The sequence below is a fragment of the Misgurnus anguillicaudatus genome, chromosome 18 (genome assembly GCF_027580225.2).
Source record: "Misgurnus anguillicaudatus chromosome 18, ASM2758022v2, whole genome shotgun sequence".
Classification (NCBI taxonomy): domain Eukaryota; kingdom Metazoa; phylum Chordata; class Actinopteri; order Cypriniformes; family Cobitidae; genus Misgurnus; species Misgurnus anguillicaudatus.
This window is the reverse complement of record NC_073354.2, coordinates 31,720,477-32,297,192: the sequence shown is the minus strand read 5'-3', so window position 1 is coordinate 32,297,192 and position 576,716 is coordinate 31,720,477. Positions and strand designations below refer to the sequence as shown.

At 37.0% G+C, this 576,716-nt stretch overlaps 9 protein-coding genes, 3 long non-coding RNA genes and 1 pseudogene across 16 annotated transcripts; 7 read left to right on the top strand and 6 right to left on the bottom strand.

Moving 5' to 3' along the window:
- Window positions 1–8,774: 8,774 nt before the first annotated feature.
- Window positions 8,775–47,645, top strand: dcbld1 (discoidin, CUB and LCCL domain containing 1). The gene is made up of 15 exons (XM_055187145.2): window positions 8,775–9,052; window positions 13,378–13,596; window positions 19,424–19,567; window positions 20,073–20,124; window positions 22,276–22,348; window positions 30,344–30,477; window positions 33,353–33,390; window positions 35,461–35,655; window positions 39,163–39,284; window positions 41,331–41,487; window positions 41,572–41,658; window positions 41,752–41,836; window positions 42,818–42,867; window positions 43,424–43,543; window positions 45,924–47,645. Exons 1-15 carry the CDS (start codon window positions 8,977–8,979, stop codon window positions 46,499–46,501), a joined length of 2,130 nt encoding a protein of 709 aa, XP_055043120.2. The 5' UTR covers window positions 8,775–8,976; the 3' UTR covers window positions 46,502–47,645.
- Window positions 47,646–48,885: 1,240 nt separating this feature from the next.
- gopc (golgi-associated PDZ and coiled-coil motif containing) lies at window positions 48,886–67,980 on the bottom strand. 2 transcript variants are annotated; one of them, XM_055187153.2, is made up of 9 exons: window positions 67,425–67,980; window positions 58,599–58,763; window positions 57,160–57,183; window positions 54,775–54,950; window positions 54,325–54,490; window positions 52,077–52,172; window positions 51,791–51,955; window positions 51,341–51,515; window positions 48,886–51,258 (listed from the first exon to the last, which is right to left on the bottom strand). In XM_055187153.2, exons 1-9 carry the CDS (start codon window positions 67,704–67,706, stop codon window positions 51,140–51,142), a joined length of 1,368 nt encoding a protein of 455 aa, XP_055043128.2. In that variant the 5' UTR covers window positions 67,707–67,980; the 3' UTR covers window positions 48,886–51,139. The 2 variants fall into 2 exon arrangements, with proteins under 2 accessions (XP_055043128.2, XP_055043129.2); XM_055187154.2 differs by lacking the exon at window positions 57,160–57,183 and having other exon boundaries at window positions 67,425–67,979.
- On the top strand, window positions 67,705–72,835 carry LOC129430017 (nephrocan-like; annotated as a pseudogene).
- Window positions 72,836–74,798: 1,963 nt separating this feature from the next.
- LOC129452548 (uncharacterized) lies at window positions 74,799–76,129 on the bottom strand. Its single transcript, XR_012358458.1, has 3 exons — window positions 75,989–76,129; window positions 75,194–75,233; window positions 74,799–75,067 (listed from the first exon to the last, which is right to left on the bottom strand). It is a non-coding gene; the product is annotated as an uncharacterized lncRNA (long non-coding RNA).
- Window positions 76,130–77,412: 1,283 nt separating this feature from the next.
- On the top strand, window positions 77,413–88,347 carry nus1 (NUS1 dehydrodolichyl diphosphate synthase subunit). Its single transcript, XM_055187159.2, has 5 exons — window positions 77,413–77,944; window positions 80,367–80,498; window positions 83,209–83,361; window positions 85,647–85,746; window positions 87,214–88,347. The coding sequence occupies exons 1-5, from the start codon at window positions 77,596–77,598 to the stop codon at window positions 87,302–87,304; spliced, it is 825 nt and encodes a 274-aa protein (XP_055043134.2). The 5' UTR covers window positions 77,413–77,595; the 3' UTR covers window positions 87,305–88,347.
- Window positions 88,348–109,180: 20,833 nt separating this feature from the next.
- Window positions 109,181–215,968, top strand: slc35f1 (solute carrier family 35 member F1). Its single transcript, XM_073856320.1, has 8 exons — window positions 109,181–109,568; window positions 146,104–146,284; window positions 172,528–172,650; window positions 184,000–184,159; window positions 186,133–186,289; window positions 192,587–192,639; window positions 197,642–197,796; window positions 214,978–215,968. Exons 1-8 carry the CDS (start codon window positions 109,459–109,461, stop codon window positions 215,200–215,202), a joined length of 1,164 nt encoding a protein of 387 aa, XP_073712421.1. The 5' UTR covers window positions 109,181–109,458; the 3' UTR covers window positions 215,203–215,968.
- Window positions 215,969–216,924: 956 nt separating this feature from the next.
- LOC129430105 (uncharacterized) lies at window positions 216,925–231,797 on the top strand. Its single transcript, XM_055187150.2, has 8 exons — window positions 216,925–217,232; window positions 217,665–217,950; window positions 218,488–218,610; window positions 221,490–221,747; window positions 221,928–222,019; window positions 222,773–222,954; window positions 226,390–226,559; window positions 231,261–231,797. Exons 1-8 carry the CDS (start codon window positions 216,972–216,974, stop codon window positions 231,431–231,433), a joined length of 1,545 nt encoding a protein of 514 aa, XP_055043125.2. The 5' UTR covers window positions 216,925–216,971; the 3' UTR covers window positions 231,434–231,797.
- A 1,737-nt stretch (window positions 231,798–233,534) lies between these two features.
- On the bottom strand, window positions 233,535–320,938 carry cep85l (centrosomal protein 85, like). 3 transcript variants are annotated; one of them, XM_055187147.2, is made up of 13 exons: window positions 320,862–320,938; window positions 305,974–306,132; window positions 278,426–279,141; window positions 252,817–252,902; window positions 251,002–251,119; window positions 250,214–250,411; window positions 245,667–245,819; window positions 242,344–242,498; window positions 242,019–242,136; window positions 241,880–241,930; window positions 239,395–239,502; window positions 238,253–238,433; window positions 233,535–235,288 (listed from the first exon to the last, which is right to left on the bottom strand). In XM_055187147.2, exons 1-13 carry the CDS (start codon window positions 320,875–320,877, stop codon window positions 235,125–235,127), a joined length of 2,223 nt encoding a protein of 740 aa, XP_055043122.2. In that variant the 5' UTR covers window positions 320,878–320,938; the 3' UTR covers window positions 233,535–235,124. The 3 variants fall into 3 exon arrangements, with proteins under 3 accessions (XP_055043122.2, XP_055043121.2, XP_055043123.2); XM_055187146.2 differs by lacking the exon at window positions 320,862–320,938 and adding an exon at window positions 310,357–310,752; XM_055187148.2 differs by lacking the exon at window positions 320,862–320,938 and adding an exon at window positions 306,388–306,418.
- On the top strand, window positions 265,894–275,835 carry LOC129430116 (uncharacterized). The gene is made up of 3 exons (XR_012358727.1): window positions 265,894–266,366; window positions 272,007–272,088; window positions 274,846–275,835. It is a non-coding gene; the product is annotated as an uncharacterized lncRNA (long non-coding RNA).
- On the top strand, window positions 272,095–275,835 carry pln1 (phospholamban 1). Its single transcript, XM_073856319.1, has one exon. It carries the CDS (start codon window positions 272,173–272,175, stop codon window positions 272,329–272,331), a length of 159 nt encoding a protein of 52 aa, XP_073712420.1. The 5' UTR covers window positions 272,095–272,172; the 3' UTR covers window positions 272,332–275,835.
- A 20,307-nt stretch (window positions 320,939–341,245) lies between the features above and the next one.
- On the bottom strand, window positions 341,246–360,316 carry mcm9 (minichromosome maintenance 9 homologous recombination repair factor). The gene is made up of 12 exons (XM_055186826.2): window positions 359,987–360,316; window positions 351,884–352,200; window positions 350,193–350,274; window positions 349,922–350,122; window positions 349,241–349,366; window positions 349,004–349,123; window positions 346,761–346,935; window positions 346,368–346,570; window positions 345,231–345,434; window positions 344,955–345,037; window positions 343,655–343,800; window positions 341,246–342,791 (listed from the first exon to the last, which is right to left on the bottom strand). Exons 1-12 carry the CDS (start codon window positions 360,297–360,299, stop codon window positions 341,369–341,371), a joined length of 3,393 nt encoding a protein of 1,130 aa, XP_055042801.2. The 5' UTR covers window positions 360,300–360,316; the 3' UTR covers window positions 341,246–341,368.
- Window positions 360,317–362,182: 1,866 nt separating this feature from the next.
- On the bottom strand, window positions 362,183–534,564 carry fam184ab (family with sequence similarity 184 member Ab). 2 transcript variants are annotated; one of them, XM_055187037.2, is made up of 19 exons: window positions 533,898–534,564; window positions 481,851–482,282; window positions 480,854–481,276; window positions 473,752–473,887; window positions 469,817–469,998; window positions 464,668–464,853; window positions 456,435–456,557; window positions 451,864–452,025; window positions 446,630–446,751; window positions 441,506–441,656; window positions 432,467–432,679; window positions 417,162–417,315; window positions 416,207–416,334; window positions 398,055–398,239; window positions 391,774–391,920; window positions 385,383–385,500; window positions 378,469–378,573; window positions 369,131–369,339; window positions 362,183–362,822 (listed from the first exon to the last, which is right to left on the bottom strand). In XM_055187037.2, the coding sequence occupies exons 1-19, from the start codon at window positions 534,078–534,080 to the stop codon at window positions 362,741–362,743; spliced, it is 3,441 nt and encodes a 1,146-aa protein (XP_055043012.2). In that variant the 5' UTR covers window positions 534,081–534,564; the 3' UTR covers window positions 362,183–362,740. The 2 variants fall into 2 exon arrangements, with proteins under 2 accessions (XP_055043012.2, XP_055043013.2); XM_055187038.2 differs by lacking the exons at window positions 369,131–369,339; window positions 533,898–534,564.
- LOC141350607 (uncharacterized) lies at window positions 496,987–497,754 on the bottom strand. The gene is made up of 2 exons (XR_012358726.1): window positions 497,661–497,754; window positions 496,987–497,176 (listed from the first exon to the last, which is right to left on the bottom strand). It is a non-coding gene; the product is annotated as an uncharacterized lncRNA (long non-coding RNA).
- Window positions 534,565–576,716: the final 42,152 nt, after the last annotated feature.

Genomic DNA, 576,716 nt, shown 5'->3' with positions numbered 1-576,716 from the left:
AAATATAAAGTACTATGGTATCCATTTGAAATTGCAATAATGTTACTGTGAAAGTAGATAATAATGTTAGCCTTTATAAACTCTATGGGGCAGTTCCTCGGACAGGGCTTAAGTTTAGTCCCGGACTAAAATACACGATCGAGCGGTCTTAACTAAAATCAGCTTGCACTGACCTATATCAATATGCACGTCATCAGTAATGTTTTATAAGGTGTGTTTGTAAAAACTACTGAAATGTCCTAATATAACTAAGGTCTAGTCCTGGATTAATTTAAACCCTGTCTGGGAAACCGCCCCTATTTGTAGAATGTGGTTTAATTGCTTTTAAGTGAAATTAGGGGGTTCAGTATATTAAGTAGTATGTACTGTAAGTAATGAGATGAAACACAAAACACATGGCCCTACAGAGACCCTCTTGGTATTTTTGTTATGATTCATTGACCTTGTTAAGTAAATCTACAATATTTTATTGTGATGTCATTCTTATGGGAGGGGGTCCAGCTCGATTTCTGTGTTAAATTTAAATTAGAAATGTAAGAAGTCAAACAATAATTTGGCCGCTGAATGCTGTGAGAGGGTATGGTTTTAGTGTTAGTTGCAGGCTTCTCTCACTTTCATTTAAATTTTAAAATAATTGATTTTGTACTCCAATGCGAGAAATGTGAAAATGGCCTCATAGAAAATTTTTCTCATTTTAAACACTTTTAAGGGAGTCAAAGGGTTCAAATCTGACTTTTTCCATGTTTAAGTGCTATAATTGTGTCCCCAGTGCTTGTATCAACCTAGAAAATAAAAAGAACAACCCAGTAACTTAGTTTTGGTAAACCATTTACTGTGAAAAATTAGGTCATTCAGATTTCGCCTGCTTTTTGACGTAGGAAGCAAGTCTTATTACAATAATACCGCCCCTAAATCTGCACTATCCAACCATGGCATTGCCATTTAGTGCGGAGAGAAAGAGAGACAGAGAGAGAGAGAGAGAGAGAGAGAGAGAGAGTGAGTGTGTGAGAGAGAGAGAGAGAGAGAGAGAAAATAATTAACAGCACAATTGATATTTAATTTCAACAAACCACCATCATTGTGATCAGTGTTTGCAGTTCATCAGCTCATTTGAATTTTAATGGACAGGCCCAAAAAACGGCACATTTTTGCTCACCCTTACAAAAAGGCAATTTTAACATGCTATAATAAATTATCTGTTGGGTATTTTGAGCTAAAACTTCACATACGCTCTCTGGGGACACCAAAGATTTGTTTTACATCTTTAAAAAAATTGCATAATATGACCCCTTTAAGGACTTCATTGTGCTTCATTGTCCATTGTGCTAGAATAATTTTTAAAGGCACAAACATATTTCTTACTGTAAAAAAATTTCAATACTTTCCTCATAAAGATTAAACAAAATGATTAAACAAAAACACTTCATTGATCCAGAAAACTGTATCAGCAAGATTGCTCCCCCTCAGCTGTTAAAGAAATAAGACAGCGCCATCTAGCGTTAATCTGCTGTTATTCACTTTATTGGCATTCAGAGTTATTCAAAAATCATTTAAATAATCAGTATTTCTGTGAATTTTATACTATCGACAATAATTGTCTATAATAAACCAGGGTTTTAACTAATATTATAAATAACAGTTACATTTTCTTAGGTGCTAAATAGATAAAACATATGGCCCATATAAGTGTTTTTTTATCGCTTGTATGTTTTATTTTGAAATTAGGAAGTTTACACACAGTTTTCGGAAAACAAATAAGATTTTATAGCAACAAATTAGACGACTGTAGACTTTCTCTGTGACCTTGAATGTTTTTACATTAACCATAATTTCCGCAAGGGGGCGCAATGTGTTTAGAAAATTTAGCATCACAGTAATTCAAACTGCCCTAAAAATATTATAGAGATACTATATGTAAAATACACAATCAATAAGGAATAGTGATGCTTTTACATATGCCTAAATTACTTCAGCTGGGTTGTATTTGAAGCTAAAGCAAAAATAAAACTACTACACTGACAAATATAACACTATTCCCTGGTTTCACAGACAAGGCTTAAGCCTAGTCCTAGACTAAAACACATGTTTGAGCTGTCTTAACTGAAAATAACTTGCACTGACAGATCTTAAAATATGCCATTCATTGGTCTTAAAGGGATAGTTCACTTTAAAATGAAAATTCTGTCATCATTTACTCATCCTCATGTTGTTTTAAACCTGTTTGAATTTCTTTTTTCTGATGAACACAAAAGAAGATATTTTGAGAAATGATGGTAAACACACAGCAGTAAGTGACCATAGACTTCCATAGTAGGAATAAAAAAATATGATAGAATTTAATGGGTACTGTCAACTGTGTGCTAACCATCCTTTTCCAAAATATTTTCTTAGTCATTTATCACAATACTTCCAAAATAGTTTTTTCCTACTATGGAAGTCTATAGTCACTTACTGTTGTGTGTTTACCATCATTTCTCATTTTGTGTTCATCAGAAAAAAATTCATACAGGTTTAGAACAAAATGAGGATGAGTAAATGATGACAGAATTTTCATTTTAAAGTGAACTATCACACACCAGTAACGTCTTTTTGTAAGGCATGTTTATGCCTAAACATTTTAATTAACTAAGGTCTAGTCCTGGCTTTATCTAAAACCAGGCATATGTGTCTTTCATCTGATTCATATCTGATCTTTAGGTTTGTTACAATGAGAGTCATTAAACCTTATGGTGCTGGATCATAGACTGCTGGATGTTAAAGACAGGCTTGTATTCTCCTGGGACTGAATACCAATCATATGCTGTGGTGTCTGTCCAGGGCCATGTGTTGGGGGAAATCCACTGGTTGCTGTCTGGAATTATGGCACACAAAACATAACAGGAAAATTATATAATAATTGTGTTTTGATGCAAATCCTAGTCCTAGACTAACATGCATGTTTGAGCTGCTATAATTTCAAAACACCTTTTAATATATATCAGCGGCATTGATTTGTCTCACAATGCACACCAGTATTGTTTTTTGAAAGGTTTGTTTGTAAAAACTACTTAAAATAACTAAGGGCTGGTCCTGGATTAAAGGTGCCATATAATAAAAAAACTGTATTTAGCTAGGTATAAATGAATAATAAGAGCTCTGTACATGAAAATGACATATCGGTAGCCTCAAACGTGTTTGTTTCCTAATTTTTATGTAAACCTCATGCATAAAGACAGCTGGAAACAGCCCAATCTCAAAATAACACAGACTGTGACATCACAGTCGAGATGTACGCCCCAACATTAAATTGCACATTAAATAAGTGGTTGGAATGCTAAAAACAAAGTTGTGACTGCTGAGTTAGCGCTATATGCTAATTAATGCTATATATACTAGCTTTAAGGCTGAAGTTCTAGGATTGACTTTACAGTTATGTTTTGCAGGTCCATGCTGAAAAAAACACAAACGTACCACTCAGAAACGTCCAAACAATTAAAATTTGTAATTTTATCTGATACAGGCTCAAACACTACAAAAGGTCTGTTTACTAATGTGAGCTACTGGCATGAGCCTCAGAGCAGAGCAATCAGAGCAGAGCTCAATATTATTATTCATGACCCTTTCAAATAGGGCAAAAATAGATATTTTCATTTAAAGGGGTTGTAAATGGACATGTTACAGGTCCCGTTCTTTCTGTGTTTTTGGAGCTTTGATTGTGTTTACAGTGTACAATATAACATGTGTTAATGTTTCACGTGTAAAAAAAACTAGATAAGTTTCTGGATAATTTTTGCACTTAATAAAGTTACATACATTCTATCTAAATATCAAAGAACAATTTAACATATTATTTCAATGCATTCTTTGGCACCTTTAATCTAAACCCAGTCCAGGAAACCACCCCTAGATGTTTAACTTTAAAACCACTACAAAATTCCAAGAAAAATGTAGTGTCTTTTGAGTCTTATTCTAGTAGGATTTAATGTTCTGTTGGTGTCCATCTGCCAGATAAACATCCTACCAACAGAACCCAACACATTACCAGTTGGGACCCACAGAAACCATTATAGTTTTCATTAACACAAGAACTATTATAACCATTAAAGGGGCCATGGCACAAGACTTTTTTAAAATGTCAAATCAATCTTTACTGTCCTCAGAGCACATATGTGAAGTTTTAGCTCAAAATACCATATAAATAATTTATTATAGCATGTTAAAATTGCCACTTGGTAGATGTGTGCAAAAATGTTTTGGGTGTGTCCTTTAACATGCAAATGAGCTGATGAAATTCAAACACTGATCACAATGATGGCGGTTTCTTGCAATTAAAACTTAATTGTGCTTTTCTCTGCAGTGCTGTGGTTGGATAGTGCTGATTAAGGGGTGGTATTATTATGTTGGCTTGAGAAAGCCAACATACTGTTGTTGCACTTAAACTTATTATTATTATTATTATTATGTTGGCTTGACAAAGCCAACATACTGTTATTGCTTTTAAACTTATTATTATTATTTTTCTTCTGAGACTAAATTTCTGCAATTAATGCGGCCTACAGCTTTCAAGCTACATCCACCAAATTTTCCACGGACATTCTGACTGGTCTGAAGAAGTGTGCTATGACTTTTTGAAGGAATCCGACTTACAGAATTCCTAAAACGGGACATTAAAATTCCGAAAGTCCCATTGACTTAACATTGGACAAACTTTGACGGGTCATAGCTGCAAGCGAGAAATTTGTAGAAACTTGTGGGTTACCACATTTGAAGAGGCTGGCAGGCTGTGTAAGAAAATACATCACATTGGGGTATAAGTTTCACCCCTGGGGTGTAAGAGGCACCCAAATTTCCCCATTGACTTATAATGGGGCAGGGAACATGCCCATATAAGGGAATAAAAGCGTCCCAGACGGAATATCTTCACTTTGGAGTGTCATAGAGATATGGGGGTGGGCTCATTTTACTCAGGCATCCAATCAGTCTCTCAGGATCGTCCCATATCTATTAAGCCACGCCCCTAGCAACCATTTTTGGGCACCCTCGCAACATATCCCATAGACTGCCATTATAAAATGCCCAGATGGATATCTTTGCAGCACAGTGTCATAGAGACATAGGGGTGGACTCATTTTACTCAGGCATCCAATCAGTCTCTGAGGATTCTTATTGAGGTATTAAGCCACGCCCCTAGCAACCAAATATGAGCACCCTAGCAACATAATAAACAAAGCCTTATATCTCTGGATCCGAACATCATAGAGACATGGGGGTTGGGTCTTTTGGTCATGTTAGCCTTATGCTAGCTTCATGCTAAGTCATAGTAGCTTCATGCTAGTTTCATGCTAGCTTTATGCTAATTTCATAATACATCTTGCTAACTTCATGCTAAATCATGTTAGCATCGTCCTAGCTTCATGCTAATTCATGTTAGCATCGTGCATGTTAATTCATGTTAGCATCGTGCTAGCTTCATGCTAATTCGTGTTAGCATCGTGCTAGCTTCATGCTAATTCATGTTAGCATTGGCTAGCTTCATGCTAATTCATGTTAGCTTCGTGCTAGCTTCATGCTAATTCATGTTAGCTTCATGCTAGCTTCATGCTAGTTCATGTTAGCTTCGTGCTAGCTTCATGCTAATTCATGTTAGCTTCGTGCTAGCTTCATGTTAATTCATGTTAGCATCGTGCTAGCTTCATGCTAATTCATGTTAGCTTCGTGCTAGCTTCATGCTAATTCATGTTAGCTTCCTACTAGCTTCATGCTAATTCATGTTAGCATCGTGCTAGCTTCATGCTAATTCATGTTAGCATCGTGCTATCTTCATGCTAATTCATGTTAGCATTGTGCTAGCTTCATGCTAATTCTTGTTAGCATCGTGCTAGCTTCATGCTAATTCATGTTAGCATCGTGCTAACTTCATGCTAATTCATGTTAGCATCGTGCTAACTTCATGCTAATTCATGTTAGCATCGTGCTAACATCATGCTAGCTTCATGCTAATTCATGTTAGCATCATGCTACCTTCATGTTAATTCATGTTAGCATTATGCTAGCTTCATGCTAATTCATGTTAGCATCATGCTAACTTCATGCTAATTCATGTTAGCATCATGCTAGCTTCATGCTAATTCATGTTAGCATCATGCTAATTCATGTTAGCATCATGCCAGCTTCATGCTAATTCATGTTAGCATCATGTTAGCTTCATGCTAATTCTTGTTAGCATCATGCTAGCTTCATGTTAATTCTTGTTAGCATCATGCTAGCTTCATGTTAATTCATGTTAGCATCATGCTAACTTAGTGCTAAATCATGTTAACATGTTAACTTTTTGTTAAATCGTGCTTACGGAAAGTTAGACTACTAAACTAAACTTGTTTTAAGTTTCTCTCAAACTTTTTTAAACGTTCAGGCCAGGCTTTGTCAAGCCAACATAAAGTTTGTCTTCAAACTTTTCTATCTAGTTATTATTATTATTCTTTTTCTTCTGAGACCAAAATTTCTAACTCTAACTCCTCCTAGAGCTTTTAAGCTACAGCCACCAAACTTTGCACAGACCTTCAGTCTGATCTGAGGAGGTGTGCTATATCTTTTCTAAGGGATCGGACTTACGGTTCTCCTAAACCGTCCGATCAAACATCCCAAAAAAGTCCCATAGACTTACATTCATAGAATGTTTAGGCTGAGTGTTTATTTTCAAATTCTAACTGTCAACTCTCACTCATACAAATACATTACATCATCTCTCAACCTCTCTCAGTCTATCTCTGTCTCACAAAACTCACTCAATAGCACAGACAAACAAAACTACACACACACACACACACACACACACACACACAACCACACAGACACACAATCACACACAACTACACACAGACACACAACTACACACAGACACACAATTACACACACAAACACAAAATTATATATAACAAACTGTCACAAAAACAGACATGCACACATACATACACACACACACACACACAATCACACACAGACACACAACCACACACAGACACACAACTACACACAGACACACAATTACACACACAAACACAAAATTATATATAACATACTGTCACAAAAACACAGACATGCACACACACACACACACACACACACAAACACACACACACACACACACACACACACACACACACACACACACACACACACACACACACACACAATCACAATCACACACAGACACAGACACAAAACCACACACAACTACACACAGACACACAATTACACACACAAACACAAAATTATATATAACATACGTCCACAAAAACACAGACTCACACACGCACACACACACACACACACACACACACACACACACACACACACACACAACCACACAACCACACACAACCACACACACACACAGACACACAACCACAAAATTACACACACAAACACAATATTACACACCCAATCATACTCACACAAACACACACATAAATGTCCCAACTGCCCTAAATGCCCCATCTGCCCCATTCTGCCCCAAATGCCTCAAATAACCTAACCGCCCCATTTTGCCCCATTTGCCCCAACTGGCCAATTATGCTCCAAATGCCTCATCTGCCCTAAATGCCCCATCTGCCCCAAATGCCCCAACTACCCTAAATGCCCCATCTGCCCCAAACACCCAATTCTGCCCCAACTGCCCTAAATGCCCCATCTGCCCCAAATGCCCCGTCTGCCCCAACTACCCAATTCTGCCCAACTGCCCCATTCTGCCCCAACTGCCCTAAATGCCCCATCTGCCCTAAATGCCCCATCTGCCCCATTCTGCCCTAAATGCCCCAACTGCCCTAAATGCCCTAAATGCCCCAACTGCCCTAAATGCCCCAACTGCCTCATCTGCCTCATTCTGCCCCAAATGCCCCAACTGCCCTAAATGCCCCAACTGCCCTAAATGCCCCATCTGCACTAAATGCCCCATCTGCCCTATTCTGCCCAAACTGCCCTAAATGCCTCAAATGCCACATCTGCCTCATCTGCCCCATTCTGCCCTAAATGCCCCATCTGCCCTAAATGCCCCATCTGCCCTAAATGCCCCATCTGCCCTAAATGCCCCATTCTGCCCAAATTGCCCTAAATGCCTCAAATGCCCCAACTGCCTCATCCGCCCCATTCTGCCCCAACTGCTCTAAATGCCCCATCTGCCCCAAGTGCCCCGTCTGCCCCAATTATCCAATTCTACCCCAAATGCCCCAACTACCCTAAATCCCCCATCTGCCACAAATGCCCCATTCTGCCCCAACTGCCCAATTCTGTCCCAACTAACCCATCTGCCCCAACTAACTTAACTGCCCCAACTGCAGCTCCATCTATTACTCTCAGACTAGGCTTTCTCAAGCCAACATAAAGTTTGTTCACAAACTTTAACCTTATCTAGTTATAATAAGAGCTCCTTATGACATCATAAGGAGAGCCAAATTTCAACGACCTATTTTTTGTTGTGCTTGTAGAGAATGGTTTACCAAAACTAAGTTACTGGGTTGATCTTTTTCACATTTTCTAGGTTGATAGAAGCACTGGGAACCCAATTATAGCACTTAAACATGGAAAAAGTCAAATTCTCACGCCATGGCCCCTTTAAATCCATTAGGACTTATCTGAATTTATTAATTTCAAACTATATTTTACTTTATGAAAAGTCCCGACACTTTCTTATATTCCTCATAGAAATTGCTTGTGTACAGATATGTTTATCTATTTATTATCAATTTTACTCAATCTCAGTGTTGTAACTGTCCTACATGAGGCAGACCCGTCAGACGAGTTCAGTAACCGCTTGGTGCCGCCTATGGGAAACACGGAAGAGTTCATTCAAGGCGTTTGGAGAGCGTGGGCTGCTAATCCACGGACACACACAAACACACACACATACGCGAGAGTTTTTCCACTGTAAACATGCTGTCGTGAAGCTTCTCCAATGCGTCCTCGCGTTTTACTCTTGTTTTACTTTGGCTTTAAGCGGAGATGTCTGGATTCACATTACTGCATGGACTGATTCTCATCTGCTCGATTCAACCGCTCGTGTCCGCCGAGAAACCGGGTAAGTGAACAAAAACAAGACAGATGATCGGACACAAAAGCGCCCTCGGCTGATGTTTGGCGGTCTGATCGGACCTAATAAATATTTTAAAGGACTTTCTGCTGTTTGTATGTCGACGCGATACTTTGTATCACTGAAAGTGCGCGTGGATAGTAAAGCGTTACAATGTTTCAAACGCGCGTTCGCTACATTTGTTTCAGATGCTTTATTTATAAACTCCTTATGTTTCATTGGTAATTTGACTCGATAGTCAACTTAATGTCTGAAAAGGGATATGTGTTTCTCTTTTTCTGCTTACCATATTTTTGTCAATTTGGGTTTCTCATTTGAACGCGGGCTGTAAACGTGGAGATTTTAACGTGGGACATTATTAAACTAAAGGCAAATCTGTAGATTGCGTTTTCCAAATTTACATTATATTTGAAAGTAGAGTTAAGTTAGTGCTTGGAAAACTTTCACACACATTAAAATAGTGTAGTTTACTTTAGTTTTTACTGTAGTAGATTGTAACATACTGTAGTAGTACACATAAATACTTTGTAAACATATAGTTTAGTATTTTGTAGTATACTATATTACTATAGTGAACTGGCAAACTAGTCAGCAAGTTAAAATACTACATAGTACATACTTAAATAGATGCTTATGTTTATTGAGATTAAAACACTTTATTCTAGTGTATCTAGATATTAAACTACAGTTTATTATAGTAAATACAAAAGTGATAGAAAATACGGAGGGTTTTTGTCAGAAAATGTGCTGACTGTACCGTAACACATCAGAAATACAGCAGTTGACACAAACATGCATGCATTGTCACAGTGGGCCTGTATTGCCTTCCAAGTGCCTGAATGTTTTCACATGCAGATGAGATGGTGCTTTGGTCATTTATCTCGTGACAAGCCTGAAATTTCAGGTGATTTTACTGATGGGAACTAATTTACAAATTTGTTTTATTTGAGGTTTTTAACCTCGGTTACCCAGAATGCTTGTATTAGCTGCTATGTTTTTTTTTTTTATAAATTGTGGCATTGCCGTTTCCTAGCACTATGTTTTTAATTGTATCACAAACTGAATGAACTAGCGTGAACCGATACTTGGCGTTTGTTGGGAGACGTGCATTGCCTGTACATGCCGAACTCACTGTGTTGGGAATGTTTTGTGCTTCACCCTGGGGCAGAAGATGGCCAGGTGTTCCTCAACATGCTGAAAAGTCAGCCATGCTTTTTTCTGTTAGAATAAATAACAAAAGCTTCTTAGGACCTTTAATAAAAAGTCAACTATACCCAAAAATGTAGATGTTGTAGCTTATTGTATGTTCAGTGGGCCACTCGATTCTCCCTAATGAATGTGTGATGTCATTCGTCTACCGCACCTGCCCTAAGGTGGGTCCCTTCGGTTGATATTTTCCACCCACGGATTCAACCCAAACCCAACATCTGGACGAAGTTCAGTCGCCACCACAAAGGCCACTGTGTGTCCGCTAACATTTAGCACTGACGCAACGCAGGCTGAGGTTAAAGAAAGCATTTTCGTCGATCCCTGGTTAGTGCACGTCCCCTTTCTGAAGAGCTATTTATAGCATTCATACCTTGTGTCATTTAAGAATGTCTTCAATGTCAGAAACGTCTCAAACTGTTATGTGCATACATCAGCATCAAGTTCCTTCATGGCTGCTGGTGTCGCAGCTGTCCGGTAGGAAAGGAAGAGTTGTTGGTGCCATCACAGGTGTGAGTGCCTTTACTGTGAAAGACAGTGCCGTAACATATCAGTAAACCGTCTGAAGTGTGAGACTCTGATTTGTGCGTGCACAAATGTGCATATGGACTCATAAACCCCCCTGCGTGGGATCCCATCACCCCTGTCTCATCCACAGGGTCTGTACCCAGCAGCTGACTCTTTCTAACACCCCACCTTTGTCTCTGTCTCATCCTTGGAATGAGTAGGCTTTTTCATTTCTAATAATGAAATCCAAGTTCAGGTCCACCTACTGTAAGTGAAGGCTTCTTGTGTTTTGACTTGTCTTAGGGGCCAAAGGCATGGACGTGTTGAAACACCATTTTAATTTAACCTCCTGTCTGCTTCTGTGTAACAAAATATTGTTTGATTTATGCTACGTTGCATGTACTGGCTTGTTGCAATCGTTTGTTGCAAACTAGGAATAAGGTATTCAGGGTCTGTCGGAAACTTGTTTGCATTTTTGATAACAGATTGGATGTTTTGATATTTTCCATTGACTGTATCTGTAGAATTTTGTGTTGTTGTAAGTACATTTTTTGGTTCTAAATAAAATGGCTAAATTTAATAAATGCTTGAAAACATTTCCACCATTGTATTACCACCCGAAGCAAATGCTTTCCACCACAGTAAGTGGGTGATTCTCACGAAAACTTGGTTTTAAAAATGTCAAGCATGAAAATGTAAAAATTGCTTAAATTTACTTTTTTTCCCACCACACATTGAAAAACAAAGTCTGGAGAAAATGGGAACATTAATTTAAAAACTTTTACTTATCATTTAACACTTTTTGTAACATAATTAAAAAAATTAGTCCTAAAAAATCTCATTTCCGCAACAGGCAGAAAACATCAACACTGACATATTTTCAAAATGACATGACAAACCTGAAAGAACATAATTTGGAGATTCTGCACATGCATTGTAAATCAAAATATTATGCTTCTATTAATTAAATTAACATTTAATAAGCATCTGTTGCGGTAATGATAATCAAAATGTCGTGTAAGCATTCTGACAAGACAGTATTTTAAATTAACTGTAAAAAAAATGATCTTACCCGGTAGCCATCTTGAAGTAACTGGTCCATGTGCTTGGTCACTCAAAATCAAACTTTATTAAAATTCTGTATGTGTGCTTAAACTGTTCTCAAAAAGTGTTGCGGAGGATGAGAACATCAGGCATGGACACATAATTTTCCTAATTTTTCTTCATTATTATTATACATGAATAATCAGTAAATATTTTTTCTGTCATCTAAAGTAGTCTAGCAAAACATCCATTTATTTTTTTTCTTAATATTTTTGTGTTAATTTGATTAAATTACAACATAACGCATGTTCAAACACAGCCGGACACATTGCGGTAATGAGAATTTCAGCAGAAAATGAGATAAAATGTACAATTATAAATTCTTATGTTAAAATCACGCATTGTGCAAGGTAGAACACAGTATTGTGTTAATTCTGATGCTTTTTAATGTTACTATATTACACATTTTAAAGCTAAAATCATTAGTGCCGTGGTGTTTCAATGGTTTCGTGAGAATCACCCATATATATATATATATATATATATATATATATAATGATGTCATACGATAATGTATTAACTTTGTAAAATCAATTTTAAAATACTGAAAAAAAATTATAATCAACATGCAAGTTTTTTTGGAAAAGAGGACATCAATCTCTCTTTTCAATCTTTCTAATATATTAAAGCAGTAGCGTACCGTTACTCTACCCCAACAAGACCACAGTTCAGGTCCCAAAACATCCGATGACATACATCGCTCATACCGGACAATGACAACGACAACTAGTTTGATCACATCGCGACATGCGGAGACCAATTAGCAGGCATCTGAACGCGAATAAAGCAAGATTAGACTGTTCTGTATGCTTTCAAATCACTCTCGCGGTACTTTGATGTCATGCGCAGATCGGTCTGCAATGGAATTGTAATGGGGGAAACTGGCCAACATTAATTAAAAAATGATATGTAATAAGTTTTAAAATGTTATTTTTAACAAAGTTTAGATCCTCTCTGAGAGCCTAGAGGGCCCTGACGGTTCGTTCTGCATTAAAACCATTCAGTTATTGCAAATCATTGCAATATGCACGTTTGCAATTAGGGATGCTCCGATCAGGATTTTTGCAGCCGATACCGATTACCAATTTGTTTTCTCCATGATCGGCCGATTCTGATACCGATTTTTTAAAAGAAAAGCTGATATGCAAGCTCTTTGATGACTTTAACTGTTAACATTTTTTCTAGATAAAGTAATACCACAGATGTTGCCTTTCTTATATTACGGTTCACAAGATCGGCAAATTTAGCGAGTACCGATCGAGTCATTTAATGCCATTAACGGCCGATACCGATTGGCGGCCGATCAATTATTTTTTATTTCTATAGCCTACTCTTTTGGCGAGCCAAAAACATTTGAATAATTAGCTTATAGTTGTCTCTGCACAAATACACTTTATGCACTTCCAGATCAATAAATTAAAAGTTCAGTTTCTCCAGATATTAAATTCTAATAGCTCTACAAGTTTTTATTTTATGATCTCTGTACTCTCTTCCAGATGATGGTTGTGGTCATTATGTCCTGGGCCAAGAGAGCGGCGTGCTGTCCTCCAAGAACTACCCAGGAACTTATCCCAACAACTCCTGGTGTGAGTGGCGGATCCGCGTGCCCATCGGCCACACCATCATCCTCAATTTTGGAGACCTCAACATGGAAAAGAAGGACTGTGGGTCGGACTATTTGGAGGTTCTGAAGGGATCCCATGGGGCAGAAACTGGTGAGCTGTTTATGTATGCACGGATACATAAATATAAGCCCTAATCGCACAGAATTAACATTATGTGGGGACCTCGTGTGGTTTAGAAATTAACCTACATCTGAAATTGGTGTGGAAATTGGCACATTTGCACAAAATAAGCGAAGCATGTGATTTTACTTGAATTTCTCCTGGATATGATGTCAATTTGTGATTTGCACTTTGACAAATATTATCACAGGAACTCAGTGTCCGGCGAAATATAATCGGTAATTTGTCGGTGAATAATTAATTAACAAATTACAGACATGGCCGATTTGCACGGGATCAGGATCATAGACAGGCCAGCAATTATTACAAATGACTAGAGGTCACCAGGTAATACTCATCCGGTGCGAATAAGGCTGTAGAAGTTTAGATGTTGTAAGGTATAGCAAAGTCAGTCAGTCAGTGTAGCCAAAGAAATATCAGATGTTTTTTTCTGTGCTTAGAACTTGAAAATGTCAACTGTTGTGTCTGAGCTTCTTTGTTTGATATGATGCATTGAAACATTTTATTTATTTATTTATTTTTTGTTTGTTGTTGTAATGCTATTGGAACTTGAAATGAGGTTTGGATTTTGAAATCTGGTTTGTTGATACTTGAGTCAAAACATCAAAGAACCTGAATAGTTTTTCTCCTCAGGCTTTAGGAAGATTTGTACAAGAGGCCTATTGGTGTTAGGATTAAGTGGGATTTTCCCTTAAATGATCAATCAGGAATTTTTCCTATAAATATACAGCTGCAGAAAATATTAAGAGATCACTCCAGTTTTGACTTTATTCATCATCATTTCTAGATGTATTGTGACCATTTTAGTCCAGTGTTTGTTGAATTTTTAAGCAAATCTCTTACAGCAAATGTAAAAAAAAATTCTTTGTTATTTTTACCATGTTTTCGCCATTTCAATTTTCAGTAAATAAATGCAAATATAATGTAATATTTAAAAAAAATTATCCGTAGTTGACAGAAGGAAACAAAAATGATCATTTTACGTAAATGCATACCTAAAAATAGTAAATCTAGAAAAACTGAATTAAAATGGTCTCTTAAAGGATTACTCCCAAAAAAATCCAGATAATTTACTCACCACCATGTCATCCAAATTGTCAATGTCTTTCTTTGTTCAGTCAAGAAGAAATTAATTTTTTTGAGGTAAACATTCCAGGATTTTTCTCAATTTAATAGACTTTATTGGACCCCAACACATAACAGTTTTAATGCAGTTTAAAATTGCAGTTTCAACGCAGTTTCAAAGGGCGTTAAACGATCCAAAATGAGGCATTAAGGGTCTTATCTAGCGAAACATTTGTCATTTTTGGCAAGCAAAACAAAAAATATGCACAACTTCTCGTCTTGCACCAGTCATGTGACGCACCAGCGCAACTTCACGTTATTGTGTAAGCATGTTGAAAGGTCACGCGTTACATATGAAGAGTTTCGTCGCAAAACGAGATAAATCCATTTTTTTTACATTTTTGTCAAAACATGATTATGTTATCATGTTATTATTTTGTTTTATGGTGCTACTTAGCTGTATTTTTTAAGTTATGAAGGTTTAAATCAAAGCAAACCAACTGCAGTTGCATTGATATTAATTGGAATGCACAACACAAAAATTAGATTTCTGAACAATAAAAAAAACGGATTTATCTCGTTTTGCAACAAAACTCTTCATATATAAAATGCAAATTTGCAGACCATATTAAACAATAAAAAGACAAAAAGACATTAATTCGTTTTATTCCACATACAACAACGTCTGAACGGTCATCTTTCTCCGCACTTGTAAACACTGGGGCTGTAGTTTCGCATACGTCATCCATGAACTTTTGACGTGATGACGCATTATGTGAGGTCACACGGCCGGTGCAAGACGAGAAGTTGTGGTTTAAAAGTACAAATTTTTTTATTTTTCTTGCCAAAATTGATAACCGTTTTGCTAGATAAGAGCCTTATGCCTCGTTTGGGATCGTTTAGAGCAGTGTTTCCCAAACTTTTTCAAAATGCGGCCCCTCTTGTGTATGGTGCATTCCTTCGCGACAAAAAACTGTTCTAAACTCAACATTTTACTAAAACACATATTAAATTATACAAAAAAGTTGAGCTTTTGGTTAGTAGCCTTATTTTTTTATGTATAATTACACAGAATTCATGATAAATTTATGTATTTTATAAAATGTCATAAAACTGGGGCCCCCCTGGCACCCTCTCGCGGCCCCCCTGGGGGCCCCGCCCCCCAGTTTGAAAATCCCTGGTTTAGAGTACTTTGAAACTGCAATTTTAAACTCCATTGAAACTGCAAAGTGTTGGGGTCCATTAAAGTCCATTAAAATGAGAAAAATCCTGGAGTGTTTTCCTCAAAAATCTTAATTCTCGGCTGAACGGAGAAGGACGTCGGCATTTTGGATGGCATGGATGGTGAGTAGATTATCTAGATTTTTTTTTTAAGAAAATGGAGTAATCCTTTAATTTTGTGATATAGGTGATCATATGGTCTTTAGTCATACTATACTCCCTCAGGTCACATTACTGTGAGTAAACCTGAGTAACACATTTCATATCAGAGCTTTACAATGAGCTGGCAGACGTCACAGATTGATGAATGTACTGTAAAGCAAGAGGAAACCACAAAGGCCAATTTATCAGAGGAAGTTTACAGTAAAAATCTACATGTTGGCAGTTCCTGTAACCCCTACATGAGTTCCTCATATCCTAAAGGATAATGTCACTTGTTATCACTTGTTTGTTCCCGTTGCTGAACTGGTAAAGCACGATGCTACACTTATAAAATGCTGGGTTGTTTTAACCCATGGTTGGGCAAAATATGGACAATATTTCTGTTAATTTAACCCGAACTGAAAGGAAAAGAATATTTAAATGTTTCCCTTAAATTGTGACTGGATACCCTGCTGAGCTTATCGTCTTACCAATAGATCATTTACATTTACATGTATGCATTTGGCAGATGCTTTTATCCATCCAAAGCGCCTTACAGTGCATTATTGCATCAGTATTAACATTAGATTAATCTATTTCCTGTTTGGGTTGAGTGAAATAGTGCAGTGACTCATTATTGAATCCAGTAGTGAAGTATCAATGAATTTTGGATTTAGCGAACAGGGCAGAAGTAGTCTGGATGACATGAAAGCTCTAACATCCGTCAGTTTTTACCTCTCCCAAGTGTTTAACCGCAAACAGCATCATGGTTTGAGAGTTAAACCTCAGACACATCCACTGATCAAAGCTTCAGCTGTGGGATGACTGAAATTCCTCTCTGAGGGACTCTTGAATGGTGGTTTGGAGCTGTGGGTGTTTTGAAGCTTTGTAGTGGTGGGACGTTTGACAGATACGTCAGTCACACTTCTCATTGTTTTGACCCTTCTGCTTCGTTATGAAGTTTAACGTACTGATAATCATAAGAGCTTCTTTCATCTGTGTGCTTTGTGTTTTCAATATTGTTCTTTAGTCAGCAGATGACCACAGCAACACACCACCAGCTTCTTAAAAGGATAGTTCACCCAAAAATGAAAATTCAGTCATCATTTACTCACCCTCATGTTGTTCAAAACCTGTATGAGTTTTATTTATTTTGTAAAACAAATATTATGGAAGTAAATAATTAGTTATTTTTTTTTATTTTTTTATCCCTTTAAGTATAAAGACTTTCAGATGTAGCTGCAGAGCTTTTCTGTGCTCATTTCTGTAAACTAACACCAATGATCAAATTTTCATTTTGCAACAAAGCATTTATTTAATTTCTTTCAATTTATGAAAAATGCTTTATTTTGCAATTGGTGAGGATTTTTTTTGGACCCAGTTTTCTATTTACTTCTGGTGTCTACTTGTGTTCATGTAGCTTAATTGGTAGAGAATTGTGCTAGCGATGCAAATGTCATGGGTTTGATCCTAGATAACATGGGTGATTCTCACGAAAACTTGGTTTTAAAAATGTCAAGCATGAAAATGTAAAAATTGCTTAAATTTACTTTTTTTCCCACCAGACATTGAAAAACAAAGTCTGGAGTAAATGGGAACATTAATTTAAAAACTTTTACTTATCATTTAACACTTTTTGTAACATAATTTAAAAAATTAGTCCCTAAAAAATCTCATTACCGCAACAGTCAGAAAACAGCAACACAGACATATTTTCAAAATGACATGACAAACCTGAAAGAACATAATTTGGAGATTCTCCACATGCATTTAAAATCAAAGTATTATGCTTCTAATAATTAAATTAACATTTAATAAGCATCTGTTGCGGTAATGATAATCAAAATGTCGTGTAAGCATTCTGACAAGACAATATTTCAAATTAACTGTAAAAAAATGATCTTACCTGGTAGCCATCTTGAAGTAACTGGTCCATGTGCTTGGTCACTCAAAATCAAACTTTATTAAAAGTCTGTATGTGTGCTTAAACTGTTCTCAAAAAGTGTTGCGGAGGATGAGAACATCAGGCATGGACACATCATTTTCCTAATTGTTCTTCATTATTATTATACATAAATATTCAGTAAATAGTTTTTCTGTCATCTAAAGTAGTCTAGCAAAACATCCATTTATTTTTTTCTTAATATTTTTGTGTTAATTTGATTAAATTACAACATAACGCATGTTCAAACACAGACGGACACATTGCGGTAATGAGAATTTCAGCAGAAAATGAGATTAAATTTCCAATTATAAATTCTTATGTTGAAATCACACATTGTGCAAGGTAGAACACAGTATTGTGTTAATTCTGATGCTTTTTAATGTTACTACATTACACATTTTAAAGCTAAAATCATTAGTGCCGTGGTGTTTCAATGGTTTCGTGAGAATCACCCACATACATAATGATAAAAAGTAATTATAAATATTGGAAAAAATATAGTTAAGTATTGATTAAATAGATAGTAATTTACATCTACAAAATTCACAAATGTAAAAAAACTGTTTATTTTGAATTAGATTAAAGGGACACTTCACTTTTAAAAAAATATGCTCATTTTCCAGCTCCCCTGGATTCCATTCATTTTAGCATATCTTAGCATAATCCATTGAATCAGATTAGACCATTAGCATCACCCTCAAAAATAACCAGAGATTTGACATTTTTCCTATTTAAAAATCTTCGTAATTACACGTGTACTAAGACCGACGGAAAATCAAAAGTTGAGATTTTCTTGAATCAGAAAAATATCCAAACTCTTTGGTTATTTTTGAGCCCGATGCTAACGGTCTAATCAGATGCAATGGATTGTGCTAAGCTATGCTAAAAGTGGTACCCCCAAACCCGGAGATAGGTTGAATGGATTCCAAAACGGTAAAAATCAACTGTTTTTACTCTAGGGGAGCTGGAAAATTAGCATATTTTCAAAAAGTCCCAGATTTTGGATTAGATTGGACTCTTTATATACCTCAGTATTTGTGAGAGAGTTAACCCAAAAATTTAAATTCTGTCATCATTTACTCACCCTCATATTGTTACAAACCTGTATAAATTTCTTTGTTCTGCTGAACACCAAGAAAAATATTTTGCAATCAAGCAGGAAACAGAAGCACTATTGTGCCAATACTACTATAGAAGTCAATGGTGCTCAAAAACAGTTTGGTTACAAACATTGCTTCAAATATCTTCTTTTGTGTTCAGCAGTACAAATACATTTATACAGGTTTGTAACAACATGGGGATGAGTAAATGATGAAAGAATTTTCATTGTTAGGTGAACTTTTAGTTTTTTTAATTTTTAATTTTGAGCAGGGTTACGTTTTAAACAAGTCATTTAAATAAACATCCCTTCATCTTTTTTTTTAGTCGACTGGAAGTACTGTGGTGGTCCTGCATCCATGCCCACCCTGATTCACATCGAGTCCAGTGAGCTTACTGTCCGCTTTCGCAGCAGTCAGCACATCTCAGGAAGAGGATTTCTGCTTTCATACTCCATAGACAACAACAAAGGTAACTTTGTTTTAAAAGCATGCCCACACAATCCCATAAGACGTAACTCCGTTCAGATTCACTATTTGCTGTCACTTGACGCTTAAGATCTCAGGAATCATCTGTGTTTCTTGGCTGACCTCCATCCTTGTAACATGCACTCTGCCCTTCTTTTTTTTTATTTATTCAAATTTACGCACAGAGCACAATTTTTTTTATTGTATCAAAGCAACTTTTCAGTGAATAAAGAGAAGTTCAGGCAAATAAAACTAATCTAGAAATCAAAATTATTTACTCGTACTCGTGTCATTCAACACAGATGAGTTTTTTCTTCCATTGAATCCAGATGGAGATGTCAGCGGGGGTTTATGTCTATGTGTGTTTTTGTGTGTCCAGGCATGTCACAGGAAGCAAGCCTGTCATCCTGTTGTGATGCTCATGTCCTGTTGTGCTTGTTGTTGTTGTCGGCCCGTTTCCTACTCCATTTTTACCCTCATTGTATGTCCTCCTCTGCCTTCCTCCACAGAGCTGCTAACATGTTTGGACAGAGGCAGCCATTACCAAGCTTTAAAGTACAGGTGAGAGAGTGCGTCCAAATGTTTGTGCTTGGTCAGGATATACAGTATCAGTGAAAAAAAAGTCAGACGTGCGTAACTTTACAACTACGCAACTGTCTCTTTTATAAAGACCTTCATTGAATTGTTTTTCACTTAGGCCATGTTTACACAACAACGTTTCAACTGAAAGCGGTAACTTTTCAGCTGTTCGTTTACACAATAATAGAGACAGAGCACAGGTATGCTAATTTAAAAACCACGCCCACCGGGGGGAAGCAGTCCAACCGTCTCCATTGACTTTGTATTGCGAGAGGCCTCCTCCTTGTCATTTCTGGCTAATAACAAAAAACAGAATAATGCCTAAAAGCTGCTGTGTGACTAGATGTACAGCTAACTAGCCAAAAAACCCAGAAATAAGTTTTTATAAGCTGTCGAGCCGTAAAACACAGCCTTTAAGGAGAAAAAGTGGATCACCGACTACGTTTCCCTCTAGTGGGCGCAGTTCTAATAATAGTAATACTATGAAAAGTTGCCTGTTTCCACTTTTGTGTCTTTTTAAAACGCTTGTTTTTTGGGGTCGACAGCTTATATAAACTTCTTTTTTTTTTTTTTGGCTTGTTAGGTGTACATCTTGTCACACAGCAGCTTTTAGGCATTATTCTGTTTTTTGTTTAAATCTAGAAATGACAAGGAGGCAGCCTCTTGCAATACAAAGTCAATGGAGACAGTTGGATTGTTTTCCCCCCGGTGGGCGTGGTTTTCAGGTTATGACGCGTTGCGCTCTGTCTCTATGCCGTTTTGGGGTCCACAAAATGCGAACTTTTGAAAAAAGCGTGTTTTTTTTAAATGACACCATTTTTTATTTCAATATAAAGTACAAAAGCGAGAATTCCCCAACAAATTTTTGCCGCTTTATAGTCCAGGATCACTAGTAGCAATAAACCTACCTCATCATTCATCCAAACAACACTGCTCGATGCTTCCATCATCTTGATTTTTAAATTTTTTTACGTTGTAGAAGAATGCGTATATGTGCAGGCATGTGTTGTTTCTTTACAAAGTAACATCGCCAGCTACTGGCCTGACATGTGTATTACAGTTTTTTTGTATCGTTTTAGTGCAATAATTGTTGTGTAAACATATCCTTAGACAATCTTATCTGCCATACTCATTTTAATCTATTGGCGCTTTTCCATTGCATAGTACCCCACGGTTTGGTTTGGGTCAGGTTGGGTCTGTTCACCTCACTTTGGTTTGGTTAGCTTTTCCATCGAGTTTAGTAACACTTCGTAATGGGAGGGATTATAGGCGTGCCTACTGCTGTGCCATCATACAAGTGAGAGCGTCGTTGTACATTCCCATACATTAATTTATTTTTCAGTACGCTACAAAATTTAAATTGACCACCACAAATAGATGTTTGCCCATCGCGTTTATCACTAACTCTGTCTCACATGACAGTTTCTGTACAAACACCCATGGCGTTCCGCTGAGCCTCATTTAAGTTGCATTTAAGCATATATGCGGACGTGCGTGTCGCGAAAAATGTGCCGCCACAAACTGCAAGTCTGGAAAAAACTGTTATGTGTTCCTGATTCTCAACCTGTGGATGTTTTTCATCTCTAAAAGGGAGTTTGGGAACTTACAGCAAAGCACAGATGACTAATCTTTTACATTATAGCGATGACGCTGGTAGTGACGATTCTTTCAGGCCAATCAGTGAACTACAGTGGTTTCGTGTCACGTTTTGGTATCAGCTCGGGTCGCTTGGAACCCCGACTGAGGTGATACTAAAATAAATATCGGGTTCTAAGTACTGCACCCAGTGGAAGCCCCCAAAAGTAAGCTGACCCGACCCAAAGCGTGTGGGGTAATATGCAATGGAAAAGCACCATATGAGTGCAAAATCTTGTCTGATGATATGCCAGAAGGCAACAAGTTGCTAAGGTGCAAATATGGATGGGGCTTATTACAGATTCAATTGAACCTCATTCGTCCACACAATATTGCATAATGAAATCATGTGATAGTGCATCATCACAGTAGTTCTAAGTTTAGTTTCTCACTCGCCTGTTTTTAACCCACAAGTGTATCCGTTACCCTTGTTACCTTTTGCCTATTATTAACTAACAGGTGTAAGCAGACATTTTGCTTTGTTCTCTCCTCATGTAGGAAGTACTGTCCGGCCGGATGCGCTGCTGTGACGGGAGACGTGTCTGGAGACATTTCCCTGGGCTATAGACACGTGAGTACCATCTCATTGTTTTTCTCAGGTGCGGCCAGCATGCGGTGTCTCATTCTGTATCCGCGGGATAACGTTATTCAAACCGCGAGGGTTATTTACGAGGGCGACGTGCGTCCAAGATGCTTCCCGCACGGGTTTCAGATGCCACTGCGGTCGCTGTAATGTGCAGGCAGGAGAAGCGGCTTTCCTGTTCAGATTTTCCCACAGGTGCTCAAACCTCGAGGGACTTTATTGGGAATGTGAAGCAGGCCTAAAGTCGGGGGTGGAATGTGCTAATGGCTCGTCCCATTGTCTGTTGGGCATTTGTTGTGACAGGGCTTGTGTGTATATGAGGGAGCCAAGCAGTATGTGTTTTGGTGTGTGTGTGTGTGTGTGTGTGGATGGCTTGAGGACACGTAGTGTCAGATCATTTGTGCCGGCTCCATTGTTCTCCCTGGTCACTTAGTGGGCAGTGAGCTCTGAAAGAAAGGCGTTTATGTAATTGTGCATACCTCTCCAGTGAATCGGGGACAGAGATTTGATGCTGGTTTTGATGTTTTTGTGTGGAATGAATCATGTGCTCGGGCTTTGAGCTATAACTCGAGAAGTTAAGGGCAGTTTCTGAAGGTTTTGCATTGTGGTAAAATCTTTTCCTGTTTGTGAAAGCACGACTTACGGCACGCTGTGCTGGTATTGCTTTTGTGAGCGTGATTGAAAAGTTATTTTCATCTGAATCCTGAATCTTTTTGTGGTGGTTTAGTCAATGTTATTGATCACTGTGGGATTTGTTTTGTTTGGGAGAACAGGGTCAGAATGAATCCGTTTTGCATTTTTCTTATAAAAGATCCACTGAAGTTCTTGAAAATGCACAGCTTTGTTTGATACTTTAACATAATTTCCACTGAATCAAGAAGTTAGTGTGGGACATATTGAGTTCCCCCTCCCCCTTATAAAAAATAGCCAATACTGTTTAGTTTAGCTCACAACCTGAAACTGATGAGAATAGGGCTGCAGCTATCGATTATTTTTGTAATCGATTAATCTAGCACTGAATCGATCGATTAATCGAGTAATCGGATAAAAATGTTGTGTGTGTTTTTAAACAACCAAAACAAATAATGCATAACAAAAATAAAGTGGCTGTAAAGTTTTCAAGCATTTGGCTTTTATTTAATTAAAAAACAGATGTATTGGCCTTTGGCTCCAAAAAATAAGCCTATTTATTTCAATTTTTACCCCTTTAGTGTTTATAAGTGCCAGTGCCAACAATTAAGCACTTTAATTTATTAATATGCACAACAGGTTTCATGCTATAATCTAGCCCTGACATCAAAGTAAATATCTGGTTTATGTACATTTCTACACCTGCAGCATTTACCATTAGGGTACTAACAAAAATATATAATTTCTGGGGTGAGCCTATTTGCTATGGTAACAACCTGTGTGTGTGCGCGCACGTGCACCTGTGTTTATGTGTGAACTCGTGCTGTGCGTGACGAAGAGTGACACCCCAGTCAGACGTTCAGTTGCTTCATTGCATTTTGGTACGGCAGAAATACTTACATTCATTTTCAACAGAACGCTGCATTTGGTTTGCATCACTTGCATTGCGGTGCATTTTAGGTTAAGAATCCGTTCGAAAAATCACAACATCACGTCCCGCTGTATACAGTGAATGCATGCAGGTGAAATTATTGTTGTGTGGCTACATAAAAGTTTAAGCATATGTGATGCATTGCGCGATCGGTCTGACTTGCATGAGAGAGACGAGGGTGCATGCGTGTGTGTAAAGGGGTTCTTTTTTAAGCTATACTCTCTTGCAATTGAACGTGAATACATTTACTACTTAAAAACATCAAAGCTAAACATCATATCTAGTCAAACCGCATAACGACATCGCTACAAATACAGTATGGGATTAAAATCACCGAAAGCTACGTTACCTTGTTTCATCGACGCATGGTGAAACAGCAGTGGATGTTTTCGGTTCAGATGCTGAATGTAATGATAATGTAATGATCCCAAACTTTGACATTCTCTCTCTGCCGTTTATGGACATATTTACTGTCCGCCATCGCGCCAACTAAATTCAAAATGTATCACGCGCTATGATATGCTTCCTGAACATTGAACAACGGTCCGTGTGAATCAGATCTCGGCGCGTGTAGAGGCTTTCGAGGCAGAATTTTTGCCTCAAGGAATTTTTTGAATCGAGTTAATCGAGTAACTCGATGAATCTTTTCAGCCCTAGATGAGAAGCTGTTGAAGTGCAGAGTGATGTCATAGAAATCTATTATCTGTTTTGGAGGAAGTGAGAGACTGTCTGTTTTAAATGCTTATATCTTTTAAATGCAAATGATGTTTTGGTTTTGGAGGATACTAGTTTATAGATTTTCTTAAAGATAATATATCTATACTAATCTTGATTTCATGGGGACTTTACGTTTTTTTTATTCTGAGTGTCTATTTACATTGAGTTCAAGCGTCCTTTGTTGGCAAACCCTATTAACACCACCAGAGTCTGGTTGGAGCACTAAAGTATAATAAAGGCACACTGAAATCAACAACTTACTTGGCGCAAGCTATATCATACGGTTTGTAGATCCGGCTTTTGACTTTCGAATACACCTTTTGGAAACCTCGCTCATTTCCCTTTTCCTATCACATATCACATCGAAAAGGCATTTATTTTCAATTAAAATGAAAAAAAAGTTTGAAAAGTGAAAATAAAGTGCCTAACGATAATAATGTTTATTAAGATTTAAAGTATTTTGGGGGATAGGGTTAGGGGTCGGTGTATGGAGGGTTTTTATTCTCTTAATAATGCAGCATCCATTTTATAATTTTAATACATTTTATCATTTACATTGTATGTTAATTATTGGACCCTGTTAATCTACAAAAATATTGTGGTGCAATTTAGTGCTGCCTCACGATTAGTCGCAACTAATCGTTTGCAGAATAAAAGTTTTTGTTTACATAATATATGTGGGTGTATTGTGTATAATAATTATGTATAAATACACATAAACACATGCATGTATATAATTAAGAAACATTTGCATGTTTATATACATGTTAATGTTTATATATAATCTATATTATATATAAATATAAATATTTATTATATAAATATATTTTTTTCTTAAAATTATACATTAATGTGTGTGTATTTATATAAACATAATTATTATACACAGTACACACACATTTATTATGTAAACAAAAACTTTTATTCTGCAAACGATTAGTCGCGACTAATCGTGAGGCAGCACTAGTGCAATTAGCATCTGCCATATTGAATTACTATTTACACCTTATTGCAAATTTGATAATTTTATTTATTAAATAATAATTATTTTCACCTACTGTAAATAGCATATCGCTAAGAAAATGCTATATTGGCACTTAGTGTACTTGGTGTAAATAGCCACTGCCTTTGTTATTTCATTAGAATTCATATAATGCATTTTAATTAGAGCCATAGAAATAGTGCCGAATCTTATTTCTCATTTTACGTCAGTCACTTTACAACAGTCCAAACGAATGTTGATACATGTAGCTCCTAAAATAACTCAAAATTTATAAATAAAAAAAAAACAAAATGATTGGGCCACAAATATTAGGGGAATGTATTGACTAGAGGCCAAAAGTCAGTTCAAAACGTTTTCGGGATCAATCGAAATGGCACTGATGAAGGGTTGGTCCGGAAAACGTTTTGCACTTTTTGTGGCCCCTGGACAATAAATTCTTTTAAGGTTTCGTGTGCAGATTTCTTTTGTTTTTAAACATTTTACGCAATGTCTTTTTTTTTTTAAATCACAAAACTTAGATTTTGAGTCCCATGTTCTTAGTGTTATCTCTGACTTTGGGACTCTTTTGTATTTTCAGTAATAGTTGGAAAATAAAGAGACATATAACTACATCAAAAATACTGATAATGGGAGCATCAACTATCTTTAGTGTAAACTGCTGCCGGTCCATGTGTGCGACATCATTTAGGTCTTGAATGTGGGAATACTTTAGTCTGGCAGAGCGTGACTATCTCTCGGCATTGTGTTTTACTAATGATACATTTCCACACATTAAAATCATGGTTATGGGGGCTGGTTTTGCTCGAAGTCGTTCTAACCCCAATCACGCATCACAGATTTTTAAGAAAGACAACAGAGACACGACTCCCAGCTCAATGCACCTCCAATGGGGTCTTAACCAACAATAAAACATGGGGGGTGCATTTCCACCCCGCTGCCATCTGCTTTGATATGCGAGCAAGGAGGGCTTTAGAAAGAGCGGGAGCGATTGATTACTTCACATTGGCTTTTGTGAAGCGGGTGGAGAGGTGGATCCTGGGATTACAGACGGATAATGCCTGTTTAGTAAGGGCGTAAATCTGCCCACCAAAGCCGTTCAGCAGTTGCCTCAAACACAGATGCATTTATTCATTATTTTACATATTAATCTCAGCTCCAGGCTGCTCCATGCTTCACTGAATGAAACTTGTTTGCACTTTGTACCGTCTTCCTCTTTATGCAAATGAAAGAAACTGAATTTCAGTAGGGCACAGTTTATTGTCTCTAATTTTGTTTTTGTTACATATGACTTTGTGCTAAAGTTCCTGTTGTATATACATATCATGCACAAGTTTTATCAACAAGATGCGAACACATTTTGTTACTTTGCCATCATAAATCACAGGTAGAGACATTATAAGATAGTGATGTATTGATGGTCTGGACTGAAGGAGACATGTTCAGGTTAATGAAGCAACACTGTCTGAATAGAGAGCAGCTGTTTCTACAGATAAGATTTAGTGAATCTTCTGCAGTCCTGTCAGAGTAATGATTCACTAATGATGTAAATACAACACAGCAGACCACACAAGAGATCCTCCCATCCTTTTCTGTGTCTCGCTGCAGCTCATAGTGTTGCTCAAGATGAGCTCATATTGGAAAGCAAAAAGTTACAGTTACAGTAAATTCAAAATGTTAAATGCCCTTCATTTCAAAGTTGCTTTGGACAATTACGTCTGCGAAACGAATAAATGTAAGTTGTAAAATTCACTGCAGATAAGTTTTAATGAATTTGGTTTTGCTCGCCTGTATCTCCTCAACATAAGGAGTCCCAGGAAGTCACGATCGAATATCACACAAAAAAATAGGTCTGGCTTGTCTTTTTCACTGTGAATTAATTGGATATAGAAAAGTAGATTTCGTCCAGAAATTGAACTTGCAGCAGACTAATGCTGAGTTTACACCAACCGCGTTGGAACACTTTGAATGCATTCGAATGCGCGTGTAGAGCGGAGTAGACGCGCGGAAAATGCAAGCATTTGACGCAAGTCAGAGGCAAACTCCTGATTGGTTAACGCGGCGCGAAATTCCGCCATAGTTCAAACTTTTCAACTCAGGCGTCAGCCGCAAATTCGCGTGAACCGCAAAATGCACAAAAAACACCATTTGCGCGTACCGCATTCAACGCTCAATTCGCACATTTTGCGTGAGCTAGACGCGCGAATGAGGCAGAAACGCGTCTTCCGCGCCGCACCATGCACCTCTTCCGCGCCGCGGGACCTCCTGACGAGCGTCAACGCGTCTTCACATTGACTTAACATTGAAATCACTCACGCTTCACGCCTCTACCATGGTTGGTGTAAACGCAGCATGACAGTTGGAGGGGGCGGAGTTAACAGATGTTCCCGCCCAAGCCGTCTAGCTGACATCGGAAGAAAAGTTTGATTTTATGGGGACTTTAGGCGCAGCAGTGATAACATTACATTTTTAAGCAGCCATTGTTTTATAATTCTATTGACAAGTCTATCTCTTCAATTAAGAGAAAACATTTGCATAAAAAAAACGTGTTCCTGATGAGGTTTTATGAAAATCTGTAATACCACACTTACCCAATTTATAAAAAAACTGAAGCAACTTTTTTTTACTCATTTTGAACTGTGTATGTTTTGATAATAGTTCTGAATCTGATCTTTAACCAAATTTCTTCACAAAAAGGCAATTATTTCAGATTTTTGTTAAATACCCACATTTAAGGGGGCGTGCACCCCAAAGCTTTTACGCCCGCGGTCGGCGCATGTTTTCAATTAATTCCAATTTTTCAAATAAGCCGGCGCTCTGCAGTTTTTTCGCACTCTGTGCTGAGCGTCGAGAGTTGAAAGAGATTCAACTTTGGTCGAAAAACTCTGCTCGTCAATGTCAGTTCTCACACGGCCGTCCAATCACAATGGAGGAGGGGCGGGACAAGTATCACAACAACCAACCGGCTCACAGCTCAAGGATCACAGCTAAAAAGTGCTCGGCAGAAAAACGCCTGGAGGACATCAATTGCCAGCTGTTTTTCTGCCTAGCGCTTTTTAGCCGTGTTTAAAAATATGGGTGTGCACAACCCCTAATGGTGCACCCCCACCAGCCGTGGTAGAGGCGGCAAAAATTCGCTATTCGCACGTAGTTGGACACTTGAACATTTGAGTTCACTCGCTTCATTCGCGTGTGAAATTCTAGTCATTCAAGACATTCACACAGAAATTTGCATCATGGGAGGGGCTTCTGCAACTCAGCTAAGACTTCGCCACTCTGCTCGCTTCCTGTAATCACGTCACTACTACAGCAAGGTCCTGATTGGTTAACCCGGTGCGGAAATCCCCGAAGTTCAGATTTTTCAACTTTTTTCACGCAGCAACGCTCAATTTGCGTCGCGCTTACTGTGTGTACCGCGCCGCAGAATGCCTAATTGCATCTTTGCATTGAATTAACATGTAAATCAATTGCACTTGCCGCGTCTACCGCGTCTGGTGTAAACCCTGCATTAGAGTTTATAAGCAGAGAAAAAAAATATAGATAGGATAAAGTTTTTTTTTCCCGTTTTGTTTGTTTGTTTATTTGAAAGCAGAGGGTTTTTTCATTATATATACGGTATTTGTATGTTTATATATTTTTAGAAGAACAATTTTCACGAATGCATTTTGTGAAACTTTTGTGAAAATTACAAAAAATACTTTTCAAACTATTCAAAAAGCGAATGAGTTAACTTTAGAAGGATGATTTCAGGATTGATGTTAGTTTTTGACAAATCTCAATGTCAAAAAGTGTTCCAATCTACTTGAATTAACCATATTTTCTACCTATTTTCACCCAGTTTTTTAATTCATTTTAATTTTTGAATCTTTTTAATTTTATACATTATCATTCTACGTCAACAACATTGTAGTATTAGATGTGATTTTTTTTACAAACTTAAATAACCGTGTTGAAGGACCTTTTACTGTCATGTTTATGTTACCTGGCCCCGGCTGTGACATTTGAAAGGTTTGTGTGAAGACGTTTGCTTTGATAAAGCCCTAGAATAAGCAGTGTTTGCTAAGGAATGCTAAGCATTTCTATTGGATGCTACAATAAATTACTGTAATTGTTGCCTCTATGTTAAATTATAATGTCTCCTCAGTCAGAAATTTTACATTATTCTGCGTTATAACGAAAATGAATGCTTTGTGTTCGGTGGAAGTCTCTCTAGGCCAAATGCCAAAACAAATTAAATTGAAATACCTGTGATAGCAGGATTCATACAGGTGGATTACAACACACATAAAAATGCTGCTTTAGTACTTACTGTAGTAAACTTCTTAGATCCTATAGTGTTTTTGAACCTTCCTGTAGTAGCCTAAATATTTACATCAGTTTACCAGAATATTATAGTATACATTACTAATGTATAGTAATTACTCTAATATAATGCAGTTTGCTCCAGTTTACTATAGTAAAAACTGAATTCTACTACAGTATGTTGTCATGTTGGAGTAAATTTGTGCATTTTAACATTTGTGAAATAACCTCTTGGATAACAAACTGTACATCTGTACTTATTTTGCTTAATTTTTAAACCTCGTACATGCATGACAACATAAACGTTGTCTGTGTGAAAACATGCATGTGGAGACTTGTAGGCCTGTTCTTTATCCTCTTTCTCTCCATACCTTCATTATTGTTTCTCCCCTTTCCATTTTAGACGTCAGTTCTGTGTAAGGCAGCAGTGCATGCAGGGGTCATCATGGATCAGTTTGGAGGACCAATCACAGTGGAGGAGAGCCGAGGGCTCAGTCACTACCCTGCTGTCAGAGCTAATGGCATCCAGTCAAAAGAGTGAGTTATGCTGTGGTTTCTGTGGTTTTTCCTGAATGACAGAAGCTAGAAACCTCAGATCTGATTAATGCTACTTGCCATTTCAATGTTTTTATATTATATTATAAAGAAGACAATTTGAGCTTAATTTTCCAGGTTTCAAAATTATTTTAAGTTAAAAATTAAAAAAGTTAGAGAGACTGAGGTAAATTGGAATAGATGTTTGAATAACATCTTTTTTAATACTAAAAAACTTAATGATAAATATGTGTGTGAAACCTAGAAATGCAATGATCCCAAAGCCACAAGTCTAAAGAAGTTATGTTTCACATTTGAGGTCAATAGGCCCAAAAATGAGGTTCTTGCAAGGGTTTTTGTAAGACTAGTGCCTTTTCTAAGTGCCAGTCAGTCACAAAAAAGTTTTTTGTTTACATGCATACTCGTTCGTTCTTATTATTATTTATCCTTATGTTAGCAACTAAAATGCAGTTTCCACACCAGGAAATAAAACGTCACACAAAGATCGTTGGATTCGTTATCTAATCGGCTACACGTTCTGTCTATGATTAATTTCCATTAAGTCATTGGAGGAAAGAGCGAGTCAAATGACGTCACGATTTTTGACAGCACTGTTTGGATATTATGTATTATACTCCCGCCTACTTTTAGAAAACAAGTTTGAACACAGGTTTACGTGTTTACTAGAACCTAAAGTGTAATCTCATATACAGTGTTACGACGTAAATAGTCCTCAGATTGTATATTATATTCTATTACAAGATGTTCATGCAAATTATTTTATGGATTATATGCATTTGTGGACAAAAATGGTCATTGGATGTTTTCTATTCGACGGTTTTCATGGAATATTCACACATCTGAAACAGACTGGATTCGACTCGCGATCGTTATATCAACACAAAAGTAAGATATTACCGTGTATATTTTGCATGTTGTCATCTGGACTTCTGTCACAAAATACTACATTTATGATGCTAGACCATCTGTATCTCAAAACAGACACCATACACTGATGCTAAACCCATAGACCTTTTAAATGATGTATAGGTATGTTAATATTATTAATGTTTGTAGACAGTAGGCTATATAGATATTGTTAGCAGTGTAAAAAAACTGACGAGTTAAATGCGTCACATGTTTTTATAAAATCTTTACGGTATGTGTGTGAAAGCACGCACAGATTCCATAAAATCATTGGCAGTGTAAATGAATCAAAAATCGAACGATCCCGGAAAAATCCCAGTTGCATTTTCTGTGTATTTTCCGTATCTCTCTGTGTGAAAATTACATATGATCTTTTTAAAGAATACTGCCCCAATGACAGCTATAGACTATTTTGTTTCTGACAGTGTGACCCTAAACTTTTAATTAGTGGTTGCTTAAAATAATTTTTGGTAAAATACAAGTGCATTTGTGTATTTCTTGCCCTTATTCAGGAGAGAGGATTTATTTTGAGGCTGCAAAACCTTGACAAAACAGGTCCATCCATCCATGCCATAAACAACGGTTAGATTTTGCTAGATTAGACCGTTTAAAAAATCCAAACTAGTCTTTGCAAGCCTGTCTTCTCCTGACAAGTCATAACAAGTCTTCAGATCTTCATCTTATAGTTGAATGTGACCTTCAGATCGAGTGCATGTAGGGATTCCTGCCCTGTTAGTGTGATAAACGGTCAGGGACATTGTCTGGACGGTGTTTGTTTCACAGACGTGCCACATGGGATGGGGGCGGGTTGATAAAGATACTCCGATTGCCTTTTATTAGTGTCTCTGAGGACGATTTGGTTGTCCACTGAAGGCTGATTTATTAAGCGGATGAAAGATTTTGATAGCTAGAGATACTTCATTGATTTAGTTAGACCAACCTAGTGAAAATGTAGATTGTTTGATTTGCTTTCTTATTTGTTTTTGATGTTCTTGATGTTGATGGTAGATACCAGACTTGAACTTGTGTTAACCAGTTAAATTCAAATGTCAGCATTTGTTATGGACAGCTAGAAAGCAAAAGCAATCTGTCTATATTTGAAATTGCTTTCGTAATATTTCACATCATTAATAATGATAACCGTTTAATGATTCAGCCGAAAGGTGCTGGTGACATCAAGCACAACTTCTAAATATGAATCCCATGAAAGATGTATATGAAACGTAACTCGGTTATATTGGTTATACCAGATTGATTAGTCAAGCTAAATCTATCATTTCCACTATAAGGAGATTACGTTGATGATTCAACAGTCCTCAGGGTCTGCTTTCCTCCAGCCGAACAATGAAATCCAATATGAGTTTTAGTAATTGCATTGCTTTGATTTGGTTTGATGTCAAGCTGGTCACGTTTCTTTGCCTGGTTCGTGGGTGCTAATTACATTTGATTTCATTTTTGCATTGATTTTACTTACATTTGTCATGGTTTATTGCTCGTATTTACTTCAACGGTTATTTGCGGCACGCAATGCTCCATATATCCCTTTTTTCACGCCGTCGTAACCACTTTGCTCCCTGAGCTTTGCCTCCGATTCCTCAAATGGCATAAGAATAGTGAAAAACGAATCACAGCCAGGAAGTGGGTGAAAATTACAGGTTTTTAAGTAATAGCTCACAGAGAGGCAATTTCCCAGCGTGCTCCCCTATAATTAACACCACACCGGCTCTTTTCACGACCGCAGATGTACCCCAGTTCTGTCAGACGGGTGGATGTGGGATGCATAGAGGGAGGTCTAGCCAACGGCGTAACTGTGATTTGGCATATGAACAAAAGATTGACAATGGGAATCTCCCTGTTGGCATCAGTGGGAGTGGCCTTCGCATGACATGACCTTAATTAATCACTGTAATTATCAACTTTTAAGACTAAATAGTTTTTTTTTGTCTTACAGTGGATCCTTGTCTGAAGCCTTCACATTTGTCACAAATGGTAAGATCTAAATTTTCATTTTTGGTTGTACTAAACCTTAAATTCTGTTATTTTCGGATTCATGTGGACATATAATTAGTTTTTGCCACCTGCTGTCTGTCCTGCTGTCGACACTGTGTTACAGTTTTGCTCGACTGGTATATTGACAGCTCTGTAAAAAGCGGATGTAGTTTGGAAACGGAGCACATTATTTATGGTTTATCAGAATAAAGGGAAGGCGTGGGAACATCTTATCACCTGGGTTTGCTTTTCTTCGGCTTTTTGAATATGGCATGAACCTGCTTCCTCTGGATGACATGTCTGTGCAGATTTGTTCACACGCCGCATGCCAGACGTAGACCGGTGCCAACATGAGTCCCAAAATGTTTACCTTCTCTGATGAGCAGTATTGCATCATTTCTCACTGACAATTTGGATACATTGATCGTCTACTGTTTGCTTTAGTGAAACACACTGCAGTCAATTATTATGGATTTATCAGTGCATCTTTTTATTCGATATCACTTTAATCTCTAATGGTCCAGAGATTGTGGATTTCTGAAGGAGTAGATGAGTTCCTGGTGACAGCAAGTTGATAGATTTTTGGACACCAGTCGATGGATGTCAATTGATTCACAATAACCCAATTAGCTTAAAGCCTGTGCACAGTTAACAATGATAAGTGTCCTCAAAAAAGCCCCTTACGTAATGCTGATGTCCTTCCAGACTTTGTCAATACTCAATAGATATCTTTGTAGTTTTTTCTTTTGCTCTGGAGTAGTCAGAAATTTGCTTTCTTTTGCACCAATTAAAAATAACATGATTTGGACATGATCTTTTTTTGAAGATATGCTATTTTTCCAGCTCCTCTAGAGTAAAACATTTGATTTTTACCATTTTGGAATCTAGGTCTGGCGCTAGCACTTTTAGCATAGCTTAGCATAATCCATTGAATCTGATTAGACCATTAGCATTGCGCTAAAAAATAACCAAAGAGTTGCGATATTTTTCCTATTTAAAACTTGACGCTTCTGTAGTTACATCGTGTACTAAGACCGACAGAAAATGTAAAAGTTGCGATTTTCTAGGCAGATATGGCTAGAAACTATACTCTCATTCTGGCGTAATAATCAAGGACTTTGCTGCCGTAACATGGCTGTGATTGTGCTAAGCTATGCTTTAAGTGCTAGCACCAGACCCGGAGATCGGCTGAATGGATTCCAAAACGGTAAAAATCAAATGTTTAACTTTAGGGGAGCTGGAAAAAGAGCCCATTTTCAAAAAAAGTGGAATGTCCCTTTAAAATGCTAATGATTTTTTGGCATAATAAAACATTAATTAATAAATTAACAAATTCAATGTATTTTTGGCTATTGCTACACATAAACCCATGCGACTAATGACTGTTTTTGTGATCCGGGTTCAGATATTGCGAATACAGTGGTGCACTTTTTCAAATTGTTATACTGGTTGTATAATGTGTATAAAAAATGCAAAGTGAACCAACTTTCACTAGTGCTTTGAGACATTTGCACCCAATGTACATAGCCAAAGTATGCAAAATGTCTTCAAAGTATGCAGTTACATCAATCTGATCTTGTCTAACCTCCGGCTGATCTGTCTTTGCCCACATGCTTGATCTTTGAAACATGATAATGTGGCAGATCAGGACTAAGCACAGGATGTATTAGCCATGTTTTTCCTCTTTAAAGAAAGCGTGTGTCTTTCCCCCTCTTTTATTATAATATTGCTGTGTTCATAGCACATACGTCTCCATTTAACCATACACATGGTGGGCATTTTAAGAGCCCAGTGTTTCCTGTTGAATCAGCGTACACGTAACTGAGATTTTGCTCACATGTGCATTTTATTATGTTGGTAAATGCTAGACACAACTAGAACTAACCCCTCTTTTGATGTTCAGTTTTTGATGAATAAGAAATGTTGGAATTGATTAATGCATAAACTTCAATGAAAACATGTCTGGCCACATCACAAGATCACTGAGATGTAACGGCTTTGACCTTTATTTAAATGCATATATGCATTTTCTAACCTAACCTACAGAATGGTTCGCTTTTTCTCCTACAGACTGCGATAAACAGTCAGTTCTTCAGATGGTGGCAACCTTCACAAGCTCCTCATGGCACAATATCACCTCTGATGGGTTTGAAGTTGAGTGGTTCCCTAACAGCACCCACCCATCCGTCTCAGAGGACCCTGCTGAAGTAAATAACAGTCCACAGTGGCTCCAGATCGACCTCGGAGAAAAACGAAGGATCACAGGTAATACACACTTGCAGTACATTCTAGGATTGCCTTCTTCATGCATGCTTTGCTGGCCTAGTTATCTTTCAAGGCATCGTACTATACAATGCTGTCTAGGTATGCCTGCTAGACAAAATTTTGCGCTTTTATGACTTGTCGCGTATCTGGATACCCACAATTCCTGACGCTTGTGTTGCCGGATGTCTCCAAGCTTCCATTGAAATGAACGAGATCATTCAAAATTTTGCGCTTTTATGACTTGTCGCATATCTGGACACGCACAATTCCTGATGATCGTTTTGCCGGAAGTCACCAAGCTTCCATTGAAATGAACGAGATCATTCATAATTTTTCGCTTTTATGACTTGTCGCGTATCTGGACACGCACCATTCCTGATGCGCGTGTTGCCCAAAGTTGTCAAGCTTCCATTGAAATGAACGAGATCATTCAAAATTTTGCGCTTTTATGACTTGTCGCATATCTGGACACGCACCATTCCTGACGCTCGTGTTGCCGGATGTCTCCAAGCTTCCATTGAAATGAACAAGATCATAAATTTTTTTTCGCATTCATGACTTGTAGCGTATCTGGACACACACAATTCCTGACGCTCGTGTTGCCGGAAGTCACCAAGCTTCCATTGAAATGAACAAGATCATTCAAAATTTTGCACTTTCATGACTTGTCGCGTATCTGGACACCCACAATTCCTGACGCTCGTGTTGCCGGAAGTCGCCAAGCTTCCATTGAAATGAACGAGATCATTCAAAATTTTGTGCTTTTATGACTTGTCGCGTATCTGGATACCCACAATTCCTGACGCTCGTGTTGCCGGAAGTCACCAAGCTTCCATTGAAATGAACGAGATCATTCAAAATTTTGTGCTTTCATGACTTGTCGCGTATCTGGACACACACAATTCCTGACACTCGTGTTGCCGGAAATCGATACGCTTCCATTGAAATGAATGAGATCATTTAAAATGTTGTGCTTTTATGACTCCAAAACACCATTGTTGTGTAAACAAACAACCAAAATGCATAAAAACCTTGTTGTGTAAACAGCCCTTTAAATCTCATTACTAGACTTGATCCCAACACAAACAACAATTTGAAATACCTGAGGATGGGTTAAGAGGGGTAATTATCCTCTCAAAAGGGCTTTCTCGTGATCAGCTCTGGAGTTTTAAGCATTACTCTCTGTGTAGACCAACGGGATGTTCATCAACTAACTGGTATCTGTGTCTTTTGAACAGTTCCTGGTATCACATGAAAGCAAAGAAAGACCCTCTCTGTGTCCATTCATCCCAAGTACAAACCCTCTTACAAAAGCACATTTAAATATAGGAAGATGCCGGACGTGTCGTTTATTTTGAGCGTGCAGCGTGTAGTCAGCACAGGCGAGGTAAATCCGCTCTGCTTGAAGAGTCACGGTGTACTCGAAGCAAGATAATGCTCACTTTGTCTCCAATGTGGGAACTGTGGTTTGGGATATGATAACCTTGAGTGAAACCAGCACAGTTCAGAGTAAAAGCTCTGTTATCTTCATGGTGATGCCGTAAATTTGCCAGGCTAAATATGGCTCAAGAAAAATTGTCTATGTCCTTAGGGTCTCCATGTTCTGGTGTTATTTTTCATCTGTGTGAATAAAAACGTAATAGTAAATTGCTAAGAGAGTATCGTAAATACAGCAAAAAGGCACAGGGGGTTATTTGTTATAATTATTTTTTATGGATATAAGTCACAGTTTAGTCCATTTAAAATTATACTTCTACCTAATATTAAAATCACTCTATGATTTACCCTCAAACAATCCAAGATACATATGTCTATCATCTTTCAAACAAACACATTTTGAGATATTTTAGTAAATGTCTTTTCCAAGTTTATAATGGGAGAAAACTGGGACCAGGGAACAACTTCTGACTTTAAACCCCAAAAATGTGCATTCATGCTTTACAGAGGTAATCCACACAGCTTCAAGGGGTTAATAAGTCATGCCAAAAAACGCTCACTACTCTAAAACCAAGATGAGTCCAGGATGTCGCTGTTACCAGAAGCTAGTTATTACAGTTTATAAAGTTTAAGATATGGCTATTTTTTACAATACCGTAAAAGACCTTTATTAACCCATTGGAGCTATGTGGATTACACGTGTGGATGCACTTTTTTTTGGCTTCAAAGTCAGTTATTTCCTGAACCTCAATGTGTCCTGTCTGGAAGATGATGACCATGTGTGTCTTGGATTGCTTGAGGATGAGTACATCATGGGTAGTTTTGATATTTGACAGTAGTGTATCACATTAATGACTAGTACCCTACTGAAAAATCACCAACATGAGCTGGTGAGCTGGTTTTATCTGGTCTCCCAACTTGGTTTTAGCTGTTATTAGGGTGGGAGGACCAGCTACTGCCACCTTAAATCAGCTAAAACCAGCTACCAGCTTATGCTGGTCTAAGCTGAATTTTTCAGTAGGGTAATGATATTTTGATATTGCAAAATAAACTTGTATTTCATTCATATAATGACAAGATAAATAAAAACTAGTGTGTACTAAAATAGAAAAAAAGGGAATTTCCCTCCATATTTATATAAAAAATGTTGGTTGGTCTTGAATAAGATCATACCTCCTGTCTAGGTGGGACCTTAAATGAAAATATTTGGTAAACCCTGGTCTAATGCTATGTACACAGCAAACGCGGGGCATCGCGTTACTTTCGGGATTTAACTTCGTGTCATGCATATATTTTGCTCAAGTTGAATATTTTCGTTTTGGTGAATAGCGTTTGAGGCTAATACCGCGTGTTTTTGCATCAAACGCGCCGCCCATATCGTGTCATTCGCATCACCCCACGCGAGGACGCGTCTGATAACGTCTTTGCATTGACTTTGTTTGTAATCTACTCGTGCAAGTTGTTGATCTAGCATCTGGTGTAAACCCACAATAGGAGATATTCTTACCCGTTCAGTTTTATAATTCCTCTCTTGTTTATTTTGGTGTATACATACATATTAATCTTCAAGGACAAGTTTTAATGGCTTTTAAAAAGGTACCACCTCCTCGCAGGTTTCTTTTCTTGCTTTAAACGGCTGCTTCTCTTTGAACTTTTCAGGCTTTTCACAGACGAGTAACTTCCTTTGACAACTCAAGCACACTTTCAAGTCATCACACTTCAATCTCAAAACTTCACACTTTTTCTAAATGAAGTGGTGGCTCCACATCTTTGATGTTCTTAATTGTTCTCAGTGGGTAATAACAGGGCTTTGGGTCTTTCAGCACTATCGTGTAAACTTCACTTCAGCGTTTTCCTCAAGAATGTGATATTTAACTGAAAGAGTCCGGTGGTGGTTGTCTGGAAGTGCTTTGAAATAAAGTCTATAGCCTAATGGTACATCAAATTTCTCATCTTACTGAATGCTTACATCACAGGAAAATGACTTGAAGAGCACTTAGGGCTAAATGCCTTGTGTAAGAGTTTTGTTGTCATGATGAATTTTTCTGATTAACTGGTTTTGTTTTCTAGGTATTTTGACAACAGGGTTGACTATTGCGAACCTTGAATATTTTGTGAAAAACTACAAGATTGAGTACAAAGAGAGGAATCGCTGGCGGGTGTTTACCCAGTATAACAGCTCCAGTGATATGGTAAGACGGTCTTTACAGTTTACGGTCTTTTTTACATAACATGCACTATCATGCAAAATATGATCAGTCCTTGTGAAAATTAACTGTGTGGTTTTTTTATAGTAAAAGTATAATAATCATAGTTTGGGCAGGTTGATTATCATTTGTAATACCAGAGTTTTACTAAAAATATCATGGTATATAAACTAAATTTGTGGATACAGTGGTTTCACTAAAAATTAAACCAATAAATGACAGTAAATTTTCATAGGGGACATTTCATGCTTATTTATATAGCTAATTTTAACATTTATGCATTCGAAAAATGCTTTTATCCAAAGCGATTTATACTACGTACACACCAAACGCAGGGCATCGCGTTACTCGCTCTAGATTACTCGCGGGATTTAACTTGGTGTCATGCGAATTTTTTGCTCAAGTTGAATATTTTCAACTTGGGCGAAGACACGTTTGAGGCGAATAGCGAATTTTTTCGTGTCAAACGTGCTCCCATATCGCGTCATTCGCATCGCCCCACGCGAGGAGGCATCTGATCGCGTCTTTGCATTGACTTTGTATGTAATCTACTCGCGCAAATTGTTGAACTCGCATCTGGTGTGAACCCACAGTTACTGTGCATTGTAAGGTAGCCTATACATTTTTTATCATCGTTCCCTGGGTTCGAGCCTGACCCATGAATGTTGCATTGTTTCAAAAGAAGCTTTACATGAAAGACGAAGAAAATTGGACAATTATTAAAGGTGGGAATTATTAAACTGTATTTTATGCATTCTGACTAATTAACACGGGTTAATGCTGCGTTCACACCAGCCGCGTTAGAGGCGTCAAGCACGAGTGATTTCAACCTTAAGTCAATGTAAAGACGCGTTTGCGTGCCTCTGGAGGTCTCGTGGCGCGAATGAGACGCGATTCTGCCTTATTTGTGCGTCTAGTTTGCGTGAATGGTGCGAATTGAGCATTGCCGCGGGAAACGCGCAAGTTGAAAAATCTGAACTTTGGCGGAAAATGTGCCGCGTTAACCAATCAGGAGCTTGCTCTAGTAGTGGCGGGATGACAGGAAATGAGCAGAGTCGCAGAAGCCCCTCCCATGGCGCAAATTTCCGGATGAATATCTCCGACTAGAATTTCATGCATGAAAGAAGCGAGTACACTCAAAATGTTCAAGCGTCCATTGGGCTGTCACAATGATAAAATAATCGTCTCATCGCGATTGTTCGACCTCATCGCAATGATTTCAGATCACCGCAATGATTGCACATCTCTCTAAAAACACAAGGGGGAGCTGCAGCGCCTGTGTAAACGAGAACGTATCGGATGGCGTATCGGATTGCAAAGCCATTCAATACAGTGGAAAAACTTTGATAAGCAGTATGAACTACCAGGTAAAACATACATTTCCAAAACAGCTATTCCAAATTTAAAGTGAAGAATGCTTTTTTTAAGGATTTGTAGGGAATTTTTTTTTTTTGCAGCCACTACACACGTGGTCTGGTACTAATTTTGTTTATTATTTTGTTTATTTCTTAGGAAGAATTTACACTTTTTTAAAGAAATGTTCATTAAATAATTGCTTTTTAATATTTGTGTATTAATATTTACTGCAAGGTAAACCTTATTTCATGAACAAACCAAAAAATTATGAGATTTAAATATCAAAGCAATAAAACAGATAATTAATCGTCAAAGTCCTAAACAGGAAAATTAATCGTCATAACCGTCACAATTTATTAGACAATTAACCGTCAGCCAAATTTCATAACCGTGACAGCCCTAAGCGTTCAACTACGCGTGGTAGACGCGAATTTGATGCCTCAAATGCGTCTGGTGTGAACCCACAGTAAGAGTTGAATTCCTAATGCTAAACATAGGCAAAGTGTCAAAAAAGCAGTTGGACGTGTGACAGAGTATTTCTGGTGTAAAACAACGTAAGGGGGAAGTAAACGATGACTTTAAATTTTAACTATCCCTTTAAGAATGTAAATGTAAGTGCAATGTTTTTTATTAAGAATGTAAATATAAATGCAAATGTTTCTTCTTCAATCTTAGATTTTTGAAGGAAATGCAGACAGCTTCCACCAAACACGCAACACCTTCCATCCGTCCATCGCAACACGATTCATTCGCGTTGTCCCTCAACAATGGCACAGAATAATGGCCATGAGAGTTCAGCTTCTGGGCTGTCCTTACATAAAACCTGCCCCAGGTACGTTTGTGTGGCATAAGTGTTTTACAACCGATTTTTTTACATTTAAACTATTAACTAAAGCTCGGTTTTGTCTCTGTGTAGTGAATTCATCTCAGGTGACACAGGAGGCCCTGCCTACGCAGCCTATTCAGAATATGACTAAGCCGGTTCCTTCTCAGGCTGATCTGGGTATGACTGTCAGACTTAAAATGATGAAGTACACATTACAGAAGTGCTGGTTTTCTTCCTCTATCTAACCTGTCTTGTATTTTTACTTCTCAGTTCATCTCATTGTAATCATCGTGCCCATTGTTCTGCTCGTGGTCCTTCTGCTGGTGGGGATTTGTGTTGTTAAAATGCTATACAGGTAAGTTAATCGTATTCACGTTGGTTAATTAGCCAAGTTGTTGTTGAGAATAAAACGTGTACTCTTTTAATAACCGCCGAGAGGAAGTCATTTACGAATTATGTCAGATAACACATTTAAAGCCTCATACATACATTTTTATGTATCGGGGAAAATACTCCAAAGTCAAAGTCCTCTACTAAACATCTGCATTAATTTGACCCCTGTAAGGAACTTGTTTTATTCTGTTGATGAAGTTTTTAACCGAGTAAATCCAAATGTGTGTTTACGTTATTTAGGAAAATTAATTAATTAAACAACTTAAAATGTATTCTTAATAATTAAACCTGGTTCTTGCAATAAGTATAGACATAAAAGCTGGCATGGTGCTCAAAGAGAAAAGAAAATAGTGGCCATATTTTTTATTTTTCGTAGCTTTGTATTTTCGACCTTCAGTCCATTTATAGTGTTGAATAAAGACTACGATTTTCCAGGCATTGCTGTTGTATTTTGTCTGCCTATTCTCTGTTGTCTGTCTTAAGGGTCAGATATGTTCAATGGAGGACTGGATCTCAGTCTGTATGAAACCCCCATTATCAAACACAGCAGTGATTCACCTGCCCTAACAGATACTACAGCCGCTGGTGTCCATAAAGCAGCAACCGTAAACTGATATGAACTGAGCACCTCGTGCCCTGTTGTGATTTCTCTGCAACACAAGGCACTTGTGTTTCCATTCATAAAGAATGGAAATGTTAAGGGAGGAAGATAAAGGAAGGGTTGAGGGTCAAAGGTCAGTGTCAGTAGATGTGCCAGCTGAATCAGTCTCTGGAGAGAGAGAGCTCTATGATGTAATGATGATCAATGAGTACAGATGCTTTCATAGAGGTGTTTCAGGGGAATAGTATGGCTTTTTTATGTGTTGTGAATGATGAGGGTTTAGAGAGACTGCGGACTGTGCCACCTGTGTCTCTGTTGCTGATGTTTGTCATTGTCCCACAGTAAGAAGACAAAGGAGAACACGTACGGCTCTGCGGATGCACATCACACGGGTCAGTGAATACACTTAAAGGGACAGTTCATCCGAAAATAAAAATGTGTTTTATAATTTACATCACAAATTACATTTCATGTGATTGCATACCTGTATGATGTTCATGTCCATGCAATAAAAGTATACTTGACAAAGAGCTGACAAGCTCTACATTTGCATCACAAAGTTGCTTTCAAAACACGTGATTTAGGATTGCCTTTTATAGGGTTGTGTGGGGAATAGATAAGAAATAATACTGGAAACTGATAAAGAAAAAAAATCATACTGGTTTAAAACGGCACAAGACTGATAAAGCATTGACAGAATTTTCATTTTTAAGTGTTTTTTTAACACGATAACGTTAAATGCAGAAATTTAGGTACAGGCAAACCTGACTGTAAAGGCATATTTAATTTTTTTAATCTTTAATCATTCTTATTATCACCATGACATCTCCCTTTTTATATACTTTCCTTTTTTTGTCTGCATGCATAATTTAAGGCCTAGCTGCTTGACTAGCGTGAAGAGTAAGTCCGTTCTTTCACGGCTGATAGTTTAATGATTCTCATCTACAGGCTGTTGGAGACAGATAAAACAGCCGTTTGCCAGACATCAGTCCACAGAGTTTACCATTAAATACAACACTGAGAAGGACCCCATCCAGAAACTAGACTTGGTAACCAGTGCAATGGCAGGTGAGATTGAACAAGCTTCGACAAGCACATATTTGGTGTTTAATATATAGCTAATATATAGTGGTTTTCGGACCAAACAGTGAGTGGAGCAAACCAGTGTTGGGGAAGCTTGCTTTAAAACTGTTGCTTACCGAGCTTCTTGTGATAAGCGTCTGTAAACTCCATTCAAGAAATTCCTAAGGTAGTAAGCAGCCAGCAGCCATATCACCCTGTAGCCCAAGACAGCTTGCCCACTGAAGCTAAGCAGGGCTGAGCCTGGTCTGTACTTGGATGGGAGACCACCTGGGAAAACCAGGTTGCTGCTGGTAGAGGTGTTAGTGAGACCAGCAGGGGGTGCTCACCCTGTGGTCTGTGTGGGTCCTAATGCCCCAGTCATCCCCTCATACTAATTGGCTATATCACTCTGTCTCCTCTCCACTAATAAGCTGGTGTGTGGTGGGCGTTCTGGCGCAATATGGCTGCCGTCGCATCATCCAGGTGGATGCTGCACATTGGTGGTGGTTGAGGAGATTCCCCCATTCATATGTAAAGCGCTTTGAGCACTGGAAAAGCGCTATATAAATGTAACGAATTATTATAGTAAGGGGACATTTACAACTAAAACCATAAACGTTTTATGCGTTAACCGTACGGCAAAAAAAACCTGGGCAAAAATATATATATATATATACATGCATGCATACATACATACATACACACATACATACACACATACATACACACATACACACATACATACATACACACATACATACACACACACACACACACACACACACACACACACACACACACACACACACACACACATATATATATATACACACACACACACACACACACACACACACACACACACATATATATATATACATATATACATTTATATACATTTATATTTAAATATATGCTAAATCCCTGTTGTAGAAAGTGAAGCTTAATTAAATATATTTTTTAATTTGAAAATTCAATATCAACATATATTTCAAAATGTATTTCAGGGGCAACACATACATGTCTTATTTTACAACCCATACAGCAAAAAAATATATATTTATCCTGGCCAAAATATAAAAGTTTAGAAAGTATATTTTTGCAGTTGAAAATATATTTAGTGTAACCTTTTTAAACCTGTTTGCAGGTTAAAACACCAACAACGTTTTTCTTCCAATGCGACGTGAATATAAAAATGTATTTCAAAATATACAAAAAATGGCCAAAAAAATATTGGTGAAAATTTTATTTTTGTAAACATATTTCAAAATATATTGCTGAAAATATTTTGGGGCCTTTTTTATATACATATTGAAATATATTTAAAATTGTATTTGAATTTCTTTTGCCATATGGGTTGGTCGTTGATTTACATGTCAGCGAGGTGCATGCACAATACTGGGATGCATAATGAAGCTTTAGTTCTTTTTGCAAATGCTTGTGAACTGGGATTGTTTTGGCAAAGCTGTTGTCTGTACACAAAATTCAATGCAAAGAAAAAAATCAGTTTTTTATTCGTTGTATGTATTTTATAAATGCTCCCTTCGTTTGTTGTATGCCAAAAATTCAGCAGCTAGGAAATCTTACTAAAGTTTTTGAAATTTAAATTTATATTACATATAAATATTAAAATATAACTTATCAGGACTGGGCACACAGCCAAAGTGTTTAATTCTGCCACTGTAGTCTGGTAAAAGACCTGAACACTTTCTTGAGAGATTTTCATAGACTGATAATGGAGCAATTTATGACATTATCATCCTGCACTGTGCCAAGAAACAATTTTTTTTTTTTTAATAATGGCAACCGCCTGAACGCTCGGCCAGATGAACGTGTCTGCTGATGCTGAATTGACAGTTTTCCCTCTGCTCTCCTTTAGGGCTGTAATTAATGATGATTTGAGGTTTGCCCAAGACGTCAAGCTTACATCCACTTATTAAACCTCGACGCTTGACTTTCAGCCTCTCAGAGGAAATATATTAAGGTTTCCATTGATTTTAGTTTGCTGTAACATTTTTAGTCTTAATTACAGTTGTAGAGAGATGCAGACAGTTTACTTATTACTCTGTCAGCTGTTCCTTAATTAGACCGTAAGGGAGCGTCCTCAAAATATCAATTTTTTTATGTTCCTCATATGATGGCACTGGTTATTTCGCGTTCTTGGTCCTATTCTTTAAACATGCCACAGTTGGTTAACCAGGTACATTTCTAGAACTAAGCATAAACCAGGATTTTCTTGATTTTCATTTCAAGCCGTCTTAACATAGAAACGTATCCAACTTCTTATCAAGAAGATATCTCAGGTTATACTATTAATAAGCATGTTCATAGACACTGTTGTCATTGTTTTATTGCTCCCATACTGAATATCCCTCTTTATTTTCAGCCGAGTACCAGCAGCCACTTATGCTTGGCACGGATACAGTGTCTAGAAAAGGCTCAACATTCCGGCCCATGGACACGGATGCCAAAGACAAGGACATTGAGGCTACATCTCACTATGACCGCTTGCAAACAGGAATCCAGTACGCCTTGCCACTGACCAATCAGGAGCCGGAGTACGCCACGCCCATCATCGAGCGCCACGCTTTCCGCAAAGATCCCTTCATAACAGATCCCAGCTACAGCGTTCCAGGGGCGGTACTTAACAAAAGCCCATCGTTTCGGGCGATTGAGGGCAATAACTGTAGAAAAGTGATCGGAGGGCTGGCTGGAAGCTACCAGATGCCTCAGGCCAAAAAAGACGGAGGGAAGTGCTTAGAGGGCATCTACGACAGCCCGAAAATCCGCAAGTCTGTCAGACAAAATGGAAATTTGGAGTACCAGAGACCCCAGATAAAAGCCCCCGTGCATGAGTGCTATTCAACTCCAAGAGACTGTGTTAGACTGGCCATCTCTGGACCCAGACCGGACCCGGAGGGCAGTAGATCTGACCCAGAGGGCAGCAGCTCAGATGGTACCTGAGCAGAACTATACTGTGATGTGCTTGATATATCAACGAAATCACCTCCAGATTCTTCTGTTAACTTATTTGTATGTAAGGGACACCTTTGTTTTGTATTTTTGCAGTTGAAGACAGATGGGGATGTGAAATTGTGTATTGCTGTGTATATATGACTTGCATCGTTTTAAATAATCGTTTTTATTCTTTCTCCTGTTTCGTGAAATGGGAATCTTTTTGTTTTTAATTAATGCGATAACACTTTACAGTAAGGTTGTATGTGTTAACATTAGTAAGTGCATTAACTTACATGAACTAACAATAAGCAATATAGTTTATCAGCATTTGAATAGTTTGGTTCCAAAAACAGATAACTATAGGCTGCTATAGAAGTTTTGTTTATTGTTAGTTCATGATAGCGCATTTACAAATTTTATCATATACAACCTTTATTGTAAAGTGTTACCAAATGCTTTGCCTGTATCAGAGGACAAACAACAAAATGCAGAAATATGCAAAAAATGTATTTGTTCCCTACACAAGCAGAAAGCGAACTGTGAAAGTGAGCCAGATTTTTATGCATACAATGTGATCATCTCAATTTTTTTTAATCCCAGGTCTACAGGTGGAAAACTAGAGATGGTTTTGTTGCTTTCTAACCCAGTAGACTGGTTGTAAGGATTGTATGTTTACCTTATATTTACCAGTTTTTCTGTCATTTTATTTCCTGCTTCTTCATGCTGATTTAATTTTCTTCTTCATGCCGACTGTTGTCCTGATGTCAATGTATTGGGGCACTTTGTTTCTTTGTCCAGATGATTGTTGACTGCGAGGCAATAACAGACTGAAATGTTATTTGGTCCTGTTCGTTTAGTGTATGGGAGTATACATGCATAAGTACATGTTTGATTTGTATATTAAGATGAGAAACAAAAAATAGAGGAAATGTTACTGCGTTCCTGAAGATCTGGGCATTGCTGCTGTGTTTGAAGGACAATCCTTGTTAAAGATTTCAGACAGGTCTTCATTTCTGTGAAATGTTGGTGGGGATTTGGTTTGGGACTATGCCCATGAAGATCTTGTCATGCTGGTGTGTTGAAGTGCTGGGAATCTCAATGCTGTGTTTGTGCTCATCTTAAACCCTGATTAAAAACACCAGCTGCTGAACCTGCCTTATGAAGGTCTGTTCACTTTCAAAAATGTGCACATCTGAGCAGAACCAAAATAATTTTAAGGCTTTACTTAAGGTTTTGGTGAAAACAGGTTGTCAAACCAGGCATCTCAGAAACCCTTGTGTGGTATTGACAAGAATGTAACAGTGTAGTGTTAGCTTATTGACTCTCTCTGTTTTAACCTGACTGCCACAGATTTCAGTGTGAGGTCATAGTATAAAATGCAGGCATATAGGTACACATACAACCACACATGTACAAACAATTAAGGCTAGATAAAGCCTTTTATTTTATTAAGTGTATTTGATAAAGCTTTATTTTAGCAACACAAGGGTTTGATCTCGGGTAACAAAGTTCAATCTGTTTTAAGTCGATCTGAAAAAAATCCAGTGGGTTGATATCTTATGGCTTTATTAGTTCATTTAGTAGGCTATTATTTATTGTAGCTAATGGACTTATTTTATGTTACAAACGCGGCGTTGCCAACTATTTTAAATGTAAAACTAGGTAAAGTCTCTTATCGTACCAGATGACGTCATACTGACGACGCAATCAATAGTTTTTTTTTCGACAGGCGCATCACGTCAAGGTGCCGCGAGAGCAAAAAAAAAAAAAAAAAAGGTGCCGCGAGAGCGATACGAGAAATCATACAAAGAAGTTTAATTTCGAATCGCTCTCGCGGTACTTTGACGTCATCTGCTTGTTAGTTCTGGCGGCGCTGCCTGAAGTGGAACAAGGGCGTGCATGTTGACAAACTGTCACACACAGAGTGTAATATGGGCAGATTGCGCACAATGATCGCCTCAAACAAAGTTTAATATCAGTAGAAACTTGATGTCTTACGCAGAAATGTTTACAATTTTAGTACTTGTATTAATTTGTCCGTCGAGTTGAAACAGTGCGCGCGACGTTTGGACTACAGACACTTTTATAGTGTTTGAATACCTTTCATGGACATTTGTTCATTTTTATCGTTATATGGAAGAGTGACCATGAATATTCTTCAGAAATGTGTATGTTACTGATCAACTTGAAGGTAAACATGACTTTGAGGTAAGCAAGCAATGCTATTAAATATATAGCTAGGATTTCTGCTCTCATGCTACCCCCTAATGTTCAAATGCAGTACTGCAATGGTTAAAGAATATCTGCAACAAATAACATTCACATTTTCATGACCTTTAGCATAATGCAATGCAGTTTTATGTACCTATACAGAATCAAAACAGCAACACTCAGGGCAAATAAATTTAAGTTTATTCAAACATTTCATCATGTCATACATAAACTACACGTGTAACATTGATTCCAAATCTCCCATGTTACAGAAATTAGTACACTGAAAATAAAAAGCAGTGTTTAAGAAAGATAAATTGAAAAAAAAGAGTTTAAAATAATTTGCTTTGAAGAAGTAAAATGACCATCTGGGTTGTCTGTGCCATGCGCTGGCTGTGTGGGAAAAAACTAGTGCCCCAAGGAGACGCACTGCACCCGAGTCCATACTAATCAGTAACAAAGAAAGAACATAAGTTACACAAACAGCTCATTTAGCCAACCCACATACTGATAAGAGAAGACCATATGGCCAAAAGAGCTGATTGCCCTCATATAACATCTAATAAAACACCTGTGAAGACTACAGTGGGAAAAACAAAGCAGCAGAACATAAGTGTGATGATCATGAATAATGTAAGTATTGCACTAAGGCATAAGCATGTATTCTTCATTTAGGGCATATTTATATTGCCCATATGTTTATTTAAATATGGAGTAATCAGTGTAGGAAGATCTAGAGACGCAAGAGCTTTCACAGCAGAATATGTTGTTAGGAGATACATATTTCATACCGTGAGAGTTAGTGATATGTTAAATAAATGAATAATAAGAAAGCAACACTGATGATTATAGAAACCGTTATAGTGAGCTATACAGTAGTGATCTTACAATTCACAGATTTGAGGCACTAGAGCTAACTTTACTTAGACTGAATAGGGGGAAATGGGTGTTCAAAATCCCTAAAGAAAAACATTTTTATCCTTTATTATTCACACAACATAGAGTAAATAGGTTTGATTTAAATAAACTCATGTTGTTGGCTAAAAATACCAGTACTCTCCCCTTACCAGTTAATAGTAGTTAATACAGTAGGTACGTTCAATGACACTGTCGGGTCTAGTGGACACTGTTCAGCGTGGAAATGTTCAAAAATACTTGAGGGGATATGCAAGAGAAAATATCATCAAGCAATCTCTACTTTTGGTATATGTTTCACCCCAAATAAAAAAAGTAGAGATGCACCGATATATCGGCCAATAATCGGTTATCGCCTGATAGTTTTAAAACAGCCGATATATCCTGTCAATCAAAAGAGAACAGGAAAATTCAATAAATTTGAGCTCCGTGTATAAAAAATATTAAGAAACATCACTAGCTCAATGTTTAACATTATTTGTCTTTATAAGAATAAATAACATAAAAAAATTTAATATTCAGAATTTAGTTAATGCAAGTAAATATATCCACCAAACTAAACTATCGGTATCTGCACCGGTATCGGCAGATATCAGTCTGAATAATCGTCATAGATGGAATTTTTTTATCGGAGCATCTCTAAAAAAAAAAAACATTTTCTTTGACAAAAACATGTAATCTAAGTTTGGGGATTTTTTATGATAAATTTAGCATAAATGCACACAATTTATTAATTTAATTTAAAAAATCACTGTATTACATTATACACAATGCAAAAAAAAAAAAACTAGCGGTGAAACCCCAACAATTCTTTAGAATTCTCTCTATACATTTCTATTAACTAAATGGCACTCAAAAAAGTGTAAATGTGTAATGTAAATAAATCATGTGTGCATTTGCACTGTCCCGTTTCCATCCCTGTCACCTGACCACCCTGTCTGCAAAACAGGAAGTGACATCACTCTGGACCCACTGCTTTAGAGTACACAGGACAGCTAAGCAGGTTTATCAGCACAGACTCACACTAGACTAAAAGTGAGACATTAAAACTACTGATGTTTTATTTGAAGTTATGAACATACACTTTCTCTTTGCTATATCCATCTGCCCAGGCAATAGGTTCACGCCAAAAATGATAATTATGTTGTTATTTACTCTCCCTCAAACTCTACTGAAGGTCGTGATATGCATTGAGACAAAAATACACAAAAAAAGTTGAGACTCATATGCCATATTATCCTTAAGTAGCTCCTACTTTTTCCTCTAAATGCAACTATTATACCAAGATGGTGACTTAAATATGCGAACAATCCTGTGTGTCCGCAGAGAAACATGTCTTCTCTTCTCTCAGTGGTTCATCTCCAGTGGACGTCAAAACAGTCGGTTCTCCATACTGCATCAAACAAAGTATTTTCTTATCTTACATATTTTACACGTGCAGTCTTAATCTCTTTCTGCTCCTTATATATCCGGTGCTAATCCTCCATCTCCAGAATCATTCCCTCTTAATCTGGAGAACTAAGAGGAACTCTCCGTACATTCCTCTGTCTTGGAGATCTTCTCGTCTGATGGACTCTCGCTAGACAATGCTGTATCTCCATTCTCTGTTCTGTTCTTCACTAAGTGCTTTCCTACAGCTGTAGGAACAGATGTCGGGAGGTCATATTAAAGCAAATATGTTTATTTACCATTCATGCGATTCTGATTTAAGTAGCTTGCCTTGTAAGGAGGCAGAGTCAGCAGTGCCATTGTTCTGATTGGCTCCTGCTCCCTCTTCCATTTCGTCCAGGTACAAACGGTACCGATGGCCACTGTCGTCTTCGTACTCCACGTTCTCATCATCTGAGTCCACTTCTGGAGCCACATAAACCACCTCGAACTCGATCTCGCCCCTCTGTAGAGAAAGAAAAAAAACATGAGTCTCTAAACCTCCGGATTGAGCTATCGTTTCAGAATAGGGGCTTGTTTGTTAAACACTCCAGTAAGAAGGATTTAAAGGGAAATGTTCCTGTTTACACCTCACAAGCTGTTAAAGAGCATCTTAACCTTTGGTAGGCACTCAGCATGGGATTGATACACAGTTCTAAAAATAAATTATAGGTCACGCGCTTATCCTGTTGTGAGGAGCTGCAAACCAAATCTGACAGCCTATGTGTGCGTCTCTCTCACCTGCTGTGAAAGTATGGTGACTGCCTCTTTATGCTTGGCATCTCTCAGGTTAATGTTGTTAACTGCTAAGATGGCATCTCCGACGTGCAAGCCTCCGCAGCGTTCCGCCGGCTGGGAGGGGTGAATTTCCGAGATGAGGATGGGAACGCCGTGCTCTTTACCACCCTGCGTTATGCGGGGAACGCAAACATCAAATTAGGACATCCAAGAGAACTATGACTAATTTAGTATCCTTCAAAGGACATGGATAAATTATCTTACGCATGCAAGTAAAGGTTAAACTCACTGTAATGGAGATTCCAAGTCCTTCATGGTCTTCTTTAGTCAGAACAACTTTGCGTATAGGACCAACACCCTGAGTCTTCTTTAAAGAGTCTGTGTCCTGGACAAGATGATATACAGGAAAACATGCATTAGTTTTGGCATAAGGGTCAGTGACAAAACGGTTTGGCAAGATGAGAAATTCAAAAATCTTTTAAAAAACTTTTTTTGAAAGCATGCATCAGGTTTATTTCAATGCACATAGTGAATTTATGTTAATTTTATGCAATTAAAAAAGACTAAATGGACCTAATAAATGTCAAATGGTGTAACCGCCAATTGTGCCAAAGAATGAAAAAATATTAAATATTTTATCCACCTTGATGGCATGTAAGCGTAATAATAAAAAAATATATATGTAATTATACAGATATAATTTTATTAGTTATTTCTAAATGTAAATTTTAATGCGTTTTTGTAATATTGGTCCTGATATATGCTGAAAACAGTTCTGTTTTCTAATAATATTTGAAAAATTATGTAAAAATCTATTTAAAAATCATATTACACTAAACTAGATTATTATATTTTATTCCACATTTTTTATGAATATATGTAGATTTTCATTAAAATAAAATACTAGTTACACCAATTGACACAGACCAGTTACACCACATTGACATTTTTGCAATTATCCCCCAAATATTCTTTCAACATGAAATAAAACCAAAAATTTTAGAAAAAAAAAAGAATGAATGCAAATAATCTGCGAATTTATTTTGAAATTTAAAGGCACACCACAGAACTTTTTGGCCACTAGGGGGTGCTAGACATGTATTTTTCACTTCTAGCGCCCCTAGAGCCCACAAGCGCCGCAGCACTGTCGCAAAGGAAAGGAACTGGCCAACCTTAAAACTAAACTAAAAACTAAACATTTAAAACGCTAAACGATCAACATTTTGAGACAACAGGGAGAAACGCAGTCATGTTACAACTTTCTGATGAGGAACTCGTCGTGGCAGAAGCCATTTCTCAATCTGAAGGTTGCAGCCTCCAGATGTCGTATTTCTAAGCTGTATACGTCATCAAGACTGTCTTATTTCACAATATTAATAATTACAAAGTTGACTATTATACTTAGTTAATCGTAAATTGTTGCAGTATGCTTATGACTTGCGAATGTAATGCTCAGTTTACCTTAATAAACCAGGCTTGATGACGTATGCAGCCTGCAAATTTTTGACCTCCGGAGGCTGCAGCCTTCCAATTGAGAAACGACCAGAAGTATTTCCTTGCCTTTTTCAAACAAATATTGTTGCATCGTCTCTCTCTCTCCCTCGCCACCAGGATTTTCCGCAATGGCTCTCGTTTTTCCTCTCTTTTGTGTGAAAATTGTCGCTCCAAATCCAAGTAAACGGATGTGGTCCAAGCAGACCTAAAGGCTGCCGCTTTGTAATACGTCACGCAAGTGACAGCGGAACGTAGCAAATGAGGAAGAGAGAAGAGAGAAACGCTCGGATCTGATTGGTGAATGAATAGGGTATGGTTTTACACTGTGTGAGTTTGAGCAAGTTTGACTGCTATTGCATCCTGGATTGTAATGTAAATATCAAAGACACAGTAAAAGAAAGGTAAATACGTGAACACCGCATCTGAATACAGGGAACTATATTCAAGATAATCACCGTCATTTATAAAGAACATCGCATTTATGTATGAATCAAGAGTTTATATAAAAAAATTGCCTTAAAGGGGAATCGAACCCGGGTCGCCCGTGTCATAGGTCCGTGACACTAAAGACTGTGCCACAGAGTCACATAATAGCTGCTCTCTACATTCCTTAAGTAAGCCTCCAGCAAAATTCACGTTAAAAACAAATTGTGTGGAGTAAGTGACGTATCCCGTAAAGCAGTCGAATTTTGTAGTTTTTTTTTGTGCTCTGGTTACTACCAGAAGTTTTAAAATACGAGTAAAAGTGATACAGACCCCGTCAGGCTATTTTAGACATGTCATTCAACCTATTTAAAGTCGATGTACTATCACAAGGGTCTTGAAAATTTATTATGAAGGTTGAAAAATTACATGGTGTCACTTTAAACCCTTTTAAATTTAATTGAACCATACGGACACAAAATAATTAACGTCATGTCATTAACCCATAAGCATGTACTATTATTTGCTAAATGCTTTTATTTTAGATATCATGCATATTACATTCTTACTATACAAAGTGTGCTCTGAAAGATGGATTTAACAAAAAAGCTCTATCTTACATGGCCAGCGGGGGATGGCAGAGACTTCTTGGGGTCATTGCGCCCCCTGCAGGCTCGGATGACTGTTTTGTGGCGGTGCAGGTGAATCTCTGCTTCCAGCTGGTTCCACAGTTTGTCATGAGCTGGTCCTTTCATGTCCCGACCCAGCAACTGTATCTGCTGTACCCTAAAACAAAATTAAGAGCATTCAGCTTTCAAATGACACCAAGGCCATGTGTAATGTTCATGTTTACTCAGAGATCATGAGTGGGCATTTTCTGACAACAGGACAGCACTGGGAATTGTAGGATTGTTGAAAGCAAGCACTGAATGTCAAGTATTATGCACATAAGAGGCTAAAAAACTTGGGAGGCTTAAAAAACTTATCTCTTTAACCTCTCCATTTAGGAGACTGGATAACCTCAGCATAACAGTGATATACATTTCTTTCTTTAACCCGTGTTCTCTTACCTCCCAGCCAACTCCTTGTCTAGGTATTTGGCTGCCAGTCTGGCTCCATAAACCTCAGCCTGTAGTACGGCAATGTGCCTGCGGAGGGCCTCGTTTTCTTTTTTCAGCAATTTGACTTCTGCTTCCAACTTGGCCTCCTTCATCTTCTCTTTCTTACTGGCCTCCAGTTCCTTCTCCTGTGAGGTACATACAAAGAAAAAGTGAGAAGGTACAGAGTCTGTTGACTGGGCTAAAGGCTGATTTATACTTCTGCATCAGAACAATACCATAGTCATGTATACTTCTGTGTCGTTGTTTGTGCAGAATTACACATGACCACTAGTAGGCACTGTCCATGGCCATGGTTAATCTGGTCTGATGCATAAGTATAAATCAGGCATAGGTATGAGGTCACATCAAATCAACATTGATAACAGCCATTCTGATGAGCTGCCCAGAAATAGAAACCTGGGGTATCAACTTCACAACAATACAAAATGACAAACAGGAGCGATTGCCGGACAATGAACACTTTCTGCAGCTCACACAGAACACACAACATGTGCATGTACTATATATACTATACTATACAATTGCTAATAGTGTGACACGAATGCAGGCAATAAGGACAAACCAATATCACAAGCCCAATGGGTGAATGACATCTCTTTAATTGTTAAGCTCTAATAGTTCACCCAAACATAAAACTGGTCCATTATTTCCTTAACCTCTTGTTGTTCCAAACCTATTCCAGCCTCTTATTTCTTTATGTGGACTTACAAAATCACTTACAAAAAGTGTCATATTATCCATATGGCTTTTGTAGTCCATTTTGCAGTTTTGGCAAAAAGACAGGATATCTCAGGCTTTCTTCAGTTGATCGACACATGAGAATCAATGAGATTTGACGTTATCGACGTGCCGCCATATTTGAATTTAGCTTTTGCATGTAACTTCAGTTTCGCTAAATAAGTTTTATCTTATAAATGTGACCCTTTACCACAAAACCAGTCATAAGTCGCACAGTAATATTCGTAGCAATAGCCAACAATACATTGTATGGGTCAAAAATATAAATTTTTATGCCAGAAATCATTAGGATATTAAGTAAAGATCATGCTTCATGAAGATATTTTGTACATGTATATTTCCTACTGTAAATATATCAAAAATATGTAATATGTGTTGCTAAGGACTTAGGTTGCTAAGTGATTTTCTCAATATTTAGATTTTCTTGCATTCAGATTCCAGATCAGACAAATATTATCCTATCCTAACAGACCATACATTAATGGAAAGCTTATTTATTCATATTATATACACATGTCAATTTTTAAAAAATGACCCTTATGACTGGTTTTGCGGTCACAAATGTGTCATTTTTGGCATAAGGGTGAGTAAACAAAACTATAAGAGAATGGGTGAACTATTCCTATAAATGTCGGTGTGTTCCTCGTGCAAAGCTGTCACATATAGACCTTAAGAAGAATTAAAGGATTACTCCACTTTCATCAAAAAAAATGTACCCCCATGTCATCCAATATGCCCATGTCTTTCTTTAAAGAGAGTGAGAAGGTACAGAGTCTGATGACTGTGCTAAAGGCTGTTTTATACTTCTGCATCAGATCTACTCCGTAGTCATGTATACTTTTTTTGTCGTTGTTTGTACATACTAGCAAAACGATCGTAATTTTCGCCCCCCCCCCCAACTTTTTTTAACAACAACTGTGCATCTTGCACAATCACATCGAAAGGTCACTCATGACGAATGCAAAACTACCGCTCCAGTTTGGAGAAAGAGGACCGTTCCGACGTGTTGTATGTGGAATGATACTAATTAATATCCTTGTGTCAGTTTATTGTTTAAAATGTTACGCGTGATATGTAACTCGTGATCTTTCGACGTGATTGCATAATACGTAAGGTTGTGTTGGCGCGTCACACGGCCAGTGCAAGACATGTTTTTTTTGCAAAAATGACAATCATTTAACTAAATAAGACCGCAGTTGAGATTATTGAGAGCCCTTTGAAGCTGCATTGAAACTGCAATTCATCGAGGTCCACCAAAGTCCACTATATTGAGAAAAATTCTGGAATGTTTTATCAAAAAACTTAATTTCTTTTCGACTGAAGAAAGAAACACATAAACACCTTGGATGACATGGGGGTAAATTTTAGGATTTATTTTTTTTAAAGTGGAGTAATCCTTTAAACTACAAAGCACTAGTTATATGTGGACTAATTTTATGGTGTGAAATAATGACAGATTTCATTTTGGTGTGAACTATTCCTTTCTAATCTAATACACAAACAGAACATTAGTTTTCTATGAGAGACGTTGAAATGAACAGAAGCGTAGACAGAAAAGACGAGACGCTCATGCACTCAAAACCATGCAAAACTTACCATTTTGTCCAATGTGGAAACATGCTTCAGGTTGTAAAGAGAAAGAGAGGGTCAATGGTTAGAGCAACAGTGGTAAACAGGTTAGCAGGTTACAGAAGCATCATTAAGGGGCGGTCACACTACACTTTTTGTTCCATTGACTTTCATATGCACGCAAATGCTTCAGACTGGAAATGCAAGCTTGTGTGAAGATATTTCGCTGCGTACCAAAGTCTGGTGAACCCGTGAATCCGTTTGACAGACATATGGAGACATATGACCAGTAAAAAAAAAACGTGACATCACAGCATGGCCTTTCTCTTTACTGAAAAGCAAAGATCGACTAAGTGCTCCCCCACCCATATTCGCGGTAAGGTCCGAAAAATATTTGCATGCTCAAAGATTAGTGTGACCGTCCCTTTAGTCAACCTTATAGTAGCAGGGTTAAGTTAGGAAGACCTGACTGAGGCTAAAAATCTCCTGATCAAGAATCGTCCACTTGGTTAACAAAAGCCGTCTGATTGACATTTAAAGCAATCGATCACATTTCTCTCTTTTATTATGTGAGGTTTTATGTTATACTATTGTCATGTCTATATTATTAAGGATAGGTCATGATGGTTGACTAGTTATCCGACAACCAACACATCTTTCAGTGTGCTCTGACTGGACTCTAGACTTCAGTGATCCCAAAACCAGTCAAATTATATAGAGTAGTCAGTTCTGAAAATATGATGTTTTGCACATCCCTATAAACTGCACAGCCTAAAGTATGTGAACATCTCTTTCTAATTAGTGGACTTGACTAATCCAGCCACTCCCAATGCTGACAGCTGGATAAACAAAACCATACAGCCATATAATTTCTGCAGACATACAGACAGTCAAGTTTGTCAGATTTCTCTCCATAGGGACAGTGAACTGAGTACGTACAAAAGCAATGACAGATTTTAGGTTTTAACTTTATATGGATGACCATCAATGGGGCTCAATAATCAGGTGTTCACATACTTTAGACCAGTGGTTCCCAAACTTTTTCAGCGTGTGGCCCCCCTTGTGTACGGTGCATTCCTTCGCGGCCCCCCAAAGAAAATTTGTGACAAAAAACTTTTTAAAACTCAACATTTTAATTAAAAAAAACATCAAATTATACAAAAAAGTAGTGCTTTTGGTTAGTAGCCTTATTTTTTTAGGTTTAACTACACAGAATTGATGATAAATTAATGTATTTCATAAAATGTCATAAAACTGGGGCCCCCCTGGCATCAACTCGCGCCCCCCAGTTTGAAAACCACTGCTTTAGACTACATAATAATCCAATGGACCTCAGCATGCGTAGTGTCTTACAATTGTCCTGCAATGTGTCTGTAAACCAGGATCTGGCTACAAAACCTAGTTTCTTGTTAGCTAGATATATAAGCAACTGTAACAGGTGGATAAATGTAAGATTTTGCGCCCACCATTCTGTCCATGATGGAATCGGAGTCCACCGCTTGACCGGCTTTGGCTTGCAGTTTGAGCTGCATAGCGTGAAGCTGCAGAAGCTGTTCGTGGACATCTTTCTCCACCACTGCCTTCTCTCCCTGGACATCCGTCAGCTCCGAACGCAGGTCTACCAGCTGAGCCTGAAACACACACAGCATTAATAACTAGCTACTCAAGACTGATGAATCATGCTAAGTCATAGTGCTGATTCAAACTGTCTTAGTATCATGTATTACATCATCTTTCCCTTGTCCAGAATGATCAAATTCAAAGGATAATTGCAACCTTTAATTTAGGTCACTACATTATGTGGCTTTTGGTTGGCCACAGCAGTTCACGCCATATGGTTGAAATGACACAAGAGTTGGTCAGAGCTATGGCATAGCAGTTAGCGAATGTGGTTCAACACAACATGGAGTTTAAACCCAGCATGCACCACTTAATCATAAGTGTTCCTATAGCTCAATTGTAGAAGGATTGCGCTAGCAGCGCAAAAGGTCATCACGGGTTTGATTCCAAGGGAACAGACATACTGATAAAAAATGTATAGCCTGAATGTACTGTCAGTCACTTTGAATAAAAGCATCCACTTATTGCATAAATGTAAGTCACTTTTCTGCTAAATTCATAAATGTAAATATAATGTAAATGTCATTATTAGTCATTTACTAGCTGTATTGCCAACGTTAGGGTTAGGAAATTAATCCCTTAAAGGGACACTCCACTTTTTTTGACAATAGGCTCATTTTCCAGCTCCCCTAGAGTTAAACATTTGATTTTTACCGTTTTGGAATCTATTGAGCTGATCTCCGGGGCTGGCACTACCACTTTTAGCATAGTTTAGCATAATCCATCGAATCTGATTAGACCATTAGCATCGCGCTCAAAAATAACCAAAGAGTTTCAATATTTTTCCTATTTAAAACTTGACTTTTTTGTAGTTACATTGTTTACTAAGACAGACAGAAAATTAAAAGTTGCGATTTTCTAGCCGATATGGCTAGTAACTATACTCTCATTCCGGCATAATCAAGGACTTTGCTGCCGTACCATGTCTGCAGCAGGCACAAGTAGGGCTGAACGATTTGACCTAAAATCAAAACCTCGGTTAATTTAACATTTGACATCGGTTACGATTAATGAGCGATTATTATTATTTTTTGCCTCATAGTTCGCTGACAAGGTTTGCATTTTAAATATGCTCAGATATTAAAGGTGGGATATATTTTTCTATTGAAAGAGCATTTGTTGTTATCTTTGTGATTTTAAAAGAATTAAGTGAAGAGGAAAGTATTAGTTGTTAAGGTTATTTATTTAATATTTTGACTGAAATCAAAGCACACATTGCTTGAAATGAAAACATTTTAGTTTACTGTATACTGCAAGTTTCCTAAAGAAAAAGTAGAAAATAAATTAAAAAAAAATTTAAGTCTAGTACCTCAGGGCTTCAGACTAACTTTTTTGTCATTAGGAGAACTGTTCCCCATGACTGAAAATTTAAGGAGCACAAGCAGAAAATTTAGAGCACAACTTAAATCAGCCTGCAATGCAATTATTCACATTTCCCCCCAAAATAACTGCATTACTGAAAAATACTAAATAAACTTGACCATATGCAGTTGCTGCACATGTTATTATGCACAATTGATTCAACTTTCAGAATAGGAACTTATGAACCAAAGATTCATACAACCCACATGACTAATTCTAGCCATAAGATAAAGTTATATCCAGATAATGAGATGAGTGGCAGGGTAATACACATTGTATCCTTTACGTGTTTCTTGTCTTCTATTCAGTTTTCCTTAACTGGGCACTGCTATACAAGACCTTTACTCTCATCTATAATGTTTCTGGTGTTAATGTAGACTAGAAGTTCTCTCTCTCTCTCTCTCTCTCTCTCTCTCTCATCCTGCCATGTCTATTTAACATGCGCGGGCGCTCCCGCGTCTTCTCGCGGTTCTGAGTTTACGCTGGGCTGCGTAGACTCATCGGTAGATTCAATTGAGCGGGAAAGTATTAACAGGATTAAAAACCGAAATAACCGACATGATAAAATAGGGTCGGTTAACGTTTCTGAATTTCGGTTTCGGTCATTTTTCGATTAATCGTGTAGCCCTAGGCACAAGGATATTACACAGTGTCCGAAAATAGTCCCTTGGTAACTTTCAATTGCAGGGGATTATTTTCTGGCACTGTGCAATTCAATGGATTATGCTAAGCTATGCTAAAGTGGTACCGCCAGACCCAGAGAAAGGTTGAATGGTTTCCAAAATGGTAAAAATCAAATGTTTAACTGTAGGGGAGCTGGAAAACGAGCCTATATTAAAAAAAGTGGAGTGTCCCTTTAACTGCCGCTGTCCAGTGAGTTTACTTCAACATTTTGCGTTTAAATTTTAATCTATCACAACAAACTGTATATCATTGGAAAGTCGAATGTAGTTTTCATATTTCACAACATTTTAGCAGGTATCATAATGCAGTCCCAGTAATATATTAATTTGTGACAAGAGTATGCAGCAAACTGTTGACACCTAGTGGCCGTTGTTGGTAAAACCACTCACAGTGTAATACATTACAAACCTTGTTTTTTGAGATAATTTTATGTAAAAAATATATACTTTATTTATTATTATTTTTATTTATTACAATAAATTTAAACAAATATTTTCACCTCCAAAACTTTAAAGTGTCTTCTTTAAAGTGGGCATTTCACAAGACTTTTTTAAGATGTAAAATAAATCTTTGGTGTCCCCCGAGTACATATCCAAACTGCACAACATCCCCTCTCCCCTCTTGCTTTAAACAATATTTAGCAGATGTTTGTTAGATAAATAGGCAGATTTTGGTTTTAAAAAGATGCTGAGTTCATTTCTCTTTTCAACATTTCCTCTTCTCTTCAGAAGAACATGTATGTACTCTGACACAACCATTAATAACCACAGCATGAGTAAATAATGAAAATTTGACAGCACCGCCACTAGAAATGCCTCAGTCCTCCAATATCTCAGCCTCTCAAGTAACGTGCATGTTTAAAGGACAGATATAAAGTCATCTCATAGGAAATTCACTCATTTATTTATGTGCCCGGCCTGCATCAGGTCACCCTAATATTCAGCACTAACACAGCGAAGAAGTTTGCTTTTTATCTGCCAACACTGAAACAGATAAGCGTTATGGCATTAGTCAAATGTGATTTACAATGTATTTTATTTGTATGTGTGCTTCCTGGGAGTTAAACCCACAACCTTGCTGTTGCTCATCAAATATGACAGAGGAACAATGTCGGATGTTATCTGCTTTTAATAATAGTGTGTATAGTCTGTGTGCTCTATAACACTTCTATTGGAAAAACATGTAATTTCCATTTAATTAAAAGTAAGACTAGATTTTGTGACTCTGAAACAGTGGCTCCAAAGGGAGTTTAGCATGTGGGAGGCAGTGGACTGTAACAAGAGAAAAATGCATTAGTTTTGCATACTGTTTACTGAGACCTTTCACACAGTGGCAGCCTTTAGAAATTGTCTCCCATTTAGACATCTGAGGGGATATTTTAAAATTGAGTGGATTAAGTCAGAATGAAGTCAAAGTTTACCCTACTCATTTGTGTGCATTATTATCAAATATGATCAAATCTGCTATGCAACTGTAAAGTTTTTCCATAAAAACAATCAAGATACAATCTAATCTCCCTTTAAATGTTTCATGGCATTGTCTAAGGCTACGTTTACATGACCACGATGTAGTAAAAAACTGTGAAGGGTTCGCATTTTTTATCAATTTCACTTACACACGACAACACTGTCAAAAAGATCCGCGATTACACGGATCCGTGAAAACTCAAAAATATTACCGTATTTTCTGGACTATACGTCGTCATACTTTTTTTCATAGTTTGGCTGTGGTCCTGCGACTTATAGTCAAGGGCGACTTGTAAGTCAGTATGAATTAATTGTGACCTATATGAACCAAGAGACAACATTACCGTTTACAGCCAAGAGGGTCCACTATCTGCTACTCCTGTATTTATGTAATTCAATGAATTCAGTGATGTGAAATGACGAGTCTCTGAACTTGCTGCGCGTTGGCTTGTTCTGTTCCTTTAGCCTATTCAGCCTTCCAGGTATGTTCAGTATGCTATTATGTATTTTGTAAATAACTGTTTGTATTGCGTTAACGTAAGGACACCTATTCAGCCTGCTGTTCTGTGTGCTATTGTTTAGTTGAATAACTTGCCTTTCCAGATTAAATGTCTGTTCTTCAGCTTGGATTTTGTAAAATAATTTTCTAAAAAAATGCGACGTATAGTCCACTGAGACTTATACATGTTTTTTCGTCTTCATGACGCACACACACACCTATTAACTGAATTAACAGACTCGCACAGTTATCACAGATTCACGTTTACTTAGTTTAAAAGGCCTTGTTCTCAAAAACTTGCATGTTGTAACCCCTTTTTCTAAATTTTGCATTTTCAGGACCCCAAAACAACGTTGCTGTGTAAACGAAGAGCCAAACAGCATAAAAACTTTTTTCGGTTGAAAATATTGTCATAAAACGGCCCCTAAGCCATGATGTTAGTGTACTTACTAACAAAAAGGTACAAAGTATATAATAGGTGCTATCCTGAGAATGGCATTAACAGCACAAAGGTCATGGGTTTGATCCCAGGGAACACATACTGATCAAATGCATATTTATAAAGCACTATAAGTCACTTTGAATAAAAACATCTACCAAATGCGAAAATGTAAAACCAAGGATTTTGGATGTGTACCATGCTAAATTCAGCCAAAATATGTGGCACCACAGGGTCTCCATCATGGTAAAATGAATCCCCTGATGGAAGCTTTCATAATGGACTATGAGCTTTAATAAAGACCCATTAACAGGTTTAACAAGTGCTGGGGAAAAGCAGATGATCAGAGCTGGTCAGCCTGGTCTCCTGAGAGGCCTAAAACAACCAACACATAGCCAAGACAACAATTACCTATACAATGACAGGACAACCCTTACAGCAGCATATAATAGAAAGATGACCTGCCTCCTCTAAAAGGAGCAAGTTATGCTGCCATGTGAAATTCAAGTATATTAAAAGGCAGATATATGGTAGTATTAAAATCATAGGAAACATAATACCAGAATCTGGCTCAGCAGGTTTAACAGGCTTAGGCTATATAACGCTGCAGTTTTGTCTACATCAACAATGTTTGCATACTGGTCAATATTTTGCCCACATAACAAAAATAACGACGATGGATATATGCATGCATTTGAATGTCTATGAACACTTGAATTATTTAGCAGACCAAACACATTTGAATCTTGATTGTTCAGATGGGGAGAAAGCATCTATACAGTATGTGGTTTGTTTTGAAGAACACTAATACGTATTATATACAAAGCTCACGGGTGTGCATTCTGATTTACATATAGTGACTTAGCAGATATTTTTAACCAAAGTTACACAGGCCTATATATTGTCAAGATATTTTTATAGATATACTTGATAGGGATCGACCGTTATGGATTTTTGTTTCATCATCCTTAGCCAATGACCGATACAGGCTGCCGATTTTCTTGAGCCGATATTGCTTTTGCTCACTCAATTTACATCATAAAAATGACACAATGATGATGCCAAATGTTACAAGTCTCAATTTTAAAAAGTTACATTTATAGAACTTAAAAAAACTATATTTAACAAATAGTAAAAACAGGTGAGGATGCTATGGAACCATCTTTTGATATTGTCATGGAAAGGTTAGTTGTTTTTAGTCACATGACCTGCAATCGCTTGCGGCTTCCAGCACTCTGTCTGTAAATAATGGTGGGGACAAAAATCGGCGAACACGGCAGCCCCATATCGGCCGATGCCGATACACATAAAACGCGCAATTATCGGCCCGATCGGTCTATCACTAATACTGGAATACTTATATCACTGACAACAGTGGTCCGGCCAGGATATTGTCATTTAAAAGTGGAGTTGCAGCCCTCAACTGATGTTTATGTTGTCATTTTGTGTATTGGCCACCAGTTGTGTGATTGCAATACCAGTTTTGGCCACAATCCTACATACTGTTCCTTTAAAAATATAGTTACCACCAAAATCATTATTGTATCAGGTCAGTATTAAAAAAGAAAATTTTTCATTTTACGCAAAATCCGATATCCGGCATGTTATTCTGTCATCTTTTGTTCCTTTTTTTCAAACCACGACAAACGCCAGTCCTCCTTCACTGCAGAATGTCATAAATCCGCTTAACCAATCACAGCGCACCATTCCACGCATTGTAAACAATAACGGTGGCGCTTTGAATACACACGGATTCCTAGTTTTCCTCATCTACTTTGTACTTCGTGATCAACAAACAAACAAAAACAAAATAATACTTTTGATCTATTATGAAATTGTTGTTCTTCATCTTGTTCATGATGACATTTTATTATTGTTGTAATTAATTTATAGCATTAACAATATTCATTTTGGGAGTGATGACTGATTGAATGTATTTTTGGTCCAGTGCCTGTATATATGGTATTAGTATTGACCAAGTTCAGAGGTTGTCATACACTGTAAAAAATTTCTGTAGAAATTACAGTATTACTGGGTATTACTGGCAACTAGCTGCCAGTAACTTACCGTAGATTTTACATTTATGTTATTTACTGGCAACATTTTGTTCAAAGTTTAATGAACATGAAACATTTTTAGACTTTATCTTCTACAGCAAGTTACTGGCAACCAACTGCAAAATTACAGCAAATTTTTTACAGTGTATGTCGGTCAACTTACATTGTTACTTAAAAAATAACTTTTATATTGATTAAATAGATTTATAGCATTTGGAAGAAAAAAACTTGTCAAGGATTTATTGCATTTGGAAGAAAAAAACTTGTCAAGGATTTATTGCATTTGGAAGAAAAAAAACGTGTCAAGGATTTATTGCATTTTGCTGAAAAAAGAATCAGTTTTTATAATAAATCTTTGAAAATCAAATGATGGATTTGATTTGAATAACCTTAAGATGCTATGTGAAAGTTTGTAACAGAAAATAGTGGTTTTCATCTTGTCACTGTCTTGGTATAGAAAACACATTTTTATCCAAATTAGTCAAAATGGATTTATTGCGTTTTGGAACCAAACTCTTAACTTATTGTTGCAAAGAACTGCATTGTAAAATTTCCTTCTAGGGGTCAACCAATTATCGGCACCGATATTAAGCATTTTATGGTTAACAGTATTTGCCATTTTCAAAACCGATTTGCAGGTAAAATAAATTATTTTTTTTAGACCAGACATGTACAATGGTGCAAAATGTAGGTTATCAATTTACTTGATCTGTAATAATCAGCATCTGCCCTGAAAAACATATATTGGTGTATATATATATATATATATACTCCGGGTTTAATTCCTTCATGATGCATACAGATTACTGGAACACTTTAAACGGTAGATTTCCATAAACATGAAGCCATAATCTGAAAATGTATGGCTTGTTAAAAAATCTACTCTAATTCAGGATATAATCATTTAAAGTGCAACTATTTCATTGCTTAAAACTTTTTTTGTGTATTTGGTATAATACAATGTGTTTGCGTGGTTTATGGTTAAAAACATACTAAGTCCATATTTCTTATAGGAGCATTTCACCCGTAGAAACATTAATCTTTATTGAAAGTGGGTGATATTTGTAGTCAAAATGTAATATAAATTTCGAATTTGGTGGCTATTTGACCGAGAAAAGGGGTGTTTGTAGTCTCACCCCCTTAAACAAGATATTGTACTTCTTCTTTCTCCTGTCTCAGCGGCAACTGAGGAAATGATGCACGACCATTCAAAAACATTACTGGGGTTCTAACTATACAAAGCTTAATGCAAATGGGTGAAGTGTCCCTTCATGGCTTATCATTTATCAAAATATCTTCTTCATCATTTATCAAAATCAGGGCTCAACATAAAGGACTGCCCGGTTGCCCGGGGCAAGTGTGAGAGACGTTCGGGCCAGTAAAAATTATTGTCACTTGCCCGATAGGGCCAGTGCTTCACCCTCAGTCACTAAAAAATATTTTCATCAATGTATATTATTTAACATCTTGGAAGCAGACATTTACTTGGGTAAATCATGACAAAAGAAACAATGGAATATTTTGCTGTCAGTTTACAGGTAAAGCAGAAAAGTTGGGAGCCTTTTTTCGTTGGAACATGTCTGTTGTGTACAATTATATTTGACTTTTGAATTATTATTATTTTTTTTATTAGGGCCAGTGAAAATTTTGGCAGGGCAAGTGAAAACCTAAACCAGTGACCCGACCAGGCCAGTATAAAAAATTATTTGCGTTGAGCCCTGAAAATACTTCCATAATATATGTTTTCCTACGATGGAAGTCAATGGTTACAATCAGCTGTGTGCTTACCATCATTAAATATCTTATTTTGTGTTCATAAAAAAAATTAATACAGGTTTAGAACAACACAAGTTCAGAAAATGATGTCACCTTATTTTCATTCTTGGGTAAACTATCTCTAAAATATAATATCCTTCCACTCTATGGCTTTTTGATAAACAAATCGTTTTAGATTGTGGTTTAAATGAGTCAAGTGGTGGTCAGGGCTGTGGCTTAGCAGTGGTAAATCACAACATTGAGTTCGAACCCATCTCGCAACGTTACCCAGGTATGCAACCCAGTTTTAGATCAGTTTGGACAACAGCATAACTCATGTAATGTTTCAGGGCTCAGCCTGAGATCTGTCTTAAGACTTTAAAGCATAACATCAGGATCTTATTTCTCACCTCCAGTTTGTGGTTGAGTTGAAAGATGGTTTGTGCTTTATGACAGAGCTGAGCGAAACACGAGCTGAGACTGGTCATCTTCTGACGGCCCTCATACGTGATATCCGATTGATCCGGATCTATCTCTCCCATTAACAGATCGACATCCACAAACGCCTTATCGAACTCCTTTTCCAGTACTTCCAACCACCGGAACATGGACATGCCGGATCCGGGACTCGAAACGGGACCGACGGAGAGGGCCGAACCCGGAGACGCGGCACCGACGGCGGATGCGGACATGTTCGACACCGACACGGATCCAGGAAGAACAGGCAAAAACCCTCAGATATCAGATATCGTCTTTTTGAGGCCGATCAGCTATCGGTTTTAAGTTACGTAAATAGCGGGATTGTTAAGGGATAAAGAGTAAAAGTGATCGCGGTAGAAGTGATGTTTTTATGAAGGTTTATCCGCGCTCTCATCTGACCAGGAAATCTGAAATTGAATACAAGTCAACAGCGTAGATCGATTAGTTTGGTCTGCCACACGGTGAGCTCCGTCGATGAGGAAACCAGCTGATAGGCGAGCGAATCGATCGCTGAGGAATCAAATCAGACCTGCGATTTTTTTTATTAGCTTATTTTATAATAAACCTTAAATTACTATTTTTATCAACCATTTTATTATCACTGTCACTGACATATTGAAACTTGAAAATATAATTGTCGAAACTATTATTGGTTAAATTATTAATAATGATATATTCATAATTTAATATAAAATATTATTTGAAATATTTAATTTTAAATTAAAATTGCATATTATTGCAATTTATATATTATATTTAAAGTTAATTAATATCAACATTAATGTTATTAAATGTCAATAAATAAATAGTGATAGTAATAATATATTGCCATTAAAAATGATTAGAAAAAATGTCTTCTACAAAAGTGGGTTTTATTCAGATTGTGTAATGCTGTATAAATGTTTTTGTATTTGAAGGGGACTTTTCACAATACTTTTTTAGGTTGTAAAATAAATCTTTGGTGTCCCAGAGTACGTATGTGAAGTTCTAGTTCAAAATACCGCACAGATAATTTATTACAACATGTTAAAATTGCCACTTTGTAGGTGTGAGTAAAAATGTGCCATTTTTGGGTGTGTCCCTTTAAAATGCCAATAAGCTGATCTCTGCACTAAATGGCAGTGCAGTGGTTGGATAGTGCAGATTAAGGGGCGGTATTATCCCCTTCTGACATCACAATTTCAATGACATATTTTTTTCACATGATTGCAGAGAATGGTTTACCAAAACTAAGTTACTGGGTTGTTCTTTTTCGCATTTTCTAGGTTGATAGAAACACTTTGGACCCAATTATAGCACTTAAACATGGAAAAAGTCAGATTTTCATGATATGTCCCCTTTAATTCGTGGTAGAAAAAAAGTATGATATAGTTCTTTAACTTCTTTTTTTCTTTTTTTGAATATATTTGGTTTAACTAATTGGTTTAATGTTTATAAAAACATTTCTTCCAGTCTCTCTCATCATCTATTATTATTATTTTATATTAACCTGTTTTTTATAGATTATTTTAACAGTCCAAAACTATAAAAAATAATCAGGTCAAGTTAATATTACTGAATGGAAAAGAGCCAGATAGGAAAAGAGGAAAACTGCAAATAGTTCTATCCGTACATTTTACCCTCAAAGTGCTCATGGCAGCTATGTATGTCCACAAATCTGCTTCTGTGAACACATAACCTCAGTGCAATGTTTTAGGGTTCAGTCTGTGCAATTGGACATCTCAAAATATGTAAGGAAAATAAATTTGGAATACAATCATCTAAAAGAGTTTAAGGTATTTATTGTTTTTTTATTGCTATATTTACATGCAATATATTGGATTAAAATCATGTCCCTGCACTTGATGATTCATAAAACTTTAAAAAGTCTTATTCTAAAATATATTGAAATTCCCTTTCCACTAATGTCACTTCAACATCCACACTGGCAATTGAATCAGTCGAAAAATTTTCAGCAAATTCACATTCAAGCCTGTTTACATTCTGGTATGTAACATCCAATTCCTCAGTCCAGTCAATTCCCAGTGGGTACTAAATGAATATTCAGTTTAAATTGGCAAAATTACAAAAGTCATTAGCAAAAGTGATTCAAAATTACAAAAGTAAACATTTCGTTTTATGTCCTTTTTCACTTTTATACTTTAATCTAATAAAATTTAATTGTTAAATAAAAATTTTATTAAATTTTTAATTTATCAATTTCATTTATTTATTTACATAAACACTATCTAAACTGTTTTTCCCCTTATTATAGGTCAGAGATTTCTCTGGTCTGCCCAATCTTAAAGAAGTAATTGTTTCATCAGGCAGGGTGGAGAAGATAGACACCAACATATCCATATCTCATTAGCATTAAAAACTCTGGACCTTCAAAAAAACAAGTTGAGACACTTTCCCAGAGGTCTTCCCTCTGGCCTGGAAATCCTTCATTTGGGTCACAACAGGATACACAGCCCCCGAGAGTCTTTCCTGTTGGGTCTCAAAAAGCTACGGGTCCTGAACCTCCAGAATAACCAGATAAGCAGCCTGCATGCCAACACCTTATCATTACTTGAAAACCTTGAGTGTCTCTACCTGATGGCAATAAAGTCAAGTCAATAAACGGTGCCCCCAGGTTACCCATGCTAAATATGCTAATCATGGGAAGCAACCAAATATCTTCGATATCTTCTGATTTCTTCTCTACACTGCAGCTTCTAAAAACTTTGGATTTGTCTTTAAACCTCCTAACCAAAGTCCCTTGTGGCCTTCCACAGTCTCTGATTCATCTAAACCTAGACAGGAAGCAGATGCGATCGCTTAAGAATCATGACATGATGTCCCAGCTGCACAACCTGGCAACTCTTTCTGTCAGCTTTAATAGACTCTCAGTGGACAGGTCTTCGTCTGCCTGGCCTCTCTGTGTGTAAACTGGCTGGAAATCATTTATGTATGCTGCCAGGCAGGTTGGGCTCTGAACTGGAGAAGTTTGACTGCAGGCAGAACAACATTCAGGAAGTCACCTTTCAGCAAGAAGCAGGGATGAGGCAACTTAAACATCTCCTTTTGGAGAACAACACCATCCGCAATTTAGAAACCCATGCATTAAGGAACTGCATGCAACTTTCTAACCTGGCATAGAACAGAATCTTCTTTCTGCTGTACCTCACGGGTAATTACTTTATGCAATTTAAACTAAGTGTGCACAATATATCACAGATATTTTATGATATCGGCAGCATTTTTATATTAAAGGCGGAGTCCACGATGTTTGAAAGCCAATGTTGATATTTGAAATCACCTAAACAAACACGCCCCTACCCCAATAGAATTTGGACCTTCTGTTGATAGACCCGCCCCACACATACGCAACCCGGCAAGGATGTCGGTTAGTAGACACGCCCCTTACTGCTGATTGGCTATAAGTGTGTTTTGGTAGTCGGCCCGTCTCCTTTTCCAAAGCGTTTTTCGCACATTGTGGACTCCGCCTTTAATGACATCTGCTTGATTTTGCAGATATTGGTAACAGACCGACTGGTACTTTATAATTTCTTCATCTGTCAGAAATAAAGGCACAAAAGCTTTCACTGGGACGCTACCCTTTAAATGTCCATTTCTTGTGAAAAGGACATTTCACAAGAGTTTTTAAGATGTAAAATAAAACGTTGGTGTCCCCAGAGTACATATATGAAGTTTTAGCCCAAAATATGAAATAGATAATTTATTATAACGTTTTAAAATTGCCACTTTGTACTGCAGGTGTGAGCAAAATGTGCCGTTTTTTGTTGTGTCCTTTTTAAATGTAAATGAGCTAATGAAATACAAACACTGATTGTTATGATGGTGGTTTGTTATAATTGACACTCAATTGTGCTCTCAATTATTTTCTCTCTCTCTCTCTGCACAAAATGACAGTGCCGTTGTTGGATAGTGCAGATTAAGGGTCTGTATTATTATAATAAGATCCCCTTTTGACATCACAAGGGGAGCCAAATTTCAATTACCTATTTTTTCACATGCTTGCAGAGAATAGTTTACCAAATGATATGTCCCCTTTAAAAAGGTCCTAATATGCACCCTTTAGGTACAAATATGTACTTTTGGAAAGTGTACCGCCCCAGTGACATCTTTTGTACCTTTCTGGGAGTGTACAAATTTGTTTTAAACTTGAAGAATCTGATTTCATCTACACTGTAAAAAAAAAATCAGCATTTTTGTCAAATCAACATATTTTACTTTAACTTAACAAATTAAGTTAAACAATTTCAACTTGTTTTTTAAATGTTATGTCAACTTATCAAACGTCACAATTTAAAATAGTAGGTTGAATTGACTTGCAAAATCAAGTTGTTTTAACTTCAAACTGCATTTTTTACATTTTAGTTATAAAAGATGTTTTCGGATGACTGGTAGAACATACTATGAAACCATTAAAAATAAAGTCTGAGATTTTGTCATTTTTAATTGTGATTATAATCTAATTGTGGAAGAAAAAAAAACATGTGAGACAACTTTGTTGGCAATCTATTTTATGCCATATGTCTTTTTCTGGTATAATTGTTTATAAATTAAATATGCTGTCCATTGATTTTAATCATAATTGAAAAATGTTCTTTATTGTATAATTTTGTATCATTATCATTATATATAGAACTTAGGCGACTACAGGTCTTAAATCTTCGCAAAACAAACTCTCCACCCTGCCTCCACTGAAGTTCCTACCAAAACTAAAGGTTCTGTATCTGGATGGAAACCCATGGCAGTGCAGCTGTAAACTACTTATGGTCAAAAAGACCCTTTTAGCACAGAATGTAGTAATCAATGCTGATTTCTGCAGCAAGTCGGTCTATGGATCACTTGACGAATGGCGAGCTTACGTATTGGCACAAGACATCTGTGAGGAGCAGAGTCAGCAGAACTTATTGCTTGAAAGTCAAACTGAGCACACAGCTGATGAGGAACATGATGATTATGATCTAGAACCCTAACTGTGATATAACATAACTGTCATGTTGATGCTTCATGTACAGCCTTGTTCCTCTTACTGTTTTGTCTTCAGTATCTCATTAGGATTAACAATAAACAGATTTTAATTTCATGTCTGTATCTATTGTGTGAACATCTTCCTCCCATAAGTGGGAATATAAGTGGGTCACCGGTGACCATATTATTATAAAGTGATGGACAAATTTATCTGATGGTAACATTTTCAGCTATCATGTATACGCCTTGATATGATGGACAAATTTAGCAGTGTAAGTCAATAAAGACAAAGGTGTCCACAAACAGAAGCACAGTAGCATAGGGGTTAAAGGCGGAGTGCACGATTTCTGAAAAACGCTTTGGAAAAGGGATTCGGGGCGACTACACTGAAAAAAAAAATCCTTTCAATTTACGTAATTTTAATGTGTACATCGGTCCCACATAATCCGATTGTGTAAAACCAACATAATTTTCCTCATTTAATTTTTATGTGTCAGACCAAAACATTTTAATTGTTTTAAGTAGTGTAATATCAATATGTTGACTCAAAGTGCTATTTCTCTTTACTATAACACATTTATTTTGTAATGTTTAAGTAATTTTATTATGTAAGGGGACTAGATTTTCATCTCTAATTCCAACATGCTTTTTTAATGCTTATATTATGGAATTATGTAACTGTAAAGCAATTTCATTATGTCTCTGGCACCAGAATAATCACTCATAATTATCCAAATGTTATTTATTTATTTTTTAAATACAAAATACATTTGCATTGGCATAAAAAGCAAAGAGTTTTGAACAAATGTTTAGTGATAATGAGGCAAACCACTGCTTTCAGATCATCAATTCATTTAAATCACTACACATTAATTCAATAACAGTCAATAACTATTACAACAATCAGCACATGCAGTACATACATAAAGGGGCAATTTCCCAAACAGGTTGTAGATTAATCCATGACTAGGCCCTAGTTATATTAGGATATTTTTTACAAAAAAAAAAAAGTTTACAAACAAACCTACCTTACAAAAACAACACTGGAGTACATCTTGAGACAAAACAATGGCACTGATATATGTCAAGATATGTCAGTGCAATATGTTTTCAATTTAAGGCATTGCAAAAGTCTGGGACTAGGAAAAGCCCCATCTGTGAAACTGACCCAAATGTTTAAAATATAGTTACTATCACAGTAGATTTAGAAGTGCTAAAACACAAACACTGCATTCCAAAGAGAAATGCAAAACAGTAAGTACTATTATTTTTTAAATGGATTTACAAACTGGAAAATATCAATCCTTCAGAAAGTCAGAGCTACAGCATTTGTATAAACTGATAATCAAAGATTCAACAAAAACAAAATAGAACAACCATTTCCAAAATCAACTCTGAGCAGCAAACTGTTAATGTTTTAATAAGAGAAAAAAAATGTAAAACACATAAACAAAGTCAAAAATGAGCAGCACAGTCTTTCTGATCCTTTCACTGAAAGAAACTGTTCGTTAAAGTTACGCTCAATGCAGTTCCATTAAAATCTTTTGGATTTCCTCAAAAATAAAGCGGAGATCAGGATAGGTCAGGTTTAAGGCATACATCAGCTCAAACAACATGGCACGATGTTGCAACACCTTCACGCCTTCCAGGACTATACAAAGATCCTCTTGATCACAAGAAGCATGTTGTTCGAGAGCACAAATCCCAACATTGGTGTCTTCAAATGACCTCACTGATGCTGACTTCATCCATGCCCTGTACAAAACAGACCAATTTAGTTAAAGAAACAGAAAAAAAAAGTTACTGTTACAATAAAAGTGTCATTGGAATTAGTACAATGCAATCGAATATAAATGTAAGTATACAGACCCATGTGCATTGCCACAGCATGTTACAATTGGTTACAAATACATGGGTTACAAAGCAAGGCAGCTGCACTGTCCACTGCTCCAGGTGTGTGTGCGCGTTTACTACACTGGAATGAGTTAAATAAAGAGGCCACATTTCGAGTGTGTGCTACCATACCTGACAATCACAGCAAAAGTGAATTCTCTCATTTTCTCACTCTCATGTTGTTACAGACCTGTATAAATGTCTTTGTTCTAATGAACACGAAGGAACACATTTATTTTGAGGAATGTTTGCAACCAAACTGTTCATGAGCCCCGTTCACTTCCATAGTATTATATTTCCCCACAATGGAAGTGAATGGGGCTTATGATTGGTTTGGGTACAAACATTCCTCAAAATATCTTCCTTAGAGTTTATCAGAACAAAGACATTTATAAAGGTTTGTAACAACATGATAGGGAGTAAGTGATGAAAATTTTTGGGTGAACTACCCCTTTAAATCTTCCCAGGTGTTTTAATGACCCTTGTGCCAAAAGATGTAACTAAAACATACTACATTTTCTGTACTTCCAACAAGGTTTACACATTTTTATGTCTATGAATCTATATTACTTACTTCTGTCATTTGATCATTGATTGTTCCAAGTCTTGTTGCTAGCTGTCCACCTTTCTGAAGAGTTTCATCAGGTTTTTGGATTGGAGGTCCAGGTGACACGCAGGAACATTCGACAGTAGTGATTCTTTTAAATTCAGCATTTATCTGAAAACAAATTAACCAATCATTGTATATTTGAGTACTGCGAGTCAAAGAATAATAATTGTATATTAGTTACAAAAATAAGATTTAGCTCCTAACAGCAGTAAAACAGTGATAGGAATGACTTACCAATGCTTTTGAGTGTGTAGCGCATGCAAGGATGATGGACCTATAAGAGGAAATATTCAGAGGTGAAATTAACACATAACCTCAAATGATGAAGGTCACACATACACAGAGCAATAATGAAATAAGTATTATATCAGTCATACAAAATTTGGACAAAATTAGATCTTAAAACAACAAGGTTCTCTTCTGAAAACGTCAGCTTTAAGGTGTGTGGCCACTTCAAAGCGATTTTTTTCAGTTAATATAACGTTACCAGACGTCACGCGAGACATTTAAAAAAGCTTTTTCTAATAGAATCAAGTGTTGCTCGTGGCGTAGCGAAGTCACGAATAACTGACGCGGGTCTGATAATCTGATTAAGCAAACAGTTTGTTTAATACGCAATGTCATTATTAATTCAGTCAATTGATATCATCTGGTAAATTACTTACATGGATAACGTTACTCTGGACAGAATAACGTTTGGTTAGCGTTTTATTTGTCCTGAACCGTTTCCATAAAACAGCTGAGTAAAAAGTGCCTCAAAAGTCAACTCAAAGCTGACAGTTTTCAACTCGGATAAAACTACCAAACGTGAAATAACGTTATACAGCTGACATTTTTAAAACGCTGTTTTTCTTTATGAGCCTTACACTTACTGACTGACTGACTGTAACGTTAACTTACTCCACCAACCTCCTCCAAACTAATATTTACTACAAGTCATTGCAATGGCTACATATTGAAAAAAAACTGTCTATCTAGTGAAGATGTATCACGTATAAAGTGAACGTTTAAATAAATAATAGAATTTACTTTAATAACGTGGTGTCCGTCTGAGAGAGTTCTTCTGACTGACTGCTGTGCTGAGTCTTCATTTTGGCGCCCAAAACAAACGATCTTTATTCTTCTTTTATGGCAGTTGACGTCCTTTTCATTGAGCGTTACTGCCACCTTCTGCTCAGGAGGTGCCATTTTGTTTGCAAACTCAATTTTATTGCATTAAGTATTCAATTCAATCAATTTTAATCAATGTGAGAATAATGTGTTCATTTTACATTCAAACAAAACATTTTCATCCTAATCAATTAAATTATGTTTACACATGGAATATAAATATTTTGTGTTGCATATACATGTTTATTTTATTTAAATTCAAAGACCCACCAAGTCCATTTTTTTCAGTGTACCAAAACACACTTGTAGCCAATCAGCAGTAAGATGCGTGTCTACTAAACAACATCTTTGCCTGGGTTGCGTATGTGTGGGGCGGGTCTATTAAAAGAAGGTCCAGATTCTATTGGGGTAGGGGTGTGTTTGTTTAGGTAATTTCAAATGCCAACATTGCCTTTCAGAGATCATGCACCCTGCCTTTAACACTGTTAGCTCATGCACTCTCATAATAAAAGGTACAAATGGGACAGAACCCGTTAAAAAGGTCCCGATACTCTATGTCCCATTTAGATACAGATATGTTTTATTTGGTACCAATATGTACCACTGGGGTACTAATGCACTCTTTAAGTACAATAGAGTACGTTTTGATAGGGTATTTATTACCCCGGTGACAGCTTTTGTACCTTTTTCTATCTAGTATAGTATAGTGCATACACTATAAAAAGTATTAAAAAAGTTTAGGGTCACCAGTGTGAAAAATTCTTGACCTTTAAATATTTGGATTTAAGGTGCATGCTTAAATATCTAAAAATGATTTGCTGACAAACTTCTAATTGTGCACATTATAAAAGAATATTTAAATTTAATTTCATAAAAATATTTTAAATGGAACAAAGAAAAAGCCAAAAATTATTTTAATAAAATAATTAATACATAATATTTTTTACATTATGTCATATTACACATTAACAAATAAATAAATAATAAAAAGTAAAAAACAGACAGGACTCTTATTGAACAGGAAAAAATAAATTCTCCTAAATAAAACCAGGTTAACTAATTTCTCTAACAAACACGTTACTTGTTTGAAGTAAACAAATATATTTCGTATTTAATGATCAACGCATTGAATTTGCATTAATACGATTTACACATTTTACGTCACCGGAGCGGAGGCCAATCACATCCCGCCTTCCCAAATCTGATCCGAGATCAGCCTCTATCTTTATTCCGAACGTACCCCTATGTGTAACCCTCGCGAGACGAAACTCCTGACCGACCCCAGACCAGCACTTACAGCACGAGAGCGCGCTCCATCCGCCGTCCAATCAGAGAGCTCCATGTCACACAGCAGCGGGTTCAGAGTGGAAAGGTGGCAGGAAGAAGAAATGGCAGCCGGCACGCTGTGATGTTGGCAGTGTGGTGTGTTGTCAGTGACCAAAATGACTCATTCTCCGATATCACATCGCTCGTTTATATTTAGCATGAGGAGTTAATTTAATAAACACGTTTGAAGACTGTAAACCATGGCTGTACTGTATGAAATGGCGTGGCGGTTTTTGTACGCGCTGTTGCACCTCCAACGCGCGCTGGTCACCTGGTTCCGCGTTCACATCTGGAGGTGGAAACGGGCTGTGGTGGGTTTATTACTACCCCTCGCGCTCGGGTTTCATCATCAGAAGAAGACCGGACCTGTGGGCAAACGGCATACCCGCCGGGTTCGCTGCGGAGCGGACGCTCGGACTTTAGAGAAGGTTCCTATTCATGTGGGTCTGATAATCACTGAAGATGAGATCCACTACGCTGACGTTGCGAACCTGGTGGTCTGGTGCATGGCTGTGGGCATATCATATGTCAGTGTGTATGATAACCAATGTAAAAGCATTACAAAATTCCATTATGTAGTTAGTTTTGGGTTTATTTCAGTAAGATTTGTTGGCGTTCAGTTGGTTTCCTTTTAACAGTTAGCATCCACCAAGAGATCCGCTGGGACCATTGCAGGTTCAATTAAAATTCCCATAATAACCATTCAATTCATCAAAATGTTTCTGTAATGTTATTTTTATTTGCAGAGAAGGATAGGAATGTTGTGCATTGAATGCAAATGAATGAATGAATGAATGAAATGGAAGTGATTCCAGACAGTCACATGTCCTAAACACTCATGATACATTTGATGTCATGTCAGATGTTTATAAATACATTAATGCATTCGGTTTCCTTTATTCCTCACTTTAAAGACTCCTTGCTTAAAATCCAGCATTTATTTAGAGAAATATGTGTGTAAATGTCTGAAGGTTGTAAGTAAATAATCAAACTAATCCAACTTGTCTCTCCTTTTATACTAGTGAAACCGATGATCTGTCCTATTTCCTAAGTCTTATTCAGCTCTGTGTACTTCACAATAGATGTATCAGAGTGTATACTGTATTGTATTGCTCATCATAACCTTTGACAGATATTTTACAACTGTTTTAGGTGTGGTCTCTTTAACGGAGATCTGATTCTCTATTTAAAGGTGTCTTGGGTTTCTTTGTTCAGGATGTTAACTTTTGTTTACATGTATTATGAGCATTTTGTGAATGACCTAACAATAAGTGTTGTCTATACCGCCATGTTTACTAGTAGGACTATAAGATGAACAACATGAAAGACGTATTTTTTAAATAATTGACGGTTTTATTCAATGTTTAGGCTTCTAAGTTAATTTAATTAGAAATCAAGTTGGGTGAATTAACATATTCTAAATCACAGTTTTTGTTGTTTGCACCATAATACTTAATTCTGTGTAACTAGAACCTGTTGTACACAAGTCAGGGCTCCAGACTAACTTTTTTCACTAGGAGCACAGTGGCCCCCAATTGAACATTTTAGGGGCGCAACCAGAAAATTTAGGGGCACATACCGTAAATCAACATGCCAACCAAATATTCACATTTCTACTAAGTAATACACTGTATTACTAATAAATACTTTGATGATAGATGCAGAAAGTACAATGTGCTGTTTTAAATTCAGTGTCACATCACAAAAAAAAAGGTCAAATTTACTGGTCGGACATGTGCGACTGGATGTAAAATTCAGTGGCACACTCTCAAATTTTGGTGGCAGTCTGGACTGGAGCCCTGCAAGTGTGGACAATTACACTGCTATATGTTTAAAGAAAAATATTTGTTTATTATATTTATTGGTTCTTCCTAACCCCAAATAGCTGGAGGAAATCTTAAATGCAAGCCAAACCAAAGCTCGGGTCTCAGGAGGTAAAGGGTCAATTGAGACATATTTTGATAGTCATCTCAATCTGCTAGTTTACCTAAATTTAGTCTTTTTATGGCAGGGGTTTTGCTTTAGGACCCAAATTGTACTTTTGATGTCAGCTGTCAACACGTGGTATTATTATTGTTTTATTGGTGAGCAAGCGAGCATGTACAATGTTCAACATAAATGCTTCCATTTCATGCATTGTACCGGATTTAGCCAACGGCTTATTTTCATCGGCAGTCCCTTAAAATTAAAATAGCGTGTTTATCATACACATTTATTATAAACAAATGTTATTTATTATTATTACACAGCGCTCTAAAATGCTTGATTCTGATTGGCCAGTCGCAACATTCCAGGGTTTGTTATTTCCAGATAACAACCGCCTGAAACTAATAACACTACACACAGTAACCCAGATGCAGCAAATAATTTTGACAGGTACAGTTTAATATTACACAAATAATACATATAAATAGGTCTTAATTACATGACAGTTTGTGACATTTGAATGTCTTATCTTAAAACTTTTCTTGCCAGCGTTTTTGAAACAGACTCCAACCCATTTTTAGGTAGCTATCCAATAGGGATGCATAACGATTAATCGTGATTAATCTATTGTAGAATAAAAGTTTTTTTTTTTACATCATGTATGTGTGTGAACTGTGAATAATAACCTTGTAGGTAAATACACACACATATATTTAAGAAATGTTTACATGTGTATATACATTTGTATATTTATGTATATTTATAATAAATATGACTACTTAATATATAAATATATATTTTTTCTTACAATTATACATGCATGTGTGCATATTTATATATACATAATTATTATTTACAGTTCACACACATACATGAGGTAAACAAAAACTTTTATTCTGTAATAGATTAATCGTGATTTAATTGTTATGCATCCCTACTATCCAACAGTTTCACCAGTAACCACATTCAGTTGTGTTCTAGTGTTTTCTAAACACTTCTCTTTAGTCTTCTACAACAGTTTTCTCATTGTCACCTTGTTTTCTAGGTGTGTTCAAGAGGAATAACTCCAGACTCATGGAAGAGATCCTGAAACAGCAGCAGGATCTTCTGGGAATGGACAGCTCCAGATATTCAATGGAGTTTCAGAAAAATGGAACGGATAAACATGAGCATCAGGGTGAGGCTTAAAACTTGGGAAATGGGGCAGTTGCTTAATATGTGTGAGTTAGAAGACAAACAGGTTGGATGAGAACATTTCCCCTGATATGAATGCAGTTTTTAGGAGGATTATAATGGCTAGTTGTAATGAAGTTCATTTGTAGTTAAGACTGGCTTATTAACTTACAGCTAGGGATACATGATTATGACAAAAATTATTAATTTAGATTATTCATCTTGATATTGTAATAGTAATTATTATTGTCGATTAATAGATTTTTACGTTGAAGTTTTGAAATGTTTTATAACTTTCTTTGAAGCAGCTGCATGGTAAATTTTAAACATCCAAAACTAAATAATACATAGTAAGTAAGTAACAAATAATTATGGGAGTTATGTTGTTATTAAAAAATCCAAAACGAATGGCTAAAGGATACGCCAACTTATCTATTTTAAAATCACAGATTCACCACTATATATATTTGGGCTTAAACATACTGCAGAAACCCACAGAAATGAGCACAAATGGACAGCTGTATTGACCATTTCAAAAGATGTAAACAACACTGGTCCAGAAGCACTTCCTGTTTCCGTTTTTTAACACTAGATAAACGTTGGGATAAAATAAACCAACAGAACATATAAACCTGAATCAACTGAAGTTAAACAAACATCTTAAAGATAATAATACATGTGAAATAAAAAAATAACTGTCACAAACTGTAACAGGAAGTGTTTCTGGACCAGTGTTGTTTACATCATTTGAACTGGTCTATTTGAGGCTTTTGGCGGTTATGTAATTGTTTCACTCGCAATTGCAATCTCGATTAGTTTTTAATTAATTTTGCATCCCTACTTACAACATGCATGAATAAATTTGTATGATTCTTCATCAGTTTGCATAAGAAAGATTCATTCCTGCTAAAGTCTCTAGAAAATTGGTTTCATTTGTCCAGATTTGCCTTAAGCAGTTCTTCTGTTGAATACCCAGACCATATGAAACCTAAACCACAATGACATGGATAGATACATGAGAAACCTCCTTTACTTATTGTTATATATACAGAGAATGAATACTTAATGCTTTGGAACGTTGACGTGTCCTATGGTGTGAATTGCTATACTCAACATGTAACTGTTTTAAACAGCTAACTTTTAACTTAATAAAAAATACATTAAACATAAATTACTTTACATTAATAAAGTAACTTGAAGGGCCATAAAGAGAGAGAGAGAGAGAAACAGGAAATCATGATTTTCAGCTATAAGACTCTTTTTATATAAAATATTATATTGTTGTGCCCTTTATCATCTTGCGATCCAACAATGTGTATAAATTATTTCAAAAAGCTGAAAAAATAAGGACTTTGAACAAATATACATGCAATTATACAATCACCCCAATGCATTTGAGACATCATTGCTGTTTTTTATGCAATTATAACTATAACTGACATATTCAAAGGGTCAGTTTACACAAAAATGAACATTGTGTCTTGGATTGCGTAGATATGCATAGAAAAAGTGGATAGCTTTCAAAAATCTGCTTATTATAGAAAACTGTTTTCATGCATTAACATTTAAATTAATAAACAGGCTATGCAAAAAATATACTATAACATATATACTATAACATATACTTGAGAGATTTTTTTTCTCAAAAATAATTTTAAAAATTTCAAATTTATATTTTTTATGTTCTATCATGAGAAAATACTTTCTCTCAAAACTTTTTTTTAGTCTCAAATATTATTATTTTTTGTAATTGGTATGAAAACTTTTTCTCTCAAATATTCTTTTTTTTTCTCATGAAATGCTTCTTTGCTATCGGTGTGATGACTTTTTCTTTCAAGTAGCTTTATTTCTCTCAGATCATTTAATTTATCGCAAGTAATAAAGACGCATATCTCGCTCCATATGTTTTAGTCAACAAGACACTGATTAATATGACATAGCATTGGATTTGGTATTTTACACACCCAACTTAGAAACTGAAAAAAAAACATATGCACTTGTTCATCAATAACTCTCTGGAAAAACATTATACATTTCCAATAATTTGCAAGGGGATTGACTTTTGGCAGCGTGAAAAAAATACCGGAAAACGAAAACGCTCAACCTTGTGCAACAATGTAAACAGTCAATGTTACAACTAACCCCGCTTTAGTTTTTGCCCCTTGCACCCCTATATAATAGTCGATCAAAAAGCCTGTGGGAAATCTGTTTTAAGCTTTACTGTGTTGAATCTGTAAATATAACATGAGCTTTTATTTTCGCAGTTTCCCTGCCAAATGCTTCAGTCAAGAGCAGCTTTTATGCGTTACTTTGCATGCAAAGCGAAATAAGGGTAATAAGCAGAAAACTATTGCTGATCGTTTTTTTGGCATGCAGTGTTTATGGGCTTTTCCCAATTAAAGAAAACCATTTTGCGCATTTACATGATGCCACATATTGAGTGCGTTTACATGCAGAGTCTTGCGCCAATTATGCTTAATAAACTGATGTTTATTCACTCCCAATCCTGGAGAGCCGGTGTCCTGCAGAGTTTAGCTCCAACCTTAATCAAACACACCTACCTGTGATCTTCTAGTGATCATGACGACATTGATTAGCTTGCTCAGGTGTGTTTGATTAAGGTTGGAGCTAAACTCTGCAGGGCACCGGCTCTCCAGGGATGGGAGTGAAGAACACTGACCTAACCTCTCCCAATGTCATCTTTTCTCTTATAGTGTTATTTTGTCAGTCAGCGGTAAAGGTCTTATCACCAGATGATGGGCAGCTCAGTATCGTCCAGGCAGCCCAGCAGCTCTGTAAAGCCGTCGAGCAGAAGGAGAAGACATCCAAAGACATTGATGTCGCTATGCTTGACTCATTACTCAGAGGTGAGGTTACAGCGCACCCGTCTGTATGCTGAACCATCAGCACTAGCTGTTAAATACAAAGATTAATCCCCAATATCATCATTTGTTTCCAGTTAAATTTTGTCAACATTTAGATCAGGGGTGTCAAACTCATTTTAGGCTGAGGGCCGGATGGTAAATAACGCCATGATGTGAGGGCCGGCTATTTTTTTTAAACTTTAGTGTGCTGATAATTGTGTTAATATTAACTAAACAAACCAATTAATTCGTTTGTTCAGCAAGAAAACTAGAGAAACACACAGCTCTGTGAAAAGTAAATTTCATAAGGTCACACTCATACTGTACATATTATACACACAAATTTACATCTGTACAAAATCCACTGGCCTTAGGTTGAAAAGCCTTAATTTAACTTCTTTTGCATTATTCCTTAATGCCAACATTATTTATAAATCATTCACTTTTCTTTGGAATATATTTGTAATGAGAACAGTCATTTAGAAAATGAAAATGCTAGATGGGGCAGTCCCCCAAACCAAAAAGGGCACTAAGGGGGTTGGTACTATTATTATGGTTTTAATAAAATATTATGATGTGTTATATTACTAGCATGTGATTATAATGGGAAATATAATAACAAGAATTAAAGTGTGACAATCTGCTAAATATTCAATATGATTTTCCTGCTGGCTTGATGGAGCTTTGAATCCATGTTTGCAATGTTGAACTGCCTTTAGCAGCCTCTCTTTCCGTTCTCTGTCGTTATTTTGTGAAGGCATTGGTGTTTTTTGTATTTTTTGTTTACAAAGTGTGCCAACAACAGCAAATTTAGTGTTTATATTAACTTAGATCTGATCGGGAACATTAATTCGATTAGACATGTATTGTAACGTTAATAAGAATGTGGCTATTTTGTTGTTGTTTGCTTGCTAGCACTTGTTAGCACTTTTAAAACACCGACAGCAAATCATTACCGGAAGAAATACATAAATAAACTTCCACATTACTAATTCTGTTGTTTAACAACTGATTTAATGTAATTAATCTACCTGTTAATGCAACGAACTTCGGAAACCGTCGTCTTCGCTCTCCAGGCAGAGAGTGGACACAGAGATGCTGCGGAGCGGTCAGGAAAACACGAAGTGGATCACCGGAATAAGTGGATCTTTAGCGGAGCAGTAACAATACAACAGCAAGATTTTTGGGCACCGTGTTTATAGTCTATGTTCCGCGTTTTGCTGCTTTCCGCAAGTCTCTCATATTAAAAACGAACTAGACACCCGCCTGAAAGGGTTTTTAAAATATGTATTTTATATTTAATAAATCATCATGCGGGCCGGATTGGACACCTTTGTGGGCCGTATGTGGCCCGCCGGCCGTATGTTTGACACCCCTGATTTAGATGAATGCTAATGCTAATACAATCTTTATCTCCATACCGAAATTGCTGATTAATCTTTTATTAGTTGTTCATATAACTTTAAGAATATATTGTACACCAAGTTTATAAAAATGTAGCTTAAATGTGTGACATTAAAGGATTAGTCAATTTTCTTAAAATAAAGGTCCAGATGGTTTGCTCACCACCGTGTCATCCAGAATGTCCTTTAATGGACCCCAACACTTATTAGTTTTAATCCAGTTTAAAATTGCAGTTTCAAAGGACTCTAAACGATCCCAAATGAGGCATAAGGGTCTTATCTAGCGAAATGATTGTCATTTTTGGCAAGAAAAATAGAAAATATGCACTTTTAAAACACAACTTCTCGTCTTCCTCCGGTCCTGTGACGCGCCAGTGTGGCCTCATGTAATTGCGTAATGCCGTGGAAAGGTCATGTGTTACATATATGAAACGCACATTTGCCAATTATTTTTTATTTTTCTTGCCAAAAATGACAATCGTTTCGCTAGATAAGACCCTTATGCCTCGTTTGGGATCGCTTGTAGTCTTTTAAAACTGCAATTTTAAACTGCATTAAAACTGTTAAGTGTTGGGGTCCATTAAAGTCTATTAAAATGAGAAAAATCCTGGAATGTTTTCCTCAAAAAACAATTTCTTCTCGACTAAACACAGAAAGACATCAACATTTTGGATGACATGGTGGTGAGTAAATTATCTGGATTTTTTTAAAGAAAATTGACTAATCCTTTAATACACTGTGCTCATAAACGTCTGTTTCGTATGAAGACCTCGAAATGGTATTCCTTACATCACGACTTAACAACCGTATATATTGTAGTCGTCAGCATTTTACTTTTGGAGCTGTTTTTTATTTCACTTATGCCTTTTGTTTTTGCCCACATAGAGTCACACACCAGACCTGACCCAGACCTGGTGCTGAAGTTTGGCCCTGTTGAAAGTACACTTGGCTTTCTGCCTTGGCACATCAGACTAACAGAGATTATGTAAGTATGTTTATGTGTGAATGTATTTGAGTAAGCATTTGTTATTATGTTTTTTTTACAGAATGCAGAAGTCTTACAGCCTAAAATGTATTTTTTATTGAAACTTTTACTAATGATATTAATTATGTTTAAACTGTAAAGCAAATGTATGCATGTCTATTAGTGGACTTGAACTACACTGTACCCTCTAGTCAATAAATACCATGGTATATAAACAAGGCAGTAATTTCTTTTACCATGGTCATTGATCATTTAACTATGCTGCTACCATAGCACAGATCTTAAAGGGACACTCCACTTTTTTTGAAAATATGCTCATTTTGATATTATGATAATGATATTATACAGCCCCCGAAAATAGTCCCCTTGGTTACTTTCAATAGCAGGGGACTGTTTTCGGCACTGTGTAATATCATTGCGCCTGCTGCAGCCATGTTACGGCAGCAAAGTCTTTGATTATTACGCCAGAATGAGAGTATAGTTTCAAGCCATATCTGCCTAGAAAATCACAACTTTAATTTTCTGTCGTACTAAGTACACGATGTAACTACAGAAGAGTCAAGTTATAAATAGGAAAATATCGAAACTCTTTGGTTATTTTTAATGCTAAGCTATGCTAAAAGTGGTACTGCCAGACATGAAGATCGAAATGTTTAACTTTCAAAAAAAAGTGTCCATTTAAGACTTACTTTTTACTACAAGTTGTGCCCTGTGGGTAACTGTATGTGACAAACTGAATTGAATGTGTGCTTGGAAAATTACCACACTTTTGTTAAGGAGAGAGGTGCACAAAGTGCTCAGCTCATCTTCCTGGACAGAGAAAACACTTAAATCTTGTAGTGAGATTATCAGCACAGATTAACAGCTAAACCTCTCTGCACTTGCTTGCTCTCTTATCTTTGTAAGTAGGCATTGCTTGTGTGTTAACCTATTTGAGAATGCAACATATTAAAGTGATAGAGAGGGTCTTTAAAGCATTTCGGTGTGGCCTTGTTTGTATAAAACATGAATAATATTGCTACTGTAAATGCTTTTGAATTGTATACTGTAAATCTGATGCTGGCACCCCATCAAGCTTAATAAAAAAGGTTTTTTACACTGCTGATAAATTTTGAACATCCACTAGGTGGCAGTGTGTCACTGCCGTATTATGGAGCTTTACAAAAAAGACAAATAAAAACAGAAAAAGGGAAGCTATTAAATATGTTCCCCACATAAATAGATTATAATCATAGAAGAAAAAAAATTATATGCACCACACACACCTACAAAATTATAATGGCGATGTCTTCAAGATTGTAGTCTGACCATTACGAGAATTTACAAAATGCAAACTAATGTTAGCTGTTTCCCAGTTCACAAGCCAACAGCGCTGTATACATTCTTGTTGTTTACATTCCTCTCCATCATGTCCTGTTGATTGTATTATTATTTATTTAAAAATTTTTTATCTCTTGCCCTCTGCAGCTCCTTACCGTCCCACATAGACGTCTCTTACGACGACCTGCTTGGTGCTCTCCAACGCTTTTCGACGTGTGAGCAGCGCTTGGGCAAGTGAGGAACTGTCGGAAGCAGAAAACGAATAGAAAGAGAAAGAAAGGGGTGGAGGGGATCCGTCCTTTTCATCATGTTTACAATACAAGCACTGGAGCCCCAGCGTCAGCAACCAACTGCTGCTGCTCATCCCCGCCCGGATCATCTCCGCTTTTCTCCGCGAGGCCTGCCATACATCTGTGTGTGTGTGTGTGTGATTGTAGCTGTATGTTTGTGTATGTGTGTAAGCCTCCCACGTGTAATAACCGCACACGAGCGGTACGTCTGCTCGTCTAAAGGACCTGAACGCCACCCTATACATCACGCCAACCAGCAAGCCGGTTGCAACGCAGAGCTCCGTTTAGCCTGAGGAACGTTGTTAGTCATATGGTGTAAATTTGCCATCACTTTTTTTAATTTACCGTAGTACTGGACACATGCTGGACTCTTTCGAACCACGCCCGTGCACTGAACTTTATGACGGTGGTGCATTTGTACATCTTGCATAACGTGAGACTGGCGTTTGTCGAGAGCCCATGGAGGGAAGCACGCTTTGTTGAACTTGCAAAAAGTGAACTACAGTCTTGCAACTGCTTTCTGATCGTGGCAACAAATAAGATTTTTCTTCTACGTGCAGAATCCATTACGGCTTTACTGAAGTGGAATTGTTTAAATTTGTGTTTATTTGTAGTTGTTGTTTGGATGTGCCACAAATGACACTAATGAGCATCAAACCCTGAAATTTTACCAAAAGCATTAAATTGATTGTTCTGCATTGCATTGCCCCCCAAAGCTGATGCTGTTTGCTTGTTTTTATTTGACTTTTATTTTTCATCGTAAACATTTTTCCATTCTGACATTTTTATTAATGGCTAATCAATGTCTTTATTGATCAGAGAAGTATCATATTAACATGCTGTGAGATTCGTAATGGCATAGGCATTGCATTATTCTGCACATCACAACGCTTCTTTGAAGAAGTCTTAAATGTATAATTCATGGGTTACTGTTGGCAGGGTTGGTTTAGTGTCCGGCGTGCATGTACAATAAACGTTACTGAAACCTGGAGTAGTTTGTGTGTTTATGCATAAATCAAAAAGGGGAGTATTTTTCCTTGCTGCTTCCTTCTCAAACGTACTGTGTTTATTTGTGTGGTCGATGTTTTTTAATCACTGTCACTAATTAGATCTTTGAGCATCTGCATTCATTCAATATGTTGCTGCTTACAGTATATGCAAATTATAGTACAGATCTCAGTTAAAGGTGCAGTGTGTACATTTTAGCAGCATCTAGTGGTGAGATTGTGAATTGCAACCAACGGCTTAGTCCACTGCTCACCTCTTGCTTTTGAAATGCATAGAGAAGCTACGGTAGCCTGCACCAAAAAACATGTCATCGTCGGAGACAACTTAGTAAAGAAGTTTGTCCGTTAAGGGCTTCTGTAGAAACATGGTGTCACAAAATGGCGACTTCCACGTAAAGGGACCCTCTGTGTATGTAGATAAAAACGTCTCATTCTAAGGTAATAAAAACATAACGGGTCATTATAAAAAGGTCTTTATACACCCCTGATAATATAGTTTTGTATATTATTTGGCATTACTGTTAAGAGATCCTTCTAATAATTACGCACTGCACCTTTAAGCTACAGGTCCTCCCCTATATTGAAAGCTGTTATAATACACATCATAATGTAGTGTTATTGTACGGTATTTTAATATTTATTAAAAATGTTACGGAGTTGTGGAAAATTCGGGAGAGGTAACCAAAGTTACATACATTCTCAGGGGTGCGTTTCCCAAAAGCATCGTTGCTAACCTGTTAGCAACTTAGTTGGTTGGCAATGGGAAATTGCATTGCAACGAACAAAGTTGCTAATTTAGTTAGCAACGATGCTTTTCGGAAACGCACCCCAGAACTATTTACCAAAAGTACCAAAACTGCAGTTTGTTGAGCTACAAGTTTTTATCTCCTGTGTTGGTATCATCATAAATGGAAATGTTAAAGGAACAGTATGTAGGATTGTGTCCAAAACTGGTATTGCAATCACAAAACTTGTGGCTAAAACTGGTACTGCAATCACACAACTGGTGGCCAATACAAAAAATGACAACATAAACATCAGTTGAGGGCTGCAACTCCACTTTTTAAATGACAATATCCTGGCCGGACCACTGTTGTCAGTGATATAAGTATTTGAAATGAACATGACTTCTTAATGTCTATTGACATATCAGGGCCATTTTATGATTAATTAATATAAATTTCTTACGTACTGCTCCTTTAAGTTGTTTAACGGTAAAATCTACCAGAAGATTAGTAATTTCCTTGCTGTATCTCTAGTCGAGTGACAGAGGTTATGATTTCTCAGTTAGGTTAGCATTGAAAGCTGAATAAAAATGTTGTAAATTAAATCTCTATAAATACTAATACAAAAAGAAAAGAATAATATCCTGTCTTGGATTATTTGCTGTATAATGTTCTGAGAATAAATTACTTTTCCTGGACGCACTTTGCAACAGCCGACCGAGGCCAAGATTTTCACTTTCGCTTAATAAAAAATACATTTTAGGTTAGTTTCTCACCAAACCACAGTACATTCAGAACACAACAGCATGGATTATTTTATGATACATCTGCATCCTCTTAAAAAAAGAGTAAAAACTCGATTTGAACGCAAACTATTCATTTAGTGTTTCGAGAAAAATAGTTAGGCTTTAAAACAATACACAGGTGAGTAAATAATTATTTCTGAATTCCCATTTTGTGTGAATGTTCCAAATACAGTCACTGCAATATTTTAAAGTTATAAATACTTTAGACAAATAAAAGGCATTGTTTGCTAAGCGATATGCGTGTATTTTAACCACACTGTTAAAATTTTTCGACCTACTTTTACAGATTTTTAAATAAATGTATAGACTAAAGAAAATAATTTAAATACAACGAACTTCACTCATTTATGAGATCTATGTTCAACTTTAAGTCATTTCTTTTTTTTGTTCTGTGGAATTGTAGGGAAGTGACTGTTTTATTATTTTTTAATAATTCATACAGTAGCAGCCTATTTTCTGCCAGGTTATTTCCAAATCTGTGCGATTTTATTTTGATGTTTAAATCAGTTGGTGCATGATGTTGGTATGTAACTGGCCCAGCCATCATACATTTGCTAGTTCCGCCACTGTATCCCCTAAATTACTTTCATTGTTTCATTCTTCTCGTTAGGCACATTATTTCCACTTTTTTACTGAAAATAAATTACTTGTTAATGTGATAGTTTAGAGGGCAAGGGAGAAGAGCGATACTACATGTATGTCCCATGAAGCCGTTAATATGCCCACATATTTTTTATAAATTCCGACCAAAATCCAACATTAATCCAACATCAGATTCCGACCACAATCCAACATTAATCCGTCAGATTCCAACGAAAATCCAACGTCAGATTCTGACCAAAATCCAACGTCAATCCAACGTCAGATTCCGACCAAAATCCAACATTAATCCAACGTCAAATTCCAACCAAAATCCAACATTAATCCAACGTCAGATTCCAACCAAAATCCAACGTCAATCCAACATCAGATTCCGACCAAAATCCAACATTAATCAAACGTCAGATTCCAACCAAAATCCAATGTCAATCCAACGTCAGATTCCGACCACAATCCAACGTGATTTCAACGTCAGATTCCGACCAAAATCCAACGTCAGATTCCAACCAAAATCCAACATTAATCCAACGTCAGATTCCGACCAAAATCCAACGTCAGATTCCGACCAAAATCCAACTTCAGATTCCGACCAAAATCCAACGTCAGATTCCGTCCAAAATCCAACGTTAATCCAACGTCAGATTCCAACCGAAATCCAACGTAAATCCAACATCAGATTGTAGAGGTGTTAGTGAGACCAGCAGGGGGTGCTCACCCTGTGGTCTGTGTGGGTCCTAACACCCCAGTATAGTGACGGAGACACTATACTGTCAAAAAGCACCGTCCTTCAGATGAGACGTTAAACCGAGGTCCTGACTCTCTGTGGTCATTAAAAATCCCAGGATATCTTTCGAAAAAGAGTAGGGGTGTGCCCCGGCATTCTGGCCAAACTTGCCCATTGGCCTACTAATCATCCCCTCATACTAATTGGCTATATCACTCAGTCTCCTCTCCACTAATAAACTGGTGTGTGTTCTGGTGCAATATGGCTGCCGTCGTATCATCCAGGTGGATGCTGCACATTGGTGGTGGTTGAGGAGATTCCCTCATTCATATGTAAGCGCTTTGAGTGCTGCAGAAAAGCACTATATAAATGTAACGAATTATTATTATTATTTTTCCAACCAAAATTTAACATTAATCCAATGTCAGATTCCAACCAAAATCCAACATTAATCCAACGTCAGATTCCAACCAAAATCCAACGTCAATCCAACATCAGATTCCGACCAAAATCCAACATTAATCAAACGTCAGATTCCAACCAAAATCCAATGTCAATCCAACGTCAGATTCTGACCAAAATCCAACGTGATTTCAACATCAGATTCCGACGAAAATCCAACGTCAATCCAACGTCAGATTCCGACCAAAATCCACAACAATCCAACGTCAGATTCCGACCAAAATCCAACATTAATCCAACGTCAGATTCCAACCAAAATCCGACATTAATCCAACGTCAGATTCCAACCAAAATCCAACATTAATCCAACGTCAGATTCCAACCTCAATCCAATGTCAGATTCCGACCAAAATCCAACATTAATCCAACGTCAGATTCCGACCAAAATCCAACATTAATCCAACGTCAGTTTCCAACCAAAATCCAAAATTAATCTAACGTCAGATTCCAACCAAAATCCAACATTAATTCAACGTCAGATTCCAACCAAAATCCAACATTAATCCAACGTCAGATTCCAACCAAAATCCAACATTAATCCAACGTCAGAATCCAACCTCAATCCAATGTCAGATTCCGACCAAAATCCAACCTCAATCCAATGTCAGATTCCGACCAAAATCCAACATTAATCCAACGTCAGATTCCGACCAAAATCCAACATTAATCCAACGTCAGTTTCCAACCAAAATCCAAAATTAATCTAACGTCAGATTCCAACCAAAATCCAACATTAATCCAACGTCAGATTCCGACCAAAATCCAACATTAATCCAACGTCAGTTTCCAACCAAAATCCAAAATTAATCTAACGTCAGATTCCAACCAAAATCCAACATTAATCCAACGTCAGATTCCAACCAAAATCCAACATTAATCCAACATCAGATTCCAACCAAAATCCAACATTAATCCAACGTCAGAATCCAACCTCAATCCAATGTCAGATTCCGACCAAAATCCAACATTAATCCAACGTCAGATTCCGACCAAAATCCAACATTAATCCAACGTCAGATTCCGACCAAAATCCAACATTAATCCAACGTCAGTTTCCGACCAAAATCCAACGTAAATCCAACGTCAGATTCCAACCAAAATCCAACGTTAATCCAACGTCAGATTCTGACCAAAATCCAACATTAATCCAACGTCAGTTTCCAACCAAAATCCAACGTAAATCCAATGTCAGATTCCAACCAAATTCCAAGGTAAATCCAACGTCAGATTCCAACCAAAATCCGACGTTAATCCAACGTCAGATTCCTACCAAAATCCGACGTTAATCCAACGTCAGATTCCTACCAAAATCCAACATTAATCCAACGTCAGATTCCAACCAAAATCCAACATTAATCCAACGTCAGATTCCTACCAAAATCCAACATTAATCCAACGTCAGATTCCAACCAAAATCCAACATTAATCCAACGTCAGATTCCTACCAAAATCCAACATTAATCCAACGTCAGATTCCAACCAAAATCCAACATTAATCCGTCAGATTCCGACCAAAATCCAACGTCAATCCAACGTCAGATTCCGACCAAAATCCAACGTCAATCCAACGTCAGATTCCAACCAAAATCCAACATTAATCCAACGTCAGATTCCAACCAAAATCTAATGTAAATCCAACGTCAGAATCCAACCTCAATCCAACATCAGATTCCGACCAAAATCCAACATTAATCCAACGTCAGATTCCAACCAAAATCCAACGTCAGATTCCGACCAAAATCCAACGTAAATCCAACGTCAGATTCCAACCAAAATCCAACATTAATCCAACGTCAGTTTCCGACCAAAATCCAACGTAAATCCAACGTCAGATTCCAACCAAAATCCAACGTTAATCCAAAGTCAAATTCTGACCAAAATCCAACATTAATCCAACGTCAGATTCCAACCAAAATCCAACATTAATCCAACGTCAGATTCCAACCAAAATCTAATGTAAATCCAACGTCAGAATCCAACCTCAATCCAATGTCAGATTCCGACCAAAATCCAACATTAATCCAACGTCAGATTCCAACCAAAATCCAACGTCAGATTCCGACCAAAATCCAACATTAATCCAACGTCAGATTCCAACCAAAATCCAACGTCAGATTCCGACCAAAATCCAACATTAATCCAACATCAGTTTCCAACCAAAATCCAACGTAAATCCAACGTCAGATTCCAACCAAAATCCAACATTAATCCAACGTCAGTTTCCGACCAAAATCCAACGTAAATCCAACGTCAGATTCCAACCAAAATCCAACGTTAATCCAAAGTCAAATTCTGACCAAAATCCAACATTAATCCAACGTCAGATTCCAACCAAAATCCAACATTAATCCAACGTCAGATTCCAACCAAAATCCAATGTCAATCCAACGTCAGATTCTGACCAAAATCCAACGTTAATCCAACGTCAAATTCTGACCAAAATCCAACAATAACTCTTTCCCCGCCATTGACGGGATATCTCGTCAATCTGCAATACCGCTATTATCCACCAGGCGGCGCTCTTCCTCAACTTATAAAAAACGGAAGTATTGCCCTAGGGCAAACAGCTGTAAGTCTGTGTATTATCTCAGCTTTTTGCTCAAAATTTGCTGTTTTTGATGAAACCTACACATATTTGAGAGGTGATAAAAACAGAACACATGAAGGTAGGATGAAACTGATTTTTTTGTTTGAAAGCAGAGGGTCTGTTCTTTTATTTTATATATTTTATGTTTATATATTTAAAAAGGAGCATTTTCTGGTAGGCATTAAACTTTTGTGAAAATCATGAAAAATGCTGGCGGTGAAAGAGTTAATCCAACGTCAGATTCCGACCAAAATCCAACATAAATCCAACGTCAGAATCCAACCTCAATCCAATGTCAGATTCCAACCAAAATCCAACATTAATCCAACATCAGATTCCGACCAAAATCCAACGTCAGATTCCGACCAAAATCCAACATTAATCTAACGTCAGTTTCCAACCAAAATCCAACGTAAATCCAACGTCAGATTCCAACCAAAATCCAACATTAATCCAACGTCAGATTCCGACCAAAATCCAACGTCAATCCAATGTCAGATTCCGACCAAAATCCAACACTAATCCAACGTCAGATTCCGACCAAAATCCAATGTCAGATTCCGACCAAAATCCAACACTAATCCAACGTCAGATTCCGACCAAAATCCAATGTCAGATTCCGACCAAAATCCAATGTCAATCCAATGTCAGATTCCGACCAAAATCCAACGTCAATCCAACGTCAGATTCCAACCAAAATCCAATGTTATTTTAATGTCAGATTCCGACCAAAATCCAACGTCAGATTCCAACCAAAATCCAATGTCAGATTCCAACCAAAATCCAACATCAATCCAACGTCAGATTCCGACCAAAATCCAACATCAATCCAACATCAGATTCCGACCAAAATCCAACATTAATCTAACGTCAGATTCCGACCAAAATCCAACACTAATCCAATGTCAGATTCCAACCAAAATCCAACATCAGATTCTGACCAAAATCCAGCATTATTTCAACGTCAGATTCCGACCAAAATCCAACTTTATTTCAACGTCAGATTCCGACCAAAATCCAACATCAGATTCCGTCCAAAATCCAACACTAATCCAACGTCAGATTCCAACCAAAATCCAACACTAATCCAATGTCAGATTCCAACCAAAATCCAATGTCAATCCAATGTCAGATTCCGACCAAAATCCAACATCAGATTCTGACCAAAATCCAACATTATTTCAACGTCAGATTCCGACCAAAATCCAACTTTATTTCAACGTCAGATTCCGACGAAAATCCAACATCAGATTCCAACCAAAATCCAACATCAGATTCCGACCAAAATCCAACATCAGATTCCGACCGAAATCCAACGTTAATCCAATGTCAGATTCTGACCAATATCCAACATTAATCCAAGGTCAGACTCCGACCAAACGTCAATCCAATGTCAGATTCCAACCAAAATCCAACGTCAGAATCCAACCTCAATCCAATGTCAGATTCCGACCAAAATCTAATGTCAGATTCTGACCAAAATCCAACGTCAATCCAATGTCAGATTCCGACCAAAATCCAACGTTATTTCAACGTCAGATTCCGCCTAAAATCCAACGTTATTTCAACGTCAGATTCCGCCTAAAATCCAACGTTATTTCAACGTCAGATTCCGCCTAAAATCCAACGTCAATCCAACGTCAGATTTTGCCCAAAATCCAACATCAATCCAAGGTCAGATTCTGACCAAAATCCAATGTTATTTCAACATCAGATTCCGCCCAAAATCCAACGTCAATCCAACGTCAGATTTCGCCCAAAATCCAACATTAATCCAACGTCAGATTCCGACCAAAATCTAATGTCAGATTCTGACCAAAATCCAACGTCAATCCAATGTCAGATTCCGACCAAAATCCAACGTTATTTCAACGTCAGATTCCGCCTAAAATCCAACGTTATTTCAACGTCAGATTCCGCCTAAAATCCAACGTCAATCCAACGTCAGATTTTGCCCAAAATCCAACATCAATCCAAGGTCAGATTCTGACCAAAATCCAATGTTATTTCAACATCAGATTCCGCCCAAAATCCAACGTCAATCCAACGTCAGATTTCGCCCAAAATCCAACGTCAATCCAACGTCAGATTCTGACCAAAATCCAACGTCGATCCAATGTCAGATTTCGACCAAAATCCAACGTTAATCCAACGTCAGATTCCGACCAAAATCCAACATTAATCAGATGTCAGATTCCGACCAAAATCCAACGTCGGATCAATGTATTTTATACTGATGTATTTTATCATGAATACCCACCGACTTGATATAGAATATTTTCATTTTTGTAGTTTGTAATTGCTTTTTTCTAAAATATTTCTGGAAGTCTGAAATCTTCCAACATATTTTTTCACATCTTGATTTGAATGTTAAAAATCTTAGTTCTTGGACTTGTGATGTTTTGTACTGTGTTTTTGCCCTTACTTATGCATTTTATGAAAATGTATTTTTTTACTGGATTTGTATTTGTATGCTCTTATTCTGCAGGCTCCAGACCTGGAGATTGAAGTTACTAAAGGTTGATGTTTAACAAGCTTGTGACCTTATTGCATGGTGTTAATTTTTTACATTTATTTATCTAATACACATTTGCACATCTGTAAACATAAATTTCATATTACAACTTTTTTTGACTACAGATTTTTAAATTCAGGAGTATTCGTGTGTTGCGCAGCTGATACTGAAATGCTTTAAATTGCTATAGTTTTATTATAGTAAAAGTGTAGTAACATGCTTTTAGGTGGATTGATTACCACTTGTATAACCAGTTTTACTACAAATACCATGTTTTTTGTAGCTAAAATAGGTTTTATTTGTTGTTCAAAAATTATCATTACCCCAACATGTTAAAGCTCCCGTTCTGTCTGTGATTTTGAAGCTTTGATTGTGTTTATAGTGGGCAATATAACATGTGTTTATGTTTCACGTGTAAAAAAACGCGGTATTTTTCACACAATTTACTTATCTGTATAGCTCTGTTTTCACTGTCCTCAAAACAGGCTGATGTCTTTCTTGTTATGTGAAGTCCCTCCTTCAGAAATACGTATCGAGTTCTGATTGTGTAGTTTGTTTAGTGTGCTGTGATTCGATAGCAGCTTAGCTTAGCAGAGCCGTTTGAGCCAAAGCTGGTGACTGACGTATTCCTGTTGGCGGAGTTTAGTCAACGAACTGTTTTACTGATGTCATTAAAGCAGGAAGTAGAGGGCTGTAGTCCAAACCCGGCGTTTCGTTGTAGGCTTTTAAAGAGGAATTCTATTAAAGAAAATATATCGCCTGGCAGTGAACTTTGAGCTTTATCATTTTACAGGTATTATTTATGCTATTATAGCAACATTACACACTAACTAGGGTTTAAAAAATGGTATCAGGAAGAACGTGACCTTTAAATATATGCATTTACAAACTCATGTTTCGGTAATTAGAACTAAAAAAGTTGTCTAGGTACCATGACAAACAAAATTTCAAAATTTTATCTGGAGAGAAAAAATAAGAACTGCTTACCTGGTAGCCATCTTGAGTGTCACAGGCAATTTCGTCCCTTTCAACCAATTTTTTTTGAAAATGTTAGTTCCTTGAGGGCTTGCGGAGGATGAGAAAATTGGTCTTAGATACATTTATATTCCTTATTATTGTCTCTACATTTACCAATGATCACCAAATACCACATGTTTCTTTACTGTAAATGTTTATAGTATAACATGCAGTGAAGCTTTTTATTTTTTACATTTTTTAATTATAAATATTTCCATTTCAAAGAACCCAAATCCAGTCATGGACACATTGCAGTAATGAAAATTTCCCCTTAAATGTGGGAAAAACAACAAAATTGGTTTGTATGATGTCAATTGAAATCATGTGCAAAATAGTACATGAAGAGATGTTTATAACTGTATGCTTCTTATTTTGATAGCATTTACTTTTATTATCAAAATGTTTCATGACACCTTAAAAGTCTAATTTCGCGAGAATGACCCGAAAGTGGTTACAAAATACAGATAAAGAAGGAAAACACTATTGTAGACTCATTATTTTTTTTTTTTTTTTTTTTTAATTGTAGACTCATTAGCAAGAAGCTGTAATATTTTATATTATATTTTATAATTATTATTTTATTACAATTATTAATATAATTATTATTTAATCATTGTATTAAAAATACTCTTGATGTTGTGGTCAGTTCACAACAAAACTGTTAACTGCACTCCATGCTGGATTGTTTCAACCCATTGTTGGGTCAAATATGACAGTTAATTTGTTCATATTTTAACTAGGGATGCTCCGATCGATCGGCCGCAGATCGGTATCGGCCGATAACGGCATTAAATGACTCGATCGGTCCTCGTTAAATTTGCCGATCTCGTGAACCGATCTTCAGGGCTCTCAAGTCTCACGCATTCACCGTGAGACTCACGCATTTCAGTCAGTTCACACGCTCACACGCCACACCTTGTATTTCTCACGCTGAAAAAATAAGAAAACTTTTCCCACTCTATACAATTAATGAACGAGGCACAGGAGAGAAGTTCTCTGCCGAGTTCATATCTGTCGAGCCGCGGACACGGTCACACTAGACATCCTGATATAATTGTCACCTACCAGCCAATCAGAAATCAGAATTTGTTGTTTCTGGGTAAATTTCGTGATCCTGCTGCAAGCACATTCGTTACTAGGCAACATAGATTCTCACGTCACACAGACGAAGTGGCAGTTGGAAGAGAAGAATCCGATGAAAGCGGTAGGTAACGCATTCTTTTTTATAGCAATTTGATTTTACGATTCTTGGATGACATCACAAAAATGTGATCAAAGATAATAAAAACTGTTGTTGGGAAATATAGCCGAGGTAAATTATTATTGATTAAAAAAATCGAACTGCTTTGCAATCAGAATTAGCTTTAACTTTAGGAAAGTACTAAACACTAGAGGCTACCTGAAACAATCCCAGGTGAAAAATATTATAGGAAATACTATAGTGTTTTTGAACCATACTAATAGTATAGTAAATTTTAGTATATTATAGTATTTACAACACTTTGTTAATGATTGCTACAGCATACTCTGTATTAACTATAGTAGTGAACTGATAAACTGTAATAAATACTCTAACGTTAGTATTCTTTAGTTTATACTACAGTAATCTGTAGTGTATATCCTAGTATATTATACCCTATAGTTGTAGACAATGTAGTACAGTATTGGATAAAGTAATACGTTTATATTACTATATTTGATGTTATCACAGCAACTATAGAATTACCACAACAAATTAATTCAAGTACATTACTATAGTATGGGTCAAAAACACTATAGTATTTACTATAAATTACTATAGTATTTTTTTCACCTGGGAATGGAAAGGACAAGATATTTCATTTTCATTGATTTCATTATTTTCAAATTATACTTTATTCATACTCTTTTTAGCTATTCAGCTATACTCTGGCTTTTATTTTAGTAATGTTTATATCCTGCCAATGTATACATTAATCATTGCATTTATCTGTTTAAAAGATGTCACACAAACACACCTTGTATTGTAAGTATGCTCAGGGCAAGTTCTGCAATGCAATGTTGCTGTTCAGTTGGCTCATTTGGGGCAATTTTTTATATATTTGTATTTTTGAAATAAAACAATGTATTTAATTTCTATGACTTTGTCTTTAATTAGATTTCCCAACTGTTATAATTTCTATTTGTGCTAATCAATTATAAACAATATATTAAATTTAACTGCTACCAAAAACCTGAGAGAATTGGTTGGGGCCGAGGGGTCGCTGCTGCAAATATTTAAGTGGCTCCTCCCCTAACAGATGAAATCTCACTCCAAACTTTTGATAAAACTTGAGAGCCCTGCGATCTTTCTGTTTACTTTTGTCTGTCATGATACGGCTCCTCAATGCGGCTGCACGTAGAGACCATTTTTACGCAGTGAGAGCATTTTTATGACCCGTGGCTGATGAGCGACGTGTAGATTTGCATTTCTCTTTTTGCCTTCACAGAGATATGTGTATTTTCTACGAGGACGCGGTCCGGTCCTAACATCGCGACCCGTCTTCACATCCCCATCAAACAGCGTATACAACACATATCTATCGCGGACAATTGCATCCTCGTGTCAAAAGTTTATTATTTGCATGCGTTTTAAAGTTTTGAGCGTTTAAACTTTAATTTTCCTCACAGCTGCTCTCGTCTGCATACACCCGCCGCGCGCACACACAGCAGCCTGTCATCAGTGAGTGCACGTGGACAGAGCGATCTCTGTCAAGTCTTAAAGCTACAGTAACCTAATTCATCTCTCAATAAAATCACTATCTGCTCTTCACTAAAGAACTGTTGTACTTCATACGAATGCGTGTATATTTAATTCATACAGTAAAGACTGTTAACTGTTTTATTTTCATTAGTTTTTACAGACATAAGCCTTTTTAAAGGCATATTAAATTTGTCTTTGCAGAAGAAATAATTGTTGTGCTAATTTATTTGATTCTCTATTAAAACAATAATATACCTAATTACTGCAAGTAAAATAACAAAGGCAACATCTGTGGTTTTACTTTATCTAGAAAAAATGTTAGAAGTTACAGTCATCAAAGACCTTGCATATCAGCTTGAAAAATCGGTATCGGCATTGGTATCGGCCGATCACGAAGACAACAAATCGGTGATCGTTATCGGCCTGCAAAAATCCTGATCGGAGCATCCCTAATTTTAACCAACCATGTTAATACAATACTTTCAAAAATCAAGGTGCTTCACAATGCTATAAAATGAAAAAACGGGTTTTAACCCTTGGTGTGACTGTAATAAAAGGAGAAGATAAATAAAGGCAAACAAACTCAATCTCAGTTGCAGACTGAAGATGTTATGAGTGTTGTTATTGAAAGTGAATTATGAATTTATCTGTGTCCACCAGACTGACCTTTAATGTGCTCTTTTAATAATCCTTTGTTCTTTTCATTGTAGCTTACTTGGTTCAGATAAGGGTAAAACGCCCCTGTGGACCTTCAGTCAGTCAAAAAAAGCATTGACCAGCTCTAGGTTATCCATCCCCCGTAGCAAAAAAGATAAATGTTGCATCAGCAGCGCCAACACCTTGACCGAAAAGGAATCAATTGATCACCAGAGCGAATTGAACAGAAGTGTTCAGAAATAATAATTCAGGCCTGTGTCATAAAATAAGCACTGATAGTGGATTACCCAAAGCCTAAATTATAATTAGGTTGTTTTAGGGAACACACAACAAATAAATTCACTCATGAATCTTACTTGATGAGTTTGCACATATTGATTCCCGTGTGTGTCTATTTATAGTACAGACACTGTCAGTTCATTCTTTTCTAATGGGGTTTTCGTCGACTAAGAAGTTGTGTTTTGGCCAGGTGTCCTCAGCAAAGGTAAAATGATTATTTATATAATATTAGTGCGTTGCAGGCTGCACAAAACGTTTAGATTTCAGACAATACACACACTATCATTTCAGTTAAACAAATCGATTATACGGCACTGGCTGTGTTCAGAACAGAATATCAGTGGCGGCTCGTGACTGCTCTTCCGAGGGGAGCAAATTCAAAATAAGTGTTTGTTGCGTCATGTGAACCATGTGCATCATGTGTTTTGTCAAAATAAGTGCCTGCTGCACACGCGTCAAAACCGTTTATGATAAAAGAGACGCTCACGTTCACAAAATACACGCAATACACTCCCTTAAACTCTGATTACACATGAGATTATGCGAGTATCTGACAAACGTGAGCGTCTCTTTTATCGTAAACCCTTTAGATGCTTCTGCAGCAGGCACCTACTCCGACAAGACACGCGATGCACGCAGGATCACTCGACGCGCCAAACACATATTTCGAAATCACAAACCACACACATGACGGGCTACATACATGTTGTGATGAAATTTGCATCGAGACCACTCGAAAAAAGAAGTCTTCGGTCGCTTAGCTACTAGATTTGTCAATTAAACAAGTCAAATAAACTAAAAATTTTTTTTTCTTGAAAATCATTTTTTGCAGTGTAGCAGTTTGTTTTTATTTGAAGAAAACGGTTAATTTTCATAAAGGGGAATTTCTGTATGTATTTGCCAAATTGTGCTGTACTGAACAAACACTGCAAGAATACTGTATTACACAACATACATCCATTACAACATGCAACCATTTTCAGTTATTTGCAGACCTTTTAAGAAATTAATTTTCATTTGTACGTCTTTTCACAAAATATCTTTTCGAAAAAAGTTGACAACTCTAACATGCGATGTGCTAAGGTCATGTGACAACACGACGTACCACATTTAAATGTTTAACATGCTTAATATAGAAACCATGTAAAATCATGTCACTCACTCACTAGTACATTGTAAAAAATATGCAGCATTTTTGTCAAATAAACATATATATTTATAACTTAGAAAATTAAAGGGGACATATAATGAAAATCTGACTTTTTCCATGTTTAAGTGCTATAATTGGGTCCCTAGCGTTTCTATCAACCTAGAAAATGTAAAAAAGAACAACCAAGTAACTTAGTTTTGGTAAACCATTCTCTGTAAGCATGTGAAAAAATAGGTAATTGAAATTTGGCTCCCCTTGTGATGTCAGAAGGGGAATCCAACCAGGGCACTGCCATTTAGTGAAGAGATCAACTCATTTGCATTTAAACAGACACACCCAAAAACGGCATATTTTCTCATACCTACAGTACAAAGTGACAATTTGAACATGTTATAATAAATTATCTATATGGTATTTTAGCTAGAACTTCACATACCTACTCTGGGGACACCAAAGATTCATTTGACATCCTAAAAACGTTTTATGAAATGTCCCCTTTAAGCTAAACAATTACAACTTGATTTTATAAGTTATGTCAACTGTTCACAAGCCAAAACTTAAAATAGTAGGTTGAATTGACTTAAGGGCTGGTTATACTCGCGCTTTGGTCCGCAACGCAAGCCTCCGCGGATCGCGCGCGCGTCTCACCAAACGGACGAGGCGTTTATAGTTAACGCGCTCGCCGTTGCACTATTTTTTTAACCACCAGGCGGCGACGCGAGCAATAAAGTCAAAAACAAACACAAAGAAGAGGATAGAAGAAGTCGTCCGCTGGAACAACCCTACTGCTTTTAACATTAGAGTTTGATATATATAAATATGAGAACATGAATAAAACAACAATCTTTTAAATATGTCTTTATTAAACATTATCATTTCATTAACGTTTTTACTAAACAAACAGTACAGACATCTTAAGGTTTATATTTTATTCCTCATCCAGTGGTTCATTCAATACAAATATAAGCCAAACCTTCTGATTCATGTAAAATAATTCGTGTTTTAAACTGCAAAGTTTCCATACTTTACTTCCAGAGTGTCAGATAAATATATACATTGTTTTGCTTGGATTTATCAAAGAGATACGTCACAGGCTTGCCTGCTCGGACAGAATCGCCTCGAGTTCGGTCATTTTCGGATGCGGAGCCGCGCGGAAAGTTACAAAAAATGCCGTGCACAGCGCCACGCGAAATGGGGTCTCGCGCACCCAACGCGCGCGACCGCCCACTCCGCGTTGACGTCATTTTTGCCGCGCGCACCAACGCGCTCTTGCGGACGCGGCGACTATAAACTAGGCTTTACAAAACCAAGTTGTTTTAATAATATGTAATTTTCACCACTAGAGGTCGCTTAACAACAACGGCAACAACTTGATGGCGCTGTGAAAAAGAGTAAAAAGAGTTCCAGTGTTAATAGGAATCAATCTGGCAGTACTTAAAATTCATGTTCATGAATGACATATTGATAATAAGTTTAATAATCACTACATTATAATGTAAACACACAGTGTGGCTTGATAGACCCTGTCCCAAATGGCCGGACTTGTGGACTTCCTCAGAGTCCACACTTTGATGACATCATGTAGTGCAGAAAAGCATATTTTCCTTCATCTCAAGATATTTCACTTGCTTTCACTGATCTGTACTATAGCTATCAGTTAACACAGCAATCTCCAACGCGGTTATGAGACTCTTCGAACGATCCAATCACAGGAGGTAAAAAACATTAAAAGCAATATTGATTCGCTTTCAACATAAGTGGGAGTGTTTGGGGCGCACAGTCCTGCGCCCCAGGGCGGATTCGAAACCAGCCACTTAGAGCTCAGCCTCAGGTCACATGTTTTTACCCTTTTTCCTGACCTACATAGACACTCATTAGGGGTGCGCCCCAGATACACAAACATGACACACACACAACAAACTCAGTTTTGATTTTTAATTGTTTTAAATAAATTATAACATGACTAACAGTGAAATAGTACAACTAAATGAATTTATTTTGTATTAATTTGCACTATATATTTAACTTTTTGGTATCATGTTAAAGTAGCTTTCCTCTCTGGCCAGCTTTAAGGGGGCGGCGCCCCAGCGCCCCCTAGTGACCAGCCGCCACTGGTGCAGACCCTATGGACCCTTGACGGGAGTCCAAAAGGGTGCATCGAAGTTGTATTTTGGTACAGACTCGAGCGTCTCACCGGAAATAGGAAGAGAAGTTGCCCATCAGTGTGAACTCCTCCCTTACGTCATCTGATTGGTCTGATTTCTCTTTTGCAAGGACGCATCAAGGGTTCAAAGGGGGCACTGATGAGCACACTTTGCAGCGAAAAAAATTACAGATGGGACACCTTACGGACTCGTAGACTAAGCGAGCACTCGCAATTTAAGGCCACGAGACCGAAAGTCAACATGAAGTGCGGCATTTGGGACACGAAACAATAACAGAGCAACATGCTGTACGTTACTACTTCCGCATTTCGCATACTTCTGCAGATTGATCGGCGTATGACATCAAACTATTGCAAGAATACAGCATTCGATTTATTCTCGTGATATTATGATGTCAGACGCCGATTGGTCTGCGGAGTGCCACATGAAGTCAAACACACCAATGGTTTCTATGGCAGGAAACATGCACACCGAGCATAAAATTTAAACATTTGGGATAATGTAAGTACACGTGAACAAAATACAACACTGCACTAGTAGTTTTATGTATTTTAATTCAAAAAGTTTATATGTTGTGCTTTATAAACCTTAGCATGCCATCTTTGTTACATTATTAATGCTGTTTTATTTAAGCAAGCCAAGATTGCATTGCAGTATTGTGCAGTAGGCTATGTAAAGATAAAGGACAACCCAAAATCCCAATCTAGACACAACAATGTATGTCAGCTTAAGAAAAGTAGCCTATACAAAGCTCATTCAAGGACAGAAGAACATGATCCAATCACATTGCCAGCTACTTCCTTGCCAAAGTCCAAGGTAACAACATCCATTAAACGTGTTGCTTCCCTAACACAAAGATTTCCCGAAGGATATGATTGCACCTGCTGTCTGTGTATTCCCATCTGAACAGAGCAATGACCCCTCTGTGTGGTTCAGACACAAAGACTGTACTCCATACTGCAGCTTCTCACACATGCAATGTAAGACTGAATCCTGTTCGGCATGCTGGCCACTGGTTACCATGACAACAATGGGGTGATGGGTGGTCAAAGCCTCTATGAAAACAGTACTTTCGGAGCCTAAACACTGAACTGCTAAATTATCAGTCTGAACTCTATCATTATATTGAACTCGAAAGGAAAATTGATTTAAATTGTTTGTGTATCAATCTATATAAGGAGTACAAATCTGAGCATGCATGTTAAACAAGATGTGTTGCGTGCAAAGGCAATCAATGTATTGATTTTGGACCAATCCATCTATAACTGTTGTTCTTTTGGTTTATTAACAAGCATCTAATCTTAGATGTGAGACAGCTCGTGTGTGCTATTTGTTGACATCCTGGTGCACGGGGAAATGAAGAACCTGAAGTCTTTCCTTACATCCACTGAAAATAAATATAGAGAATTGTGTTTGTTCATGTGTTCATTCATCTTTTTCACTTCCTTCTATTAGATCAGAAATATCAAAATCAATAGCAGTAGCCTTTATAATAAGAAAATCTTTTGCATTGCATCTTGCTGACCAATCATTCCTGATAGCTTTTTAACGCCAGCTAGATCTTAGCGTAAAATTACTATTTCTTTTTACAAAATGAATTGACATATTTGCCACCTCCTACCTCTTGGAGGTATTATTAAAGTATATTATATTGTATAGTAAAGATATGAGATCTAAACTGGTTCTTGTAGAGGATGGTGGTGCAATGCCAACATGGATAAAATTTCCAGGGAACACACCATCACTGATAACAATGAAACTGATTGGAATAGCAGTGATGAGACTAATAGCAGGTTAGATGATTAAAATCAAAATTATGCTTTTCAATCAGCTCATTAATTTAATAGTCAGGGCACTGATCAAGGAGTCTACCATTTTAAGGGCTGTCTGAATATTAAATCCTCCATAAAAATCCTACAATACTGTAGTCATGTTGCAGATCATGTTGACTTCCATAGTATTTCCTTTTCCTGGAAGTCAGTGGGTCCAAACACCTTCTTTTGTATTCAACAGATCAAACAGCTTAAGAATAACATGAAGGTGGGTAAATGATAACAGAATTTTCATTTGTGGGTGAATTATCCCTTTAACAAGACAAAATTAGCATTATTAAAAGTAAAACAATAATAAAACCATTAAAACCAGCATACTTACACTCTTTTTAGCCAAACGTCCAGAGTATACATAAATTAATTAATTAACATTTATTTACTTACTATTACATTTTTTATAATTTTTTTATTGCTTAGATTTATTAAAGTATTTTATTTTACATTTAAAAAATTGGATGCATTTATTCAATATTTTCGTTAATTATTATGATTACCTTTATTACAGTATTTTTTTTGTTAATTTAATGATTACGTTAACAGTATTTTATTGCTATATTTGGTGATAATGATTTTATTTATTACACTATATTATTATTATTTGATGATTAGACCAGCATAAGCTGGTAGCTGGTTTTAGCTGGTTTACAGTGGCAGTAGCGTGTTCAAGCAGGTCCTTCTTGCCTGGCAAAGCCGGTCAAGCTGATGGGTCAGCACGATCATCTAAAAAGTGACCAAAACACAGCTAAACCAGTTTGCTACATCAGCTAAACCAGTTAAAACCAAGCTGGGAGACCAGCAAAAACCAGCTCACCAGCTTATGCTAGTAGGGTAGGATTACATTTATTACAGTATTTTATTCTCAAATTGAAATTATTGTGTCTACTTTTTATTGCAGTAATTTATTCTCACATGGAATTATTTCCCTAACATTTATTTATTATAGTATTTTATTTTACATTTAAAAAAAGGCATCCATTCCTTCTCAAAAGCCTGACCATCTTAAAAGTGCCCAAAACACAGCTAAACCAGTTTGCTACACCAGCTAAACCAGTTAAAACCATTGGTATTGTGATGGGCATCTTTTGATAAATGTTTGATCCAGGTGCAATCTCACCTGGTTGCATTATTTGTGTGTGTTTTGAATACACCTGTTTTGATGGACAAAGTATTAAACTATATACACCTAATGGCAGGTGGTCACATGGTTACCCTACTGAAAAATCCAGCTAAGACCAGCATAAACTGGGAGCTGGTTTCAGATGGCTTAAGATAGCAGTAGCTGGTTTAAGCTGGTCCTTCTCAAAAGCCTGACCATCTTAAAAGTGACCAAAACACAACCAGTTTGCTACACCAGCTAAACCAGTTAAAACCAAGCTGGGAGACCAGCAAAAAGCAGCTCACCAGCTTATGCTGGTTTTAGATGTGTTTTTCAGTAGGGTATTTTTCAGTAGCGTAAGACGTTTATTACAGTATTTTATTCTCAAATTGAAATTGTTGCATCTACTTTTTTATTGCAGTAATTTATTCTAACTTGTAATTATTTCCCTAACATTTATTTATTACAGTATTTTATTTTACCTTAAAAAAATTGCATGCATTTATTTAAATAGTTTAGTTAATTATTATAATCACATTTAATATATGTGCTATTTAATACATTTAATATATTTGTTATATTTGGTGATTATGATTATATTTATTACACTATATTATTGTTAAACTTAAACACTTAAACTTAAGCTTAAACTGGTAGCTGGTTTTAGCTGGCTTAAAATGGCAGTAGCTGGTCCTCCTCTGCCTGGCAAAGCTAGTCAAGCTGGTGGGTCAGTCCAGCCTGACCATCTTAAAAGTGACCAAGACACAGCTAAACCAGCTTGCTACACCAGCTAAACCAGTTCAAACCGTGCTGGGAGACCAGCAAAAACCAGCTTATGCTGATTTTAGATATTTTTAAATGCTATGATTATGTTTATTTCAGTATTTTATTCTCAAATAAAATGATTATGTCTACATTTATTTATTTCAGTATTTATTACAGTATTTTATTCTCGAATTGAAATTATTGCATCTACTTTTTTATTGCAGTAATTTATTCTAACATGATATTATTATTTATTACAGTATTTTATTTTACATTTAAAAAATTGCATGCATTTATTATTATATATATTTGTTTTTTATATTATATTTATTATATAAATATTTTAATTTGATTATTATACTCACATTTAATACAGTATTTTTTTGTTAATTTAATGATTACATGTACCGTATTTTATTGCTATATTTGGTGATTATGATTATATTTATTACACTATTTTATTGTTATTTGATGATTACCCTACAGAAAAATCCAGCTAAGACCAGCAGTACTTTATTCTCACATCATGTAATTATTTCCCAATCATTTATTTATAACAGTATTTATTTTTTTACATTTAATTAATTCCCTTACATTTACTTTACTCCTACTTATAATAAACTACATTTTCCAAATCATTTTCATTGGTCGTAGTGTAAGATTGCAAGCAGCGCCCTCTAACGTCCCGACGCTACATTTCACTCCAAATCGTCCCGCCTCCCAACAATCGCGGCAGTCCAGCGCTGGCGTTCAGAAGATGCACACCGAGACACCGGGGATCCTCTTCTCAGAAACCACACAGGAAAACAAGTGCATCACCCTGCATGAACCTTTAACATCCAGCAACCTCTAGGAGCCTCCGGCATCTCTCTCGCATCACTTACCGGAGATACATAGCCTACACCTGTTCATTTTCACCTGGATTATGGAAAACTGAAGCTGGTTTAGGAATGATCACTGCTTACTGATCGCTTTAGTTTTCTAGCTTTAGATATGATTCCCGAACACCAGAACCATGTTGTCACCACGATTGAAACAATGCCATCAGAGACAGTCACAGCTTCACCATCCGTGTTTCAGAGGATAAAGAAAGTGCTCAGCAGGTAAGAAGATACATTGGTATTGTGCTGGGCATGTTTAATAAAATGTTTGATCCAGGTACAATCTCACCTGGTTGCATTATTTGTATGTGTGTGTTTTGAATACACCTGTTTTGATGGACAAAGTAGGGTATCCCATTGATGTATCCAAATATGCCTTGACTAAACCCTGATTTATCATCTTCTAGAGAGGTGAAATAAATCCTTTTTTATTTAGTCTTGGTCATATTTGGGTTTGGTCGATGTTTGTATTACACCTGTTATGATGATGGCCAGATGATAGTTTATCATTTTACCCTTTTGTATCCAAATGCATGTTTTGTATCTAAGCTGCTCTTTATATCTATATTTTTGACTGCTTCAGTATAATAATTTACCTCATTTTACCTTTATGACCTAATGGCAGGTGGTCTAGCATTTAGGATGAGTAAAAACAGCAGGAGTCTTTTGTATGAATTTATTTGTGACATTTAGTCGGACAGTCATTTATAAGATGTGAACTACTTAAATGCCAAGTTGCAAAACAGGCTCAACATAAATTTCATGAACCGTCATGCACATTGTCTTTTTCTGTACGGGTTGCATCATAGATTTTCGCTGTGTGAAAGTCAAGAGATCACTTCATTGCAGTGACTGAGAGAGGTCTTGTGGAGATACTGTATGCACACTACGCCTCTTTTGTCTTGTGGTGTGTGCGTCTATCCATCACAAGTGTATGCTGGCGCCTAAGGAATTCAATGCAGAATGTCCATTCAAGTGTGTCCGAAAACCTGTCGTGTACTAAAACCTATTTGGCCTAATAAAACTGTGGTCCAAACAACAAGGGGTTGAAAATCTGCACTCGACTGGGCTTTTAAAATGTCAGAGTTTATTGTGGTTAGTTTGGGTGCGGGCCAGAGTACTCTTTTATTAAAGAGCCTGCAATTAATATCAGGGGTGGCACATTTTCTACTATTTATTGTATTTTAAACAGTATACAATATGAACACATTAAGTAAATGTCAATTACTGAGTAAAACATAAAAAACATTAAATTGAGTAGTGCATTACAGTGAAACTGATGAACTTTTGATGGTACATTTCTGATGTTATTCGGGCTGTAATTGTGGCATACGCACATGCATTCAAGCATTGCATGACTCATTATTTTGAAGATGATTGTTTTGTTCGGTAACCCCTGTTGTAAGGTTAGCCGGACAGACGCTGGAGCTCCAGTTGTGTGTGGGGTTATGCATTGAGAATGACAGCTGGTTGTCTTGGGTCAGATGAGTCAGGCAGTCTGTGCTCTCTCTTTTTGCCATCTGCTGGTTCTTTTTATACCCGCAACTTGCCTTTATTTTCCAGAACAATGTCTCTGGAGGTGGAATCTGTGCAGGGGAAGATCCAGTTGCACACTTGGTGCTTTTGGGCCCATTGTGAACCTGCCAAGAGTGGAATCTGTTTGTTGCGGTGAAAGTGAGGCTTAGTCTTATTATTGGGGAATTGCGGTGATCTTTCAACCATCTGGATGCCACAGCATAGAAATGAACATTTTTAGTGGCACTTAATAAGGCAAGCATAAGTAGTATGCTTATATGTAGGATTTATATAGGGTGGGATTTGAACCCTAAGTTGTAAACTTTTATGCATTTGCTATGTTTTTGCTACGGATGTGAATTTTACTTCAAATTGTGTGGCTTGTGGAGGAAAAACTTGTAATAATGAGTTGTTGGTTAAAGTATGGACAAACTTAACTGTTTGGTTGCGTTAGTTTATAGAAATTAGGGCTGCAACCAGTGTTGGGGGTAACGCATTACAAGTAACGTGCATTACGTAATAATATTTCTCATCTGAAGTAACGAGTAAAGTAACGCATTACTTTTTAAATGCACACATTAATAATTGAGTTACTTTTTTAAAAAAGTAATGCAAGTTACTTTTCAGTTTAATTAATTTGAAAAAAAAAAAACATAATGTACTGAATTAAACTGAACATAGTCATGTAGAAATACACACTCTATGCGCGAGCGCCAGTTTGAGTGGGAAACGGAGATGGCAGGCCAGAGCTTGACATTTTTGTGATGGAAATATGTAATTTCTGAATGCAGAACTTCATAAAAAACACCTGCAAGGCCTGAAAGAGATCAAGCATCAGCCAAGTAAGAAAAAGTAACTTAAAAGTAACTTAAAAGTAACGTAAGTGTTACTTTCCATGAAAAGTAACTAAGTAATGCAATTGGTTACTTTTTTGGGGAGTAACTTAATATTGTAATGAATTACTTTTAAAAGTAACTTTACCCAACACTGGCTGCAACTAATGATTATTTTCATAATCGCTTAATCTGACGATTATTTTTTCGATTAACCAACTATTCGGATTAAAAACATAAATATTTACTCAATTAGTGGGCGTACACACCAAAGCTTTTACGCCGGTGGATGTTTTTAATACTTTCCAATGGAAGCGTTGCGTTTTACTGCTGGCGCATTTTTTTCACGCTGAAAACTGGCACTTAATTTTCGCACTTAACGCTGAGTGCCGAGAGTTTAAAACTATTCAACTGTGGTTGAAACCTCAGCTCGTCAATATCAGTTCTCACATGGCTGTCCAATCACAGTGGAGGAGGAGCGGGACAAATATCACAACAACCAACCGGCACAACGTACTACGACTGATAAACAATGCAGAAGTATTACAGCTACCCAAGTGAAGAAAGCTGACAGTCGGCTGAAAAAAGCAGGCAGTTGGCGTCCACTGGGCGTTTTCAGCCGGGTTTAAAAACTTTAGTGTGCACACCCCTATTAGAATTTTTACTTAAAGCTAAAAGGTCACTAAATCAGGGTACTTTCCTGTAGAAGTGTACTTTTAAAAGTACAGAAGCCACACACTACTACAATTCGTTGATAAAGAATTTCATAATCTATTATTATCGATTAGTTGTTGCAGCACTAATAGAAATGTCTACATTTGACCCAATCATGGGTTTAAAAAGGCAATAGAGACACATGTAGGCAATAAAAATATACATATTTGAGGTTGCCACTTTTGACTTGGGCAAAGTAACCAAACACCCAAAACACCCTAGCTACCATATAGCAAAGACTTGGCAACCATTTACAACATCCAAGCATCATGGCAGGGAATTTTACAACATTTACAATTTCTCAGGTGTTAGTTGTTTTTAATAACTATCACTAATTGTAATTCAAAACAGCAGCAGAGTGTCTTACTAAATCTTAAGTGAAGAGGAATACAGTTCTGCATTGTTGTATATGCCTGCATGTATCATCATTATGATATTTTTATGATATACGTGATGTATTATGTTATTAAATATACACATATGCGTATATTCCATTATTTGTGTTTGATCTGCATTGTGGTCAGCATATAATTTATCATGGTTAATGTTGTCTGCCTTTGTGATCCATTACAAACCTTAGTAATAGACATGGTTGTGTGGATGGAGAAGGTCATCATTATTTATCTGAAGAAATTGGATTGGATGTCAGATTGTATTTGTGGTTGCAATATGACATCTAATTGGCCAATCGAGGAACAATTCTGAATAAACTAATAAGGCTTTCAAGGATGCTCTGTCCTAGTTGTGTGTCTTGCGTTTAGATCCAATAGGTGCTTATGTTTTTACTGGAGTCAAACCAAAAATACTGCATTTTTATATAGCCATGTTCCCAAAAACTCAGATTAAAGGGGAATTTATAGCTTTAATTGGGTCGCTTTCCATGCATTTTGAAATCATACTATAAAAGTATATAGTAACTACTGATTGACCATTAAAACAGTATGCTTTTTATAGTATGTTTGGATGTAACATGCATACATTCTGCGTATACTTTTTTATTGTCGTGACCTGTATGTTTGTTCACCTATGATGTATGAACAACAACCGCGAACATTATTTACTCTGGTGTGGTTAAACAAGTTTATTGGTACATATCACTTTTCAGATATTGTTGTTTCACCTCCCACCTCTACAATGTGTGTATAGGTGCACAGGAATAATCCTTCCTAAAATGCATTAAACTTTCGCTTACAAAGACATGAAACTCACCGAGTGGTCAGGGGTGTTTACTAATATGCTCACACAAAAATCGCTGCAAAAGATGCTTTCCAACAGGTGTTTTAGCATTCGTTGTAAACTTGTGGACCGATTTTTCCAAACGCCTCACACTCGTATATTCTTCTGCTGAGAGCTTGAATAATAGACACTCCAGCCCAGTGGGTGGCAATAATCCACCTTTGCCAATTGCAAGAATACAAACAAGGTTCCCGGCGCGGAGTAATACCGTACCTCACATCTAATACAAGTCAATGGAGTTGGCAAAAACTATGATAAAACCTGTTGGAAAGCATCTTTTGCAGCAATTTTTGTGTGAGCATATCAGTGAACACCCCTGAACACTCTGTGAGTTTCACGTCTTAGTAAACGAAAGTTTAATGCATTTTAGGAAGGATTGTTCCAGTGCACCTATACACCCATTGTAGAGGCGGGAGGTGAAACAACGAACACCCGAAAAATTCTTGGGGCAGCCGCATATGTCGAAATTTCAGTCAAAACTGTTCTATTTCACCATAAACAATCTGAAAACAGGGCTTTAAGTGTAAAATACCGAACTTGTCCTTTAAATGAGTAATACCCACAGCACCCCTGCTGGTTAGGAGCAGCATTGCACTTTATTATTTTCAGTAAAGCTTGTTCTGTTGCTGTGAGACCTGGCTGATAATGTTGTGCAGTAAATAATGTGAGTGCTGTACTGTTATGCTCTTGTGTTTCAGATATATGCTGTGGTAAAGTGCCAGTACAGAGTGGAATCCGTTCAGTGTTTTTACGAAAAAGATAAACAAAAAGGGATAAAAGCTTTTTCCTGGCACATGGGCAGAGATACAAAAAGAGATCTTTTCTAAATCCAATTCAATTTAGTGTGTGAAGAAACAGATTGTGTTTACAATGAGAGGAATATTACAGTTAATTATGTTTGCAGGTGGATGTAAGTGTTTTCAGAGGAAAATTGCATGGATTATATTCCTGTGGAACTGATTTTACTATATATGGTACACGGTTTAAAGGTGCTACAAAAGAACCATTTTTTATTCCCCAAAAAAACATTCCGTAAAAGGCTCTTAAACTAACCATTTCTTTCTTTCCTTTTTATAGTCTTAGGAACCACAGAGAACCTTTTGTGTTTTTCGAACATTAACGTTTTTTTATGGAACTGTATAGTCAAACATGGTTCTTCTGTGACATCATATAGCACCTTTAACAAAACAATAAAAAAAAAACGTTTCATCCTACCTTGATTAGTGCTCTTCTTATCACCTTTCAAATATGGGTAGGTTTCTTCAAAAACACCAAATTTTAGCAAAAGCTGAGATAATTCAATTTTTGAGAAAGACTTCTGATAGAGATCAGATTCAGAGTGATCCTCAAAACATACACACAGTTCTTACTTTTTCAGGTCAGGCGTGTCTTCCGGGTTGTATAAGGTGCGGTATTGTGGATTGCCGGAAATACTCGTCATTGGCAGGGAAGCGTTTTCTCTTAATTGAACCCGTCAATGGTGGAGAAAGAGTTAAAGGGGGTGGGGTTTCAAGCTATTTCATGCATTCTGACTTAATAACTTTGTAAAAGTGTTGGATTCCTCATGCTAAACAATAGGCAATCATGTGTCAAAAAAGCAGTTGGACATGTGACGTGTGAGTGTGAGTATTTCTGTGCCGAATGAACGTTAACCGAGTTTGTACAAGTTTCTGAAAGGTTTTTTTAGAACATGAAAGATTCATGCGTATCAATCTTGCTTTATTTCTTTTATGGGAAATATCAGTGCAGGAAGTACAGTGGAAGTCCTTATATGGGCAATTTAACTGGAATAGCGCACAAACACACTAACTAGGGTTGTCAAAAGATTAATCGCGATTAATCGCATACAAAATAAATGTTTGTTTTTGCATATATGTTTGTGCACTGTGTGTAATTATTTTGTATATATAAATACACACATGCATGTATGTATTTAAAAACATTTACATGAATATATTATATTTCTTAAGATTTTAATATATTTTATGTTATATATAAATACATTTAGAAAGAATCGAGACAGCTGATCTGTCTTTTATAATTCTAATAAAACTAAAGACTTTTTGGATATATAAAGGATGGTATACAACTCTAAATTTACTCAAGATTTACATGAGACGAGCAGAAACAATGTGTTTTTATGTGAGCTTTAAGTTGATCATAAAATAGTTTTGTGTAGACTTTTGTTTTGGCTCTTAGTAGCTCTGAAATAAAGCCACCAACAACTTTATAAGCTATCTTTAGTTTAGTTCTTTCTAACCTATTTCTTAATAAATGGCCTCTTTGAACCCTAAACATGCTGTTTGTCATGTCTTTTAGATTGCATGTTTTTAGGATTGTTAAGACGTAATGCAATCTTTGGCGAAAGTGGCTTCTGAAATAATACTTGGAATGGAGGAGGAGGTGAGCTGATGTTATTGTTCTGGCGTACCCAAGCCTTCACAGCAGCGTGGATCTAACAGCGCAACTTTGTTCTCAATTCCTGTGCTTCCATTATGGCACGCTGAATAGCTGAAATCATGTAAAATGTTAAATTAAACGTGCCATTCATCCTTCGGTGGCAAAGATTTGGGCAAAGAAAGGTGTCATGTGTATTGCCTTTCGTTTTGAATTGACCTCAGAAGACCGGATTCCCAAACACAAACTTTTATTTTGTATGCGATTAATCGCGATTAATCTTTTGACAGCCCTAATCCGAATGATTTTTGGCATAAAAAATATATTTTTGACCCATACAATGTATTGTTGGCTATTGCTACAAATCTACCTGTGCAACTTATGACTGGTGTTGTGGTCCAAGGTCACATATTTGAAAATATTGCAACTTTGCTTAAAGCTGTGAAATAATTGATCAATATCTCTCATTATACAGAACGGCCTTCCAGAATAACAGTGGCATGTATCTGATGATTTCTGTTCCCTAAATGGCTGTTTGTGAGCCGTGTGCCGCGATGTAATTGGCTGTTTAATCATGTGGTGGTAATCAGGTCAGAGGAGCTCTCATGGCTCGACTTGGCAGGATTTGTTGAAATTGAGTTAACATTCAGCCTCCGTTATAAAAATTCTCCCGCTGATAATGAGCCTCGTAGTTTTGTTCACAGCTTAATGCCCATTTATTGCTTTGTGGAACATCTATGAGCAATTTATGCCGGGCGTCCCTATCCGCTTTCAGCGTAGCGGGACACTCTTCCTCCATACGGTTTCTCCATGCTGTCTTCTAAAAGCAGAATAGTTAATACTGCAAATGTAGTATGAAAGGGCAACATGTACATATTTAGGACCAGTTTACCCTTTGTAATCTTTTAGTGGCCAACGTCCGGTTGAGAATGAATGGGAACCATATAAAGGTATTTCCGGGGAATGTCGGGCAGAAGTTGAATAGGATGTGGGTATCTCTTCTGATTGTGTTAAAACAACTAAAAGTTACTAAAGCAATAAACCCCAAGAAGAAGTGGGTTACCAGTGCATTTTATAACAGCTAAGGGCCGTTGTTAGGCACGACGCGAAACCCCCTTAGCTGTTATAAAATGCACTGGTGACCCAGGGCTTCGAGGGTTTATTGCGTTTATAAAACGGTTACTTCATATGCATAACGTTAGCGGGATTTTATAAAATAAAACACAAATAAGTTGTAATTATATTAGTACAAATATTACTCTTCCGCAAACAAAGTAGTTCCTCAGAATCAAGTGTGACTGAAACAGAGCACAGTTTACAACCAACACAGATGCAGCAAAGTCACAATGAAAATATGATTAAAGACTGTGGTGTTTATTTTATACCATTCATCTAATTTATACATTAACATTTATATTGTGCAACTGTTGAAGTGATGATCAAATATGCTTGGAAGCATGCTTAACTCTTTCCCCTTCAGCAGTTTTTTTTTAAGTTGCCACCCAGTTTTAGTTTAATGCCTGGCAGAAAAATTATCTTCTTTAAATAAACATAAAATATCAAAATGAAAGAACAGACCATCCGCTTTCAAACAAAAACAAACAAAAAAACGTTTCATCTTACCATCATTTGTTCTCTTATCACCCCTTAAATTATTTAGCTAAAAGCGGACATAATTCCATTTTTGTGAAGAACTTTAGTAAGAGATCAGATTCAGAGCCATGAACAGTACTACACTATGTTTTCAGTGAATGTGTCAGTGCCCAGTGGATAATAGCGGACGTATGAACTTGAGTTATAAACTCCTCAGACAACGTTTTCTCTTTATCGACGAGATGACTCAACAATATTTATCTGGATATTGCCATTAATTGCGCAATTGTAGACAAATTAAAAATATTATTAAAGATTGTAGTGTTTATTTTAATCAGTACGCAGCAACAGGTGCGCAGTGATACTTATGTAATGTGGTCTGAACCGTGAGGTTACCGGTGTATTTTATCACGGCTTAGAACGCGTTTCAACCAATCAGAATGAAGAACCAGAACTACCCGTTTTATAATTGTTTTTATAATACGACCAAATCGAACATTATGTAAAAGCTGTATCTTATATCCTTCATTAATTGTCTGCCAGATTGTTGCGGCAAAGTCAAATATCATCATTGAATTGCTGCCGGATTCCCTCCAGTGAATTGTGATTAATTGAGGTCAATTCAGGTGTGTCTACTTCTGTTCGTCTGTCTGTGAGTGAAGGACAACCAGGATCCAATTTGCCTTATGTGAAGGGATGCAGTATCCAAAAAAAAAAAAAACTTCTTAAAACTTCAACTCATATACGTCATGATTTAAGATTTGTATTTATATACTATACATAAAAATTAGGGATGCACCTAATATTTGGCTACCGACTAAATTTTTAAACATTACATTGTGCAAAACCCTGTCATTATTTTCTTACATATCTGTGCATAACATTTTAATATTAAAAACAATGAATATTAATTTATGCAATTGCAATGGCTTGATTTTAGTAAAGTTAGTACACAGTCATAGCCATAAATGCACTAACAATTGTCATAATTTCTTGCGTTTTTTTTTTTTTTTTCGGTTTTCCGCCTAGAATTTTCATTTCGGTGCATCCCTAATATATGCTTTTGCCCATCTAATACGACTTCTATTGCACTCAAGGGATGCATTTAATCAGTATGTGTTTTCCCTGGGATCGAACGCGTACCCTTTGCTTTGCAATCGTAATTATCAACCATCTGTATCTAACCCAATACAAAACTAATCTAACAGTATGATGTAGCTATTTCTTCCCTATAATCCACTTAAAATATTAGTCAAGCTTTGTTGCATCAAAAATCATAGTTTAATTTCACAACACATAATTTCTGTGACTTGAATGCGATTTTATATATTCTTTTGCTGCAGTACATTTAAAACTTAGTTGCTTTGATGAATACTGAATTGGGGTGTGGATATGCATATGCACATTATGCAGGCGGATGGATGAACTGGGTTAAATTGTACAGGAAGCTGTAAAGCTGTTCATAATTCAAACACTGGAAGTCTCTGTCTATCAGTATGAATGGAGTGGTAAGGAAAGCTTGAATATTACTCATGCTGCTCTTCTCTCCACTTGAAACCTCTTGAGCCGCCCTGTCTGATGAGTTGACTGATTTTGGTTATTTTAGTGCACTAAAGTGGCGTTTTGGGGAATTTAGGGGACGATTTTTGGAAATTTGTAGTTGAGGGAAGCACTTAAAGGTCTGTTTGTATATACACCTTTCAAAATTGATTTTTTTAAAAAAAAATGTATGCTTTATTAACAACAACAGGTAGCATGTACCGTGCCATACCTCATATAACAGAAATAATTCACATGCCTCAACAAGAAGAAAAAAGAAAAGAAAATAATAATAATAAAAAAAAAACAGACAAGAGGGTGCATAGGCATCAGTTAGATATACATTTAACAAATAGATGTACATTATATTATAGCATTCCAAAGGATATTACAATACAATTTGAATGCAGAAAATATACTTTATAGGTCAGCACCATTTATTATTTTTTACTTTTTAATAGTACACTGCAAAAAATTATTTTCAAGAAAAAAAATTCTTAGTATTTTTGTCTTGTTTTTTAGTAAAAATATCTAAAAATTCTTAAATTAAGATGCTTTTTCTTGAAGAGCAAAACGACCCAAGAAAACAAGTCTAGCAAAAAATCTTGAACATTTTTCTTAAACACTAAATTCAAGAAAAATTCAAGAAAATTAGCTTACCCCATTGGCAGATTTTTTGCTTGTTTTATGCACAAAATCACTTAAATTTGATATTATTTAGATTTTGACATCACATCTACAAACATTTTAATCTCCTTTTTAAGCACCATACATTTTTTTTGGTATTTGTACAGTACAAAATGGGTTTCACATTTTGGGTGAATCGATCTCTACACTGCAAAAAATTATTTTCAAGAAAAAAAATTCTTAGTTTTTTTTGTCTTGTTTTCAGTAAAAATATCTAAACACTCTTAAATTAAGATGCTTTTTCTTGATGGACAAAACGACCCAAGAAAATAAGTCTAGAAAATAAAGAAAACAAAATAGTTTTTTGACCAAAAATATCAAATTTAAGTAATTTTGTGCATAAAACAAGCAAAAAAATCTGCCAATCGGATAAGCAAATTTTTCTTGAAATTTTCTTGAGTTTAGTTGCTTACCCCCATTGGCAGATTTTTGCTTGTTTTATGCACAAAATCACTTAAATGTGATATTTTTGGTCTATAAAGTAGACTTATTTTCTTGGGTTGTTTTGCTCATCAAGAAAAAGCATCTTAATTTAATACTAAGAATTTTTTTTCCTTGAAAATATTTTTTTGCAGTGTAAAGAGCTTACTTATCCTTGTTTGTGCATTTTATTTTATTATTTCACAAGAATTATGCAATTTACCCATGAAAACAGGCTGGGTAAGACACAGATTCATCAAATCATCTTGACACAGGATTGTGTGTTCATTTCCTCATGCTGAAATGAAGCCCACTTTATTTCCTCTCCCCTAGTGTCTAATAACAGATGCTATGGCAGAGATATTTCAGTGGCATTAGTCAATATCCTTTATCTACAGTACGTTTGACAGATAGCATGTTGTCAATGCAATTTGGCAGCTGTAAAATCAAATGCCTTGTGCTTCTTGTAAATGCACAAAAAAGGCGACAATATTCGCCTCGAGATATAAAAATTGGAGCATTTTTGTCAGCTTCAGAAAAGTACTGCCAGTCTATTCTCTGAAGATATCTTTAGATGTAAGTCAAAGGTCAATAGAGAGAGGATGTGTCCCTGTAGATGGCAGGACTCCAATTTTCCGGACCTGTTCCTCCATTTAACAGTGTCTTCATGACTGCCAAGGAGTGATGTAAGGCTAGGAACATCCGCACATAATAAAGGCATTGATCGGAGTGAACGTCTTCTCCATGCTTTCAGTGGTCGTGCACACTACATGCTCCCATTGAAAGAACAGAAGATGCTTTTTATCGCTCGTATCGTGAATGTCAAAACTTAGGCAATGGAGCATAGTTGCAAAGATTGCAACATTTTCGAATAGTATTATTTGGTGATTGGGAGCATATTCTTCTGATTGCCATAATGTTTGTGAAATTGCGGGTTTAATGCAATGTTTTTGTCCAGCTGCAGATAACATGGTATAGTATACTAACATTTCTCCAAATTTACAGTAGTGTGCACTAAATGCAGTATATACATTTTGTATATGCATGATCTACTGCTTTTTATTAAAGGTGCAGTATAAAACAAAAGCACTGGGTATAATTGTGTATCCCAAAATGCACTGCAGTTAACCTTCTATTAGTGCAAATACCCCTAAAATGATATCAGCATTCATTCTTAAAGGGATAGTTCACCCAAAGATGAAAGTAACGTCATTGGTGACTCACCCTCGTGTCGTTCCGGAGTCGTGGGACCTCCGTTCATCTTCGGAACACAGTTTGGGATGTTTTGTATTTGGTCTGGGAGCTTGTTGACCCTTCATTGAAAAATCTACGTACGATATACTGTCCATGTGCAGAAAGGTAATAAAAACATCATCAAAGTAGTCCATGTGACATCATTGGGCCAGTTAGAATGTGTTGAAGAAACGAAAATACATTTTGGTCCAAAAATAACAAAAATTACGACTTTATTCAGAATTGTCATCTCTTACGCCTCTGTTATGAAGCCCATGCGCGAGACTAAAGTCACGTGACTGCATTGATGCAGATGACGTGTTATCTTCAGATATGTTTGCGAAGTTTTTTTTTTAACTTACAGTGTGCATCTCCCTGGCGCAAAAACAAACAAACAAAAAAAACAGCTGGGGCGCACCAGATAACACGTCATCCGCGTCACTGCAGTCACTTGACTTAAGTCTCGCGCATGCGCTTCACAACAGACGCGGAGGAGAAGCCAATGCTGAATAAAGTTGTAATTTTTGTTATTTTTGGACCAAAATGTATTTTCAGTGCTTCAACACGATTTAACTGACCCACTGATGTCACATGGACTACTTTGATGATGTTTTTATTACCTTTCTGGATGTGGACAGTATACCATACATTGATTTTCAATGAAGGGTCAACAAGCTCTCGGACTAAATATAAAACATCTTAAACTGTTTTCCGAAGATGAACGGAGGTCTTACGAGGTTGGAACGACATGAGGGTGAGTCATTAATGACATTATTTTTATTTTTGGTGAACTGTTGCTTTAAAATATTTATATATATATATATATATATTTATATTTTGAAATTATTAGTACAAAATGATGTTATAACTGCAATTTCGATGATTGTGTAATTCCTGCTTAACATTTTCCTATTGAATTTCAACAAGTGTTTGCTATTAGTCCCAACTAGTTTTCTTTAAATTGCATACTTCATACTTAATTGAGCATTAAAAGGCTGCACGTAGCTGGCTGTCGAATAAAATAATAACCTGTAATTAAACCGTGCAAAACTCAATCTGTCAAAATTCAGTTTACTTGAGGTGCTGAAAGACCAAAAGTGCTTTTCTGTGCACGTTGCTCTTTATACCTTGAGTCACGTTTTACTCTGGAGTTTGATATTTAAATCCTTCTGTGATGACATCACCAGCCCTGAGCGTTTTCCCAAGATGCACCTGTCAGAAGAGCAAGCGCTTTTTAACATGCACAGTGAGCACTGTAGACTCCTCCAGCCACGTCCCAGCAGAGCGGCAAAGCTGAGCTAAGCTGCCCCGGATCACGAAGGCGGCTTCAGTGATGAGCAGAAATCTCTAGGGGTGAACGAGGGGGTCGGATCATTGACTTGAGGGAAGTCATTAGCCCACCTGGCAAAACCTTAAACTGCGTTGCAGTATTATTTTTCTGAGGTTTTCACCTCGGCTCTGATGGAATGGGTGAATATACTTCATCACTGCTTAATGGGGTTTAAGCTTAGAATGGGTCAAGCTTCAGAAGCCACAACTAAAGACCTTAGTCTGCTTTCATGAATAAGTGTGAAACTTGATCCTGTGCTTTAGATTAAAAGAAGAGAGAAAGCAAGAAAGGGAAAAGAGAGAAATTGTGGGTTTGAAATAAGGAGAGAAAGGTTGATTGAATGTAAAAATGCTGCTTGGGGCACAATTTAACTTGAATGTAACTAAATGTTCAGTTGGAAATTCTGTTAGAATGGATGGGTGTAATTTTGCTTCAGGGGAGAAGCATTTCATGCAATTTTTTGTTAATATTTTTTTCCTAGTTTGCTATTTTTATGAAAGAAAGTTTTCCAGTGAAAACCATTATGTCTTGATTTTAAAACTTTTTTGCAGTTGCACAGATGAATCATTGCCCATATAAATAGGAACATTTATTACGATTACATTACATAGACACATGGATAGACAGATGGATAGATGGCTAGATAGACGAATGGATGGATGGATGGATAGATAGACGGATGGACAGATGGATGGATGGACGGATGGATGGATAGATTGATTGATTGTTGATTGATGGATGGATTGATAGATAGATAGATAGATAGATAGATAGATAGATAGATAGATAGATAGATAGATAGATAGATAGATAGATAGATAGATAGATAGATAGATAGATAGATAGATAGATAGAAAGATAGATAGATAGAAAGATGGATGGATGGATGGATGGATGGATGGATGGATGGATACTGTAGATAGATAGATAGAAAGATAGATAGATAGATAGATAGATTGATGGATGGATGGATGGATGGATGGATGGATGGATGGATGGATGGATGGATGGATGGATTGATGGATGGATTGATTGACTGAAGGATATATACATAGGTGGATGAATGGATGGATGGATGGATGGATGGATGGATATATACATAGGTGGATGGATGGATGGATGGATGGATGGATGGATGGATGGATGGATGGATAGATTGATTGACTGATGGATATATACATAGGTGGATGAATGGATGGATGGATGGATGGATGGATGGATGGATGGATTGATTGACTGATGGATATATACATAGGTGGATGAATGGATGGATGGATATATACATAGGTGGATGGATATATACATGGATAGGTGGATGGATATATACGTGGATGGATATATACATGGATAGGTGGATGGATGGATGGATGGATGGATGGATGGATGGACGGACGGATGGATGGACGGATGGACATACAGATAGACATACAGACTGATAGACAGACTAATAAATAGACAGATGGATAGAAAGACTGATGGAAAAATGGATGGATAGACTGATGAATTGATAGACAGGCAGACAGACAGACAGACTGACTGATAGACAGACATACATACTAAGAGACAGACAGACAGACAGACAGACTGACTGACTGATAGACAGACTAATAGATAGACAGATGGATAGAAAGTCTGATAGATAAATAGATGAATGGATGGATGGATGGATAGACATACTAATAGACAGACAAACAGACTAAAAGACAGACAGACAGACAGATGGATAGAAAGTATGATAGATAGATGGATGGATGGATAGACTGATGGTTAGACAGACAGACAGACAGATGGATTGATTGATTGATTGACAGACAGACAGACAGACAGACTGATAGATGAATGGATGGATATATTTATTGACTGATGAATGATAGACAGATTAACAGATAGATGAATGAAAGAATAGTTAGATAGATAGATACTATAGTTAGATAGATAGATACTATAGTTAGATGGATGGATGGATCCAACCAATTATGAATCTTGATGCTTGCTACTAAACATGATTTTTTGCATTGAAGGCATTGATTTCATTCATCATTGTTGAGTAAGGGCTTGTTCCATATAGACATGCAGTGCGCTTGATTGTTGAATGGATGTGTTTGTGAGGATGAGGAAATATCATCAGCGCAGGAACAAAGACAGATTTTGTGATTGTGAGCGAGAGGATGTCGGCCCACACATCACTTCTGCTGCTTCTTGGTATTTTTAGTTTAGAAAACATTCATGGATTCTGCGAAATGTGTCTGTGTCAAATGATAATGTGCAAGGCATATGTTAAAACAATAGCTGTTGTTACAATGATAGTTTGTGTGAGGAACAAACTGAAATTTAAGTTGTTACTGTCATTTTCCCCTCCAGTGAGCTGTCTGCGACTGAATCATTGAATCAATAAGTAAAAATTATTAGAAAGAGCAATTCAACAAATAGACACATTACCTTTGCCAGCCGAGGTTATAAATATAAATCTGTAGTAGAAATCAATAGAAATACATGAAGTAAATTTTTTTGGGAGGATTGGTTTTTATCTCAGAGGAAAATACAAGTCTTAAACATTATGAATAATTTAAAATGCTAATCTAAAGCTTATTCCGTGTCATGCTGGTCAAAGTGCGATCTAGGGCTGTCAAAAGATTAATTGCAATTAATTGCATATAAAAGTTTGTTTTTGGATAATATATACACTCACCTAAAGGATTATTAGGAACATCTGTTCAATTTCTCATTAATGCAATTATCTAATCAATCACATGTCAGTTGCTTCAATGCATTTAGGGGTGTGGTCCTGGTCAAGACAACCTCCTGAACTCCAAACTGAATTTCAGAATGGGAAAAAAGGTGATTTAAGCAATTTTGAGCGTGGCATGGTTGTTGGTGCCAGACGGGCCAGTCTGAGTATTTCACAATTTGCTCCGTTACTGGGATTTTCACGCACAACCAATTTTAGTGTTTACAAAGAATGTTGTGAAAAGGGAAAAACATCCAGTATGCGGCAGTCCTGTGGGTGAAAATGCCTTGTTGATGCTAGAGGTCAGAGGAGAATGAGCCGACTGATTCAAGCTGATAGAAGAGCAACTTTGACTGAAATGACCACTCGTTACAACCGAGGTATGCAGCAAAGCATTTGTGAAGCCACAACAAGCACAACCTTGAGGCGGATGGGCTACAACAGCAGAAGACCCCACCGGGTACCACTCATCTCCACTTCAAATAGGAAAAGAGGCTACAATTTGCACAAGCTCACCAAAAATGTTGTCTGGTCTGATGAGTCTTGATTTCTGTTGAGACATTCAGATGGTAGAGTCAGAATTTGGCGTAAACAGAATAAGAACATGGATCCATCATGCCTTGTTCTCACCGTGCAGGCTAGTGGTGGTGGTGTAATAGTGTGGGGATGTTTTCTTGGCACACTTTAGGCCCCTTAGTGCCAATTGGGCATCGTTTAAATGCCACGGCCTACCTGAGCATTGTTTTGGACCATGTCCATCCCTTTATGACCACCATGTACCCATCCTCTGATGGCTACTTCCAGCAGGATAATGCACCATGTCACAAAGCTCGAATCATTTCGAATTGGTTTCATGAACATGACAATAAGTTCACTGTACTAAAATGGCCCCCACAGTCACCAGATCTCAACCCAATAGAGCATATTTGGGATGTGGTGGAACGAGAGCTTCATGCCCTGAATGTGCATCCCACAAATATCCATCAATTGCAAGATGCTATCCTATCAATATAGGCCAACATTTCTAAAGAATGCTTTCAGCACCTTGTTGAATCAATGCCACGAATTAAGGCAGTTCTGAAGGCGAAAGGAGGTCAAACACAGTATTAGTATGGTGTTCCTAATAATCCTTTAGGTGAGTGTATGTATGCACTGTGTAATTATTTTTTAAATATAAATACACACACATGCATACATGTATTTAAGAAAAATGTAAATTTTTATGCATATTTATTTAGATTTTAATATATTTTATATTATATATAAAATATATATACATCAACACAATTTTTCTTAAATGTATACATGTGTGTATTTATATATAAGTGATAATTACACACAATACACACACAAATATATTATGCAAACAAGCTTTTATTTTGTATGCGATTAATCATGATTAATCTTTTGACAGCATTGGGATCATTTTCGGTGGCCGAAATTTCGGTGCATCGGCTGCACCCCCCAAAAAATATTAGTTACTGATATCTGTCCTCTCTCATGCTAATATGGTTTTGATTCATAGACTATGTGTGCTTTAATATACTGCACAATCCAAAATGTCACGGTTTGTGAAAATCATCACTAAAAGGCCTTGTCAGCTGCTAAATTTGATTTGCTAAGTTCTGCCACTGTGAAATGATAATGTGTGGCAGGCACTCAGGGAAATGCTGGTGTATAAATTAAATATGCATCTTTTGAAGCAGGTAGAGATGAAGGTCTCCTCTAGCGTATGTCTCGTTGTACCTGACAGCTCAGCGCCTGTTTAAGAACTGATGGGATTTTGGATGACTACTGGATAGACTTGAGCTTTGATGGCAGTTGCGTCTTTGCTGAAATCCATAGCTGGCGTGTTTGGACGTACTACAGTACTGAATTATTGTTGCTGTATTTATTTTTGAGTCTTAAGTTTTTGATGCATGGTTTGTGGCATTGCTTGTAGGAAATGCAGGTAGATTCCTTTGCCAGATGATGGATGAGATGTACTTTGCTTCACTTTTTAGTACAAGAGTCTTGTGGGATGACATCAGGTGTTTTAAAGATCTGCTAACATACTGAGAATGAAAATAAATGAAACATGAAACCAATTTGCATGCACCCATCAAGTTTGGGAAATTTTGTTATGCTGACAAAGTGTCAAGAGCTGTGCGGCTCTGCATGCATTCCCTTTCTTCTGCTTCATCTTTAATAGTGTGGAGCTCCCACCAGACCCGAGTATCACCGGTCGATTCTCTGACCGTGCATCCCGCTGTCCGATGACCCTTGGAGATTGTAAAGTAGCTGCTTTCTGTGGAGATTTTGAAAGATGATCATCCCTGCGGAGTTGGATAACCGGCGGCTGTATAATTCCCGTAGCTCAGTTTCCCCAAATCCCTCTCTGAGTTCTCAGTCGTTGGTTTTTTATGTATAATACTACTTTAACTTTCAGCATCAGTAGTCTACTGGGGTTTCGTAGATGATTGAGCTGCTTGGTCTTTTTAGTAGGATTTCTCTGTCAGTGTTTATATGGTTATGTCAGTGCATGAAGCTCAGTGTTATACGGTTATATCACCCCTCGATTTGTAAACTGTGAAATGTGTAATGTGCCTTAGTAGATTCAGCAAAACAAATAAACTCTATTAAAAAATGAATTCTTGTTTTGTAACCAAAATTTGATTAAAAAAAAAATAAAATTGTGATTATTTGAGTAATTCTAAATAGAGGTTGACCGATTAATTGTTTTTGCTGATTAATCGGCACCGATAGTTCATTGGAGGTACAATCGGCTATTGGCAAAAGATCCATGCTTATAGTTTTTCCGAGTGTGTCTGTTGCTTCATATCACTATAAAATAATTAATTTGCTGAATAGATGCTGCATTAGCAGAGAAACAACAGCACACTGCAAAAAATGATTTTCAAGAAAAAAAATGTATTTTTGTCTTGTTTTCAGTAAAAATATCTAAAATTGATGAGCACAACGACCCAAGAAAATAAGTCCAGCCTTTAGACAAACATATCAAATTTAAGTGATTTTGTGCATAAAACAAGCAAAAAAAATCTGCTAATGGGGTAAACAAAAAAATCTTAAACATTTTCCTCAAACACTAAATTCAAGAAAAATTTGCTTAACCCATTTGGCTGATTTTTTTGCTTGTTTTATGCACAAAATCACCTAAATTTGATATTTTTGGTGTAAAAACTAGACTATTTTCTTGGGTCGTTTTGCTCATCAAGAAAAAGCAAAGCATCTTAATTTAATTTCTTTTTTACTGAAAACAAGACAAAAATACTAAGAAATGTTTTTCTTGAAAATCATTTTTTGCAGTGCAGAAACCTAAGTTTGTCGTCAAGGCTGACAGGACAATAATATTAGTAGTACCCCATACATTTACACAAAAATACACGCAGATAAATCCAACTCAAATGTTTAATGTCATGATTATTACATTTGATTTGCATTCGTTTATTTCGTTTATGTGTGTATTTATATATACTGTACATAAACTGCAAAAAATGACTTTCTTACTTAGTATTTTTGTCTTGTTTTCAGTAGAAATATCAAAAAATTCTGCAGCATGAGCAAAAGAAAATAAGTCTAAGAAGACCTAAGAAAATAAGTATAGTTTTTAGACAAAAAATATAAAATTTTAGTGAATTTGTGCTTAAAACAAGCAAAAAATAATAATAATCTGCCAATGGGGTGAGAAAATTTTTTCTTGAATTAAGTGGTTAAGAAAAAAGTAAACTTATTTCAAGATTTTTTCTCACCCCATGAGAAAGTTGGGATTTTCTAGGCAGATATGGCTAGGAACTATACTCTCATTCTGGCGTAATAATCAAGGACTTTTCTGCTGTACCATGACCGCAGCAGGTGCCCGAAAATAGAATAGTCCCCTGCCATTGAAAGTTACTAGGGGGACTATTTTCGGCTGCTGCGTAATATCATTGTGCCTCCTGCAGCCATGTTACGGCAGCAAAGTCCTTGATTATATTACGCCAGAATGAGAGTATAGTCCTAGTCATATCTGCCTAGAAAATCGCAACTTTTAATTTTCTGTTGGTCTTAGTACACGATGTAACTACAGAAGAGTCAAGTTTTAAATACAAAAAATATTAAAACTCTTTGGGTGTTTTTTAGCGTGATGCTAATGGTCTAATCAGATTCGGTGAATTGTGCTAAGCTATGCTAAAAGTGGTAGCGCCAGACCCGGAGATCAGCTGAGTGGATTCCAAAACGGTAGAAATCAAATGTTTAACTCTTAAAAAATCGAATGTTTAGGGGAGCTGGAAAATGAGTATATTTTTAAAAAAAAGTGGAATGTGCCTTTAACCACAGCATGCCAATAGTAAGCTAATAAAAGCAATAAAAGTGCTCTAAAAAATTTATAAAAAACAATTTTTGTTATAGAAGTTGAGATGTAAATAAAAATTATCTAATGTCTTGTAAAAAAGAGTTTTGGGTGAAGAAATGTACATTAGCGCACTTGTCTGAAGGTGTAGCTCTTTTCTCTGTGACAATAAAAAGGCACATGCAGGAGTTCTGGAGCATCGCACCTTTTGCAATTTTCATTCTGGCCTGTCTTTATTATAAAGCCTGTATTTGAGGAGTAAGACACTCAGGATATTGCTTGTCTTCAACAGAGCAATGAAATGGATTCACCCTTCAGAAACATTAAATTGTGTTGAATTCTTTAGTGCCCAACACTTATTTTGTTCAGACATAGACGTGTGATTCAGTCAACAATTGGATGTTTCTTATTAACATTTGCATCAAGCCATACGTTTTTATGAGCATTTATCATTAACCTAGATTTGCATGATCATCATTTACTCAGTTGCAGACAGACACGGTTGGAGTTTCTGAATTTGTTATTGGATGATGTCACCATGCCTGATACAGACCTGTTTGATTAGTAAATGATAGTAAGTGTTTCTTTGAGCTAGTGAATGCATAATTGATCTGGGCCGGGGTTCCCAAAAGCGTTGTAAGGCTAAGTAGATCGTAAAACCGATCGTATACATTTTAGAATTACGGGCTGTTTCCCAAAAGCTTCGTAACTTAAGTTGCACTTGAAAATCATCGTAGATCTACGAGTGGTCTGGAGTAATCGTTCATTCATAAGTGCATCTTAAGACAACAGAGTTACAAGGTCACCTACAGGACAACCAGCAAATTGCACTCCTGCAATGACGATAATGTAATGTTTTAAATGTTTATTTATTTAATGGGTTCTTTGTTTATTTTATATTAAATATATAATATAATATATTTAAAATTCAAATGAGAAATCAAATTTAAATGACTAAACATAAATTAATAAAGAAGGAAAACGTATTTTGAACAAGTTGTTAAAAGTTTTTTGTATTTTGGTAAAAGTTGGTGTAGCAAATTGATAAATGGTTCATACCAATTGCTGCTATAATTCATCTAAACATTGTTTTGAAGGGAAATGGCATCCGATTAAAGAAACCAAATAAATATTTACGGTACAATGCAATAATCCATAATAATAAATAAACATAGATAATAAACAACAAATAATAATAATAATGTAAACTATAATAGAAACGCAGAAGGCATTTCGCAGTGGGACGAGTCCTAACTAAATACGGAAAAGAATATTTAATAAATTATTAAAACATTCAAAAAGTAATTGAACAATAATGAAAATATATTATTAAAAATATTAGTGCACATCGGCTGAAGATCATTAGCTTAAAACCCAGCTGCGAGCGATCGTTTCATGTGCATCTTTGGGAAACGCGCGTAAATGAACAACGAATGTTCGTTAAGTAGCTCGTAAAAAGCGCTCTTAAGTGCTAAGTTCAATCGTTATCGGGAAACCCAGCCCAGGTCATGATGATACAGTTGCAATCTGAAAAAGTGAAATCTCCATACTCATTTAGTAATCATGTTCACCACTAAACAATAAGAATAGGTTAAGGTTATTGGTGACTTTATGTGAAGTCACTTGCGTTTACTGAGAAGCATGGCCAATAAGCATCTGATCCAAAACGGTTGTCATGCCAACATGAGTCGGCCATTCATCTTTGTCATTTTGTAATTAATAAAATAATTATTTTATTGAGTGCATGGACTGAGGTTACTTTAAAATAGGGATGTGCAAAACGTTTGATACACAGCTCGACTGGTAAAGCGTGCCACTTAAGTTACAACTCCAAGTTCATATGGGTTGTCCCAAAAAACAGATAAATGAAAAAAATGTATAGCATAAATATGATGTACTATGTGTATTTGGATTAAAATGACTGTCGAAAATAATGACAAATGCAGGGCCCATGATCTCTGAAAGCCAATGTTTATATTTGAAATCACCTTAACAAACACCCGTCTACCCCAGTAGAATCTGGACCTTATGTTGATAGACCCACCCCACATATACACAACCCAGGCAACGATCGGTTAGTAGACACGTCCCTTACTGCTGATTGGCTACAAGTGTGTTTTGGTAGTCGGACCGACTCTCTTTTCCAAAAATTGTGCACTCCGCCTTTTACATACTTGCACTTGTAAAAAGTTTAAGAACCACTGCCCTAATAGACAACCCTGTCCCATCTGGTATTACGTTTCCATGCTGCTAACTGATGGGTTATGATTGACAGCATACAGAAGACGTGATCATTAGCCACTTTGTCGATCTCTCTCATGGCATCTGTGCCTTTGCAGAGCAGTCAAATCAAAATTTGATGTGCTGGTCGGCTGCATTCTGCTATCTTGAGTCACACTCTGCCTGTTAGGCCTCTAATTAAGTTAGATGAAGCTCTGCGGTACAACATTGATGTCTTTTGCCTTTAACCTTCTTTTTATCCTTAAGGCTGGCATGAAACTGTAACTTTCTGAAATTTGGATTAACTGCTGTTATAGTTCAGAAAGTTTCTTTGTGAACAGTGACCGCACCCCAATTTGAGTAATTTCCAAGTGTATGCAAAGTTAGTATCGGCATCAAATCATGATTCGGGGCCTGAATGCCTATATATTTTTTGTTGCATTTCAAAATATGCATTCATGCATGCTGTTTAAGCTAATATTACCCATAACCCTTAAAGGGACACTCCACTTTTTAAAAAATATAGAGGTAAATATCTGATTTTTACCGTTTTGGGATCTATTCAGCCGATCTCCAGGTCTGGCAGTACCACTTTTAGCATGGCTTAGCATAATCTATTGAATCTGATTAGACCATTTAGCATAAATCAAAGAGTTTCGATATTTTTCCTATTTAAAACTTGACTCTTCTGTTGTAACATTGTGTACTACCGACGGAAAATTAAAAGTTGCTATTTTCTAGGCCGATAAGTCTGGCAATGATATTACGCAGCACCCAAAAATAGTCCACTTGGTAACTTTCAATAGCAGGGGACTATTTTCGGGCACTGCGTAATATCATTGCGCCTCCTGCAGCCATGTTGCGGCTAATAATCAAGTAATTGATTATTACGTCAGAATGAGAGTATAGTTCCTAGAAAATCGCAACTTTTAATTTTCCGTTGGTCTTAATACATGATGTAACTACAGAAGAGTCAAGTTTTAAATAGGAAAAATATTGAAACTCTTTGGTTATTTTTGAGCGTGATGCTAATGGTCTAATCAGATTCAATGGATTATGCTAAGCTATGCTAAAAGTGGTGGAGCCAGACCCAGAGATCAGCTGAATGGATTCCAAAACAGTCAAAATCAAATGTTTAACTCTAGGGGAGATGGAAAACAAGCCTATTTAAAAAAAAATGGTGTCTTTTTAAGCTGGAAGTATTTCACATTTATATATATTTTATACTGTATATATAGTGCGCATTTTCTTATAGTATGCTCACACTGTACGTGCATCGGCAGATTTTTGTAACCACGCATACTTTGTACTTTGTGCAGGAGAATGTAGTATGTACCCCAGGAGATACATTGCATTTTGTTGCAATGCGCATGTGTCGTACATTTGCGTAGACGTATAAAACAGCCTATGGTCTGGACTTTATCATCACATAAGTTTGTGAAGATGACCCTAGCACTTTAAATTAATTATTTTGTGTATAAAATATTCTCATAACTTCGGTTCAAAATTGTGTGTTCAGTGGCGAAAGTAATAGCTGATGACAAATTTTTATCTCTTTAAAACAGCACAATTTCTCCTAATCTTTATGTTTCTTCATTTACATGTACATTCACATGTGTTTCAAGCCCGGGATACACTGCACGATTATTGGCTATCCCAGACGAAAGATTGCCATTGTGAAACAATCGTCGCAATTTCGTGATCGTGGCTCTTTATCGGTGGTCCTATGAGGGAGGTTCAAAGACGGCCGTTTTCCCGGTCTTGCATCCAAAGATAGCCTACGATAGTTTTCTGACAGTGTCAGGAATTCAGCATGATCATCGCACAGTGTGTTTGCTGCTACGACCTGCATACTGGTATTTGTTTACCACGAGCTCATGCTGGTCACGTCGCGCTAATGTGTGACGCAGCCGCCGAAGCTTCCGTGTCATCATCGTACAGTCTACATGCCTGTCATACCCGAGTTTAAACAATCCATGTCGGACAGTGTGATAAGAAAATGATCTTATAGGAGGGCAAAAATCCTGCAGTGTATTCCGGGCTTTAGAGACACTTTATCCAAAACCAATTTACAGTTCATCGTATACATATTTTATCACTATGCATGTTCCCTGGGTTCGAACCCACAGCCTTTTGCACTTGTGACGCACTAGCTATACAGTAGCACAAAGTAATTGGCATATTCCATCTCAAACAAAAAAATCCAGCTTGAGTTATGGCCCTATATGGAGAACAATGGTCATTTTGTGTGCGGCTTTACATGAATGGTTATTTATTTCGTGACTGCAGCTCTGTTCGGTGTGAAGTGACCATTGAGCTGTTTCTGGCAACATGGTTGTCCTTCACAATGGCTCTCTGCTGCCCGGCATGCCCGCTGAACACAGGCCATGTTGTATGGGGCTTTTTTAAATGTGGTAGATTGATTTTGCTGGGAATGTTCAGGTCTCTTCTCATGGGAGTGATGCATGCACTATTGTGCTACATTTAGGATCCAGTTGTCCCAAATGGGTACAGTATGTGTGCAAAATATCTGCAATAATTTTTTACTTTCTTTTAAAATGGATTCTTTTAAGTCTTCTTGTGTTTTCAATGTGGAGCAGTTAGATGAGAATGCATATTGGAATATTATTACTGTAGCTACAAGGGATGCTTTTAGATGAATGTTTCATGCATTTTTTGTGCAAATACAAACCCTAACCCCTAGACACTTACTATAAAATATGTAATGTCAACGTACCATCTGTTAAGTCTTTAAGGTACTGAGCATTTGACCTTTACCAGGTGAGGTGCATTTCTGCATTTGTTTTGATAGGCTATCATCAGGTGGTGGTACAGAAGTACACAACAGACTTTACAACAGCTGTGCATGCCATGTTATTCTGTAATTTGATGTTCCAGATTGGGAACGTCTCCATCCCAGAATGCAACAGGATTTTCAAAGCAGTAATCAACTCATGGTCGCTTTACCTCACGGTGACTAAGCCCTGAGTAAAATCCATCTGGGAGCCCAATCCCAAACCAAGCACAGTTAGACTACCCCAGATGAAAGGGCTGTTTTGCTTTGAGAAAAAAAAATCACTTTTGTACTCCCCCTAATCCCTTAGTGAATTAGTTAAATGAAGCATGCCTTCTCTGATACATATAGCAGAATGGGGCCGGGCTGGGGTTACAGACACCCTACAGGGAGTCTGGGCTGCTTTCGGGCGTCTCCAGAAATTATGAGCTACATCAACAGTGCTGATTTCAAGCCATTAGATCCCTAATTGCTTTTTGAAGCATCATAGATTACACCAGAAGGTCATCTTTATGACAGGATATTAAATTTCTGTGTTGTGCTTTAGTTTCTGGCAATAACCTGTAAAACAGAAAACATACAGAACAGAAAATACATTAATAACAAGAGACAGACGAGACCATATATTTATTTTCCCAGAATAGCAGAATGTAATTCATCAATTCTTAAAGCTCAAAGTGGTCATGACTTTGGTTATTATTTATGTCTTTTCACTTTTCGAACTGGGTAATTGCAAAAATCGTTTTCTGGGGTGTGTAGTTAAAGGAACAATAAGTAGGATTTATCCCCATCTAGTGGTGAAATTGTATTTTGCATCCAAACGAACAGTGCTCTCTAGCGCCTCGCTTTTCCAAATGCGTGTTGAAACTCTCCTTGTTCGTTTCAGCTAGTTCACGTGTTCTGAATGAAAACACGTTGAGGAAACGAGTTGGTAGGCTAGTCCTTTTTGTCCCTCTCTACTATTATAGTTTATCTGCTATTATAGTTTAGGCTTCATAGATGTCTGCAATTCAGCAAATAGATGGTAAACTGTTTTAAACAACTTTGGTGAAGAAGTGTGGATGTTAACTTTAGGTGTGCTCGACTTTTAAGAAACGTGTGTGTGAAAACGTCAGTAAACAGTGCGCGGTAAATGCGTCATCTGTATCAAAACGTTATGATTGGCCTGAGGCTGTCAGCGCGGTCTGATGTCGTCCATCCTTAATGCTGGCAAGCGATATTTTTTGTTCACACATAGCGCTTACCGGTAAAATAATGCTTTTAAGTGTGAGGTGCGATGCCGTTTTCTCTGATGTCTGAGTACAGACGCTGAGGTCTAAAGATGTCCTTAAATGTACACTATACTGGTAGTGCAAATGAACAGAGTGTACATATATGGACAGTCCAGTAGTGTATTTGAACGATTTAAACGTGCACATAATAAATACTTTAATTATTTTTTAGTAGATACATAAAGAAAAGTAGAAGCTCATGATATGTATAAAATATGTTTTATAAATTACAATATATTACAAAAGAGATCAGAAACAGTGGGCTCTAGCAGTACATCTGTGGTTATCTCCTCTTTGTCCTCTTTTAACCTAGCAAAGGTCTTGTTTTTGAGAAGTGAAGAGTTGCCTTGAATGTGAATGAAATTAGTTCCTGATGTATATTTACCCAAGAGGAGACTCGGTTCGGGACAAACAGCTGATCTTTATTGATCTGGACTGGAGTAATTTAAGAGAAAATGATGTTTGATTGGACCTTCAGAGTTTGCGTGAAGCGGAGACCCGATGAGGAGATGCCTGAAGAAGTGAGGAAAAAAATCAATGCTTAAACATTCGTTCAGAGAAGCCAAAAGAAGCTCCGTAAATAAGGTCTGTATAGCTTTTCACTTTATAGGCTTTCAAAGAAGGTCTGTCAAAGTAGATTACCAGATAGATACAGCGGTTGTTGAATTGACTTTTAAGTTTTTCTCCTCAGTTGCTTCAGTAAAAAAATGCCAATCGACCTTTGCTGTAAAATGGAGCTTATTGATCAGAAAATGAATCTGTTTGAGTTATCCATCAATTGATTCAAGTTTAAAAAGTGTGAAAATTAAATCGTCCTTTGTATGAAGTGTCTCTGGTGTTGTGTGAAATGATTGTGTGAATGAGTTAAAGGGGGGTTTTAAGCTATTTCATGCATTCTGACTTTTTAACGCCATTTAAGGTGGATGTTAAACTGAGTATTTTTGTGTTGAATGCACTTTGCCAGGGTTTGTACAAGTTTAGAAAGTTTTTTTTTCGAATATGAAGATTCATACATAATAATCTTGCTTTATTTCTTTTATGGGCACTTTCAGTGCAGGAAGTACAGCGGAAGTCCTTATATGGGCACTTTAACTGGAATAGCGCGCACACACACATCAACCAACAATGAAGTAAATTGTCATTTGTTAGGGAAATTCCAGCTTGTTCAGTTTCCCAAAGAAAAAAGGAAACAATGGATATAGTTTGTTTATCCGGGGTAGCAGCGCAGTTTTGCACGTATGCTTGTTTAACGCAGGATTTTGTTGAAATGGGTCGGTCCCAACTGGGTCATGAGTTGCAGGCGGTAAGTAAAACTGCATCAAATGTCTGTGTTTTGTTTGCAGTCGGCGCGTAAGTGCATATAATATAAACGACACAAACATGTAGTGAATCACAAGTTATCCGGAGATAGTGGGATAATGTTTTGTGTGTTGCTTGCGATTCGCTCCGCCTGCGGTACGCCTCAAGGCTTATTCGGAAACAATCGGTACAGCTGATCTGTCTTTTATATATCTAATAAAACTAAAGACTCTTTGGATATATGAAGGATGTAATACTACTCTAAATGTACTCAAGATTAACATGAGATAAGCAGAAACAGTGTGAGTTATGTGAGCTTTAAAATTGTGTTAAAGGAAAACACCACCGTTTTTCAATATTTTACTATGTTCTTACCTCAACTTAGATGAATTAATACATACCTATCTTTTTCAATGCGTGCACTTTTAATCTTTGTACAGCGTGTCGTGAATGTTTTAGCATTTAGCCTAGCCCCATTCATTCCTATGGCTCCAAATAAAAGTTTTATTTTGTGCCACCATACTTACTTGTGTAACTACTCGTGTAGCAGTCTTTAAATAGGGAAAACATGGAAGTGTTTTGTGGCTCCTAAATTTATCCCTGTTTGGAGCCATAGGAATGAATGGGCCCAGGATAAATGCCAACACATTCACGAGGCGCTGTTTCAAAGCACGCATTGAAAAAAGATAGGTATTTACCAATTCATCTAAGTTGGGGTAAGAACATAGTAACACATTGAAAAACGTTGGTGTTTTCCTTTAACTATAACCAAGATGAGAAAACAAAATAAATTGAGCTTTCGCAGTAGAAAGTATTTTAACATTAAAACGTTTTCCTGTAGCTCATTGGAAGAGCATTGCGTTAGCAGCGCAAAAGGTTTTGGGTTTGATTCCAGGGAACACACATGCTGATAAAATGTCAATCACTCTGGATAAAAGCGTCTGCCAAATGCATAAATGTAAGATTTTATTGAAAAAAAACAACATATTAATCTTCTAAGTAACATCAATAACATACAAAGCTTTTATATGTCCCACTGTCAATTCTGAGTTTGTTATTATTGAATTCAGTATCTCTGTGTAAAACTTAGTTTACTTTAAAATGAATCCTTGCAATTCATATTGTAGTTTAATTTGTTTCCCCCTTCTAACCCAAGAAAGTTGGATAACAGATGTATTGCCTTATATCCTAATCCATAATAATAAACCCTGACAGAAGGTGTCAGAATAAACCTTTTGATACAGCTTCCCATACGCTAGAATGGAAATAATAGTCTGTTATTGTTTGATCTGTAGTTGTTTGCTGCTCTTCATACGCTCCTGTTGCTCCTGTTGATCTTCCCAATTAAGCTGCGTTCACAGACTCGAAAAACTGAAGAAATGATCACTAGCTCTTGTGAATCTGGTGAAGATGATGATTTTCTGCTTTAATCTGAAGTAAACAGCAGGAGCTGTCTTGTTTCAGTGCGTATTTAATGGACGTCGTGTACTGTAGATAGGCTCCAGAGTGAGGCAATATTATGAGTATTGTTCTCGAATGTGGAGTGGTAAAATCTGTTGCAGACTTCAGTTAGTAATGTTTAATTTTCTTCATACGACTTGAGTGATTTAGATCCACATTGGCTGAAGGTTTATCACCTTTTAAGAGCACAAGTCTCTTAGCTTTCATCATAGATTTATTTGTCATATAATCTCGTACATTTTGTCATCATGATTGTGTTTAAACAGGTCATCGTTGAGACTTGTTTTAAGAGCGCCTATTGTCCGATTCGGGATTTTGCATTTCCTTTGGTGTGTGGGTGTGTGTTGGTGCATGTTGGCGATATGCAGGGGGTGCGTGGCCCAGGGTGAACAAAAGTTGTCGTCTCCGGCGTGAATCTCTTTTCTTGAACTGCAGCGGGCTCACACATTGTAGGCAACAGTTTACTTTCTTGGCATTGGTGATGTGACAAGACCGACATTATCATAATTCCTCCCGCTTCGGACTCACAGCTTGTAAGTTAACTGTTTTTCAGAAAACGAATCTTTCAAACATGGTATGGAGTGTCACATTTCCGGGTGATGTCAGAGGTATTCAGGTCAATCAATACGTACAGATTAGCCGGCCAATCAGGGACACAGAGATTTTTTTTTTTAATCTGTTAGTTTCAGGAAGAGAGTGAAATCTGGAGCTACAAAAATGTACGGTATGTGAAAATAATGTATTTTTTAACCATAAACTACGCAAACACATTGTATTATACCAAATACACAAATTAATGTGTTTTTTAGCAATGAAATAGGTGCACTTTAATATGTGAAAAATATGTATATTATTTAGTGGGTTTACAATACAGTCTACACTGGGAATGTAAACGCATTTTCTTTTATTAACGAAAATCATAGATGGCTTACGAAATATTTGATCGTCACGAGTCGGTTTTTGCCCATCAATCCCGGAGTGTAGTTTGTTTTTACGTTTACGTAAACGTACATGCATGGTCAAACGCACAGCCTTGCAAAAAATAAAATTTATTTGACTCGTACGTGTTCACTGATGTTCGACGCATTCATCTTCAAAGCTACATACTAGTCCTGTGCGCACATGTGCGACCTACACATACAAAATATGCACGGTTGCAAAAATCTGGCGGTGTGCGCATGTTATTCTAATGATGAAATTTTTAGTCTGTGTATTTGGTATAAGACAATGTGTTTGCGTAGTTTGTGGTTAGAGACGCATTGTTTTCCACATACCATAAATTTTTGTAGCTGTTGCCTACAATCTGTGTGTTTGTTGTAGTCCATGAAAAGAGATTTACATTGGAGACGATAACTCGCGTCATCGTTTACTTTGGGGTATGTACCTTTTGCATATTGTTCACGTGTACTAATATACACACCTACACACCAAAAGAAATGTAAAATAGTGAATCGGATAATTGGTTCTCTTTAAGGTATTGGCCACAGATCTGTCATTACATTATGCCCACTATGTCCTGAGCTAGTTTTCTGTTTACTTCAGCAGATAAATTGTTTATTTGTTGTTTTGCTCTGTGGCACGCCCGAATCACATCTTTGTCCTTGAAAAACATGCTACAGTTCAAAAAACACACTAGTACAACATGAATCTCTTTGTGAATACTGGTCTGAAATGAAGCTCTGAGATCTGGTCTGGTCTGAGACAACATCTCATGTGCACAAACGCTCACAGTTTTCCATGTTCTTAGTTTGACAAGCCATCTGTTGTCTATAGAGGACTGAAATGACCACTCATCACAATTCAAACATCATCCATCATACTTAAAGCAGCTGACATTTTCCAGGAATTACAGCTAAAACTCATACAAATAAAATCTCCTTTTGTCTTTAACATATGGTCAGTAAAAAGAAAAGATTAAAGGGAAAGTTCGGCCAAAATGAAAATCACCCCATGATATACTCACCCTGAAGCGACCCGAGTTACATATGTCCATCCTTTTTTATACGAACACATATTCACAAATAAAAAGTATTCACAACATACAGCTAGTCTTCCCCTAATGCCAAAATTGTTTTATTTTTTAATATTTTAAAGATATACTGTATAGGCTAAATCACATTTCCATTGGACATTACAGTCGGAATTCGCCCCCTAGTGGTAGTCTTATGAAATTTCAGTTTAATCGTCATCATTAATCATCGAAGTTCAATTCCAATTCTCAAGAACGCAAGTACAGAGGACGCATGAAAATACCCGAATGTGTTCTTGATATCGAGGATGCATCGAGTGCAGACTTGTGTGCTGGAATCGCTTTACGTCCCAGAAGTCATTGCGGCAAAACAATGGTGGAGGTCAGGTGACCACCAGGAAGATCGCACACATCTCATTTCTCACAAGTGTGTTCTGTGTTCTTGCGATCTTCTGAGTTCGTTCTTCCAAGGACGCCTGGTAAGACCAATCTCCACACGTTCTTTGCATTCTTGGAATTGAGAAACAGCCTTTGTGTCAACCTTCCAGTTTATTGTCATTTGTCATGTGCAATAGAAAGGCGGCTTTTAAGTAACCACACTGATTTTAAATCAGACAAAGATAACCGACAGGCCGGATAAACATGATTGGAGGGCCGCATTTGGCCCGTGGGTTGCCAGTTTTTTTAACCCAATCCTAAGTCTAACAATCTGTCAATTCCTCCAGAAAGCATCGTAAGGCGCACTTCAGAGTTTACATTTATTTCAGACAGAAATCTTTTGGATTAGTTTATGGCGAAATTGGGACAAATAATGGACATTATCACTTTGTGCCAGCACAGCATGAGAATTTTAAATCATGTAGCAGTTCAAAGGTGGGGTCCATGATGTCTGAAAGCCAATGTTGACATTTAAAATCACGTAAACAAACACACCCCTACCCCCATGACCTTCTGGACCTTGTTGACAAAGTCCCGCCTTCTAGTTAAAAGAACCAATCATCAGTCAATAAAGACTGATGATTCTCATCGGGGGTATCTGTGCTGAGGCTTGTGAGGCGCATTACCGTATGTTCACACCAGCCACGTTTGAGGCGTCAAAATCGCGTTTACCGCGCCTAGTTTGCCGCTTGAACTGTTGAATTTACTCGCTTCATTCACGTGTGAAATTCTAGTCATCGAGACATTCACACGGAAATTTGCGTCATGGCTTCTCCGCTCGCTTTCTGTAAATTACATCACTACTAGAGCAAGCTCCTGATTGGTTAACGCGGCATATTTTTCCGCCAAAGTTCAAAGTTTTCAACTCGCGGGTCTGACACGGCAATGCTCAATTCGCGACATTGGCGCGAACTAGACGCGTGAATGAGGCGGACTCGCATCTACCGTGCCGCGCTACACGCCTCATTCGCGCGGCGAGACCTCCACACGCGCGTCAATGCGTCTTCACATTGACTTAACATTGAAATTACTTGTGCTTGACGACCTCTACCGCGGCTGGTGTAAACGCAGCATTACAACCTGTGCGCAGTAGCTGAAACGAGCTCGAATAAAGTGTTTTTAGCGCAATTTGAGCTTAAGAAACAGAAAAAGTTTTGCTACAGTTGAGTTTAGGTTTAATTATTAGTTTAGTATTTAATTGTGATTTTAAAACATGATTTTAAATATCTGTTCTTTCCTGTTCAAGTAGAAGTAGGACTTCAATCTTGAATGACTGGAAATAACTGGCCAAAGGCGTTGCCTAGTGGTGCAACTTCTTTAAAGGGACTATGATATTACACATGATGTTTCATGGTTTAATCAGTAGGTGTGAGGTTTACAATTCTTGAACACCAAAATTTGACTAAAAGTATAAGTTAAAAAAACATTATTACATAAAACATTTTATAAATGAATACTACAGATCAAAAATGCTTATAAACTGTTACAATTATTTAATAAATTAAAAACCTACTAATGTTTGATACGGTTGATAAGCTGGTGGGATACTGGTACCGATCAAAAGTGAAGTACAGTAAAGCATACAGTATATGAGTTTAATCTCAATATTGTTTGAATTTTTTTTTACTCTTTTACCTCTATAATGAAAGAAAGCACTGTATACAGGTAGGAGCTACCAAATTCATTTAAACTTCTGGGCTGGTAATGCCTTGTGGGGCAATGCTACGTAGACCAAAAAGAGAAAAAAATCTTTCTACATATTTCATCTTAAATACAATTGCCCTAGAGGAAAGCAAATTGGTTTCTATCTAAATGCAAATTTTTACCTCTGTGGTGCTGTTGTGGAAAGTGAGCTCACGCGTTTGCGTTTCGCACCTTTCAGAGTCACATGAAAGCCCTCCATCGTGTATGACATTTTCAATATTTTTTAATCTACAGTGAGTGACGGGTTTATCCTTAAAAAGTTTGACAGTGCCGATGCTGAAGCGGTAATAAATCATTTATACTGTAATATTTGCCGCATACAAAGTATTACGGTTCTTTTGTTTAAACATGAATTGTTTCAAGTAATTTAAAAATGATTTAAAATTGTAGCTTATAAATACAACTATGATTTTAGCACAATATAACAAAACATCTTAAACCGTGTTACAATAATCTTTGGTGTCTTCTACATGTTAAAGCTTTAAAGGAAAACACCACAGTTTTTCAATATTTTACTATGTTCTTATCTCTACTTAGACAAATGAATAAATACCTATCTTTTTTCAATGAGTGCACTTCATCTTTGTACAGCGCTTCATGAATGTGTTAGCATTTAGCCCCATTCATTCCTTAGGATCCAAACAGGGATGAATTTAGAAGCCACCGAACACTTCCATGTTTCCCTATTTAAAGACTGTTACATGAGTAGTTACACGAGTAATTATGGTGGCACAAAATAAAACGTGGCGATTTTTTAAGCGGATAAAAAATGAGAACTTTATTGTTTGGGCATTTAGTTTGCAACACTTCGACCTCGGGCGCAGTAATATTTACGGAAGATTGAGCGAGAGAGGGAGTAGTCAGGAGTGATGATGTTACTGCGCGCTGAGGCCAAACTGCTGCAAACTAAGTGCTCTTCCGCCATACAATATAGTTCTCATTTTTTATCCGCTTAAAAAAATTGCCACGTTTTGTTTTGTGCCACCGTGATTGCTCGTGTAACTGCTAGGGTTGTAGCGGTATACCGGTATGGCGGTATACCTTGATATTAACTTTCACGATTATCATACCGTAAACATTTGCTTTTAAACGGTTTTGGGAAAAAATAAAGCGGATCTGACCTGCGCTACTACGCACATGCAACTTCATTCGGCGTGACTGCTAGACTCCACTCGTTTATGTACAGCAGAGAATATGTCAGAGCCAGAGACTACAAATTTTAACCTCTATCCCCCACCAGAAAAAAAAGTTAAAGTCTACAGTATGGGAATACTTTGGGTATACAGAAAACGAATGCGGGGTTGTCCTTTAAGATGGATATCCAGTTTGCTAGAAATGTGGACGAAGAGTGGCTACAAAGAGGCACTAAAGCCCATTTAAGTAGTTTATATTACAGAGCAATTTAAGTTGATTATACTTAGGCCATATAATAAAAACTATACATTTCACTCACTATATGGCAATGTGAACAAATGAATATATCCAGAGCAGCTCTGAGAGAATTTGTGTGGGTATTATATCATATTATTTAAAAGAATAAAATTAAAATTAGTAAAGAATCAAAGTTTATTTATTTCAAAAGTTTGATATAATAAACCATATTTTCAACCCAAAACCCCTATCTGTTTTTTATTAATTTAAGGGGCTTTGTAGCTAATAATAATAATAAATATAATAATAATAATAATAATAATAAGTGTTTAATACCGGCAAACCGTGAAACCGTGATCTCACACCGTTACAACCCTAGTAACTACTCATGTAACATGTCTTTAAATAGGGTCTTTAAAGTGTTTGGTGGCTTCTAAATTAATCCCTGTTTGGATCCTAAGGAATGAATGGGGCTAGGCTAAATGCTAATACATTCATGACGCGCTGTACAAAGATTAAGTGCACGCATTGAAAAAAGATATGTATGTATTAATTCATCTAAGTGGAGGTAAGAACATAATAAAATATTAAAAACCGGTGGTGTTTTCCTTTAACCTGCGGACTTTGATATCTTAGCAAAGCCTTGGGGGAAGAGATGCGAGATGTAGGATATTTGCTTCATCAGTTTTATTGTGTTATTGTGAAACTGACCATTGAGCAAATGCGGTGAGAGGAACTTATCGAACATTTATTGATACATGAGCATTGTGTGAATGACATCACAATGGTCTGTTATCCCTATTCTTTGAAAGACATCCCTATAACATCTTCAACATGACCTTTCATTTAATAGGTAATGCATTATGTCAAAGATTTGTCACAAACATTTTTGTACTGACACTTTCTGGCAATGTCTTAGTAACATTAATTTAATTATTCCTGTGGTTATGCATTAAGTGGGTGTTTCTAAAATATGCACAAACACATTAAGTTCAATATTTCCTCTCATGCCGCTATTTTCCCACCCGTTTTCTTTCTGTACAATACAGTGTGTGTGTTCAGATAATGCGGGGCGACTCTTTCATCTTTTCGTTTGTTCTCTGTGAAACTAACCTGAGTGTTTGCTCTGTTGTTGCCCATGTGGGTGTACGTGGTGGGTTATTTGGTATGCGCTGTGCTCACCGAGGATGCGGATGGAGTTTTTGAAGAAAGAGTAGATCTCCTGTTTTAAGCCCAGTTGATTGACAGTTCATTCCCTCACCCGGTTCCACACGCCTGCGTTTCCCACATTCACTTCAGCGCTTTTATCATGCCAATTGGACTGTCACACATTCAATCATACACGCATACCAGTAATTAAACATTACTTGTTATACCCACAGACGTGTGGCAGACCCGGTCCTTTTGTTACCCACCACTTGTACCTAACCTGCTAAAACTAACCTTCACCAGAATACTAAAAATGACTTTATTTATAATACTTAGTTTGACCTTCTGAGGTTTCTGTCACGTATCACATCTTGTTCTTTATCTTTGGTGTCTTGTGTATTACATGATTAAAAACTGTGGTAAATTCTGTTATGGTGAAAGTGACATTGGTGCACAATGATCAGATTACGGCTTGTCTTTGGGTTTTATGACGTGATATTGACCCCAAGTCTGGTTCATTCAGCAGGGAGCTCATACTTACCCTGGCACTGGGTCAAGTCCTGTCACTGCTCATCTGTGGGATCGGTTTGACCAGCAAATACCTGGCGGATGATTATCACGCCAACACCCCTGTGTTTCAGAGCTTTCTCAACTACATCCTTCTGTTCCTGGTCTACACCACCACGCTTGCGGTCAGGCAAGGAGAGCTGTCCTTGCCGCTTTCTATAGTTAAAAAAAACTGTGTTGAATGAAAAGAGAACGCAAGGTTATGTTTGTAAAAAGGCAATTTTAAAAGCTTACACACATACATTGTCTATAAGAGACTCTTAGAAAAATGAAAAGAGGACTCTCTTTGTCCTCATTTTGCAATTTCAAAAACAAGCTACATTATTTTTTTTTTTTTATAAAGGCAAATGTATACCTGTTCCTGCATAAGAGTTCAGTTTTTACATTTCTGGCAGATGCTTTTTAATTTATTATCCTTTAAAATGAAGAAAAGGTCATGTTTATTTATGAAAGGTTACATTTAGATGATTAAAAGTCAAACATTCTGGCTTGTGTTCTCCTTAAAATGTTTATGTGGTTCTTAATGAAACATGTAGGGGTGGATAATAAGCCATGTCTTAATTCGGATGTACTAATTATTTGTTTTGTGTTTCTAAACATTTTAATTTCACGATTGGATGGTGACTTTGTAAAAGATGTTAAGCTTGGTACCCATGATGCGTTTTCTTCTTAATTGAATATGCATTGACATTGTGTTAAAGAAAAAGTCACCCAAAAATTACATTTTGGTTGTGTTTGATCATGTCACATTTGCAACTTTTTATTCCATGAACCACAAAAGAGTTTAGATGCAAAACCCACTAAGTGTTTCTGACCTGTTTTCTTGTAAACAAGCATTTTTTTTCTTTAACTCTTTTCCCACCAGCGTTATTTTAAGTTGTCAGTTAGCACCAGCATTTTTCATGATTTCCACAAAAGTTGAATGCCTTCCAGAAAATGTTCTTCTTAAAATATAAAAACATACAATATATGAAATGAAAAAACAGACCCGTCTGCTTTCCACATTTCATCCTATCTTCTTTTTTCTCTTTTTATCATCTCTCAAATATGGGTACTAGGTGTCTTCAAATATAATACATTTTGAACAAAAAGCTGAGATAATTGCCTTTTTGTAAAGGACTTTTGTTAGAGATCATCAGGAAGTGTATTACAGAAACTTTGGTAGCACTTTATTTTACAGTACGTGTACTTACCTTGTACATATATGGTAAATATGTTGTACTTACAGACAAATGTGTGGTACTTACTTTTAAGTATCTACATGGTATGGTTTCATTACTGTACTTACCAGTGGTACATACTTGGTAGTTATTATGTAACTCTAGGTAAGTACTGGGTAATACCAGATACATACTTATAGTGTAGGTATACTGTAACTAACAAGAAACAGATATTATTGTTTTAGCATCAATGCAAACGATCATCTGTTTTACTGTTTTTGGATCAGTGGATGCTTCAGTGTTTTAAAAGTTGGTTAAGCCACCTATTGGATGATAACAGATATATGGATTGCCATAAAAACTCGTTATTGGCAGAAAAAGCGTTTTTTCTTAATTGACGAGATAACTTATAAATGGCAGGGAAAGAGTTAATGGCAATGAAAAGGTTATTAGTAGGTAAGTAACTTAAGTAATTTCATTGCTATTTAACAAATTTGACTCTCTTTTGCTGCAAAAAAAGAAATGTTACACCTAGGGCTGGACGATTTAACCTAAAATCAAAACCTCGATTTGACATCGATTACGATTAATGAACGATTATTATTATAAACACGCACGAGTACTTCGTTTTTCTTGGGCACTAGATGATACTGCTGCTCAGTTAACACAGTGTTTGAGTTTTCTCTTTGCTACTGAATGGACAGGGCAGAGCCTCATAACCTTACACGTGGTAGTATGTTTTAAAGGGAAAGTATTAAAAGGATTAAAAACCGAAATAACCAACATGATAAAATAGGGCCGGTTAAAGTTTCTGAATTTTGTTTTTCGATTACTTTTCAATTAAAGGCGCAAAAGAGGATATTTTTGCTGACTGAGAATCCAAAGACCATTTACTGAATTTTTGAAATGAGTGCTTGCGTAAGAACAGCCCCCCTCCTTCAAAGTTCATTTCTAGGGAACGCCTTCCAAAACTCGTGTCGCGTCAGTGGATTCATTATGTGAAATTATATGATAATAAACAGATAAGACGTAACGTTAGATCAGTCAACGCTACTCCTATTTCAACTAGCATGTAGCAGACTGGTCACTGCCTTACAACTACAGTACAAGAACAACGTCGATATACCTGAATAACAGTACAACAATAATTATTCCACAAAGAAAGAATAATAATCACTGTTACCTGTCGAGAAGAATTTTTGCGAACTGCGCATCTGTCTTGACACCTCTCTGTTCCTTCATTGCAGCGTTGAAATGTTTCTCCAATAACGACTCTGGTTAGATTACGTTCTTCTGACAATTTTCTCCTCTTCTCAGCGACTTCAAAAAAAGTCTTTCTTTTGCCTCCTCCTTTGCGTTTCTTCTCTACCATGGTGCAAATTCGAGGAGGAAAGCAGGATCGACAATGAAAACAAACCGGAACTAAAGACAGAGTTTCATGCGCTGTGCGCATGCGTCTCCTGTGTAAAGTTACTGGAGCATGCACGTCTCTCACAAGGATCGTAATGGCAGTGATTGACAAGCCAGAGGGCCTATCGCTAATGCGATGACCGCATCAGCGATTGGCTGATGTTTTTAAGGCCCTACTTTGTGCACAGATGACGTATATTAATATTATTACTTTCAGTGCACCTAATAAATAGTCCTTTATCAGTTAGTAAAGACAGTTTCAAGTAATACTGCAAAAATAAAACAAAACATCCTCTTTTGTGCCTTTAATCCTGCAGCCCTAGTTACACCCCTCACCATTTTAGGAATATCAGGTCCCAAAGCACAACGTCTCCACGACATGGCCACAACGGCAAACGATACTACAGCGAGAATAAAAGTTAAGCCTTCTATCTTTGAGTATATATTTGGACGGTGTAATGCAAGTCTTCCCACACAGTGATATGTGGGGGCGTGTTTGAAAGAGGCGTTTTAGAAAGAAAGAAAATCTTTTTGAGTTTGAGACTTTAATCTTTGCAAATTTTTGGATCTTCTATATGCACAAACAGCTTTTAGCACTCCAAAGACAAAGACGCATCATATGACCCCTTTAAAAGTAGTCTCCAGTCACTCTTCAGTCTTTTCTGAATATGACAAAAAGTCAATATCCTAAAAAACCCATTTCCCATTCCTCCTTTGGTGTTCAGCAAGAGTTATAACGTTGTGAAGTGACATGAGTTAGAGGATGAAGACAGCATTATTTTTGGGTGAATTGTCCCTTTAATGTGTCCAAGCAGAAAGTTTCCACATGATGATTTCTGGCATACTTTCAACAAGCCAAGAATAGATATGGAAAAGAGTTCTGAGCTGAGAAATATGCCTACTCACAGTCTATTTATAAAAGACAAGTGTGAAATCATGTACACTCTTCTCTGTTCTGTTTAGAGATGCCATAGAAGAACCTATTTATCTTTTTTACCCTTTTTGTAGTTTTAAAGATTTTACATTTAGTACAACAGAGAGGTTTTGCGGATGTTAAAGGTTCTTAATGTAACCATACAGCCCTACAAAAACATTTTTGGAAACTTTTATTTTATGATTTTAAGTTTCTTTATTGATGCATTCTGTTCATTTCAATAAGCTCATTAGTATAAAATAATAATATATATAATTGTAGTTATATAGACCTTTTGCGAGTCGACGTCACAGTTACGTCACACGCGCAATGTGGTGGCAGAAAAACAGTGGAAATGAATGAGACACGAGTGAAACGAACAATATAACTCACTAGAAAATGTCTTGTTGTGCTGTTGAGTGTCAGAATAGGAATGCCAAAATAGATGACCTTCATTTTTATAGTATACCGTCATCGAAGACACCATTTGAAGATAAACGTAGGTATTTATGGTTGCAATAAGCCCTCAACCGGACAGACTGGAGGGATGAAATCATCTGAAAATCTTTTAATAATTAGAATAGAAAAATATAGCTGCAAGCAGCGATGGCGGGCCCTCGCACGTTTTTTTTACCGCTACACGGTGTCTCCGAGAAAACGATGCACCGTGGGCATGTGCATCAAGTGGGTTAATATCAGTGGACTATTTCATGTTGCTACTGACCCATTTAGGTACTGTAGGTAAAAGAAACCCCATATTTTAGACAAACGGGGGTGCTAGTCAGCCACTAAATAGACACGTCTTTATCTGACGTTTTTGTCAACACTTAACAGCCGAAAACTCTGATGTGTGTGCCAAATTTAAAGTTCAACTAAGCACGCTAAGAGCCTTAAACATGCCTGAAATTAAAGTAACGTTTGACGCGTTGCCATGGGAACAGCGTTCGAGATGTCAAAAATTCCTTCGCAATTTATCATCTACAATGTCTCGGCATCATGTTGACCACTTCTCGTGTCTATCGCATGAATCCCATACGAGGAGTATTTAAAGGTTCACAGCATGTAACAGTCAGCCTTAAATATGCTGGAAAGTGAAAGCAAAGTTTGACGCGTTGCCATGAGAACAGTTTATCTACAATGTCTCACCATTATGTTGACCACTTCTGGAGTCAATCACATTATTTCCTCAGGAGGAGTATTTAAAAGTTTTCCGCATGCAGATGTAAGGTTTAAATATGCCTTAAAAACGAAAGTTAAGTTTGACAGGTTGCCATGGGAACAGCGTTCTAGATTTCAAAAATCCCTTCGCAATTTATCATCTACAATGTCTCGGCATCATGTCGACCACTTCTCGTGTCAAACCCATGAAAATCCTAGGACGAGTATTTAAAAGTTAACTGCATGCAACTGAAAGGCTTAAACATGCCTGAAATTAAAGTAAAGTTTGATGCGTTGCCATGGGAACGGCGTTCGAGATGTCAAAAATTCCTTCGCAATTTATCATCTACAATGTCTCGGCATCATGTCGACCACTTCTCGTGTCAAACGCATGAAAATCCTAGGACGAGTATTTAAAAGTTAACTGCATGCAACTGAAAGGCTTAAACATGCCTGAAATTAAAGTAAAGTTTGATGCGTTGCCATGGGAACGGCGTTCGAGATGTCAAAAATTCCTTCACAATTTATCATCTACAATGTCACAGCATCATGTTGACCACTTCTGGTGTCAAATCGTATGAATCCCATACGAGGAGTATTTAAAGGTTCACAGCATGTAACTGTCAGCCTTAAATATTTGTAAAAATGAAAGTAAATTTTGATGCATTGCCATGGCAACAGGGTTCGAGATATCAAAAATCCCTTCCCAATTTATCATCTACAATGTCTCGGCATCATATTGACCACTTCTCGTGTCAATCGCATGAAAATCCTAGAAGGAGTATTTAAAAGTTAACTGTATGCAACTGAAAGGCTTAAATATGCCTTTAAAATGAAAGTAAAGTTTGACAGGTTGCCATGGGAACAGCGTTTGAGATATCAAAAATCCCTTCGCAATTTATCATCTACAATGTCTCGGCATCATGGTGACCACTTTTGGTGTCAATCGCATGAAAATCCTAGAAGGAGTATTTAAAAGAACATTGCATGGAACTTTAAAAAAAATCCAGCTTTGTGACTGACACACTTCCTGGCGCCTGCTGGTGGCGCTATACCCGGGAGTCACAATAGGCACATCGGTGCGATCGGAATCTTCAGACGAACAAACACCCCGCGTGTCATTACAATAAGACATTTTTTGCCTTAGATATTAGACACTTCCTGTTTCTCTGATTTCGCCATGACTTTGCCGCTTCGCCATTGCAACACCGTTCGAGATATCAAAAATCCCTTCGCAATTTAGCAAGTCCAATGTCTTGACATCATGGTCACCACGTTTGGTGTCATTTGCTTGAATCCCCTAGGAGGAGTATTCAAAAGTTCACCGCATGCATTATTTAAACAATCCAAAATGGCGGACTTCCTGTTGGGCGGAGCTAAAATGTTAGAGGGCGAAAGTTGTTCGGGTCGATGAGATCTATATGTGTACCAACTTTCGTAAATGTGCGTACATGTTTGCCCGATCTGCGCACTACTGTTTGTTTTTGCATTACAGGGGGCGCTACAGAGCCCCCGTGCCACGCCCGTGTTCCAGCCTTTGTCTGTTCGCAATGACGGACGACTCTAACGTCTGTGCCAAATTTCAAGAGTTTTCGAGTATGTTAAGGCACCCAAAATGCCCAAAAGTGTTAAAAAAAATAAAAAAAATAAAAAAAAAAAAAATTAAAAAAAAAAATAATAAATTCGAGCAAAAACAATAGGGCTTCGCACCTTTCGGTGCAGGCCATTCTGGCCTGCTCCTCGGTGCTCGGGCCCTAATAATTAGAGAAGATATCCGGAGTTCTGTCGAAGTCTGATCCCTCTATGTGTCTCTTATAGCGTTTTTATCACGTTACGTTTATAACTTATTTAGAAAGATTAAAGATTTGAATGAGTTCATAATATCAATAATATTAACATTTATTAAAGTTTTCATATTTTTTACCTTATATCTTAGCTTATGTCTTCTTCCTGTTTGTTCTAAATTATGATGTTTACTAAAAAAAAATATAAACACAGCACACACACACATGATGTAAAGTGTTAATAATATATAAACAGGCCTATACAAATTAATTTGTATGTAAACATAATAGTTTTAGAACAAACACGGCTATAAATATAAGGGGGAAATTGAAAACAGGAAAATTATGAAATATTTAATAAATTTTATTATACAGAATACATGATAGTATTGCTCTTATAAGTACTTCAGCGATTCATACTGTAAAAATAATTGATTTACCGATAAAGAACAATACACATACATTACATACATGCACACATATCAGTAGCCAAGCCATTTAAACTTTTAATTTATTTAAAAATTAAATGTAACTTGGTGAAAACGTTATAAGAAACATTACACTTAAGAGAAATATAGGGGAAACAGACTTCTACAGAACACCGGATCCATAAAAATCACAGTTTAACGCTAAAACACTTTACACAGCTATTGCAGAGCTGTCACTTTCTGCCACCAGTTGGGCTCCGCCCACAAAAAACGTCATCTCTGTTTGCAAACATGCAAAAGGTCTACATGTAAGTATAGTATAACTATAATTAATAGATGGCTTGTAAAGAAAGCTGCTAGAAAAAATATCAAAATATGTACCGCAGCTCTTTACAAACGTCCTAAAAGACCATTTGCAAACAGAGATGACGTTTTTTTGTTGGTGGAGCCCAACTGGTGGTAGAAAGTGGCATATAATCATATAGGTCAGTTGTGGTCATCTGCATCCAAATATTTTTGTATAATGCCTGCTGAACTGTATAAATGATCATTGTGCTGTATTGAAGCATGTGCACTTTGGATGCGTGACACGTGTTATTTCAAGATGCCCTGCGTGAGGCACAGGATAGACACATCCAGACAGCTCCTTGCCAAATTGTCTCACTCCGATTGTTCCAGACCACTGACCAAGTAGTTGTGTTTTAAGCCTTTGAGTCTCGGTAAACACAGCCACATGCTACAGAAAGTGGGCAGGCTACAGGATAACCAGAGAGTAGCATGATCGCTGTCAGTCGGCCTGTGTCTACAAGCCAAGCAATGATTCTTATCTTCTCCTGCAGTCAGACAGCGTAGTAGCTGTCATCTTACAATAGCCCTGGTAAAGGGAAACTTCCTTTTCTCATTACATTTCTTCCTCTATTCACTTTCACCTCTTCTGTGTGTCTTGTAGCAATCATGACCCCGACGCTCTCTCAAAATTGGATTTAAACTGCTGAGATGTAGAATGGGAGACGACCTATAGGGCACTGTCTATGAATACCATATACTTTGGTGACTTTTTAAAAAAGGCTTTGAAGTAGGACTGTATGATATCGAAAGGAAACGTAATAACTTGCATATATATATTGCGTTTTGGAACCAAACTGTTCATATATATATCCATGCCATGTTTTTTTAATGCTATAAATCTATTAAATCAATATATAAATAAACATTAATGGCATTAATCAAAACTCTTACTTTGTCATATTAAAAACACTGCAATTGCTGCCGTCATCCTTGGGACGTCGTCGCTGAACGTTTTTGACAGCGATCAGCTGTAAAATGTTTTGGTCCTTCTCGATTTTCATTGGCTTCGAGTAAAATAATGTAAAGTTTTTCATAAGATCCCTGGGGTCAATGTGTTAACATGACAGAAGCTTGATGCTGTCGTATGAGAACAAGCAACAGCCGGCATTTTTCCGTCTCCCGAGTGCCTCTCACGTAAATTATTCGATTTTGATGGTTTACGTTTCTTCACTGCCACAGAAAACCACCACAGGTTTGTCAATGCCATCAAAGTTTTATTTAGTTTTTAGTTTTTTGTTGATCACGAAGTACAAAGTAGATGAGAAAAAGTAGAATTCTGTGTGTATTCAACGCGCCGCCATTGTTGTTTACAATGCTTTGAATGCTGCGCTGTGATTTGTTGAGCAAGTTTATTGCAAGGAGGAGTGGCGTTTATCGCGTTTTGGGAGAAAGGGAGAAGATGACAGAATAACATGGCGGATATTGGATTTTGCGTAAAAGTAAGAATCTGCTTTTTAATACTGACCTGATACAATACTGATTTTGGCGTTAAAAAAAAAAAGAGGTTTATCGTGTTTTCGAATGAAACTCTTCATACTCTTCACCCTGGGGACGGACGACGGTGACGGCACTTGGAGGAGGATCCAGGGTGGAGTCGAGGAACCGTACGGGCGGGGCAGAGCTGGTGAGTCTCCCGACCGAGATGTAGGAGGTGATCCGAAGCCACGAGGCGGAGCCAGAGCGGAGGAACCCCAAGGCGAACGCCGTAGGAGTGTGGAGCCCAACGAGTCAGAAGGGTGGAGTGAGAGAGACTTGGGGAGCAAGGAAAACCCGGAGGCGAGGACGGGATGACAAACGACCAAGGCGGAGCCGGAGTGGTGACGATGCCTGGTGACGTCGCTGTAGAGACGGGAGCCGACGAAGGGGATGGAGGTGAGACCTGAAGCGAGGCCACTGGTCCGATGGGCCAAGGTGACCTCTTGGTCTCAGGGAGCAGAGGCGGAGAACTGGAGATCTCCCCGAAAGCAGCTGGCAGAGAGGCACGCCACGGCTCAATCGAACCATTGAGCATTGACCCGCAGAGGATGAGCAGGGGCGTGTCGCTGTGATGGCTGCTGTAGCTTCAGACTGGCTGAGGTAGGCAGAGGAGGCGGGAGTGGGAGGTTGGGTGGGTCCAAATGTGATGAAGAGGAGGAGCTGGACGGAACCAGCGGAGCCGACAAAGGAAGGGAAATGCCCACAGAACAGTCCGAAAAAATTTCCCCAAGAGACGTAATGTGCTCACCCTCAGCGGCGTGGAGGTGGATGTCTTCCTTGATTTCGGCGACGCTGGGCTCAGGGGTTCGCTCTGGCTCACTGGTCGTGCTGCCGGGTTCTCCGCCCGCGGTGGGCTCGATGTCCGTGGAGGGTGTAGGCGTGTAAGTCTCTGGGGGTGAAGTGGGGCCGGTGGCAAATTCCCCATCGGCGGGGCCGACGGTGAATGGGGAGTTGTTGTGGAGCAGCACCCACTCCACATATGCGGCTTATGTAATATTAGATTTGACCTCATGATGTTGCTAGCCTTTTTTCTAAAGATAAATGAGACTTTAAGGATAAAAGTTTCATATTCGATATTTTAATTTTGTAATGTACTAATGGGAAATGCCATGGAAGGAAAACTCTCTCTCTCTGAAGTGTATTGCTTTTTACTGTGGAGACAAACGTGATTCTTGTATTAATGTGGCTATAGGCAGATATTAATTGTGAAAGGCTAATGCTGATGCCTGACGGGAACGTTTCAAGCGACAGCGTTTTGCTCCCCCATGCGTTATAAAGCCTGAATCATATTATGGCAATTTCAGAACACTGCGCTTCACTGATCAGAGGAAATATTAAATACACATTGTCTACCTTTCAAACATTGAAGTAGAGCTGGCAAATGACCAAGACTAGCATTTTTAATCACGATGAATGTGCCTCTTCTATATGACAAAACTTCTGTTGCATCTATTATGGGTAGCTATCTTCTTCCTCAACTTCCTAATATTTGAGTCAACTTCCCAATATTAGTACAAAGTATATTGTTTATGAATGCAAAATAGTATGTTTCAAAGCTCTGTGTGAGGACACACACAGAATTCCAACAGGACAGTGTCTGCCCGACATATGGCTCTCCATCTCCCTTTGTTTCAGGAATAGAAAACAAATGGAATTGTATGCCAGAATTCCTCTAACCAATCTGTCAGTGTTGAGGCACGGCTGCCAACTGGACACTGGCAAAGGAAAACGAAAACCTGGCATTAATGATTAGAAAAAAACGTTAAACTTTGCTGTGAGGAAAAGCCGTTAAGACATAGAGGACTCATTTTTCATAAGGAGGTTTTTACCAATATGACCTTAAAATTTTGTTAACTCTTTCCCCGCCAGCATTTAAAAAAAGTTGCTAGCCAGCGCCAGCATTTTTCATGATTTTTACAAAAGTTGAATGCCTTCCAGAAAATGTTCTTCTTCATATATATAAACATACAATATATCAAATGAAAGAACAGACCCTATGCTTTCAAACAAAAAAGTTTCATCCTACCTTCATTTTAGCACCTCTCAAATATGGGTAGGTTTCTTCAAAAAAAAAAAAAATTTGAGCAAAAAGCTGAGATAATAAAATTTTTGCAAAGGGCTTTTGATAGAGATAGTGAGGCGTTACTTCTGGGTTGTAAAAGTTGCGGTATTGCGAAAAGCCGGAAATTCTCATCAGTGGCAGGGAAGTGTTTTCTCTTAATAGACGAGATAACTCGTCAATGGCGGGGAAATAGTTAATAATATAATTTAGTTAATTTATAATTTATTTATATAGTTTTCATTCTTTTATCTGATTAAAATTGCACACAGTTTTAGTCTGCACAGAATAATGTTTAATATGATTTGTAAAATTGCTAAAAGGTGTTTCAAGTTTTGTCAACCAAATGCTCAATGTCACAAGGCTGTAAGTATGAATCAAGTGTGTCATGCCAAAATGACACAAGCAGGTATTTAGCTTTTACTAAATGTAGAAATACTTTGGAAAAAACATAAAAAATTAATTTGAACACATTTCAAAGATCTACAAGGCTGCAAAGGTTGCAAGGCTGCAAGTATGCATTAAGTTTGTCATTCAGGGCGGAGCCTGCTGGAAGTTTAATTTACTTAATGACACCTTTCTGGTCCGAAACCGCCTACTTTCATACTATATAGTAGGCAAAAAGCAGTAGGCGAGGCGAGTAGTATGTCTGAATTAATAGTATTTGAAAAACATTAGGCGAAAAGTACCTGGATGGCCTACTACTTCCGGCAAGATCCTAAAGTGTTTATTTGACGGACACTTTACTAACTTTAGTTTATGCTTGAGCCCCCAGGAGAGGAGTTATCCAAGGAGTGGCGTTGTTTTATCCAAATTTTTTCCAAAGTGGTAACACGGTTGTATTCAAATGCAAATATTGTATTAACAGCTGTCCCTTAAACTTATAAGAAAATAATGCAATGAACGGCGGAGCGCCGTTACACCGCGGGTGTGCATTTTTAAAAAATAATTAAAAGGACCGGAGTCAATTATTTCTCTTATACCACGGATACCAAAAACATTGCTCTGGTGCCTATTTTTAAGACATTTGACAAGTTAGGTGTCAGTTATCAGAAATTAATGCATACCCATGGAATATTTCTCAGCCAATCAGAATACAGCATTCAACAGACCAATGGTATAACATCAGTTAATGAATAACTTGTTATCACGACATGTGACATACATATCACGTGACATATGGCAGATGTTGTACTTCTAAATTCATTCACACTATCCATATTTGCACTATATAGTACCTACTGTATATCTAAGTATCCAGTTCAGTACCTACTGTCACAGTATGTGATTTCAGACTTAGGGATGGCCTTGAGCTGTGGGGGTGTGGCAATAAAGGGTCAAGCCACATTATAACATTCATCACTGTCATAATCTGACAGCAGAGAATGCTTGTACAGTTTGTACAACAATTTTTAGTCTCTTCTTCTAAAGAGCTACATTCAATAATCTTATAAATCATTTAAAGGTGCAGTGTGTACATTTTTGCGACATCTAGTGGTGAGGTTGCACATTACAATTAACGACTCAGTCCACTGCTCACCCCTCGCTTTTGAAAGGCATAGAGAAGCTACGTTAGCTGCCTCCGGACAAACATGTCATCGTCGGAGACAACTTAGAAAAAAGGTTTGTCCGTTAAGGGCTTCTGTAGAAACATGGCGGCACAAAATGCCGACTTCCATGTAAGGGGACCCTCTGTGTATGTAAATAAAAACATCTCATTTTAAGGTAATAAAAACATAGCCGTTTGTTATGAAAGGTCTTTTCAACAACCCTGATCATATAGTGTTGTATAATATTTTGCATTTATGTCAAGAGATCCTTCTAAAAATTACACACTGCACCTTTAATGTGATTTATGAGATTTATGTTTTCTGATGACACACGCTCTACACACGCACCTAAAGCAGCAACGGAAACTTTCAGAAAAGCTTATATTGGGGCTTATTGCATTTGAAATGTTTTAGGGCTTGATTTCCTGGTGGATTGCTTCAACAAAACAACTCCATATTGCCTATCTTTTCGCAGCTACTCGCAGAGAAATGTACTAAAAATTGTTTTGGGATCAGCGTCGGTAAAGGGTTTTGCGTCGCAGAATGAATCACCTTCTGGGTGCTGGATGGTAAAGAATGCTAATGGTTTTGTTGCTGTGAGTTCACATAAATTTAAAGTAACTCCTCTTCTGTAATGTTTGACTTCCTTTGATAACACATTTGTTAAAACATGCCATTTATTATTAGATGTGTTCTTTTTAGGGCTTTCAAACGATTAATCAGATTTTTTTGGTTTCTTATGTTGGCTGACATGATGTTCTGATCATTTTTACCAATGTATGGAGCTTGTGTAATCTTTAATGTCATAATGCAAGTCAATTGTGTTGTATTTTATCTAAAGCAACTTGAATTCAAGGTATATATTTTTATCATATGTGTGTTCTCTAAAAAAATCAAACCCAGGATATTTGCACTGCAATGCAATGCTTTACAATTTGAGGAATATCTTGTATGTGTGTGTCACATTACGGAGAGTTGAGCTTCACTTTGTGTGGTTAGAGTCTGGCAGATTCATCCGAAGCCGATTCATTATCTCATGAGGAATCTGGTGCTAAGACTGCTGGGTAATGTGTGAGGTCACTGGACACATTACTCCTGAAAGCCCCTTTATTGGGTTTTTAGAGGCCAGCTATGCACTCCTCCTTACTAACACAGATTAGAAGTGTTCAGATGGCAGGAGTGAAAAAAGAGATAAATTGTTTGGATTGCTACAATGCTAGACTCGATCCTGATCCTCTTCTGTACAGATAATCAATAAACTGTGTTCACACAATGACGCTTGTGGGGAATAAAAAGCCATATGGCCACCCCCCACAAACACAATCACCTTTTTCTGCAAATGTGAGCCGCAACTTTCATTCGCACATCTGTGAGGACATTCGGCCTTTGCTGCTGGTGTGAATAAGAGCAGCGTGAGTCGTCTGGTGAGAGATTCGTCTTTGGACACTCCAGTAACACTGTAGGTTTTGTCAGTGTCCTCTAGAGATGGGATTATTATATGGTCTCTCAGAATGACCTGTCTTTAAGAGTAATTTTCTCTTCCTTGTTCGACCAGCATGCTGTCCGCAGTCAGACTCCGTAACAAGCTCTCCGATAATATCTCTGTCACAGCTGCTGTCCGCGGTCATCGGGTGAGAGTCGATGTAATGGCACACACCATTAACATTCTCACAAAGTGGAAGTGGGAACAGATCAGGGAAAATTATATATGTGACACACAGGATGGTGGATTTTCAGTGTGACGTAGTTAATAGTGACAGGTTTCTTTACAAATTCTGCCTATTCTTATTATTACTGTATAATGGTTGTTACTGATTGCTTATAAACACACCTGGGGTTTTAGCTGAACATGGTACACACATACTGATAAAAACATATAGACTAAATGCAGATTAAAGATTGGATCAACACATTTGCCAAATGCATATATGTAAAATGTAAGAAATGTAAGGTTTTTACTTTGTATAGGCCAAACTATGTATTGCTGAGATGGTGTGCAATAACAGTTTGATGTAAATATGATGTTACTTACTATGGCTCAATTGGTAGACCATGGGTCATGGGTTCGGTCCCAAGGATCCCCTAATCCTTTCAGAAAACGTACCTTATTTTGATAATAAGAAACAAACACTTACTCTAGACTATTTTTATAGCTTTTTACAAATGAGAATGTCCCCAAAGGGAGGTTTTGCTCAGTTTTGGGTACAAATTTGTTCCCAAGATAAGGCTGGGCAAACGATTAATCGCGATTAATCGCATACAAAATAAAAGTTTGTGTTTGCATAATATATATGTGCATGTGTAATTTATGTATTTTAAAATAAGCACACATACATGTATACATTTAAGAAAAAATATTTATGTATCCTTTTCTTTTAATTTATATATAAAATATATACTTCATATTATATATAAATTAAAAGAAATTGATATATTAAATATGCAATTTGTATTATCTGCGCCGCTAGATGACGCCAGATCAAATCAATAACAATGGCGTTGTTTAATGACGCTCTGAAGCAGCGTGGAATTATGGGATTTGTAGTCTTTAAAGGGGACAGAGAATGAAAAAACATTTTTTCCTTGTCTTTGTTGAATAATGGTAGTCTACCCACATTCACGAACATACAAAAAGTGCTAGACATGCTAAACATCTCAGTCTCACAGAAATTCCTCTTTTAGAAATGTCAGCCAGAAAACGGCCCAATCTAAAAAACTGATGCTTATGACATCACAGGCATCTAACTGCCCCTCCACTTTAAAATAATTGGCTACATTTTTTGAGTGGCAGCAAAGTCAGCCAATCAGTAATGAGATTGCAAGTTAAGCCAGTAGGGGGAGCCAAATAGGTGCAAAACCACTTGTTTAAAATCCCCCTCCCTAATAGAGCTATCTAAGAGAGGTTTTTAGGAACCTTCTAAGGCATTACAGACCCAAACAAAAAAATGTTTGTCTACATGTCACATCACAGAACAAGGATAAATACCTCGTTCAATCATTCTATGTCACCTTTAACTCAACCGCTGATGGCCATCAATCAGACGCGAACGAGAAATCACGTTGACGGATAAGGTAATCAAGTCTTATAAATGTTGCGTTTGATGACATCGTTTATTTCATTATGTAAGTTAATATGTGATGTTCAAAACGAAATTGTTAGTCATAGTATTAGTCCAAAGTCCACAGTATTAGTCCAATTCGATGGTTAACACAGCACAGAATTAAGTTTTCAACTTAAAATCTACAATGATTTTTCACATAATGTATTGACAGTACAAATCTTATTGTGAAGTGTCTTAAAATGACCATTTATATTGCTGTACAATACCTCTTGATGTGAATATCGTCCGCGGGAAGACGCGCTAATTACAATCTACACACTAATGTTGTGATCAATATAATAGCATACATTTTTTGAAGGGTTACGAAACAACTCACCCATCGCGTAAAACACAAGCAGGATCAGAATCTCTGTCTAGTTAAATGTTGTCGCGGAGCTCTCTTTATCCAGATGCAACACCAAATTGATCATCTTTCTTTCTCTCGTTTTGTTCTAAACTCTTCTTGGGTCGTTTGGTTGGCCCGTACGCTTACGGGAGCTGACACAACCAGCAGCAGACGGTACAGAGATATCCATAGTCCATATGGCAAGCACGTAGCCCGACAGGCGCTAACGCATAGTTCTGCATTTGTCCACAACACTGGCTGCGTCCGAAAACTCAAGGCTTGTTGCCTTGCTGCCTCATGAGGAAATGACTTCCGAGGCCTGAAGGCAGCTCAGAGAAAGGCTTTCGGACGCACTTTAAAGGCAGCGTGTTTGAAATATAAACGGAGAGCACCTTTGTGATAACTAATCACATATTTGAAAACTACAATACTAATTTCTCGCTAGAAATGCAATTAAAATGTGTAAAAAGTGAAAATATACGTTTATTTACACTAAATTTGTGCTCCAGTCGCTTCCTTGGCCGCCATTTTATTTTTTCGAACCCGACCACTGTTGTCATGTGGTTTTTACGTCTGTAAAGGCGGTGACGAATGCTGCGTCCGAAACCGCCTACTTCATACTATATAGTATGCGAAAAGCAGTAGGCTAGGTGAGTAGTATGTCCGAATACATAGTATTTGAAAAACAGTATGCGAAAAGTACCTGGAGACCTACTACTTCCGGTTAGATTTTGCAGTGTGCATACGATGGACACTTCACTATCCCATGATACCCCGGGAGAGGAGTTATCCAACGAAGAAGAAGAGGCATGCGGCTGTTTTCGCGCTGAAATGACATGACGTGATGACGACGTATGTCACGTGATGTAGCAACATGGTGGATGTAGTACGTCCGAATCTCATTCATACTACCAGGATTCATACAATACAGTACCTACTGTTTTAACGGCAAGTAAGTAGCTACTTCATCTTATTCAGTACCTACTATACAGTATGCGGTTTCGGACGCAGCCAAAGGGTCACCTTTAATATATATTTTTTATTATTTATATATCCATTTCTTTGAATAAAAATACACACAGTAAACACACACACACATATATTATGCAAACACAAACTTTTATTTTGTATGCCATTATTCGAGATTAATCGTTTGCCCAGCGTTATTTTGGGAATAAATTTGTACCCACACTGTAAAAAATCCAACTAATGAAATGTTGGACGGGCAAAAATATATAAGTTAAACCAATTTTTTGTTTGAGCTAGTTGAGAAGACATATTATTTTAAGTCTAGATAAATCTGTGTTTAAAATATTAAATGAATGGTTATTTTCAAATCCAGTCAACATTCAGAATGGCTAGTGTTGACTGAACTAATTAAGACAAATCAGGTAAATATGTGGACTTATGACAGCTATGTTTCCTGACAACAAAATGCTCATAATATTACTGTTATTTGGTCACAAAATGTAATTGTAAGAGTTGTTCATGCGTGAATGTATGTGCTTAACCCTCAAACGCTCCTCGTTTTCTGTTTACACTTCTGGCCCTTGGGGTCTATATGACCCCAAAATTGAAAGCATAATTGTAAGAAAAATATACATTTTCAATAATACAAATAATATATCATTTTTTTTTTGTTTACTTCTCATCTATACAATAAAGCTGTGTTTTGAGAGATTTGAAGTAGTTTTGTACCTGTTTACCACAAAAATCCTCAACTACACAATTGGCTTTCCTGAAAAATATCAAATTTTTACGAAAATTCACATAAATTATTATCTAAATTTGATTTAAATTGTTTTTAGATATTAATATAGGTGTGAGGTGTTGAATTCAGGCATCGGTTTTTAGAAAAAAACATAAGAGAATTACAGTGTAGGAATTAAATCATTTAGAAAGGCAGATTCCCATAGAGACCCATTCATTTTCCTGGATATGGACAACTGCTCAAATCATTACTTTTGAGATACATTTTGTTAAATTATGTTTATATACACATTAGAAAGGATATTAAAAATAAATATCATGTCAAATAGTAATTTTTTATAGCTTTTGATGCATTTTGAAATGTCTGTTTTTACAAAATGCCATATAAATTTGACTGAGTGTAAGTGTCTGTGTGTGTGTGTGTGTGTGTGTGTGTGTGTGTGTGTGTGTGTGTGTGTGTGTGTGTGTGTGTGTGTGTGTGCACGCACGCATGTGTGTGTGTGTGTGTGTGTGTGTGTGTGTGTGAGAGAGAGAGGGAGAGAGAGAGAGAGCCAGCATGTGTGCTTGAGAGAATGTGTGTGAGAGGCAGAGGGAGAGAGCATGTGAGTGTGTCTGTGTTTGTGTGTGTGTGAGAGAGAGTGTACATGTGCATGCATTAGATTTACACCCCTTTGTATCTTTTTTCTACATTTGTGACTGATTTTATTTGCCAAATTTTATAAAAATGCTCTCTGTGGTAGTCATGCGTGTGTGCGTTTGTCTGCGTGTGTTTGTATGTGTTTGTGTGTGCGTGTGTGGGTTTGTATGTGTGTGTGTGTGTGTGCGCGTGCGTGTGTGTGTGTGTGTGAGAGAGAGAGAGAGAGTGTGAGAGAGTGTGCATGAGAAGGAGAGAGAAAGAGCATGTGTGTGTGTGTGTGTGTGTGTGTGTGTTTGTGTGTGTGCATGTGTGTGTGTGTGTGTGTGTGTGTGTGTGTGTGTGTGTGCGTGCGTGAGCCTGTTTGTGAGTGTACATGTGTGTGCATTATGTCACACCCCTTAATGTGTTATTTTCTGCATTTGTGACTGATTTTATTTGCCAAATTCCACACAAATGCTCTCTGTGGCAGTCATACCTGTGTGTGTGTGTTTGTGTGTGTGTGTATTTGTGTGAGCATGTGTTTTTTGCATTGCATTTGTGCACAAGTACCAGGCCTTCATTTCTGTGTCAAAATTTTCAGATTTATGTTGGATTTATTGATATTTATTTTTTGACAAATGGAAAAAAAGTAACATTTTCTGCATTTCCCATTCACTTTCAATTGGGGTCATATTGACCCCAAGGGACAGATTGATAAAAAAAATTTTTACATACCTTTAGAACAAGCCCAGTTTTTTTGTGCATGTAAAGATAGATTATTTAGGAAAAGTCACAAAGTTTTACATCTCTGAGATGAAGGGAACCTTTTTTGTTAACCAATGAAATGTCGTTTGGGGTCATATTGACCCCAAGGACCGATTGAGGGTTAAAGTTTAAATATGCGGTCGGTTAATAAAGATAGCGTCTATTTAAAAATGTGCTCGGACACTTTCGGACGGAGAAGAGCTCCAGAGGAGCTGAAGAAAATCACAGACACTTAAGCGCTCACACCCCGCCCAGCGCAGCCTCGCCTCGGCAAGCGCATTAGAAATCGACTGCTGGCTCTGGTATCTCTGTGGCGTTTAAACGTGATTTAATTCATTTTAATTTCTCATACTTAACAATGAAAGGGTTATGTTTTAAATCATATTTTAGGATTGCACTTAATTGATATCGCTGTTAAGTGATGTTTCATATCTTTTACATTTGTTATAACCGGACTGCATGCGAATTTGAACTTCAGAGCTGAAGGAGCGAGTGGAGAAATAGACACAGTATCATAACAATCTTAAATAAAACTTCTAAATATACCCGTGTGTGTACCCGTGTGCGTGCGCCAAGGTCACGTCAGGTAAGTGTTTGTAAATAAATGTTAATTTTAGACTATATTAATTGGCAAAGACGCAAATACTCGACGTTTTTGTAAACATATAAGTTATATAAAGGTGTGTTATGTTATGTGTCCGAGTTAAAGTGTGTGTTTTGTTATGTGTCCGAGTTAAAGTGGAGCTATTTTAGTTAAGATAATACCGGACAGGGTTTAGGACTCCGTCTTAATTATAATTGGGACATTTTTACAAACAAACCTTATAAAATACAATACTGGCGTGCATTTTGAGACAAAACAATAGCACTCATATGTTAAGAGATGTCAGTAAGTTATTTTAGTCAGTGATAAGTCCTGTCCGAGAAAACCGCCCAATGGTGTTTAATTCAATTACGTGTGATGTCTGAGGGAAATTTGGCAATTTTAGGGTATAAAATCTTTCACCGTCAAGCTTTATTATATTAAACATGTTATTTATGTATGTGTGTGTGTTTATATTCCTCTGTTTATTACACCAGAGCGGTGATGATGTGGAGGCAGACCAGAGGCCTGAAGAAAGTCTCCTAAATGGCCCTGCAGATGTTCTGACTGACTTTGGAGTGCCTTTTGGACTGTTTTATGCCCTCTATTTAGAGAAGACTTAATTATGTATGTTCAGTCTGTATGATAAGTAAATAAAGCTTTTGTTTTTATGTGACTGAAGTTAATTATTTGTTAACAACACCAGCATAAATTATTTGATAAATAATTTAAAAAAGTTTCTTAAAAATTCCCAAATAATAAATATTAATTGAAATAACACATAGAACATTGAGTAAATACTTAAATTTTAATTGACAGACTCTTTGCTGTAAGTTTTTAAAGATTCAACTTATTAAAACATTTTAGTTGAATGAACTATAAAGCTAGTTGAGCAAACATACTTTTTTATATTTGAGTCAAGTTTGGGCCAACTAAAAAACATCAATCCAGGTAACACTTTGGAGTCAGAAATTGAGTGAACGTAAAATTTCTGTGGAACTAGTTACTAAAAAATAATTCATTGAGCCAAAAATTTATTTTTTACAGTGCAAAACTGAGCAAAGTCTGTTAAACCTGAGCAAAAACGCTATAAAATATTGTAAATAAAGTGTTTGTTTTTATTGTGTATATATATATAAAAATATTATATATATATGTGTGTGTGCGTGCGTGTCTGTGTGTGTATTTATAAAAAAAATTAAGCATTTTTGTCAGATCAACACATTTTTTATTCTACCCGTTAAAACAATTTTAAGTAGTTTTTATTAGTTATGTCACCTATACACAGGTCAAAACTTAAAATAGTAGGTTTAATTGAGTTGCAAAACCAAGTTGTTTTAACTTTTTTACAGTGTACATAATAATTACACACAGTACACACACACATACATATTATGCAAACTTTTTGCGATTAATTGTTTGACAGCCCTATCCCAAAATATAGTTAAGTAGGTAGTAGAAACACATACACACACTAATAAAATGTATTGCATGTGCAAAGTTGCTTTGGATAAAAGTCCCTGCCAAATCTATACATGTAATGTAATGTAAATTCCAACTCAACTGATATTTTTATATACTTTGTTTGTTCCCTTTGCTAAATTGCTAATTTCAATGCACGTCGGACTGGAAATATGATCGTTATGATATGAAATCTCATTTCTATGGGAATACCTTGGGATGTCTATTATATATTTTCCGGGCAATAAGGAAAATAACCTTCAATGTGGATGTCTTTCTGATCTTCAAAATGGCTTTTATGTGGTTCTGTTCAGTTACTTAATATACAGCGGATGCATATAAATGACTTCCCCCTGACTGTCAATATCTGCTGTCCCTGACCCCAGCATGAGGCATCCTCAAATGCTGTTACAGTCTACAATAACTGTGATATGTATTAAACTGTGTCTGACTACCTTCGGGAAAATATGCATGTCTTTAAATGTATGTGATATTTGTAGGATCTGATTTTCAATTATGTTGAATTAGATCTGTTTGCCCTGCAATTTCATTTTGACATGAGAATTGCAGGTCAGTATCATATTTTTCATTCCGTTGTTTAACTCCCTGAAGCTGTATTAGAAACTCACAGAGATATCAATTTAATGTAATTACCAGCTGTTAGAAATCCATAACGTTGCATCCGTCTGTTTATAATCACAAAATTTAAAGCTATTTAAAGTGTTTTCTTTTTCAAAAAATAAATAAATAAATCTTCTCCATCTTGTGTATTAAATCGCACTGAAATGAGCCGTATTAAAGCATTTGTGACCCTAGATTACAGAAGTAGCATAGGTATATGTGTAAGCAATAAGGTACGAGAGGCTGTGCTGTATCGTGAATAAGTAACGGCTGAAGGGTAGGCCTGGGGCGGTAACCGGATTACCGCCATACCGCGGTCACGTGACCCATGCCGCGGCTCTAAGCTCCTCACCGTCATAACCGCCAAAAAAAAAAAAAAAAAATCTTGAAACATTGGCCTGCACTTGTGTGTATATGTGGGGATGTTATACACGCAGCTTGTTAACAACCGCAACTTGTTAACTGAATATTAAATGATATGATTTTAATACTAAATTGTCATTGAGTAGAAATACAGGTGACGTTGTCTGTCACTCGTTTAAAGTAATACAAACATTTTATCTAATTTGAACGTGCAAGCAGCCGCAACAGATCAACAACAGAATCAGGTTTCATACATTATCAAATTTTCACGCAACATAAAGAGCACGCGATCAGTCTGAGGATTAATATCCAAAGAGGTTAGATTGTCTCTTCTTCATCTAGCCTACAACAGTGGCCATTTCTAAAGCAGGACACATTTCAAAAAGTTTTGCTTTTGCGTCTTCTTTCTCTGTTTGTGGAAAAAGACAGATGTTTATGGTAAGGGTTGAGGAAAGAAGCGGTCTGTCCGAGCACGCGAGACGGAGGCGGACTGCCCGGGTGCGCGCGAGACAGAAGCGGACTGCCCGGGTGCGCGCGAGACAGACACGGACTGCCCGGGTGCGCGCGATACAGACGGACCGTGTCATCTTGCACACACACGCGTCTCCATGCAGCTTCCCAGCTATACTCAAGCACGGACACATATGCAGTACAAGTGATTTCTCATACGAATGGTTATTTTACCAGACCGTCAGGGCAGCAATAATTTGCGTCATTTACAGGCTATTCACAAATTAAGGATAGAAAAGTGGCGAAATGTCTGTCGGCACGTGTGGACACGCACAATGCGTTAACATTTTTTTAACTGATAATATTAATTGTTCAAGTTGTTGAATGTTGAAATTAAAGAAATGTGGAAGGAAATAATATTCACTTTACATGTTCCTTAAGAAATTTGCACGTGTTTTGTATTGAAGATAAATAAATCATGCATGTTATTTAACTCGTTGTCTTGCCAATAAACCGCAAAACCGCGGGAATTTGTTGATTACCGACCGCGGTTAAAAAAAATACAAACCGGCCCAGCCCTACTGAAGGGCGTTGTTAGGCACGACCCCTTCAGCCGTTACTTATTCACGATACAGCACTTGCCTCGAGTACCTTATTGCTTTTATAAAACGGTTACCACACAATATTAAAGTAAAAAAAATATTAGTGCAACTTTCATGAAGTTAAATTAATAAAAGCATTCCTTCCACTAGAAAAAATAGTCCCTGACTGCGAAAAACAACATAAAAGTTCAAATAAAAACAACAAACTGTTCTCAGACTTTGTCTCATTATATGTTTATGTGTTGCTAAGGGTGTTGCTAAGGGCGCAGTGATATTAAATAGAACCGTTGGGTGAAGCGGTCATAGCAGTGTTTTATTGCGAATAAAGCACACCTATTGACCAATCAGAATCAAGGATTGGAACTAACCGTTTTATAAGTAACATTATACAACAGTTCTTTCTGGTTCTCGAATCTGATTGGCTAAGAGCTATGCGATATTGTACTGATAACGGCACAGTAACCGCTTCACCTTTCGTATCATTCCGCCACCTAGTGAATGGAGGTCCTTAACAGGCTCATCTCTGATAGGGCTGTCACTTTTCGTTCGAAAATCGATTGCACAATCGATCGGACCAACCAAAAAACGTTTCGAAAACGAAAATAGGCAATCGATTTTAACCAAATATGTACACTATTAATTTTAAAAGAATTAAACAGTTAAAAATATAGATGTAACAAAACTCACAAACAAGCAGAAAAAGAAAATAAAGAATTCCGAAAGTGCAGTAGGTGTGCGAAAGCTAGACAGAAAATACCCAGCAATTTTACGCACCTATAGTTTCACGCTTTCAATCGCTGCATCTAGTGTTTTGCAAAGAAAACGGAGGACAACGTCAATAAACCTGTGCAACACGAGACAGCGTCGAAATTGTGACCTTACAGGAGATGATGAGATATAACAAGGAGCCACCCTTGCAAGCTGACAGCGACCCGCTTTTGAAATGGAAGATTGGCAGTACGAAATACGCAGCTGGCAACGAAGTACCCGAGTTTCCCTGGGACATCAGTGCGGTCGGAGTGTGTCTTCTCAACAGATGGACATATAGTGAATGAAAAGCGCTCTGCTCTTGACCCCTAAAATGTTGATCGACTTGTTTTCCTGACCAATAATTTGTAATGGCCCTAGTCTTTTTGCGCATTTCATTATGCCTGCCTAGTGCCGCCTAAGTGTCGGTTACGTTTAATAAAAAAATACACAGCATGTTCTCAACTTCAAGTAAGTCTATTTAAAGTTTCATTTTTGAACAGTTGTTTGAAATGGATCGAATCATTATTTAAAATAATTTTTGAAATGCCTAAATCATAAAAGCAGCCAGTTGAACCTGCAGTAATGTTTTTCATTTATGGCAGCAGTCCACTCTGCATAAATACATAAACTTTTTTTAGAGAATGTTGCACTACTGTTGCTGTTTTTATTCTGCACGAAACTTAATGACAATGAATAAGAAATATTGCTGACTTGTGCGTTTCAGGCGCTCTCTTTACATTTGTCTGTTATTTGGCGTTAAATGGAAACGTCTTTTTTAGACATGGAAAATCGATTTTACAATCGATTCAATGAACACTTATATATTAAAAATCGAAAATGATTTTTTCACAAAAGTGACAGCCCTAATCTCTGAATGGAAAAACACAGACGCGCTGTTTTTAAACACTCTCCGTGTGTCTCATTAGTTCACTAGCTCATAAATCAGTGTGTGAATCCCAATCGGAAGTTATTATTCCGTTAAAGATCAGCGCTCTTGGATGTTACGTTAAACTTAATGGGATTAATGTCTTGTCACATCGTGTGGACACTTGGAAAGAGGAATGTAAACACTCGGTTTTTCTTCTGGAGCTATATCTCTTATCAGAACGCGAAAACACCGTGAAACTGCATGTAAGCACCGCAGCTTTTAAATGTGGACATTGATCATTTATTTAATCGCGACGTGACTATTAAAACATGTTATGAGAATATTGCCACTGGTATATTTATAAGCAGCATGCAAAAACATCTCTCTGACACTTATAAAAACAGTTTTATATAGTACTGACAAGAACAAAGTTTAATAATAATCGAGTGCTCGTATCGCGTTAAGAGTAAATGGGAAACCAATAGTAACATTATATAAGTATAGTTTTATTAACTTTTACCTTGCGCCAAAACAATAACAACACAAAAGACACTAAATATGAATAAGAAAACAAGTAATAGTTTTATCATGACACCAAATACTGCTGATTTGATCTCATTTTGACCATCAAAAACAAACAAGGCGAATATAAGAGCCAGGGAATCCCTATCAGAGATGTAGCCCAGAGAGGGCGGTGGTCAGCGGGGCGAGTGAACACTGACGTCCGCTCATGCTTTGGTTCTCATTCGTACCGAATCTCACTAAGCAAATGTTCAAACAGGCGCTATCTTTACTAATCGACTGTAGATTTAAATATAATACATATATATTCTCGACTAAACTAATCTTAAAACTACACTTTGTGACCAAGAAACGTACACTCCTACTCGAGCGAAATTGCTTAAATAGCCAACATTACATTGTTTGGGTCAAAAACATCATTTTATTATGCCAAAAATATTTTGTAAATTTCCTACTGTAAATATATAAGATTAATATATCATTGGTAATATGTGTTGCTAAGGACTTCATTTAGACAAAGGTAATTTTCTCAATATTTAGATTTTTTGCACCCTCAGATTCCAGATTTACAAATAGTTGTATCTCAGCCAAAGATTGTCCTTTGCTAACAAACTATACATCAGTGAAAGCCTATTTATTCAACTTTCAGATGCATAAATCTCAATTTCAAAAAAATGTACCCTTATGACTGGCTTTGTGGTCTAGGGTCACATTTTTTATCAGAGATGTCTTGGGCAGGATGAGAAAAATGTGTTATTGCTATTTAATGCCTTATATGCAAGCGCTCATTGCGTGTCTGCGTTCCTCCGGTAAGGATGATGGAAAGCTGGGTTACAAGGAAGGTGTGCTACATTTTTTGGTTCTCCATATCTGCCTGTTCTTGAATAATATCCAATATCTGTCGAGTGTACTGAATGTTCCTCTTGTCAAGATCCTATAGAAAACTCATATTTATTTCAAGAGCCTTGCTGTGTCCAGAGGTTACTGTGTTTTCTTTTAATAAAAACCTGTGTGCTGAAAGAATAGAGGCTGTTGTGTTTTATTTTTGGGGGGTTATTTGTACAGTATAATCTTTTTCCACCTATAAGAAAATATGAAAACCTGTGTTTAATTTTCATTTCGACCGTGTGTTTACCAATTCCTGCATTTAGGTTAGGTTTGGGATAATTGGAAAATATTGATAGGAATCATGATCTAACATTAAAGTACTGTATTGTATTTTTGCCTCTGAACCAATTTAACCGACTGCTTGTCTTTTCCCAGTGCATTATTTTTAGGTTCACAGTTACAGATGGTTGAAATTGATGGTCAAGTTTTCTTTTGTTTTCTGACAGGAGAGGAGAACCTACTGGCAATACTCAAGAGAAGATGGTGGAAATACATGATACTGGGCCTGATTGATATTGAAGCAAATTACCTGGTTATCAAAGCTTATCAGTACACCACACTGACCAGCGTTCAGGTGAGTCACAGCGACTGTCTCAGTGCATGGACCACCCGAGATGTATCCTGCGCACACAACTAAAAAGTCGGCTTTTACACTACACGGTTCAAGTGATTTGATTCTGTATCGCACAGATCGAATACGATCCACAATTTTGTAAGCAGTAAAGAAGTGCATAGATTCTGACATTCTCAGATCGGTTTCAAGCCTCATTCATATGTGGAAATAAATCGGATATGAAAAATCGTAAACGTGCAGTTGTGCATGCGATGTAAGCATGTAAGGACATTATTAAAAGCAACTGGCATCAACTAAAGTGGACACCACCCACAATCACATGACTCTTTTTAGTAGTGCAATGCAGGATGACAGCTCACTTAAGGGGGATCGCACACCGGCCGCGCAGCTCAGCGCCGCTCAGCGCCGCGCCGTTCTAAAAAATGTAACACATTGTTTTCTATGAGTGTAGGCACACCGGCGCCGACAGGTGGCGCCTGTCCGCGCCGCCCAGCTGTGACTCTGGAAGTTGTTCTAATCCCTGTCGCGCCACACAGCGCCACTCACATAGTTTAATATTAAATAACATCATATGTGTCCCACATCATTAATGATTAACATTGGCTGCTAACGTATATTTTACATGGGCCCCTTTAGGGGGATCGCACACCGGCCGCACAGCGCCGCGTCGCCTCGTGCCTAGGAGAACTCGGAGGTATTGTAAACCGGAAGTGCACATTAAATAGCGCGAGCTTCGTCAGATAGCGTCTACTTCAAAATGCAAAATATACGTTAGCAGCCAATGTTAGTCGTTAATGATTTGGGACACATATGATGTTGTTTGGTGTTGGACTGTGTGGGTGGCGCTCTGTGGCGCGACAGGGATTTGGACAACTTCCTCAAGGGGATCGCACACCGGCTGCGCAGCTCAGCGCTGCGCCGTTCAAAAAATATCGAACACACTGTTTTCTATGAGTATACGCACACCTGCACCGCCAGGTGGCGCCTGTCCGCGCCGCCCAGCTGTGACTCAGGAATTTGTTCAAATCCCTGTTGCGCCACAGAGCGCCACTCACATAGTTTAACATTAAATAACATCATATTTGTCCCAAATCATTAACGACTAACATTGGCTGCTAACGTATATTTTGCATTTTGAAGTAGAGGCTATCTGACGAAGCTCGCGCTATTTAATGTGCACTTCCGGTTTACGATACCTCCGAGTTCTCCTAGGCGCAACGCGGCGCTGAGCTGCGCGGCCAGTGTGCGATCCCCTTCACAGCTGGGCGGCGCGGACAGGCGCCACCTGGCGGCGCCGGTGTGCGTACACTCATAGAAAACAATGTGTTACATTTTTTTAGAACGGCGCTGCGCGGCGCTGAGCTGCGCGGCCGGTGTGCGATCCCCTTTAGAGTAATGTATAACGACAAAGAGCGTGAGCACTGCAGTATGTAATAAAAACTTCATAGAACCAGTCAAGTCCTACAATGATGGACAAGCTTATATTAAACAAGAATAACACGTTTATTAACAATAAACTTTTTGTCAGACCGCTTTGTTGAGTACTTTTTCCTCTGTCATCTCCTTATAGTGAAAAGGACTTCAGTGGTGAGAAAATTGGTAAAATAATTAGGAAAATGAAAAAAAATCTGGCCTTCGGCTGACTTTTACATTTTATTCGGCTTCAGCCAAGAATTTTCCTTTCGGGCGGGGTTGTTTTTGACCCAGGGCTATATGGGTTAATAATGGACAAAACACACTCCTGGGTTAAAAATGACCCAGCACTTGGTTGTTTTAACCCAATTGCTGGGTTGTTGTTACTCAACCATGGGTTCAAACAACCCAGCAGTTGTGTTAAAACAGGTCTCTGTATATTCACCCCAGCTTTACAGTTTTTATACACCTTTTGTCGAAGTCATAGCAGACCAGGTCACGTCTTCAATATGTAAATGAGTTTCTGATTGTGCTGCCAGGGAAACTAAGAAAGATTGTGATTGGTGGAGAGTAACGTTGTACTCGCCCGGTGTGTCCAAAAGCTAATAAAAGCTCTGTGGTCCGCTTGACATTGCACTTGTCAGTTAATCTTTATTAAAGAGCAGTAATTGCTGAAAGAGTCTTATTCACATCACCATCTAACTAATAGTGCTTGATTAGTGGCCATCTTAATGATTATTAGAGATTTCATCAGAGAAAGTATTGATTAATTTTGTTTATTACACTTTTAACTTTACTGTGACATCAAAGATGTCTTTAGCAGCACTCGTGTGGATGCAAAGATTGTATTTATTTGCTAGATTCCTTTTGTTATATGTGTTCCTGCCCTGGAGCATGGCATTAGCAACACAAATGAAATGGGTTTAAGTCTTAGTAAAACCACATACAAATACAATTTTTAGCTTGACTGCACTGTTTGGATAAAAGAGTCAGATGCATAAATGTAATTGCATTTAAAATGACACCTCTGTGTGCTTGTACTTGTGGTATTTTAGGTCTCACACTGCCTGGATTTAACTTGTACTTATGGGATGATAAGTTATAATCATGCCATGCGATCATATCTAAACTAATCAATAATAACAAGACACAACCCTAATGTGCACATTATAACATCCTTATTGATTCCTGTGGATACATTCAGAAAAACATGGAGATCTGATAAAAGCCTGTATGAAGGTCATCCTTGTGATGGGCTTATAACTGCATCCAAAGGATTATCTAGAAAAAAATATTTATCTCTGTTAATAACCAGAAAGTTACGATTTTGGCACTTTTATCTAAAGCGACTTACAGTGCATTACAAGGTATCATTTTTTATCAGCATGGTTGGTGATAAAAAGGTCCTACTGTAGGTTCGAAACCCATGCTCTTTTGCACTGCTAACACAATGCTTTACCACTAAGTTATACAGAAGAACCATTTCCAAAAGAAATTGTGTCTTTTTATATATACATACACACATATACACACACACATTATATATACAATGTTGTTTGACCATGGCTTATCTTTCCTAAGGCACAAAGAGAGCCTGGACTGTCCTCTTGAAAGGAAATGTGTAGGATTTTATCTATACAGTATATATATATTGTGTGTGTGTGTGTGTGTGTGTGTGTGTGTGTGTGTGTGTGTGTGTGTGTGTGTGTGTGTGTGTGTGTGTGTGTGTGTGTGTGTGTGTGTATGTATGTATTTATATATATAAAATGTATGTGTCTGTATGTGTGTGAAAAACCAAAGAATTACAAAAAGCATTGCACATCCAAAACCCAAATTGAGCACAGGTGCAGGACAAATAAAGTAACTGTGAGTATAGACCTTTTGCGTGTTTGCAAACAGAGATGACGTTTTTTTGTGGGCGGAGCCCAACTGGTGGCAGAAAGTGACAGCTCCGCAATAGCGGTGTGAAGTGTTTTAGCGTTAAACTGTGATTTTTATGGATCCAGTGTTCTGTAGAAGTCTGCTTCCCCCATATTTCTCTTAAGTGTCATGTTTCTTATAACGTTTTCATCAAATTACGCTCATTTTTTAAATAAATTAAAAGTTTAAATGGCTTGGCTACTGATATGTGTGCATGTATGTAATGTTTATGTATTGTTCTTTATTGGTAAATCAATTATTTTTACAGTATGAATCGCTGAAGTACTTATAAGAGCAATACTATCATGTATTCTGTATAATATCATTTATTAAATATTTCATCATTTCCTGTTTTCAATTTCTTCCTTATATTTATGGCCTACGTGTTTGTTCTAAAACTATTATGTTTACATACAAATTAATTTGTATAGGCCTGTGTGTGTGTGTGTGCGTGTGTTTGTGTGTGTGTGTGTGTACCTGGTAATTATCACGTTGTGGGGACCAATTTATGGTCCCCACAACAAACTTATAAATCAAACAGAATGATGTATCTTGAAAATGTGAAGTAGGAGAAGGGTTTCTGTGATGGTTGGGGTTAGGGAATGGGGTAGGTAATATACAGTTTGTACAGTATAAAATGCATTACGTCTATGGAATGTCCCCACAAAACATGGAAACGTGTGTGTGTGTGTGTGTGTGTGTGTTATGTTTATATATTTATTAGTAAACATCATAATTTAGAACAAACAGGAAGAAGACATAGGCTAAGATGTAAGGTAAAAAGAAGTAATAGAAAACGAAAAAAATATGAAAACTTTAATAAATGGAAATATTATTGATATTATGAACTCGTTCAAATCTTTAATCTTTCTAAATAAGTTATAAACGTAACGTGATAAAAACGCTATAAGAAACACATAGAGGGATCAGACTTCGCCAGAACACCGGATATCTTCACTTATTATTTTCTATTCTAATTATTAAAAGATTTTCAGATGATTTCATCACTCCTGTCTGTCCGATTGAGGGCTTATTGCAAACATAAACACCTACGTTTATCTTCAAATGGTGTCTTCGACGACGGTATACTATAAAAATGAAGGTCATCTATTTTGGCATTCCTATTCTGACACTCAACAGCACAACAAGACATTTTCTAGTAAGATATATTGTTCGTTTCACTCGTGTCTCATTCATTTCCACTGTTTTTCTGCCACCACATTGCGCGCGTGACGTAACTGTGACCTCGACTCGCAAAAGGTCTATAAAACCATATAATGTCTGCAACATATCGACCAGTCAGGTCTTCATCGAGCACATTTCGCAAGGCAACTATTTTTAAACACGTGATAGCATTGATTGCATCATAGCAAATGTGTGACATAGCAAATACACGATTACATCCAGCTTTATATCAATTTAAAAATATTTAAAATAAAATAATAATGATAAAATAATAATATATAAAAAAAAACATACTGTATACATTTTACTATGACCTATCAGCAATGCTAAGCAAAGGGTGACTGCACTTCAGATGATAAAATATAACAGTGCTGTAAATTATTTCGGATGCTTTTGGTCACCAACATAATTTGCACAGTTACATTTGTACTAGTAAATACATATATACAGTATACAGGTATGCTAAGTTGTTTGGCCATGGCTTATCTTGCCTACGGCACAAAGAGAGCCTGGACTGTCCTCTTGAAAAGAAATTTGTATGATTCCCCTACACACACACACGGGTTTGTTTAAAAGGAGTCTGCTGTTTTAAATGCACCCGCTGTGACCAATCAGCAGATAATACCAGTTCACCATTTCTCTGCTGTCAGCACAACACAACCTCTGTTACTAACTTTACAGTGGTACAGCATCTGTCTGTGTATTCTCTCACCAATGTGAAAGAGATGAAAATTAGACTCAGATTTATTTCATATTATGTAGATATGCTGATAACTGGTATCTGTGGTTAGACAGTGAAACCAGAAACTCCTGAATCACTCCCTGAATCTGAACAGCAATGATCACTATTGTATCTAGTGTGCAACCAGATATAGCAGAAATACACAGACGTCACTTTTTTAAGTTTTGGATTTGGCAGAGACCGTAACAATTTGGTTGTAGTTAAAAAATCTGTCTTGTATTAGTGTTATTAGTTATTGTGGTTCATTTTATAGGTGTACATGGCAACATTAAACTACAAAGAGTAGAGAGCAATGTTGTGTAAGTTACTAAAAAATGATCTTTAATCATGTAATTAGATTACTGTACAATTTACGGTTACACTTTACTTGAAGGGGGGTCATAATCATGATATGACACGTGTCATGAACATGAAGGAGATTTTATGAACATTTATGACAACTGTCATTAAGTGTCATTTGTTCAATTGTGTAATTTTTAATGCAAAGATGACATTGTTTGAAATGTCTTTGTCATGACAACTTGACATAAACCAATACATCATCACCTGTCATAAATCGGTCAAAAACATGACATAGCAGAATAATTATCAGGCTTAAGAGAATACCTAGCTTTAGGGGTTAACATTACATTACACTGTCATTAAAATGTCAATAAGTATTTATACGCTGTCAAATATTTTATTACAGCGTCATGAATATTTTTCTTGACCTCAACTACAGTGGTATTAATTGAACTTGTCAAAAAGTGTTAATACTATGTCAAATAAGTTGAAATACCTTAACAGAATCCAACAGACACGTCAAAAGATTATACTTAACTTTATGTATGTGCACAATATATAAACTGACAACTAACAGAAGTTGTTCTTCCTCACACAGAGGGTTCTGAAATTTTCTGACATAGAAGAAAATACGAACAAAACATTTAATTAATTAGTTTTATTTAAATAACTGTTTTCAGCGATATGGACCCAACGCTGCACGGCTTAACCCATTATTGTACTGTTTTCATTTAATTTTAGGTAAATCTGTCTCCAAATGCCATAAAATATAATTTCATCAATTTGTATTATTATTATTATTGGATGATTGATTTTATTTCTTAAACACCTGGAAAAACATTATGAACTATAGAATATTCATGAGGTTGTTATAAAACTATTTGACAGAGTATTAACACTTAATGACATTTTAATGACGAATTACATCTGTACCACTGTAGTCGAGGTCAAGAAAAATATTCATGAGGTTGTTATAAAACTATTTGACAGAGTATTAACACTTAATGACATTTTAATGACAAATTATATTTGTACCACTGTAGTCGAGGTCAAGAAAAATATTCATGATGCTGTTATAAAACTATTTGACAGAGTATTAACACTTAATGACATTTTAACGACAAATTATACTTGCACCACTGTAGTCGAGGTCAAGAAAAATACCCATGATGCTGCTACAAAACTACATGACAGAGTATCAACACTTAATGACATTTTAATGACAAATTATTTTTGTACCACTGTAGTCGAGGTCAAGAAAAATATTCATGATGCTGTTATAAAACTATTTAAGAGAGTATTAACACTTAAATACATTTTAATGACTAATTATATTGTACCACTGTAGTTGAGGTCAAGAAAAATATTCACGATTTTATTATAAAACTATTTCACAGAATATTAACACTTATTGACATTTTAATGGCAAATTATATTTGTATCACTGTAGTTGAGGTCAAGAAAAATATTCACTATTTTGTTATAAAACTATTTCAGAGAATATTAACACTTAATGACATTTTAACGACAAATTATATTTGTATCACTGTAGTTGAGGTCACAAAAAATATTAATGACGCTGTTATAAAACTATATGTATTAACACTTAATTACATTTTAATGACAAATAAAATTACTGTATTACTGTAAAAAGTGGTCAGTTTGTAATGTCAAGTTGTCATGACAAGTTATGATGTATTGGTTAAGGTCAAGGTAAAAGACATCTCAAACAATGTCATCTCTGCATTAAAAATTACATAATTAAACGAATTACACTTAACTCATTCACCGCGAGCCTTTTTGAGAAAAGTTGCCCACCTGCATTTTTGTGATTTTAACAATATTTTCACAAAATTCCTTGCAGGAAAAATTATTTTCTATAAATATATAAACATACAAATTATATCAAATTAAAGAACACACCCTCTGCTTTCAAACAAACAAACAAATAAACAAACAAACAAAATGGGGGAAAAAACGTTTAATTATATATTTACTTTTTCTACTTAATTTAACCACTGAAATATGGATATTTCTCTTCAAAATACAACATTGAGCAAAAAGCTTAAAAAATTGCGTTTTTGTAAAGGAATTTATGTTAGAGATCAGACTCAGAATGACTATCAAACATAAAGGCAGTTAAAATAAATCATTAAATCTTTTTAACTTCCGTTTTTGATGCATTCGGTTTGGCGCCATCTGGTGGATAAAAGCGGAATTACACTTTCACTTTGAAATTCGTCCAGAAAGGCATATTTATTAGTTAAATATGAACTCATAAATGACGAGATAACTCGTCAATGGCGGTGAATGAGTTAATAACAGTCATAAACGTGCATAAAATTTCCTTCATGTTCATGACATGTGTCATATCATGATTATACAGGTGTCATGTCAGACTTATAAACACCCCTTCAAGTAAAGTGTTACCCAAATTACTCTCTCCAAAATAACGTTATTAACCAGTATTTTTTCTAAGTAAACCGTTTTTGGAACGTAAATGTTCAATGAGGAACGCAAAAATGAAAACGTTAAAATATCGATTCTGCTCGGAGTGAAACGATTGATAATATTTTTCGTTTTAAAGCCCTGCTCAGTATACCCAAACTACTGCTTATTAATACTTAGGAAAGTAGTTGTTAATTATAAGTATTGGTAGAACTGGAAAGGGTGGGTTTAGGATGTAGAATAAGTTTTGTAGAATAAGTTTTGCAGAATTAGGCATTTATATGTGCTATTTAAGTGCTGATAAACAGCCAACATCTTAATAATATTAATGCTGTTAATTAATTGTTAATTAATTGTTGTTGTTTAGAGACCTCTAGTGGTGAAAATGGCATATTGTGCCTTTAACATCACAGAGGTTCTGGGTTTGATTCCCAAGGAACAGAAATATTGCTAACAAATGTATAGCCTAAATGCACTGTATGTCGCTTTGGGTAAAAGCAGCTGCCAATTATGTAAATAAAATTGGAATGGGAAGAATTGAATTAAAATGCTAGTTCAGTCTCAGACTGAGACTGATAAACAAGCCAGAGGCTTTAACAGAACTTGTTTATTTCCAAATCTGAATTAGCAAGAAACAGTCTTGCATTTCCATTCTAACAAGGTCAGACGGCTGCCGCTAACACTCACACTACTGCAAATGATACACACTTCACCGTGTGAGGAAATGTATCCCAGCTCCTAAACTTTTGTGCTGTTTTCCCCTGTGGCTCCCAAGCAGCGTATTTTAACATTTTCATATAGACCATAATGAGCTTACACATCGTCTCATCAATATTAATGGGCCGTCAGGCAGAAGCATGTGATGGAGCCTCTCTTTAAAACATTTGCCCATTAAGGGAAGATGATTAGTTGTTATAGACGGTCATGGTGTTAGCTGCGGTCCAGAATGCAAATGTTCTGACTAATTCTTCTCATATATTCTCTCTCTTTCACTCGCCTAAGCTAAACAAACTGTAATTTTTATGATAACGTAAATCATACAAATGCTAAGAAAATTAAGAAAAATTGCATTCAGTTTTTTGGGTTTCTAACTGTTTGCTGAAAGTGAATCAATCATTTCATCATTTAAAGCTGCATGTCAAACTTTAAAGAGATGAAAATTACCGCATGATTTACTCACCCTCAAGCCATCCAAGATATGACTATCAACTTTCAGATCAACACAATTGAAGTTATATTAGAAAATGTCCTGGGTCTTCCAAGCTTTTTTTGTAATGGTAGTAATGATGGTAATGGTGCTAATGATTTTGAAGCCAAAAAAGCATCCATCCTTCACAGAAGTAATTTAAATGGCTTCAAGGGGTTAATAAAGGCCTTCTGAGGGTACTTTATCCATATTTACACTGCAAAAAATGACTTTCTACACTGCAAAATATTATTTTCAAGAAAAAAAATTCTTAGTATTTTTGTCTTGGTTTCAGTAAAAATATCAAAAAATTATTAAATTAAAGAAATAGTCAATTTTCTTAAAAAACATCCAGATAGTTTACTCACCACCATGTCATCCAAAATGTCGATGTCTTTCTTTGTTCAGTCGAGAAGAAATTATGTTTTTTTGAGGAAAACATTGCAGGATTTCTCTCATTCCCATTGACCCCAATAGAGCCCAACATTCAATACTTAACTAAACACTTAACAGTTTTTTTCAACGGAGTTTCAAAGGACTATAAACGATCCCAAACAAGGCATTTTTTTTGCTTGTTTTATGCACAAAATCACTTAAATTGGATATTTTTGGTCTAAAAACTAGACTTATTTTCTTGGGTCGTTTTGCTCATCAAGAAAAAGCATGTTGATTTTTAGACATTTTTACTGAAAACAAGACAAAAATACTAAGAATTTATTTTCGTGAAAATCATTTTTTGCAGTGTAACTTAATATTTTTGTTTTGTTGACCTAAGAAAATAAGTGTAGTTTTTAGACAAAAAATATACAATTTAAGTGAATTTGTGCTTACCCCATTGGCAGATATTTTTGCTTGTTTTAAGCATAAATTCATTAAATTATATATTTTTTGTCTAAAAACTAGATTTATTTTATAAGGTCATTTTGCTCTTCAAGAAAAAGCATCTTAATTTAAGAATTTTTTTATTTCTACTGCACTGCAAAAATGACTTTCTTACTTAGTATTTTTGTCTTGTTTTCAGTAAAAATATCAAAAGATTCTTAACTTAAGATGTATTTTCTTGATGAGCAAAATGACCTAGGAAAATAAGTCTAGTTTTTAGACAAAAAAATTTACAATTTAAGCGAATTTGTGCTTTAAACAAGCATAAAAAATCTGCCAATGGAATAAGAAAAAAATTCTTGAATTAAGTGTTTATGAAAAAAGTAAACTTTTTTCAAGAAAATTTTATTTATTCCATTGGCAGATTTTTTTTTTGCTTGTTTTAAGCACTAATTTACTTAAATTGTATATTTTTGTGTCTAAAAACTTATTTCCCTAGGTCATTTTGCTCATCAAGAAAATAGATCTTGATTTAAGAATTTTTTAAATATTTTTACTGAAAACAAGACAAAAATAGTAAGAATTTTTTTCTTGAAAATATTTTTTTGCAGTGTAAGAAAACCATTGTTTGCAGTGTACACTGCAAAAATGATTTTCAAGAAAAAACAATATTAGTATTTTTGTCTTGTTTTCAGTAAAAATATCTAAAAATTCTTAAATTATGATGCTTTTTCTTGATGAGCAAAATGACCCAAGAAAATAAGTCTAGTTTTTAGACCAAAAATATCAAATTAAAGTGATTTTGTTCATAAAACAAGCAAAAAAATCTGCCAATGGGGTAAGCAAAAACATTTTTTTTTTCTTAAACACTAAATTAAAAAAAATTCAAGAAAGATTTGCTTACCCCATTGGCATATTTTTTGCTTGTTTTATGCACAAAATCACTTAAATATTATATTTTTGGTCTAAAAACTAGACTTATTTTCTTGGGTCATTTTAACTGTCTGACAATGATTTTCTCATCCCATTGGCAGATAATTTTGCTTGTTTAAAGCACAAATTCACTTAAATTGTATGGTTTTTGTCTAAAAACTATACTTATTTTCTTAGGTAATTTGCTCAAGACAATACATCTTGATTTAGGAATTTTAAGATATTTCTACTGAAAACAAGACAATAATACTAAGTAGGAAAGTCATTTTTTGCAGTGTAGTCACTCCCTTTCAAAGTTCAGTATCTCTTCACACAAGTATATTATCTTTTGCTTTGGTATCAAAACTAGTATAAAGAATTGTGTCATTTCCAGGCAGTATAATGTTTGTGATTTGTAACAAATATTGTTTTTTCCCAGCTGCTGGACTGCTTCGTGATCCCCGTGGTCCTTCTTCTGTCCTGGTTCTTCTTGTTAGTCAGGTATAAAGTCCTGCACTTTGCAGGAGTGGGTGTTTGTCTCCTGGGCATTGGCTGCATGGTGGGCGCAGACGTCCTGGTGGGCCGACAGCAGGGTCTCGGTAAGTCCCGACATCCCTATGGGTCGCTGTATTATACCGAATCCCTCGAGTGGTGTTGTGTTTCGCATACATCCACAGTCAAAACATTACATCAGCGTAGCACTAGTCGATCCTCCCCAGTACAGTGAATCCTGGGGATTGATTCGATCTCTGTCTGTTATTAAATATGAATGAACAGTAGGGTTTGTCTATGTAATTTCACGCACGGCTTTCCCCGAGGGACCGGCTTAATGAAAAGCATACTAATTTGCTTGAGATTCTGCAGTTGTTAGAGATGTCTGAATATAATTTAGCCACCAGCGAGTGGATATTATTTTCATCTTCTTGGATAAAATTGGGATGCTTTGTTTATACACTGAAACCGTTCATTTGATAAACTGTGGGAAATTACTGTAAGATTTTTTGTGTGCCTGATGGGATTTTCTTATTTAATTCTTTCCCCACAAGCATTTTAAAAAGTTGCCAGCCAGCGCCAGCTTTTTTTAATGATTTTCACAAAAATTTAATTTCTGCCAGAAAATGCTCAATATATATATAAACATACAATATATCAAAGAAAGAACAGAGCCTCTGCTTTAAAAAAAAAAGTTTCATCCTACCTTCTTTTTATCACCTCTCAAATATGGGTACGTTTCTTCAAAAAACACCAAATTTTGAGCAAAAAGCTGAGATAATTCAATTTTTTGTGAAGGACTTTTGATAGAGATCAGATGCAGAGCAATCTTTAAAATATACTTTCTCTTTCACGTGAGGCACTACTTTTGAGTTGTATAAGTTGCGGAAGTCCACCACCTGGTGGATACTAGCAGTATTGCGGAAAGCCAGAAATTCTCGTCATTTGCAGGGAAGCGTTTTCTCTTAATTGACGAGATAACTCATCAATGGTGGGGAAGGAATTAAAAAAGTTGCTAGCCAGCGGCAATTTTTTTATGATTTTCACAAAAGTGAAAGTTCTTCTTTAAATATATAAACATGTAATATATTAAATAAAAGATGAAAAAGGTTTTCATCCTATCTTCATTTGTTTTCTTTTTATCATCTCTCAAATATGGGTATGTTTCTTTAAAAATACCACATTTTGTGCAAAAAGCTGAGATAATTGCATTTTTGTGAAGGACTTTTGTTAGAGATCAGATTTAAAGCGATTATCAAAACATACACAGAGTTTTTACTGTTTTTGGTCAGTGGATACCTCAGTGTTTTATAAGTTGGGAAAGGGCGCCACCTAGTGTAGAATAGCGGAAATATGGATTGCCCTAAAAACTTGTCATTGGCAGGGAAGCCTTTTCTTTTAATTGCAGGGAAAGAGTTAATTGAAAAGTGTTTATTTGGTAAAAAGTCAATATTTGATTATTCAAGTTTTGAGAGTTAGTAATCACATGTCTGGACAGGTCATAGAGAAATAGGGCTGGGCAAAAAAAATAGATTTTTCGATTAATCAGGGTTTTTTTTACGTGGTCGATTCAAAATCGATTCTCAAAGACCACAAATCGATTTTTTCCCCATATTTATTTCCGCAAACATTAAAGTAAGATTAACGTTAATTGAATTACTAGTCTTCTCCACTAGTCACCCTCTTTTTTTCCTTGTGCGATGTTACCAAGGAGCGTGAGGCGAGCCTGTCATTCATTCATTCAGTCTATATTCTTATTTAGAGAATCGAGTATAAAAGCCGACAAGAGAATCGGGATCAAAAATCAAACCGAGAACTGAAATCAAATCAATTTGAGAGTGTGTGAATCGAATCGATTTGAGAGCTTGTGAATCAAATTGAATCGATTTTCAACATCTGAATCGATACCCAGCCCTATAGAGAAGTCTATTGGACAAAAAGTGTTTTGATCCTGGATCTATGTTTCATATAAAAAAATGAACAGAAGAGAATTAAATAAATATTTGCGAGCTTGTTACTTTAGTAAATATCAAATGCATGGATTAAAACCTAACATAAGGCTTACATCTGCTCCATACAGGTGACCAGAAACTTTTAGGGGATCTGTTGGTGCTTGCAGGAGCGACGCTTTATGGCATTTCCAATGTTTGCGAGGAGTTCATAGTGAAGAACCTAAGCAGAGTCGAATTCCTTGGCATGATGGGTCTCTTTGGCTCTTTCTTCAGTGGTATCCAGCTGTGAGTCTCTTACTCTAAACAGTCCAAATATAACCCCATCTTAACCCTTTAATATTTTAAAACGACACATCTAATACCGTATCATTACCATTCCATAGTTCTGTAATACCAATAATGCAATGATCTCAGTGGGAATTATTGTTAAATTCCCTGCTATCCCCTCAGCCACCTGCTGTCTGTATAAAGTCATGTACTCCACATCCTCCCTCCAGTTTGACATTTACACAGCGTGCATCTGTAAGCGTCATTCTTCACAATCTCTAGGATACAGCTCCACAACTCCCAAATCCAAAGCCAGCTGGAATGTTCCCTGGAATAGTCCTTTCATCCATCTGTAAACCAGGCCCATTTGGATCGCCCGTGTGCCTCGGCAAGCGTACATCTGCTGCAGCTCGAGTTTTTTAACCACTGTCACTGTCATTTAACATCTTTGTTCCACCATTCCTGAATGTGCTTTAATGTCTATATTTGTGCCATATTTACATAGATGCCAGCAATGCTGTTTATTCATGCCAGCTGCATCTATTTTGGCATAATTATCCTGAAAGGCTTCTTATCTGAAAGCCGGCTGGAGATGTGGACGACAGTCAAGTTCTGCTTCCGGTTAGAGCCTGACTGCTTCATAAAAGCCTAAAGTGGCGTGAAGAGAAGATGTGCCACAAATAATCAACTGTCACTATGATGGATTGAATTGTAAAGTTTCTGATGTAGTTATTTTTATCCATCATGTTGGTCATTTTTCTAATGAGTTTGGAGATTTGATATCATTTTGAAGTGCGCATCATTGCCATTGCCACATCAATGACATGACATTAATTATTTTGTGTCCGAATGTAAAAGGGTTAAAGTTTCAAAATAATTTGCAGATTACTTGCATACATTCTCTTTTTTGAAGACAAAGTCTAAAATTTTGGGTTTTATTTCAATTTGAAAGAATATTTAGGGCAGTGGTTCTCAAACTGGGGGCCCGCGAGATGGTGCCAGGGGGGCCCCAGTTTTATGACATTTTATAAAATACATGAATTTATTATGAATTCTGTGTAATTAAACCAAAAAATATATATAAGGCTACTAGTCAACAGCACTACTCTGAATAATTTTATGTTTTGTTTAATTAAAATGTTACATTTGAGAACAAATTTATCATACATTTTTTTTGGGGGGCCGCAAAAAAAATGCACTGTACACAAGGGGGGCCGCACGCTGAAAAAGTTTGAGAACCACTGATTTAGGGGAATATTGCAAAAATCTCAATGTGGTGTAACCGGTCTACGGAGCCCCTAAGGGGACATGGAGTAAAAATTAAGTGAGGTTTGGTTTCGCGTGCGCACGTGGGGCTGTCGCGTGCGCACGTGAAACTATAGTGTTTAGTTTTGTGTGCGCACATGAAACTATTGTGTGCGCACGTGAAACTTTAAAACTTTCATGTGTGCACACGATAGTTTCACTTGAGCACGCAAAACTAAACTTTTTTTTAAAATTCTGCACGTGAAAGTTTCACGTGAGCACATGAAAGTTTCACGTGAGCACATGAAACTAAACTTTAATTTTTTTTAAATCCATTGTCACCTTAGGGCAGGGGTCGGCAAGTAACTTTGGCCGCGGGCCAATATTTTTTTTAGCCAGTAGATGGCGGGCCAACTGTTGTTGGCACACTTACGTCTTATTTTGAATTAGCCTAGTATAGGCTATCTGATCTTTTGTCAAGAAACATTGTCTTTATTTCATATTTAAAATACTAAATACGGCATTAAAAATTGCTAAAAACATGGTAATGGGTCTGTGTATAATTCGTTCAATCGTTTTTTTTTTTTCAAATTAAAAACAAAAATGAAAAAATTAACCACCACGGGTTTTCTGATTGTGTGCTCAGATAAAAAAATTAATTACTGAATTAGACATTTTTTTTTATTTAACTCCTTTATAGGCATAATATATCAATGAAATCATTTTAAACAGATCAAGTACTATAGTGGTAATATTACAGGCATTTATACTCTCATGAAATACTCTTACAGTCCGACTTTTGAACTATTCCTTTTTTATTAATATTTAACCGGGACACACACATACACACCTAAGGTTTAAGGAGGTCTCCGCTGGACTGTTTTTTGTCCAGCTCCGACAAGGTTCTATTCATAGATTAATTTGTGTTCACCCGCTTTATTTCCCGACCTGACGGGTCCGCAAAACTTAATGTCACGTTTCGTTTCCAGAATCTCACATGCAAATGTCTCTAACGAGACAGATAATTTTAAATGTTATACAAAAATTGTGTTCGTGCCAATAAAAATATTATTTTAACATTGTATTCATTGTATTTATAATGAAATATAAATAATAAATTAAATAGGACAAAGCCTCTCACTCAAATTTCTCACCATCATAAACCGAGTTGGTTGCGGAGTTGCTTTTCAAATTGCTGAACATCCTCCTTTGCCAAATTTATAACGTTTTAAACGGAGGTAAAGATCAAAGAACTATGCGTTAGGAAAATTAATAATGGCTTTATTTTAATAGACATGTAAAACCATATTTTGGCGGATTACTTTCATTTTTTTAACGAATTTACCTGCCCATTTAGTCTTAATAATTAACGGTAAACGAACTTGACTTGCTGTTTTCGAAGGCAGGTCGAACCTTAGGTCGGGTGCTCGAGCCCCAAGTTCAAGTAGCAGAAAACAACAGTATTCCTTTCAAATCTACTTTAAAAGTGTATTAGTTAAAATATTATTGCAGTAAAAGAGTTTATTTTTATCATATTTTGTAGTGGTTTCTAAAAGCCAGCAATTACTTTTCAGTAATTTGCAATGTCACGGAGTTTAACGTCTTCACGCGTGATGAATTGACATGATTTACGAGGTAAATTTGCAAATGATTCATGAAGTCATACCTCTGCAATTATGTGATCGATTGTGTTTTAGAAGTATGCTCAAACTCTAATGAGAGTTATGATCGCGGATGCGCTGGTAGAGAAAGAGAACGAGAAAAAAGCGGCCCGTTAAGATAGCTATTATACGCATTTTTTTCAGGACATTCTTGCTATTTGTCAGTGTAGCAATAAATAATAATAATAATAATAATATACGCGAATAAATAATAATGAAAAAAGTTCAAAAGTCGGACTGTAAGCGAATGAGACTTACAGGAAAGCATGGTTGCTATTCAAACCCTTATTAAAACCCTTATTAAAATGTAATCTGTTAGTACCTGATCTGTTTAAATTTATTTCATTGGTATATGTCTGCTAAGGTGTTCAATTAAAATTTGTCCGAACCCGTTTTCATTCATTTTTTTTATTTTTGATCTGAGCGCACATTCAGAAAACGAGTCGTTTGATTTTAGTTCAGGAAATAAATAATAGAAAAACAAGTCGTTTTTCTTTATTTTCTTTTTGGTTTTGATTTGAAAAAACGAATGAAGGAATGATACACGGGGACATTTTTGTAAACTGTTATTGTAAAATAAAAAAGTCTGATTAAAAAAATTAAAAAACGGACTTCAAATTAATCCGGCGGGCCAGAAAATATTGCTGGCGGGCCACTTTTGGCCCGCGGGCCGCCAGTTGCCGACCCCTGCCTTAGGGGCTCGGTACCGGTCTGTGTCAATTGGTGTAACTAGTATCTTTTTAATTTAAATATAAATATAGACGGTTTCAGCAGTAACAACATAAACAAGCGGCTGTCGTGGTCCGCACGTAACTTCCGGTAAACTCCGCTAAGAATAAATAACAACAAAGTTTTTTAAATGTAGTTGTTATTTATATAACAAGTAAAAAAACAACACGTAGATTACCTAGGAAACCAAAATATTTGTTATTTTCGACAAGGCATTTGTCCAAGAGATCAGTTTAGCAACTAGTCAGACCATAAAAAAAACGAAACCTGAAGTAAAGTTCGGATCCAGATGTATCGCGTCAGCGCACGTGCGTCCGATGAAACGGTCTATTTTCATAAAAAATGTGGAATCAAATATAATCATCTAGTTTAGTGTAATATGATTTTTTACATAATTTGTCAAAGAATATTTGACAAAATGGTGCAAATAGTACCTTTTTTATTTAAATATAAATATATTCATAAAAAATGTGGAATAAAATATAATCATCTAGTTTAGTGTAATATGATTTTTTACATACATTTTTACATCATTTGTCAAAGAATATTTTAGAAAACATTTGTCAGTAAAAATATTACAAAAACGCATTCAAATTTACATTTAGAAAAACAAATAAAATTATTTTTTCAAATGATTTTTTTTTTTTTGACGATTACATGACATCAAGGTAAATAAACTATTTAATATTTCTCATTCTTTGCTGCAATTGGTGATTATACCATTTGACATTTTCAGGTCCATTTAGTCTTCACTTTCATAAAAATTGTGAAAATTTTATTTTTTATTGCATAAAATTAACATAAATACACTATGTGCATTGAAACAAACTTGATGTGTGCTTTTAAAACAAGTTTTTTTTTAAGATTTTTGAATTTCTCATCCTGCCTTGTTTTTGTCACTGACCCATTTACTGCATAGCCAGTGTAGGTTTCCTTAACTAACCCAGTATGGTATCCACCAGTATTGTAGTCGAATCTAACTTGAGTCCGAACCAAGACCAGAGATTGAGTGTCGAGTCCGTGTCAAGACCGAGTCCATATCCAGCTTTATCTGGACTTGCTTTTTGATCCCGGACTTGATCTCTGGTCTTGGTCTTGACTCGGACTTGACTACAGCACTGGTATCATGTTGTAAGCAATAATATTTCTTGATCTAAGCCTCCACTCATTTCAATCTTAAAGGAACAGTATGTAGGATTGTGGCCAAAAATGGTATTGCAATCACACAACTGGTGGCCAATACACAAAATGACCACATAAACATCAGTTGAGGGCTGCAACTCCACTTTTTAAATGACAATATCCGGGCCATACCACTGTTGTCAGTGATATAAGTTTTTGAAATTAAAATGATTTCTAAATGTCTATTGACATATCAGGGCCATTTTATGATTAATTGATATACATTTCTTACATACTGTTCCTTTAACACCCATTTATGAGTGCTGTTTATTTATATCACACATTTCAGCTTTTAGAAACTCATTTTGTGTACAATACATTTTCCAGGTTCATGTCCCGGATACCAATATTTTAACAGTTCCTAAAAAATTAATTACTTTGTGGGATTTCCTGATGGAGATAAAAGTTAAGATTGTGATTTTTCAGTAGTTTTACAGCACACCACGAGTGTATTTTTAGTATAGTTTGTTGTTTGCTTAAGGCATCTGATAAAGTGTTAGGTCTCGGAAGTGAGTTAAAGGCGGAGTCCATGATGTTTGAAAGCCAGTGTTGATATTTGAAATCACCTAAACAAACACGCCCCTACCCCAATAGAATCCGGACCTTCTGTTGATAAACCCGCCCCACACATACGCAACCCGGCGTTTGATTTGATTTTATTGGCTATAAGTGTGTTTTGGTAGTCGGCCCGTCTCCTTTCCCAACGCGTTTTTCAAACATCGTGGACTCCGCCTTTAATTTTTCTTTTACAGCTCTCTCCCTTTCTCTCTCTCTCTCTCTCTCTCTCTCTCTCTCTCTCTCTCTCACACACACACACCCTTATAAAAAGTGCACAGCGAGATTACAACAGCATGTTACATAAAGATGATTCAAATGGGAACTTATGTGCTAGGTTTAAATGTGTTTTTTTATGTCAAAAGGATTTGAAATTATTTGTTAATGCGTTAAATTATTATTTTTTGTTAATGCAACTTCTTGTCATGAAAAACCTCACTGGATCTAGAATATTCTCTGTTTTGTTCAGTGACTGCATCATATTTGACATGTGGAGCTCTGGGATCTCTCTCCTGTTGATGTTTCTCTAGATGCTGGTCGACCAGTGAGACTCGTAACCTTGGCAACAGATCATGGATGCAGACCTGTGATGGTTTTACAGTGGTATCATATGAGGCTGTGGTTATAATTGTATGTGTTTGTGTTGGGGTGGGCTGACCTGATGTCATTGTTAGTAAATCTGAGAGGCTCTGATGGCACCGGGTGAGTATGTCAGTGGAATCCCCAGACCGCTTGTGGGTCTTCAGGGAGATTGTTCACTCTTTGCCCTGTCCCATTGGATGTGTCACTCTTCTTGTTATTACAGCAATCACCCACCTGTCAGAATGAAGCATGCTGTCGAGACTTTGGAGCCTTGGCTATTTATCTTGTTCTGACGGTCTAATTCATCAAAGCTCAGCTGTGCTCACCTGTGGCTGACCGGAGTTCTTTTGTGTTTTTTTAGGGCCATTATGGAGCACAAGGAGCTTCTGAAGGTCCAGTGGGACTGGCAGATAGGTAAGCCAGTTTTTACACTTGGTTTGATGGCCTGGTGTGAACATGAGTTGGATGTAACGGCCCTCTTCCTGAACCTGCAGGTTCACATTGATTTTTTTACTCCAGTTAGATGAATATAGTATAGAGACAGATGGATAGATAAAGAAAATAGACAGATGAAAAGGTACAGTCTATAGACAGATGGATAGATAGAATATAGAGACAAATGGATTGAGAGAGTAAAGAAACAAATGAATGGATATAGTATTAGACATGGATAGATAGACTACAGAGAGAGATGGATAGATAAAGTATAGAGACAGATGGATTAATAGATAGAGTTTATAGACAGATGAATTGATACACTATATATACTGATGTATAGAGACAGATGTATTGATAGATAGACTATATAGAAAGATGGATATATACAGTATATAGACTGATTGATTGATAAAGTATAGAGACAGATTGATAGATAAAGTACCCAATCAGTTGGATAGATACAGTATATAGACAGATGGATAGATGGAGTACAGAGATAGATAGATGGATAGACAGATACAGTATCTAGAAAGATGGATAGAAAGAGTATAGAGACAGATGGATAGATAGAGTATAGTCTATAAAGATAGATGGATGGATACAGTATGTAGAAAGCTGGATAAATCAAGTATATAGACGGGTGGATCGATAGAGTACATAGTCAGATGGATAGATAGAGTACAGAGATAGATGGATAGATAGAGTACCTAGGCAGATGGATAGATACAGTATATATAGACTGATGGATAGATAGAGTATAGAGACAGATAGATTGATAGATAGAGTATATAAACAGATGGATAGATAGAGTACAGAGATAGATGGATAGATAGAGTACCTAGGCAGATGGATAGATACAGTATATAGAAAGATGGATAGAAAGAGTATAGAGAAAGATGGATTGATATCATAGAGTATATAGACAGATGGATAGATAGAGTACAGAGATAGATGGATAGATAGAGTACCTAGGCAGATGGATAGTTATAGTATATATAGACTGATGGATGGATAGAGACAGATGGATAGACAGAGTATAGAGACAGATGGATTGATAGATAGAGTATATAGACAGATGGATAGATATTGTATATATAGACTGATGGATAGATAGAGTATAGAGACAGATGGATAGATAGAGTACAGAGATAGATGGATGGATGGATGGATGGATGGATGGATGGATGGATGGATAGATAGTGTATAGAGACAGATGGATGGATAGAGTACAGAGATACAGTAGATGGATAGATAGAGTACATAGTCAGATGGATAGATTGAGTACATAGTCAGATGGATAGATAGAGTACATAGTCAGATGGATAGATAGAGTACATAGTCAGATAGTCAGATAGATAGATAGATAGATAGATAGATAGATAGATAGATAGATAGATAGATAGATAGATAGATAGATAGATAGATAGATAGATAGATAGATAGATAGATAGATAGATAGATAGATAGATAGATAGAGTATGTATAGAGACAGATGGATGGATAGAGTACAGAGATATAGTAGATGGGTAGATAGAGTACATAGTCAGATGGATAGATAGAGTACATAGTCAAATGGATAGATAGAGTACATAGTCAAATGGATAGATAGAGTACATAGTCAGATGGATAGATAGAGTACATAGTCAGATGGATAGATAGAGTACATAGTCAGATGGATAGATAGATAGATAGATAGATAGATAGATAGATAGATAGATAGAGGCAGATGGATAGATAGATAGAGGCAGATGGATAGATAGATAGAGGCAGATGGATAGATAGAGGCAGATAGATAGATAGAGTATGTATAGAGACAGATGGATGGATAGAGTACAGAGATACAGTAGATGGATAGATAGAGTACAGAGAGAGATGTAAAGATACAGTATATAGACAGATGGATAGATAGAATACAGAGACAGATGGATAGATGGAGTATAGAGAGAGATGTATAGATAAAGTATATAGACAGATGGGTAGATAGAGGAGATGGATGGATTTCATATCTGTCTTGTGTAATGCTTATCATAGGACCAGGAACTTTTGTACCAACATAAATTCAGTTTGCAGAGAAACATATTGTCCAGGTGTATTTTTAGATGTCCTGTCTCACCAAAAATCAATGATGCCTCTACACACAGTGGATGTGTTGTGAAGTCTTACGGCAGTTCCCATGACTGACCTTCTGCGGAGGCTGGATCAGTATGAACGTGTTTCTCATTTCAGCAAACATGCCGTGCTGTGGGCAGGCTACAGGCATTTTTACAAATTCTCTTTGTTGATTATAAAACTGTAAAATTGAGTGGAATGTTACATTCAGCCTTGAATGTTCTACTGCTTTATAAAAACCTCAATGTTCAATGTGTTAACCAAAAATTATTTAGATAAAAAATATTCTAATAAGTAATATAGTTAATTAAGAGAAGGGTGTTTATGGTTGCCAGGCAACTAGTTGCATTAATGTAAAAGTGATTTGCTGTCTCAACTGGGTTACCTGTTATAAAATTACTTCTAAATAATACCGCCCTGAAATGTAGTGCATTTTGTTACCCAAGAAGTCACTTAAGTTTAATCCAGATTGATGTTCCTGTTTGGGGTTGATGAAGTGTGGAGGGACTGTGCCAAAGGCAGCATTGGGTTGAATCCCAGGAGGATGCTGGATTGTCACATTAGCAAGCTTACAGTTGCTCAAGGGGGCAACGTCATTAACTTTCAGTGCCGTTGCAAGTAACACGTCTCGTGCCAAAAGAAATATCCTCAGCCAAAGCTGTGACGTCCTTGAAAAAGAACATAATCAGGTGTCCATCAATCATGCAATACTTATACTTGTACAATAACTATTCTTGAATGATTTTTTTTATATTTCATACATATGAAGTTCATATAACTAAAGTTTAAATTGTAAATACTGTAAACGTTTGCTTTGTGTTTAAATCAAATCAAGGCAGGCAATGTGATGTCTGCAAGGGGTTCAACCTCGTTCCCAGGGGTAAGACATTGGTAATACCCAGTGGAGTGTAAATCGCTTTGTAATGTTGATATTTGTTTTTCTCTTAAAGGGACACTCCACTTTTTTTTAAATATGCTCATTTTCCAGCTTAAACGTTAGATTTTTACAGTTTTGCAATCCATTCAGCCGATCTCCGGGTGTGGCGCTAGCACTTTTAGCATAAAAAATAACCAACGAGTTTCAATATTTTTCCTATTTGAAACTCGACTCTTCTGTAGTTACATCGTGTACTAAGACTGATGAAAAATTAAAAGTTGCGATTTTCTAGGCAGATATAGCTAGGAACTATACTCTCATTCTGGCGTAATAAACAAGGACTTTTCTGCTGTAACAAGGCTGCAGGAGGCGCAATGATATTAAGCAGCAGCCGAAAATAGCCCCCCAGTAACTTTCAATGGCAGGGGACTATTTTCAGGTGCTTTTTTTTCAAAAAAAGTGGAGTGTCCCTTTAAGAGTTTTAAAGGTAATACTGCATTTTTTCCTTACTTGTAGCATATGCTTTACTGTAGCTCATTGCATTAACAATGCAAAGTTTCAATTCAATTTTATTTATATAGCGCTTTTCACAAATGTTTAATTATTTCAAAGCAGCTTTACATTTATAAAAGAAGGAAAAAACACAGAAAAATCAGGGGACAACAAAAGTAGGATAGTGGCTAAGATTAAACCGTACTAGCGAGCGGAGTAATAATGTAACGTAATAAAATAAAGTTCAAATTTAAACCAATGTCAGCTGACTCATAGGTGTTGAAAAAAAAACTCCTAGGACAAAAAAACCCTTGAGAGAGAGACAGACAGCTGATTTTATAAAAGATATACTATATATAAGATACTACAGTATATTATAAAAATGTTTTGGGAGGGTAATCATATTGGATAAAAGCATGCTAAATCCACTAGCAAAAAGTATATTTAAAAGCTTTCATGATATTGTGTTTTTTGGACATAGTAGCATGGTGATTCCCAAACTTTTTCAGCGTGCGGCCCCCCTTGTGTACGGTGCATTCCTTCGCGGCCCCCCAAAGAAAATTTGTGACAAAAAACTGTTCTAAAACTCAACATTTTAATAAAAAAAAACATTACATTATTCAAATAAGTAGTGCTTTTGGTTAGTAGCGTTATTTTTTTAGGTTTAATTACACAGAATTCATGATAAATTAATGTATTTCATAAAATGTCATAAAACTGGGCCCCCCCTGGCACCATCTCGCGGCCCCCCTTGAAAACCACTGTGCCACGCCACAGTATTATTTGAAGCATCATGCAAATGGTCCAGTGTGCTACATGGGAATAGTGATGATTCTTAAACAGATCACATTACACCGGGAGTTTTTTTTTTTTATTTCAGAACGCCTCATGAATCTGATTTCAGTCAGAGATGTCGGTGACAAGACTTGGTGGTTTGCCAGCCGAGAAGCAGATTTTGTTGGTGCTGACTGCTTTTTTCATTTCAAAACAAATTATCTGTCTCGATTTCTCCTGCGTCTCCATCTGCCGAAATAAAACTTGTGTCCTTTACAAATGCATTTTGAAATGAATGACTTGGAAACACGCAGGTGAATAACTGAATTTTTCTGTGCCATTATGATTGCACGGGATGAATTATGAAGGAAATATTGAATCTATATTCTCTCTAATGTATCAACCTGATCGGTGACAACCAAAGTATCTAGTGCTAGGATGCCAAAGAGAAGAAATGTATATATGCAATGCTTGCCATATGAGGACAGGGTTTTCAATTACACTCTTAAAAATAAACTTGCTTTATGATGCCATAGAAAAAACATTTTTGGCTTAACGGTTCCATAAAAATAAAGGTTAAAAATTGTCAGGCTGTTGCACGAAAGCTTCTTTGTTTTTCAAAATCCTAAAACTGGCTGTTTATTTCCAGGTATAAAATCGATTTCAAATCCTTCCAGTTGTATGTAAAGATTTGCCTCATGCAGCTTTACCTGTGTGTCTTCTCAGGGTTGCTGTACATCGGATTCAGCGCATGCATGTTTGGACTGTACAGCTTCATGCCTGTGGTGATCAAGAGAACCAGCGCCACAGCTGTGAATCTGTCTCTGTTGACAGCAGACCTCTACAGTCTCTTCTGTGGTTTATTCCTGTTCCAGTACAAGGTTAGAATGATGCTTTTTCTCGCTCTTTCTCACCTTTGTACAGTCCTGCTGCCGCTAGCAACACCAAGGTCATGGGTTTGATGCTCAGGGAAAGAACATACTTATAAAATAAGTATTTGAATGCACTGTAAATCTCTTTGGATAAGTGTCTGGAAAAAAGCATGTATGTGACCCTGGACCACAAAACCAGTCATAAGTAGCACGGCTATATTTGCAGCAATAGTCAACATACATTGTTGTACAACAAGTACATTGTATGGTTCAAAATTATCAATTTTTCTAATATTCCAAAAATCATTAAGGTATTATGTAAAGATCATGTTCCATGAAGATATTTTAGAAATTTAAAGCCTTCATTTGGACAACTTTACAGGTGATTTTTTCAATATTTAGATTTTTCCAGCCTCAGATTCAAGATTTTCAAATAGTTGTATCTCTGCCAAATATTGTCCTTTCAAACCATACATTAATTGAAAGCTTATTTATTGATGTATAAATCTCAATTTCAAAACATTGACCCTTATGACTAGTTTTGTGGTCCAGGCTTGTTATACCTATTTTATAGACCCCTTCACAGTTCACGTCACAGGCGGTTCCCACTGCGCATGTCGGGGTCAGAAAAGTCATTACAGCAGATTGAGTTGCGTATTATTCGGTATCGTCAAAAATGCCTACTTGCCTCGTGGGCTGTGAAAATCGCACCAGGTGTTTCGTTAAGTTTTTCGGGATTCCTGCAGAATCTCAAAAACAAAAAATACAACATCTGGCTGCAAGCAATTAAACGTGCAGACTGGGACAATACAAAGATCAAAGAGGCTTGTGTTTGTAGTGCTCACTTCATTTCAGGTAAGTCATCATTTTTCAGCCCTGTTAAATTAAACTAGAAAGCCTAAATGGTATGAACAGTTTGACCCCATGCTGCGCCCGCACACGATAGTCATTCAATGTTTACAAACCTTGAAGGGGTCTATAAGTTTATAAAGATTTAGAGATCCACTTTTTAGGCTGGTTATTGTTTTTTTGTTTTTTTGGTCCTGCACGGTCCATTTTTGGAGACCTGCCCGTGCCTGCAAAGTTCAGCACCATCTCCGACCCGTCACCTGTGATAATATCAAAATTAAATCCGCAACCGACCAGGCTTGTTAATATTTGTCCCGTTATCCGATCCGTGCCTGCGATAAATCACACACACTAAAATCATTCTAATTAAAGTGCTTTATTTTTTATCTCTCACGTCTCACCTCTCTCAACATCACTACAGCGTCATGAATGGGCTAATGAAACAGGCTAAAGTGCACTTTGTTTTGCGCCATTCAAGTAGCCTACCAGTGGCACATATAGGCTATGGAACCTGATAACTTTATGCAAATACTAGACCTATTAATGAAAATAAGAACCTTTTTCCACACAATCGATTTTGCCTTTCAAGTAGGGCTGTAACGATATATCGTGTGTCCCATTAAAAAGAACTGTCTAAAATCGAATCTGCATCGCGATTCTGTGTTTCATGCGCAGCTTGTGCGTGAACTATGGCGTTTTGGTCAGTAAGAAGTCCGTTATTAATCTAAAATCATTATGAGTCTGAGTCGTTTATAACGTGCATTTAAAAAAGCAACACTCGTTAAACAAAATCATTCAAAATATGCTTTATTATCATGAAAATAGATAGTTCATAATTCTACTTCTTCTGTTGCACAATTGGAGTTTCTGCACGAGAGCGCCCCCTGGCTTTTGGATGTGGCGGCATTTCACCGTAATTCATTCAAATTAATTCATTGAGAAAACACGCATTTGCACGATAAATCGTTACAGCCCTACTTTAAAGACTCTTTGTCAACAATTTTATATACTCCACTCGCCAACTTTACTTTTACTTCATCCATACACTCTAAAAACAAACGGTGCTAAATAGCACTAAAAGTGGTTCTTGGTTTGTAATCATAGAGGAACCATTTTTAGTGCTATATAGCACCTACACTGCAAAAAATGACTTTCTTATTTAGTATTTTTGTCTTGTTTTCAGTAGAAATATCTAAAAATTCTTAAATCAAGATGTATGAGCAAAACGACCTAAAAAAAATAATACTAGTTTTTAGACAAAAAATATACAATTTAAGTGAATTTGTGCTTAAAACAAGCAAAAATATCTGCCAATGGAGTGAGGAAATTTTAGTGTTTAAGAAAAAAGAAAAAAAAAATTCTTACCCCATTGGCAGATAATTTCGCTTGTTTTGGGGGCGATTTCACTGGAATGGTATAATATTTGTTTTAAAACTAGACTAGTTTACTTGGGTCACTTTGCTCATCAAGGGAAAGCATCTTAATTTAAGAATTTTTAGATATTTCTACTGAAAACAAGACAAAAATACTAAGTAAGAAAGTCATTTTTGCAGTGTACAGTATGAGGCACCTATGAAGAACCATAGGGGGGTCATATAGCACCACTATAGCACCACATATGGTTCTACATAGCACAATATGGTTCTACACAGGTGCTACACAAATACTTCATCTTTGCTATATGGCACTTAAAATGGTTCCTCTATGATTACGAGCCAAGAACCACTTTTAGTGCTATTTAAAAATCCCCGCCCGTGAATTTTGGGAATGTCACAATCCACTCATTTTAGCCACTTTTATGACCCGTTGCAGGACTCTGGGATCTAGTGGTGAGATTGTGAATTGCAACCAAGAGCTCACCCCTCAATTTCAAAACACAAATGGTAGCCGCCAGAGGACAAACATGTCGTCGCCTGAGACAACGTAGGGACGAAACACGCTCTGTAGAGCAGTTTGTCGATTTAGGGCTACTGTAGAAAATGACTTCCATCTAAGGGCACCCCCGGTGTATGTAAATAAAAACGGCTCATTTGAAGGTAATAAAAACAATACAGTTCACTATGTAAGGTCTTCATACACCACTGATAATATAGTTATGTATATTATATTGCATTTCTTTCAAGAGATCCTTCTAAAAGGATTATTTCATTTTCATAAGATTTTTTACTCACCCACATGTCATCCAAGATGTTTATGTCTTTCTTTGATCAGTTTTTTGAGGAAAACATTCCAGGAATTTTCTCCATAGTGGACTTTTGTTTCAATGCAGCTTTAAAGGGCTCTAAATGATCCCAACTGAGGCATAAGGGTCTTTCGCGGTAGTTTCGCATATTCATGCGTGACCTTTCAACGTGATTACGTATAGGCATGGGCCGGTTATCGGTTTCAAGGTATACCAAGGTTTTAAAAAGTTAAGGTTTCAACTAACATTATCTGTAATACCGTTTTCAAGGTATGAACTGTGTTTACACAAAATGAACAAAAATTCATGTTTACATTTCAATTACATATTTTTGAAAGAATATTATCATTTAAAGGCTTTATTTTTACCTTGCATAAACGTTGTATGTTGCTTAAAAATAAAATGTATTGTGTGCAGTTGAAAAGTTGATGTTTTTATAAAACACATTTTAATATGTTACAATGGCAATACCGCAACACCGTGGTATTTTTGCTTATGGTTATCATACCACCAGAATCTCATACCGGCCCATGTCTATACGTAAGGTCACGCTAGCATATTACAAGTCTAGTGCAAGACAAGAAGTTGTGGTTAAAAAAGTTTTTTGTTAAAAAGATGATCGTTTTGCTAAATAAGACCCTTATGCCTTGGTCCACTAAAGTCCACCATATGGAGATGTTTTCATCAAAAAATGTATTTCTTCTCGACTGAACAAAGAAAGACATAAACATCTTGGATGACATGGGGGTGAATAAATTATCGAAATAATGCTTTGCAATGCCACAGAAGAACCATTTTTGGCTAAATGGTTTAATAAAGAACCTTTAACATCTGAAGGACCTTTCCGTTTCACTAAAGTTTCATTGTAGTAAAAAAGGTACTACAGACCATAACGGGTAAGAAAGAAATGGTTCTACAAAGAACGTTTGACTTAAAGGTTCTTTGGGGAACCAAAAATGGTTCTTCTATTGCATCACTGCCAAGATCAGTGTTGTGTATGTGACCTAATTTTTCTCATGTGAAGTATTAATGCCAAGTGGTTGTCAGGTCCAATACAGTTTGTTCTGCCCCATCCCTTAATAAAAGCTATGCCGAATTACATTGTGACAGGTTCACAATACAATAATGCAACCGCTTTAAAAGAAAAGATTTCAAATATTCTTCCGCTAAGGTGATTTATGAGGGGATTTCTGAGGCAAATTGAGGGAGGATCCCACCACAATGCGAGACTTCATTTTTCAACAGTGGCGTTACAGAAAAAGCCTTCACTGAACAGAGCCATTAGTCATTCAGTACAATGAGCACAGTGTTTTTAACTTGTTTTCAATGTCTAGTCCAGTACTGTCTAGAGAACACAAAAGCATCTTGGGTTTCGAACTGATTTTCAAATAGACCATGACACTGATTCGTTTTAATTGTTACGGCACTTTTGAATAGCTACAAAAATAGTTTGACTTTTTCTGCAAGGCGAATGTATTAAGAAAGTCTTCCTGTAGCCCACTTGATAGAGCATTATGTTAGCAACCCAAAATCCCAGGGAACACACATACTAATAGAAATGTATAGTTTGTTGCTTTGGATAAAAGTGTCTGTCATATGGGTGATTCTCACGGAATCCAGATTTAGAAGGTGTCCAGCATCAGATTTTTTTTAAAGCCCTTGAAGCCAATTTTTTGCAAATATACGATTAAAGTCTGAACTTACTTTAACTATAATTTTTAGAGGATTAAAAAATGTTCCTATAGAATTATTTACTTTTTTAGATCATCATTATCAAAAATTATCATTACCGCAACATGATATTACATTAAATATATGCATTTACAAACTCATGTTTCGGTAATGAGATCTAAAAAGTTGTCTAGGTACTATGACAAACAAAATTTCAACTTTTATCTGGAGAGAAAAAATAATAACTGCTTACCTGGTAGCCATCTTGAGTGTCACAGTCAATTATGTCCCTTTAAACAATTTTTTTTTGTTGAAAATGTTAGTTCGTTGAGGGCTTAAATAATGATTAAAAATTGTTGCGGACGATGAGAGAATTTTTTTTGGACACATTTATATTCCTTATTATTGTCTCTACATTTACCAATGATCACCAAATACCACATGTTTCTTTACTGTAAATGTTTATAGGATAACATGCACTGAAGCTTTTTTTTAAATTATAAATATTTCCATGTCAAAGAACCAAAATCCAGTCATGGACACGTTGCGGTAATGGAAATTTTCCCCTTAAATGTGGAAAAAACAACAAAATTGGTTTGTATGATGTCATTTGAAATCATGTTCAAAATATTACATGAAGAGATGTTTTTTAACTCTTATTTTGATACTCTTACTTGGCATTTACTTTTTTTATCAAAATGTTTCATGACACCTCATAAGTAATTTTGCAAGAATCACCCACATGTGTTAATGCAATGTAAATGTGGTTCAGGAGGAAATTGTGTGTCAACGTAATTGAAAAATACAGTCAATCATTATTTGTAACATTACAGTGATGGATACAAATCTGGCCTACATTAAAAAAGTATCCAACAAATTCACATCCAGCCTGAGCAGAGAGAAAATAAAAGCTGTAATCATCACATCTAAAGCATTTCTGCCTTTGTTTTCAATATGCTTGTGTGGAGCGGCTCAACACAGCTGTCTCTTTTTGAATTGCACAGACAGAAATGATTATGAACTTCAGTTAAATACTGTATGTGACAGACAGCCATGTGAATTTACATTAGTTTACTTTTAGATTATCACACACAGTCTGTAAATGATGCACAGGTGCATATATTACCTTTTCACGATGTATTCTCATCAAATCAGAAATACAATATTTACAATTTTTTTATAGAAGACAATTTGACTCCTCAATTTTAATCATGTTAAAAGTACCAAAAAGACAGCTGTTACCTGTTTCCTGTTTAGATCCATATTGCTTATATTCAGTGTTGCCATGGAAACAAATTATAATCTCGGAGTTATCGGCGTCATCTCAGAATTCTGATAGGATGTAAATACAGCATTATTACAGTTATAAACATCATCCTTTACATTTATATTTTACGCATTTGGCGTAAAAAGCAACTCCAAGGTACTTTTTCATGCTGACATCGAATCTTGCGTGCAAACCTTACAAAGATTAATCTGGGCATGATTGAATTGCAAAAGTAGCGTTGTCACAAGCTATTTTTTTAACAGTAACTGTAATATTATTACTAAATAAGTGCCACAGGGATGACGTATTTTTGTAGGCCAACCTGGAAGTTAGCGGGACAATGGTTCCCTCACCAAAAAGCCCATTCATTTTTCCCATATACTTTTGGATTATCTGTGTTAAACAAAAGTTTTAGACACTTACACGTTTTGTCCAACAAGATAATCTTCACAGATGAATATAACTATGAATTTTTGAAATCTAATGCGTTTACTTTAAAAATTAAAAGCTAACCTTAGGCTATAAGCAAATTACACAAAAGGTCTCTCGACATCAACGTCATCTCCACCAAGCTTCTGATAGCTCTTTCAAACTTTTTAAGCACATTTAAAAGACGTTTTCTGATAAGGAAATACTCTGTGGATGGATCTTTGCTGGAAATTGTGCCCATGTTTCGTTGTTTTTGAGATCTTAATGCGTGATGAAGTCTGTAGTCCGAATTGTTAGCAACCGCCTACTTAAAGACACGAGTGGGGGTTTTACTGTTGTGTTTTATGTCGTAGAATAAAACGTGAACGTATATTGGGCTTATGTTACCCCAAGATCTTATTTAAGGAGTTTAACAAAAACCCCATTTAAAAAAAAACACATTGAGTTGGGACGATGGAACCGAAAGTGCTACAATGCTAACTCGCTTCCGGGTTTTGCCTATTTGTTATCAGTGTTGGGGAAAGTTACGTTTAAAAGTAATACATTACAATATTAAGTTACTTTTCAAAAAAGTAACTTATTGCGTTACTTAGTTACTTTTCATGGAAAGTAATGCTTCTGTTACTTTTAAGTTACTTTTGCGTTAATATTTCTTACTTGGCTGAGGCTTGATCTCGTTCAGAACTTGCACATGTTTTTATGACTGAGAAGTTCTGCATTCAGAAATTGCACATTTCCATCGCAAAAATACTAAAAAAATTTCCCGCTCAGGCCCGCACACGTGTAGTTTAATTCAGTTGTGTTAGTTAAACCAAAAAGTAACTGCCATTACTTTTTTTAAAAAGTAACTCAAATATTAATGTTAATGTTTATAAAGTAATCCGTTACTCGTTACTTCAGAAAAGTAATATTATTACTTAATGCACGTTACTTGTAATGCGTTACCCCCAACACTGTTCGTTATATTATTAGTTAACAGGAAAAAGTAATATTATTACTGTAATGTGTTACTAACGCTTTACTGCCCAACACTGGTAACAGTATTTTATTGCCATAACCAGAATATACAATACAATGTTTGTATGCTCATATAAATTAAGCATGGCTTCAATCTGCTTGTAAATAATTCAGAAAGTTACATTCTCTGTTCTGTGCCCTTTACACATAAGGCTGTAGAGATTACAACAATGCAAGAGAAGCCCGCAGACATGTAGAGCCTCCAAACTTTTTCTAGCCATGAATGCCATTTGTAATATACAAAAATATATTATCAGTATTTCTTATAGATTCTCTGCACATTGTTGTTATTGCTGGTTATCAGATCTATACCTGCAGGCTTATCTCACCTTTGTCCTTAAGTTCTCTGCCTGGATTTTCTGTGTCTGTGTTTTAAACCAGGTAAGCCTCTTACGCTCAGGGGCCTTAAAGAGCACCTATTGTCCGATTCACGATTTTAGATTTCTTTTGGTGTGTATTAGTACATGTTAACGATATGCAAAAGGTACAAACCCCAAAGTAAACGATGACGCGTGTTATCGTCTCCAACGTTAATCTCTTTTCTTGGATTACAACAAACACACGTGTAGGCAACAGTTTACTTCCTGGGATTGGTGATGTAGTAAAGACCGACATTATCGTAATTCCTCCCACTTTGGATTCAGCCTGTAAGTTAACTCCTGTTAGCATTGCGTTGTGAGCGAATCTTTCAAACATGGTAAGGAGCGTCACATTTCCGGCTGATGTCAGAGGTATTCAGACCAATCACAATGTATAGATTAGCTGGCCAATCAGGGACACAGCGCTTTTCAGATCAATGAGTTTTGTACAATGTACAAAAATGTACGATATGTAGAAAACAATGTGTTTTTTAACCATAAACTACGCAAACACATTGTATTATACCAAATACACAAAATAACGTTGTTTTTTAGAAATGAAATAGGTGCGCTTTAAATGTATAAAATATTATAGCGTAATTGAAAAGTCTGAGACCACTTAAAATGCAGTAACACTTTACAATAACAATAAGGTCGTTAGCAGACGTTTCAAATTCTTGTTGTCCTAACAATTGTAAACAAATGAGTAATCGTCCTCTCAGTAAGGGATGAAAGATGGATCTTCATGCTTTAATCCCATTGTTAGTTGCTCCCAAAAGTCGCTTATTATTAGCATGAAATTATTATTATTTTTTTTTGCTTTGTTACTTTGCTGGACCAGTCGCTAATGGTCGTTTATTACAACCTGTCACTTATGTCGCCGGAAATCGCAAGCTCTCCATTAAAATGAATAAGAGTGTGTCGCTCAATGTGAATGAGGCATTAGGCACTGTATTATAAACGGGCCATGAGCAAAAATGTTTACTGTATTAATTAACTTTGGTAAGTAAAGTTTTATAAATATGCTGTTGCTCAGTGTTATTGTTGAAGTTTACACTGTCAAAAAAAGGTCAACTAATGTCCCAAGCTCCCACTTTAAAAAGGTGCTAATAGGTACCATTTGGGTACAGCTATGTCTTACCATTATGTACCTTTGAGATAATATGCTCTTTGTGGTACTAGTATGTATCTCTGAGGTACTAATATGAACTCTTTATGTGCAAAAGTGTACATTTAAAAGGGGTACTTTTTTATAAAAGTGTAATGCATTACCTAATATGCTTACATACATAAAGCCTAAATTTGACAAATGTATTTGTATATGCAGAGACTAACATTAACTAAGATCATTACAGGCTGTAAGTACATGCTGGGTTATTTTCAACCCAATGCACTGGGTTGTAATTTAAAGGGGACATTTCACAAGACTTTTTTAAGATGTCAAATAAATCTTGGTGTCACCAGAGTGCATATGTAAAGTTTTAGCTCAAAATATCATATAGATAATTTATTATAACATGTTAAAATTGCCACTTTGTAGGTGTACGTAAACATGTGCAGATTTTGGTTGTCCTTTAACATGCAAATGAGCTGATCTCTGCACTAAATGACAGTGCTGTGGTTGAATAGTGCAGATTAAGGGGCGGTATTACCCCCTTTTGACATCACAAGGGGAGCCAAATTTCAATGACCTATTTTTTCACATGCTTGCAGAGAATGGTTTACCAAAACTAAGTTACTGGGTTGCTCTTTTTCACATTTTCTAGGTTGATAGAAGCACTGGGGACCCAATTATAGCACTTAAAAAAGTCAGATTTTCATGATATATCCCCTTTAACCTATGCTGAGTAGTTTTAACTATTTATGTGAATAATATTATTAAATAATTAATAAAGGAATAATTTGTCTTATCCATTTAATATCATAATATTTGTGTTACTAAATCCTTTATTTTGGTGTTTACTTTACAAATTCCAAATTGTCATTGTGCCTTCAGACTTATGAAACCCACTTTATATCAGCAGCAGACAGATACTGCTGCTCATCCTCTCGAGCGACCCTTGCATACAATTATTTTGAACGTGCTCGCATGTTATTCACAGTGATTTGCTACAGCAGATGAGTGCGTGTTTGAAATTTAAATCAAGCAAACACTGATTTTCACAATAGCATTAGATGTTTCAATTCAGCCAAGTGCTGACAGAAGCAATTCGGAGAAAAAACAAGCTTTAATGACTTCAGATAGACTTGTGCTCTTGAAAGCTTGCTCAGTTTTTTCTGAAATGTTAATAGCTTGATGTCTGACAGATCACTGCAATTACGGCTTAACTGATTTTCACTTGACTTTTGTTTGCTACTTGAAATCTGTGGCTTATTTCGCTGTGGTCCATGAAGAAAAGTACATGGTTGAATGTATCTCATAATTGGGACAATTTGGCAACGTTTGGATTGTTTGTTCGTATAAAAAAAGGCAAAGGCCTTAAATGAGAGTTTGTGCACTCACTAATCGTTTATAAACCACGGCAGAGACCAGAATCAGCAGATTAGCCAATATTTATGTCATCTGTAAAATTAAATTGAACAATTTGGACTAAAAGGCCCCGTAATTTCATTTCTCAAATCAATGTAGCTTATGTAAAGTTTGGTGTATTTTCCAAAGATATGATTAATGACCATTTAGTTTAAACCTGACATAGCTTTATTATGATGTATTTGTAAACCATAAAGGCTTTTTTTATATAATTTTGTCTATGAAAAAAGGCTTATTGATTTATGTACACTGTAAAAAATTTGCTGTAATTTTGCAGCTGGTTGCCAGTAACTTACTGTAGAAGATAAAGTCTAAAAATGTTTCATGTTCATTTAACTTTGAACAAAATGTTGCCAGTAAATAACATAAATGTAAAATCTACAGTAAGTTACTGGCAGCTAGTTGCCAGTAATACCCAGTAATACTGTGATTTCTACAGAAATTATTTACAGTGTAGTTTGCATGCATGCTGTGGATGAAGGCTCCAATCGTGGATACTAACAAGTGGTTAACCGCTTTTGCTGCAAGCCCTTTTGTTTGCTTTAATGGTTGTGCTTTTTACTTTCACAATAACAGCAACCGGCACCAGGAGAGATGCTGTATGAGCTTTTACCTGCATATTTTATGAACAGCTGTTAATAGGTGACCAACATTATTCATTCAAAGTCAGCGATTGTGAAACGTGAATGCAACAAAAGCATGCATGCTGAACACAGTCAGTTTTGAGCTAATGTGAGGAAATTTCACCGGTTAGAAAAATTATACTTTCAATTTGAGGTTTTCCGCCAGGAATTGCTAATTTTTTTAAAACAAGAATAAATGCTTCATTTATGTGCACCATGCTCTTTAAAGTTTTTTTTTTTGTATATGACATTAAAGCCCGGTGTATAGTTTTAAGTTTTTTTTTATATTTAGCGAATGTAAACGCACAGTCGAATGCTCAGCCTTGCAAAGCATAGTTTATTTGACTCGTACGTGTACACAGATGTTCGACACACAGATTGCGACAAAATGCAATGCATCTCCCAGTCTACATAATACATTCTCCTGTATGTGCATGTGTGACATACGCATATAAAGTAATATTTTTGGCATTTTAATTCTACTTTTATTCATATTCAAATGTATATTCATGCAACTTTAGTTTAATTTTAATATATTTTTGTTTTATTTGACATTTTTTCATTAATAATTTTAGTCAACTTAAACATATTCCCGTTTATTGCTAGGGCGACATTTCTGGACACTACTGTATTTACTTTGTTTTTCAACTATTATTTTGGCCTATATTTTCTTTGATTTCAAATAACAGACATGTTTCAGTTATAGTTTTGTTGATAATAGCATTTTCTGGATTAGCAAAATGACCTAAGAAAATAATTCTAGTTTTTAGACAAAAAATATACAATTTAAGTGAATTTGAATTTGTGCTTGAAACAAGCAAACAAACCTGCCAATGGGGTAAAAGCATTCTTGAATCATTTTTAAGTTTTTAAGAAAAAGTAAACCTATTTCAAAAAAAAAAAAATTCTAACCCCATTGGCAGATTTTTTTGTCTAAAAACAAGACTTGTTTAGGTTATTTTGCTCATCAAGACAATGTATCATGATTTAAGAATTATTAGATGTTTGTACATAAAACATGACAAAAATACTAAAAAAGAAAGTCTATTTTTGCAGATTATGAAATAAACAAAGTCACTGAGAAATTAAGAGTTAGTTGGTCACTTGGGTAGCGCAACATCATCTCTCAATTGGATTTTTTGACTGTTGTTCCCATTCTAGTTCCCAATATCCTACAGTAACTTGTGTAAATTAATATTTAGGGAAAAAATAATTTAACCCTTATAGGTTGTTAAGGCCATTTTTTTGTGTCTTAATTTGGCCACAATTTTCTCTGTGTTTCAGCAAATGGAATGATTTTAAGGGACAAATCTTATATTGACACATATTTTGAGAAAATGCTTTGAAATTTTTTAACTCAACAATATACCATGGGCAAATTTACTCCCCTTTCGGGTTGTTCGTATACAAAGAAAGCCACTAAATTAAACGGCTATAAAAATGTATCAATTTTTTTGCATAAATCTGTTAATCACCCTCAGAACTGATCAAAACTACCAAATGTTTACCTTTTCATGATTTTAACTCTTTAATTGCCAAGTAAGTGATGTCACTGATTTGGGGAAAAAATACACAAAATGACAGATTTTCAATATAAAAAGTGATTGTGGACTGGATTTTTTTTTACCTTTTCACAGTCTTGGGCTTGTCAAAGATTAGTAAAAACATTGTCTTTGATGCATTTTTAGTTTTTGTGCAGCATCAGATCTAATTTTTTTCACCCTAATAAGTTTGGCTTTTTTGACCCATGCATTGGCTTCCAATATAACGACATTTTTTGATTGCAAAGCCATGACACATTATCATTATGCATTCTTAAATGTTGGCGGTTTTTCCATTTGCTAATAGGTAAAATTTGTAATTTTTACTGTTGATCACCATGTGGCACAATTAACCCTTTAGTAGGCCTGTGCAAAGCTTAATTTCAAGCTTGTACATTGAATTTGAACAACTCACAAGGGTTAAAACACTCTTAAAAATGGTCCTTTTAGCATCGTGAAGCACCTTAATTTTTAAGAGTAGCTATATGAGGGAATAAAACAAGCTGGTCCAGCTTACAATTAAAGTTGTCAGTGGCAGACCTCCACCTGTTAGCTATGTGTATATTATCTGAATACACTTATTTAACACAGGGATTTGAGATTTAAGGCACAGTCTCTGGTACAGTACAATCCATCTCGGGTGCATGAAAGAACTTTCATTTTGAAATATGACACTCAAGTTACCGTGCATATTACAGCATGATTTATTGAGAAAGTCCAAGCATCATTTTTTTACAGGTTGTAATTACATAGCCATACTTTATTGAAAATTCTCATTCCCTCCTAACGCTTTATCATAGTTATGCTGGAATGTAGCAGCTCTTGGTATATTTAAATTAGTAACCTGACACACCAGCAATGGAAGCAGAATATATTTCTTCTTTTCTAGCAAATGTTACTTTTGCCAGCTTTAATAAAATTACAGTACTGGAAGATGAGCAAAACGACTCAAGAAAATAAGTCTAGTTTTTAGACCAAAAATATAAAATTTAAGTGATTTTGTGCATAAAACAAGCAAAAAATCTGCCAATGTCCTTTAGAAGTCAACAAGCATGCTTTTACAAATCATGAAAATGTACATGTAGGATTTTATAACATTGCAATAGTCTGATGTGTGTCTCTCTCCTCCAGGTGTCATTTTTCTGCTCCAATGCTTTTCAGATTAAAAGATTACACTGTTTGAAATAAAGTTCTTTAATGGTTTGCAATAGCTTATGTTTCACATCCTATATGTGATCACAGAATTTAGATATAGACCGATATACGCTGGTTTGGGACGAAGCATGGCAAGACACACTGAAATGATTGATTTATTGGATTTTTTATACAGTAATGGCTCAAGGCAAAAAAAGCTGCAAGAAAGTCTTCACGTTTATTTAACATCCTCTGTGGATTTTTTCTAGACTTCAAATGCCTAGGATGTGTGCAAGCATATTTGTATATTTTTATATTATTTTTGTCTCTAGGACATACTGGTGGTCTCATGGTGGGTCTCATTAGAGCTTTCAGGCGTCATGTTGACCAGGTGATGAGTCCAAATATTTCCACCTGCTCTTGTGGGTCAATGCTCAATTTGTAGATGGCATAGACAGAGGGGTTGTTACGTGACTCAAAGGTGCATCACAGCCAAGCAAGTTTTCGATTGTTCATCCACACCTTAGAATTCTCTGGCAAATAAGTCATTGTCCACTGGTTATTTTGTCTTTTATATTACACCTATGCAGATGTTCTATCATTTTAATGTAATTTTTGACCATTAGTAAATTATTATGGCTGTCTCATCATACAGTAAGTGAAATCACAGACTAACTTTCGGCCTTGAACATTTATATTTATGCATTTGGCAGACACTTTCATCTAAAGTGACTTATGCAGTGCATTGAAAGCTTTACGTGTTTTATCAGTAAGTGTGAACCCATGACCTTTGTGTGGCTAGTGCAATGCTCTCCCAATTGAGCTACAGTAACACTGAACTAACAATAAGTGAATAATTTCTGCTTAAAACATTTTTTAAATGAAACCTTTGACATTTATTCACCCAGACTTGTAAGCTGTTAATATTTCTTTGGTATATAAATATTTATTTTTACATATTGACAGAAATAACTGAAATTGGGTGAACTATTCCTTTAAGAAAATAATATGTAAGAAGAAATATACATTTTTAATTAAATTAATTAAATAAGTATAATTTAAGAATAAACCCTAGGGGTCGTTTTAACTCAAGTTTGGGTCAAATATGGGTACATTTTAGGTTGATTTAAACCAGCAGTTGGGTTTGTTCATATTTTACCCGACCATGAGTTGAAACAACGCAGAATTTTGAGTGTATAAAGTTCATTTTTTTCTACACTACACAATTTTTGACTAAACCAACTGTTGGGTTATAAATAAATGTATGCTGGGTTATTGTTACCCAACCATGGGTTAAAACAGTGGTCTCAAACTCCCGGCCCGCGGGCCATTTGCGGCCCGCCCTCCCCCTCTCTGCGGCCCGCATCACCTTTCAACAATATAACGTAATCTGGCCCGCAGAAAGATTTTTATTTAAATTCGTTTTTTTTATTTAAACGTTTAAGGGTTCGGTCACATGTCGCGTCTAACAACGCGAGTTAAAACGAGTCGAGGCGTTTCTTAAAGTATGTTTACTTTTCAAAGTGCTTGCTTGGGAGCGGAGGTTGCGCAGCGTGGGGTCGCGTCACCCGTTGCTACGCAGCCATGAGCGCGCGCTCCGTGATGGCGAGGGTAACGGAATGCGCGATCGGATTTTAATTTCTCTCGCGTCAATCATATCATTGTCACAATGCGATCAGTTCATCTGATCGCGACTTTGTAGTGTTTGTCCAGAGAAGATTTGTTACTTCCGGGTGGATACTCTGTTACTCAGAGAAGAGCTTCTGTGGGGTTATTACCGTAGTTCACATCAAGTCACAGCTTCTAATGGAGACACCGCAGTGGGAGATGTAGTGCAACAGTTTAATATTAAACTACGGATGAGAAAATGACCAATCAAAGGGCCCAGGTTAGGAAAAGAGGAAAGATGAGGAGAAATTAAAGAGGATACAAGTATGTACACTTCTATATTTAATGAAATATTAAGTATAATACATTATTATCTTGCTTGCTTATACATAGAGCAGTATTATTTATTTTTACTGTCCAACTAGCTTATGTAACATTGACTACCCATCCAAATGTTTTAGGATCACTTTCACTTATTAATATTTTTCTAAATATAATAGCAAATTCATTAAAACGGTAAAATAACAAAAAGGAACATAATGAAGTCAATACTATGACTGAAAACAGTCAAAAATAAATAAAAACAGAACCACTTACTGTTGGTAAATTATTTTTATTATAGTTTATAAATGTATAGGAATTAAATTTGTTAGTTTTAATAGGCCTTAGTTAATAATTCAAAGCCTAATAAGGTTAAGAAAATATTTAATTACTTTTATAAAATAATGTATATTTAAGCAATAAGGTACGAGAGGCTGTGCTGCATCGTGAATAAGCAACGGCCGAAGGGTGTTGTTAGGCACGACGCGAAGCGGAGTGCCTGCAACCCCTTCAGCCGTTACTTATTCACGATACAGCACTTGCCTCGAGTACCTTATTGCTTTTATAAAACGGTTACCACACAATATTAAAGTAAAAAAAATATTAGTGCAACTTTCATGAAGTTAAATTAATAAAAGCATTCCTTCCGCTAGAAAAAATAGTCCCTGAATGCAAACAACAACATGGAAGCTCAAATAAAAACAACAAACTGCTCTCAGAATTTGTCTCATTATATGTTTATGTGTTGCTAAGGGCGCAGTGATATTAAATAGAACTGTTGGGTGAAGCGGTCATAGCAGTGTTTTATCGTGAATAAAGCACACCTATTGACCAATCAGAATCAAGGATTGGACCTAACCGTTTTATAATAAAAAATAAAAATCACTGTTTATATATTTTCAAGTATTATTATACACTAAAAAATATTTTAAAGAAATATTGTACTTTTTTGAACGATAAAATAGCTCTGCGGCCCTCTGATGAAATGTCAGTCTCAGAAATGGCCCCAAGCCAGTTTGAGTTTGAGACCCCTGGGTTAAAACAACCCAGCATAGGTTTGTATTAGGACTGTCAAAAGATTAATCGTGATTAATCGCATACAAAATAAAAGTTTGTTTTTGCATAATAATTGTGTGCACTGTGTTTAATTATACACATTAAAAAATTATACATAAACAACGTTTTTCTTAAAGGCGGAGTGCACAATGTTTGAAAGGCAATGGTGATATTTGAAATCACCTAAACAAACACGCCCCTACCCCAATAGAATCTGGACCTTCTTTTAAAAAATCCGCCCCACACGTACGCAACCCGGCAAGGATGTTGGTTAGTAGACACGCCCCTTACTGCTGATTGGCTACAAGTGTGTTTTGGTAGTCGGCCCGTCTCCTTTTCCAAAGCGTTTTTCAAACATTGTGCACTCCGCCTTTAAATTTATACATGTACGTATGTATGCATTTATATATACATAATAATAAACAAAATAAACACAAACATATTATGCAAACACAAACTTTTATTTTGTATGCGATTAATCGCGATTAATCTTTTGACAACCCCAGTTTTTATATATACCAACAGTTGGTTCTGTACAATATTTACCCAACCATGGGTTTAGTCAATTTAGTTGATGATTTTATATGGTTTATCTGTTTTCAGTTTTCAGGGCTGTATTTGCTGTCATTCTTCATCATTATGCTGGGACTGGTCCTCTACTCTTCTTCCTCCACCTACGTGGCACAGGATCCCCGTGTTTACAAACAGTTTCGCAACACAGGAAATGCTATTACAGACACGCCCCCAGTGGGACCCCTTGAGCCTTCGGTGACCTATACGAGCCTGGGTCAGGAAATGGAGGATGAGCCTCGTATACGATTAGCCTGAAGTGGGCGGCGCTTCTTCGAACCAATTATCCACTGCCCGGCTGCAGTCTGTAGAAAATGCTAATGATCACTGAATGATGTAATCAACCACGTAGCAATTGAGTACACTGTGATCATGAACTGTGAATACTGTAGGTAGCAGTGACTTCTGTATATCTGAGTTATCAGATCCATCGTGTATAGAGATATCGTCCCGACCCACGAACAAGTTAAGTGTTTAGAAGGATTTGTGCTGAATGTTCGTCCAAATATTCGATTGTGACTGTTTTATTTTCTTACTTGAGCATTAAGGGTTCATTGTAAAAGTTTGACATGGTTTGCATTAATACTGTTTCATGAATATTTTATGTCTGAGTTTTAAATGATGACGACGTCTCTGGAAAATTGCATTTTGAGTTTTAAAATGCTGATTTGAGCCAGTGCCTTGCTATGTAATATTATTGTGGGTTACATTAGCCAATGAAAACTTCTAAAATAACGTCATCAGTATTGGACATCGTGTCATGATTACATATTGTATTATTTGCTCAAAATTATAAATAGTTTCATAAGTCAGAAATACAAAAAAAATCCCTGAACATGATTTTTTCACCTTTACCTGTAATATCATATTTTTTTAAATATTTATCATATTGTTTGTTGAAATTCTGCCAAGAAGGGTACCTTCATTTGTATTAAATATAAAGGCCTGTTTAATAGCCTGTATTAATTGTAAACTTGTAAAAACTACAATGTCCTTTTATTTTATAAAACTTATCAATTATTAAGGTTCAGTCTTTATTATTATTTTATTTGGATCAAATCCAGTATACATGTGTAAAATTATTGATATCTGAATATTGTTTGCTTTATTATTTTATTCCTTTCATGTTTTAGTTGTCGTTTAAATATCAGAAACTCTTAATGTGTTGACTTGCCTAAAATAAAATATATTTGTCTTAAACTCAAAAAAGAATGGCCATAAAAATGTATTCACCTCACAATGTTGTTTAGTAACACATCATAATCTCACCTAATACACTTTGGTGATGATGAAAGATATAACTTATATTTTAAATTCAATATTTATTGAAAATGTGAACTTCTCTTGTCTCTGTTTTGGATCCTTTTGTAAAGACTCCAAGTATTTGATAAAATATTACTCTGTTGAGAGTGTTTACAGATACATATTTACTAAATATTATCGTGAAGAATATCTTTGGGAGTCTGTGTTAAGTTATGGTAGGCAACAATCGTTTAATTTACATTCAAATAGCCAAATTATTTCCATAATGTTATCTTGTGAAAATGCAACATAATAAATTAAAGCTATAATAATTAAAAGGCAGAGTAGAATAAATTAACAAATTACAAACACAATGCAAATAGGAAAAGCATTTGCTGCTGCTGGGAAATAAATCAGGAACGAGCTCATGAATATTTATTTATTAATGTACAAGTTGGCCTACCTGATTGGCTTGGCGAATTAAAGACTTGTCTTATGAATGTTAATGAAGTTACGTGCGTTACTTCAGTTGAGTTGCCAAGCAACATGTGTTCGACTTGATGCGCGCCGCACAGCTGACAGACATCAAAGTACCGCGAGATCGGACCTGCTCTGCATGATCTGAATGGCTCTCGCGATACTTTGATGTCATACGCTTATCAGCCTGCATAGCGCTGCATGAAATCGAACACGCCTCTTGACCTCTCAGGTGGTTTCTTCGTAACCTTTAACCTTTTTAACACCAGCGAGTTGGCTGGCAGCGAGGCGGTGACACCTGCACAGGTATGGCGGACCTCAGCGCGACCTGGGAGCGAGAGTTGTTGGAACAATTCTCCGGCCTGACCGCTGCCACAGATGAAGAGACTGCGGCGGAAGTTTCTACGGAAAATAGCGACAATAATACGGGTTTATTACATTTAAGCGACGAAGTTCTGCTTGTAATATTGAGAAATTTGGAGCCCATGTCCCTGCTCAGGCTCGGCAGCACTTGCAGTATATTGTTCCGAATTTGTTCCTGCAACTCTCTGTGGACTCGACACTTCCAGGTAGAATTTCATCGATTTTTACCATTATGTTTTAATCCATTTAAAATTGAAAGCCATTTTTGCATGAACTTGCATCCCAACTTAACATCAAAATCCTATTTTTTATTTCTTTTAGTTTAGGGGTTTGCATTTGAATTCTTAAAATATAGATTTTCATTATTTTAATGTAGTTACATTTATCTTGTTTGGGTACAATGCTAAAACGTGGTGCATTTTTACATTTAGTTTAAAATAATTAGTAGTGTTTATTTTTTTAGACTTTGCTTTGTCCGACAAAGGCTTTCTAGAAAAATATTTTAACCGTAGAGACATGCGTAAATGTTTCATTTTAAACAACGTACGTTTGTGCAATCCTCGCGCACTTAACGCGCCAAAATGTGACGTGTATTACTGCGGTCTGTCGCGTGTTACAGTTGCAATCTATATCCACAGGACTCGTTTGGGGTCAGTCTGTCACACACCCTCGCCAGGTGTCCCTTGTCCGCCAAAACCGCCTTCCGCTTGGTTTTCATGTGGAGATCTCTCTTCAGAAACGTCCACTGTAACCGCGCGCTTCAGGAGAAACTCTTCGTAGAGATTCCGCTCGCGCCTCACCGATACTGGATCCAGTGGCTCGTGCTGGAGGAGAGCGTCCCCCTGCCCTCCGTAACACTTCCTTGCGAGGATGTGGAGAAACTGTGGGGCATCACCAAAGATCTCTTCCTGGACAAACTACAAGGTGCTCATAGCCAGATGTTTACCCTGCTTAGAAAAACTATAGAAAGCACATTCTAGTAGTTTTAATGGGAGTTGTATTGGTCTAAATGGAAACTATAATGGGTCTCTACCGGTAATGCGATGTGTTCTGAACCAATAAAACAGAATTCTACTGGAATAAGACCTATATTATTCTACATACAAGAATTGTTTATAGTTTTAATGGTAAACAGCTGATGGTTTTACCTAGTATTTATAATAAAACCACTAGTATTGGTTTTTAAGCAGGGTAACTAATAAATTGTGTACCAAACTAGTATAATGTATTGTATGCACTGCAAGTAGCTTCCCAGCAAGAACAAAATGTTTTTCAAATGTTATTTTCTCATGAACATGAAATTTCCTTGCTAACCAAAAACGATCCTTTCTAGGAACCAAGAAGTAACATTCACAGAATGTACTTGGAAGCAAATATTGTTAGCTTGGTTTGGATAAATTTGGATTGAAACTCCTAAATACATGTTAAGCCTGAATGACTTTATTATGCTCGTTTTTACAGAGAAAAGTGAAGATTGTGAGAGCCTCAAGTTTGAATGGAGAGAATTGTATCATCTTGCATTGAAGCATCATGGTAGCATCACGCTGGTGTTTCTGCATGTTCTCAGCCAACACCAGGATAATGGTGAGAAACTTTTTTCATCTTCAATAAAATATTCAATAAAACATTAAATTCACTTTAAATTCAAATGAGAGGATGACAGAAATTAACACAAACTGAAGTATGAGAAGTATTTTATAGCGACCGTAAAATATCTGTACATTTTGGGCATTCAATCAATTTTGTGAGCTTTTTAAATGGTATTAAAAGTTGCAATGCATGTGGAACACATTTTGGATAAAATGATGAAGGAAAAGTGTTTTTGGACTCAACAAAATTACAAAGTTTTTATAACTAACTGTATGCAATAAGCCTAAGCCTTTTGGTCCCCTAAAGGTGGTTCACAGCTGTTCCGTGCACTGAAGGCTGTTTGCATTACACAGCGCCAAAAACTTAATTCGGTGCTGCCCACTGTGTTGCAGGGTTGCCAGGGCCTCGTCTTTTTTGTTCTTAATTACCGTTTTTGCGCTTAACCGTTTATGGCTTTTGGCTGAAGTTTTTGGTGTTATTGAAGTGTGAAGATGCCGATTTTAATATTTTGATCTTTGATGGAAAGCATTTGGTTTTATTTCTGTTTATTGTTGGATTTTATTGTTCGCTTTTTTGTGCAAGATCTGGCAACACTAGTAAGCCAATGCTCTTCCCTCTTTCATTTTGTGCACTGTGCATACAGAAGACTTTTTCCCCTTCTAGGCATTTATTTTACAGGATCTATTATTCCAACAGCGTCGGAGCGTTCCCCTTTCTCCACCCTTGTAAGGTCACGCTAGCGCGTCACATGGCTAGTGCAAGATAAGAAGATATGGTTTAAAAGTACAAATGTATTTATTTTTTTGCGAAAATGACGATCGCTTTGCTAGATAAGGTATTTTAGATGATTCAGTTGGGATCATTTAGAGCCCTTTTGAAGCTGACCGTTTTATATGGAGAAAAATCCTGGAATGTTTTCCTCAAAACACTTAATTTCTTAACTAAACAAAGAAATGCATAAACATCTTGGATAACATGGGGGTGATTAAATTATTAGGATTTTTTCTATGAAAGTTGAGTAATCCTTTAAATCGAGCACGGCACTGGTGCGCATGGGCACCATATAGCTGTATTTTATTTTCAGACAGTTCAGATTATCTGATTCAACAAATGAAGAGAATTAAAAAGGTTTAAATTACAGAATACATAGAAATATTTTTAGATTCATAAGGAAACCCTAAGAGAGAATGCACTCCAAAGTGGTAATGCAGCACGACGCAAAGCGTTTACCACAAACATTGCTCTGGTGGTTAAGACATTTGACAAGTTAGATGTGCGTTTTACAGAAAAATAATCTACACCCGTGGAACATTCAGGGTTTTCCGCAGCATATTTCAGTTAAGGTGGCCCGCCTAAGCTTGGAAACCCTACCGCCTTAAAGGAATAGTCTACTCATTTTCAATATTAAAATATGTTATTACCTTAACTAAGAACTGTTGATACATCCCTCTATCATCTGTGTGCGTGCACGTAAGCGCTGGAGCAGGCTGCGACGCTTCGATAGCATTTAGCTTAGCCCCATTCATTCAACGGCACCATCCAGAGAAAGTTAGAAGTGACCAAACACATCAACGCTTTTCCCACTTAAGACGAGCAGTTATACGAGCAAGCTCGGTGGTACAAAATAAAACGTAGCGCTTTTCTAAGCGGATTTAAAAGAGGAACTATATTTTATGGCGTAATAGCACTTTTGGGAGTACTTCGACTCGGCGCAGTAACACCCTCCCTCTCCCATTATGAGAGTGAGAAGGGGAGCGGACTTTTCAGGCGAGTCGAAGTACTCTCAAAAGTGCTATTACGCCATAAAATATAGTTCCTCTTTTAAATCCGCTTAGAAAAGCGCTATGTTTTATTTTGTACCACCAAACTTGCTCGTATAACTACTCGTCTTAAATAGGAAAAACGTTGATGTGTTTGGTCACTTCTAACTTTATCTCTAAATTGGTACCATTGAATGAATGGGGCTAAGCTAAATGCTATCGAAGCGTCGCAGCGCGCTCCAGCGCTTACGTGCACGCACACAGATGATAGAGGGATGTATCAACAATTCTTAGTTAAGGTAATAACATAGTTTAATATTAAAAATGAGTAGACTATTCCTTTAACTAACAAATTTTCTGCGGGAAACCCTGACATTTTTTTAACCAATCAGAATAAAGCATTCAACTGCCCTGTGGTATAATTGGTCCTAATCCTCTGTAAGTGTTGATTGATTGAATCCAGTCAACAAGAGTTCATTCTCTGCCCTTTTCAGCAATTCACTTTAGACTCTGAAAAAAGGCACCCAAACTCTGGGTTGAAAGGAACCAACAGTGTATTGTCCTTTTATTACGTCCTAACCGAAAGGACATCATGATGTCTGGATATTATCCCTGGTCTGGTTGACCTTTCAGATGTCTTTGCTGTGTGCTTTTCCTATTGCCCTCCAAGTAATGGAGTGTTTGAAGAAAAGTGTGCTTTCCAATTTTTTTTTTTTTTGAGCTAGTGGTCACACTAAAGTTCAGTAATTGGCTGTTGGTTGGAGAGTTGGGGTGTGATGTTTGGGTTCTGAACGATGTGATGTGCCTGTAGTGATGAACTGTGACTCACTTGGTATTTCCTATCTGATTTAATGCTTATTTAATACACCATCCTATTAAAAGCCTGTGTCTATATTGCTTGGCATGTCTTGGTATACACGATATTAAATAAACAAATCACATCACCGTTGCCTTTTCATAACAGCAGATAACATCGGTCAATTGGAACGCTGTCATTAATGCATTAGTTTTTGTCGACATCTAGAAAATGGCGCAAAAGTTTTTCTCATCTTAAATTAAAATGCACCTACTGTTTCTTATATTAGCTTTGTTTCTGTCTTTTGCTGCCTTTAGATCACACGGAGCTGGAGTCCATGTATCATCAGTACGTCCAATGCAGGTTCCAGTGGCTCTTCACTTACTGGCTGTTTCGTCAGCCAGCGCCGTACAACAAGCAGCTGCGAGCCATTTTCCTGCAGTGGAAGAAACACAGCAAGAGGAAGGTGGCTACCTGGGGAGAGACGCTTTGTGATGTGAGATATCTGGCGTCTCTCCATCCCATCACCAGCGACTACTGGAGAGGCAGGTTGGCCGGCGGAGACGAGAGTTTGGGTAGGTTATGGGATTAGAATCATCTTGATGTTGAAAACCTTGATTTTGATTATATTATGTATTCAGTTTTTCCTTGAGGAATGTATACTGGCTTTTCTGGTGGAGAAAGTTTCTGCCTGTCTTCGGGCCTTGGGAATATCTGCGTCTCTTGTTCTGACTCGGCTCGTTTCTTTCCATCAGGGATTCAGACTGTTGAAAACTACTTCTCCATGTGCAAGTCGCTCGTGGCTTGGATCTTGGGTCGTGACTGGGGCCGACTGAAACGAAGGAAGGTACAGAGTTACTAGGTTACCGTATAAAAAGCAGATATGAGTTAATTACTTTTTTCTTCAAGATAAAATCTTTAGTCCCGGAAGGGCATTGTTGTGTTTGAATAAATTTGGCACGTTTCTTTTTTCATTTTCTTCACTCGCCGATATCTCTCTTCTCCACCTCAAGTTTTCCAAATAAGTTCCTCTGAAGATGTGATCTTAAATATTGCCGCATTGTTCTGATTTCTCATTTCATTAGCCAGTGCAAATGATTTCACAGGTCACAGCTTGAGCAGACGCTCCTATCTAATGGCTGTCTAAATGGATTATAGACGTATCCGTGCATGTCCCACTCAATCACACGCGTGCGAGTGCAGGCTCTCCCAAGATTGTACGCCGTCTTGCAACACACATGAGCGTTCAAGGACACAAACAAGGTCCAGCGAGATCTTAATTGACTTATTTTTAACATCAGCAAACCTCAATAGCTTGGTTTTGTGGTGCACTTTCCATAGCCAACATGCTGCATTATAGTATGATGGCTTTTGCAGTATTAGCATTGATCTGAAATGCTAATAACCGCAGCAACATGTCACGCTGCATACAAAACCTATTTTGATTGCGGTTGCACCTCTGTTGTTGTACGAATATGCAAAATTTGGCCTGCTCCCCGATGTGCATGCGCTTGGTTGGAAGCAAGGGCATACAGAATATTCGGTGTCCTTATTTGGCACACGGTCGACGTGCGCTAACAAAGTGTTGTGTTGTTGGCAGGTTTATGAAGACACGCTGGAGGGTGTTTATCTTTTGCTGAGACGAGAGATGCAGGAGAAACTCGTCGACCGCGAACGCTTCTGGCAGGTGGCCAAAATCCAGATGACCCGCGTCTGCACGCTGGAGGAGACGGCCGTGAATTACGTCAACTGGAAAATGATTGAGACTCTCCCCTATTACAAGTCAGTTCTGCTTGGGTCTGCTTGTTTTACATTTATGCATTTGGCATTACGAGGAATACATGTTATAAGTGGGTCAGTGACCAAAACGGTTTGGCAAGATGAGAAATTCAATTGTTTTAAAAGCATGCATCAGGTTTATTTCCATGCACAGTGTATTTAAGTTAATTTTATGCAATAAAAATTACCTTTGCACCATTTTTATGAAAGTTAAGACTGAATTGACCTGAAAATGTCAAATGGTGTAACCCCAAATTGCGCCAAAGAATGAGGAATATTAAATATTTTATCCACCTTGATGGCATGTAAGCGTAATCATAAAAATTTTTAAAAATATATTTTTTTAGATATTTCGAAAGGTAGCGTTTTTGTAATATTTGTCTGGACATGTGCTGAAAACAGCTCCGTTTTCTAAATAATCTTTGACAAATTATGTAAAAATGTATGTAAAAAAAATCATTTCACTAAACTAGATGATTATATTTTATTTTTTTATGCCACCGTTTTTATGAATATATTTAATAAAAAAATACTAGTGGACGTAGGCCGGTTACCACATTGAGATTTTTGCAATTATCCCCCAAATATTCTTTCAAAATGAAATAAAACCATAAATTTTAGACTTGGTCCTCAAAAAGAGAGTGTATGCAAGTAATCTGTACATTTATTTTGAAATTTTAACCCTTTTACATTAAATGTATCCAAAATAATAACGTCACGTCATTGAGCCAAGTGTTTGTTCACTGGGGATCGAACCCATGACCTTGCGTTGGTAACTGTAGAAATACTCCCTGTTGTCTGTTCTCTTTCATGAATATATGGGATTAGGATTTTAATGCTTGCCATATACCAATAGCCACTTTTTTTGTGGTGTCCTAAGGAACCTGTAATTTTTTTAAGATTACTACCGAAGCCATAAATAGATGCTGTGTCGTTTAAATTGCAATCACTTTTGATAAAACCAAGTAAGGAAGAGCTTGAGCTTTACTAGTGCTTGGATTTCAGTCTTTGCTTTGAAGGCCAGAGAGTGTGCAGGGTTGAGATGCGGGTATCGCTGACAGCTTCAAACAAACAGCCTGCAGTAACTGATGGGGTGAGATCCGCAGCACATCGATGACATCTTTGAAGTGCAGGGTGACTGATCTCAAAAAGCATGGACTGAACTCCGCTCTAAAGTCAGCCCGAATCCACTGTGTCTATCCAGTATACAGGGGTAACAAGTTATTTTTAAACTTCTGTAACCCAACACATCAAAATGAATGATCCGTCCAAACCCGGCCCGATGCTGAGCGGAAAAGATTAAGCCCGAGGTCCGACCCGACACATTTGCTTATATTTTTGCCCCGATCCCGCGGGTCCCGTCGGGTTGTCACGTTGAGAACTCTAATATGTATTTTATATAAAACTGTATTGTCGTGATAAAACATTATCTGTTTGTTCATGTTGGTCCAGTTTAACTCAAAAAAATTATATAGGCTAATAAATATTTTATTTTTGTAATATTCACAGTGCCCATTCTCTCCGATCATTTTAAAACATTTTAAATCATTACGCATAGATTTTGCAAAAGAAATTCGCAAGAAATAGCAAAAAATAACTCCTTGCGTTATTCCTTGCACAGCTGTACTACTCTTGCAGCAATTAAAGCAGTTCAGTTTTGTTTTAAATGCCAAAATAGTTGTATTTCTTTTTTACTTAGAGCATTTTTTTTTTGTTAAAGTTTTTTTATGATGAGTGGCCAACAGCAAGTTGACGACATGTTTGATCAATTGAGCCTCTCAAATCAACACTTCACTTGCCTATAATAACATCTATATAAAATATATTTTTTCAGCATATCACAATGTTAGTTTAAACATTTATTATCAACGCACACTAATTTTAAAAGTGGAGGCAGGTTGGGCTGCTGCTCGCAGTCGCAATGGGTGCAGAAAAAATGAAAAGGGCTATACAAAACAAAACGAAATAAATTCTTGAAACTTTGGCAAAAACATGTCCCCCTAAGAAAAGTGCTAATTCTGTTGGAAATTAATAACATTTTCATAAAGAAAAAGAATCAATGTTATAATCAGGGGGTCCTTTGCACATACTGTATGTAAGGTTCTTTTATAGTTTTTTTTTAATTTTTATTAATTTAATGATTATATGCTGGCCCATTGCCTACAAAATCAGCTGTCCTCGTTTAAGAGATAATCATTTCAACTTGATTAAAAAAGTAATAGTTGAATTGAATAATATATTTACCACATGAAAGGGTACATTGTAATATGTATTAAAAACTACAAACAGTGAGTTTTGAACAATATTTACTATTATTTTGTGATTGCTTAAAATGTGTCCCACATATTCGTCACCACCATCAGATTTTTATAAAAAGCAATAAAATCAGACAATTACAGGGTCAACTGCATCCCTGAAGACCCCATTTTCAAACCTTCAGCTCTACTGCATGCTTCAAGATCACTCAAGCTCCTGTATGTTTGCTATTTTCTCTTAAACTTGTTCAGATTTTTGGACATTTACTGTGACAACCATAACATGTCAACACCGTCATCTTTGTTTAAAAATATTAGATAAGAATATGAAATAAATGTATAATTTTTAAGAAGAGGTCTGAAGTAGCTAGCAACAGATGGGCAACAAGATGGCTAATGTGAACAACTCATCTATTTTTTAATCTATATTAGGTCTTTGTCACCACCGTCAGGTTTTCTTTCTTTTCTGTCAGGTTTTATGTATTTTAGGAAGTTATGATTTGATATTTGTTCATCACAGTGCTGAGGATTGTTATTTTTTGGACCAAATATTTACATAAAGTTTAAGCAAGAAGCCATTGACTTGAGTGGTATACGTTTTGGAATAATGAGGCCAATGTCACCACCGTCAGATTAGTGTCACCACCGTCAGATGTAGTTTTATTTGTTTTAAATGAATATGCTTACAATATGTTTCTTCAGTGCTGTTGAGTTATTAAATTAATAGTCTCTATTAATACAAAAATATGTTTATTAAATAAAAAATCATTACTTTTTCCATTTAGGCTTAAAGTAAATGTTGTGTGAGTAATAACTGGAAAAACGCCTATTTTATGAATAAAATACGAACAGGGGGGGTTGCACCGGTAAATTGCTGAACAGCGAAGACCTTGATCTATAATGATATACTTTCAGATTTTGTAATTTAATTATTTATTTTTTTCAAAATTTAAACCTGTTTTATCCAAATTCCCAAGAATCACTGAAATATTAAACGAAATAAACATGCAGGTTGCCTTATCTTACAACTTCGTATGCATATTTTTCTTTAAATGTAAGGACTTTACCACAAAACATGGCTATATGTAACCAACAGTTAAACCAAGAAAATCTGTAGCCTTCAGCTACTGTTTTGGGATTCTGCACATGCAAGCAAAATGTTTGTTTAATTTTTCTTCCTCAGACTGTATCTGGTGTCAGGTAATGCCGTCTATCTGGATCACGTGCAAGGTTTCTTGCGGAGAAAGAGGCTTATTCGTGACTGGATTTACCTGGAGGAGAATGCCTGGGCCAGACAGATACTACCTGACCAACTCTACACGCTGCTGGAGTTTGACACAAAGATCTCTCAAGGTGACTTCAGTTAGCACTATACTTAATCCACTGACAACAAAACAGGCCTGTTTATAAATATAAATCTATCTAAATGACTAGACCAAGCAACTCATTAGATGGTTCCAATGGCTTGTATTGACATTCTTACAAAGCCAACAGCCAAGCTTAATTTAGCATGGGGATAAGTGAGACCCTTAGGTCTTATCTGCTGTCTTGGGCGTATTACTGTTTTCTTTAGATTTGCTCATTAACATCCAACATCATCTGGTGCTGTCTTGCCAAACTTACTTGTTTCTGTGTTTATTCAGCAGATCCAAACTTTTTAATCTTCAGTCCCCTGTGTCTAGCATTTGTATATATTGTTCCTAGCATAGCGATTACATGCATCGTGTAAGTCCTGAAATGGCCAGCTACCAGAGATGGGAAGTAATGAGGTATAAATACTTTGTTACTGTACTTTTGTAGATTTTTCTGGTATTTGTACTTTTGCTCTAGCCTGGGTGCCAGCCGATCTTAGCCCCGCCTACCAGATTTTGAGAACGGGAAGATCGGTCTGGGGTTTCTGCGTTGAGGAGCTACTATGGTTCGATCAGCTTTGGGTCTAGCAATCAAATTCAGGGTGGGCTTTATACGATGATGGACAGATAAGCAACAGTAACGTAATGAACCACGTCACCAAAGAGTGCGTGTGTTGAATCTGTTTACAATGAAATGGCTGCCGCTGTAGAATTCAGATGTGTGGATTCTGACATTGAGTCTGTTCTAAAAGATATCGACAGAGCATTACGCGAGCAAGGCATTTGTTGATGTTTTTGCCGTCCTTCCTACGGGATTTGGCAAAAGTTGGTCGCAACTGAAATGGGTATCACGGCGATGCAACTCGGCGTGCATGACGAGATGGATATAATTAGCGGTCGTTGCCAGCTTCTTTTCGGAAGCCCGGAATTGTGGTTGCTGAATAAGTGGAGGGACATGCTAGGCTCCAATATTTTCAAGTGAACGTAATGGGTAGCTATCGTCGTGGATGAAGTTCACCTAACGTACAAATGGTAAGAGATAGTCTTACTGTATGACTTAGTAAATACTTAATGTTGTGATATAAACGAAATGTTGTGTACATAGTAGTTGTTGATCTACATTCGCTAACTCGGACTTAGTATAATCACAACGTTGGTGTCATTGTAGCGAAATAACTAGCAGTTCGGTCAGGCTGCAAAAGACGTAATTTCAACATACGTCTCACACCTTGTTGCTCTGCACTCAATTGGATAGACCTACGACCAATCAGAGGCATTTTTTGGTTGAGAACACGCCTCATAATTATAGCTCAATGGAGCGGTATCAGACTCAAATTCTGACTAGAATTGAGTATGACAACGTCAGGCTACTTTTGCTCCTCACATTTTTAAAAAAATATCTGTACTTTCTACTTCTAATATTTTTCAGAACAGGCTCGTTACTTTAGTTTTACTCTGTATTTTTTTTAATAAAAATATCCGTTCAGGAGATTTGTCTTGTTCCCAACTTCCCATGCGATCTCTCCCTCTCTCCGCCCCTGCGTGTGTCCGAGTCTGTGAAGCTCATATCTCCGACACTGGCACATCACATCATACAGGTAGGCAGTAGCCCTTCCCAGCTGCTAATTCGGTTGTATTTTTCTTGGCTTGTTTAGGTGTGTGGTGATCAACAGGGTTCCCACGGGTCCTTAACATTTTTAAGTTTGTGAATCTGGGGGAAAAAATTCAAGGCCCTGGGAAGTTTTTGAAAATATACATACATAGATATACAGGTCATTGAAAGTGCTTAAATCTATTTTATGCAAGAAGTTTTCTGGAAAAAAATCCATATTCCCTGTTTAGTGTAGAATATCATATAAATTCTATACTTGTTAAGCACACATGCTAAACTGTTTGCTTTAAATGCTTATATCTTCTGTATGCGAATATTAATTCATACCAAAATGCTTTAACACATGAAAAAGTCTCTGGTTACGTATGTAACTGTTGTTCCCTGAGAAGGAAAGGAGACCCTCCGTCTCCCTTGCCATAACGACAATTGTTAGTTAAGGTGGTAGGGTTGGGCGGGTGGACGTTGCCGCGGGCGTGGTATTCAAAGGGGCGGGGCGTATGCGTCATGATGAAAATTAAAATATTTTAATTTAATAAATAAATAACATTTATTTTTAAAACACTCAAATAAAACTTAATTTTGAAGAAACTATGACAAAAAATTAACACATACTAGATTATTGATGAATTAAATGTTTTACTTCTAACGGGAATAGCTGCGTGATGAAGAGAACCTAAAGGGTTAATAAACACAAAACTGAAGCAGATGTTGTAGAAAGTCTGCGGAACGATTATAGATAGCGCAAAAATTTTAAACTGATTATTTTCCACTATTAATTACATTGTCTTAAAGGAGTGTAACTACTGTAGCATGTAAATAATGCACATAAATAAAGTGAGCAACAGGCACGTGAAACCCTAGCAGTTCACCAGCTAACTTACTTTAAATTTGCAAGAACTATAGACTAATACAATAACAGGCTTAAATAACCCCAAAACATAAGTCCACTTCCAGTTCTCACGGACACACGTTTTATCAACTGGCTATCTTCCAGACATGATGGACCACGTCTTTATCTCATTTCGACCACGTAGTGCGCATGCACGCTCGCGGTGTGAAGCGCGTCTGCGCTATTCTCCGAGATGTTTTATCAATTGGCTAGTTATTCTCCAGACAGTGGAGGATAACGCCATCTTTGGCAATATTTTAGATAACGATAATCTTCCTGGCTCCCGCATCACCCTGTCATTGTCGTTAAGCCTCACGATTGGTTGAATTTGATATACACATTCAGACACACATAGCATTGGAGGTGCCCCCAAAGTGTCACCGTAGTGACGCAGCGTGAGTTCCCTCGAAAGGAATCTTTAACAATGTATCTTAAAAGGTAACTCGATGTAACCTTGCTCTCACTTGAAATGTGTTCCCACATGTAGGACTTGAATTTGAGGGTATTGGACCTGGAAAGTCCTTGAAACGTCCTTGAAATTAAAGTTAACTAGGCGTGGGAACCCTGTATGTCTTTGAAAACACTTCACAGTCTTCCTCATAGAAAAATACACACATCTCTGTAACGGCAAAGAGAGAAATCCAAATCTGCACGTCGCACATGAGCTGTATAAATGCTAGCACTGCGTAAAAATGCTCTCTAATTGCAGCCGCATTCAGGAACTCTATGATAACAAAAGTAAACAGAAAGATCGGTTCATGAGATTGGCAAATTTAGGGAGTACCTATCGAATTATTTAATGCCAATACCGATCTGCGGCCGATCGATTGGAGCATTCCTACTTAACATATGTAACATTTGTTTAAAAAAAGTGACTTTTGTCACAGTCAAGAGATGAGGAAAAACCTCCTCCATTTTAAACACAAAAGGTGAGAGTAGTAAGCTGAAATCTTTTTGTATGATGTGAGGTCCAGTTACCAGTGTGACAAGTAAAAAGTAGTCATGAATACTACCCGTTTTAGTAAGTAAAAGTAAAGTATCGTCTCTCACGTGCTAAAGTAAAAATTGTAGTCTGTACTTTAACTTTTACCAGAGTATTTTTAATCTTGAGTATCTGTGTTTCTACTTGAGTAAAGGATGTGTGTATACTTTTCCCATCTCTGCCAGCTACCAATGTAAGCATTATGCCTAAGGCCTTGCCCTAATAAAAGAAAATGACCAAGACACCGTATTAAATGTGGTGTAAAGGAAAATAAGTCTGTTAGGGTTGGATGTATAGCTCATTCAGCTTGGTTTAGCGATGCTTGACACCCAGGTTCACCATGATGTATTTGTGAAACTCTGAGCTGAACTGATTTCAGTGTTAATCGAATTTACATATTCATTCTGTTCGGCACAAGAATGCTCGGATGTAGCAGAAATGTCAGAAAAGCTACAATATTTTAGCTCCGGACTAATGGAGGTCAGTGAGATGGTTTAATCGGTCAGAGGAATGATGATTTGAGGTTCTTGATTAGGATTTATGAGGGAGGCGTTTTGTCCCTCTGTGGGCAAGAAAGGATGGTCAGTTTATATGTGGGCTTAGACTTGGGCAGTTTGTCTCGTTTACAATCTTTAGGGATTTTTTCGGCTGTCATCTAGATGCAAAAACAAGTTTACAATCGCTAAAGAAGAGATAAGTGCTTAACTCATGGGGTTTTATGGAGAAGTATAAAACACAATGTTTTTTATTTGTACTAGGATTGTTGTGATTGGCTTAGTGAATTTAGGGTTGCCAGGTCTTCATTATAAAACCAGCCCAGTGACCCTAAACACCAATTCTTAAAATATGCCACTCCCATGAGGTGTAATAATACATGAGTTAATGCATTGATTGAATGGCTAATGATAAAATGCCTTATTGTCACATGTAAAATGTCCATATGAGTTGCCTTTATTTTGACACACTTCACATGTTCATATAATGTCTGCATTTTTGTTGAATATTGTCTGAAAATACTGTCTGCATGTGTCAGATGCAACGACAAAGCAAAGGTAGCATAGAAAAGACAGATGCAGATAACTTTGTGTCTGCTGTTAGACACAGTCTAAGTAAGGAGTAATTGACGTTGAATCATGAGAAAATAATGCACACCCAAGGTGGTAATGCGGTATGACGCGGAGTTTGATAGTGATCATACTTTTGTGTTGTGTCTGTACAGAGAGTTTACACGGGGATTCGTTGACCGCCCAGCTGAGTCGACTCATGTGGCTGTACCTGAACTCAGGTCAGGAGATTTATCTGCAGGCGGTGAAGGAAATGGTTTTACAATGTGCTCAGGCCAGTCTAAGCCATCTTGGCTCACTGGTGGCCTGTGAACTGCGTGTGGTTTAGGACTGTTACACACACCAAATCTGTTTTTATTGACTTTTTATAAGCTGACTCAATGAGTTTGTTTTTAATCCTCTTTGTTAGGTGTTTTTACAGGATTTTACTTGCATTTTCTTACTTTTTGCATTTTTCCACTCTGGAGGTTTTAGCCTTATTGATCATTTTGTAATCGTGTGCTATTTAAGTGCAATAATGAAGAGATGCTTTTATCTTGCTGTTATGAAATCTGTCAGTTTTAGCTCAAATGATCACGCGTCTCTCTCATGAGTTGTTTTTATTGTCACTGACCATGATTTACATAATAGCTCAAGTACATCAATTGCAAGGTTGTAGGCTTACTATTAAAGCACCTTCATACTTAAAAAAACTGCTTGTGTATCATTTTTTTTGAATCTTAAAATGTCAAAGCATTCATAAATCCACATAATGCAGGACTAATGTGCTTTAGTAAATTTAACTAAAAAAAAAAAAGAGTAAATTCTATTAAATTTTGTAAAATGTAAAAATAACACAAATGAAAGTGGATTTTACATGATAAAACGAAGTAAAATTTACTCAACAATGTGTTTATTTATTATTACTTAAATTTTTTGTAAGAAATAATACAAGTAGTTTCAACATAAAATTATTAAGTTAAATTCCTTAAGTAAATATAACTAACTAGGCAGTGGACTTGTAGTTCCCAGCATGCTTTGCTTGGTACTGCATTTGGAGAGTAAAATTTGAAATTAAATGTGATTTTATGTGTTTTTAAAAAAAGACTTGTTTAGTGTTTAATGTTAAATTATCTTTGAGATTTAGAGTTTCTATTTTAAGTTTTGTGGTTACATCATTCAGAAAAGTGGTGCTTGTGTAATCAACAATAGGTGACACTATGAAAATCATGTGTGTTAATTCTCTTCTTACTTGCTCAACATAATGTGGTATATATTAATAAATAAATAAAATAAATATTACGTGATTAAATCTGGAAGATCCTATTAACGGAGTAACCTTTTAAAACTACGTAAAATGTTTTGGTAACAATCATATACATCAAATTTTATTTATTATACATATTAATTAAACATAACATTTTTTTACAGCGTAATTTTACTTTACTTGGTTAACTTAAAAGCGGATTTAAATGAACAAAAACGATAAGTAGAATTTGCTAAGTTTACTGAGTGCAAAAACTTGCAAAGGAAAAATAAAGTAAATTTTACTTTTTTTTCAGTGTATATGATAGTATTTGGCTGAGATACAACTATTTAAAATTTGGAATCTGAGGGTGCAAGAAAAATCTAAATATTGCGAAAATGGCCTTTAAAGTTTTCCAAATGAAGTCCTTAGCAACACACATTACTAAATACATTTTTGATATTTACGTTCGGACATTTACAAAATCTTTATGGAGTATCTTTTTTGACCCATTAAATGTATTGTTGGCTATTGCTACAAATATACCCTAGTGCAGCGTTTCTCAAAGTGTGATGTGGGCCCTACTGGTGGAAAATTAAAACATAAGTGGGGCGTGACAAAGGGAGGAAATTTTGTAATTTTTTGTTAAATTTAACAATGGTAAGTTTGTGAGACAGAATGAAAAGAAAACTGGAGATAGACAGTGGACCTAATCAGCCAAAAAGCCAGCCGAAAAGAAAGTATGATGACTTTTGTCAAAATGCAAACACAGTTGCATTATTATTATTATTTACTTTTGAGCAAAGTCTCATTCCTGCAAAGTGATAATACACTTGCACGTTTATTTTCTTTATCTAAAGTGTTTATTGAATATAGCCTTAGAAGCTGGTATGGCGTTTAAAAGAAAAGAGTTTAATAATGTTATGTTTTAAAATGTGTTGTAATTAAATACATTTCAACAGTTAAACTTAAAGCTTACTTGATTACAATTTTGTTGGGGTAATTGGAGACAGGTGGGGTCCGGAATCCTTCCCCACCTCCAAAGTGGGGAATGGCAGAAAAAGTTTGAGAAACACTGCCCTAGTGACACGGTTTTGTGCTCCAGGGTCACATATTTGAAAAAATGAAAGTAACCAAAAATAGACTTTCCCCAAAAGCCACCTTGTCACTTTGATTTGATTACCAAACAGATTAAACAAACCAGTAGTAGAAAAATACTTTATTTGACATTTGTACAAATGCATTTTACAAAATGGAAAAATACTTTTAAGAAATTGTACATAAATAGAACTTTGGCATTTGTAAAATCTAGCTGGAAAACAAAAAGCTTAAAAACTTTAAAAGACGTTGAATTTAACACGCGCTGCAAAGCCAACCGGCGGCTTTCAGTCCACAGTAACTCGGTCATGTCAATCCATGCACGTGACTTATTTTGTAATAGTACGCAACACAAACATACGTCCACATGCTATCAGATACACACACATTCTCTGTCAGGATATTAGCATCTCGCCGCCTGAGAATAAATATGCATTGCTTGAGAATATGGCTTAGCTTAACTGCACCTTTATGAAATAAAACTTTAACAGTTATGGAAAATGTCAATGAAAACATCACTGCTGCATAGATTCATAAAGGCACAGATTTACTACAATAATATCTGTAAAAATGTGTAATGCTGGTTAACTTGAGGTTGTTGCATAGCCCAGTACCCAGTACTATTTATTCCTAATGTCTTAAATACATAAAAGACAATCTATACACATGCACAAGATATGAGCACATTATGACAAAACCCCCCATGCTAAATATTTTAAATACGTTATAGTCATGATGCATAAGCAGAATTAATATAGATGTTTGTATATATCAGACATTTGTCAGTCACCTTGGTGTGTATAAAGCATGTGCAAAAGTTGACATGACCGATGGACTTTAACGTTACAGAATTAAAAATTCTGCTTGGGTCAACTTGAAATTGACACTTAAGACCACACAGCTCTCAAAGAGTTAAAATCCAAAATTTCAACAAAAATCTTAAAATACCTGAGTGAGTAAGTTTGCATTGTTTTTTACATAAGTATTATATCTGATCTATATGAAATGAGTCTTGAATAAGCGTTCAGGAGGTCAAACGAAATATTTGCAGAACGTTCCCTCTTGTATCTTTGACTTTGGATGCATGCAACTTGTGAACAGTGCTGCAGCATTTCTGAAAAAAAAAACTAAATTGCAATCTACTTAAAAATGTTAAATGGTGTCCTGAATACATTAACCTGAATTCCTCTGCTGTCTTATATTATTAAGTGAAACACTTTTATGGAAGCCCAAATTGCTCATATCTGCATCGATAAGTTAAAGTACCAACAAACAAACTTCAGATGCACAACATTCAGATAAAATGTAAGATGCTTGGAAATGTCGACCTGCGACATGTTGGGGTGAGGATGTGCCAGCTTCTTTGGGTATAAATGACAAGTTTGGAGGTACACAGGAGATGATATAGTCAGAAAACATAAGGCACTTTAAACAACACATTCCCTCGAAGACAAATCATACCATTAAACTCTTACATACAAGCACACAGTGTGAGGAACTTGCGGCCTTAATACAATGTGGCCTCCAACACAGTAATAAATATAACACGATACATCCTTGTAAACTGGATTCACAGCTTGGTCCAGCCAAAGACCTAAAACTTATATTCATTATGCCAACTTTATTATTATTATTTTCCCTTTACGAGCTGCATGAGAATTGAGTCTTTCCTTAAATCCAGCCTTCTCATCCATTATCATTGTGTCACACAGTTGTCGCCCATGTCCTGTGCGTAACGGTCCGAGATCACCGTCCGCAGCTCATCGATGTCTTTCCTCAGCTGGCACACCTCCACCAGCTTCGCCCGCAGGCCGTCCTCCATCAAAGGCTTCTCGTTCTCTTCTGCCGAGCAGCTCATAGCTAGAAAAAAAATAGATGATGTAAAACCAAATACAGAATTATTGAAAAATACAAAAAATTACTATTGGTAATAGAAATTCAGGATCGGTTATGCATTGCAAAAATTATTTTCAAGGAAAAAATTTCTTTGTATTTTTGTCTTGTTTTCAGTACAAATATCTAACAATTCTTATATTAAGATGCATTTTCTTGATGAGAAAAACGACCCAAGAAAATAAGTGCAGTTTTTAGACCAAAAATATACAATTTAAGTGATTTTGTGCATACAACAAGCAAAAAAAAAATCGTTTTCTTAAACACTAAATTCAAGAAAAATTAGCTTACCCCATTGGCAGATTTTTTTGCTTGTTTTATGCACAAAATCACTTAAATTTTATATTTTTGGTCTAAAAACAAGACTTATTTTCTTGGGTCGTTTTGTTCATCAAGAAAAAGCATCTTAATTTAAGAATTTTTAGATATTTTTACTGAAAACAAGACAGAAATACTAAGAATTTTTATTCTTGAAAATCATTTTTTGCAGCGTATACAAAAAATGTGTCTTTATACGTTGCCCCAATGTTCTGAAATTGTGACATTTGAGAATTAAGAGTTTAAATTTAAAATTGACAAATGATGAATAAAAAGTATAGGTATACAATTATATTTGACTTTTGAATTAGTATTTTAAATGTGACACTGAAATCTTTTTTTTTTGGTGGGGTCAGTGAAAATTTTGGCAGGGCAAGTAATAACCACTGACCTGGCCGGGCTAGTATAAAAAATTATTTGCATTGAGCACTGATGTAACATACATTGCCCTAACGCAACATACCAAACGTTCCCTAACTAGGGTTGCAGCTATCGAATCTTTTTGTAATCGATTAATCTAGCACTTCATTGATCGATTAATCAGATTTTTTTTGTGTTTTTAAACATCCAAAACTAATAATGCATAACGAAAATGATGTGGCTGTAAAATGATCAAGCATTTGGCTTTTATTTCTAAAAAAAATGATAATAATTTGTAGGGGTGCACCGAAATTTCGGTCGCCGAAAATTTCAGCCGAAAATGGCATTATCGGTTTCGGGCCGAAATAAAAAATCCAGCCGAAAATGTAAACCGAAAATAAATGTCAACCGCGCCCCTCCCATCTGTGTGCTAGCGCTTGGGTTAAACTCATGGTGATTAGTCGTCTCCCACCCCTCCCCTTCGTGCTCAAGCAGGTTTCACTCACGGTCGAGCTGTTTGCAAGCGTCTGCAAAGATTAAGCATGTCTTGATGTGTAAACTTTAGAGAGAATCGCGCAAATGTGTCTCATACTGTAATCCATTAACATACATTTGGCGAATCAAGCAATGAACCACAACGTAACGTTTTTATGTGGAGCGACTGTTGCGCTGTTTGGGATTCACCCTCGGTCTCTGTATGTGCACGCGTTTAAGTTCCCTCGGTAGTGCACATACGAGAGAAACGCGTTTAAAAAAAAAACAAGCAAACATAAAATCTTGCTGTTATTGACAGGGCACATATAAACAAAGATATCTCCACAGTACTCTTTTTCTAATAAAAACATTTTTTTATGTCTTAAGTGTATGTATAGATTACAGTCAGATTAACCTACTTAAGTCTGTGTCATTAATGTTGATCAAACAACCCATGACAAAGAGACAAATAGCTCTAAAAAATAATAATATATTTAATTTATTGTGTTATGATTCATTTAATTTGATTTTTGTACCTAATGCTAATTTCAGACCTTATTAATGTACAACTTTGTTCTTTTTTATAAATGTTTGCAATTTCTTTGTTTATTAGATTTTTCCCACCTGCTTTTTGCTGATCCGAAAAATAATCTGATCTGTGCCTCAAAAACTGTAATGTGATCCGAACTGTGAGTTTGTTTATCCGTCACACACCCCTAGTAAAGTTAGTACACAGTGATAGCCATAAATGCAATTGTACTAATAATTGGCATAATTATTTATTTTGGTGTTTCGGTTTTTCGGCCTTGGTTTCCTTTTTTCGGTTTTCGTTTCGGCCAAGAATTTTCATTTCGGTGCATCACTAATAATTTGCCAACAATTAAGCAATTAAATATATTAGTATGCATAACAGGTTTCATGCTGTAATCTAGCCCTGACATCAAAGTAAATATCTGTTTTATGTAGATTTCTACACCTGCAACATATTTACCATTAGGCTACTAACAAATCAAATATATTTTCTGGGGTGAGTCTATTTGCTATGGTAAGTGGTTGTGTAATGTACCATACCATGCGTTGCCCTAAGCGTAGCCGTAACGTGCGTTGCCCTAAGCGTAGCCGTAACGTGCGTTGCCCTAAGCGTAGCCGTAACGTGCGTTGCCCTAAGCGTAGCCGTAACGTGCGTTGCCCTAAGGGTAGCCGTAACGTGCGTTGCCCTAACGTAGCCGTAACGTGCGTTGCCCTACCGTAGCCGTAACGTGCGTTGCCCAAACGTAGCCGTAACGTGCGTTGCCCTAACGTAGCCGTAACGTGCGTTGCCCTAACGTAGCCGTAACGTGCGTTGCCCTAACGTAGCCGTAACGTGCGTTGCCCTAACGTAGCCGTAACGTGCGTTGCCCTAAGCGTAGCCGTAACGTGCGTTGCCCTAAGCGTAGCCGTAACGTGCGTTGCCCTAACGTAGCCGTAACGTGCGTTGCCCTAACGTAGCCGTAACGTGCGTTGCCCTAACGTAGCCGTAACGTGCGTTGCCCTAACGTAGCCGTAACGTGCGTTGCCCTAACGTAGCCGTAACGCGCGTTGCCCTAACGTAGCCGTAACGCGCGTTGCCCTATTTGCAGTCCTTGATAGAAAAATAGGTTTTAGCGATTGAATGTTATGCTTGATTCATTAATGACTTCTGAGAGAAGTTGAATTTTGGGATAGAAATGTGAATTCAATACACTGGATGATCTTTGAGACAAATGTATCACTACAGCTACATGTTATAAATATATTTACATTTGATGCCGAGAAGCAGGGCCAGGTTGGGCTCTTTGCCTTGAGCTCTTTGGCTGAGGACACTACAGAGGCCCTTGAGATCCAGCAGACACAGGGACATCTCCTTTAACAGGGGACCGGCCTCCTTCAGACAGGACCCTGGAGCCACATTCACCAAATCCTCATCTGACCGCCTTCGGTCCTGTTAGAAACAAAATACACAGAAAGGCTTTACACATCTTCTCCTGTGAGACACAACCAAGTGAATTTATAGTCTTAAAAAAGGGCAGAGCTGATTTTTGACAATAAGGCTATATCATAAGTTTACATTTTACTGTCCTGTCTACTGTAATGTTATTCATGAAAGGCTACTTTGCACAAACCTCTCAGGAAATCTGAAGCAATTGTTTGTGAAAATTGCCTGAATCGTTGAACAGTAAGAGGCAGAATTAGCAGCACTTGCACAGCGGGTTAGAAATCACATAAACACGGATGAAAGTCTCCAATAAACTACAGGACACTGTGGGATCAAATCTACGGTAGACAGCTGTAAGGCTGCTAATTCATTTACACCAAAGTGAAAATATAATACATCTCAAACTTACAATGATGGAGAACATTGATCTTATGGATGCATGTATGTATATAACATGTTCACATAAATGAAATATGGTAAAACAGTGTCAGACAGAGGAAGAATTGATGTTTGTCTGTCACAGATGTAATGTATAACGTCTGGCTCTTCAGTCAAAGTAAACCACGTGGCTTTTATCAAGCACGACTTCGCCTCTGTGAAAATTCCCGCTCGCTCTCACCTTCAGACGGCGTTCAGAAAAAACACGTCTTGAATTCTAATAGTGCGCTGAAGGCCGGTCGCTTATTCATGTCTCGAAGAGCGGGAGGAGAAGCAAGAATTTAATGGTGCAAAAATGATCCTTCAACGTCGAGAGCATCCAACATCGGCAGGACTTGTTTTGTGTTATGAGCTCAAACACATAAGATCAGCATTTATGGTGCACAACGTCTCCTCTCTTTGGTGCCTAACAACCTCGTAAAATGGCTCTTTTGTCTGAAATCTGCAAGGTGAGGTGGCATGCAAAACTGCCTTCGGGGGCACTACAGAGTGCCTTTGAGGAGATAGATGGAGGTTCGGAGTGCTGTACCTGCTGAGGACTCACGGAGAGGTTTTCAAGCTCCTCCTCGCGTTCAACGAGCTGTTTTCGGAGTTCTTGCGTTATCCCTCTCTCCCTCTGCAACCTCTTCTCCAGCGACTGCGAGGAAGACAAACGACAGCGTTTAGATCTTAAGTAAACCCCCGGGCCGCCAAATTCAACATAAACGTCATCAAGCTGAACAATGTCCCATTATCTTTCCATTTAAAGAATAATGCGTTCATGTCCTCCTGGGATGTTCGCATTTACGAGCCAGTTAGTCGTGTTTACGACGTTGGGTGCGTTTTAAGTCTCCAATGAAAATTTTACAATTTCCGTTTTTTTGTTCATGTGCCCTCATTAACTATAACCAAAATCTGAAAATGTACTTCTGCCTAGAGGTCTTCACTTAGATCTGAAAACCCAAGGTCCGACCGGAGACCTTATATTCGGGTCTAATTTTCTTGGGTTTGTCTCGGGTTGGGTCTTTCTTTAACTCTTTCCCCGCCATTGACGAGTTATCTTCTCAATTAAGAGAAAATATTTTTCAAGAAAAAAAATTCTTGTTTTCAGTAAAAATATCTAAACATTCTTAAATTAAGATGTATTTTTTGATGAGCAAAATGACCCAAGAAAATAAGTCCAGCCCTTAGACCACAAACATCAAATTTAAGTGATTTTGTGCATAAAACAAGCAAAATTCAAGAAAAATATGCTTACCCCATTGGCAGATTTTTTTGCTTGCTTTATGCACAAAATAACTTAAATTTGATCTTTTTGGTCTAAAAACTAGACTTAGTTTCTTGGGTCATTTTGCTAATCAAGAGAAAGCATCATAATTGAAGAATCTGTAGATATTTTTACTGAAAACAAGAATTTTTTTCTTGAAAAGCATTTTTTCATTGTGATGAATTTTTATGTTAATAATAATCTGCAATACCATGATTATCCACTAGCTTATCCACTTACCCAATTTATAAAAAACTGAAGCAAAAAATGCAATTATTTCAGCTTCACTGCAAAAAAAAAAGACTTTCTTACTTAGTATTTTTGTCTTGTTTCAGTAAAAATATCTCAGAATTCTTAAATTAAGATATATTTTTTGATGAGCAAAATGACCTAGGAAAATAAGTCTAGTTTTTAGACAAAAAATCTAAAATGTAAGTAAATTTATGCTTAAAACAAGCCAAAAAAAAATCTGCCAATGGAATAAGAAACATTTTCTTGAAATAAGTTTACTTTTTTCATATACGCTTAATTCAAGAAAATTTTTCTTATTCTATTTAGATTTCTTTGCTTTTTTATATTTATATTTTTGTCTAAAAACTAGACTTATTTTCCTAGGTCATTTGCTCATCAAGAAAATACTTTTACATAGTATTTTTGTGTTGTTTTTAGTAAAAATAAGTAAGTCGTTTTTTGCAGTGTTTTTGCAAAAAAAAGTATTTTTAAAGAAAAATACCCATATTTAAGAGTTTATAAGCAGAAAAAAAATATAGATAGAAATATAGAAATATAGATTTTTCCGTTTTGTTTATTGTTTGTTTGAAAGAAGAGGGTCTGTTCTTTTTATTTGATATATTTGTATGTTTATATATTTTTAGAAGAAAATTTTCCTTGAAGGCATTTTAAGAAACTTTGTAAAAATCATAAAAAATGCTGGCGGGCAACTTTTCAAAAAATGGCTGGCGGGAAATGAGTAAAAAAAGTATGCACGTAGTGTTTGTGTAAAAATTGATTTGAGTCATTTCGGGGCGGGTACATTTCTATGGACTCGAAAAGACTTCTATTTCCAGCCTCTTGTGTCGATTCTGATTACGTCAGCTAGACAGCTTGGGCGGAGCATCGGTTAACCCCCTCAAACTGTCATTATGCTGCGAGTTCAATTTCTGAATAAAACTTTATTTTACTTACTGCCTACTTTTCTAGATCCAATCAATATGCAGCGAAAAACACAAGCTATGCCAGCTATTTTCCTTGTGTGATATTTAATTTTACTCTGAAATATGTCACAATGCTGATCATGACTTCCTGTTTTTGGAGAGTATAAGTGACTGTTGTCGGCACAAGATAGCGGTATACCTTCTTTTAACAAATTACATGAAAATACAGCAAGGTGTGTTATCTCCACTTATAGAAAAATATTACCTTTATGTTAATAATTAATGAATTTATGAAGCCACTGTATACTGTAACGTTACATATTATTTGTTATATTGCAGTGCTATCACATTTTGTGCCAACAATTTAATTTGTTGTAAATGAAAAAGCCTGACAATCTTCAGCATCCTTTGACTCCGCCATGTTTCTCAAAGAAACGCCCCTAACTCATGGATCTCGAGTTTCCCACTCGTGGTTACAACTTTTTGGTGGCATTCTTGTAAATACGATATATCTGACATGACTTGAACGCACCATTACAGCCATGGATGTGTGTGGCATTAAATTATGTAAATCAACAAATTTTATCCAAATAGTAGAAAATAAATTCTCTCACCGACACCTCCAGAGTCAGCTTGTCAATCTGCTGCTTCTGATTATCGATCAGCTAAAAGGAAAGCAAATACGAGATTGAATCAACCGTGTGAGCTTGAGAAGGTTTGTGTGTCCTGAAGTGCATTGTGGGAAATCTGTACCATGCTGTTTTGACTCTGTTGTTGTAGTAAGCGTGTGTTTTCTCTCTCCAGCTGTTTCAGGTCCAGCATGGGCAGCCGTACTCCGTCCTCCAGACATTTCTCCACCTTTTCTTGTAGGCTACACACAGACACATGTTTGTCGGTCAAAAGGCTAAAGCGAGAAATCTTAACAATCCTCTACATTAAAGCAAACCACTGTTTCCTTTAAAATGTGATGACCTCATCTTCATTTGCATGCCAGCTTCTCTTAATTTTAATAAGACTACTTACCTTTTGATCTTCAACTGTGATTTTTGCTAATTGATTTATTTTTTTTCTTTAGTACCTTTGAACAGCAGCCACGAGCTCTTTCTCCCTCTTGGACTGGGTCTCTATAAGGGCGTCTTTATCTTCCATGAGGACTCTGTTCTCCTCCAGGTTCTTCTCCAGTTGGGCGATGGTGTCCTCCAACGTCCGAGCCTTTCCCTGCACCTCCTCCAACTGAGCAACAATAACACAGAATTGGGTAGATGCATTGAGGGTCGATCTCATGTCTATTTGATCTACAGTGCCGTGCAAAAGTCTTAGCGACCGATCACACAGAACGGTTTAAAATGCGATTGCCTTTATTTAATTGACTTTAGAAAAGAGCAGCACACTGTGGTTTTTATGTTTTAGGAAACCACAGAGGCAGCTGTCAATCAAATATTGAAGCATGTGCGCTCTTATAACTTTGGTTTGCTGTTGACTGTCACATTAGCAGAAACTTTAAAAAGAGGACGCTTGCTCTGACCTTGATCTAGGCTAGGGTGAGAGTTGCACAAACACGCAGGAGACAGTAGCTAAGTTTACATGGACACATTTTGCCTCAATCGGAAGGAAATCATTCTGATTGATAAATCTATCATTGCGTTTACATGAACCCTTAATAATGTGATCGAATTGGTGTGCGTGTTTATATGGCACATTTTTAAAGGGACACTCCAATTTTTTGAAAATATGCACATTTTCCAGCTCCCCTAGAGACAAACATTTGATTTTTACAGTTTTGGAATCCATTCAGCCGATCTCCGGTTCTGGCGCTAGCACTTTTAGCATAGCTTAGCATATTCCATTGAATCTGATTAGACCATTAGCATCACGCTCAAAAATACTCAAAGAGTTTCAATATTTTTCCTATTTAAAACTTGACTCTTCTGTAGTTACATCTTGTACGAAGACCGAATGGAAATTAAAAGTTGTGATTTTCTAGGCAGATATGGCAGCAGCAGCATAGACACCCATTCACATGTGCCCAAAAAGCGTGCTTGACTGCACGTGTCTGCGAGAGCGAGTCCAAACACACGCACGTTTGTGGATCAGAGTATAAATCCTGGACTGACTAGACAACGCGATCGAGATTGGGAAAATTTAAACAACAAGACAGTGATTCATGTGACTTCCATCAACAATACAAGCTCGTGTTCTTTGCGTCACGTCATTACGCCAATTCTACATCATTGCACATACACTCCAGTCCAGTAGGTGGCGGAAATGCACCTTTAAGTGGGTTTGCCAACCGGCATAATAAAGAAACGAAGAAGATTGCACACGCGCAGAGCGTCCCAATTTCAGTTATCAATCCGATGAAGTGTTTACATGTCGTTTTAAGTGGATTACAAAAGGTATAAACCAGCCCTCTTAAACCGTTTAGATTTTCAATTGGTTTGACTCTTTTTATTACGATTGAGGTGTTTAAATGGAGCATTTTTATTTGTTTTGAACATTTAAACTGATTACAATTGTCCATGTTAACGCAGCTACTGAGTAAGCGTGAAGAAGATTATTCCCAAATATAACGATGAACGCATGCTGTCACATTAGCAGCTGTTTGCTCTGATCTGTGCCTTAGGGACTGACACTGCTCTGTTAGTTTAGTATTGAATACAGCGTTTAATTGCCTCTGATTAAATGTATTGAGATTAGTTAAGATGTTTGGGACCCACAATCAGATTTGTGGTTTGCAGATAAACCGGAGAAGAATGACACAATTGACATGGTAATCGGAGATTAACATTGTTTTATCCAAGGTGACCTTCAGTATTAATACACATACTGAAAAGCAACCATTGCAACCAGACTAAAGTCTTATAATTGTAGTATGAGATTAGGAGCAGTTTGATTTCAGTCATTTATTTCACATTGATTTCAATCAAGGTTATATTTTTACAGAATGTACTTCACATTATGTAAGATGATTTTATGTAGAAAACAGGAAATCACTAAAATTATGTAAAGCACTGTACGTATAAATTCAGGGCTGTCAAAATATTAATTGCGATTAATCGCATACAAAGTTTTTTGAGTTATGTGTGTGCACTGTGTGTAATTATTTTATATATATAAATATACACACACGTTAATGTTTGTATTTAAGAAATATATATATATATGTATTATATCAGGTCAGTATTAAAAAGTTATTTCTTAATTTTTACGCAAAATCCAATATCCGCCGTGTTTTCCCAAAACGTGATAAATGCCACTCCTCCTCTGCAGAATTCAATAAATCCGCTCAACCAATCACAGCGCACCTTTCCACGCATTGTAAACAACAATGGCGGCGCTTTGAATACACACAGAATCCTAGTTTTTCTCATCTTGTACTTCGTGATCGACAAACAAACAAAAACAAAATAATACTACTTTGATGGCATTGATAAACATGTGGTGTTTTTTTTGTGACCGAGAAGAAACGTAAGCCATCAAAATCTAATAATTTACGCGAGAGGCACTCGGGAGACGAAAAATGCCGGATGTTGCTTGTTTTCACGCGACAGCATCAAGCTTCTGTCATGCTAACACATTGACCCCAGGGGGATCTTATGAAAAACTTTCCATTATTTTACTCAAAGTCAACGAAAATCAAGCAGGACCAAAACATTTTACAGCTGATCGTGTCAAAAAAAGTTCAGCGATGACGTCGCATAACAGCAGCAATGACAGTGTTGCTAATATGACAAAGTAAGTGTTTTAATTAAAGCCATTAATGTTTATTTTTTATCAGTGTATACCACTAGTCAACTAAATGAATATAACATGGCAAAGATCAATGCAAATTTATATATTGATTCAATAGATTTATAGCATTTTGGAAAAAAAATTGTCATGGATTTATTGCATTTTACGGAAAATAATAATCAGTTTTTATAATAAATCTTTAAAAATCAAATTATAGATTTGAATTTTTTATGTTTTTATAACCTAGAGATGCTATGTGAAAGTTTGTAACAGAAAATAGTGGTTTTCATCTTGTCACTTTCTTGGTATAGAAAACACATTTTTACCAAAATTAGTCAAAAAGGATTTATTGCGTTCATATATTTTGATATATTTTATATTATAAATATATAAGTAAAAAACATACCTAAATATTTTTTTTCTTAAATTCATACATATATGTGTGTATTTATATATACATAATATATACACACAGTACACACACACACATATTATGCAAAAACAAACTTTAATTTTGTATGTAATTAATCGCGATTAAGCCCTATGTTAAGAAGTTAGGCGCTGTTAAATAAGAAACATGGGAGATTTGGTTGTTCGGAATCGGATCTTAACAATAAATGTAAGCAGTGATCCTGTATCATTTAGGGCAGGGAGGAGAACATCACGTACCTGCTGAGCCTGCGTCTGGACCTCATCCAGCGAGGGAAGATCTGCCAGGTATTTCTCCAGCGTCTCGATGCGCTGTTGCTTCTCTTGATTCTGCTCCTGCTCGCGCTGGCACTTCTTCTTCAGACTGCTGATGTAGCGGTCGCGGGTTTTCATCTGAACAAAAGCACAAAGCGTCTTGTTAGCTTCAGCGGGGGATATGGTACACAGTCCTTTAACCTCTAAACGGCTTTGTTCCAAACCTAGCGAGCTCCCTGCGGAGGCAGCATTGTAAACGCTTGAGATGTGTAAGCTGTTATAAAAGGCGGACAAGGTACTTTTGAAGGAAGCATCATATGCATCTCGTATATCTTTTACAGCACCACTTTAACAACGAGATCACGGAAAACACACAGAAAATTTGTCTGGGATCGTTTGACTTTTAGTTCATTCACACTGCCAATGATTTTCTGTAATCTGTGCATGCATTCACACACATACTGTAAAGATTTTAAGTTTTGCACTTGGTTTTTCCGCAGCATTTGAACCACACGAGTGCATTTTGTTTATGACAAGGTCATAAGGAGCACGTGATGCTCTGTTCTGTCATGCTGGTGAATGATCTCAGCTTCAGCGCAGACCCTTTCGTAATGTGGACTCTTTCGTTTTCAACATTTCACCGTTTCGAACTGGAGTGATAAATGTCAAATTGAATTCACATTTTTATACCCAAATTTGAAGCAGCACATTCAGCTTCTCTCGTAAGTTAGTAATGAATTATTAAAACTTATGTTACTATTAAAGACTGCAAGTAAATAACTGTAATTGAGCATCTGAATAAAAACATATAAGTGCTTCAATATTTGTTCTGCCTTTTATGTAAAACAGTAAATTCATAGATAACAACAATAGTTGTGACCCTGGACCACAAAACCAGTCTTTAGTAGCACAAAAGTAGTAGCCCAAAAATCATTAGGATATTAAGTAAAGATTATTTTCAAATATCCTATCAAAAATTTGGGATTGGTGATGTAGACAAGACCGACATTATCATAATTCCTCACGCTTCGGACTCACAGCCTGTAAGTTAACTCCTGTTTTCATTGCATTGTGACCGAATCTTTTAAACATGGTAAGGAGCGTCACGTGTGTCAGGCCAATCACACGTACAGATTAGCTGGCCAATCAAAGACACATCGCTTTTCAAATCGGTGCGTTTCAGGAATAGAGTGAAATCTGGAGCTACAAACATTTTTGTTTTGTGGAAAATAGGGGTGGAACAATACATGTATTCGTTTCGAACCGAATCGGTACGGGGGTCACGGTTCGGTGCATGAATTTAAACGGAGAATACACGGTATGAAAATAAAAAAAACTTGCGTGCAAAATAATTCATGTAATGCGGAACTACTGTTGGATACGCGGGTTCTTTATGGACAGCTAATCTGTTGCCCCGCTTAAGCTCTGAAGCTCTGATTGGCGCCGATGCAGCCGAGCTCCGCCTATGTATGCGCTCTATCAGAGCCCGTCTACATTCTGGCACTCTGCAGCTTTTTGTCAGGTTCACGGTCCAGTGAGTGAAATAGCAGCGACAGCGAGTATGGCAAATGGTGGTGAGGATCCGCCGGCCCCTTTAAGATCGCAAGTTTGGCAAAACTTCAGTTTTCCAGTCAGTTACAATAGTACAGGCGAGAGAGTGGTGGAAAAGACGAGGACTTTGCGTCGGCGTTGTTCAGCAGTTGTCAGGTATGTGAGTGGAAATACATCTAATCAGGGCTCTCAAGTCTCACGCATTCACCTTGACAAACACGCATTTCAGTCAGTTCAAACGCCACACTTTGTATTTCTCACGCTGAGAAGTAGGAGATAAATTGTCCTGCTATATACAACAGGCATACGCAGGGCAGTTCTGTTGAGTTCAGCTGCTTTCAGTTTTTTAAGTGTGCTAAATCAGCGCCATCCGCGTCAGAGTTCCGCGAGAAATCTTGCGGAGGAGGCTGATTTCATATCGCTCTGGCGTTACTCTGACGTCATACACTTGTCGTTTCTTGCAGCGCCTCGTGAAGTCGTACACACCTATTAATTCATCCTACAAGCCTATTTTTTGTTCTTTAGTACATTAATATGAAATAAGGCCAAAAATGTAATTTAAAAATGTATTTAGGTAACACTTGTAATACATTTGAACCCCTATTTGTATGAAAGATGAGTACAAGATTACTTAAAGTGGTATATATTTTTGAAATACGAGATAGTATGTTAAATGCATTTCAGTTCATATTCATGACATCTCAAAATAACACTGATAAGGACACCTATGTTTTTAAGATTAGCTTAAAAAAAATGCCTTCTTCATTTTTGTTTTGCTTTTTTCCTCCATTGTACCGAAAGTGAATCGAACCGTGAAGCCTGAACCGAGGTACGAACCGAACCGGGACTTGTGTGTACCGTTCCACCCCTAGTGGAAAATAATGTGTTTTTTAATCATAATCCTTGCAAACACATTGTATTATACCAAATATACAAAATATATATATTTTTAGCAATGAAATGGGTGCTCTTTAAAGAAATATATGTATAATATCACCTGACATGTCTGTCCAATGAAATGAGGGGCTGAAGTGGTTGTGACCTTTTGTTTGGGGTTGGAGGCAAAGCCACATGGGATGGAGTGCCACCAATTGGCAGGATAAATATCTCTTTTTAACCTGTTTAAGTTGAAATAACTGTACAGAAAAAAATATGTGTATGTGTGCATCAGTATGTTAAGAAGTATGTTTGATCGTCTGAAGACTTTTTTGTTTTTATTTTCATACTTAGACGTGTTTTTTGTTTGTTGCCCCAGGGCTATAAGGGTACTAAAACATCAAGGTTTTCTATCTGATAAGTTATATATGGAAACAAGCAATATATGCATTAGAAAGTTTAGGGGGCGTTCACATGTCATGCCTAAAAACGACGTGGAAAACGATAGGCGCGTAGGTAGGGATGGGATGGTATGAAAATTTCCTATCATGATCATAGTGACCAAAGTTATCACGGTTATCACGGTTTTGTTAAAATCAGATGGAAATATTTAAAAAGAACTGATATACACACTGAAAACATAAAAAAATATATTTTTGAAAATCACAATTTAATATTTCATGTCCCTGAAATTATTTCTGTGGTACAAAAATAAATAAATCTGTCTAATAAGTTTACCGTAAATGAATACAATACATTATCCCTTAAATGCCTTCTTGTGCAAAAAAAAAATGTTGCATGTGCGTCAAACTGGTTCTGGTTGGACTAGACAGTGATTTTGAAAATGCGAGTTTCCAAAACCACGGTAATCAAACACGGTTCTAATGATAATTACATTTTAAACGATAATACTAATCGTCAGGACATTTTATCATGGTTAATCGTGAAACCGATAATCGTCCCATCCCTACGCGTAGGGTTTTGTCACATGTCGCTGCAGTGCGCTTGCGGCATTCTGAAAAGTTTCAAAGTTTTTAACTGGAAAAAACGAACGTGTCGCACAGCATGCACGCCGCGACCATTATGAGCGTGAATATCGCGCGCCTACATTTAAAATAACGAACTTGATTTGTGAACGGCCCATAACTCTAACAAACATCAATCGCAGACTAATTTAAAGGCACACCAGGCAAGTCTGAGTATTATTTCTCTACTATCTCCCCCTAGTGTCTGGGAGTAAATGCTTTCTATATCTGAGACTTTACGAGACTGAAGGACACCGGGTCGGATACAGCGAACTTGCAAGTGGGGTATTCTTCCTACAGAAGATAGGGGCGGGCGAGAGGGTCTTCATTCATCATGTAATGAGTCATTTAACCATATACCGACTTACGAAGATGATTTATTTACAAAAAAATGCTGCCTTGTGTCCCTTTAATGTGCAAAATTATGCAGTTAGAACACTTTTGTTCTGGCAATATAATGCCAAAACACACACACACACACACACACACACACACACACACACGTTTGTTTGTTTATATGAAAATGTGGGAAACATTTACACATACAGTGTTAGTTACAGTTAGTAGTCAGCATGTTTGGCTGGAATCATTTGTGATCGATGTTTTTTTTCTAATGTATATATTGCTTTCCTTATGTAATTTATCATATAAAAACTTGGTGTTTTTGTATCATTATAGCACAGTGTTGCCCTGGCTGAGGCAACAAAATAAATTCTGGGTCAGGGGTGGTGGGGGGATAAATTGTATGATGGATATTTTATCAATGATCCCCAAGCTCCCAAAAAGTGGGGTGAAATACCCCCCCCCCCAAAAAAATAAAATAAAGTCATTGCATTGGAAGGTGAAAGGCGACTTTCTAAATATTTAGATTTTTTCAGATATCAGATTTCCAAATAGATGTATCTTGGCCAAATACCTATTTTATTCAGCTTTCAGATGTTTCAAAAAATTTACCCTTATGACTGGTTTTGTGGCCCAGGGTAATATATTTTAGCATTAGTATATTGCCGTCTAATACTAAAACTGGATCCAATCACAAGACTATGGATCTGGATGTACTCGTGTCCAGTGGATTCTCACCTTCTCCTCCAGTTTCTTGATATCTTCAGTGTACTTCTGTGTGTTCTGTTTGAGAAATTCGCTAACGTGAATGACCTCCAGTTCTGCCGCGGCTAATTTACGGCCCAGATCGCCGTTCTCACAGCACATGGGACTGATCCGCTCGACCAATTGAGATTTCGGACTCTGGCTGGATACGGGACTGTCGTACGGAGAGTCCTGAAAAGAGAACACAGGCGTAAGCAGCAGGTACATACAAGGTATACTCAATTCAATTTTATATAGCACTTTTCACAATTTGTAATTGTTTCAAAGCAGCTTCAATTAATATATGCAAATTAAAGGGTACAAAATCAATTAGTTGTTCATCTTTATCATTTAGGTCCACTGTGTTTCTTAAGGGGGCATCCACATATGATGAGAACATAACATTTTCAAAGCTGGCACAATGCAACGATCAATGGCGTCTATCTGCACGAGCTAACATTTAAAAATAGCGCGGACCTTAAATAGGGAAAATAAAGGATATTCAGCAAATATCTACACAAAAACTTTATAATCTGCACAAAATAAAAGAAACCAATGGTTTATGTACTGTATAATAACAGGAATATTATGCTAAAAATCAAGCACCTTCTTTATTTATCCTTTAAAAATACAGCTGATTAATACATCAAGGTTGTTTCTTTTGCTCAATTGGTAATACATTTAAATGTAGTACAAATCAACAAAAACTAGCAGGGATGTAAGTGCCTTAATAACAATCAGTTTATTACAACACTGTTCCTTATTTATTTAGTTAGACATACCTTGGCTTTGAGCAGATATGAATCATCATAGCGCCCTCTCTGGTTCTGGAGGACTTGTTGCGCCCGTATTTCATTTTCTCTGATCCTTGCATGAAGCTGAAGGATTTGTTGCTTTTGTCTACAATTCAATAAGAAATACAAATTAGTAAGATGCTACAGATTCATCAAAGTGATTCTTCAATCTCACAGTGTAAATGTAGTTTCCTGTCACTAGACAGAAAAGTTATTTAATAAAACAAAATGAGAAAAAAATGGTATGGACAGGATTGCTTGAGGCTGATATTATAATGTGGCAGGCAGAATTGCCTCTACTAAGAAATGTTTTAACACACCTAACACTTTAAAGCAAGCTTGTTGTACTTGGTTGGGACATTTTTCTGCCTTTCAGCAAAATAAGACAAGCATTGCTGTTAAACAATACCACATCGAGTTGAGAATACTGAACACAAGCAAGATCAGAGAACTGAACACAGCGCCATCTTGTGGCACATCAGTTTATGATTCATTTAAAAAAGCATATTGCACTGATCAATGACAACTCAATGTCAGATTTAATGACAAATAGGGGTTTTAATTTTTGTTAAGATATTGAAATGCACCAAGAATTATGTTACACACACACATACACACAAACTATTGGCACCAGTCACATCCGGATGTGTGCTTGTTCCCTCGTGTGCAATTCTTGGCAGGTACACCGACCTGACACTTTAGCACGGTGTGTACAGGTGTGTGTGTGTGCGTGTGTCCCGTCTGTCATAGCTAACCTGAGAGCAAAGCATTATGGGTGGCAGCAGCATGGTGCTATAATTACACCTGCTCAAGGTCACAGCAGTCACTATAAGGTCACAGCAGTCACTATAAGGTCACAGTCCTTACCACAGCTGCCATCATGTTAAATTAATGAAATAGCATTGTGGGTAACATAACGTCCTCTGCCACCTGCCTAGGAACAAGAGCTAATGATGGGAAGAGGCGGGGACTGGGAGAAGACGCAAGGCTTTAATTTTGTATTGGATGTGACAGACCACTGTGAAACCTCCGGGTACAGATAATGTATTTCGTTGAAATAAAATTAATGTTTTGAATATTTTGAATGTAGGATTGATATAGTGTGAACATCAATTGGTGTTAAAATAGAGATAAACGAATCCAATGAATTAAATTCAACCAATGGTGAGGCTTAACAAAAAAGACGCGTTACAGGGACGCAGGAAGTATGGCAAGGGAGATGCAGCGTCTCGTTCCCTTCTCAGGGAATAACCGTTACATACGTAACCCGAGATGTTTTCATGTGTCAAACACAACTATGCAAAAAAGTATTTTGGTATGAATCAACATTGGCATACAGAAGATATAAGCATTTAAAGGGAACAGTTTAGCACGTGTGCTTAATTTTTTTTATGATATTATTCTACACTACACAGGGAATTATTTGGATTTTTGTCCAGAAAACTTCTTGCATAAAAAAGATTCAAGCACTTTCAATGACCTGTATCTATGTATGTATATACTTTCCAGGGCCTTGAATTTTTTCCCCAGAATCACAAACTTTCAAGGATTTCAAGGACCTGTGGGAACCCTGTAAAATATTTACTATAAAAAATCGAGATATTTTACTGAAGTATACTATAGTATTTTTTAATGTTAATGTTTATATATGAAGAAATTTGTGACCCTGCGTATGAAATCCAAGTCTCAAAATCATTCGATCATTGATATCAATCTTTGACATGATCTTACTTAAAAAAGATTTGAAAGAGTTGTGTTTAGTGAAGTGCACATTTTATTTTTAGTGTATCTTTGGGTACTCACCGGTCGATCTCCAGTTCTCTCTGTCTCAGGAGTCCCTCCTTAATTTTTACTAGAGTATTGACAGGCAAAGATGTTCCACTCAGCGTCTACACAAAGCAATAATTATAGCATTAGTACACTTCATTCAGTTTACATCATGCAGGGTCAAGCTAGTGTGTACTTACGCCGAGCACACTGTAATTAGCATACTCAGTCATAATAATCACAACCGACAATGAACTTCCATCAGCAAGTCCTTCAGCATTACAGAAAACAAATGCATGAGGATTTTTTTAAAGATCTCTCAGATAAGTGTTTCCCAAGGTTTTTACAATAATGTAGCCATCCAAACAAAAGACATCCTCCTATCTCACACGTATATGGGTCAATGACGTGAAGTTAATTATTTTGTGTCCGTATGGTTCATTTAATGTAAAAGGGTTAAAATTTCAAAATAAATTTGCAGATTACTTGCATACATTCTCTTTTTTGAGGACCAAGTCTAAAATTTCTGGTTTTATTTTATTTTGAAAGAATATTTGGGGGATAATTGCAACAATGTTGATGTGGTGTAAACGGTCTGTCTCAATTGGTGTAATATAGTTTATTTGAAATGAAATATAAATATATTCATAAAAAATGTGGAATAAAATATAATCATCTAGTTAAAGGCGGAGTCCACGATGTTTGAAAAACGCTTTGGAAAAGGAGACGGGCCGACTACCAAAACACACTTATAGCCAATCAGCAGTAAGGAGCGTGTCTACTAACCGACATCCTTGCCGGGTTGAGTATGTGTGGGGCGGGTCTATCAACAGAAGGTCCAGATTCTATTGGGGTAGGGGCGTATTTGTTTAGGTGATTTCAAATATCAACATAGGCTTTCAAACATCGTGAACTCCGCCTTTGTATAATTTTGTGATTTTTTTTAACATAAATTTTTTACATCATTTGTCAAAGATTATTTAGAAAACAGAGCTGTTTTTTTAAGCATATGTCCGGACAAATAAAAAACACATTAAAATTTACATTTAGAAATAACTAATCAAATGTATTTTCTTGTGATATTTTAAAATGATTTTTCTGATGATTACATGCCATCAAGGTGGATAAAATATTTAATATTTCTAATTCTTTGGCGCAATTGGCGGTTACACCATTTGACATTTTCAGGTCCATTCAGTCTTAACTTTCATAAAAATGGGGCAAATGTAATAAAATCAACATATCGCTGTCCGATGAAAACCATGTATGTCCATTTTGACGATTTTGAGATTTTTCGACGGATTGAATGTCCAGGTTCATTTCTGTATACAGTATGCGTCACATACCTAAATGGCCAATGAAAACTTGTGAAATCATGTCATCTGATTTACACGTATATCCATTTGGTGTCAAAGCTGTCAATCACGCCGCGTATCTCCCGCCTGTGTAGCGTCTCGCCGGTCTCGTAAAGTTTCATCGAAGCTCAGCACTGGATATAGCCGAATAAACATAGCCTGTGAGACAATATCTTTCCTTCATCGAGGTAAACGTTCCCCCTGACGCCAGACGTACATCTAGGAGTGACTAAATTACGGTGCGATTGTGCAAACAAAGTATCTGTTTAGCATAGTGTTATTTACGCTGGGGACATCCCCCCGCTTTTGAAGGCGTTTGGTTAAAATGTACTGAAAAATCAAGCGATGCTTAAGACTGGTTTTGTGGTCCAGGGTCACATATGTTGCGTTGTATGCTTATGGTGTGTTTTCTTGTACATATGTAATGAAATTCATTGTAATCATTTATTAAACGCGCTGCTGTTTTCTACGGTATGGTGCTTTGGCATTGTGCGATTGAGCTGGGGTTGCAGAGACTGTTGCATGTGTGCAGTCGACATTGTTGAGGGTTTTATGCTGAGTATTGTCTTGTTGTTGACTGGCCTACGCTATGCCCATTTTTGATGCGCCGTTATTCAATATTTTCCCCGTCCTGCAATAATGTTTTTTATCTGATCTTTTGTCCCAACACTTCTCAACACAAACTGACGCCCCTGCTGTCTAGCATTACCATATCAGTGTATTGATTCATTGTCCCTTCATAGCTTGCAAGAGACATTTAATACACGTATAATTAATATTAAATAAAGTAAGCGTATTTAACTAAGACGTAGGCTATTTAATAAACTGAGCGTAGTCATCTGTCAATATGAAACGCGACTTGTGCATTCTAATTAATGATCGGAAGAACGCGTATCGACCACAGTTACTGTAAAATATGCACGTATGTCCATTTAAACTCAATTTTGGTCAATTGTGGATTATATCATCACACTGGCAAGAATATGGTTACATGTAAAGATGCTGTACCAAGTATGACAATGCTACATTTAACTGCTTTTGATATACGTGAGTTTCATCGGGCAGCGACGATATATAATCTATGTGCATTGAAATATACCTGATGCATGCTTTTAAAACAAGTTTTTTTAAAGGTTTTTGAATTTTTTCATCTTGCCAAATCGATTTTTTTGTCACTGACTCATATACTACTGTCACAATAAGTATATTGAATGCACACTTTATATTATGTAAAGTATAACTCTTATATCTCAAACATAGTAGTGTTCCTGTAGCACAACTAGTTGAGCATTGGATTAGCAGCATAAAGGTTGTGGATACGGCTGTCACAATAATTAAATAATCATCTCATCGCGATTGTTTGACCTCATCGTGATGATTTCTAATCACCGCAATGATTGCACATCTTTCTAAAAAACACAAGGGGGAGCTGCAGTGGCTGTATAAATGAGACAGTGTCAGGCTACTTTTAAATAAGTGTTATGTGTATTAATATTTACTGCCAGATAAACCTTGCAAAAGCTTTAATTTAAATAGTCCCAACAATGTGTGACAATTATTTCATGAACAAACAAAAAAAATGTATAAGAATTAAATGTCAAAACAACAAAAACAGACAATTAATCATCATAATCGTCAAAGCCCTAAAACAGCCAATTAATCGTTATAACCATCACAATTTATTAGACAATTAACCGTCAGCCAAATTTCATAATCGTGACAGCCCTAGTTGTAGGTTTGATCCCAGCAAACACACAAACTGATAAATATATGAAGAGCTTGGATACAAAACCTTTTAAAAGTGGGTCTGACGTGTTTTCGTGTATTTTTTCTGACCAGCAGACAATGTTATCAAACAGATCCATGTTACATACGTCAACTCTTTAAAATGGTCCATATTGTTTCGCCCACCTCAACCCCGGAGAAATGCCAAGCCCATGAATGCCGCACATATCCATGGCACACTCGAGCATACAAACATGCCTTTATTTGCCTCTGGAGAGGTTTTAGTCCCAGCAGCAGACAGAGCGGTGATAAGAAACAGGTGCCGCGTTCATTGCCAGCTTTTAGTCACCTCTTGACATAGCTGTGGATATTTTTAACAGTCAACGTGAGGTAAACTCAGGGGGCTGCCGCACAACTCCACAATACGTGCGCTCTGCGCATCAGCCGCTTAGACGATAATCATTTGGGTGGATGGAAGAAGCAACAAACAAATACTGGTTGGCAGATCACACGACCTGGTCTGAATGAGAGGAAGTGAAAAACACAGTTTAACGCTGTATCACACTACATAGTAGTTATCTTGCAACCGATTGGTCTATTAGGGAAGTCTATTAGGTTTATATAAATGTATTTCTCTTTGTGCTTTAGTTAGTGTGCATAGTAAAACATCCTCAGAAAATTCAAGTCAAGTCTTTTAATTCTTTGGCTTTTGCGTTACGTCTGCTTGTTGACAGTGGACACCAGGCTTTCCATTGGCGAGCAGAGCGTGCGTAAGCCAGGACATAGCTGTCATTCTCCACCAGCTTGTCTGTTTGGGGAGAGTTGTCATCGCTTTTCCTCCTCACCAGAAACTAGGTCTTGTTATGCCACAATGTATTTAACGGTATAATTTACCAAAAATGACCCTGATGTAATTTTAAACCGTCTGTAACACACAATATAAACAAAGTGTATACAGTAGAATTAAAGTGTATAGATAAAGAAACGGCTTTTGTAGACTAAACGCAACTTCAATGACAGGTAAATTACCCCATATCAACTATTACACTGAGCTAATGTTACTGTGTAAAACATGTATACAATGTTAGCTACAAGTCCTTGAATTTTTGCCTGGCTGCCAATCCTCTCCACACAGTTGTGATCCATGCTCATCGTCTCCGCTCGTCTTTAGGAAACCAAAACATTTCATTTTCGACAATGTATTTGTTTCCGAGATCAGTTTAACCAATAGCCAGACCGATAGATAAATACAGACCGGAAGTTCACTTTGGTTTAGGCGCGTAACTGCGGCAACGTTAATGTGCCTCTGATGAAAGCATCTATATGGCTTTCACAAGTTTCTGTTTACTTTCACTGCTAAAAGAATTGTAATTTCAGATTGAACTGACCTTAAATAGCACCTATTTCTTTGCTAAAAAACAACGTTATTTTGTGTATTTGGTATTATACCAGTCCCTCCAGAAAAACGTAATTATGCAATCGCATGATTCAATGCATAATCCGCCAAATTCTGCATATTTATGCGGTGGCTGCATTTTTTGAATGCGCCGCACTTTCGCTGCATAAATTGCAGATTTCCATTCGCAAAAAAAACAGGGCTTGCCTGATTTCATAATCCCACCATTTTCATAGGAAAAATCACATATATCTTAGCAGAAAGTTGAAAAATTTTGTTGTCATGGGAACGTTATGAATGTGACGTGAACATCATAAAAAAGCTGCAAAAGGCTGTTTTTGAAACTTCCCACAATTTTTCCAAGTTCCTGCAATTTTATTGCATAAAATTGCATAAATATCCCGCATATTCCATCACATTTTTTAAAAATGTGCCACAAGATCAAGGATTTTTGCCCGCAACAATCAGAAAAAACCTCAGTGTTTTTCTGTGAGCACTATATTGCAATGTGTTTGCGTGGTTTATGGTTAAAAACACATAATTTTCCACATATCGTACATTTTTGTAGCTCCAGATTTCACTTTCTTCCTGAAACGCACAGATTCGAAAAGCTCTGTGTCCCTGATTGGCCAGCTAATCTGAATACCTCTGCCGTTTGCCGTAAATGTGATGCTCCTTGAAGGATTCGCTCACAATGCAATGCTAACAGGAGCTAACTTACAGGCTGTGAGTCCAAAGCGTGAGGAATTATAATCATGTCGGTCTTGTCTACATCACCAATCCCAGAAAGAAAACTGTTGCCTACAATCCGTGTGTTTGTTGTAGTCCAGAAAAGAGTTTTACATTAAAGACGATAACTTGCGTCATTGTTTACTTTGGGGTTTGTACCATTTGCTTATCGTTAACATACTAATACACACTAACACAGCAAAGGAAATGTAAAATCATGAATCGGACCATTGGTGCTCTTTAAAGTGGCAACTTTTGGCTCTCTATTGCCATCTCTGTTTGAAACATAAAATTGCAGGTTGGTTTAAATTGATTTTACATTAGGGGTGTCCATGGTTAACCGATTAACTGTTAAAAATTGTTTAACCGAGTGAAATATTTTGCTCGGTTAAGTGGCATCAATAGCGTGCATTAAATTTAGTTGTAATTAGGGATGGGCACCGAACTCGGTACTTTTATAGGCACCGACCGAATTGCGTCGGTACTACCCAGTATCGATTCACATAAAATCAATCGGTGCTCAATTTCGGTACCTGAGAGAACATGTCAGCGCGCCGCGTCTGGTACGCGCGCACGCGCGCGAGAGAGACCGTGTGGGAACTTGGTGACACCCCTTTGCAACTTGCTTAATGGCTAACAAAAAGCGATCTAACGTGTGGTTAAATTTCACAAAGGATGATGCAGACAATGCTACCTGCAATATTTGTAACAGTAAGTGCAAGGCAGTAATACATCCAACCTGAGGAAGCACTCACACAATGTGTATTTAAAAGCACAAGAGGGCTTATTAAGATGCGTTTTCGTCGATCGGATCACAAGTGGACGAGAGACAAATTCTGTAAACACCTGGTATTTATCAACACCAGTCCGTCTCTTTTGTCCACTTTCGACCGCTTCTCTTCTGATTACTTTGTGGTGGTCCGTGGAGACTGCGGGGAAGTCCCTCTGCTTTCGTTTTAACGCGAGCTGGAGCTGACTGTTTAAATGGACGCGAACTAATTTGGCGCTGCTTGTGTTTTAAGTAAACATGCTGCACAGTGTTTTGTACATGAATATGTTGGCGCTTTCTCTGATTTTTAGCGCAATTAATGAAATAAGACTGCGCAACTTTCATGCGTTCGCAAAATGAAACTGCGGAGATCAGCCGCTTTTAGTTTTATCAATGAAAGCCTAAAAGACTGTGTGTTCACGCTAAAAGTCAGAAATGACGTAAAACTTTGTGCTCAATACCTCAGATCATTGACCATTTGTCTTACTTATATATTTTATTTATTTATTTATTTATATGTAAGACATATGCCCTGGATGTTATAGGGATTTTTTTGTAAAGATTGTGTGTATTATTAAACATTTTGAAATAAATAACATAATGTTGAAAATGAGAGGTTTGGGCTTATTATGTCCACCGAAAGTCACTTAAAGGTGCAGTGAGTAATTTTTAGAAGGATCTTTTTACAGAAATGCAAAATAATATACAAAACTATATAATCAGGGGTGTATAAAGACCTTACATAATGAACCGTTATGTGTCTATTACCTTAAAACGAGACCTTTTTATCTACATATTCTGAGGGTCCCCTTGCATGGAAGTCACCATTTTGTGCTGCCAGTTTTCTACAGAAGCCCTTAAAGGACAATTTCTTTTACTAAGTTGTCTCCAACAATGAAATGTTTGTCCGGTGGCGGCTACCGTAGCTTTTTTATGCGTTTCAAAAGCGAGGGGTGAGACATGGACTAAGCCGTTGGTTGCAGTTTGCAACCTCACCACTAGATGCCGCTAAAAATTACACACTGCACCTTTAAGTCAGAGTAAAGTACCGAAAAAGGTACCGCTGGGTACCGGTATCGAATTCCCGGTATCGGAACCGGTACCGGTAAAAATGTGAACGGTACCCAACCCTAGTTGTAATACATTTTTGCACCACCAGAGACCGCCAAAGTGCTCCCAGACATTTGTAATGTCCACAAGAAGTAGTCATGACCAGTTTTCTAATATGAAGCGGGCAAAGAAAAGCACAGCGTGGGAGCACTTTAAAATCGAGAATGACAGGACAAAATGCAAATATTGCAATCCAGTGCTTATACTTCATGTACAACCTAGGGTTGCTGCGGTGACAGAATTTTCCCACCGGTTAATGCATGCAGACCTGCGCATTTTACTTTCACTTTTTAATTACGCAATTGTTTGAATGCAGCGCTTGCGTAAGCAGCATTAAATCGCGTATGAATTTGCATGCAATGCGAGGGCAACAGCTGGTTTAATTAAGTGCTTGAGTCAATGTGCGCAGGTAATTCTCGCAGAACTCGTCCAAGCATTGCAACCGGCTACTCCTCCATAAAGCGCTGCTTGAATGATGGGTTTATTATTTTTCTTGATAAAAAAATACAACAAAACTATCTCGCTTATATTAAACATCATATGTGTGCATTATAACAAAAACGAGTAAGCACGCGGCTTCTGTCATCATCTGGTCAGTCAGCTCGCCTCGCAAACTCTGACAGAAATAAATGAAATCTGACACCTGCTGCTTTGTGACGTGACGCGCGTTCAGGTCCGCTGTGAATTAAGGCTGCAGACACATTCAGTTGTAAGTGTTTGCTCTCGCTAACGAAGCTAAATGATTTAATTACAAGAAAATATCAAAACGACGGTGAAAGACAGTGTCGGGGTGGGCAAGTGATCTAACCAGTGAGAGACTGAAGCACCGGTAATCCCCGTTTCACCGACTATCGCGACAAACCCAGCCAACACCCGGGCATCATAGGGAGGCGGCCGCGGAGCCTGCGAGTACCTTCGCCCAGCCTACCATCCACGCGAACGCAAAGTCAGTGACATACTTAAGCTGCTCTGTCCTTACCACTGCGTTTTATTTCTATAAATTAATTTTGTTGTAAATGTGGTCCAACCAGTTATTAAAGGTGTTAAAATATCAACTACCCCTTTCTCGTGTGTCTGTATCTCTGGGTTGCCTTGCGCATAATATGGTTAACCGAGTATTAACCGCTAAGGGTGTCCGTTAACGGTTAATTAAAAACTTGAAAACGTGCAGCCCTATTTTACATCAATTAAAAAAACAAAAAACTAAAATGTTCCACAAAATCTGACATGACAATTCAATTTATTAAGCATTATTATAAGTTAGTTTACCATTGTAAGTTGTGGTAAGGAGTTTTGAACACTGGTAGTTACGGATTAAAGCTTTAAATGTATGCAAATTTGTGAACCTGCACCACAAAACCAGTTATAATTCTTTTGAAATTGAGATGTATACATCAGTTAAAGCTAAATAATATAAAGTAAACAATATAAGGCTAAATAAATAAGCTTTTCATTGATGCATGGTTTGTTAGGATAGGATAATAATTGGCCGAGATTAGAATGTTTAAAATTTGAGGGTGCAAAAAATTCTCAATATTGAGAAAATTGCCTTTAAAGTTGTCCAAGTGAAGTCCTTGCAACACACATTACTAATAATAAATAAAATGTTTGATATATTTATGGTGTCTTTTGGCATAAAAATCATTTATTCCCATACAATGTATTGTTGGCTATTGCTACAAATATACCCGTGCAATTTATGACTGATTTTGTGGTCCAGGATTACATTTATGGACTAGCATCCCATACATCTACATACGCGTGTGTCACCAAACTGTCAATAGTGGTTTTATGTAAAAAAACATTTTTTCACTACGACAAATGAGTAATCAATACAAAATATTTAATGGTAGAAGATAGATAAACGCCAAAGAAAAGAGTGGCTGTCCTGCCGCAATGTGGACATGAAAATGAAAATAAATGCCTGTGTTTATCTCAGTTTATGCCATGGCATAAACCACAAAGCTTTATGAGTCTAAACGTATTCCTCCACCTGCTCCTCGATACTCCAGACTCCAGTCTTCTGTTTGTCTCTCTCCACATGGCCATTTAAACAGTCTGATACAGAACAGCTGCACGAGGAAGTACCATCATTCATTACAGGAGACTGATGCCAGAAAATGCAAAATGCTTTAATTTTATCTCCCTTAGGTCTTCTAGATATCCACAACTGTGAATACCTATAGGAAAGAAATGCAAATGAGATCACTTCGACATCTCAAACCTTTCTCCTTAACAATGAAGTGTCCACTCAAATATCAGAAATTCTCCAAACACCGAAGCGTTTACTTTATAAATTTGCATTGCTCCGTTATTTCGCTGTCCAAGTTATGACCTCTGAGCAATAAACTGTTACTTCAAATATCTAAAAGGACTATGAAACATGGCTTAGCTTGGTAGCCAACAAAAAGTGTCTTTGCTTCCAAAGGTGTAATGCCCTTGGTGATCAGGATAATAATATCCGCTTTCTAAAATGTAGCAAAGATCACAGCAAAGGTCTGGAGCCATTTGGCTACATGGTACTCAACGGCAACACTCTGTCACATTGCACAGCTAATCTGCTGCCAATTCCCTGAAGTCCATCACACCCTGTCACTGTGTTCTCTCTAAGGCCCTCCAGACAGCCGTCCATCAGCCTCTTGACACGCCTGGGTAACACAGAGGAGACACGATGGCTGCTTGCAATGTGACTGTACCCAGAATTGGTAATAAAGGCTGTGATCTGACCATTTAAGATGCAGGGCAAGTTCAACAGTGTCTGTTTTCATTCATACGTCTGGAGAACGACGTGCAATTACACATGTAGACCAGAAGTAGGCAGTATCCCGTGTTAAAATTTTGGGTGCATGTCAGGCTAAGCAAAGCTAAACACAGCCTACTGCGTAGAACCTACACACGACTATAGACGGTTTCAACAGTGACAACATAAACAAACGGCTTTCATGAAACAAACGTAATAGTGTTGGGCAATATGCCCCATTTTGAGATCGTCCCATCGTCAGCCTGTGAGATCGACGATACACGATAGTATCGGAGGGTGGGGCAGTAGTTTACTCATTTATTTTATTTGTTAATTTTTTACTCATTTATGACAAGTCACTTGATTGGTGGACAAAAAAGAAGCAAGGGAAACACTGTAATGACCGCAACCTTCTTAAAACTGATGCCATTAATCCAAGCGCGCCATTAAAACCCAAGTGCTCTAAAAATGTTTGCGTGCCAGGGAGCGGGAACAAGACACTCGCTGGTTTTAACCCTGTGCGCGCTAACAACCTCTCCAGTGCAAGGAAATGTCAGAGCCGCGCATATTACAAGCTCATGTGCGAGGAAGAGTCCGAATCATGCAAGTTCAGGTGCTAGAAAGAGCCCATGCCGCACGCATTCAGGTCTGAGCAAGAGTCCAAGATGCGCACGCATTAAGTCCAGTTGCGTGCGAGAAGGAATCCGTGCACATTACAAGGTCCCTCGCGCAAAGTAAAGCCCACAACCTCTCATGCGAGGAAAAGCACGCAATGCGCATGCTAATGTAATGAAAATAATAATAACCATCACCAACTATCGTCATGAAAGCCCTCTATTGGCGATATGTCTGATGATCGTCGATACACAATACTATCGTTTATCGGCACAACCCTAAAACGTAACTTACGGTAGACTTCCGCAAACAATCAATAACAATAGAGCCATTTTAGAGAAGTTTATTTCTGATAACAAACAAAATAAACAACAAGTTGACTATCTTAGTTCAAATCATAACTACACCGAGCTAACGTTACTGTGTAAAATGTGTACTATATAGTGTATACAATGTTACAGATCAGCTGCCAAATCTCCCTTCGCATAGTCTCCCCTCGTCTTTAAGAAACCATAACATTTGTTATTTTCAACAAGGTCCAAAGTTCAGTTTTGCCACTAGCCAGACCATTAAACAAACAGAGACTCGAAGTTAAGTTCCGGCCAGACACATTACAGCGCCAAAGTGCGTGCGTCCGGTGAAACCGTCTATAAATTAGCAATTACATTCTCTCACTTTCACCAATAAGGATCAACGATTTTTATGACATCACTCTGCACAAAGCTTCTCATCGGATTCCAGGCTGTGGGGTAAACTTCACACTACTGGTCGTATTAAAAGGGGGAGGAGACAGTCAATACGCCCCGCCCAAATTCCTGTTTCAGTGGAAATTATGTCAACGCATCGTACAAGGCTGCACATTTCAAGCCATTCCAATGGATTTTTTATGAAAATATCATAGCAAGTTAGCCTGGTTAAAGCCGGAAGTTGTCTGGATTATCCCAGGCTAACAGCAAATGGCATTTATTTGAAATTAGTATACCACAAACTTAAAGCATGTTAGACTTTAAATGTTAAGATAAACCTTGAGTCTTGCTAGTTTTACAGAAACTGCAAAAATGTGCAGGAAAAATGCATTCATCATTTTCTCGAGCATTATTTGTTTGCAGCTGCCACTTGTTTTAATACAATGCAATGACATTCATTTTTAAGTGTAACCTTGTGGGTCCACTGTACAAACACACAACCCAAAGGCACCTCCATTTCTGTGTCCTGCTGACAGCTGATGGATCCGGCAAGCGAGTGTGCTAAGCTGAACAATGAGGTGAGACCTAAATGTATTGTGCCCAACAAGCGAACTTTCCAACACTGGCCAGAGGGCATGAAACAGGCAATTGGACAATGTGTATGCATGCACATGGCAGCTAGGCTTTAACGTGCCATAAATGCTCTGTAAATGAGGTACCGCAAGGTCACCCGTTAGGACCTACTGCATTTAAATGAGCTTTGCATAAAGAACAGCATGTATTACCTTTACAGAGCCAAATGGTATCCAGTGTTTTCACTGGGATTAGGGTAGCGGGACAACGATAGCACCATCATTATGAGATGATCTTGAAAAGGTTGCGTGTTAAAACATTAAAATTAATAGATTCTTGTTTTTTATATTTCCAGGCTGGAAATATAGGTGATGCTATTTAATGGCACTTTTCCAATGCATAGTACCCCAAGGTTTGGGTCAGCTTACTTTTGGGGGCTTTTCCACTGGGTGCAGTACGTAGTACCTGATACTTTTTTTAGTACCATCTCGGTCGAGGTTCCAAGCGACCCGAGCTGATACCAAAAGTTAGGTAGTAATAATTTATTTGTGTTGGTCAATTTTAATGTTGTGGCTGAAACAAACGAATGTATGGGAATGTACAACGATGCTCTCACATGATGTCACAGCAGTAGGCGGCCCAAATATAATGACACGCCTATAATCCCTCCCACTCCGAAGTGTTACTAAACTCAATGGAAAACCTAACCAAGCCAAAGTGAGCTGACCCGACCTGACCCAAACCAAACTGTGGGGTACTATGCAATGGAAAAGAGCCAAAAATGATGGTCGTGGCTGGAGAAGCCGGCTGTCTTTTGATTAAGCCTGGAAGACGCCTAGTAAGAAAACCTGGCATTTAAGAAATGGGTTTTGGTCTGGAGGGGCGTGGGGGCAGTCTGGACCTCGCAGAGAGGAGTTTGCACAGACGTAGCTGCAATTAAATGTCATCATAATGCCCTCTCAGTTTTTAATGTCCACATCGCTGCCCTTTTAATAATGCTAAGAGCTTCGCTGACTCCAGAGAAATAAAGCTCCATATAAGGAAGAAGAAACTCAAATCTCAAAATAGACCTTAAACAATGACCAAAAACCCAACATCTTCAAGAAAGGTCTCCAGAGAATAGTTTTAACCACAGGTTTAAGAAGTTTATAGAGGCTTCTGGACTTTTAGGAGATTTTGTAAGCAATCTTCTCATTGGAAGCGGCCATTCGAGCACACCCTGTTCTAGACGCAACATCAATCGAATATCTGTATTAATCCTCTTTGACTGTAATGTCTAGTCAGATGGATACAGTTACAAAGTAAATTCAACCAAGTCAACTGAAGCAAATGTGACCCATTCGGTGAAAACCTGACCCAACGTTTTTCTACATAAAAGACATTCTTTGAAAATATAATATAAATGTGTAAGGTCATGTCAAAGATCAAAAACAATGTAAAATCAGACTTTAACGTGGATTTCACAGACAGGGTCACAAATATGCACAATTAAAATGTGTATGTTTTGCAATCATTAATTCAGAAGCTGTATTAAGAAAGACGCTGATGTAATTCCACTACAGTTTAATGTAATATCAAGGTTGTTTTTTTAATCGATAAGGGGGAGTGACTGTGCATGTGCTGGAAGAGTTATTCCATTAGAGACAATGTTTAGCATGCTATTCATATCTGAGGATACATCTGTGACCGAATAAAAGATGGGAGAAATAATGAGAGCGATCAGAGCCCTCCTACGCATCTCGTTCCCCTCCTCATATACTCCACCCCTTCATTTGTCCTACCATAAACTTCTGAACTCGCATCCCTGACAGATCCTTCTCTTCCCAACTGTAAAATCAAAGCAACAGGATTGAACTTCAGTACTTTGGCTGTCTATCTGCAGTTTCAGGTACGCAACATTTTCTAATTTCACTTCTTTTGGTAAAAGGATAAGCTAAATATTCTTACAAAATAAAACGTGCTGTGGATATTCATTGTTTTTAAGAGGTAGATTTTCCATTCATCAATGAATTGTATTTTTCGGAGGGGTATATTTTAAAGTACTATGATATTTTACCTTATAATACTGAATCAATTTAATCCACATTTTTTGCATGACAACCACTTATAGTAAGTGTGCACGGAGGTAAAACAGCAGGAAAATACATACTTGATTATGCAAGTCAATCAACTTACTATTTTAAGTTTTGACTTGTGATAAGTTGATGTAACTTATAAAAACAAGTTGAAATTGAACTTAATTTGTTATGCTAAAGCAGTGCTTCTCAATAATTTTCTGTCACGCCCCCCCTAGGAAGAAGTAAACATTTCGCACCCCCAACTCTCCGCCGCGACTGTAAATAGTATAATTTGTCTATAAAATGACACATCTGCAAAACATTGTATCCTTATTAACATTAAAGAAAACACAAAAATAGAAATATCGATCAACTTACAACAAAGAATAACTTTATTAACATTGTTTTTTAGTCTGTAACAAAAAAGACTTAAAATGCATCAATTTGCCTGAAAAAAAACAATCCTTATTTAAAGTATAATATTTTTTGACCATTTGATACTGAAAAATTAAATTAAATATAATCAATAAATAATAATAAAAACTCAAGCGGCTTATCAGCGTGATTGGGGTGTAATGTCTTTAAGTGACAGTGCAAAAAAAATCACTTCCTGAAAAAGTATTTTCCCCGGGGTCTCGCGCGCCCCCCCTGGTGTCGCTTCGAGCCCCCCCTGGGGGTCCCGCCCCACTATTTGAGAAGCACTGAGTTAAAGTAACATAAAAATATATGTTAATTTGATATTATTTAAATTTTAGGTCATGTCGTGTATTTCTTTACCTACATCATTGCTATTTCTATGGCTTTACGATGTAAAACATTTAGCATTGTGCAACCCAGGACAGAGAAAGATCAATTTATCAGTTTTTAATAAAAATCTGAACATAAAGCAATGCAATTTAATTTTATTGTGCCCCATACAATAACACATCATTGCCTGGTCCCGGCTGAAGTATTTTATATTCATAACTTTACGCAGTACTGCATGAAGTGGCCAGCTGGGGAGTCTTATATTAATCACATTTCTGTGATTTTGGTCTTTTCGATGGCTGTTCTGTGCACTTGTGAAACATTGTTCACCGGACGCAAATCAACCATACGTAACCTAAAGCGACCGACCCGCACAAAACATCCCACAATTCCACTCTGTGGGGAAATGAGATTGCCCTTTATTTTAGTAGAAATGAGCTGACGGCTTCACTGCAGCCCTGCAAAGCAGAAAAGGTTAACAGCGTACAAAGGAGCATAGTAAAGACAGGATCTACGCCACAGGCTGCAGACATCCAAAATGGTTTGTTTTTGCCAAGGCCTGAAGCATTTCGTTATGCAAATATTTTAGATAGTTTGTGCTGTAGTTACATAAATGTACACTGAGGGTGGGGAGTAAAAAAACCACTGCACTATTTATAATGCATTGTTATTCTCACACTGAATTTTTTATGTGAATAGTATTTAGATCGACCACCACAGGCATGGTCCTACCTGTTTAGCAGTAATGCCCTGTGAGGCGTCACCCAGCCAAAAAACAGCACTGCATTGCTCTGTGATGCCATCATGGAAAGTTCAGCGTTAAAAGCAATGGAGTGCACTCCGAGTGGACTTATTTGTACGGGGAAATTGCCAGCAGAGGGTAAAAAATAAACGCACATAAACATGCTCAGGCTTGAGAAAATCTCCGGCCAGCTTTGAACATCATTTCCTTCTTCGGTCTGATTCCATCTTATTTTTGCTTTACTTAAATTCTTGGCGGCCTCAGTGAATTTTAATGATGATGAGATGAGGTTTTTGCCAAAGGATGGCCTCAGAGATTTCAAAAAGAAAAACAAATCTGAATCTAATATCCGTGCATGCTGAAATCTGCTGAGGGTTGACTAGCTGTGTCTAACAATCGTCTAGTTAAATAGTTTATCTATGTTTTCTTTTATATTTTGGTTTTGGAATGAGCATGCTGTGCATTTATCTTGCGATTCGTATGCATGCAGACAAATATCTTTAATTGTATGTTTGTATTGCACTTTTTATTAAGGGTCCCACCACAAACAAATTTGGCATTTTTAAAAAGTGTCAAGTACGGACGCAAATATCGATTATTTTTCAATTAACTTGACGATTGTTGTTCGATTAATCAACTGATTGGATAAAATCCTAAATATTTACTTTGATTTTTCACTTATTATAGCTAAATAAAACCCTTAATGAGGGTTTTTGCATGTACTTTTAAAAGTGCGAAAGCCAAACATTGAGTTTTACTAATATTTACGTTTTTGATTTTGATATTTTAAGAATTAAATAAAAATATCCGTGCACGCTGAAATCTGCTGATGGTTGACTAGCTGTGTCTAACAAACGTCTAGTTAAATAGTTTATCTACATGTTTTCTTTTTATATTTTGGTTTTGTAATGAGCATGCTGTGCATTTATCTTGCGATTCGACGACAGTACAATTGTATGCATGCAGACAAATATCTTTAATTGTATGTTATGTCTGCACTTTTTATTAAGGGTCCCACCACAAACGAATTTGGCATTTTTAAAAAGTGTGTCAAGTACGGATGCAACTATCAATTATTTTCATAATCGATTAACTGGACGATTATTTTGTGATTAATCGACTAATTGGGTAAAAACCTAAATATCTACTTTGATCTACAATCGTCTAGTTAAATAGTTTATCTACATGATTTCTTTTTATATTTTGGGTTCGTAATGAGCATGCTGTGCATTTATCTTGCGGTTCGACGACAGCAGACATGCATGCAGACAAATATCTTTAATTGTATGTCATTTTTGCACTTTTAGTGTAGACCCTTTTTTGTTAAGGGTCCCAGTACAAACGAATTTGACATTTTTAAAAAGGGTATCGAGTACGGCCGCAACTATCGATTATTTTCATAATCGATTAACCGGACGATTATTTTGTGATTAATTGACTAATTGGGTAAAAACCTAAATATCTACTTTGATTTTTCACTTATTATAGCTAAATAAAACCCTTAATGAGGGTATTTGCATGTACTTTTAAAAGTGCAAAAGTCAAACATTGAGTTTTACTAATATTTACGTTATGTCTGCACTTTTTATTAAGGGTCCCACAACAAACGAATTTGGCATTTTTAAAAAGTGTATCAAGTACGGCCGCAACTATCGATTATTTTCATAATCGATTAACCAGACGATTATTTTGTGATTAATCGACTAATTGGGTAAAAACCTAAATATCTACTTTGCGTTGTCTGCACTTTTTATTAAGGGTCCCACAACAAACGAATTTGGCATTTTTAAAAAGTGTATCATGTACGGACGCAACTATCGATTATTTTCATTATCGATTTATCAGACGATTATTTTGCGATTAATCAACTAATTGGATAAAAAAATTTACGGAGTAATAAATAAAATAATGACAGTTGTTATTAAAACAGGCAATTTTGTAATACAATAAAATACAGCAGAAATATGGAAGCCATCCAATAAAATTTTGTCTTTCTTAAAGGATAAAGTCTCAAAATCAAATTCTGAGATTGTGTTTGCAACTCAAAGGTCATGGGTTTGATGACACTGATAAAATGTATTCCTTAAATGCACTGTAAGTCAATTTTTTTTGGATAAAAGCGACTATAATGTCAATTTTACTCTTGGTCTAGATGTTTTTGTCTTATGTAAACACCCCTAAGAAATGCATTCCATCATGAGTCAGATGAGCTCAAAACCAACAAATCAACTTGTCAACGGTTTTACAAAATGTTATTTTGAACATTCCTATCGTGAATGACCATATGAGGAAGGATAATCTGGACACGTGAAGAGGACATTGACCTGCTCGATACCCTCTCGAGATGATGTTAATGACATTATCTTTCTCAGTAGTGACGGGGACACGACCCTTGGGCAGGCACTAGGGTGTTGGAATGCCCGCGGCCCGTGGTGTTGACAAACATCTCTCCAGAGCCCGTCATCATTACGGAGAGCGTTAATCTCTCGCATCACTTGACCCCTACGCCGGGCGCCTGAAAAGACTTTAGACTCTGTGGTCACTCACTTATTTACTGAAGCTTCTTCCTCATTGACACTGGCAAACATGTTTAATTTGATACGAATGCCAATGGTTAGGTTAGTGTTCATGTAGCTAAATTGGCAGAGCATTGCATTAGCAGCGCAATAGTTGTGGGTTCGAATCCCAGTGAATTTCAGGGAAAAAACTTGAATTGGGAAAGTTCGATATGAGTAAATCCATCTCGTATGGCCTCGATCTCATTTAAATCAAGTAAATAAGCAGTCTACCCTGATGAAAGCCCAACGACGGTCACCAAACCTTTTCTTACACTTTTAAAGTGTTTCTTCAAACACCATGAAAGATATTTTAAGTAAATGTTAAATGCTCCCTCATTTGAATAAAAGCTTCTGCTAAATGCATAAAAATGAATGCAAATGACTCCGGTCTTCAATAGCGTTTTAGGTTCCCCTGACCACCATTACATGTTGGCAGATTGACTTTCAGTGCAAACTGGTATTTCCTTGGAAACAAACTTGGTGACCTTGGTGTTGCTAGCACAGTCCTCTACTACCTAAGCTACGTTCAACAACAAGCTGATGTTTTCCAAAAACACTAGATATCCCATATAGCAAAAATAGACACAGCCTGCCTATCCATCAGCAAAAACATCCCAGGCCTCCAATGCCCTCTTGGCAATAAGTTGTAGTTGGTTAAATAGATTCAGGCTCCGTAGGGATTCGGAGTAAAGGCTGGCCACAATTTAAATGGAATATCGTGACCATCAAAGGTCATTCCTAAGAATAACATTTGGCAGAACAGATAACAGCACACCACAACCCATGAGAATACAGGCCACAGGTGTTTCTGTATCCATAACGTTACACAAGAGACGATACCAAATTCATCTGCAAAAGCGGATCTTCACAAACCTCCCTGTAGATTTGAGGAGACAAGATTAAAAAACAGTCTGAACGCGATAGATAAGAGGAGAGATCCTCTAACATGTAGACTTATAATCAAGGGCGCCCAATCTTTTGACAAAACATGCTTTTATCTAATCTTTCTGCAGGAGACGAAGTGCTAAATCCCGATTTAGGTTGTTTTGTAACAAGGAAAATCATCTCTTTAAAATGTCTTCCTAAAAGCTTTTCTTTTATTTATTCGAAGCCTGAGAAATGAAAAGAAATATACGCACACTCCTACACGGTAAAAGCAGTTATGTAAAGGTCTATGTGAAATAATACGTGGGACTAAAGTCTCATACTGCAATTGTTCAAAATAAGGGTTGTCAAATATTCAGTAAAATCTTCTTTGGTTAAGTTTTTTTTTTGAGCATAAGGTTACAAAATCCCTTTGGAGGTACTTGGATCCTTTTGAATTTTGATCTTTTGAAACATCAACTAGTCAAAATCTGCATGACTGCCACGTTTTATTATTGGGTGCACATTCACTCATTCATTTTCTTCCTTCCTCCCATCAGCCCCGCATCAACGGATAACCTCTTCCGTCTCCACGACAACCAGCATCTTTCCTCCCTGCACGGCTCGCCACTCCACCTTGCGGTACTGCCATCCATCCTCTCTCTCTCTCTCTCTCTCTTCTGCACCCCTCCCCTCTTTGTGCACTAAAACACAGCCCGCCTCAGCATGGAGAAGGTGCAGCACATAACGCGGGCGGCCATTCGGCGAGCGTCCACCATGGAGGTTCCCCAGCAGGCCAAGCAAAAAATGCAGGATCTCTTCGTCAACTTTTGCCTCATCCTCATCTGCCTGCTTCTCATCTACATCATTTTCTTGTTAATGTGAGCGGGAGGGGCCATAGTTTTTCCTTGAGCCAATAAGGGTGAAGGACTGTACAGAGGGGCCAATCATGTTGTAAACAGCATGATCTTTGTCTAAATTGTTTGTAAATAACATTAAGAGAAGTTATATAGCTTATAGATTAGTGGTAAGTGAGCAGAGTGGTTAAAAGCTGATAATATTACAGTCAGAGAAAAAAAGTGGTCCAAAATTGGTCCCTATCTGTCACTGGGGGGTTACCCTTTTAAAAAATACACCTTTGCACCTAAAGAGGGCACCTTGGAGGTACCAAATGTATACATATCTGTACCTAATGGTACACATGGGGACCTTTTTAAAGGGTATTGCCCCAGTGACAGTGTAGCAAATAACACGAATATTGAAAATGTTGTACTACGCATCCACCAGGCTGTTGGTTGATTTTAGTAGACACTTTTGTAAAACAACCAATGCGTAAATCAAAACTAACCCAAATACTGGTTGATATCAGCCTGGCCGATAAACAGGAACAGACTATCACTAATGCAATGTTAATAATGTTAATAATAAACAAAACAAGAAAGTGCTCCTGTAGTTTATAACAACTACACCGGCCTTGGAGCTCCAGTATCATCACTGTGAACTGATGCTGCATGCATTTATCTCCATTTCTTGTCACCACCCCATCACTGCATGTCACCTGTGGGCCACGAGATGACATCTGTCTTTATGCACTGTGCCAAACTTGACTTCACTTGCTCAATAAACACGATATGATCACGTGTGTGCAATAAAAGTGTGCTGCTTTTGTGTTTTGCTGATTTTCCACTTTACTAACTGGGTTATTCACATATATACAAGAATAAATCATTAATTTTCATAATGAGGAATTAGCAGATTGGGTGAATCTCATGAAACCTGTCGGGAAAATGTCACACTCGGTCCAAAAAGAAAATAAAAGAAACAAATGGCATAAAAAATATAATTTATTGTGACACTTTAATGACAATTAAGTATGAATGCGAGTCATATTACTGTAATGCAAAATAAGTCTTGTGTTCTCATTTCTTTAATTTGAAAAATTGGAAAACGATAACGTCATTAACTCTTTCCAAGCCAGAGAAAACAGTTCCCTGCCAATGACGTGTTTTTACGGCAATCCATATTCTATTTAAAGTCCTTCACAATAATGCAATTATCTCAGCTTTTTGCTTAAAATTTGGTATTTTTGAAGAATCCGACCCATATTTGAGAGGTGATTTAAAGATAACAAATGAAGATCGGATGAAACTTTTTTTAGTTTGAAAGTGGTTCTAAAAATACTGGTGGGGAAAGAGTTAATAAATAATAATAGGGCTGCAACTAACAATTACTTTCATAGTCGATTAATTAGACGATTATTTTTTCCGATTAATCGACTAATCTGATAAAAACCTACATTTTACTGTAAAAATTCCTTGTTGCATTTACATTTTTTAAGTTTTAAAAATTAATTAATAAATAGTGATGCACCGATGTATCGGCCGCCGATATTTATCGGCCGGTTTTTGATGAATTTGAAACCATCGGCATATCGGCAATAGCACGAGAAAGGCGGATACCGATTGTTTATTACTTAACTGCATAAAGAAATCCATTATATGTAAAAAATGAGCCAATGTTGTTAATAAAATAAATGCTGAATAACAAAAACCACCTTTGAAGGTTGTTATGCTGTCTTATTATATTTGTTTTAGCTTAATTTGTGCCTCTCTTATTATGTTGGTCAGTTGAATGTTAATTAGATTAAATCCATTTTTAGTAAAAATAATTTGATGCAGAAATAAACTAGCTAATAGACCAACTGTATAGTATTTTATTAGTAGTGTTTAATATCGGTATCGGCCAGAAGTTGTCTGTTTAAATCGGTATCGGTCCAAAAATATCCTATCGATGCATCCCTATTAATAAATGTATTTTAAATTACAATTAATTTCAACTTTCTTGACTAGTGAGGAGTAAAAATAAAGTTGAAATAACTAAGTAAACTTAATTTTTTTATAATTTATAGCAACTCCTTACTAGTCAAGAAAGTTTAAAATGAATTATTCTTAAACTTAAAATGTAAGTGCAACTTATTTTTTTACAGTATTATAGCTAAATAAAATCCTAAATTAGGTTATTTGCGGGAACTTTTAAAAGTGCAAAAGCCATTTTTTTTAATTTTTACTAACTTTATGAGCCCACAGCTCGCGCTTTATGAAGCGGATGTGTGTCCGCTCTCCAAAACAACACTGATGTGGGAGCATGTGATGAACTATTTTCATAATTGGTTATTATCAATTAGTTGCATGTATTTATTTACATTTCTTGAAGGGTTTCATGAGACTTGACTGACAGTTAAGCTGACAACAGTAATTATTATTATTATGAAATGTCTTCAAATTATGTCTTCTGTCAGCTCATATCAGTATGTCAATCATGTTTATCTCTTTCCACGGCTAAAGTGGAGACATCACGGCGCAATGTAACCTGCTCGTCCTCCTATCCTCCAAAATCCAGGACCCAACGACTGCACAACCACATATCAACCTACACCCGAATTCTCCAACCCAGTCAAGTCTTCACCTGCTCAGTATGGATCTGACCACTAACCGAGGACTAAACCTGCTGCTCAACTTTCTGCTCATCGTTGTGGCTCTACTGCTCATGCTCATTCTGGTCAAGCTCATGTGACCCAGTCATGTGATCGCCAAAATAATCAGGATTTAGAATAACGGTGCATTCACACGGGGCGAAAGCGTTAACGTCTGAAACATGGCCAACAGCCAATCACAGTGCTCCGGTCTTGCATAAACGTAACTGGCTGGCTCCCACTAGGTTATTTGCATAAGGCGATCTGATTGACTGACGCACGCCTTGGCGCTTGAAAAGTTGAGAAGTGTTCATCTTCTGGTGCGTTGACGGATCCACAATTCAGTTCAGCAACGCATTACGTCACCCATTAAAAATAAATAATGAGAAGCGTTAACGCTTACGCCCCGTGTGAATGTACCGTAAGGGCAGCTGAGGTGTTTTATATTATCTTTCTTAAACCAATTGAAATATGCTGTAAACAATATGATCTATTGGGCAATCTCTCTCTGTCCACCCTCTCTCTCTCCCCAAAGCCCGTCCACTAATAAGGGTGATGCAAAATGATTGACAGGCAGAGAGTGTTTCTATCTATGTAGTTTCTGGCTAGAACATGTTTCGAGACAGGTGTGATTTGTCAGGACACCTATTTCAGTGATGTCTGTCAGGTTATATTATAAAAAAGATTGCTTACAGCACTTTACACATGCTCAGCATTTTCTAGTAGCTTACTGAAGTGCTACAATAAATAATAATAAAGAAGCAAAAGCCGATAAGCTCATCTATATAAAATATATTGCAGTTGAACCGAGACCGACAGCATATTACTGCTTCCTATATCATTGCACCCTCTAGTGGCCACTGACTGATACTGATATAAAAACAACATAAGCAGGATTAAGCATATACAAAAATATAGTATAAAAAAAACCTGGGACTAAAAAACTAGTAGACATTTTTGCTCAAATCACCTCACACACCAAATAAAACTTTTAAACTAACCCACATAAAAACACTACAGCATAAACAATGACATTTACTATAGTACACAAAATTTGGTTACACTTTATTTTTGCAGTGTCCATGTTAGAGTGTAATAATGATTAAGAACATACACTTACTAAAGGGTAAAGGTTCGATTTAGGGTTAGTTGCATTAAATTGTGCACAAGTCACATAATATTAAATACAATTGCTAGAAGCTATAGTGTTTTGAACTTTAATATAGGAAATAATATAGTATACTATAGTAATTAAACTATATTATATTATACTACAGTTTACCATAGTTAATACAATAATATACTATACAGGGTTCCCACACCTTCAAATTCAAGGACCTTTCAAGGACTTTCCATGTCCAATACCCTCAAATTCAAGACTATATTATATTATACTACAGTTTACCATAGTTAATACAATAATATACTATACAGGGTTCCCACACCTTCAAATTCAAGGACCTTTCAAGGACTTTCCAGGTCCAATACCCTCAAATTCAAGGACTAAATGTGGGGACACATTTCAAGTGAGAGCAAGGTTACATCGTGTTACTTTTTAAGATACATTGTTACCGTTCCTTTCGAGGGAACTCGCGGTGACACTTTGGGGACGCCTCCAAGGATAAGTGCGTCTGAATGTGTATATCAAATTCAACCAATGGTGAGGCTTAACGACAAAGACAGGGTGACGCGTGAGCCAGGAAGTATATCGCTATCTGAAATATTGCCATAGACGGTGTAACAGGGAGGCAGGAATTATGGCAAAGGAGACACAGCGTCCCATTCCCTTCTCAGGGAACAACAGTTACATACGTAACCCGAGACGTTTTCATGTGTCAAACACAACTATGCAAAAAAGCATTTTGGTATGAATAAACATTTGCATACAGAAGATAAAAGCATTTAAAGCGAACAGTTTAGCACGTGTGCCTAAAAGGCTAGAAATTTTATATTATCCTACATTACATACACAGGGAATAATATGGATTTTTTTCCAGAAAACTTATTGCATAAAATAGATTCAAGCACTTTCAAGATTCAAGAATTTCAAGGACCCGTGGGAACCCTGACTATAGTATTTTTCATCTGCCATCTATTCAGTGTTAATTTTGCGTGATAAAACGTGTTGATATGCGCTCCTTATAAATAATAAACAGAGGAATTGTATTAATTGTTTAAAAAAAAACACTGGTTTGGCTATAAATATCTATATTATAATAGCCATAGTTGTAATCATCATATATTATTCACAATCACAAAGTGTTGTAAATATACAAAGACTGAGACTGCTTCGATTTTTGACTTATTTCATTACATCTAATCAATATCACATAAAGTGAAAGTCTGAGTATTTGTTTTGTTCCCATCACATGATTCAAGATGTCATTTTTATCACAGTGTTTATTATTCTTTTTGGAAAATATATGTGTGAATAATATATTATTAAAGTGAAGATGAAATATTGTGAATGTGTGTTTACAAATGGGAACTAATAAACGGATGCTTTTTGTGTCAGATTAGACTTGCATTTCAATTCATTGTATCATTGTTTCCCCACTAGAGGGCAGTGTGAACCTTCTTTCAGATTTAGCAAAACAACACACTTCTGTAACTTCTCCCTTATGGGCACAATTACACAACACAATTGGTTGATCCTCATGAAATTAGACTTATGAGGTGTCATAAAACATCTTGATAAAAAAAAGTAAATGCTATCAAAATAATAAGCATACAGTTACAAACATCTCTTCATGCACTATTTTGCACATGATTTCAGTTGGCATCACACAAACCAATTTTGTTATTTTTTCCAGATAAAAGGGAAAATTTTCATTACTGCAACGTGTCCATGACTGGATTTGGGTTCTTTGACATGGAAATATTTATAATAAAAAACTCTAAAAAATAAAAAGCTTCAATGCATGTTATACTATAAACATTTACAGTAAAGAAACATGTGGTGTTTGGTGATCATTGGTAAATGTAGAGACAATAATAAGGAATATAAATGTGTCCAAGACCAATTTTCTCATCCTCCGCAACAATATTCAATCTTTGTTTAAGCCCCCAAGGAACTAACATTTAAAAAAAAATAGTTAGAAAGGGACATAATTGAATGTGACACTCAAGATGGCTACCAGGTAAGCATTTCTTATTTTTTCTTTCCAGATAAAAGTTGAAATTTTGTTTATCATAGTACTCTGACAACGTTTTAGTTCTCATTACCGAAACATGAGCTTGTAAATGCATATATTTAATGTAATATCATATTACGGTAATGATAATTTTTGATCATTATAATCTAAAAAATGTAAATAATTATATAGGAAATAATGGTTAGTAAGTTCAGACCCGTAATTTTATATGTGCAAAAAAATTGGCTTCAAGGGCTTTTTAAAAAATTCTGATGCTGGACACCTTCTAAATCTTGATTTCGTGAGAATCACCCAATTAGCTTTCAATTCCCTGCATATTTTTCCCTATCAAAAACAATATATCCAAACTGACCTGTGGGAGCTCTGCTTCCTGCCGTAACCTCTCTCTCTGCTGCTGTTCTTGTTGCCACGTGCCGATCCCACATCCCTCCGGTCCCGGCCGGTACTCCATTTGCTCGCTCAACCACATCTGAGTCCGTACGGCCGGTTGGATGGGCGACCCTCCCACGGCTTGGTGCCTGAGTGATGGACTTCTCTGCCCGGGCCCCACCAAACTGACGGTAGGGGTCTTGCTCTCCGGTAAGGCACTGTAGGTGAGGTCTAACGTGCTGGGCTTAAGCGGAGAAGAGCAGGATGAGTCCGTTTTACCCAAGGTGTTAGTGCTGCCCAGGTCATACTTATTTGAAAAGTCTGAGTTGGTGGATAGCTTGTGTAGGCCCTGGGAGAGAAAGCTGTCTGAATATAGCGGGTCCTGACGGTAGCCGTACAGCAAGCCGCGATCCAATGACCCGTGCGGGTCCACGCGGCACGGCGGCCTCCCGGAAGGGGTGGCCTTTTCCTGGCCCGTGAGTCGAGTGAGGGAGGACCACCGACGGACCGGCCGGGGGTCTTTCATGTCCAGGGGGGTGTCGAGGGGAGAAGGGAGTTGGCAGCTGCTCCAGGGGCTTGTGGGGGCAGAAGGTGTGCTGAGCTTGGAGCTGGAGGGTGATGGCATGACGTGGGCCGTTGGGATCGAACCTTGAGCACGCAGAGGCTGGAAGGACAGCGTGCCGCTGGAGCTGGAGTGATCTGAAGTGAAAGAGAATGAGAGTTTAAATTTGGACATATTTGGGTCTAACAAGCACACACCCTGGACAGTTTCAGTTCTTCTCTTAACAGCTGGTCATACAAGAAAATAGATCTTCGATTTAAACATAAACACTTACCGGACGTTACTGATTTGCTATATTGGCTACAAGCTTTTTTTATTTTTCTTATATTTTAGTTAAATACTAAAACTTTACTTGTTAATAATGGTTAATAAAGAATAAATAAAATATAAACACCATACAAAAGTAACAGTATTCAATATATATATATATATACATAAGATTGGATCATGGCAACAAACAAATTTAAATATCAATAACACACATACAATGTATATGTCTGTAAAGGTTTTAAATGTTTACTAACTAACACATACATATGTTAATGGATATAAATAGCTTTTTGTGAGGTTTACAGTGCAAAAATGTGCATTCATTCATCGTTAATATTGGTTATTTAGTCCATCAAACGGCTATAGGCTAAATATGTATCCATTAGTAACACATTTATTGTCATCTTATATGCATTGTGTACTTGCAAAGGAAAGAAAATGGGCTTGTTTCCCTTAAAGCAACATTGTGAAATAGGGGTTAAACAAGGTTTATGAAAGGATCACGTATAAAAAATTGCTAATAAGACAAAATGAAGCACTTAATGTTTTATTTTAGTCTTTACCCGGAGACACAGAAATGGTGGATGGAGAGATGGATAGAGATGACCTAATACAGGCAGACATCCCACAAGATTTCCCCGGGATCAAATAACTTCACTTTCATCCTTTCCAGAGACCTCAACGCTGCCAGGCAACACGTCATGATAAAGACTGACTAAACTCACACTGACTCTGAATCATTTGGTAAAATAACACACAGAAATCACTTTTAAATACACCTCTTGAAATTAGGATTATTTCAAGGTATAACTGCTTGTAATATAAATAAGAGTGCCGTGATGAAGTATTTTTGTAGGCAAAACCCAGAAGCGAGTTAGCATTTGGTCCTGAAGTCAAAGGGTTTTGGTTAAACCCTTAAATAAGATCTTGGGTTAACATAAGCACCAAATATTTTTGCGTTTATTCTGCAACATAAAACACAGCAGTATTACCTCCTCTTATAACTTTTTAAAAGCTTTTACATGTCTTTAAAAGGGTGGTTGCTATATCTAGTTGATACATGGGACTACAGACTTTGTCTGGGACTTTAAAGGGGACATTTCATGAAAATTTTACTATTTTAAGGGCTATAATTGGGTCCCAAGTGCTTTTATCAAACTAGAAAATGTGAAAAAGATCAACCCAGTAACTTAGTTTTGGTAAACCATTCTCTGCAAGCATGTGAAAAAATAAGTCATTGAAATTTGACACCCCTTGTGATGTCAGAAGGGGATAGTACTGGCTCTTAATCTGCACTATCCAACCACGGCATTGCTATTTAGTGCAGAGATCAGCTCATTTGCATTTAAAAGGACACACCCAAAACAGCACATTTTGCTCAACATGTGGCAACATGTTATAATAAATTATCTAAATGGTATTTTAAGCTAAAACTTCACATACATACTCTGGGGACACCAAATATTTATTTGACATCTTAAAAATGTCCCCTTTAAATGTCATCACGCCTGAAGATATCAGGAAACATGTTTTAAAATGTTTTGTCCAAGATAATCTTCACAGATGAACACAACTTTTATGAATTTTGAAGACTTTACTTGAAATTAAACGCTAACCTTCGGCTACAAGCAAACTACACCAGCTGTCCCTCGACATCACATCTCCACTGAGCTTTCCACAGCTCCTTCAAACTTTATTGGGTTAATAAGATTAAACTAAAAGTCCAAAAGTCTATGTGAAAACATTATGGGCTTTTGGAGAGGGAACCAGTGTCCCCCTAACATCCGGGTTGGCCTACAAAAATATGTCATCCCTAAGGCAATCTGAAATATTGTATATCTATAGTGTTAAGACAGATAATATGAGAGGGGTTTAGTGTCTGTGTAATGAGGCAGGCTGATCCATTCATCCTTTCTGAATAAGACTTGGTTTGTTTCTAATTTGGGCATTATATGAAAAAATTGTCATTTGTTGACAATTTCTTTTTCTTTGTATCCTTCTGTTCTTCACAAAATGTCCTTTTTGTTCCCAGCTTTCTTTTCACACCCTGCCTACTCACTTGAGCATGCAAGCATTTCTGCTTGCATTCAAAAATGTCCTATACTTCACAGTCATATTACATATGACTGGCTTTAGTCTTTATATACAGGTATATTAAATATAAGATCTACTACACTGAAAAAAATGATTCATTGAATTTAATCAATTTTTTTAAGGTAAGCGCTTGCAATCAATTTATTTAAGCTACATTTAAACAAAAAAGATTAGTAACCTAAAATAAAATATAAAACTTTTGTTTAAATGTAGCTTAAATAAATTTATTGCAACCGCTTACCTTAAAAAAATTGATTAAATTCAATGAATCATTTTTTTCTACAAAATTGAATTCATTATTTTCAACTAAACACCATTTTTTTCAGCTTTTCTGAGATCTTCACAATGCATATGTGTTGACATGACAGACAACCAGCTAGACATGAGGAGTACTGTCACATCCCAACTGAACCGGTTAAACACAACATAGGGAATTACCTGGTTTTCCAGGTGGAGTCAGACTACTTTCACTTCAGCTTTCAGTGTGACATAAACACAACATCAGGGCTCACAAAAATGTTCAAATCCCTGGTAGCCCTTCGGGCAGGTACTCTTCGATTTTTGGTAGCCCAAAATAAATATAAGTAGCCCAAATAAAAAATACATTTAATGTAGAATATTGATAAATTCTGGATTTCCATGCAAGCCAAATGTTCCTGCTCATCCTCTAATGTTAGTTTTTGGTTTCCAGAATGTAATTTTCCAAGGTTTGTTTTTGGTTATCCATGAAAGTTTTCTTTAAGAAAATATAACATTAATTTTAGGTTAGTTTATCATTCCCCTGATGTTTTAATGAAACACCTCAACAAATTACACATTGTATTTAGATAACATTGTATTTAATCAAATATATATAAATAATCAGTGACTTCAACACAATATAGAAAACATAAAACAGATTTATTGAAAAGGAATAATCATTTAATTCCCTTTACGTTAACAGATACCACAGCAGTCTAGTCGCCTATACATTATTAAAATTTACAACAATCAAAAAATTGATCGTATTGATGGAAATCACTAAAAATATTTAGTTCTTTTAAGTTACTAAATGAAGACACATAGAAAAATAGAGAGATCCCGCACACTATCCACTTGCAAAAATAGAAAAATTCATTCACTTTAGTTTAACAGATCTTACCACTGCAGTTTATTCGCCTAACTTATCCGTTTTCACAACAATCAAAAGCTTTTAACATCATATTCTCCTCACATAGATGTCAAGTTAATCGAAAATCACTCAAATATATTTTCCTTCTCATATGATTATGTTACTAAATGAAGAAAGAAAATAAAGAAAAGCTAAAACAATGTTGTCTCTGAGGTAAAACGAAATGACAAATACTTGTGAACAGCAGAACCGGGAGAAGTGCGTGCAGAGGAGCGCGCATATCAGTCGTGCACACTAAAGAAATAATGTGGTTAATTATGCTTTCACTTCATTTCCTGACAGTTTCACTTTTACGTGAGCATAGTAATGACTGACAAGACGACGCCGGTAGAAATTGAGTGCAACAGGTTCAGAACATCAATGACAAATCATTACTGCCGCTCCTTGTACAGTTCGCAAATGTAACGTGAAAGTACATGTAAACGCGAGTGCACATTCAAACGCGATTTTAATACCCGCTGCCCGAATTATATACAATATATCACCTAACTAAATTTGAGAGCAAAATGCAAAAACATAAAAAAAAAACTGAGATACAATTTGGTAGCCCGACATAAATTCACAACAGCCCTGGGATGTCGAGCTAGCGATTTTGCAAGCTCTGTAACATATCATTTAACTTCAAGTGAGTGCTGCAAAAGTCTGAACCACAAACACAAGACTAACTGTTTATATTTATGATTTATTAATCTCTTTACCTGGACAATACACACTGATACTGACAGTCCTTTAAAGTGAAGCCACTTTCATCTGATGCAACTTAAGGTGTGTTTAAGGTATATCTTTTAGGGATGCACCGAATGACTACAGGAACAGATCCAAAATGTTTTCAATGCACAGACGACACATAATGATTACAGAATTTCGCCCTGCAGTGTTCAACATAAAAAAGTATAAAACATGTTCACTCTCTCCTTGTATAGTCTCTGAAACTCCTAATATTTTCTGTGCCATGCAGTACAATAAGCTGGATGGGCCATTCCTGAGAGGTTAGATTAGGATGCTTAGAATAACCTCATCTGGTTCTGATTCACACTGGGGTGGAGGAGAGAGAGGCGGAGGAAACCGGGACTGCTGGAGCCCGGGGCTACGGGTGATCCAGTCCGACAATCCCCAAATGCACGGATGAGCGTCTGCTGTATGTTACTGCTGAATAACTGTGACAACCCAGTCAGTATCAGTCTGAAAGAATCAATCATCACAATATAAACTGTAATGGGTCAGATCATAGATAAAAAATAGTTTGGTGTTGCAGTTTTTGCAAGTGGAGATCAGGAAACATCATGTTGGGCTGATCAGTGATTCAAATCTCTGTTTGTGCAGATCAATGAACAAGCACAGTACACTTTTTGATTTGGGTTTCTGTCAGATTCTCTGTGATTTATGCTGCGTGGTTGTGTGCGAGATGCTGAAATGTGGGTCACTGAATATCTACAAAGCTCAGTACTCCTACTGGGATCAAGCCATTTATAAATCATCAAACGCTTTTTACTTAACAGCCAGGACTTTTCTACATAATTTTATGTGTGATATATGGCATAAACACGTTTGGATAGGTAAGAGAATAAATTGAAACATTAAGACATAAAAGTACATACTTGTAGATAAAGACACAGACAGATAGATAATAGACAGAAAAACTGCTTTTTAATACCACTGAGAAAACATATACACACTTAAGGACCATTCACACCAAAGATGATAACTCTTAACTATAAAGAAAGTAAATTTTTTTTTTCTAAATTTTAGAAAATAATGTCCACACCACGACAATAATGAAAAGCTTGATTCTGATTGGCCAGTCGCGACATCAGCAGGTTGGTTATTCCCAGATAACATCCGCTCAAAACTAATAACACACGGTAACCCGGGTGCTCCAAAACAGGTATAGTTTAATGTTACACAAGTATTTAACATAAATATGTATTTGAATGACATTATAAATGATTAAACCAAATAATGTGTTCATACCTCTGTATGTCTTGTCTTATCTTACAACCGAAAGTAATCGGGTTTCCCTAGCGGAAGGTCTGCATTCGTTAAAAATTAGCATCACGCTCAAAAATAGAGTTTCAGTATTTTTCCTTTTTAAAACTTGTTCTTCTGTAGTTACATTGTGTACTAAGACAGACGGAAAATTAAAAGTTGCCATTTTCTAGTCCGATATGGCTAGAAACTGTACTCTAATTCTGACGTAATAATCAAGGACTTTGCTGCCTTACCATGGCTACAACAGCAATGGTATTACGCAGCGTCCGAAAATAGTCCCCTTGAATACTTTCGATAGTAAAATCTTTACACCTCCTGCAGCAATGGTACGCAGCAAAGTCCTTGATTATTACGCAGAAATGAGAAAATAGTTCCTAGCCATATTGGCCAAGAAAATCGCAACTTTTAATTTTCCGTCAGTTTTAGTACACGATGTTACTACAGAAGAGTCGTTTTAAATAGGAAAAATATCAAAACTCTTTGGTTATTTTTTAGCGCGATGCTAATGGTCTAATCAGATTCAATTGATTATGCTAAGCTAAGCTAAGCTAAAAGTGGTACCGCCAGACCTGGAGATCAGCTGATTGGATTCCAAAATAATAAAATTCCTATCTTTCACTCTAGGGGAGCTGAAAAATTAGCCTATTTTTTTTAAAAAAGTTGAGTGTCTCTTTAAGTTTGTCTTTATAGTGAATATTCTTGGTGTGAATGGGCCATTTTCCATAGAAATAATACACACAAAGACAGCAATGAATAATTGTTAAGGCTATAGATCAGCTGTGCCTGCTCAGCTTATTTGACTACGCTAACTGAGCTAAAGACTCCTGACATTGCAGTGTGAAGTGCCACAAACACACACAAGAACTCACAGTGTGTTACCAATACCTTTTGTGTCACCTCAGCACAACAAACTGTTTGCACCAAAACTGTCACGGTAATGACTGCTAGCGGCCCCTACCATTAGCATCCGTAAGGACACCGTCAGAAAACATCTACGACGTGTACGTGTCTGTTATTGCAGCCGCTCTTCCCTGTGTGCTGATCGACCTGTGACAGCTGGTCAGAGCGGGAACACTCGTGTTTGTTTTTATTTAGCAACGGGGAAAAGCACCTGCTATTCAGTGAAAGTTAAAGATCAGTTACATAACAGGATAAAAGCAGCTATGAGCGGTAAAGATCAACGTGAATGAGATCAGCGTGTTTTCCCAGAATTCTTCCACATAATGTATTTTCCATATATTGTGATTCAACTCAGATAGAGATGGGTCACATGCTCAATTATTACATCATTTACATAATTTAACATATGGTTAGTTTACATAGTTCTTATTGAAAATATCTAGATATAAATGAGGAAACTTTATGGTCTTATCAAACATTTTTGGATATCACACAAGAATTTGGGACACACTGCAGTACCACCACACTGCAAAATACAACTAAAGCAAGCCTGAGCTGATTTAAGCCGGTCCTGACCTGTTAAAACCAGCTTGACCCACAAAAAAATGGAACAAAACCCCTCTAAAACTGGTATGCTAAACCAGATTTAGCCATTAAAACCAGGCTGGGAGATCAGCTAAAACCAGCCAACCAGCTCAGGCTGGTTTTAGCAGGGCAAGGACCTGCTAGGGGTAACAGATCCCTGATCATCTTAAGACCACTTATTAGCTTTTTTAAAAGCAAGAACACCTTGTCTGAGTAAACCAGGTGAACTTGAAACCGCAAGTTGTAACTATTTTATAAAGCAGAAACATCTAGACCGCTTGCTCAATAACAAGCCTCTAGGTATCATTGAGCAATAAGGCACATGATCCTGGATGAGTGTACGTGTGAGTTCATCGTACGTTGTGTATCAAAACATGCTCCGATGTCATTTGGATAAGTGTATACCCCCTGCTCGTAACCCTGGTGGTCTCGCCAGGTTAGTACATATTTAGCAACCGCTCTTAGGTTTCACTGCTCTGCCCATCATTATGACCCTGGCGCCAAAAAGACGGTTGCTAGGGACCAACATGGACCTCCAGGACCCTGATCATCCATTCTCATGAAGGCCTGGGGCCAACACATGTCAAATAAAAGAAGAACTTGATGGGTATTATTTTTAAGTAGGAATCAGGCAGAGTAAATGTCTAATGTGGATCATGGTTTTTACATGCATATAAGGGCACAACACTATGGCTGCATTGGTATGGTATGGACATACTGTATTCTATTGGTTGTTTAAATCACATGCTATCCCATCCTAAGCCAATGGTAAACGAGTAAATCCTACAAATTACTGTAAAGTTTTTAATTGCAGTAATTTCATATAAGAATGATTTATGCATGTTCTTTGGAGGAGACGGACTCTGGAAAACTCATCATGACACTCCAGATCCGTCAGCAGTCTGTATTTCCAGCTTGATGTTACATCATCAGCTTCCAAAAATTCCACAGTGACACGATGAGAAGTTGATGTAACAACTATGAGAGCAGGGTCACGGTCAGGCTCCCTGAAACCTGAGCAGACCAATGCAGAAATGGCTCTCTGTCAGGTGATCTAACACGGCCAAATCCTGACATAAACTGTCCTTCCAGTCTAACACTGTTGTGTAAGACTTGCAACTTATATAGGAATGGCCCTGGATAAACACTTTAGGACAAACAGCCTTCACAGGTTTTAAATCCAGGTCTTCCTGGCTATATAGGAAACCATTATTGACATTTCTTATTTTTGTTTCAAACAGTGAGATGAAACCCATGTGTTTCCATCACATGGATCAAAAGATAAAACGTTTACCATAGTTTACTCATACTGTTGTCGAAACAAAACAGTGTATGAACACCAGAGGTAAAGTTCCTGCCTATTCTTTTACATACAATGAACGTGATTGGACAGGTACAGTCTTGTTCTGAAATGACAAAGTCCAATAAAAGGTTCAAAAGTGGGCCATATAACTCAAGCACTGTATTTGAATATCTTCATAATGCATGCGCAATGCAACACGCTCAGCTACAAAGAAAAGATAGGGAAGAGCAGCTTTTGTGTGTCAAACAGTTGATTAAATGATTGTCATTTTTGGGTGAACTATTCAGTTTAAAAAGACTCGATTTACATACCAGATGTCATGTTTGAGCAAGTCTTTCAACATTAAAAAAAATTACAACCGCAAATGCAGCAGTGTGACTTTAAATCTTCAACTCATCCACTTCTGCTGAACAACTCAAAGAAAAACTATAAAAGTGTTTCTGGAACATTGACATTTACACATTTGGCAGACGCTTTTATCTAAAACGACTATATGCATAACGAGGTATAAAAAAAATATCAGCATGCATGTTCCCTGGGTTCAAACCTATGAACTTTGGTGCTGCTGCTAATGCAATCCTATAGCACTGAGTTATACAGAAGAATACTAGGGGTGGGGAAAAGATACGATTCTTAGATGCATCGTGATGCAGATGTGGACGAATCTGAATTGATTAGCAAATGTAAAAAAAGTAGTTTACAAAATAATAACGTGACTTTATCGGAACCAAAATACTGACTTGTCAATAAATGCGTGGAAATAGCGGTTCCCAAAACATGTCATTGCTGCGTTTCTATTATCCTTCAACTCTTTCCCCGCCATTGACAAGTTAACTCGTCAATTAAGAGAAAACGCTTCCCGGCAAATGACGAGTATTTACGGAAATCTGTAATACCACTATTATCCACTAGGTGGCAATCTTCCGAAACCTTGAAGTATCGCCCTAGGGCAAACAGCTGTATGACCGTGTATGTTTTGAGGATCACTCTGCATCTGATCTCTATGAAAAAATCTTCAAAAAAATTTAATTATCGCAGCTTTTTGCTCAAAATTTTGTGTTTTTTAAGAAACCTACCCATATTTGAGAGGTGATAAAAGAGAACAAGTGAAGGTAGAATGAAAGTTTTTTTTTAAAGCAAGGGGTCTGTTCTTTCATTTAATATATTGTATGTTTATATATTTAAAGAGGAACATTTTCTGGAAGGCATTAAACTTTTGTGAAAATCATGAAAAATGCTAGCGCTGGCTGGCAAATAAAAAAAAACGCTGCCGGGGAAAAAGTTAAATTGCGCAAATTGACATTGCAAATTGAAAATATTTTACGTGTTTCCATTGGCCGCATTTTTAATTCGCAATGTCAATTTGCGCAATTTGAAGGGTAACGGAAACGCAGCTACTGACGGTCTAGACACAGGAACATCAACATACTTCTGTAAAAATATGCACATATTGCATCGCTGGATGCGCTGCATTAGACAAATACACCATGTAAAAAAAAACATTCAGCACGAAGTTAAAACAACTTGGTTTTGCAAGTCTATTCAACCTACTATTTTAAGATTTGGCTTAAAAAAGTTGACATAATTTAAAAATTCAAGTTTAACTTAATTTTTTAAGCTAAAGTAACATAAAATTATGTGTTGAATTGACCAAAATAGTTTTTAAAGTGCAGTAATACTGCCAAAACCACTGCTCTTTAACGTAGATGTATAAAGATTAACAAGTAGAAATAATGAGTCGTGTTTAATTAAAATTTTTTACTTGTTTTATTGTGACCACATGTCAATGAGAATGGCTTTATTGAGCACTTAGTTGCATTAAAATACAGTATAGACAGTTAAGAGACTAGTAGCAAAAGTGCCAACAATAGTCTGACTTTAAGTGCAAATGCAACGTGATGACATCACAAATATGCTAATGAGTATGTCGAGAATCGATTCTGAATCAAATCGGGACCATAAGAATCGAATCATGAGGGTCCAAACGATTCCCACCCATAGTTGCAACATACAAATCCCATGTTCTGGATACATGCATGCATGCTTATATCCCAGGTGAAAAAGTAGTACACTTCCATAGTGTACTTAAAGTGCTTTATTTTCGCACACTAATTTTGTACTTAATATACTAAAAATTCATCTTCAGTACTTCCCAAGATGTTCCCAAGATCATCCAAGTGCACTTCACGGTGCCACCCCGAGACACCATAAATATGAACCAAAATGCATTTTTAACATACTATCTCTGTATTAAAAAATGTATTTAGTTAACACCTGTATCAAACTTGAACTCAACTTTCATACAACGATGGGTTCAAGTCCACTACAAGTGGTATCTAAATACATTTTTTAAATACATTTTTAGCACATTTTAGTTTATATTTATGGTGTCTCAAAATAGCACAGTGAAGTACACTTAGATGATCTTAAAAACATCTTAAGAAGTACTAAAGATGGATTTTTAGTATATTAAGTACAAAATTAGTGTGCGAAAATAAAGCACTTTAAGTACACTATGGAAGTGTACTACTTTTTCACCTGGGATGTCCAACCAGGCTTGTCATATCATGTTCTTAGTAACAGGGCTGAAGTTTAAGAACAGACAGACAGATGGTGTGTGGTATATTTTGCTGATGTGTGTGTCATCTCCTCCTGTCATTACAGTTAATGTTAGTGTTCAAAAGATGCTCACAATGGAGTAAACCCGGGGTTGAAAATCTAAGCTGAAAAAACGCGATTCAGCAGCGCTTTAATGAGACATGATGCAGTGTTTTTAAACTGGAGAAGTTAATTATCAGCCCGGGGAAAAGAAATGCTGAGGCACTGTAAGATGTGTAAAGTACGTGTGTGTTTGTGTGTATTTGTGTGTACTCAAGGGGACCTAGAATGCTTACATGGGACTTAAGCTCTTGTTATGAAAAGAGAAAGACAGCAACAAACCAACACAACAGTGCGTTAGGCTAATCAACAACGTTCCTCTATGCAGTGCCCTACTGCTAAAAATGCTGTTTCTTTAGTCCTAATTTATTTGTACAGCGCTTTTTTTAAAGATCATTTACAGAAATGCAATCTTAAGATTCTTTAAAACAAAGTAAATTAATCCATTTGATTTTGATAAAACTGGGTATCATGGCTGATGTTCATTCGTGATGCGTTAACTTTCAGGTTGCTAAGGTAAAGGAACATTGCTCACCAACTTAAAATACTAACACCAGGGATTGATTCATACAAGCCATACAGAGGTGTGTACCATCAAGTGATGCCATTGATGGACTGAAACAAAGAAAGCCCATAATGTATATGAAATTATCATATAACAGCATATTTATATAATAACTTAATGGTTAGCTTAGAGCTAAAGGACAGCACTCCTAAGGTTACATCTAAACAAAACTAGACACTAAATGCACTTTCAAGAGCCTATGAACACAATGTCTATAATATCTGGTGAAAGCTTTCTGTTGGCAGCACCGGATTTGAAACGATCTGTGATCTGTGTTCATGGCCACTTGCTTCCACTTCCTGTTTCTTCCAGCCAATCACGTGGGCTGTAAGTGATGTGTGGTAAAGTCACGTGACTTGTATACATTCATAAAACGGCACGTGTTGATCACACACACTTTTAATATCTCCGGTTTACTATTTCTGTAAAGAAACAATCGATATTTTCCTCTCTAAAGCATTTATGTTCCAATAACTTCCTGTGTGATTTTCCATCCCATCATCATGAGCTTTCCTTCCAAGCAATGGCAGCGCCATGACTTCATGAATATTGATCAATATCCATCCAGTATGGCTCCATTGACTGTCTGCATCCTGTCTCTTTTCACTCTATAATTAGGTTATCTCCATCCATTGAGATGAAGGATGAATGATTCCACTATCCAGTAAGATAAATGATGTAATGCAGTACTAACATGTACTTGGTTCTTATTTATCATACATGTTATTTCATCCCCCCTCTCTCCCTTTGCAGTGTGTCTCGTTTCATTCAAGGGTTGTGAGGCCAAGTTATTTTCATGAAATAAATGTCTTTTCTACATAATAATGAATAAAAAAGTTAATTTTTGTGATTTTGAACATTCAATTACATAAAAGAGGCAGTTAAGTGTTAATAAATAATATGCCACCTCTAGCTAAATAATATATAAGTATTTATAGGCCATTAATAACCTACAAAGGCTTTTCTATAAAGTATTAAATAAAGTGTGTTCAATACTTATTCCCTTTGTCATTTAACATTATTTATTATGACTCAACTTGTATACTTAAAGGTAGGGTAACAGATTTGATCCTGAAACATTTTTAGTTATGCTGGTTAAAAGTCTCCTCTCATCCTGATAGCAATCACTGTGTTAAGTTGTTTAAATGTATTTGTAGAAATTTATGTCATCTGTGAAAGGCGTAGGACCAAAAAATGTTCAACAAATCATAGATTTCGGTCCAAATGGACGTTTCCTTTTTCGTCCCTCATACGTAAGCGTAATTTGAATTCCCACCGCGCAGCGAGTCCACGCAGACACCATACGTCATCGGCGCGTTCACGTGCGCTCACCTCCTGCCTGTAAACAGCGAGAACAGCAAACTTTTCTGCTGAAATGACAACCTACACTGGAGCCACAAAACTAAAGGCATCTTTTATAACAACATCAGCAAAAACTGCCTGGATCAGCAAAGAGCAAAAACCCAAATTAACATCGGTAACTTTACTGCTTTACCACGAGATGCAAACAGCTACAGGAGGCTAAGAGTCTGAAAGGGTCGTTGCACTGTTTATTTTGGTAAGGTAGGTACGCGATATGTTTGTATTGAGATGGATTCAGATATTCTACTTTGATGAAACGTTGTGTTGCTTATGAAATTTGTGTTCGTTTACGGATTAGCATAACGATATAGTTACTACGTCTACACAATCGAACATGTGCTTAAACTAATTCTGATGTAAACCAGTTGTTTATGTTGGTTATTTTGGAAGTGTTATTCACTTTGTACTGCAAAGTTTTCTCACTGGTGAATGAGACATGACCGTCTGATCTGTGCGTGTTCATGTGTTTTAAAGGGGCGTGACTTTGGATGGCGATTTGACTTGAGGGTGGGATCGGAATTTCATTGCTAGGCGGCTACCGTTAGCATTTTTCAAAATGTGTTACCCTACCTTTAAATGTTCTGATTTCTTTGTATGAATTCAGTATTTGGCTTGTTAGTGTACATCTGGTGGAAATTTTGTGTCATTTGCCCACTTAGAAATCCCCTTACTGATAAAAATGCTAATGTGTCAAATACTTATTTTCCCCGCTGTATGTTAAGATCAAACAGTAGAGTATTGATTTGAGTCTAGTTGAATGGATAAACTAATAACAATTAAAAACTTAAATGCAGTTAGTCGTATTGGATTAAAACATCTGCAAAGACACAATTGTGAATATGAAGAGTTCATGAAGAGGCATGATGCTTTTGTCAATTAGCATTTTTTATTAGACTTTTATTAAAACTATATTTCTGAATGGTCTGAGGGTGGGATTAAGCAGATTTGACATAAAAGTATTTGAGGAAAGTAGAGTATGCATCAAGAGCATTTCGGTTACAATTATTTCACATCTAATTTTTTGATGGAGGTGGATTTTAGTGGCTTTAGTATCTGAACTTTTTTTTCTTAGGATATAATTTTTTATTATATTTAAATTCATATGGAAGACAGTTGCATATACATCTGGATAAAATGGTAAATACTGTATACTAGAATATATAAGCAGTACATATTATAATGTACATTACATGTGTTTTAAACAAAATATACATATCACAAATTAGGGACAACAATATATTGCAACAGCAGGGGGAAAAAAGACATATCGCAATACGGACATGATTTGCCAACTGAATGATTTAAAAATACTTTTTAGATAGAAAAGTAAACAGATTGTCCAGAAAGTGATTCTTTCTCCCACCAAACCCAAAAAAGCTAAACCTAATGAACCTAATGATTTACGTTGCATGATGCCTTTTCAGTTTTCAAATAGATTTTTGGTAAATTTAACAGCATTACCGTATCACATTTAGCAAGTTAACACACATCGCATTTCTGTTCAATATCATGCAGCCCTATTATAAATATGATTCATGTAAATATATGAAATAAATAATTACTAAACTTGCCTAGTTATACAGATGTCCAGAAAGTAAACATAATTATCATGCAATTTTTTGCTTTGACTACTACAAAACAAAACACACATTTGACAGGTGGAGACAGTAACATCACTTCGCACCTCACACTCAAAAACTACACAGCTGGAACCCGATGACAGACTTTCCTGTCCTCAGGGGCCACAATAAAAGAGACCCAACACACAACATCCAGGTTCACATTCAGCACAAAAGGGCCATCAACACACAAGTAATGGCTTACATCTGACTCCCAAATAGATGAAAGAAGGTCCACATAAAGGAAGGCGTGTGCACAAGATCCATTTACAGCTAAGCAGTGGCAGAAGACATATGGAACAGCTTGGTTTAAATGGCCCAACAGGATAAGAATAAATCAGTCTGGTGTTTGGATGAGAGAGGCTTACTGACCTCATTCAGTACCCACTTTATTTAGGTCTTTTTTAATTACACTAAAGAAAACTATTTTAATTCAAGAATGCATTTTCCAACCTATACTTTGTTTCAGTGAATGGCTTATTTTTCTTGTTCTATTTTTCTTGTTCTATAGGCTACTTCTAAAATGTAATGTTTATGATAAAATATAATGACTGGTCAATGCAGCGCTCCAACCTTACATAAATACATAATATAGTAAAACGGACATATTGGTTACTATTAGGGGTGCACTTGCACTAGGGGTTGCAGGCACTTGACTACCCTTTAGTCATGACTATATTCACAATATAAAACATGGTCTCATACCTAGCACAAAGTATATTACTAAAGAGCACAAATTATCCGATTCACAACCGGTACAACCCCCAAAGTAAACGATGATGCTAGTTATCGTTTCCAACGTATATCTCATTTCTTGGACTATAACAAACACACGGATTGTAGGCAACAGTTTACTTTCTAGGATTACAGATGTAGTAAAGACCGACATTATCATTATTCATCCCGCTTGGAATCACAGCCTGTAAGTTAACTCCTGTTAGCATTGCATTGCGACCAAATCTTTCAAACATGGTAAGGAGCGTCACATTTCCAGTTGACGGCAGAGGTATTCAGGCCAACCACAAAAGACAGATAAGCTGGCCAATCAGGGACACAGCGCTTTTCAAATCGATGACTTTTTTTACATGAATCAGTGCGTTTCAGGAAGAGAAGGATATCTGGAGCTACAAAAATGTACGATATGTGAAAAATAATGTGTTTTTAACCATAAACTAGGTGAACACATTGTATTATAACTAATACACAAAATAATGTTGTTTTTAGCAATGAAATAGGTAATGGTTGTTTTACACGATACGCGGCAGCCGCGAGTGTTTAGTTCATTGTCAATAGAAGACGGCGAAAAGCGGCAAAACAGAGACGGTTACAAAAGTGAAGCGAACTCGGTCCGCACGCCTTGTTCGTGCACCCAAAATCTTGCCCCTTTCGCTGACACGGCTCTTCATGGCAGGTGCTGTTAAAGATAAACATATTTACACTAAATGCTGCACAAAACGCTTCCAATACTCAAGAAAAGCTGTAGGCGCACTGCGATTTGGTTGCTTGCCGCGTACTGTGTACAACGTCCATAACTCTTATTCTTGATGTAGTACTGTTGCCGCCACCGCCATATCGTGAAGATGCTGTGCTGGGAACTAAAATTCCAAATATCGTGAAGGGCATATCATTTCTGTCACATGGTTGAAGTATTTAACCAACCAGATCGCACTGGATAAGTGGCGAATCAGAGCACATGCACTTTTCAGAATTATGAATTTTGTAAAAATCGACACGTTTCAGAAAGGCGGGGCATAGAGGAGGAACGTATGAACGCTATGTGGAAAACCACGTAAACACATTTTATTACACGAAATACACGAAACAAAATCTTTTTAGCAACATCATATGACCCCTTTAAGCAGACCTTTGTCTACTTTTTCCAACAACAAATTTAACTTCAGTGTCTTACAATAAAATAAGTCAAACCTCCCTGTACACTTGATCTAGCATACTTGAGCTACAATATCCACAAACGCTGAGCTTAACAGTGTGAAATGTAACTTAAAGACGCCAAAACCCACAATCAGCAGAAGTCGCTATTACATAAAATAACTTTCCGTTTTAAATGGATAACACTCTGGAAAAGTAAACCAAATCTTTTCTTTGAATACAAGGAAACGGCCGTTTAAACAAAATAGTTTCCTTCCTTTGCTAAAGCAACATATTACAGTGGATTCAACATTAATCTTTCCTTATTTCTGACATTTTAAGAGTTTAAATTTGGTGAGACATCAAATCGCTACCTGTAGCGTTAACCTGCACAAACCTCCCATACAGTGTCATCAGTTATAATAATGATATTAATTGTGTATATCATGTGAGCATCACATAAACAGCTGATGTAAATGATATGAAGACTACATTTTGAATCAGAGCTATGAAATTCAATGAGATGTGTTAACCTACTTTCGTGAGCCGGTCTTCAGGACATTATTAGGAACACTGCTCAGCGGGTTGGATTTTCCCGGACTACATCTTGCTGTGTTTGAAAAGCTCAAATCTCTTATCTGTTACCTCTAATGCTGGAGGATTATCTCTTTTGCAATACATCACAGGATTTCGTGTTTCATCTAAGAGCAATATGACTCATTTTCCATACAGCTATTAAATAAACAACGGTCCCTCGTTCAAACATTAAGCACAATGCCATGACATTTGTAGTTATACAGAAGTTATACAAAGTGGACTAGTTCTACTTTCTCAGTGTCTCTAATATCAGGTGATCAAGATGCATACATAGGTACACATGACTTTGGTCTGTCTTTTTACATGGGTATGGTTAAAATCCAAAATGATTATGAATTAAAAAGGGCAGGACAGGAGTTTACATGTCTGATTGTGGCAATACTCCAAGTGTAATTACAAATCCTCACACAGCATTTGCATGGCAGACGCTTTACATATATGAAAGAAAATCCTATTTGGATGAATTTTTAATAAACGCCCAGCTTGAATCTTAATTCAGAATTGATTAGATTTGTGTTTATACACTTACTAAATCCAGATGGATCTGCCAAAATGTGAAATGGTGTGGCTTTTCTGGACAACCCTGCACTGGCAAGCTGTCTGAGATGGTTGACAGTAGGGGTGTAGTTTGGATTAGACACGATGCAATATAATATACATTTTCTCAGTCAGCGTTACAATTGCAGATACCCCAAAATAATCTATAATACAATTTTGATTCGATTCAGGGGTATGTCGATCAATGTATCAATCAATGTTTAGACCGCATTCGACACAAATATTTCTGCATCTGTCTTTTTGCTGCTACCACCACTTTGTTGTTGCATCACAATCTGGTGCACAAGCAGACAGTATTGTCAATAAACAAAAAAATGTGTGCTTTGGCGGAAATGCATGAAAATGTGGAGTGTATCAAAATAAAGGTACCTCATACTGATTTTTTTCATGTATGGCATCGTTGCATCATATCATTCGACATTTGATCCATATAGATCCCATAGTTGACATCAATGAACATAAAACTTTATTAAACAACTATCTAAAACAAAAATGTATTTTTAAATAATTGTCCACAAATGTTGTTTACCCTATAAAACAATTATTAAATATTTAATCATTTATTGCTTTTAAAGTTTATTTAATCTGTTGCCAATTAGAAAGACAACTTGCCACCCCAAGTAAAGACTGACCCATCTATTAGATATTTTATTTAGCATAAAGCCCGATTTATAGTCGTGCGTAAGCTCTACGCCGTAGGTTATCTGTAGCCTGTGACGCGAAAACTACGCCGTAGGACCTACGCACAACTATAACTAGCCCTTAACTGGAGACTATTTTTAAAGAAGTCTCAAATGCTATGCTAAGATACGTCAACATACCGACAGCTGCCTGTGATAACATCAGACTGTTACTGTGGGTTCACAGCAGAAGCGTTTGAGGTGTCAAATTCACGTCTACCCCGCGTAGTTGGATACTTGAACATTTTGAGTGTACTCTCTTCATTCGTGCGTGAAAGCAGCGCGTGAAATTCTAGTTATTGAGACATTCACGCGGAAATTCACGTCATGGGAGGGGATTCTACGACTCCGCTCGCTTTCTGTAATCATGTCACTACTAAAGCAAGCTCCTGATTGGTTAACCGGGCATGTTTTCTGCCAAAGTTCTAGACACGCGAATGAGGCAGAATCGCGTTTAGCGCGGCACAGTATACGCAATTCCGCATCATTCGCACGTCTAGTTCACGCCACGAGACCTCCAGCCGCGCGTGAACGTGTCTTCACATTGACTTAACAATGAAATCACTCGCGCTTGACGCCTCTACCGCGGCTGGTGTGAACGCAGCATTATAGACAAAAAAGTACTTTTTTCTGCTTTAAGTGGCAACACCATTAGGCAAACTGTCATTCACAAATATCTGAAAGAGGATCTAACAAGCAGGTCTTGCATACATTCATAAACTGATCAAAAAATGAAATTTAATAACTTCATGCACCGAATCATCATCAAATTATCAGACGTCCAACAATTTTCCTGACCAAAATGTTTTTGGCCTGTGTGTAAACTATGAAGAGAACATTAACACAATGTTTCTCACTCAGGGTTTAAGCCGTCATTAAAACGATGGGTTGGGAGCAGCTGGCATATGTAATATGCTTGAGAATAGTGGGGGGTTATTGGGTACATGGCACAGAAGGCCAGGGGCAAATAGACCCCCCCAACTCAAAGCTAACCGCATTACAATGCTCTCAGTCAAACGCTAATAAGCTCGTCCCAACTGGCTAATCAGACTGTGCCAGGAGCTAATCTAACCCAAATCTAATACAGGGTAACATTTTGACCCATGGGAATAAGATGTAAGGTGAAGACTGGGGAACATTTTGGTTAATAGCATTGAATTAATGTTACTCTTAACCATAGTGGCAAGAAAGTAAAACTGATTTTAATGCCTTTTGTGAACTGGTAAAGCACTCAGATCTCCAACTGAGCAAAAACAGAACAAGACCCTTGATGACAAATGAACTCACTGATATTAAACATCTGACATAGTGCTGTTAGCATGTCACTGTTGAGTTTGCTTCTTGTGTATTTACGGATATGTCAGTGGTATCTAAAGCATGCTTTCCTGCAAATCTTACGGCACCTCTGTGTTTATTCTTGGCTGATAAGTCATGCAACTCAGGTTTCCTTTCCACACATTTGATCCTCGCATAGCAAGAGGACACCTTACGTTCTGGACTCGGCTTTGTTACATAAGAGCCCGATAGAAACGCATAGTGCCTGGCAAACTTTCAAAGGACAAAGCTGTTAAGGACAGTCAAAACAAAGTTTTTCAGCTTAAAAGGGGTCTGGTATGGTCAACATAGCATTGTAAATAGTTTAATAATTATTGTTTGTTTAACTGTTACTATAAAGGTTGAAAGTATTAGCCTAAAGTGTGTCTTTAATAAGGCACAAATAGGTTTGGGAAGCCATTATCTAAACATAAAATGCAACCTGTGACCAAGCCGAATTTCTTTAAAACAAGAATCAAAGTAAGAAAGAAAGCCCCCGGACGGAGACATCAAGCCCCCTCCCTACCCGGGTAATTACGAAGAAACTACCACTGCCCTTATGAGGGTATAATTAGTGACTTGGGTCGGGAGGTGGCCTGGTTAAAGGAATTTCCTGTGCCTTGTTCTAGGTCACTCACTGGCAGCTAATTTGGAGAGAGGGAATTCGGAAAGATCCTTGGGTAATTTCAAGGTGGATGAAAGTAGGCAAACTAATCTTGAAAAGGACACATCTCAAGTGCTTTATCAAGGTTAGACATGTGTCACAGGAAAACCTGACACTTTCATGATTTTGAGAATGGAGAGGTCTATCTGAGCACAGTCACAATGTCATGAGACCACCAGTCACCCAAGGATAAGATGACAGCTTGTATTAAAATAACAGTTCACCCCAAAACTGTTTTACCTTAAAGTCCCCATGAAATCAAAATAATTATTTCATCTTAATGTTTATATGTTAGGCTTAAAGGTGCATTGTGTAACTTTTAGAAGGATCTCTTGACAGAAATGTAATATAAGATACATAACTATATTATCAGCTGTGAATAAAGACCTTACATGAACTGTATTGTTTTTATTACCTTAATGTGCTGATTTTATCTACATACACGCGGGTCTCCTTAAATGGAAGTCGCTGTCATGTTTCTACAGTAAGGTTAGGTTAGTTTCGTCCCTACATTGTCTCAGACGATGATATGTTTGTCGTGTGGCAGCTACCGTAGCTTCTCTTTGCGTTTTGAAATTGAGTTTGGTTGCAATTCGCAATCTCACTGCTAGATGCCGCTAAAAAACATTACACCATTTATTAGGGATGTCAATTTATGCAATTTTCCATATTCGCTGATCGTTTAAATTAACGATCAATCAATCAATCAAATAATCGTTAACTGTAATATTAACACAATAACACAATACTGTATTATTGCACAATAAGCCTTTACTGCGGTGGCATATAGCCAATGACATAAAAGTGTGCGTAAAAACGACAGCTTCCTGATGCAAATTAAAATATTTTATTTTGTCTAAATAACATGCTAGTGGGATTGTAAAATGATTTAATGTAGTTGGTGTTTTGATAAAATCATCAATTTAAACTTATCTTGTAATAAAATATAATGACTAATAAACACAGTGGGCCCTATTTTAACGATCTGAAACGCAAGTGCGAAGCGCAAAGCGCATGTGGCTTTGTGGGCGGATCTTGGGCGCTGTTGCTATTTTCCCGGCAGGAGAAAGAAGTATTGCGCCGGGCGCATATCAATAAGGGGTTGGTCTGAAGTAGGTTCATTATTCATAGGTGTGGTTTGGGCGTAACGTCAAATAAACCAATCAGAACGCTATCCAACATTCCCTTTAAACGCAAGGGCGCAAGTTTCATGGCGGGTTGCTATTATAATGACGGATTTACCAGGCGCACGCCAGGAGCGGTTCACAGCCGAGGAGACCCACGTTCTTGTAAGAGCAGTCAAAGACAGAGAAGTTGTTTTGTATGGGGATGGGAGAAACCCGCCCAAATCAGCGTTGGTTAAACAGGCGTGAGAGGAAATAGCCGCAATTGTCTCATCAGCTGCGCCAAGCACTACAATGATGTCAGGAGACGGGGGGATCCCAAGCTTGCCAGCATAAATCGGGCACGCCGGGCACACAGGAGGACATCGCTGCGTCCACCCTCACCGCTGAAAGGGTTTGGGGGCTTTGAAATCGGACACAAGAAACGCAAGCAAGGTCCAACCCCAAAGTACACTTACAAATCAAGTTCATATACATTAAGGTTTCTTATGAAAACATTTTAATGATTATTTAGATAAAATAAACGTAATGCAGCAGCCACACAACAAACTTATGAAAATATTTTAATCGTTATTTGCATGATAATTGTTTAACGCTGGCACACAAAATAAATAAAAACTTTCACCACAATGCTCACCACAATGATTTCCCTTATCTCATGTTCATGTATTAATATTTTTATTGTAAAAATTTATGATTTAATGATTTCCCTTATCTTATATTTTTTATTGTAACAATTTATGATTTGCAAAAATAACTGTTGCATCTGTGTAGATTAGATAAGCAATGCGCGTTGTGCACGCTATACATTATGGTCAAGCATGCGCCCTTAAAATAGCATAATGAACCACGCGCAACGCGCCACTGACTTTAGACTATTTTTTTTTGGTTAGTAGCGCAATTGTTTTTTGAAACTGCATAATAGCATAAGAGATGGTTTGCGCCGGAGCACGCCTCCTTTTTTGCGCTGAACCGCCCAGGGAACGCAAGTTCATTACCTAGTTTGCCGACGTGCGTCTGTGGAGGGAAAACCCCGCTGTGCGCCGATGCAAAATACGAAATGATACATGCGCCACTGACAAAGTCAATTGCGCTGGGTGCAAGATAGGGCCCAGTGTGTAACTCCACCTCACATGGGCAGTCTGCAACAGTTGCATGAAAGTCCATGCGTGTATGACATGTCAAAATAAAAGTTTCATTATCATCAAGTGTTATTTTTCTAGTGTTCATTATCATCAAGTGTTATTTTTCTAGTGTTCACCCCGCTTTCTGAGTCGTTGTTACATCGTTGCTATGCTAATCTTGCAGGCTTCCCTGAAGAGGGTCTTTGCTTTCAGTATCCTAACCGTATTTGCATTTTCTGTATCGGACACTATTAGATCCACTGCATATGCCATTTCGTTGCTTTTGCCGCCAGCATCGTCTCGCATTACATTAAAAAGCCCTGATCGTGGCTAGTTTAACTTCTGCGCGCTGCTTCGTTTTTTTTCTCCAGCTGTATGTGTTTTGCACAGGCACAGCACACACGTGGACGATCTTGCTTATTCGACAATCATTAAGTTTTATCGAGTGAATTCTTATCGACAATTAATCGAAGATTAATTAATTGTTAACATCCCTAATATGTATAAACTGGCATGGCCCAAAACACAGACAAATTTAGCATTCAAGCGATACAAGCATTGAAAACTTTTTTAGTCTAGAATTTTTATGATTTTTATGTAGTTTCTGGTGATTTTTCATTACTCGTACAAAATATATAAGATTTCTTTATATCACCATATATGCTTCAGATAAAATTTTTTATATCAGTGCCGATAAAGATGTTCCTGTATAGCTCAGTGGTAGAGCAATACATTAGCAGACCAAAAGATCATGGGTTCGAACCTAGGGAACACACATACTGTTAAAATGTATGCACTGTAAGTCGCTTTGGATAAGTGTCTGCCAAATGCATACATGTAAAAAATTTATTAAATCTACATGACAACATAAAAACTAAATCCTACACAGCCACATTATGTCAAACATATACAAATTCATCAGTCAAGATAAACATTTCTGTTTGGACTGAACTGAATGTTCTGAATTTGTAAGCCAATTTAATCCAGTTGGCCTGGGTTACTGTGACTGTGCATTTGTCTCTATGCATCCGAGGTCACTTGTTCTCTCAGTGACTGAGAAATATGACAATCCGGGTGTCCTCGATGCAGGACGTGTCCCCGGGCTCACAGATATCCTGCACTTTCTAACCAACCGTAATGAGGCCGTCTACTAATTATGAAAACCACTGGAGGATAGTGTACTGCATACAAAACAGAGCACTGAACATTGTGTTTCAACAAATGCATCAGCCATAATATAAAAATATCAGAAGCAAGGGGCCAAGCTAAATCACTTAAGAAGAAAATAAAATTCACACTCTTAATAAATAAAGATGCTAAAGGGTTATTTGCAGATGTAGTGTTTTTTCTGTGGCTCTCAGAATAGCACCCATTTTCAAGTGGATTATATATCTTATTCTTCTTGAAATAAAGGTTTAGAAGAGAAATACTTCAAGTCTACATTAAAAACATGCTTGATAACAGCACAGCAACAAAAGATTAAAACAAAAAGGCTTATTTTGGTGAATCATTTGTAAGCTTGGCTTCAGCAGATTTCTAAACGTAGTGCTTCAATTTGGAACTATCTGTTTGTCTAAATAATGGAAGACGCGTTTTTGCAATTCACTTAGATGACAGACGTGCCTCAAAAATTACACGTTTAAGCCTTAAAACAGCATCGGATAAATCCAGTGCATATTTTTTGTCAATATTTAGCACATATCTAGCAGTGCATTGATAATCAAAGCTGTTTTCTGTACCATGTGACAATATCACAGATCTTCCTACACAGCGATTACAGATTTGCCCCACTTCTTGGGCCAGCTCATGCTGATTGCTCCTATTCAGATCGGCTTTGCCTATAGCACAAATACAACTTTCTAAAGTCATGCTTGATGGAAGTAAGAAATTTCCCTTCTTGTGTCATACAGTTTGCGAATCACACAGGAATGATGAGACCAGAGCAGAATGCACAAATAGCTTGCGGCTCTGTGCTTGACCTTGATCGTAGCTCTCTGCAGAGGCTTATTTACCATGCTAATAATAATGAGATCAATTAAATTGGGAGCTGTGATCAATAGGACCATGACCGTGGTCCGTCTCCCCAGGGCAGCGAGCCAGACAGCCGTCAAAAGTCTGTAAACAGAAGCAGCAGGGCAGGAAGAGGGGTAAGGATGACGAGATGGGGATGTTGACTGTTGCCCGCTAAAATGTAGGGCAGGACAGCGAGCCTCCAGCTGGGAGCTCACGCTGGAGTTCACTCATGATATACAATAGAGTATGAAGCTCAAATCCATCAAGGCTGCAGGCATCAATTATAAAACGATGAATGCTCCTTTTATTTGCTTACAGAACATCTATAAGTATGTGTTATTAGTCATGTTTGCTAAAGCTAAAGTATTACTGTACCTCACACTTGTGATTAGGGATTTAAATATTTAATCATATGTGCATCATATGGGTAACTGACATGAATGATGCCTCCAGAAATAAAATTGTGTGGTTTGTTAAAAAGAGGTGTGCTACTCAGTACTCACCTACTTTTTTGGACCAGCCACACAATAAAATATTTAAAGCATTTAAGAGACTTGGGGGAGGAGTTTTTGATATTGCTATTAAGCAACCACCAACACCCCCCTAGTAACCATCTAGCATTACCCTATTATCCTTGTAGCATTACCCTAGTATACATCTAGAACCCTAATAATCATCTTGCATCCCCAAGTAACAATCTAGAATCCTAGTAAACACCTGGAACCCTAGTCATCAAGCATCACCCTAGTAACCAACTAGAACCCTCATCCCCCAGTAACCATCTAAAACCATAGTAACCAACTAGAACCCTAGTAACCATCTAGCATCACCCTAGTAGAAATTATCTAGCTTAAACCATGTAACCATCTAGCATCCCTAAAGCAACCATCTAGCATCACCATGGTAACCATCTAGAATCCTAATAACCATATGGAATCTCAAAGTAACTGCCTAGAACCCTTGTAACCATCTAGCATCGCCATGGTAACCATCTAGAACCCTATTATCCATCTAGCATCACCATAGAAACCATGTAGAAACCTAATAACCATATGGAATCTCACAATAACTGCCTAGAACCCTAGTAACCATCTAGCATCGCCATGGTAACCATCTAAACCCTATTAACCATCTAGCATCACCTTAGTAACCAGCTAGAATCCTAATAACTATATAGCATCCCACAATAACTGCCTAGAACCCTAGTAACCATCTAGCATCACCATAGGAACCATCTAGAACCCTAAAAACTATATGGAATTTCACAGTAACTGCCTAGAACCCTTGTAACCATCTAGCATCACCCTAGTAATCTTCTAGCATTACCCATGTAACCACCTAGCAACCCCTTCGCAACCATCTACAAACCTAGCAACTATCTAGCATCACCCTAGTAGGCATCTAGAACCCTAATAACCATCTAGCATCCCACAGTAACTGCCTAGAACCCTAGTAACCATCTAGCATCACCCTAGTAGAAATTATCTAGCATAAACCATGTAACCATCTTGCATCCCTAAAGCAACCATCTAGCATCACCATAGTAACCATCTACAACCCTAATAACCATATGGAATCCCACAGTTTTCTGCCTAGAACCCAAGTAATTATCTAGAATCCCACAGTAACTGCCTAGAACCCTAGTAACCATCTAGCATCCCCTGGTAACCATCTAGCATCCCTGTAGTAACCATACAGCATTCCATATAGCATCCCCTAGTAACCTTCTAGAACCCTTATAACTGTCTAGCATCACCTGAGTAAACATCTAGAACCATAATAACCATCTAGCATCCCACATTAACAATTTAGAACCCTAGCAACCATCTAGCATCACCCTAGGAACCATCTAGCATCCCCATAGTAACCATCTAGCATCTCCCGAGTAACCATCCAGAATACACCCTAGGACCCACCCAAAACATGCTGGGATTGTGACAGCATAATAAAAGGATTTTGAGGAGGAAAAATGTAACAAATATTCTTTTGCTTAATAGCATAATTTCTAGTGTCTGGATGCAATATTTTTTGGGAAAAGAAAACTAATGGATTTCTATTACTCACTACCTTGTAATCTCTACCCATAAGCCCTTGCACACTGACCTACATACATTTTAGTGACATTGAGGATTGGCCTAATTCTAGAGAATATTATTACGAAATGTTGCTTGCTCAGAACAACTTCTCAAAAAGCAAAGTGGTTAGTTTCTATTCAACAACCAAAAGCATTAAAACCCTGACAGTATCGACTTTACCCTGATACAGCATCAAAGGTTCTGATCTATATATCTGCTGGCCATGGCTAAATTAGAACCAATGCCTAAAAATCCTATTTGGTTTAGTTTGACCAAAGCAATGCCTAAGGAGTTAGCTCTTGACTTTTAGCAGCTTTTGTAATGAACTTCTAGACAATCTCTAACCACAAAACCAAGCAAAAATTACAAAAAGACGATCTCACACCTCACAAAGCAGGTTCAAGCTACTCAAGCTTTCTGCTTATTTGAAAGTACCTTCTACACTGTCAGAACAGGATGTTCCAATGCCCGTGTCGCCACTGTCCGAGGCGGCGCTGTGACGTCGCCCGCGGCTGCTAATGCCAGCAGAAGTAGAGGACGCTTGCCATGCCGAGTCACAGCCTGGGACCCATCCAGGAGAGGATGTGCTCGAACCTAAGAAAGAAGAAAAGGTAGATACAAGGTCACCAAAATGTTATTTTCATAAAATATAAACAATATCATCAAAATCACCTTGATTATCCTCACAAACGTCTACATGTATTTACATAAACATTCAAAGTAAATTTCATTGCCATTCAGGATGCAAGAATATGTCTTATCCCTTAAATGCCCTCAACCAGGACAAGTGATCCCAAATCTAGCTATACAAGATTTCTGAGTTTTGAGAATATACAGCTTTGCACATACCCGTTACACAAACCATAACTGAAATGACACTGTCAGTTATCCTTATTGCTTTCTCAAGTTAGAATAAATGCCTTGAAGGACAAAACAAGGTGAGATTCGGCAAACAAAATGGTCAGTCCTGAGCTAGAGTGCTTGCCCCCTAATATCTGCTAGTAGTCTAATCTTTCTAAGGTGTAATCCGTTTAGACACGGCTATTTGAGCTGTCCTCTATAATGCCTGCCAAGAAATACGTGAAATATGAAATCCGTCATTAGTTGCGTTTTTTTATTACCCTTCAAATTTCCCAAATTGCAATAGCAAATTGAAAATGCATAAACTCTAAAATATAAAATATTTATTGCATTTTATATTTATTGCATAAAAATATATATCGAAAAAAGTATTTTTTACGCTGAGGTGGTTTTTCAGGCAATTCGAAAAAGAAATATATCACAAAACAGGTTTTTTTGCATTGAAAGGTCACCTGACGTGCATAAAAGCCACATGATCGTTCTTTTAAAACGTTTATTTAGTTGGAGGACAGGACAGAAGAGGTGTGTTTTACTTCCTGTGACGTCACACGTAACATCAAAATACAGCAAGAGCGATTTGGAAGTCGACTGTTTGAAGTCAAACACCAGTCGCCTTGGTTTTTGGAATGACTTATCACGACAACAGAGTGACGATTTAGTCGCATAACATTGGTTAATGGAAACACCGTCATTTCACAATAGTTTTCTTGACACTTAGAAAATAACGCAGGATTACTCCACTTTCATAAAAAAATTCGGATAATTTACTCACCCCCATGTCATCCAAGATATTTATGTCTTTCTATATTCAGTCGAAAGAAATTACGTTTTTTGAGCATTTTTCTTCATATATTGGACTTTAGTGGACCTCAACAGTTTACAGTTTCAATGCAGCTTCAAAGGCCTCTAAATGATCCCAACCGAGGCACAGAGGTCTTAACTAGCGAGATCAGTTTATTGTTTAAAATGGTCTGCAAGTGTGGGTTTCACATACGTAACGCGTGACCTTTCGATGTAATTACGTAATACGTAAGGTTGTGCAGGCACGTCACACGGCTAGTGCAAGATGAGAAGTTGTGGTTTAAAAGCCCTTTTTTGTCGAAAATGATGATCTTTTCGCTAGATTAGACCCTTATGCCTCGGTTGCGATTGTTTAGGGCCCCTTATTTTAACATGCACTGAAACTGTAAACTGTTGAAGCCCACTAGTCCACTATATGAAGAAAAATCCTGGAATGTTTTCCTCAAAAAACTTAATTTCTTCTCGACTGAACAAAGAAAGACAAACATTTTGGATGACGGGGGTGAGTAAATTAACCTGATTTATTTTTTAAGTGAAGTATGAAAAAGCATATTAATGAAAATGCAGCTACTGACATCTCTATATAAGTGATTTACATCCAGAAAGTTGCTGAGCAAAATCCTATTTTAAATTGTTGTCAAACATTGTGTTATTAAAAGACCATTTTAGCACAATTGCTCGCAACTGTTACAAGTACACAATTCAAAACATCTTGCTTTTTTGCTTACAGCTGCTGCTGTCAGCGAATCTATAACTGTACCTGCATACCGAACTTATGCATTTTTGGGGGTTATAAATCTTGTGAAAAACTGAGCTTTGCCTGAGACAGCAGGTTTACAACCAGCTTGAGGCCAAGACCCAGCTGAAATCACTCAGGATTCAGAGACCCTAAACTTAGGTCTCCTGCGTGGACCAATAACAAGCTCATACCAGTTCCTATGAAATGATCCACATTAGCTCTCTTGACAGAACAGTGGATCTGTAAATAAGTAAACATAGATCTTGTTGTTGATGGGGTAACAGCCGCACATTTAGACCACCAACAGTTACGCAATTTAATATGAAATATTAAGCAGAGAGATTAGTTTATAGCAAAATGACATCTGTGTTCAGTGTTTAGACAGGGGTACATATTTCATTTCATTTTTCAGAAAGATTTAAGTAGACAATTCTAAGATAAAGAAAGAAAAATATTGTAGTATACATTTGTTTATAGTAAACTGTAATGCACTCATTTTTATAAACTACAGTATTTAGTAAAGTGGAGTAAATCATAGTATGCTAACTTAATACTTTAGAATACATAACAAAGTGTAATTACTAAGTTAGTATACTATGATTTACTCCACTTTACTGTAGTAAATATTGTAGTTTATAAAATTAGTGCAGTTAATGGTACACAACACATAATAGTTTAAAAACACATTAAAAAGTGTAATTGCTATTGCTAGTTTAGTATACTATGATTTACTCCACTTTACTATAGTAAATACTGAAATGCATTTAATGGTAGAATACATAATAGTTTAAAATACACAAAGTATAATTACTAGTATAGCATACTATGATTTACTTCATTGTACTATAGTAAATACTGTAGTTTATAAAATTAGTGCATTTAATGGTACATAATAGTTTAGAATGCATAACAAAGTGTTTAGTATACTATGATTTACTTCACTTTACTATAGTAAATACTGTAGTTTATAAAATGAGTGCAGTTAATGGTACATAATATACATAACAAAGTGTAATTACTAGTTAAGTATACTATGAATTACTTCACTTTACTATAGTAAACACTGTAGTTTATAAAGTTAGTGCAGTAATGGTACATAATAGTTTAGAATACATAAAGTGTAATTACTAAGTTAGTATACTATGATTTACTCCACTTTACTATAGTAATACTGTAGTTTATCAAATTAGTGTATTTAATGGTACATAATAGTTTAGAATACATAAAGTGTAATTACTAAGTTAGTATACTATGATTTACTACACTTTACTATAGTAATACTGTAGTTTATCAAATTAGTGCATTTAATGGTACATAATAGTTTAGAATACATAACAAACTGTAGTATACTATGAATTACTTCATTTTACTATAGTAAACACTGTAGATTATAAAATTAGTGCAGTTAATGGTACATAATAGTTTAGAATGCATAACAAAGTGTAATAACTAGTTTTGTATACTATGATTTACTCCACTTTACTATAGTAAATACTGTAATGCATTTAATGGTACATAATAGTTTAGAATACATAACAAAGTATAATTACTAGTTTAGTATACTATGATTTACTCCACTTTACAATAGTAAACACTGTAGTTTATCAAATTAGTGCAGTAATAGTACATAATAGTTTAGAATGCAGACCAAATTGTAATAACTAGTTTAGTATACTATAGTGTAGTTAATGCTACACTAAATTTATAAACTACAATATTTACTACAGTAAAGTGTAGTAAATCATAGTAGGCCATACTACTACTTACATTTTTACACTTTGTTAATTTACACTAAGTATTCTGCAGTAAATACTGTCATACTTTAATATTTACTATAGGAAAGTTCAAAAAGTATCTAAGAAACACACTACACTATTTTTCGCATAGAAAATAAATACTCTTTGATATAATAATGTACTAAACATGCATACTTGCATTCTATCCATGTATCCACCAGATAAACACTATGTCGTGTAAGTTAATTATAAATGTTTCACACATAGGACATTACACGGTTATAAATATAACAGTTCAGTTAAAATCTCACACAAACTTAAAGCTCTACCTGACAAATATACACAAGGCAACAATGTATTTCAGCACTGCATATATCATTATTAATGAGACTCCTTTATTAAAGGAACAGAGACCCTCGTGTCATACACGTACCTTACTCGGTGGATCCTGTCACTTAAAGCAAAATATCATAATAACATATATAGGCTAACGTTACACATCAAAAAAAGATTATGTACATCGTATGGTTGCGATTACAGCGTCAAACGCGACGCGTGGAACAACAATAAACGCACCGTTACACACGCGTCAGGCTTTGAGATCAAACATGGCTCTCGTTTCCTTCCCATTAACATAAAAACGGCTCATTGTGTGTCACTTCAAAAGCGGTAGTCTCTTACCTATCTTATACGCGTCGAATCCTTCCTCGAAATCATTTCTGGCCCACATTGCGCTCGGTTTCGTACACGAAATCTCAATGGGATCCAACACGAGAGCCAAGACAAATATGCGCGAGCCCACCAAGGAGAAGGATTTTCTAAGTGAAACCGCATTCCATGATGACAAATGACGGGAAGAAATCCTGCGTATGTGATATAAAATCAAAACGAGTGTAGACTGTACAGTATTATAGTCCTGAAATGGTCGCGTACGTGTCGTAAATCTGAGTTGAGTTATGAACTAGTGCGCTCGAATCGTTGGCAGCTGCATCGCGAGGATGTGATCTCAGTGCGTGCGCGCTCCCTCCGCGGAGAAAACGCAATCAGAGCGCGAGACACACTAGCTCCGCCCACTCGATCAGGACCCCGCAGACCTCCAGTGACGGAAGGACGTATCCAGATTGCTCAGAGTTTATTGCGTTTGTAAGAAACTGAAGGTTGCGGGGTCGTACATGAATTAGTGATGGTCCCTTAAAGGGCAGTCTTTTTTGTTAAGAAAGGCGTGTTACTGGATCAGCAGCTTTGCTGGTTGTGGAACAACATTCTTGTATAAAACCGAAAAAGTCCTATCCTGAACCATAACCAAATCCTAAGGAAAGGATCCAGGCATGCTACAAAGACATTCCTGGAAGCAACAACATTCCTGTCAAAACAACATTCCTTCATTTTTTTTAAATATAGTTATTTTGTGCCAATTTCTATAGTTATTACATGTGTAGCCGGCTACTACATTCATCCATGTATTTTAAACCCTTACCCAACTAACCCAGGATCCAGGAACACAAAGACATGTTTCCCAGACAGCGTTTAGATTAATCCAGGACTAGGGGTTGGTTATATTAGGACATTTTAGTAATTTTTACAAACAAACCTTACAAAAAACAATACTGTGTGCACCTTGAGAGACAAAACAATGGCACTGATATTTAAATTTGTCAGTAGGTGTTTTTAAATTAAAGAACACCTATTGTCCGAGTTACGTTTTTACATTTCCTTTGTTGTTGTAAGTGTGTATTAGTACATGTTAGTCCATTTTCTTAAAAAAAATCCAGATAATTTACTCACCACCATGTCATCCAAAATGTTGATGTCTTTCTTTGTTCAGTCGAGAAGAAATTAGGTTTTTTGAAGAAAACATTGATTGTTCTCATTTTAATGGACTTTAATGGACCCCAACACGTAACAGATTTTACGCAGTTTAAACTTGCATTTTCAACGGAGTATCAAACGACTCTATACAATCCCAAACGAGGCATAAGGGTCTTGTCTAGCAAAACGATTGTCATTTTTGACAAGAAAAAAAATGCACTTCTAAACCACAACTTCTTGTCTATCTCCAGTCCTGTGATGCGCCAGCGCGACCTCACGTATACGTCATCATGTCAAGAGGTCACAGAGGATGAATGCGAAACTACGCCCCAGTGTTTACAAGTGTGGAGAAAGAGGACCGTTCCGACGTTGTAATGTTACAAATTTATTTCTTTGTGTCAGTTTATTGTTTAAAATGGTCCGCAAATGTGCGTTTCATATATGTAACACGTGAGCTTTCCACGGCATTACGCAAATACGTGAGGTCGCGTTGGCACGTCACAGGACCGGAGATAGATGAGAAGTTGTGGTTTAAAAGTGCATATTTTTTATTTTTCTTGTCAAAAATGACAATTGTTTCGCTAAATAAGACCCTTATGCCTCGTTTGGGATTGTTTAAAGTCCTTTGAAACTCCATTAAAAAAACTGTTAAGTGTTGAGTTAAGTGTTGGGTTCCATTAAAGTCCATTAAAATGAGAAAAATCCTGGAGTGTTTTCCTCGAAAGGCATAATTTCTTCTCGGCTGAACAAAGAGGGACATCGGCATTTTTGATGACGTGGTGGTGAGTAAATTATCTGGATTTTTTTAAGAAAATTGACTAATCCTTTAACGATATGCAAAAGGTACAAACCCCTAGTAAACTATGACGCGAGTTATCGTCTCCAACCTAAATCTTATTTCTTGGACTACAACAAACACATGGATCGTAGGCAGCAGTTTACTTTCTGGGATTGGTGATGTAGAGAAGACCGAAAATTATCATAATTCCTCCTGCTTCAGACTCAGCCTGTAAGTTAACTCCTGTTAACATTGCATTGTGACCGAATCTTTCAAACATGGTAAGGAGCATCTCATTTCCGGCTGATGTCAGAGATATTCAGACTAATCACAACGTACAGATTAGCTGGCCAATCAGTGACACGGGGCTGTTCAAATGCGTGCATTTCAGGAAGAGAGTGAAATCTGGAGCAAAAAATGTACGGTATGTGGAAAATAATATGTTTTTTAACCATGAACCACGCCAACACATTGTATACCAAATACACAAAATAACATTGTTATTGAGCAATGAAATAGGTGCACTTTAAGGCAGCTCAAATATGCATTATAGTCTGGGACTAAACCGTGTATGCCAAACCGCCCCAATAGGTTGATAGCAACCAACACTTGTTTAGTACTAAATCTAAAATTCTCCCTGAATCTAATTTTACAATCGGTTTGATAGAAATGCTGTGCCACAATCAACAATGTGTTAAACCAGGAAAATTACTACTTTTTGGTGAAATCACATGTATCCCCTAAAAGTGCTGTAGATGTGCAATGGCTCATAGATTAAATTACAGGAACGAGCCTTAAAATGTTTCCCATTGCCCCTTCCCCCTAACCATTATAACCATAAAACCTTCCCCTCCTCCTTACTAACCACAACAACCCTATAGCTCTGACATTTTAACTCGTCCTTTACCTAATCTCAATCAAAGTGGTCCTAACGTGGTAGGACATCCTGCCCCCTAGAGTTCTAGTGGCTTTAACTGTATTATAAGGACCATGATGTCTTATGTCCTACTGGTAAAATAACATTCACTATCTAAAAGTGCTATACATGCAAATGCACTTTCAGATTAAAAATAAGAAATTAGCATTACAAAATGTTTAGTTATTTTGCTTAAATCTATAATTAGTCCCCTCGCAAACAAACCCATGTATACTCACTGTAAATAGTCTGTGCTGTCTACATATAGAAGACCGGGACAAGTTTGGAACATGGGCTTTATCTAAAATATAATATAGGACTATAATATATAATGCTTGTTTCCTTTAACAGTATTTTAGTTGGTTTCAAACACCCAATTCAAACAAAAAGGTTAGTAATACTGTTATATATCTCTTGGGTTAATAAGTAAACACACACTTAAAAATAAAAGTGCTTTATAGTGCCATAGAAGAACCATTTCTGGCTAAATGCTTCCGTAAAGAACCTTTCTGTTTCACCAAAGGTTCTTTGTTGTGAACAAAGATTCTTCAGATTATAAAATAAATGTTTCTTTAAAGAACCTTTTACTGAATGACAAAAATTGTTCTTCTGTGAAGAACATCAATGTCATCACCAATACAAAAGTTGACTGTAAAATAAACAGATTTTAACCAAAAAGTTGAAGTGTGCATGGGTAGGCAGGGGGCAAGTTGTCACATCTCCCATACTAATATAGAAATCTGAGTGCTCTGTTAGAAAGGTCATGTGTGGATAAATAAAATTTGCATTTGCTTGTTCAAAACAAAGCTCATCCCTATATAGCTCACCATACAGCTGGCACATTCTTTCACAGAGAAACAGCAGAACTATTTACATAAAGGTTGACTAAAAATCTGTTTCCACTCCACACCTGTTTGATAGACCAGGCCGATTGTCCGAGCTTCCCAAAAGGGTGCATTCCTTCCTGAACATACTGGGTAGTCTTCATGTCTCATAGTAGTACTAATTGAAAAGGTTAGACATCTAGTCATTTATTTTGATAATCCAGTGATTTAACTATAGGTGGAAAGATGCTTTGCCTTGTTAGAGTATGAAACAGCAAAGGAAATAATGTAAGTCATCAGAACAGATTTTTGGTAATGTACTGTACAAAATGTACAATGCAGAAAATATGAGGACTGTTTTTTTGTATTTTAGCAAAAACATCCGCATTGCAACACACCACATAACATCCACAATTTTTTCTTTATGATTACAACAGAAACCCTTTCCATGCATATTTACATTAAGATTCCTCAACAATCATCACATGTATTTACTTGTGAGAAAGTTGTCTGATTGGATGTAAGGTCAACAGATAAAAACCTCTACCCCAGACAAGACAAAAAAACAAGAGTGCAACTGTATTATTCTAGTAGTATTCGAGTCAAACTACCATATTTTGATGAGACAATGGAGAAATTTCAAACAGGATTTGGTTAAAATAACAAGTTATGAAAAAAAATTAAAGCTATCTCACAAAAATTTATACATATTTTATGAGTTGGCTAATTCGTATTAATTTATACGACCACATTCGTAAGGTTTGATCCAATTTGCCTTGACCCCAGTGACGTTGGGGTTAGGTGCGAGGTTAGGGTTCAGTTTTGTTGTTTTTTCATGAGAATCGTATGATTTTGCACAATTAACTTCGTATAAATTTATACGATTTAGCCAACTTGTAAAATATGTATGACAAAACACTAGCAAATAAATGTCTAGCAATAGATCAGAAATGGTATTTTTATTTTATTCTACCTTTGATATCTTGATACCTTTTCAAGTCGACAGCTTTCTTTACAAATCCAATGTCTACAATTTTATAATGTAATTTTTTATAATGCTCTACTGCATGGGTCTTCATCCAGGGGGTCCAGGGCCCCTTGGCGTTCCCTAGTGGTATTACCAGGGGTCCTCCAAATTTTATTCGAATTCAATTTTTTTTAAATGAATTAGGCATCCAATGCATTAATATGCATTAAAATGAGGGATGCCACGTTACAACTATTCAGTAAATGTAAAATGTTTTGTAGAAGGCCCTATATGTTAACAGTATGTGACTGTGCATGTACAACAAAAATTATTATTTCTTACCTTTGTAATGTAACCATCATAACAAATTATGTATGTATTATGTCTTAATTTGACATCTACTGGGGGTCCCCACTCCTCCTCTCTATCCATTAAGCCTTTAACTGGCGCAGCCCTTTTTGAGTGGGGGGGGGGTGAAAAGGTGATGTACACCTTCAAATTAATATAACTGTGGCATTTTTTTGGTCTAAAAGCCTAGAAGTGTCCAAGAAGACACTGGATGTAAAAATATTCACCTTTCTTGTCTGGATGTAAAAATATTTTTTAGCAGTTTACATTTATTAGTAATAAATAAAAAATGCAATATAGTATTATTTTTAATACACAAAATTATCAACAAACTGAGGTTTGTGTTTGTTTGCTGCATACTCTTGTCACAAATTACTAAATTACAGTTACTGCATTATTAATACTGCTTAAATATTTTTAAACATGAAAACTACATTCTTAGACCTTTCCAACAATGTATAATTTGTCGTGATAACGGGTTAAGGGGTCCTTGACTTGAGAAAGATTAAAGACCTTTTGTCTACTGGATTTATTTAGCTTTGCCCAAAACAAAACACCACACTGGTTCACTCTAAAAATGGCTGGGTTATTTTTTACCCAAATTGGTAAATATCAGACAAAACATATAACTGCTGGGTTATTATAACCCATGCTTGCATAACAACAACCGGGTCATTTTAACCCAGCATGGATTCTGTCCAATATTTACCCATTAATATTGGGTAAACCATTAACCCATTATCAAGGTCTAAAGAGTCGCCTGAAAACTACAAGTATAGGCAAGATAGATTATATCAGGGTTGGAGCTAAAATCTGCAGGACATTAGCACTCTAGGACCGACGTTGCCCCTGCATTATGGGTTAAAAATAACCCAGCCATTTTTTAAGTGTTGTCAAATCCCCTGCTTTTGTCATATTTATCTCTTTCTTACAGTACATTTACACAAAACAACAAATAAAATATTCTTTAAAGGTATAGCTTACACAACAATGCATTGCTAACACAATGCTCTACCAATGAGTTACACTATACATGCTGAATTTTTTTCAACCCAGTGTTGGGTCAAAATATGACAAACCCATGATTTTTTTTACTTAAAAACAACAGTGTACAGTGTAGAGTTAGCAAAATCTGTAAGTTGCTCTTTAAACGAGACTACACTTTGAAAAAAGTATACGGTAGCTTCTGCTATAGGCAGGATTTTGTTAAAGGGCCACCTGTGTAAATGAAAACCACATTGAGGTGAAGTATGAAAACATTCCTGCAGACTGTATAGGGAATCCTGGCACAGGATGACACTGAGGTTTGTCTCCACAAAAGCACGAGCTCTGAGCAACAGTTCTGGCCCACGTGCTCACTCACGCGTCAGAGCAGCTACACTGCATAATAACACAAAGAGAGCTCACACTCTACTGCAAACAGTCATGGTCTGTTACTAGCCAAAATGGACTATACAAATCTCTGCTAAGACAAACATCCCTATTACTATTGCCCAACAGCATTTGTTTTATTCAGAATAGTTCGAGTATTAATATAAAAGTTGGCTTAAAGTGAAGGCAGTAGACTACCTATATTTTTTCAATTGGCTATTTGTTTAAATTAATATTTTATTTTAATGTAATGTTTTTTGTTTGACAATTTATTTTATATGAGGTTTTTCATTTAATTTATTTAATTTCAACACATTTTTTGTTTTGCTTTGTTTAAAAGTGAGCTAAATGATAGCCTAATTTTGGCTAATATTAGCTATTGTTTAAAGTATATGATGTTCTTCTATTAGTACTACATATTTGTTTTTTTGTTTTTTAAGAATAAAAATTTGCCGTAGAGCGAAAACGAAGCGATACATAAGTAAGGACGGCGCGGGGAGCCCAGATCGGAGCTTGAGCGGAGTAATTATGAAATGCTTTGAGCGCGGAAATGCACTCCACTCCGTTTACATATGGCACGCATAAAGTGCGTAACTCTGTGTGACTGTTAAGTTTAATTTAGTAAAACAAATTAAATCGAATTAATTAAACTAAAAAGTAACTTGCATTACTTTCTTAAAAAAGTAACTAAAATATTAATGTGTACATTTATAAAGTAATGCGTTACTTTACTCGTTACTTCAGAAAAGTAATATTATTACGTAATGCATGTTACTTGTAATGCGTTACCCCCAACACTGTTGCCCAAGGTTAGGGATTTCAAACAAAGTTAGTGCTTTAAGTGGGCCGGAACGCCCCGGTACTCAGTACCGCCACTTCTAAAAATAGCTCTTGAGCGTACCACCACCTCTACGTGCGCCCAGAACGTGCTTTTAGCGTACCGGAACGTTCATCTGTTTAAAAATCAGAGGTTTAATTTAATCATTTGGCTGCGCTGCCGCTTTTTAGAGCGCCCTTAATGTACGCTTCCTAATTCGTTCCACCGAGAGCAGAGACTACATTACCCATACACCCTTGCGTTTACAAGTTAAAAGCGCATGCGTCCTTCAGTCAGTGTCAACGTGCTCTGGAGAGGTGTGTGTTTGTGTGTGAAACGCGCAACCATAGCTGCTCGGTTAAAATGAAAATACAATGAACACGTAATATGCCCTCCTTGTTTTAGACTCTGAGTAGTAAAAGAACAAGGTCAGAATCAGAGGACTCGTTGACATCCCACCAAGCCAGAATGATAGCTGCAGGTCAGACGCAAGCCTTGTAGGTACGTGATAATCTCCGCTGTCGCGGCTTTCAGTTTGGTTCCCCTCGACGCAACTTCGGATTTACTCAGGCGATGTGCAGAAAACATTCTTGAAATTGTAATATACATTTAGTTTAATTGCTAAACTAAAAGTAAACGAAATTTCAATTAATTTGAACGACGTGCACAGTAGTTTTACCACCCGCAAAATGGAAAACAATGGGACAAAATAAATGACTTTAATAAGAGTTTCAAATGGCCAGTATTTTGTTATTCTTGACCCCATAGACATGGTCTTGGTGTCATTTTAAAGTTTTTTTGTCAAGCTTTTTCTATCTGAACCACTAGTTTTAGCATTTAACCATGCTGAAAATTTTACTCACATATCTACCTTTTGCACATTCTATTTATGTTCAAAAACTCTTTCTACAGTAGCTCTTTCTAATGGTATTTTTTCAAAATCCTTTTGCACATTTTATTTATGTTCAGTAGCTATTTCTAGCTCAAGCAAATCCACAAATTTATAAAAGGATTAATTGTTTTTTACAAGGTCGTCTGTTGACTGCTAAATATAAAACCCCTTCAATATAGGAGTCGAGTCAGCAAAAAAAAAAAAAAAAAAAAAAATAGAGTACCTGGCACCTCTTTTGGGCCACTTAAAGCACTGAAACAAACCAACAATATGCAATATTAAAATCTGACACAAGCATACAAACTAAAAATGCTAGGTTATTTTCAAGCCAGCATTGGGTATAAAAGAGACATGCCCAGCAGGCTAGGTTGCAATTTAACCCATGCTGGGTAGTTTCAACCCAAAATGCGGGGTTGTTTTAACCCATTGTTGGGTCACATATAAACATTCTCCGGGTTAATTTCAACCCAGGTGCTAGGCTTGGTCATTTTTGACCCAACGCTGGGTTGACCAGAACACACTTTGAAGTTTCACTGTTTATAGGCTATTAAAGCGATAGTTCACCCCAAAATGAACAATTCGGTCATTATTTACTCACCTTTACTCAATCTTTGTTTTGCTGAACACAGGAAGGTATTTGTAATCACATGAGCACCATTAACTACCATAGTAGGAAACAAAAATACCATGGAAGGCATTGGTGCTCAAAAAAGGTTTGGTTAGAAACATTGCTAAAAATATTTTTATTTGTGTTCAGCAGATATATATCTGCTGAACACAAATAAAAATTTTTTATATATGTATATATATATATATATATATATATATATATATATATATATATATATATATATATATATATATATATATATATATATATATATATATATACATACAGGTTTGTAACAACATGAGGGTGTGTATGATGACAGAATTTTCATTTTGGGTGTAAGTAATCATCCCAAAAATCCCATCTCCTAGCACCCACCAAAACACACCACAATAACATAACTGTAATAGAGAAATCTGTATCATTTACTATAGTAATCTGTAAAGTGTAGACTACTATAGCAATTACTTTGTTGTAGTATTAACTAGTGAATTGATAAATACTGTAGTAGGATTTAAAAACACTTTTAATTCAGTGAACTATAATAAATACATAGCAACCCTACTGCAATGCCTTGTGAGTTTATTGCATGCTCTCATAATGTAATTGTAAAATTAAGAGTCTCAAATTATGATTTTGTTCCATTGATTTCAGATTGAATTCAATCTTTGACCTGGCCTTACTAAGTCAATATTAAAGATATCAAGGTTATATTTTCACAGAATGTTCTTTACATTACAAAACAGTAAATCACACTTTTACTTCAGTAAATCTTAGTTTGTTTCCTTTTGTAAAATTAAATAAAAAGTTTGGTTACTTTTGCGAAAAATTGTCAAGCTCAAAAAAATGTGACATTTGTTTGACACACATTAAAAAGTGAACAGCAAAACAACATTACAACTATATTTTCCATAAACCACCCATCTCATTATTCTCACTGGAGATCATGTTTTTGCAGAACAAAACTCATTGACCCTCATGGAGATGAACGAATATTGTTGCTACTCAACGCAAACACCACACTTCCTCTCAGAGGACGATTCACTACACCACTCCAACATTGACAATTTAACTCCCATATTTTGCCACCGATGTGGGATTTAGCTTGGGACAACCAGATGAATATTCCCTGAGGTTAAGAGCGTGTGGGATTTCGAAACAGGGCATCAAGAATCAGTGTTTTGTTCACGTTATCAGACCAGTACAGACTGAACCCAGCCCCCACTTCCTGTCTCACTACCAGGAAACCAATGATCGCACTTCATCACAGTGGACGTGCACATGTATACGCCGTCTATATCAACAGTACCAGCCTGTAGTCAAATAAACACTATATAGTTTTTCACCAAATTTACTGTAAAGCAACATCAGTATATCAAATGTATTGTTTCTGTGAATCACCAGGTTGAGCGTTGCATTAGCAGTGCAAAGGCCATGCGTTCAATCTCAAAATAAGTGTGCTGTAAATCCGATTAGATTAAAGCATCTGCCAAATGCATAAATGTTAAATATTCATACAAGTATGGCTTCCTGTTTACAAATCAGGCTACTAAAGAAAGACTTCAACTTCTTAAAAACACACAAATTCACCAAAATTCTATTTAAGACAAGCAGCAGCAAATTACAGACTATCAACTACATAATCCTAGCAATCCTATTTCTTTATCCACACATTTTTATTATAAAGCATGAAAGTTCAACTGCATTCAATTGTTGTGACTCTAAAAGCTTGTTTTCCAATTCAAATCCATTCAATTGCCAACATAAATATCAGTACCTTGTATTTTCATGACTTGAAAAGGAGCAAATGACAAACTAAAAAGGAAAATACAGTCATACAAATGTAAAACTTACAGTCGTTGGTCGTCATAGGAAACGTGCGTTATGCAGAAGTAGCGCGAGGAAGTGGTTTTTGTTTAGCATACGGTAACTTGTACGCATTCAGCCAATGAGATTGCATAAAACCCATCACAGACACTTTTTGAATCGGTGTGGCAATATGACTTGCTTCCGAGTGTGATTATAAAACATTGATCCAGTCATTTGGGGTACAACACCTGTTTTGACTTTACATGCTTCCCACAAAATGAGGATATGACAAACAATAAATGAAACCATTTTAATTATAGAAAACAGAGTCTGTTTGGTGACCATTAGCACGTGTGTGATCTGTAAAGGTCAGAGCTTTTGTAGTTTTCAAAGCCTCTTTAGTGCCTCTGTTGTTAAACACCTCACAGCATGAAGAGTCTGACCTCAACGGGCAGCTAAAGATCAAGATACCTGTCCACATCTGAGGGACATTTATGAAGTGTTTGTCAACCTAGAGCAGATTTTAATTGACTTAAAAATGTAAATTCTGGCACTATTTATGACCCTGATTCTACATTGATAGATCAATTTTTTTATATATTAAACAATACTTAAAATATCTTAATTTACTTAATATCCTCAATCATTTTGACCCATACATTGTATTGTTGGCTACTGCTACAAATACACCCATGCGAATTAAGACTTGGCTTGACAACCATGGTCACTAGTACATTTTTGTATGTGCCTCAGATGGAGCAATTCATACTCGTATTGTTTTTGGGATTTTTGTTGTTGTTGTTTTTTGCTTTATATACTAGTCAACATTTGAAGTGGATCAAAAAAGTTTATCAAAGTTGTTCTAAGACAAGAATGGGTATTAGGGATTGGTTTTATGTAAACTTTTTGGAATGGTTTTGATCCACTTCGAATGTTGACTAGTAAAATATATATTTTTAAATCCATTAATGTGTGCAGGAGATTTGCTTTAGGGACTTTGGAGGAGCACAGAAATAGGCCTATTTCTTCAGACGAAAAGCAATTTTATAACAAAGTGAGTATTTTGTGCAAAACATAAATGTATAACTATTTTCAAAGTATTTTGTAATGTGTTCTGTATGTGAATTCTGTAATGCATTCTGTAAATATTCGTTTCTGCGGTGTTATACTTAAATATTGTTTTTTAATAATGAATATTTCCCTTTTATTTTTGTTTTATTAACAGAAACGTTCAATATCCAGTCTGAAGGTTGGACCGAGGATCATATCAACTCCTTACAACTACTGGTTCATCATATTCTGCTGTTATTATGTGAAGACCAACATGGATTTAAATGAAGTCAAACTTGTTTGTATGAACTGAAGCATCCCATAAACTGTATTTATAAATATCTGTACTGTTGTTATACATTGGGAATGTGCTTTTTAGTTGTCTCGGATGTTCATATATGTTAATTTAATGAACACTTAAATGCATGATACACTGAGGACAATTTTTCTGTCATAAATAAATGGGTGATTCTCACGAAAACTTGGTTTAAAAATGTCAAGCATGAAAATGTAAAAATTGCTTAAATTTACTTTTTTTCCACCAGACATTGAAAAACAAAGTCTGGAGTAAATGGGAACATTAATTAAAAAACTTTTACTTATCATTTAACAGTTTTGGTAACATAATTTAAAAAATTTGTCCTAAAAAATCTCATTACCGCAACAGTCAGAAAACATCAACACTGACATATTTTTAAAATGACATGACAAACCTGAAAGACATAATTTGGAGACTCTACACATGCATTTAAAATCAAAGTATTATGGTCTTCACATACTAACAGCAGAGTATAATTAAAAAAATTTGTCCTATTATTAAATTAACATTTAATAAGCATCTGTTGCGGTAATGATAATCAAAATGTCGTGTAAGCATTCTGACAAGACAATATTTCAAATTAACTGTAAAAAATGATCTTACCTGGTAGCCATCTTGAAGTAACTGGTCCATGTGCTTGGTCACTCAAAATCAAACTTTATTAAAATTCTGTATGTGTGCTTAAACTGTTCTCAAAAAGTGTTGCGGAGGATGAGAACATCAGGCATGGACACATCATTTTCCAAATTTTTCTTCACTATTATTATACATGAATATTCAGTAAATATTTTTTCTGTCATCTAAAATAGTCTAGCAAAACATCCAGTTATTTTTTTTCTTAATATTTTTGTGTTAATTTGAATAAATTATAACGCATGTTCAAACACAGCTGGACACATTGCGGTAATGAGAATTTCAGCAGAAAATGAGATAAAATGTACAATTATAAATTCTTATGTTGAAATCACACATTGTGCAAGGTAGAACACAGTATTGTGTTAATTCTGATGCTTTTTAATGTTACTATATTACACATTTTAAATCTAAAATCATTAGTGCCGTGGTGTTTCAATGGTTTCGTGAGAATCACCCAAATGTTGATCAGATGACATTTAAAAAAAATCCTTAACAGTTTTATAATGATAATGATGGATTATTAGGGTATTGACGGCCAGATTTACTAAACGGGGCAAATCAGCATGAGAGCACAATTCCAAAAAAGCGCTGATAGGAGTGGTAATATCTGCGGGTTATTTACTGGAAAGGCACAAATTAAATAACACATGCGCAACAACTAATTTCCATAATGACCAACACAATCTACTAATAGCAGCGCAAATTAGATCAGGGTATTAAAAAAAGTGTTACGGCCAAAATCAGTATTGTATCAGGTCAGTATTAAAAAGTAATTCTTAATTTTACACAAAATCCAATATCCGCCATGTTATTCTCTCATCTTTTCTCACTTTTTTACAAACCGCAACAAGGGCCAGTCCTTCTTCTCTGCAGAATTCAATAAATCCACGCAACCAATCACATGCATTGTAAACAATAATGGCGGCGCTTTGAATACACACGGAATCCTAGTTTTTCTCATCTACTTTGTTGTACTTTGTGATAAAAAAAAGTAATTTTGATGGCATTGATAATCCTGTGGTGGTTTTCTGTAGGGGGGAAGAAACGTAAGCCATCAAAATCTAATAATTTACACGAGAGGCACTCAGAAGACGAAAAAATGCCGGCTGTTGCTTGTTCTCACCCGACGGCATCAAGCTTCTGTCATGCTAACACATTTACTCCAGGTGAACTTATGAAAAACATTCCATTATTTTACTCAAAGTCAACGAAAATCAAGCAGGACCAAAACATTTTACAGCTGATCTCTTTGAAAAAAGTTCAGCGACGACGTCCCAATGATCACAGCAGCAATGACAGTGTTCTTAATATGACAAAGTGTTTTGATGAATGCCATTAATGTTTATTTTGGTAACACTTTACAATAAGGTTCATTAGTTAACATTAGTTAACTACATTAATTAATGTGAACTAATAATCAACTGCACTTATACAGCATTTATTCATCTTTGTTAATGTTAATTTCAACAATTACTAATACTTTTATTAAAATTTTGTTAATGTTAGTAAATGCACTGTGAACTAACATGAACAAGCAAATAAAGCTTTATTTCTATTAACTAACATTAACAAAGATTAATAAATACTGTAACAAATTTATTGCTCATGGTTTGTTCATGTTAGTTAATACATTAACTAATATTAACTAATGAACCTTATTGTAAAGTGTTACCTTTATTTTTTTAATCGGTGTATACCACTAGTCAACTAAATGAATATAACATGGCAAAGATGAATGCACATTTATATATTGATTCAATAGATTTACAGCATTTTGAAAAAAAACTTTCATGGATTTATTGCATTTTGCGGAAAAAGTCATCAGTTTTTATAATAAATCTTTGAAAATCAAATTATGGATTTGAATTTTGAATGTTAACCAACAGCATGTATCATTTAATACGTTTTGTTTAATAAAGATGTAAAGTTTGAGATTGTTTCACGTCATTCATTTTCTTTTTAGGGGGGCTCAAAGGAATGCTGTTGAGCCATTAAGGATGTTGCATATTTCACAAACTTTTACTAAGTTTGAGTAAGCGTTTCTCAGTCAGCAATTTTCTTTCCAGCTAACAGACACTGACTGACCATGAGGAGGATGTGTTGCCCAATTTCACACCCACTTATAACCTTACAAGCAGGCCTGTCACGTCAAAAACACACTATTAAAAATAATAAAATATATGCTTGATGATTCTTTGTTGAACCAAAACTGGTTCTTATATCATAACAAAAAATCGTTTATTTTACATGAAACTGAGCTTACTGCATAAGATCACATACAGCATTAAACAATCCTGTCAATCGCTATAACTATTGTTTGTCCCTGCAGCATTCTGGGTGGAAAACAAGTCGGTTTAACCTACATTACACCTTCGGCTTTATGTAACTTAGTTACAGCAGTCATAGCAGCCTGTTTAGTTCTGTGCAGGGCAGGCACACGACCATAACACCTTGACGGTAACCTGTAACAACTTTTATAATTCCACAAGACAGCTTATCATGATTTATTCACTAAGAGTCTCACACTAACAGACTGACTCATAAACTTGCTACCGTTTTATTACTTACCCTAAAGGTGGGGTTCCAGCTCCGGTTTAAATGGAAAATAACCGGTTGTGCCAAACAAAACTTCAGCTCTGTTCAATGGAAGAGAGTTTCAGACATGTGTCTCTGACATGAGCCAACACATCTACTGAGACTTAAACTGTCAAAACAACCTGCTGGAAAGCTGCAAGTTTCATGTTTGCTTTAGCTGAGGAAACATATGTATTATTTGTATACATAGAAATAGAGTCTACAAATAATATAATAATTATTAATAATTTGAAAGGAAATTTGAATATGTTTTAATTTTGATGTCCTATGTCAATATTAAATGGGAAGTTACAGAAATTTTAAAGGAATAATATGTAAGAAATTTATATCAATAAATCATAAAATGGCCCTGATATGTCACTAGACATCAAGAAATCATTTTCATTTCAAATACTTATATCACTGACAACAGTGGTCTGGCCAGGATATTGTCATTTAAAAAGTAAAGTTGCAGCCCTCAACTGATGTTTATGTTGTCATTTTGTGTATTGGCCACCAGTTGTGTGATTGCAGTACCAGTTTTAGCCACACATTTTGTGATTGCAATACCAGTTTTGGCCACAATCCTACATACTGTTTCTTTAAATATTTAAAAAAAAGTTTTTACACTTAATGGGTTATTTTCATTGTGTCAAAGAGGGACAAATTTAACTTGTGCTCGGTTGTTTCAAACAAAAACGCTGGGTTGTTTTAACCAGGGAAGTTAATATTCAAGGACCTTGGGACTTTCCAGGTGCAAATCCCCCTCAAATTCAAAGACTAAATGTGGGGACACATTTCAAGTGAGCGCAAGGTTACATCGTATTACCCTTTTAAGATATATTGTAACAGTTCACTTTTAAGGGAACTCGTGCTGCGTCACTGCGGTGACACTTTGGGGGCGCATCCAGGGGTAAGTGCGTATGAATGTGTATATCAAATTCAACCAATGGTGAGGCTAAACGACAAAGACAGGAGCTGTTTCTCAAAACCAAGTACGCCAAACTCGGACTTGTGTCCTTCGTAGTTCGAACTTGCAAGTTCAGACTCGGAAGAACGAACTCCTGACGCGAAATGCATTATGGGAAACTTCGCTGTCATAAGTCCACGCAAGTCTCCTCTGATGCATCCTCGATAATATGGGCGGATCAAGAACACATCCGGGGATTTTATGTGAACTTGGGCTTGATGCGAACTTTGAATTGGAACAGTACTTGGGCCGCGACTGATGACGTTTCACAAGTCCACAAGAACGCAAGTACAGACAAGAACGCATATTGAGAAACGGCTAGGGTGACGCGGGAGCCAGGAAGTATATCGCTATCTGAAATATTGCCAAAGGCCCTGTCCCAAATGGCACACTCCGGACTTGTGGTCCTTCTCAGAGTCCACACTTTGATGACATCACGTAGTCCAGACTTTAGGGACCCTTGATGCGAGTCCACGTGGGTGCACCGGAGTTGTATTTTGGGACAGACTCGAGCATCGCACCGGAAATAGGTAGAGAAGTTGCCCGTCGGTGTGAACTCCTCCCTTCCGTCGCCTGATTGGTCTGATTGCCCTTTCGCAAGGACTTCTGGGTTGGCAAAGTGCGCGAAGCCTGCTGCAGTGCAGGCTTCGCTGAAGACCGCATCAAGGGGGCAAAGGAGGCGCTGATGAGCACACTTCAAAGCGTAAAAATGACAGATGGGACACCCTACGGACTCGTAGACTAAGCGAGAACGCCACAAGACCGAAAGTCCACATGAAGTGCGCCATTTGGGACAGGGCCAAAGACGGCATACAGGGACCCAGGAAGTAAGGCAAGGGAGACGCAGCGTCAACAGTTACATACGTAACTCGAGACGATTTTTATGTGTCAAACACAACTATGCAAAAAAGCATTTTGGTATGAATAAACATTCGCATACAGAAGATATAAGCATTTAAAGTGAACAGTTTAGCACGTGTGCTTAAAACATCTAGTATTTTTATGATGATATCCTATTCCAGAAAACTTCTTGCATAAAATAGATTCAAGCACTTTCAATGACCTGTATCTATGCATGTATATTATTTTCAAAAACTTCCCAGGGCCTTGAATTTCCCCCAGATTCACAAACTTTCAAGGATTTCAAGGACTCATGAGAACCCTGTTTAACTATCGTTGGGTCAAAATATAAACATTTTCTTGGTTTAATTTAACCCAATGCCTGGATTTGTCCCTTGCTGACCCAATACTGGTTTGAAAATAACCCAGTATTTGTTGCCTGTATAAGATGTTTTTACATTGTATGCCTCTGATTTTCAATGTAGTATAAGGTTTTCGAACCACCCTGTATAGAGCAAATATTTTATGATCATCTTTACAACACTGGGCAAGTGGCTCTTTTTTACAAGAACAATCCATGCCCTCCCAAAACGATTAATATTTATGTCCGGAATCAATCCATATGAGACATTCCGGCTACGGAAAGCTAAAAAAAACAATCCTACAAAACATAATTAAAGCTCCCAGTTGTAGGATGCCACAGGAATGATGTAATGGTAAGTTTGGGGGTGTAAGTGTTCTTGGTGGCACATTCAGAGGCGCTAAATCAATAATGCTTCATTATTAATAAGGACACTGATCCATCTGCAGGAAGTTTAGGATCCATTAAAGTCTCATCTTACCTTTAGCCCGTCTATACAGAACACTGATGCCCGGCGAGCCATGACTTCAGACCTTGACCCAGTCAAATTAAAGGTTAGACTTCATAAAGTAACTCCTGAGGAAAAGGAATTGACATCATTGATGACACAATAAAAGCTTTGTACAGTCACATTTTAACATGCATCAATATTAATGGAGGTGAAACGCTGGTGTGGTGGGAACTACACATTTTCGGGCTCATGCCGGTAAGTTTGAATCCATTTTCTGATCTTCTTCTTCCTCATAACTTTCCTTATGAATGGAAGTAATAAAATGATACAAATAAATACATAAATATATAAACAAGACCCAGTCGGTAAAAAAACAAGCTTAAGTCACTTTTTGTGATTTACTATAAAATCATCCAACATAATGTAAAGGAACATTCTGTAAAAATATAACCTTAATATCTTTACTATCAACTGCGTATGGTCATGCAAAAGAAAACAATGTGAAAACTTTGATGCTCCTAATCTCATTAGATCGACACTTCATCTTAGATTTTACAGAGTTTCACAAATACATATTTTACACAAACACGTGATGTATTTTATTGACATGTTGGTAAGTTTAAGACAGAATTTTCATATTTGGCTGAACTATCCCTTTAAATCGGTCTCTTTGTCTGGAGCCATCTTTGTGATACTGACCTTAGAGAAGGTGGCAGTGTTTGTCAGATCACCTGACGCAGCAGATCCTGTATGGCGGAAACAGGGATCCTATTATCACCCACTGCAGCACCTTCATTTCCAAACTCCCGATGGAATGCAATCGGTCACCATGACAACAGGCAGCATCTTTTTACCATGTCATCATGCACAATTCCCAGTGGTTCGATTGCTCAAGCCTGAAAACATGTCTTACAGGGCCTGCTAAGCACCCAGCACTTTTAATGGTTGACTTTACACAGGCATAAAATCACCATATTTGCTTGTCGATTGCAACTATTGTTAATTAACAAATTGTTGCATGGCTAAGAAACCTGGTTAAGAAATGGTAAGAAAAAACCTCTGAAAGAAATCTTATATACCCATGACATTATAAACAAACTTTAAGGAAAATATAAACTGCTACACTGTTAGAAAAAAATCATCAAAATATGTACTCCAGCTGTTACCATGGGGCAATACCCTTTAAAAAGGTCTTAAAATGTACAGAGGTCCTAATATGCACCATGAGGTGCAGATAGGTATACATTTGGTACCACTCTGATGTACCGTTGAAATACTAATATGTACTACCTCTGAGGTATTAACTTGCACTATATTTGGTAACAGTTTGTACCTCCTAGGAACTAATATACACCCTATTTGGTACCAGTACATGCCTCCGAGGTACTAATACGCACCCTATTTGGTACCAGCACGTACCTCCTAGGAACTAATATACAGCCTATTTGGTGCCAGTACGTACCTCTGAGGTACTTAAATACAGCCTATTCGGTACCAGTACGTACCTCCAAGGTATTAATATGCACCCTATTCGATACCAGCACATACCTCAGAAGTACTAATATGCACCCTATTTGGTCCATCACGCACCTCCGAGGTACTAAAATGCACCCTATTCGGTACCATCACGTACCTCCAAGGTACTTGTATGCACCCTATTCGGTACTATCAGGTACCTCCGGGGTTCCTATATGCACCCTATTTGTTACCAGTATGTACCTCCGAGGTACTTTAGTGCACCTTATTCGGTACCTGTACGTACCTCCAAGGTACTTAAATGCACCCTATTTGATACCAGTATGTACCTCCGAGGTACTTAAGTGCACCCTATTCGGTACCTGTACGTACCTCCAAGGTACTTAAATGCACCCTATTCGGTACCAGTACGTACCTCTGAGGTACTAATATGCACCCTATTCGGTACCATCACGTACCTCCGAGGTACTTAAATGCACCCTATTAGGTACCAGTACGTACCTCCGAGGTACTTAAATGCACCCTATTTGGTACCAGTACAGATGTGGCCTTTAAAAACGCGCGTTTTCTCCCGCGGCATTCGCCAATTCGTCTCGCAGAGTCCCGCAGCATTCTGCAAGTGCTTTCGGGGGGGCTACTTTTCCCTTTCCCTTAATGTGTTTCGCTTCAAAGAATATCCACCAGGTGGCGCATAAAAACATTGTCATTGCCGTTGTTTCCAGAAGTTCATAAGGGCATTGCTGAATATGTTACATTGAATTGCTGTTTTTGAAGTGATATGTCAACCCCTTCTTGCCAGCATAACAGCGCATACAAATATTAAGATGACTGTACGTGCAATGCGCATTTATAGTAAGTGCAACAGATAATTTAGTGTGAGCCTAATAAACGCGACTCGTGATATAGGGTTGCTATTTACAATGAATATCTTAATTATTTGTGTTGTCGAATTTTGACACCGTTTCATTGTTTGTTCATAATATTTATAATTGTCAGTTTTTCAAAAAAGTATCAATATTTTAAAGAGATTAATGTGGTATAAAAAAGACATGTTTTAAAGTTTAAAACGTTGTAAAAAATATAGTAGTATTCTTATATTTTAAGAATAACAATATGATACATTTATACTCCGTTAAAATGCTTTACATATGGAAAGAGGAATTCTTCTCATAACAGATATTTTTATGTTATTATTAAGACGTAGGCTACATCTAATAAAATAGCGAACAGAGAAACTGTGCCTTTTGCGGACGAAAAACACCTCAGAAATATTGAGTTTATGAATATTTACACTTACAATATGTACTTTGTGAAATGTGTGTGTAATAATTTTATAACATGTGGCTGTAGAGACAAACACGCTGCGTCGCCTTTCAGATATCTTACACGTTCGCATTCAACACTTTTCAAAACGTATTTATATTAAATCTAATGAATAATTATAAATTATGACATGAGAAAATTAGAAGTGTGCAAAAGAGCACAGTTCAGATATTGTTAATTAAAGCGGTTTTATACACCTTTCTGCCTTGTTTAAATTAACAAGAATTTTATTTGCCACTGTCAACACGTTTTGTGATTGATTTAATGATTTATTACAGAAACTTCTATGAAGCAAAGCTATTGTACTAAGCATCTATATATATATGTAAATAAATAAATATATATATATATATATATATGTTATAAATGTTGTAAAAAAAATATATTAGTATTCTTATATATTAAGAATAACAATATGATACATTTACATTGCGCTAAAATGCGTTACATATGGAAAGAGGAATTATTCTCAACCACCACCAATAAAGTTTAAACATTATTTTTTAGAAAAACGCCTCGGAAGTGTTGAGTTTATGAATATTTACACTTACAATATATACTTTGTGAAATGTGTGTTTAAAATAATAAATTTCATAACATGTGTATAAAGACAAACACGCCGCGTTGCATGATTTTATAAATACCGAGGTCCATATAAGTATTTTCTAGGGCATGCACCCCAGGAAAAAAACTTCTTATTTCCCTGCTCTACATATATGAATTTTAATAAATCAGAAAACCAAAGAATCAAATACCTATAGATTTCAAACCATATTAGTATGCAGAAAACTTTTGTTGGTCATTAGGAATACATTGTAATAATTATTTTACCATCCTGGGCACACTGCTGCACACTTTCTCTTCTTTTGTTATTTAATTAACTTTAATGACTTTAACAGGTAGGCCTTAGGACTAAATGCAATAAAATGTTCAAGCCAAAATATGAACATTTAAACTCCGTGCACGCGCACTACGGGTGGATGAAGCGTTGTACCGCGCACGTGATGCATCGTTTTCAAGTTCAAGCTTAGCAGCACAACACAGTGAATCTAATCATTATACAGTAAAAAAACATATCTTCAAGAATTAAAGGGTGGCGTTGAATTTTGTTAATAAACACGCTGAATAACGGAAAGTGAATTACTGAAGGGAGTAAGAGCAGCGCATTAAATCTGGACACCCATATGTGCTCAACTGCAGTAATGTTTCTTGTCCTGTCACCTTGACAGTCACTGCGGTTTCACATTTCTCGTCATTAAACTGCTGTATATAATAGTCAGCGTTTGATTACTTAGGCTACATCTTTCTTGCACTACCACTAACTGCGCATCTGACCTGTTGCACCTCTGTCTGACTGGTTTGATTTTATTGGTCATCTCGGTTTCATTTTGACTTCATCTTAAAACTTAATAGACCATTTAACTGTTTGTACACAATGACATGGCACCGTATGCGTGCGCATTTGGGCAACGGAGCTATGGCAAGAATCATCAGCAACTGACCCATTTCACAAAAAATTCACACGGCCGCGCCGCTCCATTAGCATGCTACACTTGCTACTTTAGCGGGTTGAAATGCATATACATATTAGGCTATATATTTGGTGTGTTTGACTTTCTGCCGAACTGCGCGATCCAATCGGCATATGAAATTACTATAGCGGCGCGAAAGTGACTGGGGAGCAGACTGGTGTAGCGCTACAAAAACCCACAGCCGAGTGACAGCAAAGTACCGCGAGAGCGATTCCAGTTATCACGTGGAGAAATCCGCTTTGAATCGCTCTCGCGGTACTTTGACATCACCAAGAGGTCTGCTTAGAGCAAACTTGTGACTTGCATAACAATGACTTTGTCCCACCTCTGCTAAGACGTCACATGCCGATCGGTCTGCGCGGTGCAGGAAGAAGCCACACGAGCGCTGAGCGTTGAGTCAAATTATAAGACGAGCGTAAGAAAATGATCGAGGTCTGGTCAGGGAATTAACCCAACACAAAGTGAAAATGATAGCAATGACTCTAAGATCTATGGACATGCACATCAGTGTTTTATTTGTGTGGAGAAAAGGACAATTTGAAATAGTGTCCAACACAATACTCTACCATTATACTCAAATAAGTAGGGCCTACATGCACTGCTCCCAAACGTGATGTGTTTTGGTGTTGCTTTTAATCTGGAACTTGGTGTATTTCAAATGTGTTTGTTAAGTGTCTCCACATGAAAACGGAATGCCCTCCCCCCGCACAGTCCTGCAATGAGAACCAGAAAAACCGGTTTCTAACCATTTTATTTACATGTGAATAGTGAGAGAGCACCCCCTCAGGAGCTGTAGGACGGTTTTTTATAAGCGTAAACCAGGACTAAGCCTTAGTTTAAATAGAATATAAAATTAGTTTTAACAAACATGCCTTACTAAAAACATTATTTGTCTGCATTTTGAGGCAAAACAAAGGGCATGGCCGTCCGGACCTCGGTAATTTTCTGACGCTTGTCTTATTTGACTCAATGCTCAGCGCTCGTTTGACGATCTTGCGGCGCCACGCAGACCGATCGGACGGCATGTGACATCCCAGCACCGCGAGACAGCAGGCCTACAGCATGCTTTTGAATAGATCTCACGGTAGTGTGATGTCACAGACCAACGGGTTTGCGCTGCGCCCCATTAGGTAAAATAAAGTGAAAATTATTCCTAGATGACCAATAAAATCATACCAGGCAGACAGCAAAGGAGGACGGATACCTCAGTTAGTGGAAGTACCAGAAAGATAGGTTAAATTGGGCCGGAGCACAGCTCCGCCTCCTCGGGTCCACAACACACCTTGCCGGAGCTCCGGTCCGTCTCCTTCAGCAACAGGGTTTGGTAAAATATAAAGTGTATAAAGTGTGCAGTATACAAAAAAATGCCAACAAATTATTTCTAAAAGTAGCAATATTTTAAAGAGATAAATGTGGTATAAAGAAAGACATGAGAAAAGTAGAGGGATGCAAAAGAGCACAGTTCAGATATTGTTAATTCAAGCGGTTTTATACACCTTTCAGCTTTGTTTGAATTGACAAGCATTTTATTAGGCACTGTCAAAACATTTTATGATTGATTTACTGATTTATTACAGAAACTTGTTGTCAGAAGCAAAGCTATTGTACTAAGCATCTTTATATGTATGTTTTAAATTTAAAAGTGTTGTAAAAATATATGAGTATTCTCTTATATTAAGAATAACAATATGATACATTTATATTGCGCTAAAATTATTTTGCCATATAAATTATTCTCAACCACCACCAATAAAGTTTTAACATTATTCTTTAGGAAAAAAACGGCGTTTAAACCCGTGGAGCGAACAAGAAAACATATGTTTATATGCTCATTCGGCATATCATATGATATTTTTTATTTAGTTTTACAGTTTTAAAAGTGGCAAAAAAAGTTCTTAAAATCTAACTGGTCTCTGTAAATATAACTGCAGATGACAGCAGATTAGATTCAGTTCACCTACTAAGAAATAGGAGAAGCGATGATTTGTGATTGATTGGGGCTAATAGAATGACTGCCACACTCAAAATACACCAAACCAAATGAGCACTTTATATTACACTAAAGCAACACACAATGTGCAAGTCATGACCATGGCCGGGTTTCCCAAAAGCATCGTAAGGCTAAGTAGATCGTAAAAACGATCGTACGAATCATCTTAGAATTACGGGCTGTTTCCCAAAAGCTTCGTAACGTAAGTTGCACTTGAAAATCATCGTAGATCTACGAATGCTCTGGAGTAATCGTTCATTCATAAGTGCTTTTGGGAAACCGGGCCCAGGCCTTGACGCTTTGTGTGTTCGACTTTAAATGGTGGGGCGCTGACTGGTCGGCGTTTGACATCAGAGTACCGCGAGAGCAAAGGTAAAGTCGGACCATTTTGTAACATTTCGACTTGCTCTCGCGGTACTTTGATGTCTTCGGTGCCGAACTGTCTGCGCAGCGCCACAAAGAAACGCCCTTTGACTCTTTACAGCAGAGTACCAGCAACATGAGAAGTGGTGGCACGCAAAAGGAAGTGAAGGTACGCAGTACGCTAAAATATAAAGTGTCTGTACTGCGAGCACTGGTCTAGTTATTTACATCGTGTGTTGCTCTTTCACCATTGTGCACCCGCGCACTCGCTCTGTAGTTTGTAGCTCGCGCTCCGGCTTCTGTAGCCGTTTCTTAATACAAAGTACAGGAGAGTGGAGCAAAATAAGCCTTTATCTAGGCAACCATACAGATTTGTAGCCGTGTGACCACAAATACAGGTAGCAACCATAATTTATATTTGGCTATGTTAAGGGGAAGGACAAATTAAAGAGTTATGATTAAAGTGATTTTTTTTACAAAAAAATCCTATCCTATCAAAGTAAAATTTATACATACCAGGTGGTTATGTCAAAGTAGATTTATTCAGGTCTAAATATACCATAAATATTGGTGATAGGCGAATGATTTAGCTAAAGATTAGCCTGAATTACTAAGCTAGGCAGTTTTCCCAAAATGGTGGCTGTGGGGCAAAGTGAACCACCATGAGGCACTGTCTGAAACCACTGAATATGTTTCATTAAAAAAAATATCTGTGTAGTTTCGCACAACTGATTTGTTCATTTTTAAACATTTTAGAAAACATATCATGCCAAGACATTACAATATTACTACATTTTTATTTTATGCATTTGGCGTTTTGGTCCATACTGAAAAACAAACTTACCACTAAGAAACGTCCATTGACAATCTCCAAACAATAAGTTGTTCCTCAAAATCTGTATTTTCATCTGATACAGACTCAAACATGAGTGGATGACATCAGAGTACCGCGAGAGCGATTGAAACTAACCTCCTCCGCCTTATTTCTCGCGGTACTCTGATGTCATCTGCTTGTCTGCTCTTGCGGCGCTGCGTAAAGTTGACCACACCTAAAAACCGTACTGCTAAACTCGACAGGAATTCTCTGTGTATACCAGCACCTCCTTTATTAATTGTATAGCAGGAAAACTTATTTTTTACTTCTCAGCGTGAAAAATAGCTTGGTTTGGCGTGTGAACTGATTATGTCAAATTAAGTTACCCGATATCCACTTAATTTTAGTTATAGAAATTCATTTAAAATAACTTACAGCGTAGTAGGCCTAGATTTGCGTTTAAACAAAGCAACTGCAAGGTTTTCTTTTGATTCGCTCGCTGAGAGGAGATTAGAATTGGGGGTTGGCAAAGAATTGGCAGACCTGGGGGTGGGTGGTTTTTAATTTCTTGACTTTCTGTGTCAGTGGTAGCTGCTACTAGACGCATTACATTTTGGAATGAACTTCCTTCATGTCGTTTTATTTATACACTGTAAAAAATATTTTCTGAATTTGTAAGTAAAGTTAGCATTAAATATGTATTACAATTTTAAATGAATTTTTGCTTTTATTATAATTATAACTTAAATAACTGTAAAAATATTATGTGTAATTTTTAATGTGTAATATTAAAAATAATATTACACATTTTTTTATCAAAAAGACAAATAACTTGATTCTCATTAATAATAGGCATGGAAAACAAACTTCTAATTTTCAAACCCTCAAACAGCTTGTGCCTATCTGCGTTGAACGTGAGAGCGCTGTAAGCGTTTATTGTGTCTTTCAGCACATTACATATATGACCCATTCTGTCTAAATGAGTGGGATGTTTTCAAATACCCTATTAATTAAACATCTAATACGTTTTCTGAGAGTGAAATGATTAATACTAAGATGCATGTCATGTCTGACATCTTGGTTTCGGTTTAAAAACATGCAGGAATTTGAAAATAAAATCCGGAACTTGCTTGATGTTTAAAAAGTTATTAAGAGAGATAAAGTTCGGGACTGATTTATGTTAAAAAGTTATTAAGATCAACAAGACTCGTACTGACTGACAGATCCGAAACCAACGCACAGACACGCAAGTACCTGCTGACAGAATAGTAAAAAAAATCTGTTTTGGCAAGAATTTACGAAAGCATATTAAGCATTACAAAAAACTTGTTAAGCTCATTATTAAATATGTCCATAGCCTACAGCGTTTGCGCGAACAGAACGAATTGTTTAAAAAAACTCTCTCATTAATCTTCATCTAAATTAATAAATAATCAGATATTCGTTTATAATTTTAAATAACAGTATTCTCTATTATTTAAAGTCAGTTTTAGTTCAAAACAAGCAAAATTATTTTAAACAAGGTAATTAGAAAGTTGTAATTCAAATGTTTCAGCTGTTATTTACTAACTTTTTTATGTTAATTGCAATTCATGTCATAATAATCTTCAGTATACATTTTGCTTTTAAAATGTTACATTTTCATATTTTTATCTATTTACTTGTTTATTTTATATTCACCTAGATTGACAATGAAGCTGGCTTTAACTTGAAGTAATTTAAAGATCATCTGTGACCGAAGTCACGGAGACACGGAGTTATTAACGAATATTTTATTATCAGAGTGCAGCATTTTATCAAGGTTTTCTGGTCTTGTGTAATTAAATAAAACAAAAAAACTAAAATGGTAATTTTTTACAATTGGATTAAAAGAAGCTTGATATTAGGAGCGTTTTAAAACTAATTCCAAAACATCTCGAGTTTCTAAATAAGGGACGCGCAGAAAATGTCATTCATTCATGTAATTTTATAGATTACACTCATTCACTTAACACACATATTATGCGTGCTTTAAGGGCTTTATAATTTAGCTGTAAACACTTGATTATGTCTGGCCGAATATTTTTTCTGCTATTCGGATGAATTCGTTATTCGTTTTAAAGCCATTATCCGTGCCCTTGCGAATAACGTATTCGGCTTCGGGCACATCCCTAATATATATATTTATTTATTTATGTTTGACGAATGCTTATCAGTACATACTTTTTGGTTTCTTCAACTTTAAAGATGAATATTCTCCTTTAGAGATGGGCAATTTTTTGCAATCACGAAAAAACAAAGAACGGCACACTGCTACTATAGCTCTCAATATTTATTATTTAAAAGACAACGTTTCGACCAAAGCGTTGTCTTTTGGGTGATGAATGTTGAGAGCTGTGGTGGCAGTGTGCCGTTCTTTGTTTTTTCGTGATTTAGTGTTTTTGTGATCGAGCACCTGTCTCATAATATTTTTGGATGTGCACACTTCTTATTCAATTTTTTGCAATAGCACATTATATTCAAAATTTTGAGCTCATAAAAAAGATTTTTCGCTTATTTAAATGACATGTTCATGTTTTTATGCACGTTTAGATTTGGTGCAATTTCCCAAAGGCTTATAATTAGGAAATACACACAACACGCTTAACTTATATTTTCTTATATTTCTACTTATATTCCTACTGTTCAGTAATGCAGAAAAGCGCAACACAACCACGTTAAAGCTATTAAACGTTCAGATGCAAAAATGAACTAAATGTAAAATTAGATAAATTAGTTAATGATATTGCGTAAATGCGCTCGGTCTCTTCAAAGGTCTTCGCGAGTTATTTTGTTATAAGACTCAGTTATCATACATCACGTCTCTTCTACTGTAAGTACACGGAAAAAAATAAGACAAATGATGCGCGTTTTAGTCGAAATTTTATGAAGAATATGTCACTGTTTATGTAACTGGCAAAGAAAACTTCGCCAACGAAAGGTTTGCCAAAAAGCCTGCATTTGTATGGCATCAAAGAGTATCTCCTAAACACAGAAAATTCGTGTCATGTTACTTCAATATCATAGAGTATACGCTCAGCATGAAGTTAAGCACACAAATTGTCGTCAGTATGGCCTACATGAAACACGACTGCCATCTACAGGTTTTTGTATTTCCTGCATCCCCCACCGAACCCCCCTTCTGCGGGATCTCGCAGAACTTCGGAAGTCCTCGCGGCATTCTGCTCTCAGAGACGCGCATTTTTAAGGGCCACATCTGTACATACCTCCGAGGTGCTAATATGCACCCTATTCGGTACCTGTATGTACCTCCGAGGTACTTAAATGCACCCTATTTGGTACCTGTACGTACCTCGAAGGTACTTAAATGCACCCTATTTGGTACCAGTACGTACCTCCGAGGTACTAATATGCACCCTATTTGGTACCATCACATACCTCCGGGTTACTTAAATGCACCCTATTCGGTACCAGTACGTACATCCGAGGTACTTATATGCACCCTATTTGCTACCAGTAGGTACCTCAGAGGTACTAATATGCACCCTATTTGGTACCAGTAGGTACCTCAGAGGTACTAATATGCACCCTATTTGGTACCAGTAGGTACCTCTGAGGTCCTAATAGGCACCCTATTCGATACCAGTACGTACCTCCGAGGTACTAATATGCAGTTTATTTGGTACCAGTACGTACCTCCTAGGTACTAATATGCACCCTATTTGCTACCAGTACGTACCTCCGAGGTACTAATATGCAGTTTATTTGGTACCAGTAGGTACCTCTGAGGTACTAATTGGCACCCTATTCGATACCAGTACGTACCTCCGAGGTACTAATATGCAGTTTATTTGATACCAGTACGTACCTCCTAGGTACTAATATGCACCCTATTCGATACCAGTACGTACCTCCGAGGTACTAATATGCAGTTTATTTGATACCAGTACGTACCTCCTAGGTACTAATATGCACCCTATTTGGTACCAGTACGTACCTCCGAGGTACTAATATGCACCCTATTTGCTACCAGTACGTACCTCCTAGGTACTAATATGCACCCTATTTACAACCAGTACGTACCTCCGAGGTACTAATATGCAGTTTATTTGGTACCAGTACGTACCTCCTAGGTACTAATATGCACCCTATTTGGTACCAGTACGTACCTCCAAGGTACTAATATGCACCCTATTTGCTACCAGCACCTACCTCCTAGGTACTAATATGCACCCAATTTACTACCAGTATGTTCCTCTGAGGTACTAATATGCAGTTTATTTGGTACCAGTACATACCTCCTAGGTACTAATATGCACCCTCTTTGGTACCAGTACGTACCTCCTAGGTACTACTAGGCGCCCTATTTGGTACCAGTACATACCTCCGAGGTGCTAATATGCACCCTATTCGGTACCTGTATGTACCTCCGAGGTACTTAAATGCACCCTATTTGGTACCTGTACGTACCTCGAAGGTACTTAAATGCACCCTATTTGGTACCAGTACGTACCTCCGAGGTACTAATATGCACCCTATTTGGTACCATCACATACCTCCGGGTTACTTAAATGCACCCTATTCGGTACCAGTACGTACATCCGAGGTACTTATATGCACCCTATTTGATACCAGTACGTACCTCCTAGGTACTAATATGCACCCTATTCGATACCAGTACGTACCTCCGAGGTACTAATATGCAGTTTATTTGATACCAGTACGTACCTCCTAGGTACTAATATGCACCCTATTTGCTACCAGTACGTACCTCCGAGGTACTAATATGCACCCTATTTGGTACCAGTACGTACCTCCGAGGTACTAATATGCACCCTATTTGCTACCAGTACGTACCTCCTAGGTACTAATATGCACCCTATTTACAACCAGTACGTACCTCCGAGGTACTAATATGCAGTTTATTTGGTACCAGTACGTACCTCCTAGGTACTAATATGCACCCTATTTGGTACCAGTACGTACCTCCAAGGTACTAATATGCACCCTATTTGCTACCAGTACCTACCTCCTAGGTACTAATATGCACCCTATTTACTACCAGTATGTTCCTCTGAGGTACTAATATGCAGTTTATTTGGTACCAGTACATACCTCCTAGGTACTAATATGCACCCTCTTTGGTACCAGTACGTACCTCCTAGGTACTACTAGGCGCCCTATTAACTACCAGTAAGTACCTCGGAGGTACTAATATGCAGTTTATTTGGTACCAGTACTTACCTCCAAGGTACTAACATGCACCTTATATGGTACCAGTAAGTACCTCCAAGGTACTAATATGCACCCTATTCGATACCAGTACGTACCTCCGAGGTACTCCTAATATTCAGTCTATTTGGAACCAGTTCGTACCTCCTAAGTACTAATAAGCACCTTATTTGGTACCAGTACGTACCTCCGAGGTACTAATATGCACCCTATTCAGTACCAGTACGTACCTCCGATACTAGTATGCACTCCTTTTTTCTATCAGTAGGTACCTCCGAGGTACTAATATACACCCTATTCGGTACCAGTACGTATCTCCGAGGTACTAGTATATACCCCTTTTTCTATTAGTAGGTACCTCCAAGCGGTCTATTTAGTACCAGTATGTACCTCCTAGGTAATAATATGCACCCTATTTTGTGCCAGTACATACCTCCCAGTTTTCTGACAATGTACAAAAATGTAGAGCAGTGTCTGTAATGTAATAAGCAACTTATACACTGAAGACACTGAAACCAGTTATAAAAATGTAAACGATATTTACTGAAACACATTTCATTCAACACATTACATTTCAAAGAGAAACAGAAAAATAAAATATTGTGCCAAATAGTACAAAACACTCAACAAACAGCAAACATCTCAGTTCCATTCAACATCCAGGTCGTCATCATCATCATCTATGACAGATGAGCTGAACAAAGAATGACCTGTAAAGAGTTCTGCAGGGCCTTTGGAGCCCAATTCAAAACATCTCCTCTTCATTGGGTTCTCAGCATTCTGCCTGGCTGCTTCTCGTATAACGGAGGTTTCTGTCCTTATGTACCCTGTCTGTGGTGTGATGGTCTTTGGTTCTTCTGCGGTTATATTTTTCCTCGTCTTTAGGGTCGTGTTATTTTGTGACCTATTTATCTGTGCGGTAGAATCTGCGATTTCTTCTCGTACGTTTGTTGGTGTGTTGTTTGTACTGGTGCTTATAAAGGTTTTGGCCTTAGGTGGAACTGGGGTTGTTTCATCACCAGACTTTTCCTCAGTCGAGGCAATAAAAGAGAATCTGGAAAGTTTAGCTAGAGTGGAGCTGGCCACCTTAGGTTGGTCTTGTTTTGTCAGGGATGGTGGCTGTTTATTGATATTGTCGCTGCTTTCACCCGGAGAAAGCCTGTTTGTTCTCGATGGCATCTGTTGCTTATGTTCAATCTCTCTGAAATTTCCATTTTTAGCTCTGGTGTCCTCACTGGAAACCTCTGAGGGATCTTTGGTTTTGTTTTTATTTCCCATCACAATTTTCTCTTTACTATTGCTGCCCTCTGCTGGCCAATGTGGGCTTGACTGATTCCCATCAACCGGTTCTTTTTCTTGCAATCGAGACACTGTAGGTTCCCTCCGCTCACTGTCTTTCAGAAAGATATCTGAACAAGTGTTATCATCTGATGGACCTGCATGAGTTAATCTATTTCTGGGCTTAAAGGTGAAGTTTGTGAGTTTGGCACGTAAGTTTTCGGCACCCTCAGGCTCCTGATCAATCTCAAATGAACTGATAGTTTGCCTTTTCCTTTTAGTGAGTTTCTTTACTGTCATGGGTGTGCTGTGTGAAGGACACGTGTCTGAAATAAACACTTCAAGATCATTTTCTGCATCTTCTCTGTCTTCAATGCCCCTGTCCTCACTCTGCATGAGAACCGCTTTTATCGCTTTTAACCTTTTGCCTCTGAGCTTTTTGGAGCCACTGTCTACCACTGTAGTGGGTTTGTCTGCCTTTTTCTTGGAGATACCTACATTGTTCTCCGGTGCTGAATCCTTTTGGTGAGCAGAACCGCCGCTGTTGCTAGGCAACACTGCCATGCGTCGTGCCGATGTGCCGTTTTGAGTCGAGGTGACGACGGGGGAGGCGTGAACAATTGAATCGGTACCGGTCGGGCTGGATAAGGAGTGGAACCAGTCTAGGCCTCGGTCGGACTCAGTGGTCAGCTCGCCGTTACTGTGATTTTTGTTAGCCTCATTCCCATTTGTGTGTTCAGTATGTGGTACGGTCCCTTCAGGAGAGCTTGATCTTGTGTTCTGTAGCCTGGAAGAATACATGGAAATGGTTGCTATTGGGAATTTTCTACAGGTTTTAAAACCTATATGTACATATTACTAGTGTGTGTAGATCTATTACTTAAATGGACACTCCACTTTTTTGAAAATATGCTCATTTTCCAGCTCCTCTAGAGTTAAACATTTTATTTTTACAGTTTTGGAATCCATTCAGCCGATCTCCCGGGACTATTTTCGGGCAGTGCGTAATATCATTGCCTGCAGCCATGTTATGACAGCAAAGTCCTTGATTATTATGCAGAAATAAGAGTATAGTTCCTAGCCATATCTGCCTAGAAAATCGCAATTTTTAATTTTCCGTCGATCTTAGTACACGATGTAACTACAGAAGAGTCAAGTTTTAAATAGGAAAAATATCTAAACTCTTTGGTCATCTTTAAGCAAAACTACAAAAGAAGATATTTTGAGAAATGATGGTTAACACACAGCCGATATTGACTTCCATAGTAGGAATAAAAAATATAATGTAATTTAATGGGTATTGTCATCTGTGTGGTTACCATAATTTATCAAAATATTTTCTTCATCATTTATCACAATACTTAAAAAAAACTTTTCCCTACTATGGAAGTCCATGATCACTATCTGCTGTGTGTTTACCATCATTTCTCAAAATATCTTCTTTTGTGTTCATCAGAAAAAAGAAATTCATACAGGTTTAGAACAACATGAGGATGAGTAAATGACGACACAATTTTCATTTTAAGGTGAACTATCCCTTTAAGTCTTACTAAGCATTTCACTACATTTCATATGGTGTATGGCTGTTTATGTGACTAATAAAACTTGAAACGCTTCATTGTATAAAAATAAATACTACTTTTCTTTTACCTTGAGAGTCTCTGGAGCTCTTTGTGTAGGATATCGGTCAAGCCCAGTCTTTCGAGCACAACCTCACACTGTGTTCTGTACTGCTCACAGGGGTTATCAGGAAAGGAAGTGTGCAACGCATTAACATTGCCAAGCAGAGCGCCCCCCTGTGGCAAAACAAAGGTTAAAACATTTCTTAGTCCACAACAATGCTATTATAGGAATATTCCATTTTCTTAAAAGAAAAATCCAGATAATTTACTCACCACCATGTCATCCAAAATGTTGATGTCTTTCTTTGTTCAGTCGAGGAGAAATTATGTTTTTTGAGGAACACAGTGCAGGATTTTTCTCATTTTGATTGACTTTGGTGGAGCCCAACAATTGACGCTTAACTCAACACGTAACAGTTTTTTCAACGGAGTTTCAAAGGACTGTAGACAATCCCAAGCGAGGCATGGGGGTCTTGTCTGGCGAAACGATTGTCATTTTTGACAAGAAAAATAACAAATACACACTTTTAAAGCACAACTTCTCGTCTAGATCCGATCCAGCGCGACCTAATGTAAATGCGTAGTGACGTAGGGAGGTCACGTGTTACATATATAAAATGCACATTTGCAGACCATTGTAAACAATAAACTGACACAAAGACATTAATTAGTATCAGTTGACATACAACAACGTAGGAACGGTCCTCTTTCAACGCACTTGTAAACACTGGGGCGGAGTTTCGCGTTTGTCCTCTGTGACTTCTTGACGTGATGACGTATTGCGTGGGGTCACGCTAGCGCATTACGACCGGATTTAGACGAGAAGTTGTGCTATAAAAGTGTATATTTGTTATTTTTATTGTCAAAAATGACAATCATTTTGCTAGATAAGACCCCTATGCCTCGTTTGGGATCGTTTATAGTCCTTTGAAACTCCGTTGAAAAAAACTGTTAAGTGTTGAGTTAAGTATTAATTGTTGGTGTCTATTAAAGTCCATTAAAATGAGAAAAATCCTGCAATGTTTTCCTCAAAAAACATAATTTCTCCTCGACTGAACAAAGAAAGACATCAACATTTTGGATGACATGGTGGTGAGTAAATTATCTGGATTTTTCTTTTAAGAAAATGGAATATTCCTTTAAAGGGTGTACTTACACTATGCATACCATACCCGAGTACAGTTTGTTTGGCTAGGATCATAAAGTGTAGTGTGATCGCAGACCAAAGCGGAGTTGGGAAATCGCACTTGGATACCATTTGGTCAAGTTAAGTATAATATATTTGTGCGTTCTAACTGTGTAACAAAGTGGCTAATAGAGGTATATACCTGCATAGAGCACTCCATAAGAGACACGACGACAACAGCGTCTTCAACTGACACAGTCTCTCTGTACATCAACTTGGCGTGAGCTGAAATACACAGATAATATATACAATAAGTTGAAACAAGTAATTCCTTCCTTTTTTCTGTTGATATATTGGTAAAGAATGGTGCTAACAATGGGTTTGTTGGTAGATGATGGTATAGAAAATACCACAAAAGAAATATTTCGAAAAAGCAGAGACAGACAGAGATATAAAGGGTCTGTTTGTAGCATCTGACCCTCAGCGAGTCGAATGAGACTCTCCAGCATGCGGATGGTGGTGCGGGCCGCATTACGACTGTCGTTCTGCCTCTGCAGTTGATAGTAGCGACTCAGTATGATGTTTGCTTCTTGTGTCACTTGAGGCTGAAGGCTTTTGATCAGGCAGAAATAGGCCCTCATCTTCTCCATACTCCATAAACAAGACGACTCACTAGGAGCTCCTGGGAGAGAAAGAAAGAGAGGCGTTAAAATGAATAAAATACATTTTCTTGCAAGTCATTACGATGTGTGCATGAGACCAGTCATATTAAATGGAGTAGTTACAGGAAATACAAGCAATTTAAACTGAGCCAGCCCTTTAAATGGCCAACTGCCTGATCAGTGCCCTTTCAGGGTTCCCACACCTTAGTTAACTTTAAATTCAAGGACCTTTCAAGGACTTTTCAGGTCCGATACCCTTAAATTCAAGAACTAAATATGGGGACACATTTCAAGTGAGACCAAGGTTACATCGTGTTACCTTTTAAGATACATTGTTACAGTTCCCTTTCGAGGGAACTCGCGCTGCGTCACTACGGTGACACTTTAGGGACGCCTCCAGGGGTAAGTGCGTCTGAATGTGTATATCAAATTCAACCAATGGTGAGGCTTAACGACAAAGACAAGGTGAGGCGGGAGCCAGGAAGTATATCGCTATCTGAAATATTGCCAAAGATGGCGTTACAGGGACGCAGAAAGTATGGCAAGGGAGACGCAGCGCATGGTTCCCTTTTCAGGGAACAACAGTTACATAAGTAACTCGAGACGTTTTCATGTGTCAAACACAATTACCGTATGCAAAAAGCATTCTGGTATGAATCAACATTCGCATACAGAAGATATAAGCATTTAAAGCAAACAGTTTAGCACGTGTGCTTAAAAAGTCTAACATTTTTATAATACTACACTACACAGAAAATAATATGGATATTTTTCCCTTGCATAAAATAGATTCAAGCACTTTCAATGACCTGTATCTATGTATGTATGTATATTTTCACAGCCTATGTATGACCATCAGTAATCAAGACAAGCGCCCCCATGCAGTTGAACAATTGCGGTCTTAAAATGCATCAAGATTGCAACACATGAAGCCATCTTCTTGTGATACTAACCTTTATTCTGTAATATGAAGGATGAGATGATGTTGTCCCACTCTGGGTTCTTGGTGTCCAGCAGAACCAGCACAAGGTCAAACCGACTCAGGAGTGGGCTGGCCAGAGCCACATTCACAGATACAGACACATTAGGGTCATACTGGCCCTTTGGGTTAGTCGCTGCTAGGATGGTGGTCCTTGTGTCCAGTTTGCACACCATTCTACACAAGAAGTAGGACATTTATTCACACTAACTCATGAAACTTGATTATTATATATTTTATGTATATTATTAAATATATATTTTTAACATGAACAAAAACACAATAACGCAAATGTATAAAATGGTACAAGAATGGAAGGGCTTAATTCGATCCCCGTGCTTGTGACTTCATTTCTCCCAGAACTCACCCGGCTTTGGCCACGCTGATGGTTTGCTGCTCCATGGCCTCATGAATGCTGGTACGATCATGCTCTTTAATGCTGTTGAACTCATCGATACAGCACAGACCTCCATCAGAGAGGACGAGGGCTCCTGCCTCCAGATGCCATTCACCGGAGTCCTTCACAGCTGCCACCGTCAGACCTGATACACACATACAGAGGTGTATTAACAACATACATTTATACCATGCTGCAGCATTTCACATTGACGTAAACATGAACAAAATAGTGTAATGATGAAAAATCTTCACAAAGCTCTCACATGAATGGCTAAATCTAAAATACTATAATACTAGACTATTACCTACTGTAAAAAAAATGTGGGAAACATATGCAGCATGAGTCAGTAAATGCAAGTTTAATTAAACTTTTCCCAGTTATGAATTTTTTATCTTGTGCTAAAAGTAATTAAATAAATGTGAGACGTGTCCGATTTAGGCTGTGCAAAAATATTGATACACGTAACTATTGCAATATCTTTATAACAGTGTATCAATATTCCAGCCCCTAGTACTGATACATCTTAGTATTGATACAGACTATTTCAGATTGATGAATGTTTACTTAATGCACCTAATTATTTAATTAAATTTCAATTTTATACATCTGTTCACTTAACTCTTTTCAAGCCAGCGTTTTTTTTTTAAAAAGTTGCAAGCAAGCGCCAGCATTTTTCATGATTTTCACAAAAGTTTAATGCTTTCCAGAAAATTTTCTTCTGTAAATACAGTATATCATTAGTTCTCTTTTTATCACCTCTCAAATATGTGTAGGTTTCTTCAAAAACACAACATTTTGAGCATAAAGCTGAGATAATTCCTTTTGATAGGGATCAGATGCAGAGCGATCTTTAAAACATACACAGAGTTCTTTCTCTTTCACGTGAGGCGTTACTTCCGGGTTGTATAAGTTGCGAAAGTGCGCCACATGGTGGATAATAGCAGTATTGCGGAAAGTCGGAAATTCTCGTCATTGGCAGGCAAGCGTTTTCTCTTAATGGACGAGATAACTCGTCAATGGCGGGGAAAGAGTTAAAGGTGTTGTGTGTAGATTTTTAGCAGCATCTAGCGGTGAGATTGTGAATCGCAACTAACGTCTTATGCGGCTTTCACATAGGACGCGGTGCGCATTGCGCTATGAAACCCATTCATTTCAATGGCTTGCGTCGCGCGAGGGCGGTTTGTTGTTGCGTCGAGCAAAGCGCAAGCGGTCAAAGTTCAAAATAGTTTAACTTTTGCGCTGCACTCTGTGACGATTCCCAGCGCGGCCAATAGACATGGGGCATTCAAACAAAATGGACAAAGAGATTATACTCGGACTTCCCAGAGCTTCTACAGAGAAATCGGAAGGAAAGCCGTGTCATGGAAACACGTAGCAATTAAAGTCGGCATGTCAGGTGTGTTTTAAGTCAAGTAGTTCGTTGTAGGTAGGCAGCTTAAAGTTACATGAAATGGAGACGGGCAACATCAGTCTCTGTATTTCTCATCCACTATTTAACTAAAAAAATAAACTGTAGTAATTTATTGAAAACCCGCCTACTTTGGTCTGGCCAGCAGAGCACAAATCGCTTGGCTGCGCTGAACCCAGCGGCAAGCGCAGCACACACCGCTTCCTATGTGAAAGCCGCATTAGTCCACAGCTCACCCCTCCCTTTTGAAATGCATTGAGAAGCTACGGTAGCCACCACAGGACAAACACACCATCGTCTGACGTAGTTACCGTTCCGTTTAGGGCTACTGTAGAAACAAGGCGGGGCAAAATGTCGACATCTATGTAAGGTGTATGTAGATAAAAACGCCTCATTCGAAGGTTATAAAAACAATACAGTTCATTGTGTAAGGTCTTTATACACCACTTATAATGTATATTTTATTGCATTTCTGTTAAGAGATCCTTTTAAAAGTTGCATAAAGCACCTTTAAATGCACTTTTTTGTATGCTTTTTGCGGCATCTACATTTTTAGTTTAAAGTGTTCAGTGACACAACATGCACTTCAAACAATTCAATGTGTTCACTGTGCAATGCAAATACCTTTGCTAATAAATTGGAATGCAAGTTTTTTTTAATCTACTTATCAACATAGCAATAACAGGATGTTATCAATATAATGTGATATACATATCAGAATTCTTCACGTGGTACACAACAAGTTGTATATTCAGCTCATACTATACATTATACTGTTTACTGAGACAAAGATGTGTGAAACCTGCGTTAGTGGATCCAATTCCTGCCGTAAGCACTGAGCGTGGTGTAATCTTTGCAGCATACTTTAAAAACTGTGACTTTCCAGTCCCTGGATCACCCACGAGCAGCAGATGAGACTCCCCTACAGAAAGTACATACTTTGAATAAGTCTATTCACAAGAGTAATACATTTGTGAAGCACGCCTCTACACTGTGCTTTGTAAGCCGACAGCCTATTATGAGGAGTGTGAACGCATACCTCTCACCTTGGTTCCCGAGGCATCTATTCTCTGTACCCCACCTGCCAAAACCATAGCAACGGCCAGCTTCACGACATACATCCCAAACACCTGAGGGCAAAGACTCATCAGGATTTGGTTCCTGCCTTCAAAAGGCCAACAAAGAGAGAAAGAGAGATAGAGATAGAGAGAGAGATTTTATGCATTGTAAATTCACTCTGAATGGAGTGAGCTTCCAACACTGAATTTTTTAACAGTACTGGGATCAGTATCTGCTTATCAATTCTGTCTAAACAAGAATTCTGTCTGAATTTTTTTGCCTTTGTCTAGCTATCTCAATGGCCATAAGCATTACCAAGTTGTTAAGATGTAATATTATGGTCCATTGGTCCATGATTCGAGATGTCATTTATGTCATATTACGTATAAACTTGAATTGAATTAAACACATATGACATAACAAGCATTACTAACAAAGAAAAAAAAAGTATTGTGAATTTTTTTTATTAAACTCATCAATTGAAATTTCTCTACAGGGACCAAAATTTGGTTTTGGAGGCAATCAGAAAGAGAAATGTCTTTTAATCTCTTTTAACTGTCACAGAGGAGACAAAGGGAAACTGTGGAGTGAAATTTATATCATTATATTGTTCATATGTTGTACAACACAAGGACCGAGATAAATGATTTAAACTGCGTACCAGCCAATGGATCATTTTTGTGCCTGTACCAAAATTCTTCAGATTCCTTCTGAATGTCCTCCAGCCCCAGAGCTGTGGTGGACTGCTCATTATTGACCTCGATATAGTTCGCTTTCAACACAATCTCAACATCACAGCGACAATCCTGAAAAAATGGCTTACAGCGCTGACTGACCACTCCATACACAGTGATTTCATCACCTGCCAGAAAAAATGACATCATCATAACAGAGAAACACATGTAATGATATTATAGCTTTACCAAATTTACCTGATTTACAGCTGTCCACAAGATCATCTTCCAAGATTATGAGCATAGACCGAGGGATACTGCCTACTGATAGTCTCTGAACCTGTTGATAAAGATCATTGGTCAGTAAGTTATTAACTATTTCCCCGCCAATTAAGAGAAAATGCTTCCATGCCAATGACGAGTTTTTACGGTAATCCCTATTTCCGCTAATATCCACTAGGTGGCGCACTAACCCAACTTATAAAACACTAAAGCATTCACGGAAATGCATTCACAGTTAAAACTCGGTGTATTTTTGATCATCGTTCTGAATCGGATCTCTAACAAAAGTCCTTTGCAAAAATGCCGTCGCTGCTTTTTGTTCAAAATTTTGTATTTAAAAAAAAACTACCTATATTTGAGAGGTGATAAAAAAAGAACAAACGAAGATAGTACGAAAAGTTCATTCATTTGATATATTGTATTTTTATTTATTTTCTGGAAGGAATTTAATTTTTGTGAAAATCACAAAAAATGCTGGCGGGCAACTTGTTAAAAAAATGCTAGCGGGGAAAGAGTTAAGTGTCAACCAAGAATATTATATTTGTCCCAGGGAACTAAGCTGGCATATAAATTGTTTCTTAAATTAAGGGGCAGTTTTCCCTATAGGGCTTATTCTAGTCCCAGACAAAAATGCATGTTTGAGCTGCCTTAATTTAAAAAACATCTTGCATTCATGCCATTGTTTTGTCAGTGATTATTACGTCAAAATTTGAATATAGTTCCTAGCCATATCTGCCTAGAAAATCACAGCTTTTAATTTTCCGTCGCTCTAGTGCATGATGTAACTACAGAAGAGTCAAGTTGTAAATAGGAAAAATATTGAAACTTTTTGGTTATTTTTTAGCGCGATGCCAATGGTCCAATCAGATTCAATGGATCGTGCCAAGCCATACCAAAAGCGCCACCGCCAGACCCGGAGATCAGCTGAATGGATTCCAAAACGGCAAAAATCAAATGCTCCACTCCAGAGGAGCTGGAAAATGAGCATATTTTCAAAAAAGTGGAATGTCCCTTTAAGTTAATTGTTGGGGGAAATATGTTCCTTAATTGTGATTCTAGCATGTGAATTTTGAGATATCTGTCTTTTCCCATTTAAGTAGATAGGAGTTTAGCCTTGCAAAACTGCCCAGAAGCGCTGCTAACATGGCCACCTAGTGGTGCGACTTTGGTATATCTCTGTAAGTGATATATGACCCTGGACCACAAAACCAGTCATAAGGGTCCATTTTTGAAATTGAGATTTATAAATAATCTTAAAGGGGATAAATAAGCTTTTCATTGATGTATGGTTTGTTAGGACAGCACAATATTTGACCGAGATACAACTATTTTAAAATCTGAAATCTGAGGGTGCAAAAGAAATCAAAATATTCAGAAAATCGCCTTTAAAGTCATCAAAATGAAGTTCTTAGCAAAGCATATTAATAATGATAAACACATTTTATATATATTTAAGGTAGGAAATTTACAAAATATCATCATGGAACATGATCTTTAATATCCTAATGAGTTTTGGCATAACAAATGATAACTTTGTCCCAAACAATGTATTGTTGGCTATTGCTACAAATATACTCATGCGACCTATGACTGGTTTTGTGGTTCAGGGTCATGTGGTTTTTAACCACTAAACCACACGTGTGACTTCTAATGCCGCAATATTTTACCTGCTCTTGAATTTTGATTTCCTGGTAGTCCTTGCAGGCGGCTGGTGAAGCATCACTTTCTGACAGACAGGTGAATTTATAAGAACTGCATCCATCCTCATTGGGGCAGCTGGTGGGAGGGGCAAAGGTGTAAAACTGCTCGAAATCGGCCTGCACCGAGAACACATGCCGGCACTTATTGCACATGTAGTCTCTCTCGCTCTCCAGCACTTTTGTCACGCTGGTGCGGATGACCGTTCCTGTTACGGATAGGAAGTGTCCCACGTCTCTGGCTTTGGGAATGTGATCTCTGGTCAGCTCAGGACACACAGGCAACCCTGCAACCAAGCAGATCTGTTAAAATATGATTCAATTTTAAAATATGTAAAATCTCATCAGCAAAAAATGGACAAAGCAAGAATAATCTACTTTAAATGAAAACTAATCATATGCGGGCGGTTTCTCAGACAGGGTTAAGATTAATCCAGGACTAGGCCTTAGTTATATTAGGACATTTAAAAACCTTACAAAAAACAATACACTCTTAGAACGAATGTGTTAAAAACAACACAGTGTTGATTCTGGGACAACACACTAAATGCGTTGTCCCAGAATCCACTCATCTCTGTGTTATTATTTGAAACAACACATTTTGTGTTACTTTTAACACAACTTGTTTAATATTTGAACACAAAATCAACACAAAAGGACACATAATGTTGACAGAATTTATTTTTTGTGTCATACAGCAAAAAATACTCTCAAATATAATTGAAAATACATTTCAAAATATAACAAAAAATTTCCAAAAAAAATATTTGCTAAAATAATTTTTGAAATACGTTTACAAAATAACCAGTGTATTTTTTGTATATTTTGAAATTAAGGCTGTCAAAAGATGAAATCAGGTTTATTGCATACAAAATAATAGTTTGTTTTTGTTTCCAATGTGTGTAATTATTACAGTGCTGGGCAAAGATTAATCGCGATTATTCGCATACAAAATAAAAGTGATTATTTTGCATAATATATGTGTGTGTACTGTGTGTAATTATTATGTATATACCACACACACAAATACATATATTCATTTCAGATTATTAATATATCATATAGAATATATACAAATAGAAATAAATATATACATAAATAAACATGTAAATGTTTCTTAAATACATACATGAATGTGCGTGTATTTATATATACATAATAATTACACAGAGCACACAAACATATTATGCAAAAAAATCACTTTTATTTTGTATGCGATTAATCGCGATGTATTTTTTTATTTTAATATAATTATCTATTATATATATATATAAATAAAAAATTTACATACATTTTTTTTCTTAAATGTATGTGTGTATTTATATATACATAATAATTACACACAATACACACACAAATATGTAATGCAAACACTTTTAATTTGTATGTGATTAGTCACGATTAATCTTTTGATAGCCCTATTTGAAATTCTAAATTATATTTAATTAAGCTTTACTTTCTACAAAATGCATTGAGCATCTATTTAAAACATATTTTTGCCCAGAGAAATATATTTTTTGCATAATATAAAGAAACACATTATAATTTTTACCACTAGAGGTCAGTGTAATTCCAGTATAGTTGTGAGATCTCTGCTTGATGGCAAAGTCCATGTTTCAAAAAAAGAGGCATTACAGTGTCTTACACTTTCTTGCATAATAAATCAACTATATTAATATTTGAATATGACCTGGCAAGACATGCTTGCATCATAAAATGTAACATCATAAAAAGTTAAAGCTACTCAGCCAATGAAACTTTTTGCTTTTTGTTTCTCATTCCTATTTAACCACAGACTGATTGCAGAAGGAAGCTGCAGAGAAAAGGTTTTGAAAAAGTCTGTTTATTTCGATGAGTCACGTCTGCGGGGCTACAGATGAAGAGCGTGTAATTACAGGTGATGGCAATTGTGTCCTGGAGGATGATAGAAAAGCATTTGGCTTCATCACAATGCAATACCATCCATCCCACATACACTGGGGATCAAACACATGCCTCCATCTCAGCCTACACTCCATCTAAAACCATCGTCATATTCTTGTCCTGCATGTCATTCTGCAGTTTTCAGATAAGCAGATTCAGGGCTAGGAACTCACAGTAATTTAGCTGGCAATGCATCATTAAGCAACAGTGCAATGATTTTAACGGGTAACTTCACTGACAATTAAGTTTTATTAATACACTTGAAAAAGTGCTGGGTTGTTTTTAACCCAGGATTGGGTTAAAAACAGAACCAGTCACTCGGTTAAAAATGACCCAATGCTTGGTTGTTTTAACCCAATTGCTTGGTATTGTTATCAACCATGGGTTAAACAACCCAGCATTGGGTCATTTTTACACCAGTGGTGTGTTCTGTCCAATATTGACCCAGCCCCAGCACTTTTTTTTAGAGTGTAGCATGTATTTAAATTAATTTTATTTAATCGATTAACAACTCAGAATTTACAATAAATCCCAAATTCGTTTTAAAACCCAAAATGCTTTACCTGTATTGCCGTTTATTTTTATGCATCAATACATTTGTATATTTATATTTAAAAAAATAATTCTCATGAAAGAAAAATAGTATTGAAAGATCCTGAACTAGACTTTACTGATTGCATTACTTGCCAATGGTTGTTTGGCTGAAGTGTGGCCCGGCCATTGAAAACCCAGCTAAAGTCTTTTTTTGGGGTAATTTACTGTTTTCAACATAAAATCTAATATAATCTAACAAAATTAGTGCTGGGCAAGGATTAATCACAATTAATCGCATACAAAATAAAAGTATTTTTGCATAATATAATAAGTAGGACGAGAAGTAAAAAATTCTGTAGAAATTACAGTATTACTGGCAGCTGGTTGCCAGTAACTTACTGTAGATTTTAAAGGTGACATAGAATGATTGAACGGAGTATTTATCCTTGTTCTGTGATGTGACATGTAGACAAAAATTTTTTTGTTTGGGTCTATAATGCCTTAGAAGCTTCCTAAAAACCTCTCAAAAAGCTCTATTAAAAGGGGGAATTTAAACAAGTGGTTTTGCACCTATTTGGCTCCCCGTACTGGCTTAACTTGCAATCTCAATACTGATTGGCTGACTTTGCTGCCACTCAAAAAATGTAGCCAATTATTTTAAAGTGGATGGGCAGTGAGATGCCTGTGATGTCATAAGCATCAGTTTTTCATATTGGGCTGTTTTCTGGCTGACATTTCTAAAAGAAGAATTTCTATGAGACTGAGATGTTTAGCATGTTTAGCACTTTTTGTATGTTTGCGAATGTGGGTAGACAACCATTATTCAACAAAGACAAGGTAAAAATGGTTTTTCATTCTCTGTCCCCTTTAAATGCATGTTATTCACGGCAACAGTTTGTTCAAAGTTAACTGAACATGAAACATTTTCAGTCTTTCTCTTTTACAGTAAGTTACTGGCAACCAGCTGCATAATTACAGCTTTTTTTTACAGTGTGCGGTTCGTACATATTTTTTGGGCAAAAATGACAATCATTTTGCTAGATAAGACCCTTATGCCTCGGTTGGGATTGTTTAGAGCCCCTAGAAGCTGCATTGAAACTGCAATTTTAAACTGCATTGAAACTGTAAACTGTTAAGGTCTACTAAAGTCCACTATATGTAGAAAAATCCTGAATTGTTTTCCTCAAAAACTTAATTTCTTCTCGACTGAACAAAGAGAGACAAACATCTTGGATGACATGTGGGTAAATTATTAGAATTTTTTTTTTTAAAGAGCACCTATTTCATTGCCAAAAACAATGTTATTTTGTGTATTTTGTATAATTCAATGTTTGCATGGTTTATGGTTAAAAAAACATTATTTTCCTGTGACAGAGCGCATAGCTACCGTCACGGTAGCGGAGCGCTACCTACCATAAGGTAAAGACTGAGTATGTTACCTTTATATGTTGGTATAGTGTGTTTATGTATTTCGTTAACCATCATACTGTTTCTAATTATTTGTTAATTACAGCCATTCATCAATACACTCATTTATCCCGTAGCTTTTGTGTGCACATTTTTGACATCTAACACTACGGTGATTTATATGCTATAGCTACAGCCATTTACACATCTCTTACTGTTCGAATCATGCCATTCACTTCATAACAATAGCTGATCACAATAACTGCACAACACATGTTTTTATTAATTATGTGTCTGTTTATTTAGTTTAAAAGGTAACAGAGTTTCAAGGTACCATCATTGTGTCTTACCAGCATATCCCGTTTGGTCTGTTTAAAGGGAAGTTTGCTGCAATGGGCAGGTTCAAATAGCTTGAAATTACGCTATAACTTCTGGGTCAACAGGAAGTGACCCAGAGTTTGATTTATTCATTTAATTTAATTTATTAGCTGTAAATATATATTGTGGCTTTGCCAAATATGAGCTTGCATTATATTAATAATGGTCTGCAATTTTCTAGGTTTGTATATTTAGTATTTTGGCTGTTGTTAAGCTTTTATTGTTTGCTCACCTGAGCCACCCCTGTATTATATGGTGTGTTGGTATGTGCCAATTTCAGAGGTATGTTTCAGGTCTATAAATAGTCGAACAGTGTCAGTCTTGAGAGAGAAAGGAGAGGTGAAGACATAAGTCTGATGTAGGCTCTCAAATGTTATTTCTTATTAAGCTCTGTTTCTAAGCAGCTGAAAATTATAAATTTTGATTGTTTTGTTTTGTTTTGACTCTCATGTCAATTTACTTTCTTCTTTAATGTTGATGATTTTTATTGCCTTTATTTGGCCTGAATTGGGGTAAATAAATAAAATATCACATCTTCTCAAACTCATCCAACTTCTCCTGAGTGTTTAAATCTGTTCACGACCTCTCAGTCACATCTACCCACAACATTTCCACATACTGTACATTTTTGTAGCTCCAGATTTTACCCTTTTCCTGAAACGCATGAATTTGAAAAGCTCTGTGTCCCTGATTGGCCAGTTAATCTGTATGTTGTGATTGGTCTAAATACCTCTGACGTCAGCTAGAAATGTGACGCTCCTTACTATGTTTTAAAAGATTCGCTCACAATGCAATGCTAACAGGAGTTAACTTACAGGCGGAGTCTGAAGCGGGAGGAATTATTATAATGTCGGTCTTTACTACATCACCAATCCTAGGAAGTAAACTGTTGCCTACAATCCGTGTGTTTGTTGTAGTCCAAGAAAAGAGATTTACGTTGGAGACGATAACTCGCCTCATCGTTTACTTTGGGGTTTGTACCTTTTGCATGTCGTTAACTTGTACTCATACACACCTACATACCAAAGGAAATGTAAAATCGTGAATTGGACCATTGGTGCTTTTTAAGAGACTTCAGTCTGGATTTCACAAACAGGGTCACCAATAATATACATTAGAATTAGCATTAATATTGTTAATAAATAACAAGTTAAGCAGCCTACTCTATTTTACTAAACTCTTCACAGTGTACTTATACTACATTTATATCCGAAAGGTAAATCATGCAATCACAGCAGGTTAACAGTGTATGATCCACCTGGACATAAATGACAAAAAGCCTCAGGACACGTCATGGTTATGTGATATGGCCAGTGGACTATTGGGCTTTTTATGGCTGCTTGTCCTATTTTCAGATCCCCTTTTTATACTCAAAGCACGTTGGATCTATGGTTAAAGTCTGGACTGTGCCTATTTATAACTCTCCTCCATCCACAAAGGCAAACATAATAACACATCCGGGAATGGGAAAAGGTCAGTCAGCTGATTATTGCTGACACGTTCCCTGTGGAAGTTTGAGTCTTGGCAACACAGACTGTTAACATTTACATGGGATCTTATCAGATGTCCCATTTTTACATTTGCTGTTACATCCCTGCTGAAAAATCTAATGCATACTAAATCTAATCTAATAGGAATTGTGTTTACTGGTTTATATGAGGAATACTGGTTTTAATGAAAACGGTGTGGGTCTAAAATAGTAATGTGTTGGGTTATATTGGTGGGATGTTATCTGGTGGATGGGAACCAATATAACACCCTTAAATCCCATTAGAAAAAGACTCAAAACACATTACATATAAGAGATTTTGGTTACACTTTATTTTAAGGCGTCACTGTTACATTGTAATTATATATTTAAGTACCAAGTAATAATCATCAACAACATGTACTTACTGTAGGGTTGGGGTTAGGAATAGGGTTTGGTTTAGTTGCATGTAATTATGCATAATTAACTGTTATTACTAACATAGACACCGTAAAATAAAGTGTTACCAAGATTTTGTTATGTTTTAATGATAGCTGAATACTATTATTTTTCAGCAGGTGTTGCCTTGAAAAGCCCAATCACGTTTAATTTAAAGGTTCCTTTCTTCGACACCTGTGTCAGACAGCCCTCGTCTCAGACCTGATCAGATGAAGCATCCGCCATCCAGATCAATACACTTCCCGCTGCGCTGTTGCTCATCTTGCTTACATTCACACCTAACCACCTTCATCTAGCCAAAGTGTCATCTGATCTCTCTCCAAACCATGTTTTCCACGAGCGAACATCCTGATACATAATGAGACTGTGGCTACAGTGAAAAACAGATCAGCATATTGCACACAAGCATTATGACACTAGATCAGAGGAAGCGACCGCGATAACAGGTAACAGTTTCAGGCAGGACAAATGAGCTGTCTGTCACCTTGTGTTGTGGCCTAATTGTTTGTAAAGTGTTGTAAACCCGGGCCTCTGTGCGTCGCATTGACAAGCTATAAGAGGTGCAAGCCTGCAAAAGCAAATGAAACTGACAGTCTGCAGGTTTATGGTGGCATAAATTTAGCAGGGACTTTGCAGTAGCCACACATAGAAATATGTACAATGACTTTCCTGGTGAAAAACAACAGAAGCCACCTCATTACACTGCAAAAAATTATTTTCAAGAAAAAAATTTCTTAGTATTTTTGGTTTGTTTTCAGTAAAAATATCTAAAAATTCTTAAATTAAGATGCTTTGTCTTGATGAGCAAAACGACCCAAGACAATTAGTCTAGTTTTTAGACCAAAAATATCACATTTAAGTGATTTTGTGCATAAAACAAGCAAAAAAATCTGCCAAACACCAGATTCAAGAAAAATGTGCTTACCCCATTGGCAGACTTTTTTGCTTGTTTTATGCACAAAATCACTTAAACTTGATATTTTTGGTCGAAAAACTAGACCTATTTTCTTGGGTCGTTCCGCTCATCAAGAAAAAGCACCTCAATCCAAGAATTTTTAGATATCTCTACTAAAAACAAAACAAAAATACTAAGAAAGTTTTTTTTTTTGCAGTGTATAATTCATTATAATGGTTATAAATGGAAATCTGGGTGGCAGAATATATATATAAAAATTATTGAAGTTCTGCAAATGTGCATATCGCAATATGGATATTATTTATTTCTTGAAATTTACAAAATATCTTTATATAACATGCGATTTAATTAATATTCTAATGAGTTTTGGTATAAAAAAGATCATTTTTACCCATACAATGTATTGTTGGCTATTGCTACAAATATACCCGTGCTACTTATGACTTGTTTTGTGGTCTGGATCACATTTATATACTCGAAATCTTTACTGTTGAGCTCTTACACAGGTGTCATTCATTAAAGGAGAACACCACCGTTTTTCAATATTTTACTATGTTCTTACCTAAACTTAGACGAATGAGTACATACCCATCTTTTCTCAATGCGTGCACTTATAATCTTTGTACAGCACGTTGTGAATGTGTTAGCATTTAGCCTAGCCCCATTCATTTCTTAGGATCCAAACAGGGATGAATTTAGAAGCCACCAAACACTTCCATGTTTTCCCTATTTAAAGACTGTTACATGAGTAGTAACACGAGTAAGTATGGTGGCACAAAATAAAGCCACCATACTTGTTTGGAGCCATAGGAATGAATAGGGCTAGGCTAAATGCTAACACATTCACAACGCGCTGTACAAAGATTAAGTGCACGCATTGAAAAAAGATACGCATGTATTAATTCATCTAAGTTGAGGTAAGAACATAGTAAAATATTGAAAAACGTTGGTGTTTTCCTTTAAGGTGGATGTACTTAATCCCGCTTACCTGATATTCGTACATGGAGATGATGTCTGAGGGTGAAGCTCTGCTGCAGTGGGAAGCAGGACTGAGATATGGACAGAGCGGCCCTCTGTAAGGCATTGTCAAATATAGGCAGCACCTGGCTGGGAAATGCATTAAAACACTCTCCGACCTCCATATTATCCTCAAATAACGTCATGGCGTTCACTACAACGGGGTAGTGGGCATTTCCACTGGTCTCCTGTAAGATCTGAAGTACGTCATTCTTGTGGTGCTCCATCACATAGGTCTCAAAAACCAGTCCTATCAAGGACACCTGATCCGGAGTGAGCATCATATTTATTTGTGTACTAATTCAGTCAGGATTCATTCTGTGACATGCTGTATCCTGGAAGAGAGTAGTTAAAGATCTTACATCTCTTATGTAATGGTTAACTATAATATCTGTAGTCAAACCATATTAACCACATATTTTGCAGTTGTTTTACTATAGTAACTAAACCATAGTTCAACCATGGAATTTGTAGTAAAACTATAGTAAGCAGAAATGTACTATTGTATTAACTGCAGTAATCATATAGTTTAACCACGGTACTTGGAGTAAACCCATAGTACTAAGCACAACTTCACTAGCCTCACTGCATTAACTAGTATATAGCTTAACCATTGTGATTGCGGTAAACTCATAGTATTACCAACCACAGTTTCACTTATTTCTCACTATAATGATACCCATAGTTTAACCATGGTAATAGCAGTAAAACCTTAGTAAGCACAAATAGTTTAACGGTTACGTAGCTAATAAATAACGTGAACCTTTATCTTACCAAGACTTTAAATTGTACGAGTTGTGTCAGCTTCGTATATGCTAATTCACAAACGTAAATGTAGTATCAAGTTTGACTTACTATATGTGTTCAATCCATTCCTGTTATGTTTGCAAACTACTACACACATTCACATCATAAAAGTGAAATAAATGATTTTTTTTCTCCCTCACAGCACTGTTTTTGACATAGCACACTCACACACATGGATGTGTTTCCTGTTTTGAGTTTTGGCGCTTGAGCGCTACTACAGCTGTCTTTCTGGTAGGGACGTGCTTGTAAAAAGCTTTGGAGTACAGCAAAGAAAAACCTAATGTAAAGATTTTATATTATTATAAAAGCACTTATCTTAGATTATTAATTGTTTATTTTGTTATTTTTATATCGGCTTTGGCTGTAAAGAAATTTACAGCATGCAACAACCGGAACACCCCTATTTTTGCTTAAATGGTATAACCCAACAGCTGGAAGCGGCCGACTACAGACTTGTTCCACTTTATGCGGCGTCGAAAGACCTGACAGGAGAATGACGTCAAAGTACCGCGAGACTGATTCGAGAAATCATACGGAGAAGTCTAATTTCGACTCGCTCTCGCGGTACTTTGACGTAATAGAGCTGTCAGTTCTTTCGGCTCAGAATGAAGTCGAGCGTACCGTACGTCAAGACCTCCTCCTTCAAGAATAAAAGTCACTAAATTGATGCGAAAAATACGTATGTGTAAAAAATATATATATATTACTGACAAGCGTATAAAGTGACGTAAATAAATGTCTTTATATCTGAAGGAAGTAAAAATAAATAAATGTGATTATACGAAATTATTTTGGATTGATTTCTGTAATTATATTAACAATAACTGACTGGTGAATTTTACATTGTTATTTAAAGATGTATTGTTGAGCTTCTATATCCCAAACAAAACAAGAGAAAATGAATATTACATAATAAATTTTCTCTTGTTACTTGCTAAGTCTCATATTCATCGTAAAAAAATTCTCACATCAAAAGCCTTTATTTACTCGACTATACATCAAAGATCTTTCATCTTCCAAAAATACTAAAGCTATTAAGAAATTAAGCCTGTGCTCCATCCTTAACTGTTTCTGTTAAAAATCCCTGTGTACTTTTCCTTTCTCTTTTTCCTTATTTATTTATTTCTCTTTCATTATTGTAATAATTGTATTTACAAATTGTATATAACTTTGAAATTTTCATGTAACATATTGTATATTGAAACCCTGGCAATTAAAAAGTAAAAATAAATAATTATGAAATTATGATGTTGAAGCAATGTATTTTAAATCTTATATAATAAAGGTTAACACAAACGCCCCCCTTACCTCTGAATTGTAGTTTAGTATAAGTGTTCTTACATCAAGAAAAAGCCAAATGAACCATAAAAGTGTTTATTTCTTCTTCTTTCAGGGCAATATGTACTGATGTGTTTATGAAAATACAGGCATTTTAAATCATATGGTCTCAGCTTTTGGCTCATTGAATGGTAAAAGCTCCCTCACATAACAGACACACTTCATTAAATGTAACAATAAATATTTATTCTTACGCATACACCAGTAATATAAATATAAAATATGCATTTATTTTAAAATTAGTGAGACATCATTATATCTGTGTTGTGACATCCATACAAACAATTTAATCCTACCAAAATTGAATATGCAGCTGTAACAAAGTCATTACGGTGGCATTCTAAAATTAGATACAGTTTAGACTATCTTTTAATTTCTTTAAACAAATAATTTTTAGCAGCATCATACCACTCTATAGAGAAACTGCAGTAAATGAAATGTCAAACATACCTATCATCACAGTTAAAACAAAAACCCATTCACAGTGGAGAAATAAAACAAATGAAATAATGTGTTGTTAAATAAGACATCACTTTTTTTGTCTTTTTTGTGTTTGGTTGACATGCTCTAAATGCAAAGGTCAGAAGGAGAAGTACTGAGCAAACCATTCTTGTCTCTGGGGATCTGGAGAGGTGACGGGTGAATCTTCTCCTTCAGGAGGGCTGACAAAAAAAACACAGAGACAGAAGAGAAAGAGAGAGACGGGAAGACCGTGAGTCAGACAGAACACTGTGAACTGCAATTTGGGAGACTAAAAGTTTATCATTATAAGACATGAAAGCCGTTTCATGTTTTTGAGTGCATTTACAGTACAATGTTTTATAATGTGATCATAAAATAATAAATGAAATGGTAAACTTACTTATTTTGTTTGTTACTCAGTAATTTACCTCTTTGCAGAACAAAATCCAATAATAAAAATGATAATATTTGCCCTTTTCTATTCGTGGGAAGACCTCACTGGTCATATCCTGAAATGCATGTCAATAAGATAAACGTATTTGTTACTTTAACAAAGTCTTAAATTGAATTTTGTTCTCCGTAGACACAATATGTCTTCATCTATTTGAGACCTGCAGCTATTCCTGCTTGTTTCGTCCTCGTTCATATGATTGTCCCACAAAGCTCATAAAGGAAAATTCTATTTCACTCAAGGTGAAGTATGTGCGATAAAACTGACCTCCGGCTCTCTGCAATGTCCTCTGTACCAGAATAAACTTTCAATCCTGATTCATTAAACCCTCACCTCAGCATTTAACATTTCACCCATCATCTCTACCAAGCAGAAAAAAAGACTGAGGTATCCAAAGATAGATACTTCAAAGCCAAATCACACTTAAAGCAACACTATGTAGATTTTTTATCTTTAAATAATGTCTCTAAAATTATTTCAGTGATAGAACAACTTTTAACTGGACAAATTGTACCATTGCTGCAACCTGAGCAGCCTCCTAGCTGCTACAAGCACATTCTGAAAGCTTATAATGAGAAAAAACAGGAATGAGGGAACAACTTGTGATTTTGAAGCCTTAAAAAGTGCATTCATCCTTTACAGAAATAATCCACACACTGAATGACTTTCAGTAGAAATATCTAAAAATTCCTAAATCAAGATGTATTTTCTTGATGAGCAAATGACCTGAAAAAATAAGTCTAGTTTTTAGACAAAACAAATCAAATTTATGTAAATTTGTGCTTAAAACAAGCAAAAAATAAATCAATGGAATAAGATTTTTTTCTTGAATTTACTTAATACAAGAAAAATTCAACAAAAAATGTCTTATTTTAAGGGCAGATATTTTTAAATGATTATATTTTTTGTCTAAAAACCAGACATATCCTCCAAGGTAACTTTGCCTATCAAGAAAATACATCTTACAAATTTTTAGATATTTCAACTGAAAACAAGACAAAAATACAGAATAAGAAAGTCATTTTTTGCAGTGCAAGGGGTTAATAAAGGTCTTCTGCTGGTAATCAATGTGATATTGTAAGAAAAATGTCCATGACTTTCTTAGTTAGTATTTTTTGTCTTGTTTTAAGCACAAATATCTAAAAATTCTCAAGTCAAGATGCATTTGCTTGATGAGCAAAACAATCGTAGAGAATAAATCGAGTTTTAATACAAAAAATATCAAATTTAAGTGAATTTGTGGAATCTTGAACTTTTTTCTTAAACACATAATTCAAGAAAAATTTGCCAGATTTTCTGCTTGTTTTATGCACATATTTACTTAAATTTTGTCTAAAAACTAGACTTATTTTCTTAGGTCATTTTGCATATCAAGAAAAAACATCTTGACTTAAGAATTTTTAAATATTTGCACTGAAAACAAGACAAAAATACTACAGTAAATAAGAAAGTCATTTTTTGCAGTGTACACCAAAACTCTCGCGTAAATTGTCAAAGACAGTTACCTAGTTATTATAGCTCATAAAGTTTGAAATTCACAATTGTATCGATTACCCGCAGAAGACCTTTATTAACCCATTGGAGATGTGTGGATTACTTCTGTGAAGGATAAATGCAATTTTTTGGGGGGGGGTTAACCCTTGTGCATTGTTCAAATTTATTACCTTTTTGTGGTGTTTGTGGATGAAAACATCCACTTAATTAAACGGCTGTAAAATATTTTTAACATTGATTTTTGCACCTCAGTACTGATCAAAACTACCACATCTTTATAAAAACTTCATGATTTTAAAGGCGGGGTGCATGATCTCTGAAAGCCAATGTTGACATTTTGAAATCACCCAAACAAACACCCGCCCCACACATTCGCAGCCCAGGCAACGATGTCGGTAAGTAGACACGCCCCTTCCTGATGATTGGCTACAAGTGTGTTTTGGTACTCAGTCTGACTCCATTTTCCAAAGCGTTTTTCAAAAATCATGCACTCCGCCTTTAATTCTTAATGCCAAGTTTATAGATGATGTCACTGATTTCGGGGGAAAAACAACGTGTCTAATTTTCAATATAAAAAGTGATTGTGGACTGATTTTTTTTACCTTTTCAGTCTTGGGCATGTCAAAGATTACTAAAACATTGGCTTTGATACATTTTTTGTTTTTGTGCAGTTTATTTTTTTTCTCCCTCATTTATCGTTCATTTTTTGTTCCATTGACTTCCATTATAACAACATATTTTGATTGCAGAGCCATGACACCTTATTATCATGCATTCTTGATTGTTGGTAGATTTTCCTTTTGCAAAGATGTAAAATTTTTCATTTTTACTGTTGATCAACATGTGGCACCATTAACCCTTTAGTAGGCCAAGGCTAAAATGAACACAGAAAATGTTCATATCTGACCCAAAAATGGTTTAAACCAACCCAGCATAGGGTAAATTACAACCTGACTGGTTTACCCAATGCTGGGTAAACCAGATCAGATTAGAGCTTGGGTTTATAAAGCTTTTCTTTAAGTGAGTATACATCTGATGGACCGTGATCGTGCCATCTGATGCCAAGACTATGGACGAATGCAAATGCATATCTAGCACTTTGCATGATTATGTGAAGGTATTTTACAAAAGTTGAGCCTGGCAAGACGATTAAAAACCCACTGTTCTTGTGTTGCTATAATTGCTTCTTTTGTTTACCTCATTTGTAAGTCGCTTTGGACAAAAGCATCTGCTAAATGAGTAAATGTAAATTTTCATACAGATACCACTGTTCGCGTGTAGTCAAACTTCTCATGCTATTGGTGTTCTTGGCTTTAAACCTCATCTCTTTTCTCTTATATCCTCCATGCAATCTATATGCTGTGGTCCCAGATGGCTGAACTGCAGCAAACTCAATTTAACACTTAATCGAGCATGTATATCAACCTGTTCAGCACTAATGCAACGTCTACCTGCACCCAGACAAAGGAATATGAAAGTTAAACGCCTTTATTACAGCACTTCTGAAACTGTGCTGAAAAGTATGCATGTGAGCATTTATTGTTCAATTTCAAATGCATATTAAGAAAGTTTTTGTTAGTTGTGGATGTGTGTTAGACCTTCCAAAATCCCTAGGTAAAAATAAAAAAGCACCATAAAGGTATGCATTTTAAAAGGCCATTCATACAGGTAATATTCTTCCACTAAACCAGTCACACTGCAAAAATAATTTTCTAGAAAAAAAATTATTAAAAGGTATTTTTGTCTTGTTTTCAGCAAACATATCTAAAAAATTCTTTAATTAAGATGTTTTTTCTTGATGAGCAAAATGACCCAAGAAAGTTTTTCGAGCAAAAATATAAAATTTAAGTGATTTTGTGCATAAAACAAGCAAAAAAAATCTGCCAATGGGGTAAGCACATTTTTCTTGAATTTAGTGTTTAAGAAAAATGTTCAAGATTTTTTTGCTTGTTTTATATGCACAAAATCACTTAAATTTGACATTTTTGGTCTAAAATTAAACTTATTTTATTGGGTTGTTTTGCTCATCAAGAAAAAGCATCTTGATTTAAGAATTGGTAGATATTTTTACTGAAAACAAGACAAAAATACTAAGAATTTTTTTCTTGAAAATAATTTTTTTGCAGTGCATAAAGGTAATTTAAAAAAAAATTGAGATTTATACATCACCCGAAAGCTGAATAAATAAGATTTCCATTTGTTAGGATAAGACAATATTTGGCTGAGATGTAACTATTTGATAATCTGAAATTTTGAGAAATTTTGTCCAAATTAAGTCCTTAGCAACATATATTACTAATAATAAATACATTTTTGTATATTTACAGTAGGAAATTTACAAAATATCTTTATGTAACATGATATTTAAATAATATCCTAATGATTTTTGGATTTAAAAAAATCAGATAATTTTGACAAATATCATGTATTGTTGGCAATTATTACAAATATACCCGTGCGAATTATGACTGGTTTTCTAGTCCAGGGTAACATTTTAATTATTATTAGTGCATGTAAATCTACTCTAGGCTGAAGTCTGTATCAGTTGCAATGCTTTTTTTCAGTGCAACTTTTTATGATGTGAATGCAACATTTCAAATCATTTACATTTATATTTAATGTATTTTCTGGACTATAAGGGGCATTTTGTTCATAGTTTGGCGGGTCCTGGAACTTATAGTCAGGTGCGACTATGAACCAAGAGAAACCATTACCGTCTACAACCGTGAGAGTCCACTCTATGCTGCTCCTGTATTTATGTAATTTATGTAACTCTTCATGTTACTTTAACATGTACGGACACCTATTCAGGCTGCTGTGCTATTGTTTATTTGAATAACTTGCCTTTCCAGATTAAATGTCTGTTCTTTGGCTTGGATTTTGTGAAATAGTTTTCTAAATAAATGCGACGTATAGCCCAGTGTGACTTATATATGTTTTTTCCTCTTCAAAACGCATTTCTAAATGATGCGACTTATACTCTGGAGTGACTTATAGTCCGGAAAATACGTATGCATTTGGCAGATTCTTTAATCCACAGTGCATTTTTTTGTAAGTGTGTATCCTAGGAATCAAACCCATGACCTTTTGCAATGCTAATGCAATGCTCTACCAATTGAGATACAGTACAGAAACACAAACCCTATTTAATTGTATGAATGCAGTCTGTGTGATCAAACCCTACATTCTCAAAAAAGTGGCTTTTTGTGAATATGACAGAAGAACCAGCTTGGACATTGAAAGGTGGCTGTGGACCTGTGGCACAAAACAACCTCAACCAAACAAAGACTGTGTGTACTGTGTATTAAAGCTATATTATGTTTTTTTTTAAGTCTTACTGCAACTCTTTAACATTCAGAGCAGCATGCATGCAGGAACACGTGACGCATTATAGACGTGATGACACTTCCAGGTCAAAAGCAGCCACAGTAGTGACAGAGCATTAGGTGAACACAGCAACACATGCATACAACCATAACAACATGCCAGTTAAAGCAGATTCATAGGCAGAGGTTTATTTAAGAAAAAAATAAAATGAATATTGTATGTATATAATACATTAATACATAAAATCAGAAACGGTGTAATTTAATGCATTTAAACAGATTTTTTTATTACAATATTCAAAACTAAAATTTTCACAGTGCAAACGTTAAAAAAAGTGCGGTGTAGTGCAACACACACATGAGATATTGAAGGACACTCAAAGACAGTTACATAACAAATGAGTCATATAACTTCCATCACAAACAAAAACACAAGACACAGACACCAATTCCCAGCATGCACTGTGACACATGCTCCCATTTGCATTCCAATGCCATTTCCAAAGCTCATGTATGGGACTTCAGAAAGTAACATTATGCATACATGTACATCAGTGTTAACCTTAGGTATCCCTTTCGTTTGCCTGATAGAAAAACTACAAATTCTTATGTTCGGAATGGAATACTAATTTTCTCCATACTACACTAGTATGTGAAAAGAAGTCAGTATGCAGTCCTAAATGGTCAAGTGAGCTGAGCGCAATCAGCGTATTGCATCGTGGGATACAGTACCCGGTGCAATGTGCTGTTATACATCGCAGTTACTGGCAAACATAGAGTTAATCCGAGTATTTCATGCATATAGAGCATTCACATACTGCACACAATATACACACACACCCCATAACAATAGTACGATAGTATGCCATTCCGAACAATGACAGCCAAAGAGAAAGAGAGAATTGATGTCAGTTCTTAGCAGTACCAATCCAAACAGGAATGATAACCCAGTCCAAGACCAGGCCGACGCACTCATTATTCAACTTAATTACTTGTTTTAGAAAAGACCGGAAACCATTATTCACGATTTCACGCGTTCTGTTAAGCAGAGTGGAGCCTGGTGAATGCAAATAATCATTTGGACTAAAGGGGGCAAGTCCCCTTTACTTTTGCAATCGTGCTCGGCACATTAAAGGGATACCCACAGCCACCTCTAGTCTGAAAAGTGAAGAAAGGGCGTGGTGTTTGTCCTGTGGTGCGGAGAGCGAGGCGTCTGCTACGATGACGTGCGCCTCACCTCGTCAATTTCTTGGGTTCGGTGAGAGGGAGAGGTGGGGGCAGGGGTTTGCTCGCATTAGGCTCCAGCTGGTGAATAGGGGAGTTGGGTATGGGTTCGAGACGGGTGGGCTGGGGCTGGATGCTCTCGGTTCCTGAGGCCTCCACATTGGCCCTAAGATTGGCCGAGCTGCTGAATCGGTTGGCTGATTTGTCGTTCTTTCGCTTTTGCTACATGGGACGACAAGAAAAGCAAACTTTGGAGCTCTCAGACACCATCTGAAACGATCTGCTAATCAAGGCTCAACTATAAGGTACGATCTGGTGGCCCAGGGGAAAGTGTGAGACGGTTTCGGACCGGTTGATAGAATTGGCACTGTGTTTGTGTTTTGCAACATAGTAAAAGTGATACACAATGGCATAGAAGAACCGTTTTTTGGCTGAATAGTCCCATAAAGAAGCTTTAACATCTACCTGTCAGTTTCACTATAGGATCTTTGTAGTGGTAAACGGTTCTTTGAGCCCAGTCTCCTGAAGATGCGTATAAATAGCACGAAGTGTAAAACTCGTGCAATACATACGCCAAATTCCACTTTGGCTTGCATATGATACGCAAGTCCTTCCCATTCACTTAAACTGTGCATCTTTTTTTGTCGTTTTATTTATTGGTTTCTCAATTTTTTGCTATTTTTTACCATTTTCGCTTGGGTTTAGGGTTAGAACAACTTTTTGTTATATAAAAATGACATCCTAACCCAAACCCCAACTCTAACGCCAACTCCAAGCGACCATGGCTTAAATATGGACAAAAACATAGAGAAACCTGTATATTAAATAACCTCATTAAGCAAATCTAAAATCTAACCCAAAACCCAAGCGAAAATGGTTTAAAAAACAGAAAAAAATTGAGAAACCAATAAATAAAATGACAAAAAAAGATGCCCCATTTGGGTGAATGGGAAGGACTTGCGTGTCGTGTGCACGCCAGGGTGGAATTTGGCGTATGTGTTGCGCGAGTTTTGCACTTCGTGCTGTTTATACGCATCCTCAGGAGACTGGGTGGGTTCTTTTTACTATTTAAGAAAGAAATAAGAAGAAAGAAATGGTTCATTATAGAACCTTTGACTGAAGGGTTCCTTGGGGAACCAAAAATGGTTCTTCTATTCACTTCAGAAAATATTGGGTTGGTTTACACCATAGTTGGGTAAATATGAAAAAGAACCAGCCATTGGGTTATAAATAAACCTATCCTGGGATGTTATTACCTAACCATGAGTTATAACCCAACGGTATACACCAATGCTTGGTTCTGTCAAATATCCACCCAACCATAGGTCAAACCAACCCAATTAAAATTATTTAGAGTGTGGCATTGCTTTGAAGAACCTTTCGTAGCATCTATAACATTTCGTTTTCTATGATGTAATAAAGATTCTTGTAAAAATGCTGATTTAATATCATTAATCATTAATCTCATGTTAACCAAACTTGCATCTTGCTGGCAAACATTGTGTCAAAATTTAACATTGACTTCTAATAGTATTGGAGGCATCAAAATGGGTTGAAAATTATAAGAAATTTGCAAAACTGGGTTATGAGTTTCACAAAATTACATTGGTATAAATGTATTATGTACCTGTTTTTTTTCTTTTGCTTTTAAATGTTTCTTTAAAGCAACACTATGTAGTTTCCATGTAAAAATGACTTACAGCTCCCCCATGTGGTTGAAAAGCGCAACAGTGCCTGGTATCAGACACTCTTCTGCAGGCAGGGGGAGGGGCGGGGCTGTGTTTCCTACCCGCCACCGCCACTTTCAGAGTGTGCTTGTAGCAGCTAGGAGGCTAATCAGGTTGCAGCAACAGTACAATTTGTCCAGTTAAAAGTTGTTCTATCACTGAAAAAAATTTAGTGACATTATTTAAAGGTAAAAAAAACTACATAGTGTTGCTTTAACAATTTACAATTAATTTTATGCCCCGTTGAGACTTAAAAATTTATGAAGGTGCATGTGAAGAGTTTGGTACCAAAAGACAATAAATGACATAAAAAAAAGAGCTACCGCCAAAATCAGTATTGTATTTGGTCAGTATTAAAAAGTAAATTTTTAATTTTACGCAAAATCCGATATCCGTCAGTTTATTCTGTCATCTTTTCTCCCTTTTTTCCAAAACCCGATAAACGCCACTCCTCCTTCTCTGCAGAATGCAATAAATCCGCTAAAACAAATCACATCGCACCATTCCACGCATCCTAAACAATAATGGCCGCGTTTATATATACACGGATTCATAGTTTTTTTTATCTACTATGTACTTCGTGATCAACAAACAAACAAAAACAAATAATACTTTTGATGGCATTGATAGACCTGTGGTGGTTACTGTGGTGGGGAAGAAACATAAGCCATCAGAATTGAATAATTTACGTGAGAGGCACTCGGGAGAAGGAAAATGCCGGCTGTTGCTTGTTCTCAGACGACAGCATCAAGCTTCTGTCATGCTAACACATTGACCCCATGGGGATCTTATGAAAAACTATCCATTATTTTACTCAAAGTCAATGAAAATCAAGCAGGACACAAACATTTTACAGCTGATTGCTGTCAAAAAAGTTCAGCGGCGACGTCCCAAGGATGACAGCAGCAAAGACAGTGTTCGTAATATGACAAAGTTAGTGTTTTGATTAATGCAATTAATGTTTTTTTTAATCAGTGTATACCACTAGTCAACTAAATGAATATAACATGGCAAAGATGAATGCACATTTATATATATTGATTCAATAGATTTATAGCATTTTGAAAAAAAATGGTCATGGATTTATTGCATTTTGTCGAAAAAATAATCAAATTAGTCAAAATGGATTTATTGCGTTTTGGAACCAAACTTTTCATATACTGCATTGCAGGGATTATCAAAGTGGGGTCCTGTTGGTCCTCAATGCCTAACCAGGGGGTCCGTGAAATAACTTGTTATAAATTATATAACTGTGTTGTATTTTTAAGGAGGAGACGTAGGCCATCTAAGAACCATGTTAATCTTGCTACTGCTAATTTTATGAAAGCTTTTAAGATATTTTAAAAAGTATAACTGTTGAGTCCAAATCTAATTTTATCTTAAAACAGTTATGTTTAAAGTTGAATTAACATAATTCAGGAGAAAATGTGTTTTTGTTTATCACTGTAATACAAGTGTAAAATATGCTTTAAGGTAAGAATATGCTTAGTAAATGGGGGTCCCTGGTCGCAAATATTTCTATATGGGGAGGCTGCAGACCTGGAGCCGGTAGATCTACGACCCTGGCAGTTTTACGCCCCTGGCAGTTTTGCGCCCCTGTTGCTCCTCATGCGTCCAGTAGTGGGAGAGGGAAATACAACAGGATACTAGCCTATTTAAACATTTACAACCGTTTATGAGCACTATTTATTAATATTACACATTTAAACGAAAATTGTATAAACTTACAGTGTACACTGCAGTCTGCACACTACGGAACCACAGACAGTAAAAAAATCCATATAGTCCAGGTCTGGTCATCTTGGTTTTTATTATTGGAGATAAAAATAAGGATCATGGGTTTAAATAGTTTTGCATTATGATATGAGTGTATATTAGCGTGTTTTCCTGTGGCATTTGAAATCTATTGGACCCGGAAGCGGCGCATGATGACGTCACATATAACTATTTATATTTATTTATAAACTGTTTTTATATACAAGAGACTGACTGATATATGATGTTGTGAATTTATATTAAGTTACATTTAGATATTAACCATATTTAGGCCATTAGCATAAAAAAGTACTGTGTAATCATGGATCATAAATGAAATATCTGCTGTACAATTCACAATAGGTCGTCATACAGCTACAAAACATGTCCTACATAGCATTTTATGAAGATAAACACAATGTAACTTTTCTAAAATTCCAGGGGTCAATTCGTATCGCTTCAAGAAGTTCTGCTGCTATCATACGGTTGAACCGTAACGTAACGGATAATATGACTAGGTTCATATACTAATATACAGCCTTCCCCTACTGGACGCATGAGGAACAACAGGGGCGTAAAACTGTCAGGGGCGTAGATCTACCGGCTCCAGGTCTGCAGCCTCCCCCTACTCAAATATTTTGAGAACCCCTGCGGTATTACACGTATGTAAAATGTGTCATGTGTCTGTTTATGTACATCATCCCTGCCTTACAAATGATACTTATGTTTTTTTTTATAAATAATGCAGGCATATATAAACACATTTAAAGTGAGGTTAGTGAATATTTGCAGGTCAACTACAACTGTGGCCTGCACTGGACCAGCAGAAAAATCCTTATTGTTGAGCCCTGTTTGCTTCCTAATAAGCGCCCCATGAAAGTCAATCTGGCAACACTCATCAGAGAAATCGACAATCGCTCACAGCCAATCAAATCAAAATGAGTTGAAAAAGATGTGCCAGAAGAAGCTGCTGAAAATTTAGACTGAAAAAGAATGGCTTGGAAAGCAAAGGACTAGATGTCTAAATAGGAAGAAAACGCGGAGGACAGGAAACAAGTAAACACACATGTGAAGACGCATACATATATGTACATGTAATCACAGACACTTGGAAGTTATAGAACACAAATAAAGACGACACTAAAATATCTGGTCATACAGAATGACATCACTTAGGAATTGAAGAAAACTTCGTCCAGAAATGAAAATTATGCCATTGTCTTCATGTAGTTCCAAACCTTTATGCCTTTCTTTTGTAGAGCACATTTTTGAATAATTTTATGGTCATTCTTTACAATAAAAATAAATAAGAACTGAGGGTATTAAGGGTGTCACAGAGCAGGTGTTGCATTGCGCCACATCTTTAAAGGGCACATATCATGCAAAATCCGCTTTTACAAGGTGTTTTGGACATACAGCAGGAAAAATGTATTTAAAAAATGTAAAAGTATTTGACACATCAGCATTTTTATCAGTAAGGGGATTTCGAAGTGGGCTATTGACACCAGATGAAATTTCCACCAGATGTAGCCATCAATCCAAACACTGAACTCATACAAAGAAATCAGAACATCCAAGTATACAAGTTGAGTCACAATAAACAAAGTGAAATGAAACAGGGAATAAGTACTGAACACATGAAGAGAACAAGGTGCAAAATGCCATAGAAAGCCAGGAGATCACCTGAAATCTGTCAGTATTGAGAGAGAAACCCTGACCCCTATCAGTACTCATTGATATCAGCTGCTTTAGTCCTAATTGGTGGTCTATAAAGGCTTTCATTACACAGGAGACACACAGCAAAGACTTCATGATGGGCACAAGCAAAGAACTCTCTCAAGATCTTCGTAATCTTATCGTTGAAATGCATTTTGATGGGAATGGTTATAGGTGCATTTCCAGAATGTTAAATGTTCCTGTGAGCACTGTGGGGGCCATTATGTGGAAAAGGAAAGAGCATCACTTCACCATAAACTGGCCACGAGCAGGTGCTCCACGTAAGATCCCTGTTCGAGAAGTCCAAAGAATAATCAGGAGAGTTCTCCAAGAGTAAAGAACCACTTGGGCAGAACTTCAGGAAGACCTTGCATCAGCACATACTATTGTTTCAAAGAAAACTATAAGCAATGCACTAAACCGCCATGGCTTCCATGCACGCTCACCATTCAAGACTCCAATGCTGAACAAAAAGCTGTTGAGGCTCAGTTAAAGTTTGCGAAAGAGCATTTGGAGAAGCCTGTGGATTATTGGGAGACTATAGTATGGTTAGATGAAAGCAAAAGTGAACTTTTGGCAGTCATTCTACACACCATGTTTGGAAAAGAAATGGGACTGCCCACCACCCCAAGAACACCATACCAACAGTTAAGTTTGGGAGTGGAAGCATCATGGTTTGGGGCTGCTTTTCAGCAAGGGGTATTGTCAGACTTAATATTATTGAAGGCAGGATGAATGGAGAAATGTACCGGGACATTCCTGATAAAAATCTGCTGCCTTCTCCCAGAAAGCTGAAAATGAAAAGAGGGTGGACATTTCAGCAAGACAATGATCCCAAACACAAGGCCAAGGAAACAATGAAGTTGTTGAAGATAATCTATGGGGAGAACTGAAGATCAAAGTTCATAAAAGAGGCCCAAGGAACCTTCAAGATTTAAAGACCATTTGTGTGGAAGAAAGGGCAATGCAGACGACTGGTCTCTCCATACAAGAGGCGTCTAGAAGCTGTAATCACCAACAAAGGCTTTTCTACAAAGTATTAAATAAAGTGTGTTCAATACTTATTCCCTGTGTCATTTCACTTTATTTATTATGACTCAACTTGTATACTTAAGCTATGTCCACACGAAGCCGGTGCATTCCCTATCCGATAATTTTTTTTCCTTGCTCTAAAAAAATAATCCGTAAACACGAAACCACTGAAACCGACTGAAAGCGCTGTAATATATATGCCGGACCAGTATGGGGCGCTGTAATTCTGCCACAGATATACACTATACACGGAGAAGAAGACTTTGAGCATGCGCATAACCAACGTATGGTGTTGTCCATTATCGCTTGTTGGTTACCACAATTGCATAGAAGCAATAGATTTTGCTGTAATAAAGCTAGTAGGCTTTAGTAGCTTCTGTAGCACGAACACAATCACGTAGTCCGCCGTTATTGTTGTTGCTGCTATGTGTGACGCTACCGACATGTGATGTGAGGACGTTTTCGCTTCACAAAATATACGGATTGGCTGTACAGACGAAACCGCAAGGGTGTAGGTTTCAGATTTATCCACTTTAGGACCTGGTTTCAAAAAATAGCGGATTCAGTCTCCCAAAACGCCGGATCCGTGTGGATGAAACGCCAATACGATAACAAATTTATACATATACAGTGATATGCGTCTCCGTGTGGACAGCCCCTTAAATGTTCTGATTTCTTTGTATAAATTCAATATTTGGCTTGATGGCTATATCTGGTGGAGGTTTTGTGTCAATAGCCCACTTAGAAATCCCCTTACTGATAAAAATGCTGATGTGTCAAATACTTACCTTCCCCGCTGTAAATGTGTGTTGGCAGTGTATGAACACAACAACCCTACAATGAAAAAAATCCACACTTACTTTCATTTTAATCTCGAATAAAACAAAAGCAGTTTCATTAGACAAGCTGGTTTGATTTTCTTGTTAATGTTAAGGTAATGTCACACTGATAAAGCCCAACCCACGGCCACTGACTGACTGGTTAATTTTACCCAAAAGCTGTGGGTGGGGCTTTATCAGTGTGATGTCACATTAATAAGAGAATCAAAACAGCAAGTCTAGTCTAATTAGACTCCTTTGGTTTAAAGGAAATTAATAAAGAAGCAGTGGGTGGATTTTTTTTTAATTGTAGAGTGGTTGTGTTCACACACCGCCAACGCACATTTATGTGCAAACAAACACTTTGTAAAAGTGTATTTCGCACAATAGGTGGGTGATTCTCACGAAACCATTGAAACACCACGAAACTAATGATTTTAGCTTTAAAATGTGTAATATAGTAACATTAAAAAGCATCAGAATTAACACAATACTGTGTTCTTCCTTGCACAATGTGTGATTTCAACATAAGAATTTATAATTGTAAATTTTATCTCATTTTCTGCTGAAATTCTCATTACCGCAATGTGTCCGGCTGTGTTTGAACATGCGTTATGTTGTAATTTAATCAAATTAACACAAAAATATTAAGAAAAAAAATTGATTTTTTGCTAGACTACTTTAGATGACAGAAAAAATATTTACTGAATATTCATGTATAATAATAAAGAAGAAAAATTTGGAAAATGATGTGTCCATGCCTGATGTTCTCATCCTCCGCAACACTTTATGAGAACAGTTTAAGCACACATACAGAATTTTAATAAAGTTTGATTTTGAGTGACCAAGCACATGGACCAGTTACTTCAAGATGGCTACCAGGTAAGATCTTTTTTTACAGTTAATTTGAAATATTGTCTTGTCAGAATGCTTACACGACATTTTGATTATCATTACCGCAACAGATGTTTATTAAATGTTAATTTAATTAATATAAGCATAATACTTTGATTTTAAATGCATGTGCAGAATCTCCAAATGATGTTTTTTCAGGTTTGTCATGTCATTTTGAAAATATGTCAGTGTTGATGTTTTCTGACTGTTGCGGTAATGAGATTTTTTAGCACTAATTTTTTAAATTATGTTGCAAAAAGTGTTAAATGATAAGTAAAAGTTTTTAAATTAATGTTCCCATTTACTCCAGACTTTGTTTTTCAATGTCTGGTGGGAAAAAAAGTAAATTTAAGCAATTTTTACATTTTCATTCTTGACATTTTTAAAACCAAGTTTTCGTGAGAATCACCCAGGTGCTATTTAAGATCTCTGCTTAAAACTATTAAATGCTCACAAGACTTATGTAGCCATATTATTTTGTAGTCCGACTGCCTCAATTCCCATTCACTCACTGTCAATGTTCAACTGAAATAATTCATATTGTACAGGTTTGGGATAACAAGAGTAAATGATGGCATAATTTTCATTTTGGGTGAACTGTTTTGTTAAGCTCCATAAAAATACAACTTCAATGTGTGTCAAGATTCCCAGCATGCTCACAGTTAATCCCAGCATGTGTGCTTGTGTTCAGCCTTCGACTGCACCCCAGCAACACTGTGTCTTAAACCAGGCAAGATGCATCTCCTTAAGCTCAATATATTTGATGTTTAATATACAACTATGTAGAATTTTAAGCCAATGAGATTTCACTACGGGTGGATCTATAGGAACCACATAAATGACAGCTAGTTGGGACAAAACTCAGATTAGTTATCAAGGGATGTAATTTATTACTTGTTGCTTTATGCGTCAAGCCTGGTTCAGACACGGTGTGTGAAACAACACCATCAACACATTCAAGATGAAATGTCAATCCCCATCCAGAAATCCAATTTAACCCTGCTGTAATTTCCCAAACATGGAGATATAATAACTCTGCTCTAAAACCAATCGTGGTGCTTCAAAACAGCCATTAACCAAAATCTACGACCTCATTTTCTTATTACAGAGAGAGGTGGTAATATAAGATGGGAACTTCTTTATTATTGTACTTATTGGATTGGATGCACAAAAAATTTGGATGCCCATAAGTGCAGGATGTGTCGACAATATTATGGTCTAGAAGAAAAAGAAACATTTTATTTTTCTTTCCATGAATGGTACATGGATACTGTCTTTAAAATCGAAGTATCCTATAAGCGTACGATACCTAAAACAGCTGTCTCGCTACTGTAGGTTTTGGAGCAGAGCCGATCACCCAAACCCACCACCAGCTTTCAAGATCAAAAGTTGGGAGGAACAAATCTTACCTTGACAAGCGGGTTAATGACACCAACATTGGGGTTCGTGTTAAATATTTTGTTAAAGTTGGTCTCTCGGTTTACAAGCTCCAGCTGATAAAACTTTTTATCATCCTGTAAGAAAAAGCAGATGGTATATTGATATTAGTGCTCTTTACAACAATATTACACATCACTGACACAACTGATCAAACAATATGAGATTCACTTTCATGTCAGTTCAGATTCAGTTCAAGCACTAAAGATTCATAAACCAGTGGGTCTCAAACTGGGGGCTGCGAGACTGTGGCGGGTGGACCCCAGTTTTGTGACCAGTGTTGGGAGTAACGCATTACAAAATATAATATATTATAGTAATATATTAGTTTTTGCTGTAACGCAGTAATATAATGCATTACTAATAAAATGTTGGTAATATTTTACTCGTTACAGTCTTAGTAACGAGCGCGTTACAACAATGCATTTCAAAATTAGACCGTGTTATTTTTGTTTTTTTATTTTTGACCAATGCGCGCGACCAGCATCTACACATGAAAAAGCTGCGTGGGTATATGGCTGCGTCCCAAACCGCATACTTCTATACTATATAGTGGGCGAAAAGCACTACTTCTCGTACTCTTTGCCTACTATATAGTATGGAAGTAGGCGGTTTGGGACGCAGCGTATGTCTGTTTCCACGTGCTGTATGCAACATGTTCATTTTTACTTTAACTTTGTATTTGAAATGTGATTTGGACGTGGTGCGCGTCAAATATAGACATGTTTCTTAAAGAGCCGAATCTGGGAAGTCCGCGGCTTTATAAGCATTGACTAAAGTGGTCGCAATCAGGTCCGGTAGCCCGCTCACGCATAATTTTGCGAATAAGAGCATTAAGTAAAAGCAACAGAAAGTTTCTATCGGTCTTCCATGCTGCTTGAACCTCAGAAGTAAAGAGACTTTTACAAATGTTGCCAGTAAAATCCATATCACACCAGCAATGACAAGGTAAGCTTTGCTATGATAACAGTCCATATACATAATAATAGATTGGTAGGATATTCCTATGCTATCTACAGTTTTATTACCTAAACTACAACATAACATTAGTGAAGACTTAAACATGGTAATCTAAATAGTACATTTAAACATCACTGTTTAAAGTTTTTACCAGCCTTTGTATGGGAGCCTATATTCATTGTTTGGCAAAAAGCAGTGTTCCTCTGTTTGTCTGTGTTTTATATGTTAGTCTACATGTAATCCTTATATTGTACTGAAATGAGCTGTATTCCATGTTATTAGGCTATAGGTTGCATTATAGTGGGCTCTAGCTCTATTGTGTTTGGTATGTGTACCATAATTTAACAGACTTTTACCAGATCATGTGTCTGTTTATGATTCTGACAGTGATTGTTACTGTATTTTGCCATAAGTCTTCACTGTGCCTATTCAAAGCTCGAGGGCCAACACATAACTTCTAGATTTATAAGCATCAATAAACTACATTTTAACATTTTATAATGCCTAGTCATACTTCTGTTCTTTTGATGAAAGTAACTCAAAAGTAACGCAAAAGTAGTGTAACTCATTACAGTTCAGAGACAGTAATATTGTAATGTAACTAATTACTTTCAAATGACAGTAATTTGTAATATATAATGTATTACACTTTGGAAGTAACTTTCCCAACACTGTTTGTGACATTTTATAAAATACATTAATTAATCTTACTTTTTGTTTAATTAAACCTCAAAGAAATAAAGCTATTAACAAAAAATCCTGTCAAAATCCACATTGTATCATTTAATATGTTTTGTTTCATTTAAAAGAACAGTACTGTATGTAGGATTGTGGCCAAAACTGGTATTGCAATCACAAAACTTGTGGCTAAAACTGGTACTGCAATCACACAACTGGTGGCCAATACACAAAATGACAACATAAACATCAGTGGAGGGCTGCAACTGCACTCTTTAAATTATATATATATATATATATATATATATATATATATACAGGGTGCGATTTGCCAGGGGGGATGGGTGGGATTTCCCCCTTTCTGGTCAATGTATCCCTGCCTCTGCTTAATTATTTTTATCCCCGGTGGGGATAAATTTATCCCCCCCTCAAAGTGATCAGTGCTACTACACTAGTGGCGAGACGGATCACAAAACTTATCACGGATCTGTGGTTTGATTAAAGTCAATTTTGTTTTAAAATGCGCTACTTTGGGTGGCTCTGATGATACAGCTGCCGCGCAGCATCTCTGTATTCACCACTCTGCAGACTTGCTCATTGTCCCGCCCACGGCGCTATCTGATTGGTTACACCTCACGAGTAATAGCCTATCAACACCTGGAGATGGTTATGGAGCTGTGTGTCGAAACGATGAAATGCAGCATATTCAGCCGCATATTAATAAAGCGGGAATAAACATAACAATCTGATGATCTGTTTATGATGACAAGCAGAGTTGGTGTCCCAGTCACACCACTGAGAATGGCCGAAGTTACACATGATACATGCCGATGAGGCGTTTAGCGAGGCGCGGGCGCGTCCAGTTTGCGCAAATGAGGCTAGTGACTAACACATAATGCATCTGATTTCTCTATCATTTCACTGTAGCTCAGCATCGCGGTGTAAAGTTAATGTTATTACTTTAAAAGCAGCATTAAAACAGTTTCTACTGTAATGGTTTAACTTTGCAATCAATACATTGTTCATATTTATGTTTAAGTTGACACTACGTTGTGCCATATAGTTTTGCCATTCAGGATTTGATTCTTGCGTGTTTTTTCGTTGTGCATGATCACAGTTCATATGTGTGGGGAAAGATAAGCTATAATTTATTTAGTAAATTTATTTTGCGTTAGGCTGCTTCACGAGTTAATAAGAGAAAAGATTTTACAATTCCTGCAAATGCAGTGATGAGTTCATGTTCTCATGATTTATTTTTGTGAATTAAAATGTTTTAAAATGTGCTGTGGACAGAGACGCATTATGTCAAGAATTATAAAAAATCGTCAATAAGCTCATAATTTGTGCTAAAATAGTATAAATGTTTAGTTTTAAAACCATTTTGAAAAGCTGGTTATATTTTTATGTTTCTGCACAAGTTCAGCAGACAGTGAAGTTCGGGTTTGTTCCGATCAGAGGTCGTGAGCGGAGAGCGCATTTCTGAATATTAGAAATATTTTAATTAGAAATATATAAAACATAATAATAATAATATTATAAAGGATTTTTGTTAGGTCGGACAATGATTACTAAATTTCTCTCTCATATTGCTCTTCATAACCACTGAAAACAGTCAAAAAAGTTAAAACTAGTGGTGGGTACAAAATGACTCATGACGAAATATGATGGGTACCCACCATCGCCAAAATCGACGCCTATGAAAACATCCCCCCCTCTGTTTTTTTCACAAATCGCACCCTGTATATATATATATTTAAGCAATATCGCTCGAGTAGGAGTGTGATATAGCTCTATATCATCACGGCTGTGATTAGGCCAGAGGCACGAGGCCGTAGGCCGAGTGCCGGAGGCAATCACAGCCGTGATGATATAGAGCTATATCACACTCCTACTCGAGCGATATTGCTTTTATACAACAGTTCGACGGCACACGTTTGAAAAACGAAAACTAGAAAACAACAACGGAGTTATTTTAAAAGCCTCTTTGTTTGAGAACTACTTCTTCCGCCACGGATTTGAAGGCGGCCAGAATGACAGGAAACACTTTCGGCTGCTTTCAAGCTCATAACAACTCAATGGACGGAAAAGCCGTTACTTTATATTACCGTTTCTTGGTCACAAAGTGTAGTTTTAAGATTAGTTCAGTCGAGAATGTATATGTATTATATTTAAATCTGCAGTCGATTAGTAAAGATAGCGTCCTGCTTGAACGTTTGCTTAGTGAGATTCGGTACGAATGAGAACCAAAGCATGAGCGGACATCAGTGTTCACTCGCCCCGCTGACCACCGCCCTCTCTGGGCTACATCTCTGACAGAGATTCCCTGGCTCTCATGTTGGCCTTGTTTGTTTATGATCGTCAAAATGAGATCAAATCAGCAGTATTTGGTGTCATGATCAAACTATTACTTGTTTTTTATTCATATTTAGTGTCTTTTGTGTTGTTATTGTTTTGGTGCGAGGTAAAAGTGAATAAAACTTTACTTGTATAACGTTACTATTGCTTTCTCATTTATTCTTAACGCGATACGAGCACTCGATTATTATTATTATTATTATTAAACTTTGTTCTTGTCAGTACTATATAAAACTTTTTTTTATTAGTGTCAGAGAGATGTTTTTGCATGCTGCTTATAAATATACCAGTGGCGATATCTCATAACATGTTTTAATAGTCACGTCACGATAAAGTAAATGATCAATGTCCACATTTAAAAGCTGCGGTGCTTACCTGCAGTTCCACGGTGTTTTCGCATTCTGATAAGAGATAATAGGTCCTGAAAAGAACGAGTGTTTATATTCCTCTTTCCAAGTGTTAATCGTCCACACGATGTGACAAGACATTTCTCCCATTAACTTTAACGTAACATCCCAGAGCGCTGATCTTTGACGGAATAATAACTTCCGATTGGGGATTCACAGACTGATTTATGAGCTAGTAAAATAATGAGACACACGGAGAGTGATTCAAAACAGGGCGTCTGCTTCTTCTTCTTTTCGTTTAATGGCTGCTCACTCCTTGGGAGTATTACTGCCCCCTACTGTATACCTTGCGCATATGTGTAATGGATCAGGGCGTCTGTGTTTTTCCATTCAGAGATGAGCCTGCTTAGGACCTCCAATCACTAGCTGGCGGAATGATACCAAAGGTGAAGCGGTTACAGTGCCGTTATCAGCACAATATCGCACAGCTCTTAGCCAATCAGATTCGAGAACCAGAAAGAACTGTTGTATAAATATATATAAATATATATATATATATATATATATATATATATATATATATATATCTCCTGGCCAGACCACTGTTTTCAGTGATATAAGTATTTGAAATGAAAATGATTTCTTAATGTCTAGTGACATATCATTATACATTTCTTACATACTGTTCCTTTAAATTTTTATGTTTCATGCAGAGGTGTAAAGAATTACTGTAATACTGTAAAAATTGCACTAGTCCTCAACACAGAAAGTTTATTTATGAGATTTGACTTTCTTATATAGAAAAATTTTGACACGGCAGAACAACCAAATATTAAACATAGTCATAGTCTTTTGACTAAAATTTAATTTAGTTTTAGTCATATTTTAGTCATCTGAATTTATTTAGTTTTAGTCTAGTTTTAGTAAACTAAATGCCATGAGATTTTAGTCACAAAATCTACATATAAGCCATTTAAGTACAAATATGTATAAATTTTGAGGTACTAATATGGTATTATTGAAAGAGTAATCGCCCCAGTGACAGCTTTATGGACCATTATATGACAATTTTTTCTAATAAGCCCTTTTCACACAGACATTCCGTAAAATACACGGGAAAGGCATCCGGGATTTTCCCGGGATCCTTAGATTTTTTTGTTCATTCGCACTGCCATGATTACCCGGCATCTGATGGTCCCAGAAAGACACGCGACCTGTTGAAAGTCCCGCCCTCTCTTCTACGCAGCGTCTGAAGTTTGCATATTATATATTATTTCTCTCTCCAAGAACCACTCGCGTGCATTTTTGTTTATGATAAGACTATAAAGGAGCGTGTGACGTGCGGTTCTAATGCTGGTGAATGATTTCAGCGTCAGAGTGGATATTTGACGAGCTCCCTGATCTCTGCTTTAATACAGTTTTCAGACATTTCTCATCATGATTGTTTATATGCATTTAAAACCCGCATTTTGAGGAGCTGAACGATATATCTTGGGATGACGCGCGGGTATTTTCGTTTATTATAGCTCAAATGAGCATGTGACGCGATATTCTTTTATGCTGCTGAATGATCTCCGTTTCAACGCAGTAAGTAACGAGCTAACTTACCTGATATCTGCTTCAGTCCAGTTTGCTGACATTTCTCGTCGTGAATGTTGTAAATCCCTCATTTTAAAGAGTTGAACCAACTTCATGTTGCCATGACACGCGCGTCCTCACTACGGCACGTGCGTCATTGTTTATGCATCTCATTTATCATTTCCTGATAACTTCGTCAATATAGTTTGCAACATTTCTCATGGTGAATGTTTATATGCATGTTATCTCTCGTTTTAAGGAGCTGAACCATAACTTTTGTTGTGATAATGCGCGCGTCCTCGCTACGACACGCCCATTATGGCATTCTTTCGGCTTCTTGTTCACACAGAGGGTTATCCGTGTATCTGACTAGGTCCTCTTTCCGGCAACGATCCCAGAAGATTAACGGGACGAGTTTGTGTTCACACAGACACTTGTCTGGCAATTTTACAGGTATTTTCTGGGACCAAAGGTCTGTGTGAATGGGGTTGTAGTGTAGTGATGCACCGATGTATCGGCCGCCGATATTTATCGGCCGATTTTTGATGAATTTGAAACCATCGGCATATCTGCAATAGCACGAGAAAGGCCGATACCGATTGTTTATTAATTAACTGCATAAAGAAATCCATTATATGTAAAAAATGAGTTAATGTTGTTTATAAAATAAATGCTGAATAGCAAAAACCACCTTTGAAGGTTGCCATGCTGTCGTCTTATACCTGTTTTAGCTTAATTTGTGCCTCTCTTATTATGCTGGTCAGTTGAATGTTAATAAGATCAAATCCATGTTCAGTAAAAATAACTTGATGCACAAATAAACATGCTAATAGACCAACTTTTGTATACAATTGTATACAAATGTTTAATATCGGTATCGGCCAGAAGTTGTCTGTTTAAATCGGTATCGGACCAAAAATAAATCCTATCGGTGCATTCCTATAATAGTGTATTGTGTGCTCTCTCACCACCAGCTTCTTGACCAGCGTTTCTCTCTCGGCCACCATATCCTTCAGTTCGGCTATCGTCTGCAGGTCTTCAGGTCGACTCTCCCGGTTCCGAAATTTATCCTCGGTTCCCTCCAACCTAATAAGAAGCACAGACATTTCCTTAAGATAAAAACCTATTTTAAATATTCTGTTAAGTATTCTGTTAAAGGAAAAGTTATCAAAAAAATCCTCTGTCTGGTCTCGTGGAATTTGACTATACTGACAGTTAAGATCAGCAACAAAAATAAAGTTGAAGGCTTTGTGCTTTAACCACAGAAATAATTTAAATGCATTGATCAGACCAGATCAATGTAATGATCCCACATCTACATTTCACTTCCTATAGTTCTCTTGGGTGTAGTATGGTAATTAAAATCATCAACCCTTCTGTAAACAATCGGAAAGGTTTCAATTGTTCTGACGGAAATTCTTTGCTCACCGATGTCACTAAGGGTTGATATCTCCATTGTTTCTATGGCTTTAAAGATTTTTTTACAAATGCCGGATAAATCTTTAATGATTAAGTGATGTGATGTTTCCCCAAAGGAACATATTCATCAGATGGCTATACGTAAGAATCCTGTCCGGCCTATCTGACCAGTGAATTTTATTTTACCTCATTTTACACTATAAAGGTGCCTAAACTAAATACAAATATTGCATATTAAAGGATTAGTCCATGTTCTTAAAAAAATCCAGATAATTTACTACCCACCATGTCATCCAAAATGTTGATGTCTTTCTTTGTTCAGTCGAGAAGAAATTATGTTTTTTGAGGAAAACATTCCTGGATTTTTCTCATTTTAATGGACTTTAATGGACCCCAAAACTTAACAAGTTTAATGCAGTATAAAATTGCAGTTTCAAAGTACTCCAAACGATCTCAAATGAGGCATAATGGTCCCATCTAGCGAAACGATTGTCATTTTTGGCAAGAAAAATTAAAAATATGCAATTTTAAACCACAACTTCTCTTCTTCCTCCGGCTGTGTAACGAGACAGCGTGAACTTGCGTAACTGCATAATGACATAGAAAGGTTGCGTGTTATATATATGAAATGCACATTTGCGGACCATTTTAATCAATAAACTGACACAAAGACATTAATTAGTATCATTCGACATACACCAACGTCGGATCGGTCCTCTTCCTTCACACTTGTAAACACTGGGGCGGAGTTTGGATACATCATTCGTGACCTTTTCACATGATGACGTATTACGTGAGGTCGCGCTGGCGCGTCAAACGACCGGAGGAAGCTGAGAAGTTGTGGTAAAAGTGCATATTTTTTATTTTTCTTGCCAAAAATGACAATCGTTTCGCTAGATAAGACCCTTATGCCTCGTTTGGGATTGTTTGGGAACTGCATTAAAACTGTTACGTATTGGGGTCCATTAAAGTCCATTAAAATGAGAAAAAATCCTGGAATGTTTTCCTCAAAAAACATAATTTCTTCTCGACTGAACAAAGAAAGACATCAACATTTTGGATGAGGTGGTTAGTAAATTATCTGGATTTTTTTTTTAAAGAAAATTGACTAATTTAAGAGTTACCTTTACATTTTGCAGTTCCCTTTTTTGTCCTACTGACAAACATCTAAAACCAGTCTAAGACCAAAACCCCTCTAAAACCTAGACACCAGCTAAAACCACTCTTGAAGACCAGACACAGCTTATGCTGGTTTAAGCGGTTTCGAACTATTGCTAATATTTGTGTCTAAATTTGGGAGGACCTTTGTAAAAATCCTCACCTAACCTTCATCCATCCAAAATTAAAACAGCATAAAAACGAGCATGATGTCTCTAAACAAGTTTACAAGAGCTGTTCACTGAATTGCTTTCAAATCAATGCTGTTCTCATCTACTTCAATACAGATATTTAAAGTGACAACATGCCGCCTGCAGAGGGCCCTCGAGCGGTTACAGTAGAACAACCATTCGATGAAAGAGAGGAAAATCGCACACACATCAAATATTCATGAGCTTTAAATAGGGTGAAATTCAAAACTGGTTCAAGGACTTGATTTGGGAAAACTCAGCTGCCATAATAATTAATAGCAGAGCATGAATGAACGTCATGTCAACGAATTTGTGTTGCGTTAAAATAGCTGGCAGTGCATTTAGGCTCCTCGGGGACACCTGGAGATGGCACGGTTAGAAAACACTGACATCTTCTCATGAGAGTTGATTCTGTTCAAACTGGCTGCTTCTCCGCTTAAAACACTTGCTCATAAAATAATACATGTTTTAAAAGAGAATATTTCCCAAAAGTCATTTACTCGCCTCATTTCAGTCTAAACCCACGTGATTGACTTTTTCGTAAGATGTAAGCTGCTCTATCTATTCAATTGAAGTGAATGGACGCTGCAGAAATAAGTAGTCCATACAAATTGTCTTGTATTGCAACTTTATCTGGTACAAAAGACTTACTTTCACTGCGTTGACACAGTATTGCTGCATGAATATTTCTTTTTGTGATCAACTCCACAGGTTTTAACAACATGAGGGTGTCATTCTTAAAATTAAGAATGTTTTTTTTTTTTTTTTGGTGTATTGATTACTATTGGCAAAACCATGGTTTTAATACAGTGACCATGGTTTAAAGGTGCACTGTGTAACTTTTAGGCGGAACTCGTGACAGAAATGCAATATAATATACAAAACTATATTATCAGTGGTATATAAAGAGCTTACAATATGAACTGTTATGTTTTTATTACCTTAGAATGAGCCGTTTTTATCTACATACACCAAGGGTCCCATTACATGGAAGTCGCCATTTGCACCACCATGTTCCTACAGTAACCTTAAACAGACAAACCACTCTACAGAGTGCGTTTTGTCACTATGTTGTCTCAGACAACAATATATTTGTCCTTTGGTGGCTACCGTAGCTTCTCTATGCGTTTCGAAATGGAGGCGTGAGCTGTGGTCTGAGCATCTCACCGCTAGATGCCGATAAAATCTACACACAGCACCTTTAACCCCCAGAATCCCTGACTTTCCTGTTTATATTAAAGGATAATTCCGGTATTTAACACTTTGAGTCTCATTTCTGGTTTGTTTTGGATGAACTACAGTGATGGACACAGAAATTTTGACAATGGGTCGTGTCTTGAGTTTTTGACTCGTTTAGAAGCGTCTCTTGACTGCTTTAGAATGGAAGTCAATGGCCATGCACAAAATGTCATTAAAACAACACTTAACGTTCATTTTCAAAACTGTGCTGCTCACCGAGTGGTTCGTGGTGTTCGTTGATGATTAAAAACAAGTTGTGTAGCGAAATACAGTTTCTGTCGTGTTTTATTTGGCATTTTGTAAAATTCCATTGACTTCTCTTGGAAGACTGTTTGCTCGCTGATATATCACTCCACCGCTGGAAACAGAAAAGGGTCTGTTTGTTTACATGTGGTTGTAGTTTTTTCGCTCGGTTTCTCTCAGAAGAAATTTTTCCCATATTTGTAGGGCTGGACCAGAATATTCGAATATTTGTTCCTTCGGTTGACATTCGATTTTCAGTTTTGAGATTCGAATATATATATAAATATTTTACAGCGTTAATGCAGAGCTTTTGCCAAGCAGGAAGTGCGCTTCACGCTCCTGCTCTATAGGTGGCGCAGACAGACCAACATCCATAGCCAACAGCCACCAAACGGCACCAGTGTGGAAGAGATCGCCTTGAACGTAAAGCGCGCTTCCTGCTTTGGCATTTACGCTAATAGTGTTGTAAATAACGTTCAGTTTCTTGCAAAAACTGATTGATTTGCTTCACAAGATGTCAATATGTCACACGGAGTTATGGGGGATTACTGTTGTATTGGATATATATGCTTTAGCTCTTTAAGTGTGCGGATCTGTTGACTTGCATGACGGAGCACCGGGGTTTCTGCAAAATATCTTCTTTATTGTTCTGCCGATGAAAAAAACATATTGGATGGTGTAAGTGTTATAAATAAACTTGATTTTGAAAGTATGCTACCGTTTTATTACAGTTTGTTGGACTACGTTCATTCATGCTGCAGACTCAAATATAGAGCGGAAGTATATACGCGGTTGTGAGGTATCTGAAAAAATAGTTCCACTATAGCAAATAACACGGAATGAAATCATACATTGCGCCAATATATTTGTTTTTGATCATCAACGAGCGCCACGTGCCACTCGGTGAGTGGTGCAGTTTTGAAAATGAACGTTAAGTGTTGTTTTAATGACATGTTTGTGCATGGCCATTGACTTCCATTCTGGGGCAGTCAAGAGACGCTTCTGAATCGGTCGAAGGGTCGGGACTCGACCCATTGTCGGAATTTCTGTGTCCATCGCTGTGGTTCATCCAAAACAAACCAGAAATGAGACTCAAAGTGTTAAATACCGGAATTATCCTTTAAGGGTCCGCAGGGGGTCAAAATGACCTCGGAAATTAAAAGAGTTATTATAAATATATATATATATATATATATATATATATATATATATATATATTTCAATGATATACATTTTTAATGACACAAATAATATATCATTTTTTTGTTTACTTTCCATCTATACATTAATGCTGTGTTTTGGGAGCTAGTTTTGTACCTGTTTACCACTAAATTCCTCAACTACACTATTAGCTTGCATGTAAAATATGAAATTTTTATGCAACATTCACATAAATTATGATGTAAATTTGATTTAAATTGTTTTTAGATATTGATCTAGATGTTATGTGTTGAATTCGGCCATCTGGTGTTTAGAAAAAAATACATAAAAGATTTACAGTTTAGGAAATAAATCATTTCGACCAGCAGAGGCCCATAGAGACCCATTCATTTCACTGGATGTGGCCAACTGCTCACATCACTACTTTAGTGATACATTTTGTGAATATTTGTACATATAAACACTAGAAATGACATAAAAATAAATATCATTTCAAATAGTAGAATTTTTGTTGTTTTTGATGCATTTTGAAATGTCTGTTTTCACAAAATGACAGAAATTTGACTGAATCTAAGTGTGTGTGTCTGTCTGTGTGTGTCTCTCTCTCTGTGTGTGTGTGTGTGTGTGTGTGTGTGTATGTATGTGTGTGTGTGTGTGTGTGTGTGTGTGTGTGTGTGTGTGTGTACCTGGTAATTATCACGTTGTGGGGACCAATTGTCCCCACAAAGATAGGAATACCAGTGTTTTTGTGACCTTGTGGGGAAACAAGCTTATAAATCAAACAGAATGATGTTTCTTGAAATTGTGAAGTAGCAGAAATGTTTCTGTGATGGTTGGGGTTAGGGAATGGGGTAGGTAAGGGGAATAGAATATACAGTTTGTGTGGTATAAAATGCATTACGTCTATGGAATGTCCCCACAAAACATGGAAACCAGAATGTGTGTATGTGTGTGTGTGTGTGTGTGTGTGTGTGTGTGTGTGTGCGCGCCACTTTTGTAAATTTTTTTATACATCTTTAGAACGACCGAATCAAGCCCAGTTTTTATATGAATATTGATAGATAATCTAGAGAAGCCACAAAATTTTATTCCACTGAGATGAAGGGAACCTTTTTTTTTTTAAGAAAAGTGGCTTGGGGATAAGATAAGATTGACCCCAAGGGCCTTATAAGGGTTAACTATGTATTTTGTAGCAAAGCAATAGTTAATAGTTTTAAAAGTAACCATGTTTTAACTGTAAACCATGAATAATTTTCATAAGGGTTAAACATTACATTTACTCACTGCCATGTTGTTACAAACCTGCATACATTCCTTTGTTCTGATGAACAGGAAACAAGATATTTTGAGGAATGTATGTAACCACACCGTTCATGAGCCCCATTTAGTATTTTTTTCCTATTATGGAAGTTAATGGGGCTCATGATTGGTAAATGACTGTTAAATGATGACAGAATTTACATATATGGGTAAACTATCCCTTTAACCCTTTTATCTTGGGGTAAACTATAGTGAAAATAATCATTCATACCCCCTTAATCGGCTGAACTCAGAAGTAAATCCTTTTCATAGGTAAATTATTGCTAAATTATCAACTAAAAACGCTGGGACCTAAATGAATCTCGGATATTTTGCATGACGAATATCAATGAAATTTGAACAAGACTTTATCATCCTCTTGGTATTTTGTGGGATGGGAGCCAACCCATGTGATTAACTTTCAGATTTTAATTAGCATTGTGTAAAAAATTATTTTAAGCTTGCACTTGTGAATACAGAGTGGATTGTGGGAGTTGAACTATTTTTATTGCAGCCTGTCCAATAGCTGGATCTGTTGGTGCACTCATTGAAAAAAATTAGGTCAATCCTGACAGCGGCATACACAGTCAAAGAGTTCTTGTACCACACAAAACTACTCTTCCAATTCCCCCAAAAAGCATGAACTCACAGAATCTGCAGGGCGGAGATCTTGTCCTTCAGAAGTTCCTGGGCTTTGTTAAAGTCTGACAGCATGTTCTGTGTGTCTCTGTGGTGGAGAGCGTTCAGTTCGGCCATCTCTCTCTCATGTTTCTTACACAGGTCCTGCTCGTGAGCTCTGTAAACACATGCCACATAACATACTTTACATTACTCTCTATCATCTCACACAGCTCCTCCTGATGAAGCATTATGAATGACGTAGTCTATACTTCTACTTTAAATACTCTCTCATTTCTGTGTTGCTTAGGACAAAAGCATTTGCTAAGGAAGGAATAATTGACAACGGGCCACTGAATTATTGGAAAATAATGCACACCCAAAGTGGTTATTTGATTTTCAAATAATTTAAAAGACCAGAGTCCATTATTCCGCTTATATCATGGTTACAACAGACATTGCTCTGGTGTTTATTTAAAGACATTTGACATCTCAGGTGTGTATTTATTGAGAAATAAAGCATACCTGTGGAACATTTCTCAACAATTCAGAATATAGCATTCAACAACTATGGGTATAAATTATATTATACTACGGGTCCGTTGAATGCTTGAATCTGAATGGCTGATGAACGTTCTGACGTGTGCAATTATCTTCTGGGAAACGCATGGTGAACGTAGTTTCAGGCAGCTCTCTTGACCGCATAACAGTTCCATATCACTTTGCATAGTTAACTGTAATAATGGACTAACAAAAACAACATGACAGACAGTTCTCCGAGGCAATAATGGCGCTGTTAGGAGATGCACAAAGGTAGCCTCATTCACACAATCCCCCTCTCTCTGTCTCTCTCTCTCTCTCTCGCTCGCTCGCCCTCTCTCTCTCTTTCTTTCTTTCTCTCTCTATGGGCTCTATCTTACACCCGGCGCAATGCAGCGCAATGCGCGACGCAAGTGTCTTTCGCTAGTTTCCACCCTAATTTTCACGTTTAGCGCTGCGTTGTTTAAATAGCAAATGCATTTGCGCCCCCTTTTGCGCCCATGGGCGTTCTGGTCTGAAAACGAGGCATGTTCAGGCGCATTGTTGGCGCGTTGCTATTTTGAGGCAACTAAAATAGACTACGCCATTGATCAACTAAAACCTGATCTAAAGTCTAAAGTCAATGGCGCAATATGTTTTATGTTATTTAAAGAGCGCATTAGTATGCGCCTATAAACGGGAGGACAACGCGGGCTTGCTTATCACAAAGTACATGAATGCGCAGCAGCACAAAAATGCTTTTAAATATGAAAGATTAAAGGATTGAATGTAAAAGATTATTATTGAGTCTCTTGGACATAATTGAGGACTTATTATGAGACGTTAGAAGGCGCAAAGAGCAGCTTCACCTGCAGCCTGGTAAGTAAATAAAAGCTTTGCTTTAAACAAATGCATCTGTTTTTAAATGTTTTTTTTTAATGCTACCTCACGGATTTATTGTATATGATGACTCTGTACCTGTGGATATGGTGAGATGAAAAACATTTTAAGTAATGCTTAAAAAAAACTTGTTGCTAAAAAAAAACGCTGTCCAACGTGCTGAAACGTGCGGAGAGCCGTTTGTAAATTCTTTATCTCCTGTTTGTTACAAATAAAGTATTTTTAGAGTACAAACCTTATCTTAGATACTTGTAAATTATGTTTTGATGATATTGGATAGCCATACATTTAAAGCAATTAAAAGCTTTTTACTTCCATGACTAAAAGAAAACGGGTTTTAAAGGTTTTAATAAAAAAATAACAATTTCAATACAAGTGGAAAAACAACACAATTATTTAACATTAATCTTCAACTGGGGATCTTCTACCTCCGCTTAGTTTTTCAGTTTACAAATTCTGTCGTCTAAATAGGGATTAGACATAGCGCCAGCGCAACTTGCTTTTAAAGGGGATGAGAGCTGAGTCTCTCATTGGTTTACTGCACGTTACGCCCAAAATACTCCCATTACAATAGGACCTACCCTTTTCGACCATGCGTTCAGCGCAAAAACCATTTTTCCCGTCGTTAAATTAGCAAAAGTGGATTCGGACACGCCCATTTAGACGTTGCGTTGTGTGCTTTAGACAATGCGCTTAGATCGTTAAAATAGGGCCCTGTGTCTCTGTCGCTCTCACTCTTTTTCTAATAACTTCATTAATAACTGCATTAGAATGCTATCAACGACTCAAGCCTCCATGCCAGCTTTAAAATTACATTTTGAAACAAGCAAAAGAGCCGTTGGATGAGACGAGGAAGAAATAGTCCTACTCACAGTAGCGATTTAAGTACAAAAACTTTAAATCCCTTTAGATCCCTTTAAATATCCCTTTAAATATATTATGTGATTGATGTCTTGAGGTGTGGTAACTGGAGTATAAGTTAAATAAATAACTCTGGGCCGCTAAATTATTAAAAAAAAATGATGCACACCCGAGGTGTAACGGACACTCTGCTTTGCGTCGTAGCCGCATCACCACCTCGGATGTGCGTTATTCTTCTAATAAGTCAATTATTCCTTACATAATACTATATAAAACAACATAATACACCCTTCATATGCATAAACTATGCATTTATTGAAAATGTTGCAATAAAATGCAAACTCATTGTTTTTATACAAGTAATTACAGTCCAACTTATAACAAATCATTAAGATAATTCATATAGTGTACACAATGTTTATTTGTTTAACTTTCAAATATTTGTTTTGAAACATTATTGAATTAAAGCTCACACACTTTCACAAGAACTGGTAAAAAATTAGTCCCAAGCTGTCACTGGGGCAATAATCTTTAAAAGGTCCTAATATGTACCATTTAAGTACAGATATGTATACATTGGTACCAATATGTACCAATTGAGGTACAACTGTTTAAATGCAAAGATGTCCTTTTTGAAAGGATACCAGCCTAGTAAGTGCAAGTGACCATTTTTTCCTGACAGTGTTCAATGTAAATCATAAGTGACTCATCTTGGATCTGGTTGGTTTGGTTTATAAAGATCAAAAGGAAAGACAGTGTCAAAACCAAGCCTGTCAAAAAAGTGCAGCATGACACACTTCCTCTGATTCTTTCATTACATGGAAATTTGATCCAGTTCTCGGTTTTATCTTTACTTTGATGCTGATGCTTCTGTCTGAGCAAATAACATTCATAAAGCACTGAGCTATGTGAGCGATGCTTTTTTAAAATGTAACACTTCCTTCTGTGACTTGAAGGAATAGTCTACTCATTTTCAATGTTGAAGTGTGTTGTTGCCTTGACTGGGAATTGTTGGTGCATCCCTCTGTCGTCTGTGTGCGTGCACGTGGGCGCTGGGGCGCGCTGCGACGCTTCGATGGCGTTTGGCTTGGCCCCATTCATTCAATGGTACCATTTGGAGATAAAGTTAGAAGTGACCAAACACATCAACGTTTTTCCTATTTAAGACGAGTTGTTATACGAGCGAGTTTGGTGGTACAAAATAAAACGTAGCGCTTTTCTAAGCGGATTTAAAAGAGGAACTATATTTTATGGCGTAATAGCACTTTTGGGAGTACTTCGACTCGCCTGAAAAGTCCGCTCCCCTTCTCACTCTCATAATGGGAGAGGGAGGGTGTTACTGCGCCGAGTCGAAGTACTCCCATAAGTGCTATTACGCCATACAATATAGTTCCTCTTTTAAATCCGCTTAGAAAAGCGCTACGTTTTATTTTGTACCACCAAACTTGCTCGTATAACTACTCGTCTTAAATAGGAAAAATGTTGATGTGTTTGGTCACTTCTTCACAATGCGAACGTCTACATGTACGACATTTTGCAACTTAAATCACACTGCAAAAATTGATTTTCAAGAAAATTTTTTTTTCCAGTATATTAAAAAAAATCCTAAATTAAGATGTTTTTTCTTAATTAGCAAAATGACCAAAGAAAATAAGTCTAGTTTTTAGACCAAAAATGTTAGAATTAAGCAATTTTATGCATAAAACAAGCAAAAAAATCTTTTTCTTTTAATTTAGTGTTTAAGAAAAATGTTCAAGATTTTTTTGCTTACCCCATTGGCAGATTTTTTGCTTGTTTTATGCACAAAATCACTTAAATTTAATATTTTTGGTCTAAAAACTAGACTTATTTTCTTGGGTCATTTTGCCCGTCAAGAAAAAGCATCTCAATCCAAGAATCTCTAGATACTTTTACTGAAAACAAGAAAAAAAACTAAGAATTTTTTTTCTTGAAAATCATTTTTTTGCAGTATAGCATGCCAATGACGCTCTCACTTGTACACTGCAAAAAAAGTATTTTTAAGAAAAAAAATTCTTAGTATTTTTGTCTTGTTTTCAGTAAAAATATCTAAAAAAAATTCTTAAATTAAGATGCTTTTTCTTGATGAGCAAAATGACCAAAAAAAAACAAGTCTAGTTTTTAGACCAAAAATGTCAAATTTAAGTGATTTTATGCATAAAACAAGTGAAAATAAGACAAAAATACTAAGAACATTTTTTCTTGAAAATCATTTTTTGCAGTGTATGATGTCACAGCAGTATGCAGTGCAAATATAACGACACGCCTATAATCTCTCCCACTCTGCATTGATACTAAACTCGATGAAAAGCTAACCAAGCCAAAGTGAAGTGAACTGACACGACCTGAACCTTGGGGTAGAGGTCTTCTCGGGTCCAAAAGAAATGTACCCGACCCGAAATGACCCGAATCACTTCATACCCGAACCCGACGTGCATAAATAAAAAAAATTTAAAGAAAGACCCGACCCGAGACAAACCCGAGAAAATTAGACCCGAGTCCGACCCGAACTAGTGAAATTTTTTTTTTAACCCGACTGGAACCGAATGTAAACGGCACTGACGTGTGTGCATTCTGCAGACCCACGCGCAGCAGTCAGACAGAAAGAAACTCCGGTGGCCTTGCAACCAATTTGGCGAGCTGCTCCATTCGTTTTACTTGGTTATCTGACGACGACACCAACGTAACCACTAAAATGTACATTTATAATTGACTGACATGTTTGTCTTACGAAAATGAAACTTCCGACAACCACACAATGTCGCAAGCGCTCTTGGCAAACATATTAGAGGTTTGAAAAGGACATTGACGCACACAGGCGAGAGAGTTCGGGTCTTCTTGGGTCCGTTTAGAAAAAACACATTCATTTTTAAATTACCCGAGACCCGATGCTGCTATTATTGTACCCGACCCGTGTCCGAGGCACATTTGAAACTTTTAGAACCGAACCCGATTGGGTCTTGGGTCAGACCTCGGGTTTTCGGATCTAAGTGGACCCGTGAAGACCTCTACCGTGGGGTAAGAAAAGCGCCATTATAGATAATTATGACACATTTTTTAAAATTTCGATTTAGAAAAAACTCCTATAGCTCACTGCATAGCAACGTTAAATGTCATGGGTTCGATCCCAGGGAACACAAGACAAAAAGTATACCTTTGAAACACAATACAAGTCGCTTTGAATAAAACCACTGCCAAATGCATGAATGTAAATGTTTGATTTCTATTTTTGATAACCATTCAAAAAAAAAACATTCACATGTTCAAAAAGATGCACATAAAAGGCAATTATTCAGGATCTCTTTTCCAGAAGGGCCCTTGGGGGACGATGCTGCAATTTATTCATCATTTTTATTTCCCGATCAGGAATTGTCCCAAGTTACATAATTGAAAGTAAAATGGGCTCTGTGCTCAACACAGCGATCTTCCTCCAAGCAATGTGATCCCAAAACAGCCTCTAAGATACCAGCACTGGCTTTTTAATCTAATAATACAATGTAATATTAACATCAGAAATGACCATACGTTTAAATCTGGTTGAAATCTTTTTGATTTGCACCTTTCACAGTGTTCTCTTGGATTTTAACTGCAACAAAACACAAACTATATTTGGCAAAAAGGTGCAGACATCAATAAATAGGAAAGCAAGACGTTATGACAGCAAAGACCTGCTGTGCTTTTTTCCCCTTTAATTCTTTATTGTTTATATCACCAACCTTCCTCACCAATCTACATCAAAGCTATTGAATTTCAATCCCTTTTATCATTCCCAATAACTTTTGTCACATAGAACCAAAAGGGAATATAACATTAGAGAGTTTTAAGGACTGTGAACAGAAAATCTCTGAAACTTTTCGACATGAGGTAGAAACTTTTAAATGAGATTATCCGCTGTATAAATTGTATAAGGAGTTTAACAAAGAGACACAAAAGCAACATAGCTGTCTCTCAAGGGCCATCACTTAAAAAAAGATATTTAGTTGATGAAAAAATAATTTGTAGTCGAAAACTCACCTGATCTGCTGATTTGCTTCACTACGGATCTTCAAAACCTCTTTACCCTTTAGTTCAAGCTCCTTGGTCAAAGTGCTGATGTTTTCGTTCAGGGTGTGAATCTCGTGGTCCAGATCGGCGATATGTTTCTTCCTGCGACTGACCTCGTCCTGCAGGTCTGAGATGCGATTCAACAGCTCCTGTTCCTGAAACATGCAAACATACACTTAGCTGCAGGTTAACCAAGAGAGAGAGTTAAATACGTAGTGAAGGCTCTTCCTAAAACATCTCAATTCAGATGGAGCTTTCACAAATGCTACCTTTTCCTTTTGCACTTTGAGATGCTGGTGGGATCTAATATTCATAGTTCAGCTCCCATCTATTTTTTTACTTTGCCAAGGAAATATATAGTATATACAGTATTGTGAAAAAGTCTTGGGGGCATTCCCTTTCAACCCTCCCATTTTTCCCGGGATTTTCCTGTATTTTACCATTCATTCCTGCCATCATCCTGTTTAAACAATTTCCCATATTTCTCCCGTATTTTTATAATCCCATATTGGCGTATTTGATGTTTGCAACATTCACCTCCGGTCACATATCACTCATACGACACCTGCCAATGTACAGTAACAAGAAAAAAAAGTATTATGAGCCGCGCGCAAAGCTACAACCGCCGCACGCAAGTCCGCCCACCAGCGTACACAAACGTGACACAAATTCACACATTTGGATGTGCGTGCTGTGCATTTTTATATAACTTTGCATGCAGGGAAACACTGCTGTTTGTGCTTTATGGTACGTTCACACGGGGCGTAAGCGTTAATGCTTGACCGAAGACTTGTCTGAAGCGTGGCCAATAGCCAATCACAGTGGCCGTAACACATGCTCCGGTCTTCCATAAATGTAATTGGCTGGCTCTGCCTAGGTTATTTGCAATGGCAATCTGATTGGGTGACACACGCGTTGCCGCTTGAAAAGTTGAGAAATGTTCGTGAGCAACGGCAGTGATGCGGCACCGACGGATCCACAATTCAGTGCGGCAATGCTTGACTTATTTACACTGTTAAATAGCTGGATTCCTCATGCTTAACATTTCAAAATTTCAAAAAAGCAGTAGGACGTATGATGGAGTATTTCTGTGGTGAGTGCACTTAGCCAGGGTTCGTATGAGTTTCAAAAAGATTCATATGTAACAATCTTGCTTTATTTCTTTTATGGCCAATTTCAGTGCAGGAAGTACAGTGGAAGTCCTTATATGGGCACTTTAACCAAAATAGCGCGCACACACACACCCAAACAAAAGCTGACACAAAATAAACTTCACCATAAAAGTGTGCTGTTGTTTGTGAGGGAAATTTAAGCTTGTGCAGTTTCCCAAAGAACTCAGCATTATGGAAACCATGGATATAGTTTGTTTATCCGGTGTTGTGGTGTTTGTTTAACGCTGGATTTTGTTGAAATTGGGACGTCCCAACCAGGCCATGAGTCGTAGGCAGTAAGTAAAACTGCATCAATTGTCTAAGTTTTGTTGGGAATCGTCACGTAAATGCATATAATGTAAACGACACGAACATGTATCATAAGTTATCCAGAGATAGCGGGATAATATTTTGTGTTGCTTGCTCATGACTCACTCCGCCCGCGGTACACCTCCAGGGGATCAGGTTTATTTGTAAAGAATCAGTAAAGCTGATCTGTCTTTTTTAAATCTAATTAAACTAAAGACTCTTCTGTGATATGAAGGATGCAAAACTACTCTATAGGAAGATTAACATGAGGTAAGCAGAAACAGCTTGTGTTATGTGAGCTTTAATGACCATTAAAAAAAGAGAGACCATTCTCCCTCTTTTTATTAAGATACAAACAAACAGACAATACAGGAAACACATACACAAAATGTAAACCCCCACACAATTTTGCTGAACAAAATGTGTAGTTGTTTAGTGTGATCTCTCTTGGCACTAAACCATCTTGAACTGAGACTTAGTCCTGAAGTCTTTAGATGAGAATTAGAAATTAGTATTTCATTTAATTTAGGTTCAAGAGAGGCAATTTCCTGTATTTTCTGGTTTATTCTAATAAAAAGCTTGAGAAATAATTAGACATGGCCTTAATACCTTTGCAAAAACAACGTTTGCATAGTACTGTATGTGAATAAATAAACAGAGAGAATGCAGAAGTACTGTATTCAACAGTCTATAGTGTTATGTAAGCATTCTGGTTATTGTATTGAGAAACTTTAATGTTCAGATACTTATTTTAAATATGGATGAATGGTACAATGTCCTCTGGCGACGTGGTTGCAGAGAACTTTAGACTGCAGAATCTGTATAGAAATAAAGCGCGTAAAGTTATTTTGCAGAAATGTATCTGGCACAGAGAAGATTTATGACTTGATGGCAATTCAATTAAAAAAGTATTTTTTTAAGGTATATTTTTTTGGCCATTTTTGACTTTATTTAAACAGTGATACAGGAGAGGACAGGAAAGTACAGGGAGGAGACAAGGTATGGGATCGGCAAATGACCACCGAGAAATCGGGAATCGAACTCGGGTCGCCGAAAGTGCGAAAGCACCACATGTCGGAGCGCTGCCCGCAACACCATCGGCTCAGACAAAAAAAAGACCTTGGAATAAATGGATTTATTAGGTTCTGATATTGCACCACTATAAAAAACATTTATTTTATAAAGCACCTTTATTTTTAAAGGGGACATATGATGAAAATCTAACTTTTTCCATGTTTAAGTGCTATAATTGGGTTCCCAGTGCTTCTATCAACCTAGAAAATGTTAAAAAGATCAACCTAGTAACTTAGTTTTTGTAAACCATTTTTCTGCAAGCACTTAAAAAAATATGTCATTGAAATTTGGCTCCCCTTGTGATGTCAGAAGGGGATAATTCCGCCCCTTAATCTGCACTATCCAACAACACACTGCCATTTAGTGCAGAGATCAGCTCATTTGCATTTAAAAGGACACACCCAAAATGGTACATTTTTGCTCAAACCTACAAAGTGTCAATTTTAACATGCTATAATAAATTATCTATATGGTATTTTGAGCTTAAAGGTGCAGTGTGTAATTTTTAGAAGGATCTCTTGACAGAAATGCTAAATGATATTTAAGCAATATCGCTCGAGTAGGAGTGTGATATAGCTCTATATCATCACGGCTGTGATTAGGCCAGAGGCACGAGGCCGCAGGCCGAGTGCCGGAGGCAATCACAGCCGTGATGATATAGAGCTATATCACACGACTCCGAGAGCGATATTGCTTTTATACAACAGTTCCACGGCACACGTTTGAAAAACGAAAACTAGAAAATCCTCTTTGTTTGAGAACTACTTCTTCCGCCACGGATTTGAGGGCGGCCAGAATGACAGGTAAAACTTTCGGCTGCTTTGAAGCTCATACAACTCAATGGACGGAAAAGCCGTTACTTTATATTACCGTTTATTGGTCACAAAGTGTAGTTTTAAGATTAGTTCAGTCGAGAATGTATCTGTATTATATTTAAATCTGCAGTCGATTAGTAAAGATAGCGCCTGTTTGAACGTTTGCTTAGTAAGATTCGGTACGAATGAGAACCAAAGCATGAGCGGACGTCAGTGTTCACTCGCCCTGCTGACCACCGCCCTCTCTGGGCTACATCTCTGAAAGGGATTCCCTGGCTCTCATGTTGGCCTTGTTTGTTTATGATCGTCAAAATTAGATCAAATCAGCAGTATTTGGTGTCATGATCAAACTACTTGTTTTTTATTCATATTTAGTGTCTTTTGTGTTGTTATTGTTGTGGCGCGAGGTAAAAGTTAATAAAACTATGGTTGTGTAACGTTACTATTGCTTTCTCATTTATTCTTAACGCGATACGAGCACTCGATTATTATTATTAAACTTTGCTCTTGTCAGTACTATACAAAACGGTTTTTTATAAGTGTCAGAGAGATGTTTTTGCATGCTGCTTATAAATATATCAGTGGCGATATCTCATAACATGTTTTAATAGTCACGTCACGATAAAGTAAATGATCAATGTCCACATTTAAAAGTTGGAGTGCTTACCTGCAGTTTCACTGTGTTTTCGCGTTCTGATAAGAAATATAGCTCCAGAAAAAAAGGAGTGTCTATATTCCTCTTTCCAAGTGTTAATCGTCCACACGATGTGACAAGACATTTCTCCCATTAACTTTATTAATAACTTCTGATTGGGGATTCACAGACTGATTTATGAGCTAGTAAACTAATGAGACACACGGAGAGTGATTTAAACAGCGCGTCTGTGTTTTTCCATTCAGAGATGAGCCTGCTTAGGACCTCCATTCACTAGGTGGCGGAATAATACGAAAGGTGAAGCGGTTACAGTGCCGTTATCAGCACAATATCGTATAGCTCTTAGCCAATCAGATTCGAGAACCAGAAAGAACTGTTGTATAAACAAAACTAAATTATCAGGGGTGTATAAAGACCTTTCATAATGAACCGTTATTTGTTTATTGCCTTAGAATGAGACGTTTTATCTACATACACCGAGGGTCCCCTTACATGGAAGCCGCCATTTTGTGCAGCCATGTTTCTACAGAAGCCCTTAAAGGCGGAGTCCACGACATTTGAAAGCCAATGTTGATATTTGAAATCACCTAAACAAACACGCCCCTACCCCAATAGAATCTGGACCTTCTGTTGATAGACAGAACACATACATACATACGCAACCCGGCAAGGATGTTGGTTAGTAGACACGCCCCTTACTGCTGATTGGCTATAAGTGTGTTTTGTTAGTTGGCCCGTCTCCTTTTCCAAAGCCTTTTTTCAAACATCATGGACTTTTTCACTAAGTTGTCTCCAATGATGACATGTTTGACCGGTGGCAGCTACCGTAGCTTTTCTGATGTGTTTCAAAAGCAAGAGGTGAACAATAAACTGAGCTGTTGGTTGCAATTTGCAACCTCACCACTAGATGCCACTAAAATTTACATACTGAACCTTCAAACTTCGCATATGTACTCTGGGCACACCAAAGATTTATTTACATCTTAAACAAGTCTTGTGAAATATCCCCTTTTAGAGTGTAGGTGTTGATGTTTTTCAATGGTAAGTTACCTTTTAAGAAATATTTATATATTGTATATTATTATATTTAACTTGTATGTACAGTCTGTTTTTTCACTGTAAAGTTAATACACAGCCATACAGTATGTGTCATATGTCAGACTCCAGTACAGTTGGAGTTATATTAATTAACTTCACTTGTCTCAGGGGTAATTTTCTACTCCAGTGACACCGTGACTTTTAAATATCTCGCTCTCCAAATGTTGGGCTCCTCCTGAAAAACACAACTGAGCCAATTTCTAGTTTTGTGCGGTTAATGGTGCCTTCTTAATCAAATTACAATCTGCTCATCCAAGTCTGAATGTCTGCAAATATCATTTCATATAACAATTAGCTCAATAACGGTACAAGTGTGTGTGGCATATCAAACCTCTGGCCCTAAGGAGCTTCCTACAGAGGAGTGAGAACATAAAAAAGGACGACTTTCAAAGACCAATTCAGCAGAAGGCGTAAAATATGACCAACATTACTATTTAAAGGGGCGGTTCAATGGTATTTCATGAATTCTGATTTTATTAACACAGTTATAGAGTTGTTTCCTCATGCTAAACGTAGGAAAGTGTCAAACAAGCAATTGGGCGTGCCACGTGTTACAGAGTATTTCTGTGCCAAAAGCACTTCGCCAGGGTTCGTACAAGTTTCGGAAAGTTTTTTTTCGATTACAGCTCCAGCTGACGTTTCAGGGGTTTCTATATGTATCACTTCTTTATATGGGCACTTCCCCAGAAAACCCCGCTCACCCGTCAATCAGCGGGAGACGCTAGAACTTACAAACATCACATCACGCGACACAGCTTTGTTTAATTTCAAAACTCAACAATGGTATGAAAGAAGAAGTGTTTTTGGATGAAAGGAGAAGAAAGCCAGCCTTATGGAAACAATGAATATAGTTTATTATCCGGGGTATCAGCGGAGATTTGCGTGTGTTTGATGCGCTGGACTTCATTGAAAAGTCCCAACCGGTAGTTGCATGCGGTAAGTAAGACTTCTGTGTTATTTTGGAAATAGGTGCGTGTATATTATATAAATGACACGAACATGTAGTGAATCATAAGTTAAACAGTGTTGTATAGTGTTGCATGACTCGTACTCGCTCCTCCCGAGGTAGTAACTCCTCCTTCTTCATTTTTTTGTACAATATCGTAAAGATTCGGTAAAGCTAATCTTTCTTTTATAAATCTGATTAAACTAAAGACTCTTCGGAGATATAAAGGATGTAATACTACTCTATAGGTACTCCAGATTAACATCAGAGATGCAGTAACAGCGTGAGCTTTAAAACAAAAGTAGTTCTTCCTTGTTATACTTAGGAAATGACAAAATAACTTGGCCTCAGTATTATTGACTATTTTATGAAATACCATGAAGAAATATTTGTTCATATTTTCAAATGATGTTCAAATTGGAAAATGGCTTGTACAGTATAAAAATATCTGATCCACAATCTCTTTTATAGCTTTGAAATTGTTTATAAGAGCACTGCAGTCTTCCATTTTGATCAGTGTATATTGATTTAACATTTTTGTGTCTGACATTGACATATATACTCCACATGGTAGACCAGGGAAGGACAAGATGCTTTTAACCAATTTGAAATTTTCTGGGTTCACATCACTTTGATTTAAAATAAAGCAATCTAACCAATTTATTAGCCTTTGATTTTCTAGTAAAACCTGCCATATGTCTATATATTTTTCAGTATATTTGGCCTTCACATTATAGCCAGACTTGTAAAACACATGCACCACCGTTCAAAGGTTTATTATTATTTGTGATCCTGGACCACAAAACAAGGGTACATTTTTGAGATTAAAATTTATACACCATCTGAGTAAATAAGCTTTCCATTGATGTATGGTTTGCTAGTATAAGACTATTTTAAGTGCAAAAAAATAATATTGAGAAAATCGCCTTTAAAGTTGTCCAAATGAAGTCCTTAGGAACCCATATTACTAATGATAAATACATTTTTTGATATACAGTATTTACAGAAGGAAATTTTCAAAATATCTTGGAACATGATCTTTACTTAATATTCGAATGATTTTTGGCATAAAAGAAAGATCAAGAATTGTGACCCATACAATGTAGTGTTGGCTATTGTTGCAACAAATATACCCGTGCTACTTATGATAGTTTTGTGGTCCAGGGTCACATTTCTAAAATATAATTTCTAAGATATTAAATATAAGAAGTTAAAACAAAAAAACACAAACTTAAAGATGAGTGATTATGTCCTGGTTTACTTTACCCTAAACCGGTCAACCCTTCTTATTTTGTGGCTGTATTATATAGTAAGCTCATGATTGACAGGTCTCTCTGAACTGTAACACTGAGATCTTGAAGGCTCAGGTGTGAAAAAACATCACATTGAAAGTTTTTATTCCCTGACTGCTCTCTCTGTGTGTGTAATGCGCTGGACCGGTGCTGTCAGTCGGCCCAGTGGTGACATTTTTTAATATCTCATGGCTGTGCCTCCAATACATCACTGGACCTGCACCTGGAGTACAGAAATTCAGTTCTTCTCCTCCACACCATCACAGACAGACCACTGACTTAACCTGACCTGACAGCCCATCACATACTGTACATACTCTACTATAATAGCTCTTCTGGCTTCCTAAAACACATCCCTGTAGATTTACAGTATGCACGGCAGCAATATAGATCCTAACCTGACAGATGAGGACAAATAGAGCACACATCAAATACAAAAAGCTATTAAAATCATTTTTATTATGTTAATAATGTTTTTAGTGTTTTTACTATTTATGAAAACGATAAAAGCGTGTTTGTGCATAGCCTTATTAATATTCATAAGCAAAGCCATGTATGTGCACCCATTTGAGCACTTAAAACACCTTAGCAACTGCATAGCAACAATAGTCTTCCATTACATGAGCATCATAATAAAAATGAAAATCAAATACTGTACTTGCTTCATCACTATGGTAACAAACCGCTTCTCTTTAATGGTGCTGAACTTTATCTGATCTACAAAAAGGGTTGCTTTGACCATGCCTGGCTAACACCAGACCAGTCTCATAGAGAACGAGACGTGGTCTGGGAACCATATGCTCATTTTCTCATATTTGAGGCGTGGTTTACGAATGCCCAGAGTCGTTCATTGTGCGCTCAAATGTCTATCAAATGTGTCTGTACGTAACTCAAAGCCAATAGTTTCAATTATACCAGATGACATATGTACAGCGACATAAATTCAAGCGTCAACAACAACTTTTATCAGGTGGTGAAAGCTATGCAACTAAACCGGTAGCTGTATATTGATATTAAAAAGCAACACAACTTAGTGGCACTGTGACAACCACAGTACAGGCATAATGACAATATGATATTAATAAATACCACTTACCATTTATAAGTTAAATGGACTTCATCGACGACGATGCCTAGCAGGTTGGTCCTATAAAATCCTTCTTGGATATGAAATTGTTTAACGCCAAAAGTTGCTCTTTTTTTTTATAAACTTGCGTTCAAACTACTAAGAACACTAAGGCTGCATCGAAAAGTAACTTCGCGTCTGCTGACTTTTTGGATAAACAAAACTGCTTCGGTGTGCGCATAGACGTCGTCATCGTCTTGCTGCCTCCTCCCCATTCTGTGATTGGTTGCCTATTTCAGAGGCAAAATTGATCCATAGTTTCCATGCTAGACTTGCAGCGTGAATAAATTTGCACGCAAGGCAGCATGGGGAAACCCAGGCTAGCTTTGACCTGCGATGAGGTTGAAAACACCTGGTTAATGGGTATTATCACACTCTAAAAATGCTTGGGTAACATATGGATAACCCTTCTGTTCCATGTTTATTTTTAGTTCAACTGCTGGTTAATTTAAAAGTATAGTTACCCCAAAATGAAAATAAGCCCACATTTTACTTACACTCAAGGCATCCAAGGTGTATATGACTTTCTTCTTTAAGTCAAACACGGGTGAAGTTATTTGTTTAATTATATTCTAGTTCTTTTCAGCTATTAAATGTCTTGAGGTGAGCTATTCTTTCTAGGGCTGCAACTAACGATTATTTTCATAATCGATTAATTGTTATTTTTCGATTAATCGACTAATCGGATAAAAGCATAAATATTTAATCAATTAGATCTTTCACTTATCAGCTAAATAAGGCACTACATTAGGGTAGCATGTAACGTCACAGACCAACTAATCGATGATGAAATTCTTTGACAACGAATATCATTATTGATTTTTATCGATTAGCTGTTGCAGCCCTAATTCTTTCAAACCCAACAGTTTGGTTTGTCCATATTTTACCCAAACTAGGTTTAGGCTAAATATGCGTCGAAAAACCCTGGCATTTTTGTAGTGTACATAATCTGCCTGCACATCAGAGTCCTGCACAAGTCCATTTTTGGAGACCTGCTCCCGCCCGTACCCACAAAGTTCAGCACCAGGTCCGACCCGTCACCAGTGATAATATCACAATTAAATCCGCACACGCTAAAATCATTCCAATTAAAGTGCTTTATTTTTTATCTCGTACCTCTCTCAACATCACAACAGCGTCATGAATGGGCTAATGAAACAGGCTAGTGTGCTTTGTTTTGCGCCATTCAAGTAGCCTACCATCGGGACCTAAATAGGTTATATGGAACCTGATAACTATACACAAATAAGTTAGACCTATTAATGAAAAAAAGAACAAGAAAAAATACAACCTACCTACACAACCCCTGCTTCGAAATGCTTTCTAAGAGAAGACGTTCCCAGCTTCCGGCTATCAACGGCAAAACGTTATACAACTCGTGCAACGCTAGGCTACAAGTAGGATCAACAAAGGTCACGCACTGTCACAGCGGTGGTGAGGTAATGGGTCAAATGTCATATGTTGCGCATGTAATGGTATTTAAGACATACAAATATTGCACATATTTTCATTCCCACTACTACCCGCCCACACGAGTTAATTATCCGCCCGCATCTCCGCCCGTAAAATTTAGGAATTTGTACAAAACTGTCCCTGATTGGCCAGCTAACCTGTACGTTGTGATTGGTCTGAATACCTCTGACGTCAGCCAGAAATGTGACGCTCCTTACCATGTTTGAAAGAATTATGATAATGTCGGTCTGCTCTACATCACCAATCCCAGGAAGTAAACTGTTGCCTACAATCCGTGTGTTTGTTGTAGTCCAAGAAAAGAGATTTACATTGGAGACCATAACTCGTGTTATCGTTTACTTTGGTGTTTGTACCTTTTGCATATCGTTAACATTTACTAATACGCACTTACACACCAAAGGAAATGTAAAAACGTAAATCGGACAATAGGTGTTCTTTAATAACTGACTCTCACATTTGCACACCAGCAGTCAGCAAAGCAGGCCAAAATAAACCTTAAAGCTAAACCTTCATGATGCAGACAGGATTGATAGTCACATTAACTGCCACCTGTCATCACCGAGACCCTGAGCCTGGAGAATACAGAGAACTCATCTGACATCTGTACAGTTTGTGACCCTTCAGCCAAAGTCTTTAAAAGTCCAGCGCTCTCTCTCCACCATGCAGCCATGTAGAGATCTTTCAACTCTTATTCTTGCTGAAAGGGTATAAATTGGCAAGGGCTGAAGTTAACATGTTTGACCTTTTCATTCAAAGACTGAGGCATCAATAAATGTCTCCCACCAGGAGAACTCCGACTCGCATGGTAACAAAAGCATCATTAACTCAAGCCTGAACCATGAGGCATTATTAGCAGTCTGGAAAATACGTGGATCTGTGGTCTTATGAGCATGGTACCCAAGAGCCCCAAAAGAGAGGCTGAATTTCAATTTTGTGCTGATCAGAAGCATCACAGCCAAGCAGGACTGAAACAAAAGTGCCCTTTAGGTTTAGCCTTTTGGCTTATTTTTAAGGCATCACATTGTCCCTAGCTGTCACTGTGTGGTACCCTTTAAAAAGTACACAAAATGTTCCTTATAGTGCACCTATTTCATTGCTAAAAAACAATGTTATTTTGTGTATTTGTTCTAAAACAATGTGTTTTATAGTTCAAAAAACAGATTACCGTACTTTTTTGTAGCTCCAGATTTCACTTTCTTCTTAAAACGCACAGATTTGAAAAGCTCTGGGATAGTTCACCCAAAAATGAAAATTCTGTCATAATTTCTCATCCTTATGTCGTTCTAAACCTGTATGAGTTTTTTATTTTGATGAACACTAAAGAAGATATTTTGATAAATGATGTTAAGCACACAGCTGATTGTAATCACTGATGTCCATAGTAGGAAAACAAATAAAATGGAAATATTGTGATAAATGATGAAGAAGATATATTGATAAATGAGGGTAAGCACGCAGTTGATGGTACCCATTGAATTATTTGTTTTTCCTACTAAAGAAGTTTTTGGGTGAACTATCCTTTGAAAGGGGGAAAAAAGGTACTTTAGATTATAAAAATATATAAAGCAAATGGTTCTTTAAAGACTGAATGGTTCTTTGAGGAACCAAAAACGTTCTTCTATGGCATCGCTGTGAAAAATGTTTATTTTTAAGAGTGTATCTATGGTACATATTAACTCATTCGCCGGCAGCTATTTTTTGAAAAGTTGCCCGCCAGCTTTTTTGTGATTTTCACAAAAGTTTCACAAAAATGCCTTCCAGGAAAATTTTCTTCTAAAAATATTTAAACACAAATATTTCAAATGAAAGAAAAAAACATCTGCTTTCAAACAAACAATAAACACATAAACAAAAAAAACAAACCAAACGGGGAAAAGTTTCATCCTATCTATATTTTTCAAAAAGCTGAAACAATTGCATTTTTCTGAAGGAATTTTGTTAGAGATTAGATTCAGAGCGATTATCAAAACATTAACAAAAAATATTATTGCTTCAGTTTTTTTTAAATTGGGTAATCTAGTGGATAATCGCAGGTATTAAAGATTAACATAAAACCTCATCAGGAACACCTTTTTTATGCAAATGTTTTCTCGAGATAACTTGTCAATGACGGGGAAAGAGTTTAGACCATTTTCTTAAAAAAATCCAGATAATTTACTCACCACCATGTCATCCAAAATGTTGATGTCCTTCCTTGTTCAGCCGAGAAGAAATTATGCTCCCCGAGGAAAACATTCCAGGATTTTTCTCATTTTAATGGACTTTATGGACACCAACACTTAACACTTAACTCATCACTTAACATTTTTTTCAACGGAGTTTCAAAGGACTATAAACCAGGGGTCCCCAACCTTTTTTTCACCACGGACCGGTTTCAGCTTTAAAAAAAATTCACGGACCGGGGGGGTTGGGGTCGCTGAGTTGCTGTTCAAACATGCTGAAAATCCTCCTTTTCAAAATGTACGTTTTAAAGGGAAGTAAAGATAACAACCATGCATTAGGAAAATTAATAATTGCTTTATTTAGGCTATAGTATATTTTCTATTGTTTTTTACTTTCATTGTTTTTACTAGTTTGCCTGCCCATTTAGTCTTATTAATTAATGGAACCTAAACGAACTTGGCTTGCTGTTCTCGAAGGCAGCTTGAATCTTGGTCGGGCTCGAGACCCAATTCCAAGTAACAGAAGAGAAGAAAAATGCAGTGAAGGAGGAGAGGTGCCAGAAAAATTGTGGCTGGGTGCAGAGGCACGGAGACTCACGTTTACCATGATTAATGATGATTGACAAGTTTAGGTTCCTTTCAAACCTACGTTAAAAGTGTAGCCGTTAAAATATTATTAGCCTAATAGTTTATTTTGATCATGGTGCTACGATCGATGGATAATTCTGAAGTTGTTTTAAAGAAGAATAATAATAATTACTTTTCAGTCATTTGCGCTGTCACACAGTTGAACGTCTCCGCATATGTACATCATTGCGACATACATTTACAAATGTTTCATAAAGTCATACCTCCGCAATTCTTTGATCGATTGTGTTTTAGAAGTACTGTATGCTCAAACTCTAATGACAGCATGTGATCGCTGATGCACTGGTAGAGAGAGAGAGGCGGAGAAAAAGAGAGAGAGCGCGGCTCTGTACAAAAGTGGAAATGATTGATGTTATTTGAAGTCGGCTCTTAAAGTACAAAATACCCGATTAAGCTATTACGTGGCTATTATAAAAAAAATTTCGGGACGTTCTTGCGACCCGGTGGCAACTTGTCCACGACCCAGTACTGGGTCGCGACCCGGTGGTTGGGGACCTCTGCTCTAAACGATCCCAAACGAGGAATAGGGGTCTTGTCTAGCAAAACGATTGTCATTTTTGATAAAAGAGGCACTTTTAAACCACAACTTTTCGTCTATCTCCGGTCCTGTGAAGCGTCAGCGCGACCTCACGTAATTGCGTAGTGGCGTAGAAAGGTCACGTGTTACATAAAACGCACTTTTGCGGACCATTGTAAACAATAAACTGACACAAAGACATTAATTAGTATCATTCCACATACAACAACTTCGGAAAGGTCCTCTTTCTCCACACTTGTAAACACTGGGGCGAAGTTTCGCATACATCATCCGTGACCTCTTGACGTGATGACGTATTGCGTGAGATCGCGCTGGCGCATCAGTTTTAAAGGGAACTGCCCCAGTGACAGCTTGGGACCATATTTTAACCATTTATTTGGACACTGCAGACCACACACGGTTTTGTTAGGAACAACAAAATAAAGTTATTTGTCTGTCTGTTCAACAATTTATTAAATGGGCACTTGCCCAAACTGAGCATCTACTGTGAGAAGCTGAGGTGTGAAGTAGACCTGCTGGTTGCTATTAAGGTAAATTCAAAAACTCAATTCTTTGCATTGTGGATTTGGCCTGCTTATCTTACACAGCTCATTAAACTCACCAAAGACACTGAGCTCTCACAGCGAAAACAATTAAAGATAAGATGAGAATGGAGAGAGAGAGTATGTGTGTTTGGAAAAGAGGGAGAGAGAGAGCTTTCTGTATGTGTGAGAGGAATGTGATTCTTGGAAACCCTTCAGAGGTTTTTTACAGTGCTCCGAAGGGTTTTTGTTATGAACTTCAAACGTGTTTTTAACACTTTCTGCATGCTGAACATTTGAAAAATCTAATTAAACTTAACAACATTGAAGAAATATGTGAAGTAAAAGATTCAGGGCTTGAGGAACCAGATAAAATGAATGTTCAGTTTTCTGCATGTTCAGTGACCATTCACTTTTATGGTATGGAAAAAGCATTAACATTTACAAAGTATTCTTATGCTGCCTATCCACCACAAATGATGGTCGATACCAGAAGTCATTAATTTTCTTATGGAGAGTCGCACAGGGGCATTGGGGTTGCGAGAACCACCACGGTGAGACAAATGTTTTACATGCCTACAGCTTTGGCTGTGTTTGATGTATTTTCATGAGAGATTCCTGTTCCTGTATTAGATTCCTGAATTGTTTGCGAGTCCAACGATACCAAACATGCCAGGTTTTGATTGACGGTTAGTCCAGTGTTGCGATTTAGCGCTTAAAATACATTCGCGAGTAGCTGTTTTTTATCTCATTAATTTGCATTCATTTATTTATTCCACTGTGGTGAATATTCGTAGAACGAATTCTCTTGCACTGGAATGCCCTTCTCTACCATGTTGGCATGGATTTGCGATCAAACTGAAATTGAATTACAACTGCCACTAGGAGGCGAACTCTGACAGTTTCCGAACATCGTGCAGAATGGAAAAGTGGCATTAACCCTCCTGTTATGTTCAAAAATTGACCCTAAATAGTTTAATATATGCTAAATAACTTAAATTTTAAAGCAACACCAGAGTTTTTTTTACCTTAAAATAATGTTTCCAAAAAAGTTTCAGTCGTTCATCCACTCGAAACAGGGTGAACGGCACTTTCACATTCGCTTTGCAGCCCTCTATATCGGCCAAAACCGCACTAAAGAAGTTTCCAACCGTCGAGTCGCGGTCCTGTAGTTTGGATGAAAACTACAAAAACTTGCTTTACGTCAGACCAGCTTTGCTGCAGTAGGCTAAATTATTTACGACAGTGGTAATGGACAATTACGCTTCTAACCTGTAGGGGGAGCAAAGACCAAAAACTCTTTAGTGTTGCTTTAAAATAAAATTGTAGGAAAAACTTTTTTATTTTTTATATATATACATAAATTGTTTATTTAATAGATACATTTCTATGAAAGTTTATATTTTGTAGCACATGAATTTAGTAAAAAAAAAAAGTATTAATGAAAATAATATATACCTTTTTTTTTAGAAGAGTTTGAGTACTGTATTTACATTTATATACTTGGCAGACACTTTTATCCAAAGTAACTAAAAGTAACTTCAAGTCAAAAAGTATCAAGGAAAAATCAAAAAGTAGGTTTAAAGGTTTAAAAATACAATTAGCATATTTTTCAGACATGTGAAATCACCCCAAACATAATAGGATGATTAATGAACGACAATTTTAAATTCGGGAGAATAATAATTGAAATATGTTTCAATTATTTTTAAAAGTTACTTTCAGTGTAGTCAGGTTAGTGAATTAATATCAAATAAAATATCAATATCATTTTCATGTCTCTTTGATGACAAATCTGCCTGTCATAACCAACGAGATCGGCAGGAGTCTTGGGGGAAGGTGAAGCATTTTCTTACAGCCGTATGATGTCAGAGATGTTTATGTGAGGGCACCACAGACAACCAAATACAACAAAGCCAAGCGTTTCCTCAAGAAAAATGCACAGCGGATAGTGCATACACGTGGAAACTATTTTAATACTAGCCTCAACTATTCACAGCCTGACCCACAAATCATGCTTGTGTTTTTATATGCTTATTTGTTAATGTGTATTCCTGGATGATGCAGGACACCCTGTGGCTTAGCATACGTTTAGCAAAAATAGATGTTACAACACCAGCACTACAGGGTTTGCTCAAATCCGGAGAGAGCTAAACATGACTGATATTGTTGTCTTGAACCACTTAGCAAAAGACCACACTTTAAATGCCCTCTGAACTCTGCTATTGTCTTAGGGACAGCAAAAAGTTCTCATGAGACAGATTAATTTTGTGCTAAAGAGAGAACATTGTGATTTGTCCACACAGGACGATGAGTTAATTGGGAAGACTAACTTTGCATTCACACCGCCATCGGTGAGAGCATCAAAAGGGGCCGGAAGTCATTTTTAATAAAAGCCGACGGCAAGCTCCGGTGCGTCTAGGACGATGTGAGCATCGATGAGAGTTGAAATCAGGTCAACTTTATGGTAATGAGCTATGACGCCGTTCGGCGGTAACCAATCGGAAGGCGGAAACGTTCACACCAGCCATGGAAGAGGCGGCAAGCATGAGTGATTTACATGTTAAAGGACAAGTTTGGTATTTTACACTTAAAGCCCTGTTTTCAGATTGTTTATGATGAAATAGAACGGTTTTGACTGAAATTTCGACATATGATGCTGGCCCGAGAATTTTCGGTTTTTGTTGTATCAGCCCCACCTTTACAATGGGTGTATAGGTGCACAGGAACAATCCTTCCTAAAATGCATTAAACTTTCGTTTACAAAGATGTGAAACTCACCGAGTGGTCAGGGGTGTTCACTGATATGCTCACACAAAAATCGCTGCAAAAGATGCTTTCCAACAGGTTTTATCGTAGTTTTTGTCCAACTCCATTGACTTGTATTAGATGTGCTGTGAGGTACTGTATTACTCCGCCGCCGGGAACTTTGTTTGTATTCTTGCAATTGGCAAAGGCGGGTTATCGCCACCAACTGGCCTGGAGTGTCTATTATTCAAGCTCTCTACGGAAGAATATACGGGTGTGAGGTGTTTGGAAAAATAGGTCCACAAGTTTACAACGAATGCTAAAACACCTGTTGGAAAGCATCTTTTGCAGCGAATTTTGTGTGAGCATATCAGTGAACACCCCTGACCACTCGGTGAGTTTCACATCTTTGTAAATGAAAGGGTTAATGCATTTTAGGAAGGATTGTTCCAGTGCACCTATACAGCCATTGTAGAGGTGGGGGCTGATACAACAGAAACTGAAAATTCTCGGGCCAGCATCATATGTCCAAATTTCATTCAAAACCGTTCTATTTCATCATAAATAATCAGAAAACAGAGCTTTAAGTGTAAAATACCCAACTTGTCCTTTAAGTCAATGCAAAAACGCGAATAGGCATCCTGCGGCGCCGTACTTGCAAATGGCGTGGCACGGATGGCGCACAATGTGTGGAAGGCGCGGAACGCGTGGTTGATGTTGAGTGTTCTTTTAATGAAATGAGTGTTGCCACGGGAAACGCGCAAAAATTTGGCGAAAAAATCTAGCCGCATTAACCAATCAAGAGCTTTGCTTTAGTAGTGACGTGTTTACAGGAAGTAGCAGAACCCCCTCCCATGACGCGAATTTCTGCGTGAATGTCTCAAATGACTAGAATTACACGCGTGGCTTTCACGCACGAATGAAGTGAGTAAACTCAAAATGTTCAAGCGTCCAACCATGCGCGAATAGCGCGTTTTTGCCGCCTCTTCTGCCTCTGGTCTGAACACATAGTAAGGGTATTTTTACAAACAACAATATACTATAAAGTTTTGCATACAGAGTACATTGTCAAAAAGGCGGAAGCTTGACGATTTCCGGCGACATGAACGACAGTGATCAGGAAGTGTCCAGCTACGAGACAAAGGTGAGAACAGTTTAACTTTATGCAAATGACGAGCGACATTTATCACAAAGCAACAAAAACACACACATTTTCCTCCTGTTTAATCCCAATGGTTCAAGCCCTCGGTCGCTTTGCCAACAATCCTGACCAAAAAGCTTTTCTTTTGTTTAACTATACACCAGCCACACAGCAAGAGGATTTATGTGGATCTTTTCCTTTCACACAAGCCAACAGATAGCAGAAGGTTATTGATTTTTTAGAAACAGCATTCACTTGCTAAACTTCCTGTTAGTTATTGTCTCAATAGGACTGTTGGAGATAATTGGAGAATAATGAGAATGCACTGTACGGTTAAGTCAGTGACTAAAGCAGCGGAGCAATATTACTGCATTACCGTTAAAGCGAATTACAAAGAGGAACCCTGCTTTATAAGCGTACTGTACCTGTACTCTGCTATGTTCCAGCGCGTTCTCCAGTTCCTGTTTGGCAGCTGCTGTTTCCTGTTGATGGGTCTGACGCATGTGTTCAATAGCTGATGCGTGAAGATGGTTCAGTTCTGAACGTAAGGATGCTTAAATGAAAGGAAAAGAGAGCGACGTAATGAGAAAAGAACAATGAACAACCGAACTAAAATATCATTCATCTCCAATGCCTAAATGGGTGGAAATGGAGATGTCGCTCTCTCCTCCACCTGCAATTTCCTCTCAGTGCTCCATTATTACCATTATTTCCAATCATACTGCATTTTAGTGAGATTTCGAGCTATAATTGGATCATGCCTTCAAATGGTTTCATCTGAGGGCCCAGATTGTACATGAAACATCATGTACAGTCCCAACACAGTATCAAATCATTATATACAAGTACAAAAGATGTCTTAAAGGTGCAGGGTGTAAATTTTAGAGAAGGATTATTGACAGAAATGCAGTATAATATAGATAACAACATTTTGGGTTGTATAAAGACCTTACATAATGAACCGCTATGTATTTATTAACTTAGAATGAGCCTTACATGAAAGTCGCCATTTTGCGCTGCCATGTTTATACTGTACAGTACCGCCAAATGGATAAACGACTACAGAGCGTGCTTCGTCATTATGTTGTCTCAGACGACGACATGTTTGTCCTGTGGCGGCTACCGTAGCTTCTCTATGTGCTTCATAAGGGAGGGGTGAGTGGTGGACTGTAATTCACAACCTTACCACTAGATGCTGCTAAAATCTACACACTTCACCTTTAAAACATTGCATAGGCCCAATAATATGCAAATTACTAATAAAGAGGAAAAATTACAATTATGATTTTGGTTTGTTAGTGTAATGCTCGCAGACAATAATTCACAACAAAGATACTGTGGTGGACCCGAATCCCGTTTACAGTGTTTGTGGTGTTTTACCCAGCATGGCCTTGCCCTCGTCTTCGAGCTCGAAGCGGAGAGTCTGCAGTTCCTGTTCTGACTGCTGCTTCAGTGTCTCAATGTTCTGCCTGTGAGCTTCACGCAGAGACTGAAGCTCCATGTGATGTTGCTGGCGGAGACGCTCTTCTAGCTCCTGAATGTGCACACACAAACACAAAATACATTTTTAGTTTTAAGAAAATATAAATGCACATGGCAGCTTATTTGAGCAATTCAACCAACGATTCATTGAAAGAAAGAAGACGGCATTCAAATAAAAAATAAATACAGAAATAATAAAAATACATATCATTTTATCTAAACCAACCCATAAACTTTAATAATTAAGAAAAACTATAAATAACTAGCATAAACCATCCATGCCCGGCAGCAACCACCAATAAGAAGCATAAACTTACAATAACCAGCATAAATCATGAACAATCAGCAATAACCATCAATAACCAGCATTAACCTTAAACCTTCAATAACCAGGGTAAACCACCAATAACAATCATAAATCATCAATAACCAGCATAAACTATCAAAAAAAAAAGAGTAATAGCCACCAATGACCAGCATAAATCATAATTAACCAGCATAAACCATTAATAAAGACCATTAATGCTCCATAACCAGCATTACCTAAAATAAACCACCAAAAAAAACATATATTAACCAGCATAAACCATTAACAACCAGCTCAAAACATTAACAATCAGTACACTGTAAAAAAATACTTTGCTGCCTTAAAATTTTTGTTAAATGAACTAAGATTAACAAGTCATGTCAACAGAGATGAATTGTCACAACTTAAAAAATATAGCTGAGAAAAGTCAACTTAATTTTACAAGTTTTTTTTACAACTCACCTGTAGTTATAACAACTCATCTCTACTCAAGATAAAAATAGTAAGTTGACATAAATTGTAAATCCAAGTTGATTCAAGAAAAAAATGTAAAGGTGCAGTGTGTAAATTTTAGCGGCATCTAGTGGCGAGGTTGCGAAATTGCAGCCAATGGCTCAGTCCACTGCTCTTCCCTAGTATTTGAAACGCATAGAAAAGCTACAGTAGCCACCACCAAAAAAAAAATGTAATGAACGGAGACAACTTAGGAAAAAAAAAGTTTGTCCATTAAGGGTTTCTGTAGAAAAATGGCAGCACAAAATGGCAACTTCCATGTAAGGGGACCCTTGGTGTACGTAGATAAAAACGTCTCATTCTTAGGTTATAAAAACATAACGGATCATTATAAAAATGTCTTTATACACCCCTGATAATATAATTTAGTATATTATTTTGCATTTCTGTCAAGATATCATTTTAAAAATTACACACTGCACCTTTAAAACAGCAAAGTATATTTTACAGTGTATAAACAACATTCAATAATCAGCATTAACCACAAATAACCACCCAAAACCAGCATAGACAAATCAACAATCAGCACAAACCACCATTAATAACCAACATGATATATAATCATCAATAAATAAATCTATAAATATCCAACATTAAATGCCATCAATAACCAACTATCAACAACTGTCATAAACCATCAACAACCAGCATTAACCATTAAAGGGACACTCCACTTTTTTGAAAATATGCTCATTTTCCAGCTCACCTAGAGTTAAACATCTGATTTTTACAGTTTTGGAATCCATTCCGCCGATCTCTGGGTCTGGCGGTACCACTTTTAGCATAGCTTAGCATAATCCATTGAATCTGATTAGACCATTAGCATCACCCTAAAAAATAACCAAATAGTTTCGATATTTTTCTTATTTAAAACTTGACTCTTCTGTTGTTACATTGTGTACTAAGACCGACGGAAAATTAAAAGTTGCGATTTTCTATTCAGATGTGGCTAGGAACAATAATCTAAAAATAACTTGTAATAATCAATATGGTTGCCGCGGTGACAGCATTTTCCCACCGGTTAATCGGCGCGTCACAAACCCGGTGATCCCGGTATCACCGGGTGGGAGGGGCTTATAAAAGCGCATGCAGTCGTGCACATTTTACTTTCACTTTTGAATTACGCAACTGTTTAAATCAGTAATTCTCAAAGTGTGGTCCGCGGACCACTGGTGGTCCGCCAAACCCCCCCAGTGGTCCGCCAAAAGATGACCTAAACTAGGCAAGTGTTTATACCAGGGGTTCTCAAAGTCCGAACTTCGGTCCGGATCCGGACCCGCGTCCACTTCATATTACAAGTGCATTAATTTCTATGTGATTGCTAAATGTGTGCATTTGCTACTTTAAGAGTATTCCTGGTCCGAAAATAAAACGAGTTATTAAAAAATTTCCTGTGTGACGCTGTAGCCATCAAACCCAGATATTATGCACAGCTACTTCATGCACTACGGCTTTTGATATCAATCTGAAATCACTGTTGGTTTGAGTCGTTTAAAACATGCATTTGAAAAAGCAACACTCGTCAAACATAATCACTATACATATTCTTTATTATCATGAAAATACCTGAAAACGTTTGAAGAACAGCAATATAAATATATCCTTAAGACATTTCCTGGAGCTGCGTGTGTCTGGTTCTTCGTTTGCAGCGCATATTGAGTTTCTGCACGAGAGCGCCCCCTGGCTTATGGATGTAGCGTCATTTCACCGTAATTCATTGAGACTAAGCATTATTTCTTGTGTTTATGTTTAAAAAAATATTTTTAGTTTAAATGCAAAATACACTTATGTTTTTCCCAAACTATTTGTGCTGATTTGTTATATAAACAAATGATTTACATAAAGTTTTTCCGGACCTATGTAAATGATGAGAATTCAGATTTGGACCTTTGAATGTAAACTTTGAGAACCCCTGGTTTATACAATTGTCACTTATTTAAGTAGATTTTTAATGCACTTGTGATATCAGTTCTTGCCTTTCTGTTTTAATAACATAAAAATGGATCGGTTGGCTAAACCAAAGAGGAGTCAAAATAAAAGATCAAGCATCAACTGAAAGCAGCTAAAATCCACAGATCCACAGATCTATTAGTTTTGTAATGTAATAGTTTTTGTTCATGTGTTAAATCCCTGTAATTTCAGTGATTTTGGACATTAAGGGGAAAATTTTTTCCAGTATTTTATTGTTACCATAGTTACAATCATAGACTTCATATACCCACCACCTCAGTTTTAGTATGTTTAATTGCATTTTTTTCTACACATGTGCAGTTTGTTGTTCATATTAAGCTGCAACTCATTTCACATTTACTTTTTCAAATGAAATAAAATTCATATAATAATTTCTGAACATAGCATTGCATTTGTTTTTAAAAAATTAGTTTTTGACTTGAAACATTTGCATATTAAACTTAAACTTAGCGTATCCTTCCTATTTTGTTGTTTTTTGGGGGAGTGTTAGAGTGAGATTCTGTTAGGTGGTCCTCAGAAAAAAATTGGAAGATAAAGTGGTCCTTGGGCTGAAAAAGTTTGAGAAACACTGGGTTAAATGCATCGCTTGCGTAAGCTGCGTTAAATCGTGTATAGATTTGCGGCTACTTCTCCATAAAATGCTGCTTGACTGATGGGTTTATTATTTTTCTTGATGAAAAACACAACAACAAAATGATCTCACTTATATTAAACATCATATATGTATATTATAACAAAAATGAGTAAGCACGCTGCTTCTGACATCATCTGGTCAGTCAGCTCTCCTTGCAAACTCTGACAGGAAAGAAATCTGACACCTGCTGCTCTGTGATGTGACGCGCTGAATTCAGGCAACAGACACACATTTAGTGTGTTTGCTCTCTCTAACGAAACTAAATGATTTAATTACACGAAAATATCAAAACGACGGTGAAAGACGGTGTCGCGGTGGGCAAGTGATCTAACCGGTGAGAGGCTAAAGCACCGGTTATCACCATTTCACCGACTATCGCGGCAAGCCTAATAATCAATGACTTGGCTGCTGTACCATGGCTGCAGGAGGTGCCTGGCATTTCCCTAGCATTTACCACCAATAACCAGCACAGACCATCATAACATAATACAATAAACCATCAACAATCAGCATAAACCACCATCAATATCCAGCACGAAACACCATCAATAACCATCAACAACTGTCATAAACCATCAATAGCCATTATTAACAGCATAAACCAGTATGGAAATGTTATAGGTTTAGTTGGGCTTTTTTATCAGGAAATCTTTAGAGATAAATAGGCCTTCCACAAAGACATCTCAACACAGACTTAATTACAACTACATTACTGGCACACAAACTCAACAAGCAGCCAGGAACATATTTGTAAATGTAATGTTGTACTTCTGATGCGCCATGAGTGCCAATCACAGGAACTATTACTCTATTAGGGTGCACTTAAACATCTTTGCGAGCTTGTTGGGGATTTTGGATGTCTGCCGTTTCATACCCAGCCAGAGGAACGTGATTCCGGCACCTCGAATTAGATCAAGCGAATGAACTTGCTTGAATGTGTAGAGATGCATTGACCTGATGAGGGGTAATGCAGGCCATTCGCCTCCACTAAAAGCCACTTTACAACTGGTGATATCCAACAGAGACAAATTAGATCAAATGCTTCAAAAAACACGGACTGCATTAAGCCATTTTGCAAGACCACGCTAAAATATGTAAATGTTGTTTAATGCCATAACAATCAAAATAAACAAAAACAGGCTGATTGATCAACTGAGACATATAAAAGGATGCAACACTTAGTTCATGTTAATGTCAGCATTTATTAATACATTTTTAAAATTAAAAGTTGTAACATTGGTCAATGCATTAGTTAATGAACTAACATGAACTGGCATTAACTAACATTAACAAAGATAAATAAATGATGCAAAAACTATATTGCACATAGTTAGTTAATGCATTTACTAAAATGAGAATAATTTTACTAAACATATTTTTGTATGTGATCATGCACAACTGTGTACCTCATGCTGTTGTGCTCGCTAAGTACTGCAGTGTTGTCTGTAGTGTAAACCTCACCAAAGCGGCTACATAAAACTGAAAAGGTCAGATCATGTCCATCATTCAGACAGTGATCACAGAGCACACTGCAGCCCGAGGCATTTTAATGAAGCACACAAACACAGATGCATTTAGTTTGAATGACTAGAACAGAATACACACACACACACACACACACACACACACACACACACACACACACACACACACAGACAGACAGACACATCTGTTCCCACTCATAACAACACTGGGTCATTTTCACCTCTTCAAGTGCTACTACAGCGTTGCCGCATCCCAATGTGAAAAGCTGAAGTGGTGAAAATGACACTTTATTTACGGAAATTACAAGGATCCTTCCACATAGTTTGGAGAGAATTTACGTGAGTTATTTGGGGATTCGACACTTCGTCATTCGTGAAAACGTTCAACACTTACTCATTCATAACCCATACAGTTTCCATGCATTATAAATGAGAAAATCCCCAACAAGCATCTACATACACTACAAAACTTTTTTCCAATTTAAAGGGATACGCCAGCCAAATATCAAAATAACCCCATGATTTAGTCACCCTCAAGCAATCCGAGATACACTCACCTAAAGGATTATTAGGAACACCATACTAATACCGTGTTTGACCCCCTTTCGCCTTCAGAACTGCCTTAATTCTACGTGGCATTGATTCAACAAGGTGCTAAAAGCATTTTTTTAGAAATGTTGGCCCATATTGATAAGATAGCATCTTGCAGTTGATGGATATTTGTGGGATGGCACGAAGCTCCCATTCCACCACATCCCACGGATGCTCTATTGGGTTGAGATCTGGTGACTGTGGGTGCCATTTTAGTACTGTGAACTCATTGTCATGTTCAAGAAACCAATTTGAAATGATTCAATCTTTGTGACATGGTGCATTATCCTGCTGGAAGTAGCCATCAGAGGATGGGTACATGGTGGTCTTAAAGGGATGGACATGGTCAGAAACAATGCTCAGGTAGGCCATTTAAACGATGCCCAATTGGCACTAAGGGGCCTAAAGTGTGCCAAGAAAACATCCCCCACACCATTACACCACCTGCACAGTAGTAACAAGGCATGATGGATCCATGTTCTCATTCTGTTTACGCCAAATTTTGACTCTACCATCAGAATGTCTCAACAGAAATCGAGACTCATCAGACCAGGCAACATTTTTCCAGTCTTCAACTGTCCAATTTTGGTGAGCTCGTGCAAATTGTAGCCTCTTTTTCCTATTTGTAGTGGAGATGAGTGGTACCCGGTGGGGTCTTCTGCTGTTGTAGCCCATCCGCCTCAAGGTTGTGCGTGTTGTGGCTTCACAAATGCTTTGCTGCATACCTCGGTTGTAATGAGTGGTTATTTCAGTCAAAGTTGCTCTTCAATCAGCTTGAATCAGTCGGCCCATTCTGCTCTGACCTCTAGCATCAACAAGGCATTTTCGCCCACAGGACTGCCGCATACTGGATGTTTTTTCCCTTTTCACATCATTCTTTGTAAACCCTAGAAATGGTTGTGCATGAAAATCCCAGTAACTGAGCAGATTGTGAAATACTCAGACCGGCCCATCTGGCACCAACAACCATGCCACGCTCAAAATTTGTTTAATTCACCTTTCTTTCCCATTCTGACATTCAGTTTGGAGTTCAGGAGATTGTCTTGACCCGGACCACACCCCTAAATGCATTGAAGCAACTGCCATGTGATTGGTTGATTAGATAATTGCATTAATGAGAAATTGAACAGGTGTTCCTAATAATCCTTTAGGTGAGTGTATAATGTGGCGGCACATTCGCCATGCGCACGTCCGCATATATGCTTAAATGCAACTTAAATGAGGCTTAACAGAGCGGGTCGACTGACGCCACGGGTGTTTGTACAGAAACTGTCACGTGAGACAGAGGTAAGGATAAATGCAATGTGCAAACATCCATTTGTGGTGGTCTATTTTAATTTTGTGGTGGACTGAGAAATAAATGAATGTATGGAGATTTATAGCATTCCAACGACGCTCCCACATGTATGATGTCACAGCAGTAGGCAGCGCAAATATTACGACACACCTATAATCCCTCCCACTCCGAAGTGTTAAAAACTCAATGCAAAAGCTAACCAACCCAAAGTGAGGTGAGCTGACCCAACCTGACCCAAACCAAAACGTGAGGTACTATGCAATAGAAAAGCGCCAATAGACATATGTTTAGCCCTCTATAAATCAAAGTGAATATATAAGACAAAACTTTGTAATCAATACTGAAGCTTAAGGTAAATTTAATGCAGTTTAAGAGCTCTAAAATTCCTCACATCAGGCCCTGTGGCAAGGTGTTGCAATATATAAATCTCTTGTGCTTTCTCAAACTAGATTTATATAGCGTTGATGAGCACATAATGTCTTTTGCTCTCTCATAAAAGATCCGGGACCCGACTATCTGTTTTCATTCTACCGAAGGTGAAAGCCTTCAAGTGACATTTCTTACAGTGCTTTAAGTCAACCTGCTACAAAAGAGCGAAATCAGGCTGGGAAGTAAATGAGAGTGCACTATATAAAAGGGCACCATTAAAGTTGCCAGGTACCCTCCTCCCAAATCCCCCTTCAGGCGCAATGACTCATCAGGCCCATATGTTCACAGCCAGCGGGCTAAGGGCGGACAGAGATGAGCGTTGTACCTACTGTGGCATCTGCGGGAATTACGTCTGGCCTTTCCGGCCTAGCTTAAAGTGCTGGTGTTTTTTTACTGGATATCAGTATAGGACTGCAGGAGGGAGGAGGGCATGTACTTTCTGCCTGTTGGAGCAAAATATCAAATGGAGGAATCACATACTCGCCGCAGTCTCCAAGGACAAATGAGCGAGGGGTAAAACTGACGTCTCTGCAGTGCTGCCGATCCCATCAGAAGCAGAGGAACGTTCCCATACTCTGACTTCAAAAGAGCAATGCTCAATATTAAAATGTAAGAAAGGGATCCCACCTCAAACAGTTAGTGGTGACTTGGCCTTTCATTTTTCCCAGGCTCACACAGAGAATAAGTGAGATACCATCACACAGCGGCGACATCGAAGTGAATCACCAATGCTAAATGAGCCAAACGTCAATAAATCAGCTTTAGAAAAGGCCGTCCACACGTCTACGCTGGACATGGTGCTTTGGAGCAGAAAGCTAATAGATTGGATTTCATAACCCTTCTGTTGGATCTCTCGCTACATGAATGACACTAACATCGAAGTCCTTATCTTTACTGCAGGGCCGCAGGGTAAAACTCACATCGAGACTTCAGTGCAATTATAATTAGCCATGAATCTATTACCACTGCCCGTGGTGAGGTAATAGATTCAACTCATCACCATGTTAAAGACTGCTGTGTATGATGTTCAATGTTTTATATGCACCATGGCTTATTAATATATGACCCTGGACCACAAAACCAGTCACAAGTCGTACAGGTATATTTGTAGCAATAGCAAAAAATACATTGTATAGGATAAAATTATAAAAAAAATTGGTACATTTTTTAATATATTCAAATTGTATTTATCATAAGTTATATGTGTTGCTTTAAAAGCAATTTTCTCAATATTAAAATTTTTATTTGCACCCTCAGATTGCAGATTTTCAAATAGTTGCGTCTCGGCCAAATATGGTCCTATCCTAATTTTAAGATGAGTCTCAATTTTAAAAAACAATTGACCCTTGTGGCTTCGTGGTCCAGGGTCACATATGTCTGTAATCCTTAGAAATGTTTTATGGAATACTGTTTAAAACAATTCAAGCCAATAACAAGAGTGGAAATGTTAGCTAATGGCGCTTTTCCATTGCATAGTACCCCACGTTTTGGTTTGGGTCAGGCCAGGTCACTTGGTGAGGTTAGCTTTTCCATCGAATTTAGTAACACTTCGGAGTGGGAGGGATTATAGGCGTGTCGTTATATATTTGTGATGCCTACTGCTGTGACATCATACAAATGAGATCATCGTTGTACATTCCCATACATATAGTCTGCCCATATTTCTCAGTCTGCCACAAAATTAAAGTTGACCACCACAAATAGATGTTTGCAAATCGCGTTTATCATTACCTCTGTCTCACACGACAGTTTCTGTACAAACACCCGTGGCGTCAGTCGACGCGCTCCGCTGAGCCTCATTTAAGTTGCATTTAAGCATATATGCAGACGTGCGTGTCGCGAATGTACCGCCACAAACTGCAAGTCTAGAAAAAAACTGCTATAATGTTCCTGATTCTCAACCTGTGGATGTTTTTCATTGCTAAAGGGGAGTTTTGGAACTTACAGCAAAGCACAGATGACAACAGGTTTACTCAAGACAGCGCAAGCTAGCATGAAGGTTAAGCTAATCTTTTACATTATAGCAGTGCTTCTCAATTACTTTCTGTAACGCCCCCCGTCGGAAGAAGGAAACAGTTCGCGCCCCCCCAACTCTCCGCCGCGACTGTAAATAGTATAATTTGTGTTTAAAATTACACATCTGCAAAACATTGTATACTTATTAACATTAAAGAAAACACAAACAAAGAAACATCAATAAACTTACAAAAAATATTAAATTTATTAACATTGTTTTTTAGTCTGTAACAGAAAAGAATTAAAATGCATCAATTTGCCTGAAATAAAAAAAAATCAATCCTTATTTAAAGTATAATATTTTTTGACCATTTGATACTGAAAAATTAAATTAAATATAATCAATAAATAATAATAAATAACTCAAGCGGCTTATCAGCGTGATTGGGGTGTAATGTCTTTAAGTGACGGTGCAAAAAAATCACTTCCTGAAAAAGTATTTTCACCGGGGTCTCACGCGCCCCCCCTGGGGGTCCCGCCCCACTATTTGAGAAGCACTGCATTATAGCAATGATGCTGGTAGTGACGATTCTCTCCAATCAGTGATCTACAGTGTTTTCGCGTCACGTTTTGGTATCAGCTCGGGTCGCTTGGAATCCCAACCGAGGTGGTACTAAAATAAAAAAAACATGTACTACGTATTGCACCCAGTGGAAAAGCCCCCAAAAGTAAGCTGACCCGACCCAAACCAAACCAAGGGGTACTATGCAATGGAAAAGCACCATAAGATGTTGCTAGTAGTTAGGGCTTAGATCAGAGTAAAAACAATGATATTGATTGAACAGTATGTCTCTATGGCATACTGTGTCAATTTAAACAATTGACCTTTAACATCTATATGGCTTAATGATATCACCAATAAACAAACTAATTCCATCTATTCTGCACCTATTGTCAGTTGGTGGGCAAGGTAGATAAAGTCAGATATGGCTCTGCCTGGAACAGTGGGTCATGAAAGTAATAGAGGTCAGTTGCTTTTATTACACTTGATATGTTCAGAGACCAGCTGTGACATGGTTTAATGAAGCCCATTACAAATCAGTCTGAGATAAACAGGAACGCGAGCGTGTATAGCCATAGGCATCATTTATAGTGGATGAAATGGGCACATGCCCATAAAAATCACAGATGAGATCTCTTTAACATCTGAGTTCTTTCCCCTAGACACAGTAAGATTAAATGGCGAGCAAACTAAAACTCTTCCTTAAAAGGCACATATTATACAAAATCCACTTTTATAAAGTGTGTGGACATAAATGTGTGTTGGCAGTGTGTGAACACAACCACCCTACAATGAAAAAAAATCTATTCACCCCTTCTTTTTGTCTTATTAGTTGCTAACTGACTGTCTTGTATTACAATAGTTTCTGCCTTCAGTGAGTTGGACGCTAGGGCTGTAACGATTAATCGTGCAAATGCGCGTTTTCTCAATGAATGAATTTGAATGAATTACGGTGAAATCCCGGCACATCCCAAAGCCAGGGGGCGCTCTCGTGCAAAAACTCCCTTTGTGCCACAAAAGTTTTTACAAATGTTAAATTACAAACGCTATAGAGGGTATGCACATAACGTCACCGACGCCCACTGAGTGGCAAAAGACAGAGCGGCAGCATTTGAGTACAGCGTGACATCGGCAAAAACACGGTAAAAACGCGTTGAAATGGGAAAAAGCTGTTGTGCGATAGACTGTAATAACAGATTAACAACAATTCGGAGCTATCGTTTTACAGACTGGCAAAAAACACTGAAAGGAGAAATAAATTGATCGTTCCTGCCAATGCCCACAGACCACAGGTGGGTTGATAAGTTGCTAGGGTCACTATCAAGCAGAGGTTTTACTTTCTACTTAAAAGTATTTTTCAAGTATTTGTATTTTATCCGTGTTTTTTTTTTTGGAAAACACATTCCAAAGCATATTATCATAATTTTTACTCTATTACATTTCATAAATACACGTGTTTGTTTACATTTAATATTTAAGTCCATTAATGTACTTTTACTCAAGATAAAGTACACAATTTTAATGTAATTAGGTACTAAATAAATATTAATATGCAATATTAAAGAATACACAGTATGATTATATGATTTAGAATGTAGTGAAGTAAAGTTTTTCCCAATACAAACATCCTAATAAAGCACAGATGCTTGGAAAATGTAACTAGTGTAACTAAGTATTGTCCACCTCTGCTATCAAGTCCAACTTAATTCAATTGATAATAGTCCGTTTTACTGGCATTTTCGCAGCAGCCCCTATGAAAACCAGCCATTTTGTTGCACATTTTGCCACTCAACCTGAGGAGCTCTCGCATGGTCACGTGGAAAAGTGACGTCAATGCATACCATCTATTCCAGGAAATGTCTACAGGAATATTTATATCGCTGTTCTTCAAATTGTTTCAGATATTTTCATGATAATAAAAATATTTTGAATGATTTTGTTTAACGAGTGTTGCTTTTTTAAATGCACGTTATCAACGACTCCGACTCATAGTGATTTTAGATTCTACTGACCAAATGTCGTAGTACAAGCTGTCCACGAAACACAGAATCGGAGCCTTGTGATTCAGAATCGATTTTAGACAGGTATTTTTAATGGGACACACGATTAATCGCTACAGCCCTATTGGAAGCTGTCTGCTATTTTTTCTATGCTTGTTTGCGAAATCATATGTGTTTTATCCCAAGCATCTCTTTTGGTAAGGGAGCGAAGAGCAATACATCATTGGCATTTAAAGGTACACACACAAAACAGTGCGTTTTTGCTCCCACCCAAATAGGGGCATTTTGGACATGCTATAATAATAAATGATCTGTGAGGTATTGTGAGCTAAAACTTCACGTAAACATTCTGGACACACCTGAGACTTATATTACACAAAAATGGGCATAATATGTGCTCTTTAAATCACCAGCATCTCAGATGCTTTCATGAGAAAAATACCCAGAAATCTCACAAATGTCAGCTCAAGAATGTCACAAACTGACCTCAGGTTTGCCAAGTCTGGGTTCAAAAGTCAATATCATGTACGATTTCTGTATGAACTAAAACATTTCTCATCAACGATATAATTTGACAGCTCCATCCTTAATCTATTTTAGCAATTGTCTCATTTGTTAAATTTTTTATTCTACCAAGCAACTTTTGGAGAAACTTCTGAGACAACCCAGCAAGCAATTTTGCATTTTAAAGATGTCTAATAGCCTTCCAAACACAGCCCAGACGTCTATAGGCTAAAACAAAGCAAAATTTAGGCTGTCAGTGGAAATTAAAGGAACACGCCCTGATTTTGGGAATTTAGCTTATTCACCGTATCCCCCAGAGTTAGATAAGTCCATACATACCTTTCTCATCTCCGTGCGTGCTGTAACTCTGTCTGACGCAGCCCCCGCTAGCTTAGCTTAGCACAAAGTCTGGAAGTGAATAGCTCCAGCTAGCAAACTGCTCCCAATAAGTGACAAAATAACGCGAACATTTTCCTATTTATGTGTTGTGATTTTTATAGTCACACCGTGTACAAATAACAAAGTCATATGAGACACAGCCATCTTTTAACAGTATACATTCTGGGAACTATATTCTCACAAGACGAAGCACTGCTACATGGGCGGAGTGATTTGCACAACTCTGACCGAACTCTCTGCTTCTCACCAGGGGCTTCTCGGGTGCTGCGAGCAAATCACTCCGCCCAGTAGCAGTGCTTCGTCTTCTGAGAATATAGTTCCCAGTATATGTGCTGTTAAAAGATGGCTGTGTCTCATATGACCTTGTTATTTGTACACGGTGTGACTATACAAATCACAACACATAAATAGGAAAATGTTCGTGTTATTTTGTCACTTATTGGGAGTAGTTTGCTAGCTGGAGCCATTCACTTCCAGACTTTGTGCTAAGCTAAGCTAGCGGGGGCTGCGTCAGACAGAGTTACGGGACGCACGGAGGCGAGAAAGGTGTGTATGGACTTATCTAACTCTGGGGGATACAGTGAATAAGCTAAATTCCCAAAATCTGGGTGTGTTCCTTTAAATAGACGTCTAACCACAGCCCAAAAATAAATTAAATTAAGCGAAAAAACTGTTGACTTTGCTTACATGAGGGAATATAATTCATCTCGCAAGTTATTTTGGTAAACAAATTTAAGTTTATTTTAAGCTAGAAGTGGGTTAGTCATAGATTGACTATAGCCAGTCTATAGTTGATCTAGACGGTGAAATGACAGCTATTGCTTGCTAGGTATACTGTATTGATACTTAAATGAAACACAACTGAGATCTTCATCAAATCTCTTAAACTACGAAAGAGCAACCTCTGAGCAACACAATTTTCCTCACAATTGGGTGTCCACAAAGCCAAAATATCCTATCTAGACAGCGACAGGTCTAGATTTTTTCATAAGGAATGAGAGTCTAAGTTGGCTGCAGGCGTTGAGAAACTATTTATAATAAAATCATTGTATATTCATAAGCTACAACGTTACGACCTGTGTACCCCCCATCCCCACCACAGTAATAAAACAGTACCCATACAATTCTGCATCACGACCTGTCACCAATTATTCAGGAGGTTTACTCCTGATGTCCTAGCACACATCCTCCATCTTTGGATCAGACACACTTCAGCTCAACTTAAGCGAACCATTTCCATATAAAGTTTCTCTTCCTCTGGTGTGGTCATGGACAAGGTACAGGATAAAACAGACATTACAGCCTCTGACAGCCAGCGCACGGCCATTACTAAAACACAAGTTTGAGGTTATTTCAGGCTGTGCTGTGGTCAGAAGCATATCTGTGACGGATCTGCCGCACTACATCAAATCTACCGGTGGCAAAAAGCAGCCAAATAAGCAACAGAGCATTATACTAGGGATATAACTGCTTTGTCAATGCATACAATAAATATATATATGGGTGATTCTCACGAAAACGTGGTTTTAAAAATGTCAAGCATGAAAATGTAAAAATTGCTTACATTTAATTTTTTTTCCCACCAGACATTGAAAAACAAAGTCTGGAGTAAATGGGAACATTAATTTAAAAACTTTTACTTATCATTTAACACTTTTTGTAACATAATTTAAAAAATTTGTCCTAAAAAAATCTCATTACCGCAACATTCAGAAAACATCAACACTGACATATTTTCAAAATGACATGACAAACCTGAAAGAACATAATTTGGAGATTCTGCACATGCATTTAAAATCAAAGTATTATGCTTCTATTAATAAAATTAACATTTAATAAGCATCTGTTGCGGTAATGATAATCAAAATGTCGTGTAAGCATTCTGACAAGACAATATTTCAAATTAACTGTAAAAAATGATCTTACCTGGTAGCCATCTTGAAGTAACTGGTCCATGTGCTTGGTCACTCAAAATCAAACTTTATTAAAATTCTGTATGTGTGCTTAAACTGTTCTCAAAAAGTGTTGCGGAGGATGAGAACATCAGGCATGGACACATAATTTTCCTAATTTTCCTTCATTATTATTATACATGAATATTTAGTAAATATTTTTTCTGTCATCTAAAGTAGTCTAGAAAAACATCCATTTATTTTTTTCCGTAATATTTTTGTGTTAATTTGATTAAATTACAAAATAACGCATGTTCAAACACAGCCGGACACATTGCGGTAATGAGAATTTCAGCAGAAAATGAGATAAAATTTACAATTATAAATTCTTATGTTGAAATCACGCATTGTGCAAGGTAGAACACAGTATTGTGTTCATTCTGATGCTTCTTAATGTTACAATATTACATATTTTAAAGCAAAAATCATTAGTGCCGTGGTGTTTCAATGGTTTCGCGAGAATCACCCATATACAGATCTAGAGACAAATAAAACACAACACTGTGCCAAAAACTGGAAAAGCAAAAACCCAGAGAGCCAAAGGGGTGTAAAACAAGATAACAGAAAATTCAAGTCAGGTCAGAGATTACAGTATGTTTGTTACCTTGAGGTCGTGTTGGCGAGCCTCCTGCATGTCTTGTATAGAGCAGCAGTGAGCTTCCTGCAATCGCTGCTCTCTGCGTTGGTGCTCGATCTCCATCTCCTGCAGCTGCTGGCCCAGGTGTTCCCGCTCCTGACTGAACTGAGCCTGCAGCTGCTGCAGGGAATGCTGGGATTGGGACAGTTGCATCTCCAGGCTCTGTTTCAGCAAGGAAATCTGCACACGGGAGAAAAAACACATCAGGTACTGTAGGAGAAACCAATGACATGTTGGAGATCTTGGTGTCGGTGAATCGCATTCAAAGCATCTGTTTGCCTTTAAAAGCCTGTAATAATTAGTGAACAGATTGCATTTTTTATTTTTGATAATGTAATTACGCATCTCCTTTACAGTACTCAGCCCACTCATAAGCTTTCTCCTGTGCCCATCAATGTAAGTAATAAATGATTCTTCTAATACTGTATGTTACAACGAGTGAAGAAAAGCCTAAGCAGGAGATTATTACAATGACAAATCGCATTTATTATGTAATTAAAGCAAAACTTTGTGCAACTCCCAATTCAATTTACAGCAACGGAAAACTTCCACACTTGGACTGCGAATTAGAAAGCAATAAACAACTCCAGCACTAGTCACACGTGGAGAGACCTTTATCGATCGTCTTAGTCATTTCTATTTCCATGTGTCTAAAAACATACTCCCTGGTGTTTCGTGAGTAAAGTGCGCACGTGGGTGAGATTTGTGACTGAATGAGGAATCGCTCTGAAATGAGGTAAAGATCAGCAGTGGATTCGTTGTATTTCGAGCGAGAAGGCGCTCGAGGCGTCAGTTTTGTAGAAACTTCAGCCCACTCGTTGGCCCGATAGTCTCATTAGTAGAGTCATTTACGAAACGCCAACAATCTGAGACTCGAGTAGGCAATGAAATGATGCTGTGCTTGTTGTAACTTCATAACTTAATTTCCAAGCAGGCTGGAAGGTGTCTCCAAATGGCTGTGATATGCTGACAAAAAGATGAATGGGCGAACTAATGTAAAGACAATAAACTCGATTTTTTACATTTCTGAGTGAAAATGTAAGCGGTACTTTCCTGTGCAAATCTCTTAACCTTTGCTAAAATCTCATATATTTGAGATATTTCTCCCGAGAAACAGAACGAATTAATTTCATACATAACCATGCCTGTGAAAACCCAGCTGAAGCTGTTTTCAACATAAAATCATCTTACATAATGTAAAGATCATTCTGTGAAAATATAGCCTTGATACCTTTAATATAACCTTGAGTAAGGTTGTGTCAAAAATTGTAATCATTGATTGAAATCAAACTTTGATGCTCCTGATCTCATCATTAGATTATGACACTTTAGCAGTGGGGGCGTGAATTCAAAATATGTGTTTGGTGCGTCATGTGGACAATGTTCATCATGCGTCATGTCAAAATATGTGCCTGCTGCACACGTGTCGAAAGGTTTCATGATAAAAGAGACGCTCACCTTCACAAAATAAAACTAAACTCAGATTACACATGAGATTAAGCAAGTATCTGGCAAATGTGAGTGTCTCTTTTATCATAAACCCATTCGAAGCGTCTACAGCAAGCACAACTTTTGACATGACGTGTGATGCACATAGGTTCACATGACGCGGCAAACACACATTTTGATGAGCTTTGCATCGTGCGCCCTCAAAAAAGAAGTCACCGGCTGCCACTGGACTTTAGCTTGGATTTCACAGGTAAGGTCAGGTCACACATTTGTCTTCTGTGTATTTGTGAGGAGATCTCAACCGTGCTGCGCACCAAAGTCAATCAAAAGTTAGACATTTCTCATGACATAAATGATATAATGTATATCTCTTTCAATCTACTTAAAGGTGATATAGAATGAATGAATGGGGTATTTATCCTTGTTCTGTGATGTGACATGTAGACAATAGGGGTGTGACGAGACACTTAATTTACGAGACAAGACGAGACACAAGATTGGGTTCACGAGAACGAGACGAGATTTTACATTTTTTTTAAGAAATCCTCAATGATAAAATAAATGATTGGGAAACTGAAATTACATTATTTTGAAATGTTTTAACTAATCTAGGCCTGTCCCTACCAATTATTTTGCTAATTAATAATGAAGTATTTTGATATTTTTGATAATAAAAATAGACCCAGGTTAAGCAATAACCTTTAAAATTACATAATAATGACGATGCAATAATATTTTGTTCAAATAAAGTATCAAAATGTAGCCTTTGTAATAAAAAGCAGCATGTATATGTACTATAACAAATGCCTGCAGGGGGGGCGCTAACGGACACGCTTCTGTTACTTTCACTTTAGAATCTAAACTCTAGACGCTTAATTTTAACCAAACAACGTTTAAATCCATTTAAATGTATAATATTTGTCCAATTCTTTATAACAGAAATGATATAGCAACTGTTATTATTAGTGGAACATTATTGGAAGCCCAAACAAAAAAGCACATGCAGTAAAAGACTGAATATAATGCATGTGCACACTGCACTGGAAAAGGTTTAGCCAGAAACTTAACTTTGTGCTGACAGTGGCCGTTTCGCAAACAGAAAGCTGCATCCTCCAGAGGTCGCATATGCAAGCTGCATACGTCATCAAGCCTGGTTTATTTCAGTTAACATAGCATTACATTCGCAAGTCATAAGCATATTACAACAATTTATGATTAACGTAATATAATAGTAAACTTTATAATTGCTAATATTCTATAATAAAATAGTCTTTATGAAATATCCAGTCTACAAATGCGACTTCCAAAGGATGCAGCTGTCTAGTTTGCTGCTTGAACATTTTGAGTTCACTCGCTTCATTCGCGCCTGAAAGCCGCGGTTGAAATTCTAGTCATCGAGACATTCATGCGGACATTCGCGTCATGGAAGGGGCTTCTGTGACTCCGCACGCTTTCTGTAATCATGTCACTACTAGAGCAAGCTCCTGATTGGTTAACTCAGCGCGTTTTTCCGCCAAAGTTCAAATTTTTTATCTCGCTCGTTTCTTGTGGCAGCGCTAAATTTTGCGCCATTCGCACAACCTACAGGCGCGAATGAGGCGGGATCGTGTCTACCGCGCCGCGCTAAACCTCCAGACGCGCGTCAAATCATCTTCACATTGAATAAACATTGAAATAATTCGCGCTTGATGCCTCTACCGCGGCTGGTCTGAACGCAGCATTAGAAGCTTCCTAAAAACCTCTCTCAGAAAGATATATTAGGGTGGGGGTTTTAAATGCGTGGTTTTGACCTATTTGGCATCCCTTCGGGCTTAACTGGCAACCTCATTATGAAATGCAAGCACATGATGCTGATTGGCTGCCTTTGCTGCCACTCAAAAGAATGTAAACTTCGCTGTCTTCAGAACACGGACAGACCAACATTTTACAGATAGAAGAGCGCACCTCAGAACGCGACGCGCCATTTCGTCTTGAACTTCGCGAACACTGCTGCAATTTACTTCCCGTTGGAGGCGAGAGCCTTAGTGTATGCAAATTATTTTGAAGGGGAGGAAATTGAATGAGAGTGGGGGAGAAGTGAGATGCATTTTACGTAAGATGTATCCGATGCTCTGGCAGACATTTCTAAAGGAGTAATTTCTATGAAACGGAGATGTTCAGTCTAGCACTTTTCGTAAGACAAGGTAAAAAAGTTTTTTTCATTCTCTGACACCTTTAATATTACCAATTGTGTCATTTGTGTCTATTTTTATACCACTAAAAGCGTTATGGATATATAAAAATTAATTTAAAAATGAGACAAAGTTGATAATTAACTCAATACTTTTGAGTTTCCTGAGTTATAAAAGAGCAACCTCGGAGCAATACAATTTTCCTCTAGGTCAGCAAGCACCATTACAGAAAAACTAAGAAATAAATGTCACCCAGAGGAATAGTACTTTACTCTGATGAAAATCAATAAAGCGCTGATGGGTTCGGTCGGGAGATTTCTACAGTGGCAATATTGGCTGGACGGGTCTGATGTAAGACTTGCATTGACACGTAGTGTGACTCTGCCACCTTCAGATCACTCTGAAACGATTCACAAATGCACATAGAAGGAATAATAAACATCACCAAGATTAAATGAAACAAATCACAAAGTGGCATCAAAGTGGTTTTGTTATTAGCAATAAAAGATTTAGAGGTTCTCCAAGCGTCTCCAGCACAATGACTTAGAGGATTTCACTTACTGTAGATAACTGAAATAATATAACGCTTTACAGAATGGTGCAGTAGATGAAAAAACATATTTAGCACTAATGCAACAGTGGTGCTCCTGTATAGCTTAGTGGTTGGCATTGAATTAGCAAAGCAAAAAGTTATGGATTCGAATCCAGGAAACACACATACTGATAAAATGTATACCATGAATGCACTTTAAGTTACTTTGAATAAAAGCACCAGCCATATGCATAAATGTAAACATTAAAGTTAAAGTGATACTCCAGTCAAATATAAAAACAAAACAAAAACATTATGTCATCATTCTCAAGCAATAAAAGATACAAATCCATCATCTTTTAGAAAAACACAGTTGGAGTTATTTAAGTAAATGTCCTTGCTCTTGATTTTCAAGAAAAAAATCTTAGTTTTTTGTCTTGTTATCAGTAAAAATATCTAAAAATTCTTAAATTAAGATGCTTTTTCTTGATGAGCAAAACGACCCAAGAAAATAAGTCTAGTTTTTAGACCAAAAATTTTAAATGTAAGTGATTTTCTGCATAAAACAAGCAAAAAAAAATCTGCCAATGGGGTAAGCAAAGAAATCTTGAACATTTTTCTTAAACACTAAATTCAATAAAAATTTGCTTACCCTATTGGCAGATTTTTTGCTTGTTTTATGCACAAAATCACTTAAATTTGATATTTTTGGTCTAAAAACTAGACTTATTTTCTTGGGTCGTTTTGCTCATCAAGAAAGCATCTTAATTAAAGAATTTTTAGATATTTCTTCTGAAAACAAGACAAAATACTAAGATTTTTTTTTCTTGAAAATAATTTTTTGCAGTGTGGCTCCAATGGGTTTATAAAGGTGCATGTTGCATGTAATCGATGCGATACAGTAAGAAATATATCCACATTTTGAACTTTATAAAGCTTCTGGTAATGCCGCCATCTTGGACTCGTCCTTGTGTTCTCGCTCTACGTCATCATTAACCATCGCAGTTCAAATCCAATTCTTTAAAACTTTATAAACTCTAATAACTAGCTTCCGGTAACGACGCCATCTTGGATTCGTGCGATTCACGAAAGTCACTGCGCAATGAACCCATGGCAACAAGCACTTACTACACTACAACTGTTTTGCCGCAATGACTATGGAGCGTAAAGCAATTTCAGCACGCAAGTCTGCACTCGATGCATCCTTGATATCAAGAACAGATCTGGGTATTTTCATGCGTCCTCTGTACTTGCGTTCTTGAGAATTGGAATTGAACTTCGAAGGTTAATGCTGACGTACAGCGAGAACACAAGGATGCAAGATCGCTGAAGAACGCATTTTGAGAAACAGGCTAAAACTATCGCGTAAATCCAAGATGGTGGGATTACCGGAAGCTTTATAAAGTTTAAAATATGGATATTTTTCTTAGAGTATCCCATCAATTACATGCAAAAGACCTTTATTAACCCATTGGAGTCGCGTGGATTACCTCTGTGAAGGATGAATGCACTTTTTGCGGTTTAAAGTCAGAAGATGTTTCCTGATCCCTGTTTTCTACTATTATAAAGTTTGGAAGAGCAAGGACATTTACTAAAATAACTCCACATGTGTTCGTCTCAAAGATGATGGATTTGTATCTTGTATTGCTTGAGGATGAGTATGCCTACATCATGGAATAATTTTGATATTAGCCTGGAGTATCACTTTAACTTTATGTTAAAATTTCCATGTATGCATATGGTTGATGCTTTTATCCAAAGTGACTTAAAGGTATTGCGGAAGATTTTCTTTTTCCGGATGGATCATCAAGACTATAGATGGATTTCAGTCATGTGACCTTTTACGTCATGCCACCATCTTGAGGACCTACCGAGTACCAGTAGGCTATTGACAAGCATTGGCTACCTTGCTACGATTTACGGATTTCTTATCTTTTACTGTCTATGATTCTTACGGATACAGTACAGGGCTACGAAAGACAACATGTCGCATCTCGACTGTCATGAAAAGAAACTCTACTTTAAAAAAATATATCTTGGTTAGGGTGTGATGCCTACTCGACCCCTGATCTGTTCTTCCAGCCGCTGTCCGCTGCTACCGAACTACCACTATTTTACAACATAAGAAGGCGCGACACAACATGAAACTTTGCTCAAAGTATCACCTGGATCTCCACACATGAACGCGAGCACCGAGAACACTGCCTGTGCACACAGAGTCCACCAAAAAGAAAGGCCTTGTACAACTGACCTTGGCCGCTATTGTGTCCGCTCGTCATCTCTGCCAGACGTAAATAATCGATTTCCGAATGCGAATGAATGAATCTCATATGAGGCTCCTTTTTCCACTAGAAGGTCAATATTGTTTTTCACTTGCGACAAAACGACGAATTATCCGTGCATTTATATGGAACTATGCTTTAGGAGATATCAATCTTTACTCTCCTCCCTCCTTACGTTGCAATTGGAGATCGATACATCTTGACTGGGACGCCAAATCATCCAAAGTCAGTTGTTCAAAACATCCTTTTTAGTTAACTCTGTGTTCACAAACAATGTTCTTAATGCTCGAGTTCACGTGTAGACACAGGCGATACTTCGAGCAAAATATCATGTTGTGTTGAGCCTTCTTAGTGTTGTTAAAATAGCGATTTTGATGCTCACAGCATATTGAAGGCATAGCTAGTTCTTTTGCGACCACTTCAGGTACTCAAAATGGCGGAAGACAAGTGAGTGACGTCAGCTGATATTCATGTATTGCTCCTAGTTGTCAATCAGGAGTGTTGCGCAATTGCATTTTTTTAAAAAGTGGAGAAGGCGGTTCTTTTATAAAATTCGAGAAAATCCTCCGCTACACCTTTAAAGTGCATTCATGGTATACATTTCATCAGTATGTTTCCAGTGTTTCTTGGATTCGAATCCATGACTTTTTGCGTTGCTAACACAATGTTAACCACTAAGCTATACAGGTTGATCCTTGCACTGTCCTTTCTATTTTTATAAAATACTATAAACACTATAAAATACTGATTGCTTATCTAACAGCATAATATAGTAAACAAACGGCAAATTTTAAGTTATTGTATCATTTATAAAACGGTCACAAACACTGGCTTTATACTAGGCCATTGTAATATTAATGCTGGCCTAAGCAAACGCCACTGCCAAATTCATAGATCATCTATTGATTGTTCATTTACAATAACTCACGCTGAAGTCAGTCACATCTGAATGCTACGCTTCATAAAATGACTGCTGTTGTAAGGGGATTTCGAGCGAGAACTTGCATAGGATCTCAATCAGCGATCACTGATGCAATTTTCAGCCTGCATTCTTGCAATAATCTGTAACGTTCAGTTTTTCCCACAGCTGCCTACAGACAGTTAGAATAGGATGTCAATAACACTAAAAACGGATACACGGAAAAATCATTGAATGAGTTAATGAATATCTTGAAGCAAAAACTAGATGATAATGATTATTATAGGCATCAAGAGAAAGCCAGACAATAAAATCGGTTGTTGTCTTAGTAGGGGGCGTAAGAGAAATTAAATTACATTTTTAATGTTTGTTAAATAAATAATCAAATCATTAATCATGATAAATACATATTTGTTTGTTTTTTACAGCAAATTAGATTACCGGTACATCATTTACATTTATGCGTTTAGCAGTTTAATCAAAAGCAACTCACACAACAACAAAGCTCTTCAGAGAACTGCTACAATACAATGTTTTAACAATTGTTATAGACATAATTGCTTAATTGTTTTCTTTTTATATATTCTGTATGCCTTGTACATATTTGTTGACATAAGAAATTAAATAAAACAAAAAATAAAAATTGCAATTATGTGCACTTTGCATATGTGACCCAGGACCACAACACCAGTCCCACAGGTATATTTGAAGCAAAAGCAAACAATTCATTGTATGGGTCAAAATTATTGATATTTGGTACATTTCCTACCATAAATATATTAAAAAAATATTTATAATTAATAATATGTGTTACTAAGGACTTCATTTTGGCAATTTGAAAGGAAAACACCACCGTTTTTCAATATTTTAATATGTTCTTACCTCAGAATTGAAAAAAGATAGGTATGTATTAATTTGTTTATGCATACACTTAATCTTTGTACAGCGCGTTGGAATGTGTTAGCATTTAGCCTAGCCCCATTCATTCCTTATTTTGTGACACCATACTTACTCGTGTAACTACTCATGTAGAAGTCGTTAAATATGGAAAACATGGAAGTGTTTGGTGGTTTCTAAATGCATCCCTGTTTGGATCCTAAGAAATGAATGGGGCTAGGCTAAATGCTAACACATTCACAACGCGCTGTACAAAGATTAAGTACACGCATTGAAAAAAAGATAGGACTGTATTAATTTGTCTAAGTTGAGGTAAGAACATAGTAAAATATTGAAAAACGGTGGTGTTTTCCTTTAAATATGATATTCTCAATATTTCGATTTTTTGCAGCCACAGACTTTCAAATAGTTGCATCTCGGCTAAATATGGTCCTATCATAAAACCATACTAATATAACCATTAGTAATATATTAATAATACTAATTATAAATAATAGGTGGCAGTGGGTCATGTAGGTTGTCTACAAACCGGAAGGTTGGTGGTTCGAACCCCGGCCCCACCTGACCAATTGTCGAGGTGTCCTTGAACAAGACACCTAGTCCCAACTGTTACCCCAATATTACATTCAATACTGTATATTTAATTCATCAATGTATTAATTATTTGAATGACGTTTTATGATCAAATTGCCTAGTGATTACTGAGTGCCCCAAAGGGTTTATATCATGCAGTTGTGTGTGTGTGTAATGTTTAACCTGTTCCAGCAAGTCCTCCACCTTCCTCTGCCAGCTCTCTCTGGCCGAGCACATCTCTTGATCTTTGTTCTGTGCCAGCTGGTTAAGAGCTGACCTTTTATTCTCCTCGTGATCCTCGCGCAGTTCCTCTCGCAGCTTCTTACACTCCTGCCTGTGGACACAAAGATACACAAAATGATCAAACTCAGCTGATACAAAAACCAACATGGAGCTGCCTAGAACACTCAATGGTCTCCTATCTAATTCCCCTCTGGCCAAGCCCCCCTCCGTTATTATAGTGTTGCCGTGATTTCACAAAGTAAGATGTGATCATGGACAGTGGCGGTTTGTGACTGCTCATCCGAGGGGCGCAAATTCAAAATAAGTGTTCGGAGTGTCATGTGTGTTGCTCGTGTTTTCAAAATATGTTTGTTGCTTCATGTGAACGATGTGCATCATGTGTTTTGTCAAAATAAGTGCTCGCTGCAGACGTGTCAAAACCATTTATGATAAAAGAGACGCTCGCGTTCACAAAATACACGCAAGACACTCCCTTAACAGTAAACTCTCATTATGCATGAGATTATGCGAGTATCTGGCAAACGCGAGCATCTTTTTTATCATAAACCCTTTAGACACGTCTGCAGCAGGCACTTATTTTGACAAGACATGTGATGCACATAGGATCACTCGACACGCAGAACACATATTTTGAAATTACGAACCACACACATGACGGGCTATACATATTGTGACGAACTTCGCATCGAGCCCCCTCGAAAAAAAAGGCACCGGCCACTAGTTGTTTCAATGCAGTGCTGGGACATTTCAACTCATGGCTAGGTTAACAACAACCCAGCATAGGTTTATTTATAACCCAACATGTATTCTGTGCCAATATTTTGTCCTTTATAGACGATTTCAGCAGTAACAACATAAACAAGCGGCTTTCGTGAAACACCTTCCGGTAAACTCCGCTAAGAATAAATAAAAACAAAATCTGTTTAAAGTAGTTTATTTATATAACAAACTAAATAAACAACATGCAGATTACCTAGGAAACCGAAACATTTGTTATTTTCAACTAGGGATGCACCGAATACCGAATCCACTGTTTAAGATTCAACCGAAACCGAATACCGAATCCAACACATTAATGAATTAAACAACGTCCACAGCAGTGTATTTTTCATTTTATTTAATTTTAACTGTAAAAAAAGGATAGGCAACATTATGCCAGGATGACAAGTTGGAAAAACTATTTTGACAATTACCATAAGCCTATGCATAATGAAAGCGATGCGTTGCGACACGCTCGTTTTTTCTAGGTGCGTCCGCGAAATGTGAACCGCCCCTAAGGCTCACCGAAAAAAAAGCTTATCTCCTAGTCAGCACCCGATGTGTGTAATCAGCGGCCGGGTGACGTCGACCAGCGTAGCGCAAGCCTAGGGTTCGGTTCGGTGGAAAAAAATCTAGGATTCGGCCGAACCCCGTCAAAAAGCCCAGTATTCGAACGAATCCGAATCCTGGATTCGGTGCATCCCTATTTTCAACGAGGTATTTCTTTAAGAGTTCAGTTTCAGCAACTAGTCAGACCATTAAACAAACAGAAACCGGAAGTAAAGTTCAGACCAGACACGTAATCGCGTCACACGTGCGGGGGGTCCCTTAATGCTTATAGGAGGTCCGGGACCCTTCATTGGAACACTGGTCACTACATCGAAGGATAACCAGGTACACAAACATACACACTCATGGGGTTCACTGCAGATGGACTGATTAAATAGAGCTACTACAGACAGTGCACAAGTTGCAGAAAGTTGCTTAGTAAAAATAAACTTTGTAAACCTCTATGCAGTGTCATTTCTGTCGTCCTAAATGATCTCTGTGCAAAGTTTTGCTGTCAGTCAAACAAACAATGCGAGCTTTGATTTGTTACACCCAGCGCTCACACACTTGTAATATCCAGATGGTGCTTCCTCAAGGATAGGATCCATCTGGATTTATATGAACATTGTTTTGTGGTGCAGCTGTGCGAGTAATTTCATAATGCAAATTCAAAGTATTGATATAGTAGTCAGTAATGACTTAAGACTCAGTAAACGTATGTGCCTGCAACTAACAGATTGCTCTAAAGATGAACAAACCATCCGTCTTGCAATGCCTGTGTTACCATGTGTGCTAAACATTTATCCTCTGTTGGTGCTGAATTTCTCTTCTTGCATGTCCTGCTGCTTAAGAGTTTTTTCTTCAATAATTAAAATTTTGCAGTTATTTACTGGCCCTCAAGTAATCTCAAACTGTCACTTTCTTTAATGGAAAGCAAGAAATGTTGATGTTATTGTCCACCCAATGACAATAAATATCAGTAGACGTTTATTGGGAAATTTGCAAAAGCCCCTTGACTTAGATTACCCAAAAATCAAAATTCTGTCATCATTTTGTTGTTCTGTATAAATTTATTTTTTTCTGATGAACACAAAAGAATATATTTTGATACATGAAACACAGCTGCCATAACCATTGACTTCCATAGTAGAAAAACAAATATTATGGAAGTATTGTAATAAATTATAAAGAAGATATTTTGATAAATGGTGGTAAGCACACAGTTGATGGTACCCATTGAATTCCATCATATTTCTTTTTCCTACTATGGAAGTCAATGGTTACAGCAGCTGTGTATTTACAATCATTTATCAAAATATCTTCTTTTGTGCTCATCAGAAAATATAATTTCAAAATGATGACCATGTGCTTGGACAAATTCATTACCATGAATGAAATTTTGTCCCAGCCTATTGAATGTTCCTGCTTATATCTACACTCACCTAAAGGATTATTAGGAACACCATACTAATACTGTGTTTGACCCCCTTCATAACTGCCTTAATTCTATGTGGCATTGATTTAACAAGGTGCTAAAAGCATTCTTTAGAAATGTTGGCCCATATTGATAGGATAGCATCTTGCAGTTGATAGAGATTTGTGGGATGCACATCCAGGGCACGAAGCTCCCATTCCACCACATACCAAAGATGCTCTATTGGGTTGAGATCTGGTGACTGTGGGGGTCATTTTGGTACAGTGGACTCATTGTCATGTTCAAGAAACCAATTTGAAATGATTCGAGATTTGTGACATGGTGCATTATCCTGCTGGAAGTAGCCATTAGAGGCTGGGTACATGGGGTCATAAAGGGATGGAAATGGTTAGAAACAATGCTCAGGTAGGCCGTGGCATTTAAAAGATGCCCAATTTTGCACTAAGGGGCCTAAAGTGTGCCAAGAAAACATACCCCACACCATTACACCATTGCATTAATGAGAAATTGAACAGGTGTTCCTAATAATCCTTTAGGTGAGTGTATTTACCTTACCTATTTTGCTTATTTTTTATTTATTGGAGTGATCCTGTATAATGTCTATGTATAAGGACAGTTTATACCAGACAGACTCATACTAATGACTTGTTTGTCTTTTTTGAAGACCCATGATATTAAATGTTTGCTGTACCCGTGCTGATACTTTTGAAGGAATGCCAAGCCACTTACGGCTGTCTGCAATTTAATAGGATACATAAGTCACTGTGTAGCTTGGCAGGGAGAGAATGGTAAAAAATAAGAAAATGGTCTTGTTTAATAAGGAGCCATTTAAAGGGACAGTTCACCCCAAAAAGCATTGTGTTAACAATGCCAAAGGTCATAGGTTCAAACCCAAGGAACACAAACACTGTTACTGTGGGTTTACACCAGATGCGAGTTCAACGATTTGCGCGAGTAGATTACATACGAAGTCAATGCAAAGACGCGATCAGATGCATCCTCGCGTGGGGCGATGTGAATGTAAATGTGAATGACGCAATATGGGCGGTGCGTTTGCCGCGAAAACATGCGCTATTCACCTCAAATGTGTCTTCGACCAAGTTGAAAATATTCAACTCGAGTGAAAAATTCGCATGACACGAAGTTAAATCACGTGAGTAATCTAGAGCGAGTAACGCGATGCCCCGCGTTCGTTGTGTACGTAGCATAAGTCACTTTGGATGGCTGGCGTATGTTTTCAATTGTTTCCAATGGAAGGGCAGCGTTTTTCTAGTGTTTTTTTTTTCGCGTTGAAAGCATGTGCTTGGCGGTTTTTCCGCTCTCAGCGCCGATAGTTGAAAAATGTTCAATTTTGGGTGAAAAGCTCAGCTCCTCAATGTCAATTCTCACACTGCCGTCCAATCACAGTATATGAGGGGCGGGACAAACATCACAACAACCAACCAGCGCATCGTACAATGACTGATAACCAAAGCAGAAGTATCACAGCAACCAAAGCGCTGCTTCATTACAAATGTATTCCTCTATGTTTAGCAGAATAAATAACTTCATACAGGTTTGTAACAACATGAGGGTGAGTAAATGATGACAGAATTTTCATTTTTGGGTGAACTATCCCTTTAAGGACTTTGATCTCACTATTTATTTATTCCATGAAACACATGAAACAACATTTCGAAAGATCCTGGCACTCTTTTAAATGACAATATAAGGGAAACTAGGCTGTCAAGATCAAAATGAGCAAAAATATTTTAAGTTTTTTCTTTAGAATATTTAAGTCAATAAATATGAACATAAACAAATATAAACAGTACATGCAGAAAAGGTTTGCATTTCACAGTTGCATGCATTTGGCAGATGCTTTAAAGGCGGAGTCCACGATGTTTGAAAAATTAGTTGGAAAAGGAGACGGGCCGACTACCAAAACACTCTTATAGCCAATCAAATCAAATTAAATGCCGGGTTGCGTATGTGTTGGGCGGGTCTATCAACAGAAGGTCCAGATTCTATTGGGGTAGGGGCGTGTTTGTTTGGGTGATTTCAAATATCAACATTGGCTTTCAAACATCGTGGACTCCGCCTTTAATCCCAAATGATTTAAAGGTGCAATGTGTGTTCCCTTGGAATCGAACCCATGACCTTTGCGCTACATTACCAGTTGAGCTACAGGAACACTGATACCCAACGCTGCATTTAAAGCAAAGCTTCATGACCAGGTTACACCAGTCATTTTCATCTCTAACAAAAACCCAAAAATATTTTCTAAAAACAAGTTTCTGATTAAGCTTCTAAATAAAAACACAATAACACGCAGCATTTACCTGAGAGTCTCCGTCCACTTCAGCTCCAGCTCCAGGGCCATCTTATCCATCTTCAGCTTCTCTTCTTCTTTGATAGAGATGAGTTTGGCATCATGCTGTTGCTTTCGAGTCTCCATCTCCCCCTGAGGAACAAGACAGGGCCGAACATTAGCTTTGATGAGCGATTAAGCCCACGACCCGTAATTGTGAGGTGTGACGCGGGGCACTCGGGATGAGTAGCTGAGCTCTTTTTCACAGCTATCAATCAAAGCAGGGCCAAGAGATGAAAATCCCATTTTCATTTCTCAACTCACTGCTATTCACCACACACCCAAGCAGGTCGAATTCATTATGCATGGCCACTGAAAGGACACAGGAACTGTGAAGAGCACTCTTTAATGAAGTGTCTTTTCACATAGAGCTTCTGCGGGGCCGAAAACGCTGGTGGATATGATCTCACAGCAGGTTTTAGTTATTTTGCTATTAAGGGAACAGAATGAAAAAGACAATAATTGTAAGACTTTTGAGTCCAATTTAAGTCACACGGTCTGATGTAACATTCACGTCTGTGGAGAACGAATTATGCAGGGAAGTTGATATTGTAACATCATGAGTATGAATATTAAGTTACTATTGCAGTTTTTTTTCTTAATACTTATAATTTCCTAAAAACAAAAAAAAATTTTGTGCTGCATGAACAATAGTAATATCAATGCCTGTCTGTGTCTAAAGGCGCCTTTCCACCGAACACAACAAATGTCAACTGATAAACCAGAAGTGGTTTATTTCCTATAGACCAGTGGTTCCCAACCTGGGGTCCTTCACAGGGGGGGCACGGGAGCAGATATGCTTTGAGGTGAATAAAGATGCATAAAATACTCCACTAATAGTTTTATATAAAAATGTATATTTTTTAAAGTTTTTCAAAAATCATATTCTTACAATGCCAAGATAGTCAAAAAATATCTCTTATATCAAATAATGATTTAAATTTTGCTTGCACACATCACTTGTTCAATCACGTGCTTGTTGTCTTCGTAACGGCAAAATCAAAAGGAAACATTCAGTATTCTATGTTCATACACAAAATCCGAAAAAAGATAAACAACTGCGTTTTACTAGTTGTGTAAAAATGAAAATATTAGGCTAAAAGGAAACATTTGAAGTTGAAAGGAACATTTCCTGTGTATTCATGTTATAAAATGTCATTAAATACTTTAGTTAATTTTAGTTAATTTAACTAAATTTAGTTACTATATATAGTGTGTGGGTGTTTATGTGCATAGCATTAATATTTATATGAAGAGTTTCGTTGCAAAACGAGATAACTCCGTTTTTTTCAATTTTTCAGAAATCTCGTTTTTGGTTGTGCATTCCAATTAATATCAATTCAACTGCAGTTGGTTTGTTTTAATTTAAACCTTCATAACTTAAAAAATACAGCTAAGTAGCACCATAAAACAAAATAATAACATAAATAATAATAAAATAATAAAATAAATTTAAATAAAATAAAATAATAATAAACATGTTTTGACAAAAATGTTAAAAATGGAGTTATCTCGTTTTGCAACAAAACTCTTCATATATATATGGGGGGTCTCGGATTGTTAAATATGTACATGGGGGGGGGGGGCAAGGAAAAAGGTTGGGAACCACTGCTATAGACAGTGTTGGGGGTAATGCATTACAAGTAACATGCATTACGTAATACTATTACTTTTCTACGTAATACTATTACTTTTTAAATGTACACATTAATATTTGAGTTACTTTTTTAGTTTAATTAATTTGATTAAAAAAAATTATGCACTGGATTAAACTAAAAATAGTCACATTATACACACATTATGCGTACATGCCTATGTGGGAACAGTTTGAGTCAGAAACTCGGCCAGAGCTCAACAGTTTTGTGATGAAATATGCAATTTTTGAATGCAGAACTTTTCAGTCATAAAAAACACCTGCACGGCCTAAAAGTGATCAAGCAAAAGTAACTAAAAAGTAACGTAAGCATTAATTGCCATGAAAAGTAACTAAGTAACGCAATTAGTTACTTTTTTGGGAGTAACTTAATATTTTAATGCATTACTTTTAAAAGTAACTTTCCCCAACACTGCCTATAGAGAGTAGCACAAGGGCTCACCTGGGGATGCAAAATTTTTGATCCGATTTGAGCTTTGCATGTGTTAAAAAATTACTTATGACTCGCTGACCGGAAGCGATGTATGTTTCAATCAAAACAGTAAATTTCTAACAATATAATGCATCGATGCCACACAAAATATAGATATGAGGTACCTTTATTTTGACACTCTCCACAGTAACGTCTGTCTACTATTTCTGCCAAAGCGCAAATTTCCATTCATTAAAAATGTGCAGCAGATTGCAGTGCATCAACATAGCGGTGCTAGCTGAAAACTTTGTTTCTCCTGATGGACACTGTGTAAATATTAATAGTAAATCGGTTGATATACCCCTGAATCGAACTAAATCGAAAGCGTATCACAGATTTTTTTTAGATATCGGCAAAACATCACATTGCTACCTTAGATAATAAAAGACTTAATATTTTTATGTTTAACTTCATCAGCAACACAAGAATTGTTTAAAAAATATTAATAACTTAAAGGAACAGTATGTAAGAAATTTATATCAATTAATCATAAAATGGCCCTAATATGTCAATAGACATTAACAATTAATTTTCATTTCAAATATTTATATCACTGACATTAGTGGCCTGGCAAGGATATTGTCATTTAAAAAGTGGAGTTGCGTGTTTAAATTTTACTATTGGGCAGCGAATGTTAGGGCATTATCTTACTGGCAGAAGGGTATCTCTGGTGAAACCCTTTCCATAGCTGACCCTTTATGGCTTAGAATGGAGACACTATCTCTAAAAACATCTTGCCTCCCAGCTATACTTTTTTCTAAAGTATCTCCTTCGTCCAAATTAATTGGGACGAATTTAATAATCAAAAATTCAATACGTATATTAAACCAAATAAGGAAACATTTTAAATCACCTGACACATCCATTCACACGCCCATTGTAAATAACCACAACTTCAAACCCTCTCAGTTGGACCGAGGTTTTACTGAGTGGAGAAGTAAAGGTTTGCTATCTATTGGGGATCTTTATATAGATAATACGTTTGCATCCTTCAATCAGTTACAAGCCACATTTAATCTCCCAGCCTCTGACTTTTTCCGGTACCTGCAAGTGAGACACTATGTCCAAACAGTCATTCCACAATTTATGAACAAGCCAAAACCTGACACATTTGAACACTGTCTCTTGGTAAATCCAAATTCTAGACATTTAGTCTCTAACTGTCTGAACATTTTCCAGCTGCCAGTGAGCACAAACTACATAAAAGAAGCCTGGTCTAAAGACTTTGATGAAGAAGTGTCTGAGGAAACCTGGAATGAAAGTCTTAGTAATATTCAAAACTGTTCAATAAATGTAAGGCACAGGCTGATTCAGTTCAAGGTTATCCATAGATTATACTTCTCCAAAACTAGATTACATAAAATATTCGGCACTGTCTCTCCACTCTGTGACAGATGTAAAATAAGAGAGGGCACCTTGTCACATATGTTTTGGTTTTGTTCTGAATTGTTTCAGTTCTGGACTGCTATATTTGATCTTTTCTCAAAAGTATTCCAACAGGAGGTTAAGCCAGATCACAATCTGGCAATTCTTGGAGCTTCTGAGACATTAAACACTCTTCCAAATTCGCAGCAAAAATCCATACTGATGGGAATGACTCTTGCAAAAAAGGCAATACTTGTAAACTGGAAATCACCGGATCCCCCATGTTTCAAAGTCTGGATGAGTGAACTGTTCCATGTTATACAATTGGAAAGGATACGTTCCCTGGACCATAAATCCCAACGGCAATTCCAAAAAGTATGGCAACCCTTTGTGGATCTCCTCAAACCAGAACAGTGATCTATTATTACTCACTCTGATTGTACTATTTTTCTTTGAAATGTAATTATATGTCCATCCATCTTCCCCTTTTATCCTTTTTTTTTTTTTTTTTTTTTTGGTTACTTTATGTTACTAATTTATTTCTTGTTATATGTTCTCGTATGTATACTGTAATATGCAAAATCCAAAATAAAATAATAAAAAAAAAAAAAAGTGGAGTTGCAGCCCTCAACTGATGTTTATGTTGTCATTTTGCATATTGGCCACTAGTTGTGTGATTGCAGTACCAGTTTTACCCACAAGGTTTGTGATTGCAATACCAGTTTTGGCCACAATCCTACATACTGTTCCTTTAATAATTATTCATTAATATTTATATTATTTGTAGTGCTGGCAAAGATGAATCTCTTAATCGCATACAAAATAAAAGTGCATTTTTGCCTAATATTTACGTGTGTACTGTGTGTAATTATTATGTATATATAAACACACCCACGCACACACGCACACAAAAATATTGGCGGTCTTTTGTCATATATGCATAGCTTTATTGTTTCATTCATCTGCATTCATTTATTTATTCCACTATGGTAATTATTCATAGATGGAAGGCTCTTGCGCTGCTTGAATGAGCTTCTCTCACATGTTGGCACAGATTTACATTCAAACTGGAAAGTTCATAGGACTGCCATTGGGGGCAATTGCAGTGGAAAAGTGGCATTACAATTATTATAAAAAAAATATTAAAGTTTTCCAAAACCATCAAACATTTAACCCCACCCTAAAGTCACACTATTGGTCAGACCAGAAATACACATGTTGTGCCGAAAACACTATTTAGCCTCAGTATTTACACTTTTTGTGATGACAGCTTATACAAAGTCACTGCGTCACCATATTTGCAACACCTTCAGGAAAAAGACCAACAAGACCTGTCTATTTTGCGCAAAGTCCCTCTCTGAGAGGACTATTCTATTCTTTAACCATTGGTGATTGGCTCTTTTTACCAGGAGGCGGGACTATAGCGGCCATTCTGACCATTGCGATCCCCCCATTCATATCAATACCACTGACACGTCTTGGTAATATTAAATATCTTTGTCTTACAACCGTCTACTTTTTGTTTGCTCTGCACGTTACCCTGAAATAGCAGAAATATTTTACATTTGTAAAAAATTACATCATCTTTAATATAAAAATGTCATACATATTTATAGCAAACTGCCAGCACTTTTATACCCACTGAGTTATGAGACTTTGAAGTATGAAGCCTTATTCTCATTATTTCTAGTGTGATTGCTTTTGGAGTACAGACCTGAAGGGCTGTAAGGAGGTTGCTGGTCTCTCTAAGTCTGGCTCTTGTAGCATCCAGCTCTTCTAGAAGTTTCTTCTGAGCATCCTTCAGACTGGTGATGTGTCCCTCAGCAGAGCCGAGACCCTGTTCCCCGTGCTTCACCAGCTCCTGAAGTCGACTCACCTGAGGAACAGACATTAATGCTTTTCAGCAGGTGCTTGTGGAGAACAAGTTCACTTGCATAACATTAGTTTTTCAAAGGCTTTATAATAATGAGCTCCCTCCTCTTTGTAGCTCTGCAATTTATAAGTCACACCTACACAAAACTTGAACCTACGACCTTTGTATTAAGGACACTCATTAACCTCTAACTAAGGTTAATATTTTCATGCTCGCATATAATAAATCAACGCAGTAGTCTACTTAACTCTCCAAACTGTAAAAGCTGCTTAGCTTTGTAGAGTCCAGGGTTGCCAAGTCTGCAGTTTTCCCACAGAATTGGGTTACTATTAAACAGTTGCAGCGGCTTGTTTTGTTTTTCCGCTGATTGAAGTTGGAAGGCTGTTCATCAGCTGTCCATCTTCTAGCATGATGATTTTATTATTGAAAACAGACTGCTTTAATGATTACTACTATATAAAGTGATTTTCAAGGAATTGTGTGCAATGCATAACGTAAAATATGTATTTTATGTATGGGAGTGGCATATTTTAAGTTTTGCTGTTTGGGCTAGTTTCTTCTATAAACTGGGGACACACCTAACGATTTACGCACTGATTATGAATGTAATTTAGCCATAACAACTGATCATGTCCAGTCTTTTCTAGTTGTCTTTGTTACACTCTGGGGTCGACTGCGGTGCGGGCACCGCAAACTATTTATTTGTCAATCACTCCGCAAACAGACTTAGATTACTCTGCTGATAATGAACATACAGATATGATTTATACAACATTTAAAACATTAAAGTTTCTAGTTTTTTTCTGTCCACTCCCAAAAAAACAGAATGTTGTGCGTTTTGCAAAATTAAAGGACAAGTTCGGTATTTTACACTTAAAGCCCTGTTTTCAGATTGTTTATGGTGAAATGGAACGGCTTTGACTGAAATTTCGACATATGCGGCTGCCCTGAGAATTTTCGGGTGTTTGTGTTTCGCCTCACACCTCTACAATGGCTGTATAGGTGCACAGGAACAATCCTTCCTAAAATGCATTAAACTTTCGTTTACAAAGACGTGTAACTCACCGAGTGGTCAGGGGTGTTCACTGATATGCTCACACAAAAATCGCTGCAAAAGATGCTTTCCAACAGCTGTTTTAGCATTGGTTGTTAACTTGTGGACCTTTTTTTCCAAACGCCTCACACCCTTACATTCTTCCGCTTAGAGCTTGAATAATAGACACTCCAGCCCAGTTGGTGGCGCTAATCCGCCATTGCCAATTGCAAGAATAGAAACAAGGTTCCCGGCGCGGAGTAATACCGTACCTCACAGCACATCTAATACATGTCAATGGAGTTGGCAAAAACTACGATAAAACCTGTTGGAATGCGTATTTTGCAGCAATTTTTGTGTGAGCATACCAGTGAACACCCCTGACCACTCGGTGAGTTTCACGTCTTTGTAAACGAAAGTTTAATGCATTTTAGGAAGGATTGTTCCAGTGCACCATTAAACCCATTGTAAAGGTGGGAGGTGAAACACAAACACCCAAAAATTCTCGGGGCAGCTGCATATGTCCAAATTTCAGTTAAAACCGTTCTATTTCATCATAAACAATCTGAAAACAGGGCTTTAAGTGTAAAAAACTGAACTTGTCCTTTAAGAAAATGAACATGATGCGAGTTAAACCTTATCATGTATTACTACAAAGTTACATTCCTGTTGAACATTCCTACAAGGCTTATTATGTGGCTCATTATGCAACTCTTTTGTTTCCTCAGCTGTCAATCACTGATTATTGAGGAGCTTTCCCGCCTGCACGCATATGGCCTTTCCCAAGCAAAAGTGTATTAGAAATTGTAAATCAATATATATTGTTTTATAGGAATGAGTAGGCAGGATGATTTTCACATCATTTTAAAAAAAAACCCTCTATAGACTACTAGATCCTGTTTTGAAAAGTCTTGAGAAAACATGTTTAGAATGAGTTTTGTGGACTTATATCAGTGACTTAAAATTTTTGCTTTTTCAAAAACCACGCATAAACATTTTTCTCTCAAAAATACAAACATGTACATACATGTTGATCATATAATATTCTAGCCCAGTTTGTGCTGAACACAGTGTTATGTGACTTTTGCCATTAATATGTTTTTAAGCAACTGAAAAAAAACACAAATGTCAGCGCATGTCAAAACTTCCCCAGGGCCCTAAAAACCCCTTAGACCCCAGAGGGTTAACAGTCATAAGATAAAATCATGAAGTAGTGGATAAAGGAATACTTTACCAAAACATGTCATTCTAAACTTATATGACTTTTCTCTATCAAACACAAAAGAATTTTCAATGAATGGGGCCTGGACCTCCACAGCTTTACAAAGAATGCAAAAGTACCAAATATCAGAAAAGTGCTGCATATGAATCATGCAATTTAAGTTGTTATTTTATGTGATTGTTCTTATTAATATTTGTCCATCAAAAATTGGGATTAACGATATAGTTAACCCAAAAATAGAAATTGTCATCATTTATAGGATTGCATCGATAGGAGAAGCCTGATTCGACAACAAATCTTACAGTCGAATCTTTGCAGATGTGTTATGAAGTGAGGATAATTTAATATTGGCTGTATAAGGGTACACATGATCTGATTTCACATCTTTCACAGCTTTCTCCCAATATATGAATATACAACCTATTATAATAATCTTATGCAAATAATATGTGAAAAAGTAGCTTTCAATAAATATTTGTAATGTGCGTGAATAAATCCTACAAGCCAGTGACAGGTCCACAGGTCCATATGGGTTTCCAGGTTAAAAAACCATTGCGAAGCAGTTGTCTTTTCATTTCTGCAGTTAAAAATACAAAGTTGGCAATTCTGGCTATACTTTTGTTATTTTAATAATTTCTTTATTTTTATTATATTTATAGATAACTCAGGGTTATCTGATTTGACTATTTGTGGCTTTTTGTGTACAGATTTGTAATGCGCCTTACTTGAGTCTAACTTTATGTTGTTTTTATTTGTTATTTATTATAGAAGGTAAATTTTTATGTCCTTTCTAAGCTCAAACAGACAGTAGAAACTACAACAAAATCCATAAACCTTGACTAACCATATATTAAGGCCCATCCCATTTCTACTCCCTTAAAGGGGCCATGTCACAAGACTTTTTAAGATGTCAAATAAGTCTTTGGTGTCCCCAGAGCACATATGTAAAGTTTTAGCTCAAAATACCATATAAATAATTTATTATAGCATGTTAAAGGAATAGTCTACTCATTTTCAATATTAAAATATGTTATTACCTTAACTAAGAATTGTTGATACATCCCTCTATCATCTGTGTGCGTGCACGTAAGCGCTGGAGCGCACTGCGACACTTCGATAGCATTTAGCTTAGCCCCATTCATTCAATGGTACCATTTAGAGATAAAGTTAGAAGTGACCAAACACATCAACGTTTTTCCTATTTAAGACGAGTAGTTATACGAGCAAGTTTGGTGGTACAAAATAAAACGTAGCGCTTTTCTAAGCGGATTTAAAAGAGGAACTATATTTTATGGCGTAATAGCACTTTTGGGAGTACTTCGACTCGCCTGAAAAGTCCGCTCCCCTTCTCACTCTCATAATGGGAGAGGGAGGGTGTTACTGCGCTTAGTCGAAGTACTCCCATAAGTGCTATTACGCCATACAATATAGTTACTCTTTTAAATCCGCTTAGAAAAGCGCTACGTTTTATTTTGTACCACCAAACTTGCTCGTATAACTACTCGTCTTAAATAGGAAAAACGTTGATGTGTTTGGTCACTTCTAACTTAATCTCTAAATGGTACCATTGAATGAATGGGGCTAAGCTAAATGCTATCGAAGTGTCGCAGCGGGCTCCAGCGCTTACGTGCACGCACACAGATGATAGAGGGATGTATCAACAATTCTTAGTTAAGGTAATAACATATTTTAATATTGAAAATGAGTAGACTATTCCTTTAAAATTGCCACTGTGTAGGTGTGTGCAAAAATGTGCCGTTTTGGGTGTGTCCTTTAAAATGCACATGAGCGGATGAAGTGCAAACACTGATCACAATGATGCTGGTTTGTTGCAAATAAAAATCAATTGTGCTGTGAATTATTTTCTCTTTCACTAGGCTCGCAAGGTATCCTGGGTAATTTTATCTCCCAGTTTGTTTTAAGCGTGCATCAGTCCTGACTACATTTTGAGGGTTGATTCTAAGGGGACAATAGCACTCCGTCTTGCTCCCTAAAATAATGGGACGCTCTACCCCTACACGTGCACGTGCAAAAGTGAGGGTTAGGGCAAAAATGTAGGGAAAGGGGAGGTATTGGGACGGGCCCTAAGTAGACTAAAGCTAAAGGTACATGGTCCCTTTAAATATACTGTAAGTTTCAGAGCACTTATTACTGTACCTCACTGTTGGCTATGTTAAGTTTGGCAGTGAGTTCCTCTCTCAGACTGTCAAGTTCCTCTCGTAGAAGACTCTTCTGTTCCTCTAGAGAGGTCCGCTCCCTGTCAAACTGCTCCTCCATCTCCTGTAGAGCCAGTAAAACATGTTAGTTACAAATGATGAACACTAAAAAAATCATATGCAGCTAGTGTCGTGCTTTACCAGCTGGGCTTTAAAAGCATTTTTCTGGACTTCATTTGTGCTTATTAGTGATTGAGGAATAGCATCAGTCAACCTTTAGCACTAATAATAATAATATGCAATTTAATATACAGAATCCTTTTTTAACACCGTGGCATTTTAAAAGCAAACTTCATTTTAAACTACCGTGTCAGTTTACTTAATATCGGTCTCGGCAAAGCAGAAAAATAATATGACAACATTTGCAATGCAAAGACAAGGCTTGGGAAGAAATTAATAACTATATCTTTCATAATAAGATTCTGAAGCCTTTCAGAAAGAAAGAAAAACAACTATACAGAAAGTAATCATTGCCATCGTGTGACATTTACAGAATTAAATAGTTGCCGCTGTGTTACGCCCACCGCAGTCTGAAGATACATTGTGTCTTATTATTACAGTGTTTGTACTGCAGCCATGTTTAGATATTTCTTAAATATAATGCACTGCTAGAGTTTGTTTTAAACCTCAATGGCATCACATTTTCACATTTCAAAGTAAAGCATAACTCAGTAAATAAATACATGAATAAATAAAATGTTGCCATTGATGTACATCATCAAATGTATTGCAAATAAAAATCCATTGAAATGTATTTTACATTATATCTATACATTTGGCAGATGTTTATATCCAAAGCAACTTACAGTGAATTACAAAACATACACTCCAAAGAAATCCTGGATTATTTCAACCCAGCATTGAGTCAAAAAAAAGACAAACGTTGCGTTAAATTAACCCAGATTTATATTTGACCCAACAATGGGATAAAACAACCCAGCATAGGTTAAATTACAACCCAACCAAGCAGGCTGACTTTCTTACTTAGTATTTTTGTCTTGTTTTCAGTAAAAAATATCTAAAAATTCTTAAATTAAGATGTATTTTCTTGATGAGCAAAATGACCTAGGAAAATAAGTCTAGTTTTTAGACAAAAAAATATAAAATTTAAGCGAATTTGTTCCAAAAAGCAAAAAAAATCTGCCAATGGAATAAGAAATATTTTCTTGAATTAAGTGTTTATAACAAAAGAAAACTTATTTTAAGAATTTCTTTCTTATTTCTCTGGCAGATTTTTTTGCTTGTTTTAAGCACTAATTTACTTAAATTTTATATTTTTTGTCTAAAAACTAGACTTATTTTTCTAGGTAATTTTGCTCATCAAGAAAATAAATCTTAATTTTAGATATTTTTACTGAAAACAAGACAAAAATATTAAGTAAGAAAATAATTTTTTGCAGTGTATGACTGACCTACAATGTTGAAATATGGTTGAAATAATGTCAGTCCATGTTTCAATGTTGAAACAACATTGATACAACAGTTATTGTTAAACAGTTGGAAAAGGTTAAAAAATGCTAAAATTTGGTTGAAATAATGGCAGTTATTTGTTCAATGTTGATGCAATTTGCAAAATCAAAAGGTAATTCAACGTTGATTTAACCTTGTCCTTGACGTCGATTCAGCAGTAAATCAGCGTTGAAATGCCTGCTGGGTTGAAAATTACCTAGCATTTTTAAAGTGTATATTTATACAAAAATATGTTCCCTGGGATTGAACCCAAAACCTTTTGCATCACTTTCACAATGATCTGCCACTGCGCTTTTATAAAAAGTCTTTGAATCAATCATTTAAAGTCCCCCTGCAGTTGATATTTTATGCCTTAAAGAGACACTCCACTTTTTTTGAAAATATACTGATTTTCCAGCTCCCCTAGAGTTAAACATTTGAATTTTACTGTTTTGGAATCCATTCAGCTGATCTGGTGGTTCCACTTTTAGAATAGCTTAGCATAATCCATTGAATTTGATTAGACCATTAGCATCGCGCTAAAAATAACCGAAGAGTTTCAATATTTTTCCTAAAACTTGACTCTTCTGTAGTTACATCGTGTAATAAGACCGCCAGAAAATTAAAAGATGTGATTTTCTAGGCCTATATGGCTAGGAACTATACTTTCATTCTGGCATAATAATCAGGGACTTTGCTGCCGTAACATGGCTGCAGCACGGGCAATGATATAACGCAGTGCCCGAAAATAATCCCCTGCTATTGAAAGTTACTAAGGGGACTATTTTTGGCTGCTGCGTAATACCATTGTACCTCCCTGCAGTCATGTTACAGGAGCAAAGTCCTTGATTATTAGTATTGAATGAGAGTATAGTTCCTAGCCATATCTCCTTAGAAAATCGGTCTTAGTACACAATGTAATTACAGAAGACTCAAGTTTTAAATAGGAAAAATTTTGAAACTCTTTGATTATTTTTAGCGTGATGCTAATGGTCTAATCAGATTCAATGGATTGTGCTAAGCTATGCTAAAAGTGATAGCGCCAGACCGGAGAGATCAGCTGAATGGATTCCAAAACAGTAAAAATCAAATGTTTAACTCTAGGGAAGCTGAAAAATGAGCATATTTTCAAAAAAATTTGAGTGTCCCTTTAAAACCCATTTTTAGTCATCAAAATTGTATATTTAAACTACTTTCCTAAGAAATAATTTTTTGATGCCTTAAAATAACTGCAATGTAACTCTACATTCTTGCCTCGTGTAGTACATGTGTATACATGGATATGCAATTGAGACCCCGCCTCTACTCAATCACACTAGCTCAGACTACCTAATTTACATGGACAGCACGGTGACGTGATCGGTTACAACAAGATTGTGAGGTAGAAAACAAGCACGTTCAAAATACGAATTTGCACATTTTGTCTTAAAGCATATTATAAACAACACATCAACATAATCAACATCACCATTATTTTCACCGCAGGGGGACTTTAATCCATTTTCCACTTAACCATTTGTATGATGTTTGGTTGTTGATAAAATGCTTATAATGTATAAAATGTATAATAATGTTGACTGACAGCACTACATGCTTTGTATGTAACAACTGTTCATCTAAAATAACGAAATAAAAGTGGACAGCGATAGATGTTGACGAAGATGGAGATGAGATTATCAGCTCCACATCTCCCACTCATCCCAAAGAACATCTGCGAGTCCACATCAAATCAAATTCACTTCACTTATACGTCCACACACACACACACTCACTCACTCACTCACTCACTCAGTGTACACTTTATGTGTGTACTAGCGTGAGTGGGCCTTCAGGAAAAAGCTCTTAAGTAACTCGGTTTAAAAAATTGATGGTTAGCACAGACAAACAAATGGGTTTGTGTGCTTAGTATAGCCGCCATCTGCATAATTCACTCTAGCTTTAGACAACTTGCCCACAGGCCGACCAAAGTATATTCGCTTGCTGTGACTGTCTAATGCATATTACTCACAAAACTCTTAAAAACTTTCTCTGTATTGCAACCTTGAATCAGATGAAAAGAAGCAAATTACCAGACTACACTCTTTCAAAATAAAGGTGCGTCATGATGCCATAGAAGAACATACTTTTTTTTTATTATACAGTATGCACATATTTGGTATTTTTGTGCGCTGAAATGAATTGTACAAAGATATACTGTTATCATAAATAAAACCTATTGTATAAACGAAAATCTAACCCTAACGTCACAAAAGCAAAAGTGGCAAAAGCAAATCGTACAAAAATGTACGTGCGTACAAATTGCCATAAGATAGCACTGGCTGAGCAAGAAAAAAATGCACAATTTCCAATTCTGAGCACACACGTCAAAACATTTTTAATAAAGCTTTAGTTGTGCCTTAGTGACATAAGAGGAAGAGTAAAAATGAATCCACGCAGTAATCTGTGTCAAATATAATAAAAACTACTGTTGTGATCTCCCTCCCACTTAATACACACCACGCTTTGGGAGAGATGATGCCTACAACTTCTCTATGTGGAGGTTTCCTAAATAAGATTCTTCAGGGTTCTGTCATCAGAAAAGTGAGTCACCAGCCCCGCTTCGGACACACATTACAAACTATATGTGCTTGGCGAAAGGAGATGAAGTAAAATGAGGAGAGTGGGTGAGAGTGGAAGTGCCTCAGGCTTCATTCGAAATAGGACGTCATCGCAGTCGTCACACATTTTCTTTAGCAGGCCGTGAGTCAGCGCCACGGTCTACTGAAGGCGTCTTTCATTGATTATTCATCTGCACTTAAATTTTTAGACCACATTTCCATTTCTGAGAGGGTCGGGCGCTACGTTGTCAAAGAGATAAGCCCAAAGCCATTACGCTCTAATGAGATTAACCATTTTCTGCCACGGTCTCGCCAGGGTCGTCCACCTGCACAAAGGTGTGCCGTGAAGAGCGGTACAGGTTTGACAGAAGCTGATAAGGTGGCTAATATAAGCGTCAAAAACACCTCTTCTTAGCATAAGGGATTGAAATATTATCCAAAAAGTGCACATGCTCTTAAAACCCACCTAAAATAGTGACATGCGGGCACTGTCGCATACTACCTTTAACATAATACCAATTGAGACACTAGATAGATTGATACGACAGATAGACAGATCGATAGATATGGTACATACAGTAGATACTGTAGATAGACAGATACAATAGATAGACTGATAGGTAGATAGACAGACAAACAGACGCACACAGATACGAAAGATAGACTGATAGATAGATAGACTAATACTTAGATAGATAGACAGATACAACAGACGGACTGACGGACGGACAGACATACAGACAGCCACACAGACAGATATATAGATAATTACAGATATGATAAATACGATAGATAGACAAACAGACAGACAGACAGATAGATAGATACGATAGACCGATAGATAGATAGACTGATAGACAGACAGACAGACAGACAGACAGACAGATAGATAGATAGATAAATAGATAGATAAATAGATAGATATAGAGACAGATAGACAGATAGACAGATAGATAGATAGATAGATAGATAGATAGATAGATAGATAGATAGATAGATAGATAGATAGATAGATAGATAGACCGGTGGATAGATAGACCGGTGGATAGATAGATAGATAGACCGGTGGATAGACCGATAGATAGACCGATAGATAGACCGATAGATAGACCGATAGATAGACCGATAGACCGATAGACAGACAGACAGACAGACAGACAGACAGACAGACAGACAGACAGACAGACAGACAGACAGACAGACCGATAGAACGACAGACCGACAGACCGATAGATAGATAGATAGATAGATAGATAGATAGATAGATAGATAGATAGATAGATAGATAGATAGATAGATAGATAGATAGATAGATAGATAGATAGATAGATAGATAGACCGATGGATAGACCGATAGATAGACCGATGGATAGACCAATAGATAGACCGATAGACAGACAGACAGACAGATAGATAGATAGATAGATAGATAGATAGATAGACCGATAGATAGACCGATAGATAGACAGATAGATACGTAGACTGATAGATAGACCGATAGACAGATAGACAGACAGACAGATACGATAAACCGATAGATAGACCGATGGATAGACCGATAGACAGATATATAGATAGACCGATGGATAGATAGATAGACCGATGGATAGACCGATAGACAGACAGACAGACAGACAGACAGATACGTAGACCGATAGACAGACCGATAGACAGACCGATAGATAGACCGATAGATAGACAGATAGATACGTAGACCGATAGATAGACTGATAGACCGATAGTTAGACCGATAGATAGATAGATAGATAGATAGACAGACAGACAGACAGACAGACAGACAGACAGACAGACAGACGGACAGACATATATGATGGACAAATAGACATACAGAAAGACAGATAAAGATACGATAGATAGACATATAAACAGATAGCTAGATAGATAGATAGATAGATAGATAGATAGATAGATAGATAGATAGATACATGTAGATAGACATATAGATAGACAGACAGACAGACAGACATATATGATGGACAGACAGACAGACAAAGAGATAGATAGAGATACGATAGACAGACAGCTACAACGGACGCACGGATGGACAGATAGACATACAGAAAGACAGATAGAGATACGATAGATAAACAGATATAGATAGATAAACAGATATAGATAGATAGATAGATAGATAGATAGATAGATAGATAGATAGATAGATAGATAGATAGATAGATAGATAGATAGATAGATAGATAGATAGATAGATAGATAGATAGATAGATAGATAGATATTTTAGACAGATACAACTGACTGACAGACAGACAGACAGACAGACAGACAGAGAGACAGATGTACTGATAAATAGATAGACAGATATGATGGACGGACGAACATACAGACAGACAGACAGAGAGATAGATAGAAATACAATAGATTGACAGATACGACGGACGGACAGACAGATGGACAGATAGATACAGACAGACAGACGGACAGACAGGCACGACATTGGCAAATTCTGAGGCGTCTTTTTGCATTGATGCGTATTCAAAAGCATGTGACTAAAAGAGAAGTTCAGACAGCCAGATGGACAGACAGATATAACAAACTCTGAGGAGGAAAGCATTTTAATTCACTGTTGCTCATCCACATTTTGCCGACGATCTGTTGTGTATGCATGATTTATAATAACTAAAAGATTAAGTGCTCATCATGTGTCGGTCTGATGGCAGCTGTCTGTTTTGGGAGACAGATTGTGTTCTGACTGAGTCAATCCAGTGCAGATTTGTGTGCTTTCATTTCATATGCTATCAGCTCGCCAAATCAAAACAGATGCTTTAGTCACGGCAGTTGTCAATTTTGCCGCCATCTCCACTGAAAAGCGAAATAACAGTTATGTTCTCATGTTGTGTCACTGGGTTACAAGCAGGCCCACACAGAATCGGTGCCCTTAGGACTCCTTAGGTTAAATTCTGCAGATTATGATATTCACAAAAATATGCACATTCCCTGCCCTTTGTGTTAATACATATTTTGGCTAATTTAATAAGGCGTCTAGTTACCAATAAAATGTTTGTTTTTTTATTTTACAAGTTCTTTTTTTGCTTGATATTGGTAACAAGAATTATGAAAATTCTATGGTCTTTGATACATACCGTTACCATGATATAAAATGAATCATATGGTGACATAGCATTTTGGTCATGACGTTACTTTCTGAACAGGCATTAAATGCCTTCTAAACAGCTCTTAAAGGGAAACTACACTTTTTTTGAAAATATTCTCATTTTCCAGCTCCCCTAAAGTTAAACATCTGAGTTTTACAGTTTTGTAATCCATTCAGCCGATCTCTTGGTCTGGTGGTGCCACTTTTAGCATAGCTTAGCATAATCCATTAAATCTGATTAGACCATTAGCATCATGCTAAAAAATAACCAAATAGTTTCTGTATTTTTCCCATTTAAAACTTTACTCTTCTGTAGTTACATCGTGTACAAAGACCAACGAAAAATTAAAAGTTGCGATTTTCTAGGCAGATATGGCAAGGAACTATACTCTCATTCTGGCGTAATAATCAAGGACTTTGCTGCCGTACCATGGCTGCAGTGGGTGCAATGATATTACCCAGTGCCAGAAAATAGTCCCCTTAGTAACTTTCAATAGCATGGGGACTATTTTCGGGCACTGTGTATTATCATTTAAATAGGAAAAATATCAAAACTCTTTGGTTATTTTATAGCGCGATGCTAATGGTCTAATCAGATTTAATGGATTATGCTAAGCTATGCTAAAAGTGGTAGCGCCAGACTCGGAGATCGACTGAACGGATTCCAAAACTGTAAAAATCAAATATTTAACTCTAGGGGAGCTGGAAAATGAGTATATTTTCAAAAAAGTAGAGTGTCCCTTTAAGGTCCAATTTTACACGGCTCCACATTTGTCCAAATTATGTTCAGTACAGATTGTTCTCTTTCATTCATCATCAGCCCTCATAGTTACTTTTCGTTCTTTTTCAGGGTGGCACTTTATGACTTTTTGAATAGACAACACAATACTTTTTAGACTGAACATTAAGCGCACTTATCCTGATATATCATCAGGAAAGCAATGTGAGTGGGCACATGCTGACAGCATGCGTGTGTGTGATGAGAGAGTTCACTTACGGTCAGCAGTCGGTTCTTCTCTTTCTCTGTGAAGCTCTGGACGTTCTCCAAAGCCGCCCGGTGTTTCCGAGTGAGCTCTTCCAGAGCCCGGCTGTGGTTGTCCTTAAAGTGAGCCGTTTCCTCTTCATATTTGGCACGGAGGTTCATCAGCTCTTTGTCGTAGATTTGCTTTTCCTCTCGAAGGGACTGTAGGGAAACATAAATCTATTTAGAGGAATATAAATAACATTGTGCCATGACTACATGGGGGTTTTAAAATGGATACAACTTGTAAAATAGGATTTATTTTCAGCTTCCTATCAGTCTATCAAGAAAATGTATGAGAACTGAGAAATCATCAATAATATCAGTTTTGTGATATTCACATTTACACAGAATACAAACTGCTAAAAAGGCTACAAAACAGGCACTTTTGCTGCTCTCAAATGCTGTGAATCATGTAGTCAAAACCACCTAAAACAAGATCAAGTCAAACCAAGACTTTGATGGGTGGGGACCAAGGCCAGCAAAAGACCAAGGCAGGGTGACACATAGTCAAGAAAATTACTAAAATGTAAGCCACGTAATATTAAATATTTGTTGATTGATCATTTGTATAAAATCGCATGGGTATATTAGTAGCAATAGCCAAAAATCAGGGTTCCCACACCTTAGTTAACTTTAAATTCAAGGACCTTTCAGGACTTTCCAGGTCCAATACCCTTAAATTCAAGGACTAAATGTGGTGACACATTTGAAGTGAGAGCAAGGTTACATCGTGTTACCTTTTAAGATACATTGTCACAGTTCCCTTTCGAGGGAACTCGCGCTGCGTCGCTGCGGTAACACTTTGGGGACGCCTCCAGGGGTAAGTGCGTCTGAATGTGTATATCAAATTCAACCAATGGTGAGGCTTAACGGCAAAGATAGGGTGACGCAGGAGGCAGGAAGTATATCGCTATCTGAAAGTTTGCCAAAGACGGCTTTACAGGGACGCAGGAAGTATGGCAAGGGAGACACAGCGTCTCGTTCCCTTCTCAGGGAACAACAGTTAAATATGTAATGCGAGACGTTTTAATGTGTCAAACACAACTATGCAAAAAAGCATTTTGGTATGAATCAACATTTGCATACAGACGATATAAGCATTTAAAGCGAACCGTTTAGCACGTGTGCTTAAAAAGTCTAGAATTTTTATGATATTATCCTACACTACACAGGGAATAATATGGAAAACGTCTTGCATAAAATAGATTCAAGCACTTTCAATGACCTGTATCTATGTATGTATATTTTCAAAAACTTCCCAGGGCTTTAATTTTTTTCCCCAGATTCACAAACTTTCAAGGATTTCAAAGACCCGTAGGAACCCTGAAAAATATATCATTATCTTTTTATGCCAAAAATCATTGGGATATTAAGTAAAGATCATGTTCCATGAAGATAATTTGTAAATTTCTTACCGTAAATTTATCAAAACTTCATTGATCATTAGTAATATGTGTTGCTAAGGACTTCGTTTAAAGATTTTCAAATTTTTTGCACCCTCAGATCCCAGATTTACATCACATCAATGGAAAGTTTATTTATTCAGCTTTCAGATGATGTATAAATCTCAATTTCAGAAAATTGACCCTTATGACAGGCGTTCTGGTCCAGGGTAACAAGTCTGTATAACGTGCAATCGTGCTTATATTCGTGAGAACACCTCCTTTACTATTGTGATATTGCTTTTATATTGCTATTATATCTGATATTATATTATAAACAAGAAGATCTCATGCAAGAACTTTTTTGCAATCATATGTTGGATTTTGTGAGCATTTGTGTTCATTTTTTTTTAGGTTCAACTGTTGACAATATCTGTCTGCTTCCGACTCGGCACAACAGTAATAGAAGAAATCAAATTAGCAGTTATTGATTGCATTTGAAGCAGGAAGTTTTACATCCGATCACTTTAAATCAGACAATGCACTGGCAATTTAGTCTTGAAATGAAATCCTGAGTTCTCTCAGTCTAAGACAAAAACAAGACCCCCCCCCCCCCAAAAAAGGGTCTTTAGACCGATTTCAAGACTTAAAGGCAGAGTGCACAATGTTTGAAAGCCAGGCAAGATGACGGTTAGAAGACTGCTGATTGGCTACAAGTCTGTTTTGGTAGTCGGCCCGACTCCCTTTTCCAAAGCATTTTTTTTTTTAGAAAACGTGCACTCCGCCTTTAAGTCTTAAGTAGTACAGCACTTGCAATGAATCCAATCTATGTGGATAACATTAGAAACAGAAAGAGACACCTTCAGTCCCACTTGGACAAATTGTATCACATCAAGACTGCAAAGCAGACGCCTGCAAGTTCTCATTATAAGACCTGCATGAGCATCTGTAATGTAGATCACTATACAATGCTTCTTGTCTCTATTTGTTGAGCGTTGCCATAGTAACATCGAACTCAAGGTTACGTTGCTAACAAACGTCTTCGCTGTGCTGTGGGTGAAAGACAAGCAGAGAGAAAGCTTAATGTGATACTTCTTTAAATTAAGTTATCTGGAAATTTCAGGGCGCAGCAACAGAGTCAAAACACAGCCAATCCCAAACTCCTCACAAAAAACACTACACTTAAAGGGATAGTTACATAGAATACATTTTCAGTTATTTTAGAAAATGTCCTAGATCTTTCAGTTGGTAAAATGAAAGGATATGGGGGCCACCTCCTTTAACTCTTTCCCCGCCATTGACGAGTTATCTCGTCAATCTGCAATACCGCTATTACTCTGCAACTTATAAAACCCGGAAGTATTGCCCTAGGGCAAACAGCTGTATGTCCGTGTACGTTTTAAAGATCGCTCTGCGTCTGATCTCTATCAAAAGTCCTTCACAAAAATGGAATTATCTCAGCTTTTTGCTCAAAATTTGGTGTTTTTGATGAAACCTACACATATTTGAGAGGTGATAAAAACAGAACACATGAAGGTAGGATGAAACGGATTTTTTTTGAAAGCAGAGGGTTTGTTCTTTTAATTCATATATGGTATGTATATATATTTGCTAAAAAGGAGCATTTTCTGGAAGGCATTAAACTTTTGTGAAAATCATGAAAAATGCTGGCAGTGAAAGAGTTAAGTCCAAAAAATGTGCATCCATCCTTTACAAAAGTAATTCAAACAGCTCCAGGGGGATAAACAAAGGCCTTCTGAGGGTAATCCGTGTGGTTTTGTTGTAGAAAATCCATATTTAAAACTTTATAAACTAAATTAACTAGCTTCCGGTAATGCTGCCATCTTAAGCCCGGGATACACTGCACGATTATTGGCTGTCCCAGACGAAAGATTGCCATTGTGAAACAATCGTCGCGATATCTGTGATCGTGGCTCTTCATCGGTGGTCCTATGCCATGCAGTGAGTGAGGTTCAAAGACGGCCGTTTTCCCGGTCTTGCGTCCAAAGATAGCCTACGATAGTTTTCTGACAGTGTCAGAAATTCGGCATGATCAACGCACAGTGTATTTGCTGCTACGATCTGCGTACTGGTATTTGTTTACCACAAGCGCATGCTGTTGATGTCGCGCTAACGTATGACGCACCCGCCAAAGCTTACGTGTCATCATGGGTTTAAAGGGACACTCCATTTTTTGGTAAATATACAAATTTTTCATCTCCCCTTAAATCCATTCAGCTGATCTCTGGGTCTGGTGGTACCACTTTTAGCATAGCTTAGCACAATCCATTGAATCTGATTAGACCATTAGCATCGCACAAAAAATAAACCGAAGAGTTTGAATATTTTTCTTATTTTAAAACGTGACTCTTCTGTAGTTACACCGTGTACTAAGATACAAAAACGCCATAATGAGAGTATAGTTACTAGCCATATCTTCATAGAAAATCGCAACTTTAAATTTTCTGTTGGTCTTAGTAAACGATGTAACTATAGAAGAGTCAAGTTTTAAATTTGTTTTTTTTTTTTGCGCGATGCTAATGGTCTAATCAGATTCAACGGATTATGCTAAGCTATGCTAAAAGTGGTACCACCAGACCCGGAGATCAGCTGAATGGATTCCAAAAAGGTACAATTAAATGGTTAACTCCAGGGGAGCTGGAAAATGAGACTATTTTCAAAAAAAGTGGAGTGTCCCTTTAAAGCAACACTATGTAGTTTTTTTTACCTTTTAATAATGTCTCTAAAATTATTTCAGTGAATGAACAACTTTTAACTGGACAAATTGTACTGTTGCTGCAACCTGAGGAACCTCCTAGCTGCTACAAGCACACTCTGAAAGTGGCGGTGGAGGGTAGATTACATAGCCCGCCCCTCCCCCTGCCTCCAGAAGAGTGTCTGATACCAGGCACTGTTGCGCTTTTCAACCACATGGGGGAGCTGTAAGTCATTTTTACATGGAAACTACATAGTGTTGCTTTAATTCCCTTGGTACCGTGCCTGTATGAGATAATACTGTGGTTACTCACTACACCACGCTATAACAAATATATTTTATTTCTTTTTACAAAAAGTTTGCAAAAGCCTGTTTCTAAAACTGCTGAAGGGGGATATTTTGGTAGCGAAACCATCCAACATTTCCTGTTCATTGGGGACTCTTGAGATATTAATAATAAAACAAAACCTAAATATGACAGGACAGCAAACAAGCCTGCTGCAGTAGATTGTATGAAAACACCATGTCAGATAAATAGCAATGGAATCCCAATAAAAAAATTAATGCAGGGCTGAGAAATAAAATTTCTATTCAGAGCAAGCAAATGTCCACAAGAGTCATATTTTCTGAGCTGTCATGCATCCTTTGATGAAGATGGTGGGTCTTTTGAATTAAACATGGGAGGGTTGCATTTAGTTTTGATAATAGCCAGTCGAATAGCCAGTGTATAACACAATAGATGTGCTTGTATAAGCTTTAAGCATAAGCTAATGATGTCTCAGAGGAATTTATGTGAAATGTATGTTTCTGCAAAAGATTGATGTTTGAGTTATTAAACTGTTGTTGCTTTGCTTGCATACTCTTTTTTTATACACACGCCAACCATGCTTTAAGATCTCATGCGGCAAAATGTACTGTATATTCTGTAGGTCCATATCAACACTTGTTTTCTTTTGCCTCTGTTGCAGGTGCACATTCCATGCAGGCCTAAACTGATCACTGTTTGGTAAAATTTGATTCCTACCTTCTCCAGGGAGGCGATCTGTTGTCTCTGCCTCTCGTCCAGCGTCTGACATTTATTTTGCAACGCCCCTCTTTCATCCTCCAGACGTAAAACCTTGTCCTTCAGACGAGACTTCTCCGATTCCAGATCTCGAATGACGGCCTCGTGGGTCATCTGCGTGGCCTGCAGGCTTCCGATTTGACCTAAACAACAGACACAGTAGCATTAGATGGAAATCCAGTTATGGGCCATTTGATAGAAATACCATGAGTTACCAGAGGGTTGATGGTTTGAATCCCATCTATTGCATGTTGGAACAATACCAAACAAGACCCAGACAGAGTCAATGATCCTTTCTAAAGGGCCGTTCACATTATAACAATAACTATAACGTTAACTATATTAGCTTCCACACAACCGGACGATAACAATAACTTTATGTTAATTCGCTCACATGAACAGAACTCGCGCAAACAACTTATCTTCAATGGCATTAACTAATACAGTATATTTCCTATAATAAAAACTTTTGCAACTGTTTACATGTCACTGAATATATAAATATGCTGTTCTTGGTGCAACATTACGTAGTCAATTTCACAGCAACTGCTTCAGCGCTGGATACCTGAGGTAATTTTATGTTATGGACTTCAGCAATGAGCTGCTCCACCATGTCATCTGTCATTTTAAATGAACGTGCACTTGAAGTTCAAATAGATTTGATTAGCTGTCAATGGTTTATCGTAAAAAAAAAAAAATGTTCAGAAACCAACAATACCGTTTATCGTGTGAACTCCGCTATTCTCTTTAATATAAAACAATTTTAAAAACTACATTTTTATAGTCATACTTGTCGTTATAATGTGAACGGCACTTAACTGTCAATACTGTGAACTTAAAAAGAATAGCCATAGTTTTTATGTTTTTTCTTGATTGTTGACATTCTAATGCTGCGTTCACACCAAACGGAAACGCGTGATTTCAAGGTTAAGTCGAATTGACGGCAAAGTTCACATTTTTCAACTCTGGCATCAGACGCGAATTCGTGTTATTCGCGCCAGATGCGCGAATGAGGCGAATTCACGTTTACACCCATCTGGAGTTCTCACGGCGCGAATTAGGGGTTTAGCGCGGTAGACGTGAATTCGCCTCAATCGCGCGTCCAGTTCGCCCGTCTGGCGCGAATTCGCGTCTGACGCCAGAGTTGAAAAATGTGAACTGTGTCTTCAATTTGCGTCGCGTTAACCAATCAGGAGCCTGCTTGCTGCTGTGGCGGCAGGCCCGCCCAGAATCACTCCTTGCCCCTCCCACAAGAAGCGGATTTCGCTCTAGACGCGCAAATGCTTTCAAAATGTTCAAGTGGCAAACTAGACACGGTAGATGTGAATTTGACGCTCCATTCGCATTTGGTGTGAACCCAGCATAAAGGGTGTTTCACATTTCGTGTCTAAAAATGCGACCGCACCGTTTTTCTCCTTTTTCCGGCGCTTTTTTTGACGTGGCATTCTGAAAAGTATTTTCAACTCGCAGCAGCACCTACGCGCATGAAAAAAGTAGCGCCTGCCCTGCGTCACATTTTGAGCGCGCTTGCCACACATCCACATTTAAAATAAAGCATCTGCGTGCGCAAAAGACGCGAAATCTGAACCGCCCCTAACATGGTTAAGTTGGCTTAATGGTTGTTACATCCGGTTTAATTGTGTGTATTGCTCTGTCCTACTTTGTAGTGCTGTATAGCCAATAGACAAAAGTTAACTTTAAGTTGAGTTTTAACACTGGGTGTTTTTCAGTATCAAGGATGAAAATCTAGTATAAAGTGATGTGAAATATTGAAATATGATCAGGAATCTGCACAAAGTGTCAATTTTGACCTTTATTTTGTATTTGAACTGTGGCTTGGATGCAGTGTGCGTCAAAAATAAACCTATCTTTAGCGAAGCGGTGCGGAGAATGCTTCTGAAAAGTGCTTTAACACAGCTGTTATAAACATAAGCATTCTCTAAAGTGGCTGCGATCAGCTCTGTGCCGGAGCCGTAATGCGACGGGGTAAAATGACTTGGATTATAAAAATGCTTAAATTAAATAAAACCTTTTTAACTTTATGTTTAACATTTACGGATTTGGCAGACACTTTGTACAGAGCAATTAAAAAAAAACAGGGAACTGTGTTTGGCATTTAGGTGTCCCAGGCTCAGCTGGGTTCTGCCTCCCCCAGGGAACATTCCAGAATCTGGGTGATGAGTGTAGTTAGAACACACATCTGCTGTTGCCAGGATACCAGGAGGAGATCTGTCACTCCTAAACTTGTCGGTCAACACGAATGGTTGCTGAAACTAGAACCAGCTAATTTAATGTGTGAAGCTGCTTAACCTTTACCTAACAGCGTTGGGTGAGGGTAACTGGATTTTTATTTCTACAGATCACTTTAATAGCCAATCAGAAAAAAGCAGCTTTGACATTCTGCTCTAATTAGCCTTCTGTTTGTGTTCCACTGAAGAACAAAAATCACACGTGTTTCAAAAGACACTGAACTGATTTGCATTTTTTGGTTAAGTATTTCTTTACATTTCAAGCCGTGTTGCTATGATAACAAATGCTGTGCAGGTTGATGCAGTGCATGCAGGTCAGCCCCGCCGCTCCCATAACGCGCATCACGCGCTGTGCGTAGGGCACCAGGTGCTGATAGGGCACCAAAAATAAGCCCTAATGAAAAAAAATTATAATGCTGATAGAATTTCATTAGCCTATAGAAATATTATCAGGCAATTTTATATCCATGTATATGTTACAAAAAAAGGGAAAACGAGATAATTTAATTGCTCAAGTATAGAAAGTATGCCCCCCAGCCTTTGATGGTCCGTGCCGGTTGATCGCGCGGGCGCCTGACGAAGTTTGACAGAGGCCGTTTCTCAATCCAAAGGCTGCTGCCTCCAGAGGTCGCATTTCTAGGCTGGATACATCATCAAAACTTTCTTATTTCGTAATATAAACGCTTATTAAGTTGACTATTATTCTTAGTTAATCGTAAATGGTTGTAATATGCTTATGACTTGATAATGTAATGTTCAGTTAACTGAAGTAAACCAGGCTTGATGACGTGTGCAGCCTGCATGTGCGGCCTCGCGCAGGCTGCGGCCTTCGGATTGAGAAACGGCCAGACAGTAGGCAACTTTTAAAAATGGCCCCGAAAAGACAGCAGGAGTCAGGATCGGAAAAAAGAAAAAACTGCGGGATGATGCGCGTGCATCACATGCAGGTAAGTCCATCATGTTTAATCAATCCTAATAAGGGAAATGTGCATATGGGCTGCAGCTGCTGCTAATCGGAATGCCCCTCGAACGCGCCTCGAACTTGCTGTGCTGACATCAATGTTAGCAAACTATGTTGTTATAATTTATAACTTTAGTGCAAGTTAAATTGAGATTTTACTGTAAAACATTACCTATGCATATGCATTTTACAAATAACTGACGCCAGCTGTTACTTTCTTTACTACGTTTCTTTAGATATTGAACAGTATTTTATTTTGTGGTTTATTTTGACGTGACGGTGGTTAATACTTTCTCAGTAAAAGTTAACGTTAGCAGTCAGTGCACATGGTAGGCTAACAATTCCTGACTGTTAAATATATATAATTATTCAATTTAAGTTAATTTTTTTTCTATTTTGCTATTCTATAAAAGTTTGCACGTTCAAATTAGTGTGTGTTGGCTAAAACTGTGAAGATTTTACTTTCTGCTTTTAAGTTATATGTTTGTAAAAAGTTAAACTGGCAAAAACAAAAGTTTTTTTTCCTCAGGGTTGGGGTGGGGGGCATTATAAAGGAATTATGCTTAGGGCACCAAAATGGCTAGCAGCGGCACTGATGCAGGTAATGGATTGGTTAGTTATAAAAATGTTCAAGTAAGAGGTGTTGGAATAAACTGAGGTTATGGGAAGGTTTGCAGATATCTTACTGGCTTTCAGGAGGATCTCAGTGGCCTGCTGTTGAACTCGGTCTCTGGATGCCTCCAGCTCACACTCGGCCTCCCTCTGTCTGATCTCCACGATCTCCGTGTTCTTGGTGACCTCCTCTAATTGTTTATGCAGCTCCTGCACACACACACACACACACAAACACAAACACGCAGTGTTTAGTGAGAACATTTTATAGACTTTTATTGTATTCATTAGGGATGCTCCGATCGATCGGCCGCCGATCGTGATCGGCCGATAACGGCATTAAATGACGCGATCGGCACTCGCTAAATTTGCCGATCTCAAGAGCCGATCTTTTTGTTTACTTTTGTCATCATAGCGTTCCTGATGCGGCTGCAATTAGAGACCATTTTAAACAGTGCGAGCATTTTGTAACCCGTTGCTCATGTGTGACGTGCAGATTTGGATTTCCCTCTCTGCCTTTACAGAGATATGCGTATTTTCTATGAGGATGCGCGCCGGTCCTCAGCGCGATGCGTCTTCACATCCCTATCAAACAGCATATACAACACATATCTATCGCGGACAATTGCGTCCTCATGACGAAAGTTTATTACTTGCATTCGTTTTTAAAGTTATGAAGGTTTAAACTTCCATTTTCCTCACAGCTGCTCTTGTTTGCGGACACCCGCCGCAAGCATACACAGCAGCCTGTCATCAGTGCACGTGAAGAGAATGATCTCTCCCACGTCTTAAAGCTACAGTATCCTAATTCATCTCTCAATAAAATTACTCTCTGCTCATCAATGAAAAACTGTTGTACTTCGTACGAATGCGTGTATATTTAATTCATACAGTAAAGGTTGTGAATTGTTTTATTTTAATTACTTTTAACAGACATAAACCTTTTTAAAGGCATATTACATTTCTCTTTGCAAAAAGAAATATTTGTTGTGCTTATTTATTTGATTCTCTATTAAAACAATAATATACCTAATTTATAGTTAGTTTCATTTTTACAAATGGTGCAAACTCTGCTAGATTATAGATAAAAGATTCCCATTCCACTGCCATTCTGTGATGGGCAGTGATCGGCGATCGTCAGATCATGATCTTGGTTATCGGTAATCGGTGATTGGCCCCAAAAATGCTGATCGGAGCATCTCTAGTATTCATACTAGGCTGACGTTATTTCTATTCTCTAACCCCATCGTTAAACTAAATGCTTACACAAACCTGTTTACTAGAATGATTTAGATTTTATAGGCCATACTTGATTTGTGTGGTGTTATAGAGCAGTGGTTCCCAAACTTTTTTATTTCGTGACCCACTTAATCTATCTCAGGACCCACCAAAATATTTTATAGAAATATGTAGAAATACATTTAAACAAATACAAAAATAAATGTATTCTCTTTTAAAAAGAGGGTAATTAAAATTTTCAACATTATGCATGCTGTTTGTGAGCGGCGAACGCCTAGCGGTTTTTGTCGCCTGCTGCAAGCAAGCATTTTTGAAGGAGCGCTGACAGCGGAAAAGCGCCATTCGCGTCTTTCCCTTGTCAAAACAAATGAGGGGAGGGGCGAGCCTTCCATTGTGGTGACGGAAGTTTACAGTTGTTAGCGACTTTCCACACCCCATTTAAATAAAAGCAACTATGTTAATCTCCAATTTATTCGTACTGTACTGTTAATGTCCTTTTGTTTGTGTTATGTTTTCGTTGTACTGTCTCATTGTCTTGCTCTAAAAAAAGCAACAAATCTAGTGACTTTTTTGGCGTTTGATTGACAGGACAGCTGTGTCGGTAGTTGCCTAGCAATATAAAAAGCGCGCGGCACTGCTTTTTTTTTAAGTGACGAAAAAAGGCAGTGGGCGCGCCTTAAAACACGTTTGGTGTGACTGGCCCCTTAATTGTCATTATTAGGACAATTAGGACTATTTTTGTGTCATTCACTACAACAACAAAGTGACATTGCATGACCCCACTTGATCCCACTGTGCGACCCACTAGTGGGTCCCTCCCCAGTTTGAAATCCCCTATAATAGACGGACACACGTGCGGTGACACGATTACGTGTCTGAGCGGAATTTTACATCCGGTCTCTGTTTGTTTAATGTTCTGACTAGTGTCTAAACTGAACTTTAAAACAAATTCCTCGTCGAAAATAACAAATGTTTTGGTTTGCATACATTATATATAAGACACATTTTACACAGTAACTGAGTTAGCTCAGTATCGTTTTTTATACGCTTTAGCCATGATTTGAACGAAGGTAATCTACTTGTTGTGTATTTTGCTTGTTATCAGAAATAAACTACTCTAAAAGGACTTTGTTGTTATTGATTCTTTTCGGAGTTTACCGGAAGTTTTGTGTGTTCCACAAAAGCCGTTTGTTTATATTGTTACCAGTGTTGGGAAAGTTCACTTTCTACATGAACTAGTTCAGTTCACAGTTCACAAATTTTAAAATGAACTAGTTCAGTTCATAGTTCATATTTCCAAATTTTGAACTAGTTCACAGTTCCAAAAATGAACTAATTTATAGTTCTTTTTCCCCATATTATTATTATTTTTTTTAAATATTGCCATTATAGCCCATATAGAACCACAGACAGCAATTATTTTATCAGTTTTAACACAAGATTTCATCTTGATATCCAACTTTAAATCCCTATCCAACCAGGGTTTACGAGCATTGACTGTCTTTTAATTTTTGTATTTGCTTGCACATACCTTGAAAGGCTAGCGCTAGCCGGTGCTTCAAGGGGGTTTTCCGGGCGAGAAGCGATGCGAGGCGTTGCGTGTATGACAACTCGCAGGTATTGCACACCGCACCTGCACGTTAAATAGCGTGAGCTTAGTCAAAGTCTATTTCAAGATCCAGAATATGCGTAAGCAGCCTTTGTTAATCGTTAACGATTTAGGACAAATATGATGTTATTTAATATTAAACTATGCGCGTGGCGCGGCAGGGATTTGGATAGCAGCGTCCAGTCAGTGTTGTTTGATGACGTATGCAGCCTGGTGGCAGTGTTACCAGATTGGGTGTTTTTTCCGCTACACATTAAGGTCTGTTTACAGTGTGTTTTAGACGGGTTTTCGCCTGGAAGACTCTATAGAAATCTGGCACCCTACTGAATGACGTTAAAGTGAGGGAACGTGCCGTTCACAAGCCCCAGAATGAACGAGTTTACCTTGCGTTCATCAGCAAGTAATACAGTACGTTCAGTTCACGTTCGCCCAAAATATGAACTAGTTCATGAACTTTCGTTCAATGAACTCGTTCAGGCACAACACTGATTGTTACTGCCGAAACCGTCTATAGAGTGCTGTCTTACTATATTTCACCATTGTGTGGCCTCTTAGTGTCTAACTTTCTCCATGTCACTTTTTCTATTTTTACCACTCACTGTCGTCTCTATTCTCAGTTTCATGCTCATTAATTGTGCATGTATGCATCATCTTTCTCTCTCTCTCTCTCTCTCTCTCTCTCTCTCTCTCTCTCTCTCTCTCTCTCTCTCTATTTCCTGGATTACTTTATTAATGAACTGTTCACTGTTGCTGTCACAAATTCTCCGTTCAGTCTTTCCTCACTTAAAAGGACTTCTATTGCTTGCTCAGTTAACTTCATCATGAGCTAATGCTTAAGAAGAGATCCCAAAACCAGGCAGAGGATTTCACTTTCCCATTATGACTTCCCAGTTTTCCAGTTAACCATGCATGGCAAGTGAGGTGTGATAAAGTTTAACCAGGGACCCAGAACAGTGTGGTTTGGCATCTGCATTGTTTATCTACATTGTTGGCGTCTCTGTCTGTCTGTCTTTCTATCCATCTATCTATATATCTATCCATCTATCTATATATATATATATATATATCCATTAGTGATGCACCGATGTATCGGCCGCCGATATTTATCGGCCGATATTTGATGAATTTGAAACCATCTGCATATCGATAATAGCACGAAAAAGGCCGATATCGATTGTAGGGATGGGCACGGATATTCGAATATTCGATCGGCAATAATAATTCGAATTTGAAAAATGCTATTCGAATGTTTGTTTGTTTTTAATGTGCCACCAAAGGGTTTCGACTTATTTAATGCTTTTTCACTTCATCTATACTCTTTCACAGACTTAAATGTAAGATATACATGAACATTAATTCGTATATATTTCTGATTGTTTGGCAATGCAGATTGCAGACGAATTTAAGTTTTTTTTGTTTTATCTCCGGGTTTGGCCGCGCCGCGCCATATTTGGCAACTGGCTCAGTGAGGGCTCACGTGTTATTAAACGTGCTTCGCCGCCGCCTGCATCAACACATCATGAGAGATTTTTAAGCTTTCTGTTATAAAGTCTACTTTATTTTGTTAATAACGAGACAGACACGGAGAACGAAATAAAACGGCTCTTTCAAAAATGAACCGGATAACTGCACATGGCTGTCAAAGCTCCGTCTTTGTGAAATCTTGTTAAATTAAGCTAACGTTAGTAACTTTGCACAGTCAACCATAATCTATCGAGCCAGCTTACGTTATTTGTAAAATAATGTTAAATACAGATATTCAATCTTGTTCAATCCGTCTGTTGTTTTTATCGGATAACCATCATCACGTGCAACACGAGGAAGAGTTTTCTCCGCAGCACCCGCATTATTGTATCTAGTCAGAAGAACGGGCTTTCACCGAAGCAGGTAGGGTAAAGATGGTTTCTTTATTCACAAATACATGTCAAACTAAACTGAGAAGATATTTATATGTTGACTGAGCAGTCGGTTATGTAGATGCGTTTTTTCGTTTGCTCCGGGCTCTTATTTGTTTGTTTAAGGGTTTAAATGATGATAGCCTACTTTGTCAAGTCCTCAAACTTTAAACTTCGCAAGTCCTCAAACTTCGCTTAGATTTGGGGTTAATGTATAATATTTGGTATAATATAATGTATGTAAGATCCAACAGTAATGAATTCATACTAACGACCAACTTGAAACTAAGGGTTTGACTGACTCAGACTTCGCTCCGCATGGGGTTTTAACGCCTTTTTTTCTGTAGGATATTTTTAAGAAGAATTTAAAATATATATATACAATTTACAATGTTTTCAACTTAAAAATACATACATACATATAGATACAGTATATAAGTTTAGCTTGTTGTGGATATTTCCTAATTATAAGCCTTCTGTGAAATTATGACAAAATGAAAAATACAAAAGACGCATGTCTTAATTAATATAATTTAAATAAACGAATATTCGAATATTCGTTCTTTATGAGCTTAAATATTCGAATAGTAAATTACTGGAAAATGCCCATCCCTAATCGATTGTTTTTTAATTAACCACATAAAGGCAATGAGTTGCATGTCTGTTGTTCATTTAAAATGATTTAATGTTCTGGTGTGCACTATACTTAAGCACCGACAGAAAACCTTTGTTGAGCTGGCTCAAATGTCTTGGACAATAAAAGAAACAGACTGCACTTTAGTGGGGGAAAAGAAGTCCAACTTTTTTTGAAGTAGCAATAGCACTGGCATTATTTATGTTTATTAAAGAAATCCATTATATAAAAAAGGAGTTAATGATGTTAATAAAAGAAATGCTGAATAGCAAAAACCACCTTTGAAGGTTGTCCTGTTGGCTTATTATATTTGTTTTAGCTTAATTTGTGCCTTTCTTATTATGTTGGTCAATTGAATGTTAATTAGATCAAATCCATGTTCAGTAAAAATAATTTGATGCAGAAATAAACTAGCTAATAGACCAACTGTATACAAGTGTTTAATATCGGTATCGGCATCGGCCAGAAGTTGTCTGTTTAAATCGGTATCGGCCCAAAAAAATCCTATCGGTGCATCCCTAATATCCATCCATCCATCTATCTATCTGCACTGTTTATCTACAGTGTTGGCATCTATCTGTCTGTCTATCTATCTATCTATCTATCTATCTGTCTGTCTGTCTGTCTGCCTATCCATCTATCTATCCATCTATCTATCTATCTGCAGTGTTTATCTACATTGTTGGCAATTATCTATCTATCTTATCTATCTATCTATCTATCTATCTATCTATCTATCTATCTATCTATCTATCTATCTATCTATCTATCTATCTATCTATCTATCTATCTATCTATCTATCTATCTATCTATCTATCTATCTATCTATCTATCTATCTGCATTGTTTATCTACATTGTTGGCATCTATCTATCTCAGTGATAGATCCATCCATTCATCCATCCATCCATCCATCATCCATCCATCCATCCATCCACATTGTTCATCTACATTGTTGGCATCTATCTATCCATCTATCCATCTATCCATCTATCTATCTATCTATCTATCTATCTATCTATCTATCTATCTATCTATCTATCTATCTATCTATCTATCTATCTGCATTGTTTATCTACATTGTTGGCATCTATCTATTTGTCTGTCTGTCTGTCTGTCTGTCTGGTCTGTCCGTCCGCCCATCCATTGAATTACTCCATAAATTCTTCAACTATCAAAATATTTACCAGAATTTACTGATCTCCCCTCCATAAAATCTCCACGTGATGTGACACGGGCACTATGGCCATCTCTCATCTGAACAATTTAACATTTAATTAGCAGGAAATCAGATCGGTATGAGTTAGTCTGAAAATGTCAGAGTGGCTCAAGATCGATACCTTTAAAGACCTGCTCTGAGTGTGTGTAAGAGCCCAGCATATTTCCATTAAACAGGCGTTATTAGTGTCTCATATAAGTGAGAAGTTAAGCAAGACACTATTCATTTACTCATCATTTTGTCCTTTAAACTACCATATTATAAATCTTGTATCCTGTGATTACACTCATAAATAACACAAAGTGGCATCCTACATTTAGATGTCAGGGTGGCATTGTTTTTCTTTCAAAGATATTATAAAACAACATAGAGCTCAGGATGTGTGCCACAATAGGTGAAGTTTCTTTCTACGTGCTTTTTGATCCTCAAACATCTGAAACATCTTGTGGGTTCAGGACGAAACCAAAACATTTGACTTTCAGCACGACTTTTTGATGTCAACACAAAACGCATTAGAAGCAAAACAATGAACCATTAAATGCTAGCAAATTTTATTGGCTCTACATGAATGGGCATCTACCTTAATGTTATTCTCTGCGGCAATGAGCGAGGCCTGCAGTTTATGCGATTTCTCTCTGCTCTCCCTGGCCTCGTCCTGCACACGCTTCAGTTCGCTGCGCAGCTTTCCCAGCGTCTTCTGCAGCGCCGCTTCCTGCGCCTGAAACTCTTTCCTCAGATCCCCCTCCGTCTTCTTCCAGGCCAACAGGTTCTCGGCGGTCATCTGCTGCGTGCGCTTCATGGCCTCCAATTCGCGCTCGTAGAAAGCCTGGGCTTTATTGAGCTTGGCTTCGTATTCCTCCACCAGACGCTTCTTGTCCTGTTTCAGTTCCTCGACCCTCTCGCTCAATGAGTCCACCTCGGCTTTATGAAGCTGTCCAAGCTTCTCCTGGTCTTTGCTGTAGTTGGCATTCTGGCTTTGGTGTGAACGAAGAAGTTCCTGGATCTGCAAAAGCCAAATGATTTATTTTTTTGTACAACACATTATATTACAAATATTGTTTGACAAAAGCAGTTTAATATTCTGCACTCCCTACTGAAAGGTTTAAGATGGTGGGGAGAGCGGGGTAAGTTATTCTTTCATTTGGTATGATATTTATACCATTGTGATGTTTGGTGCTCAGTAAATGTTAGACAGTGTGAAAAGGGTGACAACTTACCCCGCTCTCCCCTACTCCCAGCCTGGCAAAGCTGGTCAGCTTCTTCCAGCCTGACCAGCTTAAAAAGTGACCAAAGCACATCTAGACCAGCTTGCTAAACCAGCTAAAACCAGGTTGGAAGACCAGGTTTTTGTTATTTTTCAGTAGGGCGTTTAGAATAAAGGTCAAAAAATGGTCCCTAGCTGTCACTGAGAGGTACATACTGGTACCACAGGTACATATTAGTATCTCAAAGGTACATACTGGTACCAAATGTATACATAGAGCGGGGAACATTTAAGTATACAAGTTGAGTCATAATAAATAAACTTAAATGACACATGGAATAAGTATTGAAGTGTGATTTAACAAATCACAAACCTCCTGTCGATGGCCAGAACGCAGTCCCTCCAGAGCCTGTCGTTTCTCCTGCTCGAACTGCGCTTGTAGCTGTCCGAAAGAGCGCAGTTTCTCCTCGAAAGAGCGTCGCATTTCCTCCACCTCGCGTGACATGGTGACCACGCGCTGCGTGTGCTGCGCCTCCGTACAGAGTTGCATGTCCTCCACCCGCTGGCGGTACGTCTCAAACTCTGTCAACGCTTGTCTCTTCATCCGCTCGTGAAGTTCCATAGACTCCTCCAGGGACTGAATGCGTCGTTTCAGGTCCATCTCGTCGCTTATCTTGCTCTTGTACTGCATGATCTTCTCCCGCGTTTCCGACAGGATCTGTTGCACCTCCTCCTCGTGGGCTTCCTTCAAAGTTTGGATAGCCGCTTCATGCTCGTCGTTCTTGGTGTTAAGGGCATAGATCACCTGAAGAACAGGAAAGATGGAGAAATTAGAGATGTACTTGCAGATGGTACATGAAAATTGCAAGATGATGCTGTCAAAATGTGCAAAATGTAGATCCATCAATTTAGAATCGACAGAATTTATGTTTGCTCAGTGAGCATGACTTCCATCATTAAGAGGTTGAAAAACTTTGTGTGAGATAAGCATTATGTCAAAAGTTAGGTAAACACTGTTCTGCTGATGCAGAGCATTTGTGCTTAATGCATTATATATGTAAAGCCACACAAGGGACGGACAAACGTAAGCTTGCTTTGATGTTCGGCTTTTAAAATCCATACGGTTTCCATCCAGTGTGTGCTTTTTCATACTGTAGTATTCTGGGAAATTATTTTCACAAAAAATTATTTATTTTTATTACACTTTATTTTTTATTACATGGTTACTGCATGGTTCTTTATTTTTATTACATGGTTGTGGAACTGGTTTTGCCTTCGGACCTAAATTTTACATTGGACAACCCAATACCAATTCTGTCATACAAATAGTAAAATCCTTTTTAAAATCAACTAAAAATGTATTAATTTATTAACTACTGAATTGTATTAATATTACTTCAACAACATGGCAAGTGTTCCCGTGTAAAGTTTACAGAAAAATATGATATTAACCATCCAGCCAAATAAATAAAATAAGTTATAAAAATCTTGGAAAAACTCAAATGCTATGGGCGTGCCCGCTGTCGGTGCTGAAACCACGCCCACTCGCAGGAAAGCTGCCATCTCTCTTAACTTTCAAATACCGGTACAACCTGAACGGATGCTCACAATTGTGTTAGGGGCGGGGCCATGCTTGGTCACTCCAGTGCATCATTGAGCCACCGTTTTAGCCCCGCCTAAATAATCCTGAACACAGAAATATGGAAAAACTGTTTAACGGTGTATCTCCAGTACTACATAGTTCACAGTCTTTGTCTGTAATGTGTTTCAGCAAGACATTTTTTACATTTAGAAACAATTCTCTGAAATGACTTCACACAGACTTTAACTGGTTAAACACGCTGTTGACAACATCAAAGGCATGGGTTCAATTCCCAGTAAACACACGGACTGATAAAATGGATATCTGCCTGCACTATGCATTAAAGTGCACATATTTCATTACTAAAATACATTATTTTGTGTATTTAGTATAATATAACGTGTTTGCGTGGTTCAAAAACACATTTTCTACATACCGTACATTTTTGTAGCTCCAGATATACTGCTTTCCTCAAACGCACTTTTCAAACTATTTGAAAAGTGCTGTGTCCCTGATTGGCCAGCTAATCTGTACGTTGTGTCAATAAAACAAGCAAACATATCTTTTTTTAGCAAATAGCTGAAATAATTGCATTTGTGAAGGAATTTTGTTAGAGATCAGATTCAGAACGATTATCAAAATATACACGGAGTTTAAAATTAGTAAATAACGTTTTTGCATTCAGGTTTTTTTTTTCATAAATTGGCTAGTGGATAATCACGGTATTGCAATTTAAGATAAAAATTAATCAGGAATGTAAATGTTTTCTCGAGAAACAGTTAACCTGTCCACGTTGATTTAGTTTTTTTTATCCTATTTATGCATTATTAAAGCTAGTTGAATTGAACTGTTTTTGACATCAGCATAAATCCTGAAGTATTTAAGCCTTGCTGCCTCTCCGAAAGATTAATTATTAAAATAATGATTTTGTTTATTATTGCATGAATGTTTGCAAATCCACTTGTTTTTAAGAAGCTTATCACAAGCATTCAAATATGGGCACAAAAACTAAAGAATGTTCTCAGACACGCTTCAATTTTTAATTCCCTCTGTTTCTATGGAGAGAACTTGAAAGTCTCCAGAAATGGGTTTGAGAAAAAAAAGTCCTAAAACTTCTTATTATAAGCTTTCATAAAACTTTAAATTACAAGCTTTATTACTGCATGAAAGAACAAACATAATAAAATCTAAAACCCCAGAAAGGACTATTTTATTTTGAACCACAAACCACAACATCATCTCTCGATTTTTCTCGGCTGCGGGCCAAAACTATCCTCCCGATTTATTATTGGGAAACAAAGTGACCTTCGACTCCAATTCCCATGCTTTGTGTGTCTTCCACTTCATTTCCATAATTGTCTAGACATCTGATTAGGTGAGAGCAATTCGGCCACCTGAGAACGGCACAATAGAGTTATCTCTCCATTACTGTGAGAAACCGAGACTCGGCTATAAGATGCATGTGTTACTCTCATTCACGAATGATCATTACTCTTCAGTTCTCTTTCTTTTCGCACAATTCCAACACATTGTCAGGCAGAAAAATAAGATAAGGGCGACTGTAAAGACAAAAAAAAGTAGCTTAGTTGCTAGACTAATGTATATGTCGATTCGCAGAGTCAAAGCTGAGGGATGGGCGAGGGTCTGTATCTGTTGTGTCATCACCCTTAGGGCACAAAAGTGATGAAAATTTGTTTAAACAGCACTTCTGCTCAAGTCTCCAACTTATCGATACAAAAACATTTACATTTACGCATTGGCAGATACTTTTATCCAAAGCGAGCTGCACTGCTTTACAAGGTATACAGTATGTGTGTTTCCTGGTTTCAAATCCATTGCCTTTCACAAGACAGATGTCGTCTGCTATTTCACTCTCTTGCTAACTTAGATTTATGCATGCAGGTGCTTCTATCCATAGCGCATTCAAGGTATACAAATTTATCATACAGGTACTACATGAAAACCAAACCCATGACCTTTGCATTGTTAATGCAACTGCGCTACAGGAACTCTCAACTATAGCTTAGTTCAAAAAGACGAATTCACAGTTTTAGTTTTTGCATGCATCATGCATCTCATAAATTTATTTTCATGGTGGAACGTGCAAAGAAATCCACCTGTTGAGTATCTACAGTGGCAGAAAAAAAACACCTTCCTGCGAGGCAGCTCGTAAAATAGAAGTGGCAGAGATGCTGTGTGCGAGTAAATTAAAATTCAGGAGGCAGTCGGAGTGCCAGCCTTCAGTTTATATCTTAAAGCATCCAGGAAGTTTAAAATTCATCCCGATGTGCACTGACTGATGCTGAGAGAAACAGTTCTTGAATGGTCTCGCTTTTCCTAGCAAAGGGAGTCGGTTTTGACTAAAACAGTTTTGGCTATCACTTTACCAGAGTGATCCAGTACAGTAATAAAAGTGACACATGCTGTAAATAAATAGCATAGTCAACACCTCTGTGTCCAATCCGGCTACTTGTCAATGTGGTAAGGCATCACAACTACTGTATGCTCCTGTGACCGTAGGACTGTTCCAAAAAATGAACTGATAAGTTGTGTATATGATACCTTGTTTGGAACAAAATCAGTAAATGCATTTTGGTTACCACAATCACAGAATGCATTGCTTGTGAATTTAGGGAGGTGGAATTAAAGGGGACGTTTTTGTAAAATAAATCTTTGGTGTCCCCAGAGTATGTATGTGAAGTTTAAGCTCAAAATACCATATAGAAAATTTATTATATCATGTTAAAATTACCACTTTGTATGTGTGAGCAAAAATGTGCTGTTTTTGGGTGTGTCCTTTAAAATGCAAATAAGCTGATGATGCAAACACTGATCACCATGATGGTTTGTTGAAATTGAAACTCAATTGTGCTGTCAATTATTTTCTCTCTCTCTCTGGACTAAATGGCAGTGCCGTGGTTGGATTGTGCAGTTTAAGGGGCGGTATTATTATAATAAGATCCCCTTCTGACATCACAAGGGGAGCCAAATTTCAATTACCTATTTTTAAAATGCTTGCAGAGAATGGTTTACCAAAACTAAGTTACAGGGTTGATCTTTGTCACATTTTGTAGGTTGATAGAAGCACTTGGGACCCAATTATAGCACTTAAACATGGAAAAAGTCAGATTTTCATCATATGTCCCCTTTAACTGTTCCCCCAGCCATTAAGTTATCTCGTCAACTACTGGGGCATACACACCAAATGCAATTAACGATTTGCGCGAGTAGATGCAAAGTCAATGCAAAGATGCGATCAGACGTGTCATCGCGCGAGGCGATGCAAATTATGCGAATTGGGCGGCGTGATTGTGGCAAAAACACACGCTATTCGCCTCAAACGCGCCTTCGCGCAAGTTGAAAATATTCAATTCAAGCGAAAAATTTGCATGACAAAGTTAAATCCCGCAAGTAATCTAGAGCGAGCAACACGATGCTACGTGTTTGGTGTGTACGTAGCATATGAGAAAACGTTTCCCTGCCAACAACGCAGAAAACTTTCCTGACCTGTTTTTACAGTAATCTATAATTCTGCTATTATCCACTAGGTGGCGCTCTTACCCAAGTTATAAAAACTAATTTAAAAACTCTGTGTAGTTTTTGATCATCATTCTGAATCTGATCTTTAACAAAAGTTATTTACAAAAATGCTATTATTTCAGATTTTTGCTTAAAATTTGGTATTTTTGAAGAAACCTACCCATATTTGAAATGTGATAAAAAAGAAAAAAGAAAGATAATTTTTTTTCTGTTATTTTTGTTTATTTTAAAGTTTTTGGTGTTTCTTTTACTATATTGTATGTCGTATTAAAGCAACACTATGTAGTTTTTTTACCTTTAAATAATCTCTCTAAAATTATTTCAGTGATAGAACAACTATTAACTGGACAAATTGTACTGTTGGTGCAACCTGAGCAGCCTCCTAGCTGCTACAAGCACACTCTGAAAGTGGCGGTGGAGGGTAGGAAACACAGCCCCGCCCCTCCCCCTGCCTGCAGAAGAGTGTCTGATACCAGGCACTGTTGCGCTTTTCAACCACATGGGGGAGATGTAAGTCATTTTTACATGGAAACTACATAGTGTTGCTTTAATGCTCTGCCAACTGAGCTACAAAAAACACTTTGAAGGCACTGTAAAATGCTTTAAATAAAAGCATCTGCCAAATGCATAAATGTACCAAGACCTATTTCTGTTGGGATGCTTAGACCGTGGATGGCAAGGTAAGTCTCTAGGGTTCGTAACAGCGCTGCCAACATAAACACATTGGCTCAATATTTAATCCTGAATATGTCCATATGATAGCCGATGAGATTTCTGCCCACTTGGAACTGGAATTGGAGACAATTCACTCCCACAGCACTGGGATGTCTTAATCACATCATACAGTTTAAAAGTCATTACATGTTCTACCATCAGTCAATAAGACCAAAAGCGTGATAATGATAATTACAGCCATTTGTAGTTTTGCAGAGAAAACCATATTGTTCGGCGCATAAAAATTGCCTGTGAATTGGTCCAGATCACCTCAGAGAGACGAGGGGGGTTATTGTTTAGCGTCAATCAGTCTGTTTCACAAGCTGTGCCACTGTTGGAGATTAAAAATGGTGAAATGCAAAGCTCTGCTCACCGTTATTAGTCTCAGACGTCAGACCCACCGACCCAGGGTTTCCCGCAGAAAATTTGTTAGTTGGTAGGGTTGGAAGGGTGGCCGGGGGCGTGGCAATCAAAGGGGGAAATATTTTTATTAAAAACACTCAAATAAAATTCTTAAAGATGTGTGTGAATATGACAGAAAATGAACACATACTACATTATTAATGAATTAAATGTTTTTAACAGATACCTTAGCTGCGTGATAAAGTGAAACTAAAGGGTAAATCAACACAAACTGAAGCAGATGTTGTTGAACGTCTGGCGAACAATGACAGATCCCTGGGAAGCGCGTACGCTCGCGGTGTGCAGCTTTCGCGCTATTCACCGAGATGCACTTGACGGCCTTTTGTGCAGCGTTTTTTTTTTTTTACGACCTAGTTAAGGCGGTAGGGTTTCCCAGCTTAGGCGTGCCGCCTGAACTGCAAAGTGCTGGGGAAACCCTGCGACGATTTGTTGAACATTCTTATAGTAGCACTTATCTGGAAACACTTCAGCAGATTCGAAGTTGTCCTCTGATTGGTTGAATTACACAGGACTTTAACGATCTGCCCGGATCGAAAAAGAAAGCTATTGCGTTTACATTTGTGACATTATATGCTTCATCAAGATCAAATAATCGCTGGCAAAGTTGATCGATCAATTAGGTCACCTGGATCAGATTCGGCTCGTATTGATAAGGTAGTAAAGACGATATTAACTCCTGTCAGTATTGCATTGTAAGCTAATCTTCAAAACATGGTAAGGAGCGTCACATTTCCATCTGACATCAGAGGTATTCAGGCCAATCACAACGTACAGATTAGCTGGCCAATCGGAGAACACAGCGCTTTTCAGATCAATGAGCTTTGTACAAATTTAGAGCGTTTAAGGAAGGCTGAGATTTATGGAGCAACAATAATGAACGATATGTGGAAATAAAATAAATGGTTTTTTTTAACCATTAACTACGTGAACACATTGTATTATACCAAATACACAAAATAATGTTGATTTTAGCAATGTAATGGGTGCTCTTTAAGTATGCAAGATATTTTAACATGCATTTTTTATTGTTGTTATAAACTTTAGAGATGTTTGTGAATGATGGTTGCACACCGGTCTGCTATTGTGGTGAAATCTTCAAGCCCCTAAACATGACTAGCCACAAAGTGTAACGTGATTGGTTGCTTTACATTAAAAATGGCCATGGTTTCCAGACCTTCAGTATCGACCTTGGTTTCTAGCCTAAGCTTGCTATATCCAATATTGATCATATAAAATAATCCCTATTTACTTAAAGGAATATTCCATTTTCTTGGTAGAAATGTCCATGTGTTTTGCTCACCACCATGTCATCCAAGGTGTTGGTGTCTTTCTTTGTTCAGTCGAGAAGAAATTATGTTTTTTGAGGAAAACATTGCAGGATTTTTCTCATTTTAATGGACTTTAATAGACACCAACAATCAATACTCAACTCAACACTCAACAGTTTTTTTCAACTGAGTTTCAAAGGACTATAAACAATCCCAAACGAGGCATAAGGGTCTTATCTAGCGAAACGATTGTCATTTTTTACAATAAAAATAACAAATATGCTCTTTTAAGCAGCAACTTTTCGTCTAGGTCCGGTCCAGCGCGACCTAACGTAAATGCGTAGTGACGTAGGGAGGTCACGTGTTACATATATAAAACGCACATTTGCGGACCATTTTAAACAATAAACTGACACAAAGACATTAATTAGTATCATTCGACATACAACAACGTCAGAACGGTCCTCTTTTAACACACTTGTAAACACTGGGGCGGAGTTTCGCGTTCGTCCTCTGTGACCTCTTGACGTCATGACGTATTGCGTGGGGTCAGCTGGCGCATCACGACCGGATCTAGATGAGAAGTTGTGCTTTTAAAGTGTATATTTGTTATTTTTATTGTCAAAAATGACAATCGTTTTGCTAGATAAGACCCTTATGCCTCGTTTGGGATCGTTTATAGTCCTTTGAAACTCCGTTGAAAAAAAACTGTTAAGTGTTGAGTTAAGTATTAAATGTTGGGCTCTATTAAAGTCCATTAAAATGAGAAAAATCCTGCAATGTTTTTCTCAAAAAACATAATTTCTTCTCGACTGAACAAAGAAAGACATCAACATTTTGGATGACATGGTGGTGAGTAAATCATCTGGATTTTTCTTTTAAGAAAATGGACTAATCCTTTAACTTCTTTACCAAATCGCTATAGATACTGTTCTCTCTGGCACACAGGTACATAGATATCAGTTCATAATTTGCATACTTATGAATACGCACCGTGTTAGGAATTAAGTTCTAATGAAGATGAGAGATCGAGCTAATTAGTGTAATTGTATGCATGGTATCTACTAAACTACACAGAACACCTTTAATCAGAGGTAATTAAAGAGTTGAAAAAGAAGCACCTGGCAGGAAAACTTGGAGAAGTAAAACTCGGTTCCGATGACTTCCCTCTATTCTGTGTAGATATTAATCATGACTAAAAGGTTTTCTAGCTCTAATTTCCTGGCGGCAGTGTGTGCTTAATATGGTTCGTTCGTAGAAAGAAAGGTACAAAAGCTAAAAATGTCCTAAAATGTACCTGTGAAGTATCAATATTTACCTTTGAGGTATTTATATGATCTCTTTAGGTACAAATGTGTATACTTTTTAAAAGGGTACCACCCCAGTGACAGCTTTTGTACCTTTATTTCTGACAGTGTTATGTGTGAATTTACTAGTCTTGCATTAAATATTTTGATTTTGTTTCTCTGTACACTCTTAAAAATTGAAGTGCACCTATTTCATTGCTAAAAACAACATTATTTGTGTATTTGGTATAATACAATGTGTTTGTGTGGTTTATGGTTAAAAACACATTATTTTCCACATACCATACATTTTTGTAGCTCCAGATATCCCTGTCTTCCTGAAACGCACTGATTTTGTACAAAACTCGTTGATCTGAAAAGCGCAGTGTCCCTGATTGGCCAGCTAATCTGTACACTGTGATTGGCCTGAATACCTCTGATGTCAGCCGGAAGTGTGACGCTCCTTACCATGTTTAAAAGATTCACGCACAATGCAATGCTAACAGGAGTTTACTTACAGACTGTAAGTCAAAGCGGGAGGAATTATGTTAATGTCGGTCTTGTTCACATCATCCGGCCCAGGAAGCAAACTGTTGCCTACAATCCGTGTAATTGTAGTATTCCAAGAAAAGAGATTTACGTTGAATAACTTGCGTCATTGTTTACTTAAGGATTTGTGCGTTTTGCATATTAATTCAATGTTCATGTTTTATATTTTGGTTGCATTTGTAAGTAAAAATATCGATAAAAGAATCGAATCGTAATTGCATCGAAGTGTTTGATGTATCAGCAAAAATTGCATCGCTGGCGATGTCACCCAACAGCACATTTTGATGAATGCCCTACCTGGAAAGTGTCTGTTATTTTTTTCTGTTTTATACAGAAAAATAAACATCAGATTATAGGCTTAAACAAAAAAACAAACACCAAAGCTGGAATCCAGCCAAAGTGTCTGTAATGCTTCGCAAGGCAAATCCTGTGAATGAATGCAAGTGAGAGAAATCTGTCCTGTCACGTCACACTGTAATGACAGAAAGAGAAACAGATGAAAGATGTGGTGCCATCTTCAGTTTAAATAGGAGACAGGAGGTTTGAATGAGACTACTGTAGTGTAGTGATGCTCTCCTCATTATTTTAATTACTATTATTTATCAAGGCTTTATACTAGTTATTTTAAAAGGGCACCTATGGTCCAATTCACGTTTTTACATTTCCTTTGGTGTATAAGTGTGTGTACAGGTTACGATATGCAAAAGGTACAAACCCGAAAGTAAATGATAAAATAAGCTTTCCATTGATATATGGTTTATTAGGACAATATTTGGTTGAGATAAAACTATTTGAAAAAAAAATTAAGAAAGGCAACCTCCACTTTTTTTTATGCTCATTTTCCAGCTCCTCTAGAGTTAAACATTTGATTTTCACCGCTTTGGAGGAATCCATTCAGCTGATCTCCGGGTCTGGTGGTACCACTTTTAGCATAGCTTAGCATAATCCATTAGACCAGGAGTCTCCAACCTTTTTATAAGCAAGGGCTACCTCAATGTATAAAACAATCTATTTACTTTTTACTTGTTTATTTTATTTTATTTTATTTGACTTGTTTATATGTTTTAGTATTGTTTAAAATGTTAACATACGTAAACCAAGCCAAGCTAATATAAAAAATATGTAATGAATAAATATTACAGTTGAGACTTTTAATAGAATGTGCTTTGGCGGGCACCTCACAGACTCTGTGCGGGCTACCTGGTGCCCGCGGGCACCACGTTGGTGACCCCTGCATTAGACCATTAGCATCACGCTAAAAAATAAACAAAAAATTTCGAATTTTATGTATTTAAAACTTGACTCTTCTGTAGTCACATCGTGCACTAAGACCGACAGAAAATCAAAAGTTGCAATTTTCTAGGCAGATATGGCTAGGAACTATACTCTCATTCTGGCGTAATAATCAAGGACTTTGCGGTTGTAACATGACGGCAGTAGGCGCAATGATATTACACAATGCCCGAAAGTAGTCCCCTTGGTAACTTTCAATAGCAGGGGAATATTTTCGGGCAACTCTTTAATCTTTTGTGGTCCAGGGTCATATAAATACTGAAAATATATACTATAGAGATTCATAAACCTAATCAGAGTCAAACTAAGAAAAAAAAAAAATCAATACTCAAAAAATAGCCACATCTATATTGTGATATTCAAGTATCCATCCCAGTAATACTTAACACATTAATACAGTTTTGGAGCAGTTCTGTCATACTGGCACAGCAGGTACTTGTAAGTGAAACGTGTATTTGAATAACTAATATTAATACCATTCCTAAAAAATCAGGCCTGAAAAGGACACAACAAAATCCATAAGGCTTGATAGCACAAGAGCAATCATTTCTGGAGGTTGCAAGAAAATAAAAATGTGACAATTGAAAGTCGCAGGTGGTCAAAATGTCATAAAGCAGTGCAGGGTTCTTTTTTTCTGGACTTGAAAATAGGGCCAATTCATTTCTGTGCAATAAAAATTAAATCCGGCACAAGAACATACAGGTCATAAAACAGGGTCTCACGCTACACATCCTTTGGGTGCATGAGAATAACCATGTTTTAAATTCCACGTGCTACTCTTTGCCCCAGGTCCAGGTCAGACCTGTTTATGTATTCACATTGAAATCATATCTTCCTCTACAGAAAATAAAGTATAGTTAGAGATTAAAATGAAATATGTTAGTCTAGTAGTATATGCTATTTGTGACCACAGAGGATTTCTGAAGATCTTAGGTTGTGCCAATACCGAAGTGTTTATTTTATCTTATACTTCCAAATGAACATCTCAGCCTTTCACGGCTGCTATCTACAGTAATAAAGTCAACAGCCAAATAAAACTTGCGTATCTCTAGGGTCCACTAAACTTTTATAGTCTACTTAGAGTTTTTGCCAATGTCAGGACAGATAAATCTAATAAAGTGCGACAAACTCTTTTCAAAATTGCCTACTGTCTTTTGCTTTTATGGTGTAGACACTCATGTGGTCGAATGCATTCAAGCAGCCAAAAAGACCGCCTATTGATCTAATGTCATGTACCAAGCACATTGTTTTTACATCGGACCTGATTTCTAGCACGAACCCACAGTGTTCAGCGCGATTTTAAGGCTTTCATTTGATAAAACTAAGGTGGCTGGTCTCCGCCTCTTTCATTTTTGTTTTCATCAAGTTGCACATTTTCAAACGGTTTGGTTTCTTACAAACATTATTAATGTGGCTATAATTCTGGATGCTTTAACGTGTATCATGAATTGTTTTTGTATAAGTATGCAGTGTCATAGGTACCGCTTTGACGTTCATAACAAACCAAACCGTTTGAAAATCGGTAGAAAATTAAGCAAGTTATGGTCATTTAAAACTTATTCTACGAGTGAGCCTGTGGTAAGATGGCCGCCAAATGCGGACGTTCCACTCAATTGGCCAGCAGCGCGGGCGAGACATCTAGCCTTTATACATATCTATGTCAAAAACGATCTTCAGAAACCTATGGGTGACCTCACGGACACTACATCAATCTTTTTTTACAGTCTTTCCGTAATAAAACTGAAGGGGCTGCTCTCCGCCTCTTTCATTTTGTCTCATTTTGCGAGCATGTGAAAGTTGCGCAATCTTATTTCATCAATTGCTTTAAAATATCAGAGAAAATGTATATCTTACATATACATTTACAAAACTCTGTGCAGCATGTTTACTAACAACATAAGCAGCAGACTTTGACCTAATATTAGTTCGCATCATTTTAAACCCGCCATTTCCCCGTTCGTGTTTAAACAACAGCAAAGGGAGTCACCCACAAATCACCCCCTCGGAAAATCAGGACGAAAGTGGACAAAAGAGACAAACTAAAATAATAGGTGTTAACGTGAATGTCTCTCTCTTGTCCACTTGTGATCTGAACGACCAAAACGAATCTTAATACAAGGTATAAACCGCTCTATAACGCGAACATTGTCAATAATCTCCCGTTCACATAACACCTGCCTTCTCTGCTCATTTTGTTTTTATTCATCCTGGGTGTGAAAAAGTCATTCTGTGGTTTGGAAATAACAAATGGATTTTGCTATTCTTGAAGAAAATAGGCAGGTCACACCTTCAGTCAAGCTGTTATCTGCAAAGTCTTTCTGTAAAAGAGCCAATTTGGTTCATGATACTCCTGAGGACAAAAGAAGCAGAGATGGTGTTTAGACAGGCTAACAGCGCCTGCTCAATGTCCTGGAAATTTTGCAACACCAGGCAGCTTTAGATGTGAGCTGATGCAGGCACTGAAGCTGTGGGTATTGGCCAGGTTTTCCAGCATTGTTATAAAAAAAAATTTCAGCAAGACAAAAACTATTGGACGCTACATTTGTCTTACAATAAACCCTTTCTGGTGTCCAAGGTGAAGATATGTCCTATACGGAAATGAGCCACGGTTCTCGTTACTCAAAACGTCTTTGAAAATCTTTCACATTTCTTCAGCAGGAACCATACTGGGTGGACAGGGATAACGTAATCGCTTACACCAAACACCAAACCTCCAGAGAAGAAAGATTACAGCAGTAATTAGTTTTGTTCTTAAATCTGCTAAATGCACCACCTGGTTTATAAAGTTGAGATAAAAAAGCTGTGCTGTAAGAGGATAATGTGCTTCTGAAAGCTAGAGCCAAATGAGGCATTAAAAATGTTCAGGCAAAGCTCTGACAGTTAAACAAGTGAGGTCAGGACTTTGATGGGCACTTATAAAGGAAAAAACTGAGGCAATGAGAACATTTTGGAGACATTTTAAAGCTTCAGAGCACAATCTCCATCTCAAAGAGACCTTTAAAGAACAGTGTAGTCAACTGTCACCTTTGCGGCTCAAAGAACAGGCAACATTTTTTGCAGTGAACTTGGCACTCTGATATACAGTATAAAAAAAAGAAAATGGAAAGCTGCAATGAAACAGAAGTAGCGATTGTCATCTTTTCTGTATCGTGACATATATCTGAGTGAAACGACTTCTGAAAGGGGAGAAAATTTACTGCAGGACTTGATTTTGTCCATCGAGAACCGCTAACCGTTAATTGCTAATCGTTGCAATTCTTTACCAGGCAGAAACACGTTTCCGATAGCCCCGCCCTTGCACCATTCCTCGTGACAGGAAATGAAGAGAAGTCACTTCGAGGAGAGGAGGAGTTTAACATTTAGATTAAAGATTACATGAATTTTAAAAGTGAACAGACAAGTCCTTTATTAAAAACACTACAATATTTCATAAAAAAAAGTTTTTAATTTCAATTTGATGGCAACTTTAAAAGGCATATTTCACCTCAAAATTTTATTATTTTGTTGTTACATGCTGTATGCATTTATCATTCTTCTGTAAAGAAATATGTTTTTTTTTATATCCTGAACACAGTTTTACAATAATTGTAATCAAGCTCTACAAAAGTACAATAAATGTGGCTCATATGACCCCATATGACCCCATATACTGCGTTCAGACCAGCCGCGGTAGAGGCATGAAGCGCGGGTGATTTCAATGGTAAGTCAATGTGAAGACGCGTTGACGCGCTTCTGGAGGTCTCGCGACGCGAATAAGGCGTTTAGTGTGGAGCGGTAGATGCGATTCCGCCTGATTTGCGCGTCTAGTTCGACTTAAAAAATTTGAGCTTAGGCGGAAAAACGCGAAGCGTTAACCAATCAGGAACCCACGGTTAGTCAATGCTTTTATGATTCTTTCATGTTGCTTTTTGTTATTTTGGAGAAAGCAGGGATAGAAGAAAGTAGGTATGCACTGAAATTTCATCCACCAGAAAATTTCGCCCAAAAATTCCATTATCAATTGTTAGCAAAAAGAAAATATTCACGCTGTATCTTGCCATGTGCCACTGTTTTCATCAAAATGACTCTGTATCTTAATTAAAGGTGACATAGAATGATTGAACGGAGTATTTATCCTTGTTCTGTGATGTGACATGTAGACAAAACATTTTTTGTTTAGGTCTGTAATGCCTTAGAAGCTTCCTAAAAACCTCTCTCAGAAAGCTCTATTAGGGTGGGGGATTTTAAACAAGTGGTTTTGCACCTATTTGGCTCCCCCTACTGGCTTAACTTGCAATCTCATTACTGATTGGCTGACTTTGCTGCCACTCAAAAAATGTAGCCAATTATTTTAAAGTGGATGGGCAGTGAGATGCCTGTGATGTCATAAGCATCAGTTTTTCAGATTGAGCTGTTTTCTGGCTGACATTTCTAAAAGAGGAATTTTTATGAGACTGAGATGTTTAGCATGTCTAGCACTTTTTGAATGTTTGTGAATGTGGGTACACTGTAAAAAATAAATTGTTGGCTCAATGAATTATTTTTTAGTAACTAGTTCCACAGAAATTTTACGTTCACTCAATTTCTGTCTCCAAAGTGTTACCTGGATTGATGTTTTTTAGTTGGCCCAAATTTGACTCAAATATAAAAAAGTATGTTGGCTCAATTAGCTTTATAGTTCATTCAACTAAAATGTTTTAATCAGTTGAATCTTTAAAAACTTACAGCAAAGACTCTGTCAATTAAAATTTAAGTATTCACTCAATGTTTTATGTGTTACTTCAATTAATATTTATTATTTGGGATTTTTTTAATAACATTTTTAAATTATCAAATAATTTATGCTGGTGTTGTAAACAAAATAATTAACTTCAGTCACATAAAAACAAAAGCTTTTTATTCACTTATTCACTTATCATACAGACTGAACATACAGAATTAAGTCTTTAAATAGAGGGCATAAAACAGTCCAAAAAGCCTCCAAAGTCAGTCAGAACATCTCCAGGGCCATTTAGGAGACTTTCCTCAGCCAGTCCAAGCGGAGACTGTCTCGCTATGTATCCCTCTGAGGAATATAAACACACAAACATACATAAATACATGTTTAATATAATAAAGCTTGACGGTGAAAGACTTTATTCCCTAAATAACGTTAATGTTAGGCCAAATATCCCTCAGACATCACACATAATTAAACACTATTGGGCGGTTTTCTCGGACAGGGCTTTTCACTGACTAAAATAACTTACTGACATCTCTTAACATATGAGTGCTATTGTTTTGTCTCAAAATGCACGCCAGTATTGTATTATATAAGGTTTGTTTGTAAAAATGTCCCAATTATAATAAAGACCGAGTTCTAAACTCCGGTAAACCAACCCTATATCCAGGCTTTTTATCTTAACTAAAATAGCTCCACTTTACTTCGGTCACATAACATAACACACTTCTAATATATCTTTACAAAAATATAATTACAAAAACGTCGAGTATTTGCGTCTTTGCCAATTAATATATTCTAAAATTAACATTTAATTACAAACACTTACCTGACGTAAACTTGAGGAAACGGCTGACTTGTGTGTCCTTCCTTGTGTGAAACAGTAAGTGATTCCAGCCGTTGCGTGCGGATTGATCTCAGATGAAATGGCCTGTGATCCAGATCCTTCCGAGTTAAAACATTTTAAATTCAAAATACACAGACGCACGCCCATACATACATACATACATGCACACGCGCGAGGACGCGCGCGCGCACACACGCACGCACACGGGTACACACACGGGTATATTTAGAAGTTTTAAGATTGTTATGATATTGGGACTATTTCTCCACTCGCACCTTCAGCTCTGAAGTTCAAATTCGCAGGCAGTACGCAGTCCGATTATAACGAATGTGAAAGATATGAAATATCATTCAACAGCGATATCATTTAAGTGCAATCCTAAAATATGATTTAAAACATACCGGTAAACCTTTTATTATTAAGTATAAGAAATTAAAATGAATTAAATCGCATGTTTAAAACGCCACAGAGATATCAGAGCCAGCAGTCGATTTCTGATGGGCTTGCCGAGGCGAGGCTGCGCTGGGCGGGGTGTGAGCGCTTAAGTGTCTGTGATTTTCTGGAGCTCTTCTGGAGCTCATCTCCGTCCGAAAGTGTCCGAGCACATTTTTAAATAGACGCTATCTATATTAACCGACCGCATATTTAAACTTAAAGCACATACATTCACGCCTGAACAACTCTTAAAATTACATTTTGTTACCAAATAACAGTAATATTATGAGCATTTTGTTGTCAGGAAACATAGCTTTCATAAGTCCACATATTGACCAGATTTGTCTTAATTAGTTCAGTCAACATAGCCATTCTGAATGTTGACTGAATTTGAAAATAACCATTCACTTAATGTTTTAAACACAGATTTATCTAGACTTAAAATAATATGTCTACTCAACTAAGCCCAAACAAGAAAATTGGTTTAACTTATATATTTTTGCCCTTCCAACATTTCATTAATTGGATTTTTTACAGTGTAGACTACCATTATTCAACAAAGACAAGGTAAAAATGGGTTTTCATTCTCTGTCCCCTTTAAACTGGTTTTATTTAATTGAACAAAGTAGCTGCATTACTTTATAACTGTTTTGCATATAATAGTTTTCTAGAACTTTACAGTATTTAGGTTAAAAAGCTGTTAAATTTAATTATGTTGCATAAATAGTGCAGAAAAATTAAGAAAAAGTGTGGTTTGATTATTTCCATCCAATTTTGATGTGTCTTTTTTATTGATTTGTAGTTTTTCCAACTCAGATTCATTAAATAATGACATTAATTAAAAAGCTGTATATTAATAAAAATTATACAAAATGTACAGTTTATTTTTTAAAGTCATTTTTGTTTTTTCGGCCGCATCCTGAATTTAATTTGATGCATTACTGGAAAAAATGTGTACAAGTTTAAAACAGCACAAAGGTGAATAAATAAAACTTTTTTTTTAATTATAAAATAAATACATAATTAAAATAAACAATAAAAACCTTTAAAAAAATATATTTATTTTAATTATTTATTAAACTTGTTTTAAACTCGTATAATTCATTAAACTGATATGTAACAACTGAGGTTTTGATTAAAAAAAAAAAATTACACTGTAAAAAGTGTTTGATGCATCACTTTTTCAAGTGATGCATCAAGCAGCACAAAGGTGAATAAATAATAAAACATTTATTTTTCAAAAAAATTATAAAATTAATACATAATTAAAATAAATAAAAACATTTTTTCAAAAAGTTATGTTGTGTATTTGGTCTAATGTATTCCCGTGGTTAAAAAACACATTATTTTCCAAATACTGTACATTTTTGTTGCTCCACATATCCTGCCTTTCTCAAACACATTGATTTTGTACAAAACTCATCGATCTAAAAAGGGCTGTGTCCCTGATTGGCCTGCCAATCTGTACGTTGTGATTGGCCTGAATACCTCTGACGTCAGCCGGAAATGTGACGCTCCTTACCATGTTTGAAAGAATGCTCACAATGCAAAGTGGGAGGAATTATGTAAATGTCGGTCTTGTCTACATCAACAAGCACAGGAAGTAAACTGTTGCCTACAATCTGTGTTTTTTTTTTGTAGTCCAAGAAAAGAGGAAACGATAACTCGCATCATCCTTTACCTTGGGGTTTGTACCTTTTGCATAACGTTCACATGTACTAATACACACTTACACACCAAAGGAAATGTAAAACCATGAATCCGACAATAGTTGCTCTTTACATTTATTTATGCTTTTGGCAGAGTTTATCCAAACCGACTCACCGTGCATTCAAGGTATACATTTTGCTTTGGATTTGGACATAAACGTCTGCCAAAAGAATAGACATACAAATGTGCTCCTGTATAACTCAGTGGTAGAGCTTTGGTAAGCAGCGCAAAAGATTATGGATTCGATCATACATAATGATAACAATGTATACCTTGAAATGCACTGTAAGTCTGTTTTTCAATGCTGTCCTTTGAGAAGCCAAATCAGTTCAGATGATTCAAAAGGCCCAAACAAAGCAATCTGTAAGGGCACATTCAGTACCACACTCACATTGGGCTCACTAAAGAAAATAGCAGGGAACAGGATGGTGGCCAAATTGGAGTCTATAATGAACAGCGCTGTGTATTGGAGGTGCTTAAGCCTTGAGTTTTATTCCAGTATGGCTCTAAGAATCGCTACTGGGGATTCTTCTAGTCTGGTGCCAACATGCTGTTTAATGCCATCTGTCCACCTGCACATTCCTGGCAGAGACCCCATTAATGAGTAATGACACTGAACAAGGTTGTTTTCTTCCATTCGAATGGCCAAAAAATTCCTTTATACCTTTTAGTTTGCAGGTACTTTAGTGTTTATACATTGTTGTCGGCTAGCACCGCATATGCATAATTAGCTTAACTGCATTTTTTATTGCGAGATCAATAAAGTACCTTTCCATTTATATCCAGCACAAGCCGACTGTTTTGATAGCAGTCTCGTCATCGCAGGATTGGCCCTCCAGAGGAGAAAACTTGTATCTTGAAATGTTTGTGTAAAGACAGCGTGACAAACCATGCTGAAAATGAAGACATATATTTGCTCTGGTGCTTTCTACGGCTCAGAGCAATCTCAAATGCAGGATGTATAAAGGACAGGTCCCAACAGGTGCATCTGCAGTCCAGAGCATCTGTTTGCCATGTTTCTTTGTCTAAACTCACCGATGTCCAAACCTCATTACAGAGTCCTGCAAACACACTGACTTAAACAGAAACGGAGTCAGGCTTAAGAAAGTGAACTAGGTAAAATACCACAACATCTTTGGGTCTCTGACTGGAGGATTAAATCTGCCAAGGGTTTCAACCTCACTTTCAGCCCCTCGGAGGGAAGCCGAACTAGATGGGTCACAAAAGTACCCAACGTGTTATATAAAGAATCTTTTAACAGCATTTTCAAACAAAACTCCATTAGTCACAGCCATGAGCTAATCAGAGCACATTTTTCACCTGGTGCCAAATAGGCAGTTTTGAATAGAAGTTGCCTGAGGTAACTATGGCAACAGATGGCTGCTTTTTTGCCATGGTCAATCATGAATGGGTACATTGACAATATATCAGTAGTGTTATATACATATTATATTGAGGTGTTCTTATCATATTTTGTATATTACAACTATATCAGAAAATTGTTAAAGACCCACTGATGTGCCTTAAAGTGTGCAGCGTTGTTTGATGCATTGACAATTTGCACTGGAACATGAATTTAAGGAGGGATATATAGGTCCCGTACACACTGCATATTACTAATACTTATTCCACATCCGCATCCGGCTAGCGCACGCGTGCGTCCGCGCAGCTTTCCAAGTTTAGTCCCCCCGGCTACGCGCAGATGGCCTCGTTAGACACGTTTACGCAATACAAATAATATCTTATTCAAATTATTACTCTACCAGGCTATCAGGGCAGTAGTGGTTTGCAACATTTACAGTACATTAAAAAAATAGGATGGATAAAAAAAATTGCCGGATCCACCACTGCAAACAAAGTTTAGAACAAACAAGACAACAAAGAACAGAAATCAAACATTATGGTGACAAAAATGCTCCACAGCTTTCTGGTCTTGAAAGAAGTGAAAATAAATGAAGAAAAGACGATGGTGTGTGTGGCAAATGCTGTCTATTGCCTTTGTGTTATTGTTTATAGTGTAGTGTCCTGTCTCAACATTCTCAACGCAGAAATAAATCGATGAGACAAAAAATGCCAGTTAGACATATGCAATGGGAATATTTTATGTTTGAACATCAGACACCGCAGGGCAGAGCAGCTGCACAGAGACAGCGGCAAATTTCAGAAGGACTTGCCGAGATGAGGCTGCCCTTGGCAGTGTACACGCTGTTGACCACCCGCTGATTCCTTAGAACTTACATATCCAAAAGGAAATATTAATATGGGCGCTATATTTACTAACTGACCACATATTTGAAGTTTATTCATATACAGTTGTGTTCAAAATTATTCAACCCCCCAATGCTGTTAAGGGTTTTAGGGAATTTAGTGTACATTTGTAATTGTATTCAGAATGAAATCCTACAATGACTTCTTAAAGAACCATATGCAACTAAAATGACATCAATTGGTTTTGTAATATAGTAGTAAATGTTTCTTTTGTGAATTCTTCATTGACACAATTATTCAACCCCTTAAAGAACTACCACTCTGAAGAACAGAGGTTCATTGAAGTGTTTTCAATCAGGTATTGAAAACACCTATGGATGTCAGGGAACAGCAATAAAGCCTAATAAGCACCAATTAGGCAGCTTTAAAATGACTGTGATACTCAACTCCTTCTAAACATTTACTGGTGTGGTTACAAACATGGTGAAGTCAAAAGAATGGTCCAGGAAGACAAGAGAAGAGGTGATTAATCTTCACAGGAAGGGCAATGGCTATAAGAAGATTGCAAAGATGTTAAACATACCAAGAGACACCATAGGAAGCATCATTCGCAAATTCAAGGCAAAGGGCACTGTTGAAACGCTTCCTGGTCGTGGCAGAAAAAAGATGCTAACTGCGACTGCTGTGCGCTATCTGAAGCGTAGAGTGGAAAAAAGTCCCCGTGTGACTGTTGAGGAACTGAGAAAAGATTTGTCAGATGTGGGTACTGAAGTTTCTGCTCAGACAATACGGCGCACCCTGCGTACTGAAGGCCTCCATGCCAGAACTCCCAGGCGCACCCCCTTGCTGTCTCCAAAGAATAAGAACAGTCGACTGCAGTATGCCAAAAGTCATGTGGACAAACCACAGAAGTTTTGGGATAGTGTTCTGTGGAAAATTAGAACTGTTTGGGCCCATGGATCAACGCTATGTTTGGAGGAGGAAAAACAAGGCCTATGAAGAAAAGAACACCTTGCCTACTGTGAAGCATGGTGGGGGGTCAATCATGCTTTGGGGCTGTTTTGCTTCTGCAGGTACAGGGAAACTTCAGCGTGTGCAAGGTACCATGAATTCTCTTCAATACCAGGATATATTGAATGACAATGTGTTGCAGTCCGTCACAAACCTGAGACTTGGGAGACGTTGGACTTTTCAACAGGACAATGATCCCAAGCATACCTCCAAATCCACTAGAGCATGGTTGCAGAAAAAATGCTGGAACATTTTGAAGTGGCCATCGCAGTCACCAGACTTAAATCCGATTGAGAACCTCTGGTGGGACTTAAAGAAAGCAGTTGCAGTGCGCAAGCCTAAGAATGTGACTGAACTGGAGGCTTTTGCCCATGATGAATGGGCGAAGATACCCGTAGATCGCTGCAAGACACTTGTGTCAAGCTATGCTTCACGTTTAAAAGCTGTGTTTAACTGTAAAAGGATGTTGTACTAAGTACTAAGACTGAATGTCACTTGGGGGTTGAATAAAACTGAAAAGGATGTGAGCACAGAAAAGACATTTGTGGTTATTTCATTATAAATGTTATGTTATATTTGTCTGACCTACACATGCCTCTTTGATGTAATTGTAAGCAGGATGACTGAATGATCAAAATCAATGTCAAACCGGCCAAAACAATCAATTTCAGTTGGGGTTGAATAATTTTGAACACAACTGTATATATATATATATATATATATATATATATATATATATATATATATATATATATATATATATATATATATATATATATATATATATATATATATATATATATATATATATATATATATTAGGGGTGGAACGGTACACAGAAGTCCCGGTTCGGTTCGTACCTCGGTTCAGGCTTCACAGTTCGATTCACTTTCGGTACAATGGAGGGAAAAGCAAAACAAAAAAGGAAGGCGGCATTTTTTTTAGTACTTAAGCTAATCTTAAAAACATAGGTGTCCTTATCAGTGTTATTTTGAGATGTCATGAATATGAACTGAATCTCGTATTTCAAAAATGTATACCACTTTAAGTAATCTTGTACTCATCTTTCATACAAATATGGGTTCAAATGTATTACAAGTGTTACCTAAATACATTTTAAAATTACATTTTGGCCTTATTTCATATTAATGTACTAAAGAACCAAAAAATAGGCTTGTAGGATGAATTAATAGGGGTGTACGACTTCACGAGGCGCTGCAAGAAACGACAAGTGGATGACGTCAGAGTAACGCGAGAGCGATTTGAAATCAGCCTCCTCCGCAAGATTTCTCGCGGTACTCTGACGCTGATGGCGCCGCGTAAAGTTGAGCACAGCACACTTTAAAAAAGCAGCTGAACTCGACAGAACTGCCCTGCGTATGCCTGTTGTATATAGCAGAACATTTTATCTCCTACTTCTCAGCGTGAGAAATACAAAGTGTGGCGTTTGAACTGACTGAAATGCATGTCAAGGTGAATGCGTGAGACTGGAGAGCCCTGATTAGATGTATTTCCACTCACATACCTAACAACTGCTGAACAACGCCGACGCAAAGTCCTCGTCTTTTCCACCACTCTCTCGCCTGTACTACTGTAACTGACTGGAAAACTGAAGTTTTGCCAAACTTGCGATCTTAAAGAGGCTTGCCATCCTCGCTATCGCTGCTCACTAACTGACTGGACCGGCTTCGACGTGACAAAAACTGCAGAGTGCCAGAGAATGTAGACGGGCTCTGATAGAGCGCATACATAGGCGGAGCTCGGATGCATCGGCGCCAATCAGAGCTTCAGAGCTAAAGCGGGGCAACAGATTAGCTGTCCATAAAGAACCCGCGTATCTAACAGTAGTTCCGCATTACATTAATTATTTTGCACGCAAGTTTTTTTTATTTTCATACCGTGTTTTCTACGTTTAAATTCATGCACCGAACCGTGACCCCCGTACCGATTCGGTTCGAAACGAATACATGTATTGTTCCACCCCTAATATATATATATATATATATATTAGGGCTGTCAAAATTAACGCGTTAATAACGCGTTAACGCAAATTCATTTTAACGCCACTAATTTTATTAACGGAGATTAACGCAACGCGCAATTTCAGTTTGACCCTTGGTCTAGCCCATAGTTGAATGAACAGAGACGCAGACAAATGTGACTCTCTCTAAATGAGTAAAAGGTTTTCATAGAAATAAGAACATTAAGCAAATTGTCTACCAAATCCAATGCTCTAAATGCTCGTTGGACATCTGATATGATCTTTATTTATACGTCTGAGAGGTGTAACGTTACCGTCCTCCTAATGCTTAATCTAATACAAAGATGCGTCTCAATTCATTCTGGTTTCGCTTTTATGCATGACTTAGAAAATAGACTGCAGGACTTGCTTGATGTTAAAAGAGTCATTAAGAGAGATAAAGTTCGGTACCTGATTAATGTTAAAGAGTTATTAAGAGCGACAAGACTCAAAAGCGATCCCCTCACGCTGACTGACTGATATGTGAAGCGCGTGCACACAGACGCGCGAGTGCGCGACACGGATATATAGACATCTACACAAAATTACAGTTTTAAAAATATCTGTTTTGATAAGAATTCACGCAGGTAGGCTCTATAATCTGTTATGTTTTAAGTAAATGTTTGGTTAACTGTTGGGTAAAACTATCTGATGTGTAACATTATATTAGACCACTTAGATTTTAAGCAGTCTGTCTCAATGTCAATCAAACAAAAGGAAAAAAAGTTGAACATACATTGATGATGTTTTTGCTTTGTGTGTGCTAAATCTTTTAGTTTTACCAGTGATTTTAAGGTATTGATGTGGTAATATAATGTATGGATGTGGAAATGTTTGTGGTAATTTGACTCTTTCAACTTCAAACACGTGTAGTTCTGTCATATTTTGTTATATTTCAACAAATCATGCATTGTTCTATGTTTTAATAGAGAATGTCAAAATATGAACAACTATTTTTTAAAATTTGCTAATTCCGACTCAACTTGCCAGCACAGGTCACAAATGATGCAGCAGCAAACAAAAATGGAGAAAGAAAAATCTTCTGAAAGGAAAATTCATATACAAAACAATGGCTGGTGATTCTGTTAAAATGTAAACAGGCTGTTGTTAACATACATTTGCATAAAGCATCTATATATGTATATATGATTAGAATATTAAAAACCTGAAAAGTGTTAAATTAGGGTAAATTTAGAATGGATAAAAATGTGCGATTAATTTGCGATTAATCGCAGTTAACTCATGAAATCATGCGATTAATCTAGATTAATTTTTTTAATCTATTGACAGCCCTAATATATATATATATATATATATATATATATATATATATATATATATATATATATATATATATATATATATATATATATATATATATATATATATATATATATATATATATATATATATATATATATATATATATATATATATATATATATATATATATATATATTCATGAAAACAACAATAATGTCTTTGAAATAGTTGATGTTTGGTTAAATGTGCTTGAGGTAACCAAAGTAAAATATGAGGAATAACATCACAAATGACCCCCAGAAAGACGTAGTAATATTTACACAACGGCAAAGTCCATACGATAAGGCACCACATAAAATAAAGACATCTGAGCTTTCTATCTGAGAACAAAGACATCTGAGAATCATATTCATTTATCAATGTTATGGCGAATTGACTTTCATCACCCTGCAGTTACAAAAACAAGTTTAACTTCTACTGTAAGTTATAACTATGAAATGATTTCCAAACTTATAACACACCAACTGACCCGTTTCCTGACCGATGTTAATTATCCTTCAATGCCGACAGCAAGCCCACTCAAAATTAAACTTCCCTTTACCCTTCGCAATGAGTCAAGCAGAATCAATCTCAATTTCCTTCAGGAATAACTCACATCACATGTAGAAGCAGTGTGGCCACGCTCCATCACCATGGCAACTAGATGATCGTAGTCTTTCAAAAGATTCAGGATAGATGGCTGAAAGCAGGACGATTTGCTTTTCTTATAGAGACTGAGTGCAATTGGGACAAAAGTTCTGAAGGAAGAGTCAAGAGCGTCTGGATTGGCTGGTGGGGTTGCTTTGACTGAACCAAGATCAGAGACGGCAATCATTTTCTGGTGGTTTGCTCAGACCTATTATTTATGTGGACCACAGCTAAATATGATTAAGCCTAACAAACACAGGCTTCGTCTTTGATGTGAACCTCTTTGTTTAGGGTTAAAACTGCTGTATTTTCTTCTGTTTCCTGCTTTAAAGGGGTCATATTATGAGATTTTATCAAGATGTGAAATAAGCCTACATTGTACCCAGTGCGCGTATGTGAAGTTTTAGGTCAAATAGATAATTTATTATAGCATGTTAAAATTCCCATTTTGTAGGTTAGAGCAAAAATGTGTCCTTTAAAAATGCAAATGAGCTGATGAAATGTAAACACTGATCGCAATGATGGTGGTTTGTTGCAATTGAAACTTAATTGTGCTTTCAATAATTTTTTCTCTCTCCTTTTCTACTTGCACTAAATGGCAGTGCCGTGGTTGGATTGTGCAGATTAAGGGGCGGTATTATTGTAACTGGCCTTGCTACCTACCTCACAAAACAGGCAAAATCTGAACAACCTAATTTTCCACATGCTTGCAAAGAATGATTTACCAAAACCTAGTTACTGGGTTGAACTTTTTCATGTTTTCTAGGTTTTCTGGCAATGGGGACCCAATTATAGCACTTACACGTGGAAAAAGTCACGCTATGATTTTCACGCTATGACCCCTTTAGAAGACTCTGCTATGTTTAGCATTTAAAAAAAAAAAACATTTAATTAGTTAATGCATTAGCTAACATGAACTATCAATGAACAATACTTTTACAGCATTTATACATCTTAGTTCATGTTCATTTTAGCATATACTAATGTATTTTTTAAATCAACCATTGTAGCTTTAAACATTAGTTAACGCACCATGAGCTAACATAAAAAACTATATTGGCATTAACTACAATGAAAAAAGAATTAATAAAAATCTATATTGTCCATTGTTTGTTTATGCAGTTAATGCATTTACTAATGTTTACTAATATAACCTTATTGTAAAGTGTTACCAAGTTTAGCACTGAATATTTTGATCATAAGAAAAAATAATACAAATTCAAAGTCCCTATGAAAATATTCAAATGTTATTAAAGATGCATTAAAGGAACAGTAAGAAATTTATATTAATGAATCATAAAATGGCCCTGATATGTCACTAGACATTAAGAAATCATTTTCATTTCAAATACATATATCACTGACAATAGTGGTCTGGCCAGGATATTGTCATTTAAAAAGTGGAGTTGCAGCCCTCAACTGATGTTTATGTTGTCATGTTGTGTGTTGGCCACCAGTTGTGTGATTGCAGTACCAGTTCTAGCCACAAGTTTTGTTATTGCAATACCAGTTTTGGCCACAATCCTACATACTGTTTCTTTAAACATTTTGTATGCACCTTGCAATGTATGCTCCTTGGAGAATAAACTGAAGCTCAGTTTTAAGGATTTACGGCGGCTAGGCAAAAAATTACACATGCAATAAATAATAAATAAGATATAACCACAAAAAGAGGAACAAGAAATATTAATAAGAGATAAAATTGTATGCTTTTACCTGTGAGATTTTTCGTTTTCTGTGCATGTTTTTGTCAGAAGAGCAAAATAAACACCTAAAAGTTTAGTGTTTGTTTACAATATATTTTATATTTGAATGTTTTATTTAACCTGAGGGGGCATTATAGCAAATATTTTACAAATCCCCCTCCCCTTAACTCTGAAGACATCTTGAATACTTCTTAGTATTATAGTCCCCCCTAAAAGTTGACAAAGCGAACCTTTAGCTCACGATCTGCTGAGACCAACACAACCTTCAATGGATAAACACAGATTTCTTCAGCAAGCATTAAAATAAACCAAACCAATCAATTGTTTTATTTTTCACGCCTACATTTACATTAACAGTAGCAGATGCCTTTATCTGAAGTGATGTGTGATACCCAACGTCTCTGTACTCCCATTGATGCACTGTAAAAATGTCTGACTCTCGCAAAATTGCTTGTAATGTTCCTCATTCGTAGGTTATTTTGGGTAAAAGCGTTTGCTAAATAAAAACGTAAATTTACAGTCTGTCATAGCTGTAAAAATAGACCACAAACTCATTCTGCTCAGTGGGGTGGATCCAAATTTGCATCCAATACAAAGCTCTCTAAAGGGGGAAAAGTTCCTGACTACCACCTGCTACCGACTACCAATAGCAAGAATCAAATCATGGTTATGCTGTTTACTTGAAAAATAAAAACGTCTTGCTAGGGCATCATTTCATTAGGAAGCAGATCTGTTGTCAGAAAGAATATAGCGTTTGTCAACCCATTTCATGGTGTGTTTAATTCGAGAATAGATGGGGAAATAAATATTTGTGATGCGTTCAAAGTTCTGGCTCAGTTAAATGGATTTCACCTGACAGGAAAGAGAACGGAGCTGTCTAAAAGCTCGCTGAAATATGCGAACTATCTGCTGATGGAAAGACAACAAGTAAAGCAGGCAACTCACAGTGACTAACCAACAGTGTGTTGGGCAGAACCTAAAAATTTTACGACCACAATTTGCATACATTACATTTACGGATTTAGGGACCCTTTCTCAAAGCTGCTTTAATGCATACCTGCAAGGTTAGCATAAAAACACGTGATTAAAAAGACATTTTTAATAGAAGTCAATGAAGGAGAGGCTTTTCTGAGAAATGTGTGTATTATTTAATAAATAATCTTCATATAATGTTTTACATTTAATAATACTTTTGTTCGAAAGTGTATTTAGGTTTTACTGTTATTAAAGACACGCTATGCAGTTATTTAACCTTAATATAACAGCATCAAAGTTATTTCAGTGGTAAACAAAGTCATAGTAGGGCGAATCATCCTCCTGTTGAAGCTCGAGGGAGGACGCCGCTAGAAAAACCAGCAATGCAAGCTTGAGAGAAGCGCCCCTGCCAAATCTCGCGAGAATCACGACTTGCTTTACGGCAACGACGTCACACACGTTAGGCTTGTTCGACTTTGTGCGGCGCTGCAAGAACCGACCGCCGGATGACGTCAAAGTACCGCGAGAATGATCCGAGACGGCACTTCGACGTCATCCGGCTGTCGGTTCTTGCAGCGCCGCATGAAATCAATCAAGCCTATAACAACAACTGCACGCACGAATTTGAGACGTGAGGCTAAACGATTTAAAAGTTAAGAGTGCGTTCGGAAGAGAGTAGGAAAAGGAAAAGAGAATCTGACCGCGTTAGGAACTGGACAAGAGTCCCACTCGGTCAGGTTTTTACTCGTTGGCGTGAGCTTAAAGACAGCACTGGATGGGATGCTGATCAAGCGATCTTGTTGATGGACTGGTAAGTAAATCTCTCATTTGTTAACTTGTTTGCGGTCTATGTTTTATGTTGTTGCGCTTGCTTGTAGTATGTCATGCGATTATCATGACAACAGTTGTCAATATCTCACATAATTATCAGGACATAAATAAGCCTAGAGGTTGTAAATAGTGTAAACATGCACAATTTGCAAACTATTATGATAAATAGCAATAATCATAGTGACATTATAACGAACAACGCTATGAAATAATGCAACGTACACAATTAACTTTGTCATGGCATTTTGTAATGTTTACTTGTGATTTAACTGCAATCATGTAAAAACGTTATAAGCCAGCAAACGCGGTACTTTATTATTATATGCACTCTACACTTGGAATAAACTTCTTATTATCCTATTACCATCATCTGTAGTTTACTAGACTATGCAGTAGTCTAATATTTGTATGAAATTGTGAAACATTACCTGGTCATTATCTTCGAAGTACTAGAGTGGGAAATTACGACAGTTGCAAGTATTCTCCAGCGACTGTTTGACAAAAACGCTGTAAATGCATAGAGCGGCTTTAAAACTGTGGCCCATTCACCTCACGTCTAAAAACGCGTGTTAAACGTGGGTCAAGGTGCTTCTTCCTTCCGAGGCGTGCTCCTGTAGCATCTTTCATAGCTTAGCAACCATGAGCTGCATTCTCTGGGACGGACGACGAGGAAAACGGAATTGCTAAAAGGATTTAAATGGCTAATCTGTAACTCGCATCAGATCATATCATTGTGCGATCTGTTTGCCAAGAGAAGGGCTGTCACTCAAAAGTACGAGAAGGTGGTGCGGGGTTATTTTGCATCAAGTCACCGCTTCCAATGGTTTTTCCAATGAAATTTTTTACACCAATGGAGCCCATTTTCAAGGTCTCGCCTAGGGCCCCATAACCCAAAGGGCCGTTGAATGCAACACAAACTAAATTAAGAATGAAAAAGCCATCAGGTGCCCAGGTTAGAAAAGATGTAAGATAAGAAACATGCTAAAGATAAAAGTATGTATGTCGCTATGACACTAATCTCGTTAGGAGTATAATATAATATGTATTGTATATAATGTAGTAGGCTAGTATCTATTATATTGTATCTATTACATTGTTCAATGAAAATTCTTTGTTTTTGAATTTTTTTTGTATACTGGTATAAATTATATTTAAATTGTAAAAAGTAACGACTTAAATTATGACTGTTGATAATGATATATGGCTGATGACAATGATATAATGCTTTGTAATGAGTAAATATTTTCAAAAATGCCAAAAATTTTAATAAAAATAATTTTGCTATGGCTTCCAGATTTTAACAATTTAGTTATAATTAAAGAGCACAAATTATACGATTTTTTATTTCCTTTGGGGAGTAAGTGTGTATTTGTACATGTTAACAATATGCAAAATGTACAAATCCCAAAGTAAATGATGACACAAGAAGGACTTTGGTTTTAGTGACTAATATCATTGCCATTGCATGTCCAATAAAGCAGTTTTTAATAAACAGATTAAAATCTTATCTTAAATTGCAACAAGAAACTGAAAAACATAAACTGTAGTTGACTGATGTCACTGATGGGCCAAACATCATCCAAGGTGACCGTTACATTTTTACCAATGGTAAAATAGCAAAGCTTGCTATCTCCCTAAATAAAGTATCTCTGCTTTTATCCATAGCAACTTATAGATGGCATACTCATATCAAAGTTATTTTTAGCTCTGCGAGGGTGGACCGTAATTGCACACCACAGCATGTGAAATGAGGAAATATGTTCCCTTTTTTGATTGGCAGTTCAAACTTAAATAAAAACTTCGGAAACTAGGCACAGCTGCCTGAGCTAAGTAAAAAGTTGCGTAGCGCACAGATCCACCATGCAGGCGTTGTTCCTCCACTGTAATTTCCCTCTCGTTTTTTACTACATATAGGGCTGTGATTGTAGTAATGTAATTTCGTAGCCGATGATTACTTGTTTGCTTAAATCAGTTTATAGGATGCACATTATACATAATGCAGCTGCTACTTAATGCAATGATGAAATGTTTCTCTGTGAGATCTCATCCACTGCGCTGTAAAGCCTAATAAGGTATGAAAACTGTCATCATAGAGACAGTAGTGATGCTTTTGGGAAAGATAACTTGGATGAATGAAGCTCTCCGTGACATTTTTTATCACAGTAATACTTTAGATTACTGATATCATGTGGCATAACAAAATATCTATCGGGATACACTAATATAATATAAATCGTGGTCAAAGTATTTTCTGCCTCACAGATCCAAACTTATTATCATGATAATGGAGAGAGATATCAGCAAATAAATGCTTGGACCACCACTGTCCCTGCAATGCTGTATGCAAGCAGAAAACTTAAAAAAATTATATTATAAAGGATTTATTTAGCTCTTCTATCTAGTTCTGCACAGTATTGTGAAAACTGACATTGTAATATCTTGTATTTTCGTGGTGTTTATTGTGGTATGATGAATACTGAATGACTTGAAACGTTTTGTGCATTGCATTATGGTACTTATACTGACTACCGGTACGTATCATGCAAATCTGATCATTATAACAATCTTCTATACTTTTCTTTAGAACCGTATGAATGGTTACCATTATGTCTTTCACAAGGTGATGTTAATAAATCTGTGATTTCTCTCTGCGTTCTCTTATAGTGTTTAACACTGACAAAAGGCATCTAAAATAGTTTTCCTTTTTAAAAGAAATGCTCTGCATGTTTAGTGATGTCACTGTAAAAAATAATATGCTGGATTTACTCAAAATTTTTGCATCCACTTTTTTTACTTGAAATTGTAAGCAATTGCATAAATTGCTTAAAGGGGACAGAGAATGAAAAACCATTTTTACCTTGTCTTTGTTGAATAATGGTAGTTTACCCGCATTCACGAAAACATACAAAAAGTGCTAGACATGCTAAACATCTCAGTCTAATAGAAATTCCTCTTTTAGAAATATCAGCCAGAAAACGGCCCAATCTGAAAAACTGATGCTTATGACATCACAGGCATCTCACTGCCCCTCCACTTTAAAATAATTGGCTACATTTTTTGAGTGGCAGCAAAGTCAGCCAATCAGTAATGAGATTACAAGTAAAGCCAGTAGGGGGAGCCAAATAGGTGCAAAACCACTTGTTTAAAATCCCCCACCCTAATAGAGCTATCTGAGAGAGGTTTTTAGAAAGCTTCTAAGGCATTACAGACCCAAACAAAAAAAATGTCTACATGTCACATCGCAGAACAAGGATAAATACCCAGTTCAATCATTCTATGTCACCTTTAAAATTCCATGTAATACTTACTTTAAATAAAAGGACGCAAAAATGATAGCACTATATTTTAAAGTAAACCCAGCCTTTATTTTTTCAGTGTATTGCAGTAATATTGTGCAGCACTAATACATGGTTGTATTGTTCATGGTTGCTATTTTTATGCATGTTTCATTTGGATTTTGGATAGCGTTTTTCTGCTGTACACAGCCCGGTTAAAAGTACCAGTCAACCTATTTTTGCGCCCCTACCTGCCAGTTAAGAATCACTGCATTAGAGCACCAATATACTGCAGTAAAATGAATGTCTATATAGGTGTGTGTTTGAGGAGCCATGAAGAGTAAAGTCACATGACTCAGCACTACCAGGGCTCTATGTTCTCTGTAGGACAAAGCTTTCAGTAATGTGCACAAGCCGGTTCACAAGCTTGTGCTTTGACTGGACGTGTTTAAAAGCGCGCTGTTTATGGTGCACATCCACAACGGGAGTTAAACTTTCTCTCCAGTACGTAACTTATTTTAAGTCTTGCATGTTGTGCATATATATTCATGTTGTATAACACATTTATGTTGTATCAAGGCTTAATATTATGTAGAGTGCGTCATATAGAAAGGGCTTTAATTTGTGTTTATTAACCCTTTAGTTTCACTTAATCGCGCAGCTTTTCCTGTTAACACACTTTGTAGTTTATAATACAAAGTGTCATAATATATTTACTACTACTAGTAAATATACTACTAGTAGATACTACTTTTAAACTTGGAGTTTCGGGTAATAACACGTGCACAAAACAAAAAACTACAAAAATCTCCTTTATGGCATACGCCACTTCCTCCACTTCCCTAAAATTCGGACGTGAGAGCGCAACTATTTATTTTCCTGATGTTTTTGTCATGGCCGAAGCAGCAACTAAGAAAAAGAAACCCAAGGTTTTGTCGGAGGATAACAGAAAGAGAAAACGGGAGAGTGACAGCATAAAAAGAAGGACAAAGATCAATTTTACTGGAGGCTACTTGGAGAGTTTAGAGAGAGACTTATATCACGTGACATTGTGGCACTGTGGTGGCGTCATGGACCTAGGACACAGGCGATCCGGGTTCGATTCTCCTTTAAGGCAATATTTTTTTAATATAAAAAGCGACCACCGTTACAACTGACTTGAAAACGTGAGCTACGCGATCTTTTGGCGTATGAAATAAAATAAAACCCATGAAATTATGTTCATATGACATACTGGAAGGCACACTTTGTGACCTAAAGAGTTGTCTTCTTTCCTTTGCGACAGTGCTGCGGCGCTTGTGGCCTCTAGGGGTGCTAGACGTGAAAAATACATGTCTAGCACCCCCTAGTGGCCAAAAAGTTCCATGGTGTGCCTTTAAGAGATTTCAGTTAAAAAACATTAAATTCATTAATAATCTAGTATGTGGTCATAGTTTCTTCAAAATTAAGTTTTATTTGAGTGTTTTTAATAAAAATATTTTCATTTTCACCATGAAGTTTGTTAGCCCAGCCCCCAGTTAATCGAGTACTCGTTTTTCAGAGCTATGGATTAGTCAAAATGAAAAAATGACATAAATGCACATCCCTAAAAGACACGGCATATAAATAATATACATATAACATTATGCATGTTAAAATGAGACATCAGAGTGTTATCCCTCCCTAAAAATATAGTAAAAAATTATGTTTATTATAAAAAATATAATGACGTATGCTTACATTATGCGAGCAAGTGATTAAACAATACAAAAGTGGGTAAAATGCTTTTAAACTTTAGATAAGTTTAGAAGTTTAGTAGTCCACATGAGTCCGCTATGTTAGAAATTATAATGTTACCTAGCAAACAGTAATTACATTTAAATTTAAGTTTAATAAAGTATTTTAGTGTCTTGTTTGTAAACTCCAAAACATTGCAATAAATAAATAGTTTTTAACTAGAATACCAGGTTTCCTCTATACACACATTTTCTTGCATTTGGCTATATTATCTTAGTCCTCTTAAAGGGGCCATGGCACAAGACTTTTTTTAAGATGTCAAATAAATCTTCGGTGTCCCCAGAGCACATATGTGAAGTTTTAGCTCAAAATACTAAATACTAAATAATTTATTATAGCATGTTAAAATTGCCACTTTGTAGGTGTGTGCAAAAATGTGCCGTTTTGGGTGTGTCCTTTAAAATGCAAATGAGCTGATGAAATTCAAACACTGATCACAATGATGGTGGTTTGTTGCAATTAAAACTCAATTTGCTTTTCTCTGCACTAAATGGCAGTGCTGTGGTTGGATAGTGCAGATTAAGGGGTGGTATTATTATAATAAGAGCTCCTTATGACATCATAAGGAGAGCCACATTTTAACAAGCTATTTTTTCATGTGCTTGTAGAGAATGGTTTACCAAAAGTTACTGGCTTGATCTTTTTCACATTTTCTAGGTTGATAGAAGCACTGGGGACCCAATCATAGTCAGATTTTCATGCCATGGCCCCTTTAACCTCTCCCAAATTTCATTCGCACATTTGTGTATCTGTTGCATTCCAGGTCTTGTGTGCATCATCATGTTTGGCAAGTTTGCGATTTCACTGATTTATTACGAAGTATGGTACGATGCAATTGGTTGATGCTCAGAGGGTACGGACTTCAACACACACAGTAACCCGGTCCCAATGAGAGCAGAGGTGATATATCCAATGCCATACAGCTTGCCGAATTGCGTGAAAGAGACAGAATCGGATAACATTAATCAAAACTATATAATTTAGTTATTTAAGGATAGAGGTGTGCATGGAGCTGGTGGATAAGCTTAATAAATGTATCCGTCTATACTCCAAAGCACAACACAAACAAATGTCACTCACAGTCACGTAACAAAGAGAAGGCACTCTTGTCAAATCATCCGCTGAGATTTATGTGGGCTACAGCAGAGTTCTCAGTATTTCTTCAAATCAACAATCTCTCGCTGTGGGCTGTGTCAGAGAAAAGCATTATTCAGCATCATATCAAGAAAATCCTGCAACGATTGCCAAAACCTGAGGGTGGAATGCCCACAGAATAATGTTTCTAGTTTGAGTTACTAAAACAGGAAATCAGAAAGTACCAGGAAGAAATTAAGAACTAGAAAAAGGTGCTGTGATGCAATTTGGCAAAATGTAGAGAGAAAACCTATTTATATTTTCTGGGGGTGGTGTAGTGAGGCGGTAAAAGATCAAGGATAACAACTTTAAGACTGTAAGTCTGAATCCTATAAGCGATCAAGCAAAAGAATTTAACCCACCCAATGTGATTTTGTAGTATTGGATTTGGAACAACATCCCTGTCAACAAACCATATTAGGTTGATGCATAAACAACCTTTTAATCAACCAATCATTTCCCTTTGATTTTAAAAAGTTTGGGAATATGGCTAAGGGGGCTTACACACCAAACACAAATTCGACGATTTGCGCAAATATATTACATATTACGCAAATAGACACAAGCTCACGCGAGACAATGCGAATTGGGCGATGCGAATTGGGCAGCACAATTGCCGCAAAAACACACACTATTCGCCTAACAATATTTTACTCAAAATAAAAATTCGCATGACACATAGTTAAATCCTGCAAGTATAGGACGAGGAACGCGATGCTTCTCGAAACCGCTTCAGAAACATGTACACACTTATTTCATTTTTGTTTCATCTTGTGTCCCTGAACCTCATGTTGTTTGGACTGTAGTGTACTGTAATAAAAGCATCATATAAAATGACTAAAACTAAAACACTTTTCTTGACATCAGTGCTGGTCTAAATGAGCAGACAGGATTAAAGAACACTAGTTCGGCTCTTTGATTTGGAGCACATACACCTACACTTGTTAAAAGCAGGACTGCCCTTGTTTCCTTTATAAGCCATGACCTGCCTTGCTGTAAATCAGTTTTAACGTGACCATTAGATGGTAATGACAGCAGTACCCACCCACACATACAAACCAAGACAAATAACGCTTTTCTTACTAAGTGTTGTTTTCTCCAGTCATAAGTGATTTGATAGGGGACGGTACTTGCAATGCCAAGATCAAGGGTCTAACTTTTAGGAAACATAAAATGTTTCAATTGAACCTGAATGTAGTTATAAAATTGTAAGTGGACTGTCAGAATAAATGGCCACAATCTAAGGTCCCTAGCTGTTTCTAGTGCAGTACCCTTTTAAAAAGTACACATTTGCATCTAAAGTGATCATAAAAGGCCTTAAAGGGTACATATTGGTACCAAATATATGAAGAGTTTGGTTCCAAAACGCGATAAACACCATTTTTAAAATAAAATGAGTTACGGCCAAAATCAGTATAGTATCAGGTCAGTATTAAAATGTAAATTCTTCATTTTATGCAAAATTTGATATCCGCTGTGTTATTCTGTCATCTTTACTCACTTTTTACCAAACCACCACAAACACCAGTATTCCTTTTCTGCACAATGCAATAAATCCGCTCAACCAATCACAGCGCACAATTCCACACATTGTAAACAACAATGGCGGGGCTTTGAATACAGATGGAATCCTAGTTTCCATCATCTACTTTGCTCTTTGTGATCAACAAACAAACAAAATAATACTTTTGATAGCATTGATAAACCTGTGGTGGTTTTCTGTGGCGGGGAAGAAACGTAAGCCATGAAAATCGGATAATTTATGTAATAGGCACTCGGGAGAAGGAAAAATGCCGACTGTTGCTTGTTCTCACAGGACACTATCAAGCTTCTGTCATGCTAAAACATTGAGCCCAGGGGATTTTATGAAAAACTTTACATTGTTTTACTCAAAGTCAATGAAAATCGAGCAGGACCAAAACATTTTACAGCTGATCGCTGTCAAAAAAGTTCAACAAAGACATCCCAAGTATAACCGCAGCAATGACAGTGTTTTTAATATGACAAAGTACTGTAAGTGTTTTGATTAATGCCATTAATGTTTATTTTTAATCGGTGTATACCACTAGTCAACTAAATAAATATAACATGGCAAAGATGAATGCACATTTATATATTGATTCAATAGATTTATAGCATTTTGAAAAAAAAAACTTGTAATGGATTTATTGCATTTTGCGGAAAAAAAAATTGTGTTTGAAAATCTAATTATGGATTTGAATTTTTAATGTTATTATGACCTAAAGATGCTATCTGAAAGTTTGTAACAGAAAATAGTGGTTTTAATCTTGTCACTTTCTTGGTATAGAAAACACATTTTTACCAAAATTAGTCAAAATGGATTTATTGCGTTTTGGAACCAAACTCTTCACATATACTCTAAAAATGTCTGGGTTATTTTTGACCCATAATTGGGAAATATTGGACAGAACACATGCTGGGTTAAAAATAACACAATGTTGGGTTGTTGTTATGCATCCATGGATTAAAACAACCCAGCATTACTGTAGGTCAATTTTAACCCAGCAGTGTATTCGGCCCAATATTTACCCATTTTAGCCATTTTTAGGGGCTAATCACACTGACCGCGCTTTAAACGCTTGGAAACGCAAGGGGCAACGCACTGCCTTTTTTAAAAAAGAGCAGTGGGACCCGGCTTTTTATATTGCTAAGCAACCACCAAGTCAGCTGTCTTGTCAACCAAATATTAAAGCGTGAGCTCTCTTTTGCTGTTAACTGTCATATTAGCAGAAACTTTAAAAAGAGGGCGCTTGCTCTGACCTTGTCTGGGGGTGAAAGGTGCACAAACATGCAGGAGAGAGTGAGCGAGTGGAATCCGGTTCTTCAAAGCAACTGTAAACTTCCCTCGACACAACGTAAGGCCCGCCTCTCCCTTCATTCGATTGGACAATGGAAAAACGCGAATAACGTCGGGGGCTTCTCCGCTCTCAGCGCTCCTTCAAAAGCACGTGCTGCGGCTGGCGGCAAAAACCGAAAGGCGCTCGGCGCGCATAAACAGTGCGTAAACGCTCACTGCCCATAGAATATTATACAAAAAAGGTGCCTGCAACTGCCATAAACGCTTTTGGTGTGATCAGCCCCTTAGAGTGTACGTATTTGTACCCAAATTGCACATATTAGGATCTTCGTAAAGGGTACTGACACAGCGACAGCATGGGACCAATGACTTCGGCAGCAACAAGGCAGCTCTGAGAAATGCATTTGGACAGCCTTCATTGGCAGCGTAATTGAATTCTGCTTAAAATATAAACAGAGAGCGCCTTTGTGATAACTAATCCCATATTTGAAAACTGGAATACTAATGTCTCACTAGAAATACAATCAAAAGGTGTAAAAAGTAAAAATATATAACCTTATTTACACTAAATATGTGCTTCACCAGCTTTCTTGGCTGCCATTTTATTTTTTCAAACTCAACAAATCACATTCCCCGGCACACACATGCATAGATTTGTGGAAAAAGATGTTGAAGATATCTCAGGAGCCAGGAAGTAAAGCAAACATTGGATTCGGACGTGCCTTCCTTGAAGCCTTCCTGCCTTGAAATGCTGCCTCCAAAGGCAATATTTGAGATTTCATACGCAGCCTTGATTTGCAACACAACAAACAAACAAACTGAGAGACTAACAAATCTTGTTTTGAGAAAAACTGAACAAAATTTGAGGCTAATGCATAAAAACAGAAAACCAAAAATTATATGTACTCACAAACTTTTTAATTAAATGCATGTTATTTAAAGGACGTTTAGATATTTTGAATGGCAACTGTGACAAAATAAACTGATGAAACTGATTTTTTTTTTTTTTTTTTTTGCAGTGAAGGTATGTATTTAATAAAGTACTAACACTACAAGTGATTTACAGTAGATGTATTACAGGCACTGTGCCTCTGGAGTAACCCAGGGTTAAGTGCACTGCTCAAAGGCACAATGGTACTAACCAACGGGTAAAATGGCTCCTTAGAGGTTTAAACCAATAACCTTTCAATTACCAGCTTTAACCACCAAACAACCAACCACCAAACAAGACCAAGTAATATAAGACCAAACAACCTTGCTTTCCACTACAATATCAGTGCATGTGAGATCCTGTCTAAACCCACACAAGAAAAAACAGCCAACAGTTGATTTAGGTGTCAACTGCAATTCAGTCTTGAGTCTTCTTTAAAGTAGTTGTCTAGACCGTTCTGACAAAATGGGTGACAATTCATTAGAGACACAAAGAAACGATAACACGCTGTGGGACCCACACCCGCATAAAATAACAGCTGCAATGAGGACTTTAAATGTGGCCCGCACCTCAAACCTTCATCCTCGTATTCATTTGAGGAAGCAATGGATCTTCATCAGAACCGTGCCAAAAGCATTTACCTGTTGCCCTTCACTGGTCACCCTCAATACATTCAGCTTTAAAACACCTGAGGAAAGCAAACTATCTTTAACAGTTCAACAAAAAATAGACAAAGCCTTGCAAAAAGAGAAAAAATGTTCACTGCGGGCCATTGTGCGACTGACTTTCCAAGGATCCAAGATAATGGCACTGTAATGATTACGGAAATGTCCTTGCTCATTATGCGCTCAAATATTCCTGCTACAAGCAATGTTTTACCATTACAAAAAGCGATTAGTTTGAGATTAAACAAACAAAGGCGATGCTTAAAAAAATGCGAGCCCTTATCAACTATCACCTAAATTAATAGGTTTTTCCTACAGCGTATAACTATTGTACGCTCCGTCCAATCAGATATTACAGCCTAATCACCTCATTAATATTCATACCCACATGCTAATTTCGGTGAGCTATGTTGCTATGTTTATCGGCTTGAAAAAAATGTGTTAAAGACAGGTCATTGAAAAAAGCCAAGGTCTTGAGATCGCACCTAAACAGAACACCGATTAGACTTAACCACAAAAAAAAACCAATAGTGAAACAATGCGACTTAACGGACTTCAACTTGACTTCAGGCTAAAAATAGGTATTTTTCCAGCCTCGATTCATCAGAGCTACAGGCAATCAGTTAAAAATGTGTGGTGAAGTTGAATGAGCTTCTTATCATTGATCTTGCCTTTACCTTGAGGACTCGGTCAGTTCAATAAACACGATAGCACGGAAAGTTGATTGCCTGCTAGAAGATTGAAAGAAATCATCCCAACGGTGAGCGGCACCGCCTTATCGACACAAAGCAGACCCTGGGTTACCCAGGATACTTTGCTGCTTTTCACACAGGTACAGTGCAACCTTTGCACTGTCGGCCACAGGAGGCAGACCAAGCCGAGGTCTGGGTCAGGTCTGTACAAACACGGCACTGACCGACAACATGTATGAGAGTATGCAACTGAAATGTTTTTTAATCAGAATTAAAGATGTTGTATTTAAAAACCTTTCCCCTAGGAAATAACGTCCAAAGCTTGCATTCATTATAAGTGTAATATTGCATGAGGACGTATGGGTAAATTATAGTAGTGCGTAGGTTCTACGCCATAGGCTGTGCAAAGCTCTTCGTAGCTTGACGAGCACCATAGCTGTGTCTGAAACCGTCCCCTCGTTCACTATTCCCTATATGGGGAATGACAATTGAGTCCACTATATAACTGCTTATAATATTTATTAACTGCTGTTTATTTATTGTTTAATGAAAATGTGTATTAGATTTTAAATAAAAAAGATAACGCAATTATTTTTCATTTGTTTATTTTCAAAAAGTGGAAAATAACTGACAACAAGAAGTAACAAAACTGTATAAACCTAAATGTTTGGTGTTTACTGTCAGTATCCTTTAGCTGATTCAAGTTACGCGTTCGTCTCCCGTTGCATCATGGGAAATATGAGTGAACGAACGAGTGTACATCGTATGTACCCTCAAAATCAGAGTGCATTGTGGGTAAAAAGTTGTGAATGAATGTAGGAAATGAAGTTGTCCCCTTAGGTTTTGGACACCACTACAAAATGGCCGACACCCGATATAGTGCACTATATAGTGGATAGGGAGCGGTTTCAGACACAGCTCTAGTCAAAATTTTAACAATGCGCCCGTTCTGGCCAAGCTGCTGCTTCTTTGGCTATTGCACTAATACTGTGAGTTACACGCATGGATACTGCCTACTAGCGGTCTGCATGTGTAATTGCACATAGAAGCAGACAAAAACGCAGAAGTATGAATGATAACAGACGTGTAGCCTACTGCTGTAGGACCTACGCATAACTATAATGACCACTTCAGGATGTATCCGGTTGCATACTGATACTGGCACCAAAAGCAAATACTTTGTGATGGAAAGTACATACTTTTCATCTAGTAATACAGCACAAACAAAATGGAGAATATGACTAAATCATAAAACTTGATGCAAAAAGCCTTTGTTTTTGCAATCATCTATGATGCTAAACGTAGGCAAAGTGGCAAAAAAGCAGTTGGACGTGTTACGGAGTATTTCTGTGCCGAATGCACTTCCCCAGGGTTCGTACAAGTTTCGGAAAGTTTTTTCGACTACAGGTCCAGCGGACATTTCAGGGGTTTCTATACGCATCACTTATTTTTATGGGCACTTTCCCCGGAAAACCCCGCCCACCCGTTAATCAGCGGGAGACGCTAGAACTTACAAACATTACATCACGCGACAGCTTTGTTTAATTTTAAAACTCAACAATGGCACGAAAGAGGAAGTGTGTTTGATGTGCTGGATTTCATTGAAAAGTCCCAACCGGGTCATGAGTTGCATGCGGTAAGTAAGACTTCTGTCTTATGTTGGAAATAGACACGTAAGTGTATATTATATAAATGAAACAAACATGTAGTGAATCATAAGTTAAACAGTGTTGTATAGTGTAGCATGACTCGGACTCGCTCCTCCTGCGGTAGTAACTCCTCCTTCTGCATTTTTTGGTACGTTATCGGAAAGAATCGGTAAAGCTAATCTTTCTTTTATAAATCTGATTAAACTAAAGACTCTTCAGAGATATAAACAATGTAATACTACCCTATAGGTACTCCAGATTAACATCAGAAATGCAGAAACAGCGTGTGTTATGTGAGCTGTAAATGCACAGCGCTACCTGAAATAGAGTAAAGGGTGGTTCATATTTTAATGATAACCATAACATTAACTATAACAATATTAGCACCCACACCACCAGACAACAACTTTATGTTAATTTAATTACATGCCGCAGTACTCGCGCAAATCATTTACCTTTAATGGCATTGACTAACATTATATTAAAAACTATGCTAATTAAATATGCTGTTCTTGCTGCATTTACAGCAGCTACAACCAGCAGATGTCCTCAGCTTGCTGGGTTTTGCGTATCTAAATTTGTGTAATCATCTTATCTATCGGCATAGTCATTGTAGTTATCTTTATTGTCCATTGTGTGAACGTCCCTTAACTCTTTCCCCGCCATTGACAAGTTACCTCGTCAATTAAGAGAAACACTTCCCTGCCAATGACGAGTATTTCTGGCGATCCGTAATACCGCTATTATCCACCAGTTGGCGCAACTTATAAAACCGGGAAGTATAGGGCAAACAGCTGTATGTCCAGATATGTTTTCAGGATCGCCCTTAATCTGATCTCTCAAAAGTCCTTCACAAAAATTTAATGAAACCTACCCATATTTGAAAGGTGATATAAGGAGATCAAATGAAGGTAGGATGAAACTTTTTTGTTTGAAAGCAGAGGGTCTGTTCTTTCATTTGATATACTGTATGTTTGTATATTTAAAGAAGAACATTTTGAAAATCATGAAAAAAGTTAACGCCGGCCTCACCCCAATCTCCCACTTTAGTCTAAAATATATGCAAACATACGATCTGGGACATACTAATCTTGCATAAAAGATATCGAGGGAAAGAATGAGAGAGAGAGGGTTGAAGGCGTAAGGTGTTAAAAACAACAAGTAGCACCTTTTGATGTGATAGTCAAAACATATTGGACTCACATCCTACAGCACTTGGAACATCTCTTCCAATGCCACTTTCTGCTACATACACAAGGGAAGACTGCGTAAAGAGACTAAAAACATGAAAAAATCCATCTGACACATAAGATGAATGAAGACTGAGATGCCTACAATCCACCAGGTCCCGCCGAACATTAGAGGTCTAACGGAGGTTGGTCAATCTTCGCCTCCTCCACCAGCAAACCTCTGCTGCACAACGAAAAAGCAATTTCTTTCTTTCCACTGTATAAACAAATTCATGCTGCCAGCAATCGAAAGAAGAAAACATTCTTTTATCTCCAGCGTTCCCAACTCTCTCCAGACTCCTTGACTGCTTTCACCACCCCGGTCGGATGATGACAGAAGAGGCTATGCAGAGGAGAAAACAAGAATCCAGCAGCACAGGGCTTTAGGGAGTTTAAGCACCCTCTCCTATCAACACTGACCTGATACAATAATGCATACGCAGCTTCTTTATACTCTTGGGCTTTTTCAGCTCAGGAAAAACCCCAGTGTGTCTGTTGCTCTGACAGAAATATTGATTCGTTTAAAGCCCTCACGCTGCCAACACGAATGCCTTTTCTCAGTGAATTGTACAAATGGGACTTGTTTGGTGGTGTGGTAAGCGTCTCAGACAAAATGCTAAATGTTCCCCATTTGTAAGTTGCTTTGGATAAAATCCTCTGCTGAATGAATAAATTCGATTCGATGAAATGTGAGAGGTTGCTTGGATGTTGCTTTCATATTTCGGAAAACGTATTGTGTTTGCACACCAAAATCAAAGCAAATATACGGATTGCGTTACTCGCCCTATAGGCCGTACTTATTAAAAATGTAGGTGAAGAAAAGTAGCCGATCCACAATTGCAAACATTGTGGTGACGAAAATGCTCCAGAGAGAGCATTTAGAGATTACTTAACACCAATTTAATCTTTATGTAAGATATACACATTTTTTGTACTGCTAAGCTAAAATTGTTTATTGTTTGCCTTAATAAAGTGTGTAAATAAAACATACAGTGGTTATATTAAAAACTTTTTTCGACTTTTTTAAAAAGCTTAATAAAATGTATCAATAATTATCGCTATCAAATGATATATCATACAGAGCCCGTCTCATGACATGGTAAAACTTTTTTTTTTTAAATCGTGGCCACGAATTAGCAATTCATTCCCACGAATGATTAAATCGTGGCCACGTTTTAGTAATTCGTTCTCTCGTTTAAGCTAAATCGTGTCCACGTTTTAGTAATTCGTAAGCTTGTTTAAGTTAAATCGTGGCCACGTTTTATTAATTAGTGCCCAGAATTTAATTTAAACCATCGGGATATTAACACAATGCTAACACATCTGTTAAAAGATTAAATTCAATATAGACATTATTAATGACCCATACTAAATGCAGTTTTATAAATTCCTGCCAAGAATTTCATTAAAATCATCGGAATAGTGACGCTTATCGCAGCTTAATGCATTAATACATTGCTATTAAGGATAAAATTCATACACCTTATGGCTCGTATATATACAGTTTTATTAACTCCTTTCCAGAATTTCATAAAAAACATTGGGACATAACGTGAGCTAACGCATTGATCATACATCTTTGGTCTTAAACCGTTTTATTAATTCCTGCCCCGGAATAATAAAAAAAAACATGAGGACATTAATGTGAGACTTTACGCATCAATACAGTGCTATTTTAAGATCAAGTTTACTATATACCTTATTAATGAGTCATACTTCATATACCTGTGCAGAATAAAAAAAAAACCTTAACACAACCTTAAGGACATTAACATGACGCTTAATGCATGCTAATGCATTAAATACAGTAAAAGATCAAAATCACTATACATACAAACATATTCCGTTTTATTTATTCCTGCCCAGAATTAAAAAACATATTGGGACATTAACGTGACACAGTAACTAATTAAACTAAATCATTCATTAACACAATGTGTTAGCATTGTGTTAATGTCCCGATGGTTTAAATGAAATTCTGGGCACTAATTAATAAAACATGGCCACGATTTAACTTAATCGAGGGAACGAGTTAATAAAACGTGGGCACGATTTAATAATTCATGGGAACGAATTGCTAATTCGTGGCAACGATTTTAAAAAAAAAGTTTTACCATGTCATGAGACGGGCTCCCTAATATCAACGTTATATCGATGATAAACATTTTAGCTCTATTGCCCAGCCGTGATGTAAAATGTTCATAACATTTCATCTCTAAAACTGGTGTGTTTTCATAAACGTAACTAAATCAAACAAACGCAGGAACCAGATCATTTTATCCGCATGTAGATGAACAGAAAGGTCAAAGCAAAAAGTAAAAAAAAGGAAAAGCAATATAATTTTCAATTCCCTTCCTCCCTGTGGCGCTGGGAATGTTTATTAAAATATAAAGCATTGAGGATTTTAAATGCATAAAAAGGGTGCAAATGACCATGAGGTTCAAAGGCAGTCGAAGAGACAGCCGGTGTAAAAACACTCGTTTTCATTTGCTTTGAAGTATATCACAGCTCCATTTATATGACCACATGAAAACGATCAGCTACTGGCATGAAGACACAGTCGATTTAATATTGCAATGAGGTTGTTAAATGATGCAAACTTGGGGTTAAAAGATCCACTCTTTCAGTGAATCATCTCCACTGGTTATGTCATCCGATGTTAATTTAAGTAAAAAAAAAAGAATCGTACAATCACACATAAGTGAGCATGACTTTAATGTTTGGTGTATTTCGACCTGTGCTGTCACCCCAGTACGACACAAAGTTGTCATCACTAATGTGTGTTTCCAAAGTATTCCTCCAGTAAAAAAAATCACAGATTATCTCCAGATGTTGTAATAAAAGAGCAGATGGATCATTTAAATATTTAGCTCATTAAGTGTAGCTCATTAATGTACATTGTCTTGACAGTATATACATATAATTATACCTTGGCCCGAATGGCTGATTGTGATTGATCAATTGCGCATTCTGCAACCACTTCTCACATCATAAAATAAATTAAATTTAAATCTATATTTTATGTCTTTTTATTTGGTAAACAACCATGTAATTAGTCAGATTATGCACTGCCAGCTTGCTGATATGTGCCAATAAATATAATACACAATCCTGACCTTGTAACTGCACATTATTTGGTAAAAATATAATTAAATCCAGGTTTGAAGGATTTAATATTCATTGATATCTCTTCTTTGAATAAAAATACTGTGGATAAACCTTCCTGCCCATTTAATCTAACAATAGGTACTAATACTGCAGGTTTATGATCCATTTTTCCATAAGGTGCTTATCTTAATGAGGTGAAATGAAACATGAAACAAATCAAAACATGTTCTGTAAAGGTTAATATGACTTTTCTGCTACATTTGCAGAAATACGGTTTGGTCGTGACAGCTGGCTTATTTTATTTTGCCTCCTTTTCTTTTATTCAAAAGGTGAAGCACTTAGGTAATGAGATTTTGGGACAAAAATATATTTATAACAGTACAAGGCTATCAGCGAATTCTTCTTAAAATGGTCATTTTAACAAAAGCTCTTACTAAACACAAAAAACCTTATTAACTTTCAATAATCTCGCAGAAGAAAGAGACCAATATTTGATGTACTAGGTGTGGCTATGATACAAATGAGGACCTATAAGCCGCTAAACGCCACCTTCGCCAAAATAAGATGATTACCAAATGCTCTTGGCACATATTATATGTTCATCAAATACTTTCACGTAAAATCTGGTTAATCCCGGCCTCAAGCCATTCAGAAATACCAGTTTATTGGGAGAATCTATTGAGAGTCTGATAAAAAAATGTTAATTTACAAAAAAACATGTCAGACGCACTTTATGAGCCCTAGTTTAACGATCTAAGCGCATTGTCTTAAGCGCACAGCACAACGTCTAAATGGGCATGTCCAAATGTACTTTTGCGAAAGTCTACTAATTTAACGACGGGAAAAATGCTTTGTGCACCGAGCGCATGGTCGAAAAGGGTTGGTCCTATTTTTTTAATGAGTAATGGGAGTATTTTGGACATAACGTGCAATAAACCAATGAGAGTCTCAGCTCTAAAAGCCATTTGTGCTGGCGCTATGTCTAATCCCTATTTAGATGACGGACTTTGTAAACTAAAAAACTAAGTGGAGGAAGAAGATCCCCAGTTTAAGATTAATGTTAAATAATTGTGTTGTTTTTCACTTGTATTGAAATTGTTATTTTTTATTAAAACCTTTTAGTCTCTTTTAGTCATGGAAGTAAAAAAGCAGGCTTTTAATTGCTTTAAATGTATGGCTATCCAATATCATCAAAAAATAATTTACAAGTATGTAAGAAAAGGTTTGTACTCTAAAAATATTTTATTTGTAACAAACAGGAGATAAAGAATTTACAAACGGCTCTCCGCACGTTTCAGCGTCACGAGTTTTATAAAGCATTGCTTAAAAATGTTTCTCATCTCACCATATCCACAGGTACAGAGTCATCATATACATTAAATCCATGAGGTAGCATTTAAAAAAACATTTAAAAACAGATGCTTACCAGGGTACAGGTGAAGCAGCTCTTTGCGCCTTCTAACGTCTCATAAATAGTCCTCATTTATGTCCAAGAGACTCAATAATAATCTTTTACATTCAATCCTTTAATCTTTCATATTTAAAAGCGTTTTTGTGCTGCTGCGCATTCATGTATGTGATAAGCAAACCCGCTTGTCGGCCAGTTTATAGGCGCATATTACTAATGCGCTCTTTAAATAACAAAAATCATATTGCACCATTGACTTTAGACTTTAGACCAGGTTTTTGTTGGTCAATGGCGTAGTCTATTTTAGTTGCCTCAAAATAGCAACGCGCCAACGATGCGCCTGAACACAACTTGTTTTCTAACGTTTCATAAATAGTCCTCATTTATCTCCAAGAGACTCAATAATAATCTTTTAGATTCAATCCTTTAATCTTTTATATTTAAAAGCGTTTTTGTGTTGCTGCGCATTCATGTATGTGATAAGCAAACCCGCGTTGTCGGCCAGTTTATAGGCGCATATTACTAATGCGCTCTTTAAATAACAAAAATCATATTGCGCCATTGACTTTAGACTAGATTTTTGTTGGTCAATGGCGTAGTCTATTTTAGTTGCCTCAAAATAGCAACGCGCCAACAATGCGCCTGAACACACCTCGTTTTCTAACGTTTCATAAATAGCCCTCATTTATCTCCAAGAGACTCAATAATAATCTTTTACATTCAATCCTTTAATCTTTTATATTTAAAAGCGTTTTTGTGCTGCTGCGCATTCATGTATGTGATAAGCAAACCCACGTTGTCGGCCAGTTTATAGGCGCATATTACTTATGCGCTCTTTAAATAACAAAAATCATATTGCGCCATTGACTTTAGACTTTAGACCAGGTTTTTGTTGGTCAATGGCGTAGTCTATTTTAGTTGCCTCAAAATAGCAACGCGCCAACAATGCGCCTGAACACACCTCGTTTTCAGACCAGAACGCCCATGGGCGCAAAAGGGGGAGCAAATGCATTTGCTATTTATTTTGCTCAGGGTGAAAACTAGCAAAAGACACTGGCGTCGCGCATTCCGCTGCATTGCGCCGGGTGTAAGATAGAGCCCAAAGGGTTTTGCATCCAAGCTCTTCAATCGTTTCTTTGTAAATATTGAAATAAATGTACATGCATGCATTAAAATGTTTATGCCTCTGGAATTTGTTTAGCTAATTTGGTGATAATAGGGATTCAGGCTGCATTTTTTTCCCAACAAGGCTACTTAGTGTTTTGTGTTACTGTAATTGTGCCATGCCACTTCTTGTGTTACCAAAGTAAGCATGTAAGCCATTCTCTTAAGTAAACACTGTTACAACACTTAAACACTGCGTCCAAGCCTTGATGCCCTGGGCTTTAACCATCTGCTGTGTAGTACCGCCTGCATTTCTCCAGATAACACACAAATTATTTTAAACCCTGGATTAGGACACACACGGCGTCCTTCAAACACGTGACTTCACATGCATGGCTGCATGGGCGAAGCATCTGGTAAAGCAAAACAACAATGCTTTTAATGCACAGCTAAAGGAACCAAAGTTTAAGAAGTAACCCATCTCTTGGGACCATGCAGAGAAAAACCAGCATTGTGACAAAAACTGAGGGAATAATGGATTAAGAGAGAACAACCTATTTTTGTACAAATGGCAAGTTACAGTAGTCATACAGGGCTTCCATATAATGTAATTATGTTACATAACACATAATAAGAATAAATTTCAGTTATGGTTTGATGCAATCTGAAAGGGATGTGGTCTAAATTGTTCTACTTTTCTGTATATTAACTTGCAGAATCCTCAGAATATTTGAACTTTTTTCGATTATTTTGAAATGATTGTACTGATTTGACAGTTGTGTGGTTGTTATGTAAGTAGCAAACTTTTTGAGTAAAGTGTTATTAATAAAAAGAGAGGTGAGAACTACCGTATATTCATGAGGAAAGAATAGAGGGGTACTGTACTAACCTATGAGCATTAACGTAACCAAATCTACTTAGAAAGATTTCTGCAGCACCTAAGCCTCTAAAGGAGATCAATACAAATAAAAAGCTTTGAGATCAACTATAAAAAAGCATTTGTGTGTAAAGCATCAATTGTTTTGCACAAACAACCTGTAGGAGGTAATTGAATTGCAGCTTAATGCTCCGAGATTATTGATACGCATCGGGAGGCCTAGGACCATCTGGAGGTTCTGGTTCTGACATGGAAAATTCCCAAGATAGACCATAAGCAGCCAGGGAAAATTAGAGAGAGCTTCATGACGTCTATTAATTTTTTACGTAATGAAGGGCCGGCAAAGAACTAAGGCATTGTTTAAGAAACATAAGAACATCAGAAACTAATTGCAGTCCAAGCAGGGGGGTCCTATCTAAAAAACTCTATATATATATATATATATATATATATATATATATAAGATGTAGATGGCACATTGTCACCGAATGTTAATGAACTCTCATGCGAAGATGACAGCGTAAGTTACGCAAAACAACGTGTGACATGAGCTAATCCAATCAAATTTGAAAATAGCTGCATTTTACAGCGCAGCATTCTGATTGGTCAATCTATCAATCAGACTAAGAAATCAACATTTTCTTATTTTATTTTTAGCAATTGGAAAATTGAGGGGGCCAGACATGTAAATGAGGGGGCCAAGGCCCACCCAGGCCCCCTCGTGGCTACGCCCCTGAGTCCAAGACCTCTGGATACATTAATGCTCTAGTCAAACCTTGTAGAAGTAGATAGATTAATCGGTTTTGCCGATTAATCGGCACCTATAATTAATTGTTAGAACAATCGTCTATTAGCAATAAATCCATGCCGTTTTTCTGAGTGTGTCCGTTGCTACATATCATTATAAAGTAATAAATTGGCTGAATAGATGCTGCATTAGCAGAGAAACAACAACAGTTGGAACCTAAGGTTGTCATCAATGCTGACAGGACAATAATATTAGTATTACCTGAAACATTTACACAAGAATACACGCAGATAAATCCAACCCAAATGTTTAATATCATGATTATAACCATCACATTGCATTAGTTTATATCCAGCTTGTTACTTTTATTCATGATTTATCCATATTTTAAGTAAATATTGAAAGAAAGCGAACTATATGCACTGCAGCTGTTAAAGGGATAGTTTGGCCAAAATGATATTAAACCCATGATTTACTCACCCCGAAGCCGTCCGAGATGCATATGTCAATCATTTTTCAGACAAACACATTTTCAGTTATTTTAGAAAATGTTAATAAATATGCATTTTTGAAAATTTCAAGTTGCTACTTAACAATCAGATACCAATGGGTTAAAGACCCAGTAAAATGAATCCTGCATGCAAATATAAAAAATGAAAAAATCCACTAGATACATTTTTGATGATACATCAATTCTCTGCTTCAGATATGTTTACAGCTTTGACCCAGAGGTCCATGTTTAATGACTATCTGACAGGTGCATCAATATTTGCCATGCACTGTTATCTCTTTCATTAAGGCCCATGACCCCCTATGGTAAGATTGCACAAGACCAAATACAGTATAGCTTCAAAAGCCTTAAATACTTTTGCAAGTGAATGGGAGACAGTGGGCTTTTTTCTGCCATCTCATACAGTATCTTCTTTCACCACCATATCCCCTTAGGGGCTCTGTACAATGCACTTGATCTGATTTGGAGCAGCTAAGGTACAACAACAACTACAGAACAAGACAGTTGCCTTCACAAATATTGAAAGATATTATAATTGACAGCCATTTACGGCATAGAGGATTTGGATGCATATTTAATGAAGGCGCCTATACAGATCCATCATTATATAAGCACGCCATGTAACAGGGCTCTAACTGACTACAGCTTAAGTGCCCAAAAAATAAGAAAGTATGTTTAGGAAAAAACATACCAAGACAACCATCATATTCCAACCAGGGCTGAGAGGATCATAGCATCCAGCAGGTATTTTTAATATTTACAGACATATATTCATTACATTCTTTTTTATCCTGTTTTGAGGATATGATCTTAAATTTATTAATCTTATTAAATATAACTAATTATATCGTACAGTCCTATTTTTCTTCACTATAAATGTCGCTTAATAAAGGAAATGGACAGAGTCAAACACTGTGCTCATGGGCTTCTTGTCTTACTCTTATAAAGGGAACAAACTTGTTAAAACAGGTTCCCAAAAGATTTTTGTCAGGCTGTGTGGTTCCTTAAAGAAACTTCAACATCCACAGAACCTTTATGTGTTACACAAATGGCTCACATAGTTACATAGGGTTTCATAAAAAGATGCAAACTAAAAGGTTCTTTGGGGAAACAAAAGTTATTCTTCTAGGGCATCTTTTCAGCACTTTTATTTCTAAGAAAGGAGGCTGGAAAATATAGCAGGTGCTTCATCATGATTACCTACAGTAGTACAATTCATAACCACTGAATAAAAATAACTATGCTGTGATGTCATTACGCATTCAATAATACAATGCAACCAGGTTTAAATCCTCAAGGCCAGTATGTATTAATTTGAATGGCGGTCTCTCCGTGAGCATCACACTCCAGTGTGATTTTCTCTAATACATGACTGCCCTTAACGCGCGTGAAACTGCAATAAGCACACACATGGCATTACGCATCTCCATAAAGCGCGCAAAATTACCTTGGTCAGCTGCGCTATCTTCTTGCTCATCTTCAGATGGAGGTCTTGCGTGTACTCGAGGGTTGAACCTGACGGGAAGGATGATGTGTTGGTAGATGTGGATGTAGAAGTGCTGGTATATTTCCCAGTCGTTGCGCTTCCATTGGGGTTATAATAATGCTGCCAGCCGGCTCCAGTCGCCATCTTCACGATATTACTGTAGTATGACTGTAATATAAAATTAAAACAGGAAAGGCAAGTGCAGACGGTATCGTTCTTCTTTCGATTCCGATAAATACAAAATATACACAGCGATAGTCAATGCGTTAATCCATTGTTTCACTCGCATTAAAATCGTCTGTCCGTCTATTGTCAATACAATAAACACAATTCAAAAAGCCAGAAAACGCGCATTTTGTCCGAAAAGGTGGCGCTTTTTATAAACTGACACGATACGTCAGGTGCATTGGATGTCTGGCATTCCTCGCGAGCCGCTGCGCGCGGCGCGTTTAAAAGGCCGAGCGCGCGTCTGATGCGGGTGCGAGCGCCGGGGATCTGTAGGACGCGAGAGCCGGTTCGGGTGTGATCTCGGTTCCAGACATTTCTGTCGGTTCGTGTGTGTCCGCTGCCGTTGCTGCACCGCTGCTGCGCGAGTGTCTGTCTGTTACCATGGATCGCCTCAACAGTTTACATTATGCCAGTGACGTCAGTTCCGTTGACACGCCTCCTTGATTTCATGCGCAGCCGGAACGGAGTATGACATCAAGTACCGCGATATTGATTCCAGGACTGAACTTTTAAATCGCTCTCGCGGTATTTTAATGCAATCTGGGCATAGCACCGTAAAGCTGAACACACCCGTGCTCGTCTTACGGAGATGCGATGCAATTTGAAACGTAAAAAAAAGGGATATTTTTGCCCCATCTTTCTGAGAAAATGAACACCTTTCATTTTATTGGATTTTATTGTATTTATTAAATTATTTTTGTTGTGGTAAAATATTAACAATTTGCAAAACAACGTGTCCGGTTTTTCTTATTACAATTACCTATCCATGGGTTTATTATTGTTAAAGTGTAGTATCGTTTTTTTTTTTTTTTTTTGGTTACCATTTGAATTACCATGATTTTACTACAATTATGTGGTTAAAGTACAGTGGCTTACCATAGAGTTATGTTAAATGTGTGGTTACTACGGTTTTACTACAAATATTGTATAATATAGTATGTACAATCTATCTATCTATCTATCTATCTATCTATCTATCTATCTATCTATCTATCTATCTATCTATCTATCTATCTATCTATCTATCTATCTATGTATCTCACATCTCTTTATACAAGAATTCACATAGTGAGTCTTGTATAATGAGCCAATATTCACCTCTAAGGCAGTGGTTGGGCCGCGAGATGGTGCCAGGGGGCCCTCAGTTTTATAACATTTTATGAAAAACATTAATTTATTATGAATTTTGTGTAATTAAACCTAAAAAAAACTTTTTTGTATAATATAATGGTTTTTTTTATTAAAATGTTCAGTTTTATAACTTTTTTGTCACAAATTTTCTTTGGGGGGCTGCAAAGGAATGCACCGTACACAAGGGGGGCCACACGCTGAAAAAGTTTGGGAACCACTGCTCTAAGGTACTAATATGAACTTTTTAAGTGCAAATCTGTACTTTTTAAAAAGGGTATGGCCTCGGTGACTGCTGGGGTGCATTTTATGGTAATTTTTTTCTTAAATTTTTTTTAAATTGAAACTATATTGGTCTCTGTGGGTATCTGCTGGTATTGTGTTGGGATCTATTGGGGCACGTTATCTGCTAAATTGGAACCAATAACATTGTTAAATCTTACTGGAATAAGACCCACAACACACTACATGAAGAAATTTTGTAATGGTTTAATGCTAAACAGCTGATGGTTCATCATTAATGGTATTTCAATGTAACCCATTAGAATTTGTATTGTTTTCAGCAGGATTCTGTACATTCAGTACAAATCATTTAGATTACAACAACTGCAAAAACATTAATTTCAACAATTTCAACTCTGTCACCTTCCTCTCTGGTTGTGGCTTAGATATTGAATAATATAGAGGTATGAATCACCTGGGAGAGGAGGCATTGTCACAAAAGACAAATGATGAATGTTTTGCTATTGTTATTTTCCAACTAACCTTCATAGATCATAGAGACGTCTGCATTTTCAGACAACATAATACCACTGAATGGTTTTGTTTTGTTTTGGTTGTTTTCTGTTGGTGTAGATTTTGCACCTAATCTAGTTTGCTTATTTTTACAGAAATCCATGTCTATTTGTAATGCTGGATAAACCTTCCTTAGGGGCACAAGTTAACTAAATTGTTGGATGAAACATAATTATGTGTCACCAAAGAATTGAAGTTTTAAAAAGTTCTGATTTGGTAAAGTTTATCCCTTGTTTTTGTTGTAACACTTGATGTATGCTAATGCTTTGCAAAGAGCGAAGGGAAACACTCTCGTAGTCTGTCTTACTCCAGGGCTTCATTAAATACGAAAGACTGCACATCGCTTGCAAAAATGTTGCCTCGCCACTCTTTTGTTTCCTCTTGAGTTGAGAACACCACGCTAACAGTAACTTATAATGTAAAACAAATGAGAAATCCAAAAGAAATCATATACTGCAAATTAGAACTAGTACGCAGACTAAAATATATATATTAGAGCTCATGGAACACAAAATAATAACATGAAAGCACTATATTGAACTGCAGAGTGGTGCATATAAGTCTTGATAGCCAATCTTTCTCTCCAATAACAAATAATGGTATGATCATTTTATAAGATACATCCATTTTTAAAGAACTGTCCTTGTCATTCAACTAATCTGAATTGCAGTGGGATTGTTAAGTCATGATGTTAGGATTAGGAGGAATACTGTTTCCGGGTCTAAGCCTCCACTCATTTCAATAGAGGATATTGTTTAAACAGCTGTTTATGAGCACTATTAATTCATATCACACATTTAACTAAAATGTTATAAACTCACAGTGTACACTGCAGGCTCACAGAATCACAGACAGCAATATATTAATAATTTGTATAAAATCCATGTCTGGTCATCTCGGATTTTGTTATGGTGATAAAAATTCGGATTGGGTGTTTTTTGTAGTTTTGCATTATAATACCACTCTGCAGTTTGAGTGTATATTAGCATGATTTTTGTTATTTCCCTATTGCATTTGAGATGCATGACATCAGACTTATGGGTAAAGCGCTTAGCCTATTCATGAAAGATTAAAATGTAAAAAAGAGATAAATGTATCTCATAAAAGACTTTCCCCACCGAATCCTATGAAAAATGTTCTATATTGACCAGTTGTTCAGAGCTTTAGATTTAATAAAGTATTTTGTGTTTAGAATGATATATAAATTTTTTTTTATTAAAAAATATTAATTTTAATGAAACAGGTGGTTTGATGGTCTGACTGCTCATGCTGGTGTTTACCTGGTCTAATTGGGTGATTCTCACGAAACCATTGAAACACCACGGCACTAATGATTTTAGCTTTAAAATGTGTAATATGGTAACATTAAAAAGCATCAGAATTAACACAATACTGTGTTCTACCTTGCACAATGTGTGATTTCAACATAAGAATTTATAAAACAAGCAAAAAAAAAAAAAAAAATCTGCCAATGGGGTACAATTGTGAAAATTTTTCTTAAACACTAAATTCAAGAAAAATTAAAGAAAAATTTGCTTACCCCATTGGCAGATTTGTTTGCTTGTTTTATGCACAAAATCACTTACCTTTGATATTTGTGGTCTAAAAACTAGACTTATTTTCTTGGGTCGTTTTGCTCAGCAAGAAAAAGCATCTTAATTTAAGAATTTTTTGATATTTTTACTGAAAACAAGACAAAAATACTAAAAATTGTTTTTCTTGAAAATATTTTTTTTTGCAGTGTATCCTGTAAAAAGTTAGATCAACTTAAAGAATTACTTCAATTAGTATCCTAAAGTGAAATATTAAGTTGAATAAACTTAAATTAAAGTAAATTTTCACTTTTTACATTGTAACAGACATATCATACACTTAAAAATAAAATAAAATGCTGTTTTGTTTCAACCCATACTTGGGTCAGATATGCACAAACCCAACCGCTGCGTTAAATTAACCTACAAATGCTCATATTTGACCCAATCATACACTGTAAAAAATAATTTGCTGCCTTAAAATTTTTTGTTAAATCAACTCAGATTTGCAAGTCATGTCAACAGAGATGAGTTGTCACAACTTGTAAAATATAGTTGAGAAAAGTCAACTTAATTTTATAAGTTATAACAACTCACCTGTAGTTATAACAACTCATCTCTAGTCAAGATAAATAATAGTAAGTTTAAATGACTTGTAAATCCAAGTTGATTCAGCAAAGAGTTTTGGGGCAGCAAAGTATTTTTTACAGTGTAGGCTAAAACGAACCAGCATTTTGGGTTAAAACAACTCAGTATTGATTCATTTGGTTGGGTGTCCATATTTTACCTGACTGTTGGGTTGACACAACACAAAATATTTTTAGAGTCTAAAAGAGTCTAAAACAGCAGCCTAAAATCAATCAATATAAGTGGGAGCAATAAAGGTGTTTAACCCCGCCATGCTCTGCATAAACTTAAAATGTGTCATTTGAAATCATTAACTTGAAAATAAGAGAAAGAATGCAGAGTGAACATTCCCAAATTAAAAAGTAATTGAGCAGTTAAATAAAATAGCATTTAATGAAAATAAAATAAAAGATTCACTTTACAGGCCACCTGCGTTGCATGCACATTGACCCCGACTGGATAACCATGCTAAACGTTTTCTCAGCATAAAAAAATATAATAACAAAAAGATTCTGAAGAATATGTATTAACCAGACATCTATTTTTATAAGTGTGAGAAAATAGCTAACATAAGAGGCATCATTTCTACCTGTGAGGAGCTTGGAAGCAGTAAACTTGAATTGACGTCAATCTTCTACACCTGTTCCCATGCTGCGTCTCATCAGATCCTTCCACTCCTATAATCAAACAGAGTGCTTATTTATCTGTCATCAACAATGAGAAAGATTATAGCCAGCATTCAGAAACCCTGTCAGGGCACGCTGCCCTTCAGTGGGCATGCAGGTGGTCTGTGAAGTGAATCTTTGTTCTTTAAACTTTTATTTTATTTTCATTAAATGCAATTTTATTTAAAGCTCTGTCACTCATATTTGCATTTAAGTATGTTCACTCTGCATCCCTTCTCTCATTTTCAAGCCAATTGCTTGTGATCCCAAATGTCACATCTCAAGTTCACGCAGAGCATGGCGGGGATTAACACCTTTATTGGTCCACTTATATTGATTGATTCTAGGCTGCTGTTCATACTCGAGGAGGCGATGCACCTGCCTACATTGACAAGTTAACTTCCATAAAATCAACACTGAGTACACAATCAAAACACATTAAGTTATACTTATTTTTATACACTCTCAGAAAAAAGGTATAAGAAACGCACAAAAGCTGACATTGGGGCACTTTACCTTTTCAAAAAGTACACAGTTTTATCTGAAAGGTGCATATTGGTATCAACATATTAGGACCTTTTTAAAAGGTACAGTCCCAGTGACAGCTTTTGTATCTTTTTTTCTGAGAGTGTATGATAACACTTTAAAGGTACAGTGTGTAAATTTTAGCGGCATCTAGTGGTGAGGTTGCACATTACAATAAACGGCTCAGTCCACTGCTCACCTCTTGCTTTTGAAACACATAGAGAAGCTACGGTAGCTGCCACCGGACAAACATGTCATCGTTGGAGACAACTTAGTAAAAAAGTTTGTCCGTTAAGGGCTTCTTTAGAAACATGGCTGCACAAAATGGCAACTTCCATGTAAGGGGACCCTCGATGTATGTAGATAAAATGTCTCATTCTAAAGCAATAAACACATAACGGTTCATTATGAAAGGTTTTTATACACCCCTGATAATATAGTTTTGTTTATTATTTTGCATTTCTGTCAAGAGATCCTTCTTAAAGTTACACACTGCACCTTTAAAATAAGATTGTATTTGTTAACAATAGTAAATGAAAAATGAACTAACAAACAGCAATATAGTTTTCAGCAAGTTAATGCCAACAAAATTGTTCATTGTGCATTAACTAATGGTCTAAAATGTGTTAGATAATGCTAAAATTGACATAAACTATATGTTTAATAAATGCTGTAGTATGATTTATAATAATAGTTACTGCACTGACTAAAGTTAACAAATACAAGCTCACTGTAAATTGTTACCACACTGTAAAAAATACTTTGCTGCTTTAAAATTCCCCGTTAAATCAACCCAGACTTACAAGTCATGTCAACAGAGATGAGTTATCACAACTCACAAAATATAGTTAAGAAAAGTCAACTCAACTTTATAAGTTATAACAACTCACCTGTAGTTATAACAACTCATCTCTGTCAAGATAAATAATAGCAAGTTGAAATGACTTGTAAATCCGAGTTGATTCAACAAAACATTTTAAGGCAGCAAAGTATTTTTTACAGTGCATTAATATTTAGTTAAAGGCATTTAAGTCAAATAACTTTAATGCATGTCCAACTTGCAAGCTGTAATTAATAAATACTTCTTACCACATAAGGCTAACATTACTAAGTAATATAAATAATGGTTCAAATGTGATCCTATTACTTTGAGATGTCCTATTTTAAATGCAGTTAACTAATAAAGTTTTTAAGATGTGCATGGATTCAATCAATTTTAAAATAAAAGGGATTAAATAAATGTTATGCATCAAGATTGTGTATTCATACAGGAAATATTACTGAAGTAATAATTACTGATATGCTTTTTGGGCTGTGGTTACGCAGCTGTTTGCCAGTAACTTACCGTAGATTTAAATTTATGTTATTTACTGGCAACAGTTTGTTCAAAGTTAAATTAACATTAAAATTAAGGTTCCCAGAATGCTTTGCATGAGGCTGTTATTTAAGTTATATTCTGTAAAGATAAAGACTTTTTAAAGGGACGCTGCACCTTTTTGAAAATATGCTAATTTCCCAGCTCCTCTAGAGTTAAACGTTTGATTTTTACCGTTTTGGAATCCATTCAACTTTTAATTTTCCGTCTGTCTTAGTACACAATGTCACTACAGAAGAGTCTTAAATAGGAAAAATATCTAAACTCTTTGGTTATTTTTTTGCGTGATGCTATTATGGTCTAATCAGATTCAATGGATTGTGCTAACCTATGCTAAAAGTAGTAGTGATAGACCCGGAGATCGGCTGAATGATTCCAAAACAGTTAAAATAAAATATTTACCTGGAAAATGAAAATATTTTCACAAAAAGTGGAGTGTCCCTTTTATGTTGCCAGTAAATAACATACATTTAAATCTACAGTAAGTTACTGGCAAACAGCTGCCAGTAATACTGTAATTTCTACATACATTTTTAACAGTGTAGGATTTATAACAGACCAACAGCAGGACGGGAAGTGGTAGTCATATGAGAGGCTTAGTCTGGATATTTCACTGCGTTGACTTAAAGACCACATCATGAATGACAAACTGCATTAGTTATATGGTGCTCTGTTATATATTTAATGATTTATACCTTTAAAACAGCGATCAGTTATAGAATAAGATATACTTTAATATTTTATATATCTATAGTATGTCTGAACTATAACCACTTATGGTCATACATATTACTGTAAGCATCCTGCATATTGAAAAATAAAGCAAAGGTTGTATACTATACAGGCAAAACATTTGAAATCAGCATAGATGCACACACACACATGTTGGTGCAGTGGTTGGATTAAGTCATACATATTCATATTAGATTTTTGTGCTCTCTCGTCCATCCACGTGATTCCTCTTGGCACATCATCAAACAGTGGGGTGATGGTGATGTGAGCTTCTCTTCTGCTTAAAGGCAAGTGCCGAAGCTTCGCCATGCATCCCAATGTACTGTAGTCCTGATAAGAAGCAAATAATAAAAACAGTATCATTTAAGTACTGTTAGACAAACCTGTTTATTTTGGTGGATTATGAAGTAAATACCGCAATAATAATTTGCAAATCCATAACTGTATACGTCCATTGCATTGGAGTAAATGGCAATGGAGATACTGTAATAAAAAATGTATACATTGTAATGCACTGTATGTCGCTTTGGATAAAAGCGTTTGCTAAATGCGTAATGTAAATTCAACAGACGTTCCTCTAATTTGAAAAAAGTATTTAATACTATTTAAAGGACATGATCTGGGTTTTATAACAACAACAACAATGATGTTAACCCCATCACCTGATGCCTGAAAATGGCCATTATTTAGCAGGTCCCCCTGAGGCACTGGATAAATTACACAATTCATTTAAAGTCTTGGCCGAGGTGTGTCAGACATCAGGCCATTCAATTAGTTCTGTCCACAAAGAAACATTACCTGCCTCTGGCACGACTCCATCTTCAATTAACCACCGTCAACTGATGCATAAACTGTGCGTTTATTTATAGGACAAAATTTATATACAGTAGGAATGATGGAAGTAGTAACCCTTCACTAAGGTAAGTAATTCCCATGGGTTTCTTTATTATTAAGTGTCATCCCAAAATCTTGGATACAAAAAAGCTGTTTGAACATTGTCACCATTGCACGTTCTGGAAGAAGAGCATTTATAAAAGGTCATTTTTAAAGGTCATCAAGTTTATTTAACAAAGTTTTGTAACAACGTGCCACACATATCAGTGCCAGAGAAACCAAGCATTAGACTTTGGACTCAAAACTAATATGTACCCATTGTATAAGATGTGTAGCCCAAGTATGACAACTTGCCCCAGAAAGATGAATGTTAATCCCTTATTGGCTTTCCACATACAGTATATATTTCATTGAGTCTTTCAATTAATATGAGGTCATAAATCTACATTCCCCTTTATTTATTTAGGAGCCACTTTTATCCAAAGTGACTTACAAATGAGAGAACATTTAATGCTATAGACCGTTTCATCGGATGTACGTGCGGTAACGCAATAAGCGCCTGGTCCGAACTTTACTTCCGCTTTCAGTTTTTTTATGGTCTGACTAATTGCTGAAACTAAACTCAAATGTCGAAAATAACAAATGTTTTGGTTTCCTAGGTAATCTACTTGTTGTTTATTTTGTTTGTTATATAAATAAACTACGTTTAAAGCAATTTGTTGTTATTATTCTTAGCGGAGTTTACCGGAAGTTACGTGTTGACCACGAAAGCCGCCAGTTTATGCTGTTACTGCTGAAACGGTCTATATATTACAAATACAAACTAAATACACTACTTATTATGAAAGAATTTGAAAATTGAAGTTTGTGTTTTTGTGTACTGCATAATTGTGTATTTGGAATTAATCAGATGACAATGCAGGTCACTATTGTTACTGTTTGACATATAATTGAAACATTTCAAAAACAAGACTTAAACAGACTGATCTGATCTCATGGAAAGTTGTGTTATAGTCACAAAAAATTGATTCATTTATTTGTGTCCATGGCACAAAATTCAGCTCTTTCTTTGTGCCTTGAGCACGAATGTCTTTTTCGTATCACTCGCATGAATTTCTATAAATAGTTTTTCGTGGCCATGGCACGATTTTCGTTTTATTTTATGTATTGTTTTCTCATTGTTTTTTCTTACCATTGTCGCTTGGGGTTGTGATTAAAATCACTTTCTGTTACATTTCATCCTAATCCAAACACCAACTCTAACCCCAACTCCAGGCAAGAATAGTTTTAAAAACATGTAGAAACCAATACATAAAAGTACATCATAACCCAAACCCCAACTCTAACCCCAACCCCAAGCAAAATGATTTAAAAACAGGAAAAAATGAGAAATATGAAAAATATGAGAAAACAATACATAAAATGACATGTAAAAGAAAGTCGTGCCACAAAAAAACTATTTATAAAAATTTGTGCAAGTGACATGAAAAAGACTTTGTGACTATAACACGACTTTCCATGAGATCAAGTTGTACTGAAAAGACCAGCAAAAACCAAGCTGGTTGGCTGATTTTAGCTGGTCTCCCAGCCTGGTTTTTGCTGGGGAGCGGGCTGGTTTTAGAGGGTTTTTGGAGACCAGCTGACCCACCAGTTGATCCATCAGCTTGGCCAAACTAGAAGACCAACTTTGTCAGGCTGGGAGGACCAGATTAAACCAGCTACTTGCATTTTAAATCACCTAGAAGCAGCCGACCAGCTTAGCCAAGGTGGCCAAGCTTACCAGCTGGGCCGGTTACATAAACATAGGTTAAGACTGTGTTTAAAGAACTAGTCACTAGCAATTACTTAGGGCTAATCAGCCTAATTTTTGGATTAAAATGAGATCAGTCTACATTTTTATATAAATGACTTAAAACAGTTATAATCAGTTTTTTCACTTTTGAAAAAAGATGACTAATTTGTAAAACTAGTCTAAACAGTATGCAACCGCCACTGGTCGGCTGGCCTTCCAGCTTGACCAGCTCAAACGTGTCCAAAACCTCTCTAAAACCAGCCAGCTACACCAGCTTAACAAGCTAAAACCAGCCAACCAGCTTAGACTGGTTTTAGCTCTTTTCAGTAGGGTTGGCCTAAATAATAACTCTATAAATGGGCTTTTCTCTCTCTGGCAGTAACACTGAAGTGAAGTGTTTCGAGCTCAGCATGACCTGAAAAGATCTGGGAAAATCAGTCACATCGGCCCTGAGGTGATGCACTTGTTGACAGTGTACTGTAGTCTACACAGAGAGATGTTTGGTGCTTTTGGACACGTGTGCACTTGTGCATTGCTGTAGGACATTTACAACACTAGCAGAACACGGAGTGAGTAACCACAAGTCATAGTGCTGGAGGAAAATGGCTTGAAATTATAAATAATAAAGAATAAAATTGAATACAATTTTCAAAGCAGAACATCCTGGTGTGTAAAAGGCCTAACATCCGACCGTCTCAAATTCGTCTCCTGTGACCATTGCGATCGTATTTTGAAGGTAATGTCTCTGATTATAAATAATTTTTTAGTTAATATGTCACTTAGTTAACAACAATCAAACAAATTAAAATAAAACACAATATTTTATTCTAAAAATAAACTTTATTTAAATATATTGATTAGAGAGCATTTATTGCAGTTAAATATGCCTAAAGTCACGACTGGATGTTATGACCTGTACTGAAATGCAGTGTAAGGTCTTTGTTAAAGATATTATCCTGCCAGACTGTAAGCCAAGCCGTTAAAATGCCATCTTCACAATTGATTTGTACGAAGCACCTCATCAGATGGTCATAAACGTTTGTAAAATAAAAAGAGCCACTGATTATAAAGACACCTGCATGTTACATTAAGTAAAAACTAAGGCAATTTGGTGCAATACATTTTAACACAGAGTCTGAAAAGCTTGCCCAGATTACAAATTATCTACAAAAAACCTGCTTTCATTAACACAAAGCCATGAAAAATTGCTAAGGGATATAAAATACTATCAAGCAAACCCATTCACCAGCTACCCTCTAAGAGGAATACAAGGGCATATACACTACAAACATACTGCATACAAATACAGCTCGATTTTATTATACCTGCCTGCAAGCTTTTCTGTTTACAGCATTGTCATGCAGATGTTCTGCGAATGGAGTAGACTGTAAATCACGCACAAGATTGCTTCATTTAGAGATGAGCTTTGGATTAAAGTCTCAGTAGGTATATTACATGGCTTTACCCCATCCTCCTCTCTCTACACATCTGCGCTCTAACATCACGTGCTCGATTCAAACTCCATATTACTCTCAAATCATCTTATTACCCAGATGACGGGTAACGACGGCTCCACTATCATCCCAAATCACAAATGTAAATCCATTTTAATTCCCAGGCAATCCGCACTAGTGCCGCGCCAGCTGTTTGCTGATTTCTGCAATAATCACTGACAACCAAAACAACGATTCACTTCACATACAGCGGAGATTCTTGGAACATGATGTAAGAATTTTGTGGTGTTACACGTGTAGGGGCAAGCAGAAGAATTAGGAAAGGAAACTATACATTTTTCCACATTTCTGTTTCGTGATTATTTGGCTAAAATGGAGGCTTGACGACGAACTGAAGGCACCAAGCATGGCTCTAACCCAACAACAAGTATCCAATTAGGTTGTGGCTGGCTCTGTCCCAAATGGCATGCTTCAGACTTGTGGACTTCCTCAGAGTCCACACTTTGATGTCATCATGTAGTGCAGACCTTAGGGACCCTTGACGCAAGTCCACGAGGGCACACCATAGGGCCCTGTCCCAAATGGCACAGTTTATGTGGACTTTTGGTCTCGTGGCCTTAAATTGCATGTGTTTGTTTAGTCTAAGAGTCTGAAGGGTGTCCCATCTGTCAATTTAACACTCCGAAGTGTGCTCATCAGTACCCCCTTTGCACCCTTGATGCGGTCGTCAGTGAAGGCCGCACTGCAGCAGGCATTGCGCACTTTACCAACCCAGAAGTCCTTGTGAAAGAGCAATCAGACCAATCAGACGATGGAAGGGAGGAGCTCACATTGATGGGCAACTTCCCTTCCTATTTCCGGCGTGACGCTCGAGTCTGGCCCTGTCCCAAATGGGGCACTTCGTGTGGACTTTCGATCTCGTGGCCTTAAATTGCACGTGTTTGCTTAGTCTAAGAGTCTGAAGGGTGTCCCATCTGTCAATTTAACACTCTGAAGTGTGCTCATCAGCACCCCCTTTGCACCCTTGATGCGGTCGTCAGTGAAGCCCGCACTGCAGCAGGCATCGTGCACTTTACCAACCCAGAAGTCCTTGCAAAAGAGCAATCAGACCAATTAGACGATGGAAGGGAGGAGCTCATATTGATGGGTAACTTCCCTTCCTATTTCCAGCGTGATGCTCGAGTCTGGCCCTGTCCCAAATGGGGCACTTCATGTGGACTTTCGGTCTTGTGGCCTTAAATTGCACGTGCTGGCTTAGTCTAAGAGTCTGAAGGGTGTCCCATCTGTTATTTTTATGTTCTGAAGTCTGCTCATCAGCGCCCTCTTTGCACCCTTGATGCGGTCTTCTGTGAAGCCCACACTGCAGCAGGCTTCATGCGTTTTACCAACCCAGAAGTCCTTGCAAAGAGAAATCAGAGCAATCAGACGAAGGAAGGGAAGAGTTCACACTGATGGGCAACTTCTCTTCCCATTTCCGGTGTGACACCTGAGTCTGGCGCAATTCATGTGGACTTTTGGTCTGGTGGCCTTCCCAATATATGACCCTGGTGCACCCTCATGAACTCGCGTCAAGGGTCCCTAAGGTCTGCACTACATGATGTCATCAAAGTGAGGAATCTGAAAAAGTCCACAAGTCCGGAGTGTGCGAGCATCACACTGGAAATAGGAAGAGAAGTTACCCATCAGTGTGAACTCCTCCCATTTGTCGTCTGATTCATCTGATTGCTCTTTCGCAAGGACTTCTGGGTTGGTAAAGTGCTTGAAGCCTGCAGCAGTGCGGGCCTCGCCGAAGACTGCATCAAGAGTGCAAAGGGGGCGTTGATGACCACACTTTGGAGCGTCAAAACGTCAAAACGCAAGTGTGGGTATTTGACGCAGCCTGTGGCCCTGTCTAGTGATGTAGTACTCGGACCGGTCTCAAGACTGATTTCTGGTTTCTCTGACTTGTTCCTTCAAAGACTCCGTGTTGACTCGGTCTCGGACCACAATGGGAGGAGAAGGACTCGTAATTTTAGGTCCTCGAGACCAACACATTTTTTATGTTCATATAAAATACCACACGACACATAACAATAATAATAAAATGCAATAAATAATAAAATGTTGACAGGCATTATTTGAAAATGACATCCTATGGTGCAATGCAAAGTTACTGCCATCAAAGCCGTTTATTTATATCTAGAAAATTAGGCAGAAGATGATGCATGTGGTAGGGATTTTTTAAATGACAGTAAAAGCATAGTCCTTATTAAAACTTTAAGTCTGCTCCTCTAAACAATTCCCAATCTAGCTTAGTCTGTAGGCCTAACTGTTGATTATTAACTGGGGTGATATTAAATCATAAATATGAAAACTGACATGATTTTATGGTCTTAGTCTCGATCTCGACTCCTAAAGGACTCAGACTTGACTCAGACTTGCTTCCTCAAAGACTCGGTCTTGACTCAACTATATTCGAAAACCAACAGACTCTGTCTCGACTCGGTCTCGACCCTTGAAAGACTCGGTCTTGACTCGGACTCGGCATAGGCGGTCTCGTCCCCATCACTAGCCCTGTCCCAAATGGTGCACTTCATGTGGACTTTCAGATTTAAAGAATTGCTTGTGCACGCTTAGTCTACGAGTCCGTAATTGTCCCATCTGTCATTTTTACGTTCCGATGTGTGCTCATCCGCACCCTTGATTGCTGCAGGCTTACGCACTTTACCAACCCAAAAGTACTTGCGGAAGAGCAATCAAATGAATCAGATGACGGATGGGAGGAGTTCACACTGATAGGCAACTTCTCTTCCTATTTCCGGCGTGATGCTTGAGTCTGTCCCAAAAAACAACTCTGGCGCACCCTCGTGGACTCCCGTCAAGGGTCCCTAAGTTCTGCACTACATGATGTCATCAAAGTGTGTACTCTGAGGAAGTCCACAAGTCCAAAGTGTTTGAAAGTTGAGAGAGGCCCTGTCCCAAATGGCGCACTTCATGTGGACTTTCGGTCTCGTGGCCTTAAATTGCGCGCGCTCGCTTAGTCTACGAGTCCCATCTGTCATTTTTACGCATTGAAGTGTGCTTATCAGTGCCTCCTTTGCCCCCTTGATGCGGTCTATAGTGAAGCCCGCACTGCAGCAGGCTTTGCGCACTTTACCAACCCAGAAGTTCTTGCGAAAGAGCAAAAAGACCAATCAGATGACGGAAGGGAGGAGTTCACACTGACGGGCAGCTTCTCTTCCTATTTCTGATGTGACGCTCTGTCCCAAAATTCGACTCCGGTGCACCCACGTGGACTTTCATCAAGGGTCCCTAAAGTCTGCACTACATGATATCATCAAAATATGGACTCTGTGGAAGTCCACAAAACTGGAGTGTGCCATTTGGGACAGGGCCAGACTCGAGCCTCACATCAGAAATAGGAAGAGAAGTTGCCCATCAGTGTGAACTCCTCCTGTCCATCATCTGATTGGTCTGATTGCTCTTTCGCAAAGTCTTCTGGGTTGGTAAAGTGCGAGAAGCCTGCTGCAGTGTGTGCTTTGCCGAAGACCGCATCAAGAGTGGAAAGGGGGCACTGATGAGCACACTTCGAAGCATAAAAATGTCAGATGGGACACCCTACAGACTTGTAGACTAAGCAAGCACGCCCAATTTAAGGCCAGGCGACCGAAAGTCCACCATTTGGGACAGGGCCAAATACGACTCAGGTGCGCCCTCGTGGACTTGCGTCAAGGGGCACTAAGGTCAGTACATGATGTCATCAAAGTGTGGACTCTGAGGTAGTCCACAAGTCCCGAGTTTGCCATTTGGGACAGGGCCTGTAGCGGTGCTTGAAAGTTGAGAGAGACAGCTTTCCAACGCGTGGGCGTGGTTTCGCACTGAGACACGCCTCCAGCTTTTGAGAGCAGAGAATCCTGCCTGTTTCTCCAAATTTTTCCTGTTTTTAAACTATGATTTTTTAAGATGACACACAGTGAAACTTCATAAAAAAGCTTAAAAACATAAAAGCTTTAACTGTAATCTGTGAGCTGATGTAAGTTTTAGACAACATAAGACAAGCAATATATAAGCTTTTATTTTGGCAAGGCTCAATGTGGCAAATAGGACTCAAAAGTGTTTAAATGAGTCATGAGTCAATACATTCCTTGTTAAACAGGTCTGATAAAGCATGTGATGTTATGAGTTAATCAAATCAAACTTAATGTTTTCAATATTTCACTCCTTTTAATGGAAGAGCTATGGATTCTGGCATGTCAGTGAAACCACTATCCAACTGCATTGATCTATAATAAATGTTTTCAGAAGTAAATTTAAATAACGCTTACAAATACTGTGTCAGGATTGACTTTGCACACGACACACAATGTGTAAGAATTTGCTGCCATCTAGTGGTAATAATGGTGCTTGCGTTATATAAGTTTCGTTATTCTTTTAAACACAAAAGATGATATTTTGCTGAATGATGGTAAGGACACAGTTGACGGTACCCATTATGTTCCATAGTAGGATAAACAAATACTATGGAAGTCAATGGGTACCACCAATGTGCGCTTATACTCTACCATAACTTCTTTTGGTTACATCTATCATAATTTAACCCAACATGTTGGGTTTGGCCCTTTCTAACCAGCATTTTTAATGGGTGTTACTGTTTTATTCATTCTTTTAACTTGCACTTCTGAGGTTGCTAATAAAAGGTAATTATTATCTAAAGAACTTAAAAGGTTGTAAGTTCAAATCCTGCACAAATGCCTCATTAACTACCAGCATTAAGGCCTTTAACACAGATTGCTATATTAAGAGTACTGCGGGTTACTTTGGCTAAAGGTTTCAGCTAAATGAGTAATTAGTGCATAAGCTATAAGTAGTAGAGAACTAAATGAATCACGTCACACTCAAGCAAACTCTAAACTTGGGTGCATTTATGCAAGGAGCCAAAAACTGCGCTCATTGCTTAACATATGACTTATATTCATTTTTCTTTTAAATGCCTCATTACATCATATAATAGGCAAAGTGTTTTAAGCTTCATTAAACAGACTTTAGATATTTGCTTCTGATGTATGCTAAAGATTAAAGGAAAGTTTTTCTCTGAGTCCAGAGGTCTTGTATCCCTGAGTATACATATCCTACTACGAATGAACTGATATAGGGGATAATAATCGGTATCGGCATATAAAAGCAAATTTTCCTATCTGTCACCCATCGATTGTTTAATAACAGCTAGACGATTATTAGGGCAGATTGCTGTATATCCTGCCAATCAAAAATTGATTCTTTAATCATAATGATTTAAAACAATGAGCAATAAATAAACCTATCAATATACACTCACCTAAAGGATTATTAGGAACACCATACTAATACTGTGTTTGATCCCCTTTCGCCAAAACTGCTTTAATTCTACGTGGCATTGATTCAACAAGGTGCTGAAAACAATCTTTAGAAATGTTGGCCCATATTGATAGGATAGCATCTTGCAGTTGATGGAGATTTGTGGGATGCACATCCAAGGCAAAAAGCTCCTATTCCACCACATCCCAAAGATGCTCTATTGGGTTGAGATCTGGTGACTGTGGGGGCCATTTTAGTACAGTGAACTCATTGTCATGTTCAAGAAACCAATTTGAAATTATTTGAGCTTTGTGACATGGTGCATTATTCTGCAGGAAGTAGCCATCAGAGGATGGGTACATGGTGGTCATAAAGGGATGAACATGGTCAGAAACAATGCTCAGGTGGCATTTAAACGATGCCCAATTGGCACAAAGGGGCCTAAAGTGTGCCAAGAAAACATCCCCCACACCATTGCACCATTGCATTAATGAGAAATTGAACAGGTGTTCCTAATAATCCTTTAGGTGAGTGTATATCTGTATCAAGATTCTAAGTAATCGAATATGGGTATAAGCACAGAAAATCAGTGCATCCCTATATTCTCCTCTCATACTTCTGTTTTTAAGTCTGTGAGATAAAACGAAAACATGTTTTCACGTAAGGCACAAGAAAATAACAAGAGATAACAATAACATAAAATGGAGAACACACATATAGAACTTTGGATTAACCACATACATTTTCAAAACATTATAGTTTTTTATTTCTCCTTAGAAATGTTAGGAGACACATCTGAGACAAAACTCATAATTAAATGTATAGTTCTAAACTGTGAAAACATAAAATCTTCTTGTCGGTATGCAGTGTGTATTTCATTTTAGGCTTGACGATGTGGGGAGGATCTGACTTTTAATTTTACTAACAACACATTAAACAGAGGTTGAATACAAAATGCGAGTTCAATATGTGATCTCAGTTGTGCTTGTAAAATCTCTTTCTAGCTCCGGGAGCTCGATTTCTCACCACAGGAACACAGCGTGTATTTTAAAATGACTGGAAGCTCTTTGATTCAAAGTCAGAAATTAAGTCTTGTACAATTTCATGTAATGATCGTGAAGAACCAGATCTTAAATCATGTTCTAAAGTTATACCTAATGTCTTATGAACTGAGCATAAATTTTTAATCTTAATCTACACCGGAAAGTGGCGAAAACAAAATCGCTGTGAAAAAAACAACGGATGATGACAATGAATTAATGGAAAAATGAATGGCTGTGGATATGGTTATTATTAGCTTAAAATGTTTTTATTCACTCCTTGTATAAAACTTTTAGTATTTATGATGTCTATATAAAATACTAATACAAGGTGAAATGATAAAGTGCTTTGCTTGCAAGATTTTTAACTCCTCCTTCATTTATTTAACACATCAAAGCCCTTTTTGCAAAGCTTTCACATGGCCACATACTCGCTGTTTCCAAATTGGATAGGACAGAAATGCAGTTAAGCTTAACATTTTTATTAATATGTTTTTTTTTCTGGCTATACAAATTTTATATAATTTAACAAACTTTCCTTCAAGGATAAAACAATGAGTGCAAAGTTTGTGAATTATATATGCAGTTTTCACACTGGTCACCAGATGGCACACACTCACCACAATCCATTTGCTTCTTATCAAAGCTGTATGAAGTTAGGAGACTAATTTAAGGGAACTATGGCACCAGTCATCTAAAATGCCTTGTCTAGGTCACCGTGTACCTCCAGTAAATGAGTACAAAAAAGCAATAAAGGGTTCTTTAATAAGATGGCTATCCTATTAACCTTCTTCACAAATCAATGGAAGATTGAATGAGTTTAGAGAATTATCTGGAATGAGACAGATTAAAACCAGGATGTGAAAGAGTTCAGACTATCCAAGGATTTAAACCTGACCGGTATTTATTCTAATCTCAACTCCAGGGATTCTTAAAGGGACCGTTTACAACTTTTATTTTACATTGCACATATATCGTAACACACATTTTGCAAAACTGTGACTATAAGTTTTTTTGATCTTTCAAATCATAATGAAAAAGCCATTAATCCTGTTTGTTTATGCTTTGCAGTTTCTTTAAGTCTTGTTGTAAGTGACTGATGTAAGTGTTCATGTCATGATGACACCACAGTTGGATTACTGTAAATCACTTACTACTTGACTTTAAGCCTTTGTTATCCCATTGAAACACGTTTAGACCCCAGTCTCCTTTACGTCTCACGTTCAGCTCCTCTAACAGGCTCTCTGCAGCAGTAAATCTGAGATGCAGGACAACGGGATCTCCCTCATCTCGCATATAAGACATGATGAGAAATCCAGGTCTAAACAGCTCCTCACTGGAATACAGATTAAGATTGGATGTTCAGAGACCGTCCATCCTTCCGTCCATCCGTCAATCCGTCTTTCTGTCCATCCATCCATCCATCGTCAATCCGTCTTTCTCTCCATCCATCCACCCATCGTCAATCCGTCTTTCTGTCCATCCATCCATCCATCCATCCATCCATCCATCCATCCATCCATCCATCGTCAATCTGTCTTTCTGTCCATCCATCCATCCATCCATCCATCCATCGTCAATCCGTCTTTCTGTCCATCCATCCATCCATCCATCCATCCATCCATCCATCCATCCATCGTCAATCCGTCTTTCTCTCCATCCATCCATCCATCGTCAATCCGTCTTTCTGTCCATCCATCCATCCATCCATCCATCCATCCATCCATCCATCCATCCATCCATCCATCGTCAATCTGTCTTTCTGTTCATCCATCCATCCATCGTCAATCCATCTTTCTGTCCATCCATCCATCCATGGTCAATCCGTCTATCTGTCGATCCATCCATCCATCGTCAATCCGTCTTTCTGTCCATCCATCCATCCATCGTCAATCTGTCTTTCTGTCCATCCATCCATCCATCCATCCATCCATCCATCGTCAATCCGTCTTTCTGTCCATCCATCCATCCATCCATCCATCGTCAATCCGTCTTTCTGTCCATCCATCCATCCATCGTCAATCCGCCATTCTGTCCATCCATCCATTCATCGTCAATCCGTCTTTCTGTCCATCCATCCATCCATGGTCAATCCGTCTATCTGTCCATCCATCCATCTGTCCATCCATCCATCCATCCATCCATCGTCAATCTGTCTTTCTGTTCATCCATCCATCCATCGTCAATCCATCTTTCTGTCCATCCATCCATCCATGGTCAATCCGTCTATCTGTCCATCCATCCATCCATGGTCAATCCGTCTTTCTGTCCATCCATCCATCCATCCATCATCAATCCGTCTTTCTGTCCATCCATCCATCTATCCATCGTCAATCCATCTTTCTGTACATCCATCCATCCATCGTCAATCCGTCTTTCTGTCCATCCATCCATCCATCCATCCATCCATCCATCGTCAATCCGTCTTTCTGTCCATCCATCCATCCATCGTCAATCCGTCTTTCTGTCCATCCATCCATCCATCGTCAATACGTCTTTCTGTCCATCCATCCATCTATCCATTGTCAATCCATCTTTCTGTCCATCCATCCATCCATAGTCAATCTATCGATCGTCAATCTATAGTCTATCTGTCTATCTATCTGTCCATCCGTCCGTCCATCCATCCGTCCATCATTCTATTCATAGGTCAATCTATTGTCTATCTGTCCGTCTGTCTGTCTTGACAGTAATAACATGACAGTAATTTTTAATCAAATCTGATGACCTGTATGTGCTACAAACCTTAACTAAAACAGACATTGAAGGGTGACGTGTACTGTCAATAAATTTCTGTTGTGAATTTGTTTACTCTAAAAAATGCTCATGTTTGGGAAAAATATGGACAAGCCTAACCACTAGGTTTAAATGAACATGACTTGTCTCGACCCAAAATGCTGGTTTGTTTTAACCCAAGGTTGGGTCAAATAAGGACAATGAGGTTAGGTTATTTTAAAATAATGATTAGGTTTATCCATATTTTACCCAACCGTATGTTGAAACAAACAAGCATTATAGAGTGTTTATTAAATAAAAACCTTTAAAATTCCTCTTTCAAAAGGAGCCCTATCATATGCAGATCCTATCATAAATTTCTCGCCACATGACAGAAACATCATTAACTCAATATAAAATCAACAAAAGTTATTAAAGTTGGTCAATGAAAGGTTGTGACAAGGTTGTTTTGCCAGTGGTTGTCTATTAATAATAAAATGTTGTGACTAGAAGCACTTAGATTTTATTACTTAAATATAAGTTGATGTAGCTCACCAGCATTATGATGGTCACTTTCAGTGATAAATTGTTTGGTCATCTACTGTATAGCCAAACTGCTTCTTGTTTTTCTTTCAGCGTGGGCTGCGATTTAATGCTTTAATATAACATCCCTGTACGGATATACAATGGTTAAATATTAATGGACAAATCCCTCATCCTGCCACAAACACACTCACACTTCTTCTGATTATAGTCATATTGTCATGAATGACTACAGCATGGTTTATCCTTAGCGAGAAGCTCAAGGTCTCACTGTATTCATGTATTCAATGCAAGCCAGTATGTATGATCTTATGTGACGCAGTTTCAGCGGATGTCTCGATTCTTGCATCTAAAAAATTCATCATCTTAAAATGGCAGCAGATAATTTTGTCGCAGGGTCAAATGAGAGCACAAAGTCCATTTAATGTTGAGAGAGGAAGATAAAGTGTTTAAGAGCCGCAGTGTTTTATGGCACTTTGTTAAAACAGATGGAAACACTTCAGGCTTTTCTTTAAAGGGACTCAACTACATAAAATTATTTTATGGTCTCAATGTCCTATTTCTCATTGAATACTTTCAGCTATGGAGGATGGTGCAGAATATTTAGGAAGCCATTACACATTATCATAGTCAAGGCAAGTAAAGCAAGTTTCATGTAAAAGCTTTAAATTGCATTTGTAAACACATGTAGCCTTTACGTCTAATTCTAAAAAACTATTTTCCTCATTGAATTCTGACGAAAAAGCAAAATATGAATTGTGTGATTTGTGTTTATAAGCCTAAAATCTCAATAAATCAGAGATTCAAAATTTAAAGTCTGCGTAACGTGATAATAAATAAATGAAAAAATGTGTTATTAACCACCCAGCCAAATTCGAATGATAAAAAAACACCAAGTACATAAAATAAATTATCAAAATCTGGGAAAAATTAGCAGCATTCTCTTCTTTCAACGCTGGAAACAGGCGCTGAAACCACACCCACTAACATCAAAGCTGACAAAGTCAAAAGGTTTGTTTGAGATGAAATTCGCATCAACTTAAATTTAGTCTAGGTACGCCTAACACAAATTCTTTTCTGTTGTGTGAAATATAAAGCACCAAAACAAAAGTTTATTGTTTATTTCATTATTCATTATTTAATATATAAATGTCATAAGTCAATAAAAAGTATAAAAAATATAAAAACTGGAGTTGTTATAATTAACTCGTTCCCGCCATTGATGAATTATCTCATCAATAAGAGAAAACATTTGCATGAACAAAACATGTTCCTGATGAGTTTTTATGGTTATCTGTAATACCGCGATTATCCACTAGATGACTTGCCCAATTTATGAAAAACTGAAGCAAAAAAATATTTATTAATTTTACTCTCCGTGTATGTTTTGATAGTCATTCTGAATCTGATCTCTATCAGAATTCCTTCACAAAAATGCTATTATTTCAGCTTTTTCTAAAAAATGTGAATTTTTTAAGAAAAATTCCCATATTTAAGAGTTTATAAGCAGAGAAAAACATATAAGATAAAAAAATCCCCATTTTGTTTGTTTGTTTATTGTTTGTTTAAAACAATACTTTTACTTCTGTTTTATTCTTTTTACCTTTTTAAAGTGTTTTTATTAAAATCACATTTATTTTCTTTAATTGTTATTATGTATCTTTGTTTTTATTGTGATTTTATTGTGTATCTATTATTTTTACATTTTCTTTTTTCTCGTTTATATATTGTTTTCTCATTTCTATGTAAAGCACTTTGAATGACCTCTGTGTATGAAATGTGCTATACAAATAAACTTGCCTTGCCTTGCCTTGCCTAAAAGCAGAAGGTCTGCTATTTTATTTGATATATTTTTATGTTTATTTTTAGAAGAAAATTCCTGGAAGGCATTTTGTGAAAATCACAAAAAATGCTGGCAACGTTTAAAAAAAAGGCTGGTGGGAATAAGTTAACGTCACAGACACTACGTTCATTTTTTTACAGTCTATGGTCTTTTTCCATTGTGCTTTTCGTCAACGCAGTCGTTGGAGAGCAACTGCGCCCGACTGCAAAATCTGACAAGCCCACCTCTGAATCACAAGACTTTACATTCAAATTTTAGGAATTAAAATTCTTTGCGATGGTCATAGCTAATTCTACTTATTAATCAAATTATGATGATAATATGCACGTCAATAATATTTAGACGGCAATTCTTGAATGAAGCCCAATGAACAGAAATTATTATAACATAAAAACTGTAACCATGCACATGAACATCACAACATCTGTGAAAATGGAGGTCAGCATATTAGACGATACATCAGAAATCATAATTTCTCTCTGAAAACTAAAAGCGTCTGCACACTGGTCTCATCTGAGCTCATTTTCAGCTGTCGCACACAGAGGTGACGTCGCAAAGCCTGCCATTTTCAAAGTATCTCCAAACATTTTTGATCAGTACAGTTTCATTTATTCATCAGTACTGTGGGACTAACTTCACAGAAGCAAACCATTGCTAGATGAGGACATCTGAAGATTCATTTTCAAAGTATACCGATTGAAAGATTCTGAACTTCAATTATATATATTTTTTATATAAAAAAAGGAAACAGAAATTTCACAGTGGGCCAGATTTTATTACGTTTAGTGAGACTTCTGTGTATTTGGTTTGACACATGAATCAATGAATTTGATGCATTTTGAGATAATCTGACTTCCACCAACGCTATCTAATTGCAATTTTTATAAGTGGCTAATTTGTATACATTCGTACGAGCACATTCATACATTTTTGTACGATTTGCTTTTGCCCCTGTGAGGTTCGGGTTAAGGGTGGGGTTTGTTGTTGTTTTTAATTATAATCGTATGTTTTTGTACGATTCACTTGCGAATTGGCCAACTCATAAAATACTTACAAATTCTTGTGAGATCAGTCTGTCCATACCAACCACTACCTGTCACAGAAAGACAAATCTATTAAAAACAACAAATAGGGTTAGGGTCTATGTTAGGGTCTTGACCCGTGATCACCCTGTCTGGGTTGACAGTGCATTTAAATTTACACATTTGGCAGGCGCTGTTATCCAAAGTGCCTTATAGTGCAATGCAAGGTGCACTTTTCATATTGTGTGTTCCCTGGGTTCAAACCCATGACCTTTTGCACTGCTAACACAATGGGTCCTATTTTAACGATCTGAAACGCAAGTGCGAAGCGCAAAGCGCAAGTGACTTTGTGGGCGGATCTTGGGTGCTGTTGCTATTTTCCCGGCGGGAGAAATAATTATTGCACCAGGCGCAAATCAATAAGGGGTTGGTCTGAAGTAAGTTCATTATTCATAGGTGTGGTTTGGGCGTAACGTCAAATAAACCAATCAGAACACTATCCAACTTTTTCTTTAAACGCAAGGGCGCAAGTTTCATGGCGGGTTGCTATTATTATGACGGATTTACCAGGCACACGCCAGGAGCGGTTCACAGTCGAGGAGACCCACGTTCTTGTAAGAGCAGTCAAAGACAGAGAAGTTGTTTTGTATGGGGATAGGAGAAACCCGCCCAAATCAGCGTAGGTTAAACAGACGTGAGAGGAAATAGCCACAATTGTCTCATCAGCTGGCATCCCCATCGTTGCGCCAAGCGCTACAATGATGTCAGGAGACGGGGGAATCCCAAGCTTGCCAACATAAATCGGGCACGCCGTGTAACGGGAGGTGGATCCGCATGACCTGACGCCAGCAGAAGACATTGCTGTGTCCACCCTCACCGCTGAAAGGGTTTGGGGGCTTTGAAATCGGACCCAAGAAACGCAAGCAAGGTCCAACCCCAAAGTACACTTACAAATCAAGTTCATATACATTAAGGTTTCTTATGAAAACATTTTAATTATTATTTACATAAAATAAACATAATACAGCCACACAACAGACTTATGAAAATATTTTAATCGTTATTTGCATGAGAATTTTTTAACGCAGCCACACAATAAATAATCACCACAATGCTCACCACAATGATTTCATGAGTTAATATTTTTTATTGTAACAATTTATGATTTGCAAAAATAACTGTTGCATCTGTGTATATTAGATAAGCAAAGTGTGTGCGCGTTGTGCACGCTATACATTATGGTCAAGCATGCGCCCTTAAAATAGCATAATAAACCACACGCAACGCGCCACTGACTTTAGACTAGTTTTTTTTGGTCAGTGGCGCAATCGTTTTTTGAAACTGCAAAATAGCGTCAGGGATGGTTTGCGCCGGAACACGCCTCCTTTTTTGCGCTGAACCGCCCAGAACAGCCCAAGTTCATTCCCTAGTTTGTCGACGTGCGTCTGTGGAGGGAAAAACCCGCTGTGCGCCGGTGCAAAATACGAATGATACATGCGTCACTGACAAAGTCAATTGCGCTGGGTGCAAGATAGGGCCCAATGAGTCTGATAGAGGACAGAAGAAGAATGAATTCTGAAGTTTCACTTTTTCTCTCTCTGTATTCAAGTTTCACAATTCTTTCTCTTCAGGTCCTCCACATGATGTTTAATATTTCATATCTCCTCTGTTAATTCCTTCTACTTTTCTACTTCTTTTCTTTTATTTCCCCAATGAACAAATACATCACTGCTGAACCACTACAGATCTTATTAGGTAATTCATGACTCATTTCTGGAACATGAGCCCATCTGAAGTCAAATTATAAGCTTTTAGATGAGTTTGGACAAGGGCAGATTCAGCCCCGGGAAACTTTAGAATCCATGTAAAAAAACTTATGACATTGAATAGGTTTTAGTGCAGTGAAAGATAGCAATTATGTTTTTTAGATACACTTGATTGAATCTCATAAATGGATTACAAGTGAAAGATATGGAATTACCATCCGCTATAATGAGACCGAACTCGGGGGAAAAAACTGAATATTGAAGACAATGGCATTTTTTATAGTATTTTATGGGATGATGTGGAGCAACATGGTGTTAAGATGTCAATAGCTGGGTTTCCATACAACTGCTGCTAGTCCCTACAGCTGCTTTTCTATTGTACACGACATTTAGACACGACTGTCGGAGTTCGCCACCTAGTGGCAGTCACAATGAAATTTTAGTTTAATCTGTAGTAAATCCGTCCAAACGTTGGAGAGAACCTCATTACAGTGCAAGAGCCTATTTTTGGAGAGAATATATGGAGACTAGATTAAAAATAAAACATTAAATTAATAATTTATTACTTACAAGTAATCAATCATTTTTAACGGATTCAAGTGTTACTGATAAAGTTAAACAAAAAATAATTAACCTTGCACAGCATTTTGATTGGAATATACACTGAATTTATGGTTGTCAAAATTAACGCGTTACTAATGCGTTTACGTAAATTCATTTTAACGACACTCATTTTATTAATGCAACACTATGTAGTTTCCATGTAAAATGACTTACAGCTACCCCATGTGGTTGAAAAGCGCAACAGTGCCTGGTATCAGACACTCTTCTGCAGGCAGGGGGAGGGGCGGAGCTGTGTTTCCTACCCTCCACCGCCACTTTCAGAGTGTGCTTGTAGCAGCTAGGAGGCTGCTCAGGTTGCAGCAACAGTACAGTTTGTCCAGTTAAAAGTTGTTCTATCACTGAAATAATTTTAGAGACATTATTTAAAGGTAAAAAACTAGTGTTGCTTTAACATGCAATTAACGCAACTTGCAATTTCATCAAATATTGATATTGTTTTTGATATAGCTTAGCTTAACACAAAGTCTGGAAGTGAATGGCTCCAGCTAGCTGGGGGCTGCGTCAGACAGTGTTACAGCATGCACGGAGATGAGAAAGGTATGTATGGACTTATCTAACTCTGGGGGATACTGAGAATAAGCTAAATTCCCAAAATCTGGGTGTGTTCCTTTAAATTAAGGTAAATATTGAACAGATCCAATTCTGGAATAAAGTTGCGATTAATCACGAGTTAACTCATGACAATCATGTGATTATCTAGATTAAATATTTTAATCGATTGACAGCCCTAACTGAAATACATCACTGCAGTGTAGTCGCACAAGTTTCTTTTTTTAAGCATCCAAAGCTCAAATCAGATCCGAAAATTATGTATCCGCCGATGGGCGGCACCCCATGCAACCTCTTCGCGACTCTTCATAGGAAATGAATGACTTACGATTTAATGGACGTCGTTTTTCATGTACAGTGGAAAGGCGGCTTTTTAGCCCCACATTCGCACTATAACTCATGACAGGAAGAGATGTCCTTTCAAGGAGGGTTGACACCACCAACACTTACTTTTGTGTATTACTTATATATCCAATAAGTCTTCCTTATATATTGAGATTAACAGTCTTCCTGTAGAGCAGACGTCTGTCTCGATTTTTGCTAAAGACAAGAACTTCTTTTCAGACAGTGTGGTTATAATCTGCTGACTGTCTTGGCACTTCGGGAGAATGAAGAAACTTGTGGTGATCCCAATTAATTTATATTCTCCATCCTGTGAGATTTTAATCAGGAGATGTGAACGCTTTAGTGTACTTAGCTGTAATTGTAGTCCTCTGTAACCATAGCCTTTAATTTACAGCACTCATCTTTAAGGTGACACAACGTACATTACTAATAATTGTTAATGGTCTATGATATCCTCACACAAGTCCAAGAACGGCACTAAATACAGTCCAACTTCGACCGTATGACAGTGGGGTCTGAAACCGAAGACAGCTTTTACTATAAACGTAACTACAAAGACAACTGATTTGAGGGACCATAACATCACACTTAATGATCTAGAATGAATTTAAGTGACCTATAAAGATAACCAAATGAATATATAATGACTACAATACTCATTTCTCAGTTTAAATTGAACAATACTAAGTAAAATGGGCATTGATGAATTTAATTGAATTTAGATGGTTCAGCTACTTCACCGGATACATAGTCTGTGTCCAAAATAGCCCCACATACCCTTATTCACTATTCCCTACAACAGTCCACTAATACAGTTACTCAAAGGAGTGAATGAAAACGGGTAAATTTGGAGACTTAAGCTCACCAGAAGTGCTGCATGGCACCATTCTCCATATTAATTCCTCAGAGGACATATATTGGCTAACTGTGAGTGTTCATCGGTTGTAAACTCATTATTGCGGTGCATTGCTGGGGATGAATGAGTGCACATAATGTGCACTATGATTTTAGACACCAAAAAAAGTTCAGACACCAAAAAAAAAGAATGTTCCCTCAAATGGAGCACTATTTAAGGCAATAGGGGGCAATTTTTGAAGAAGCCATAGACTGTGAAAAAGATGGTCTCCATAGACATCCATTTCTGAAAAATGAAACCAAAATCTCCCCAAAATGGCCACACTGATATCCTGGTCCGATGATGTCATGAAGACTCTGCGCAGAAGTGATCAGGAAGTGATGCCGCGATATCAATGTCCCACCCATATTCCAGTTTGACTCAATCATGTTGTTTGGGGAAACATACCCCTTTAAGGATACATCTACCCTACCTTTATAAAAGGACCAAATATGGGCATCATAGTCGACCAAATGTTACAGAAACACTCAATATAATATATCAAGTTTGCTATCCAGTTATGAATATCAATGTCACTGAATATCAAGTTTAGACTCCAGATAATGCCATCCGTTACACAATGCACTTTATTTTATTATTTTAACACCACTCATCAGAAGTTTAGCTGCAGATCATAGATCACTCTGATTTTTAGTTATGCATCTCTGGCCACTTTCCTCATGCATGCTTCAGCACATGGTCACACCATACAGCTTCTGTCTGCATACTAACATCTCAGAGCTGCCATACGTTCTGCATCTTCACCATCAGTATAAGTTCTGCCTCTGACCTTCCTCAACTATTAATAGAAAACCTTAGGACTAATGTGATAGAAAAACAGATCATTACAAAACAGGTATGGAAAGAACGGGTCTCCTTAAAGTGCACCTATTCTATTGCTAAAAACAATGTTATTTTGTGTATTTGGTATAATGCAATGTGTTTGCGTGGTTTATGGTTTAAAAAACACATTATTTTCCAGGAGTGGAGGGATGCTGCCAAAACTGTCATGGGACAAATGCGAGGGACGGCTATATGTAGAGACCTCTTTGTGTTGATTTTTTGGATTACTCTTCCCGAACTCTTCATATGGTAAAAAATGGACCTTACTGTTGGAATAATTAACCTAGAAAAGTCCATATTTTACCCAACCATGGGTTGAAACATCCCAGCATTTTAGAGCATATTTTCCAAGAGGACGACTTTGTAAAGTGTCAAAAAAGCTTTGCCCAATATCCTCATGTTTTCACCTTGTTATCCAATATCTTATTTTCTGTTGAGGCAGATGTGGTGGACTAATATTTCATATTTGCATGCAAAGCTATAGACAGCCGATTCCATTTTTATATTTAAACTAAACAATAGATAGAAAAAAAATCATACAGCAGGACTAGTCAACTGGGGCCCGCGGGCCAAATGCGGCCCTTTAATCATCTTTATCCGGCCCACCGGTCATCTTTGTCTGATTTAAAATCAGTATGGTTACTTTTACCTTTCCACTGTACATGACAAATGATGGCCGAAAAACCGGAAAGAGTGTCAGAAACGGGCTGCTTGCGTGGGATGCCAACCATCTGCAGGTGCGTAGTTATCGGGTCCAATTTGAGCGGAAATGATGTATTTCAGTGTGTTCCAATCAAAACACTGTGTGCAAGGTGAAAATTATTAATCCTTTTTTGTTTAACTTCATCAGAAACACTTGAATCCTTTAAAAACGATTGATTACTGATAAGTAAATTACAGTATAAATGTATGTGTAGATTAAAGGCTCTTGCCTTGACACAGATTTACGATTAAACTGAAATTTCATTACGACTGTCACTAGGGGGCGAACCCCGACCATCGTGTCTGAATGTAGGGACGATTGAAAGGCTGTTTAGCCTATATATCTTTAAAATATTATAAAAAAACGTGAGTTTTTAGTAATTAAAGGGCAAAATACTGGATACAATAAGTGTGCATCTTTTTTGAAAATGCATGTTTTTTTATTTATGATCTATAACAAAAAGTAACAAAAGCAACATAAGTTGTAACATATATAATAAATAAATAAATAATTAAAATAGGTCAAAGTAAAAATAATTAAAGGGTAAAAACAGGGGTAAAAGTTTTGCCAGCATCATATTTACAATTTTAAAATCTGGCCCTCAAAAAAAAAAAAAAAATTTTTTTATGAAGACCACTGTCATACAGTTTGAGAACAACATGAACTATGCCTTTAATAATACCTTGTTGAAAAATAAAAATGGTTCGGTTTCCAAAGCACTAGGGGAGATGGTGAGCATGGATCACCGCTATGTGAAGAGAGATTTGGCACTTTGCAGCCAGGCAAGAATTTAATACATTACTTTTTACACAGTAATGTTAGCTCAGTGTAGTAGTTGATACGCTTTAGCTGATTTGAACTAAATTAAATTTACTGGTTCATCTACTCTACAAGAACTCTGATGTTATTGATTCTATGCGGGAATCTACCGAAAGTTACGTTTGGGTCACAAAAGCCGTTTATACCGTCTATACTGTAAATGAATGTGCCTGTGCGTGTGTTGAGAAACTGTTCGTTGTGGCTGTTAAAACAGGAATGGGAAATTGTTTATTCTCGCTTTCATTTTATAAGCTCTGGGAAATGGTAAACACAGTTCAGTTAACAGAAATTCATTAAGAGCATGTGGGGAATGGTTCTCTACACAGGCCTTTGTCTGGAAGATTACAGATTTGTTTTTCTATAACGTCAGAGCTGATGTGCATGCTAATAAGCCCAGTTTGAAGAGCGCAGAAGGGAGAACTAAGCTTTGCTCGCACTGCAGAGGAATCAGATTTTCAGACCCACTGCTCAAACTCTAGATCTGTATTTGTTATGAACTGTTATCCCAAGTATTACATTTTATTGCATGAGTTGCGATACCCAACCAAAGGGCCTGTAACAGTGATACCAAAGGGGTTGTTGTTATCCAACTATGGGTAAAAACAACCCAATATTCTTATTACAAAACGTAAATGCATATTTGTTTAATAACATTAAGAAATTGAAGTTTTGCTTATAATACTACATACAGACTATTTAATACATCTCATAAAGAATTTGATACATGGGCTTGTTTGATAGCCTTTGATTATAAAGGTCAATAGAACTTATTGACTGTTATTTTTTCATAACATCACACATTAAAAATACTGGGTTATTTTCAACCCAGTGTTGGGTCAAAAAGAGACAAACCCAGTCGTTGTGTTTAATCAATCCAGAACATATTTATATTTGGCCCAACAATGGGTTAAATCAGCCCAGCATCTTGGGTGGAAACAAACCAGCATTGGTTAAGTTATAACCAAACCGGTTAGGTTTGTCCCTTTTTGACCCAACGCTGGGTGTAAAATAACCTAGCATTTTTTAGAGAGCATAAATTTTTTTATTTGAATATATTACTCGTGCTTGTCAAAAGCTGCGTTGCTACAATGCAAAATTGAAAAAAGCACTATAGAAATAAATTTTAATTAAAAATGAAAATCTTCATAGCAATGCACTGGCTATGCTATGAAAGCGTCAAAGAATATAAATGTAAAAGTAAAATACATGCAAAAAAGTCTTGAAATACATTTACATTTATTTATTAAGCAGATGCTTTTATCCGAAGAAACATTATGTTATGATACAAAATGTCTTAATACAAAATACATACAAATTGTCAACACTTTTGTGAGACAAAGGGCTCTATCTTACACCCGGCGCAATGCAGCGAAACGCAAGTGTCTTTCGCTAGTTTCTACCCTAATTTTCACGTTTAGCGCCGCGTTGTTTAAATAGCAAATGCATTTGCGCCCCCTTTTGCGCCCATGGGCGTTCAGGTCTGAAAACGAGGTGTGTTCAGGCGCATTGTTGGCGCGTTGCTATTTTGAGGCAACTAAAATAGACTACGCCATTGACCAACAAAAACCTGCTCTAAAGTCTAAAGTCAATGGCGCAATGTGTTTTATGTTATTTAAAGAGCGCATTAGTAATATGCGTCTATAAACGGGAGGACAACGCGGGTTTGGCTATCATAAAGTACATGAATGCGCAGCAGCACAAAAATGCTTTTAAATATGAAAGATTAAAGGATTGAATGTAAAAGATTATTATTGAGTCTCTTGGACATAAATGAGGACTAATTATGAGACGTTAGAAGGCACAAAGAGCAGCTTTACCTGCAGCCTGATAAGTAAATAAATGCTTTGCTTTAAACAAATGCATCTGTTTTTAAATGTTTTTTTAATGCTACCTCACGGATTTATTGTATAAGATGACTCTGTACCTGCGGATATGGTGAGATGAGAAACATTTTTAAGTAATGCTTTAAAAACTCTTTGCTAAAAAAACGCTGTCCAAAGTGCTGAAACGTGCAGAGAGCCGTTTGTAAATTCTTTATCTCCTGTTTGTTACAAATAAAGTATTTTTAGAGTACAAACCTTATCTCACATACTTGTAAATTATTTTTTGATGATATTGGATAGCCATACATTTAAAGCAATCACAAGCCTGCTTTTTTACTTCCATGACTAAAAGAAAACGGGTTTTAAAGGTTTTAATAAAAAATAAAAATTTCAATACAAGTGAAAAACAACACAATTATTTAACATTTATCTTAAACTGGGGATCTTCTTCTTTCGCTTGGTTTTTCAGTTTACAAAGTCCGTCATCTAAATAGGGATTAGACATAGCGCCAGCGCAACAGGCTTTTAAAGGGGATAAGAGCTGAGTCTCTCATTGATTTACCGCACGTTACGCCCAAAATACTCCCATTACAATAGGACCAGCCCTTTTCGACCATGCGCTCGGCGCACAAACCATTTTTCCCGTCGTTAAATTAGCAAAAGTGGATTCGGACACGCCCATTTAGACGTTGCGCTGTGCGCTTTAGACAATGCGCTTAGATCGTTAAAATAGGGCCCTATATCTGATCTGTTAGGAGTGCATTTCAAGGAAGAATGAAATAGCTGTTATTTGAGCTGTTACTGTCAACTTACTCATCAACCTTTATAGGTGAAGTCTGTGATTTGGAAAATGCTAACTTTAATTAAAATTAATTGAAATTCGCCGCTAAACCACTATAGTACGATGTTAGAGTTGGAGAAACTAACTACCTATAGTGTCAAGACTATTTGTCGCACATTCATCGTTTGAACCATGTTGGTTCAACAACATAGTTGATGATGTCACGTGGGAGGTGGTGTACCAATTAATCTGTTCAAATCAATTTAATGTCAAATTATTGCTGTAAATAACGTACATTGCATTGGAAGACTAATTTTGTACAGAGATTTAGTTCTTTGGCCGGGGGCGTGGTCATCGCGGACAAATAAAGGCCGGTCTCAAATTAAGGGGAAAGATGAGTGCCAGGGGAAAATGAGTGAGAGCTTAGCGCGCCAACTATAAACGCCTCGTCCGTTTGGTGAGACGCGCGCGCGATCCGCAGAGGCTTGCGTTGCGGACCAAAGCGCGAGTATAAACAAAGCTTAGCTTACGCGCAGTGGGAGCGTATTCGCGCCAGAGCGTGTTTCAAAAGGAGAGACATCAACTGCGCGAGCACTCACCTTCATCTGCCTTCGTTAAGTAAGGGATAATGTAGAGGCAGCCGGTAGTTATTGGGAAATAAGCCCCGACAGTGTGATCAGGACCCGACGCGAAGCGGAGGGTCTTGTATCACACTGAAGGGGCTTATTTCCCAATAACTACCGGCTGCCTCTACATTATCCCGCTTATTACACGGCTACTTGCCACATAAGAAAAAAAACTGGACATGAATATGAATTTGAAACGTTTTATTGGCATATTTGTTTTAAATTAACATTTTTATCCTTCCGCGAAACTTTGCACAGATGCATAAAATGATCGTAATACCTTATTAAGATCCGCTGCTTCATACTTGTCTGTCTCCATCTTTTCTCTTTTAGCCAGTCTTTGAGAAGTTTTAATCCCCATTCTGTATTTTTGTGTGTGTTGGCTTCGTAGCTGTCATGCTCTATTTTGTCAAGTTCAGTCTCAGTAAGCTGTCTGTGTCTTGTCGTGGTTGTCGAGTGTTTGTCACAAGATGGCGCCATACAGACAGAATTCTTTATTGATCTTTATTGGCGCGGAGCGATTTCACTCGTGCAAGTAGTCCGGCCATGCGTTATTAATTTGGAGCGGTTATTATTTGAAAAGAACGAACCTGCAAATGTCTCAACTGACCAATCAGAATCAAGCATTCCAGAGAGCCGTGTAATAAAACTTTTTAATGCGCGCAGCAGGGCTAGTGAATATCTACGGTGCACACACAACAGAATGGGTCTCATTTAGTGCTACTGACTGACTTTTCAACAACCTTGAAAAAATATACTGTTAAAAAATGAACGATCTCTATCCACTAACGCTATCGCTTTTAATTTAATGGCTAATTTAAAACAATTATTTATCAAACAGATGGAATTTGAAATAAAGGCCTGTCTCTAATAAAAGCCTGCTTTAAATAAAAGCCTGTTACCTTCGGCAGTTTAGGTAAATAAAGGCCCCGGACTTTATTTGAGGAATTACGGTATTTCAAGGTATTTACTTCATGCAGAGGTTCCCTCTTACGTCACTTCTCCCAGGGATTCCTCAGGGTCTTAAAGCTCGTAGCTGCGCACATGCGTAATTTTCAAATAAAGCACTTTAATTCTGTTTACAAACTAAAATAAAATATATTTAGAATGATGGATATACTACATGTTTTTTTGCTTATATTGTGTTTAGACTTCACATTATAATAACAAAGAACTATGCAACTAATGACAGGTGAAGAGCTGTCGTTCAAACCACACAAGTTTGCGATGCAGTTTGCGAATGTTCGTTTGAAGTATGGTTTCGGGAAACACCAAATCGTTGAACTTTGGATGAAACTAACGACAGTAGTTGGCTAACGATCCTTTTGGGAAACGCACCCCAGAAGCACAACATACGTGAACGTGATCGTGTCTGCGTGAACAAGCAGTGGTGTGCAAATACACGCTTGACTGACAGGTGACACATACTATCATAACTATCAGACTGAATGCAAGGATTGAACAAACAATTTATGGTCTTATGTCTTTCAAAGACAATACATATTTTGTAAAATTCATTTAGATCACTAGACTGATTGCTATATGATGATTTTTTCAATCAGCATAACAAACAATACATGTGTTTGAAGCAGGTTTTGAATCATGCTCTTCTCAATTATGAAGTGATGCTTTTACTGAGCTATCTGCTGGATTATGATTCATTAATGTGAACCTGCAGTGGTATAGCTTCTGATCTGCTCTTTACTGCTGTTTATCTTCTGATGTGGAGACATTCAGCCAGCAGCACAGAACAAATCTATTAGACCCCGGTGAACCATTAGACGGGACCCTGCCAGCAAATAGTCATACACACATAAGCATTTTATTAGGGGTGAAAGAGTAATAATAATGGAAACCGTGATGTTACTTCGGCAACTTTTCTGTTGACTTTTTAGAGTGTTATACACTTTGTTTAAGCTGAAATGTTTTTGACAGGTTTTTATGTAGACAGAACCGAGTTGTAGACAGCAACAAAAGATCTTTACCAAAAATCAACTTAAATAAAAAATAAAGCTTGTGAGAGGGTAAAAGAGAAACTGATTGCCGGCGACAACAACAAGGCAAAAGACTTGGCCTGACTACAAAATGACTAAACAAAAAACGGCCATGTGCTAGAATGCAATGGCAAACGAAAGAAAGAAAACAAAATGTAAGAACACAAATCACAGACGCAGATCATGAGCTTTAGATCCCGACAAGGCTTGAACAAAAGTGTCAGGATCCAATCTCATGTTTAGACACAGGGCTGTCACAATGGTGTCACAACAAACTAAAAAAACAAATGACAGGACCATGACAGTTTTGTGCATCTTGCTACATTACTATCTGACTGACTGAAGCATGCCAGTAGCGGTTTAAACCAATCTAGAAACATTTTACTGTGATGTGAAAGAGATTTTATAGTCTGTGTAAAGTTATTTCAGAGAATTGTTTCTAAATACATTATAAATGTTAGAAATGTATTTCTGAAACGCGTTACAAAGACTGTGAACTATTTAGTCCTAAATTGTGGAGTTAATCGTTAAACGGTTTTTCCACATTTCTGTTCAGGATTTTTTGGGTGGCCTAAAATGGTGGCTTGATGACACACTGAAGCCATTGAGCATGGCCCCGCCCCTAACACAATCGTGAGCATCCATTCAGGTTGTAGTGGTATTTGAAAGTTGAGAGAGACCTAGTCTCAGCCTCAGACGTCACGCCCACAAACTGTTGGCTGAACGTCTGATGTTTTTCGTACACTTTTCTGGAAACCCTGTGAAAATGTTAAAGTCGTCTTTGATTGGTTGGAAAAAAACGGATTTCCAGGAGACGCGAGTGTCGCGATTAGTTTCAGTCCCTGGAAAACAAAGCTCTGACGTTCCATTGAGAAAGAGAATCAGTCGTGTTCACGTGGATAATAATGAGCAGTTATCATGATCAGCTAAACATTGGATTCTCAAAAATATGCATAGTTCGCGGCATCGACTCTCTAAAAGGCGTCCAAGAGTTTTCTTTAAGGCAGTTAGTGGAGTTTAAAAGTTTGGTCATCCTGAATTGCTTGTATGTGTTAAAAAGTGGAGAGATATGCTTCAAACAGACGTTTAACAGGATCGTCTCATTGGTGTGGCTGTTGATGAAGTGCTCAACGTTGTCCTATGGTGAGTAATGTTGTTTATTTAGATACTATTTGGTTGCGGCTGGTTATTCCAATAACTGACTTGTTGCCAGCCGGCTCGTTATTGTGGGGAGTCCGAAACGTGACGCTAGATGAAACAAACTGTGATTGGTTGTTTGACATGTCGGTCAAACAGCTTGTGGGCGGGCTTTGTCCAGAAAAAGCAGCGAAAAACACCAGACCTTCAGTATTAAAAGGTCTGGCTACGCGAGACTAAGAGAGACCCGGCAGCTTTCCCGTAAGTGGGCGTGGTTTCAGCGCAGACAGTGGACACGCCCCCAGTGTATGGGAGCAGAGAATCTTGCAAGATTTAGTTATTTTATGCACTTGGCTGTATTTTTAATCATTCAAATTTGTCTGGGTGTTTAATATCACATTTTCTGGTTTGACATTTTTAAGATGTCAAATAAATCTTTGGTGTCCTATATGGTTAAAAAAACCCCACAGGTAATTTATTATAGCATGTAAAAATTGACACTTTGTAGGTGCAAGCAAATATGTGCTGTTTTTGGGTGTGTCATTTAAAATGCAAATGAGCTGATCTCTGCACTAAATGGCAGTGCAGTGGTTGGATAGTGCTGATTATCCGCTTCTGACATCACAAGGGGACCCAAATTTCAATGACTTATCTTTTTACATGCTTGCAGAGAATGGTTTACCAAAACTAAGTTACTGGGTGATCTTTTTCACATTATCTAGATTGATAGAAGCACTGGGGACCCAATTATAGCACTTAAAAGAACATTAAACTTTTTTTAAAATATGCTCATTTTCCAGCTCAACTAGAGTTAAACAATTAATTCTTACTCTTTTGGAATCCATTCAGCTGATCTCCTGGTCCGGCGCTACCACTTTCAGCATAGCCTAGCACAATCCACCGAATCTGACTAGACCATTAGCATCGCGCTCAAAAATAACCAAAGAGTTTAGATATTTTTCCTTTTTAAAACTTGACTCTTCTGTAGTTACATTGTGTACTAAGACTGACAGAAAATTAAAAGTTGTGATTTTCTAGGCCAATAAAGCAAGGAACTATACTCTCATTCTGGCGTAATAATCAATGACTTTGCTAATGTAACATGGCTGCAGCAGGCGTAGTGATATTACGCACTGCCCGAAAATAGTCCCCTTGGTTACTTTCAATAGCAGGGGACTATTTTCGGGCAGTGCGTAATATCACAATGCCTGCTGCAGCGATGTTACAGCAGCAAAGTCCTTGATTATTACGCCATTTTGTGAGTTTAGTTCCTAGCCATATTGTCCTAGAAAATCGCAACTTTTAATTTTCAGAAGAGTCAAGTTGTAAATAAAACAAATATGGAAACTCTTTGGTTATTTTTTTGCGCTATGCTAATGGTCTATTCAGATTCAATGGATTATGCTAAGCTATGCTAAAAGTGATAGCGCCAGACCTGGAGATCAGCTGAATGGATTCCAAAACGGTAAGAATCAAATGTTTAACTCTAGGGGAGCTGGAAAATTTGCATATTTTCAAAAAAGTGGAATGTCTCTTTAAACATGGAAAAAGTCAGATTTTCGTGATATGTCCTTTTTAAGTTATTCCATAATAAAGACAAAGTAAAATATTGCATAGTAAATGCTTTGCTATTAAACCTGTTCTTTGCTTTACCACAGAGGTTTATATTTTGACATGATTAATATGTCCTTCATCTAATAATGTTTACAACAGTGAGCATCAGGCTGACTGCAAAAGACATATTAAGAGACGTTTTCTTTTCCATCAAGAGCACTATTTAAAAAATTCACTATTTGGATCTGGAATGTTCTTGGAAAAATCTGGAAAACAACCTTTTGACTTCTCATTGAAATTCATTCGCGACCACTGTTATGGTATGTCATCTTCTGTGCATCTGTTTGCTCGGCAGCTTTTCAAAGACACAACCATCTGCTAGCTTCATCTTCGGAAAATTGTTGTCCACATGTTGCATTCATTCTAATCTGAACTGATGACCGTGATTAAAATGCATTTACTTTCACTGTCCGCTAAACAAAAGCCCTGCACTGTAAAAAATGTCTGTAAATTAAACAGTAAAATACCGTATAAGTGATACAGAATAAAACCGTAGTTCACAAAACATGTGATAACCGTACACTGTAAAAAAATTCCGTAGAAATTACAGTGTTATTGCAGCTGGGTTGCCGGTAACATACCGTAGATTTAAATGTATGTTATTTACTGGCAACATTTTCTTCAAAGTTAAATGAACATTAAACATTTACAAGTCTTTGTCTTTACAGAGTAAAACTAAAAAACAGCATCAAGCTAAACATTCAGGGAAACAAAATCTGAAGCAAAAAACAGAAAAAGGTTGATAATGATTTCTGGTTCCCAGAATGCTTTGCATTAGGCTGTTATTGTATAGTCTTATTCTGTAAAGATAAAAACTTGTTGATGTTTGGAATTTATTTAACTTTGAACAGACTCTTGCCAGTGGATAGCATCAGTTTGGATCTGCGGTGGATTACCGGCAACCCAGCTGCAATAACATTGTAATTTCTACGGAATTTTTTTTACAGTGTAGGATTCACTGTGAAAAACTTTAATTAGTTTTACAGACTAAGACCTTACATTTAACAGTAAAAAACATATAAAAATATGATTTATTGCAGTAAAATTAACAAGATACTGTATTACCATAAAAATGAAAAAAAAAATCTTGAGCAATATCAGCGTAATAGATATGGCATTATGCGTTATTGGTGTAACATTAAAACATTTAGAGAATATATTTGTTACCAATATTCTGAACCATCTGTTTATATTTTACTAAATCCTTGTTGATAGAGTTTAAAAATTAGAATAATATCAGTCTGCACTATAGTGGTCATCATGCAGGCATTTGTCATCAAGTTTCTACTTTTATCACACTAAATTTACTTTTAAACATAAAATGACAATTATTTTCTAAACATGGACGTTAAGTTTACAACTGCTGTCAAAACAAGATACAAGTCCTCAACTATTCCAGCATTCACACGTGATTTAGTAGACAAATCTTCTTTCTGACGTGATGTAATCACAAGTCAAATGGATATTTTCCACCAAATTTATCCCATTAAATCTCCAGTTTGTGTTTGTTTAAGATTCATTTGAAGTCACCATTATTGTAATTAGTGTTTCCTTTAGTTAGGCATTTGTCCTTGTGACCTTTATTGACCTAACTCTCCTCTTTTAGCAATTGCAACAGTGCTTTATTAAGACCACTTGTTTATTGCTATAGGGAGTAGGAAAAACTATCATGTGATCTATTGATTGCTTGTATGTCATGCATATAATTTTATGCATAAAATTTTATAAATATTTTATGAACATAAAATGATAAAAGAACATTTAAGATAAACAGCACAAAAACGTGATGCTCTATGCAAATGACACTGTTTTGAACAAGATGGCTGTAATGCTTAAGTTAGTTTCTTTTTTTAGTTTCTTTAGACATCAACACTTTGGATACAAATCTCAACGATGGTGACAGTAAATGGTAAGAAAATTGCACAATTTTGTCATGTCACAATGCATGATGGGAGTTATGAATGAGTTTTCTACAATCCTGTTACCCAGCATGCATTGCAGCATGAAGCTTTGTTGTTGAATGTCACCAATTGTTGCGTTTCATAGGCGGATTAAAGTGTTAGTAAAGACTACGGAGAATTTATTGTAAATCTACAGTATTTTAAAGGAATTAAAGGAAATGTCTATAAACATAATGGAAATAGTACTGGTAATCTATTTTACAGATTTTTTTACAGTGTAGCATTTAAATTAGACAGTTCTGAGCTGTAAAATAGATGGTACTGAACCGTCATTTGTACAACATAAACCTTTACAATAAATAGTTTTGAGCTGTAAAAAATGGTAATGAACCATAAATATTACAATGTTAACCCTTGAATTTGACAGATATAAACTGTTATAGCAACATAAACATGTTAAATAGACAGTTATAAACTGTAAAAAAAACATTTAAAATTTGTAAAATATACAGTACAATGGGTGCAATCCCGTAAAACCAATAACATTGCTACCGTATTTTTGACGGTAAAGATCTGGCAACCACAGCTGCCGGTTTTCTACCGTAAAATGTACGGTTTATTTTTAACAGTGTGCTGTCAGTTTCTCCCGCAGGAGTCGATTCTTGATCCTACTGAAGTGAAAAAGGCTAAAGAACAGGTACAATCATATAAGAGGATTACAAAAATGAAAAAAGAAAAAACAAGCAGGAATCACATCCACAGGAAAACGATTATAGCTACTAAAAGTATACCATGCTAAAGTTTGTATATGTGACCCTGGACCGCAAGAACAGTAATAAGGGTCAATTTTTTGAAATTCAGATTTATCTGAAAGCTAAATAAAAAAGCTTATCATTGATGTATGGTTTGAAAGGACAATATTTGGCCGATATACAACTACACTGAAAAAAATAAAGGCTGGATTTACTTAAAAATATAGTTCATCATTTTTGCATCCAATAAGTATTACATGGAATTTTAAGTAATTTATGCAATTAATTTTTTATTAATTGCATATTATTTTTTACAGTGTATTTGAAAATCTGAAATCTAAGAGTGCAAAAAAATCGAAATATTGAGAAAAGTCCATATAGCAACACATATTACTTATGCAAAATAAAGTTTTGATATATTTACGATAGAAGATTTACAAAATATCTTCATGGAACATGATCTTTACTTAATATCTTAATAATTTTTGGTATAAAAATTATATTTTTGACACATACAATGTATTGTTGGCTTTTGCTACAAATATGCCCGTGTGACCTATGAATGGTTTTGTGGTGGTTTGTCATTGTCATCAAAATATCCTAAATCTTAGCATTAGTTTTGCTGACAAATATGAATTATGCCTAAGTATGAATTTAATATTTTAACTTAAAATTCGTACTTTTATAGTTTTTTATACGTTTTTATAATTTATTTCAAACGTGGATGTATCGGCTCTCAAGCCTGCTTCAGTCTATAAGGTAATCGATTTCCCCTATTTTTATAATTGTAATATATATTAATTATTAAAGGAGACAGAATGAAAAACCATTTTTACCTTGTCTCGGCTGAATAATGGTAGTCTACCCGCATTCACGAACATACAAAAAGTGCTAGACGTGCTAAACATCTCAGTCTCATAGAAATTCCTCTTTTAGAAATGTCAGCCAGAAAACAGCCCAATCTGAAATGACATCACAGACATCTCACTGCCCCTCCACTTTAAAGTAATTGGCTAAATTTTTTGAGTGGCAACAAAGTCAGCCAACCAGTAATGAGATTGCAAGTTAAGCCAGTAGGGGGAGCCAAATAGGTGCAAAACCACTTGTTTAAAATCCTCCACCCTAATAGAGCATTTGAGAGAGGTTTTTAGGAAGCTTCTAAGGCATTACAGACCCAAACAAAAAACAAATTGTCTACATGTCACATCACAGAACAAGGATAAATACCCCGTTCAATCATTCTATGTCACCTTTAATGATGGTTTTAACTAACAAATTATCAAGTTACATGTAAAAGTGCTATACATTATGAAGGTTTGTAATGTAGCAACAGAAAAAGGGTGAGCAGCAAATCAGATATTTAGCTGATGTTGATGTTTTATTTTAAAGTGAAGGTCATGTTCAGAGAAAGTGCTGTATCTCTTAATGAATGAATCTCACAGGTG

Bases quoted from the DNA above. Each gene is read 5' to 3' on its own strand.
- mcm9 (XM_055186826.2), bottom strand. From the start codon at position 360,299: ATGATGCTCACTCCGGATCAGGTGTCCTTGATAGGACTGGTTTTTGAG. The intron at 349,367-349,921 runs GTACGCAGTTTA...GGCCTTTTGAAG, and splicing joins CAAAAATGATCCATTGGCTG to GCAGGAACCAAATCCTGATG. The intron at 342,792-343,654 runs GTAAAAGAAAAG...GTATTCTTCCAG, and splicing joins GAGCTCCAGAGACTCTCAAG to GCTACAGAACACAAGATCAA.
- gopc (XM_055187153.2), bottom strand. From the start codon at position 67,706: ATGTCCGCATCCGCCGTCGGTGCCGCGTCTCCGGGTTCGGCCCTCTCC. The intron at 52,173-54,324 runs GTAAGATAGAGC...CATCTTGTCCAG, and splicing joins TGCCATCCCCCGCTGGCCAT to GACACAGACTCTTTAAAGAA. The intron at 51,516-51,790 runs GTGAGAGAGACG...CTTTCTCTACAG, and splicing joins TCACCATACTTTCACAGCAG to AGGGGCGAGATCGAGTTCGA.
- dcbld1 (XM_055187145.2), top strand. From the start codon at position 8,977: ATGTCTGGATTCACATTACTGCATGGACTGATTCTCATCTGCTCGATT. The intron at 30,478-33,352 runs GTGAGTTATGCT...TTTGTCTTACAG, and splicing joins AATGGCATCCAGTCAAAAGA to TGGATCCTTGTCTGAAGCCT. The intron at 43,544-45,923 runs GTGAGATTGAAC...CTTTATTTTCAG, and splicing joins GGTAACCAGTGCAATGGCAG to CCGAGTACCAGCAGCCACTT.
- fam184ab (XM_055187037.2), bottom strand. From the start codon at position 534,080: ATGGCGACTGGAGCCGGCTGGCAGCATTATTATAACCCCAATGGAAGC. The intron at 456,558-464,667 runs GTAAGTGAACTC...CTGGCTCTACAG, and splicing joins AGAAGAACCGACTGCTGACC to GAGATGGAGGAGCAGTTTGA. The intron at 398,240-416,206 runs GTACAGTACGCT...TGCATGTTTCAG, and splicing joins TGGAACATAGCAGAGTACAG to GAACAGGAGCTGTTGAATCG.
- LOC129430105 (XM_055187150.2), top strand. From the start codon at position 216,972: ATGGCGGACCTCAGCGCGACCTGGGAGCGAGAGTTGTTGGAACAATTC. The intron at 217,233-217,664 runs GTAGAATTTCAT...CTATATCCACAG, and splicing joins TGTGGACTCGACACTTCCAG to GACTCGTTTGGGGTCAGTCT. The intron at 217,951-218,487 runs GTGCTCATAGCC...TCGTTTTTACAG, and splicing joins CTTCCTGGACAAACTACAAG to AGAAAAGTGAAGATTGTGAG.
- nus1 (XM_055187159.2), top strand. From the start codon at position 77,596: ATGGCTGTACTGTATGAAATGGCGTGGCGGTTTTTGTACGCGCTGTTG. The intron at 80,499-83,208 runs GTGAGGCTTAAA...TTTCTCTTATAG, and splicing joins GGATAAACATGAGCATCAGG to TGTTATTTTGTCAGTCAGCG. The intron at 83,362-85,646 runs GTGAGGTTACAG...TTGCCCACATAG, and splicing joins GCTTGACTCATTACTCAGAG to AGTCACACACCAGACCTGAC.
- slc35f1 (XM_073856320.1), top strand. From the start codon at position 109,459: ATGATTCCCGAACACCAGAACCATGTTGTCACCACGATTGAAACAATG. The intron at 186,290-192,586 runs GTGAGTCTCTTA...GTGTTTTTTTAG, and splicing joins TTCTTCAGTGGTATCCAGCT to GGCCATTATGGAGCACAAGG. The intron at 197,797-214,977 runs GTTAGAATGATG...ATCTGTTTTCAG, and splicing joins TATTCCTGTTCCAGTACAAG to TTTTCAGGGCTGTATTTGCT.
- cep85l (XM_055187146.2), bottom strand. From the start codon at position 310,405: ATGTGGGCCAGAAATGATTTCGAGGAAGGATTCGACGCGTATAAGATA. The intron at 252,903-278,425 runs GTCAGTTTGGAT...TGCTTTGTGTAG, and splicing joins AGGAAGCAGAGCTCCCACAG to ACGCTGAGTGGAACATCTTT. The intron at 242,137-242,343 runs GTACTAAAGAAA...GTCTGTGTGTAG, and splicing joins CTCGTGGCTGCTGTTCAAAG to CCTACAAGAAAAGGTGGAGA.
- pln1 (XM_073856319.1), top strand. From the start codon at position 272,173: ATGGAGAAGGTGCAGCACATAACGCGGGCGGCCATTCGGCGAGCGTCC.